The following is a 576,716-nucleotide window of genomic DNA, read 5'->3' as shown; positions in this document are numbered from 1 at the left end:
CCACTTATTACACCAAATAATTCGTTAGCATTTAAGGCAAGGTCGTCGAAATTTGTTAGTCGAGCAAAACTGGGGGGAGGGGTGGGTGTGTGTACTTATGCGTAGTCGGTAATTAATAAAGGCCGTTTTGTTGTAATCGTTAGTATTTGTTTTACGTAAACTTGAAGTGTTTGCCTTGTGAGCCTTTCGACTTGATATTTCGGTGTGTTTCCTCGTGCGCGGTTAATGTGATCAAAATTAATTAACATTTTATGTATGTGTGGAGTTTATTCGCTCGCTCTCGCTCCGAGTCTAATTAAAAGTTAACCGTCGCTTTTTGTTTTTATGTCCGACATAAAAAAGAAGGTATCGTCTATTCAATGCGATGCACTCGTAAAGTGTTCTTTGGAGCGAGACGTGCTGGATCAAATTCAATTCTTCCGACCTAGTACTCATAAGGAAGGACGTGCCTGAAATTCCTAGGAAATGCCAAGGGGTTTCCCTACGCGATCTTCGTTGCGTACAATCGTATCGAAAATGGCGATGTTGGTATTGTTTTATAGCAAAATGATCAATCAGCAAAGGGATTGGATGGTTAACTTTTTGCAGGACAGAGCGTGGAGATCGAACGAGTGTCCCGAACCGGGGTCGAGTATTTTTCAATCAAAATACAGCTTTTCTCAATACAAATGGGTTCAATATATATCTTATTAATCATTTTATACATCAAAATAAAAAAAGTTCTAGTCCTATAGCATGTTTTTGACTATTTTTGTATTAAAAAAACGACAAGCATCAACATGCAAACGCACATAGGTAAGGTCAACAGGCGACTGCATGACTCAATAGCCACACGCCAAAAGCGACGAAAACAATAGCTTACGAAAATATAGCGGTCTCTTTCTCTCGCATTGATTCATCGATCAACAAGAATATGCAAGCGAACAGTCAAAAACATGACTTATCGCTACTGCCTTTAAATCATACTTTTGAACGTAGAAATGTATAAATGTATCTTTTTACGATGTACCCCTTTTCTAAATCATACAAAATCTATTAAAATAAATTTCTTGTAGTTCATTCTAGGAATACAAGAAATATAGGGTGTATAGCTTTGAAAATCACATGGTTATTACGAAAAACGTAAAAATTAGGGCACTTGCATACACCACTTTGGTGACGGAGGGTTAAAGGTAGGGCTGTGGGGTCGGATCAAAATTTAGTGACTCCAACTTCAATTTGAACGATTTTGGTAAGATTGACGATTCTTGTCAAAGTATAAATTGTTTCTTGTCAAAGTATTAAGCTATGAAAAAAATTTGACCTATGTCACTTTAAATATGTAAAGAATCATATAACGTTCGAGCATCAAACGTTATACATCAGCCTATCCAATGCAGAACCGTTTGAAATTATATGTGCGTTCTTTATAATAATAAAAACACCAGGCATGTCATTGGTTTTATGTCCTCGGAAACAATGTGACAATTTAAACATTAATGAGTGGCAAAAGCAAGGGTGGCTCGTGGTTGTTGTAAAACGTTATAAAATAAATATATACATTTTTTAAAATAAAAATATGAACTCTTATCAAAAACATACAGAGCTTTTCAGATTAATCACCGTTACAAATGTATTTGATTTTGATTTTGAAAAGATTTTTATTTTTCAAATGTATATTATGCTTACAATACATCTCAAGTCAATTTAAATAGCAATCACTCCATTTTACATATCATTTTTCTTCTTGGTATTTATATTATTTCCTTATCAAGCATAAAAATTGTTTAAAAATAGTAATAAATAATTAATAATAAATTAAAGTAATAAATAAGATTAAATTAAGTGTGGCACAGCAAATTGAATTTAATTATTTGTTTTATTTAGTTATTTAGTTGTTAAATTTATTGTTTTATTTAGAATAAATATCAATTTAAAAGAATTTTAGTTACCAGTTAGTGTTTGCGTTATTGAAATGGTATTGAAAGTACATTTTAATAGAAGTATATATTATTATTATTATATTTTAAATATTTTTAGACTATCCATGATGGAATTTATAAAACCGAGAAAAGGAAAAGGAAAAGAGATTAAAATACAATTGATTTTGGAGTTTTGTATATTTTAAATTATTATTATTGATTACTGATTTTTAATTAGTGATTGTTGATTATTTTTAAAGAATCTGATATATGTATTATTGGGGTCTACCTCACGGGCCGGAATGTGAAATTACCGAAAACGCAAATATCGGAAGGCAAAGATCGAAAATCGAAAGATCTTAAGTTGAAAGATCGACAAAAAAAAGGGTGTATGGTAAACTCAATAATACTCATGTACATACTCACTTAATTTGCGCGAGCAGGATACAACAGGAACAAGAGGAACAGGCTTTTATTCCCGTATTCTGCGCGCGCACATTAATACGGGAGGAAAAGCCTGTTCCTCTTGTTCCTGTTATATCCTGCTCGCGCAAATTAAGTGAGTATGTACCGTTTACCATGCACCCTTTTTTTTGATCTTTCGACTTAAGATCTTTCGATTTTCGATCTTTACGTTTTCGGTAATTTCACATTCCGGCTCGTCACGGAGACCGGTATTATTAATATCTGTATTTCTGAATCTGTATTTTTTTTTGGCTGAAATAAATTAGCATTGATAATGACTTTTCACATGGCTTTCGTGTCAGTGGTCATTTTTATCTCTTATCCGATCGTTTTCATGCTTTGCCATATTGCTCATTTTGGTCATCAATACACGTTAATGTATCGTCTGCCATTACGTTGGAGATAAAATATCGTATACAACGCGTTTTAAACACGCGGAAAGTAAATCTTCTTGACGTTTAATAAGCGTTCGTCACGTATCTTCCAACCTGTTCGCCTTGATATGGCGATATAAGATTTTAATTGTTTACACGCCTATAATTCACTCTATATTTTATAAAATTTGCTCTATTGGTTCTCGTTATCTCTAATATATAAATATTTATAGTTTTAACTCTCATATGTATATATAAATTTCAAATTTGACGTGTAGCTTCTTGTGGGGTAATACACGATATATATTGATTTTTGGCCAAATATGTCAAATCTGACATTTCACGGCTAAAAGTATATCTCTTCACTGGGTTTTATCTGCGAGATAAATATAAAATACTTTTATCCTTGACGGGAGGGGGGGGGGGTATTTGCACGGGGGGTTAATGTCCAGGGGGGTTATGTGTCCGGGGGCTATGTGTCCAGGGGGTAAGTGTCCTGGAACCAGTATAAATGGTTTATTTTGGATAACTTGTGCTTTCGAGAGGTGAGTATTGGAGGCATCATTCCATACAGATGCAGCATAAGTTATTACGGGTAGTATGAGAATCCGAATCATTTCAAGTTTCATGAAAAGCATAAATTTTCCAAACGAGCAGCCGCTGGGTAGGAGGCCTCAACACTGGCTTAAGCACCCGATCCATCATCGTTCTTTATTAACACATTACTTTCGGGACGCACGACATCGGCGTAACAGCGTCTCGTCACGCGCGTAACAGAGTGCATCGCCGATGCATTTGCGTGCATGCGGTACGACGCGACGCGATAAGGGAAATTTTCCTCACGTGAGGGAAAATCCTCGCGGTGCGTCGTCGCCCACAATATTTTTATTGACCCTATAAAAAGGTAATGGCCACTTTCGATGTCGAGACCGATAACGGAATCATACAGGGCATTTCGTTCCCAACGACACATTTCACAACTGTCTGCCGTGAAATTGAATCAGTTATCGGCACTTGTCTATGTGCTTTCAAACTCCATTTTATCATTTAACGATGTGTTCTAAATGTATGTATGTATGTAGAAACAATACAATGACTACACGATTGATTGAGTTTTGTTCATCTTTGATATACATATTACGAATAATAACATTATAAGCCTTCCAAATGAACCAAATTCGTTTTTCACCGTCTTAAGGGTTCATTTATTTATTTATTCTTTACAAATATACCAAGAAAGCCTTACAGGTAAACCCCAATGCGCCTTCCTGGCCAATTACAAACAATGCAGCAGTCGTTGAATTACAAAACTTGCAAATCAACGAGACATCTATGAATTGTACATCAATTTTATTGCACATTCTTCATAATCAAATAGTGGTGACATAGTAGATATGAAGGTTTTTTGCCAATTTTTAATCGGGAACCGTTTCAACAATGAAATCAGAGAAATCGGCAAACTATGATAGGAAACGATTGACCTGGAGTCACAAATATCCAAGTTTGACCAGCTGCACTACATATATACTCAGAAAAATTCTTTTCAATCGAGGTCAGCTCATGGGATCAAACCCGGCGCCTCTCGGTGATAGGCAGAAGCTTAACGACCGAGCTATGCTGCTGGCTTGATCAAGGTTGGCTGAATGATATTTCATCCCAAATATTATAGTCGAATTAAGCAGTGAAATTGAGCAATAACACTTACATATCTTATCTTATAAACCGTAAGAATTTTAGAATTTTAGAAATAAATAAAATTTCCCTGAGTGACATCCATGGTATTAAACTTGTTTATATTTAAATTTATATATATTATAACCCCTTATAGGTTTCCTCTTTTTTTATAATAAAATTTAAAGCCGGTTCATACAAAATTTGACATGATCAAATATTCCTCCTTTCCCTTCGTGTATAGATAGATATTAAAAGGAAAAATGAAGAAAAAAATATTTTGATTCATCGACAAAAAAACTATCTTTGAGGGACTCCACAGTAAAATTCATTATTATATTTCTTCTTCTTCTTGTTAATGCCTTGTCGGCATCTGGACGTTGGCGACCACCTCGTCGATTATTTGAAGATATCCGCATCGGTCTTCAGCGGCTCGGAACAGGTCTTCGGCGCTCATATTGGTCCACATGCGCATGTTTCGAAGCCAAGATACCTTTTTCCTGCCAATCCATTTTTTTCCTTCTATTTTCCCCATGGTTATCAAACGGAGAAATTTGTCTTCTTTAGATGTATGCGGAGACCTCTTCGATTGCTTTCTTGGTGTACATGGTCTAGAAATATTTGCAGGTCTGCTTAATTTGGAGCGACTAGTGCCGTGTCATCAGCATATCTTATATTGGTGATCGTCTCGCCGCCCACCTTGATGCCCTCCACCTCTTGGAGAGCATCGTGTAAGATGGATTCGGTGTAGGTGTTAAAAAGAGTAGGTGATAGGATGCATCCTTGCCTGACGCCCCGTTCTATAGGAATCTCATCAGTGATTTGATCATCGACACGTACTACTGCAGTCTGATTCCAATAAATATTTCGTAACAATCTGACATCTCTGTCATCCAGGCCAATATTTTTTAATGTTTCCATCAGGCGAGCGTGTTGGACACGGTCAAAGGCCTTTTCAAAGTCTATAAAGCAAATGTACACAGGCTTAGGGACTTCTCTGGAGTAGTGTTTTCATACAGAAAAGGGCCTCTTGGGTACCCAAGCCTTGTCTGAACCCAAAAAGTGCTTTCTGCTAATCGCCTCTTCACACCGTGAGTAAATTCTGCCCTGTATTATCCTTAGTAGGATCTTCAATGTGTGACTCATTAGGCTAATTATTCTGAAGTCGCTACACGTCCTCGCGTTACTCCTTTTTGGCAACGGGATAAATATGGATTGTAATCAATCGCTAGGTAGTTCGCCTGATAAATATATTTTATTGAAGAGTTTTGTGAGATCTTCTGTTTTGTTATCGTCGTCCAATAACTTGAGGAATTCGGCAGGAATCAGATCCGGCCCAGTAGCTTTCCGACTCTTTGCTAGTTTTATAGCATGTTCCACTTCGGATTTCAATATATATGGTCCCGTTTCTGGTTCTTCAATATGCCCTCCGGTTACCCTATTGTCCTGTTGCTTCTTTTAGTTTTTTATGTACGTTAAATTATTATTAAATTATTAATTATTAAATTATTAGCAGCATTTATTTTCATATGAAACCAAATATTTATAAATGTGATAAAATTACGATAGATTTAAAGCCCCTAAAATATATCCCATATATAATTTTCGCAATGAAATATTACAACTGCCATAAAAGTCGTTATACTTTATATCCGCCTTTCGCAAAAGCTTAGTCAGACTCGGTGCTTAATTTCCGATCCGATAGTGTAATAACTGCCACACGGAGACAAAAGACATTCTCGTCTATGAAGCGATGCAAAAAAGACAGCCAATAAACAGAACAACCAATACAAAAAGCGAAATCTGATTTGAGCTCTCCTACAGCCTATTAATCACTATAATCGAATAGCGCAAAGTACGACACTGACTGATGAGATTTCCTCCCGTTGGTAATTAATAATTGAAGCGTCTCTATTAGCGACACAGATAATCTAGCGTATAATAATGGTAAATCTCTTGTCTTGTCGGCGATATTCCGCGTAATGACGGCAATTTGAGCACTTAATGAAGATGTCTCTCAGTTTGTGTACCGAATCGTGGCCCGCCTAAGAAATTCGCAAAGTTTTCCGCTTAGGGCAGCAATTAAAGTCGAGCGCGCGGTTTGGAACTTTACGTTGAATTAATTCAAAATTTCTTACCAGTCGGTGCTGATTTTTTCCCTCCTCGATATTATATTCTGCAGGGATGCTTTGTAGGCTTTATAAGCGCTGAACACGTGTTCGAAGCCTACTTTATATACAATATAATTGGGATGCTGGAAAATTTCGCAAATGTTGATCGACCTTGAATAAACACTACAGTTGGTCGAATGTTCTGGATCTCTAGAGTAGCCTTCGATGTACTATTTGTGATTCAAATGAAGGTGGATGCTTGGATGGCACGTAAACAATACTGTCGACGAATTGGAGACAAGTTTCATAGATCACATCAGAGAGATCTCAAATGATAGCATTTTTCTATTTTGATGATCTTGATGGGTAGAGATGATTTAAAACTCCGAATTCTGGGAATAAAACAAGAAAAACCATTTGTTTTACAATTAAAGTTTTCATTTGCATACATATAATAGAAGCAACTTCTAAAAATTTTCATTTAATTAAATAAAAAGAGTCTTTGGTGGAAATTTGGAAGATTTTTGACGGATTCATTCACTTTCATTTAACAAAATATTAGTTTTTAATCTGCCTTTTCGTATATTTGAACTAGTGTGATCAATATGATTGCATTAAACAAAGCTTTTTCAGTTATACAAATTTGAAGCAATATGATCCAGTTCAAATGGTAAGTGACAGATCTCGGCAGCAAATATTTTTAATTATTAATGAAAAAATAATCTCTAAAATAAAAGAATATGATCATAAATAGCATCTATTTAAAATCCCAATATCAACATTATTTGATTTTGACAAGGTTTTTATTGTTCATATATTATGTTCACAATACATCATAAGTCTTTTAAAATTTTAATAGTAACTGATCAAATGATCATTATTTATTTTACACATTCGCATTTATAACAGTATCTTTTATGAATTTGAACATTTTGGCGCTTTAGGAATTCCTGTTATGCCACAATGGTCTGTTTAGAATAAAATAAAAAATAAATAAATAAATGAATGCTAGTGCTAATGTTATCGTGGGAATAAAGCTCAAAAATCTATTTACAATTTAATTTATATACAATACAATTTATAAATGTATTATTTTAAACTAAGGAATCTTAAAAGTTGACGATCTCAAGCACATCAGCGTATTGATGAGAACCAAAATAGAGATCATTTTATTGTTCTTATCAATTCTGGGTCTGTCCAATGAAGAGTATATCTATTAGAATCCAGCCAGCTTTATTTATTTAGATATCTAATTATCTAAGTGAAACATAGAATAGCCCTGTAAAAATAGTATTAGATCATTTGATATTTTGGCGCATCCCTGATAAAATTGGTGGAAAAGTGTGCGTTAATTCCCTGATTGCAATGTGTTAATTAATGTGGCGCTTTGTATTTCAACATGGTACTTATGCATAAATAAGACGTCACATAAATTTCGAGTGAGTTTTGCGTTCGATTGTAAATCCGTATCTCATTTCTAAAACGACGCAAACGCCTTAACATTACTCACATTGCACATATATTGTATTCTGTAGCGTGCAAATGCAAAACGACTCTTACGCTAGGCACTGTGTTAAGTTACTGTATTGTGTTACGGGAGTATGTAATTAAAATAAATTAGCAACAGCTGCTATAAAAGTACGCATAGTTTGCCACGGACGCATAATTTTAATAAATAGGTGTAATATAAAGTTTCAAAATTGTGCTTGATTCAGGCCATCGATATGCCTGGCCTGTTTTTAGAACTGTAATATTTCAATTGTATATAAATCTATCATATAGCAGTAATTATTGTGATTTCAGATGGCGTTTATTATCATATTGTATTGTAGATTGAGTCTTGATTGGTTGATTGTATGTGGAAACGCATATATGTAGTATCTACATATATTTTGTCACGATAGCATCAGTCTATTTATTATGTCATGAAGGCAGATGGAATTATACACATATGTACATGATGTAAAGTACGCAATATATAGTGTGTTTATTTTTAATATCCTATATAAAGCCTGAGTATATTTTTCAAAAATATGCGAGCTAGTCTTCCAAAAAAAGCCTAGATTAATAATGTTTTACCGGTAATGCTATACCAGGTCACTCTGAAATGAAATTGTGGTTAATTGTATATTTATGAACGAATATATCATATATTCAAACACATTTTACAATGCAAGTATTAATATATTAATTACAAATCGCATGTATTTATTTATTTTTTATAACAAACATACATACATCATATTTGTCATGATAGGAATTATACCAGATATGGTTAGGTTATTTTTATGCATATGTATGTATGTAATTACTAACAACTTTTAAAATATAACAGTTCATAGAATACAATACAGACATCTATGGGTGATCAAAAAATTTGGAGAAATACATTTAGTAGGTAGCATTTAGAAGATTCAACAAATTCATGTTGCTGATGGCTTGAATTTATGAGAAATTGAGGGGAAGGATATCGATTTATTGGATTCGTCATAACAATTGAGCTAGAAAAATCAGAAAATTTTAACTTCCATATTTAATTTAAACTTTAATTTTATGTAATTATTTTATTTTATTGAATTATTAAATTCTATTTATTTATTTTTTAATTGAGGCAGTCGATTTGTGTTTTAATAACTAAAAAATTTCGCCAGCAGCGTATTTGTTTGGGACGTGAATCCACGACCTCTCTACTGGTATGCAATAGCTCTACCAGTGTACAACTTTTGTGAGAGAAAGAGGGGGATGTTAATTTTATTTAAATTGGAGAACAATTGGCAAACTTCAGCAGGAGACGAGAGATTTGAATTAAGTATCCATCTATGTATGTACATATATCTTTTCAGGAGAAATATACGTACTAGTATTGATCAAGATATTGAATAAATCTTTAGATTCCAGCTGAGATTTGAACTCATAATCTGTCTGCTGGGAAACAGTGTGTTATTTTGTGATTCTAATAAAAAATGTATTAGAGATATTAAAACAGACAAATTCAAAATGTCTTTAGACTTGAAACAAAAAGGTTCATTGCTTAAAAACAAATAAAGACCCCACAAAACTACACAGAGGACTGAAAATAAAGAGTCACCCACTATATAAACACATTCGAGTTGATTTGAGCACAATTTTTTGCCCGTCCGGCCATGCATGTATGTGTATATGTATATGTATGTATGTAAGTTACAGTCGAAGTGTATTTTCAATTGTAATCTATTCCAACTGGCGCTTTAGGTCATTCATATTCGAATACAATTCAACCAGTAAATTAAATCTCCACAAAAGCAAATAAACTTTCAACAATAATATAACAGTTGAGTTTGGCGTCAGTTAAAAAAATATAACATTTGAGTTTTGACAGATCTGATGTTATTACGAATGCTTTAGAATTCAATAACGTATTATTATTTGACAGGTTTTACGAAAAAAGGTTATTTGTAGAGTATTGCGATAACTTGCTCAAAATAAAAATGTCACTTTCTAACTCAATTTACTAGTCGAGTGACTTTTTCACGAAACCCTAACCTCTCTATCCTACCTCGTACCAACTTATAGTTGAACTTTTTTTGTGTTGTAATATATTTTTACTAGTAAGAATGTAATTCGCCGTATGAATCAACTAACCTGGATTAGACGGGATATATTCCATTTAGTTAAAATGTATTACAACTGAAAATACACTTCAACTATAACAGCAGTTGGTATCAGGTTAGATGGAATATATTCCAACTAGTCAAAATATATAAAAACTGGAAGATACACTTCAACTGTAACATAAATATGTGTATACATATGTATATATGTACATGAGTACAACTGATGACAAAACCTCTCCATCCTACCTGGTACCAACTTATAGTTGAACTGTATTTTCAGTTGTAATGTATATTGACCAGTTGGAATGTAATACGCCATATGAATCAACTAACGTGGATTAGACGGAATATATTCCAACTAGTTAAAAGATATTACAACTGAAAATACACTTCAACTGTAACATATATGTACATACATATATGGATACAACTGATGACAAAACCTCTTCATCCTACCCGGTGCCAACTTATAGTTGAACTGTATTTTAAGTTGTAATATATTTTAACTAGTTGGAATATATTCCGTCTGGGTTTGGTGCATCCGCTCTAAAATCGCCAGACAAACGAACCACAGATTAACAGAACGGCAGCTTTAAACGTAATTCTCGTTTTCTCGAATGATAGATTGCACATCAGATGACGAGATTTGCAATTAAAACAATTACTGAACACTTCACCAAGTGGAAAATTCAAATTAATCAAACCAAAACAGACGCCATATTCTTTAGTGTTAGAAAGCATAAGCCAAGTTCAGATCTGAAAATCCCCTCTGGAGAATGTCTGAAATGGCAGTCAGTAATAAAATATTTAGGAGTTACGTTCGATAAAAGAATGAGATGAGCACCTCACATTGAGGCAGCGAAATGCAAAGCGATGCGGGGTATATCCTCAATATATCCAATATTTAATCGCCATAGTTCTTTATCATTACCATTATTAACCTATGCTTCACCTGTATGGAATAACGCCTCGAATACTAACCTTTCCAAGCTCCAAGTAATACAAAATAAATCCCTAAAAATAATTTATAATACACCCATATATACTAACCTGAAAAAACTGCATGCCATATATAAAATTCCGTTTGTTACAGACATTACTAACAAACTAACCAGTAGATTCTATGACAGAATCACTAATAACCATACTAACACACTTGTGAAGAGTCTCGGTGATTACAACAAAATGTCTATACCCTTCAGGTATAAACACAGATTACCTAAACACAATCTGCTTTAGATCATCGACTTAAGACAGTCTTTAATTAATACTATGTATTAGATGTATTATGAACATTTATAAGGATTGTAAATAGGTTTTTGAGCTCTTTTTCCTATTATGCTTTAGATTAACATTAGAATAATATAATACTGTAATTACCAACCAAATTAAATTAAATTGTAAAATAGAAAATGATCAGTAGATCAGTAGCTATTAAAATATATATAAGATGTATTGTGAACATAATTTCGTAATAATAAAAAGCATTTAAAAATCAAAATCAGATGACGAGTAACCTTTCGATGTGCACAGATGCAATTATTAAAATTGAGTTGGATTTTTCTGGCGAGTTTATTAAGGCAAGATTCGGAACTTATCGAATCTTGCCTTATTTAACTCGTCTGAAAGATCCAACTCAATTTTAATAATAACCATTTAAATAATTGCATCTGTGCATATCGAAAAGTTACCCACCATCTGATGTGCAATCTGTCATTCGAGAAGACGAGAATTGCATTTAAAGCACCCATCCGTTAATCTGTCGTTCAATTTGTCTGGCGATTTTAGAGCGGATGCACCGCATCCATTCCGTCTAATCCACGTTAGTTGATTCATATGTCGAATTACATTCCAACTGGTAAAAATATATTAAAACTGAAAGTACAGTACAACAATAAGTCGGTACCAGGTAGAATGGAGAGGTTTTGTCATCAGTTGTATCCATGTACATATGTACATATATAGGTATGTTACAGTTGAAGTGTATTTTCAGTTGTAATATATTTTAACAAGTTGGAATATATTCCGTCTAATCTAGGTTAGTTGATTCATATGGAGAATTACATTCCAACTGGTCAAAATGTATTACAACTGAAAGTACAGTGCAACTGTAATAGCAGTAGGTATCAAGTTAGATGGAATATATTTCACCTATTATATTTTGAATCAATTTACATAGGTTTGACGGAATATATTCCAACTAGTCAAAATACATTACAACTGGAAGATACAATTCGACTGTAACATATACATATGTATGTATATGTTACAGTCAATACAACTGATGACAAAACCGCTTAGGGCCGCATAAAAACCTAGCCTTAATTAACACCAAGGAGATAATCGCAATTTCGCAACATATTTACCTGGGAATAACACAGTTGCGCACAGTCGCCTCTAATGGCCACGTCATTCGCAGGTGATCGTGTCCGCGGCCAGGGGCGTTCAATCGCCGAAACGCGGACCTGGCCAGAGGAGCTTTTGTGGATGCTGCGGACAATCGTCCGAGAGGCTTCTTAATGGCATCCATTCACCGAACGAGAGGACTGCTCAATTATCCCCGACGAATCCTCCTGTACGGTTTAGGACGAGTGGCAGGGGGTGGGGGGTTGGCCGCTGAAAGCGCCCTAGGTACGCATTATCAAATTATAATACGGCCTCTTTTCAGGGAAACGAGTCGAGCGGGAAAATTACCCGTTTTGTGTTCGCTCTTCTTTCGGACCGAATTTCACCCTCAGCCACCCGATGGTGCAACCCCCTCTCCCCCCAACTGGGTGACCCCATCGTCGGCAAACAATAAAAAAATTGAATTATTATGTTCGCGTTTATTTGATTTTTTTGTTGGTTTGTTTATTTACTTTTCATTGCATATAACCGTTATAATATAACAAAGATTACATAAAAACAATCTGCTTTAGGTCATCGACTTAAGAGAGTCTTTAATTAATATTACATATGTATTAGATGTATTATGAGCATTTATAAGAATTGTAAATAGGTTTTTGAGCTTTCTTACCTATTATGCTGTACATTAACATTAGAATAATATAATACTATGATTACTAACCAAATTAAATTAAAATTGTAAAATAAAAAATGATCAGTAGATCAGTAGTTATTAAAATAGATATAAAGATGTATTGTGAACATAATTTCGCAATAATAAAAAGCATTTAAAAGTCAAAGTCAATATAGCAAGTGCTATAATATAACCGTAAATGCTCCGTGCTATAATAATTGGAATATTTTTACATATGTACATATGTATATATATGTATATATGTTAATGCAGGGCTTCCCAAACTTTTTCTACAATGGAACACTTCGATGAAATGGCCATCTCACTTCAGTATGTATAAAAGTTCTCTGTGTCCACTACCCATTCCATCGAACAAAATTTTAAATAATCTGGTTTGAAGTGGTCTTGCTTTTACATATTTAATCATTTTCACGGCTTCATCCATAATATTTTTTAAATTTCTGGAAATTTCTTTTGTTACCAGTGCTTACCTATGCAAAACACAATTTATTTATTTATGTATTTAAAGTTTAGACCATTGTAGCATTACAGGAATTCCTAATGCGCCACAATGGTCAAAAATATAACAGAAAAGAAACAAAATAATCACTAAACTGATGTAAAAATAATAAATAAACAATGACTGCTGATGGCTCTTATAGCTACTTTCTGGATACGTGATGCAACACCTTTTATATTTCCTACCCTTATCAATACACTTCTCCAAACCTATCTATTAGTAATCATTAATAAAGTTGAATATATTTATTTTATTTATTTATTTATTTAATAGTTTTGGACCATTGTGGCATTACAGGAAGAACCTAATGCGCCACAATGGCCTACATTTGAAAAATATATAAAAACATGATATAAAAACAAGTAAACTGTAAATAAAGGAAAAAAGCAAAAGCAGAAAACATGGTAAAATAAAATTACAAAAAAAGTAACAAAAGGAAAATAATACATCATTCAGAGAGAAAAAAAAAATAACAAAAGTGTAAAAATTAAAAATAAAATCCATAAATCCCATTCTTTGTTTACACTGATCAAAATTAAAATAGTATATAAAAATGTACAAAAGAGAAAGAAAAAATAAAATAAAATAAAACAAAATATGAATAAAAAATAAAATCACAGCGAGGCCCAAATGGAAGAGAGTAGATTAAGATTCCACTCATTCATCACATTCAAATTAAGAAAGTAATGATGAGCGCAGGTTACCAGATAAATATGTTAAGATAATATCCGACAATCTACGCTCCCCAAGGTGGAAAATATCACATTCAGGGACAGCAGCAACGATTTCATTGAGAAGTCGAATAGCTCTTGGAATAGGAGCCATTCGAAAAAGAACTGTGCGAGCAGCAGGTACAACCATTAAATGATGATGTCTACCACGCACATAATTATTAGGGACATAAAGTCCCAACTGTTCCAGCAACAACGGGCATGACGTATTACCACGCAATAGCTGGAGAACGAAACGAATTAACGAGAAGTTTCTCCGAAGTTCAAGGGAATTATACCCAAGCATGCCCAAAAGGAAAGGAGTAGGATAGAGATATGGGTAGTACCCATACTCTTTCTTATAAAGAAAACGAAGAAATGCTTTTTGCACTTTTTCTATAATAAGAGAGTAGTTTGCTTCGTGCGGATTCCACACAATTGCATTATACTCTAGCTTACTTCTAACAAGCGAGTTGAAAAGCAAGCGAGAAGACAAGGGGTTGGAGAATAATCTAGCATATCTCAAGACAAATCCAAGTCGACGAAAGGAAACGTCAGCGATTGTCTTGATGTGGTTGTGAAAGGTGAATTGAGGATCAAAAGTGATACCCAAGTCGACCATTGATTCCACGCGCTTCAACAATACGGATCCAATGGAATATCCGTGACAATAGAGCGAATTCGCACGTCCATAACTCATAATAGCACATTTACTAGTATTCAGTTCAAGCCCTAAACTGGAACTGAACTCTAAAACAGCGTTAATATCAGCTTGAAGGAGAGAGGCTTGCCTCTCATCCTTAACAGCAAAGAATAGTTTAACGTCGTCAGCAAACAAGAGACATGAAGCATTGCGTAGTACTTTTGGGAGGTTATTAATGACTATTGTAAATAGTAAAGGGCCTAAGGTGGACCCCTGAGTTACACCAGATCGCGTAAAAAATGAAGGAGATTCATAAATACCATATCTAACAAATTGCTTCCTATCACTAAGATAAGAAGCAAAGAGTTTAAGAAGACGTGGAGAAAAGCCCACTTCAGCTAATCTGATCATAAGAGCGTCATTGTTGACAAGATCAAATGCTTTTCGAAAGTCAAAGTAGGCTACATCAACTTGTTGTCCACGGTCAACTTTAGACATGGTATAATATGAAAAGCAGGCAAGATTAGTGGTAGTGGAACGACATGGTGAAAAACCATGCTGCTCATCACACAACAATCTTTTGAACTGCAAAAGAATCAAACGGTGAAGGATATTATCGAAAATTTTGGGAATAGCCGAGATGATAGCAATAGGTCTGTAATTTTCAACCTCATTTTTAGAGCCACTTTTATGAATGGGAATGACTCTAGATAATTTCCATTTTTCAGGATAATTACCAGAATCCAGAATAAGGTTAAAAATAAACTGAAGAGGCTCTAAGAGCGAATTACAGCATGCCTTTAATACGTCAGGGGGCACACCGTCAGGCCCAACAGACCCTTTCAGCTTCAAAATTGCTATCCTAACATCTCCAAGCGAGACCCGCGGAATGTCTATAATAACACCTTCAGTACCAATTTGGGAAGCCAAATTAGCATCAAGGGATGGTGATCTCTGATCAAATACAGAGCTAAAAAAACTAGCAAAAGCTTTAGCGATCTCAGGACCGACACAACTTTTATTATTAAATGAGAACGAATGCTCAAGGCCATGTGAAATATGCTTACTCTTAATAAATCTGAAAAAGTGGTGAGGATTACTAGCGATAGCACTCTCCATCTCTTTGAGATAGAGGGTATAACGCTCACTCACACCACGTTTCACGATCTTCCTAAGAATCCGAAATTTCTCATAGTCACGAAATGATTGGCTACGTTTCCATCTTCTATGAGACAACCATTTTGCACGAACATCAGTTATAAGTTTGGACCCAAACCACGGTGGAAAAACCCGACGATGTAGTTCTAAATTAGGATAACTGATGAACCGAGGAACATAACTGTCAAAAATATTATATAGTGTGTTATACAAAAATTCAACAGCATCACCAGTATTCATGAGGTACATTTGGCGCCAGTCCATAGAACGAACCTCATTATAAACCAATTCAGAATCAACGCGAGCAAAATTCCACCGTGATGAAGGAATCCCAACAGATGAACAAGCTGAAACAGGTCTCACAGAAGACAAAAACAGAAGCTCAATTTGTAATGCATCATGATATAGGTCCTCAGGGATGATCGCAGTTCCTTTTGGGCATAGGATCATCGTTGCTGACACATTGGATTCATTCACCAACATAATATCAAGCTTACTTGGACTAATGGGTGAACCAACCTGTACTAGGTCGCAATAGGAAATAACAAAATTAAATTTATTGCGGACATGAATATTGGCACTAGGCATATTAAAATCACCCATTATTAATAATATGTCACGTTCATTTATGAAATCACGTACATTCATCATATTTGCAAACAATAACTCATATACATCGTCTTTCGCAGCGGGCGGAATGTAAACAACACAAATAAAAACTCTCGCAAATACAAAATCAACTCTCAATATATATCTTCTCATGTACATAGTTGTCCATTTAAATATTCGCACATAAGTAAATCTTCTTCAATACCTCATATTTGTAATGAAGTAGAAGATCTTTAAATGTGTTGCAGTGTATAAGACCTTTCAAAATTGTCGCGGAACACCTATTCAGGTTCAGCGGAACACTGGTGTTCCGCCGAACATACATAGTTTGTGAAACCCTGAGTTAATGCATTGCAGTCGATTTTTATTCAAAATTATACCAAGTTGTTCCCGTTTTCTTATTTATTTATTTATTTACATATTAGCCAGAGTAACATTACAGAATAATTACGCGTCACTGTGACCAGACATATAAGCATTAAAAAAATACTAACTAGCGAGACATCTATGTATGTACATATGTTATAGATAATATTTTTTTTTGGAATCATATTCAAATTTAGCCAGCAGCATAGCTCGGACGTTAAGCTTCTGCTTACCGTCAAGAAGGTGCCGGGTTCTATCCCTGAATGAAAATGAATTTTTCAGAGTATGCTGTTGGTCAGACCTGGACTTGTGACTCCAGGTTGATCGTTTCCTATCAGAGTTTGCCAATTTTCTCTGATTTCATTGTTGAAACGGTTCCCGGAAAAAAAATTGGCTAAAAATCCTTCCTACCTACTATGTCACCACTATTTGAAATTTGATGGATGTACAATAAAAATTTATGTACAATTCATAGATGTCTCGTTAATTTGCGAGTTTTTTCAGTGTCTCGCAATTCAACCACTTATAATAAACAAATGCTGCATTTGTATTTGTAATTGGCCAGGAAGGCGTATTGGGATTTTCCTGTAAGGCCTTCCTGGTATATATGTAAAAATAAAAAATAAAATAAAAAAATAAATAGTGGTGACATAGTATGTAGGTAGGATGGTTTTTGCCAATTTGATGGAGGAACCTTTAACGCTGGTCAGACTTTGTTTTTTTTGCTGGTCAGATATTTGCGACTCCAAGTCGATCTTTTCCTCCCAGATTTAGACAATTTATCTGATTTCATTGTTGAAACGGTTTCTACCAAATAAGTCACCTACTCTCATTTGTCACCATTATTTGAATCGAAATTTATAATAATTTTATAAATTTATATAAAGATTTTCATGAAGCTAAGTGCAAAGCTTTAAAGAATTGATAGCTCATATCATTTAAACAATTTTGAGCCAAACATATGTACATACATATGTACCTCAGTACAATGTCCTGGGGTTTTTTTTTTCATTTTAAAATATTTTTTGTGAAAACACCAAAATCTCACAGTTAATTACTAATACTGCCCAAGTTAAAAGTGGTATATTGGTCATTTTTTTTTTCTCACTGATCTGTACATATGTATGTACATAGTTTTTGTATGAGATCCATTTAATCCAGTGCTATATTTGAACTGAGTTTGTATACCATAAGATATTATATTAAATTATTGATTCTACGGTTCTAAGATTATTAATATTTATTATTATTATTATTTATCATTTAATATTATTATATGTACATACATATATTATTATCATCATTGTATTGAATTAATTTTTTTATTCATTCATTTGTATTGTCATTATATTGGATTCCAAAATATTCTCCCTATCGTCTGGAATAAAAAAATATTATTATCATTATTAAAACCTGTGGATTTGTATAGCGGATGAACAAACAAAATAAGACATTTATTTTGATAGACAAACATATAATATGATACTTAATGTATTTTTACGAAGCTTATTATGTTAATAATATCAAAAATATAATACAATTCATAAGGTCATGAGAAAATTTTGTAAAATAATTAAAAAATGAATGAAAATATACGAAGAAAAGAGATAATCCCTTGGCTTAAGGGAAAGGGGGAGTTTTATATAAGACAACCTGGGAGCCCGAAAGTTCAAATGAATTTAATTTTCCGATTTCGCATGAATTTCCTTACACAGGGGGTGAATTCTGACGATTTTCATAATTGCTCCCTTCTATTTCCGACGCAATTTCAATGCAACGTCCTTACGCTCGAATAAACTACACACAAAGCATTTTTCAAACATAAATAGAACAGTTTAAAAAAAATCGAACTTGCGCAAACTCACATTAGTCAACCGGTCAATCAACAATGCAACATTTTTTAACGTGGAATAAAAATTGAATATGATTAAAAATACTAACGTGGTCATACATGTCCGAAGGTGTATTGAAATTCGATTATTAAGAGCTTTCAGTTAAGAAGCGAGTCGACTGGCGAATGGCCAGGCTTCAGGTTCGAACAGCTGCGCAGTGTTACGTGGTAATGGCAATGTCGTAAACACTTTGTATTTCCCCGGTCCCTGATCAGAACCTGTGTATATCTAGAAGCAGGTCCTTGTCGTCCTGTCGAGCGGAAAACCAAGGTCCGCTCAAGGGCAATTTCGTTTATTAACGCTTCACCACATCTGACCGCTTATGAGAAGTGCGGAAAAAACTAACAAAGCTAGCTGTATCCTTCGAAAAATGCTATCAACACAAAGTATCCAGAATCTTACTCAGTGGTTATTGCTTTCAAAAAAGCATGTGTATAGCTGAATGTTATCATACTATGTTCAATTCGTGGATGCATTAATTTCTGTCAAATTATTCCAAGAGGTACATACATATTTATTTATTTACATACATATTTTTACATACATATATACAAATATACCAGGAAGGCTTAACAGGTAAACCCCAAATGCGCTTTCCTGGTCCACATAATTATTACATAGATACATGTAAATCTAAACAATATCTGACAAATATGGTCAGATATTACAAACATCGTATTAATACGATAAATAACGATGAATAACGATGAATAACCGCAGGGGAGCTTGCTTGGCCCACTCTTGTTCTCCATATATATAAATGACATACCTATTCCAAAAAACTGTCACATAGCCCTATATGCAGATGATACAGCTTGCTTCACAAGTAGCAAAAAACCAGACACTATTCTTAAAAATCTTGAATTTGCAATTAAAACAATGACTGAACACTTCACTAAGTGGAAAATTCAAATTAATCAAACCAAAACAGACGCCATATTCTTTAGTGTTAGAAAACATAAGCCAAGTTCAGATCTGAAAATCCCCTCTGGAGAAAGTCTGAAATGGCAGTCAGTAATAAAATATTTAGGAGTAACGTTTGATAAAAGAATGAGATGGGCACCTCACATTGAGGCAGCGAAATGCAAGGCGATGCGGGGTATATCCTCAATATATCCAATATTTAATCGCCATAGTTCTTTATCAACGCTAAATAAAATAAAATTATATCGCGCGCTCATATTACCATTATTAACCTATGCTTCACCTGTATGGAATAACGCCTCGAATACTAACCTTTCCAAGCTCCAAGTAATACAAAATAAATCCCTTAAAATAATTTATAATACACCCATATATACTAACCTGAAAAAACTGCATGCTATATATAATATTCCGTTTGTTACAGACATTACTAACAAACTAACCAGTAGATTCTATGAAAGAATCACTAATAACCATACTAACACACTTGTGAAGAGTCTCGGTGATTACAACAAAATGTCTATACCCTTCAGGTATAAACACAGATTACCTAAACACAATCTGCTTTAGGTCATCGACTTTAGATAGTCTTTAATTAATATTATGTATTAGATGTATTATGAACATTTATAAGGATTGTAAATAGGTTTTTGAGCTCTTTTTCCTATTATGCTTTAGATTAACATTAGAATAATATAATACTGTAATTACTAACCAAATTAAATTAAAATTGTAAAATAGAAAATGATCAGTAGATCAGTAGCTATTAAAATATATATAAGATGTATTGTGAACATAATTTCGTAATAATAAAAAGCATTTAAAAATCAAAAATCAAAACAATATCTGACATCTATCGTCAGATATTACAAATATCGTATTAATACGATAAATAACGATGAATAACTTTCATGTAACAATACGAATTTTATATTCGATAAACAACCACAGAGACATCTATGGTGAGCAATATGGCGAAACCTAAGATATAACAATAACTACAGTTGGCAACAGAAAATTGGGAAGGAAACGCCAATTTTACAGGAATCGTTTCAATGAAAATCAGAAAAATTGGCAAATTCTGATAAGAAACGATCGACCTTGACAAATCAAGGTCTGGCCAATAGCGAGACTTAGCGGGAATCGAACTCGTAACATCAAGTACGAGATAATTCAACATTCACCACTAGGCCACGCTACTGGTTAGTATATGTATGTATGTAGATGCTGGACTGACGTATCTTTTACTTTATCAATGTACAAATTATCTCTGAATACAAACCCTGAATATAAAATATATATGATAGTTACAAAGTAGACAAGTAAAACGACGTTTATTATATAAATATAAATTAAACCTCTTTTTCTGTGAAACTTACGTAGAATTGTATTTCGTTAAGAGACACGTTTTCACTTTGTCAAAATATATGGAATTAATTTTCAAGATTATTTTTTTTCTCCTTGGGATTTTGAATGCATATAAATCGAAAAGCTACTTAAACGCAATCAAATATTGAGACTTACTATGATATTAAAAAAAATAGTTTTCAGAAAAAATAGCTCAGATCTTATAATTTTTTTTTATTTGAAAAAAAAACTATCAGGTTTCTTTAATAGTCAATATGTGAGCCGTTATATTTGAAGTAGCGGAAGTCCAATTTTCAATTCCAAAAACATAATTTCTGTTTGACTTGATTCACAAATTGTTTTCACTTTTTACTTTATCTATAGCCAGCAGCATAGCTCGGACGTTAAGCTTCTGCTTACCGTCAAGAAGGTGCCGGGTTCTATCCCTGAATGAAAATGAATTTTTCAGAGTATGCTGTTGGTCAGACCTGGATTTGTGACTCCAGGTTGATCGTTTCCTATCAGAGTTTGCCAATTTTCTCTGATTTCATTGTTGAAACGGTTCCCGGAAAAAAAATTGGCTAAAAATCCTTCCTACCTACTATGTCACCACTATTTGAAATTTGATGGATGTACAATAAGAATTTATGTACAATTCATAGATGTCTCGTTAATTTGCGAGTTTTTTCAGTGTCTCGCAATTCAACGAATTATAATAAAAAATGCTGCATTTGTATTTGTAATTGGCCAGGAAGGCGCATTGGGATTTTCCTGTAAGGCCTTCCTGGTATATATGTAAAATAAAAATAATAATAATCTATAATATGTGCGTGGTAACAATATCTTTATATCCAATCTTTATAATCAAGAAATCTTTATATCCAATCACAAACACAGAGAAAAAATTCTCAAAAATATACAAACACACACACACACATTTTTTCTAGATCATGAAAACGCGTTGAGTGATCAATTTTGAGTTCGAATCAGTCAAAATCTCGAGTTCAAATTTTCGCATGATCACAAAACTTCATCTATTGTTACTACGTACATAGATAAAGTAAAAAGACGTCAGTTGAACATCCATATGTCTAGAATCAGATGAAGAGACAGCTACGTTTGTGGTTAGATTAAGCCATTGAAGCAAAACCTCAGTTTCGCAAAAGGAATCGTTCGGCAGAAACACAAGCGGGATTAAGTCTTAAATTAAATAACACAACGCTTTATCGGTTTTTGTCGAATGCCACTAGCGGGGGTACAAAAGCCAACAGTAGTTTCCACAGCCATTACCACCCCCATGGTTACACAAAGGGAGACCGAGGGGGGGGGTCGGAAGGTGGATACTTACCACCCACCCTCCCCGCGGGGCAGACAGGATATAAACGGGTTACAATTACGGGCCGTGGATATTGCCATTTAGCGCTAAAATTGGGTCGCGACCCGCACTTAAGCTGCCCTGCTCGGCGTGATCTATGTTCTGGGACGTGACGTGACTCCAGTCCAAGCCATTGGCTCTATATACATACTGGACTCGAGCAAACCTTCTGAAAAATTGCTGAAAAGTGCCATAATTGGAGGCTTTCCGACTTGTCGTGACTCACGCGCCACCACTTCGAATTTTCCCGTTCGCGCTTTTCGCCGTAAAAAAATTCGCGTGCCTGTAAAATGATACAAATTGGTTTTATTTAAAATGCAATGCACTGCAGTAAAAAAAAAATTAAAAATTAATAAAATAAAGTCAATTATATTGTTTTGTTCACATTGATAAAGAACTTAAGGCCAATTACAAGCAATGCAGCATTTTTATTATACAAGTCAACGAATTACGAGACACTGAAATTGCAGCATTTTTTTTTATTATACAAGTTGCTGAATTGCGAGACACTGAAAAACTCGCAAATTAACGAGACATCTATGAATTGTACATAAATTTTATTGTACATTAATCCATCTCAAATAGTGGTGACATTGTGGGTAGGAAGGATTTTTGCTAATTTTAATCGGGAACCGTTTCAACAATGAAATTAGAAAAATTGGCAAACTGTGATAGGAAACGATCGACCTGGAGTCACAAATATTCAAGTCTGGCCAGCAGCACTACAGATGTACTCAGAAAAATTCTTTTCAATCGAGGTCAGCTTATGAGATCAAACCCAGCGCCTCTCGGTGTTAAGCAAAAGCTTAACGACCGAGCTATGCTGCTGGCTATTGATTATAAATAAATATTAAAATAAAATAATATAAGTAAATATTATATTTGTATGGATAAATTCTGATTAATCTAGCAAGTACCTGTTAATATACTAAGAGATTTAAATTATGTGCGTGGTAGATACCATAATTTGATGGTTGTACCTCTTGCCCGCACAGTTCTTTATCGGATGGCTCCTATTTATAATTGCTGCCGTACATCAAAGTTATATTTTCAGAGTGTAGATTTTCAGAGATTATTTTAACGTATTTGTCTGGTAGCCTGCGCTCATTATTTTTATAATTGGCCGGTGATGCATGAATTAATTTTGATCTTTTTGGATTCTTTTTTATTAACGTTCTGGTTCTTGTACCTACATATATATGTATATACATATGTACATAGGTGTATGTATATTGTTGCTGTATTATGTATATCTTTTCTGACTACTTCTATTATTGTTTGAACTTTTATGCCTCAATGGTCAAACTTTTAATACATCAATATTATCAATTTATATATGTTAATGTATGTATACTGGAATATTAATTATAATTAATTTTTAATTTTATAAAACAAGAAAAACGGGATTTAATTACTTTAGAACTATGTATAGATATAGTAAATCTCATAAGTCTTTATAATGAGCTTTGCTGGTATTTTTTACATCTAATATTTTAAGTACATACATTTAGTATAAAGATGAGTTAACAATAATTCATTTTAAGACTATTTTCGGAAAAGTTTATATTCTTAGAATTATTCCACATTTGAAGAAAAGTGATCCATCCTATTTAGTATAATCTGATATAAGAATTTTCATTAAGTGAAAAGTTTTAAATTATATTTAAATCTGGATTCTTTTTTGAACTATTTTTAAGCATTTGATGTTTTTATATCTAATACATACATATATATCTATTTCAACTACAAAAAGGATCTATTGAATAACTTAAGATATCTGCTTAGTACTATAGGACTTGGATATGAACAAGTTAATCTATCAAGTCAATTGTAGTCCAGAAATTCTTCGTAAAAATTAGTCAAAATAGATGAGATAGTGTAACTTTTCACCATATGCTATAAAATATTGAACCAATATAAAATTCAATCATGTAAATAAATGTCCAAAAGTGCCGAAGTACGAGAACGAACATTTGTCCGCACGTTCTTCTGCAAAACCCATTCGATGTTGATCGATTTGCATCCGCTGACAATTTTCCAGTGCATACACCGACGAAAAAAACCAAAATGTAATTTATTGGTGTTGTATACCACACCACAGAAAATTTATTCATAAAAGTGTAACACACACGCGACATCCCAAAGTGGAGGAGGGAAAAAAAAGCGATCTCTTTTGCTTGTCGCGCCGCATATATGGATTTATGTATTCAAATTTTCGGCGGGTGCATTTCAATTTCGCACTTTATTTATGAAAATGATTTTTCCCGCAGGCTTCACTTCCTCTAGGTGACGTCTCGACTATTCCACTACGGCGTGCTCTCGAGGAAGGGTGAGATTTCATCCCTCTCTCTGCGGGCTGCGGGATGACTGATTTACATGCATTTGTTATGCAGCCCTTGGGGGAACCTCTCCAGTTTACATTTATTCACCTTTACTACATCAAAACTTCTGCAAACCATCGACGTCATAAGCCGCTCAAAGTCGAGTGATTTTTCAACGGTTATTGAAGTTGCCGCAACTAATCCGTGAAATCGCTATAAGCCTGAAATTGATGACATTCAATGTACAAGTGTCAGAGTAAGAGCTTCGTATAAAAATGGAATTTTGTACATATATTTTATAGAACACATCTACAGTTAACATTTTACAAATGATTATGATTTCCTGTTTATATTTAAAGCAAATGTTAATGGTTGGTTGAATACTAAATACATCTTATACTAAGTAAAAGTTCGATATTACTCGTGCATCATATGAATAGACAGTCAAGGAAAGCTTATATTCTTACTGTTATCTTTTTTGTTCATAAAAATAAATACAACTAATTAGAATATATAACGTGTTAAGCATTATTTAGTATGTATTATAAATAAATAGTAGGTAAGATGGTGATTAATAGTACAATGAGATCGGATAAATTGGCAAACTATAATAGAAAACGGTTGACTTGCGGTCACAAATATTCAAGTCAGACCAGTAGCACTGCAGAGATACTCGGAATAAAGTCTATTCAATCAAGGTTAATCCAAGGCTTGAAGCTATTCTGCTGGAATACATACATATGTATGTGTGTATGTAGAAACAAATATTCTATAAAAATCGTAGTTTGGTTCTTTTCAATTATTATACTAAAAATTTTTCGCTTATCAATGTAGTCGACTAACCAGTAGAGATAAGACACACCATTGGTTTGTGGCACGCCTAATTTAATAAGTAGCACCATTAATTTGTGGCACACCTAATTTAATAAGTAAAACCATTGATTTATAGCACACCTTAAACACTGACTGACCAAAGTTGTACGCCACGTGTCTTCAATACTTAATTGTTTTAAAGAAGAGTATATAAACTCATTAGTGTTAGAATTCAAGTAACTCATCACCATTGAGACTCCGAAAGTAGCAGTCAACACATCAGCAGCAGAACAAAGTTAAATAGTGAAGCAAAGTTAAAGTGAAACAGTTCTACGTATCTCATTTAAATTATCCGTTCCATAATTAAATTATACCAATAATATAAATGTAACGTAATAATAATAATAAAGATATCTTGGTTAGTTAACCAATAAGTTTAAAAAAAAAAGAAAAATTATTTAATATTTCATTGGAACGTGACATGACATAGCGCGCACGCCTATAAATTACCTTACACTATATTTATATATAACTTTATTTTAATGCATGTGTCGATTCCTTTCCAAAGCCACTTGTTAAAATTAACGGTCACAACACTAGTTGATAATAATTTACGTAGTAGAAAACTTTCAGTTGGGCTCGCTCAAGAATTCGTAGTCATGTTAGTTTGTATCGAAAGATCTAAACAAGTACGGAAAATAAAGTACTTTGTAAGTTCATTATGCGAAGTTTTCACCCCGGTTTGACATCATTAGTCAAACTTGAAGAATTCCTCGAGGGTACAAGGAGCATTTCAGCATCCCTCAAAGAGAGAACGGAAGGCGTGAAGATAACACAACCTTCAGCTGTGTACTATGTACCGGCACGTACATACACAAGTACCTGTAGTAAGTGGCCGTATTTCCATTTCGGGGTGGGGGATGATGGGGGTGGACCGGAATGCTTCGAACACCTTCGGGCGCTCGTATGCAAATGAAGGGTTGTCGAGGGACAAGGGTCTCCCCGTCGCCGACTAGACTTGGCCAAACTTTGGCGAAAAAGTTGCCCTCTTCCCCCGAAACCTTCCCCCGAACTCACGAAATCGCGATATCGACCCCTTGCGCTCGGTCGACAATGATTCTTTTCGTGCCCTTATTTGTGATTGAAATTTCCAACCCAGTCGACCTTCCGCCGCCGACAGATGTTCTCAAGGTGGGGTCCGGGGTCTACCGTGAAATCTGGAACACAATTAGGGCTCTTGAGAATAAATCGGTAATACAAATGAGGCACCAAAATACGACCTTTCCACATATGAAATATAACACTGCATAGTATATATGGAAATACTGGAGTATTTAGTGAATTGATTGATAATAGTAGGTAGAGTGTGTGATTTATTTTATTTTATTTTTACATGGATATATACCAGGAAGGCCTAACAGGTAAACCCCAATGCACCTTCCTAGATAATTCATTAAAAAAACATTGCAGCATTTTTTATTACATAAATCGTTGTATTTCGAAAAGCTGCAGAACACGAAATTAACAATTAAGTACTAACTAAATAGCATACAACACTTTATTTTCCTTTTGCTGACGTTATTGAGGCTACAGAAAAATTCCCACATGAATAGTCCTATGAATTCATTATATGTACCTTCTCACTAACCTATATTGTAGTACGGAGCTAATGGTCAATTATAATATAGCAACAGAATAATTTGTAAAGCCTCTTCAACACTTTCAAAACAAGACCTACTTAAATGTCATTCGAATCATCAAGATTTATTTTATTTTATTTTTATATACCAGCAGCGTGGTCTAGTGGTGAATATTGAATTATTTCGTACTTGATGTTACGAGTTCGATTTCCCGCTAAGTCTCGCTGTTGGCCAGACCTTGATTTGTCTAGGTCGATCGTTTCTTATCAGAATTTGCCAATTTTTCTGATTTTCATTGAAACGATTCCTGTAAAATTGGCGTTTCCTTCCCAAATTTCTGTTGCCAACTGTAGTTATTGTTATATCTTAGGTTTCGCCATATTGCCCACCATAGATGTCTCTGTGGTTGTTTATCGAATATAAAATTCGTATTGTTACATGAAAGTTATTCATCGTTATTTATCGTATTAATACGATATTTGTAATATCTGACGATAGATTTCAGATATTGTTTAGATTTACATGTATCTATGTAATTATTATGTGGACCAGGAAGGCGCATTTGGAGTTTACCTGTTAAGTCTTCCTGGTAAAAAAAAAATTAAATAAAAATATAGATATATACCAGGAAGGCTTGACAGGAAGACCACAATGCGCCTTCCTGGATAATTAATTACAAACAATGTACCATTTTATAATTACATAAATCAATGTATTTCCAGAAGTTGAAGAACACCAAATAACAATTAAGTAATTAATTAATTACATAATTAATCCATTGAGACATTTATGGATTTAGATTTTGAACATAATTTTTTCAAATTATACACACATAAATACAGAAGATTTGTGACAATAAGAAAGATGATTTTTGCTAATTTTGAGGAACTGTTTCAACAATGATCAGATAAAATTGGCAAACTATGATAAGAAACGATCAATTTGGAGTCACAAATACCCCCAAATCTAACCAGCAGTATGGCGGATCGAATCCACTGATCACTTGGTGCTAAGCATACACGCTACCATTAAGCCATACGCTGGCTTAAGATCAAACCTTTATCAGATTTTCAAACTGTTCAAAGCAGAATCAAATCGATCATTGATTATATGCTGAAGGACTAGAACGAAACTATGTATAATAATTCACAATACTAGGAATCTAGATCGACTTTCAGTCACCAGTCAGTGCATAACGAACGAGTTTCCATTGTCATTTCTCGATTTATCTCTCTGGATCCCGAGGAAGCAGAATGGAGCCCCCTCACCAGCTGGAGGCATCCGACTGGTAATATTCCTCGACTTCCTCGCATCTGCTCGTCTGTTTGGACCGTTGAAACGAGCGCCTCAGGCTCTAGACGCCAACTCCGGAAACTGAGCCGAGGGTGACACTCTCCTTGTTAAAATTACTGTATATATGTACACATATATGTATATTTGTCTATGCGAAAGTATAGCCAACTCTCGGTATCTAGTCGAACGTGGAAAGCCCGTTAGGGAATAGTCTCATCTCCATATATAATGACGCGCGAACGGGTGTATTGTATCGTCGTCGAAACGGTCGTATTGTCAAATCAGATTTCGTGCGACCGAATCGACTTTGATTTGATTGATTTTTGACTTGAAATCAAGATGTTAATGATTTGCATTGTATGCTGTGCTATTCTGACATTTTACGCATTGTGAAATGTTTATTTTATAATTAAACTCACATACGCACATACAGATCTGTATGTGCGTATGTGAGTTTTGATTTGATTTTTAAATGCTTTTTATTATTACTAAATTATGTTCACAATACGTCTTATATCTATTTAAATAGCTACTGATCTACTGATAATTTTCTATTTTACAATTTTAAATAAATTTTCTTAGTAATCATAGTATTATGTTATTATAATGTTAATATGTACAGCGTAATAGGAAGAATATCTCAAAAAACTATTTAAAATTCTTATAAATGCTTATTATACATCTCATACATAATATTAATTAAAGACTCTATAAGGTCGATGACCTAAAGCAAATTGTTTTTGGGTAATCTGTGTTTATACCTGAAGGGTATAGACATTTTGTTGTAATCACCGAGACTCTTCACAAGTGTGTTAGTATGGTTATTAGTGATTCTATCATAGAATCCACTGGTTAGTTTGTTAGTAATGTCTGTAACAAACGTAATATTATTTATGGCATGCAGTTTTTTCAAGTTAGTATATACATATGGGTGTATTATAAATTATTTTTTGGGATTTATTTTATATTATTTGGAGCTTGGAAAGTTTGTATTCGAGGAGTTATTCCATACAGGTGAAGAATACAAAGGTTAATAATGGTAATATGTATAAATAATATTACAAACGTACTATTATTTATGGCATGCAGTTATTTCAAGTTACATAGTATATTTGGGTGTAATATAAATTTTTTTTGTAAGTGAGTTTGAGGGGTTGTCATTTCGTATGAGATTTTTTTTTTGTATTCCAAATAAGTTCAAGTCTCATTATTTTCATTTAGAGATCTAAAAAAAATTAAGAAAGATATTATTCATATGTTTAACTTTTAGCCTTGCGTTTTTCTTACCGGAGATTAACTTTTTGTTGAAGTTTTTCGAAGAAAGTTAATAATTATAAACTAAGACGATCTTATTAGAATGGTAAATGAAATATATGATCCTAATTTTGTCCAAAAAATCGTATCGAATCTTTAAAACATACTATTTTTACTACATTGAAATGAAAATATCTGTATGTGCGTATGTGAGTTTGATGGTTTGTCATTTCGTAAGAGATTTATACTTATTTGAAACGTGTATAGGTTGCAATTCGATTCATTTTCACAATTAGACTTTCTAGAAAATTAAGCAGCAAGATGGTCGGAGTGGAAGCTAAACCAGGCTTTCCATCAAATCGTCTTGAGTATTTGCACAATGCCATGATAAAAAGAAAATTTACTGACGTGACTTTCGCTGTTGGAAAACAAAAATATCAAAATAGTATTATTATTAATATAACATCAATTAACCTTTCATGATAAAAGCTATTATTTGTAAAAACACCACCGACTAGAATATTACACGATAAAACCAAAAATCCATCAAAAACTTAGTCCGTAATAGACCCAAGTTTTAGTTTCTAATGCATCTATCTATTTTACACTACCATTCAATGGTGAACAAGCTAAATATTTACATATGTACTAATTAATTAATTGTTATTTCGTGTTCTTCAGCTTCTGGAAATACAGTGATTTATGTAATAATACAATGCTGCATTATTTGTAATTAATTGTCCAGGAAGGCGCATTGGGGTCTTCCTGTCAAGCCTTCTTGGTATATATCTATGTAAAAATAAAATAAAATATGAATAAATCAGTGTTTCTCAAATGCGGCCACCAGATAACATTTTTCTTTCTGATTTCATCAATGGATGAAAGTAATTATACAACAAAAGCACCTTTTTTCAATATTTCGATGCTGAAAATGGTGAATTTACAGAAAATATGCTATTAAATAAAATATATTAAAAAGGTATTTGAAAAAAAATACGAGCCCATTTAGATCGAACACAGGACCGACACATTTATTTTATTTATTTAATAAATTAATATGCCATGCGATAGTTATATTATATTAACAATTTTGCTTTTTATACTTGTATATTTCTATTAATTTTAACTGTGTGAAATTTAAAACCTCGCATTTTTATTTTAAACGATGTATTAATAGATGATGTTTTGTAGTAATAACAAAATTTGGCTCCTTGATAGTTTCAACAACTTGATGGTTATGAATAACTTAAAAAAAACATTCTTTAATATATGTATGTACTTTATTTATTTATTTATTTTTTACATACATTGTATATACAAATATACCAGGAAGACTTAACAGGTAAACCCCAAATGCGCCTTCCTGGTCCACATAATTATTACATAGATACATGTAAATCTAAACAATATCTGACATATATGGTCAGATATTACAAACATCGTATTAATACGATAAATAACGATGAATAACTTTCATGTAACAATACGAATTTTATATTCGATAAACAACCACAGAGACATATATGGTGAGCAATATGGCGAAACCTAAGATATAACAATAACTAAAGGTTCGCAACAGAAAATTGGGAAGGAAACGCCAATTTTTACAGGAATCGTTTCAATGAAAATTAGAAAAATTGGCAAATTCTGATAAGAAACGATCGACCTCGACAAACCAAGGTCTGCCCAACAGCGAGACTTGTAACATCAAGTACGAAATAATTCAACATTCACCACTAGACCACGCTGCTGGCTGGTTATATAATCGTACTACCAATCAGATATAACATTCCACAACTACTGTAACCATTCGGAATTGACTGAAATCAAATCGTGCGGAATTTGATCACACAAGATCCAGTTATAGTCGAGTGTTTTTCGCCATGTGCATAAGTCGGAAACGGACGATAATGAAAATTGCACAATACACACAAGTGGAGGAACATTCTCGGATCAATATTCAATTGGAGCCTTTTTCTTTGTTTAGAGTTTGCAGAGAGATAGAGACCGATTGAAGTGGGAGGACCCTGGCCGGAGGCCAAATGACCGCACGGAACAAGCTCGTTTCCACTTTAGGGGGCTTTCGGGGTCATCTTTGTGCACGTGTTTATATAATACACTTGTGAAATTAGCGTAAGTGAATTCTGTAGGGGATTACTGTTGGGGAGAGGGTGTACCTATATAGTGTACGTAGTGAAATTTGCCGGTGATAAAGTCCCATGGGTACAAAGCCGAAAGCGCAATGGCTGTCGCTTGATAATCCGAGTGGATGCGCTTTGCACCTGAGCCTCATTTATCCGTCTACCTGTGGGCCGTTTCAACCCTTTCAAATGTCGGTAAATGAAATCGTAACTCTCATTATGGTGTTCGTGAATCTCGAGCCGAAATCTGCCACCGTTTAAAATTGATTGCATTTGACCGACTGGGGTTACAGTTTGCTCTGTATCGTTTTGTCTTCAAATAGTTGCAAACTACGCGGCCGCATGCTCATTTCGCTGTATGCTCATTTCATACTTTTGTCTCGGCTTTTGCCATTTTAAAATTGCCAGAAAGATCCAACTCAATTTGAAGAATTGCCAATCATTAATGTACATCGAATCCTATGATGCCATTACTGAGCGACACCTATAGTAATAAACTCGTTCACATGCATTAAAATTTATTGATTATAAATTTTAAATAGTTTTGACAAATAATATGGTAGATGGTTCCGCTAAATTTGACGAAAAATCGTTTCAACAATGAAATCAGATAAATTGGCAAACTTTGATGCGGAACGATCGACTTGGAGACACAAATATCGTAGTCTCGCAGCACTGCAGAAATACTCGGAATAATTTCATTTCAATCGATGTCAATCCAGGGTTTGAAGCCGGGTACCTTTCGGTGGTTAGCATTAACGTTACTACTGAGCTACGTATATGTACTACTGGTTTATTTATTTTAATATGTCAAAAACGATGAAAATCGTTTTTTATAGCATATAGAAATTTTATTAATATTCTTGAAAACTCAGATAAACTGTTTTGTTTGCAAAATTTTTATAAATGTTTATAATTTTCCATCAAAAACAAGTTACATTTAAGCTTTAGAGCCCACCCTTTTAGAACACAATTTTTAATGAAAGAACAACATACATACATTGAGCTTTGAATTTTTCGGTAAAAAGTGATTTTTTTTATTTTTAAATGCTTTTTATTATTACGAAATTATGTTCACAATACATCTTATATCTATTTTAATAGCTACTGATCTACTGATCATTTTCTATTTTACAATTTAATTTAATTTGGTTAGTAATCACAGTATTATATTATTCTAATGTTAATCTAAAGCATAATAGGGAAAAGAGCTCAAAAACCTATTTACAATCCTTATAAATGTTCATAATACATCAAATACATAATATTAATTAATGACTCTCTAAAGTCGATGACCTAAAGCAGATTGTGTTTAGGTAATCTGTGTTTATACCTGAAGCGTATAGACATTTTGTTGTAATCACCGAGACTCTTCACAAGTGTGTTAGTATGGTTATTAGTAGTCACCGGAGCCTGAGGGGGCCGTGTATTGTTCAAAGGTTGTAAATGCATTGTTAAAGGTTTGCCGAACAATGGATAGCACTGTGACTATCCTACCTCTAGTTATTAGTGATTCTGTCATAGAATCTACTGGTTAGTTTGTTAGTAATGTCTGTAACAAACGGAATATTATATATGGCATGCAGTTTTTTCAGGTTAGTATATATGGGTGTATTATAAATTATTTTTAGGGATAGGTAAAAAGTGATGAATTTGCTGTCTTTGTTGTAAAATTACTTAATACCTCAAGAAGCAATACAATGAACTGACTGTATATCACCAGTCCTACTTTTTATTATTTTTTCGCTTATTAATTACGGAGATTATTGAATTTATACATCATTAACAATTTTTGTCGGTGTTGAATTTATATCTGTTGTGACAATGAAAGTGATACTTCTCAAAGCACTTTTTACCTTTGAAACAGTATCTTTGACATTCCTCTCCGCTAATCTCTTGTTCTATTTTATTCAACATTAAGAAAAGCTTCAAAAGATTTTCATATTGTTTACTTTATACGCACACAAAGTATTCTCTTCGAAATCACGAACGTCAATTTTTCGTTTGCAATATTTTCGAACGAAATTGCTCTAACACAGGGGAGGATTGTATGTAGTTTATTTTTGTGTGTCGTTTGGAAGCATTGTATTCTACGAATGTCACAGAACTTTTGCAGAGTTCGCCCTATTGTCCGTAGTTGGTTTTTAATGGCTTGCCGTGTTTTGTATTTTTCTACTATAATTGCTCTCATTGATTCTTTCTCACAATTGAAATGCCAGTATTGCGGTTTAACTTTTTGTTTTGATTCCACTTTGTTTCATTAAATTTACGGTTCATTTTTTGCAATTTAATAAAAGGCCTCCCTCTCACTTAAAACTGTTCAAAATTTATATATAGAGTATTGAATATTTACAATAGCTTTAAAAAGCAAAAGTATGCTTTAAAATTTTTCACTTTCAAAGATTAAATAAAATTTTTGCTGCAATACACATATGTACATACAAATGTATGGAGCTACAAAAACTAACTTTTTTCTTGTTACATATATTTCAAGACTATAATGGAGTAAAAGTAGAATACTGAATGAGTGTATAATATAGTAAAAGTAGAACATTGAAAGGCATCGTGTATTACATTACATGAAGCTAGACGCCAAATTTGAAATTTATATATACATATAAGAGTTAAAACTATAAATATTTAAATATTAGAGATAACGAGAACCTATAGAGCAAATTTTATAAAATATAGAGTGAATTATAGGCGTTTAAACAATTAAAATTTGATATGGCCATTTCATGGCGAAAAAGTTGAAGATAGATTGTGGTAGCTTGCCGTCACCGTCATAGACGTCACCGTACCCGAGATTGTGGATATTTGATACGCATTGTATACGATATTTTTTCTCCAACGTAATGGCAGACGATACATTAACGTATATTCATGACCAAAATGAGCAATATGGCAAAGTATGAAAACGATTGGATTAGAGATAAGAGATATAAAAATTACCACTAACACGAAAACCATGTGAACTGTATAAGAGGTATGTAAAAATATATAAACTGCGTTTTGGAGCATGACAATATGTAGAATAACAACTTAGAAGAATGTTACTAATAATTCATAAATAATATTAAATACCAATTTTGTGTGAGCAATACAATAAAAACCGGAGGTATGTAAAAAGAGACCTGTTGGCAACCCTACCCTAATCACTAGTCCATACTGCTGGTCCACAACTGAGAAGGATGATGATGATGCTGATGAGATAAGAAAAAATCTATCTACTGAGCAATCCTATAACTACTTACTTTAGTATTACAGAAAGTTTTTAAACGAAAATTGAATTTATACACACATTAAGGCAAGTGTGGGAGGGGGGGGAAGGATGGTTGTAATAAAAAGCCTTGTAACAACGAACTTAATTCACGTAATTACGGGCGAATATTTAACGGCAAAATAAATGGAGATTGCGACCGTTAGCGATAGCATCACCGCGCGTAAACATTTCGCGCTCGCCGCAAAAGTGGCGAAAATATTGCTAAAGACGTCGTTTGCGGCCGCCATAATGAGAGAGTGGGAGCATCCCAACGCCCACTATTTCCGGCCCGAAAATCGCGAGTAAATATATCTCTCCCAGAATCACACACCGGCGGTCATCATCCCATGACGGATAGACGGCTTATTCACCTAATAAAGTGTCGACTCGGTTTCGGCCGGCCGAGAGCTTTTCCGCGAGGGTCGGCGAGCTTCTCCCCGCCGCTCGGAAAATTCGCGGCGGAAAAGTCCCGTTCGGACTGAACATTCGATCTGAGGGTGGCCCAAGGGCGGCTAGCGAAAGGCGATAACAAATGGAATCCGCTGAGCGTAAAATGAATGGCGATTTCCGGCTCCGTTTTCGCTCTCTTTTTCTCCATCTCCCTTCTCATTCTATGGACAACTACCCTCTATGCGGCAGTGGTTCTTAACTGACGTTCCAAATGTTCAAGTGTTTCATAAGATTGTGAATGCTCTAATAGAATAAACAACAGTACGTTTAATATAAGTTCGTAAAATATCGCAAAGCGGTTTGAAAATAGTGTAGCATATTATTATTTGGGTTTGGTGCATCCGCTCTAAAATCGCCAGATTAACAGAACGGCAGCTTTAAACGTAATTCTCGTTTTCTCGAATGATAGATTGCACATCAGATGACGAGTAACCTTTCGATGTGCACAGATGCAATTATTAAAATTGAGTTGGATCTTTCTGGCGAGTTTAATAAGGCAAGATTCAGAACTTATCGAATCTTGCCTTATTAAACTCGCCTGAAAGATCCAACTCAATTTTAATAATTACCATTTTAATAATTGCATCTGTGCACATCGAAAGGTTACCCGTCATCTGATGTGCAATCTATCATTCGAGAAGACGAGAATTGCATTTAAAGCAGCCGTCCGTTAATCTGTCGTTCAATTTGTCTGGCGATTTTAGAGCGGATGCACCGCATCCTATTTATTATTTATTTTTTACATATATACCAGGAAGGCCTTACAGGTAACCCGAGTGCACCTTCCTGGCCAATCACAAACAATGAAGATTGAGAGAATCCAAAAACGGTTTCTCAGATAACTTTATATGAAACGGTATGGTTATTATCCTTGCTTGTATCCTAGTGCATTCCTATTAGTGGCGTTGGGTTTCAACTCATTGGAGTCTCGTCGGGATATGTTACTGGGAAGGCACTTTTTTAAGCTGTTGAATGGGATAATACCATTGAAGTAGAAGCGCTCTCAGCTTCCAAAAATGTTCCTACAAAAACTCCGTGCAGACGGAGATTTCGGCTGTTTTGCCCAGTTGTTTGTTAAGCTCTGTAGCAGTAGGGTCTCTTTGAAATAGGCTCTACTTGTGAAATTGTGTGGTAGTATTAGTTCGACAAAGTCCGAACATCTGTATGTGCACGTGCTAGATGTTCGGACCAGCCTCACTCATTGAAAAATAGGGCCGTACACCGTATTCTTTTTTAAAACTAATTATTACTTTATCTACATTGAAGTAGTATGCATAGAATTGCTCTCAGCCCCTAAAAATGTTGCCACAAAAAATCCGTGTGCCCGGAGATGTCAGCTGTTTTGTCCAGTTGTTGTAAGGGACGATCACTTCCACGATTTTTTTTTCCTCACTCTTTTGTCTCTCTTCTGACTTTCCGTCTCTCTCTTCGATGGCTCGCTTTTAAGCGATACTTTTGTTAAGAATGACTTTTCTATACATTATACTTCAATGGATAATACACAATCCTCGGGTTCTTAATGAACTTAGGTTTTATGCACCTATTAAATTCAGGGACCTGAGGAATCGTGATTTGTTTGTTCCTCCTGTGGCTCGCACAAATATGTTGACAACGGCTCCTATATCTAGGGCGATATTGCTGCTCAACCGGATTGCTGGTGAAATTGACCTCTTCAATATAAACTATGCTTATCTGGTTGAGTGGTTGTTGAGGAATGCCATTGGTTGATTTTGCCAATTATAAATGTGAATGATTGTTAATTTTTTGATTTTATGATTATAATGATGTTGTGTTATTATCGTTATTATGTTTGAATGTTATTTTATTATATATTATATTGATATATAATTGTATTGTACGGCCTCATACTGTATACTGCGCTACAGTCCTCAATCTATTTAGTGGTTTGTGTATTGATAAACTGCAGAAAGTGCAGAATAGAGCAATGCGTGCAATTTTGAATGTGAGGAAACGTAAGAATGTAAGAAGTACATATGTTTGATGAATTGAAATGGTTGGACATTAGAAATAGTCTTAAAGTAAGCACTTTAAAGTTTATATATAAGCTAGATAAGAATCTATTACCCAAATATTTTAATAATCATATAGTTAGAAATAGAGATATACATAATTATAAAACGAGAAATAGGAACAAATTAATTATAGGTAGAGTTAAGAAAGCTAAAACTGCAGGAGGTGTTTATCACAGAAGTGTTCAAATGTGTAATGCCCTTCCTGAAGGCACTAGAAGTTCTAATAACATTTCTGCTTTCTTGAAGGGTGTTAATGGATACCTTTGTGGAAGATGATTTATACTTTTTTGTTGTTATTTTGTGTTATATGTATGTATTAGCGGTTTCGCTATATAAATAAATAAATTATTGAATGACTGGCCACAGTGACGCGTTGGAGCTCTCTGTAATGTCACTGTGGCTAATATGTTAAATAAAAAAAATAAATTGCACCATTTTTTTTTATTATACAAGTTGCTGAATTACGAGACACTGAAAAACTCGCAAATTAACGAGACATCTATGAATTGTACATAAATTTTGTACATAAATCTCATATAGTGGTGACATAGTAGGTAGGAAGGATATTTAGCCAATTTTACCAGGAACCGTTTCAACAATGAAATCAGATTAAATTGGCAAACTCTGATAGGAAACGATCGACTTGGAGTCACAAATATCCAGGTCTGACCAGCTGCACTACAGATATACTCAGAAAAACTATTTTCAATCGAGGTCAGCTCATGGGATCGAACCCGGCGCCTCTCGACGCTAAACAGAAGCTTAACGACCGAGCTATGCTATTAGTTAAAACATATGCTAATAGGAGCCGCCGTTATAATTGGTTTCCGAGGATTATCTCCAGGCTTAAGTGCTGTCGGCTAACAATGAAGACCCCCGAATGGACTTCGTGGTCGGTAACGGCATTCGGTTACTTCCTGCTAGAGTTCTGAACTGACAGTGCGAAAGCTTGGGTCTGCGTGTCGAGACCGTGGGACTGCATATCTGGTACGTGACTATAACAATATGTATACAAACGTGTCAAGGAAGATGCACTGAGTGACCTGCCTTCTATAAGCAGGTACTTGGGCCATACCAAGGCATTCTGAACGGAGCACTGGCAGTGCGTTGATGTCCTTAAACACTCAATAAATACTGTCAAGGGACTTTGTCCTTTTATTTGGATCCTATACCCACCCCTACGCAACAATATGTAATTATAGTGATCTATAATATAATCATATAAACGGTTTTATTCTATTGATAATGTACTTTTATGTTTTAAAAGGAGTTAAACACCCATGTTTTTTTGCATTTTCATGAGGCAATGGATTTGAAAATGCTGTCAATGAATAAATATATAACAGATATTTCTGGCATAAAGGGAGGAGGCGTTGATTTCGAGCGTTAGGCAAATACTTAGCTTCATTGTATTGTGGTGTTGTGCGGTCTGCAAAAGGTTAGGAGCCACTGCTCTATGGATACGTATAAACGAATTTTTTTTGGCTCTTCTATCTCGCCGATTTCCCGTCGCTACTTTCTGAAGCCGCACAGGGATTTCTCTGAAAGGATATGAACACAAATTACCCAGATTGGGCCGAAGGAGAAAGCGCCGCGCTCTGGACGCGTTGAATTCTCCTTTGTTTGTTGCGTCTTTGGGGAGCTTTTCAAAGCTATACAGCGCGCTCAGTCGAGATGTGTTAATACAAAACGATAAATTGTCCTTTTTTTCAATCTCCTACGAAAAAAAAATGGCAAAACCTAACGCACGCTAATACTACCACTATTTTACAATAGCGGGAGTCTGTTCAATTTTGCCGTCGCCATTATACGATGATCGGAATCAAACGTGCCTGTGAATATTTATACGTTTTAATGGTAGTTTTTCCGAGAAAATCAATTGAATTTCCGTGTTCACGTTTTCCGTTTCACGTTGTATGAACGCACTTTAATTATTTTTTTTAACTAGAACGGACTTGGGATTTATAAAAATCTGTGTGATTGAAAAGAGTGTAACATAGAATTTGAGTATTTTCCGTGTTAACTTTATATGCTTATATGCTTTGCAAATTTAAAGTTTTCAATAATTCTGTGTCATAACTGAACTTAGTGATAACTGAAGCTGTCTATTTATTACAAACCTCCTTTACGTTTCACTTACTATTACAATTAAAAGGACTTCTTTATATCTCTTATCTCTTATCCGATCGTTTCATACTTTGCCATATTGCTCATTTTGGTCATCAATATAAGTAAAGGTATCATCCGCCATTACGATGGTGAAAAAATATCGTATTAGACACGTTCGAAAATACTGCATCATATTACACGGTGACGTTTATCTGTCACATTCATCATTTACATCGGTATTTTCATTGCTTTTCTCCCTGCCATCTCTCTGTCAAATTTTAATTATTTAAACGCCTATAACTTTTTTTTATTCACTCTATATTTTATAAAATTTGCTTCATGGGTTCTCTTTATCTCTAATATATAAATATTTATAGTTTTAACTCTCATATGTATATATAATTTTCAAATTTGGCGTATAGCTTCGTTTAATGGCATATAGCCGTTATGGGTGTACGCGACGAGACAGAATGTTAAATTACAGAAAACACAAATATCGGAAGGCAAATATCGAAAATCGAAAGATATTAAGTCGAAAGATCAAAAAATAATGGTGCATGGTAAACGGTACATACTCACTTAATTTGCGCGAGCAGGATACAACAGGAACAAGAGGAACATGCTTTTCCTGCCGTATTCTGCGCGCGCACATTAATATCGTGGAATCGTGGAATCCCTATATTTTAATTGAAATTCTTCACAACTGTTTTGATGCATCATACTTTGCTAAGAATATAACAAGAACTGAATTTTTCTTTTGCCAAAATCTATATTTCCGATTTCTGCGATGTAGTCAATCGTGACACTTATGTTATGCTGAACAAAAAACGCGCAAAACGATGCGAACATCTTAAATATTGATCATAATTTGTTTTATAATTAAAGAGGGGGATCATACCAATCGAAAAAAATCATTCCGAGAAACATTTGGCGTTCGAAAAGGAAATTACACCTGCCTTTATCCCGTTTAATGGGCTGGAAACCTTTCATTGACCGTTACTGCACGTAGGTACATACATATATACATAAAAACTTGCGGTTAGTGCCATTACATTTTATGTTTAAATTTTACAATTTTGGAATACCGCAACTGTATTTAAATGAAAGTAAAACTTTATGTAAGTATTTTCTTTATATTAGTACATTTTTTTGTAGGCATATAAAGACAATGAAGTATAGTAATTTGCCATGAAACCGACTCTTCATTATTCTCTTCCACCACATATATCATCACCGTTCCGAAACGACATTGTATTAAAAAAAGGAAAATGTAAAATTTTTCATCGGCTTTTCAATAAGGCCGTATCTGCTTGTCCACTATCTATCATCGTTTTTTCAACACGGAACAAAATTGACGCGAACCTTTAGCCAGCGGTCCGCTCATCTGCCGGGACACTTTTTTCCCGGGGAAAAATCGCTACCGGTTCAAAAATTTATTGAACCCATAATTCAACTCTCATAAAGTGACCGTTTTATTCGGCACCATTGTGGAAAAGCGTACGTAGGTACTTATAGGTACATATATATGTAAATGTGAAATAAATATATTTTTCCTGTTGTGGTTGATCGAAAGTGTAACGGTCGAATGTCCGGTTGGGGCTTATGATAACACCGACTTGCCCTCGAAGGCTTAATACATGCACTAATGACGTGAGTTATAGCCTTCAGGACCCGTGATATATGGCCTATTATTTAGTTATATTTACCACCCTATCCCCCCCACCCACCTCACCTTCCAGCCCTGCTAAGTAAAAGTACAGTTACCAATAAAAGGCGTTGTTCGGAGGGCTAGATGAAAGGTGAGAAATGAAATACGATCGCGCATTAAATTACCTTGTCACGAATAAAACGTGAGGATATTAGAAACAAGGGAAAAAGGTTTTTATATTTAAAATCTAGAGCTATTTCTCAAAGGATAAAAATAGTATAAGCTATTATTGACAGTCATCGTAAGAGCTTAAAGTGGTCCTCAATTTGTCGAGTTATAGTAGTAGTTGTTGTAGTGAAAGTTTTGTTATTTACTTTATTTTCTTTTAGGAATGCATGGTAAGAAAAACATGGTAAGATAAAGTAAAAATGTGATCAACCCATGACTTTATCTATGTATTTGAGGAATATAAGAAGGTCACAAAACGAAATTTGATATTGAACCGTACCGACATATTCACACATAACGGCAGTATTATGAATTACTTATAGCTATGACAGCATTTTCGATACAGATTGAGCGCAAATGTATATAAACTTGCACAAGATAAAAGTTCTACTTCCGGTTGTCAGATTTTTTGAATTTTTTTTATTAATTAAAATCACTATCAGTATTATACAAAATAAATATCAAGAAGATTAAAATAATCTAAAAGGTCAATATAAAATAATGAAATATTGTTTTAAAAAAAATACTACTTCTGGTTTACGAATTCTGACCAAAACCCTATCAGCTTTAAAATAGTAGATAAAGAATACAAATATAAAGTTTGCGATTGATACGTTCAGGGGTGTGGACAGAGTAGCGGCGACAGCATTTTTGACCTTTCTAAGAGGAAAAAGTCCCACTTTCGGTTAGTAAAATTTAATCATTTTATTTTATTTTCATCACATTAATACAAGAATTACACTTGATATTTTTCTTGACGATCACACATGTTTAAAGGGTCGAAAAAAATAGTGGAAGAAAAATCGGAAAATTACATCTCAATCATATTTAAATAGGCGAAATTAAATATAAAGAAATTTCATATACATACATATGTATATGTATGTACAAGTTTTGTTATTGTAAAAAAAACGATTTAAAAAATACGGGTATGCTTTTCCGAGATTCTGAAAATATCGAATTAAAAAAAGTGTTTTGAAAATATCGAATTAAAAAAATTTCTGTTTGACTTGATTCACAATTGGTGAATCAAGTCAAACAGAAATTGTGTTTTTGGAACCGAAAATTTGACATCCGCTACTTTCAAATATAACGGCTCATATGTTGACTATTAAATAAATCTATTATTTTGTTATTGAAATTAAAAAAAAAAATTATAAGATCCGAGTTTTTAAAATATTTTAGTATTCAAAAATTTTTTTCATATAATATATGTATGTACATACTTAAATATTCATATTTTTTTATTTTAATAGAATAATTACAACAATATTTAACTATTTTTTTAATATCATACTCAGTATCAGTATTTGATTGGTTTAAGTATTTTATTATTTTATATACATTCAAAATCCCCATAAGAAAAAAAAATAACCTTCAAAATTAATTCGAAATATCTTGACAACGTGAAAACATGTCTCTTAACGAAAAACAATTGTACGTAATTTTCACAGAAAAAGAGGTATATAATGAATATAATGAACGTCGTTTTACTTGTCTATCATATATATTTTATATTCAGGGTTTGTAAGAGATAATTCCAAAAAGTAATTTTGGAAATTAAATGGGAATTCTAAAACCACAAGATGGATATTGTACCGAAATATATTACAGTACACATTGAAATATCCATATGTATTGCGTATATATATTTTTTTTAACTTTGCATAATATTTAATACAAAGTAATCACTGTTACGTTCCAGGGGTAGCTTATCTTTTTCAAAAAGTTGAAAAAAACTGTTTTTATAAATAAAAGAGATTCGTTTAATATTGCATCTTTATATTACACTTTAGAATATTCGAACGACACTTTGAACTTGAAAGTCGCGTTGTATGTACATAGATTTAGAACTGTCGATTTTCTGGCTGTCAAAATGAAATGATCATTTTAAAATGATATGACTGATCATCTTATAATAATCATCGACCGTTTCATTTTATTTACCGATCATTTTGGTTTAATAACTGATTATTTAGCTTAATAACTGAGCATATGACAACTGATCGCAGCGTACTGATCATTTATTTATTTATTTATTTAATAGGTTTGGACCATTGTGGCATTACAGGAAGAACCTAATGCGCCACAATGGCCTACAATTGAAAAATATATAAAAACATGATATAAAAACAATTAAACTGTAAATAAAGGAAAAAAGCAAAAGCAGAAAACATGGTAAAATAAAATAATAAAAAAAAGTAACAAAAGGAAAATAATACATCATTCAGAGAGGAAAAAAAATTACAAAAGTGTAAAAATCAAAAATAAAATCCATAAATCCCATTCTTTGTTTACACTGAACAAAATTAAAATAGTATATAAAAATGTACAAAGGAGAAAGAAAAAGTAAAATAAAATAAAACAAAATATGAATAAAAAATAAAATCACAGCGAGGCCCAAATGGAAGAGAGTAGATTAATATTCCACTCATACATCACATTCAAATTAAGAAAGTAATGATGAGCGCAGGTTACCAGATAAATATGTTAAAATAATATCCGATAATCTACGCTCCCCAAGGTGGAAAATATCACATTCAGGGACAGCAGCAACGATTTCATTGAGAAGTCGAATAGCTCTTGGAATAGGAGCCATTCGAAAAAGAACTGTGCGAGCAGCAGGTACAACCATCAAATGATGATGTCTACCACGCACATAATTATTAGGGACATAAAGTCCCAACTGTTCCAGCAACAACGGGCATGACGAATTACCACGCAATAGCTGGAGAACGAAACGAATTAACGAGAAGTTTCTCCGAAGTTCAAGGGAATTATACCCGAGCATGCCCAAAAGGAAAGGAGTAGGATAGAGATATGGGTAGTACCCATACTCTTTCTTATAAATAAAACGAAGAAATGCTTTTTGCACTTTTTCGATAATAAGAGAGTAGTTTGCTTCATGCGGATTCCACACAATTGAATTATACTCTAGCTTACTTCTAACAAGCGAGTTGAAAAGCAAGCGAGAAGACAAGGGGTTGGAGAATAATCTAGCATATCTCAAGACAAATCCAAGTCGACGAAAGGAACAACTTTAGACATGGTATAATATGAAAAGCAGGCAAGATTAGTGGTAGTGGAACGACATGGTGAAAAACCATGCTGCTCATCACACAACAATCTTTTGAACTGCAAAAGAATCAAACGGTGAAGGATATTATCGAAAATTTTGGGAATAGCCGAGATGATAGCAATAGGTCTGTAATTTTCAACCTCATTTTTAGAGCCACTTTTATGAATGGGAATGACTCTAGATAATTTCCATTTTTCAAGATAATTACCAGAACCAAGAATAAGGTTAAAAATAAACTGAAGAGGCTCTAAGAGCGAATTACAGCATGCCTTTAATACGTCAGGGGGCACACCGTCAGGCCCAACAGACCCCTTCAGCTTCAAAATTGCTATCCTAACATCTCCAAGCGAGATCCGCGGAATGTCTATACCGACACCATCAGTACCAATTTGGGAAGCCAAACTAGCATCAAGGGATGGTGATGGTGATTTAGAATACTCACTGATAATTTCGAAATATTTACTAACAATTTAGTTATTTTTGTTGATCGAAAGCTGAATAAATTACTGATCAATTAAATACACGGCATTTCTAATAAACATATTTACATCAAAGCTTATTTATTCAAATATCTATTTATTTTACTTAACGATGCATACATACATATATGTAGGTATGTATATAAGAAATTTAAATTTTTTGAGCTCTGTTTCCTATTATGCTGTACATTAACATTAGACTAATATAATACTATGATTACTAATAAAATTAAATTGAAATTGTAAAATAGAAAATGATCAGTAGATCAGTAGCTATTAAAATAGATAAAAGATGTATTGTGAAAATAATTCAGTAATAATAAAAAGTGTTTAAAAATCAAAAAATGTACGTATTTGTATGTTTGGTTTATTGAAAGCGGCTCAATTATTTTAGATCAAATTCAATTACATGACGTCGAATAGTACATACATTCTCAGAGAGACTCTCTTCAACTACATAATAATTGGCGGAAGCAAAATGCAAACGACAGAAAGAGGAATCCACCGGTAAAGTATGAATTAATTTAGCTCAATTTACCGACAATGTACGAACCTATCGTGGAAGGTAATAGGAGAGAGAAACGATGGCATGGAAGGAGGGAAGGGGTGGCTGGAGAAAAAAATAAAAATAAATTATTCGATAGCAGACCCAGCTTTTCAAAAAGGACATATCACTCGTGTAATTCTGCCGAATTTGGCGAACATTCGTGCCGACCCAATTTACGACATTCAATTTTTGCTAAAGAGGGGTCAGTTATTTTGCGAGAAAGAGGCCGCACAAGGTGCGTTCACTGAAATGTTAAGGAGTGTTCGGTAACATGTCCGAATATATATGTACATATATATATATATATATATATATATATATATATATATATATATATATATATATATATATATATATATACATATGTGTGTGTTGGTGGAAAAACCGGGTGTTCTTTAGGGGGAAAACTGGAACTGGCAATTCGTATACAGATTTTCCGCCTAATGGGGTCCATGCGACCCCCACACAACCTCAGTTACAATCTAACCGTCTATGTTGTGTGTGTGTTTTATTTCGGAAAATTATGTACTTGATGAATGTACATAATAAAATAAATTTGTCTAATTAAATTAAACAGTGAACGATCGTTGACTCTTGATCTTAGAGAGTTGGCTGATTGTCAAATTCATTGCATACATATCTCAGCATGTGACAGGTGGTCTGAGTATTTTGATCATATTAGTCGATGACGTAATTTGAATTTGATTAAATTACACCATCGATATACTTGGCCTAACGATGTGTTATTAGACGACATGCATGTATATAAACAAAATTGATCTATCAGTGAAATAAAACAGGAATTTTAGAAAGTATAGAGGCTTATAAAACTATCTTTACTACTGTTTTAATTAGTTGAAAAGGGGGGGTTTCCGGATATGTACCCCGTAATATATTCCCGTAAAAAAATAGTGAAAGAAAAATCGAACAAGAGTAAAAACTGCCACTTTCGGTTGACGGATGCTTACCAAATTTTATACATAACTTGGTATTAAGCTTAAACTTGTAGATATGAAATTTCGGTTCAATAAACTAAAAGGTTTCTGAGAAAAACATAAAAAATCTTGATTCTCTAGAGTAAAAGTCCTACTTCCGGTTCAGATAAAATATTAGGTTATATAATTTATAATTTATATTACATGTAAAAGAATTTCAGTCCGATTCCGAGATAATTGGATTCAAAAACATTAAAAAAAGAGGACACCTATAAGGGGAGGTACCATTTCCGGTCAACTGACAAATTTACATCGGGTTGATAAGAATTTCAGTAACCGATACTTAGTTTCAGTTCGATAGGACTAAAAGTGTTCAAAAAATCCCTAAAATACACAGACACACTCACATTTTTTCTAGATTATGAAAACGTGTTCAGTGATCGGTTCTGAGTTCGAATCAGTCAAAATCTCGAGTTAGAATTTTTGCTGATTACAAAACTTCATCTATTGTTACTTTGTACGTACATAGATAAAGTAAAAAAAAATGAATTCACGTAGTATGAGTTAAACCGAAATATATTGGCAAAGGTTTTATGTATCGATGGCTCTGGGAAATTGGTCTTTCATATAGTTTTTTTTTCTTTTCTTAAATAAAATAAAAGAAAATAGATATTTAAAAAAAGCTATCCAATATGAAATTATTAGGTAGTGATATATTTTTATCTGTATGTGAAACAAAAAATGCGTTACAAGCAATCGATCGCGTTAGCAGCGGCTCTGACCCGCATTACCTTCGACGTTTCCTCGCAGAATCAAATTAAAAACTATCCCGAATCGGCGGATGCCCTTTCTTCTCCTTTGGTATCCTCGCTTTGTTCCCAAATTTGATTTCTTCAAAGGTACACGGGGTGAAGTGGAACGGGACGAGGGGGGGGGAGAGACGGGGGAGTGGGCGGGAAAACCGGACTGGGTCAGGCAGGGGAATTTTCCTTTGGAGATATATGAGGAAAATATCCAAAAGAAACTCACGCGCCATTGAGCAGGTAAATCTCGCAGGTTTCTAATATCAGCTCATGCGGGGAACGGTGGATACCGTGAGATCCTTCGAATCTTCACTAGCTACCGTCCAGGGATCTTTTTCAACATTGAAGTATGTATGTATGTACATATCCATATTAGATGCATATGTTTTATTTTATTTATTTATTATTAAATAGAAAAATGCTAATGAATTAATTTACAATTAACAGTTTTGAACTAAAACTAACAACTATAATATATCATAGTTAACAAAATTATAATTAGTAACCCTAAAATAATGTAATATAATTCCAAACATAGCATTTTATTAAACTTACATATATAATTACGTCATCTTCCACACAGGTATCCACTAATACCCCTCAAGAAAGCACTAATGCTACTAGCACCTCTAATGCTCTCAGGAATGGCATTGTATATTTGAACACCTCTGTGGAAAACACCTACTGTAGTTTTTGCTTTCTTAACTCTACCTATAATTAATATATTCCTATTTCTAGTTTTATAATTATGTATATCTCTATTCCTAACTATATGATTATTAAAATATTTGGGTAATAGATTCTTATCTAGCTTATATAAAAATTTTAAAGTGCTTAATTTAAGACTATTTCTGATATCCCAACCATGTCAATTCAGCTAACATACTTCTAACATTCTTACATTTCCTCACAATCAAAATTGCACGCATTGCTATATTCTGCACTTTCTGCAGTTTATCAATGTACATCACAGAAATCACATAATGCAAAATTATTTTGCCGCGTTTACCAGCTTTTATGTTTGATGCAAGTTTCTAATTGTATTAATCATCGAATCTTGAAACCAAATTGCGGAAAATGCACCGTCGTCTGAAGTATTAAAATCTTCAACTTTAAAATAACTGTAAAATTGCTAACTGTAAAAATATCTAAAATAATGAAAGTAATTAAGGTTAAAAGGAAGATATTGTTTAATTTAGATTTGAATTAATTATTTTTCCTTTTATTTGGAATTATGAGAGAGTATTCGTTAAAGTCAGATTTTCCTCGCTAAGCTTCAACCTTTTAATATATTAAACGAGCACTTAGTCACTTTTTGATGTATAATTTATGGAACGGGTACTAATTCACTACTTTCATGCGCGCATTAATGGAAATCTCGGTTTGAATTCTCAACGATGTAAAAGCAAATTCTAAAATAACAACTTTCTTTAACATAAATATACAAATATATTATGTCATTGCAGATTTACTGTTTTAATTCAAAACAGTAAATCGGTTTTATTTTATATATTTTTTTCATTAAAAAAGAATTGTGAATTTTTTACGAATTTTCATCAAAGTGAAATATTTCCACGTATGTAGTGAATAACGTGAAAAATTCAAGCCGATTTTTCTTATTTATCTGAAATTTTCATATCGGCTGAAAAAAAATGTAGAGATACCGTGGCGTACAGCACGTTTCTTGGACGTTTTCATATATTAAAAAAAGTTCGATTTCAATGCGATCCTTTTTTTGTATAAGAAAACGCATAAATATTCCGGGACCCAAGGCTGTACACGGCGGCAGTAAACGACCCTTTGATTCCCCAATAATATGTGTGCGTAAAAGATAAAGACAGATACGAACTGCTGGGGGGCCCTCGTGACCCCCCCATCTACCGGAAAATGCGTACATGGGGTGGTTAGGGGTGGTCCAGATGCGTCACGTGGGACCGTTAAAGGCGGAAAATATACGGGTCTGAAATATATGAAGCCGGACTAGTTGATTTTTTGTTCCGAAAAACCGAGAGATCGGTCGCGGATAAGCGAGGCGAGACAGGACATTCCCGATAGTAGGGAAGAAAAAATAAAAGATAAAGAATTATCGCGAAATAGCGCGTTTTTCCACTCTATCTCTGGCGAGAGCGCATTATGGGAAATTGGCGCGGAGAGATAGGGGAAAATCGAATGTATGCGGGAAAGCGTGGCGCGTGTTTATATGCGAAGTACACTTGCGAAAGTGCACGAGCGACGGTGAATGTTTATTGAAATTTGTAAAAGAAAATTCGCGAAAGCACTCGAGTAATAAGCGTGGAAACCCTCGCTCATGCCAAACGAAGGAAAACAATGAGCTTAATATGAAAATTTTTAAATTTGTATGTGTGCTAGGAATTTTCGAAACATTCAGCCAATATTATTCATACATGGAAATTTGTTTGTATGGAAAGCTCACTCAAAACAACACAAGTATAAAATACTATATATTCAAATCGATTGCAATTCGAATTCATTAAAGTGCGGTCAAAATTTGAGTCAACCTTTTAATATTATACAATTACTGAAACAATAATGAAATAATCAAGACATGAATTAATACCATCTTTATAACCAGAAAATTTTTAATTATAGTTGGGATAACTCAAATCATTAATGAATTCTAAATATCATCTACTGAAGTATGAAATATTAAATCTTGTAAAATATTATATAGATTATCGATGTTTTATCCAAGTTATAAAGGTTTATAACCAGCCGAAAAAACTAGTAGTTAACATTTAATGCTGTGAACAGAGTAGTCACGGGTTCAAATCCCACTGGTTTCTGCTGGATTTGTAACTCCATGTCGATCGTTTCCTATCAGAGTTTGCCAAGTTATCCGATTTTCATTGAAACGGTTCCAACAAATTGGCAACCTTACCCATTATCTTGCAAAATATCAAGTTTTCAACAATCTATCTAATTTTTAAATTTCGCTGAATTTAAAAATTTGACCATAACATGTCTCGGTGGATATTGATTGATATGTATTTATGTACTTTGTATAATACTAACAATATTTGTATCAAATGTACAATGTTTCTGGGCGTACCTGTTAGGCTTTACTGGTATAAATATAAAATAAATAATGTACGTATCTTTTTATCCCATAAACTGATTAGCAGACATTTGGCTTACACTTTTCTTTTATCAAACCAAACAAATAAGAATGAGTGTTTTTAAAATTGACAAAAAATATCAAAATAAATTTGGTATTGTTGCGTAGGGGTGGGTGGAGGATTAAAGTAAAAGGCCAACAGTCGTTTCACAGCATTTATTGATGATTAAGGAGATACACGCACTGTCAGTGCTCAGTCCAGAATGACATGATATCGCCTACGTACCGCCTTATAAAGGGTAGATCTCTCAGGACGCCTAATCTGTTTACCTGTTGTATAGTCACGTATTCGGATATGTATTTCCACGACATTGGGTCTCCCCGTACCGATTCTGAGAAATAACTAATAAAGGTCATTGTTTAGCCTAAATGCACTTAGAGTCCAGATTTAATCCTTGGAAGTAAGTGCATGCACTTAGTTAATCCGATAACAGATATCCGTTGGTCTCAGTGCAGTTCGCTCAATCCGCGGCGTACGTAACAGTATTATGTTTTGGTTAAAATCAATACTTGGCATTGATGTAAATTCCATTTATGCTATTTTCATTCTGAAGTGATAAAACCCAAAATACGGCCATTTAATTAAAAAGAATTGATTTGAGATGCAAAGTTTCCTATATATAGATACATTTAAACCAAAATGAAATTTAATGGCAGTGTAAGGTATATTTTTAATCTTTTGTACGTACATACTTGTATAAATAAGGTAGGTTATAGTATTATTTGTCTTTCAACAAATTTTTAGATCATAAACAAAGTTAAAATATATTATAAGACCCACATATATATTTCAAGACAGAATTATGTATGTAGTATTTTAAAAAAATATATCGAAAATTGAATGTATTATATTGTACAAAACGTATCAAGTTTTTGAAATGACTCAACGGAAAATGTGAGGAATACATTTGTCGAATTCCAACTTTGTACGCAAAGGAAATGAATTCAAGCAAGTTATTAATTAACTTCGAAAGAAAGACAACCGACAAATTTCTCGCATCCTCGAAAACATATCAAACGAATCGGATGTTCGTCAAAATTTTCCAGAATGTGTGTATGTGTGTGTGTGTGTGTGTAGCTTCCGATAGCAAATTTTCATACTAATTACGAGCGAAGAAATTGATTCGGTTGCCAGTGAAGCAATATCGAAAAGTTTTCCGCGGGTCGCTTTACATAATACCGGGTTCGGGTTTTGACGTGTCGCAAAGACGAAACTCCAACTTTGCAAATTTAAATATTCAAATCGGAATCAAGGGGGAGGGGGAAAGCTGTTTTCCATCCTAACTGGTCGGCTTTATTTGAGATGAGCCAAAGTGGGCGAAACATTCCCATGTATAATATTTGGCTACGAATCTTGTCAATTGCACCCGGACTTTGATCAATCGCGCAAATACACACGTACATTACATATCGATTATATTCTAATTTATATATATAATATAAAACATGCATAGACATATATATGAACATATGTATATATACATTTATTTTATATTGATATATGGGAAATTATGTACATTTACTTTATCTATGTACGCAGTAACAATAGATGAAGTTTTGTGATCATACGAAAATTCGAACTCGAGATTTTGACTGATTCGAACTCAGAACCGATCACTGATCACGTTTTCATGATCTAGAAAGAATGTGTGTGTGTCTGTGTATTTTGGAGATTTTTTGAACACCGTTAGTCCTATCGAACTGAAACTTAGTATCAGTTACTGAAATTCTTATCAACCCGATGTAAATTTGTCAGTTGACCGGAAATGGTACCTCCCCTTATATGTACATAGGTGTCCTCTTTTTTTTAAGTTTTTAAATTCAATTGTCTCCAAAACCGCTAACTAAATTAGACTAGAATTGTTTTACATGTAATAGCAATGATATGTTTTATGAGCTAATATTTTTTGAATATATTTACCTGAACCGGAAGTAGTACTTTTACTCTAGAAAATCATGGTTTGTTATGCTTTTCTCAGAAACCTTTTGGTGTATTGAACTGAAATTTCATATCTACAGGTTTAAACTTAATACAAAATTATGTATAAAATTTGGTAAGCATCCATCAACCCGAACTGGTAGTTTACTCTGGTTTGATTTTTCTTCCACTATTTTTTTCGACCCCTTAAACATGTGTGCTCTTCACGAAACAAATTCAAGTATAATTCTTGTATTAATGTGATGAAAATAAAAATCATTAAATTTTATAAACTGGAAGTGGGAATTTTTCCTCTTAGAAAGGTCAAAAATGTTGTGACCACGATTCTGTCCACATCTGTTAACGTATCAAGCTGAAAATTTATATTTGTATTTTTTTTGTACTAATTAGGGCTGATAAGGTTTTGGTCAGAATTCGTAAACCGAAAGTAGTATTTTTTTTTTAAAACAATATTTCATTATTTTTATTTTCTTGATATTTAATGTGTATAATACTGTTGCGTAGGGGTGGGTGGAGGATCCAAGTAAAAGGCCAACAGTCGTTTCACAGCATTTATTGATGATTAAGGAGATACACGTATTGCCAGTGTTCAATCCAGAATGCCCTGATATCGCCTACGTACCGCCTTATAAAGGGTAGATCTCTCAGGACGCCTAATCTGTTTACCTGTTGTATAGTCACGTATTCGGATATGTATTTCCCCGATATTGGGTCTCCCCGTACCGATTCTGAGAAATAACTAATATCGGTCATTGTTTAGCCTAAATGCACTTAGAGTCCAGATATAATCTTTGGAAGTAAGTGCATGCATTTAGTTAATCCGATAACAGATATCCGTTGGTCTAAGTACAATTCGCTCAATCCACGGCGTACGTAACAATAATGATAGTGATTTTATGAAAAATATAACGAAATCCGACAACCGGAAGTAGAACTTTTGTCTTGTGCAAGTTTCCATACATTTGTATCGAAATGCTCCCATAACCGGCATATTTGAACGTGTTTAATTATCGAATTTTGTTTTGTGACCTTCTTATATTCCTCAAATACATAGATAAAGTCATGGGTTGGTCACATCCAAATTTTTGTTGTATACCTACACATTTATTATGAATAGGATAGGAAGCAGTGCCAATTAACCAATGTCAATTAACTTACATATACAGCATAGATTAATGGTAATTGTGTAATTCTTTCAATTGTCTGGTCGCGGGTTTGATCCCTGGCTATGCTGCTGGTCAGACCATTTTTTTATTTTTTTTATTACATTTTTATACCAGAAAGGCCTTACAGGTAAACCCCAATGCGCCTTCCTGGCCAATTACAAGCAATGCAGCATTTTTATTATACAAGTCACTGAATTACGAGACACTGAAAAACTCGCAAATTAACGAGACATCTATGAATTGTACATAAATTTGATTGTACATTAATCAATCTCAAATAGTGGTGACATAGTAGGTAGGAAGGATATTTAGCCAATTTTCTGGGAACCGTTTCAACAATGAAATCAGAGAAAATTGGCAAACTCTAATAGGAAACGATGGACCTGGAGTCACAAATATCCAGGTCTAACCAGCAGCACTACAGATAAATTCTTTTCAATTGAGGTCAGCTCATGGGATAAAACCCAGCGCCTCTCGACGCTAAGCAAAAGCTTAACGACCGAGCTATGCTGCTGGCTAATATAGAATGAACCTTGAATATAGAATGTACCAAAGAATACTGTCCGTATTGCTGCTGCCAATACGTGTTGAATATGTATGAACAGACCTTAAAACGCGCAGCAACAACTAAATACCTTTATTACGCGCCGCGTTTTTTACGCGCTATTTTATTCGAAGTTTTTTTTTATATGCACAAGCTGGGAAGCTTTAATCATGATCTTCATGGTTTTGAGACGATCGTACTTCCAACACGGTGCCGCTAATAGAAAGCCTAATGATTTTGAGGACTTTGAAGACCATTATAGGTTTGCAATATTCGTTGCGGTGAGAAGATAGCGTTCTAGTATTCTGAAGCGGGACAGACACTGGGATCCCAAGCCACCCCCACCCCTATCGCCTGCCATCTAATTTTACGATATTGTCTCCCTCCCTTACACCGATAGTCGCTGGCGTAATTTTATTAGGCCATCAGCCCGCCGGCGCGGCGTGTTTTACGAGCTTTGTCCCTCCTCGTCCTTTCGTTCGTTTCCTTCCTCTCGGCCTTTTTCTTTAGGGGTTGGTTGGTGGTTTTCCAGCGACGCCTCGGCCACAGGTAGACGCCGGTCGAGACGTCGTCTTACCCCTCCTCTCCCTCTTTTCTCAGAACTCCAACTCACCCCCGTTTCCATCCCTTTTCGATAAAGCGTCGGGACGCGCGAGCTTTTCGCGTGTCATCAGTGTTTATGGACTGCTCTGATCGCGGTGGAACTTTACGAGCCCCTTTATACATACATACGTACGTGTACAGAGGGTTCTAAAAGTTATTTCAAAATATCCTTAGCTTACACCAACAACACCAAAGTCAGTCTTTTTGCCCTTGAAAATACACCTTTTAACATCAAAGTAGGCAAAAGTTTCATCATCTTTTTGGATTCCAAAATGCACTGCATTCGATTCATAGCTATGTATATTTAAAATAACACTGTTCATAAATATATTTAATCAACCAATCAATGTACATACACTCGTCATTACAGATCGCTCCAATGCGACGACTATACAGATCAAGAAACACACCAAATTATATATTAATACATAATTATTATGTAATTCTAAATTATACGTAACATACTATATGGTCAAACATTGCAAAGTGGATTGTAAAAATTGTATACAATACGATCAATAAATATATAAAACACTGAGCAACAAAAAAAATTACCACATTGATTTTTGTTGGTTCGTGATCGTTTACGAGATATGAGAGTTAAAAAAAATGCACAATTTTTACAGTTTTTACGCGTTTGCGGTCTTAAACTCAAAATTTAGTATTGTTGTGCTCAAAGTGAGTATTGGAATCAATAGTCAGATGTTTTTTCTATTGATTGTAATATTTCATTGCTTTTAAATACTTCTAGTTAATTGTCTAGCGAATTTTAAAAGTCAAAAATATATATTTTTTACGGATTTTTTCTCCGTGTTATTTTGCGTTTATTTGGCCAGTTTTTTTATTTCATCACGTTTACAAGGATTAGTTTTCTATTTCAATATATTTTTTTTTATCTTAACGTACTAACTCGAGCGGTAATTGCGATATAAAGACTTTAGTTGTGTATACATTTGTGACGTTGATAGCGTTGGTGCAAGCGAGATGGCATGTAGTCCACTTCACAGAATACAGCGGTAGGACTATGGTCACAATGCGTCACAATGGCCTCCATAAGAAAATAATAGAGAAAAATAAATATCATAATAATAGTAGTATTATAATAATTCATAGATTAAAAAGAAATAAAAGTTAAAAGCAGAAAAATACTATAAAACAAAAGAAAAATAGTACATAAAAATGTACAAAAATCACAGCGAGGCCCAAATGGAAGAGATTAGATGAAGATTCCATATATTCCGTTTGTTACAGACATTACTAACAAACTAACCAGTAGATTCTAAGACAGAATCACTAATAACCATACTAACACACTTGTGAAGAGTCTCGGTGATTATAAAAAAATATCTATACCCTTCAGGTATAACACACTGATTACCTAAATACAATCTGCTTTAGGTCATCGACTTGAGAGAGTCTTTAATTACTATTATGTATTAGATGTATTATGAGCATTTATAAGAATTGTAAATAGGTTTTTGAGCTCTTTTTCCTATTACGCTGTACATTAACTTTATAATAATATAATACTATGATTACTAACCAAATTAAATTAAAATTGTAAAATAGAAAATGATCAGTAGATCAGTAGCTATTAAAATAGATATAAGATGTTGTGAATATAATTTCGTAATAATAAAAAGCATTTTTAAATTAAAAAAAACCAGCAGCGTGGTCTAGTGGTAAGTGTTGTATTCTATCGTGCTAGAGGTCACGAGTTCGCTTCCCTCTGGAGTCGCGTTGCTGACCAGACCTTGGTTTGTCGAGGTTGTTCGTTTCATGTCAGAATTTGTCAATTTTTCTGATTTGAAAAATTGGCTTTCTTATCCAATTTTCTATTGCGAAAAACCTTGAGTAATCTATTAGGTTTCGCCAGATTTTCTCCATAGATGTCTCTATGGATGAAGATTGAAATATAAATATTTCGTATTATTGCATAATGTTATTATTCGTATTGTTTACGATGTTTATATTAATGTCTGACCATAGATGTCAGATGTTATTTCGATTTGTTTGTATGTTTAATTATGTATTTAATAATATATGTATTGTATGATGTATCGATTCTTAATCTGTTTAGCACAATCGCCGCTTTGGAGCAATCTATAAGGCAAATGTGCATGATTAATTGAAAAATAAAGATTCCACTAATTCAAAAAGCTTATTTTTCGAAATATTACAAGCAGGCGGTTGAAAGCCACTGGTAGATAATATGTTATTGATTTTGAAATATATTTCGTTCCGATCAAAGCCCACTCTATTTATATAAAAGCAAAACGCATAAAACTCAACATGCAGCTTTTGTTTCGGCTCTTAGTCTTCGCCGCAAGAAAACCCAACCAACAATGAAACAGAACTGCATTTGAAAAGCTCTCTATCAATCAACGTCTCTCGCCCGACTGGTGCACCGGTTGCACCAGTTGCAACAGACGCGGACCTCCGGGGTCCATCAAACCCCCTCAGCTTTCGTTCATAGCGATCTCATAAAACTCTCACAGAGCATATATACATACATACGTAAGTACGCTGTGCGAAATTTATGGCCCGGGATTGTGAGTCATCCCGCCGTAAGGGATTCTGGGTAATGTATGGGGCACTCCCCATAGCTCCCTTGGCCCGTCTGCCTCGTGGAGACGAACTGATTTACATGCGATACGGGATCGTCGACTTCGATGGAATGGCCGAAATTGAATAACCACAAGATGGAGACGATGGGATCCCGGAAAGTTGGCGGACATTCGAATTTATTATTCGAATCCCGGGAAAACTTTTGTTGCACCCCCTCCCCCCCCCCTTTTGCCATCCACTCCGGCTGGTGCACTTTGTGAGAATGTTTCAATCGTACTATGATCGCTTCATTCAATTTTGAAACCCGTATGGATATTTATTTATTTAAGTTTAAGTTTGCACCATTGTGGCATTACAGAAGTCCTTAATGCGCCACAATGGTCTAAGAATACGGATTGATAAGAAAAGAAAAAATATATATACATATATATATTTTCAAAAATATATATATACATATATATATATATATATATATATATATATATATATATATATATATATATATATATATATATATATATCAGCCAGCAGTTTGGCTTAGTGATAGCGTATATATTTAGCATCACTGAGGTCATAGGTTCGTGTCCTCACCACTGCTGGTTAGATTTGGGGGTTTTGTGACTTCAAATCGATCGTTTCTCTATCAGAGTTTGCCAATTTTATCTGATCATTGCTGAAACGGTTCCTGAAAATTGGTATTAAAAAAATCTAATCCTGTTGTCACAAAAATCTGCCTGTGTATAATTTGTATTAATTATACACAGTAATCTGAAATCCATAGATGTCACTATGATTATTATTTCTGATTAATTGTTATATTCTATATATTCTGATTTTATATGTATGTATTACTGTATTTCTGATTTCTGATTGTTTATGTATTTCATTAACGTACACCCGTCGCATTGGAGCAAATCTGTAATGGCGAGTGTGTATTGATTTGTGACAATAAAAATAAAATAAAATATACATATGTATACACTGACAAAAAGTACATTTATACACAATCATAATAACGTTTTGAGTGATGTAAAAATATATATGAGAGATAATGAGAACCTATGTATAATGAAACTTTTATAAGATATAGCTGAATCAGGCATGTGTTGCAGTGCCAGAATAAGGCATGGAATTCCCGTTCTCTTCACGATGTGTTAGTATGGTTATTAGTGATTATGTTATATAATCTATTTGTTAGTTTGTTAGTAATGACTGTAACGAACGGAATATTATTTATGGCATGCAGTTTTTTCAAATTAGTATATATGGGTGTGTCATAAATTATTTTTAGGGATTTATTTTGTATTATTTGGAGCTTGGAAAGGTTAGTATTCGAGGCATTATTCCATACAGGTGAAGCATAGGTCAATAATGGTAATATGAGCGCGCGATATAATTTTACTTTATTTAAAGTTGATAAAGAACTATGGCGATTGAATATTGGGTATATTGAGGAAATACTTCGCATCGCCTTGCATTTTGCTGCTTTATTACTTTATCTATAGGTATGTATGTAAGTAGTAATAATGAATACATTTTTTTCAAGGCGATGATCGTGAATTGAACGTAATTTTGCCGCAATGTCATGAAAGATTATCTAGAAAATGGTTTCATTATGCGTAATAAATATCCAACAGAATTAATTAAAACTTGGTATAAGTAAGGATTTGATTTATGCTATATCTTATGCAGCTGAAGATTTATGCTCGATCTCTTATGCTATATTCAGTACTTTGTGTTATTTTCTCTCTCTCTGTAGAGACGCTCCTTGTGCTTTGACAAATTTAACCGTTATACAGACAAAATGAAAAGCTCCTCGTCTCCAATTGTGCTATTTACGTATACACGTGTGCAATTTGAATCGTAGAAGCTGCAAGACTTGGCGCGTATCAATGAATGAGTGAAGAATTCAATAGACGAAAGCTGCAGAAGCGCAATTGCAGTTCCCGTCGTCTTTTCCTCTGATCAGTTCTCGACGAAAAGTAAATTAATAGAAAGGCTTTCAGAGCTAACAATAGGACGGCGACTGAGCGAGCGAGAGATGAATTCTTATTGACGGGATGAAACGGCAAAAGGCTTCGACGCGAAAAAGCCTTTTGAGCAATCAAGACAATACAAATCACAAAGGAAAACTTATTTGCAACGTCCTTTCCCTTTTCGCCGCTAAATTGGTCCATTTTCCGGCGCGTCGTCTTCGCAATATAATTTCACCCACATCTCTCACCATTACTTCGATAAAGAAATAAATATTTAAGTCGAAAAAAAAAAACAAAACAACAGAAAACGGATGTATGTGATTTCGAAAACGCCAGAAGAAAAACTTCCACTTTGTACTTGCAGAAAAATCAAGCTAATATTCAAAAATTTTATACCCAATCTGAAAATACCTATAATGTCATGTTCCAAAACGCAGTTTATATACATATTTTTTAAATTACTTTGTTAACAAACCAAGATTTCTTTATTATCATAAAAAGGTTAGATTTATGTTATCGGTAGATATATTCGAAAACTACAGATTTAACTATGGAACGATGATGAATTTAAAATGAGATACGTAGAACTTTGTTTCACTAATTAACTTTGGTTCACTTTTTTCTGATGCTGTGCTGACCGTCACTTGCGGGGTCGGTATTAATGACTACCACTTTCGGAGTCTCGATGGTGATGACTAACTTGTGTGATCGAATAGTGATCTATATAAATTATTTTTATCTTTTGGGTTGGGCAAAGTCCGGCATTCCTGGGTTGGGCAAAGTCCGACACTCCTGTCTTAACTGACCATTCCTTTACAGGCATTTTAATGGACTTGTTACTCACGTATACGAACGTGAGAAAGTGAATTTGATTATTGTGGGAACTATGTACATTGATAAGCTAGGTACATAACAAGATTTCATTATGATTTCTTTTACCTTATGGTAAAGGCGCAGACACAGAGTGGTACACTAGTCTTCTTCTTCTCAATATTTGAAGATATCCGCATCGGTCTACAGCGGCTTGGAACAGATCTTCGGCGCTCATATCGGTCCACATGCGCATGTTTCGAAGCCAATATAACTTTTTCCTGCCAATCCATTTTTTCCTTCTATTTCCCCATGGTTATCAAACGGAGAAATTCGTATTTTGGACCCCGTATCATGTGTCCGAATAAATCCATCTTTCTCCGCTTGATGACATAAACAAGTTCTCTGCCTCTCCCCATCATGCCGAGTTCAGCTTCGTTTGATATCTTTTTGGTCCACAAAATCTTCAGCATACGCTTGTAGACCCATATCTCAAAAACTTCGATCCGGCTGATCATCTTGGTCTTTAGAGTCCACGTCTCACATCCGTGTATTAATCCTGTCCAGACGTAGCTCTTCGCGAATCTCAACCGCGTATGAAGATTGAGATGCTTGTTTGTAAGCGCCACCTTCATTTTGATAAATGCTGTTCTAGCCATCTCGATGCGGATTCTTAGATCTTCATCTGGGTCTTTCTCTTCATTCAGCCAGGTAACCAGGTATTTTAATCTTTTTACTCTTTCTATCACCTCTTCATCCAACGTTAGATCACCGGTGTCTGTTTGCATTCTATCTACCATCATAGATTTTGTCTTCTTCAGATTTATGCGCAGACCTCTTCGATTGCTTTCTTGATGTACACGGTCTAGAGATCTTTGCAGGTCTGCTAAATTTTCAGCGACTAGTGCCGTTTCATCAGCATATCTTATATTGGTGATCATCTTACCACACATCTTGATACCCTCCGCTTCTATGAGAGCATCGTGGAAGATGGATTCGGTGTAGGTGTTAAAAAGAGTAGGTGATAGGATGTATCCTTGCCTGACACCCCGCTCTATAGGAATCTCATCAGTGAATTCATCATCGACATGTACTACTGCAGTCTGATTCCAATAAATATTTCGTAGCAATCTGACATCTCTGTCATCCAGGCCAATATTTTCTAAAGTTTACATCAGGCGAGCGTGTTGGACACGGTCAAAGGCCTCCTACACTAGTACAAGTCGAAATGCTGAAACATTGCATGAAACCGGAGTGGGTCACTGGGAAGGCTTATTTGCAATTTCGTCAAACTCTGAATTAGAAATAACGTTCCCGCACCACAGAAGTTTCACTTCAGCACAAAGCAAGGGGATGAATCTCATCTCGCTCGATTTCGAGATAATTCCGAAGCGAGCTTATTAGATGTGGCGTCTGGCTTCGGACCATATTGGTGTTGGCTTTAACGACGACCGACCAAGGTGTTATCTTAATTAATATTTCCAAGATATTGCCGGTCGTGCTATTAGCGCCGTTAACCCCCACACCGCGGGTCGCGTATCCGAAACACCCTAATCGCCGTAAATAAATAATTAAAGCGGGGCGCACAAACTAATTACGGACTGCTTACACATTAGCGGCACACTTTAAACACATACACGCCGGTTTAACGGTGTTGATACGGCAAACCTAATTACGTCGCTGATGCAAAATGGGAAGCTTTCGAAAACGTATGCACACCTATGGACCATAAAACTATGACGTATTTTGTTTTCAGCCAAAGTCTGTGTATTTTATTTTTATTTTTATTTATTTATTTATTTAAGAATACTTGGAAATAGTGGCATAGCTGATGGATCCAAGAGGTTTGCTTATACTGAAAAACAATCTTTATATATAAAAATCAATGTTTGCCTGTCTGTCTGTCTCGAATAGGCTCCTAAACTACTGACCGATTACGATGAAACTTTCAGGATTTGTTGTATGCATGTCCGGGAAGATTACTGTAAAAAAACTGGACAAAACCTCCTAATAATATTATTCGTAATTACTATTTTATCAACGCGAAATTATGAAGTGCCATTGTGTAGTAAAGGAAATGTTTACGTTGGTAACCATCTTGCGCGCACGCATGCCAACGTACAAATACATTACGTACCATTCATACCAACCTGACATTACGTACCACTGATAACAATCCTACATATGTATATAAATCAATGTTTGTCTATTATGTAGACAGAATTGAGAACGATTTTTTTACGCGAGAAAGTCATTATAGCACACTTAGAAACATTAAGATTTAATTTATTACATAGGCAATAGTCAGTAAGTCTGTCTAAATCTTCTTGTAAAAATGAGATATCCGTAATCGACTCAATAGTTTTGAGAATCTTCATATCATCGGCAAATAAGAGGTAAATTAAATTCTTGAAGCAATCACCAATATAATTTATAAAGAATACAAAAAGAAAGGGATCAAAAAGTAAAGGATACGCCCGAGGGGACTTGTCGCCAGCTGGATTGAAATCCATTTATTACCACAGCTTGGTACCTCTGATCAATATATGACGCTAACCATCTCAAAAGATTACCATGAAAGCGAAGCAGGATAACATGGTCTAGCCTGTCAAATTCCTTGCTGAAGTCCGACTTGTTGAAGTTTACTAGACTTTTCTTTGTTTCACTTCGCTAACGATTCAGTATCTATTCCTATAGTCTTTAGATTGTTTTGAAACTTTGCCATTTTGTGTGGTTTCGACAACGATGAAAATTAAATCGATTCTGATAGTTCGATGGTGAAAAATAATCGTAATACACGTTTAAAAATGCAAACATTTTGAAAATCTTAACGTTTAGCAGTCAGTATTATAAGGTTTTATATGTTTGTCTTTCTGCCACCTTCTCGTTTTGTCAGATTTTAATTGCTTAAACACCTTTTGTAACTTTATCTTTTAAACACTATATGTATCTTATAAAATTTGCATTATAGGCTTTCATTATCTCTCATATATATTTTCAATTCACTAATAGGTTACATAATGAATGTTAAAATGTTTATACATATTATAATTCGATATTCGTCTTATGGCCAAACGCCGAGATTTCATTGTTGACATTCATGTCTCACAGTCGGAGTTTGTTTACATCTCCCTGATTTTGGCTGTTCTTTGAAAAGATCGATCTGCAATATTTTACGAGATTTATATTTTTATATACAAAACAAACAAAAAATAAACATAAAAAAGTTAAAAAACTTTTTTATTCAGTTTATTGCTTAAAAAAACAAACCTCGTTTTGTATATAATATTAAGATATATAAAAAAGACTCAAGCAAAACAATAAATGTATATAAAACAATAAATGTATATAAAAAAATGTTCAAAAATATAATTTTTTTTTTTTGTGCCATCTTATCGATTCCCGATAAATCATCACCAGCAATATCGTTGTTCTTCAGATCATGTACGGGCACTACGGAATCATCACTCCGTCCCCAAAATTGTGAATTGGGCTTCTGAATCTCTCACATTCAGAACACCAATTCGTGAGGCTTTTTTCACTTTAAACGCCTGGTAAACTTTTTTTGCTGGTGAGTTGTGTCCAATAGCTGCAACGCTTCTATGTTAGGGTGACGGTGCAGTCTCAACTCGTGCCTCCCGGCGAATTCTCGGATGACTTCTTTTACTTTTTTGATTTTAAGGTCCTTGTGGATCTCTTTATTTGTGACGAAGCGATATGCATCGGTGATAATCCTCAAAAACTGGTTTTAACATCTTTGCATTTTTTCGATATTGGATGGCTTACTGCATCCCCACAGTTGTATGCCATATGTCCATATTGGCTTCACGATTGCCTGGTATATCAGTTTTTTGCATTGTAGATCTAATTTGGAGTGTCTTCCTATTAGCCAATGCATTTCTCTTTGTTTCATTCGAATCTGTTCTATTTTTTTTTAATGTGATGCCTCTACGTAAGCCTTGAGTCAAGATGCAGTCCTAAATATTTGGCTGACAAAGCTTGTGGAACTTGGATTCCGTTTATGAAAGTCTGAGTGCTGACTCTATTTCGTCGCAGTGCAAATGTGACCTGCATTGATTTTAGCTCGTTGAGTTTCATTTTCCTGTCCTTGGTCCATTTGCTGATCTTGTCCAGTGCACGCTGCAGGCTTTCAAATGCTTCCTCCTGCGACTCGCTCGATGACATAATGACTGTGTCATCTGCAAATGTTACAATGAATGTCTCTTCGCTTGTCAGGATATCAGCAGTGTATATCAGGTACAGTATAGGCCCTATTACGCTTCCCTGTGGTACTCCTGCAGAGGCTGTGAAAAAGTTAGAGAATGCCTCCTCATGAGCAACTCTGAATTTGCGTCCGGATAAGTATGATTCCAGTAATTTGACATAATTTCCAGGTAATGACTTGCTGATTTTGTGGATAAGTCCTTCGTGCCATATCCTGTCGAAGGTCTGTGAGACATCAAGAAATACAGCCGGACAATACTTTTTTCCTCTAGCGATTGCTCTATTTTTGAAATAACACGGTGCACTTGATCGATGGTAGAATGTTTCGACCTAAATCCAAATTGGAAGTCGGGAACATCGATTAAGGGCTTGAGTCTTTTTAATAATAGTTTTTCGAATAGCTTAGAGATCGCAGGCAACAATATAAATTATAAATTAGATCTTAATGTTTCTAAGTGTGCTATAATGACTTGCTCGCGTAAAAAAATCGTTCTCAATTCTGTCTACTATCTAATCAATTATTCCACGAGTTGCTTCTTTTAGAGATTTAGGTGTTATACACTATTGTAGAATGCTTTTTGATAAATATGTTGATCAAATCGCTGCGAAGGCATATAAAGCATTAGGTTTTATTATCAGATGCTCTAAGGAATTTAGATCAATTAAAACTATCAAAATTTTATACTGTGCATTAGTAAAAAGCCATCTTGAGTATGCCAGCCAAATTTGGAACCCTCATTACGTTATTTATATTGATCGTATTGAAGCTATCCAAAAACGTTTTCTTAGGTATCTATCATAAAAAGTTCAATATAAAAGAAAATAATTACGAATCCCGATGTCGTAGGCTTCAAACATTTCCCTTGTATTATCGACGCAACGTAGCTGAGATAACTTTAATTTCCTGGGATACTACGAGGTGACATCGACTGCTCTGTTTTTTTTATATGTACCAAATCGGTTCCTACGAAAATGGACCCTTTTGCGTGCTTCCATTGGATGCGGTGCATCCACTCTAAAATCGCCAGACAAATTGAACGACAGATTAACGGACGGCTGCTTTAAATGCAATTCTCGTCTTCTCGAATGATAGATTGCACATCAGATGACGGGTAACCTTTCGATGTGCACAGATGCAATTATTAAAATGGTAATTATTAAAATTGAGTTGGATCTTTCAGGCGAGTTTAATAAGGCAAGATTCGTCAATTCGATAAGACAAATTGAACGACAGATTAACGGACGGCTGCTTTAAATGCAATTCTCGTCTTCTCGAATGATAGATTGCACATCAGATGACGGGTAACCTTTCGATGTGCACAGATGCAATTATTAAAATGGTAATTATTAAAATTGAGTTGGATCTTTCAGGCGAGTTTAATAAGGCAAGATTCGATAAGTTCCGAATCTTGCCTTATTGAACTCGCCAGAAAGATCCAGCTCAATTTTAATAATTGCATCTGTGCACATCGAAAGGTTATTCGTCATCTGATGTGCAATCTACCATTCGAGAAAACGAGAATTACGTTTAAAGCTGCCGTTCTGTTAATCTGGCGATTTTAGAGTGGATGCACCAAACCCGCTTCCATTGCCTCCACTAATTATCGTCAAAACTATTATATCGTTAGAGGGTGCAATTTTACAATGAATTAGAAGATAATATTGACCTCTTTCATGACAGTTCAATTTCTATTAGGAACTTATTTGCAAAATGTTTTTTTTTAATCCGTTCTTTTTTTGTTTTGTTTTTTACTTTAATCATTTTTGCTTAATTTTCTACTGTTACTCAACATAATCTACTATTATTTACGAATTTTTCATTATTTTTCTTTTTGTATTGTTATTTTTGTTTCTTTTTTGATTGGCTAATCCTTCATAGCAAGTTCAATTTTTGATTTTTCATGCTATCTGAAGAAACTTTTAATTGGTTTATGTTTAACTGTTTATTTTATTATCTTTATTTTAGCTATAAGTTTCTCTCTGTTTATTAAATAAATAAATAAAAAAGGTTGGAAGTTACTTATTCATTGGATATACTATTCCAAACTTTATCCACTTTATTTGAAAAGAAGGATTTTCATATATTCATATATTTTGTAATAAATATTTTTTAGGGTCTAAGAATTCGACCTCTAAGATAAGTGTTATTGTTAAACGTAAAGATTAAAACTCGATATTTTTGATAAATTTAAAATGGGTTTGGTGCATCCGCTCTAAAATCGCCAGACAAACGAACGATAGATTCTCGTTTTCTCGTTTTCTCGAATGATAGATTGCACATCAGATGACGAGTAACCTTTCGATGTGCACAGATGCAATTATTAAAATGGTAATTGTTAAAATTGAGTTGTATCTTTCAGGCGAGTTTAATAAGGCAATATTCGATAAGTTCCAATCTATCATTCGAGAAGACGAGAATTGCATTTAAAGCAGCCGTCCGTTAATCTGTCGTTCAATTTGTCTGGCGATTTTAGAGTGGATGCACCGCATCCATTTAAAATACTAAAAATTTCATTTGGCCTAGTGCCCGTTCAGTTAAGTGTACAAATTATGCTAATTATTATAGAACTTTGGTTCTATAATAATTAGTTCCTGGTTTGCATCTTTATGCTGAGTATACTTTGGTCTACTCAGCATAAAGATGCAAACCAGGAACCTTAATACTTGGGTGAGAATAGATTTAAATTTTCAAATCGATTTAAAGGAATATCAGAATCGATTTAAATTTCCATCGTTGACCTAACCACGCAAAATGCCAAAGTTTGAAACCGATCGGAAGAATGTAGCAATTTCGAATGAATCATTAGTGAAGTGAAACATTGAAAAGCCTTGTAAATGCTTAAGATTTCTTGTGAATATGAACAGTAAAAATAAAATAAAAGGTTGTTACATACCCAAGTTTAAATTTCAGGTGTCGCTTTGTTCACCGGTGTCGCCGTCAGTTAGCAAACCGCCACAAACACACGACGAAGTTGCAGAATAAATTCGCAACGCAGGGTGGCGGCAAAAGTTCACCTTTTGAATATTACATAGCGACGTTTTAGCAAGTCGTACAGCGTAATTTAACCGGAGATCGTCTCCTCACTCTCTCATTCTCTCTCTCTCTCCACTCTACTTATCGTTTGCTCGACACGAGTCGCTACTGCCGTGGCGTTTTGCGGGTAACTTGACGATACTTCAGACGAGAGACAATGTTTCAGGCTAAACTAGATCTGGATTATCCTGAGTTGTCATGTGCAACGTGCCATGTCCTCTGAGGAACCTACTTTTGGTACACTGTTTCGATTTAAATGAGCTTGAAGCCAGTGGTGGTGGATTCATTTTTTAGTTGTACCTTTCCGTGTTGATTGGAAACCCACATAAACAGCTGTAACGAATAATCAAAAGGACATATTTATTTACACAAACCATATTTTTGATTGTAAGAATGACCATTGCCCAAAAAACCGTCAGAAAAGAATCAGGCAAAAACCAGATGAGCTCAGTCAAATCAGGGGAAGGGAAAGTAATTATAATTATATATACATACATAGAGCAGTGGCGTGTGGTGACTTTTCAACCAGATGATGCTGTCCGAAACACGATCAGTTTATTTTTTAATAAATTTTATTTTATTCTTCCAAACATTGTCATATTTATATTTATTAAAATTTCTTTGATATGTTTTCGATTTTGAATGAATATTCAATATTGGTGTGGGTTTTGGGATTTTAACAATAATCTCTTTTTCATTATATGGTAGAGAAGCAAATGACCTTTTTAGTACATTTTTAACTAAACAATTGCAATTATTATTAACAATGGCGATAAATCCACTTGCATTGTTATTTTGGATATTTATATTTAGGGCCATAATAAATAATAATTTAGAACGTTATAAATAACAATAAAATAATAAAAGTAAATAACTTAGGACGTAACGTGCGAAATATCAATCAACGAATCAAGCGAAAGTCCATACATAGTTAAAACTAATAAACAAACGGTGGATAAACGTCAACGACTATTTCACCGGGCAGATTTAAAACGCGTCTTAGACGATATTTTTGCACCTTCGTAATGGCGGAGGATCCATTTACTTGTATTGATGACCAAAATGAGCAATATGGCAAAGTATGAAAACGATCGGATAAGAGGCAAACTTTTTCCTGAATTGTAATCGTAAGTGAAACGTAAAGGAGGTATGTAAAAAGCGAATCAAGTCCATATATACGCAAAATGAGATTTTGCTTCCAGAGTAAGTGTCGCGAGAGCGAGACGACTGTAGAGTCATCTCACTCATGCGCACACGCAAGAGTGACAGCTCACTTGTGCGCATGCGCAAAATATTAGTAGAGAATTCAGCGTCCATGATAATACAAGCTTAACGTAAAACAAGCACCGGTCGCGCAGACGGCTACGGCCTTTCAACGGGAATGCTCATTTATGTCAATTTTGGATCAGACAAAAGATCGTATATATCATAATCACGTAATCAAAAATAAAAATAAACAAAGAGAAATAAAACTAAGAAATTCAGAAAACAAACGGTATGAAAATATTTTTGACGTAAATTTTGCATCCATGGACGGCACCCCAGTGATATAGAGGTTACAAGTTTTATTCAAACGTATAGACGAACAAATTACCGCTTCAAAAATCGACACACGGTCAAAAGGTCCACAAACACTGCACAAAATGTAAAAAACCCCAGGAAAGGATAGAGATCCCTACTGGCTTATTAAAATGTGGAGGTAACCCCCTACAGAAAATCATAGCTACGCTCTTCAGCAAATATATCCAGCACTAAACCATACTAGAGGAATGGAACGCCGCAAATATTTTATTATAGTATACAAAAAAATGTTACAAAAAAGACATTAAAAACTACACACCCATTAGCTTACTCTCAGCTGTATATATGTAAACTATTCACAAAGATATATGCAGAAAGGAAAAAACTGAAAAGGCACCCCGGTTTTTTTGCTGCGTATCTAAAATTTGCTGATAGATTTGTAGAAATTATATATAAGATATGTATAACTTTATTTTAGTTCGTGTTTCAATTCCTTTCCGAAGCCACCCGTTGAAATCACTAGTATGACTATAATTATTGAAAAATATTGACACGCGTCATTTTGTATCAAGGGATTTATATACGAATAGTATTTTTACTTAATCTATGTTTTTTAAGTGTGAACAAACGCATAAGACCAATTATTTGAAACATAATATACAATATATGACTTAAAAACGATATGAATGCAATTTTATTTTTAAACTTTTACAATCATTAAACGAAGCCCATGATATTTATCCGATTCCGGATAAGACCAAAGTCGTAATGCACTTATACGAATATTAAAACAAAAAACTCTTATCGCACTCGAATCTCCCAACGCGACAGAGGGGGAAGTGGGGAGGGGGCACACCTCTCGTCAAAGTCTGCATTCTAATGATAAATAAATGCAGCTTTTGAATGCAGTCACGAAACGGTCAGTGACTACCAACATTTTCAGTCAAACCCCACTGACTTTGGATCCGTACTTCAGACTTGACACGATCGTAAAAGGTTCGCTACAACCGCCACGCTGGCACGTACCGTTGGGGGATATGTATGGTAATGGATTTAATCCCCGCCACAGTACATGGCTTCTAGATAATTCGCTCCTTTTGCGTGTTAGTTTCATTACCAAGGAGGCTTTAATTACGTAGCCTTCACCCTATGTGTGTGTACCGAGTATGAGCTGTTTACTGATCTCCATCCCCTACTCTAAGCGGGACCTCCCCTAGTATTGTTTTCGGAGTACTTATTCTACGAGTACACTTTTTTATCGAAGTATTCAAACATAAAAATGTTATATCATGCTTGGTTCCTTGTCGTCGACACGCACTTATCTATGAACGTACTAACAAAAGATGATCATAAGGAAATCCGACCTCGAGATTTTGACTGATCACTGATGACGTTTGGAACTTTTTTTCAAAATTTTTGCTCGATCGAAAGTGGTACCTTTTATATGTACATAATTGACGAGCTGAAAACCAGACTGGTACGAGTGACGTTTAAAAAAAAGGCTGGTTTAAGTGCTAAAATAATAGCATTTCATATTAGCCAGCAGTTTGGCTTAATGGTAGCGTATATATTTAGCACCACTGAGGTCGAAGGTTCGAGTCCTCGTCAAACTGCTGGTTAGGTTTGGGGGTTTTGTGACTCTAAATTGATCGTTTCTCTATCAGAGTTTGCCAATTTTATCTGATCATTGTTGAAACGGTTCCTGAAAATTGGTATTAGATCATTTCCTGTTGTCACAAAATCTGTGTGTATAATTTGTAAAAATTATGCACAGTAATTTATTTATTTATTTAATAGTTTTGGACCATTGTGGCATTACAGGAAGAACCTAATGCGCCACAATGGCCTACATTTGAAAAATATATAAAAACATGATATAAAAACAAGTAAACTGTAAATAAAGGAAAAAAGCAAAAGCAGAAAACATGGTAAAATAAAATAATAAAAAAAAAAGTAACAAAAGGAAAATAATACATCATTCAGAGAGAAAAAAAAATAGCAAAAGTGTAAAAATTAAAAATAAAATCCATAAATCCCATTCTTTGTTTACACTGAACAAAATTAAAATAGTATATAAAAATATACAAAGGAGAAAGAAAAAGTAAAATAAAATAAAACAAAATATAAATAAAAATAAAATCACAGCGAGGCCCAAATGGAAGAGAGTAGATTAAGATTCCACTCATTCAGTAATCTGAAATCTATAGATATCTCTATAGACATCTCTATAATTTCGTGTTTATTATATGTATAAAAATTGTAATAATAATTGTACACAAAAATCTAAAAATAATCCATAGATGTCTCTATGATTATTATTTCTGTACTGATTAATTGTTATATGCTATGTATTCTGATTTTATATGATTATGTATTCTGACCGTTATCGTACACTCGTCGCATTGGAGCGATCTGTAATGACGAGTGTATATTGATTGTAACGATAAAATAAAATATGCTATTATTTTAGCACTTAAACCAGATTTTTTTTAAATGTCACTTGTACAAGTCTGGTTTTCAGCCCGTTATATGTAAGTCTCTTCTTTTTTTATTATTTTTAAAAAAAACTATCATTTGATAGTAATTAAAAAAAAATCATTATCCAAACGTGCAAAAACTCTTTCAATTATCTGGGTATGTATTTTCGGGATAATATTTTTGGCAAGGCTGTAAAATAAATAAAATAATAAATGTCAAAACGACATTTAATGTCAAATTAACATCTCTAAAATAGTTCGCATGACAGAATCGATGTTTACCCGGCAAGCAAACGTCATACGGGCTGCAACGATTATTTAATTATTATTTAATTAAACTCATAGTCATACATTCATACTTAGCTGCACATGAGTCTCCAATATTGTTAATAGCGTCCCAAATATTAAATTTGGTTCAAAAATCCTCTTTCTCTGTCAATCCTAAAACAAACTTTGGCAATATTTGAGGTTATGTACATACGTCAACTCCGAAGAAACGAATTCTATGATTATAACCATACTGCCCAAAAAGACCATCGTATTTGATGATATGTAATTTAGTATAACTAATTATATGTAAACCTGTATGAAGTAACCTGAATAGGATCTGTTATTTCGGCCGATCTGTCATCATGCGAAATGTCGTTATTCGACTTAACACCACGCGATTTAACATTAATTTTAACAATCATTATATAATCTACGAGTGAAGTAAAAATACGTAATATAAGAGAGATAAAGAGAGCCAATAATGCAAATTTTATAAAATATAGAGTGAAAAAAGAAAAAGTTATAGGCGCTTAAACAATAAAAATCTGACATAGTGAGAAGGTGGCGAAAAGGGAAAAAACGATCGGAAGAGTGTGGATAAATACTAATAGACGTCACCGAGAACGATAATGAAGTCTTTTCAAACGTTTCTATTTTAAACGTGATTATTTTTCACCATCGTAATGGCGGATTAAATTTCCACATATATTGATGACCAAACCGAACAAAATGGCAAAGTTTGAAAACGATCGGATAAGAACCCAAATTTCGTCAGACGAAAAAATCGAAAGCGAGCTAAGAAGACGCTAGTAAAAAATCTGCATTGTTTGTAGTTCATTGTCCTGGAAGGCGCATTGGGGTCTACCTGTCAAGCCTTTCTCGTATATATCTACCAGCAGCACAGCTTGGTCGTTAAGCTTCGGCTTAGCGTCGAGAGGTGCCAGGTTCGACCCCATGAACTGACCTCGATTGAAAAGAATTTATCTGTAGTGCTGCTGGTTAGACCTGGATAATTGTGCTCCAGGTCGATCCTTTCCTATCAGAGTTTGCCAAATTTCTCTGATTTCATTGTTGAAACGGTTCCCGGTAAAATTGGCTAAATATCCTTCCTAATTTTTATTTATTTACCTACAATGTCACGGGTTTGGTGCATCCCCTCTAAAATCGCCAGATTAACAGAACGGCAGCTTTAAACGTAATTCTCGTTTTCTCAAATGATAGATTGCACATCAGATGACGAGTAACCTTTCGATGTGCACAGATGCAATTATTAAAATTGAGTTGGATCTTTCTGGCGAGTTTAATAAGGCAAGATTCGGAACTTATTGAATCTTGCCTTATTAAACTCGCCTGAAAGATCCAACTCAATTTTAATAATTGCATCTGTGCACAACGAAAGGTTACCCGTCATCTGATGTGCAATCTATCATTCGAGAAGATGAGAATTGCATTTAAAGCAGCCGTCTGTTAATCTGTCGTTCAATTTGTCTGGCGATTTTAGAGCGGATGCACCGCATCCAATGTCACCACTATTTGCGATTGATTTATGTACAATTCATAGATATCTCGCGAGTTTTTCAGTGTCTCGTAATTCAGCGACTTGTATAATAAAAAAAAATGGTGCAATGTTTTTAATTAGCCAGGAAGGCGCCTTGATGCTACCTGTAAGGCCTTCCTGGTATATATTTAAAATAAATAAATTAATAAATATTTGTGTGAAGTAAAATAAATAAATATAAGTCAATATTTTATACACATGTACATTAAACATTCTGTTATTTCATTTCAAATGAAAAGGTCTGTCGTTAAAATGATAATAATCAAATAACATGCATATGTATGTATGTAGATTGGGAGGGCAGGAAATTTTTGAAATTAACGTTGACTGGTTTGCGGTGTCCATCTGTCAGCCTCCCAACTGGTCCCCCGTGTACAGATTGGGCCGATCGTTAACAATCAGAGTCTCTGTGCGAGCTTTGTCGTCGGTGAAGGACTTGCAACATGTCCTATATACAGCCATTAAGTTGGATGGTCGTGTAGTGCGGCCACACGATGCCGTTAGTCTCGAGCCCACACCGGACAACCTTTGTCGATCGACGGGGTGGCTGGGGGGGGGGGGTTGTATTCCCACCGAAAGGGTTGAGGGGCTCAATGTACTAATTTATACCAATTTGGTCCCACAAGTGCTTGCGACAACCCTCGCGCAGTAGAATTCCTCAACTGCTATATTTTGCTAAGCGCTGAAAAATTTGTGTTAAAAATCTAAACATTGACTTTATGTACATATTTAAATGGTATCAGACAATGCGTTTTTGGGGTATAACATATTTAAAAACATAAAAGTAAACCTTTGTATAATATTTACTAAAAAAAATATCGAAAATTTCTAGAACCAGTGGTTTCTTTTGCAAATTGAAATCATCTCCCACTACGAATCGATATGTTTTCATAGTTGAACCACGTTTATCAAATCAAAATAAAATAAAACTATATCACTCGAATTTGTGGTTCAACTATTTTTTGATTTTTAAATACTTTTTATTATTACTAAATTATGTTCACAATACATCTTATATTTATATATATATATATATATATATATATATATATATATATATATATATATATATATATATATATATATATATATAACAGTATTATATTATTCTAATATTAATGTACAGTATGATAAGAAAAAAAGCTCAAAACCTATTGTTACGTACGCCGCGGATTAAGCGAATAGAATCCCAGAGACTATGTGACCGTTCAAAGGTTATCTGTTAACGGATTAACTAAGTGCTTGCACGTAGACCAACGGATATCTGTTAACGGATTAACTAAGTGCTTGCACTTACTTCCAGGATTATATCTGGACTCTAAGTGCATTCAGGCTAAACAATGACCGTTATTAGTCTTTTCTCAGAATCGGTACGGGGAAACCCAATGTCGTGGAAATACATATCCGAATACGTGACTATACAACAGGTAAACAGATTAGACTTCCTGAGAGATCTACCTTTTATAAGGTGGTACGTAGGCGATATCATGTCATTCTGGACTGAGCACTGCCAGTGCGTGTATCTCCTTAATCATCAATAAATGCTGTGAAACGACTGTTGGCCTTTTACTTGGATCCTCCACCCACCCCTACGCAATACTATTTACAATTCTTATAAATGCTCATAATACATCTAATACATAATATTGTTACGTATACTAAAATAAGAGGTTAGTAAAGAGCCGCCGGTTAAGTGCAATCGGATTAAGCCGAGGCGCATCCCTGACACAGTGCGACCGTTATAATTGTTTTCGAGGATTATCTGCAAACTAAGTGCAAGTAAGCTAAACAATGGCGTAGGAGCGTCACTCGGTCGCATTCCTGTGAAGTTCCCAGAAGTGACCGATACCATGGAGTGACCGATACATATTCGAGTACGTGACCATAACAATAGGTAAACAAATCGGAAGTCGAAGATGTCCTGAGAGACCTGCCCCTTATAAGGTGGTACTTAGGCGATATCAAGACATTCGGGACTGAGCACTGCCAGTGTGTGTATCTCCTTAATCATCAATAAATGCTGTGAAACGACTATGGCCTTTTATTTGGATCCTCCACCCACCCCTACGCAACAATATCAATTAAAGACTCTCCAAAGTCGACGATCTAAAGCAGATTGTGTTTAGGTAATCTGTGTTTTTATCTGAAGGGTATAGACATTTTGTTGTAATCATCGAGACTCTTCACGAGTGTATTAGTATGGTTATTAGTGATGCTGTCATAGAATCAACTGGTAAGCTTGTTAGTAATGTCTGTAACGAACGGATATTATTTATGGCATGCAGCTTTTTCAAGTTAGTATTAATGGGTGTGTTTTACGGATTTATTTTGTATTATTTGAAGCTTGGAAAGGTTAGTATTCCATATATTTATATATGAAAACCTAATATAATACGACTTCTATTCCTTTTAGCCTAAAATTTAGCCTGAATATTTCCATATAACTCTTCAGATAAACATTGCAAGCTACCAATTTGGTAATAGCCGGACAATATAGTGGCTGTCGTACTTTTCTAGTCGTTTTGTGCGCGATCTTATTAGCATAATGCTGCTGTCACGTATTTTTATTTTGTACACGACGAACAAGAAGAGCTCCTCTGGAATATTCGAATATCCAAATCGCCTCCTCCTATTCGCGTATGACATTCACTCGGGACGGGCTTCGAATTTTAATGAAATTGTGGATGTCGGATATCCACTTTTGGAACGACAAACACTCAACTTTGCAGACAAAGACTCTTTTGAAGTATCGGTCGTTCTTCGAGAAGCGTTCACAGCTGCTTTGTACGCGGAGTCTGTGTGAGTGCTATACGAAAATGTATACGTATATTTTCAAAAATCAGATATGAAACGCGTGTATTGTATATATGTATATATACATATGTGCATACGTGTGTATACATCAAAGTGCGATAAAACACTGTATAACTTCCGACGGATGTGAATTGAATGGGATCAGTTGATTTATTGTAAATGCTCCCTGTTGAATTGTATGTAAAAATTCCGTGTGTTTGCAAGTTCTGATACAGAACGTGTGAAATATTTATTGGGTCACTTGGTCGAGTGGAGTGCGAGCCGGGAAAAGTTGTTCTAGTGAAAATGTTTCTGTAAACGAGTATTGTCCGAGACTTTTGAAATTGAAACTAATAAAAAATTCAAGAATCCCACACGGGATAGGAACTCGTAAGACTCGCAAAAGTTTCAAGTGTGTTTTAAGCGTATTAACTCTGCAAAGCTTCAAGTCCGAAATATAGTTTGGTGAATGGACACTGTGCGTTCGAGAGATTTAAACTTAAACAACACCGAAAAGGAAACAGATACAAAGGCATTACTGTTCATACACTCGGGACATTGTAGATGCGAGTGAAAAGTAAAATGCTTCATATTTATTCGGATACAGTTTTGTAAATAAAAGAGCTTTGTAATAAAAAGTGTAGTAATGCTGTATAAGTAGGACTGCACGTTCCGTTTGGGCCGGGTCAGTCCGGTTTTATACGTGCTTTGTATTCGTTCCGTTGTTTTTGTGTTGGTTTTTAAATGCTTTTTATTATTACTAAATTATGTTGACAATACATCTTGTATCTATTTTTATAGCTACTGATCTACTGATCATTTTCTATTTTAGTTAAATTTTGTTAGTAATCATTGTATTTTAGCATATGCTAAAAGGAGTCGCCGTTTTAATTGGTTTTCGAGGATTATCTCCAGGCTTAAGTGCAGTCGGCTAACAATGGAGACCCACGAACTGACTTAGTGGTCAGTATAGACATTCGGTCACTTTCCACTAGAGTTCTCAGAACTGACAGCGCGAAAGCGTGGGACTACATGCCGAGACATGTGGGACTGCGTATCTGGTACACGACTATAACAATAGGTAAACAATCGCGTCGAGGAAGATACAGTGAGTGACCTGCCCTTTATAAGCAGGTACTTAGGCCATATGAAGGCATTCTGGACGGAGCACTGGCTGTGCGTGGTACTGGCATCTCCTTAATCACCTAATAAATGCTGTAAAGCAACTTTGGACTTTTATTTGAATCCTCCACCCACCCCTACGCGACAGTATTATATTATTCTAATGTCAATGTACAGAATAATAGGAAAAACAGCGCAAGAGCTCGTTGTTTTTGTAAAATTGTTTGATTTGTCCCGTTGTCTTTTTTTTTATTTTTACAAGGTTTTTAATGGTTTCGCTTCGTCAATTAGTCTAACAAACTTCCTACACTCTTACGATCGCTTTGAAACTTTGCCATTTTGTGAGGTCTGGCCGCCGTTAGAGATATCAATTAGGTCCGCTAAGTTGATGGTGAAATATAATTGTAATAAACACATTTAAGAATCTAAAATTTTTGGAGACGGTACAGCTAACCCTTTGCCACTAGCCAAAAGCCTTATATGTTTGGCTTTCCACCCCCCCACTTGTTTTGTCAGATTTTAATTGTTTAAATTGTTTAATAAATTTCACACTGTATTTCTTAAAAGTTTTATTGTATGATCTCACTAATAGGTTATTTCAATATTGTTTTTATTTCAATGTTTTTCCAAATCAATTTGTTTCCTAATAAATATTATTTTTTACTACAATATATTATTTATTTACATATAATATATACATTTTAAAGTGACATTTAAATATTTTGTTATATGATAAATTTCGGCAAAAATCACTTTTTGCTATTATTCTCATAAAAACTATTTTTACAAACCTCCTTTATGTTTCACTTATTAAATAACTGTAAAATACAATATCATAATAAATTATTTTTTTTGTCTTGTTTCGTTTTTTATCTTTTAAACAAATTACCTTTATATTACTTAACACAAGAAGAAATGAAAAGGAAAAAATCAAAACTTTCAGTTTCACATAAGTTTTGTTATTAAAGAAAACAACAATATATTTTTGAAAAATTTGTAGCTAGTTTCATTGTTAATTTTTTACGTTTCAGAAACAAATTCAGCCTGCGGCGCACGAACGTCTAGCATTATGCATATATTTTTTTATCTTGTTCCTATTTTCTTGTACACAAGAATTGTACATTCTAAAAAAATTATAATTCCTTGACAATATTAATGGTTATTTGAGAGATAAATTGTAAAATTTTTAGACTTTTAGGGGCAGGGAAATTTTTTTGCAGACCATCTCGATTTAATTACTGGGAAATATGGTCACCGTATTTGACAAGATTTAATGGTAATTTATACAACCCAAGCTTTTATATTTCGGAAATAAATATCACGAAAATTTATTTATTTATAAAATAGCAAATTATTAATTAAAATAAAAAAAAAAATCTAGAATTATTTTAATGTTTGACAGAAATATGTGATAAGAAAAGAAACTTTTTTTTTCTAATTTGGTGCATTATTTTTTAATTAGATTTTATATAATTCAGTGCTAAGTGTATATTATTAAGAACGTGATTTGTCCCTTGAACTTCGTGTAAAAATTAGTTAAATATGAATGTCAATAAATTCATTGTGCGGGGATAGAAAATAAATGTACTCAAAGCGTATATGTAAGTACAAATGGTGCTCGTACTTTCACTCGACCCTTGTAGGGTTGCATAAAAACACATCACAAGCTTGAGTGCATATTAATAGGCGATTATAGCCGTATAAATGGGAACATCCAATGTTGCATCTGCGCCCTTAATGCATCCCGGGTGAAATAAACCCCTCTGCGAGCGCTTTTTTTATTTATACGATATAAGAAAAGATTTAAGGGAACATATGAGACACGTGTGCTGTTCTGTTTATTGTGCATATGAAATATCGATCGATATTGTTTTGTGAGAAATTTCAGCTAACATATGTACATATATATGTACATACATATATACATACATACATACATACATACATACATATGTATGTATGTATGTATGTATATGCATCAAGCATTTCCTGATTGCATTTTGAAATGATATCTATTAACATATGTATGATATTTTCACGATAATTTTTATAAATATTTAAAGTTTTAACTCTCATACATATGTATATATATATAAATTTCAAATTTGGCGTATAGCTTCGTGTTACATTACACGATATATGTATATCGATTTATGGACAAATATGTCAGATCTAACATTTCACTGATACAAGTACATCTCTTCACTGAGCGTTATCTGCGAGATAAGTATTCAATAAGAAGTTATGTTGTATCTAATTGCTAATATAATTTACAATAAGTTTACATACATTTAGTTTTTTACAATAAGTTTACATACATACATCACATAAATTTACATACATACATCACATACATTTACATACATACATCACATACATTTACATATGTACATACATCAAATACATTTAGTTATGTATGTGATGATCTAAAAGCGGCCCAAACCTCTTAGTAATATATTTAATTACATTAGTTTAAGCCGGGATCATAATTTTAATTGAAACCCCAATCATTTAAATCATTTTGATTGAAATTTTAATCCCACACATTAGTACATTTGTTGTTGAAATATTGTTTAAATTGCCTTTTTATTTTAATAAATTAATTTAATTTAATTTATTATTTATTTATTTAGTTATTTCTTATGTTTTAGTAAATTAATTTTTTATATATATATTTATTTTACTTGAGTTTTTTTTTAATATAGTTTTTTGTTACCTGAGTTTTGTTGTGATAATAGGAAACAAATTAAAATCTTAATTATATAAAATGTGATCTACATAATTGTGCTATTTAACAAACCATGATAGATTGTCTTAGAATACATAGACTTCAATACTTTTGTTTGATATAATCTGAGTATATTTAATAGATTAGTCTCAATCCTAAGTCATGTGTGTGTCTGGCGTTTTATATAATATTTACCTATTTAATTTAAACAACTATCAAATACATACATAGATCAACTTTTTGAATAATAAGTTAAAGTAAGATCGATTTTTGATTGACGAAGCGTATCGATGACTTACATTCGAAAATTTCAATTATTTAGATCGCGAAAAACAATTTCAAAACTCAAACCGCATGCAGCAAACAATTGAAATTTTCCTTATCGTATAATGTAATTTGAATTTATGACCCCATAAAATATTTATATATCAATATTGCATATTAAAAGTATACCACACACACACACAGTCCAGCACTCTGCTATAAAAGGGTGAATGTGAAGTACATATGTACTTATCTGAGTGTCTATAATACCAGAGTATGTTACATATAACCTACTGAACTACGGGCGCGTTTAATTATCACCTGTGATTTAATATGCAATATTCGCTTATTAATACACGCCTTCATTCCCGCTAAAATGCATACAAAGCCTGCTCCACTCTGGAGTTACTACGAGGGAGAACGTGTATATAGGGGGAGTTTTTCATGGGACAGCTTTCTTTGAAAGGAAGGCTAAAATTGCAAAGCTTTACACGTCGATGTTTATATGAAAATGCTTAAGCGGATATTTTATGGTACATTATATGAAAACTCATTCATTGTTTATTTATTAAGCTTTGAAGGAAGGAGCGTCGGGATTGAACGAGTGTCCTGAAGCGAGGTAGAGTAAGACCCCAGTATTTTTTAATCAAAATACAGCTTTTATCAATACAAATGGGTTCAATATATATATATATATATATATATATATATATATATATATATATATATATATATATATATATATATATATATATATATATATATATATATATATATATATATATATATATATATATATATATATATATATATATATATATATATATATATATATATATATATATATATATATATATATATATATATATATATATATATATATATATATATATATATATATATATATATATATATATATATATATATATATATATATATATATATATATATATATATATATATATATATATATATATATATATATATATATATCTTATTAATCATTTTATACAGCAACATGAAAATTTTTAGTCCTATAGCATTAAAAATAACGACAAGCATCAACATACAAACGCAGATAGGTAAGGCCAACAGGTGACTGCATGTCTCAATAGCCACGCACCAAAAGCGACGAATACAATAGTTTACGAAAATATAGCTGCCTCTTTCTCTTGCATTGATTCATCGATCAACAAGAATATGCAAGCGAACAGTCAAAAACATGACTTATCGCTACCGCCTTTAAATCATACTTTGGAAAGTAGAAATGTATAAATGTATTTTTTACGATGTACCCCTTTTCTAAATCATACAAAATCTATTCAAATAAACTTATTGTAGTTCATTCTAAGAACACAAGAAATATAGGGCGTATAGCTTTGAAAACCACATAGTTATTACAAAAAACGTAAAAATTGGGGCACTTTCATACCCCAATTTGGTGAGGGAGGGTTAATCGGAAATAATATTAAGTATATTAAAAGTTTTAGATTGTGATGGTATATTTAAAAGCATGTGAATGAAAACTATAAAGGAATACTGTTGAAAAGGTACTTTTCAATTTGCTTGAAATAAGATTTTATAGCATGGATATTTTTTTTTTGAAAGATTTAAGCTTTTGATAAATGTATACATATATGTATGTACATATATATTAGGGTAGACCTGATTTTTCAAAAATGGTTTGAAAAGTATAAGGTCGTTGCATAAGTAGCGTCCGATTACTTTTAATATAAACCAATTTATATTTTTAGTGGTGTAAAATAAGCATTACAATTAAAAATTGGGTCTTAACGCCAAAGTTGTGTTTTTAATGTTTTTGAAGAAAACAAATAATAAGGAAAATATCATTTATCGTTGATGTACATATATTTAAATGCTAAGTATTTTATACTTATTTAACTAATTAGTATAATAAGGATATTTTGATGTTCTTAATTTGTAAGGAAAAAATATTTCTGAAATTAAATTATACATACAATATTATCTTTTCAGTGTTTTTTTTTTCATACGTCATTTAAAGTTTTGATAAAAAGTTTAAAACTTTTCACCTTGCTTCTAAGTCGAGTACGAATTTTCATATATTGTTACCAAGAAATAGATACATAAAAATTATTAACTGTTGACTGAAATATTGCAGAATCGAGATCGAAGAACTTTTGTCTTAAATAATTATTTTAAATGTAGGAAAACTATGTATGTATGTATGTACATACAGTAAATAATATCTCCCACCCAAACCATTTATGACTATACTTATTCATTTATAATCAAATAACTACACAAATGTACAGCCCTGGTAGAACATTTTTCACAATATGCACAATTTTATTCATTGATGCGTTGGTTTGTAATCAGTAGAGGTAGGACCGGAAGCGTGCTTCTTCCAGGAAACAGGGCATTTTGGGTCTATTTTTCAGGAAATTGAGCAAACACCAAAGCTAAAGTGCAAAAAAAAGGTTCATCATAAAAACGAACAATGAACAAAGAATGGAACAGCTGATAACTAAATTCTTACGTCCTTCAAATTCAACAACATGTAATAATTCTTCGAAAAATTAAATAACATATTTTGAAAATGTCGATAACACGTATACCCATTTTTTTTTCAGTACAACTACAATACACAATATATTTCACATTAAGTTTTGATTACGCATACATGTTTAGTCGTCTATGCGTACTTAAAATAATAATAATAAAAATGCTATCGTAAAAAATAAATTTTAATTACCATTATCAAACATAGATAATGTTTACGTATGGTTTTTCCAAATCTACATCCTTAACGTTACAGGCGTTCAATATCCGCGAAATTATCACATTGTGTAGGATGAAATATCGAATTGTGTCGGTGATAACTGGAAAAATATATATTTTTTTGTTTTTAAGTGATATCTTAATTACTCACTGTTTGTGCATTACTATCGTTGTTTTTTTTAACATGTCACAATCAAATATAATTGCTGTGAAAACATGTTGAAATCTGCAATTTTAAATCAGTCTGGCGCTTGTTGATCGTTTGCACCGCATCGAAAATGACTGTAGTAAAAAAATAATATATCTAAAAAAATATAAAAAATAATTAAATAAAATTAAAAGGCAATATTTCAACAACAAATGTACGACAATATAATCTATAAATATATAAAATGTGTGGGATTTCATGATTAGGATATCAATCAAAAAGATTTCAATGATTGTAATTTCAATCAAGATTATGATCCCGGCTTAAACTTATGTAATTAAATATATTATTAATAGGTTTGTTCCGCGTAAGTACGTATGTAATGATATAAAGGCGGCCCAAACCTCGATATCGATAACACTTTGAGTTAACAAAAAAAAAAAAAAAAATATATATATATATATGTATATATATATATATATATATATATATATATATATATATATATATATATATATATATATATATATATATATATATATATATGAGAGATTATGAGAACCTATAAAGCAAATTTTATAAAATATAAAGTGAAAAAAGAAAACGTTATAGGGGTTTTAGCAATTAAAATCTGACAGAGCGAGATGTCGGCGAAAAGGGATATAAAGCACGAAGAGGCTGAAGCGATCGATGTGATCGATGTGATGCGATCGAACCTTATCTCATCTAAGTTCTAAGACAATTCTAAGCTTTGGAACATCTCTGGTGTCTTTTTTTCTGTTGCATAATAACATCTTTTGATGTTCAACCTAACCAAAGGACGGAGCGTAGAGATTGAACGGGTGTCCCAAACCCTAAGTAAGACCCTTTTTTGTTTAAATACAGCTTTCCTCTACACAAATGGGTTCAATAGATATCTTATTAATCATTTTATACGTCAATATAAAAAACATTTCAGTCCTATAGCATGTTTTTGACTATTTTTGTATTAAAAAATAACGACAAGCATCAACACGCAAACGCGCATAGGTAAGGCCAACAAGCGACTGCATGACTCAATAGCCACGTGCCGAAAGTGACGAAAATAATAGCTCACGAAAATATAGCTGTCTCATTCTCTCGCATTGATTCATCGATCAACAAGAATATGCAAGCGAACAGTCAAAAACATGACTTATCGCTACCGCCTTTAAATCATACTTTGAAACGTAGAAATAAATGTATTTTTTTACGATGTACCCATTTTCTAAATCATAAAAAATCTATTAAAATTAATTTCTTGTAGTTCATTCTAGGAATACAAGAAATATAGTGTGTATAGCTTTGAAAACCACATAGTTATTACGAAAAACGTAAAAATTAGGGCACTTGCATACCCCAATTCGGTGAGGAAGGTTTAACTTACTTACTGTTATATGTTATTTAAATCTTATATTTATGTATTTTCTTCTTTTCAATAATTCCATATTTCATGTCTCCTTTTCTGTTAAATAGTGTCATATTTTATATGTTCTTTCCTGTTACATAATTTCATCACTGATGGTAACTTTTCTTTTACATAATATTATCTCCGATGATTTCTTTTCTGTTACATAATGTGAAGTAAATTGAATTGTAAATATAACTGATCTAGAATTCTATTGATGTCCGTAAGAAAAGGGGTTTGGTGCATCCGCTCTAAAATCGCCAGATTAACAGAATGGCAGCTTTAAACGTAATTCTCGTTTTCTCGAATGATAGATTGCACATCAGATGACGAGTAACCTTTTGATGTGCACAGATGCAATTATTAAAATTGAGTTGGATCTTTCTGGCGAGTTTAATAAGGCAAGATTCGGAACTTATCGAATATTGCCTTATTAAACTCGCCTGAAAGATCCAACTCAATTTTAATAATTACCATTTTAATAATTGCATCTGTGCACATCGAAAGGTTACCCGTCATCTGATGTGCAATATATCATTCGAGAAGATGAGAATTGCATTTAAAGCAGGCGTCCGTTAATCTGTCGTTCAATTTGTCTGGCGATTTTAGAGCGGATGCACCGCATCTAAGGAAAGGGTTGTCGCAAAGTTTTAGCTTGAGTCATGTTTTATAAATACAATATAAATAATCGTAATGACTCATTAAGATATTGCATTCTACCTGTTTCTAAATTTGTTAGTTTTCAAATAAATTTTCATGTATTTTTTCGTCAGTTAAAGTCCATATTTACAACAAAGGGCGAATAGATTTATGTGAGCCGAAGGGGAAAGCGCTATTAGCCCCCTCATCGGCGTGCTTAACTTGCATTTATTGCACCGGCGAACCGTTAAAGAAGTTGTGCAATAGCCGACGAGAAACTTTGGCAATTCGTCGGTTTTCACCGCCGGAAAATTCGGCGTGCATTTTCACGGCCATCTGCCGCTTTTCCGACATCCGGCAGTCTGGTCGGTCGCAACCGGTAGCGTTATTAAAGTTTAAGATCGCAATTCATACAAAAACCCCACCTCCCACCTATTCGTTTGTTTATTCGTTCCTTAAAGTGCATGCAGATGAAATATTATGCAGCCGGAGGAAAAGCGCTCTATATATTAACCCTTTGCGGGCGTGCAGCAGCCGGCTCCGTGAGCTGTTTAATTATATGCATTTTTCGCATTTATCATCACGTGTATACATAGTGGGAGCGAAAACGTTGGCGAATTGTTACAAATGAACCTCATTATGAAATTAATGCGAATAAATCAATTGTATTTAAAGAGAAATTCAATACAAGTGAGGTTAAATGTGAAACTTTTTGTTTGTACAATTTTAAAATGAATTTCATTTTCAGTGATATGATTGTGAAATTGGTGATTATGGAATTAATCGCACATAGTTTGCTTTTGGTTACGTAACACCAGGGTAATCTATGTACAAATGTGCGTATATAATATGCAAACATATGAATCTATGTATGAACATATGTTCACTTGCATAATCGTCTATATGAATTTGAACGGTGTTCCTATTATTTAATTTTAATTAAATTTGTTTCGCATCAACGCTTCTCGGTCAGGGGTGGTCCACGAGCCCGGGGGAAGGGGTTGAAAGTTTTAATTAACCCCTTTTCAATAAGCTCACTCGTGAAAGTTCAATATGCGCCAAATACGTAAGAGGTGAAAATAAGTTTTCGAATCACGGCATGACTTATATTGTTCTCTATATGTATTTTTTGGCTTATGAACGTAATTTAACAAGTTTAAGGGGAAATTCTTAATTGAATGAGTTAAAATTCACAAGTTAGTATCAACAAAATATGTTTAGTTGTTCTTTAACATATGTAAATATTAACTAATGTGTTTATTTTTGTACTTTTAGAGTTAAATCTTAATTATTATATAATTTAACAGTGGAAAGTGGTGAACTCAATTAATATTTGAAGAATTTTCGATATTGAAAATCATGATGTGAAATCTCTTTAAGCTCTGTGGCATACATACATATGTATGTACATACATGTACACTTTATTTTTTTCGTTTAGTATTGGCAAAAAATCAGATTAATTAATATTTAGCTTAATTTGGACCACTTTTTACAAGCTTTTTAATAACTTCTGATTTTGAACCGCTTCCATTCTTTAGGTTGCTTTAGGTTGCGGGGGCGGGTTATTTAATATTGAAGTAAACTTATGTCTCCAAAATGAAACTTATTATCGAACTCATTAAAAATAACATCGGAATATTGTATCGGATCAAAGCGATGAAAGCTAGCTATCCAAACGCGGCTTCCAACCACCCCTACCCAACTCAATTACACAGTGGTAAAAGTTACTTCTCTCACTATCATTTAATCTCATATCATATAAAATTAATATTCAAAACATTTATACTCTCTAATACACGTTTTCAATAATTCACTTATATTGAAGTGTTTTGGACCAATCATAACCTCTACGTAATGTCAGTTTTACATACGCTACTTTTCAGTCACCGAAGACGCCAAGTATTTAATATTTTTATTTGTTTTATTTTTACATAAAAATATACCAAGAAGGCTTGACAGGAAGACCCCAATGCGCCTTCCTGGAAAATTAATTAAAAAAGCAGCATTTAATTATTACATAAATCACTGTATTTCCAAAAGCTGAAGAAAACGAAATAAGAATTAATTAATTCATTAATTAATCCATAGAGACATCTATGGATTTAGACTTGTAAATATTTTTTTACATATTGTATATAAATTAAATTCAGGTATTTGTGACAGTGGGTAGGATGATTTTTGCCAATTTGATGGAGGAACCGTTTCAACAATGAAATCAGATACATTGGCAAACTCTGATAAGAAACGATCGACTTGGAGTCACAAATATTCAAGTCTGACCAGCAGTATTAAAGATTAGCACGGGATCCAACCCGGTAACCTCTCGGTGCTAAACATAAATGCAACCACCGAGCCATACTGCTGGCTATTTGTCATATAGCCAGCAGCATAGCTCGGTCGTTAAGCTTCTGCTTAGCGTCGTGACGTGCTGGGTTCGATCCCATGAGCTAGCCTCGAGTGAAAACTGAATTTTTCAGAGTATGCTGATGGTCAGACCTGGATTTGTGACTCCAGGTTGGTCTTTTCTTATCAGAGTTTGCCAATTTTATCTGATTTCATTGTTGAAACGGTTCCCGGTAAAAATTGGCTAAAAATCCTTCCTATATACAATATGTCACCAATATTTGTGTTTGATTAATGTGCAATAAATAAGTTTGTGTACAATTTCATAGATGTCTCATTGATTTGCGAGTTTTTCAGTGTCTCGTAAATCAGTGATTTGTATAATGAATAAAAAATGCTGCAATATTTGTAATTGGCCAGAAAGGCGCATTGGGGTTGCCTATAAGGCCTTCCTGGTATGTGTGTGTAGAAAAAATAAAATATAAAGTCATATAACGAAATACAAATCGAACTAATTTTTATTATAAACTAGTGGTTTTACCCGGCTTCGCTCGTTATTTTTAATATAGACCACTTAAACATGACTAATCTAATAGTAAATATTTTATTAAATTTATTTGTATAGTTTTATTTTATATAAATTTATTTCAATACTCATTTGTTTTTTTATGAAATTGACTGCCACGAATAAACAAACATATATACTAAGTCTCTTTCGAAATTATATGTATACCAGAATTCGGCGCCTGTGCCCCCGGAGCCTTCGTTGCCGGCGCCTTCGCCTTCTAGGGCTTCGCCCCCAGAGCCTTCGCCCCCAGTGTCTGCACCCCCAGGGACTTCGAACCCATTGAATCGAAAAAAATAAAATCGAATGTGTTGTCTACGAACCAACGAACGAAGGTTACATATATGCAAAGTCTCATTCGAAATTACATATTAGATTAACACACCTTAAGCGGGCCATGTAGTACTACGTTTCATATGAGCATGACAAGAAATGCGGGATACGTACATAGTATTAAGTTTGATATTGGTTCATCGCGGAAGGGGGGATACGTAGTACTACGTTTATTCTAATAGTATATGGAGATTTTTAGTATACTATGGATATAACGTAAACAAAACATGAAATCGATTGCTTCAGTCTAGCCTTATCCCAATTAAAATCCATCCGAACTTTCAGCAAACATTCAACCAATGAAAAATAGCGCAGATTTTTCAAATAAGTAAGGTCAGTTTTTATTACTAGGTCATAACGATCTTGTAACACATCGAATATAAGAGGGAATAAAATATAGTAACATTTACGACGGCAGTAAAGGATTACAAGCACTTTTGCCATACACTGCGAGATTTAGTCGATATCGGTATATGCATATTGCATGTTAAACCTGCTAGCTTTTAAAACACACTCAATCGTACGAATAAGTGTGGAGTAATGATGCGAAGGCTATATATTAGGTTTTTTCCCTCTTTTCGGCCAGCCACCGGTCATTCGGTCGACTCGTATTTTCGAACCACCCTTGAAAGTCACCTGTGTATGTGTGTGTGTGTGTGTGTGGCCCTGCTGATTTGTGTGGTTTTATTACATTTTTTACTGCTTGTAATGGATGACTTCACCATTGTGAAGGGTGCCTGCCGGGCACGCTATATTACTTGTGTGCGATGCTGAAAACAAAGATTTTCCGCTGATTCAGTGGCTTTTAAACAACTGGATGATTTGCATTTAAATCGTGTCCGATTTTTTTTACATATTATGTTTTGCAGCATTGTGTGTGTGTGTAATTTCGTACCGAGGAAAATGCTTGATAAATGATCGCGGAAACGGCCGATAAATCATCTCGGCGAGGTACGCAGCTTAACGTCGATTTTCAAAGGAAAATGTATAAAAATAAAAATAGCTCAAATGCCCAAGGTTTGAGTCTAGCTTTTGTAGTCGTAAATGATTCGCAGAAATTAAATTTAGCAACTGGTTTTATGCGCGTTTGTTTTTGTGTACAAATTTTGTGCATCGAAATGCTTATTTAGGTCGATACAAAGTTATGTTCGTGACTGAAAAGTTTAGTGAATGAAATTTTTTATATTCTTATGCTGGTATCTTGCATCTTAAAATTGAGATTTTATTAGACTTGATTCTAGAAATTGATCATGTCAAATGATGATTGAAAATTTTACAAAACGTTAAAAACAATAGACCATGTTTTGTAAAGCATATTATCTGTAAAGCAGCTTACTCCAATAAAGACAAAATTGTATGTAATAGAACTTTTTCGTAGAAAAAATTTTCTATTACCGGAAAATTATGTGGAAAAACTATATAAAATTAAGTGGACAGCAAAACTTGCCATATAATGTGATTGTACTATTAAACAGAGAAGTACAATTTACAAACAAACACGTAAATTCGTTTTTATTTTACGTGTCCTTTTATTATAATACCATTTTATTTTATTTTTATTTATACCAGGAAAGCCTGCATAACAATTAAAGAAACATATACTATATCTATATATACACGTATCGTTTCGTTTCAAATATAAGATGACGTTGATTCAATAAAACCTCGAAACAAATGTACATTGATTTTGATTTTTAAATGCTTTTTATTATTACTAAATTATGTTCACAACATATGTACATCTTATATCTGTTTTAATAGCTAATGATCTACTGACCATTTTCTATTTTACAATTTTAAATTAATTTTGTTAGTAATCATAGTATTATATTATTATAATGTTAATATGTACAGCGTAATAGGAAAAAGAGCTCAAAAATTATTATAAATACTCATAATACCACTTTCCATTTGAATGAACGTAAATTACCAGAGATTGTTTAAGCCTATTTGAATGGTAGACTGCACTCATCATTATTTTCATAAGTGGATATGATTTATGGGTAATTGGATTATTAGTCACATTGCGATCGCGAGAATTATATAAAATTAAAAGTTAATAGTTACACATTCCTATACAGATACATATATTATATTTTAATCAACAGTTTCGACAGTACGATTTGATTTGATTTTGATTTTTAAATGCTTTTTATTATTACGAAATTATGTTCAAAATACATCTTATATCTATTTTAATAGCTACTGATCTAGTGATCATTTTCTATTTCACAATTTTATTAAATAATTTTGTTAATAATCATAGTATTATATTATTCTAATATTAATGTACAGCATACTAGGAAAAAGTTCTCAAAAACCTATTTATTATTCTTATAAATGCTCATAATACATCTAATATATAATATTAATTAAAGACTCTCTAAAGTCGATGACCTAAACAATATTGTGTTTAGGTAATCAGTGTTTATACCTGAAGGGTATAGACATTTTGTTGTAATCACCGAGACTCGAACAAATGTACATGTGTATGTATGCAGTGGCGGACTGGCCATACAAGCGTACATGCCCGATGGCATGTGGGCCCCACTATCCGTTAGAAAATATGGGCCCTCAGTAAAATTAAATAACTTTTTAACTATTTCACGTGTGTAAAAATTTATAGGATATTGCACTTTGGGACCTAGAGTTTGGGTATTTCAACAAAACAAATTTCTTACGATATACACAAACAACTAATACCTGCTTTAACAGCCCAAGGATCGGTTAACTTTTTTTATTAGGCTCGAAATGTAAGTTTCAACATTTGCGTGGGCCCTTTTACCGGGCCCATTTCCAACCTCAAGGTTATGTAATATTTCCAACCTATGTAACAACTACCTAATGAAATAAAAATGGGAATAAACAAATTTCCGTGAATAATATAAACTGAACTGCTTAAAACAATTTTGATAGGACGATTCATCATCAACCAGCGATTTAAATTTACTTCATACATACTTTCAAAATAATATTTGATTATACTTCGACGATATAGTAAGATTTAAATACACAATTTTAAACAGTTTCCGAATATAAAATCTATTCCTAATCTAGACACATCCATGTATATAGAAACATAGGATAGGGGCCCCTCCCCAAAATTTCGATTTTCGATTAACATAAATTGAAAATATTATGCATTTTTTGTTTTCAGGGACGTAATTTGGGGGGGGCACTCGCCCCCCTAAATTAAGGAATAGGCGAATTTAGAAAATATTATGAATTTAATGATTAATGAGATACTATGGATCTATGAATGCTGCGTTTATTTCTTATATTATGTTACTTTTGTGTAACTAATAAAATAATCGCTGCTATGTGCTTTGAAAAAAAAAAGATTTTATTATTTTGAAGCAAATATATTTTGGTTTTTAAGTGGTATGCCTTGGGTAACATTCTTGGAAATTGTTCGTCCCATTGAGCGAATCGTTAGAAAGTTCGCCTTTACTTTATTGTGATACATTTTGATGGTCGACTTTTGTTAACCATTTTGCGACCATGTGAAAATTTTTGGAAAAAAATTTTCGCCTGCGGCGCTTTTTTGGCTTTTTACATAAGATATTTTTTCAAAAATAAGCTTATTTTTTTCATATTGTATATTTTCCATTTTTATTCCGATATAAAAAAGATTTTTTGAAAAAAAATTCAATTTGACCAATCTTTGCCTGCCCCCCCCCCCAAGAAAAAGCTGAAATGACGTCCCTGATTGTTTTCTACCGAAAGTAAAAGCCGCTTTTATGCCGCATTCTTTTATGATGCATTCTATTTACCTAGGAAAAGGATTAAAACGAAATATACAATGTAATTTATGGATCTATTTTGCTTTTGCCATTTTTCTTGTACCTAAATTTGTTTATTCCCATTTTTGAAAATTTTATTTATTTTTTGCCCTTGATTTTTAGCGGGATGGAAAGAAGAAAATTTTGTTATATGGGGGGGGGGGGACAAATTTTTTTAACCCTGGGTGGGGCCCCCTTTGACTCCTGGCATGCACTGATTTCAGTCCCAGTCCGCCACTGTATGTATGTATGTATATAGCAAACATACAGCATTATCAATATAAATTATCATATAGTGAAATTTCGAACAATCAATTATTAAAATGAACACAGGCAAACGCGACACAAATCCAAGCTGATTGTTATTTAATCGCGAATTACCCAAACGAGGTCCACATTTGACGCGAATTTCTGATCGTCTTCGTCAGATCTGATCACTGGACGGACACCTACCCAAGGCCTATCAGACGACACATCTGACAGTTGGATTTCTCTTTTATTTTTTCAGACTGTGGAAACTCGACTGTAATCCATCAGGGTTGGCGTGACAGTTGGCGTGATTGGCCGAGCGGTCCTCGCATACCCCACAAAGTACCACAGTGGTCACATAACTAAATGTTGTAAGTATTTTTGTCGAATCTGTATACTGTCAGTGAAATGATGAAAGATCTGTCACTCTTCTGGCCAAATATTTTAGAGAATAACGTGAACGTTTCTATATATTAAACATCGAATTATTGAATCAAATGGTGATTCAATTGATAATGACAAGATTGCAATAAATTAGTGGAACTGAATATATGTACTGTCATGTTCCAAAACGCAGTTTATATATTTTTTAATTACTTGGTTAACAAAGCAAGACTTCTTTATTATCATAAAAACGTTACATTTATGTTATTGGTAGATACATATATTCGAAAACTGCAGATTTAATTATGGAACGATGATGAATCTAAAATGAGATACATAGAACTTTGTTTCACTAATTGACTTTTGGTTCACTTTGTTATGCTGCTGTGCTGACCGTCACTTGCGGGGTCGATATTAATGACTACCACTCTTGAAGTCTCTATGGTGATGACTGACTAATGTGATCTAATCGTGACCTATATAAATGATTTCTTTATCTCTTGGGTTGGGCAAAGTCCGGCATTCCTATATTATGTGACTATCCATTTACAGGTTGAGTTGGATGGTAACTGACTGACTAGTGTGATCGAATCGCGATCTACATATGTAAATGATTTCTTTATTTCTTGGGTTGTGCAAAGTCCGGCACTCGTATCTTATCTGACTATCCCTTTACAGGAATTTTAATGGACTTTTTACTCACGCATATGAATGTTAGAAAGTGAATTTGATTATTGTGGGAACTACATTGATAAGCGAGGTACATAACATTACATGTGTATGTAAATCCATTTTTTTTATTATTATTTATATTTTACCACGATGCCTGTGCAAAATATATGTATCTCTGAGCGACACCTGGTATTTATTTTGTACATATGTATGTATATAAATTTTAAATAGTGGTGACAAATGTCTGTCTGCCTCGTAAAGGCTCCTAAGCCACTCAACCGATTACGATGGAACTTTCAAGATTTGTTGTATGTATGTCCGGAAAGCTTACTGTGAAAAAAAAACGGGAAAAAATTCTTAATAGCAATATTTGCAATAACGATTTTACCGACGCGAAAGTATGAAGCGCCATTGTGTAGTCAATGAAATGTATTTGTTGGTAGCCACGTTACCAGTTGGTTTATGACGACACGGTGTTGAAGAGACGTTAGTTGAATTAGTTAGCTTCAACCATCACTTGAACGGGAACGGGAACGAGAATTGCATGCGTTATTCTGGCATTGCAATGCCATGCCGGGTTCAGCTAATAATAATGTACAATAATACAAGCAATGCGAATTTATACAAACATCATCCACGGTGACATATATGGAGAAAATTTTGCAGCATTTTATTATAGAAAATTATAGGCAAACCTCAAGACGCTGAATATGCAAGCAAGAGATACTGGAAAGAAGATGCCAATTTACAAGAACGATTTCAATGAAAATCAGAAATAAATTGAATCAGCATTTAACTAAAAATAATTGTATGTGATGTATGTATGTATGTAAGCTTATTGTAAAAAACTAAATGTATGTAAGCTTATTGTAAAAAACTAAATGTATGTAAGCTTATTGTAAATCATATTAACAATTAGATACAACATAACTTCTTATTGAATACTTATCTCGCAGATAAAACTCCGTGAAGAGATATACTTTTAGCCGTGAAATGTCAGATCTGACATATTTTGCCATAAATCAATATATGTATATCGTGTATACACTACATGAAGCTAGACGCCAAATTTGAAATTTATATATACATATGAGAGTTAAAACTATAAATATTTAAATATTAGAGATAACGAGAACCTATAGAGCAAATTTTATAAAATATAGAGTGAATTATAGGCGTTTAAACAATTAAAATCTGATATTGCCATTTCATGGCGAAAAGGTCGAAGATAGATTATGGTAGCTTGCAAGACGTCACCGTATCCGAGATTGTGGATATTTGATACGCATTGTATACGATATTTTATCTCCAACGTAATGGCAGACGATACATTAACGTATATTGATGACCAAAATGAGCAATATGGCGAAGTATGAAAACGATCGGATAAGAGATAAGAGATATAAAAAATGACCACTAACACGAAAACCATGTGAACTTAATAAGAGGTAAGTAAAAATGGCAAACTCTGATAGGAAACGATCGACCTGGAGTCACAAACCAAGGTCTGGCCAATAGCCACTAGTGGCAATCGAACCGTGACCACTCTGCTCGAAAGCACAATATGCTAACTACTAGTCCAAGCTGTTGGTTGAATGATGAATGCAATACAACGAGTTTCAAAATAAAATTTTGCATTAATTTTTTAATAGCACGACAAATTTTTACTTTTGAACCGAAAAATTCAGACTTTCGTCATATTTCAAGGCATTATTTTGGCTAGCTCGCTTAATAGTGGTTGACCACTGCGTTGGTCAATGCTCGTGTTCCAGTTCACTTTAAACGCGCCCTTATGTATGCAGAGGAAAGTTCCACAGGGTAGGTAGTGTGAGCCGATAACGAATATACAATTTGCATGTATTATCGCATAATGACTGTATTTACCCCGATACATGGCTCACTTGATGAATTGCTGACCGATCCTGTTCCGCGAGCTTTTTTACCAGCTCAAATTCCCGATTGAGTAATTTTAGTACCTGGCCTCTCCTTAGGGTTGTTATTATTATTATTATTATTCGAGTGGTTTTCGGGGGGGTGGAATGAGTCGCGAAAAAGTCGCGCCCTTAAGTTTCGTGTCGCCAAAAAAAAAAAAACATAAATCACGCGCCGATAAACGAAAATGACGCATTATATATCGAAAGCGTTACAGTTATTAAAGTCGATGGCCAAAATGCGACTTCTCACGATATTTAAACGGGCGGGGGTGGTGGTGTTTTCTTTTTTTCTCTCTCTCTTTTTCTTCGGAAAGCTTTTAATAATAATTTGTGAAGTGAACGTGTTCGCTCGCGCTTAATCGCAACAAATTTTTCCGTAGTATTTCGGTTGTAAAAGTGACGTGCGTTTTTCCCGCCTCGGCGATGAAAATGTAACCCTTTTCCTAAGAAGTTGGCGTAATAAATGACTCAATGGTGATTATTGTGTTTCTAGATTGAATTCAAAGGAATCAAAGAACTCATTAAATGTCAAAGTGAGAGGTTTCTTTCCGTTGACTTGTTTGTTTTATTTTTACACGAAAGAATGAGATTTCTCAATATATACGTATGTATTGTCACGTTCCAATGAAAGATTAAATAATTTTTCATTTTTAAAACTACTTGGTGAAGTAACCAAAACTTCTTTATTATTATTAAAGCGTTACATTTATCTTATTGATAGAATTTATTTATATATATTATAGATACGTACGATAACTGTTTAACTTTAACTTTGCTTCACAAAGCTTTGTCAATTACTTTGTCAATTACTTTGGTTCTAAAGTAATTGGCAATAGTGAACCATTTTTTGTGGGTAAAAGCAACTAAGCCGCCGATCTCTGGTTATGACTTTAAGAGCCAACATATAAATATAAACTTAAAATCATAGGTGTGAAATTTTATTTTAATACGCCGAAATGTTTTGAAGAAATACATAAAAAACCTCGATTCTCTAGAGTAAAACTACTACATACTTACGGTTGAGATACTTACTCAAAAATACTTACATATGAATTCATCTTATCTATTTTATGTTAAAATATTAAAATCTAATCCGCTGAGTGATTTATATGATAATAAATATCTAAATACTTGTGTACAAAGGACTAATACAAATTGGCATTCATTGAACATCGAAGTTAAACCGTTTTATTTATAAATTTTTTTCCGAAAAATAAATATTTATTTATTTAAGTTCAAGTTCGGACCATTGTGGTATTACCCTAATGCGCTACAGTGGTCCAAAAAATACAGTGAGATGAGAAAAATAAAAATATTATACATAATTATAAAAAAACAGAAGCATTATAATAATAGCAGATAAAATTAAAATATCAAATAATTAAATACAAAGTAGAAAATGTCTTGCGTCTTTAGCCAGTACCAATATATGTACATATAAGAACCAGCTGCAAATACAAAACATCCCTGCGAGGCCCAAATGGAAGTGGGAATATCAAAATTCCACTCATACATCACACTAAATTATGAATATAAGGAAGAGCGCAGACTACCAGACAATTAGGTTAAAATCCTTTCCGATAATCTACGCTCACTAAAGTGGAAAATATCACATTCAAGCTCAGCAGCAACGATTTCATTGAGACAAAGTATAGCACTTGGAATAGGAGCCATTCGATAAATAACTGTGCGGCGAGCAGAAGGTAAAACCATCAAATGATGATATCTACCACGCACATAATTACTAGGGACATAAAGTCCCAACTGTTCCAGCAATGACGAGCATGACGTATTACCACGTAAAAGCTGGAGAATAAAACGAATTAATGGAAAGTTTCTCCCAAGTTCAAGGGAATTATATCCAAGCATGCCTAAAAATAAATGAGTAGGGTAGATACATGGGTAATACCTATACTCTTTCCCATATAGGAAACGAAAAAATGCTTTTTGCACTTTCTCAATCATTAAAGATATAACTATTGCAATAGGATCCATTCAATAAAACACTGTGCGACCAGGAGAAACAATGATTCTATAGATTTTCCAAAATGTTTGTTATACTGAAAAATGACAAATATGAATGTTAAATAGTAAATTATACAAAATTATTCAACTTATTATTCAAGTATTTTAAAATTATTCAAGTATTTTACATTAAATAGAAAAGGGTTAAAATTTGACCTATAATTTGAATGAGCGAATTAATGTTTTTTTTTTGAATAAGCAGTCGCAATCGCGTTGAAGATTTAAAAAAAAAATATCAGGTCGCATAGTGATAGTTTCAAAGTCTATTTTTATTAAGGATGTAAGGGATGTATGACTGTATTCGTTGGGTGGGGGGGTGGCCTCATGTTGAGGGCTTTAAAGTTCAAATTCTTTGACCTTTAAAGCGGGCTTTAATAAGGGATTAGGTCAATTTTTATAAGGGTTAAGAATAAAATACCTAAAAGTGATACCTGGTACATAATTAAAATTTTCTTTACGTAAATTTATTGCTAAATAAAATTTATGATTATTTTACATTATACAAGTTGATGTATCAACGAAACAGGATATGAATTGAATTCGACTGAGTTCTTTAGAATTATTACGGCAGATGTATAAGGTTAAAAGGATAGATTTAAAATTTCATTGGAGGAATCGGGTTATAAACAGGATTTATTTGAACGGGCGCGAAAGTTCATCGAGTCCTGTCTAATTGAATTCGTTCACAATGTCCTTTGTCGCGGATAAGTAGATAAGATTTAGAATTAGTAACTCAAGTCTCACAGATGCAATATTTGCGAACACGATCCGTTAATGAGTTACGGGGATTTCGAGCAAGGTGAGACGACGACAACGACGTTTCGTTTCGCAAAACTTCGATCGAGAGCAGAGACAGAGACACACTTTCGCGATACGCAGACAATCGAGTGAATAGTTTCGCAGAATATAATTAAGATATGTGAGCTTTCCGCGGAGGACGCGCGCGGCTCGCGGGAAATTTATGCCAGAATTTCCCGGGCGTTTATGCGATATTCGAAGGCTGCCGCTTTTCCACGGTCGCTTTGCATACGAAAGTAAACCGACCTCAGTGCCGACAGTCAACTCACGTACTTCTGAAACATTCGATGTGGAGACGACGAGGTTTATATAGCGGTTTCCAAATGGTGTGCCGCGCGTTTCCACTGCACTGTAGCTGTGATTCTTTCGGATTGAACAGCGTGCATTCGTAATGCACTTTGACACGCCGTAGTATTGCCTCGGATCAAACCGAGCGGAGTGCACGATTATTAGTTTTCTTGTGCATTTTCTATATGTATAAAATATACTATGTAATTTCTATAATATATAATATGTACAATGATACATTGTACTAGCTGAAAATACCCGGCGTAGCTCAACTGATTTATACTATCGACATCCCAACAAGAAACATTCATCGGAACACTTGCTGATGAATCAGTGATTATGTCTTGTAACGAATCGTAGATAGAGGCAGTTGAACATGTGCACTCGACAAAATGAACCAATGGACCAAAGATTGGAAGATAAAACCAAAGTCACATTTATGATGTGACGAAACAATACCAACTTTCAGACGGATATCGATTGTGTAAATTCTACAAGTTAATTCGTATATTTATTTATTTATTTTGTACAACATCAATTTATCAAGCACACTCGTTTAACAGATTGCTCCAAAGCGACGAGTGTGCACAAAAAGAAAAAATACAAGTTAAATAAACAAATTATATATACAAATATACAAATTAAATAAAGGAAAGATAACTAAATAAAACATATCATAGAAAAAAAGAATTATTAATAAAATCATAATTAAATACACTAACTCAACCTTTCTAAATGGTCGCGACTTCCATAACTTAGGAAGTGGTGCAGAGAATGGAGAGAGACGTGACAAATGTCAATGGCACCATCCAGTGAATTTAAGAAACGGAGGCCACGAGTAATGGGAGAATAACTAAAAGCCACAGTTCTAGCCAAAGGAGTGTGAAAAAAGGGATGATGGCGGGTCCATATCACACTCTCTGGAGCATGAAGGCCCAACTCAGCCAGGATAGACGGACAGTAGATACAGCCTCTAAATATGGAAAACAAGAACTTGATGAGGGCAACACTCCTCCTGTGGTCAAGAGAAGTGTAGCCGACCATACCCATGACGAATTGTGAAGGAAATAAGTATGGGTAAATTCCATATTGCTCCTTATAAAGCGGTCTGAGAAATCGTCTTTGGATAAGTTCAAGTTTCATAGATAGAGATTTAGTGCAAGGATTCCAGATCATAGAGGCGTATTCCAAGATATAGGAGTATTGTGCAGCAATCTCATAACAGCGGGATTATGGTAGTGTCGAGAATTACGAAAGACAAACCCAAGCATTCGTGAGGCAGAGCAACACACAGAGTCGATATGAACGGAGACATTTAGGTCACTCTGGAATGCAACCCCAAGATCAACAGTTGAATCGATCCAGTTCAATAAAGAGTTACCAACAAGATATGGAAAGTGGATCGGGGGTGAATCTGGATCTGGAGTAACACATAACCTTGCACTTGGAGACATTAAGAGGCAAACAGTTGGTTAACGACCAATCATGAAGAGCATTAAGATCATCTTGTAAAAGCTCACAAGAACTTTCAGAATCGAGACTCAAATAAAGCTTTAAATCATCAGCGTATAGTGAGAAACGACAATTGAACAGTTTATTACTAATATAATTTACAAATAAATTGAATAACAACAGTCCTAGGTTAGAGCCTTGTGGATCTCCTGAGCCAGCGATATAGACACGGGAGCGAGCGGAACCAAAGGCTACAAATTGTTGACAATCCAGAAGATAAGATCTAAAAAACTGGACCAATCTGTCATGAAACCCGTATGCGGACATTTTCTTTAATAAAATACAATGATTTAATTTATCAAAAGCTTTCTGGAAATCGGTATAAATTACGTGTACAGATAAATGACGATCTAGAGAACGGTGAACATAATTGGTAAACTTGGTAAACAGATTCGTAACAGTAGAGTGTCCAGGCCGAAATGCATGTTGCTCCTCAATCATAAAACTTTGAAAATATTTGGAAATGCATCTGCAGAGTATGATCTCGAAGACCTTGGCAGGACTAGACAATAGGTATTTGCTATACTAATAATAGATAGTATAGTAAACTTGGTAGTCCTTAGTTGAAAATTGAGAATTTGCATATCGGACAAACAAACTTATATGTATATACATATGTAGCTATATACAAAAAACGGGTATTGCTGTATATTTTAGAAAAAAACCCTTTAGAAGGTTCCAAAGTGATATAATTTATGGTACCTTAAGATAGGATGGCAAATTTGGTGGTTTAGATACAAAACTGTAGATTTTCACCGTGAACAACCCTGCATACATATTTTATTTTAATTTATACCAGGAAGGCCTTACAGGTAACACCAATTTGCCTTCAAGGCCAGAAATTGTACATTTGATACAAGTATTATACAAAGTCAATACATATGTACATATCAATTAACACCTACTGAGTGTATAAGTGTACAAGTTTATATGTAGGTACGTAAATACATACATATGTACACCTGTTGGCATATAAACAAAAACAGGCATTGAAGGATATTGTTGAAAATGAGTTCTTTAAAAGTTCTAAAAAGGTGAAATAAAAAAGTTAGAATATCATAAGATGGTGAAACTTTGACGGTTCTAAATTCAAAATTTATAAAATTGTGTTGTAAAATTTTTGAAAATAATATATATATTCTCTGAAATAAGAATTTTATTTTAAAAATTATCTTGGGCGATTTCATACAATTTTTTAAATGTTTATTACATATATATACAGATATTTGGAAAATTATTGATATACATATGTATTTCTAATATATAATTTTGAAAGAGTCTTTGTATGAATTTAAGTATGTGAGTATGTATATATGTAAGTATCTTTGGTTGAGAACTTCGTAAACAAAACAAAGTTTCTATGACGACAATTCAAATAGTTGAATATTATATTTTTTTCGATTCAAATAAATTTAATAAAAAAACAAATGACTATTTACTATTAGATTTGCCATGTTTACGCTGTTTATATTACAAATACTGAGCGAAGCCGGGTAAAACAACTAGTATATATTATTTATATTTTTTTATCATCAAAAAAAGTAAAATTAGTTTTTTTTCTGAGAAATTGTTAAATTATTTATTTGATATATTTTTTAGTGTAAGTTTTCGTTGGAAATTTTAAAAGCGTTGCTAATTTATATTTATTTTTTCATTCACTTTTTATCGCGTTGACATTAATATTACATTAGGTATACATAAATCTACTTTCAAAAAAACGACGAAAAGTTATTGCCTGACCAATTAGCGAAGTGAAACGTATAAAAAACCTTGTATTGAACGAAATAAATTAACAAAATAACGAATTTTTCATAGTTACATACATATATTAGATTAAATTTTATATATTTTATTAAATTGACTGTCACGAACATATATATTTTATTATTGAATATATATTTTATTAAATTTTATTTTATTATTGAATATATATTTTATTAAATTGACTGTCACGAACAAACAAACAAATATAGTAAGTTTCTTATAAATAATTATATGTATACGAAATTGTATGTATGTATACTAGAAACCGGCGCCTGCGCTCCCTAGGGGGCGGAGCCTTAGGGCTTCGCCCTCAGCGCCTACGCCCCCGAGAACTTCGAATCTTTTGAATCGGAAAAAAGCGAATTATTTGTTCAATTACGTCACGGATTTCTGCGACCCAACGAACGAAGGATAAATAAATACATACAAAGTCTCTTTCCAAATTATATATCAGATTGTATGTTTGAATATCTGGATATTTATTTGGTTAATAATGCATAAACATTCCAGTCGTTTTAATTTTTAATTTCTACAATTTTTTAACAGCAATAAAAATTTTACTCACATAAAAAAACAACCAAGTTCATGTTGTGAAAAAATAATAATAAAAAATTCAATGTGCCAGGGATTTCAGAGTGCTGTTCGCAAAAAAGCTAGCCAATCACTGGCCCCGACTAATAGAATAAATGAATACATAACAAAATATTGACTTCGTTTAATTTCAATACCGAAGTTGGCCCGTCAAATCGATCGATACATTACAATCAACCTGTACCTTAAAAATGGCGAGTTAAAAAGCACGCTTTTAATAGAAAAATTCCACTTTTTCTGAAAAAAATTTTATTTGCTTCATCATCATCATCATTTACAGCCATTCGCCATCCACTGCTGGATGAAGGCCTCTTCAACACGCTTCCACTCGTCTCTGTTTTGCGCAACACTCATCCATCTCATTCCGCACATTTTCCTAATTTCGTTCACCCATCTTCCTTGCGGTCTTCCTTTTACTCTTTTGCCTTCTCTCGGGTACCATTCAAGCACTTATTTTGTCCACCTTTCGTCCATCCTCCTAGCTACGTGACCCGCCCATTGCCATTTCAATCTCTTCACTCTATCCACTATGTCCACTACCCTTGTCATATTTCTCACCCACGTGTTCCGCTTTCTGTCTTTCCTCGTTATGCCAAGCATACAGCGTTCCATACTTCTTTGAGTGCATTGGATTTTATTTAGCATCTTGGCGTTCAGTGTCCAAGTTTCACATCCATACGTCATCACTGGCAAAACGCATTGATCAAAGATCCTTTTCTTCAGGCAGAGTGGCATTTTTGATTTAAAAACAGCATTCATCCGTCCAAATGCACTCCATCCTAATTTCATACGTCTCTTTATCTCTTCATTTTTACTACCAGACATGTCAATTATTTGACCTAAATATAAATAATTATTTACTACTTCTACTGGTTTATCACCTAAGGGGATGCTATCAGGCATGATATTTATTTGCTTATTGCATGTAAAATTGGACATTGAATATCAAAATGTTACATTAACTTTATTGTGCATGGGTGAGTAGTTGACATAGTGGATCAAATCAAGAGATTGATATAAAATGATTTAAAAAAATATCTAGATATAATAGAAGTGCTTAAATGCTCCCGTAGACAGTAAAGAGTCCAAGGAAAGACAATTGAGATAGTTGGAAGAAGTAAGGAAAGTATTGAGTGTTTCTCAGAGTAAAATGGAGAGTGTTAAGAGGTTTTTATCCAATAATAGATGTAAATGATGGTGCGAGTGTGTGGAGAAGTATGGGCATTTAAAAAAAACAAATTTTAGAATACCAGAAGTATATGTACATTATGCATAGGGGTGTGGCGATCGTGTTGAGGAGATGCGGGGAGAAGTGGAGAAGTGGAGGTGGTGTGGAGCGTCTGACATGTGCTCCTGATACTGAGCGCCGAGCGAGCGTTGCAACTGGTGACGTCAGCGTCAGATGCGCGGGAGCGTACACAGACACACACATTCATTCATCATTTCGAGCGGGTGAACCGCGCATTCATACGCGTGCGTGCCTATACATATAAATTACTATATTTATATTTATAATATATAACTTTATTTTAATTCGTGTATCTATTCCTTTCCAAAGCCACCCGTTGAAATCAACGGGCACAACACTTACAACAGATAGTATGCTGATTGTAACATGCCAAATTTTTCAAAAATTGAGCCAGCAGCATGGCTCGGTGGTTGGGCTTTTGTCTAGCACTGAGAGGTCGCCGGTTTCGATCCCGTGAGTTGACCTCGATTGAAAAGAATTTATTCCGAGTATATTATCTGTAATGCTGCTGGTCAGACTTGGATATACGTGACCATCGATTCCTATCAGGGTTTGGTAATTTTTATGATTTTCATTGTAACGGTTCTCCATTAGATTGGCTAAAAACCTTCCTACCCACTATCTTACCACTATTTGAGTATGACTTATCTACATTTATAAAAATTAATGTTTGTTTGTCTGCTTGTGTCTGTGTGTCTCGTATAGGTCTCGTATAGGCTATAAACCACTCAACCGATTACGATCAAACTTTCAGAATTTGTTGTTTGCATGTCCGGAAAGCTTACTAAAATCGCCCAAAAATGGGATCGAAAACGGGAATGAGTGGCATAACAACGCAATTATTTAAAATGTTTTCGCGTCGTGGCCTGCGTGTTTAGAGTAAAATAAACAAACAATTGAATAATTTAAAATGTGTTCGCTGCCTGCATTTTTCCGCTGTTGAACGCCGGATAAGTCAGATTACCAGGACTTTAACTCGGGAACGGGAAAAACGGAAACGGGAACACCGAGAGGCACCGGTTTTGATTCCATGAACTGACCACGATTGAAAAGAATTTTTCCGTGTACATCTGTAGTGCTGCTGGTCAGACTTGGATATTTGTGACTCCAAGTCAATCGTTTCCTATCAGATTTTGCCAATTTTCTCTGATTTCAATATTGAAACGATTCCCGATTAAAATTGGCTAAAATATTTCCTACCTACTATGTCACCACTATTTGAGTTTGATTAATGTACAATAAAATGTATGTACAATTCATAGATGTCTCGTAATTCAACGACTTGTAATAAAAATGCTGCATTGTTTGTAATTGGCCAGGAAGGCTCATTGGGGTTTACCTGTAAGGTCTTCCTGGTATATACATATGTACATATGTATATAAAAAATAAATAAATAACCTTTTATTTTCTCACTCTAGATTTTTTAAAGGATTTGACAAGATTGATTTAAATATAAATTGAGAAAAAAATACGAAAGAAAAAAATAGTTCCATTTATTCAAAGTCTATTATTGGGATTTTATATGTATAAATCTCCTTTTGAAAATAAGCGCAATGGTATTTAATATAGATATTATATATGATATGATGTTTCCATTTTACGACTTACAATATATGTACATATTTATCTACACATATGCATACATAAAGTGGATTCGTGTATCATTCAATATAGACAGGATTATCTCCAAGTCGTAGGTACAAATAAAAAAAATAATTTCTCATCGACCGTGTTTGGTATTTAAGTAACTATAGCGCTATTTGATTCCCATAATCGGATTAGAGTCGGCTTATTAAACAGTAAAAAGGGATTTTGTGACATTGAAATATTTCTGTCACAAGTTAAGTGTCTTATAATTCAGCGACTTACGTAATAAAAATGCCGCATTGTTTGTAATGGGCCAGGAAGGTGCATTAGGGTTTACCTGTTAGGCATTTTTGTTAAATATGTATGTAAAATAAATAAAATGTTCCAAATTGTGCTAAAGATAATTTCATAAAAATCCTTAAGAGGGCTGTACACCAGTGCCTCGTCCATACAAACGTATTACACTTTTCTTTTCCTCAATAATGGCACTAGAGAAATTATTTTTTAATATGCTGTGGATGTAGATATCCATATTGGCATGTTTCTGTCGTTTAATTTTTTTGATTAGCTATTTTTTATAGGAGTCAAACATCAATAAAATCGCCTCTTTTTTACACCCACGAAAAGAGTCCAGCCTGCTTATTTAACGGTTGATATTTAAAATACGACCACACAAACATAGAAAATATCTTTCTTATACCGATGGTGAAATTTTTTTATAAAATTGGTCCAGTTTCGGAGGAGAAATCTGGAGAATACAAAACCTCGATTTTGTCGATTTAAAATAGATACTATTTTTATTTTTATTTTTATTTTATTAATTGAAAAATCAACAGACAGGATGTAAACAGATATGTATAAAAAAACAAATAGTAAATAAATAATATATGTAACATCCGAGTCCAATAATAGATTTTTACAAAAATGAAAAAGATAAATATAAGGAAAACAAATTAAAAAGTAAAGAATAAAGGCATGACAAAATATGTAGAACATTGCATAATTAAACTATAGTATTAAAATATTGGGAAAAGGTTATAAAATAGAATATAAGAAGAAATTGAAATGTACAAATATAAAACAAATGAAAAAGGTAAATACAAAATAAACAAATGACAAGGAAAAGAATAAAAACTATAATATGATTAAATAGCACATTACATAACTAAACTAAAGTATAAAAATATTGGAAATATTGGAAAAATAGAATAGGAGAAGAAATGAATCAATCGGTCAAGATTCTCTTGATGTTAGACCTGAATTGATGTAGGGAAATACCAAATAGATCAACCTCATTCAGCTCTCCGTTAAACATACGATAAACGCGCTGCAGATAAGAATATTTTTGGGAATTAGTATTGAAAGGATCAAGTGATCAAGGATACTATCTGCTCGAGGCGCAACTGTCGCATTCACTCAATATATATATATTGATATATATTGTCGTATTCACTCAATATATACATAGATTCACTCAATATATGTACATATCGAAGAAAGGAACGGCAACAAAATTAACGTGTCGGGTATCCAGCCCTCTTAAGCCACATACTTTTCAAGATAAATTTGACAATAATACGAGAATTGCTTGTTACATGGTATATAATATTCTAATAGATTTGACACCTTTCGTAGCGTCGCGTGGTATCTCTCGGAAGCTGTGTATGTACATAGTTTCTACGGGCCAGCATCTCTGGATCGACTTCCTCCCGTCCATTGTCGCTCTGATTGGTGCTCGTCGCTGATTATTCGAGCCCGTAATTCGGAATTAATATTGTAAACATGCGCTTTGTATTAATTCTGGCGTCGGCATATCAACATGTTCGCATAGCACGCAGACGTGACGACGGCACGAGAGGGAATATTTGATCGGGGGGAATCAATTTGCGAGAGCACACTACACTGTTAAAGTACATGCACACACGTACGTACATACGTACACATACGCACAAATTCCGGGGTCGGAAAATCGAGGAAATGCTCCGCAGGCCGGGAGAAGTGGGTGAGGTGTGTGGTGGTGGTGGTGAGGGGGCGGGTAAGGGATGAACGAGAAAAACCGTTTTCCTCCGTTTGGTACACAGCGTCGTTATGCTCCGCTTCTGGCCGTTACTGTTGACTCTGCATAATACACTGTAACGAATGCTCCACAGGTTGAATCTTTCGCATATTGTTAAATACATTATATACATAATATGGTTACATGTGTGGGGTGTTTTTAGGCCGAATACTTCGTTTTGCGGTTCAACGTGTACTTTATTTTTTTGGTTCAATATTTTGTCGGTATCTTCGAGTGTAATAACACAGTTCTACACGAAAAATGGTTCAGAGACGAAATATAACTTTTCTTATAGATCTATGCCCAGTCAACACGAATCTGGAAATGAAAAATGTTGATTGGCTCGAGATTCAGAGATATGTTTTTTAAATCGCGCGATTTTTCTATATCTTGGTGTTGTTCGGTCGATTTCTCAAAATCTGTCAATTTTCTCTTCACAATAAATATTGGAATCTATAGTCGAGTATTTTATCTTCCATTTGTAGTACTTTTCAGCTTTCAAATTTCTTTAAGTAGTCGTCCAGTTCAAATCAAACGTCAAAAGTACGTATTTTCACTTGGGATTTTTTTCCACTGTTATTACTATTTTATATTGAGTATTTTCTATTGAAACATGTTTATTGAAATAGTGTTCTGACCACACTATTTTTTATTTTCGTTTAAAAGGGTTAATTGGAAGTGTGCTGAACTTTAAATCGGTAAAATTGCGAACAAAAAGCTCGTACTAGTGTTTACTCGTATTTACACGAATCTGAATTGAATTAATAGGGATAATATATTAAATTATCTTTATATGAGAATTAAATAAAATTCCACTTAGAAAAATCATATTTCGACTATTGTTGTGGATTAATAACAAAAATTCTATTGATAACTGGCTTACCTCGATAAAATAAACGAATTTTAAGTCGATACTATTTTACTGAAAAACAAAGATTGTGTATGTATGTACATACATTTATTTGATGATATCTAAGGATGATTTTTGCCGGCATCCACTGCTCCACTGGATTATTGTACGATTGGCATTTTGCATTTTTGCATTTTTGGATGGGCTGAATTTGCCTCAATTATCTAGTCACCTTTTTATTTATCCCATATTAATTGTATTAAAAAAGTGCAACTAAATTTTTTTTAAATCTTCACGCTACCGTTTTCCTACCTACGTCCATACTACTGTTCCCGATATTTTAAAAATCCTATCCTTTAACAATCCTTTGGTCAGGCGACGACTCACTGATGCTACATTATTTTTTAAGCTCCTAAATGGGTTCCTTGATTGTTCCGATTTACTGAGTAAGGTTGGTTTCAGGATCCCAGTTAGGTATTCAAGACAGGCTGCACTTAATCCTTTCAAAAGCAATCCACTTAAATATTCCTATCTACAGAGTGTTTATCGTATGCTTAACGGGGAGCTGAATGAGGTTGATCTATTCGGTATTTCTTTACATCAATTCAGGACTGCCAACAGGAGAGTCTTGATTGATTGATCCATTTCTATTTCTATTTCTATTATTATACATATATTCTTTATCCAATTATATTATATCACTTTATATTTAACTATGCATTGTCCTATTTAGGCATATTTTAGTTTTTATTATTTTATTTTTCATTTGTTTGTCTATATGTGCTAAATATATTATGTATTTTGTAAAAATCTATAATTGGGCTCAGATGTTATTTTGGTATATTTATTCTTTATTTTTAGAAACATCTTCATACTTCAGAAACGATTTGGTCGTGTGACAAAGTTTGGGTTCTTATCAGATCGTTTTCAAACTTTGCCATTTTGCTCGGTTTGGTCATCAATATAAGTGGAAATGACGTGCGCTATTTCGATGGTGAAAAAGAATCTTTATAGACACGTTTAAAAATCCGTTTTATTTCTTCTTGACGTCTATCGTCTGAATTGATCGTTCAAACTGTTCGTCCAGTTTGTTCGTTTTAGCCTCTTCTTATTTTATATTCCTTTTTGCCGCCAACTCGCTGTCAGATTTTAATTGTTTAAACACTTTTTTAACTTTTTCTTTTTTCACTTTATATTTTATAAAATTTGCTTTATAGGTTCTCATTATTATAAATTTCTACATATGAGGCCTATTGATTTTTCAATAAATAAATCACAGCTTTTCATTTTCTATACCCACTTCCATAGCTTCTTATAAAATTAAAATTATTATAAACATTCATACATGTATACAAATATACCAGGAAGGCTTAACAGGTAAACCCCAAATGTGCCTTCCTGGTCCACATAATTATTACATAGATACATGTAAATCTAAACAATATCTGACATATATGGTCAATACGATAAATAACGATGAATATCTTTCATGTAACAATACAAATTTTTATATTCGATAAACAACCACAGAGACATCTATGGTGAGCAATATGGCGAAACCTAAGATATAACAATAACTAAAGGTTCGCAACAGAAAATAGGGAAGGAAACGCCAATTTTTACAGGAATCGTTTCAATGAAAATCAGAAAAATTGGAAAATTCTGATAAGAAACGATCGACCTCGACAAATTAAGGTCTGGCCAACAGCGAGACTTAGCGGGAATCGAACTCGTAACATCAAGTACGAAATAATTCAACATTCACCACTAGACTACGCTGCTGGTTAATTTTATATATGCAACTTTACTGTTAATTTTATTTTATTGTAAAAGTGTTACTTATGTTATAAACACCTTCTAAAAATAAATTAGCCCTTTGAAAATTTTCACTTTCACAAATGAAATTCTCTACATACAAAGCTTTCGGAGCTTTTCTCAAATTAAATAAAAATGAACTGTCAATGGATTCACCATTTTTAGGCTGTCACTATGATAGGTTCACTTACGAGTAGTGTCAACAGGATCATCAGGCTGTATCCGAACGTCAGTCCTCTGGAGACTCGCTAACTGAATCTAATGAGGAAATCAAAGCCTACCGGCTTAGCCGTCTGTGTCTGCTCCAAAGGCCCACCACGGTTATCCTCCATCCGGTCCAGGATAACTAATTCACCTGATTATATATTAACGTCCTTATCAGACAAGGGAAAATTCCACACAAGTAAGAACGTCCTCGTCTACGAGCCACTAGTGAAATGGGTCATGCGTAACCGAATTTACATATCCAATTACGAGGCCTCATGAATGACCTCTCGCAGTTAATCAAATCGGCTATCCCGTCTTACCCTCAGATGAATGGCGAATCTACCAAGTCCCCCTTACGCTCAAACGCAGCTTCTACAACTTCAAAAAGACTTTTGAAGTCACCCCCCCCCCCCCTCCTTGCGGAAAATTGAAGCATAGATTTTGAAAACGAATATTGACCGGCTGTATATGATAAAAACGGCTGCTGCCATTTGTTTGCCTCAGGAATTAGATTTTTGAACGACTTTTATGGGCAAATTTGGAAATATAGAAATTCTACCTACCAAAGTTTGACAAATTAATAAAAAAGTCATATCCGATAGCAGATCCAATCGTATACTGTAGATTACCTAAACACAATCTGCTTTAGGTCATCGAATTTAGAGTGTTTAATTAATATTATGTATTAGATGTATTATGAGCATTTATAAGAATTATAAATAGGTTTTTGAGCACTCTTTCCTAGTATGCTGTACATTAACATTAGAATAATATAATACTATGATTACTAACAAAATTAATTTAAAATTGTAAAATAGAAAATTATCACTAGATCATTAGCTATTAAAATAGATATAAGATGTATTTTGAACATAATTTCGTAATAATAAAAAGCATTTAAAAATCAAAATCAAATCAAATCCTACTGTCGAAACTGCTGATTAAAATATATGTATCTGTATATGAATGTGTAACTATTAACTTTTCATTTTATATAATTCTCGCGATCGCAATATGACTAATAATCCAACTACCCATAAATCACATCCACTTATGAAAATAATGATGAGTGCAGTCTACCATTCAAATAGGCTTAAACAATCTCTGGTAATTTACGTTCATTCAAATGGAAAGTGGCACAGCAGCAAAATTTTCATTATTTATTTACTAAGTTTTAGTTTAAGTTTGAATTATTGTGGTATTACAGGAGTCACAATGGTCCAAATGCGCCACAATGGTAGAAAAAATACACAGAAATGAGAAAAATAAAAATCTATACATATGTATATGTATACACAGACAAAAAATACATTTATACATACAACAGCATTATAACAGCAGATAAAGTAAAAATATCGAATAATAAAATACGATTCTAGTAATAAATTCTAAATTCTAGATTCTAAAATAAGATATCAAATATTAACAAACGAATTAGATTCTTGAACGACTTTTATGCTAAAATTTGGAAATATAGAAATTCTGCTTACCAAAGTTTGACAACTTAAGAAAAAAGTCATATCTGATAGCAGATCCAATCTTATACTGTCGTATCTGCCTTAATGTGATTAAAATATATGTGTAACTATCAACTTTTCATTTTATATAATTCTCAGTTAATTGTTGTATGCTGAATAAAGTAGAATTTTTAGGCATACACAATTTTAAATATAAACACCACCTCGGTATATGAACATACTACATATATTATGGAATCATAACGTATGTACATACTTGGCGATTCAGTCAACATTTCGAAGAATATTAATCGAACTTTATTTTATTCGATTTATTATGTTAAAGTTCTCTTACAAGTTATAATGAAAGAGTTTCTCTTAACATTGCTTAACTCTTATTTTTCACAAGGTACACACTTTTTAATATCTTTAGTATATTTTAAAAGTACTTTTGAACATGATCTTAAAAGTCATATTAAATATTGGAACTATGAGCTTGTGAGAAGCATAAAACTGTTAATTAAAAGCTTATTCTCACGCTGGTCGAATCAATGTATTGCCTTGAATTGTTCTGATGTTTTGAACTCGTTGAATAGGATGTTATGACTGGCTCTGGTAGTTTGGTACGGTTTATTTAGTTAATTTGATGATGTCAATGTTTATCACATAGCAATTATTTTATCTTATCGTTTATATGTTTATGTTATTTCTATAAACCATTGTTATATTTATTCAAAATTAAATCAAAGCACGGGATGCTACATATATATGTATGTCTACCACAAACGGATTTTAGAAGGATTTGGAACACTATGAAGGATTATTTTTACATACCTCCTTTGCATTTCACATGGTTTTCGTGTTAATGGTAATTTTTATATCTCTTATCTCTTATCCGATCGTTTTCATACTTTGCCATATTGCTCATTTTGGTCATCAATATACGTTAATGTATCGTCTTCCATTACGTTGGAGATAAAATATCGTATACAATGCGTATCAAATATCCACAATTTTGGATACGGTGACGTCTATGACGGTGACGGCAAGCAACTATAATCTATCTTCAATCTTTTCGCCGTGATATGGCCATATCAGATTTTAATTGTTTAAGCGCTTATAATTCACTCTATATTTTATAAAATTTGCTCTATAGGTTCTCGTTATCTCTAATATATAAATATTTATAGTTTTAACTCTCATATGTATATATAAATTTCAAATTTGGCGTCTAGCTTCATGTAATGTAATACACGATATATATTGATTTTTGGCCAAATATGTCAGATCTGACATTTCACTGTATATCTCTTCAGTGAGTTTTATCTTTTGATAAGTATTCAATAAGAAGTTATGCTGTATCTTATTGTTAAAATGATTTACAATAAGCTTACATACATTTAGTTTTTTACAATAAGCTTATTCAACTATTATCAACTCGAGCAATGCCAAAATAAAGATTTTGAAAGGCCTCAGAGCCTTAGAGTGGAGAGCTCTCATACAAAAATATGAGTTTTAGATTATTAGGTATATACTATATGTATATGCAAATCCATTCAATTTGGTAAACTATCTCATGATCCCCTAACTTTTGAGTTCTTCGAAAGTATTTTAGCATAAGACAAATACCAAATATTCCTGGCTTTGCCGTTCAAGGCTGGTAAGTTATACACATGTATGTATGTATGTATGTATGTATGTATGTATGTATATACTCAATAGATCAAGCTTTGTGATGCTTGATTTGCAATTTTGATTAGCAGCGTTTGATTGCATGATTAGTTGCAGAAATTTACGTTCGAGTCAAATCAGACTAACCAGACTGACGAGCAAACTATGTACATATTGTGTAATAATATATATAATACACGAAGGGAATTGCACAATAGCACATCGTTCAACATTCACCGTTGCAATCTTTATGACGAGGGAGAGTGCACGGTGAGGGTTGGCGACCGTTGTAATTTTTAACATGAGCTTTGAGGGTAGGTGGTGAGGGTTGGGGGTGGATTGAAACTCCCCTGTGGGGTGAAACCCTTAACCCTTTATTGTTTTAGCCGCCCATGCCAATTAACTATCTATTTACTCAACGATGGGGTGCCAATGCTACCCCCCTCCCTCCCCCACCCATTTCGAGACAAACGAATGCCGCGGGGAAAATAACGAGCTGCCGACCGTGGTCATGGTTCAATTTTTTGTTAAATACAAACATGAGCTTTTTTACGAGCGTTTTATTCTTTTGCGTTTTGAAAAATTGCGGTGGTTTAATTTATGATTTAATTATTCACAGAAAATATTTCGTGCAAAATGATTTATTGAATACTCTACTGTTTGCTTGATTTAATGAAAGAATACCAGATACTTTTGAGTTTTTTTTTTATGGTAAATTTATTTTCAGTCTGTTATGAATTACTGTTGGTTAGTAAATTATCGTTATAGTTAGATATTATGTATATACGAATAGTCTATACATTTATTAGTATGGCCACTAAATACTTTAATGGAATTTATCATAACTTACATTCAATAAAATTATAAAAATTACATTTGTGGATTCAAAAGCCATTTTATGACACAAAAGAGTTCCATACATCAAAATTCTGAACCAACTGTCAAAATAAACCGAACGTATAATGACATATTTAAACCCCTAGCATTAAAAATGTTTAAAATATATCAATCGATAAAATAAATGTATGTAAAACTGACCATTTATTATAGTTACTAACCATTTGTTTATTGACCATTTATCTCATTGAGGAAAAGCTTCAGTTCCCATTTAATATTTTAATATTATTTAGATTTCCACTTAACAAAAAAAAAAGTTTTTGATTTTACAGAGCAAAGTTCATCATTTTTTTTTACTAAATTTGACCAATCGAATTCAAATACGACAATAATTTATGTTGGCTCGTTTATGAGATACTAGCTGTATTACCCGGCTTCGCTCGGTATTTGAAATATAATCCATTTAAACATGACTAATCTAATAGTAAAAATTTTATTAAATTTATTTGAATAGTTTTATTTTATATAAATTTATTTGAATACTCATTTGCTTTTTTTTATTGAATTAACTGTCACGAACAAACAGACATATATATAGTAAGTCTCTTATAAAAATTATATGTACGCCCCCGGCGACTTTGAATCCTTTGAATCGGAAAAAAGCGAATTATTTGTTCGATGACGTCACGGATTTTTACGAACGAAGGATACATACATACATATACACATAGATGAATATATAAAAAGTCTCTTTCCAAATTATATATTAAATGAGCATTTAAAAAAATTCACAAATTTTAGTTTTTTGGCTTTTGCGGCGTAAGTCTCAAAACCTAGTATTGTCTCAAACAGTGAATATTGAAATAAATAGTCACATGTTTTTCCTATTGATTGTGATTTTTAATTGCTTTAAAATATTTATAATTAATTATAAATTTATTTTTCAATATATTGAAAGTTTGTCTGATCTGAGTTTTTTTGACTTTCATGATAATTGACGAGTTTGCATCAGTATTTTTTTAAGTCTCTTTTTACTTACATATATATTTTCACATACCTCGCTTATCATTCAAGTTCTCACAGTTTAAATTTCACTATTCACACTCTCATGCACGTGAATATGAAAACCATAAAACATACCTGTAATAGGATATTTCAGATAAGAAATGAATGCCAGACATTGGTCACTCATGGATATGGAATCGAATATATAGACCACGTCTTGGACGCAATAGTCAGTCAGAACATCAGACTCCGTATAGTTAGCATCGACTAACGAGTGCATTACAGTCAGAACACCAGACTCCACAGTGACAGTCAAAACCATCGTTTTCGATCGACATAAGCACAAGCTCTTAATGCAGTCAATGCAAACCAGTTAAAAGGTTAAACAATTAAACAGTTCTACGCATCTCTAAAAGTTCATTATTGATAAAAATAAAGTGTAACGTTTTTAAACAAATAAAGAGAAATATTGATTGGGATGATTAACTGAATCATCATCTATAATAAAGTTTTTAAAAACGCAAACCACCTATAGAACGTGACAGAATATATGTACATACATATGTGACTTTCATAGACCTCAAAATTTAGCCTCTTCGGAAAATGTTAACTATTGGAGAAACACTTATATACATACATACATAGTTTTAAAAGATTTTGTTGTTACATACAAATTTATTTTATTCAAATCAATCAATGTATGTACACTAGTAATTACAGATCGCTCCAATGTGACGAGTGTACTATAAACATCAAGATATTATACATATATGTGGCTATATACCTCGCTTATCAATGTAGTTCCCACAATAATCAAATTCAATTTCTCACATTCATATACGTGAGTAACAAGTCCATTAAAATTCCTGTAAAGGGATAGTCAGATAAGACAGGAGTGTCGGACTTTGCCCAACTCAGGAATGCCGGACTTTGCCTAGCCCAAAAGATAAAAATCATTTATGTAGATCACAATTCAATCACATAACTTCGCTTAACTCAGGAATGCCGGACTGTGCCCAACCCAAAAGATAAAAATCATTTATATAGATCACAATTCGATCACATGAGGACATGAGTCATCACCATCGAGACTCCGAGAGTGGTAGTCATCACCATCGAGACTTCGAGAGTGGTAGTCATTAATATTGATCCCGCAAGTGATGGTCAGCACAGCAGTTGAACAAAGTAAATCAAAGTTAATTAGCGAAACAAAGTTCTAGTTATCTCATTTTAAATTCATCATCGTTCTATAATTAAATCTGTAGTTTTGGAATATATCTACCAATAACATAAAATGTAACGTTTTTATGATAATAAAGAAATATGTTGTATATCCACTGCGTTATGGAACATGACGATGTATATATATATTTAAATACATAATTATTACATAATTCGAAACCACACATGATGTCTATGGTCAGACATTGCAAACATCGTATAAAATATGATCAATTAACATAATATACAATACGATCAATAAACACCGTATACAATACGATCAATTAACATTTGTATACAACAATACAAATTTTATAAAATAAACATCAACAGAGACAAATATGGAGAGAAACCCAGCGAATCCTAAGATATAACACAATAACTCAAGATTTCGCGAGAGAAATGGGGAGGGAAAGCCAATTTTGTAGGAAGCGTTTCAATGGTCTCCCTATTACCAAACTCACATTGAGCATTTAGAGACAATCCAGAAGCGTTTTTTGCGCCATTTGTCCTATAAGACTGGTATTAAAAAACTGTTACCATCTTATAATGACAGACTTTCTTTTTTCCATATTGCAAGTTTGTCTCAGCGCAGAAGGGTGACTGATTTGTTAATTTTATATAAGATTGGTAATGGTATTCTTGACACATCTGTTTTTAAGTGAGATTAATTTTAACGTTAATGCCCGATTCACCAGATGCACAAATCTTTTTTATCCACCAATTTGTCAAAGCAACACTTCTTTCAATAGTGCAATCGTTCGTATATACCGTATTTACGATAGCTTAGATGATTGTCCTGACCTCTTTAGTGACTCTTTTAGTATTTTTAGGAGAAGGGTGAAGAAAATAATATGTGGTTGATTTTCTTCTTCACCCTTATTGTCTTTCTTTTTCTTTTTCTTTTTTGCTTTATCTGTTTCTTTTCTTTTTTTTTTAAATCTTGATGTTTTTGTAATTTTACTTTTTTATATCACCATGAGGTGCTCACTGTAAATTGAATATTATATTTTTATTTATGTTAATTATTATTTTTTGTCTCATTATACAACTTTCTTTTTATATTTTATTCTGTATGTGTGCCTATTTAAATAAAATAAAATAAAAATAAAAATGAAAACCAGAAAAATTGGCCAACTCTGATAAGAAACGACCGACCTGGTTACAAATCGTGACTCAAACTTATAACAACACTGACCATAGCAAGATATGCTAACCACTAGTCTATGCTTCTGGTTTTTATTTTTATGTAAATCAATCAAAGTTAATCGTAACATTCGAAAGTTAAAATATTTTCCCTCTCTTCTATGGATAAAATCCGATAATATCAAGACCCAACTATGTAAATAGTGAAGCATACTTGAGGCACTCCATTTGTAGACTGTAATTGTTTTACCCTGACTAATTAACTGACAATTATTAAATATATGTATATTCAATACACCAAACTACTACAAACAATACACTTTTAATTAGTATATAAATGAGTAGGAATGCAGTGAGTTGCAATTAGCCAAACGAGAGATTAGCCAGTGTGCCGAAAGTCACGAGTCGCATTCGCTTTATTAGCAGAATACGGCCGACGGGCACTCGGCAATAATTGTTTGGTTTCGTCGAGATGTCTGTCTGGAGATAATGCTCTCGTCTCTACTTTGTGGAGATTGAGTGGATCCGAGAGGACTAGAAAAGCGTAGTGGGGTAGTTGATTTCGGCACTACAATCAATTTTAACCCATCCATTAATTTACTTCCAATTGACAAAGCTATTAATTATCACGATCTTACAAGCCTTTGAAGAGGTCTGAGTAACGTCAATTACGAACGAGATAACAATGCAAAATTTATTCATTAAACCTATCGATACGTATTGATTATTTGTGGAGAAATGTGTAAGTGGCAGTGATTAATAATATTCAATAGTGTTTTTTACATGAAATATTTTTTTTCGATATTTTTTTCAAAGGTTTTTGTTTGCAATTTTTATAAGTGTATTAACAGAATGCCGAAATCGCCCACATGTATATATATTTACCCATTTTCGGTATCAAAAAGAGAACGTATGGTAACCCTATTAGCATACAATACGCCGAAAAGTGGTAAAAAAATACAATTGATCGTAAATATTCGTTAGTTTTTCACGACTGCCTAAATATATGAATCACACTTGGCGCCAAACTTTTCCGTCTGCTGTATTTATTGCCGTTTTAATGTCTCTTCACCGAACACAATAACTTGTGGGCCATTTAATTTTACGCTTTCAAACTTTTCACAATGGCATTATCATAAATATATAAATAATATTACGCACTTGAATATGTATACCTATGTATGTATGTATAAAATAATACGACGTATTCAAATTTCATTACGTTTGAAATACTCACTACCTTACATATATTATATACATAATATACGATGTCGGGTGACTTCATATCACACGTGTGGGGTGCGATTAGAGATTGATAAATGGAACGACGTTAGTTGCTCAAATCATACAATATATCGCACAATTCGTCGATATTTTTATTTTATTTTATTTAAAAAAAAACCAATACCACAGAGACTTGACAGGTTGCCCCAAAGCGTCAATGTGATATAAATAAAAAAAAACATAAAAAAATAGTAAAAATCATAAATAAAAAAAAACATCATAAAAAATAATAAAAATCAAGTAAAAAATATGTACACAAAATAAAAACAAAGAAATAAGATTGAAAAATTTATATCGTGCTATTTAGGATGTGTTCCACCAACTCAACATAACTGGCATCGAAGAGGTCCAAGTAATGTGCCAGTAAGTTGAGGATTTGAACAGCTCTCGAGAGGGGGGAGTTCATGAGCACGTTTGATTTAGCCCTAATTGGCAAAAATATATCATGTTTTCTTAAAACTCTATGATTTTCCGGGGCCCAGAATTTTAGTTTCTCCAGGATAGCGGGATTGTGAATCTCTCCTCTAAGTAATTTTACGAAATGTTTCCCAAGAAATAAATCTCTTCTCTTTGCCAGGGAGTTGAAACCCAAAGATCCCAAGACAAAGGCACTAGGGAACAGATATGGATAAAATCCAAATGTCTTCAGATATAAAAATCTAAGGAATTTCCTTTGGACTCGTTCCAACATTAGAGAGTAACGAAGTTGATAGGGAGACCATATAATGGAGCCAAATATGTACATACGTGTACATATGTACATACGTGTATATTAAAACGGAATGAGAATCTCAAACAACGGCATGCGTGTTGGTATATATAGTGAAAACAAGAACTTACAGTCAATATGTCAAATTTGCATCTAAATATGACAAAAAAAGGAATCGGTTTATATTGTATTGCTCACACAAAATTGGTATTTAATATTATTTATGAATTATTAGTAACATTCTTCTAAGTTGTTATCCTACATATTGTCATGTTCCAAAACGCAGTTTATATATTTTTACATACCTCTTATACAGTTCACATGGTTTTCGTGTTAGTGGTAATTTTTTATATCTCTTATCTCTTATCCGATCGTTTTCATACTTTGCCATATTGCTCATTTTGGTCATCAATATACGTTAATGTATCGTCTGCCATTACGTTGGAGAAAAAATATCGTATACAATGCGTATCAAATATCCACAATATCGGGTACGGTGACGTCTATGACGGTGACGGCAAGGTACTATAATCTATCTTCAACCTTTTCGCCGTCATATGGCCATATCAGATTTTAATTGTTTAAACGCCTATAATTCACTCTTTATCTTATAAAATTTGCTCTTTAGGTTCTCGTTATCTCTAATTTATAAATATTTATAGTTTTAACTCTCATATGTATATATAAATTTCAAATTTGGCGTCTAGCTTCATGTAATGTAATACACGATATATATTGATTTTTGTCCAAATATGTCAGATCTGACATTTCACTGTATATCTCTTCAGTGAGTTTTATCTGCGAGATAAGTATTCAATAAGAAGTTATGTTGTATCAAATTGTTAATATGATTTACAATATGCTTACATACATTTAGTTTTTTATAATAAGCTTACATAAATACATCACGTACAATTATTTTTAGTTATCAGCTGATTTTTATTGTATTGCTCACACAAAATTGGTATTTAATATTATATATGAATTATTATTAACATTCTTCTAAGTCGTTATCCTACATATTGTCATGTTCCAAAACACAGTTTATATATTTTTTTAATTACTTGGTTAACAAACCAGGATTTCTTTATTACCATAATAACGTTACATTAACGTTATTGATAGATATATTCCAAAACTACAGATTCAATTATGGAACGATGATGAATTTAATATGAGATACGTAGAACTTTGTTACGCTAATTAACTTTGGTTTACTTTGTTCAACTGCTGTGCTGACCGTCACTTGCGGGATCAATATTAATGAATACCACTCTCGAAGTCTCGATGGTGATGACTACCTTATGTGATCGAATTGTGATCTATATAAATGATTTTTATCTTTTGGGTTGGGCACAGTCCGGCATTCCTGAGTTAAGCGAAGTTATGTGATCGAATTGTGATCTACATAAATGATTTTTATCTTTTGGGTTGGGCAAAGTCCGGCATTCCTGAGTTGAGCGAAGTCCAGCACTCCTGTCTTATCTGACCATCCCTTTAAAGGAATTTTAATGGACTTGTTACTTACGTATATGAATGTGAGAAAGTGAATTTTATTATTGTGGGAACTATAATACATTGATAAGCGAGGTACATAACAATATGAATGTATTTGCAGAGAGTCCATAAACCATCTCATTGCCCGTCTACATATTTCTCTACATGACTTAAATCATTGAATATCCAGTAACTACTTGAACCTGACGTAGTAATTCTCTCTCTTTCCCTAGAACCCCCTATATATTTTTATTTATTATTATTTACATAGATACATACCAGGAAGGGCTAACAAGTAGACCCCGTACTACGTATAATTTAGAATTATGTATTAATTACTAATAGTTTTACCCAGCTTCGCTCAGTATTTGTAATATAAATAGCTTAAACATGGCGAACCTAATAGTAAATATTTATTTGTATTTTATTAAATTTATTTGAATCGAAAAAAATATATATCGAGTCGTCGTTATAGAAACTTTGCTTTGTTTTCGATGTACCCAACCAAAAATACTCAGAAACATACATACAAAGTCTCCTTCGAATTTATTTATTTATTTAAAGTTTGGAACATTGAAGCATTACAGGAATTCTTAATGCGCCACAATGATCAAAAATATATCAGAAAAGCAACAACATAATAACTAAAGAAATTAGACATAACAAAAACAAAACATATATATATACATATATATGTATACACAAACAACACATTTAACACAATCATAAAAATAATAAGCTATATAATAGCGGATAATAATAATAATTACAAATTATAAAAAACCAACAAAGACGTGAATGTCTTATAATTAGATGTATGTTATATAATTATATATTACATATATACATATATAATATAATTTGTACATATATAATTTGGTGCGTTTCTTCATCTGTATAGTACGTATAGTAGTATTCGGGATACCAGCTTTACAATTAAATATATCGCCAACTGTCTGCGAAATGATGAATGTTAATATACAGACTGTTTTTCAGTACGTATAAAGTATCGTAGACTAGTAGATCTATGTATGTACTTTTTTCCAACTTATAAAAGATTTTGGGTTCAGACTCTCTAACACTTAAACTACTTTCTCTATTGAAAGGATGAACATAGATACATATTATGTACATATGTATATTGTATAAAGAAGCGACATTGTTCCGTACAAAAATTCCTCCAATATCCTCACGGATAAAAGTTAAATTGTAGTCTTTTCACGTAGTGTTTCTAGTCCTCTATCCGGTGCAGTTCAAGCTCCACGGAAATCGAGCGAAAAATTCATATTCTCTCTTCACTCGAGCTTTGAAGTGTTTACAAAGTAAAATAATGTCCGATTCGCGGTTAAAAGGAGGCTTCGAAGGAGCGACTGTAGAAGGGTGGGGGAGGGGGTGCGAGGGAAACGGTTTGAAACTCGCAAGTGGCGGTTTTCACCCCCTAGCCCCCTCCCGACATGACTCGCAGTTTCCACAATTCGCAAGAAAGACAATAATTCTTGCGTATCTTTGACTTGCAAATGAGATAGAGGAGGCTGTCTTTACCCGGCGCGATGATCGTTAATAACACTAGGCGCTCCCTCTCCTTCCCTTCCGCACGCCCTTCTTGAGGGAAAACTTGCTAAGGGCGTGATTGGATTGTGTGTGCAGAAGCGGGTACAAAAAAAGTCGTGTACTATCAAAGTAACTAGCGATTATTATGCGTGAAAGTCGACGGGCGCGTCGTAAAGTTTTCCAGGGGGTTGGAAAACTTAGGCGACAGATTAAAAATAAATTATAAGTTGGAATGTTAACGAGGCATAGTATAAAATACTAGATATAAAAATAGGCTTTTGCTTTTTTTTCATTTTTGCATTTTGATTTCTTGCTGCGGTGACTACCCACTTTTATTCATCCAAGTATGCTCATTTCTCAAGTATGCCAAGTAGCTGCTTTTTGCAAAAAAATGGTATACTATTGTCAATTTCTTAAAAAAAGCATGTTTTTTTTCTCTCTTGATTTGAAAACTAATAGAGCGTTTTATTGTTAATTGAAAAGCATCCGCATAAAGCTATATTTTACTCATTACCAGTTCATTGTTTGCGTTGTTTAATAAATTTGATGAAAAAATTACCCTTTTTATTCTCATTTTTTTCATTTTTAATGTAATTCTTAAATTCCAACACCCACAATAAAAAAAAAAAACAAATATTTTAAAACTTAAATTTAGACAAATTAATTTGATTTAATCTGTGTGCTATTTAATCCGTGTGTTACGTAGGGGTGGGTGGAGGATCCTAATAAAAGGTCAAAGTTACTTCACAGCATTTATTGGGTGATGAAGGAGATCCACGCACCGTCAGTACTCCGTTCAGAATACCTTGGTATGGCCTAAGTACCTGCTTATAAAGCGCAGGCAGCTCAGTGCATCTTCCTCGACACGTTTGTTTATCTATTGTTATAGTCACGTACCAGATATGCAGTTCCACGGCATGCAGTCCCATGGTCTCGCGCAGTTAGTTCTGAGAACTCTAGCGGGAAGTGACCAAATACCGTTATCGACCACTAACTCCATTCGGGGGTCTCCATTGCTAGCCGACAGCACTTAAGCCTGGAGATAATCCTCAAAAACCAATTATTACGGTGGCTCCTTTTAGCATATGCTCCAATAGTATAATACTAAAAATTGTAATTTGAAACTATTAATATGTTTTTCATAAATAAATGGTAAAAATAATTGTTGACTACTTTAGAAACGTGTTTGAATCTTTCGGCTAGTAAAATAAAATAATATTTATACCAGTCACATTACATATAATATTTCACAAAATAATAATAATAAATTTTATTCCAGATAATAGAAATTTCATAAATAAGATTACCTTTTTTTATATATATTTTCGTGATATTTAAATATGAAAAAAATATATTTGTGCACATTCAAATAAAATGTTTTTTTAAATTTTTATCACAATACTACAACTCCAGACATATTTTAGTTACAAGCTTCACAATAGAATACATATAAATAAAAATGGAGGTTTGTATATTTTTTGCACGGACAAGTATAGAAATTTCAAAACATAAAAATTGAAATTATTAGGAGCTCATAAAAACTGAGAAGAACTTACATATAAGAAGGCAAATAGATAATTTAACGTGGGAACATGAAAGAGGATGTCCATTGTGTAATGCGATTCATTTGTGGACAATGGACACCCTGAATTAGGCCAACGGGACCCAGTAAGTGCTCAAATAAAGGATACGCTGGAGATCTCACAGACCTAGGTGAGTTCGTACGTAAACAATAAATAACCAGCAGCGTAGACTAGTGGTAAGCATATTATGCTTTCAAGATTTTTAATATTATTCAATAGTTCTGAAATTCAGTAACATACATAACTATTGTATTTTAGATCAAATTACACGCCAACATACATACATACAGCGTGGACTAGGGGTTGGCATTTTATGCTTTCGATGGCAGTGGTCACGGTTCGATTCCTACTGGTAACTGTTGGCCAAACCTTGGCATGTGACTTCAGATCGATCGTTTCCTTTCAGAGTTTGCCAAGAAAATTTTAAATGTCCTTCCTGGTCTATATGTAAATTTAGAAATTCTGCAATCGCATCTTTCAAAGACATTTCCTGAACTTCTTCATTTTTTTTTTGTAATGTATTGTATTTGGGTTCATGATTCAAATTAAAATCCAAAAACGTTTCACAGCATTTATTCAACGATTCGGGAGGTCCATAATAGCTCACCCCAGAATATTTGACCTACTGTGTATACCTCCTTATAAAGGACAAGTTGCACAGCACAGCTACCCCAATCCGTTAATATGTCTATTGTGTAGACACGTAAAGGTCTACCCTGGCGGGTCTATTATTTACGCACGAACTTGCTCAGGTATGTGAGAACTCCAGCTTATCCTTTGTTCAGGGACTTACTGAGTCCCGTTAGCCTAATCTGGGGTATCTTTTGCTCACTCACGAATCCTCTTAGACAGTGGATACTCTCTCTCGTCTTCCCACGTTACAGTGTGTATTAATATTTGGAGATCATCTGAAGGCCTTATTGACCTTGAGGGCTCGCATGCACCGCATACCCCCGCGTCAAAGTAGTTACGCTTCTCGGTTCATTTATTTATTCAATTCTAAAGCCGCCCTTTGAAATATCAACACGAGTAACAATGTAATAGACATTCCATAAATGGAACAGCAAATATTTATATAAATTTTAATAATACAAAATTGTTTATTTTGAAATTTTGGGTAGACGTTTATCTTGACCTAAATATATTGTTGTCGAAAGAGTATTGCCAACAAATATTATTGTATTTGTACAAGGACATGTCTGTAAGTAATGCGCCATCAAATGTGTGTTTACGAGTAAGTATTTTTAAATAAACCGTCTTATATAAATTGAGTAATTTTTTCAACTTAACTGTATATTGGGTATTTGGTATCCGAAAATATATATATTTTTACGATTATGCATTTTCAATAAATAAAATAATCATAAATACGGAATAGTTATGCAGAAGCACGCTCGTCTTGGCACATATCGCATTACGCACACACTCATTCTTCTTTATGATGTTGCCGAAAAAGCGACGAGCTTTCAAACATTGTAGAAGCGCTGTACCAGAGTTTCTTAACCACTGGTCCGCGAATCGTCCGAGATTTGATTTATGACGGTCCGTAAAACGCGACATTAAAAAGTTTCATGCGAAAATTTCACTGCTCAACCACTCGATTCTCAAGAAAAGAAATTACTACGAATAAATTCAAACTGCATACAATTTTACGAAAAGATAAAAAAGTGGCAGATTCCAATAAATGTAACAATTTGTTGCAAATTCACCGGCTACAACCGTATAACGATTATAAGCTCTTTATATACATAATTTGATTCTTGTTTTTTGATTAAAATATTCAATTCAATCAAATAATTTATATGTCAGTCAGCAGTATAGTTCGGTGGTTGCGTTTATCTTTAGCACCGAGAGGTTACCGGGTTCGATCCCGTGCTAATCTTTAATGCTGCTGGTCAGAATTGGATATTTGTGACTCCCAGAATTAAACCAATGGGACCCAGGAAGTGCTCAAACAAAGGATACGCTGGAGATCTCACAGACCTGGGTGTAGTTCAAACGTAAACAATAGATAACCAGCAGCGTAGTCTAGTGGTAAGCATATTATGCTTTCAAGATTTTTAATAGTATTCAATAGTTTTGAGATTCAGTAACATACATACATAACTGTTGTATTGTAGATCAACTCACATATTGAGTGGACTAGGGGTTAGTATTTTATGCTTTCGATGAGAGTAGTCACGGTTCGATTCCTACTAGTAACTGTTGGCCAGACCTTGGATTATGACTCCAGATCGATCTTTTCTTTTCAGAGTTTGCCAATTTTTCTGATTTTCATTGAAACGGCTCCTGTAAATTGGCATTTCTTTTCAAATCTCAAGTTATTTAGTGTTTTGAGGCTCACCAATTTTACTATAAGAATTTGCCAAATTATCTGATTTCATTATTGAAACGGTTCCTCCATCAAATTGGCAAAAATTATCCTACCCGCTATGTCACTTATATCTGAATTTGATTTATTTACAATATGTTATAATTTATGTACAAGTCTAAATCCACAGATGTCTATGGATTAATTAATTGTTAATTTCGTTTTCTTCAGCCTCTTGAAAAAATGTTGCATTGTTTGTAATTCATTATCAAGCAATGGCGCATCAGGGTTTACCTGTTAGGCCTTTCTGGTATATATCTACGTAAAAATAAAATGTTTGGAAAATTTTACCAATTTTTTATTTGCCTATATCATATATTTATATATATTTCATTTCATGACTGTTGCAGTAGGGAGAAAAATACGCATTTGCTATTATCCGACTAAGATGATCCGATTAATGAGACTCGTGTATGTTAGCATTTCGACCAATTTAGAGTGTGTCTGTTGGAAAATAAGATTGCAAATAAAAAAATAACAATTATAAATTAATTGCTATTTAAAAATAATAATTGCTATTTTAGACAACTTTATTAGCCAGGCTACACCGGATCGGTAGAGCTTAGGAAGGGATAAATTATTTTCGAAGAAGTGAAACTAATGAAAGCCTTACAAAACCATCATTTTTAGCTTGAAATATAAAATAGAACTTGTTATTTGATATCTATCGAAATTAAAGCAATCGATGCTACGCGTACAGATTAACCAAATCTAATTTAGATAGATTCCAAAACTTTTGATATAACTTAAAGTAATCCCTCTAGCATACAAATTAGTTAAATTTTGTATTAAATTTTGTATTAAATTTTGATAAGAATGTATTTCCGTCAGAAAATTCGATGTAATCGAGGCCATGGACGTTTGCCTCGCTCCGTTCCTGTACGAACTACGTCTCAACTTCCAGAATGTTTATGTAAATGTTCATAATGAAGTCGAGGGGAGTTTCAGGCCCGCACACTATTTGAATTCGTTCGTTTGGGCGCCATACTACCAGCTCGCGAGCATTCCAATGGGATCGCGTTCCAAACTTACCTTTAATCGTATGCTCGTGTCGAAACCCACGTATATTACATTACATGCGGAGCTAACTTTTTTTTTTTTTGATTGATAATCTCGACCAGACAAAATAAACTTTGATGTCCTTCCCTGTTTGCACGAGAGGGAGAAGGGGAAGGGTTTCCCTTTGTGTATCCGATTGATAATTATTCAAACAGAAGCCCCAGCCCCTGGCTTTGTTATGCCTGTAAACTTGCAACTACAAACACGCGACCAAGTCTCTTGCAACGTCGGTATTTGTTATTGATTAACTTGCTCGTATAAATTATATTCATAATATCTATATATATAAAAATTAATGTCTGTGTGTGTGTCTCGAATAGGCTCCTAAACCGCTGAACATATAAGCCAGCAGTATGGCTTAATGGTAGCGTGTATGTTTCGCACCAAGTGATCAGTGGGTTTGATCCGCTTTACTGCTGGTTAGATTTGGGGGTATTTGTGACTCCAAATCGATCGTTTATTATCAGAGTTTTCCAATTATATCTCATCATTGTTGAAACGGTTCTTCAAAATTGGCAGAAAATCATCTTTCCTGTTGTAACAAACCTTCTGTATTTATTGTATGTATAATTTGTAAAAAATATGTACAAATCTAAAATCCATAGATGTCTCAATGGATTAATTCTGTAATTAATTATTTAATTAATTGTTATTTCGTGTTCTCCTAGTATTTAACGTACGTATTATAACATACGGTGATTTGTGTAATAGTAAAATGCTGCATTGTTTATAATTAATTTTCAAGGAAGGCGCATTGGGGTGTTCTTGTCAAGCCTTCCTGGTATATATCTATATAAAAATAAATAAAATAATAAAATATGCACATATACCGGTGATGGGAGCATTTTTGAAACAAATTGGGTGCAAATGAAACTTACACAAGACAAAATTTCTACTTCTAGCTATTGGATTTTGTTGAAAATTTTCTTATAACTTAACATCATTATAAATAACTAGTGTAGGGCCGGTTGATTTCAACGGGTGGTTTCGAAAAGGAATTGAAACTCGAATAAAAATAAAGTTAAAGATATTGAATCGACTGGTTTCGGAAAGAAATTGATGCACGAATTAGAAATTACGAATTACGTTTTGAGCATCGCCGACGCCCCGACGCCTTCGCCCCCAACGCCTCCGATGCCTCCGGCTCCCCGGGGACTTATTGTTACCGTCTTTAAATCATACTTTGGAACGTAGAAATGTATAAATGTATTTTTTTACGATGTACTCCTTTTCTAAATCATATAAAATGTATTGAAATAAATTTCTTGTAGTTCATTCTAAAAGCACAAGAAATATAGGGTGTATAGCTTTGAAAACCACATAGTTATTACGAAAAATGTAAAAATTGGGGCACTTGCATACCCCACATCGGTGAGGGAGGGTTAAACTTCTAGGTATGAACTTTTAGTTCAATACTCTGAAAGGTTTTTGAGAAAAATACAAAAAAACCTCAATTATCTAGAGTAAAACTATGTACTTCCGTTTGAGATAAAATATTTTTTAAATATAAGCGTATAAAATTTATAATTTCTATCTCATGTAAAAAATATTCATTTATTGATTAAAGATGATTGACCCCAAATAAAGGAAGGTGCCATTTCCGGTCAACTCTAACGTAATATCGACAAGCATTTTAGTAACCGATAACAAATGTAGTTTGATAAGACTAACGGTGTTCAAAAAATCCCCAAAATACACAGATACACATACCAAAACATTGATCCGGACAATTATAGTTATTAGTGATAGTTACTTATTCGAACATTTTGCGGTGGTTTGAAATAATCCGGTTTCATTGGTTAACCAGTCTCGGTGTAATTAGTGTTGGAAGCCTTATTATAAAGTCTCATTACCGTTGCTCAAATCTTAGCAAGCATCTCACGTACAACTTTGTATATAATTACGCCTCTTAAAATATAATATAATATAATAAATACTTTAAAGTTTTAATGTTTTAAATTACTGTATCGATGTACGGAAATGATTAATAGAATTAATAGAAGTATGGGAAGTTTTCAATTGATGTGAATATTCGGTTCGCGTTGCGGTTTGCGATATTAAACGAAAATTAACAGGTTGTCAAACTTTCCAACTAGACGGTACCGACTAAACTTTATTAATTGATTGAGTGGTTATACGTATTCGTGCATTTAAACTTTAAAGATGTTCCGAACAACAGCGTCGCACGTTGGGTATTCTTAATATATCCGCAATGATAATTAGATTTTTTGAACCAAGTTGGAAGAACTACAATTAATTCTACATCATATACAGTATGTATTTTTTGACAAAATCTACAAAATATGTATTTATTTATGCTTGCAAGACAGAGATCGATAACGGCGAATCCCATATTTGAAGAAATGTAGGAGAAACTTGTAATATTCAATCTGGACGTGCACAGAGGGAAGCCAGAGACACATGTCGTCCCGTACCACTCGGTGTGTTTTCGCCCAATGGCTCAAATAAGATTAGAAAAAAAAACAATTTCACTCTATTGGTCAGAGTCATTTCTACCCGTCAAAAAACTGTGATCTGATTTTGAACCACTCCTCATGTCGCTTTGATATTGTTGCGTAGGGGTGGGTGGAGGATCCAAGTCAAAGGCCTTAGTCGTTTCACAGCATTTATTGATGATTAAGGAGATACACGCACTGGCAGTGCTCAGTCCAGAATGACTTGATATCGCCTAAGTATCGCCTTATAAGGGATAGATCTCTCAGGACATCTTCGACGTCTAATTTGTTTACCTATTGTTATGGTCACGTAGGGATATGTCTTCCCACTACATTCGGTCCACGGTACAGGTCAATTCTGCGAAGGACCAATAACAGCCAACTCGGTCGCTATTGTTTAGCCTACATGCACTTAGGGTCTAGATATAATTCTTGAAACCAATTATCACGGTCGCACGGCCTCGACGCCTTGACTTAATCCGATTGTCCTTAATCTGCGACTCTTTACTACCCTCTTATTTAAGTATACGTAACAATGTCTTACCGACATAGAGGGTTAGCTAACGTTGAAGGAAGTTGATGTCTCTAACATGAAGCTATAGGGGTTTAATCATCGAGGAAATCATTAAAATTATATCGGAATTCTGTATCAGATTGAAATGATGACAGCTAGCTATACAAACGTCTTTCTACCCCCTCTATCATTCGTGAAGTCGAGAATTGCTTTTAAAACAGCCATCCAGTTAATCTATGGTTCAGTCTGTCTGGCGCTTGTCGATCGTTTGCACCGCATCGATTTTTGACCATTGGCATTAGGAATTCCTGTAATGCTACAATGGTCCAAACTTTAAATAAATAAATATTAAATATCATCAATTTGCTCTCATTATGCAAAACAAAGACGTGTCAAAAATACTTATTACACTTAAATCTATTATAAATAATACTTCCTCTTATACATAGTATGTATACTAGGTATATAAGATATTTAAATAAATTGATAAAATCAGTGTAGTTCGCCACGTGTCCCAATGTGCGTCGCTCCAAGCATTTCAACTTTCAAACTTTCCATTTTTCTTTCTTAACAACTCATAGTTTTTATTTGTTTTATTTTTACCTCTCGTGGATGTACTCGGGCGCTTTTTTTGCTTAAGAGGGGTAAAAAATCTAAATGTTTAGCAACAATCCGGGGAAGAAAAGTGATGGTCATTTGTTACTCGTTTCTCGCTTCATCGCTATCGGCCAACGGGATTGTGAGCTATTATTCAAGCGCTTACGAAACTCGAGATAGCCGGATAATTATTCAATCTCGCGTTCGGGCAAAGCGGAAAAATAACTAAAACACGAGAAATACTCGAGCGAAATCGACTCTATTTTGAGGAAGTCAAGAGGTGAGATAAATTGAAAGCAATTACGAGTTATAAATGACGGCGGCCACGGGGTAGATTTGTGTGAAAATAAGAAGACGAGGGGGAGAGCTTAAGACTTACGCGCCTATGAAATAATTTACATTTTGAGCGAGATCTCCTCCGATATGTAGATTCTAGGTGTGCTGAAAGACATTAGTGCTCCTTGGGAGTGGCATTAGAAATATTTCAGTGTCACAAAATCCCTTTTTACTGTTTAATAAGCCGACTCTAATCCGATTATGGGAATCAAATGACGCTATCGTTACTTAAATACCAAACACGGTCGATGAGAAATGATTTTTTTTTTATTTGTACCTACGACTTGGAGATAATCTTGTCTATATTGAATGATACATGACCCCACTTTATGTATGCATATGTGTAGATAAATATATTGTAAGTCGTAAAAGGGAAAGATCATATCATATATAATATCTATATTAAATACGATTGTGCTTATTTTCAAAAGGAGATTTATAAATATTTAAACCCAATAATAAAAGGAACAATTTTTTTCTCATTTTATATTTAAATCAATATTTTCAAATAAAGGTAAACCACAATGCGCCTTCCTGGCCAATTACAAACAATGTAGCATTTTTATTACACAAGTCGTTGAATTACGAGACACCGAAAACTCGCAAATTAACGAGACATCTATGAATTTTACATACATTTTATTGTACATTAATCATACTCAAATGGTGGTGACACAGTAGGTAGGAAGGTTTTTTAGCCAGTTTTAATCGGGAACCGTTTCAACAATGAAATCAGAAAAAATGGCTAACTCTGATAGGAAACGATCAACCTGGAGTCACAAATATCCAAGTCTGACCAGCAGCACTGCAGATATACTCAGAACAATTCTTTTCAATTGATGTCAGCTCATGGAATCGAACCGGCGCCTCTCGGTGATAGGCAGAAGCTTAACGACCGAGACATGCTGCTGGATAATATACATAGGTTATAGGTGTTTAAACAATTAAAATCTGACATAGCGAGAGGGTGGCGAAAAGGAAAAAAAACGATCGAAACAGTGTGGAGAGTCACCATCACCGAGAAAGATGATGGAGTATTTTAAAACGTGTCTATTACGATTATTTTTCACCATTGTAATGGCGGACTTCGTTTCCACATATGTTGATGACCAAACCGAGCAAAATGGCAAAGTTTGAAAACGATCCGATAAGAACCCAAATTTCGTCAGATGAAAAAATCGAAAGTGAAGTAAGAAGAGGTTAGTAAAAATAACAGATGTTTTCAAAAATTAGCAACATGGTGGCAGCATACACCACTTATTATTGAGATGAGTGCCGTTAGCACATATGTACATATGTAGCCACGTTGTACATATGTAGATCACTGATTAAGCCATTGTTTACCAGTGGAGAGGTCGTGAGTTGAAAGTTATTAAAGTTATCGAAAGTGTCTTATGGCCAAACGCCGTTTGTACACAACTTTCAAAAGTTTGTATCTCGATTAAAAGTTCTTTTTAATTTTATCATAATAAATATGATATTGTGATCAGAATTTATAAGAAAAACACTGGTTTTCATTTTTGCATCTTATGTAAAAACCGAAATACGTCTGTGATTCGTTTCTGATTGGCTGGGTTGGTCAAAGACGTTAGTGATTGGCCTTTGAATTGGCAAAAATATCATTCTGACCGTCACAAATCTTCTGTATTATTTATATACAATTTGTAAAAATTATGTACAAGCTTAAAATCCATTAATTAAGAGGGCTGGACACCAGCGCCTTGTCCATACAAACGTACTATACTTCTCCCTTCCTCAATTAAGGCACCAGAGAAATTATTTAATATGCTATGGATATCCACCATTGGGGTGCATCTATTGTTTTATTTTTTTGATTAATTATTTTTTATAGGAGCTAGAAGCCGCCAAACGTCTATAAAATCGCCTCTTTTTTACACCCACAAAAAGAGTCCAGCGTGCTTATTTAACGGTCGATTTAAAAAAAAATACGCCAATAGCTGCACAGAAAATATCTTTCTCATACCGAAGATGATTTTTTTTTTTAAATTGATCCAGTTTTGGAGGCGAAAATAGGAGAATACGATACCACGATTTTGTCAATTTAAAATACGTTTTATCTGGTGGAAACGCAACTGTCGCATTCACTCAATATATATTTATATATATATATATATATATATATATATATATATATATATATATATATATATATATATATATATATATATATATATATATATATATATATATATATATATATATATATATATATATATATATATATATATATATATATATATATATATATATATATATATATTGATATATATATTGTCGCATTCACTCAATATATGCATTCATTCAATATATATATCGAAGAAAGGAACGGAAACAAAATTAAGATTTCAGGTGTACAGCCCTCTTAAGTCGGAATCGATTAATTATTTATTTAATTAAATAATTGTTAATTGTTAATTGATAGTTAATTAATTAATTGTTAATTGTTAATTTAATTTAATTATTCATCTTGTCGCAATACAGTGATCTGTGTAATAAAAATGCTGCATTGTTTGTAATTAATTGTCCAGGAAGGCGCATTGAGGGTTTTCCTGTCAAGCCTTCCTGGTATATACATACATATCTATGAAAAATAAAAAAAATATGCTTGCGCTTTGAAATTTTTTTTGCGTTTTTATATATGTACATATATACATGAGTAAATATAAAAATGTATATTATGGTGCGTACGAACCAAACCAACGAACGGTCTCTGGGTCAACTTTTTAAACCAGTAGCGTACAAAATATCGAAAAAAAATTAAATTTAAAAATTGAAATTAAATATCAAAATTAAAACTATTATTATTTTATTAAAATTAAATTCAAATATAAAAATCAAATTATAATCATTATATTAAAATTAAAATTAAATATTGAAAGTTACATGCACAATTTAAATAAATTTTCGAGATTGACCTAAAATTAGATCATCAACAATCACATACTGGTAATCCTCGACTTAAGATGTTTTGTTTTACGAAGATACGCACTAAGATCGAAAAAAAATCGGAGAATTATTATTTTTACTTCCCCGTAAAGCACAGTTACTGAGAATATATCATGTATTAGTATGGGTGATCCAACGATTGTCGCCCATCCGTTGCGTTGTCGGTACATCAATCGAAATTTTTTTAGTCTTCAATTGTCTCTCTCGTCGAAATAAATCAAGTAATTAAATCATTTCGGAAGTAAAATTGATCAGATAATGTGTGATTATTAATTTTATTTCGACGAAAGAAAAAAAAAACCTTTGACAAATCACCGACTTCGACGGCAGGATACATACATAGCACGACTTTTAAGAAATAATAACAATTATAATATTTTTCTGGTTGTAAATGCGTATTGTCGTAATTCAAAAAACATCAATCTCGCTCTTTAGCTTAATTTTGATATTTTAATTTCAATTTTTAAATTTAATTTTTATTTCGATGTTTTGTATCCTGCTGATTAAAAAAGTTGGCCCAAAATCGTCGTTGGTTTAGTCCGTACGCAGCATTAGGTCCGTGTACAGCGTGCGAGTATTCGAACGAGCATGCTAGAGCACTTGCACAGGTTCCGCGACAAATCACCAACGGACTTTACACTCAACGGCGTTACGCGCAAGAAATTCACCGACAAATCACTCACTCGACAACTGGCTCACGGCCATTACACTCACAAATCAATCACTCACGCAACATTTATATTTATTCCGATTCCAATATTTTCACATACGATGTCCGTATATTACTCCCGCAGGTAAATAAATAATATTTTTGCATAGGTATGACGAAGGAGAGAGGATTAACTGATTGAGTGCCGGGTGTCCAGTTTCACCTGTGGCAGTGATAAGCGGGCGAGCGTGTAACCCGCTCACGGCCATTTGTTCCGTCTGGCCGCCACTACTCATTGGCCTCAGTCACGCAACAACCCCCTCCCCCACACCCCTCGTAAATATGTGCACGGCCAAAATGACCAGCACCCCCTCGTCTGTGGGTGCTTTAACTACGCATAAAAATTCCAATTCGACAATGCCTACAAAATTTCAATCGTCTAGCCGGCACATTCCTATCGATTGCTTTGTACCCGGTGGAAATTGTAAAATATTAAATGAGGGGTTTTTTTATTTCATTAAAAAAATAACTTTTTGGAGTCCAAAATCAGTTGTGTATCAACCAGACATATTAATATATTAATATACCAGCAGCGTGGTCTGGTGGTGAGTATTGAATTCTTTCGTGCTCGATGTCACGGGTTCGATTACCACTAAGAGTCTCGTTGTTGGCCAGACTTTGGTTTGTTGAGGTAGATAGTTTCTTATTAGAATTTGCCAATTTTTGACCAGGAAGGCGCATTTACCTGTTAGAGCTTCCTGGTATATTTGTACATACATATGTATGTAAAAATAAAAAAATAAAAATTCGTAATAGACACGTTTGAAAATACTGCATCTTCATTCACGGTGACGTCAATCGTTCACGGTAACGTCTATCGTCCACATTGTCCCATTTATCCACACGGTTCTGATTGTTTTATCACTTTTCGCCACCCTATCGCTATGGCAGATTGAGCACTTTGCCATGCTCATTTGCCATGATTTTGTCGTCTGACGAAGCTTGGGTTCTTATCCGATCGTTTTCAAACTTTGCCATTTTACTCGGTTTGGTCATCAATATAATTATACTTCTATCTTCTTCAAATATTATATACATAGATATGTGTTGGTCACTTCTGATTTTTTTTAAATTATTAAAGATATACAACACGAAAATTTTTCTACATTTCGGTTAACCGGTTATTTATAAAAAAAATCCACTATCATTTCCCGGTTAATCAATAACCAGAATTTATATTGTATCTACGTATCTTTTAATTATGTAAATATTGTATTATGCAACAACCAGCAGCGTGGTCTAGTGGCGAATGTTGAATTATTTCGTACTTGATGTTACGAGTTCGATTCCCGCTAAGTCTCGCTGTTGGCCAGACCTTGGTTTGTCGAGGTCGATCGTTTCTTATCAGAATTTGCCATTTTTTCTGATTTTCATTGAAACGATTCCTGTAAAATTGGCGTTTCCTTCCCAATTTTCTGTTGCGAACCTTTAGTTATTGTTATATCTTAGGTTTCGCCATATTGCTCACCATAGATGTCTCTGTGGTTGTTTATCTAATATAAAATTCGTATTGTTACATGAAAGTTATTCATCGTTATTTATCGTATTAATACGATGTTTGTAATATCTGACCATAGATGTCAGATATTGTTTAGATTTACATGTATCTATGTAATAATTATGTGGACCAGGAAGGCGCATTTGGGGTTTACCTGTTAAGCCTTCCTGGTATATTTGTATATATGTATGTAAAATAAAAATAAAATGTTATGTTTTTTTGGCGATTTGGCCGTGTGACAAAGGCATTGGCAAAAATTTTGCCATTTTGCTCGGTTTGGTCATCAATATAATTACAGCACCGATTAAATTTTGACTGTATTTTTTTTTATATTACATATTATATGTATGTATATAATACGATGTATTTTATGTTAACGATAATTTTTCCGACCTAGGTTGACGTTAATGTTGACAAATGTCACTCCTGTATAGCTAGAGCTTAATAGTGCGTAGCTTTTCTCCCGCGCTTTTCCCGCCCTCTCCATACTCAGACTCGGGAAGCTTTTCATTTGCATACTTTTGCGTAAAAGCCTCCGTCCGATATTATAAATTTTGACGTCTTTTTTTATCCTCTCGTCCCGGCGCGCTTGTTTTGTTTGCGTCGTGTCTCGTAATGGAAATCGTTAGGCCGGGCACCACTAAGTGTATTATTATACGGGGGCGGCCCCGGCCCCAGGGCGATTATTACGCCAGGGGCGCATTCCCGCACGAAAGAGCGGCTCGCGGTCCCGCGTCCGGAGACGAATAAACACTAATATCGGCAAGGCACGGAACACGTGTACGGGCCCTGTAAAAACAAATAATAAAAAAATATATGTATACAAATACGACCGTGGACGTATATTAAATTATGTAGGGTAGGGCTTCTCAAACAATTTGATCGTTCGCATGCATCCATTTAGTTGGTCTTACGTATGGAGTGACTATACGGCGTCATCTCATTATATTATACAAACATATTTCATTTTATTTTAACATATTAGCCACAGTGACATTACAGAGATATATGAAATATTGATAACTGGCTTATCTCCATAAAATAAACGAATTTTTGTTATTAATCCACAAAAATAGTCGAAATATGATTTTTCTAAGTGGAATTTTATTTAATTCTCATATAAAGACAATTTAATACATTTTCCCTATTAATTCAATTCAGATTCGTGTAAATACGAGTAAATACTAGTACGAGCTGTTTGCTCGCAATTTTACCGATTTAAAGTTCAGCACACTTCCAATTAACCCTTTTAAACGAAAACAAAAAATATTGTGGCCAGAACACTATCCCAATAAACATGTTTCAATAGAAAATACTCAATATAAAATAGTATTAACAGTGGGAAAAAATCCCAAATGAAAATACGTACTTTTGACTTTTGATTTGAACTGAACGACTACTTAAAGAGATTTGAAAGCTGAAAAGTACTAGAAATGTAAGATAAAATACCCGACTAAAGTTTCCAATATTCATTTTGAACATAAAATTGACAGATTTTGAGACATCGACCGAACAACACTAAGATATAGAAAAATCGCACGATTTAAAAAACACATATCTCCGAATCTCGAGGTAATCAACATTTTTTATTACCAGATTCGTATTTAGTGGGCATAGATCTATAAGAAAAGTCATATCTCGTCTCTGAACCAAAAAAAGTCGTCATTTGTCGATCAGTGTACATAATTGGTAAGAACAGAAGAATTGGCGTTCCTCAACAACCACTCAACCAGATTAGCATAGTTTATATTGAAGAGGTCAATTTCACTAGCAACCCGGTTAGGCAGATATATCGCATGAGATATAGGAGATGTTGCCAACATATTTGTGCGAGCCACAGGAGGAACAAATAAATCACGACTCCTCAGGTCCCTGAATTTACTAGGTGCATAATACCTAAATTCATTAAAAACCTGAGGATTGTTTATTATCCCATTTAATAGCTTAAAAAAGTGCCTTCCCAGAAATATAACACGACGAGACTACAATGAGTTGAAGCCTAACGCCCCTAATAGGAATGCACTAGGATATAGCCAAGGATAATAACCATACAATTTCATATAAAGATATATGAGAAAACGTTTTTGGATTCTCTCAATCTTCAATGAATGAGTCATATGGGTAGGACTCCATATAATAGAAGAAAATTCTAGAATACTATGTACTAAAGATTTATAAAGAATTTTAAGCACCAACGCACTATATAAGCACGATATAAAATCATGCAAGAATAAAACTCTTGCTGATGGTCCAAGAATCTAATGCCCATTCTAATGCACAAACAGCTCTTAGTTTTAGTCATTCAAAAGATATCGAACCACCGCAGCCATACAAGGTGTTGCCAAAAGCTAGAGCATAACATCACATTATCATATTTACTAAGCACAAGCTTACACACGATAGGGTTTTAAAATGGGATAATAGTTTTGGCACGGCTTAAAAATAAATTACACAACATATGTCAATACGACATTTAATGCCAAATTAAAAACTGTGTATTTTCCGTGTGAAATATTTTAGAGATGGTCATTCGCATATAATGTCATAAATACCTAATTTGTCTGGAAATAGGGCTATTTATACGCGCCGATAAATGGTACCCTTTTAAAATCTTGGCAAAAACTGGTTATCGAGATAAAAATTTTGACAGTTGTGTACAATCGACGTTTAGCCATAAGTCGTCGCTATATGCGCTGCACATTACAACATTTTAACTTTTTTAATTATTTATAAAATTTATTAGTGAACTGAAAATGTACTAGGGAAAGTGTGAAAGCTTGTTATATATTGTTTTTAAGAGAGTGTGTGACAAAGTAAAGTAAAGTCAACTAGGGGTAGCGAGCTGGCTAATCTAATAGCCTGCTGCCATCACGTCGATCTGACAGTCGATTCTGAAGAAATTTTGATGATAAAATTTTTCTATCGTAATATTTTTTTTTTTGATTTTTAAATGCATTTTATTATTACGAAATTAAATTCACAATACATCTTATATCTATTTTAATAGCTACTGATCTACTGATCATTTTCTATTTTACAATTTAATTTAATTTGGTTAGTAATCACAGTATTATATTATTCTAATGTTAATCTAAAGCATAATAGGAAAAAGAGCTCAAAAACCTATTTACAATCCTTATAAATGTTCATAATACATCTAATACATACATAATATTAATTAAAGACTCTCTAAAGTCGATGACCTAAAGCAGATTGTGTTTAGGTAATCTGTGTTTATACCTGAAGGGTATAGACATTTTGTTGTAATCACCGAGACTCTTCACAAGTGTGTTAGTATGGTTATTAGTGATTCTGTCATAGAATCTACTGGTTAGTTTGTTAGAAATGTCTGTAACAAACGGAATATTATATATGACATGCAGTTTTTTCAGGTTAGTATATATGGGTGTATTATAAATTATTTTTAGGGATTTATTTTGCATTTTGTTATCATTATATTGAGTATATATGTATGTATGTGGATGTGTTTTTTCTCATTTATTCAATTTTTTATATACTTTTCTTCTGTAATTCCCCGGAAAGGAGCACTGGGTTTTCCTGTTAGGCCATCCTGGTATAAATATATACATAAAATAAAATAAAATTGGAGATATTTGCTTACTTTAATTAGGGCTAACTTCCGTATATTGGTAATATATCAAAGAGATCTGAAGTGTGGAAGTGGTTCAAAATCAGCTCAAAATATTGCGCACAGACACAGTCATAAAATAATAAAAAGCTTGTAAAAAGAGGAAACTCTGATGAAGGTAAAAAAACAAGGTAGAAATTGAGAATGTTCATACTCAATTTTTTACTTACATATGTTTATGCAAATTTGCAGGAAATCTCCTAATTTTGGAGCAGATGAAAATCATAATGGATTTGTAAGACGAAAAGAGAAAGCTTACTTTCGGATCATCACCATAACAATTTATTTAATCTTTATTTTACAACCCATAAACGAAACCTATTTTGAAAACTGCCAAAAAAATGTTTTTAGGTTACAACAAAAATAAAGTAAAAACTATTACATTAATAATTCGGCTATAAAAATCCGAAAAGTTTTTTGAAGTAATACATGAATACACATACGGATACTACACATAGCTTTTTATTAGTTCCTGCCAGTCGAAAAATTGTGATCTGATTTTGAATCACTTCCACTTTTCAATTACTTTCATATCTTACTCACATATATTAGATAACATTGAAGTATGTTAATGTATCCGACATAAAAGTAGAATAGTTCAATCATTAGCGTACTCATTAAAAATTACATAGGAATCTTACTTAGACAGAGGTCAAAGTTACTTATTTCACTTTCGTTTACTCTCATCTCAAACTTGTATACTTCCTCGCATACGTTTTCAATTCACCAATAGATTAAATGAAATAATATATTGATAAAATTCGTAGTCTATTTATTGAAGTGTTTTCGTTAAATCGTATTACCCTTAAGTCTTGTCCTTACGCCCCAAGTTATTATATTTCGTCATATAAAGAAATTTCAGTAAGCAATTATACTTTACTGAAAAAATAATTGTATAATTTATACTATTCAATATTCATGTCGCAAGAATAACATTTAATATGCATGTCGCAATATAAATATAGGTTAATATATAAATATAGGGATATTCGACCAAAATTTGAGCCGGTATCATTATTACTTTTTTACATTTTAGTACTTTTCATTTAAACTAATTACATTATTTTTGTTTATATTTTTTTAATAGTTTTTTTTTATTTTAGTAAATATAATTGTACAATCCAATTTCAGTTCCAATTTTCAATTCCTATTTCAGTTCCGATTACCGATTCTGATTTCAGTTCCAATTTACAATTCGTATTTCCGTTCCGATTACCGATTCCGATTTCAGTTCCAATTCCCGACACTTATTTCACTTCCGATTCCCGATACCTATTTCAGTTTCGATTCCCGATACCTATTTCAGTTCCGATTTCGACAATTATTGTTGTTTGATTTTTTATTATACAGACCTTTATTTTAAAATAACACAACACTAGTAAAATAATAATAATAATAATAAACTTGTATACCTACGTTGCATAATTTAGATTTATAAACAGTTACTAGTTCTCGATTTAGGGTGACCTATGGCGTACCTATATACATATGTATATATGTATGTACATATAAGCCATTATATTTAAAAGTGGCATTAGTCCACTTTTCTTCATTTCGAGAAATATTTCACAAAACAATATATATAATGTTTGGCGCTTAAGAGGGCTGTACACCCGAAACCTTAATTTTGTTGCTGTTCCTTTTTTCGATATATATATTGAGTGAATGTATATATTGAGTGATTTCGACAATATATATCAATATATATATTGAGTGAATGCGACAGTTGCGCTTTAACCAGATAATACGTATTTTAATTTGACAAAATCGTGGTTTCGTATTCTCCTATTTTCTCCTCCGAAACTGGACCAATTTTAAAAAAAATTTCACCATCGGTATGAGAACAATATTTTCTGTGCAACTATGTGCGTATTTTTTTTAAATCGACCGTTAAATAAGCACGCCGGACTCTTTTCGTGGGTGTAAAAAAGAGGCCATTTTATTGATGTTTGGCGGCTTCTAGCTCCTATAAAAAATAACTAATCAAAAAAATAAAACAATAGATACAACCCAATGCTAGATATCCATAGCATATTAAAAAATATTTACTCTAGTGCTATAATTGAGGAAGGGAGAAGTGTAATACGTTTGTATGGACAAGGCGCTGGTGTCCAGCCCTCTAAACAATATTCAAAAATACTGATGGCCTTTAATACGTTTATTCTATTTTTCCAAGATTCTGGACATATCGAATTAAAATAAGTAACAACAATGTGTGAGTTTAGTCACAGAGAAATAGTGTTTTTGGACCTAAGATTTGGACTATCAAATATAACGGTTAATATGTGTACATATGTACATACATACAGAGCCTCTTACACATTTGCTTTTTACTTTATTTTTTATTATTATTCAATTTTATATCTTAAACTGCTGAATAGATTAGGATAAAACTTTGGATCAGTTTTAGAAAGCACTATTTTTATGGTACACAATTTTGAAAACGATCACACAATATAAACAAATGTCAAACCATACATGTATGATAGCTTTAATTAACGGTATCCATTGCCATGTTACTGTTATGATGAATGTAGGTATATTACTATGATTTTGCGATAAATGCCATTCGTATTTGTAAATACACAGAGCAAACAACTTAATTAAGCCCTGTCAATTACATTTGCGAGTTGACGAACTGTACATGTAATTAAAATTAAATCAGATACTCATATAACATATGTAATAAAGTAAATAGGAAATTCTTATCAATTATTTCTGATATTGAAATGAAATGTTTTTCTATATTAAAATTCATGAGCTTATTACATGGTAATTCATACATATATATCATATCATAATAGTTTCACATAATAGTATGTAAATACATATACCAATTAATTTAAACCATTGAGTATAATAGAGCCAAGTTGGAGGAGAGAGATACATCTCCTGCATTATATTGCTAATACCTGCTAGATACGGAAATCCTAGAGGATATAACAATCCTAACTACACCTCGGGGTGACAAATTATCTGAATCCGTTATTAGAGAAGATATTAAATTAATACAAATCTCGCTAATAAACGGTAAGATGCATACAAGCTATGTTTTTAATATTATTGTGTCTTTTTACTTTATTTACATGTGTATGAAGCATCAATTGTATGATGTTCGTAAAAAAAATCGATCGTCATATTTGTATGTATCTAAATAATATATGATATTCTGTCTATTTGGAATTATAGCGAAGCATAGTTCTTTGAGGATGTATTATATTATAATTATTGATTTTCAATTTGACGGTGTGTTTTCCCGTATGGGAGAAAATCAATTCGCAACAGTGGCGCAACGTAATTAATATTTAACACTGCCTTTGTGATTTATAAGCAAAGTTGTCGAGCACGCCAGAGCCGAAAAGGCTTAGCCCAGGTCAGGTAATATATTTTCAGGTCTAATAAGCGCAAAGCCGTAAACTTGAAAGCTCGAAAGCTCGCCGAAACCGACACACAAGAAATAAACGCGAAACAGCCTAATTAAGCGTTGCTCTAATTAAATGCCGCGAGGAACGTCTCGAGTGCCGCGTCGTTCGAATTAAACGATTATTAACGAATCTTAATTATTGCAATAACGGCGAATGGGTGCGTAAGGTGTTACAATTTCAATATTTTAATTGCACAACATAATTCTCGGTTAACTAACCGGGAATTTTCCAAAGTCTTATGTATATGTATTGTAATTTACTCAAGTTTAAGCAAAAGTAATCTGTATTTTGAAATTTCTTATTTCTTATCTTAACAAAATGTCAACAAATCAGTGCAAAAACTGGACCCGACTTAAGCGCGCGAGATAAAACAGCGTGAGACAAAGCCGCGCAGTGACAAAAATGCATGCCAAGAAAACCGTGTGAGGATTATGCGCGATGACAAAAGCATGCTACGAATTTTTCAAATTTTAGTCGTAAAATTTGGTCTATTTATGATTATGAGAAGAAAGATATATTTTAGTTTAAAATGGGTTTGAATAAATGTTGTCGTTTTTATTATAAGGGTTTTTATTAGTTTCACTTAATGATTTAACTAGCAGCGTGGTCTAGTGGTGAATGTCGAATTATTTCGTACATTATATTACGGGTTCGATTCCCACTAGAGTCGTTGTTGGCCAGACCTTGGTTTGTCAAAGTCGATCGTTTCTTATCAGAATTTGCCAATATTTCTGTTTTTCATTGAAACGGTTCATGTAAAATTGGCTTTTCCTTCCCAATTTTCCGTTGCAAACCTTTAGTTATTGTTATATCTCAGGTTTCGCCTGATTTTTCACCATAGAAGTCTCTGTGGTTGTTTATTGAATTTGTTGTTACATGAAAAATGTTATTGAACGTATTTATACGATGTTTGTTACATCCGATAGAGATGTAATTGGGTCCGCTAAGTCGATGGTGAAATATAATCGTAATAAATACGTCTAAAAATCGTAATAAAGAATCTAAAAAATTTGGGGAAGGTGACAGCTTACCCATTGCCAATAGCCATTAGCCTTGTTTGCCCACTTATTTTGTCAGATTTTAATTGTTTAAACGCCTATAAATTTATCATTTTCACACAATATCTTGTAAAAATAGCATTAAAGGCTCTCATTATTATATATGTATATAGTTTTTCTTCACTAATAGGTTATTTTGACGGTCCTTTTCAATAAAAAATAAATCGTGAATTGTTAGTTACCTACAATTACTCTACCCACGTTCATCATTTCTTTAACGATAAAATGTCCAGATACAAATTCGTAAAAGGAAACAACCAATTTGATATATTTACTTTTGGGTGTATATCAAAAGCGGATATATATATATATATTTTGGGTGTTATATATGCTTTTGAATATATGTATAACAAGACTAATTGAGCAAATACACGTAATTTATTAAAAGGATTTAAATTGAAAATGAATATAATATTTGAGGGTTACATGGGTTATGAGAGTGATGCAACTGCAGAAGTTAAGATTATGAAAATTAATACTTTAGATTTAAACTAGTAAGGAGATCTTAAATAAAAAAACGAATTACAAACCTTAATACGAGTATATTATATTCTAACAAGTAATTATAACATGTAATAATTAGAGTTGAATAGGATGTGTGATTGTAGAGTTATGAATCAATAAAGTTTACTAATGATCAATAAGTTTAAAATTACTAATGCATTTTGAACGAAATATTTTTACGAAAACATTTGTTGTATCGGAAAATTTAAATTCTACGAATGAAATCTGCCAATCATTGCGTTTAACGGTGCTGTTTTTACAAATGTCAAATTGAAGTCGGTAAATACAATGATCGTTAATTGATCTTGAAATAGTCTTGATCGTTGAAGAAATGATGGTCCTGTGTATAACGATTTTTTTTTAACAAAAAACAATTTATTGCTTATTGAAAAAGTCCGTCAAAAACGACAGTATTTATCTGAACTCATTTTAAACTATAATATATTTAAGTTTTCAAAATCATAAATAAATAGCTTGACATTTAATAATTACTAATGACATTTAAATTTTTTTATATATTGTGTTGCAATTTGTCGTTGAAATCTTTTTTCTCGCGCGGCTTTGTCTCGCGCTGATATATTTCGCGTGGTTTTAACCCCACGTTATTATGTCGACGCAATTTCGACTAGACACCTAAAGAATAATGCTGAAAGGCGTTGTCTAAATATTTCAATTAAATCAATTCCCATGGGTATTTTTGGCGATCCAGATTTTATTTATGCGATCAAAGGAAACAGTCCAATTGTAGAAAAAAGTTAAGCTTCTTTTGTAATGGAAAAAGTTGAAGGTCCTTCATAAAATTAAGCCTACACATTTTAAATAAAAATATCAATTAGAACGATTTTCAATAATGAAATTGGGACTTTGATTTAATAATGTAGATTTAGCTAATAATTGAAATTTTATGAAACTTATTTAATATTTTGGTGAATGAATAACATAAAATCACTATAAAATTTAGTAATAAATAATAGTATAATAAACGGTAGTAAATATATGGTACTGTTTGCTTTTATCTCCTAAAATAATCCAGAAATCAATGAAATATTTATGTATGTGAATTAATTCCATTAGGCATGCATATCATTATGCAGTTATGAACAAATTCATAATTGAAAATTGTCATTGAATTTATACAATTATAGATAAAAGCTTGTTTTATAGACGAGAGTGCGCATTTTTCTGTAATTATATACATATACATAATTTTATAATTAAAAATATATCCATTTGAATTGCGATTTAAAAATAATTGTAAAGCGTACTAATATAGCGTTATTTTTATAGAGAGGAATTAACATGGAGTGCCTGGTAAATTTAAGACGATTTGTAATTGTTTCCATTGTAAAGGTGGCATTAATATAACGATAATTAAATGTAATTTTAATGTAATTGTTTCCATTTTAAAGGTGATGGAAATGTAGCTGTAACGAAATGCAATAATATTCACTGTAAAGATAACCGCTGTCATTGAAAATGTGACTGTGGCTGTTATGTAAATGTAACTGTAATGTACATATGTAAATGCTTCGACTGTAATTGTATAAGTTAGAAGTTGTCGGTCAAACGGAACGATTCGACCTAAGAAGGAGGCAATGTAACGTGGGAACATGAGCTAATGTATCCACTGTCTAAGTGCATTCGTGGGTGAACAATAGAGACCCCGGATTATGCTAACGGGTCTTAATAAGTGCCCGAAAAAAGAGTTTTTACAGACCTGGGTAAGTGCTTGCGTAAACAATAGACTCGCCAGGGTAGACCTTTAAGTGCCTTGACAATAGACACATTATGGGTCGGGGAAGCTCTGCTGGGCAACTTGTCCTTTATATAGAGGTACACACGGTAGATCAGATTATTCTGGAGTGAGCGGTGGCTCCGTGTGGACCTCTGGGTTCGTTGAATAAATGCTGTGAAACGACTTTGGCCTTTCATTTGGATCCTGAACCCACCTCTACGCAACAATATAATAAAGAAATATTATCATAATTTCTGAATTTGAAACACAACAGTGCAATGAAAAGCTATCAAATTTATGAAAATTTAAATATATATATTTTTTTTTAAGAATACTTATCCAATTATACCAATCAGACAAATCCTTTTTATCTGTGAATTCAAAAAATTAAAGCAGCAATTTATAACACAACATGTTATCATATCGAATCACTCGGCACGATACGACCTGTTCGATTACACTGTTCGACAAATCACGATTTTTTTTTGGTTCAGAGACAAGATATGACTTTTCTTATGGATCTATGCCCAGTGAACACGAATCTAGTTATAAAAAATGTTGATTGGCTCGAGATTCATAGATGTGTTTTTTAAATCGCGCGATTTTTCTATATCTTGGTGTTGTTCGGTCGATGTCTCAAAATCTGTCAAATTTCTGTTCAAAATGAATATTGGAATCTATTTACATATAGTCGGGTATTTTATCTTTCATTTGTAGTACTTTTCAGCTTTCAAATCAAATTTCTCTAAGTAGTCGTCCAGTTCAAATCAAAAGTCAAAAGTACGTATTTTCACTTAAATTTTTTCCCCACTGCTAATACTAATTTATATTGAGTATTTTCTATTGAAACATGTTTATTAGGATTTTTATTACCAGATTCGTGTTTACTGGACATAGATCTATAAGAAGAGTCATATCTTGTCTCCGAACCATTTTTCGTGTCAAACAGTGTTATTATTACCCTATGCTTCACTTGTATGGAATAACGCCTCGAATACTAGCCTTTCCAAGCTCCAAATAATACAAAATAAATCCCTAAAAATAATTTATAACACACCCATATATACTAACTTGAAAAAACCGCATGCCATAAATAATATTCCGTTTGTTAAAGACATTACTAACAAACTAATTAATAGATTCTATGACAGAATCACTAATAATCATACTAACACACTTGCGAAGAGTCTCGGTGATTACAACAAAATGTCTATACCCTTCAGGTATAAACACAGATTACCTAAATACATTCTGCTTTAGGTCATCGAATTTAGAGTCTTTAATAAATATTAGGTATTAGATGTATTATGAGCATTTATAAGAATTGTGAATAGGTTTTTGAGCTCTTTTTCCTATTATGCTGTAAATTAACATTAGAATAATATAATATGTACTATGATTACTTACAAAATTAAATTAAAATTGTAAAATAGAAAATGATCAGTAGATTAGTAGCTATTAAAATAGATATAAGATGTATTGTGAATATAATTTAGTAATAATAAAAAGCATTTAAAAATCTAAAAATAAAAAATACGACCGAATACTACATAATAAGCACACAATCTAACCTGAATATTTTAGCCATATTCATATAATTACAGTATACGCTGAGTTGAATAAAATATTTTATTCATAAACATCACATGTGGAAGAATTGTATGTATAATATAATATAAATTAATAATAAGCGATACTTTGACATCTGATACACCAACGCTCGGTCATTATCCGTCTGCCCTCGAACATCATTTATGTTTTGACACGCCGTATGAGACTGAAATTTATTTAAATAATTCGACGATAATGTATGACTTGCATATAACGAGTGGTGCATTCGTCGTTAGCGTTGCATTATTTTTTAATGAAGCTAACAAGTGCATTGATGCCTCCATTGTTCTCGACGGTTCGGTTGATGGTTTGACGATAGAAAAATAACACACTGTCTCGTACAAATTAGCATAACTCATTGTCATCTTGTAATATTCGGTGTTACATCGTATAGTTGAGGTTAAATAACACGCTAACGACCGAGACGAAATGTATGTATGTAAGTGTCGTAATAATTATGACTCGTTTCAATTGTTCTTCTACGAAGGCGTATACGAAGTCGTTTACAAAGCAGATGCGTCTTGATTATTATAATATGTGATTTGAATCTATTTATCATATGTTTTGTTGTTGGAATTTATTGTATACTTACATACATACATACATATATATTTGCATATGGTAAAAACTGAAGATTTATAAAAATAATAATGTGGTCGTTGGTTTGGCAGCTTATTGGGGATTGCAATTTACATAATCTAATACATAATTTCGAAAGAGACATTGTATGTAAGGTTTGGGTGGTAAAATCAAGAAAAAGCCCGTATAAATATTGTTTTCTATCAATATTTACTCTTGGAAAATAGTACCACGAGCATTTAGCGCCATCTACTGAAAATTAATTTAATTAATAAATTAATTTTTGCTGTTTTATTTTGTTTATATGTAGGTAAGTAAGTAGTTTCTACTTATAATACACCCGATGAAATTTTCGTCGGGTCCATCACTAGTATTTAATAAACCAATGTTTTTTCATACTGCCGGCATACCGGTATTTAGCGGTAAATTAAAAAAAAATATCGTGGATTAGATAACTCTATGTGGTTACTAGTCTTTAAAAAATAGACTAGATTGAATCTTAAATAATTAAAAATAATTCTCAAGTAAATAAGGCCATATAAATGCTCGGTCTCCGTGACGAGACAGAATGTTAAATTACAGATAACGCAAATATCGGAAGGCAAAGATCGAAAATCAAAAGATCTTAAGTCAAAAGATAAAAAAAAAGGTGCATGGTAAACGGTACATACTCACTTAATTTGCGCGGGGATACAACAGGAACAAGAGGAACAGGCTTTTCCTCCCGTATCAATGTGCGCGCGCAGAATACGGGAGGAAAAGCATGTTTCTCTTGTTCCTGTTGTATCCTGCTCGCGCAAATTAAGTGAGTGTTTACGTGTGTATGTACCGTTTACCATGCACCTTTTTTTTTTGATCTTTCGACTTAAGATCTTTCGATTTTCGATCTTTGCCTTCCGATATTTGCGTTTTCTGTCATTTAACATTCTGTCTCGTCACGTAGACCCATAAATGCTATATAGTTAATTCGTAATAATAAATAAATTTTATTTTTTTATTTTTTACCAATCATATTTATTTATTTAAGGTTTGGACCATTTGAAATTTTCGATCATAATTGAAACAATCGTCTTATCACATTTATTACCATTTGGTTGGTCTAATTATGTTTCTGGTGAATTTATAAATTTGAAACTGCCAAATTTATGTAATACTGAAAATAATTCTTGACAACCTAATCCACAGTAGCCCATTTAGATATATACTTTAATGCAATAATATGCCTGTGTATGTACTTAATTCGCGATAAAATAGTTAATTTAAAATTTAACAGTATGTATAGATGGTGGAATTTGCTGATTTACCGGAAAACCGGTATATTGGTGTTACTATACTTTCTTATGTATCATCGCAATAAACCAAACTACATACATTTGTATATTTAGCCACCAACAAAGTTCAGTGGTAAGCGTATATATGTAGCTTTCAACTGACAGTGAATGGACAAAATTCCTGGCCTAGTATTGATGACCAGACCTTGGATATATGTATGTATGTGACTCCAGATCGCTTCTTTCAATTTATCTGATCATTTTTGAAACAGTTTGCTTAAAACAACAAACACAATTGGCAACCCATCCTCGTTTCTTGCAAATTTGAGCTTCTAGCAACTCAAATTTGTTGATTATTATAAATATGATATTTATATATTATATGTATTTCTCGCAAAAGTTTGCTATATTTTTACAAGCCTCTTTCGATTTGTAGTCACAAGAAATTTGGGTTCTTTTCCACGCCTTTATATCATTACATACGTACTTACGCGACTCAAGTCTCTGTCAAGTCAAGTAATATATTTAATTACATTAGTTTAAGCCGGGATCATAATTTTAATTGAAATCCCAATCATTGAAATCTTTTTGATTGAAATCCTAATCATGATATCCCACACATTTTATATATTTATAGTCTATATTGTCGTACATTTGTTATTGAAATATTGCTTAAATTGCATTTTTATTTTATTTAATAATTATTTTTTTATATTTTAGTACATTAGGTTTTTTTTATTTACATTTATTTTTTTATATATTGTCTTAATTTTTCCATAAATGTATGTCCTTTATGATATTGTTCATGGTATTATAAAAATATCGAATTACAATGATTCAATGATGATACAACTTTTCCTTTGCGAGCTATGAACTACCATAGCTCACAATACAAATATATCATCATTGGCCATTCGCCATCCACTAATGGACGAAAGCCTCTCCAACACGCTTCCATTCATCTCATTTGCGCTACTCTTACCCATCTTATCGTACACATTTTTCTTATTCCATCCACTCATATTTCTTACAACCTTCCTTTCACCTTTTAAATTCTCTCGGGTACCATTCTAGCACTTTTTTTTGTCCTCCTTCCGATCATACTTCTTGCTACGTGACCCAACTATTGTCTATTCAATCTTTCCACTCTCTCTACTATACCAAACTAACCTTGTCAAACTTCTCACTCACGTATTTCGTTTTTATATCTCCTTGTTATGCAGAGCATGCTTCTTTGATTGCAGTGGACTTGGTATAGCATTTTGGCGTTCAATGTCCAAGTTTCACCCCCGTACGTCATCACTGGCGAAACATATTGATCAAATATCTTTTTCTACGGGTAAAGTGGCATTTTTGATCCAATTGTTGATTTTCTATACATATATTGGTACATACTTACATATGCATATCTACATATACAGTCCGATCTCAAACTCAAATGTGAAAATAGCTCAAAGTGGTCCACAGACAGAAATGGTTCATAAAATACAGTATTGCTGCCAACGATCTCATCCCCCTCGAGTATGTAGTATCGAAACTTTTTACATGGAGTAAAGTATTTTCTTGAAAAATGTTTTCAACGGTAAATATTTATATATAAAGTATAAAATACTTTCAATTCATATTTATTTTACTTAAAATTCTTGTGTGAGGTCCATTAACGTTATGAGAATTTTACAAAAAATTCTATGAACGAAACTTTTATATAATATAATATAATATTATATTAAATTTACACTGTCAGTTTTTAAAGTATTGTTTTTTATGACTGTATTCTTAAAAACTTTTCTCTTTTTATTGCGCGTATATAATTTTAGTTATGTACATATGTATATAACAAAATTAGAGTGGTCCTCTCGGTGCCGATTATTTTTAGTTTTTAAACAAGTACAAGTGTCGTAGTTTATTTTTTTCTTTTAGATAGATGGAAAACTTAAAAAAATACATCTTCAACTCTAAGAAAAGTGCAGAGTTATGGAGATATTTTTCTTTTTTTGTAATTAAAAGGTTGGAAACCGGCGTTGTGTTGGAAAGTTTGCCACATTTAGTTGCAGCACGAGCCTTGGAAAAGGACTAAACAGTTTTATTTTCGCAATAAAAATAAATTTGCTTATATCAATTTATATGGGGGAAAAGAGCTTCTGAATAAATGTACAAGTTTTCGTCGCTCGACTTGGACCGATCCCAACACAATATTGCAGTTGAACAATTTTATTTTGGCTATTTGGAGTTAACAGGCCGGGTCATACACATTTTGCGATTTCTACAGAATAAAATAAATTATAACGATAGAAAACGTCGTAAAAACCCTCATCAACAATAAAATGTTTATTTTTTTCTTGTTCAACATATAAAACTAGAGTTTCGAATTTTTTTTGTGTAAAAATCGCCAAAATCTTATCGCTCGCGCTGCAAATTAAACCGTGACTTAACGGCTTTCTTTAAACTTTTACGAACCAATGTCGAGCCGAGTTTAAGACGTCTCGTTTTATTTTACAACTTGAATTAATGTCTTAAAGTTCAATAAAAACGCTTTAACTAGATCGTCACATTTTTTATTTCACCTTTAGGGTTATGTATAAATGAGCTTATTTAACCCTCCCTCACCGAAGTGAGGTATGCAAGTGCCCCAATTTTTACGTTTTTCGTAATAACTATGTGGTTTTCAAAGATATACACCCTATATTTCTTGTATTCCTAGAATGAACTACAAGAAATTTATTTTAATAGATTTTGTATGGGTTAGAAAAGGGGTATATCGTAAAAAAATACATTTATACATTTCTACGTTCCAAAGTATGATTTAAAGGCGGTAGCGATAAGTCAAGTTTTTGACTGTTTGATTGCATATTCTTGTTGATCGATGAATCAATTCGAGAGAAAGAAACAGCTATATTTTTGTAAGCTATTGTTTTTGTCGCTTTTGGCGCGTGGCTATTGAGTCATGCAATCGCCTGTTGGCCTTACTTATGTGCATTTGCATGTTAATGCTTGTCGTTATTTTTTAATACAAAAAAAATCAAAAACATGCTATAGGACTAAAAGTTTTTTTATCTTGATGTATAAAATGATTAATAAGATATATTTTGAACCCATTTGTATTGAGAAAAGCTGTCTTTTGATTAAAAAATACTGGGGTCTTACTCGACCCTGGTTCGGGACACTCGTTCGATCTCGACGCTCCGTCCTTCAAAGGTTAAAAAGTGTGCAAAGTGGAATTTTTCCCCAAGATGAACGGTATGGGGTCATAAAATGAAAAATTGCTAAGAAAAATACACTCAACCGTTTCCGGATCGCTTTGGCTAAGATAACGTAAAATTTTATGTAGAAAATACAATAGATTTTGGCCAAGAGAGCTTTTGATATACATATGTACAATGTTAATGTACTGTATTGTTTTTGATAAAATTATATTGTATAGTAAATAATATTTCAAGAATTTTATCTTTAATTTCGTTTTAATAATATTAAATAAACTAATTCAAGAGGAATAAATTAATTTACATAATAACTGACCAATTATTTAATTGTGTTAAACATAAGGTGTAGGATGTAAGAATGTAATTTGATTATTGATGCAATTATTAAAATGGTTATTATTAAAATTGAGTTGGATCTTTCTGGCGAGTTTAATAAGGAAAATTTTGGAACTAAAGTATCAGAAGCACAGAACGTATACAGGGTAGGTATGTCGGGACTTCAGGTAGATTTCGCTTAGTGTAAGTGCGAGCAGTGCGCACGCATAAGGTACAAGTGTCGTTAATCTGTGGTTCAGTCTGTCTGGCGCTTGTCGATCATTTGCACCGCATCGAAAAAAATATGTGCAAGTCTAAATCCATAGATGTCTCTATGGATTAATTCATTAATGAACTAATTGTAAATTTCGTGCTCTTCATCTTCTCGAAATACAGCGATTAATGTAATAAAAAAATGCTGCAATGTATGTAATTAATTGTCTAGGAAGGCGAATGAGGGTTTACCTGTTAGGCCTTCCTGGTATATATCTTTATTCCCTTCCCTTAAATATTCCCTTCTTTGTTGTTTTTTATTATTTGTAATTATTATTATTATCCGCTATTATATAGCTTATTATTTTTATGATTGTGCTAAATGTGTTGTTTGTGTATATACATATATGTATATATATATATATAATGCCACAATGGTCCAAACTTTAAAAAAATAAATAAATATCTATGTGAAATAAAATGAAATAATAAACATTTTTTTATTTCTTTTGTAATAATTTGTATTTATCATTTATTGGTGTATAAATTCACAAGTATAATAAACAAATTTGTATATATGTATATTTACTGTATCTTTGGTTTTATTATTATTGTAATAATAACAAAGTAAACGAAAATCTTTATAACTTGTTATTAATAGTATTACATAATGCATAACAATATTCCATTATTAGTTTGTGAAGTGACAGTAGATTACGAATAAATGAAAATGCTTAGAATTTATATAATATAATATAACGTAATATTTTTTTCGTCCACAGAAATCCATAGAAATTGTAGTGACAAATCTTTCCTTGCGACGATTTATCGCACAATGTACGGATTCACTTTAAGCAATAAAAAAAAAGAACTTTCACGTAACAAACTTTCAGTTAAATAATATATCATACAATAATAATAATAATAATAAAATAGGACAAAAATAACTTATTTCTTATATTGCGGAAGCACTCACAACGTTTCGAATGAAAACTTCTAAATAAAAACGTACAATTTAACCATCAATAACAATATTTTCACAGCGTTATATAATATTATAGAACAAATATTAACACGATTAATTTTGTATGTCAACAACGCTTAAATTCAACATTACATTGCTGGTATAAGACAGGATATATGTATGTATGTATTTATGTAGATATCATACAGGCAAATATCGAAAAATTGTGAGTGATATACCAACAGAGAGAACATACATATGTAACTCAAATATTCAATTTTATGTAATCAATGCGTACCGAAACGAAAGATGAATTTAAAGTACTACTTAAAAAAAATTTACATACATTAAATATCAGTCGAAGCAAGTTAAAAATATTTTATTTTTGTTTGCTTACGTAAATACATACATCCCTATAATGTGTATACGCAAGGATGATTTTTTTTATTATTTATTTTTTAATTCAATGAGAAGTTAATGACAAATATACATTGTTTTACATTAAATATCATATTTCACCTGTTTAATCAATACTTAGAATAGAATATATTTTATAAATTTAATTTGTTTTTTTTTTGTCTTTTAATTTACTTAGTAAATGTCTTATTTTTTAAATACTTTTTATTGATAATGTATAATTATGTATGTATATTGCGTCAATTAAACGCTAATGTTAACTTAACCCTCCACTAACGCGCTACCTATACAGTTACCTTATTTCAATATATATATATATATTTTTTTTTTTATGTCATATATTATTATTATAGATTACACAATGTTTCAATTACAAAAATAATTATCGAATTGCCAAATTCATGAAAATTATATTTTAATTTTTTTATTTGTTTTTTTATTTGCGATACTGACATACTTTATTATATATTTTTAAGGACTAAAGATGCTTGAAAAACCGTCACTGGCGAACGTTACGCCATTATGGCGGATACACCATAAATTTGGTCACACATTCCAGTGACGCAAAGTGCGACTGAACCCTTTTCCAATTTTGGGAAGACCTTTTATTTTGTTTTCAGTTTAACAAATATCTTCTACGACACAGTTTTTCCTTTTTTAAAAACGTTTAATATTCGTCCGTGTTGTTGCTTTTCAGGCGTAGAAAACTCAAAACGAAACATTTTCATTTCGAAACAGCAATTTTCATTTTGCGTCGGTGTATGTTGCACAACCAATTCGTGAAATTTCTTTATTACATGAAATTATCTTTAAAAAAATGCGTGGCTAATGAACAGACCAAGCCTGTTTCTTTGTGCGTGAAATTATCTAAAATACTATGCAGTGTATAGTATTCTTAAAAAAAAACCATCAATAAATGACTGTAAAATTTTACTTGATTTGAATTTCATTGAGCTTAATATAGGCACTTGATATTAATATAAGTAATGCATTGAAATACTTTTAAATATAACTGTGGCTATACGCAATAAATTAAAACCAACTTGAAAATGTACGAGCTTAAAAAATAAATAAACATCCCCTGTTTTAATTACAATGGCAAAAGTAAAGAATTTTCCGATAAGAATTTAATAGACCTATTTTTTATATAGTAAAATATTATTTGGCTTCGCTAAAATCATATGAGATAGTTTGACAGTTTGAACTATATGATATGAAGTTGTGATGAGAACATCGTCTGACATGTAAGCCGTCATCACGTCGATCTAACAGATAATCTTTATTTAATTTGAAAGGGTTTTGTTAGTGATTCAATTCATCAAGCACCATTTTGGAGATGTTTGTCTATTTTACAAACATAAGAGTGGAAGTGGTTCAATATCAGCTCACAAATTACGATTCTCAGAGAATTTCATTCAACTAATATAGTGAAACTAATAAAAAGCTTGTAAAAACAGAAAAGAGCCACTATTTACTTAATGCATTTTCTGAAATAACCTAAAAAATTCTACTAATTTTATGTAATCAGCATTTATTTTGCCAAAAGCATGTACAAGGCAATGAATTTGCACTGTTTATGAATAATTTTTTTTTTGTCAATGGCACATAATAAGCAATTTTACGGATTGGTTGTAGCATATGCATTCAGACGCAGATCAAACGGCACATCTAGCACATAAATTTTCTATACATAAAAAATATAAAAATACTTCGAAGATATATCCAACGTTATAATTTACAAAAGGGACTGAAGAATCTTGCATTTATTTATTTATGTAAATTTTATTCAAGCGGATTATAAAATTTATTTCATCATAAGTTTATTTACACGTAAACTATATGCGGTCTGTCCATAGTTTTGCGGTGCGGTATAGACTCGTATCCGAACTGCTGGTACATGTTCTCGCACAATTCCCCATTCATTGGCGCTTTGTTCATGGTGTGCCATGGGGGTGTACTATGGTACGTGTCCTGCATCTGTGGGGCCATCATCAGGTACCGATTGATCTCCACCTTGTCGTCAGAAGGCTTCTGATGATTTGCCCCGTACATTATGCCGTTGCTCATCTTGGGAAGGTTGCTCGTCAGGTCAGAGTCGGCCATCACGTGCTTTGACTTGTCTTTGGAACAACGCTTCATACCTCCCACATAGTATAGAATACTGACGACTATGCTGACAGTGACCCCCAGCAACAAGACTGCTGTCATGATCGTAATCCAGTTGATCGAACATCTAATCTCAGACTCGGGAACGTTCGCCAGAAGTGCGTTCTCCAAATGCTCTGGCGTCGTGCAACGTATGTCTGAAAAGTCTATGAAGATCGACGAATAATCAGAAGCATTTCCGACGGGTGTGGCATGTTTCGAATGCTCCTGTCCCAACTTCCACAGCCACAATAAGGAGCAGTTGCAATGGAGTGGATTTCCTGCCAGTTGCAACGATTGCAGTTGATCCAAAGGAAAGTGGGATGCTTGTAGGGTGAAGAGTGCATTGCTTTTTATAGAGATGTGCGTTAGTTTTGGGTTTCCGTGGAAGGTCTTCGTCGGAATTGTGCTGATTCGCAAATTATCGTTCATCCATATCCTTTCTAGGTTAATATTGTCGACGAATGCCCTAGAGTCTATCTTAGATACCTTCTCAAGTCTGCTCAGATGAAGGTGCCTCAAATTGAATAGGCTTTGAAACGATACTGGTGGTATTGATTCAAAGAAGTTTTCACTTAAAGATAAGTGGGTGAGGTTGGAGAGTTTAGACAGAGCTGCTGTTGGAATGACGGTTAGATTGTTCCGGTCCATATTGAGGTATTGTAGTGATATTAATCCATCGAGGCCAGAATGGTGAACTTCCGATATGATATTGTCGGCAAGTTCCAAACGCTTGAGGCGTCTTAAGTTGGATGCTGAAGACTCTCGCACAGTCTGTATAATGTTGCCGGATAATGTTAAATATTCCATATTAACCGTAAACACTAAGTTGTCAGTCGGTATTTCGAGCAGTTGGTTGTTGTCCAAAGTTAAAGTTTTTAAATTCACTAACGGTTTAAACAGTTCAACTTCGAAGCTCACTAGCCTATTGTTGGACAGCCTCATCTCCTGCAGCTGATGCAAGTCTTTGAACGCCAGCGGGTGCACGTTCGATATCCTGTTGTTGTCCAGGTCGAGGATGATCAAAGACTTGAGGCCTATGAAAGCGTTCTTCTCGATGCTGAGGATTGAGTTGTTGCTCGCGTTGAGGAAGACCAGGTCGAAGTTAGAGTCGAAGTTTCTGTTGCCGAGGGTGTTTATGTTGTTGTGGCTGATGTCTAGCGTTGTTAGCTTGGTGTAGAAGGCCAGGGTGAGCTGGACGCTGTGGATGTTGTTCCTGGTGAGGTTGATGTGGGTGGCTTCTGGGTTGAGCTGTATAGGGACGACTTCTAGGGCTGCTGCTACGCAGGCTGCTGATTTTGTGGAGTCGTCACAGCTACATCTTGGGGGGCAGAGCCCGTGGGCCCCGAGGGCGCCTGCGCCCCCGCCTGCACCCCCTCCGCGCCCCCATCCTGGGGATGCTGCGACTAGCCATAGCCATAGCGCGAACCTCCAAGCGCTTCGCCGCGCGACGGGTGCACGGACATGCTCCATACCATCGCGCGCAATCTGCACGACCCTGGAACGATAAAAAAAAAGCATTAAAAACCTTGAACGAAATCATAAATTGTATGTCAAATCAAAATATCACTAGATTTGAAGTCTTAAAAATAATTAAAATGCAGTAGATTTATTTTTATTTTTCATATATGCATGTATGTCCAGTGGTGTAGTCGGGGCAGGTTGCCGCCCTGGTATTTTTTGGAGCCAGGTCACCACCCTGGCACTTATTTATTTATTTATTTTATTCTAAACAGACCATTGTGGCATAACAGGAATTCCTAAAGCGCCACAATGGTCAAAAAATATAACACAAAAAAAAAACAAAATAACAATTAAACATAAATTAATACATAACGAAAATAATATACTCATCAATTATACATAAAAAAATACATTTGAACATAAACATAAATACATCCATACATAAACATAAAAAATAGCATTTAATAATAAAAGATAAAGTAAAAATATCAAATAAAATATAGCATAAGTAATGCCTTGCACCTACAGCCAGTTTCAATAAATATGTAAGAAACAACTACAAATACAAAACATCCCTGTAAGGCCCAAATGGAAGAGAGTTAATCAAAATTTCACTCATAAATCACAATCAATCATGAAAACAATGATGAGCGCAGACTACCAGATAAATGGGTTAGAGTAATTTCCGACAATTTACGCTCACTAAGGTGGAAAATATCACATTCAGTCTCGGCAGCAACGATTTCATTAAGAAGTCGAATAGCTCTTGGAATAGGAGCCATTCGAAAAAGGACTGTGCGGGCAGGAGGTACAGCCAGCAAATGATGATGTCTACCACGCACATAGTGATTAGGGACATAAAGTCCCAACTGCTCCAGCAACAACGGGCATGACGTATTACCACGTAAGAGCAGGAGAACTAAACGAATTAAAGAGAATTATACCCAAGCATGCCCAAAAGGAAAGGAGTGGGGTATAAACATAAACATTGTTTTTCGGGTACAATTAAAAAACATTTTGATTAAAATTTCAAATAAAATTTTGTATTCCAAATATTGTGAGCATTTTCGTTCTAACACTCGATGACCACAGTTGAATTGTAATCTGAGCACATTCAAAACTTTCAAAGGACGTTTAATGAAATTTATTGGCTTTTTTATCTAAAACCATCCAAAACTTCGAAAGAAAACATTCTTTGAACTATTGACCATACGTACTTGAGGATGGATAAAATGAGGGAACTCAGCTTAAATGAATAGTCATTTCTATATTTACATGTTAAAATTTGAAAGTTTTTTGAAATATGTATACATATGTACATAGTTTTAGCATTTCTAAAGGGAAATGTTGCTGTTGACACACAAACACGGGTTTTGCAAAATCAAAGATGTTGAAGAGGATGCATTATGGAAGTTTTTATAAAATATAAGAAAATACATCATAATTTCAAGAAGTAAGAATATTTGTTAATTATTATTTAATTTTTTTATAAATATTTGAACTACCAATATTAGGATACAACCTTTTTTTTAGTAAGGAAAAATGCGGGCGGGGGTTCGTAGAAATTAAACACTGACCTGGTTAATTTTATATTTAGCACTATACTACAGGGTATGTAATAGTGCCATGACAGATTACCCTAAAGGCGAAATCAGACAGCGATGAATGTGGCACGTGGCTTTTTTTTGATATTTTTAAACATAAAGAAAAAATGTGGCGTTCATGGGACGCATGCATGGGATAGTCCTTTCAAAACGTCACATTCGACATATGTCGTTGAAATTGTATGGTAGCATTTATCCTTGCTTGACAGTGATCTATACCAAAACGACCCTTTGGACCATTTTCGGTAAAATTGTATCCTTGCTTGACAGTGATAGATAACAAATATGGGATACTACCTACATATAGACTGAAGAAATGTGTAAGTGGCAATGATTTTTGATTTACTTTCCTTTATTACTGCATTATAGTGGAAAAAGGACTGCCGGTCGTGTGGCGCAGTGCAACTGGTCACATCACTGAACTAGTAATGAGCTGATAACAGCCAATAAAAAGCTAAAGCTAACTGACTGTAGCCCTCTATTTATAAATATAATATAATACATTGAAGTGTGGATTGGCCATAACAATATGAAAGAAAGAAAGATTGTCAATAGACATTTATCTGGTTTTCATTGAAACGATTCCAACAAATTGGCAGCACCGTGCTAGGGAATGATCCTATAACCATCAGTTGAAAGCATTATACGCTTACTACTGAGATATCTTGCCAGCGGTGATAGACGCAATTTACAAAAACGGGATTGTACAAAATCAATAAACATTGAAATAAATAAATATTAATGAAATGGCAATTCTAATATTACTTATATTCATTTTGTAAGGCATAATATAATTCCGGACCAAGAACTTTCTTATTTGACGATGAGATTTTCCTTTTTAATCTATTTACGTACAAAATTTCAAATATAGCTCGAATCCTAATATTTATTTAATAATAATAATAGAAGTATATTAAAGAATAAAGTTTTTGCTGTATGTTTCTCAATAAATTTTACAGAACCATTTAATTTATTTACAACTTGAGTTCCAATTATATACTGAAACATTTTTACTCACAAAACATATCTCGGAAAAAAGTTCGTCAAATAATTTCATTGAATTTAAAGTGAGTTTTAAATATTTTTTTAGGGTATTTATTTACAAGTTAAACGTAATAAAAATCACCAATATTTGAAAATAACTTTAAGTGATCATTGCAGCGTGAATACGTGTCTCGAAATTGTTGAAAAGTTGTGCTTGCCCTGCCCTTTTTTGCTCATTTTATATATGTATGTAATAGTAGAAAACTTTATAACGAGCGAGAAAAAGCGAGCAAACGTTACGGTTTGGTTTTCAAACACGGCAAAAACCAACTTTGTACATAATGTAAAATTTTCAGAAAAGAAAAATTTAACACTACAATTTATTGTCATCGAGGAATAAATAAAAAATTGTTTTGCTTTACAGTTTATTTATTTAATTTAGACAATTTTAATAACCTCCAATGAATTCCAATACAATGACAGAATATTTTTAACGTCGTTCCTCTTTTTTTTAAGTTTTTAAATTCGATTTTCTCCCAAACTACTAACTAAATCGGACTGAATTTTTTTTACATGTACTAGAAATAATAATTTTTACAAGTTTATATTTTTTAAATATTTTTATCTGAACCAGAATTAGTACTTTTACTCTAGAGAATCGAGGTTTTTTAAGGTTTTTCTCAAAAGCCTTTTGATTTATCGAACTGAAATTTCATATCGATCAGTTTAAGCTTAATACCAAGTTATGTATAAAATTTGGTAAGCGTCCGTCGACCAGAAGTGTCAGTTTACTCTTGTTCGATTTTTCTTCCACTATTTTTTTCGACCCCTTAAACATGTGTGGTCTTCACGAAAAAATTCAAGCATAATTCTTGTATCAATGTGATTACAATAAAAAAAAATCACTAAATTTAATAAACCGGAAGTGGGATTTTTTCCCTTTCCGGAAGCATCCGGAAGAAAGGTCAAAAATGTTGTCGCCTGGATCCTCACCCTTGAACGTATTAAGCTGAAAATTTATATTTATATTCTTTATGTACTAACTTAGATTTGGTAACGTTTTGGTCAGAATTCGTAAGCCGGAAGTAGTATTTTTTTTAAAACAATATTTCATTATTTTATTTTGACCTTTTAAATTATTTTAAGCGTCTTATTTTTAAGAAGAAAACAAGAAAAAAACCCATGGCGTGGACTAGTGGTTAGTATATTATGTTTTCGAGCAAAGTGGTCATAGGTTCGAGTCCCACTAGAGTTCCGGTGCTGGCCAGACCTTGAGTTGTGAATCCAGGTCGATCATTTCTTATCAGAGTTTGCCATTTTTTCTGATTTTCATTGATTTTTCTGATTTTCATTGATTTTCATTGGTTCCCGTAAAATTGGCATCTCATTTTCTATATATCTTAAGTCTATTAAGTAATTTTAAGTCTTGAGGTTCACCATTTTGATTATAAAATGCTGCAAAAATTTCTCCATATTTCTCCAATTTCACTGTGGATGTTTATATGAATTCGCATTGTATAAAATGCTTATGTATGTATATATTGATTGATTATATTGTATCTGTATAAGGAGCGTTGATTATATTGTATCTGTGTTATTAATCCACAAGAATAGTAGAAATATGATTTTTCTAAGTGGAATTTTATTTAATTCTCATATAAAGATAATTTAATATATTATCCCTATTAATTCAATTCAGATTCGTATAAATACGAGTAAACACTAGTACGAGCTTTTTGCTCACAATTTGAATTACCGATTTAAAGTTCAGCACACTTCCAATTAACCCTTTTAAACAAAAATAAAAAATAGTATGTTCAGAACACTATCTCAATAAACATGTTTCAATAGAAAATACTCAATATAAAATAGTAATAACAGTGGTAAAAAATCCCAAGTGAAAATACGTACTTTTGACTTTTGATTTGAACTGAATGACTACTTAGAGAGATTTGAAAGCTGAAAAGTACTACAAATGGAAGATCAAATACCCGACTATAGATTCCAATATTCATTTTGAACAGAAAATTGACAGATTTTGAGACATCGACCGAACAACAACAAGATATAGAAAAATCGCGCGATTTAAAAAACTCATATATGTATCTCTGAATCTCGAGCCAATCAACATTCTTTATTACCAGATTCGTGTTTACTGGGCATAAATCTATAAGAAAAGTCATATCTCGTCTCTGAACCATTTTCCTTGTCGAACAGTGTTATCATTCATTTCAAAAGCACAATCAAAAACCACCGAAGCATAATGTAAATACATAGCTGAAATTTTGAAAAGAGGATTATCAATCTAATTGAGTTTTCTCAATAAATCTTATACATATGTATGTACAATCCGTTTTTTTTTTTTGAAAGATTTTAAAATAAATATTAATATAATAAGATGAAACAATATTTGCTTGGCATCTTCAAACAAATACAAATACTTATGTACCTACATAACATACATATATACTATGCATGAAGAGCGGCGGACTCATCTGACATTTTAAGTGTTTGAAATATTCATCAGGTATATTTTAAAAATTAAATAATATGATACTGTAAATCGAGAAAAATGCTCTTATAGACTTTTTCCCTCATAGTGGACGTATATTGTAGTAGCGAAAAGGTACTAAATCGCACTAATTGCACTCGGGTGCATAGTTGGTTCGCGGGGCAAAGCGCGATTACATTTCGCCAAGCACTGGGGCGAAGTATTCTTCTGTCGGAGCCAACGGAGGGGTAAGATCACTACCAGAGGAAGATTTATCGCCGGCAATTTATCTGACAAACGTTTCGCAATTAATTCGCGGAAAAACTTAACATGAAGCGTGCAATAGTAACGCCCAGGCCGTCCCCCTTCACGGTGATATATCGCGACGCGAATACAAACGACACGAAACTAAACTTAAATCGACTATACATATGTTCGTATAAACAAAACATTGGTTCTTAACTGCTGGGTCATGAAATTGTGACAATCCAAATTTTACAGCCGCTTTGTAGAAGGTTTCTACTGAATTAATAATATAAAGGTTAAAACAAATCTTTTAATTTTAGAAAAGTTAATCAATACTACATATGTACATATGACCACAACATTTTCTAGGTTGGACTTCAGACTTCAGTTAGATATATTAGTTTCACTCTGAAGAAACTAAACGAAACTATACACACCGGTGAGATAAGATGTATCTGAAATAGTTTTAGTCCCATTTATCGATCGGTACAGACCACACAGTAGTTATTTACAACTTGAAACTCTTCTTCTTCTTGTTAATGCCTTGTCCGCATCCTGACGTTGGCGACCACTTCGTCGATTTTTGAAGATATCCGCATCGGTCTTTCAGCGGCTCGGAACAGCTCTTCGGCGCCCATATCGGTCCACATGCGCATGTTTCGAAGCCAAGATAACTTTTTCCTGCCAATCCATTATTTTCCCCATGGTTATCAAACGGAGAAATTCGTATTTTGGACCCCGTATCATTCTCCATCTTTCTCCACTTGATGACAGAAACAAGTTCCCTGCCTCTCCCCATCATGCCGAGTACAGTTTCTTTTGACATCTTTTTGGTCCACGGAATCTTCAGCATACGCCTGTAGACCGACATCTAAAAAGCTTCGATGCGGCTGATCATCTTGGTCTTCAGAGTCTACGTCTCACATCCGTGTAGTAATACTGTCCAGACGTAGCTCTTCGTGAATCTCAACCGCATATAAATATTGAGATGCTTGTTTGTAAGCGCCGCCTTTATTTTTATAAATCCTGTTCTAGCCATCTCGATGCGGATTCTTAGATCTTCATCTGGGTTCATCTCTTCATTCAGCCAGGTACCCGGGTATTTGAATCTTTTTACTCTTTCTATCACCTCTCCATCCAAAGTTAGATCACCGGTGTCTGTTTGCATTCTATCTACTATCATACATTTTGTCTTCTTTAGATTTATGCGCAAACCTGTTCGATTGCTTTCTTGATGTACACGGTCTAGAGATCTTTACAGGTCTGCTAACTTTTCAGCGACTAGTGCCTTGTCATCAGCATATCTTATATTGGTAATCGTCTCGCCGCCCACCTTGATGCCCTTCGCCTCTTGGAGGGCATCGTGGAAGATGGATTCGGTGTAGGTGTTAAAAAGAGTAGGTGATAGGATGCATCCTTGCTTGACGCCCCGTTCTATAGGAATCTTGAAACTCTTGAACTTGAAACTCGCCCCCATTCAAAGAGACGTCAACCGCCAAATGTCAAATCTGACACAATTGGCCATAAGACAACATTTAGACCCACTTCGCGCCACGAGGTTTAGTACGACAATCGTCAATATACATGAGAGATAAAATTTTAAATATATACATATATGAGAGACAATGAAGACCTTTAAAGCAAATTTTATAAAATATAGAGTGAAAAAAGAAAAATTTATAGGTGTTTAAACATTTAAAATCTGACAAAGCGAAAGGGTGGCGAAAAACGATAGGAAGAGTGTGGATAAATACGGCAATGTGGATAATAGACGTCATCGAGAACGATAATGGAGTATTTTCAAACGTGTATATTACGATTATTTTTCAACATCGTAATGGCTTATTTGATTTCCACATATATTGATATTTGATTTCCACATATATATGTATATATGACCAAACCGAGCAAAATAGAAAAGTTTGAAAACGATCGGATAAGAATCCAAATTTCGTCACACGAATAAAAAATCGAAAGCGAAGTAAGAAGAGGCTAGTAAAAACTGTAATGAATGATGCGTGAAGATCATAAATTGACTTATTCACGCTGTGAAATTAAGCGTCTTAATTATACCGTAAGAGAATGAATGCATTCATGTAAATATATATTGCAGTTGGAGTGTATCTTGCAGTTGTAATATATTTTGACTATTTGGAATACATTCCGTCTAACCTGGTACCAACTCCTGTTATAATTGAAGTGTATTTTTAGTTGTAGTATATTTTGACTAACTAGGATATATTCCGTTTAATCCACGTAAGCTGATTCATGTGGAGAATAACATTCTAAATGGTCAAAATATTCATATTACAGCTGAAAATTCAGGTAGCAGGTTAGATGGAATGATTTAGTTTTCGTGAAAACGTCACTAGACTGGTAAATAATGTTGGAAAGTCAAATTTTTGTTTTGAACACTTTCTTAGAGTTAATAGCAAATATAAACGCATTATTGAATTCATAACCATTCGTGAAAACATGTTATATTACAACTGTCGCACATTGTTGAAATTGTGTTTGCACTCGTAGTATAATTTACAAGTTTAATTGTATTCGAATATGATTAACTAAAGCGCCAGTTGGATTGTATAACAACTGAAAATACACTTTGACTGTAACATATACAGTAAAACAAGATAATACTGACAAGAAAAATAATTTCTAAAATAGACAGTGATCACTGGATGACTGTCTATTATACAAAGTGTATTTGCGCTTGTATTGATATAATATACTAGTTGAATTGTATACGTCGAATATGAATTACCTAAAACGCCAGTTGGAATATATTACAACTATAAATACATTTCAACATGTATACAATATTTCTTAATACACAAATAAAGTAGCTATATATTAATAGGGATGGTTATTTCGTTCCTTGCGAACTGAGGGAAGAAATTAAGCAGTTTCTGAGTTTTATAATAGATTAAGGATACATATATACTCTTTGTGGGATGATAAGTGCTTAAATATATGGTGAACATATTACATTGTATTTAGCTTTACATATCAAAGAGCTTCCAGAATATTAATAATAACGAATATTCAGGGATTTTTAGCTTTGAGAAATATTACGGGTATGTTAAAAATAATCTGCCTATTTTCGATTCTTCGTCTACATACTAGAAGAAGACAATTGTAGTTTACGTTAATAAGAAATACACAAAATCTGCATACTATTTTTATGTTCCTCCTACAATGATTGAATAAGAGAGGGAAGGGTGTGGTGAATGTATGTATTTTTTTATATTTTATTTCAATCGAACATGTACATTACGATCATCAATATAATCTTTTAATAAACAAAACGAATTCATACAAAGTTATCGTTAGTATGATGGACTTTCCGGCTGCCGGATGTTCCGTTATAGAGATTTTAGTGACTTTTTTGCGAGCGCTTTGTGACCAATAATCACCGAACCTATTTCATGATATCTTGCTGTAGATTGTATGTGGTTTTAATAAAGGTAATAAGGTTATTTATTGTTTGTTTTACTCGTCTGAGCAAAGCCGGATATTTGGCTTGTGCTATATAAATGATGGTTCAAATTTTTACTTAGTGGTCCGTTGGATATTTTTCCTATATTAACCGGTCAAAAAGTTGAAAGTCACTGGCGACTATACAACCTCGTTTGTTCGCTAAAAATACATCCAGCAAACCGGAGCGAAGGGGTGAGAAAAGTTTGCCGAAGGAAAAAATTACTCGCCTTCTATCATCCTGTCGGCGAAAAAATGAACGCGCGGCGGAAAACCCGCTTTCCACGCGGAAGATGGATCGTGAAAAAATTTTCCCGGCGATAGACAGACAGTGACTTTCGCGAAAGATAACATTGAATGTTTGCTCCGCCAACGGCGATGACGAAAGTTTCCCATCTGGCTCGTCTGGGTATTCGCAGCCATTCTTCTCCATCTCGTCTGTCCTTTCCTTTTTGCCGTCTCAACTAAATTCAACTGCTGTCGGTGTTTGCTGCCGGGTCTTTGTTGGCTCCTCGGTAACGATATTGTCCCAGACGGTTCTTCCGTTATTTATAGCGTTTAATTCGAAGGATATCTTTTATATGTAGCCGGGTATGTAGGACAAAGTTGTGTCGTTTTCTCTGTAATCTAAATTCAACTGCGTCGCAGTAATCAATCTTGTTTAGTGGAATCGCGAAACGCTCGATTCCGAGGAAATGTTTCAAGTATGCATTGTCGCGATAATTAATATTAACGACACCATCGCCTTTTACGAAATAACGAAAGGGCTAATATGCGGAAACTTTATTCGAGACTTAAAGCAAAAATTTAACCACAATCATTTATACAATCCTTACGCTACCGTTTTCCTACCTACGCCCATACTACTGTTGCCGATATTTTAAAAATCCTATCCTTTAACAGTATTTCTGTCAGGCGACGACTGACTGATTAAGCTCCTAAATGGTTTCCTTAATTGTTCCGATTTACTGAGTAAGGTTGGTTTCAGGATCCCAGTTAGGTATTCCAGACACATTGCACTATTTTCACGTAATCCTTTCAAAACCATTTCCTTAAAATGTTCCTATCTACAGCGTGTTTCTCGGGAGCTGATTGAGTTTGATCTATTCGGTATTTCCTTATATCACTTCAGAGCTGCCATCAGGAGAGTCTTGATTGATTGATTCATTTCTATTTCTATTTCTATTATATATTCTTTATCCAATGATATAATATCACTTTATGTTTAATTATGCATAGATATATTACTAGTTATAAAGTTAAAATATATTTCAGATAAATAAATTTGTATTTAAGATCGTATTTGCTAACTAATTTGACACAACTAAATATAAAGTAACATAAATGTACTGATTTTTTGTAACAGTAAGACAAATTAATATTTTTTTTATGCAAAATCCATTTATATACAATATAATATGTAGTTTCATCTATACAGGATTAATTTGATATATCCTCGTGGGATGCGAAGAAGAAGAATAAGCCTAATTGGCTTCTTTTGAAATGTGGCATTTCAATTTAGGCAAAAACGATCAAATTTTCGAACAAAATCCACATATTAATTATTTGTTACTTTTGTGCTACACACAAAATTATCATCCAAATAATCGTTACTTTTCTTTGAAACACTAACGATTTAATAAGACTTTACATAGACGGTAAATTAAATTATAAATATACGTATAATATAATTAGGTACAAACTTTGAAGCGCATGCGTTCCAAAGGCAACTCTCTTAAGATTTATCTGGTACTTTTTCACGCTGAAAAATTTAACGATCGCCATATATAACGATTTAAAAAGGCGGTTATTTTCAATTTCGTGGCATTAATAAGCCGGCGAATATAATATAGAAATTAAAAGCGCATTCGAGCGCCCTCTCCCCCACACGACGTATATAATGTTAATATGATTTTTATTAGAGTAAAAATGGGGAGGGATCGGCGAATTTTCGTCCTGGGACCACAATCTGGAATTAAATCAGAAGAGGGAGGGTATACAAAGCGGCCTGATATACCACCGTCCCCCGGCTAAAAATGTAATTACATAGTTGAATCATGAACTCGTAAAACAAACCCTTATCTCGCTGCAATTATTCGTGGCGGGTGCCTCCCACCATAGTCAGATCGGGTACATTCCCACCCCTAGACCGGACAGAATGGGGGTGGGGTGAGTTTGAAATAACACCTGATAGCGATCGGCGAAAGAAGCGCAGAAATTGCAGCCTCGAAGTCCCCATATATCACGGGTGTAGATTTTGAATGGCCGAAACCCATATAATTAATGTCTTAATAAAGGTGAATTATGATGATCTTCAGGGTTGAATATAAATAGGGGTGGCGCTACCCCTCTTAATAGTTATGAATATACATATATACGTGGGGCGCTCAAAAAGTACCCAAAAATGTACTATTATTCGTATTATATTTATTATTAACTGAAGGTATACTCGAGTATTGTGGAGCTTTAAGACATTGACACGCAGAATTGTACGGAACGGCATGCCTACATAGACACCATCTCTGAATGGGCGTATCACATATCATTGTAAATTAGTACGATCTTACTATTTCGACAAGCTTCATTAATTAAAATATGGGAATTTCTTTTATTGACCACTGTCTAATTTATGTCAATAAAAAGAAAATGTATCACCGAAAACACTCCAGGGGTGAGTTGTGGTCTGGCATAAGATCATTAAGGCTAGCTTTAGTTTAACTTGTGCAAAACTATCTAAAAAAAACTGTTTATAAAGGCAATGCATAAAAGAAAATCACTCTTTTTGAATGTATTAGTAATTTTATATAGGATCAAGAGAATATCAAAGATGACATACAATAATAAAGAAATCTTGGTTAGTTAACCAAGTGGTTTTAAAAAGAGAAAAAATATTTAATCTTTCATTGGAACGTGACAGTATATACATATATTGAAAACATAAAGGCTTTCGGTTTTTGGTTATTTTTATAACGTCCCTGTATGTATTGTATATAATATGTATTCAACGATGCATTGCGTGCCGTTCGAAAATGGTTTATTTGTTTACGAAGCGATAATGCGCTCGCGTTTTGTGCGAGTACGTATGATTTAGTTGAAAATGTGAATAAATTTATACTTGTCATACTAGGAAGATTGTTTTTAATGATTATGTACGTTTATAATATGTATGGCATGTTTGGTTTTAAAGCTAGCAATCATTGTATAATGTGTATGTACCTAGATGTAGCGTAATGGGAAAGCCGACGAGTTAAACACACATATTATTTGGTATATCGAATGGTAACAAAACAAAACGGCTAATTGCTCAATTCTAATTGGAATTAAGTTGAGTAAGCTTGTGGCTTTTTCAATGCATTATTTATTTCTATTTATTAAACGGGGCTTTAGTGGTAAAAAATATAACGATTGATGTCAAATTCAAAACTTTTGATATTAATTTGCCACTGCATTATATGATATGATTTTTATTATCCTAAGTAGAATTGAAACCCAAAATACTTTTTATAATAACGTATAATATAGACGGGTCTGATTGAATTTGAATTAATTAATTTTCTATAAATTGTCTTGGCATTTATGGGTGCTATTTTAAGCACTTTCCGAAAGCAATTTTTGTACGTCTCTCATTTTAATTAATATGCTTTGTCTTCCCTAACAAACCAACCAGATCTCCGGAGCTTATTTTATGACGTACCATATTTGAATTGTAGTATTTTAAAACGCCCAGCTAAGTTCATACGTCAAATGATTAAATTCAAAGGCTTATTTATTCTAGTAAACTTCAATTTGGCGAAATGTTTAAATATTTTGTTTGCAATAAGAACAAGTTCCTACGTGGGCAACTCCTACGATTTTGCGTTTAAATTGCATTTACTTTTTACATACATATAAAGGTCATATAAAGAAATTCTTCCAAGACCAATAATTTAAAGTCAACAATTTAGTCAGCAGCGTGGGTCGGTGGTTGCCTTGATAATAAGCACCGAGAGGTTGCCGGGTTTGATCCCGTGAGCTGACCGCGATTGAAAATAATTTATTCAGAGTATAATCTTTAATTCTGCTGGTCAGACTTGGATATTTGTGACTCCAACAAGTCGATCGTTTCCTTTCAGAGTTTGCCAATTTATCTGAATTTATTGTTGAAACGGTTCTTTCATCAAATTGGCAAAAACTATCCTACTCGCTATGAATTTGATTTATGTACAATATGTAATATTTTATGTACAAGTCTAAATCCACAGATGTCTCTATGGATTAATTCATGAATTAATTATTTGTTAATTTTGTGTTCTTCAGCCTCTCTAAATACAGCAATTAATGCAATAAAATCTCACAAATTTCCTTAATATAGTATTTGTATTATGCTTATATTCTTATATTATCCAACAGCGTGGACTAGTAGTTATCATATGTACATATGTATATGCTTTCGAACATAGTGGTCACAGCTTCGAGTCCCACTGGTTTCTGCTTGGCTCTGTTCAAAGTATTGTGTATATGCCAACCATTTGTCTATTCTGCTGGGTGAAATATATACAAGTGTTGCGTAGGGGTGGGTGGAAGATCCAAATAAAAGTCCACAGTCGCTTCACAGCATTTATTGGGTGATTAAGGAGATCCACGCACAGCCAGTGCTCCGTCTAGAATCCCTTCATATGCCCTAAGTACCTGCAGGTTTACCTATTGTTATAGTCACGTACCAGATACGCAGTCCCAAGGTCTCGGCATGCAGTCCCACGCTTTCGCGCTGTCAGTTCTTAGACCGAATGCTGTTACCGACCACTAAGTCCATTCAGGGGTCTCCACTGTTAGCCGACAGCACTTAAGCCTGGAGATAATCCTCGAAAACCAATTATAACGGCGGCTCCTTTTTGCATATGCTACCCAAGCAACGAGAGTTGCATTCGTCATTTTCACCAAAATTGAAGGTATGCAAGTCTCCTTTATAGCGGTTAGGCCTCAGCGAGCGTTTAACGTTGGTGGCTCGTAAACCTTAACGGCTGGTGGGGCGCTTCATTAGTTACTAATTAATATTTGATGAGCCGACTCCTGCTCCCTAGCATAGGAAAACCTCACCCCCCGTCGAAGCCTTCGGATTTAGACGGAGAGTTTCTCCGTGGAGGTGTTCGTCCTGATTAATGCAAATACTCCCGGCGACGTAGCGTATTAAGGCTCGACGACACCGCCTTATTAATACATTAACGATATTTAATCAGGCGAAGCTGCGGATACGCGCATTGTCTCGCTTAACGTAGGAGTAAGCCGGCGTGAAAGCTCTCGGTGAAAGCTCGCGGTTCGGCGAAAGCAACCTTAATCACCGAAACGCTCCCGCTATTACACTAACAGCTTAAATTTTTATCATCCAACTCTAAGTCTTCCAAATAAGCTTATCTGCGATATTTTATTCATTTATTGGACTTATAATATTGGCCAGAGTGGTATTTGGGGTGAAAGCCTGGCTAAAAGTATTTTTGTACGTTTTTACCAGTAAATAAATAGCTTTCTGTACTATTGTATGCGACCTTTTGACGATTGTAGGCAATCTAAAATTGATAATAATTTTTTTGAAATTCCTCAAGTTTCGCAGGAATTTTGTAACAAATACCACAAGTTTGTAACAATCACAAGTTTTTTTTTCTAAATCTTTGAATTTTTGAATAAGAAGTCTTTCAGAGCTTCCTCTTATTATATAATTTATCAAACATAGATGCTTTTGGGTCATATACATGACTGGAATTTTATTTTATTTTTATTCCTTATTTTTTTCAATTAATCATGCACACTTGCCTAACAGATTGCTCCAAAGCGGCGAGTGTGCTAAACAGATTAAGATAAATAAATTATATATTGCATCTATTAAATACCAGGAAGGCCTGACAGGTAAACCCGAATGCGTCTTACCGCCCAATTAAATACACATGTAAATCGAAACAATACTTGACATATATGGACAGACATTACAAACATCGTATACATTTTCATGTAACAATACGAATTTTTACATTCAATAAACATCCACAGAGACATGTATTGAGAGAAATCTGAGATATAACAATAACTCAAGGTTTGCAATAGAATATAAATAAAGAATGAAAATATAAGTAAAAAATTGGAGTCCCAAAATAGACTTAATTATTATTAATTATTTTTTACAGTGCAAATTCGGGCAAACTTTGTTTTATTAGTATAAAAGAAGAGATCCTAAAGTTTCATATCACATAAATTTGATTCGGCTAAAATAAGCACAATACGTTTAAAAACATCAATTTATACAAAAAAGTAAAGGAAACCTAAGTAAAAATAGTAGGGTTTGTTAACAGGTCGAAGCATGTAAAATAAAACTTTAAAAGGAATGAAACTTAGTTAAATCCTGTATAAATATCTTTTCCTTTAACGCATATGCTAATTTTTTCCACCAAAAACACTTTTAACATAATAATAATCACCAGGAAAGGTTGCTTAACCACAAAATGCTGCGAAAAAAAAAAGCGTATCACACAAATGACAGGATTCGACTGCAACTATATTTGGCTAGTGATATTTGCCCAGATGAGGACTCCTCAGTGTAATGTCATATTTATGTATATAGCTGTTTTGGGACCCTAACATAAAATCAATTTGTGAAATATTAATTTTTTGATTTTTGTCCAGCTTTGAAGGCCAAATACCACTTTGTGCCTCGTTTGGTTAATTCATTCTCGTAAGTGTTGTTAAAGGTTTGCTTTGTTCAGCTTAGCTGCAAAACTACAATGTATTTGTATAATATTGTGAAAATATACAAAACCTTTCCACGAATCTATATGTTGTTTGATATTCTTCGTGATGATAATAATGTGAAGGTCGTGACAGGTAGATAGATGATCTACCGATATTGTTATCATGTTGAAAGTTTCAGTTCAATCGTATTGTATTACGAATACATTCACACGTTTATCATTTGTCAAACATTAGAAAAGGTTATTTCCAACTCTGATTTCAAACTTAACGAACGTCAAGATAATTAAACAATAGTATCTTGTTTAATTATTGTATGATAATTAAACAATAGTATATTGTTTAGTTATTGTATGATAATTAAATAATAGTATATTCTTTCGGTATGAAAGAATTTAATTTAGCTTGAGAGGATTGAGTTTGACTCAATAGTTTGCTTATATAATATGATTATAAAGGTTTTTCAGTTAATTTATTCAACACTTTGCCCGCAGATGACCGCTGTAGACATCATGGGTAAAGTACCAGTAGCGAGAATGGCATGACTCAATATGTAAACAAAATACTTCAGGCGTAAATAGCTTGTAAAAATGACTAATGAAATTTCAGCTAACTGTACATATACATGTTAAATGAACTGTAATAAAGTTTGAGCGTTTGTATATAATCAGACATTGTTGCTTTTACCTATTTGTTCGTACGATTAATCGTCATGATTGTCGTTGTGACAAATTGCCCAACTATTTGCAGACTATTTTCACCCATACGTTTCCCAAAGCCATATAAATATGTATGTAGTAAAAATAAAAATGTTCTCGGTCGAATTAATCAAAAGTACGTTCGAAGTATAGCTAGGAGATCTAAGCTAGGGCTTTCAACACCGGTTACTCCTATCATTTGTTCGGCCAACCAGTTAATTGGCAATTATAAAATCTACAATTGAATTGAATACAGTTTTAAAAAAAAATCAATAAATTCAAAACCTACATATGTATGTATGTACATACATATGTAGGTATAAGCATGATTTTTTCTGGAAAAGAAACTGAACTGTAAGTAAATGAATATAATTGGCATCGATAGATAATGTATTTTACATGTGAATGTGTGTCGCAAATAGTATTTGCACAAATACATATAATAAGCATAATTGTAAACGATCAATTGAACGCATCATAAACTTTCTCTTTTTCTTTATATATGTAAATATGGAGTTGAAAAGTATTATTAATGAAAAAAAATTTTTTCTTCATTAAACCCTATTTTTACAAGGCTTTTATTAGTTTCACCTCTCCAATCGCTTTAAAATTTTGCCATTTTACGAGGTTTGGCTGCCGATTGAGATTCCAATTTTATTTTTCCATACTATTCGATGTTGAAATATATCTGACGTTTCAGATATATTTCAGTTTATTTTAATTGTTTAAACGCCTATAACTTTATATGTTTGTCACTATATCTGCATTATAGGCTCGCATTATCTCTCATATATATATATATATATATATATATATATATATATATATATATATATATATATATATATATATATATATATATATATTTCCTTCACTAATACATTGGTTATATAATTATTTTTTAGAAATAAAAACCTAATATCTTTCCATCTACAAGTTAACTGTCACTACGTGTTATAATGATCTGGGTTTGGTGCATCCGCTCTAAAATCGTCAGATTAACAAAACGGCAGCTTTAAACGTAATTCTCGTTTTCTCGAATGATAGATTGCACATCAGATGACGAGTAACCTTTCGATGTGCACAGATGCAATTATTAAAATTGAGTTGGATCTTTCTGGCGAGTTTAATAAGGCAAGATTTGGAACTTATCGAATCTTGCCTTATTAAACTCGCCTGAAAGATCCAACTCAATTTTAATAATTACCATTTTAATAATTGCATCTGTGCACATCGAAAGGTTACCCGTCATCTGATGTGCAATCTATCATTCGAGAAGACGAGAATTGCATTTAAAGCAGCCGTCCGTTAATCTGTCGTTCAATTTGTCTGGCGATTTTAGAGTGTCCTCAATGTCCTCACCAATGTTTTAAATTTTAAATTTATTAAAATGTGACAATACCTACATTTTTCAAATTTCGATTCACCGGTTTCTTAATCACCGAAAAATCGATTACCATTATTTTCCGGATAGTTTGACACTCTAATCTAAAATAAATCGACTGGATTGTATCACCAGATATTCCAAATTAAAATTAATTGGAATTGGAAGGAGATAAAGAGAGTTGGTAAATGAAACTAAGACTCTACCAGAGCTGTAGAACCAATTATGACTACGGTTCTTGTGAAACGATCTACCTAGGAAGTATACATACATACATAAAAGGAGTGGCTTTCCGTATATGCTTGCTTCTTTTCGCATCGTTGCATTGCTACGTTAAAGGACTTGGTTCACTCAGCTACTGGTTCAACATGTTGGTGTGTGAGGGTCTCGATAAAGCGATTAGAAATTGGATTTACGAGGTAATTCGCACGTTCGCTGTCGCCGTTAGAAAATGGCCACTGGATAAGATATCCAGATAGCATCTTAGGGCAGTAATAACAGTAATGGCCGCGCGTATTTAGGGTTAACGCAACATTATCCCTGATAACCCTTCGAATAGACCTGCGGGTTCATTCGAACAATGTGATTGTGAATACCATCTGCATTATTTAATTTCTACACTTGTTCAAAACCTCATGACGGATTTTTAGATAATTAATTATACATTAAGAATACAATATACATAATATGTTAATTAAAAAAGTATAGAACTTTATACTTTTTTAAAATTCGCAGCTTCATATGTATGTATATGGTATATTATAAAGGGCAACATAAGCAATACTATATCGATGTTTATTATTATTTAAGTTACAGAGTTTGCATATTACTATACATAAAAATAATTACAAATTCGTTCAAACGTTATCAATTCTCGGTAACAATACAATTATCAATAATCTGTTTAATACTATAAAATTACAATACAATACAATCGGTTTAATACAATACAATACAATCGGTTTAATACAATACAATACAATACAATCGGTCTTTAATAGAATACATATATCAATAATCGATTTTGTATTAACCGCACTAAATATCCCCCATGGTTTATATCGTCCAAAATTTAAAATCTATTCAAATCCCTTTATAAGAATTGTAAATATAATATGTTTTTGAGCTCTTTCTCTTATTGTGCTGTACATTAACATTAGAATAATATAATACTATGATTACTAACAAAATTAAATTAGAATTGCAAAATAGAAAATGATCAGTAGATCAATAGCTTTTATAAAATAGATATAAGATGTATTGTGAACATAATTTAGTATTAATCAAAAGCATTTAAAAATCAAAATCAATTAAAATCCCTTAGATTATCAAAGTATTTCACTATTAAGAGCTCGAATTAAAAAATATTCTTTAATCTGTTTCGGAAATTATATTATATTTCTCATATTCAAAATAATATTAAAACTAATCCCAAATCATTTTGGTCATATATAAATTCAAAAACAAAAATACCTCCTCTTCATATCCCTCCATAATGTATTATGGAAATAACTTGTCATCCCATGGTTCTGATATATGTACTATCTTTACTGACTTTTTTGATTCCACTTTCAACAGTTATTCTACCCCTAACTTTCCTATCACTAATACAGATACTTCTTCATGCAACGTGTCTACTTTTCATTTTGATGTATCTACTGTACTCAGTCATATCGTATTTTATAACATTTGCATTATAGGCTCTCATATATATTTTTACTTCACTAATAGTTTATATAATGAATGTTATAATGTTGATAATTCGATATGCGTGCTATGGCCAACACGCTAACGGTTATTATTTGACGTCTATCTGATCGAATCAGTCAATATTTGTTTTCAACTATCTGATTTTGGACTGAGAGCGTTTATTCGGAACTGCATATTTTACAAACTTTATAATATACGATTTTTTAGAAGCTTTCAGAAATAGTTATTTATACAATAAATAATATGGCACGTTATATGTACATATGTAAGAATATACACAGATGAATCTCAATTTGCACAGCTTAAATTACAAATATATTGTATTGATGAATTCGCGAAATTGTATCGCCCTGAAAATTGAAGGATATGTACTTATGTTTATAAATACGATCCAAAATTAGATCACGACAAGTTTAACCTTTAAAGAATGGAGCGTTGAGATCGAACGAGTTTCCCTAACCGGAGTCGAGTAAGACCCCAGTATTTTTTAATCAAAATACAGCTTTTCTCAATACAAATGGGTTCAATAAATATATTTTTAATCATTTTATACATCAAAATAAAAAAGTTTTACTCCTATAGCATGTTTTTGACTATTTTTGTATTTAAAAAATAACGACAAGTATCGACATGCAAATGCACATAGGTAAGGCCAACAGGCGACTGTATGACTCAATAGCCATGCGCCAAAAGGGACGAAAACAATAGCTTACGAAAATATAGCTGTCTCTTTCTCTCGCATTGATTCATCGATCAACAAGAATATGCAAGCAAACAGTCAGAAACTTGACTTATCGCAACCGCCTTTAAATCATACTTTGGAACGTAGAAATGTATAAATGTATTTTTTTACGATGTACCCCTTTTCTAAATCATACAAAATCTATTAATATAAATTTCTTTTAGTTCATTCTAGGAATACAAGAAATATAGGGTGTACCTATAGCTTTGAAAACCACGTAGTTATTTCGAAAAACGTAAAAATTGGGGCACTTGCATACCCCACCTCGGTGAGGGAGGGTTAAAAATGTTTGAAAACATTAATTCAATTCACTGATAAACTCACTTAACAATGATAGTCAACCGTCGTCGCCACAATTTGGCTCGGAAGTTCACTACCGCGAAACGACGCCTTTTCATTTAATTAAGGGGGTAGCTACAATCGACCCCGTCAATTCGCATAATGGCAAAGAACCACCCACCACCCACCCACAGCCCCTCGACTGTCGCACACGTCAAAATTTGCCAAAGTGCAAAGTTGAGAGGAGTTGAGAGTCGCGGTTGCACAACCGAGAAACCGGCAACTGCTCGTAGAGGGCAAACTTGCGAAAAACCAAGCCTGCCACCCTTTTGCGAAAACCCACCCCCTGTCGAGGCTCTCGAGTGGATCCCACGTACCCGGCACGAGAGAGATATGATAACTTATTGCAGTAATGTTTCCTTGTTACACGTGGCACGTAGCCTCCTCTTGGATGGGGAGGTTGAATCACTACGTTTCGCCGCCAATTTTGTATGCAAAACGCAGCTGCGCGACCGCTTTACTCGATTTTATCTCTTTTTTAGAAGCAGCCCTTCCTCGGAGGTATCCGCAGTATCTATGGGTGTGTTTTTGTATATCCACTTTGGTTTTTTTCGCTTTTGTTTGCGTGCAATCGAACGAGGGCGACTGTGTCGTTTGCCGTGGCTAAATTGAAATCGTTCTCGTTGTCGTCCTACTAGCAACTCTGTACATGGCTGGCGAGCAGATGTCTCCGAATTCACTTTGCCTCTTAACCTTTATTATTATTTTGTTCTGAAAGTGTAGCACCAAATTGTTCGTAATCCTGTTATTTGCAACTCGGTCCCAGCTGCATCTCAGACCCGGCTTTTTGTGATCGATTTTTAAGCGCACTCGAATCTGTACGTCTGTGAAGCATTTGGCAGAGATGTACGACTATCAGACAAACGCTTAATGAATTGAAAAAATATTTGAGGAATAGCACATGAGCAAACTTTTAGATTGCACATAAATTTTCAATAAATTCAATAAACTATGTGTGATGATCCTATAAAATCAGATATTTAATCATACAAAAAATTTCTGCTTATTGACCAACAACATGGCTTCCGTTCATCACTATCAATCTCTAATATTTTAAGTTTATTGAATGCTGTTATAAAACATTTAGATTCTGGTATATAAGTTAATGCTATTTACACTGACTTTCAAAAATAATTGGACAAAGTTTACCAAGGAATCTTAGTATGTACATATATTGTATAGTTTTTGATCCTCAGCAAATCCCATAAATTTATTTCCTGACTATTTATTAAACCGCAAACAATCCATCATATATGGACGTTATTCTTCTACTGAATACGTAACTCTTTATGGAATTCCCCAAGGCTCAAATCTAGGTCCTTTCTTTTCTTAACATATTTTTATTGCCTTTTTTTAATATATATATGTACATATATTGTAATTGGTCTGGAAGACGCATTCAGTTCGCCTGGTATATCTTCCTGGCACATGATAAAATAAAATAAAATATTATATAATATTAGGGTGTTACGTTATACCGTTACGATTTTCAGAACGTATCAAATTATTGTATGTATCGAAAGAGTTCAAAGAAGTATTTCATAAATGCCTTCCGAACTTTCATAAGATACGAGATTGAAACTAAACGTCAAATAACCCGAAAAATCAGAAATTTTAAACGCTTTATATACGACAATTTATCTCCAACGTAACGCAATTAACGTATATTGATGACCAAAATGAGCAATATGGCAAAGTATGAAAACGATCGGATAAGAGATAAGAGATATAGAAAATTACTTCTTAAACGAAAACCATGTGAAACGTAAAAGAGGTTAGTAAAAAATGAATCCACATTGGAGACGAGAAGAATAAGAGGCGATATAATTTAATTTATATAGTTATAAGCAACCTCTCAAATACATACCGTTTATCAAATACACTCATATTAGAGGTAATACTTTCAGACTTAAAAAAATGAGAGATTCCTTCTCTTCAAATAAATTTGTTAAAAATAAAAATCTATTTACAAATGGCCTCTGAATTTGAATATTTACTCAATTCTTTTGTAAAATAACATTTGATGTACATTTTACTGCATTTTCAGACATTCGATGTCCAAATTTTATTGAACTTTAGAACTCCCTATCATCTATCTTTTTTAGTCGAATTCTCACTCATTATTGAACGACTTCAACTCATAAATGGATAATGAATTCATTATGATTGCAATTAATCAGAGAACACATATAATCCCCTTCATTGAGACGAATAAACCCACATACGGAGGGGAGCGAATGTATCGCCAAATCGAATCACGCGCTCGACTTTGCAGGATGCAACGCGTGAAAATTACACCACTCGCTAATTTCTCTCGAATTAACCACCCAGCAGTGCAGCAGCATCTCCCACAGCTTCTGGAGATGAACCCGACCATATAAACGAGTGGTACCAAACAGTTCCCCTCCCGCTGCGGCAATTAATACGGTCCCGGCATTAGGGCTCAAGACAAACAGACGAAACTTCCGCACAATCCCTTCCACTGCATCTTCCAGACCACCCACCCACCCCTCGAAAACGAACCCTCTCACTACTCCTTTTCATCTTTTAATTTCCTGTTCCGCTGCGCTTAGTGCAACGTAGCGTGCCGTACAGCGGGACGTTCGCGTTCCCCCACCGGCCGTAACGCGATCCGACCTGTGCGGAAATGAAACTTAATATATTATTCAGTTATAATATTTTAAAGTCGGCAAATATTTCTTAGACTGCTCTAGCTGCGATCCAAAGACGCCTGCTGAATTCTAAATTCGGGATTGCGGACTCCTCGCTTTTCCGCATCGGCCCTCTTGCATTTCACCCTAGGGAGAGTTTACGTTTGATTGTTTGCCTAAGAATAATCACGATTTTGCATCTAAAATTTAACAAAAATTACATTGGACAACGTATGCCCTATCCTTAAAACTCTACAGAAAGTGAAAAATATAAGATACATCCGTTTTTACATGATTTATTCCATTTTGGACAAAATTGGGCATACAGAGTACAACTGATCTTCGATCCATGCTCCAATACAGAAATAAAGAATATTTAATGCTGATATAATAAGGCTTTGATTTTCAGTTCATTTTTTCAAATAAAAATGTTTAATGATTACTATTTATTTATTTTATTTATTTAATAAGTGGTATAGCCGATGCACCCAAGGATCAATCAGTTAAGAAAATTACAAAGCAACAAATAAAACATATGCCGAATAGTATATAAACCAGCATCATAGAAATTAGCATATAATGCCTTCGAACAAAGTGGTCACGGGTTCAATCCCACCGGTTGCTGCTGGCTAAACCTTGAATATATGACTCCAGGTCGATCGTTTCCTACCAGAGTTCGAAAATCTGTGTGATTTTAATTGATACGACTTCAACCAATTGCCAACCTTTACCCATTTTCTCGCAAAAATTCCAGCATCTCAAATTTTACTGATTTGTATAATTCAAATCACTCAAATTCACTTCAAACTAAATTTCACTCACTTCAAGCATAACTTTAAATCAACACAGCTGAAAACTTACGTACGGGCTTTTATTTGCTATGCGATTGAAAACGTTGGATTTATAATACCGCTTATACCTAATACCATCATGAATAGACGTAGTTCTACATGAAAATAAATTAGCGTTTCGATGCGTGTTTGCTTTTAATATTTCAATTTAAATTCACGTCGCGCATATAATCGAACTTTCGCTCTCCCCCGTCCGTTCGCGAACTAATCCCGCATAAGTCGACGTGATTGAATCGACACCGATTTGTTTAATTTCAAGTGCAATGAGATTATTTTACAATTGTATGTATGTATATGTATGTATGTATGTGAACTGTATTGTACAGAATGATTGCGTGGAACGCACAGGTGCGAATTAGAATGGGCACCGGTTCAATATTCAATTTCGATTTAATCTCATCAAATCTCTTTAAATTTCCCACGGGTGTTTCTCACTTTTTATATATTATATGTGTATAATATATAAAAGCAAATACATTCGGCATCGCCCGAATATATTCTACATACATACATATATTAATACATTGTAAAGATCAAAGGCTATATGTACGTCAGAAGGTAGAAGTCATACATATGTATATACGTAATACATCCATTTTACCAAACGATACTCAAAATATTTATTTATTTTATTGAATCCTTTTAAAAAAGACGCAAAATACTATTCACCAGCAAATGTAAATACAACTTTAATTTTCAAATCATAAGAAAAGTGTCTTACATCTACAAATTATGTACAATCATAAATAGGTTTATTTACCTCTATATGAAATATATTTTTTAAACTGATTTGTTTAGGATTTAGATTCATGTACTTCTGTCTCCCAATTTATTTCAAGATTTCAAATAAAATGGTCAATATAACTAATTTATAGTAAATTGGGAAAAATATAAGGCCAGCAGTCAATAAATATAAAATGAAATCGAAACGATTTTTGAAGAATATTTACATAATTCGACAAAGTTAGATATATGTATGAATGTGTGTGAATTCATGTGTTGTGATTATTTCCTGGAAAATGGTAAAATCGAAGATACAATATAATGTACATATATATAAATATTAATAATAATACGTATGTATGTATGAATATTATCATTCAATTATGTATCTTTGTAATTGCATATATGTATATTGCAATAATGTAAAATAGTCCGTTGCATAATAACGAATATGTTAAATAGCCTCTTCATACAACATTATATGTTTAATATATGAATATATCAAATCGATACAACCAGATTTAAAAATGCACATGATAGATTTTTCCGGAAAAAATCATACAAGCACACTTTCAATATTTTTAACATATACGAATACACAAAGTTATATCAGTTTAGAAATAAATTAACTTTAGCGAGTACAAACATACGTACATATATACCTACATATTTGATAAAAACAGTGACATTTAGTACGATCGAAACGCATTTTTTTTTAACACGGTTCAAAGTTCGTTAATTAAATTTCGCTTCGGTTGTACGCAATTAGCGTTCGTAAAGTTTAATCCGATTTCGCTTCGCAATATTTGCAACTCGTTTATTGTTATCGAAATTACACAATATCGAAAAGTTGCACGTTTATACATACGCTTATAATTCTACGAATTATTACATATAAATTCATGTTATTCATATAAATTCTTTATTCATATAAAATAAAATATTCATGTTATTCATATAAAAAGTTATACATATAAATTCATTGCATACAATGCCAGCTTAAAAGAGTTGTTCATAAACCTTGCTTATGACCATTGTTTGAAATTGTCCACAAATTACATTGAAATGAAATGGTGTCACGACGAAACGTCCCCGGACGAAACTCCGAACGACACAAAGTCCCAGACAAAATGATAACGCGACATAATGTCTACGGACAAAATTATAGGGCGACATAATCTGGAATTCACATGTTTAAAAACGAATTTTTGAACGAAAAACCGTGCAAGAATTCAATAAAGCGTGTGATGACAAATATCTATAACCGAAATTTAATCGTAAATAATAAACTCTAACATTAGAACTTTCGAATTCTTTGTACTAATAAGAAATAATGATTTCGTTCACTTTCTTAATTGGTAGCCTTTCGTGGACTTGATTTTCTTTCTTCTTTTGGATACACTACATAAAAGTGTTGGACGTTATAATTAAATAATGTAAATCGTAAATGCCTTTCACAATCAACAGAATTATATAATATTAGAGTATGTTCAATGTACTTTCGATTCATCTCCAAGACTTAGTTTTTTTTATATACATATATAATAGGTTTTAAAAGGATCATAATTATCGTTAAGATTTTGAAATTATCAATGTGATCAACGATATTTATACGTAAATAAGAAAACAAATAAACAGCCATTTAAAATTTATTATTAGACTCTCAAATACACGTGCTATTTGAATTATAAAAAAAAACAAACAATATCCGTTTCACGAGAAGTACTGTATAAAAAACAGTGAATTAAAAACAAACAATAAAAAGCAGAAAACAAGAGTATAAAAATAAAAACAAAACAATAAAAAATAATTAAAAGCTGGTAAAAATTATAACAGTTGAAGAGGCTTGGAAGAAGCACTGGGAAATAAATACTATATTTAGAAATATTGAGATATATATAAATACTATACTATACTATATTTAGAAAGAAAAATACGTAGGAAGGATTTTAAGGCATTCATTTTTGTATTATTCAATCAATCATATACCGTCTTACAGATCGCTCTAATGCGAGGAGTGTACTATATTAAGAAATATCAATTATATAAATACACAATAATTATATAACCAGCAGCGTGCACTAATGGTAAGCATATTACGCTTTAAAGTGGAGTGATCAAGGTTTGATTCCCACTAGTAGCTGTTGGCCAGACCATGGTTTGTAACTCCAAGTCGATCATTTTCTTACAGAGTTTGGCGATTCTTTTCTGATTTATTGAAACGGTTCCTGTGCATGAAATCCAGAACCAAAATAGTCACTTAATTTTTAGGAATTTAAATTTAAAATAAATACAGAATCTAAACTTTGGAAATGTGATGAGAATACTATTTTTTTGTATTTCTATAATGCAATTTTCAGTTTTACAATGCAATTTGGAATCACAAAATTCAACATACATTGTATGTATGTACATAAATACAGTCCCTGGCCCGATTGTTAGGGACACCTGTTTGTTCGACGTTTGCGAGGATTAGAAACGGTCATAAATAACTTACTATAGGACCGTTTGGGTTCATTTTTTTTGTGCCCTCCTCTTTATATCCTTCTCTATTCATACACTACAAGGAATTAGTGTAATACTGCTCTTCTACAGAATTTTAAATAAAAATGTTTTGGCATACAGGTATTTGGCAAGTGTATGGCATGTTTTGGCATACAGGTGTTTGGCATGTCCTAAAATGTAAAATTAATAAGTTCCCGTGTTCCAATATATCCATTTTAAAACAAAATATCCTTTCAGGGTGGCAAGCAGACCCCGATATTAAAAAAAACCATACTAGCTTGCATTGAGAGTAAGCCTAAGAGAGTATCTCTTTGCCTAAAAAATAAAGGTGGCATCACTAAATATTAATAAACATATTTATATATATTTGTAATATATTATACTTTAAATAAACGAAACAATAAAAAATTCATATTTACTTATTTGTAAACCCACTTCTGATAATATGTATACTTGTGTACGTAAATGTCCAACATTCTGGCTAGGGACTGTACATACATACATACTATCTTTGGTAGACGTAAACTACAAAATTGTCAGGAAAAGCTTTTTTCCTTTAAACCAACAACGCTGGGAAATTCGAATTGTATTTATTTATTTAATGAACCATTACATATATTTGGAAATGGCATAAATATGCTTTTTTTAATTTCGAGAGATATTTCGCAAAACATTAAATATATTGTTTTGCGTTTAGCAATATTTAAAAATACTGGTGGCCTGTAATACGTTTATTCTGCTTTTCCGAGATTTCTTACATATAAAATAAAGGATGTGGTAACAATTTGTGGATGACGTCAAACAGAAAAAGTGTTTTTGGAACTGAAAGTTGGACTTTCGCCACTTTCAAATATAATGTCTCAAATGTTTTCATACAAATACAATGCATTTCAGTATTGTTTTTTTTTTCCATTCAGTATATTATAATGTTTTGAGTTTGATTATAATATATAGATATCCACATTCAATGAAATTAAATATAAGAACACTAGACGACCTCTCAAGAGGGTTGATTTTAAAATGATTCGATAAAATAAAAATAAATGGAGGCACTTTGGCCAATAGATTTTTCGGCCGTTAGCGTTGAATCAATTCATTTACTTTCCAATAAATCGGCCGTCATCGAGCAGAGAGTTTCCTCACGGCGTGCGTAATCCGGGAAAATTTTACCGCGGCACTTTCCCGGGCGACCGACGACAAAGGAAAAGCGGTCGCTGAAAACGAACGTCTCCCTGAAGATGGACCATTACGGCCATTTAAACTTTGCTCGTAAAGGCGAATTGATCCCAGCACGGGAAAGCTTTCAGCCGCGTCCGACTGTGTACGCTTCGTAATGAGAAAAACATTAAAATATTCACGCAGCCAACGGCGACGTGCCTCCCAGCATCCGGCGACATAATTCAATCGTGAAAAATATATAAGCGCGGACTATACTGTGTGCCTTTAAAGAATGATTTTCCCCAATTTGACGACCTTTCTCTAGTAATTATCGCGGGCGGGTTGGCCGGGACGCGTCGGCTTTTCCTTGGCAATTATTCCCGCCCGAGGAAAATAATGCCGCGTTCTTAAAACGGGGGTGAGAGGGAGCTTTTCCGAGGAGCCGGGGGCCTTAGATGAGGCACATTTGATAATTGAAAAGTGTGTCCCAGGCGGAAGGAAGTGAGCGAATCGTGTATTAGTTCGCCTCTTCCATTAATTTAGTAGTAAGCTCGGAGGCTGTGTAGGCACGAGCGATTTGCATAAGTATCTTCGACGGATCTGCATGCTCCGATACGGTGAGTAATAATGCCAGATAACCGGCTCGGTGCCGAACCGTCGAACCCGGGAAAATTGTTTATTTAGCGAGGAAAGCTCGCGAAAATTCACCCACTACACGCTGTCTGAGCGTGTAGTGCTATAAGCGATAATATGCTAATCAAACACGAAAGGCGAACGATCGTGATGTTATACGAGTAATATGATCGAAATAGTTGATATACGTACGTCATTTTTGTAATAACAATTTTGAAGAAAATGCTAATTTATCAACAAATAGCTCCAAGCAATACAAAAGAAATCACTAAAAATAATTTATAATACACCCATATATACTAACTTGAAAAAACTGCATGCCATATATAATATTCCGTTTGTTACAAACATTACTAACAAACTAACCAGTAGATTCTATCACAGAATCACTAATAACCATACTAACACACTTGTGAAGAGTCTCGGTGATTACAACAAAATGTCTATACCCTTCAGGTATATACACAGATTACCTAAACACAATCTGCTTTAGGTCATCGACTTTAGAGAGTCTTTAATTAATATTATGTATTAGATGTATTATGAGCATTTATAAGAATTGTAAATAGCTTTTTGAGCTCTTTTTACTATTATGCTGTATATTAACATTAGAATAATATAATACTATGATTACTTACAAAATTAAATTAAAATTGTAAAATAGAAAATGATCTACAGATCAGTAGCTATTAAAATAGATATAAGATGTATTGTGAACATAATTTCGTAATAATAAAAAGCATTTAACAATAAAATTAATATTTTATTTTATTTTTTCAATCGAACATGTTCACTCGCCTTTACAGATCACCCCAAAGCTACAAATGTACTAATACAGATACTTTACAATAAAACAATTAATACAAGCATTTTTGCACCAAGTAAATTCATAGCCAGCATCATAGCTCGGTCTTTAAGCTTCTGCCTAACACCGAGAGGCGCCGGGTTCAATCCCATGAGTTTATCTGTAGTGCTGCTGGTCAGACCTGGATATTTGTGACTCCAGGTCGATCTTTCCCTATCACAGTTTGCCAATTTCTCTGATATCATTGTTGAAACGGTTCCCGATTAAATTGGCTAAAAATCTTCCTACCTAATATGTCACCACTATTTGAGTATGATTAATGTTCAATAAAATTTATGTTCAGTTCATGGATGTCTCGTTAAATTGCCAGTTTTCAGTGTCTCGTAATTCAGCGACTTGTGTAATAAAAAAATGCTGCATTGTTTGTTATTGGAGAGGAAGGCACATTGGGGTTTACCTGTAAGGCCTTCCCGGTATAAAATGTAATAAAATATATAAATAAATAAAATACAAACATAAAACAATTCGAAATGTGCGCTGCTGTATAGTATGAATATAAGAAGACTTTTCCGTGCAGTGTTGAGCCTAGCTGTTGACGTACCGTGCTGGATAATATAAACTGAACTAAATATGGTATTATTTAAATGAAAGCGACTTGAAACAATTTATCATATTTTATTACATACATACATATATCTACATATGTACATATATGATATTATTATTATTAACAAGATATTAATATAGAATTATAATATACAGATTCAAAATTAAATTTAACTAAATACATCTTAATGTTTGGATATGACATAAAATTGTTCTACGTCAAAACGGTATAATAACGCGAATTACATTCACAATTTGCTAAACGGATGCTATAAAATTCAAGACGACATTTTAAAGACTTACGTAAGTATAAAAACATCTCTGAAATAACACATCTAAAAATATACATATAAAATTGGAGATTTATGCGGTATTTTAACGAGGCTCATTTTAACGATGTTATTATTTACATTCAAACTCGGGATAACCTGACTTAAAGGTGAGCTTTCACGTGGAAAAATTTCCACAGAAAATTTTTAAGCAACAGATGAGATATTTGTTCAAAACGTAATACAATTGGTATTTCGTGGTCTAGTGTTGAATGTTGAATTATTTCGTACTTGATGTTACGGGTTCGATTTCCACTAAGTCTCGTTGTTGGCCAGACCTTGGTATATCGAGGTCGATCGTTTCTTATCAGAATTTGCCAATTTTTCTGATTTTCATTGAAACGGTTCCTGTAAAAATTGGCGTTTCTTTCCTTTACTTCCCAATTTTCTGTTACAAACCTTTAGTTATTGTTATATCTTAGGTTTTGCCATATTGCTCACCATAGATGTCTCTGTGATTGTTTATCGAATATAAAAATTCGTATTCTTACATGAAAGTTATTCATCGTTATTTATTGTATTCATACGATGATTGTAATATCTGACCATAGATGTCAGATATTGTTTAGATTTACAAGTATCTATGTAATAATTATGTGGACCAGGAAGGCGCATTTGGTGTTTACCTGTTAAGCCTTCCTGGTATATTTGTATATATGTATGTAAAAATAAAAATAAATGAATATATGTATGTCTGTTTGTTCGTGACAGTCGATTTAATAAAAAAAACAAATTTAAATAAATTTATATAAAATAAAACTATTCAAATAAATTTAATAAAATGTTAACTATTAGATTAGTCATGTATAAGCGTTTTATATTACAAATACCGAGCGAAGCCGGGTAAAACCACTAGTCTACAATATTGGTAAACGGACTACTAGTCATATGTGAACCAGTCACAGGACAACCGGTCGCTCTAGATCGGTCACATGTGATCACCCGTCACACTAAAACTGGTCACGAAAAAACTGGTCACACCCTAAAATTGGTCAACCAGTTTTCTCGTGACCAGTTTTAGTGTGACGGGTGATAACGTGTGACCGATCTAGAGCGACCGGTTGTCCTGTGACTGGTTCACATTTGACTAGTAATCATCGAACCACAATATTATAGTGTATTTTGAAAACATTTCTGGACAGCAATGGTGTCATTTATTTAGGTCATTTTCTAGAGAGCCTTCAAGGATAATACATATTTTCTTGAATGCCCACCTTTAGCTATCGCCCGGTATATTTTCGGATTGGGATTATTTATTATGAAATTAATGAGCGCACTTTTCCTCTTCGCTGATGTCGAGATAATTTTTAATTAACGCAAACACAATGAGACTTTGACTACGCACGTATTCGTATTTACTCAGTCATACTCTTTGCTCGCTGTGTAGTACAATATAATTTAATACTTGCCGGATTGTCTTCGGCGATCTTTATTCAGATTTTCCGTGTTTGCGCTGTTGATTAACCCTTTAAGTGCCCGGGGTGCGTTCTGCGGATTCTGTAGCCGTGGTGCAAATTAAGATGCTGGATGGAGCCGGCAAAGGGTGAAAGCGCAGGGCTTCATCTAAAATGTAAATGAATCATAATCACCGTGAGGGTGAGTGGGTGGGCGGGTGGGCACCCCCATCCTGCTCCGAGTCTCACGGTTTGAGCGCCGGTGGACCTTCGTTTAACTTGTAAAGCGGTGGCTTAATTCCGGTGACTTAACAAGGGTTTCTTTATTAAAAAAAAAACCATAGGCGGCTCGCCATAGTAAAATGTTGGCGGGCGTAAAACAAAAGCCCTTAAGTCGCGTCACACGAACCGGTAACAATGAATCCCTTATTCGGGGGGAAAACGTTACCTCTAAGAAATTGAAATTTAACACGATTATTTTTTTCTTATTAAAAATTTCACTAGCGTATAATATGAGGGTCTATTATGAAATAAATGGATTTTTTATATCGTAATAATGTGTAAAAAAAATATATTTTTGACTTTTAAAATTTGCTAGATAATTATTTATAAGTATTTTCAAGCAATAATAATCACAATCGATAGAAGAAACATTTGATTATTGATTCCAATACTCATTTTCAGCACAGCAATACTAAATTTTGAGTTAAAGGCTGCAAAAGCCGAAATCTATAAAAAATGTGGTTTTTTTAAACGCTTATATTTATTTATTTGTACGTGTAAAACCCATTTAAGTGAATCGTATAACATAAAATATATAACATAGATCGTATACTATAAAAATTAGCAATAAAAGAAAACAATAGCAATAGAAAAAGTAGTGAAAAATAACTTAGTGGGTCAAACTTTGTAAAGATTGATTAGTTTCCACTCTGGTAAGAAATAAACGTAATTACATACCTCCTTTACGTTTCACATGGCTTTCGTGTTAGTGGTCATTTTTGTCTCTTATCCGATCGTTTTGATACTTTGCCATATTGCTCATTTTGGTCATCAATACACATTAATGTATCGTTTGCCATTACGTTGGAGATAAAATATCGTATACAACGCGTTTTAAAAACGGGGCCCGTAAACCTTCCTGACGTTTAATAAGCGTTCGTCCCATGTCTTCCAATCTGTTCGCCTTGATATGGCCATATAAGATTTTAATTGTTTAAACGCCTATAATTCACTCTACATTTTATAAAATTAGGTTCTCGTTATCTCTAATATTTAAATATTTATAGTTTTAACTCTCATATGTATATATAAATTTCAAATTTGGCGTCTAGCTTTATGGAATGTAATACACGATATAAATTGATTTTTGGCCAAATATGTCAAATCTGACATTTCACTGTATATCTACTCAGTCGGTTTTATCTGCGAGATAAGTATTAAATAAGAAGTTATGTTGTATCTAATTGTTAATATGATTTACAATAAGCTTACATACATTTAGTTTTTTACAATAAGCTTAATTTTACAATCCTCCTTTACGTTTCACGAAAAAATATTCACATTTTGGTCATCATAATAAGTAAATGGATCCTCCGCCATTACGATAGAGATAATATATCGTTTAAGACGCGTTTGAAGTTTACAAATTTGAAATCTGGGTGACGTCTATGTAATCTTTATTTTTATACATAGATGGCGGTAGTAAAATAAAATTATTGGTATTTTTATTCAAAATAATAATTTAAATATCTTAATATTATATACAAAACTAAAAAGGAGGTTTGTTTTTAAAAAACTTTTTTTTATTTGGTTGCTCGGTGCTATTTTACGTATCTTAGAAATGTTTTCTTATTATCCATGGCCGTTTGTATAAGAGGATTTATTCTATTTCCGCCATATCAAAATTATACATGCCTTTACGCAAATAGATCCAAGTATAATTCCGATGAAAAACATGCTTGAAAATTGTAAGAGGATTGGTGTTTATTATATCATCTAATTTTATATCAATTCGAAGTGGGCCAAAATGCGCGTTAATTTATTCCATTTGTGCAAATGCCTCTCAAAAATGATCACTTTGAAAAAGTAATAACGAACGTTCGAGTTTTTTTTGTCAGTTTGTCGCTGCATTTATTTTTTCCATCTACCTTAACAAAATTATACAACAACGTTGCAAGACGAAGGCGCTCTCGTTAACTCTTCTGCGAGACACTCCTTTGAAAAGCGGTTAGTTCTAAACTCGCCAGACTACTGCCAACTTATTATTGACCAAGCCAGCTCAACTCCGTTTAATACAAACAACGGCAGTGGGTGGTGGGTGGTCGGGAAAAACTTCATAATTCCGAGCGGTGTGCGGAATAGCGGAGAAAAAGGGAAATAAAAACGGCGGTTTCAATTAAAAGCCAATATTTATCATCGAGAACTTTTTTTTGTTCTTAATGGAAGGGAAAAAGCTCGTTACGAGCACATGGCGAGAAGAAAGTGCCGGTTTTGGTCCACCGGTTTGGTGAATTAGCCTTGTTAACGTTGCAGCCGGGATGCAACCGAGGGAAACTTTCCCGATTGAAAGCTCCGAAGACGGCAATAAAGCTTTCGCGCCTGCATATAAAGTTCTGAAGGATTTTCTTTAGATTTAGCCGGGAAAACGCTCCCGGCCATCGTTACCGGTCGATTAATTACTTCTTTTTACAGGAAAACAAGAAATTTCCCCATTAATACGAGAACAAAGTTTTTTTGATCTTCTTACAAATTTGCACAATAGAATTTTAAAGCAAATAAATAGTCTATCACGATGAATTTTCTTAAACTGAATGAAATCTATGTATACTAGGGACACTTCAGGTTTAGTTTTTAAGATTGAGAGAATCCAAAAACGGTTTCTTAGATATTTTTTTAGGTTTTAGACATTACTAACAAACTAACCAGTAGATTATATGACAGAATCACTAATAACCATACTAACACACTTGTAAACAGTCTCGGTGATTACAACAAAATGTCTATACCCTTCAGGTATAAACACACATTACCTAAACACAATCTGCTTTAGATCGTCGACTTTAGACAGTCTTTAATTAAAATTATGTATTAGATGTATTTTGAGCATTTATAAGAATTGTAAATAGGTTTTTGAGCTCTTTTTCCTATTATGCTGTACATTAACATTATAATAATATAATATTATGATTACTAACACAATCAAATTAAAATTGTAAAATAGAAAATTATCAGTAAATCAGTAGCTATTAAAATAGATATAAGATGTATTGTGAACATAATTTAGTAATAATAAAACGCATTTAAAAATCAGCAAAAAAAATGAAATTATATGGTTATCATCCTTGGCTATATCCTAGTGCATTCCTATTTAAGGGCGTTAGGCTTCAACTAATTGGAGTCCCGTCGTGTTATGATTCTGGGAAAGCACTTTTTTAACCTATTATATAGCTTAGTACAAAATCCTCAGGTTCTTAAGGTAAATTTAAGTTTTGTACACCTAGTAAGTTTGGGGACCTGAGGAATCGTTATTTGTTTTCTCCTCCTGTGCGTTGTATTAATCCAATAATAAAATAGTTTTAGCAAACATTAAATGTCTCAAGTATGTAATATATTAGTATCTGACGTAAGTCGATTAAGAAAAAGATTGCTATTCTTAGAAATATATCCCATTTCATTTGCAGATTAACAGTCTTATCTGAATATAAAGTACAGTTGTATTTTATCTATTAAAAGGAAAACAATAATTGAGTGATTTTCATATATAAAGTTATACTTGTAATTTATTTGTATAACACATTTCATTTGGAAGTAGGCAATCCTATCAAAATATAGGATGCCTTTGCTTTGAAACCAAATAGTCTTAAAAAGCATTTTTTGAGTGTAAATTAAAATATGCCATAATTTTTTTTAAGAGGATTCCATAAAAAAAATGTTATAGTAAGGTACATAATAGAAAATATTGAGATCACAATGATAAACTTTGTATTCATCGTGTGTAAATTTCAATATTTGTTTCTTCATTCAATCAGCCTATATTCACTTAATTTTATAGTAAATTGATTAAATAAATTTATCTTAATAAATTAGTTAAGTTTGTTCAAAAACTTATGTAAATAAAATCTAATAAAAATGACTATAAATTTCTTAAATATATACGTACATACATAGGGTTAGTTTATGTATATTTATAAAAAAAATAATTAGGATAGTGAAGATTCAGCGACACTCCATTCAATATTTGAGCCGCTATATTTAAAAGTAGCAGAAGTCCATAAGTCATAACTAATTAAAGTTTTGTTAATTTTGCTAACTATGTTATATTATAGTTGTTAGTTTTAGTTTAAAATGGTTACTTGTTATAATTTATTAACAATTTGCTATTTAATAATAATAAATAAATAAATAGTGAAGATTCAGTCGAAATTGCATTCAATATTTGAACCGCTATATTAAAAATCAGCTGATTACTAAAAATAATTGTATGTGATGTATGTATGTAAGCTTATTGTAAAAAACTAAATGTATGTAAGCTTATTGTAAATCATATTAACAATAATAAGATACAACATAACTTCTTATTGAATACTTATCTCGCAGATAAAACTCACTGAAGAGATATACAGTGAAATGCCAGATCTGACATATTTGTCCAAAAATCAATATATATCGTGTATTACATTACATGAAGCTAGACGCCAAATTTGAACATTATATATACATATGAGAGTTAAAACTATAAACATTTAAATATTAGAGATAACGAGAACCTATAGAGCAAATTTTATAAAATATAGAGTGAATTATAGGCGTTTAAGCAATTAAAATCTGATATGGCCATATCAAGGCGAACAGGTTGGAAGACACGGGACGAACGCTGAACCACACGAACTAAATGTCACCCAACCCGATAATGTCGATATTAAATACGCGTTGTATACTATATATTTTATCTCCAACGTAATGGCAGACGATACATTAATGTATATTGATTACCAAAATGAGCAATATGGCAAAGTATGAAAACGATCGGATAAGAGATAAGAGATATAAAAATTACCATGTGAAATGCAAAGGAGGTATGTAAAAATTGACAGAAATCCACTTTTCTTCATATAAAAAAATGTTTTGCAAAACATTAAATGTTTTGCGTATAGCATAATAGTCAATGGTCAACAATATTTAAAAACACTGGTGTCCTGTAATACGTATTATATATTCGGCTTTTTTGAGATTATGGACATATCGAGTCAAAAGAAGTGATAACAATTTGTGAATGAAGTCAAACAGAAATAGTGTTTTTGGAACTGAAAATAAGCTTTCCGCCACTTTCAAATACATATAATGGCTTGTACATATATTGAATTTCAAAACATGAAACTAATCTGAAGATATTGATTTTGTATTAAAATTATATCACATATTATATTATTATATGTATATATGTAGGTTTATTTAAATGAAAAGAAAGGCTATCGGTGTGCACTAATCGGTTATAAGCATACGGTCTGTTCCACTTTAACAAATTTGAATTTGATACATATAATAGAATTATGTATGATGCGAGAGTAGCTATCCTATCAAACGGTGAATAAAATTGGTTTAAGCGGTTTATCAGCTTACCGGACGAGCATTACTGGGGATGCTTCTCTAGCGGACCGTATGTATGGGTGGGTACCTTTTTATTGCCCAGACCCTCATTTGAACTTCATGAGTTGGATTTTTGGACTCACCCCACAACTTTCCCCTCGGGGGTGTGCAACTACCCCTTCTTGACCGTGAATAAGATACCGTGCACCGCCTTAATCTCGGATTTGGCCGATGACGAGCTTATTCCGCGAAGGGAACTGTCCTTCTATAATCCTAGCTTAGAATTTTAGATATCTTAGCACCGAAGGGCTGAGTCCCAGGATCAGGACGGGATTGTCAGATTCCTCCTTTGAAAACGGGATGATGAAGTGCATTCAGTGGTGCATCGTAGAGTTCAACGTCTCTCCGATGAACAACTCTGGTTAACTCCCCCTCGCGTGATGATAGATAGTTATTTTTTTTTCTGTGTAAGGGTAACGCGGTTTATATTTATGGTGTTTCGCCCGTCATCGTGATATATGAAAACGAGTCTGTTTATTCTTTCTTCGGCCACTTCCTTGCCACGACGATGATTGGTACAGTGTTGCATTCCAAAATAATACCAGTTCGCCGGCGATTATTTTCGTCCTGGTCGTCAGCGATGCGGTAGACTCGTTTTGAGAGATGTTTTTAATTATTTATCTCAACTCCGTGTCATTCGAGACGAATTTCACAATTTCTATATCCGCCTTATACATTAAAAATACATATAATTAGAGTTCTTGGAATCAGATCTATGGATAATTTAATTTCAAATTCAAGAATGCTCGAGATGTGTATCGAATAAACAACTGCACTACCATAAGTTTGAAAGCTTGTATTTCCGAATATAATAATAATAATATAAGATTGAAATTAAACTTTTATTTAAGTTTAAGTGTCTAATTCAACGATTACATTATCAATTTATTCCATTTGTGTAGTAAACTTTAAAATACATACATTTTAAAATACAGAAATTTGTGTTCATATATTTTTTTTCGGTCTCCGTGACGAGCCGGAATGTTAAATTACCGAAAACGCAAATATCGGAAGTCAAAGATCGAAAATCGAAAGATCTTAAGTCGAAAGATAAAAAAAAGGGTGCATGGTAAACGGTACATACTCACGTACATACTCACTTAATTTGCGCGAGCAGGATACAACAGGAACAAGAGGAACAGGCTTTTCCTCCCGTATTAATGTGCACGCGCAGAATACGGGAGGAAAAGCCTGTTCCTCTTGTTCCTGTTGTATCCTCCTCGCGCAAATTAAGTGAGTATGTACGTGAGTATGTATCGTTTACCATGCACCCTTTTTTTTTGATCTTTCGACTTAAAATCTTTTGATTTTCGATCTTTGCGTTTTCGGTAATTTAACATTCCGGCTCGTCACGTAGACCCATTTTTTCTCATTAATTAATTTATTTATTTTTTGCATATGAATTCATTGCTTTTTATTAGCGAATTTGATAACAAATATTTAGAAATGGAACTCATTCATTCAGAGGACGTTTATAGCTTGGAGGCTTAATTATATAATCTATTAGCGAATCAAAAATAGAATATGAGAAAGCGTTAATGCTTGTAATAGTTTTTATGAGATGAAAGTGAAATTAGTGAAATACAAATGTATTTGAAAAAGTATGAAAGCTAGTAATATAATGTAAAGTTTATATTAGATATTATGAAAAAGGAATAGCTGTTATAAATGTTCAATTATTTAACCTGTGAGTTGGGTAGATAGCAGCAGAAAGGCGCTTTGAGTAGCCAGATGTCATCTCGTCGATATGTCAGACGATTCTGATGAATTTTTGATGATTTCGTTAATGATTAAATTCCTTTAACGTTATGCCGGATCCTTTTGCTCACTATAATGAGAGCTTACCCCCCCCCCCCCCCCACATGTTGGTAAAATATCATTGCGATTGGAAGACTGGGTGGTGCAAAATCAGCTCACAAATTTTGGACGGTTGGGAAATCAACCAAAATCTTAAAATAGCAAATTTTTACGACTCAATTAAATATTTATTTAAAAATTATATTAAATTAACTACAATTTTTAATATTATACTGTAGTTGTCTTCAAATTGATAAAAAAATTATTTAATTTAAGATTACACTGATTTTAAGAATATGCAATATTACTACGTACGGAGATAAAATGAAAATGGCTTTCATTGAGTGACGTGTTACAGTTGAAGTGTATTTTCAGTTGTAATATACTTTGACTAGTTGGAATATATTCCGTCTAACCGGGTGCGAAGTTATTTATTTATTTATTTAAAGTTTGGACCGTTGTAGCATTACAGGAATTCCTAATGCGCCACAATGGTCAAAAATATAACAGAAAAGACAAGAAACAAAATAATAAATTAGACAACAAAAACAAAACATATATATACACAAACAACTAAAAATAATAATTATTATTATTATATATCGTTTATCGTCTTGAATTCATGCTATGTTTACAAGGTTTTTGTATTTCGTAATATTCTTTCTCGATTATGATTTTCAAGTTATGAATTCTATAAGTCCTCACCAGATAGAGTTTCAAAATTTGTCATCCGGACTGACCGAAACCAATCACGACAAGCAAATAATACACCACCACCACGTCGATCTACTCTATCGCGACGATGCAGCCTCCAGGAAGAATCAAAAAGTTCAGCATCAAAAAATGATGAAGTCAACCATGTTTCCGTTAGTGCTACCATATCATCACAAATATGTAGTAGAAACGGCTGAATTAAACGCAGCCAGCTTTGTCCTGAGACCTCGTGCATTTTGGTAATAAATTACCAATTTTCGGTCTCCCAGTTTGGCGCGTGACTTTCTTTGAGACAAGAAATGACAGTTTTGATTGAGCCAACGGAGGTTGAGCCAATGGAGACGAAACGGAAGAGGAAGCAGAAGAAGAAGCCAACACAGTCACAACAGAATCACGACTATCAGGACCATTTGAGCAGGCAGATGTAGGAGAAGAGGCAAACATCGACGTCACTGCGACCGTTTCCATAGAAGATTCACTAATACTTGCAGACGTAGTTTTAATATCAGGCTTCAAACATCTAGCAGCTCCCGTACAAACATCAGCAAATGAAACACTTGGGCGCAGCTCTAATGATGAAACAACGTCAGTGGCAGACATAGAAGTAGTATTAGTATTCGATTTTTTATTCTTAATGCTCATTCCCCAATCTTTAAATCTACCAAAATGAACACCAGCAGGCCAAGAACCGGCAGAAAATAACAGGCCAGCGACAGAAGCAGGAACAGATACCTTAAAGGATGTATAAGATCCTCGTGCATTAAGAGGGGAAACCACAATGCCATCCTTTAATCCACAGATGGCACTAACGTGAGTCAAAACCTCGTCACACGAAGTGTCCAATGAGAGCTTCCATATATGTATATTGACATTCCTTTTGACGGAAACAATAATTCCAGAAGCTGCTGTTCCCACCTCAAATTTACGTCTAAGTGGAGGTTGTTCAGCCGAAGGTCGGTCAGGTAATGCGGGTTGTCCAGGTTTTTCATGATTAATTCGCAGAACAGATTTACGTCTATTTCTTTTCTTTTTGCCCATCTTCACGGCTGCATCAGCAACGAGAGAAACAGAAGGAGAAGGCACAACACTTCTAATAAGTACAGGAGAATTCAAGCCTCGTATTAACTGCTCTAAGGATGAAAATCTTTTCTCAATACGATCAATTGCATTGACACATAGTTCACGCCACATGTTACAACAATCGCCCATTGTAAAAATTCAAATAAAAAAAATAACAAATGACAATTTTTTCTTATTCTTTCTTCTTTTGTTATTTTTTACCGTACTAAGTATATAATAATTTATCGATATATATTTTCAGAAATCAGTTTAACCACTGTATTTAAATCACAATTGCAAAATTTTTATCAAAAATGAAAGCAACACCAATAACACTACACACAATGCAAAAACACGACACTATTAATCGATAATATATTCGAAAAAAGCATCCGAATATCGGACAATCAAAACAATGAACCAGATAGTTAGTTATAGTTGTAGTGTATTTTCAGTTGTAATATACTTTGACTAGTTGGAATATATTCCGTCTAACCGGGTGCGAAGTTATAGTTGTAGTGTGTTTTCAGTTGTAATATATTTCGACTAGTATATTTACTAGTTACATTATTTATTTATTTATTTTTTTAGAAAAATTTAGTTTTATTGATTTCAAAATTTATAACAAAAAATTATTATTAGAAGATAAAAAATTTTAAAATTTTTCGCATATATTTACATACATACATATGTATATATGTAGGTGAGGGAAAAATAAAAATTTGAACATTAAAAATAAAAAAATAATAAAATAATACCAATGATAGTGGTAAGATAATAATATTAATAATAACCTAGATTGGAGTTATAACAACAATAAACTAATAATAATAATTAGATTCAAATTCAGCAAGTAAGTAATAAATTAATTAAGATAATTAGAAAAATAAAAAATAATAAAATAATAATAATAATAAAAATCATAAAATAATAAAAAGTTAATTAGTTACTATGTTAACACAATTGTTATTCATATGAGTTGTTAACAAAATTATTATTTATGATAGTTATTTCAAATCATAAGTCCGATAATGCTGATAAAAGTAATATAACAACATACAAGTTGATATAAAATGGTTTTCATTTTCCAATGATCAGAATATTATCTTAAATTAACGAAGTTTGAATTCAAGTTAGCACAATAATACGCTACAAATAACAGTCCGGGTGATATTATATAATACGAATATCCAATAATTCACGATATTCCTATTAATATTTCCCGTGAACTTGAGCGTAAACTTTTCAATCAAAGTATAATAATATAATTCAAACCTGATTTTTGCTTCAACTTTATGGTCCTCTTCGGGGATCGAAATAGCTGGATTTGATCCGCAGATAACTACTGATCTGTCGGTTTCACCACTGCGTTATAAAACCGTGGCTTTTTGCCAGAGCTAAAACAATCAAACGGGATCGAAATAAAAGTCGACACAAAAGCATTGTGGCGATCGCAACTTTTAATCAACTTTTAATATAACATCACGACTAATGTACATACATATGTATGAATAAAAATTTGATACACAGTCAATTTTGCGCACACGAGAAAGGTAATGCGGCGATTTCGCATTTTGCCAGTGTTTATTTTAACTCCAATCAATATTTGTCTAGTGAATTGCAAAACCCATTTCACCGCGTATATTTCCACTTAATTTGGCGGGTTCAAATTAGTTTTCTGTTAATCACCGATTGCTATTTTCACGTGTTACATCATCAAACACTCATTATCGTTTTTGGTATTAAATATTATCGATTATTTTAACTTTATCTATGTATGTATGTATGTAGTAGCAATAGATGAACTTTTGTTATCATGCGGAGATTTCAAGTTGAGATTTTAATTGATTCAAAATCTGAGTGAACAATCTCAACGTGGATAACGATTTTAATTTATTGTTATTAAAATGTTGACATTTTAAAATTTTAGGAAAAAAAATTAAATAAAAGTTATTAGCCTAGTCACTTTTGTCCAATTACGGCACGCCACTGATACATATACATACATATGTACGCGTATACAGAAATGTTGACGCGATAAATGAAAACGCTTATGTATTCATTGGTTTATTTATTTCATAGAACATGACCGCTAGACTTGTGTGAATGTGAATTCATAAACATCCACAGTGACATCTATGGAGAAACATTTGCAGCTTTTTATTATCAAATTGGCGGACCTCAATACGCTGACAACTTGAGATTAGCAAGAGAGATATGAAAGGAGATGCCATTTTTTTTATAGGAACCGTCTCAATGAAAATCAGAAAACTTGGCAAACTCTGATAAGAAACGATTGACCTGGAGTCAAAAACAAAGGTCTGTCCAACAGCGGGACTAACGTAGGTCTCGAACCCGTGACGACTCTGCACAAAAGCATATGATATTATTTATGCACAATTTACAAAATCAAAAGTGTTTTGTATGTAAAATTTATTATATTTCATTTAAAGAGATTATAAATGGATTAGCAAGAGACATATGAAAGGAGATGCCAATTTTTTATAGGAACCGTTTCAATGAAAATCAGAAAAATTGGCAAACTCTGATAAGAAACGATCGAACTGGAGTCATAAATCAAGATCGGGCCAGCAGTGGGACTCCAGTATGATTCGAACCCGTGACTACTCTGCTCGAAAGCATAAGTACAATCAATAAAAATCAGAATTTTATACAATGCGAAGTCATCCAAACATCCATAGTGACATTTATGGAGAAATTTTTGCATTTTATAATCACAATCGGCGAACCTCAAGACGCTGAATAACTTGAAATTAGCAAGAGACATATGAAAGGATATTCCAATTTTTTATAGGAACCGTTTCAATGAAAATCAGAAAAATTGGCAAACTCTGAGAAGAAACGATCGACCTGGAGCGATAAATCAAGGTCTGGCCAGCAGCGGGGTTCTAGAGGGACTCTAACCCGTGACCACTCTGCTCGAAAGCATAATATGCTAATCACTAATCCACGCCACTGGTTTATGAAGTTTACAAAGCGAAAGGGTCGAAACGCATACGCATTTAAGGACAACCGAATGCAATTAGTTGGAAACTAATCGCGTCCATCTCCATTGTTCGGACAAATTCCAAAGCCGAACTATGACAACTATCTGGCTGAAACTTTTCCTGCGAAAATATCTGCGTAATTCAGTTTCCTCCGGTTCGGTCGTTTAATCTCGACGTTCTGTCGACTACTGTTTTGTCGTCCGATTTCCCATCGACGGATCCCTTTAATTGGAAAGATATCTGTCGTCGTTGAAGTTGAATCCCACGGGGTTATGAATAATTCCAGTCATACATAAATTACTGTGGGCGCGTTGCCGCAACTTCGGGAATAAGCTTAGCCGCGGCTTAACTGTGACATTCGCCAACAAACAAGAAACCCAACAATGTTTCGGTAAATAATGTAAATCCACAGGCTGCTCTTCTAAGTCCTAAAAGGAGATTACAGCCTCTACCCATGCACTCGCTTGATGGCGCTAAATTCGACCTCAAAGGTGAGGTTAATAGGTTAAGCAATCCGCACCGTTCCCCGAACGCGATTACGCGTTACCTCTTCATCGTTCCTGCGTAACATAATACATATAATGGATTTACGTTGTACGTCCTGCTTCTTATGTGACTCATGAATACGTTGCCTTTTAAAGAAGTGGAAGAAATTATTGAAGTAAAAATATATAGCCAGCAGCATAGCTCGATCGTTAGGCTTCTGCTTAGCGTCGACAGGCGCCGGGTTCGATCCCACGAGCTGACCTCGATTAAAAGGATTCTTTCTGAGTATATCTGTAGTGCTGTTGGATATTTGTAACTCCAGGTCGATCATTGCCTATAAGAGTTTGCCAATTTTCTCTGATTTCATTGTTGAAACGGTTCCCGGTTAAATTGGCTAAATATCCTTCCTACCTACTATGTAACGACTGTTTGAGATTGATTTATGTACAATAAAATTTAAAACGACAGATTAACGGACGGCTGCTTTAAATGCGAATCTCGTCTTCTCGAATGATAGATTGCACATCAGATGACGGGTAACCTTTCGATGTGCACAGATGCAATTATTAAAATGGTAATTATTAAAATTGAGTTGGATCTTTCAGGCGAGTTTAATAAGGCAAGATTCGATAAGTTCCGAATCTTGCCTTATTAAACTCGCCAGAAAGATCCAACTCAATTTTAATAATTGCATCTGTGCACATCGAAAGGTTACTCGTCTTTTGATGTGCAATCTATCATTCATTACAGACTATCAATCTATCATTCGTTACAGATATTACTAACAAACTAACCATTAGATTCTATGACAGAATCACTAATAACCATACTAACACACTTGTGAAGAGTCTCGGTGATTACAACAAAATGTCTATACCCTTCAGGTATATACACAGATTACCTAAACACAATCTGCTTTAGGTCATCGACTTTAGACAGTCTTTAATTAATATTATGTATTAGATGTATTATGAGCATTTATAAGAATTGTAAATAGGTTTTTGAGGTCTTTTTCCTATTACGCTGTACATATTAACATTATAATAATATAATACTATGATTACTAACAAAATTTATTTAAAATTGTAAAATAGAAAATGATCAGTAGATCAGTAGCTATTAAAATAGATATAAGATGTATTGTGAACATAATTTCGTAATAATAAAAAGCATTTAAAAATAAAAAAAGCTAATAAAATATAAACCTTGTAAATAAATAAATGTTTATACATACATATATTTTAAAATTTTGTACCAATTTTACATACATATAAGCCAATACATATGTTACAGTTGAAATGTATTTCATTATAATGCTATTTTACGTGTGTGTGCGATTTTTTTTTAAATTACTTAGTAACTTATTTTTCTACGTTTATTTAATGGATCAACTTTCAAATTCACAATAATGTAACTTATTATATAATGACTTTATACAATTTAACATATTTTTTTGAAAAACTCGTGCGATTACATTACATCCTGCTTCTCATTAGAATGTTCAATACACTAATGAGAAGCATGTAATTTATTGTAATATAATACGGAAATATCAATACCCTTCAATGCACTATTGTATTAAACTTCCACTCTGTATAATTATAGTTGCGCCCCTAAATAATTTAATACATAAAAGTAGTATATATGTAGCTTTATATCACGGAAGATATATTTATGTACTTCTAAAAGTGTAGTAGCAATCTAGTTATGTGCATACAAGAATGAATCCGGTCGAGGGGTGGGAGGAGGTTGCAAGCTTAGCTGCTTGTTTCGGTGTTATGGTCTCTTTTGCTCCTTTCGTTAACAATGGTCTAAGGGAGATGCTCGGCGAACCCTTCACCACCATTGTAGCCGTCGAAGCCTCATTCCCGGAATACCTTCAGGCTCCTGGGTGGGAGCTTAAGGGCTTACGGAGAACACGCGGACACTTCGTACACCGAAACCGCACTGAACGAATGGACCAAATCGGCGCACGCTTCTCCATTCTTATACAAATATGTACATACATACATATTATAGAAAAGCATTCTTGTTTTTTAATATAACGTATTCTTCTTGAAAAGATTTCAGCACACTTTTTAAGTTTATACAATTCGTATGGGTATGGAGTAAAATAAACACATACGTAACACACCATTGGTCCAAAGTACCATTAATTCAATTGAACCTAAAAATAAGTAAGACTTAATAATAAATTAGAGTGAAAAAATAAACTTTAAGCACTTTTTTTTTATCGAGGTAAGCCAGTTATCAATAGAATTTGTGTTATTAATCCACAAGATTAGTCGAAATATGATTTTTCTAAGTGGAATTTTATTTAATTCTTATATAAATTTAATATATTATCCCTATTAATTGAATTCAGATTCGTGTAAATACGAGTTTTTTGCTTGCAATTTTACCGATTTAATTCAGCACACTTCCAATTAACCCTTTTAAACAAAAACAAAAAATAGTGTGTTCAGAACACTATCTCAATAAACATGTTTCAATAGAAAATACTCAATATAAAATAGTAATAACAGTGGGAAAAAATCCCAAGTGAAAATACGTACTTTTGACTTTTGATTTGAACTGAATGACTACTTAAAGAGATTTGAAAGCTGAAAAGTACTAAAAATGGAAGATCAAATACCCGACTATAGATTCCAATATTCATTTTGAACAGAAAATTGACAGATTTTGAGACATCGACCGAACAACACCAAGATATAGAAAAATCGCGCGATTTAAAAAACACATATATCTCCGAATCTCGAGCCAATCAACATTTTTTATTACCAGATTCGTATTTACTGGGCATAATAAAAGTCATATCTCGTCTCTGAACCATTTTTCGTGTCGAAAAATGGCTCAGAAATACTATTAAAATACTATCCCAATAAAGATGTTTCAATATAAAATACTCAATATAAAATAGTATTAACAGTGTGAAAAAATCCCAAGTGAAAATACGTACTTTTGACTTTTGATTTAAACTGGACGACTACTTAGAGACATTTTAAAGCTAAAAAGTACTACAAATGAAAGATAAAATACCTGACTATAGATTCCAATATTCATTTTGAATTGGAAATTGATAAATTTTGAGACATCGACCGAACAATACCAAGGTATAGAAGAATCGCGCGATTTATAAAACACATACATATATCTCCGAATTTCGAACCAATCAACATTTTTTATTACCAGATTCATGTTCACTGGGCATATAAAAAAATATAAAAAAGTCATATCTCGTCTCTGAACCAAAAAAAAAAGTCGTCGTTTGTCGAACAGTGTTATTAAACACCTCCTACGTACAAGGCTACGTGTTGGAGACATTAGGAATTCCTGTAATAATAATAATAACTTTTTATTCCGGGCGATAGGGAGAATAGTGCAATCCCCAACGCCCTTATAAATAATATATATAGATACTAACATTATTGAAAAATAATAATAATAAGAACAATCAATCAATTCAAAGTCCATTTAAGGCGGTCGGTGGAGTAGCTCCATCCATCGAACAAACATATAGTGAAGAATGCAAATGAGAAGATGCAGCAGCAAGAAGACAATCAATGGTCCAAACTTTAAATAAATAAATATGACTTAAAGACTTGGCCTGCGTAAGAATGTATGTAACAAAACCATTTAATGATCCTTACGTACTCAAATTACTTTATTTTTCCTTTATAAGGTCTCACCTTGAATTTGCCTCAATTATCTGGTCAACTTTTTATTTATCCCATATTAATTGTATTGAAAAAGTCCAACTTAAATTTATTAAATCTTTACGCTACCTTTTTCCTACCTATACCCATTCTACTGTTCCCGATATTTTAAAAATCCTAACTTTTAACAATTTAACAAGTCGTCGCCTGACACTTTCTGTCAGGCGACGACTTATTGATACTACATTCTTCTTTAAGCTCATAAATGGTTTCCTTGATTGTTCTGATTTACTGAATAAGGTTGATTTCAGGATCCCAGTTAGGTATTCTAGATACGTTACACTCTTTTCACTTAATCCTTTCAATACTAATTCCCAAAAATATTCTTATCTGCAGCGTGTTTATCGTATGTTTAACGGGGAACTGAATGAGGTTGATCTGTTCGGTATTTCCCTACATCAATTCAGGACTAACATCAAGAGAATCTTGACCGATTGATCCATTTCTTCTTGTATTCTATTTTATAAACTTTTTTCAATATTTTAACACTTTAGTTTAGTTATGCAATGTGCTATTTAGTCATGTTATAGTTTTTATTCTTTTACTTTTCATTTGTTTATCTTGTATTTATCTTTTTACATACCTCCTTTGCATTTCACATGGCTTTCGTGTTAGTGGTCATTTTTATCTCTTATCCGATCGTTTTCACACTTTGCCATATTGCTCATTTTGGTCATCAATATACGTTAATGTATCGTCTGCCATTAGGTTGGAGATAAAATATCGTATACAACGCGTTTTAAAAACGGGGCCCGTAAATCTTCCTGACGTTTAACAAGCGTTGTCACTTGTAATGTAAACTGTTCGCCATGACACGGCCTTATCAGATTGTAATTGTTTAAACGCCTATTATAATTCACTCTATATTTTATGAAATTTGCTCTATAGGTTCTCATTATCTCTCTTATATATTTAGGTCACTCATATTGTTCTGAACGTTGATAGTGATATAAGCGATCGTCGGGAGATGCTGGCCGTACATTCGATTTTTATGACTACCTACGCTGCTAACGGTACTTTCACAATAGTTTGACAGTTCTATGCGGTGTGTTGTGTTTGTGATTTTCGCCTTTAAATCTAAAACTGACCGTTCCGCAAGGATTTCTAACTATTTTTAAACCGTCTTGCGATATTTTACGATCTTTTATTATTAATTTGTTTATCTTTGTAAAAATCTGTGATTGGACCAATCTGTGATTGCCCAAGCTTATCGCTGTACAAGTAAAACCTTGTGAAAAGCACATCACTTGAAGAACGCAACGTCCAAACAACAGGTAGGTCCAATTTCGCACCGTGTGTACACATATAATTCGACTGGTCCCGTTGAAATAAAACGATATTTGCGGCCACGGCACGCGATCGAACCTCAATGGGATTAGATCTGGAACCTTCCGGTTTTCCCAACGTCCGATCGGCTTACTGCCACCGGCCATCCTCGTGGGTGGGAGAGATACGGGGAGGGCGACACTAAAGTATGTGAGGTATGCGAAGTTGGGGAAGTTTCCACAGGATGAGAAGTGGGGGTGGTTTTGCACCCCTTCGAACCCCACCCACATTCGATACCGGTGGGGTGGGGGTGGCACGACTCGGCTCGAGCCCTAAATCCCAATAATAAGGGGCTGGCGAGGTATCACGGTTGTTTATTATTAAATAAAACGGGCGCGTGCCTTTGTTTCCATACAACCAATAACGCGACGCCTATCTGCCTGAATACTGATCGCCGATAACTGTATTGCGGGAAATCAATGGTAATTCGTGAGCGTGGGTGAACCGGCTACTGTTTGTACATTTTGGGTAAGCAATAGGACAGAGTGGACTTTGTGGCGTAAAACTACGTCTATGTGTGCGAGTGCGCTTTACAAACTGTCGCTTTTAAAATCGCTATAAATCTGAGCTAGCTCTACATAGAGTGGTAATGATACTGTTGCGTAGGGGTGGGTGGAGGATCCAAGTAAAAGACCAAAGTCGTTTCACAGCATTTATTGATGATTAAGGAGATACACGCACTGGCAGTGCTCAGTCCAGAATGACATGATATCGCCTACGTTCCGCCTTATAAAGGGTAGATCTCTCAGGGCGTCTAATCTGTTTACCTATTGTATAGTCACGTATTCGGATATGTACTCTTACGGTATGGGTCAGTTCTGCGAAGGGACTAATAACGGTCATTGTTTAGCCTATATGCACTTAGAGTCTAAATATAATCCTTGAAACCAATGATCCCGGTCGCACGGTATGCTATCGCCTCTAAGTGCAAGCACTTAGTTAATCCGTTAACAGATAATTCTTTAACGGTCACACAGTCTCTGGGATTCTATTCGCTTAATCCGCGGTGTACGTTACAATACTTACATATATCGTTGAAACAGTACCTCATGAACAATAGGCTTGACGACTTATAATCATTTTAATTTAATAATTTAATGTATGTTTTTTATACCTATGTATATAATACAAAAATAATCATGAAGTTGGTTGGTGAGTTATTCCAATGATTTTCGGAACACATTTACTGTATTTTCAAGTATTTCAAATGATCTAAATTCCATTTAACTCCATCATGAATTTAAATTTAAACGATTTATTCATAGAAGAATTCTACTAAAAAAATTCATACATTAAGACTTTTCGCACATAAATAGGAGCTGTTTACAATTTTCCATTCATTCTACAAGTGCTTTACTACATACATAAAATTTCAATACTGAAGAATTAATCAAAATAACAGATCCATACATTTAACAAGATAGAATTTCAATCAAAACTTAACCAATCTTTGCAAATAGCAAATAGACCTTTCACAACTAATCATTGGATACATATTTAGTTCATTCCAGTTTTTAATTATAGATCCTCGGAGACAGAATCTTACAGTTTCTATTTACTGATCATAATTACCTATACAATATACATACATACAATCCGATCCAAGTGGAATTAAAAAAAAAATCCTTCATTTTACCGTTAAAAGCGAATGTCAAAGCAAATTTACCAAACTAACCAGTAGATTCTATGACAGAATCACTAATAACCATAGTAATACACTTGTGAAGAGTCTCGGTGATTATAACAAAATGTCTATACCCTTCAGGTAAAAACACAGATTACCTAAACACAATATGCTTTAGATCGTCGACTTTAGACAGTCATTAATTAATATTATGTATTAGATGTATTATGAGCATTTATAAGAATTGTAAATAGGTTTTTGAGCTGTTTTTCCTATTATGCTGTACATTAACATTAGAATAATATAATACGATGATTACTAACAAAATTAAATCAAATTGTAAAATAGAAAATGATCAGTAGATCAGTAGCTATCAAAATAGATATAAGATGTTTTGTGAACATAATTTAGCAATAATAAAAAGCTTTTAAAAATCAAATGAATCGAAGCAAATTTACTAGCACTCTTACTAATAGCAGAGTACTTTTGATAGCGGAGTGATATATTTTTTAATATTTCACGTAAGCTTAATGACTTTTCTGTGTTTTTAAGGCGAGCTATCAGTCAAACGAGCGCAGCTAGCTCGTACGTCTTTCCTAGAAAACCGGATAACACATAAAAATAGTTTCGGAATCGAGGCGGTGAAAGACGAGCAGATGACCCGGAGAAGCTTCTTCTGTGTTCTTCCATCATTAGGCGCCTTGTTGTTTTGGACGACCATTATGTTCAACACGACAGTCCGACAGAACGATATTTCACGAAGTCACCGACGACGACGACGACGATGAACGCGTAAGAATAACGAAAGCAGAGTAACAGTAGCAGAATAAAAAATAAGTAAAGAAACAAAAAAAAAAATAACACTTCAGATGTGTGACACATCTCCCGCAGATTCCTTGGCATTGTGTAAGCGTTTTGACTGTGATTCTTAGACTTCCTTTTTGAATGGCACTGTCATGCTCCAGACGCGTGGTATTTATTTACGTGTCATTTAAGTGCAAAGTCTATAAATTACAAAGTGTAATTTCTGCACGTACATATGTATACAGAATGTCTAAATTCAATGTCTAGTCTGCGACTTACTATTATACGTATGGTCAGATATTATTTTATTTTCTCTCTTTTTATATATTTTATATATACTAGTGGTTTTACCCGGCTTCGCTCGGTATTTGTAATATAAGCCGCTGAAACATGACTAATCTTATAGTAAACATTTTATTAAATTTATTTTAATAGTTTAATTTTATATAAATTTATTTGTATACTCATTTGTTTATTTATTAAATTGACTGTCACGAACAAACAAACATATACATATTAACCAGCAGCGTGGTCTAGTGGTGAATGTTGAATTATTTCGTACTTTATGTTACGAGTTCGATTCCCCGCTAAGTCTCGCTGTTGGCCAGACCTTGATTTGTCTAGGTCAATCGTTTCTTATCAGAATTTGCCAATTTTTCAGATTTTCATTGAAACGATTCCTGTAAAATTGGCGTTTCCTTCCCAATTTTCTGTTGCGAACCTTTAGTTATTGTTATATCTTAGGTTTCGCCATATTGCTCACCATAGATGTCTCTGTGGTTGTTTATCGAATATAAAATTCGTATTGTTACATGAAAGTTATTCATCGTTATTTGTCGTATTAATACGATGTTTGTAATATATGTATACTGACCATAGATGTCAGATATTGTATCTATGTAATAATTATGTGGACCAGGAAGGCGCATTTGGGGTTTACCTGTTAAGCTTTCCTGGTATATTTGTAAATAAATAATAAATAATAATAATAATATAGTAAGTGTCTTATAAAAAGATTATATGTACACCCCGGGGTCTGCGCCCCCTAGGGGGCGAAGCCCTAGAGCTTCGCCCCCGGGAACTTAGAATCCTTTGAATCGGAAAAAAACGAATTATTTCTTCGATGACGTCAGAACAATAGACCAATTCCGGTTCCCAGTCCCGTTCCCGTTCCCGTTTCAATCTGGTACCATCTGGTAACGTAGTTACCAACGAACACATTTCCTTGATAACACAATGGCGCTTCAAACTTTCGCGTCGGTAAAATCGTAATTACAAATATTACTATTAAGAGGTTTTTTCCCATTTTTTTTTCACAGTAATCTTCCCGAATATGCATACAACAAATCCTGAAAGTTCCATCGTAATCGGTTGAGTATTTTAGGAGCCTATACGAGACAGATAGACAAAGAGACATTCAATTTTATATATGTATATACATACATACATAGATAAGTCAAAAATTTGTACCCAAATAAAATTTTTATTATTTAAATAAACAGACAAATCATCACATTGAATTATATATTTATCCATTTATAAATTCGTAAACACAATACACAAATTCAACACCGTGCAAACGACAATGTTAGAATATTGATGTTATTACTTCCGACAGATCCATTGTCAACATACATGTATGTAAATTCAACTTGATCAACGAATAATTTATCACAAACAATGAGCGAAAACAAAACAGCGCGTCCGCCATAACATATAGAATTACTAAAATTCCACAAATCGATTCGAAATTACATAGAAATCCAATGTACATACATATATGTAATACTACACATTATAAGTACATTTCCCGTAAAAAGATTAAAGTTGTTAATTTTTCTCAATTCCATGGTAATTTCAACACTTTTTTTCCTTTCAACGCCCCTTCGCTCCAGTGCATCTTTTGCATCTCTCGCTGCACCGTATTTATATACCAGTCTTTGCAACGAAGCACTGCTCGTAATTAAGGCCGTTCGTTCTATGTCGTTACCTCGGTGCATTTTTGTAAGTCTTCTTATACTAATTTAAGCAAAATAATCCTTCACATGTATAACGTTGTACATATGTGCGTATATATAATACAAACGGTAAGAGAAGAAATAATGAAAAAGGCGAGCGGCTATGTAGGCGCCGACGTTGCAGAACAAATCCGTTTAGCTCTAACTGTGCAAACAGGATTCTGCGACGGGGGGCATCTCGATGGGAGCCTTTGTGAGGATGTTTGCTAATTTTATGCAATCTTGGATCTACCGTAAAAAATATATAAATATAAAAAAAACAAGTGCAGCGGAGATCAAAAGTTAGCTAAATTTAAACAGTCTGTAAATAGAGTGGAATCTTTGTAAGATTCGCGGGGTCGTTTCTAATTAATTTCGTCTTTGTATTTAAAATTATTAAAGCAAAAATTAAAAGTAGTATACTGACTGAGCAATTTATGCAAATTTGAGATGCGAAAATAAATACGAAACTTAATTTGCCAAGATGTAAATATACGTAAATAAAAAGCATGATAATTTGATATTTTTGCTTTTGAGGAATATTTTATATCTTAAATATATTTGTAATGTAAATTCATTATTTGATATATTTTATCAATAAAGTGCAATTTAAATCTATTATGCATCTATATATGAAGCTAGAAATATTTTTTTCTAATTAAATTCTATCAAACATGTACACATTTTTTTTAGTATTAAAGTAACAGAACGATCATTTCGTCATATAAAAAAACAACGATTCAAGCATTTAATGGATTTTCATGGTATGCCAACAATATGAAAATAAACAATCAGATATATAAAGATTTAAAAATTTGATAATTACATATATTTAACACGGCACAAAACTACAAGGATGAAAATTGTACAATTTAAAACACGCTCATGATGTGTTCTAAAATTCTGACATAATATTCATTTCAGACACTCAAATTTATATATTTAATATATGTGTTTGTATATATTTATTAATTTATTTAATTTAAAGTTTGGACCATTATGGCATTAAAGGAGTCCCTAATGCGCCACAATGGTCGACAAAATAGAGAGAGATGAGGAAAATAAAAAGATATACATATGTACATATATACACAAACACAAAATCCATTTGTACAGTATCATAAAAAAATAGCAAGTAAAAATATCTAATATTAAAATACAAAATAGGGAATGCCTTGCATCTACAGCCAGCACCAATATATTTGATTTTGAAATGCTTTTTATTATTACTAACTTATCTTCTTATATATATTTTAATAGCTACTGATCTACTGATCATTTTCTATTTTACAATTTTAAATTATTTTTTTTAGTAATCATAGTATTATATTATTATAATGTTAATACGCACAGCGTATTAGTAAAAAGAGCTCAAAGAGCTATTTAAAATCTAATACATAATAATAATTAAAGACTCTTTAAATTCGACGACCTAAAGCAGATTGTGTTTAGGTAATCTGTGTATATACCTGAAGGGTATAGAAATTTTGTTGTAATCACCGATACTCTTCACAAGTGTGTTAGAATGGTTATTAGTGATTCTGTCATAGAATCTACTGGTTAGTTTGTTAGTAATGTCTGTAACAAACGGAATATTATTTATTGTATGCAGTTTTTTCAAGTATATATGGGTGTATTATAAATTATTTTTAGGGATTTATTTTGTATTATTTGGAGTTTGGAAAGGTTATATGTATATGTAGATGAAAAGATGACGTACAAAAATAATATTTTTCTAATCTTAAATCAAAATTTTCTCTGAAACAATTTGGCGAGCCTCCCCTCTTCGGTAAGCTCCAATATACAAAACCAGCATTGCGAATGTCGCGAACAAAAGACCAATCGAAACGAAATTAAGCCGGAAACAACACAGAAACCCTCCCTTTCGAATTCCGATTTCAGGTGATTGCCCATAACGGCGAGTGCATATATAAACAGGTAGATAGGCCCGTAAGTAGGTACTTATTTGGCTTTCGATTCTCCGTACCTACATACATAAGTCATACTTTAACAATAACGCACGGACGGGCCGGACCCGAACCCTCTGAGGCCCCCAGGAGGGACCCTCGGGCCCCTGAAATCGCCCCTCCCGGTCGGGGTTAACGAACCGTTTAAGACAATCGTGCCGGTTTTAGTATTCACGGGGCCCGATACGAGGAGTGAAAACCTGAAGACTACGGAGGCTACGTGTTTGGATTATAATTTGGCAGGCGGCGTTTTAATCAGAAAATCCACCGGAGGAAATGTTCTATTTTATATGCGAAAAAAATTGGAAAAATCGCTCTTGTAATTACGGAGACATTTTCGATTGATCGGATGAATTTGAACGGCGGAATGTGAAGCGAAATAATTCGGAACAAATGTCGAATAAATTTAATGGTTTGTTTGCATCAGGTTTATATGAGCACTGTTTTTATTTAACAAATTCATATTTTACTTCACGATTCGCACTAGTAAACGAAGCCTTTTTCTTCACAAGAAAACAGTCTTCAGCAATCTATTGCGCATACAATACAGTTTCAAATGTATGTACATATGTGTATATTAAAAATCCGTACAATAGAATTGTGGCAGTTTGAAATCACAGTACATATAATATTATAGTTCTTTGACTAAAATTAGTTTTAAAATATGCAATTTCAAGTTTGTTAATAAAACTTTCGTTGTCTAGCATCTTTCTTTTAGGGATGTCAAATAAATGTAAAAGTTTATTTAAATTAATGGAAGCAATTATTTGTTCAAAATTAATACAATAACTTGCACTCTTTAAAAGTTGAGATATCATTTTAAAACTTTTTTATGCTTACTTTGCATCTTTAAAATAATAAAATGTTAACGGTGAAACTTTAAAGTAAAAAGTCTTATTTATTAGACTTATCTAAGTTTATGGCGAAATGGGGATCAGTCTATTAAATATGTATATAATAATTAGTATTGCAAAATATAACAAAATTTGTTCTCCAAATGAATAGAATTGTTTTCCATTAAACATATTATGTGCGTATCATTCGTTCTACGAATGATCATATTATTGTAAAATAATATTTGGTAAAAGCAAATCGTTTAAAAGATTTATGTATTATTCAGACTTTATTTGAGTTATTGATTATTCGAATATTTAACAAATTATTTGATTGGTATGATACTTAATGGAGTTATTTGATGGAAACAAATTGAAATTCAGATGACTAAACATACAAGTATAGCGTTAATGAATACAGAGAGAAAATTGCTGAATTATATGATATTATAATAGCTACATATTATAATACAAAGAAGCAATTTTAAAATCAATCTGTAGGGCAAGACCTACTATATTTGAAGAAAAAAAATCTAATATATACATATACTATAATGTTCCAGGGGTTGCTTATCTTTTATACAAACCTCCTTTACGTTTCACTTACGATTAAAATTCAGAAAAAAGTTGCCCTCTTATCCGATCGTTTTCATACTTTGCCATATTGCTCATTTTATCATCAATATATGTAAATGGATCCTCCGCCATTATGATGGTGCAAAAACATCGTGTAAGACGCGTTTTAAATCTGCCCGGCGAGATTGTCGTTGACGTTTATCCACCGTTTGTTTATTAGTTTTAAACATAGATGGCGGTAGTAAAATAAAATTATTGATATTTTTATTCAAAATAATAATTTTATATACAAATTATAGAAGAGGTATGTTTTTGAAAACTTTTTTTTTAAACCTGTTATGTTTTTATTAAACAGTTTATTTGGTTGATGATGATTCAGTTAAGATCCCAATCAATATTTCTTTGTTTTTATTAAATTAAATTTTTAAGTTCTCGTATAAGTTATAATGAAAGAGATGCTTTTAACACTGAATCTTTTATTTGATACGAGGTACACTTTTTAACTATCACTACTACATTCGAAAAGCATTTTTTTTTAGTTATTTATACAGGTATAAACCTATTTACTAAACACGACATCTATGTAGGGTCAACAAATAAAAGCCACAGAGACATATGTACATATATGGACAAATTTGCAGCATTTTATAAATCAGCAAATTTAAGATGCTGAAAGCTTAATGTGAAGAATATATAATTTTTCTCTCAAATAACCATTAATATTGTCAAGGAATTGTGTTTGTTTTTCAGAATGTACAATTCTTGTGTACAAGGAAAATATGAACATGATAAAAAAAATTAATATAATACCATAATACATGATGCTCATGCGCCGCAAGCTGATTTTTTTCTAAAACGTGTAATGTTCCGACTTTTGTAATGACGTGTGGCAAACAGTCTTATTAACTGATTGTCGATTGGCATTATTGACGAGTTGGCATTAGTGTCGGCCCAAGCGGAAATACGCGACGGTCGACAGAGTCAGAGTTCGAGCAGACGGCGTACGGACAACTTGTGTTCCGTACGCTCCGCTGAACCACCACGTGCAAATTTTACATTTCAATAAACTACATCAAACCATTATCGAAGTCTTTTCCATGATGGTCACTTCGAACCGGACACCAGTAACCTAGGCCACAACACCAAACGGACAAACCAATAGGAAAAAACGTGGTCGAGAAAAAATGGATGTCAATTAAGAAATCGGTATCGTTCCTTTGTTACTATCCATACCTTTCCAATACTAATAACATGTTTGCTTCTATTTCAGCAATATATTGATTGATGTACAGAGGTACATGACCGCGTGATTGACGCAGAAAATATATAAATAAAAACATAACCTACAAAGACGCATGGGACACAGAGGTAATCCAAAATTATCGGAACGATCACATAAACATCGTAAAGGATATTCAAGTAAGTGAATGTATTCAATCTCAGGCAATCTGTTCAAAAGGCAATCATGTGGGTAGGTCAGTTTTTAAAATATGTTTTAAAGTATAACAATTAATTAACGCGATTGTATAAAATAATATCGCGCTACGAAGGAAGGTTTCATCGGTCGCATCGAATTTCGTATTAAAAGTGTAAAATCAGATGTAGTGTAAAATTAGCAAAGCACGTGGAGAATTATACTTGTAGCCCCAAAGTGGCTTAAACCAAGTACATACCGGTATATTCATATCGGTAGATCTTTGTTTCTTAATGTGTGTAGAAACACCCTCCCCCCCCCCCCCTTCCACGATAAATGTGGAATTATACTTGTAGCCCCAAAGTGGATTAAATCAAGTACATACCGGTATATTCATATCGGTAGATCTTTGTTTCTTAATGTGTGTAGAAACACCCTCCCCCCCCCCCCTTCCACGATAAATGTGGAATTATACTTGTAGCCCCAAAGTGGCTTAAACCAAGTACATACCGGTATATTCATAGCGGTAGATCTTTGTTTCTTAATGTGTGTAGAAACACCCTCCCCCCCCCCCCTTCCACGATAAATGTGGAATTATACTTGTAGCCCCAAAGTGGCTTAAACCAAGTACATACCGGTATATTCATATCGGTAGATCTTTGTTTCTTAATGTGTGTAGAAACACCCTCCCCCCCCCCCCCTTCCACGATAAATGTGGAATTACACTTGTAGCCCCAAAGTGGATTAAATCAAGTACATACCGGCATATTCATACATCGGTAGATCTCTTTGTTTCATAATGTGTGATGAAACAGTGGTGATTTAAAATAAATCACAAGACTTGTAGCCCCAAAGTGGTTTAAATCAAGCACCCACCAATTTAGGGTTGTAATTTCTTCCAAAATATGTTGGATAGATTCTGGTGATAATAGTTAAAGTAGAATATTAAGATTCACGGTTAATCATTGAATATTATTACCTTATCTCTACGAATAGTTCAATTGACAGCTATAGTAGAGAACAACTGTATTTATGAGACGAAATAGTGCAACTTTCTGAAACAAATGTCAAGTGCTGAAAACGAGGAAATAGAAGCTTCGACTTCCAAGTCGCATAAAGGTCGAAATCCAACTAGGGACGTAGAACCTATTAGAGACAGGTCAAGCTCTAGAATACATCAGACTCGAAGTCAGACTCAATCGATAGAAATATTAGCGAAGGAAAATAAAGTAGAAGTTATAATGACGTCAATAGAATTAAGGTATTCAGGCGCGGTACAAAGACTAAAAGGAAAAATAGATAAATCCTCCGAATTAGATGAAGGACAGTATCAAACCATTAAAGAAGCATACGATTATGTCCGAAAACTCCATTACGAGTATTTAGATAACCTTACAGACATACCGAAAGCGGCCAAAATAGACGAAGAGTACGATGCAATTACAATAACAGTTAAAAATCTTAAAGCAGCATTAGATTGCCAATCCTTTCAAGATAGTAAACTAAAGGTAGAGCAAGCAACAATTAAATTTGCTAGAGATAAGTTACCGACGTTAACCATTCCCACATTTCAGGGAGATCCATCTGAATGGCAATCGTTTCAACAAGCTTTTAAGAATATAATAGGAAACAAAACGGAATATTCGAATGTCACGAAATTGCAATATTTGCATCAATCCTTAATCGGTCCCGCTTTGGCAGCTGTATCAGGTTTAGATATTAGCTCAGACAATTACGAAATAGCTTGGAGTATTTTAGACAAGCAATATAATTTACCAAGACTTAATCTCAAAACTAGGATTAATTCACTTTGTGACTTAAAATTAATCACAAGAGAATCACATATCGAATTGAGAAATCTATTGAATCAGGTAACAGTGTGTATTAAAAACATTGAATCGTTGGGTTACGCGAGAGAAATTTTAGATCCATGGGTAACATGTTTAGTTCTAAGGAAATTACCTTTTAATATAGTAAGAGACTGGGAAATATCGCTGGTTAGCAGAGAAATGCCACCATATGAAAGTTTAGAGACATTCTTGCAGAATAGATGTAATGTATTACAATCTACTGCATCTGTAACTACGGTGAAGGAATTCCCTCATAGTCGTCAAAGAATCATGAGAACTCATGTCGCGAACAAAAACCCATCAAGTAAGGTAAACGCATGCGCATTCTGTCGAAATAATCATTTCATAGGCAAATGTGATAAATTCAAAGCAAAATCCAGTATGGAAAGAAATGAATTCGTTAAATCTAATAACATGTGTTTTAAATGTTTAAATTCATCGCATAAGATAACAAATTGCAAGTCTAACTATAATTGCTTAAGGTGCAAACAAAACCATCACACTTTGTTGCATCAGGACGATACATTTAGTTCCAATAATACGGGAAGGAAGTCAATTAATGCTCATTCTACTCATTTCTCTCAAAGGGAGATAATTTTACCCACGGTACAAGTAGACATTATAACGTCCAATGGAACGGTCGTTAAGGGTCGCACATTATTAGATTCCGGCTCACAAGTCAACTATGTTACCACATCTTTCGCTAAGAAGAATAACTTCAAATTAGAGAAAATCTCTCAAAAAATTGTAGGTATCGCTAATCAAGAAAGTAGCATTCGTCACATCACCAAGGTGACCATAAGGTCTTCAACCACTAATTACTCAACCAAAGTGTTGTGTTTGGTATTACCAGAAATTACTGGCGAAATTCCAACTGTGAAACTGGATCAACAGTTAATTTCAATACCAGCGGGAATCAAGTTATCAGATCCCCTTTGGAATAAACCGACGCCAATCGATTTATTGCTCGGCGCCGAGATTTGCGTTCATGCTATGAAAGCAGGAACCATCCAGTTAGGAAAAGGTATGCCTATCTTAAAGGATACCGAATTCGGATGGACAATAGTTGGTCCATATCCCGAAGTAAATAATGCTCCAGGGAAGAGCCACATAGGCTTAAGTCAATTAGACAGTCACATTCAAAACTTTTGGATGATCGACCAGGTTCCTATGGTAAAACATCAATCTCTTGAGGAGAAAAGATGTGAGGAACATTTCCAAGCACACACATCACGAGATAAAAACGGTAGATTTTGTGTAGCTTTACCATATAAAAATTCCCCGGTAGTATTAGGAAGTTCATTGCACATTGCGGAGAAAAGACACAAAACTTTGGAAAGACGTTTTTTAGCCAATAATAATTTAAAAATGGAATACAATAAAGTTTTAGAAGAGTACATAAATTTAGGACATATGTCAGAGTGTGAACCTCCGGAGGCACATGAGGTTCATTGTTATTTACCTCATCACGTCGTGGTTAAGGAGTCTAGCCTTACCACTAAATATCGTGTAGTTTTTGATGCGTCCGCAAAGACAACGTCTAATATCTCACTAAATAATATTTTGATGGTGGGACCTAGTGTCCAATCAGATTTGTTAAGTTTACTACTCAACTTTCGACTCCATAAATACGTGATTACTGCGGATATTAAGCAGATGTACCGACAGATTCAAATAGCAGAGAAAAACAAAAATGTACAATTAAATCATAATTCGTTATGGTGGGACGGCCCTAGTTGGTTGAAATTAGACGAATCACGATGGCCTCGAAGACCTCCTGAGATCACAATAGATCTTCCAGAGAGAAGGGTAGTCACTAACGCTACCCTTGTGAGGGAAAATAATTGGATAGATAAACATTCTCATCTTCCAAGACTCCTTCGAGTTTTATCATATGTTCGTCGGCCACTAAGGAATAAACAATTAAACGTTAAAGAAAATAACGAACCGTCCGCTTTAGAATTAAAAGATGCTTTAAATAATTTGATAAGGTTATCGCAAATGGAATCATTTCCATTGGAATATCGTTTGCTGAGCAAGGGACATCCAATTCCCAGTAGCAGTAAATTAGCTAAATTGTCCCCTCTATTCCACGAGAATTTAATTTGTGTTGGAAGTAGACTTCCTCTGGGAACAACTCTATCAACGTCACCCATTATCTTGTCAAATAAGCATAAACTTACACACATGATTGTCCGAGATGCGCACTTGAAATATATTCACTTGGGTACTCAAGCCTTACTGTCGTTATTGCGGCAGACCTATTGGCCATTGGCCGGACATAATACTGTCAAAGGAGTGGTGCGTTCATGTGTCATTTGTTTCAGAAATAAACCACTGTCACACAATAGATTAATGGGATTACTCCCGCTTGAACGTACCACTGCGAATTTTCCTTTCAGTCATGTGGGGATAGATTTCGCAGGACCTTTTCCTGTGAAGAGTGGTTGCAATAAGAATTCTAAGATAATTAAGGGTTACGTTTGTGTCTTTGTGTGTTTTTCCAGTAAGGCAGTTCACTTGGAACTTGTCGGAGACTTAACGAGTTCAAATTTCTTAAATTGTTTAAGAAGATTCGTAGCCAGACGTGGCAGGCCCAATACGATATATTCCGACAATGCTACTAACTTTGTCGGTGCAAGTCGTGAACTCGTTAATTTAGTAAAATTAATTTACGAACGTCCTCATGAGGAGAAGCTACTACGGTATGTAGCCTCCGAAGGGATTCGTTGGAAGTTTAACCCGCCAAGGGCGCCTCACATGGGAGGGCTGTGGGAAGCAGCGGTTAAATCCATGAAGATTCATTTAAACAAGGTGTTAAAGGCCACCACCTTAAATTTCGAATCATTTTGTACGGTATTGACTCAAATAGAAGCTTGCATGAATTCCCGTCCTCTTAGTCCCTTGTCTTCGGATCCACTAGACCTTTTACCCCTCACACCTGGACATTTCTTAATTGGCAGATCCTTACTCGCTCTTCCAATGGAGGTTAAATATAACACTAATGTCCATGCCAATCTGCTTCAGATACAATTGACCACAGCAGCATTTTGGAAACGTTGGTCGGCGGAATATTTACATTCTTTGCAGTTACGACACAAATGGAAGAAGGACTCGAGCAACAATCTGAGTGTGGGTCAAATGGTCCTGTTAAAGGAGGAACACATGCTGCCAACCCGATGGGTCTTGGGTCGAGTCACTAAATTGTATCCCGGACCAGATGGCAGAGTTCGAGTCGTCGACGTCTTTACTGCCAGCGGAGAGTTTCGTCGGTCCAGTCATCTAGTGGCGCCATTGCCGATTCTACCACAAGGACCACTTGACAGGAAGGAAGATCAGCAAGAGGGAGGAGAAACAGCAGCTTCAATTCCGTCAACTTCGGTAGCTTAGTTTAACCCGAAGACACTACCCCCAACTCATATTACTTATTAGATGTAATCATGAGTTTAAATCATTCAATGTTAATAGTAGTACTCCGTAATTCACTTTAATTGTGTTGTGTGTATAATTTAAGCTATTTTCATTTTAACATTCGGCAGTATATATCTCCGAATTTAATCTAATCATTTTGTCTTTATAATATAAGACTTGTCTCATGTCATCACTCGGAAGGATTATATCCGAGTTTAAAATAAACTGTTCAAATTTGACAGTTAAAATTAGATTCATGATTTGTTAATGTTAGTCTCCAAGCCACACTTAATGGAGCATCTTAAATTATTTCATGTCTACTTAATTATGACCTGCCGGGAGTCATCCGCAGGTCTTATGTTTCTTGTTATGAAAACATAAGTTAACTCTTACTGTTTATAGTATTTATGTGAATCATAGAATAAGTAAATATTATAATACTGAACATTTCGATGTTTAACGTAGAGACATCTATAATCATAGTTCGCCTTCATTTCCTGCTTGTAGGAATGAATGAATGACTTTCCAATTTACTTTTAATTTAGCAATGTTTGTGCTACTTGTTGATGAAATCAAGTTAACTTAGGAGCATTACACTCACTAATCAAGTTTAGTTGATCGGTAATAGCTGATCTGTCTTGACAACTGTAACAGTGTCAACATTGTATTGTCTAAGTTAACATCAAGATGAGGAATGCTTAAGTTTTAAACCATATACAGTCCACTCTCTCTTCTTTAAAGTAAACTTATCTTGTAATGCTTATTCACAGCTTCAAAGGAGATTTCAAAAATTTTAATGTAAATAGAAACAACATTCACCAGAGGTATACCTATAAGTTGAAATATTACTGAACCAATAAATTGATTTTATCCTCACACTGGATGAGGCAAAGGTTTCATTATTCACCCTCTATTTAATTATTTTAAGAGCTATGATTTATTGTAAACGACTCGTCAGTAATGCTGTAACTCTGTAGAATAACTGTATTGTTCAACAGTTTTCCTATGTGGGACTATGTTCCGACTTTTGTAATGACGTGTGGCAAACAGTCTTATTAACTGATTGTCGATTGGCATTATTGACGAGTTGGCATTAGTGTCGGCCCAAGCGGAAATACGCGACGGTCGACAGAGTCAGAGTTCGAGCAGACGGCGTACGGACAACTTGTGTTCCGTACGCTCCGCTGAACCACCACGTGCAAATTTTACATTTCAATAAACTACATCAAACCATTATCGAAGTCTTTTCCATGTAATATTATCAAATAAATAACAAAAATTATTTTGTGCATCAGTAGAGAAATTGACGGGACGTACTTACACCACGTCAAAATCGGGACTGTCCTGGCCAAAATAGAACGTTTGGTCACCCTATGTAAACTCTAAATATTATAAAATGTAAATTTTGTGAATTTATCGCAACTGTTTTAATGAAATCAGATTAATTGGCAAACCCTGATAGGAAACGAATTACATATCCAAGGTCTGGTCAGCAGCAGAGGATTGAACCCGTGACCACAAAATTCAAACATCTCTCACTATCCATGATTTATGCTGCTGGTTATTTGATTTGAAAGTCAAACTTAATATTGGAACGATGAACTTGAGAGACGCGTCAAACTGTTTATAATTTACTGCACTGATATTCTGACTTGACTGAATTCTTATAAACGACAAACTCGCACACTTCGGGCACGGTTTCGTAAAGTGAATCTGATGATGTCAATGTTTATCTCATATTAGTTTTATCTTATCTTTTTTATGGTTTTGTTATTTCCATAAACGATTTCACGTATGTATTTATTCAAATAAAATTAAGGCGAGCTATAGCGGCACGGGATACGTAATAATACATATTAAAATTCCTTACTTAATGTTTACTATTAGATTGTTTTGCCATGTGTAAGTTGTTTATATTACAAATACTGAGCAAAGCCGGGTAAAACCACTAGTTATTTATATTTTATCATGTCTCCTCGATTTTATACAAATAAATATACAAATAAAACCTTCAATCAATTAGCGAGCGAACATAACCTTAATATTTTTGATAATACGCATGAGCAAGCAAGTAGAGCAATAGTAAAGAGACTTTTTGAATAATCTTACTAATTGTGAAATTCAATACTTACATTTAATTTATTTATTTATTTTTTACATATACATATACCAGGAAGGCCTTACAGGGAAACCCCAATGCGCCTTCCTGGCCAATTACAAACAATGCAACATTTTTATTACAAGTCGTTGATTAACGAGACACTGAAAAACTCGCAAATTAATGAGACATCTATGAATTGTACATGCATTTTATTGTACCATAATCATACTCAAATAGTGGTGACATAGTAGGTAGGTGACATAAGGATTTTTAGCCAATTTTAAACGGGAACCGTTTCAACAATGAAATCAGAAAATTAGCACACTCTGGTAGAAAACGATCGACCTGGAGTCACAAATATCCAAGTCTGACCAGCAGCACTACATATGTACTCAGAAAAATTCTTTTCAATCGAGTTGAGCTCGTGGGATCGAACCCGGCGCCTCTCGGTGTTAAGTAGAAGCTTGAGTTTTCTGTTTTTGTTATGTTAATTTCCAAATTTTATGTGTGACTACGAGTATGTTTACCCTTTACTTTATTTCTACCAGCGGAAACCTACAATTGGTCTTCTGAAATGTAATATATTATTTTTCTGTTTTGATTTAAGACTGTTGGTTTTCCTTTAAAAATAAAATAAAAATAAATAAACACGTAATATGTATGTAACTCACCTAACAATGTTGAATGTGGAATTGTTCACCGACAGTATCCATCGTTGTGGCGAAGATTGGCACACTTCCACGTGGCCAAACTAGCATTTCTGAAAACACACAACAAAGAATAAAAGGTAACATTTTAAAATTTTGTATCTTTCTACGAAAAAAAAAGCTTTTAAGAACATAAAACAGAAACACGTTAGTGCCGGCCAAGCTATAGTTTTCAACGATAGCGATCAAACGCATTCCGCGAAAGCTCGTCCTATCACATTCAACACAACAGAAAGAGAGAGCTTTTCAAACACCCCGTGCATAATCGAACTTTCACAGTTTAATTTGCGCTAATTGACGACTTCAAAGTGGCCGTTTATACTTTACGAACTGCGTTAATTGCAATCGGCCACGCTCTTGCATTTTCCGAGATGAAAGCTTTACGTTCCACCATCAAACGGATAAGTTGAAGCCCTTAAATTCCCTTTTTACACAACGACACAAGTTTCAATTGCTCCGTGTCGAAATAAAAGCATTCCTCTTTTCAAAGCGAGTGTCCATTGAGATGCCTTCGCACGGATGGTGGTGTGCTTTTAGATGCAAATCGCGTGCGGTTTCTCGAAATCTGTGCAAACAAAAGATACCTGAACGAATTGTGTCAGAGTCACAGTCGGAAATAGTCGTATTGTGGAAAAATTTCGGAGTCGGAGTCGCGTTTTTGCTTTAACGACTCGACAGCCCTGGAATTGAGCGAGTTTTTCTAAAACTATACCAATAATTCTTTCCGCTAAAGTATTCAAATTTAATGTATCAGAAAGAAAAAAAAATGGGACACAACTTTATCTATGTATTTGAAGAATTTAAGATGTATATAAAACAAAATTCGATAATAAAACATACATACATACACGTTCACACATTCCGACTTTGAGAGCATTTTCGATACCTTCGATTTCGGAAATGTAAGGAATCTTATACAAGACAAAAGTTCTACTTTCGGTTGTCGGATTTCGTTCAAAATTTTTTATTACTTATCACCACTATAACTATTATATACATAAAATATCAAGAAGATAAAAATACTTTAAAAGCTCAAAATAAAATAATGAAATAGTGGTTAAAAAAATATATTACTACCGGCTTATGAATTCTAACCCAAATCTTATCAACTCTAAGTTAGTACATAAAGAATACAAATATACATTTTCAGCTTGATATGCTGAGTGGTGTAAAAAAATCGAGTTGTCACAACATTTTTGACTTTTCTAAGAGGAAAAAATGCCACTTCCGGTTGATTAAATTTAATGATTTTTGTTTATTTCCATCACATAATACAAGGATTTTACTTGAATTTTCTCGTGAAGAATACACATATTCAAAGGGTCTTAAAATATCGAACAAGAGTAGACTGCCAATTCCGGTTGACGGGAGTTAACCAAATTTTATGAATACATTGGTATTAAGCTTAAACTTCTAGATATGAAATTTCAGTTCAATGGAAAAGGATAAAAACTCGATAAAAACTTCTAAAAGTAATAATTCTGGTTGTGGTAAAAATATTTTAAAATACAAGTGTATAAAATTTATAAATCTATTACTTGTAAAGAAATTTCAGTTTGATTTTTTGAGTGGCTTGGGAGTTAATTGAATACAAAAACTTAATAAAAGAGGAATCCTATAGCGGGAGGTACCATTTCCGATCAACTTAAAATTTTTCTTATCTATAAGCAGTAGCTGATATAAAGTGCTGCTTGCTGCGTGCCTGCTTTAGGTCATCGACTTTAGATAGTCTTTAATTAATATTATGTATTAGATGTATTATGAACATTTATAAGGATTGTAAATAGGTTTTTGAGCTCTTTTTCCTATTATGCTTTAGATTAACATTAGAATAATATAATACTGTAATTACTAACCAAATTAAATTAAAATTGTAAAATAGAAAATGATCAGTAGATCAGTAGCTATTAAAATAGATATAAGATGTATTGTGAACATAATTTCGTAATAATAAAAAGCATTTAAAAATCAAAATATAAAGTTTCCATTCGATAGGACTAAAGGTGTTCAAAAAATCCCCAAAATACACAGACACACACACACATTATTTCTAGACCATGAAAACGTGATCAGTGATCGATTCCAAGTTCGAATCAAACAAAATCTTAAGTTTGAATTTTCGCATTATCACAAAACTTCATCTATTGTTACTTAGTACACAAATAAAGTAATAATCGTAAGTGAAACGTAAAGAAGGTATGTAAAAAAAATAGAATCAAACAAGACTAACATAGCTATTTTTGTCATCTTTTCTCATATTTAATTTTCGTCCTGAAGTTGAGTCAGAAGAATAGTCGTGTGTTGGTTTTGAAAGGATTTTTAAAATAAACTCCGTTTTACAAACTTTGAAACTCGCCGGGCGTGTCTTAAGATGTCGTGTCTTGGTTGTTCCGCAAACTTTCGAGGAGTTTGAAATGCAAACGACATAATTAAACAAAATACAACGGATAAGTATTTTCAATTACCCAGAGACCACACAGAAATCTTTGTTCGAGAGCGATATCATAACTTCCAAACATAACTCACGATTCAAACTAAAAAAACTCAAAACTCATTTATCACCGTGTAAAATATTATAATATTACAACACCTGTCAAAAGTTCCCCTGAAAACACGGCTAGACACGTTCAATTCGTGCGCAATCTGGTCCAGATGAGCACTCTCTCTCCTTTGTCTCGCCCATTGTTTATAAATAATTACGACTTGACATTTCATCCACAATTAGACTATCTTTGATGGTAGACCCTATAAACTGTTCGCACGCCATTAAAACATAAAGGATTTATTTTAGTTGCCAGAATGACGCTTGTGAAACTACGCAAATAAAACACGCGAATACGCGTCATCTTAAGGAGATTTACCAACATTCCGCTAACAATCAGGGATGGCAACAAAAATACTTGAAATAAGTCAACGAGCTGAAGCGATGCCATAACATTGAATTAAAATAAAAAAATACGTGTTTTATTTATTCTTTTGTTTGAAAAGTCTAATTATCCGCAGTGTTTTGAATATTGATTGCGATACTTTGAATTTTCTTTGAATATATAAGGATAGATATGTATTAGGTAGCTAAATATTAGGTCAGCTATCTATAGTAGGTCTTTTGTAGAGAAATACATACTAAAGTTGGCAGTTAATGTATAAGTTTGATCAGTACTATTATTGGATTCATCATATCGTCCGTTTTTTTCATCATATCATGCTGATTAATTATTATGACTGACCTGAAGCATTTCAATGTTTTATACCTATCTAATACATATATCTAATTTCGAAAGAGGCTTTGTATGTATAAGCTTTGGTTCGTAGAATTCTAATTTTCTATGACGACGACATCGATATCGATTTCGAGTCTGTTTTCGATTTTGATTCCTCTTTCAGTTCCGGATCCGGATTCCTTTTTCAGTTCCGGATCAGGATTCCTGTTTTGGTTCCGGATCCAGTTTACTTTTTAAGATCCGGTTCCCTATTCCTGTTTCAGTTCCAGATCTGGATTCCTGTTTCAGTTCCAATTCCGATTTCAGTTTCAATTCCCTTAAATATAAAAAAAAACCGTTCGTTTCTGAAAGTGTCTGAAATTCGTGTAAACTTACATAAGCTGTCGCGTATTCGATTTTTTTCTGATATAAATGCAATTGTTTTAATAAAAAATTGAATGTCATTTAATTGCTATGAAAATTTTATTTTAAAATTAGTGTCGGTTTTTCGTGTTGTGTGATCAAATCAAAGGTATTGAAAATGCATCTTGTATGCTATAAAGGTTTGTGAGTTATTAAATATTCCATTTCTTCGGCACAATTTGTATTCAACAATTTGCACTCGCATTTCATACGTACATTTATATTTCAAAAAAGCATTGTCGACGGAGTAATTTTTCTTTGAAAGAGGAAAAACGGCTGGAGATTTCCCGAAAATTATCCCCAAAGCAATTCTGAAGTTTCACTAAGTAATTTTATCTGTTGAAGAAGGAAGTCAACTTTTTCTTCTACCGTTGATTGCGAGTATTTTTTTGCCGCACTCTCTAGGAAATATATTTCCTCGTTTCTTTATCATTTTCGAATCAACTGTGCGAAATCGCCTAACCATTTTCGCACTTTTAATGGGTCATTTAAGTTTCCGTACTGTTGGATTGAAATTGTTGCACCGTCTGCGTCTCCTTTTGTTGTAATTTATAATGCATACAAAAAAAATATGAAAAAGAGCAATAACATAAGCTGCGTGGAGCAGGGAAAACGGGAGGAAAAGTGGAAAATTCAATTATCCCCGTTGCTTTATCCGTGAGAGCTTTCTTTTATACGAATAAATACAAGCGGGGGTTTTTCTAATTGAAAAGACGTCCAAGGCATCGAATGTTTTCACTGGAATTTTCTTTTATTTCCCCCTACTTCATCTTTCACCCCCCCCCCCACTTTTCTTTTTCGAATGTAAAGAATAACACTTATTACTAGTGTAATAAAAAAAATCAACGTTGAAAACGAAACGAACGATCATTCAATTATAAAAGCTTCAATTGCTTTGACGTTCCGTTTCATTTGAAATCTTTTGCTAAATTGATTTTTAGTTTGTAATTCAAAGGTATTGAAAATCAATCCAATGGAAATGTAGGTACATATAATATATACAAATGCCATTTCTAAATTAGTTTTAATATCCTTTATATATTTACATGTTTCATAATGATCAAACATTTTGAAAATAAACTGAATATGTGTTATGTGTATATCATCACATATTGAACGATTATTATTATATTTACGATAATATCAAAATATCCAGATCAAATCGAAGCACTTTTGCTTTATTTACCGTCTAAAAATCGTATATTTTCAAGAATTTTTTTAAGCAAATACCTGAATGGAATATGCGCCGTAATTGAATCATATTCAATCAAGTTGACGTTGTCAAGCGAAAGAGACAAAACGTCAATAACGGATGAAATCTATTTTCTTTTTTTTTTGTATAGGTATATATAATATATTGCATGATGTACAAATTCTATTTTTGTAAATCAAACGGCATGGAAACGATTTTTCATAACGTATTATATCAAATATTTAGAAGACAATAAAAATGGGGCAAAAAAAATTTTATATTTTATATTAATTCAATTATTCTTGCCCTATTCTATCTCAGATAGGTGAAATAGGGGTAGGCTTCATAACACAAATTCACGTATTATTATTGCCTTTGTATTAAAATCATTTATTAATTTTAAAATTTAATCAACACGTTATAACATATATGTACATACATATGTATGTTATAGCTTTTTTATATTTACACGATGCGTCGCCTAGCCCCTAAAAATAGTACTGAAGTTCATGAAGGGTAGTTTATTTGGTTGCTTATCCATTGAATAAGTTTTCCCAGAATCAAGAGCCAAAAGTACCAAAAAGGTAATAGAATAATAAAATTCCATCTAAATCGTTAGGTCAGATTAATAAATAAAACTGAAGACAAGAATTGCTCATTCGATAGTAAAGGAATGATTACAAATATACTACGAATGTTAAATATGTACATATATTTGTATAGCCGCGTATTATTTCTGCGACTTTTTTCCACAGAATAATTTTACTATCCAGATCTACATACGTACATATGTATATATAAATTTAATATAGTTCTATCCTTATAACGATAATACGAAAGAACAACTTTACAAACATGCTTGTTTAATAGAAACATACATATATTTGTATATTGTTACAGCAAATCTGTCTATCTATATTTGTTACAGTAAATGTGTATTCCGATGTGAAAGCATACTTTCACCAGTAGAAGTATAAAGTTAACACACATATCGTTAAATTATATTATTTATATTTATTTTTTTTTAGAACTCTTCAAACAAAACAATGAACGAACATAAGAAGCTTTTCGAAATATTGTTAAAAGTATTCTTTCACTGACGCTTCAAGGAATTCATATTCCGAATACACTTTCGTTGAATCCTTGAATTAGATCCTCTCTTTCCCCAATAAAACACAATTCAATAACAAATTATTCAATAAAAATCATTTTTCTTCTTACTTCTCTCGTATAATCTATATATTTTTGACTCTTATGTTGACTCTTTCAATCCATATATCTTAGAATATTCATCAGGCTCTATTTAATTAGATTAATTTTAAAATTTAGCTCATACGTCTTCGCATATAATCCGTATGACGAATAGAAGTCTACTGGTAGTTAGTTATCCCTGATAGCAACTATCAGGGATATCATGAAACGATAGTTTGTAACCCCGAAATCTAAAGAAATATGTAGTTTTTCGTATCAACTGCGTAAATCGAGCAACGGATGTATGTATGTACATACGTACGTACTTTGATTTTTTATTTTTAAATGCTTTTTATTATTACTAAATTATGTTCACAATACATCTTATATCAATTTTAATAGGTACTGGTCTACTGATCATTTTCTATTTTACAATTTAAATTTAATTTTTTTAGTAATCATAGTATTATATTATTCTAATGTTAATGTGCAGCATAATAGGAAAAAGAGCTCAAAAACCTATTTACAATTCTTATACATGCTCATAATACATCTAATACATAATATTAATTAAGGACTCTCTAAAGTCGATGACCTAAAGCAGATTGTGCTTAGGTAATCTGTGTTTATACCTGAAGGGTATAGACATTTTGTTGTAATCACCGAGACTCTTCACAAGTGTGTTAGTATGGTTATTAGTGATTCTGTCATATAATCTACTGGTTAGTTTGTTAGTAATGTCTGTAACAAACGGAATATTATATATGGCATGCAGTTTGTTTAAGTTAGTATATATGGGTTTATACATACGTATGTTTCTTATGATTTATTTAGATTTTTCTTAAAAAGAATCGAAGCCAAGGTTTATTGATCGCGAGAAAAGTTCGGGGAGTCGGCGTTAAGGATGCAGGCTGAATGCAGCGGGGAAAAGTGCGCCGAATTTTCCGCCGAAATAAACAGGCCAAACGTGAAAATTTTCCTCGTGGAAATCCTTCGTGGGTCGCCGGGGACTTTTCCGAGCCGTCGCTTCAAATGTATATGTTACGCGGGGTGATAGATCCTCGCGGGCGTGACGCGTGGGGGTATTAGCGCAAAACCCATATTGAAAGCGGCTTTCATGGCTTTCCTTCAGACAATGGACTGGCTGGTGGAAAACTGGCGCTAGTCGATTATTTCCCCATCCCCGGAAAACGGTCCCCCTCCACCCCACCCCAGCCCCCTCCCGATCCACCGCTACAACGCCACCTTCTTCCCGTTGCGGGAAAATCGATGCCGCTTTTCCGATGTGCCGCGAAATGTACCTGGTGCTCAGTTAACGCGCTTAAACGCCCGCTCGCCATATCTCCCCCGACTCCCTCCCTCAAAACACATTTACATTTTACAACCGTATCGTTATAAGCTGATCGGTTCGAAGGTGCATCGATGTGGTATTTCAATTTTATAAATTTTGCGATTGCCAGTACGAAAATGCTTAATTCATCGATGTACTGCGGGAAAATGGAAAATTTATTAGCTGAAATTTGTATTTTCTGATATTGAATACTATTTTTTTATAAAAAAAAGTATATATGTTAGTTGAATTGAAATGGTTGGATATTAGAAATAATCTTAAATTAAGCACTTTAATATTTGTATATAAGCTAGATAAGAATCTATTACCGAAATATTTGAATAATCACATAGTTGGTGTAATTTGTAGGTTAAGAAATTTATTAAGTATAAAGAGTAAAATATTAATATATAATTGTATTGTACGGCCTCATACTGTATGTATATTGCGCTACAGTGCTCAATCTATTTAGTGGATTGTGTATTGATAAACTGCAGAAAGTGTAGAATAGAGCCATGCGTGCAATTTTGAATGTGAGGAAACGAAAGAATGAAATTTTTATTTTCTGACATTGAATACTATTCTGATGGAACCTTTTTTTATAAAAGAAGTATGTTAGATGAATTGAAATGGTTGGATATTAGAAATAATCTAATGTAAGCACTTAAAAATTTGTTTATAAGCTAGATAATAATCTAATACCGAAATATTTTAATAATCATATGGTTGGTGTACTTTGTAGGTTAAGAAATTTATTAAGTATAAAAAGTAAAATATTAATATATAATTGTATTGTACGGCCTCATACTGTATGTATATGGTGCTACAGTGCTCAATCTATTTAGTGGATTGTGTATTGATAAACTGCAGAAAGTGTAGAATAGAGCAATGCGGGCAATTTTGAATGTGATGAAACGAAAGAATGAAATTTGTATTTTCTGACATTAAATACTATTCTGATGGAACCTTTTTTTTATAAAAGAAGTATGTTAGTTGAATTGTAATGGTTGGATATTAGAAATCGTCTTTAATTAAGCACTTTAAAATTTGTTTATAAGCTAGATAAGAATCTATTACCCAAATATTTTAATAATCATATGGTTGATGTACTTTGTAGGTTAAGAAATTTATTAAGTATAAAAAGTAAAATATTAATATATAATTGTATTGGACGGCCTCATACTGTATGTATATGGTGCTACAGTGCTCAATCTATTTAGTGGATTGTGTATTGATAAACTGCAGAAAGTGTAGAATAGAGCAATGCGTGCAATTTTGAATGTGATGAAACGAAAGAATGAAATTTGTATTTTCTGACATTAAATACTATTCTGATGGAACCTTTTTTTTATAAAAGAAGTATGTTAGATGAATTGAAATGGTTGGATATTAGAAATAATCTTAAATTAAGCACTTTAAATTTGTTTATAAGCTAGATAAGAATCTATTACCCAAATATTTTAATAATCATATGGTTGGTGTACTTTGTAGGTTAAGAAATTTATTAAGTATAAAGAGTAAAATATTAATATATAATTGTATTGTACGGCCTCATACCGTATATTGCGCTACAGTGCTCAATCTATTTAGTGGATTGTGAAAGAATGTTAGAAGTATCTTAGATGAATTGAAATGTTTGGATATTAGAAATATTCTTAAATTAAGCACTGTAAAATTTGTATATAAGCTAGATAAGAATCTATTACCCAAATATTTTAATAATAATTTAATTAGGAATAGAGATATAGATAATTATAAAACTAGAAATAGGAATAAATTAATTATAGGTAGATTTAAGAAAGCAAAAACTACAGGTGTTTTCCACAGAGGTGTTCAAATATACAACGCCCTTTCTGAGAGCATTAGAGGTGCTAGTAACATTGGTGCTTTCTTGAGAAGTGTTAATGGATACCTCTGTGGAAGATGACGTAATTATATATGTAAGTTTAATAAAATGCTATGTTTGGAGTTATATTATATTATTTTAAGGTTACTAATTATAGTTTCGTTAATTTTGTTATCAATGTTACATATATTATAGTTGTTAGTTTTAGTTTAAAACTGTTAATTGTGAAATAATTCATTTGCAATTTGCTATTTAATAATAAATAAATAATAATAATAACAATTTGTGAATTAAGTCAAACAGAAATATTGTATTTGGAACTGAAAATTAGCCTTCCGCCACTTTCAAATATAACGGCTTATATATTTAATCTAAAGACATGAAACTAATCTGAAGATGTTGATCTTTTATCAAAATTTTCTCACGTATTATATTATTATATATATGTAGGTTTATTTAAATGAAAAGAAAGACTATCGGTGTGCACTAATCGGTTATAAGCATACGGTCTCTTCCACTTTAACAAATTCGAATTTGATACATATAATAGAATTATGTATGATGCGAGAGTAGCCATCCTATCAAACGGTGAATAAAATTGGTTTAAGCGGTTTATCAGCTTACATAAAAATAGCCTTTTTATTGGTTTCACTCACTGTTAGTTCTGTGACATACCTGCCCGTCAAAAAATTGTGATCTGATTTTGAACCACTTCCACTCTACAGGTCGATTTGATATCTTACTAATGTCTCCGACATGACGCTAGAGGAGTTTAATCGTTAACGAACTCATTAAAATTTACATCGGAATCTTGTGTCAAATCGGATAGCTGACAGCTTTAGTTAATCCTATGTAGCGTTAGACTTACGAGAACCCAGCCGCATTCGTGCAATATGTTAAAAGGACCTAAAATGTTTTTTTAACTTTACCATATGTTATAATTCAATGCAAGGTCTTTAATAATATTACTGTAAGCTTTGCTGTCTATAAAATAATTCGAAATACGAAATATGAAATCAAAACTAGCAAAAAATAAATTTGGTGGCCCAACTTTTGAAGATTTTTGGCCAAATCAATTGTACGTAGCTTGCACTTTTGCGACATGAAGCTAGAGGTTAATCATTAAATAACTCATTTAAATTTATATGGGAATCTTGTGTCAGATCAGAGCTATACATACGCTTCAATGTACCATCCCTTTGCAACTCATTTAAACATTGGTGAAGCTAATTTTTCACTCTCATTTATTATAAATTCAAATTGTATCTAAAGTTTCGTTTAAAAGTCCATTTTTAGTATGTGAAAAAATCATATTCATATTATACATACATATATACAATTAGAAAATGAGAATGATTTAATAACAGGCATACAATGTTTGATTTGAATAGGTCGCATAATTTAATCACTACATACATACATACATATGTTTCCCATTAAAAATATATTTTTCAAATAAAAAAAAAATCTATTATCCATATTCTGCATCTATCAAATAATAAAAAAAATTAACTACGTATACATTTTTTCTGGGTTTGGTGCAAACAATCGAAAAGCGCCAGACAGACTGAACCACAGATTAACTGGATGGCTACTTTAAACGCAATTCTCGACTTCACGAATGATAGATTGCACATCAGATGACGAGTAACCTTTCGATGTGCACAGATGCAATTATTAAAATGGTAATTATTAAAATTGAGTTGGATCTTTCTGGCGAGTTTAATAAGCAAAATTTGGAACTAAAGTATCAGAAGCACAGAACGTATACATAGTAGGTATGTCGGGATTTCGCTTAGTGTTAGTGCGAGCAGTGCGCACGCATAAGGTAAACGTGTCGTTAATCTGTGGTTCAGTCTGTCTGGCGCTTGTCGATCGTTTGCACCGCATCGATTTTTTCTCTAGGCTTGTAATAAATAAATAAAATATTTTGAAAGAATTTAGAACTATTCCAATTTGAAATAAAAAGTGGATATTTTATTTTCCAGACAGCTGTTTATATTTTATTGTCAAAATTCATATTTTAATAATACATATCTGTGGTATAATACAATCATAATTTATGTACCAGACGGCTCCATTCATCTCTATGCTACACTGCAATCATCTACTTGCCTTAATCTTGCTTTTCAAATAGTTGTTGCATATAAATTGTATATTTCACTATATAATACCTAACATATATGTATATCTATGTACATATGTACATTCTCTTGGGTACCATTCGAGTATTGCCTTTGCTCATCTTCTAGCCACATGTCTCGTTCTGTGTACGTAACGTTTGCGCTATATTAAAATATACCTACGTTTGTATGCACATATATCAAGTAGAATATATCCATACTTGAATTAGTTCAATATCTTACCCTGAATTTTAGTATACACATTTTGTACATTTAGTACTAGTAATGACAGACACAACTCATTGTGGAAAACGAGCATACATTCGAATTTTATTCGTATGTTATTCATATTATAATGTTACTTTTATTAGTGTTTGGATATGCAAAATTTCATATCAATATATGTACATACACATATATATGTCCATATATGGTAAATTTTTCTAAGGTTTTCCTTGAAAATAAATTTAAAAAAGACGACATCCACGAAAAGTAACAGCACGCGTGAATATTGTATGGCTTGAATTATGTGTGTACGTTACTTAAGAGATAAATAACATTGTTCTCGAGTGTTGAAATATTTAAACTTGAATTCCAACATCGAAAATCGCGTTTCTCTAGTGAAAATTTACGAAGTCGCTGAATAAATAATTTCAGCCTAGTTTACATCTCACCAGCTATCGTAAATTATTCCTAACGATGCAACAGTTGCGTTATTTATAATTAGCAAAATTCTACGAAGCACACTTACACACACTCGTGAGTGCGCTTTCTATCGACGTTTTCTATATATCGGTGTAATTTTTTTCACCTTAAGATTTTAACATTTTTGCCACACTGTGATGAGTGATCAGGACTTGTTTTTTATTTTATATTTCTTAAATTATTATTATTCCCTTAACGTATTAAGCTTAAACTGATAGATATGAAATTTCAGTTCAATAAACTAAAAGGTTTCTGAGAAAAACATAAAATACCTCGATTCTCTAGAGTAAAAGTACTACTTCCGGTTCAGATAAAAATATTTAAAAAATATCTAGTTATAAAGATTATTATTTATATCACTTGTAAAATAAAAACTTCAGTCCGATTCAGTTGGCGGTTTGGGAGATAATTGAATTCCAAAACTTAATTATACATACATATGAGAGTTAAAACTATAAATATTTAAATATTAGAGATAACGAGAACCTATAGAGCAAATTTTATAAAATATAGAGTGAATTATAGGCGTTTAAACAATTAAAATCTGAAATGGGCATATCAAGGCGAAAAGGTTGAAGATAGATTATGGTAGCCTTACGTACCGTCATAGACGTCACCGTATCCGAGATTCTGGATATTTGATACGCATTGTATACGATATTTTACCTCCAACGTAATGGCAGACGATACATTAACGTATATTGATGACCAAAATGAGCAATATGGCAAAGTATGAAAACGATCGGATAAGAGATAAAAATGACCACTAACACGAAAGCCATGTGAAACGTTAAGGAGGTAAGTAATAAGTAATAAAAAGAGGACACCTATAAGGGGAGGTACCATTTCCGGTCAACTTAAAAATTTAAAAAAAAATTACGTCATATCGATAAGAATTTCAGTAACCGATACTTAGTTTCAGTTCGATAGGCCTAACGGTGTTCAAAAAGTCCCTGAAATACACAGACACACACACACACACACACACATTTTTTCTAGATCATGATAACGTGATCAGTCATAGATTCTGAGTGCGAATCATTCAAAATCTCGAGTTTGAATTTTCGCATGATCACAAAACTGCATCTATTGTTACTACGTACATATGCAGATACAGTAAGAAATTAAGATGCACATGGAGAAGTGTTGTTAGCACATCAACGCCTGACAAACTCGGCTATATATCACGACATTGCGCCGTTTCTATTAACGTCTCAACATCGTCGGAGATCCAATTAGCATCATTGCTTTGAAAATCCTACTGAATAAAAGAGGCGAAGGGGAGAAAAAGGAAGAGAAAGATTGCGGAGACACCTCGGCTTAAGCCGCCGCACAAAGACAACTCCGACGGCTAACACTTAAGGCGACAATAAAACTGATTGGTCCAAACGAAAAAGAGACTTCATCACCCTAAACTTGGCGTCCTCCTTTCGAAACCACTATACACACATACGTAGGTAAATAAGAAGGTGAGTCGCAAGTTATTCGAGCGATTCGCAAACACACGGCGAAGATGAGCGCGGTGGGAGTTTGGGTGTCCGCGGAGGGCAGTTCGGTAGGAAGAAGAAATGAATGTTTCACTAAATGGGTGTGGCCTGTGTGTTTCCTTTCCAACATGATTATTTGCACGCAAACGGTGGCCGACCCTAGGGGAATAACCAAGCAAAAGAAGGGAAAAGCGTTATCTTTGTCGAATCAACACCGGACCGTTGCGTTGAGTCTACGATGGTTTTTCCGGCAACGCGAATATACTGAATAGGTACATATTATTTATTTATAATTAGTTTTTGTGGCATTACAGGAAGTAATGAAGAAAAATAAAAAATAAAATCACAGCGAGGCCCAAATGGAAGAGAGTAGATTAAGATTCCACACGTACATCACATTAAAATTAAGAAAATAATGATGAGCGCAGGTTACCAGATAAATATATTAAAATAATATCCGATGACACTGTTCGACAAATGACGACTTTTTTTGGTTCAGAGACGAGATATAACTTTTCTTATAGATCTATGCCCAGTGAACACGAATCTGGTAATAAAAAATGTCGATTGGCTCGAGATTCGTAGATATTATTGATTCAATTCAGATTCGTGTTAATACGAGTAAATAATAGTACGAGATGTTATCTCACAATTTTACCGATTTAAAATTCAGCACACTTCCAATTAACCCTTTTAAACAAAAACAAAAAATAATGTGGCTAGAACACTATCCCAATAAACATGTTTCAATACAAAATACTCAATATAAAATAGTATTAACAGTGGGAAAAAATCCCAAGTGAAAATACGTACTTTTAACTTTTGATTTGAACTGGACGACTACTTAGAGAGATTTGAAAGCTGAAAAGTACTACAAATGAAAGATAAAATACCCGATTTTAGATTCCAATATTCATTTTGAACAGAAAATTGACAGATTTTGAGACATCGACCGAACAACACCAAAATATAGAAAAATCGCGTGATTTATAAAACACATATATCTCCAAATATCAAGCCAATCGACATTTTTTATTACCAGATTCGTGTTTACTGGGCATAGATCTATAAGAAAAGTCATATCTCGTCTCTGAACCATTTTTCATGTCGAACAGTGTAATCTACGCTCACTTAGGTGGAAATATCGCATTCAGGCACGGCAGCAACGATTTCATTGATAATTCGAATAGCTCCTGGAATATAAGCCATTCGAAAAAGAACTGTGCAAGCAGGAGGTACAACAATCAAATTATGATGTTTATCAAACACATAAGTAGTTATTAGGGACATAAAGTCCCAACTGTTCCAGCAACGACGGGCATGACGTATTACCACGCAGTAGTTAGAGAACGAAACGAATTAATGTGAAATTTCTCCGAAGTTCAAGGGAATTAAGCCCAAGCATGCCCAAAAGGAAAGGAGTAGGGTAGAGATATGGGTAGTACCCAAACTCTTTCTTATAGAGAAAACGAAGAAATGCTTTTTGCACGTTTTCGATCATAATAGAGTAATTTGCTTCAGGTGGATTCCACACAATCGCATTATACTCTAGCTTACTTCTAACAAGCAAGTTGAAAAGCAAGCGAGAAGACAAGGGGTTGGATAATAACCGAGCATATCTCAAGACAAATCCAAGTCGACGAAAGGAAACGTCAGCGACTGTCTTGATGTGGTTGTGAAAGGTGAATTGAGGTTCAAAAGTGATACCCAAGTCAACCATATGTAGATTCCACACGCTTCAACAACAAGGATCCAATGGAATATCCATGACAATAGAGCGAATGCGCACGTCCATAACTCATAATGGCACATTTACTAGTGTTCAGTTCAAGCCCTAAACTGGAACTGAACTCTAAAACAGTGTTAATATCCGCTTGAAGAAGAGAGGCTTGCCTTATATTATCTATATAAGGCAAGCCTCTCTATATTATATTATCATTTCTATATATACATATCATTTCGAAAGATATTTTGTAAGTATTGTTTGTTGGATAATGGTTGGAACTTTGACGGTCAAAATTTCCATGACGACATGGGGACGAGGGACGGGGGTGAAGGCCCGGGGGGGCGCCGGGGGCGAAGTCCCAGGGGGCGCAGGGGGCGAATTCCCAGGGGGTGCAGGGGGCGAAGGCCCCCAGGGGCACTGAGGGCAAAGGCCCGGGGGGCACCGGGGGTGAAAGGGGTGAAGCTATGGTAAATCTTTTATTTGTATCTGATTTAAAAGCATTAAATTAGACTATTTCGTTTGAAAAATGCGAGTTTTCAAAAACGTTCAAAAGTTTTTTTGCTACAAATCAATAAATCAAATCAAATCAGAATACGCTTTAAGCATATGGAATCCTAAAAAAGATATTACATGTATCAAAAGGGTACAAAGGAGAATTACAAAAATTCCTTCTGAACTTAATTCACTCTCTTATAAGGAAAGATTGAAAAGAATGAATTCCACTACACTGGAGACGAGAAGAATAAGAGGCGACTTAATCGAAGTCTTTAAAATGCTAAATAATCATTAAAAATGTCATATGTCCAATCTTATTAGATTCAACGAAAACACTCACCTCAGAGGTCACTCGCTTAGACTCCAAAAAGAAAAATCTAATAAATTGATCAGCGATTCCTTCTTTTCAAACAGAGTGGTTTCAGTTTGGAATGATATTGTAATTTCTGACAACCTTAATATTTTTAAGAATAAGCTTGATGTATTTCTTAAACTTAAAAGATTTATGTGGTTCTTCTTTCCCAATATCTTATTTCTGTTTCTTGTTTACTTATTTATTTTTATGTTGTCATTTTGAATGTATTTTACTTTATTCTCATTTAATTTCCAATATGTATAAATCGATAAAATATGTATAAGTCAAACCCCTTGGGTCTATCGACTTTGCCGCCTCCCCCAAGTATGTTAAATAAATAAATAAACTATGTACATATATATATAATGATTTTTCCGATATTTTACTTTTTTCTCATTTAATTTACAAATATGAATAAATTGATAAAATATGTACAAATCAAACCCCTTGGGTCTACGGCTTTGCCCCCTCCCCAAGTATGTTAAATAAATAAATCAAAAATATGTATACATAGGTACTTAGTATACATCAAAAATTTAAATTTGTTAATTTAATTTAAAAATAGCTCAAACTGAATGAATTTTCTTATGAATGGAAGTATTTTAACTCATTTATATTATTTTTGCGATGCTGTATGTAAGTCGTTTCTTTATCGAACATCTACAAATACATACATACTTACACAATGCAACTGACGAAAATCGAATTCGTTCGGGACGTGATCGTTTGACTTTGGTGACCGATACTACGTATGTTTACAGAATATTAGACGTCTAAATATATGTTATTGTATCGCCACTAACAAGACAAAAGCAGCTGTGACCTACATTTTCCAACGGGAAAACTATAATTTTGATTCGAAGCTAATGACGCGTTTCTGGTCAGCACAACGCAACAAGAAATAAACTCGCACACACACAACATGTCGACCGTACAAGCAAATATGTATTATACAAATACTACACGATGCATAGTTCAACTGCAGGAAACTGTGTTATTTGCATAGCAAATGTCGTTATTTACAATTAGGAGGGTGCGAGCGAAAATGCAACGGTCATGCTCTATTATTGCATTCTGCAGCTGCACGCGTGGTTGTAGACTAATTACGCAAACAAAATTGCGCATGTACCCTGTTTTGATTTCGATCTTTCATACTTATGTATGTATGTGTATGTGTTTTCATCTGTTTTAGTCATCATCATCATCATCGTCGTCGTCATTGCGCTCCGTTAGTGTGTCAATGAGAATTTTAATGGGCGTGTTGGTTGAATTCGCTGAGCCCTTTTAATGTCGGCGAAAATGTTCGTCGGTTCGTTTTCATCAGAAGGTATTAATTTTAACATTTTCCATAGACCGGGAATCGGTTTTACGCTATATTATTGCTGTTCTGTGTAGGGTATGAATTGGAAATTTTTATCACCTCGGATATATTTTGCAGTTGGAAATTTTCAAAATGATGTGGGAAATTTCACCCGCTTTAGTTTGGTGTACACATGTGTTATATTTGATTTTTAAATGCTTTTTTTTATAACTAAATTATGTTCACAATAAGTTCATCTTATGTATGTCTATTTTAATAGCTACTGATCTACTGATCATTTTCTATTTTACAATTTTAATTTAATTTTGTTATTAATCATAGTATTACATATATTCTAATTTTAATGTACAGCATAATAGGAAAAGGAGCTCAAAATGTGTTATATGCATGATGTAGATATTAACATATTATGAAGGTTCTATTTTTACAATATTATATAATTGAATTGCGATATTTACATTCATATGTGTATGTTATTCATAAGAGCATAATTATTTTTTTTTTTTATTATTTACATATTAGCCACAGTGATATAACAGAATATTCTAACGTATCACTGTGACCAGAAATATTATATAAGCATAGTACAAATGCTATGTACTATGCTTAAATAAGAAAATTAGCGAGACATCTATGTTATACATACATAGATAATACATTTTTGAAATCATATTCAAATAGCGGTTTTTGCCTATTTGATGGAGGGACCGCTTCAACAATGATATCAGATTAATTGGCAAACTCTGATAGGAAACAATCGACTTGGAGTCAAAAATATCCACGTCTGTCCAGCAGCATTAAAGATTATACTCAGAATAAATTATTTTCAATCGAGGTCAGCTCACGGAATCAACGTGACCACCGAGTCATGCTGCTGATTTAAATATATATTTTTATTTAAATATTTATTTATGAATTTACATAAAACTGGCTTTATATAATGTTAGATGAATTAACAGAAACGTTGTATAATTGTTATTTGAAACCCTTTGAAAGGTTAAGTTACATGTTTGATGTATGTTAATGAAAAATTATAAATGTAAAAAAAATATAAATGTTAATGAAAAATTCACCCTACTTGAAATCTGCAAAATGTCTTTGAAATTTTCACACGTGTAAAATTTCACTCGGGCCGTTGGTTTTTCCGACAGAGGAAAGAAACTTGAGCGAGAAATTTGAATGCAAAATTAAGAAATCGTCGAGCCGGAAAATAAAGTTCGCGAAAACATGTATTATATATGAATTCTCGTACTAATTAAGTCGACAATACTCGTCGCGATGCCACAATGGCAAAGTTGACGGGGAAAAACGTCCGGAATTTTCCCAGAATTTTTCCTTGACGGGCTTTATGCACACATTTCGGTGTTTTTTGGCGAATTCCGACGTTTAAAGTTACCGAGTAGGAAAGAGAACCCACTAGCAATATTTTCAACGTGCATATATTTTAATTAAGCAGTCAAAGAGAGTGCTCGACTATGTCACAGGTTGATTAATATCCCGCTTTTTTTTAATTAATACGAAAATGCACCCTAGCTACACTTCAAACCCAACTTCGAATTCGAATTCAAACGCGAGGTTTTTTGCTAATTTATGATGACATTATATAAGCATGTATAGGCGAAAGTTCACGAGATTGAGCATACAAGTTTGATCGTTGAATTAATTGCAGTTTTACTTTATCTATGTACGTAGTAACAATAGATGAAGTTTTGTGATCATGTGAAAATTCGAACTCAAGATTTTGACTGATTCGGACTCGATCGATCAATGATCACGTTTTCATGATCTAGAAAAGATTTTTGTGTGTGTGTAAATTTCGAGGATTTTCTAAACACCGTTTGTCCTATTGAACTGAAACTTAGTATCGGTTACTGAAATTCTTATCTATATGACGTAAATTTTTTTCAATTTTTTAATTTGACCGGAAATGGTACCTCCCCTTAAGGTGTTCTTTTTTTTAGTTTTTAATTCAATTATATCAAAGCCGCTAACTGAATCAGACTGATTTCTTTTTTTTGTGGATTTTTTCTGTGGAGAGTGCTGAAATCGTTCCATTAACAATGGACCTTTAAAGGTGTTTAAAACGAGACAAGGGATTTTGGTAAAAAGGGTATGCGTGGGTAGAATTTCGAGGGTTTGTTTTTGTTCGGTCTAAAATCGGATAGATAAAACGTTAAATCAAACACTAGCGTGGACAATTCACATTTTTTTGTTTTGAATTGTTTTAATCGAATGGGCATCGGGTTTTGTTTGAATCTGTATTTCTTTATAGGTATAAATATTTTTTTTTATTAAGATTGAGTTATCTTTATATACATACTACATAATAATGAAATCTGTATGATGAGTGTTTCGATTTCTACATACATAGTATCTAAATATGTGTGTTTGTATATACAAATGTTCGATGTTCTTGTTTATTTTCATATAATTAAATCTAGATATCATTATTTTATGATTATTCACTGTATGATTAACCCTAATTGACTTCGATTTAATGCCAATTCCTCCTGTAATGCCACATTGGTCCAAACTTAAACTTACATAAGTAAATGAGTAAAACGAATTTCTGCAGTTTATTTAAATTTGGTAGTCATTAATATGTGAAATGGTATAAAAGTAAACTTGCTTAATAAACATAATCAAAATCGCGCATGTTTACATGTATGAGTATATTGTCAATTAAAAATACAGATAAATAATGTCAGCTATATTTTTGAACATGGAATTTTGGAAAGTATGTATATATACATACATAAATAAGGACAGAGATTTGTTTGCAAAAATGGGTATATTGACGAAAAAATATAAAATGCGGTAAGCGTCAAAGGCAGACTTTATAAAAAAACAAAATTAACAACGCATCGAGAAAGCCTTATTGTACAATCGACATGAAAGGAATATTTTCTAACGTTATACAGTAAAAATATATGAAAAAAGTTGGACGAAATTCTATAGAGGAAAAATTGTCGAAAAAATGAGAACCGTTGACATTGAAATCGATTTTTGCATTATGAAGGTTGGATCCATCTTTAAAACGCCGTTACTTTGATAAATTGCGTACTGCGAACATTATCAGTGTTGTATCTAACAAAGCATTTATTTATAGTTGTGGAGATGGCTTCGTGAAATTACCATTCAAATAAAAATGAAAGAACTGCGATTTCAAAGACGTACAAAGTTGTCTTTTATTTATTTTTACATACAAAAATCATGGGTCTACCTCACGAGCCCGAATGTGAAACGCCCGAAAAAGCAAATATCGGAAGGCAAAGATCGAAAATCGAAAGATCTTAAGTCGAAAGATAAAAAAGGGTGCATGGTAAACGGTACATACTCACTTAATTTGCGCGAGCAGGATATAACAGGAACAAGAGGAAAAGGCTTTTCCTCCCTGTGATAGAAATAACGCCAAGGCGATACATATGGTGAGATTAGTTTTTATATATAAGGAATGACAATATTTTGAAACAAAACAGTACATCAAATACAATAGATACATCTATCGACAATCAACATTTTTTATAATACAGCAAATTTGCGAGAAATGCATTATGTAGGTAACATTTTATAAGTTTCAAGATATTCGAAATGCGAGAAAAAACTCAAATTTGGGGGGAACAGAGGGGGTGATACTGATTTATTGGATCCGTAACAAAAATTAAGTTAGAATATTCTGAAATATTAAACAGAAGATGGTTGATCTGTGTTTTAATAATCACAAGATCTCGCCAGCAGCGTATTTGGCCGGGACTTGAACCCACGACTTATCTACTGGTATGCAATAGCTCTACCAGTGCTCTAGTCCACTACCAGTCGGGGATGCTATCTCGAATATTTAGCAAATTAATAGCGCTGAATTTAATAATCTATTGAATGACATATGTACCTACATATATGTCGTCATCATCATCATCATTTACAGCCATTTACCATATTCGTCCGATATTCTAACCAAGTCACCGGTAAATTGCCATTTCAAACTCTTCGCTCTATCCACTACATCAAATAGCCTTTTTACATACCTCCTTTGCATTTCGCATGATTTTCGTATTGGTCATCAATATACGTTAATGTATCGTCTGCCATTACGTTGGAGATAAAATATCGGATACAACGCGTTTTAAAAACGGGGCCCGTAGACCTTCCTGACGTTTAACAAGCGTTGTAACTTGTATTGTAACCTGTTCGCCATGATACGGCCATATCAGATTTTAATTGTTTAAACGCCTATAATTCACTCAATATTTTATAAAATTTGCTCTATAGGTTCTCGTTATCTCTAATATTTAAATATTTATAGTTTTAACTCTCATATGTATATATAAATTTCAAATTTGGCGTCTAGCTTTATGTAATACAATACACGATATATATTGATTTTTAGCCAAATGTGTCAGATCTGACATTTCACTGTATATCTCTTCAGTGAGTTTTATCTGCGAGATAAATATTCAATAAGAAGTTATGTTGTATCTAATTGATAATATGATTTACAATAAGCTATATAGCACATATATTTAATTTTTTACAATAAGCTTAATCATAGTTCTAATCCACGCAGGTATTCATTTATCATAAGTTGGAAAATAAACCAGCAAAAATAAACTACAAATTTAAAAAAGCAGAAATCATGTGTGTATTTTCGATTTTTTTTTACTCAAATTGTATTATCCTGAATTAATTAAAATAAAATTACTTCTGAATTGAATAAATCTGATTATTTCCCAACACTTATTTAACTATTACTACTACTATTATTCGAATACTTTAATATGTTGGCTATTTACTAACGAGAATCACCGTCATCGATAATTTGTATGAATACTATTTATTGAATTGAAGAAATTTAAATTCTTTTTTTGAACATGCACTATATAAAATTTATCACAATTCAAAGGATCGGATAATACTGCTACATAATACATTAATCAAATTATAATTTAAACACATCTAATTGGCATCCCTGCGAAGTATTTTTTATAATAAAAATCATTGTGAAATAAATACAAGTCGAAAGAGTGGCATTCTAATTTTAGACGAAAAAAAAACGACAGTCATCCATGCAAGCAGTCAACTTGCAGAATATTTTATTCTTCTTTACATTCAGTTCTTTTTTGCCGTCTTACATTACAAATCCCTCTTTTTAATTTCGTTCAATTAACATTTCGAAAGTTAATGTAGTGTGAGTTCAACATTAATTCCACAAACGCCTTCTCAGTAATTAAAGCAACAGCTTACGTTCAAAACGAATGCCCCCAGCTTAAAAGTCTTTAATTTTTGGGTCGTCCCGAACGGAAATTTAAAATTACAACTTATTTGCGCAGCATAAATAATTTACAACGCAAAAAATGAGATTACAAAATACACATACATATATTGCGGCGGATTTGCCGCCTTATTCGCTTCCAAATGGAATTTCGAAAATAATTGGCGTTCAGCGGAAAGTTTTTCGTTTATTTTGAAGCTTTTTACCTCAGGCTTTTGTGCGAATCGAAGAACGAATATTATTTTGGCGCGCACTCGCTCGAACTTTCACTCGTCTTCGAAACAAAAGAGAGCCTAAAAAAAAAAAAAATAAGAAATCGACGAGAAACGTCGACCGATTTTCTCTCGTCGTCGACCGCGGAAAATCTTAACTTTTCTCGCTTATTTCGTCGTCCTATAAATATCGTCAAGAAAGAAAAAAAAGCGCCGACAAAATACTCGACGTCAATCAAATTTCACCTGCTCGAAAAATTCGATTCGACGAAAAAAATTAATTATGTGACGCGAAATTCCGATTTCGGCGCGTATAAATATTTTATTTATTTATTTTTTGGCGTCGGACGATTTGTTTGTGCGGTGCTATTCGGTGTTGATTGTTTCGCATCGGATTAGGCGCGATTTAAAATTTCGTTTTTATCGCATTAAAGGGCTTTGCGGACGTTTCACTTAAAACGGGTGTGCCCTTCGGAACAAACGGGTCGGTCGGTGAGAGCCTGTGGGTATTGTTGTTAAATTTTCCCTCAGAGAGGTTGTTTGCCCGCGGAATTCCCTTACCAATTTTTGCGTTTCGCTCGCAAAAATTAATCAATTCACAATTGTTTAGCCTTAGCGCACACATACAACATATAAGCATACACCGCTCATCTAATAATATATTAAATAATATTATATCTGCCAATGTTCGTCGGAATTTTTTTTACGATTCAACAAAACCACAGCAGTATTATGCGATCAAACAGCGTACACAACAAAAAACCGTGCTCCACTAGTACGAGTTTTTAGCTCGCAATTTTACCAATTTAAAATTCAGCACACTTCTAATTAACCCTTTTATAACTGGCTTACCTCGATAAAATAAACAATTTTTTGTTATTAATCTACAAGAATATTCGAAATATGATTTTTCTAAGTGGAATTTTATTTAATTCTCATATAAACAAAATTTAATATATTTCCCTATTAATTCAATTCAGATTCGTGTAAATACGAGTAAATACTAGTACGAGCTGTTTGCTCGCAATTTTACCGATTTAAAGTTCAGCACACTTCCAATTAACCCTTTTAAACGAAAAAAAAAATAGTGTGGCCAGAACACTATCCCAATAAACATGTTTCAACAGAAAAATCTCAATATAAATAGTATTAACAGTGGGAAAAAATCCCAAGTGAAAATACGTACTTTTAACTTTTGATTTGAACTGGACGACTAATTAGAGAGATTTGAAAGCTGAAAAGTACAACAAAGAAAAGATAAAATACCCGACTATAAATTTCAATATTCATTTGGAACAGGAGACAGATTTTGAGACATCGACCGAACAACACCAAGATATAGAAAAATCGCGTGATTTAAAAAACACAGATATCTCCGAATCTCGAGCCAATCAACATTTTTATTACCAAATTCGTGTTCACTGGACATAGATCTATAAGAAAAGTCATATCTCGTCTCTGAACCAAAAAAAAAAGTCGTCATTTGTCTAACAGTGCTATCGATGATTGTGATCTCGTTAAATATCCAACATATCAAAGTATTCGAATAATAGGATAAATAAATTTGGAAATAATCAGATTCATTCAATTCAAAAGTAATTTTATTTTAATTAATTCAGATTAATACAATTATTAAATTCAACGCTATTAATTTGCTGAATATTCGAGATAGCATCCCCGACTGGTTGTGGACTAGAGCACTGGTAGAGCTATTACATACCAGTAGATAAGTCGTGGGTTCAAGTCCCGGCCAAATACGCTGCTGGCGAGATCTTGTGATTATTAAAACACACATCAACCATCTTCTGTTTAATATTTCAGAATATTCTTACTTAATTTTTGTTACGGATCCAATAAATCAGTATCACCAGTATATTCAGTGAAATCATAACCAGTTACATTTTCACGATTGGTTTTATTCATTTAAGATTAGATTGTTAGGGTTGGTTATATTTAAGGGTAAGGATAGGTTAGGTTAAGTAAAGGTTGGCCCTATTCATTTAAGATTGAGTTATTAGTGTTGAATTTATAGAGTTAAACGTTGTAAATTCATTTTTCCTAAATTAATTTTCAAGTCCGCCCTTCGAACTTTGAATTATTTGTTCGATGACGTCACGGATTTCTACGAACGAAGGATACATACATATATACAAAGTCTCTTTCCAAATTATGTATTATATAAACACCGAGAGGTTGCCGGGTTCGATTCTGTAGATGACCTCGATTGAAAAGAATTTATTTCGAGTATTATCTATAGTGCTGCTGGTCAGACTTGAATATTCGTGACTCGATAATTTCAGAGCCAGTATCACCTGTCAAATTTCAAAGTGTTATACCTAATTTGAAAGCGTGCTCAAAAGCTTTGTACACGGGAGCTTTCACTCTTACGCGGGATATATTTTACTATGCATAATGTACGTAAAGCGATAATTCGCCGTGCAAATTACGAAGTTCCACTGCGTTAGAACGTCATCCTTAATATGGATATATACGAAAGACATTAAACATTGTTATTCGAGCGGTGGAAAGTGACCAAAACCCGGATGGTCGGTCGGTCATAATGCGGCCCAATTTGTCCGTCTGTCGGCGCGCGCTCCTCGACTAAGGACGGGTTTTAAACACTCGCATCATTAATATCCTTTTTACGCTCTAAACATGGGTATCTCCCCCATCGCTCATCCATCACCGATAAAGGCCCACCCCAACACTTTCCATCCCCCACCTCCTTCCCCCCTCACCTCGAACTCACCTACCCTCGAATCGAGGTAAAAACCTCTAACTGTGAGCGGAGGGGATGAGGTGGGCGGGAGATGAATTTCCCGCCACGATTTTCCCGTGAAGAGGTCGCAGCAGTAGGATAGGACCGGTTTATATAAATCTTCCGTAATTAATATAGATGTAAGGGATGCCCGAATATAAATCCGGCACTTGCTCCGCTTCGGGAGGGGCTCGCTCGGACGCGTGTCCCGCTTTTTGCGCGAAAGCCTTTTGTTTGCGTATGGAAAATCGCGCGAAAAATAACAACAGGATTATGCAGATCGCTTGAAGCATTCTCCGTGTATCGTTTCGGATTAATTTGTATGTGTAGTGAAAAAAAATTCAGATGTAACCAACCCACGACTTTATCTATATATGTATGTATATGTACTTTTAGATCTTCAAATGCTTTTTATTATTACTAAATTTTGTTCACAATACATCTTATATCTATTTTAATAGCTACTGATCTACTGATCATTTTCTATTTTAAAATTTTAATTTAATTTTGTTGGTAATCATAGTATTATATTATTCTAATGTTAATGTACAGCTTAATTTGAAAAAGAGCTCAAAAACCTATTTAAAATTCTTATAATTGCCCATAATACATCTAATATAATACATAATATTGATTAAATATTTTCTAAAGTCGACGATCTAAAGCAGATTGTGTTTAGGTAATCTGTGTTTATACCTGAAGGGTATAGACATTTTGTGATCTATGTATTTGAGAAATATTAGAAGTATAAAAAACAAAATTCTTTAATGAAACATATGTACGTACATACACGTTCACACATTAAGATAATATAATATACTAGTATCCTGTTTGCACATATTTGTGCACTTTGATTTATAAATAATTTGAAATTTAATTAAATTTTTTGAAAAAAAATATTTTGTTTTGGTCGTAGCGAGGCATAACAAAGTGACATGCTGCGTCTCTTTCCACGATATACGATTCCAAATTTTTTTTATATAAATAAAAATGACTTCTTATTTTAAATCACTTGGTTATTTGTACTAACAACCCAATGCAATCTAATAAGTATTGAAATCTGTAAACTTGGCATAAGGAGCAAAGAGATTAAAATGTAGATTACCGAGAAAAGTAGATATAAGTTCTTCACTGGTACCCAATAGAATGTATATAAAAGGGTGCAAAGAACGCTACAGGGCAGATGGGTGGATGAAATTCGAAAAATCTGTGGGTTGAGATGGATGAGAGTTGGTCAAAATAGAGACGAGTGTAATCATTTTGAAGAGCTCTTCATCCAGTATTGGATGGTGAATGGCTGTAATCTATGGTTTGTACAAATGTATGAAATATTTGAAACGTCAAAATAATTTGAATAAAATGGGGCCGCAGAAATAACCTAAAAAATCAGTCCATGCATGCAAAATGTGCTTTATATATGTAATTGCTGGTTTACTGCAGAAATTAAATCAATATAAACTTATATTATCGTTGGGAATAGATGAGCTACGTTAAACATCGAATAATTTTAAATTTTATATATGTATGTACATATGTTTAATATCAAACATTGACTTTGAGCATGTTTGCTTTCAACTTAAGGTGTTGAACTTTTTATACCTATAGATTCTATCATTCAAAGGAAATCCATTGACGCACACAAAACCAACTATCGGCTCGGCGCAAGGGTAAAGTTTTAATTACTTAAAAAACAAAGGTCAGCCGTCAAAAGGTTAACGACTTCCCCTGCGTCGAAAGCGAACCGCACGCCACTGGTGACATCCCTAACGACACGTACGCGTACAAGTACCAAAATATAATATGTACCTACGTACAATGTACGTCGAGGGATGGAAGTTTCGCGTGGTCCTTCAGCTAAAAAGTCAGTGTTAATTAATGAACGCGAGCCACAACCATTAATATAATGCGTCCGGGTACATCGCTCAAATGTAAGGGTTGCTCTGGTCCGACACCCCTAAATGTCATAAGGGTACAAAAATATATAATTGCGTATGCGCGTAGAAATACGTGTGGGTATTTCTACCTGGAAGAATAAGTACCGGCAATATCAAATTCGAATAGAATTTAATGTGTGAACGCGAAATCGGTAAGTCTCAATCCGTCACCGCTGCCTACCATTTCAATATCTTCACTCTTTGCACTATACATAGGGTTGCCATAATTGTCAAGCATTGATACGGGACATTTAAGTGCTACATAAATAAAACATGGAAAAGTACAGAGTAATAGTTTATTTTAAAAAATTAGCCCAATCGTATTTTAACGATGGTTTAACTTTTTTAATTAAATAGTTTTCCTCTTTTACATGATGATAAAATTGGACGCAAGTCATTTTAAAATTATTCTGGCAAACCAAAATTGCCTCAACTGTCTCAACTGCCAGCTTATTTCTTTCATCCGACCATTGTGTTGACATCAGGGAAAATATTCTCTCCACATTGGCATTGTGGGCTGAAATGGCAAATATATACTCACATAGTTTTATTAAACATGACTTCTGTTCAATATGCTTGGAATCTCTAAAAATCTTCAGCCATTTCTCTTCCATACTCAATTTCAGCGTTGTCTCCCAGTTTTCGTTGGTATTATTTTTGTTTAAATAATCTTTTAAATATACGAACTGGTTGAAAAGAAGCTCATTGTTTCCAACATAGATGATCCTTACTTAAAAATATTCAACGGTTCGTTCTATTTCCCCCCATTCAGGATCTTGCTTGAGAGTCATCCAAACGAAAGCATTCAATTTTTTGAATGATTGGGACCACTTATCAATGTATTCGACAGCAGTGTTAAAGAAATCGAGTCTAAATACGGGACCGAGTAGTGAAATACGGGACATGTCCCGTCTATACGGGACGTATGGCAACCCCAACTATACATATCTTACGGCTCTTATGGCCTAACTATAGCCAGCAATATAACTAAATATATAATAAGACACACAGTGTGTCTGTGTGTTTGTCTGAATACGCTCGCCGTACTATAATAGTAATTTCAATTTGAAATACATATGTACTTCACAGCTAATCTACTGCCAATACGTATATTCGAATACAATAACAAAATAAACAAAACTTCAATATATACTAACTCCTACCAATGTTTCCTCTTGGCAGAGAATTTGCCGCCATATATTGAAAATTTATTTAATTAATTAATTTCTCTATCGGTCTTTTATATTGTTTATATGTGGGTAGGTAAGTAGTTTCTACTATTTTTTTTCATATTAATCAATTAAATATAAATATCAAATTAAATATATTTGAAAAAAATTCGACCACGTGGGGATCGAACACATGACATTCAATTTTTTTTTATTTAATTAATATGCCAACACCCATGCGATGATATGTCATGGGGTACAACACTAGTAAATTTAGAATATGTAAATTTGAAGTCACAATCAATGCTGACAAATAATGAGCAGGTTGACAATTTGTGGAGAAACAGTTTCAACAATTAAATCAGATAAGCTTATTGTAAAAAACTAAATGTATGTAAGCTTATTGTAAATCATATTAACAATTAGATACAACATAAATTCTTATTGAATACTTATCTCGCAGATAAAACTCCGTGAAATGATATACTTTAAGCCGTGAAATGTCAGATTTGACACATTTGGCCATAAATCAATATATATCGTGTATTACCCTACAAGAAGCTACACGCCAAATTTGAAATTTATATAAACATATGAGAGTTAAAACTATAAATATTTATATATTAGAGATAACGAGAACCAATAGAGCAAATTTCATAAAATATAGAGTGAATTATAGGCGTTTAAACAATTAAAATCTTATATTGCCATATCAAGGCGAACAGGTTGGAAGATACGGGACGAACGCTTATTAAACGTCAGGGAGATTTACTTTCCGCGTGTTTAAAACGCGTTGTATACGATATTTTAACTCCAACGCAATGGCAGACGATACATTAACGTGTATTGATGAGCAATATGGCAAAGTATGAAAACGATCGGATAAGAGATAAAAATGACCACTGACACGAAAGCCATGTGAAACGTAAAGGAGGTATTTAAAAATTGAATTGATCCATAAATTATTTGTCTGATTGGGAACAATCGACTTGGAGCCATAAATTTCTAAATTTGACCAGCAGCACTGCAGAACTACTCCAAATCATACAAGTGTGATTTTTTTCAATCGATAAAATACGCCAAACACCGAGTTAGCCCGGCCGAACACCAAATACGCATGCAGTATGCATGCTGCAAATACTTCAGGATGCATTTATTAAACCCATATAATTGACACACACCGGGCAAAACATTTGCTGCGCAGCGTAGTATGAAAAATAAATGCTTCCTGAAGCAATTGCAGCGTCTGACTTACACTGCTATTATGAATTATTTATTTTTATTTCGATTTGAAGACTTGCATGATCTTTGTCCATGTTGAGACCTATTCTAATAGCCTTTTCGAGCCCGAAATAGGAAGTTGCATCTTATTTCGTCAAAAATTTTCAAGGTAAATTGACAGGGTAAGTTTAATGTAGGTACTGGCGTTAATTTTAACGAATTGAGAGGGTTCCGTGTGGGTCGGTCGCACAGCTTATCAATGGACTGGGGCATGAATAAAACAAATCTATTAGTATGGGGTAGTTTCGGGGATCAGTCAATTACTGGAACAACAGCACGGCGGTTTCGTATGCCGAGGAGTATCTGGTCACGCGAAAGCGCCATTACAGAGTTTCTGCATAAATAATGACGCGTTTTTGATTCCACATCTGCTACAGTCGAATTCATTAACATATTTTCCAATATATAAATAAATTTGTTTACGTGTGTGTGTGTGTTTTGGGAGCAGTTCATGTCAGACGAGCGGGATCGATCCGTGTGTGGAAAGTGTCGGTTGAAAATTCAATACAATTTATAATATATGTATTTATGTACATATGTATGTATATAAAACTGTAAAGGCGAGTGTTCATATTCTATGAAATAAAATATAATATTGAAAAAAATGAGGTAATTATGAAGTAGATTTTGACGGTGAATGTATTTAAATTCATAATTGTTTTCTTTCATTTTCATTTTTAAATATAAATATATTGTAAATTTAATTGAGGAAATTTTAGGCTACAAAGATCTTAAATCAGAGGTAGATATTATTTATGCTGTATTTTTTAATATAAATAAATTAATAAGATAATTTGTTAGAGTTTGTTCAATCGTTTTCAAATTTTCCGGTTGTTAAATATTTGATATAGTTACAAAAATTAAGTGACGATTCATTCGGAATAAACAGCAATGTATATTATTATGTTTGAAAATGGATATAAATGTGTGCTCTTAGTTCTAGGAAAAAACTAAAAACAGAAAAAATACACCAAAAATTTTCACATAGAAATACCTCACATTAAAAAATACTCAAAATGGTTGTAGTTACATACATATACATATGTACATATAAGCCGTTATATTTGAAAGCGGCGGAAGTGCAATTTTCAGTTCCAAAAACACCATATTCTATTTGACATAATACAAAAAAGAATCACTTATTTTAATTCGATATGTTCAGATTCTCAGAAAAGGAGAATAAACGTATTTACAGTCCATCAGTATTTTTAAATATCGTTATACGCAAAATTTTATATTTAATGTTTTGCGAGATATTATATTTATCGAAATGAAGTGAAGTGGACTTATGCCACTTTTAAATATTATATAACTGCTCATATATTTAAATGATAGAATATTGGAATGTTTTTATAATGTCGTAGTACACGGTACATATTATGTAGTTTATTTTTATTGCTATCATATAAATGGTAAGTCGAGAAGCTTTAGTAACATACGTACATGTATATGTGTAGTAAGTTTCCCAGTCGGTTTAAATGTGCAAAATTTTCAAAGGAAAATATATGTATAAATAATAATAATCGAGATATATTAGTTCGATTCTGTGCCACGAATGCATTGAGTAATTGAAACGAAACATGAAAATCATCCATAGAAATAATACGAATTTTATCGTTTTCCCCTGTTCACCTTATTAATTATCCCTAATTGTGTGTCTGCACGCTATATTGAGGCGTAGATCAAAAATAATTTATTAGCGCACTACCGTAGGCATTTTTGCAACATTTTCCATTAATATGAAGGCAAAAAAATCAAATTACGTACTCGAAAAAACACTGAGGGAATGCGTTTATAATAATCGTCCACTTTTAAGCTATTGCGCGCAAATCTTTATTTATCGTCGCGACTTAATGTGAATTTACGCACTCGATTTCCACGTTTTTCTAGCGGTAAAATTTTCCAGAAAGGGGGTGGGGAGTTTCGGGGGGTGGTGGGAGCTGAAAAAAATTGTAAAAGATAAATAAATTGATATAAATGACCATCTGGTAAGCGGTTAGGCTCTTTTCGGGCATTCGTCGGCGCGTGAAAACCTCGGTAATTCGAAATTTTTCATCCCCTTTCTCACCATCACACACTCGGCTTCACTTAATCCTAATTAATCGGCCAACACCACGGCCGGGGTAAACAGGAGTGAGGATCACAGTGAAAAAGCGGCGAAGCTTTAAAGCATTACTGAGAGTAATAGCGGTTTAAAATTAAAAATAGGAATAAAAACCCGCACGTCTAAGGATGCTGTTGAGATACATATATAAATTAGTGGGAAATTCGTCGATGCTGAGGAAAATGCTTTTGTTGCGCTATTAAGCTGATGTCTTTTGTAAAAAAAATTTGCGAAAATGTTTGCTTATGAAGGGAAATTTTAACGTTGCCGTATTTCAGCGGGCGCGTATGAAAGGTATTTATTTTTATTTCGAAACGTTATGAAGATTAGTGTTGCTGAAATGGCACTGCGTTTAACAAACGCGAGATCCTCGTCGAAAAAAAATGTGAAATGTAAAATAAATTGCATTTCGTATGACAAAATTACCAGTTAAGTGGTTTTTAACGTGTGTAGAACTACATATAATACATATGCACATATGTACGTATTTATTTATTTATTTAATATACAGAGAGAAACTTACAGCTGGAATAAAGATAGTAAAATAAATAGTTAAACATAAGCCAATTAAAAGTTTCTTCAGATAGCATGAGAAATGAAAAATGGAACTTGCTATGAAGGATTAGCCAATCAAAAAAATAAATTAAGCTTATTGTAAAAAACTAAATGTATGTAAGCTTATTGTAAATCATATTAACAATTAGATACAACATAACTTCTTATTGAATACTTATCTCGCAGATAAAACCGACTGAGGAGATATACAGTGAAATGTCAGATTTGACATATTTGGCCAAAAATCAATATATATCGTGTATTACATTACATGAAGCTAGACGCCAAATTTGAAATTCATATATACATATGAGAGTTAAAACTATAAATATTTAAATATTAGAGATAACGAGAACATATAGAGCAAATTTTATAAAATATAGAGTGAATTATAGGCGTTTAAACAATTAAAATCTTAAATGGCCATATCAAGGCGAACAAGTTGGAAGACACGGGACGAACGCTTATTAAACGTCAGGAAGGTTTACGGGCCCCGTTTTTAAAACGCGTTGTATACGATATTTTATCTCCAACGTAATGGCAGACGATACATTAACGTGTATTGATGACCAAAATGAGCAATATGGCAAAGTATGAAAACGATCGGATAAGATATAAAAATGACCATTAACACGAAAGCCATGTGAAACGTAAAGGAGGTATGTAAGAAAATAACAATACAAAAAGAAAAATAATGAAAAATTCGTAATAATAGTAGAAAGTAATAGTAGATTATGATAACAAAGTTGCATTAAAAAAAGATCCATTCATTTCATATTTGTTTATTTAACATGTCCTTTGTTAACATCATTGGTATTAGCAATAGTTTCCAAGATTTTATACAAAGTATCCATCCCCGGGACATTTGGCCGATCGTTTATTCATTTATTTAAGAATATAGACCCAAGGGGTGTGATAATATAATAAAGGTATATACAGCAGTTTAGAAATGAAAATATCAAATAAAATAATAAAAAAATAAAATCAAAAACAAAGAACACCGAGAGTAAAATATCAACAACTCAAAATAGACGAAAGTAAAATAAGCAAGAGAAAATACAAAAGACTTAAGTACTTTACATAAGAAACAAAAAAATAAGAACTACAAAAATCCATTTATTTTAAAGATATCGTCAGATTTATTTTTAAAAAGTTTTCAACTACTAGAGGTTACTAGTTCATTGGATAGAATATTTCAAAGCTAAACCACTCCATTTAAAAATAAGTATTCTCTTATTATTTTGAAGTAAATATTTTTTTGGAGTCTGAGAATATGATCTTTCAGACGAGTGCTATTATTAAACGTGAGAAAGCTTATCATCGGACAATTGTAATGGCTATTTATAATTGTATAGATTTTAATTAGACCAACTTTCATTCTATTCGTCTCCATAGCTAATTTAATACTATACCATATTTATTTATTTCATACAATATAAAACCTCGCCTTTAGAGATTGCTCCAAAGCGACGAGTGCACTTATGAAGATACAATACAATCAATATACAAACAAAAGCATTTTATACAATGCGAATTCATACAAACATCCACAATAACATACACGCTACCATTAAGCCAACAGTATGGCTTAATGGTAGCGTTTATGTTTTGCACCAAGTGATCAGTGGGTTCAATTCGCCATACTGCTGGTTAGATTTGGGGGCATTTATGACTCCAAATCGATCGTTTCTTATCAGAGTTTGCCAATTTTATCTGATCATTGTTGAAACGGTTCCTCGAAATTGGCAAAAAATCATTTTTCCTGTTGTCACAAATCTTCTGTATTTATTGTGTGTATAATTTGTAAAAATTATGTACAAAATCTAAATCCATATATGTCTCAATGGATTAATTATGTAATTAATTAATTAATTAATTGTTATTTCGTGTTCTTCAGCTTCTGGAAATACAGTGATTTATGTAATAATAAAATGCTGCATTGTTTGTCATTAATTGTCCAGGAAGGCATATTTGATTTATTCCTGTCAAGCCTTCCTGGTATATATCTATGTAAAAATAAAACAAAAATAAAATCTATATAGAAATTGTTGCAACATTTTACAATCAAATTGGCGAACCTCAAGTTGTTGAATACCTTGAGATTAACAAGAGATATATAGTACAGGAGATGCCAATTTTTCAGCAACCGTTTCAATGAAAATCATAAAAATTGCCAAACTCTAATAAGAAACGATCGACCTGGAGTCAAAAACCAAGGTCTGACCAGCAGCGGGACTCAAGTGGGATTCAAACCCGTGACCAGTTTGCTCGAAGGCATATGATATTATTTATACACTCTGCTCGAAAGCATAATATGCTAACCACTAGTCAACGTCGCTGGTTGAATTATGAAAGTGATTTAAGTTCGGAAGGTATTTTTATAATTGTTCGTTGGACCCTTTCTAAGTATACAACGTCTTTTCCAAAAGTTGTGAATAAAAATTACTACTGAAAGCAGATACAATATTTAAAAATCAACTCGACCTAAAATCTAATATTTTTGATAAAATAAAACAATACTGAATTTCATTCAGCCTAATGTTAATAGTCCGTCAACCAAAGGATCATACATTTTTCGCTTGATTTTAAAGTATTACTGTAGGCTAACAAACAGTATGTTTAGAATTCACAATGTCAAACGCCATTAAGTTATTAATGCTATGTGAGAAATAATATCTGATTTAAAAATTAGCGTTTTTTCAAAGGCAAAAGCTGTATTTGTATAACATAAACATATGTATGTATGTATATTGGATGTGTACTGAAAACATGTTCGCTATGAATAATACGTATATATATTATATATTGCATAATTCGATCATATTCAGTCGTGGCGATGCTGTGTATTAAGCACAAACATCGTTCATAATTAAAATCAATTAACCTTTTCCCTACCGTGTAATACGTGTACACCTGACGGGGTAAAATACACTATGGACTTGGGAAAATGTTTTGCGAACGAAATAAGTGAATTATTTTTGGTAAAATGTACCTACATATACATGTATGCTTGCCAAATATTTAAGTAATCAAATAATCTTGCGATATTTTTAATACCATTTTTGGTATTAAATTTGTACATATATGAATATTAAGACTATAAACTTTGAAATCATATTCAAATAGTGGGTAGGATGGTTTTCCCCAATTTAATGAAGAACTGTTTCAACAATGAAATCAGATACATTTGGCAAACTCTGATAGGAAACGATCACAAATTGGAGTCAAAAATATTCGAGTCTGACCAGCAGCACTACAGATAATACTCGAAATAAATTTATTTCAACCTCTCGATGTATATAAGCTATATTTATGGCTATATTTAATATACATATACATATTTAGCCAGCAGTATGGCTCAGTGGTAGCGTGTATGCTTAGCACCAAGTGATTATTGGGTTCGGACCCGCTATACTACTGGTTAGACTTGGATATTTGTGACTCCAACTGCTGTCACAAATATTCTGTATTTAATTTAAAAATTATGTACAACTCTAAAATCCTTCAAGTTTCTTAAAATAGAGTGATTTATGTAATAAAAATGATGCATTGTTCGCAATTAATTGTCTAGGAAGGCGCATTGGGGTCTTCCTGTCAAGCCTTCCTGGTATATATCAATGTAAAAATAAATCAATATATCATATTTCATTTGGCCAAACAATTATGTATGTTTTTACATCTCAATTTTTTATACAATACAGGAACAATGGTTATATTTTTCGTTTCCGATGAATTATTTTTTACATCAACGTCAAAATTAATTAATCGTAATGTTTTGTATTAATTAATTAATTAATTGAAAAAAAGGGCGGAGAACATATAATTTATCATAAAAAGTGGGCGTTGAGCCTTGTTGGGTTGAAAAGCATATATGTACATACATATGTACGTATTTTTTTAAAAAAGATTTTATGTAGCAATATAATGATTTGTGTGTTAGTGCCCCTCCTTTTGTCATTTTATTTCTGGATCCGCCTCTGCATACATACATAGATGTATTAAAAAGTGAGAATAATTTTATTTTATTTTATTTTTACATATACATATACCAGGAAGACCTTACAGGTAAACCCCAGTGCGCCTTCCTGGCCAATTACAAATTTACAAATTACAATTCAGCATTTTTTTTATATAAATCACTGAACTACGAGACACTGTAAAACTCGTAAATCAATGAGACATATATTAATTTGTACACAAACTTATTTATTGTACATTAATTAATAACAAATTATAGGTGACATATCGTATAGGAGGGATTTTTAGCCAATTTTTTTTCCGGGAACCGTTTCAACAAAGAAATCAAAGAAAATTGGCAAACTCTGATAGGAAACGATCAACCTGAAGTCACAAATCCAGGTCTAACTAACAGCATACTCCGAAAAGTTCATTTTCATTCGAGACTCGGACCCAGGGATCGAACCCGCCGCCTCTCAACGATAAGCATAATCTTAACGACCGAGCTATGCTGCTGGTCTATATTCAATTTTATATATATACATATATATATATAAAATTGTTAATACTAATAATAAATATTTATTTAATTTTGATGAAATTAAATAAATATTTATGTAAGTACATATTGAAATCAAGTTTCAAGTACATGGTGAAAATTTCGAATCATTTTCATCGTCTCGAGATATTAAATGTCGTTGGTACTACTAATTACGTAAAAGTTCATGCTTCAGTAGGCTCGAGATTAACTTGAAAATTTCATCGGGGGAGGGAAAAAAAGTACCTGGAGATGCCAGTAACCCCTCTTTAACCACTCAGACCGGTAGTTTATTAAGGGGAGAGCCCTCGAAAGCCTCCCGATGGCCTCACGGGTAGGTGGATCCGTGGTTTCGAACCCAGTTTAAGACTACAAATGGCTCTATTTCGAATACCGCGCGTATTTTACGACTAAGCAACTATTAAATCGTTCGATCCGAGCGGCGGAATAATCTCGACGCAACGGCTTGATTTACTCGCACAACAACAACAATACATAGATAGCAAATTCGCTTGAATCTCCGAGAATTCAGTAAACACTCGATATTCCGGGCTCAATATCGGGCAACTTGAACTTTTTATTTAATAAGAATATTTTCATTATTTTAAAATCTGTATAGATCTTTCCATACACAAAAGCCTACCCCCACTCTGCGAAAAAGATGCGCACACATGGATTGTGTACTGACGGTTGCTTTTGCTCACCTTTTACGACGATTAGGGATAGGCCTTCGTAAATGGAACGACTTCTGTGAACATTCTGAAAAAATAAGATGCATATTTTTCGCTGCGCTACAAATGGTTGCAAACCACGTGGCCGCATGCTCATTTCATACTTTTGTCATTTTAAACTTGCCAGAAAGATCCAACTCAATTTTAAGAATTGCCAATCATCAATGTACAACGAAATGTCATCTGTGCAACCCCATGAATATCTCGTCTTTTGTACATGCTGAAATTCAAACAGTCAAAATTCAATCGAAATAGCAAACCCATATTTTTATACCAGGGCTTTAGACTCGTTAAACAAAACACGACTCCGACATCAGTTTGATCTAAGTATGATAACAAAAAAATAAAAATTAAATATTATTGAGGCACTTTTAATTAGTAATTCAATATTCATATGTGTATATGTATATTGTCAGCAGAATGGCTCAATTGTAGCATGTATGTTTAGCACCAAGTGATCAGTGGGTTCGATCCGCTATACTGCTGGTTAGATTTGGGGGTGTTTGTGACTCCAAATCGATCGTTTCTTATCAGAATTTGTCAATTTTATCTGATCATTGTTGAAACAGTTCCTCAAAATTGGAAAAAAAATCATATTTTCTGTTGTCACAAATCTTCTGTATTTATTGTGTGTATCGGTCAAATGTCCTTTCGACCAAAAGTCCATCGGCCTAATATTCGTCTGCCTAACGTCTGTCGGCCAAGTGTCCATTTGGCCAAAAGTCCACACACGGTGTGTTACTTGTATTTAATTTGAACGTGATAGTCAATTCCATATTTTTAATTTATTTCAGAATCTTCATAAAAATGTTCTTTTGTTAAATAATTCCTGTTCAGGTGTGTACATATATGTTAGGGGTTCCAAAATCCGCCCGAAAAATAAGCCTGTTTTCGATTTTTTTACAAATAAAAAGCCGGTTGACCGACTTTCACCGGTTTCAGAAAATTAAGATTTTAAGTTTTAAATTTTTATGGCGAAAAAAAAATTGTAATTATTGCTTATAAAATTTAATCATTATGATCTTTCTTAAGATCATTAATACGTTTATATTATTATTACAAATAATAAAATTTGTATTATATATCACAGCCGTAAAATGGCAGATCCCGAATACGCACAAATACTCGAAATGATTTAAATAAGCTACGAACAATAATATATTAAAATAATAATGTGTTACCTCGCACACATTCCTTAATCGTGAAATCGTGAATAAGAACACTGCTGAGATGTATTTCTGTTCGAAAACGTAATAAACTATGAAATATTTCCATTTTTCAAAGTTATTTTTAAAACAGCAACGAATTCATAACAACTTACCATAACGTTTTCTATACTTTTATAGTTGAACGCGCAAAACCTACAAATTATGGAAAACCCAATAAGTCGAAATTCTGAAAGGCCTTGTGTAGGTTATTGAAACTATGTATGTACTTTAAATAATATTTTATTTTTTTATGACCTGGTCTTCGTCCATTACTAAATCCCGAAGTCACCATAAAGTGCTGCACCTTTCTTGTTATTCAAAAAAATATACACCTATTCGCGAAGAAAGTTTGGATATGCACGTTTTTTTTTATCTTTCATAGAAATTTGAAATTCATAATTTTTAGTTTTGAGGAAAAAAACTTTCATTAAAGAAAACCTTAAAAAGCCGGATGACCGCGCCAAAAAAGCCAGTTGATCGAGCCAAAAAAGCCGGTTTTCGGTTTTTTGAGAAATCCGGCTTAAACCGGACTGGGAGCCGTAGATATACATATGTTCAATTTCAATACTGTTTACTGTACATATATGTAAATTCATATACGTACATACACATATATTCATGTACAGATGTTAAACGAATGACCTTTTGATATTATAATAAGTGCCCGTTTCCGATAAAACTAACATATTTATTGCCGATTCGTTATTTACAATGCTTGTTTTATATGTGCGCTATAAACTTGGCGTGTAGACTTAATTTCGGGTTGTCCTGTATATGTATTTATGTTTATATAATATTTAGTAGTTGCCGTATTGAACAATAATGTATAGCTTTATATTGACGTCGTAAAATGTCACACGATTCTAAAGTATTTTTCTTTTACGTGCGTGTTCTCGTTAGATGCTGGGTGTATGATATTTTGAAAGTTGAAATTGGTCTTCTAATATATTTATGTAAATTTAATATGATTTGAAATATCCAGCAAGCGGATGTATGTATTGTATGTAATCAGCCTTAAAACGTCACAAGGGTACGTAGATCAATCTGAAAGTTTCGTGAAATTAATATGTAAATGTATGTTTGTATATTGATTTTATGTCGATTGATAATCAATTATTCAATGAACCGGTTGAAGATTGCTTAATTGATTTTAAATATTCATTAATTTTGCAAAAAACAAAACTAAGGCAGTTCTAATGTAGGAAAGTATGGAAATACGGAAAAGAAAAGGAAAATTTGATTAAAAATTTTCAAATAGAATTGTTTCATCACCTTCAGTTGTTTCGAACAATACTATTTAGAATTATTTAGAATATTCTTTGCCCTATTTTGATTGGGTCAATTATATTCTATAACTCTCCCTCACCGAAGTGGGGTATGCAAGTGCACCAATTTTTACGTTTTTCGTAATTACTATGTGGTTTTCAAATCTATACACCTTATATTTCTTGTATTCCTAGAATGAACTACAAGAAATTTATTTTAATTGATTTTGTATGATTTAGAAAAGTAGTGCATCGTAAAAAAAACATTTATACATTTCTACGTTCCAAAGTATGGTTTAAAGGCGGTAGCGATAAGTCATGTTTTTGACTGTTCGCTTGCATATTCTTGTTGATCAATCAATCAATGCGAGAAAAAGAGACAATTATATTTTCGTAAGCTATTGTTTTCGTCGCTTTTGGCTCGTGGCTATTGAGTCATTCAGTCGCCTGTCGGCCTTAGGCTATCTGCGTTTGCGTGTTGATACTTTTCGTTATTTTTTAATAAAAAAATAGTCAAAAACATGCTATAGGACTAAAACTTTTTTATGTTGATGTATAAAATGATTAATAAGATATATATTGAACCCATTTGTAGTGGAAAAGCTGTATTTTGATTAAAAAAACACTGGGGTTTTACTCGAACCCGGTTCGGGACACTCATTCGATCTCGACGCTTCGTCCTTCAACGGTTAGTATTCAAATTTATATTTAATAAATAGGAAAAAATTCCATAATGTGAATATGTAAAATATACTCATAGTATGCAAGTATGTATGTATATATATTAGCTGAAAAAAGGACTGATGGTATAATCGTAATGAGAATCTACGAAAAGTACAAAATAGTTAAGGGAAAAGTTTCCCCTCATGAAAGTAGTGCAGAAATAAATTAAAAAGTGAAAAATTTATTTATATTAATACATCAAACAATACAGCTGATGATGAAGTAAATTCCCCATTTAAAATACGACGTGAAAATCATTTCTTTGACTCTCTTAATTATAATATGAATAATAAATCGCGTAATATTTAAGGTTCCTTGTGACGTTTTGTTACGCGTCACTTAATATCCTTGAAAAATTCATTCTATTGCTTGATTTTCAATCCAATAAAGGAGATAGTATTGATCTGTTGAAATATAAACAAAGGGTTGAAAGACTATCCCCGACTAGGGAGTCGAAAGGCTCTCAAAAAAGGATCACGAGCACACTCACACGATCTCCGGACCCGAAAAGGGATGAAATTGTTACCTTTTACCATTAGTCGACACGCGTGAATATCGAAGCAATCGTATCCGTTAGTAAAATATTCAGCAAACAACCAGTGACGTACCTGTAACAAAGCATAAATAATATTTAATAAAAAATACGAACAAGAGTAAAAACATCCGGTTGGAAAAAATACTATATTACTCAATAATAACCTGAAACTTACATATGTATGTATATGTAGATCAAAGATTTAGTTTTGATATGCTGAATAGTTTAAGAAAAAAAAACACGAAAAGCTTTAAGATCTACGTAGATTGAAAGTAACATTGATAAATACTGTTATATAAATGTTACTGTAACGTAGAAATTCCGGACCAATGTTAAGTGGAGAGTTTCGATTTGGTAAGGTATTCTGAAATTGTGGGAAATAACGTTTATGGGAAATGCCGGGACTGTTCGGACTACTGCGTTTCCGAACATTCTGCTACCTGCCATTAAAATGAGGGACTCAAGATAGACTGGACCTCCTGAATTGTAGAATAAATGCTGGAAACTGACTTTGGCCTATCATTTGGATCCTTAAACCCACCCCTACGCAACATTACTACGCCTATTATATGTGCAAAGCTTAAGCTCGTTTTATTCAGCGGCTTAAGAGATTAAAAAAATCTAATTAAAATCAAAAAAATAGCCGCCATTCGTAAGAGGAGGTATTACATTACGGAAAAAAATGTATAAAAAAAATATATAAAAATTCACTTGATAATCAATTATAAGTTTCTGACAGCATTGAAAAATCACAATCAATGGTAAAAACATCTGACTATTGATGCCAATTCTCACTTTTGACACAGCAATACTAGATTTTGAGTTAAAAACTGTAAAAATTGTGCATTTTTTTAACGCCCATATCTCAGAAACAAAAATAATTTTCATATTCAAATTTAATATGTCAAAGTAAGTAACTATTAATTATTCTCGTATTTTTCTCATATTTCTCTTTCTCTATTTTTCTCGTATCCGGTATTTTTTTTTATTGCTCAGAGTAATTAATATACTTCGATCGGTATTTTTAATATAAACCCATTAAACATGGTTAATCTAATAGTATACATTCATTTGTTTTTTTATTAAATTTATTTCAATACAAAAAAAGAATATTCAACAACAGCCAATCAGAAACGAATGTTTTTTTTTATATTTATGTACATACGTATAAGGGAATCGGACTGAAATTGAAACCGGGAATCGGAACTGCATACGGAATTTGAACCGAAATCGGGAACCAGAACTGAAAAAGTAATCCAGATCCGGAACTGAAACACGGATCCGAATCCGGAAAAACTGAAAAAAGAATCGAAATCTATAATGAAAATATCAAAAATTATATAGAACACTTGATATATAGAAAATTTGTTTCTTTCGATAACGTCACGGATTCTACGAACCAAAACTTACAAACATACACACAAAGTCTCTTTCGAAATTATATATGAGATGTATTAATGGCATCTTTAAATATTTAGGCGCTAATATTTTTAGCGATGATCGATATAACAAAATAATAATAAGGGCAATTTTAGAAAATAAATCAACCTAAAGTATAGAACATGGTCAGCGTAGTTATGTTGTATGCACTAACATTCAAATAATTTCTAAAAAATACTAACAAGAAAAATAATATGAAAAACAGATCACGTTATCAGAAGGTATAAGATTAGACCTACATAAGATGTATTTCGAATATAATTTATCAGCAATTAAAATCATTTAAAAATCAATATCTATAGATACGTTTAGTCCACATTTTATAGATTAAATATTAAAAAAAATATTACATACAACGTAAAAGCATCTCACGCATTGTGTTTTTAGCTTTCATGCTTTTTTACTGCCATGCATGTGTTTATTTTCGTTGTGGAAACAACGCGTTTCGTTCGCAACAGAGGAGAAGAGTTTTGTGATTTATGAAGACGTTTATTACTGAGAATTACCGGTTACGTGATGTTCCCAAGATCGCGGGGGATTACGCGAAGAAAATTTTAAGACTTTTGCCGAGGGGGTGCAATCCCTTCCCGAGGGACGATCCTGACACTCATCCCTGGGCGTGTATTTAAAAATAAATTTACCGGCGTGCGTCAATGTTGAATTCGTTCAAGTTTTTCAACTTTCGTCACGGAAAATAAATATATACGAAAAATAAACACAAATAAACGTACATACGCCCCGGGAGAGACACGTCTAGGAGAGCAAATTTTGAAAAATATTCTAATGTAATTTTACGTGGGTTTATATGGACATAAATTGTCGTGTAAAGTTACCACTACCAAACGAAAACGAACGGTGAATTTATTATATACGTACGTATGTGTATGATGAAATATTATTTAATATGATGAATATTTCATACGCAATTCCCAAAAGGAGGTATTCGTTCTCTTATTAATTTTGACTAGACCTTTGAAAGCTAGCTTTACTGTACTGTACTGGGATATGATATGGAGCGGAAAAAATGTAGGTATGTAATTGTCTAATTTTTACTGTATTTGTCGGTTTAAAAAAAACGTGATCATATTACATTAGTTGAGTTGCATATGTATGTATTTTAGGAGATGTCATGGTGTATGAATACAACAGAACTCAAGGTCTTTTCTTTTTCAATTATACATATTAGAATATAAAGAAACTTCCGTTTAAATTTGAGTCAATTTATAACTTTCAATTGCGTCCTATCATCGAGCCGGTTGTTCAATCCGTGAAATATTTTACAAATTCGAATGTGTGTGTGTGTTTTTGAAATAAAATTACTAATGAAAGTATCAGTAAATATTTAACCAGCAACATAAATCAGTGGTTAACATGTAAGGCTTTCGATTATGTTGTCAAGGGTTCTATCCTTGGCTTTTTTGCTGCCTTGGGAATGTGACTCTAAAGTCGATTGATTCCTTTCAGAGTTTGCCAATTCATTGGAAACGGTTTCAACAAATTGGTAATCCTGTCGTAATTTGAGTTTACAGCATCTAGAAACTAATTTATGGAACAATGTTTTTGCAATGCACATTTTATATACATATGTACGTAAATGCATATATTTATTTATTTATTTACATTTTCGCCATAGTAACATTACAGATTAGCTCCAAGTCATCGCTGTGTCTACATAAAAATAAAAAATAAATCATAATTAAAAACAAATAAGGATCCCAAACTAAACAATTCCTCAACCAGATCAGTATATTTTAGATTAAACAAATCCAAACCAATAGAAATCCGGTTGAGGACCTTGATGCCCCTGGCGACAGGCGACGAAACCATCAAACTGGTATATATGTATGTATGTACGTATATTAGTAGAAAAAAACTCAAATCGTTTCAATAACTCGATACTAGTGCAATTTGGCCAAATTGATTTACTAACGAGTATTTTCATAGTATTTTTCAGAGTAGTTTACTGGAAATTCGATGTGGCTTGAATTCAAGCCACATAATAAGATTTTAATCAACTTGCGCCAGTTTGTGGGTATAGGGGATATTTTAGTCTCTCCTCCTTTGGCATTTCTTATCTCAAATTAGAATATTCTGCATTTGTATACATAATTTGAAATACTGATACTGACACATTTCTTCTTGAAATAACTGATTTTTATTAAAAAATGGGAATGTATTTTTATTGAGATTTTTTTTATTTATTTCTTAATTCAAACTCGCCTAACAGATTACTTCAAAGCATCGAGTGTGCTAAACAGATTAAGACTCAAGAAATTATATATGCATACATATATTAAATACATAATTATTACATTCATCAAAACAATACCTGACGTTACAAACAACGCATACAAATACGATCAATAACATGTTTTATGTAACAATACAATTTTTTTTATATTCAATAAACATCCACAGAGACATCTATGGAGAGAAATCTGGCGAAACCTAAGATATACATAACAATAACTCAAGGTTTGCAATAGAAAATTGGAGAGGAAAAGCCAAATTCACAGGAACAATTTCGATGAAAATCAGAAAAATTGGCAAATTCTGATAAAAAACGATCGACCTCGATAAACCAAGGTCTGGCCAACAACGAGACTATTAGTGGGAGTCAAACCTGTGACACCCTGCACGAAAGAATACAACTATTATCACTAGACCACGCTGGTGATCATCCGTGACTTAATTCGAACCATCATATCATAGAGTGCATTGTAAATTATTCATGCATTTTTTGAATTTGAACAACGAATTTACGTACATATGTATATAGTTCTGAGTGCGGCAAGCTTTTAGTCAATTTTGGAGTGAATGTATGTAAATACAGTTGCACTTCTATTTTTGAGTAATCCGTACAGATTTGTATAATGCAACGTTTCCGAATATGTATGTTGCATATACATATCTAATATATGTATACATACGAATACCGTTTCTGATGTATCACTCTGGAACATGTGCGCATGCAATGTTAACCAAATGTAGGGATAGGGTGTTTTTGCAGCTTACGAGCTTTCGAGCCACCGAATGCGAGCTTTTTAAGCTTCGGACCCAAAACACGCCGGATTAAAACTTCGCTCGTGGGATTGCAAGTCATCGGTTTTAGATGTGCTCAAGGGTAGTCATCTGTCTAGTGAGTGCTTTTCGCCTCTACTATTTTTTTAGGCTCTAAAGAGTTGTGTTTTTCATTTTATTTATTTTTTTTGTATTTTAGTTGACCTCGAATGAAGTGCTTAAATGGCGCTCGGTCACGTCTCGCCAAAGTCGGATTACCGATGGATGAGAAAAGTTTTCGCAAATGGCAGCAGAAAACGGGAAGATATAATGGTTCCCTGAAGGGACTGTGTTCAACCCCTCCCCACATTTTTGCCTTCCATTCCGATCTGAATAGAATGGATTGGAATGGAAAGTGATATTTGAAAAATTCGAAATTGTCTAGGTTTCGCCGGGTGAAATTTCGATGAGCGTTTTAGCTCCGTGTACCGTTCGGGAGGCAGGTTGTATAAAATATTGAGAAAATTTAATATTTTTTTATTTTATCGTTATTGATGTGTTGAACGGCCATTTTTTTATAAATAAATAAGCAGTATATGTAGAGAACGAGTTATTAAACTGTGACCCAAAGGCTAGAATTCGACCAAAAGAATATCAAGTCGTAGAAATCTGTACAAAAACCATAGATTGTTAGCATCGGTAAACTTTTAGAGAATTGTAAATAGGTGTTTGAGCTCTTTTTCCTATTATGCTGTACATTACCATTAAAATAATGTAAAACTATGATTACTAACAAAATTAAACTAAAATTGTAAAATAGAAAATGATCAGTAGATCCGTAGCTATTAAAATAGATATAAAATGTATTGTGAACATAATTTAGTAATAATAAAAAGCATTTAAAAATCAAAAAACTTTTAGAATATTCCAATAATTGTAGAATAGTTCAATTTGATTTCAGCTGTGTTACAACAATTTAACTCGCTAGCATGAAAGCTTGTTAATTAAAGGTCATACATACATAAGTCGTCTCTAAGGTTTATTGGTATAAGTCCTATTTCTTTTTATTTTTTAACAATAATACGTAAAGCATTAATAAGGGCAAATATAAGGCTTTGTTAAAATAATAATTAATTGGCCAGATGACTTACAGTCAGTCTAAAGTATTGTGTCAAATTTATGCATTAAAATGTACGAAATTTTTGTATGACGTCCCATTAATGACCATAATAAACGTAACGAATTATATTCGCAAAGAAAATGTACAAAAAATTATGACAAACATGAAATAGCAAATTATTTAGATGAAATTAATTAATTAAATACCGTATTACATCGATTATAAGACGCACCCTTATTTTTAAATAACATAAATAAAAATAACAAAAAATCCAATTATGGAAATGAAGAAAAACTAGATATGAAATGTGAGTTCAATAAACCAAAAGGTTTTTGAGAAAAACATAAAAAACCTCGATTCTCTAGAGTAAAAGTACTACTTCTGGTTCAGATATAAATATTTAAAAAATATAAGGTTATAAAAATTATTATTTCTATTATATTTAGAAAAAGTTCAGTCTGATTCAGTTAGAGGTTTGGGAGATAATTGAATTCAAAAACTTAAAAAAAAGAGGACACCTATAAGGGGAGGTAGCATTTCCGGTCAACTTAAAGATTTTAAAAAAATTTACGTCGTGTCGATAAGAATTTCAGTAACCGATACTAAGTTTCAGTTCGATAATACTAACGGTGTTAAAAATATCCCCAAAATACACACACACACACACATTTTTTTCTAGATCATGAAAACGTGATCAGTGCTCGATTCTGAGTTCAAATCAGTCAAAATCTCGAGTTCGAATTTTCGCATGATCACAAAACTTCATCTATTGTTACTACGTACATAGATAAAGTAAAAATACATAACATATGTATACGTAGGTATATTATTAACTATTTATTAACTTTTGCGTGTACCAGAATCAGTTTCAGATCTTTCTGAATCGTTGATATCTGCATTTCCCCATTGAAAATCTCTCTCTGTACCATCAAGAACTTTGATGATGCAGCATTTTCATACACTATTGATTCCAGAATCCTTAAATGGTTTGTTAATTGAAAAGTTGAGACGTTAAACAAGAAACTGCACATTTGACAGTGATTATTTATATAACCCTGAATTATAAAATACACCGAAAATATAAAAAAAAACATGCGTCTTTTATTCGGTAGCAGAAATCTTATATGTTCGCAAGACGTCATAAAAACTAGGTCGTACGCAGTTCAGGCGAATCCCAATTTTTTTTCTGCGCCATATTAATACGTCGGAGGTAAATTTGATGATCTTTTAATAAAAAATTTAAGCATTTAACGGCAGAATATTTAATAATTCAAAAGAGCGGAATCTGTACGGCGTTTGCGCCAGTCTTTCGAGCTCGTCGGCTTTGATGGCGTCCTTTATAATCAGGAAAAAGGTTTTGGCGGGTTATAAGGGATGGAAAATATTAACCCCGGCCAATCTCTGTCCATACGTCCGACCCTCCCACCCCACCCCCTCACGGTCCCTACCCTGTCAAAAGGGAATGGGGGTTTCGACAAAGAAGGTGTGTGGCAATTAATGACAGCAACGTAGCCAGCGGCCACGGTTGCATAATAGACCCAATATCCGCTTTTTCGGAACGTATCTCTCGCTCTCTCCCTTTCTCTATGTACAATGTCTGACTGCCTGCTTTGTATAATATAACGCAATAATACGGAGTCACCCTGTATATTAGGCTGGAAGTTATTACGTTTTCAATTAACCGACCAGTCTCTCCGATTTTAAGGGAGATGCGATCAAAGCGTTGAATTTTAACATTGCTGAATCATTGTAACGATTTTCAACATGCATTTTTGGATTAAATTTCAGATTTATATATGTATGTATAGTGATTGAGATATTGCAAAAAGCATTTCGGTCCTACATATATAGGAAAGAGCATGGGTATTATCTCTACCCTACTTCTTTTATTTTGTACATGCTTGGGTATAACTTCCTTTTACCTTGGAGATACTTCACACTGATTTGTTTTGTTCTCCAACTTCTGCATGGTAATAGTTGGGACTTTATGTCCCTAATAATTAAGACATCAGCATTTGATGGTTGCACTCTGCCCGCACAGTCTTTATTTGGACAGCTCATATTCCAAGAGCTATCCAACTTTTCAATGAAATCATTGCTGCTGTGCCTGAATGTGATATGTTTTACCTTATCGTAGGTTATCGGAGATTAGGTAGATTTTAACATATTTGTATGGTAGCCTACGCTCATCATTTTTTTATAATTGTATGTGATGTATGAGTAGAATTTTGATCTATCTTCTATTTAAGCCTCGCAGCGATGTTTTGTATATTCGGCTGGTTTTTACTGACCTCTTATACAGTTCACATGGTTTTTGTGTAAAGGGTCATTTATTATATCTCTTATCTCTTATCCGATCGTTTTCATACTTTGCAATATTGCTCATTTTGGTCATCAATATACGTTAATGTATCGTCTGCCATTACGTTGGAGAAAAAATATCGTATACAATGCGTATCAAATATCCACAATTTTGGTTACTGTCTTGCCGTGTTGCAAGCTACCATAATCTATCTTCAACCTTTTCGCCGTGATATGGCTATATCAGATTTTAATTGTTTAAACGCCTAAAATTCACTCTATATTTTATAAAATTTGCTCTATAGGTTCTCGTTATCTCTAATATATAAATATTTATAGTTTTAACTCTCATATGTATATATAAATTTCAAATTTGGCGTGTAGCTTCTTGTAAGGTAATACACGATATATATTGATTTTTGGCCAAATATGTCAGATCTGACATTTCACTGTTAAAAGTATATCTCTTCACTGAGTTTTATCTGCAAGATAAGTATTCAATAAGAAGTTATGTTGTATCTAATTGTTAATATGATTTACAATAAGCTTACATATGTACATTTAGTTTTTTACAATAATCTTATTATATATTGGTGCTGGCTGTAGATGCAAGGCATTCCCTACTATGTATTCTATTATTTGATATTTTTACTTTATCTGCTAATACCAATTCTATTGTTTTTATAATGTATTTTTGCCTGTATATAATTATTTCTCTTCTCTGTGTTACATTTAGCAGCGTGGACTAGTTGTTAGTATATTATGTATGCTTTCGAGCGGAATGGTCACGGTTTGATTCTCACTAGTAGCTGTTGGTCAGACTTTGGTTTGTGACTTAAGGTCGATCGTTTCAATTCAGAGTTTGCCAATTTTTCTGATTTTCATTGAAGCGGTTCCTGTAAATTGACATTTTTGTGACATTCCAATCTCTCTTGCAAATCTCAAGTTATCCAGCGTCTTGAGTTTCACCAATTGATAAAATAAAATGCTGCATAAATTTCTCCATAGATGTCAATGTGGATGATGTATGTATGAATTCGCATTGTATATAAATGCTTGTATTAATTGTATCTGTATTAGTATAGTCGTCGCTTTGGAGCGATCTGTAAAGGCGAGTGTACATGTTCGATTGAAATAAAAAGAAAATAAACTGAATAAGGAATTCATATGTTGCCACAATGGTCCATAATAATCTGAATAATCAAATAAATAAATTCCCTAAATATTAATTATTCTCTCACTTATATTACCCGACAGCTTCAAGAGGAATACTAAATCTGAAGAATGGATTTAGTATTACTACATACAGCAGTGTGCCGATTTTGATTATTAAACGAAATATAATCCTCAATAGAGGACTCACCGATTCTAGCACATGGATCCAATAGTGACGCGTTCAGAATTTATGGTTTAATTACTCAGCGGGATGCAACCATAGATAGATTCTGCAGTATACGTACATACATATATCCTTCACCGATTCGCAATTCCTGGAGTTTGTAGACGGACACCCAATGACAATGCAACGGAAGTGCTGTAGACTGATCGGAACAAAGCTTCCTTTGTATTATTAATATTCCTAACGACGTTTCGTATACCTAGTATGCAGTTTTATTTGTATGTGTGTACGTTTATGATATAAAACTATGGGTAGTATCCCGCGGCGATTCCAACTACCCGGTACAACCCCAAAAATAACATCAAAGGATTGCTCTGGAGCATGCACGTGATTTTAATCGTGTTATTGTGCACGAAGACCAAAAAAACAATGCGCTTTAACTTATATCAAATTCAGCTTGACTGCAAATTACAAATTGTACTACGTATGCAGGCCCGGCCCGAGGGTATATGGCACCCCTAGGCAGGTTGGTTTCACCCCCTCCCCCCCTTAAACTTTTAAACAATACATTTCATGAAAGTTCTTGAAATTTTATGTTGAAGGAAAAGATATTAAGACAAAAACAAAAAAATAAATATAAAATTTTTATTCAAAATAAGTACGTTTTATATATAAAAATGAATAAAATAAAATACAGATAATTATGAATAAATTCGGTAATGAAGACATTAATTTATATTCAACAATGTATTCAGGAATTTTATAGAGTGGCATTTCTTCTTTCGATTATGATTGGTTAACATATTTAATTTCGTGAAACAAATCCGGTGACCGGAAAAATGCACTCGAGATAGTTGCACTCTCGAGACATCCAAACTTTCAAAGATGCTCAAGGAGAACTACTGCAATAGAATTCCACAAAAAAGCGTCAAAGGGTATTTGTATGTTATTCGAGGGTGCTAACTTTTTTTTGTGGAATTCTATAGCGTAAGTTCTTTTTGAGCGCCTTTGGAAATTAGGACTTACGAATCGAAACTGCGCTACTATTCAGTGCAATTTAGTGCATTTTTCCGGGAACCAACAAATCCATCCCTGATATTTATCTACATATATGTATATACTGTTATATACCTCGATGTAGTTGACTAACCAGTAGGGATAAGACACACCATTGATTTGTGACACACCTAATTTAATAAGTAGCACCATTGATTCGTGGCACACATAACTTAATAAGTAACACCATTGATTTATAGAACACCTTAAATACTGATTAACCAAAATTGTACGACACGTGTCTTCAACACTTCATTGTTCTAAAAAAGAGTATATAAACTCATTACTGTTAGAATTTAAGTAAGTCATCACCATCAAGACTCCGAGAGTGGTAGTCATCACCATCTACTCTGCAAGTGACAGTCAGTCATCACCATCAATACTCCGAGAGTGGTAGTCGATACCATCGAGACTCTGAGAGTAGCAGTCAACATGTCAGCAGCAGAAAAAAGTTAAATAGTGAAGCAAAGTTAAAGTGAAACAGTTCTACGTATCTCATTTGAATTCTACGTTCCATAATTAAATTCTACCAATAAGATCAATGTAACGCTTTAATAATAATAAATAAATCTTGGTTAGTTAACCAAGTCGTTTTAAAAAAGAAAAAACTATTTAATTTTTCATTGGAAAGTGACAATACATACAAATGTTTCAGCGGCGTTTTATATAAAATACAGTTCCAAATTATCATTTTTACTGACGATAGTTTGCTGTTTTACAAGTTTTATTCGTAAGTCGTTGATATTTGACAGTCAACTTCTTCAGACAGTCTCCTTTTTTTTTACATATGTATATACTAGAAAGGCCTTACAGGTAAAACCCAATGCGCCTTCCTGGCCAATTACAAACAATGCAGCATTTTTATTACACAAGTCGCTGAATTACGAGACACTGAAAACTCGTAATTCATCTATCAATTGTACATAAATTTTATTGTACATTAATCATACTCAAATAGTGGTGACATATTAGGTAGTAAGTTTTTTGGCCAATTTAATCGGGAACCGTTTCAATAATAAAATCAGACAAATTTGCAAACTCTGATAGGAAACGATCGACCTGGAGTCACACATATCCAAGTCTGACCAGCAGCACTACAGATATACTCGGAAAAAAATATTTTCAATCGAGGTCACCTCATGGGATCGAACCCGGCGCCTCTCGGTGCAAGGAAGAAGCTTTGCTGCTGACCGAGCTATGCTGCTGGCTATATTTTGAATGCATGCTCAATGATTTTTAATGATTTTTTCATGACATGGCTACTACAAACGTGTCCCACCATGAATAGGCGCAGCTCCACGCCAAAAAAAATGCCCTTATGTGTAAAAAAATCGTCGAATAACACTGACACACAACAGCATCTACTCGTAAATTCAGCAAGGTAGCCTATACAATATGTTAGAATGAAAGTGTGAGGGGGGGGGGGTTACAGGGTGACTTTAGAGTGTATAAGAATGTGTACGAACGTCTGAGGGGAGAGTGTGTGTGGGGGTTTGTTAGACCGCCGACCTCATTGTGGATTCAACCCTCGACTCCACAATCTGTTTGCCGTCAGGAAGCGTAAAGCAAGCCTTCACCAAATTGACGATTTCTCAAAAGATGTCGCCAGAACGACGCAGGTAAAGAGGACGACCAACCCAGGTGGGGTGACGTAGTAAATATACACCTGGACCGTTCGTATACGTATATACTACATGTGTAGCCAATCACTTGTATACGTATGTATATATGTATATACTTTCAAACTGTATGTGTGTTTAAAAATGTGTTTTTGTTGATCGGGGACGCTCATACGACGACGTCTTTGTGTGTTGCGAACGAAGATGGATGCGAATTTGATCGCTTAGTGATGTGTGAAAGTACTTGTGATTTATGTTAGATGGTGAAATTTATTGATGTGTAATATTTACGTATTTGTAAATAAAAATTTGGCTGAAACTTTTTTAGACACGGTATAATTTCATACTGTAGGTATATAAAGTGGTGTAGTGCTAAAAAATCAGCTGATAACTAAAAATAATCGTATGTGATGTATGTATGTATGTAAGCTTATTGTAAAAAACATAATGTATGTAAGCTTATTGTAAATCATATCAACAATTAGATACAACATAACTTCTTATTTAATACTTATCTCGCACTCACTGAAGATATATACAGTGAAATGTCAGATCTGACATATTTGGCCAAAAATCAATATATATCGTGTATTACATTACATGAAGCTAGACGCCAAATTTGAAATTTATATATACATATGAGAGTTACAACTATAAATATTTAAATATTAGAGATAACGAGAACCTATAGAGCAAATTTTATAAAATATAGAGTGAATTATAGGCGTTTAAACAATTAAAATCTGATATGGCCATATCACGGCGAAAAGGTTGAAGATAGATTATAGTAGCTTGCCTTCACCGTCATAGACGTCACCGTACCCGAGATTCTGGATATTTGATACGCATTTTATACGATATTTTATCTCCAACGTAATGGCAGACGATACATTAACGTATATTGATGACCAAAATGAGCAATATGGCAAAGTATGAAAACGATCGGATAAGAGATAAGAGATATAAAAAATGACCACTAACGCGAAAACCATGTGAACTGTATAAGAGGTAAGTAAAAATAAACGAGTAGATATCGGAATATATTCAATGCAACGTTTGACATTATAAACAGAAATAATCAACAATCTGTAAGCGGGAGGATCAGAATTAATGATCAAAATAGGTTTCCAACATTGTTAATATATTTCACGTATCCCTGGCTTGGAAATTCTGTCTTAAAATATTAATAGGACTAGTTTTCCTGGAATAGTATTATTTGAACTATGTACGTAGAGCAAAAGTCAAATTTACGATTATACCGCATACGAAAATAATTCCGAAACGTCAACAAGCATTTACACTGACGCAGATTTAATTAACGAACGCATATGTTTCTCGTACGAGTGATTTACATTCGTCTCGCCCTATTTGCTCATTTCATTTATACATAAGTAAGAGAAGTTGTAACTTCTTTTTATTTATTACACATCGCACACTATTCAAAAGGGGGGAGGTGGCCGTTAAATGGGTATTTCAGCTGTTAAGAAGCGCCGCTAGCAAATGGTACAGAGTAAACATTCACAACCGACCGGAAATTGAGTTATTAATCTTGTAGCAAAAAAAAAAGAAAGCAAAGTCTCCGATGCATTCGTTTCTCGGGTCTGCATATAAATTCCGTGTTGGGGAAGAATCGCGTGTGTTTTATCGACTGGGGTGGAGTTGAACTGTTGCATTTGTATGCATGTCACGTGGCGTTTGGTACGGCTCGGCGCAGGATCTTTACGCAATTTGGTCCTGGATAAAGGTCCTGGGGGGCCACCGTTCGCTCTGGTTCAACGAATCGTGTGGTTCGACCAGAAACTACCGCATAGCACCCTGAGGATATGCAACTTCGTGCTCTTCTCTCTGCACTGCGAATTTGCTCGTATAAATATATATACATATACATATGTATGTAATTCATCGCCAACTTTATCATACTCTTACTTTCTGACAAGGATTCGGATTTCTGTTCAAATTGTGCAAATATGATGCATTGTTATGAGGATAGAAGCTGTGGTAAATGCATAGTACGAATAAGGTCCGCCAAATATTGATTGATAATTTTTATTAAATCAAAGCTAATAACTTATACATTTTGACTACTTGGAATATATTTCATCTAACCAGGTACCAACTACCGTTATATTTTAATTTTATTTTCAGTTGTAATATGTTTGAACTCGGAGTCTCGATGGTGATGACTAACTTATGTGATTGAATCGTGATATACATATAGAAATGATTTTTATCTTTTGGGTTGGACAAAGTCCGGTATTCCTGGCAAAGTTCGGCACTCTTCTTATATATATATATATATATATATATATATATATATATATATATATATATATATATATATATATATATATATATATAACCAGCAGTGTGGTCTAGTGGTAAGTGTTCTATAGGTTACGAGTTCGATTCCCACTGGAGTCTCATTGCTGGCCAGACCTTGGTTTGACGAGGTCGGTCGTTTCATATCAGAATTTGTCAATTTTTCTGATTTGAAACGATTCCTGTGAAATTGGCATTATTATCCAATTTTCTGCTGTGAAAAACCTAGAGTTAATATTATTATCTCCTAGGTTTCGCCAGATTTTCTCCATAGATGTCTCTATGGATGATTATTGAGTATTGTTACATGAATAAGTTATTCATTGCTATTTATCGTACGATGTTTGTAATATCTGACCATATATGTCAGATATTGTTCAGATTTACATGTATTAATCAATATGTGAACCAGGAAGGCGCATTTGGGGTTTACATGTTAAGTCTTCCTGGTATATGTTTGTATATATGTATGTATAAAAAATATGTATGTATGTAAAAATAAAATAAAAATAAAATAAAATATAGTCTTAGTTTTATCTGACTATCCCTTCACAGGAATTTTAATGGACTTGTTACTCACGTATATGAATGTGAGAAAGTGAATTTGATTATTGTGGGAACTATATTGATAAGCTAGGTACATAACAGTAAGTAAAATACAAAAACGATCATAGTCAGCAGTTTGGCTTAGTGGTGGTGTATATATTTAGCACCACTGAGGTCAAAGGTTCGAGTCCTCGCCATCTGCTTCGTTAGATTTGGGGGTTTTGTGACTCCAAATCGATCGTTTCTCAATCAGAGTTTGCCAATTTTATCTGATCATTGCTGAAACGGTTCCTGAAAATTGTTAAAATCTATTCCTGTTGTCACAAAAAATCTGCCTGTGTATAATTTGTAATAATTATACACAGTTATCTGAAATCTATAGATATCTCTATAGATATCTCTATAATTTCGTATTTATTATATGTATAAAAATTGTACACAAAAATATCTAAAAATAGTCCTTAGATGTCTCTATGATTATTATTTCTGATTAATTGTTTTATGCTATATATTCTGATTGTATATGTATTACTGTATTTCTGATTTCTGATTGTTTATGTATTCTGTATTTCGTTAACGTTCACCCGTCGCATTGGAGCAAATCTGTAATGACGAGTGTATATTGATTTGTAACAATAAAAAAATAAATAAAATACGAATTAAAACTCTAAACCACTAAGGTGGTTCAAAATCAGTTCCTTGCACTCACGAGTCAGTGATACTAATAAACAACCAAACCAAAACCAGTTCGAAATTCACATTACATACATACATACATACATACATACATAGATATTAAATAAAATCTTTTCGCTTGCGTTCGTAGCAGAGCAATTTTTTTATATTTACGTTTATGCATATTTCATATACGTGTGTCTTTTGCCAATTTATTTTATTACTTATTGAAATATTCTCCTTTCGAGTCAATTTCGCTCAATATGGACAATCGAACGATTCGCGATATTGCCCACCGTGTACATTCGTATCCATACGTATGCATGTACGTGTATAAAATCCTTCGGATATGGTCCAATGCGAAGATATAAAAATATGAAATTTTATTCGAAATACATTGAGAGTCATTTCATGGGACAATTGACGGGATCGTCGTTCGGCGATCTCCATCGACGTTTTCCCCCAACGAGCGGCTATATTTATTTGCCTTTTCCATAAATTTTGTATACACACAGTGGTTCGATGCCGATATCCCAGAAGAGCTTCGCAAAGTACCCAAGAGGAATATATTGTAGCCCCCTTGTACCGGAGACGACTACATAAACACGGAACAGGTACTCCAGTATAGGTATATCGAGTCGAACGGGGCTAACAATTTGTCGGATGCCATCTGAATATGTAAAGGTGAACACTCCTGTATTCCTTCCTATTTATATGTATGTAGTACTATCGATGAAAATAGGTCCTGACAGTCCTATACGGGTGGTCCTTTTTTGTTTTCGAGTGCATTCATGACCTTTACGCAGAATAGCTAAGTTTAGTAAGTAAGATTGATGAAGTGCGTGTTCATACCTTATTCTAGTTAAATATACTGGATATTATTTCCATATGAAACTGATAAGCTTGGAGGCTATCTGCTGGTATGGTTTATTTTTGCTTAAACCTGCCTCTTTACATATAAAGAAAACACATATTATTAGTAATAATAATTTATTACAGGGTTTACAAGTTTGTGTGTCTTCCAGTTGAAATATATTTTGACTGGTTGGAATATATACCAACTACTGTTATAGTTGAGTTGAATTTTCAATTGTAATACATTTTGACTTGTTGGAATATATTTCGTCTAACCCACCAAAATTGGATTCATATGGCGAATTACATTCCAACTCATCAAAATATATTATAACTGAAAATATAGTTCAACTATGAGTTGGAACCAGGTAAGGTGGAGAGTTAAGATTTTCGTGAAAACGTCACTCGACTAGTAAATTGAATTGGAAAGTCACATTTTTATTTTGAACACATTGTAAGAGTAACCCTAATACTGTATTCATTCCCTTTATTACATACCTCCTTTACGTTTCACATGGCTTTCGTGTCAGTGGTCATTTTTATCTCTTATCCGATCGTTTTCATACTTTGCCATATTGCTCATTTTGGTCATCAATACATGTTAATGTATCGTCTGCCATTACGTTGGAGATAAAATATCGTATACAACGCGTTTTAAACATGCGGAAAGTAAATCTCCCTGACGTTTAATAAGCGTTCGTCCCGTATCTTCCAACCTGTTCGCCTTGATATGGCGATATAATATTTTAATTGTTTAAACGCCTATAATTCACTCTATATTTTATGAAATTTGCTCTATTGGTTCTCGTTATCTCTAATATATAAATATTTATAGTTTTAACTCTCATATGTATATATAAATTTCAAATTTGGCGTGTAGCTTCTTGTAGGGTAATACACGATATATATTGATTTTTGGCCAAATATGTCAGATTTAACATTTTTCGTAATACCTAACAAATATGAACGCATTATTGATTTCTAAAGCATCAGAACTGTCAAAACTCAACTGCTACATTACAAATGGCGCACATTGTTTAAAGTGTATTTGCGCTTGTAAAGATATAATGCACTAGTTGAATTGTATTCGAATATGAATTAACAAAAACGCCAATTGGAATATATTACAACTGAAAATACACTTCTACTGTAACATATATGTATATAAAACAAATGTAGGTATCCACACTCACCATGTTTTTTACAAACTTCTTCTTACTTCAGAAACGATTCGGTCGTGTGACAAAGTTTGGGTTATTGTCCGATCGTTTTCAAACATTGCCATTTTGCTCGGTTTGGTCATCAACATGTGTGGAAATGACGTCCACCATTACGATGGTCAAAAACAATCGTAATAGACACGTTTATAAATACTCCGTCATATTTCTTCTTGACGTCTATCGTCCGAATTGATCTTTCAGACTGTTTGTCCAGTTTGTTCGTTTTAGCCTCCTCTTACTTTATATCCCTTTTCGTCGCCATCTCGCTATGTCAGATTTTAATTGTTTAAACGCTTAACTTTTTCTTTTTTCACTCTATATTTTATTCCTCACATCTCGTAAGATTCGATGACTTTGTGCCGTGGCGAAACTCTAGCCCGATATACGGGTTCATTCACACCGATGTCCATTTTATCGGTCACAAATCTCGGCACCGATCCACAATAAGAATGCTGACCACCCCGCGACATCATATTTTGTAGCCACAATGGTAAATTTCCTTGATTGTCAATTGAATCACGCGTCCCGGACATATTTACAAGCGCTATCGTGATTTCGGACACAATGGACGACCGACTCGTAGCGTCATCAATAACAAGGCGAGGAGCCATCCTGCAGGACACAATGGATCCCATAATTCCCGGAATAACTCCACCGACTTCGCTTTTGTTGGCCCTCATACCCGTAAAATATAACGCGGTATTCTTATGTGTAAAGAAAAAAAATGTTTTGATCCGATTGCAGGCGATCCCCTTGATACATTTATTATTGTTATAACTTAACGCTGAACGAATTCGATGTTTTTTTTTTGTATGCATTCAATATATTTCTTTAATAAACTACTATTTTTTTTACTGTAAATATCTCTACGTAATGCAACCGGATTGGTACGGATGTTTTTTTATTTATTTTGTAGCAAATTGGTAATGAATATGTAACAAATAACAAAAGTAACAACTATAATATAACACATATAATGCCAAACATTGCATAGATTAAACTTATGCAATTACATCATCTTCCATTACCACCCTTCAAGAAAGAACCCATGTTATTAGCATCTCTAATGCTCTCAGGAAGAGCATTATAAATTTGAAAACCTCTGTGGAAAACACCTCCGTCAGTTTTCGCTTTCTTAACTCTACCTATAGTTAAATTATTCCTATTTCTAGATTTATGATTATGCATATCTCTATTCCTAACTATGTAATTATAAAAATATTTAGGTAATAGACCCTTATCTAACTTATATACAAATTTTAAAGTGCTTAATATAAGACTATTTCTAATATCCAACCATTTCAATTCATCTAACATACTTCTAACATTCTTATGTTTACTCAGATTCAAAATTGCACGCATTGCCAAATTCAAAATTGCAACCAGGTTGTGTTATAGTCGGATCAAAATAATAATCTCAAATTAAATTATAACGGGAAGTTGCTTTCAAACATACATAATACGTAGTATCTTATTATTTATAAATCGTAATTTTTATTTTTATTGAATTATGCAGAATCGTACTGTTTTATCTCATATCACGATTCTTAGTAGTAAAAGAGGCGTACTATCTTGTCGAAATATCTCCATACATGTACTCAATATATAATATAACCACCAGCATAGATAAATGTGTGGTAACGGACTCTATCCTTAGTATTTGCTGCTTGCCAAATCTTTGATATGTGAATCCAAAGTCAATTGTTTCATATCATAGTTTGCCAATGTATCCAATTTTATTGAAACGGTTGCAATAAATTGGCATCCCTGTCCTATCTGTCTCCCAAAAGTTGAGGCTATTCAGCATCTCGATTTTAGCTGATTTCTATAAATGCTGCAAATCGTCCATAGATGTCGTATTTAAATGTAAATATATGATAAGTAATTATGTATCTTATATATCATTAATAATTCTTAATCTCTATAGCGCACTTTAAGTCGCATTGGAATAATTTCTTAGAAGAGTGTGCATGATTTATCGAATAAAATAAAATAAAACTAAGATATGTATTTGCGATTATTGGTCATTAAAATAGCAGCAATTTCCACACATTTATTTACTTTATATTCAAATATGTACTTATTTACATAAATATTCAGGAATATAATTTTGAAAACATGCCGTCATAAGGTGGAAACACTGTAAGCGATAACGTTGATATGACAATGAAGCTTTTAAAGTTGGTGGAATTCACTTTCGTTTTGCAATAATATTCTATATTTTAATATATATAAAAAGTATATGAGAAAGTATAAAAGCTTTTAATATTTAGTTTATATGAAATGAGAGAGAGTAAAGTCATTTTAAGAACTGTTTAAGTGAAATGTGAAGGTGCGGTTAAAGCCGCGTTTGGATATCTAGCTGTCATTGCTCGAATCTGACACAAAATTTCGATGCAAACTCTTCTAGCTTCACGTTGTAGACATTAGATTACTTGAATGTTAACTAATCCCTATGACGTTAAAACATTAAAGCGTACCTGAAGAGTGGAAGTGGTTCAAAATCAGATCACAATTTTTTGACGGGCACAAATGTCAATGAACTAACAGACTTAACCTAATAAAAAGCTTTTAATTACCAAACCGCACAAAATGTCAAAGTTTTAAAACTGTAGGAAAATATACCAAATCGTTTGCGAAGTAAACCTTAGAAGAGCCTTGTAAAATTGACGGTTTTTTCCGACCAGTTTGCAGTATGCTAAAAAGTTTTATATTAAGTCTCTTAAATGTCTCTATTTTAAAATGGGTGTAAATATATTTATATATGTAGTAACTATCAAATTCCTCAAATCATAAATCAAGTTTTATAAAGCTTTGCATCAAGTGTGTGTGTGTGTGTTAATATATTATACATTTGCAAACTTACTTGTATACATATGTAAGTAGAAAAAAATGTTGTCATAAAAATCTCAGATGTTACCTGTAACAAAATAAAACAGTAATTAATACAGATGAATGCAGATAGTATTAAAAGACAAATATACATATGTAGTTACACTAAGTTTGTGCGTATATAATCAATGTAATTCCAATCTAAGTGCTCTTTAGTGGAAACTCGATATGAATTTCAGTCACGTATTGAGTTCAGAAACAGCCCTGGGTCGTTAAAAATGCTGTTGGTTTTAAAATAAAATGAAAAAATGTCGTCGTAAAACATTCCTCTATTGACTTTCACACAGCCGGGTGGTTTTCGAAAATAGGAGAGCGTATATTTTAGGGTCTTGCCGAAATCACATCCCGACAAATAAAATAAAGGGCGGCTTAGAGGGGGGGGGGGTAGGTCCGAAAGAGGGGCGAGGCGAGTTCGAGAACGGTATTTTCGGATGTCCACACGAAGCCCATAAATCATCACTATTTTTATATTCAGCTCATATCTTTTAAGGGCAGTTATGAAGTGTGGCAAAGCTCAAAGGGATAGGCGTGACTGTCCCTGCAGGGCGCGAACGGCTATCTTTTGTTCTATCTGAAAAGCGTGCACACATTCGCGGTGTGCACAATTTTTTTTTTTTACTTCATTTTTTTTTTACCATCCCCCCCTTCTATATTTCCTCCTTTATGTTTTATTTCCAGTCTTTCTATATTCACCCTTTTATCTACTTCAATATTTCACGTGTTCGGGGCGCGCGCCGAGGCGCAAAAAACTGTAGGAAGACAATAAAAATGAAAAATCTTCTCGGTTTCGTTTCATAACCCCGCGTTATTTTACTCGGCCGTGTGAGAAATGTGCAATCTAAATATGTATAAGATTCGCGAAGAAGGATGCGCGTAATTACCGAAGGATTGCGGAGAAATAAAACATAAAGAGAGTGGCATCTTTAGATGAATGTTTCGCCATATTATACTTTCGATGCCTAGTAGTATTGACTTTCTGTATATATTTTTTCTCAACTGTATATATTCTTAACGGCATTTAAATAAATGAAAAACAAAAATATATTTAATTTTATGCTTTTTAGAGTCACTTAACCTTTGAAGGACGGAGCGTCGAGATCGAACGAGTTTCCCGAACCGGATTCGAGTAAACGAACCCAGTATTTTTTAATCAAAATTCAGCTTTTCTCAATACAAATGGGTTCAATATATATCTTATTAATCATTTTATACATGAACATAAAAAAGTTTTAGTCCTATAGCACGTTTTTGACTATTTTTGTATCAAAAAATAATGACAAGCATCAACATGCAAACGCACATAGGTAAGGCCGACAGGCGACTGCATGACTCAATAGCCACGCGCCAAAAACTACGAAAACAATAGCTTACGAAAATATAGTTGTCTCTTTCTCTCGCATTGATTCATCGATCAACAAGAATATGCAAGCGAACAGTCAAAAACACCACTTATCGCTACCGCCTTTAAATCATACTTTGGAACGTAGAAATGTATAAATGTATCTTTAAACGATGTACCCCTTTTCTAAATAATCTAAAATCTATTAAAATAAATTTATTGTAGTTCATTCTTAGAATACAAGAAATATTGGGTGTATAGCTTTGAAAACCACATAGTTATTACGAAAAACGTAAAAATTAGGGCACTTGCATACCCCACTTCGGTGAGGGAGGGTTAATTTAGAGCAGTCTAATTCTTCAACGCGCACTATGTTTAGTTATTTCACTCTGCGATGAATGCGTTTACCAGTGATGTTGTATGGATGTGAAACTTAGACATTGAACGGCAAAATGCTACACAAAGTTTAATGAACTCAAAGATGTATGAAACGCTGTATGCTCGGCATAACGAGGAAACACGTGAAGTGGAATACGTGGGTGAGAAGTATGACAAGTGTAGGGATATATTGGATAGAGTAAAGAGATTGAAATAGCAATGCTAGAAGAATGGGCGAAAGGTGGACACAAAATAAGTGCTAGAATGGTACCCGAGATAATATAAAAGAGTAGAAGGAAGACCGCAGGGAAGATGGGTAGACGAAATTAGGAAAATGTGTGGGGTGAGAAGGATGAGAGTTGCGCAAAACAGAGGCGAGTGGAAGCGTATTGGAGAGGCCTTCATACAGCAGTGGATGGTGAGTGGCTGTAGATGATGATAAATGTCACCGTAGGCTTGCCCGGCAGCAAAGAGTCTTGATCCTAAATATATTCTTATCTATATCCTCATTCCTGAGGATCGCAACCTCTATTGGTCTTCCAATGAGGAGTGTGAACACTCCATTTATATTTAGAGATTATTCTCTAAAACTCTCTTTGCCAAATGACGGCTACGTAGAGGTTATGATTTGGAAAAAACACTTCTAAAACAAATTTAATCAATAAGTGAATTGAAAATGTATGTGAGCAAGTACAAAATCTTGTAATGTTTAATTTATATGAGACGAGAGTTTAAACTTTTATAACTAACTGTTCAACTGTTTAGATTTTGGATTAGGAAGACGTGTTTGGATAGCCAGCTGTCATTACTTCAATCAGACTTAATATTCAGATGTAATTATTAATGATTTCATTAATGATTTAGCTACTCTTGCTTCATTCAGAGACATTAACTTACGTCAATAGCTAACTCCCGAATATTAGTAAAATTTAGTAAATTATTTCATAGTATTCTTAATTAGACCGTAGACTACAAAATGTTTATGAAAAAGTCCCTCGTTCTTAAATCTCTTTATATATATATGTTTATAAATCTCAAATGTAGTACAAACTATTTAAAGATAATAAGAAGTATAGAATTTTTAATATTTGTATGATATGCATTTTGAATGGTAAATAAGCTTATAGAAAAATTTTAACCATAAAATTTTTAACAAATTACATACATTATTTATCTATGTATGTATGTACATACATACATACATACGTAAATATAATTAAACTATACATAATATAATATTATTATTAAAGTTAGAACGCCTCTGTTTCCGAAATATGTGAAAAAATCGGAATACTTTCATAATATTAAATTTAATAATTCAATAGAGACAGATCTGGCAAAAGTTTAATAAAGACTTCGCATCGGATCTGTTTCCGTCATCTGCCTCTTATATACCCAATATAACATTTACAACTCAATACGAATAAATTAAATAAAGAAAATTATTATACGACGAGGAATTCAAACACATCTACCGAAATGAAACATTCCCCGGCTAATAATTAACGAGTGAGACATTAACGATATTAAAATTGTAATATTAATTAATAAAATTGTATACGTTTTCCGGCGTATGACTTTTCCGGCGTAGTTTTCCGCGAAATTCGGAGCTTGTCGAGAGTTTTCAGTGCGAAAAGTGCTTGTTCCCGCAGTATTAAATTTTTGCATCTGTCCCGCGTGTGCTGTAAAACAAGCGCTATAAAAGATACAAATCCTTTTTATATCGTAAACGTTATTATTATTATACTCGAGTACCTCCCCCCCCCTCTCAACATCCGTACATAAATTTAAATGAATGTCGCATAAAATTAACGAGAAACCGTTTTTAGCTCTTTTGAAATAATGTATGACGCGCTGGAAAAAAAAACACAAAACATGGGCGTAGTTTTTTACGAGCATTTATGGCCGGTTATTAGAGCAGTTTTATTACGGAAATTACTGGAAAGGTGCGTTTTCATTATATTTTTTGAAATAATTGAAATTGAATTATTAAAAACAGGGAAAATCTACGGCGTGAGTAAGCGAGCAAATGACTGGTTTCCTGAAAGGAAAATTCGTAGTTTGACTTACTATTTTTGATTTTTAAATGCCTTTTATTATTACTAAATTATGTTCACAATACATCTTATATGTATTTTAATAGCTACTGATCTACTGATCATTTTCTACTTTACAATTTTAATTTAATTTTGTTAGTAATCATAGTATTATATTATTCTAATGTTAATGTACAGCATAATAGGAAACGAACTTAAAAACCTATTTACAATTCTTATAAATGCTCATAATTCATCTAATACATAATATTAATCAAAGACTCTCTAAAGTCGATGACCTAAAGCAGATTGTATTTAGTTAATCTGTGTTTATATCTGAAGGGTATAGACATTTTGTTGTAATCACCGAGACTCTTCACAAGTGTGTTAGTATGGTTAATAGTGATTCTATCGTATAATCAAATGGTTAGTTTGTTAGTAATGTCTGTATATAACCGAATATTATTTATGGCATGTAGTTTTTTCAAGTTAGTATATATGGGTGTATTATAAATTATTTTTAGGGATTTATTTTGTATTATTTGGAGCTTGGAAAGGTTAGTATTAGAGGCGTTATTCCATACAAGTGAAGCATTGGTTAATAAAAATCAACTAAAGAAACATAAAATATATATAATTGAATTAAGTACACGTGTAGGATGAATTTTATGATCTAATTTTGTTCTACTAAAAGTCATAGTCATACATATTTATATATCATATATCTTGTCATATTATTTTCTTTACAAACTTAGTTAGCTCCAGCTCAGATAGGTTTTTTCGAAAATTTAATCTTATTTTAATAAAATTGACCTACATATGGCTGCTTTTGCATCACCCATAACAATCTATGCTTTATAATAGTTTCGTAATTTTATTGAACGTGACAGGATACAAGCACTATATAAACTAAACTACATAATTTCTACTGAAAATAATGTTTTTAATAATAATAAGTCAAACATGACATATGGCAAAAATTAATTAAAAATAAGTTTAGAAAATAGACACCTCAAAACAGCTCCTTTTGAATAATTCGCATTCCGTTTTGACGAACACTTTGTCACAGCTTTGAATATATCTACTGAATCATTATAGCTCACAATATAATAGTATTTACAGACAGCAAAAACTTTTAAATCTCTCAAACTATAAGTTTAAGCTCACTGGCTGTTTACATTAGTAATTATTATTAAGCTATTGCTTACATTAGTATCGAAGTCGTAAGTTCAAATCCTGTCCGGAATCGACTAATCGGTTGATTTATATTTTATTTTATTTTATTACATACAAAGAACATATCTATGTCCCATGACAGGAAATACCCTAAAGCTACACATATTGCTAGATTATTTTTGTAAATATGTAAGTAACCATTTTGCGAACACAACAGGACTAAAATACAATAGAGATATCTATGGGCAACCTACAAATTTGATATACAGTAAATATGCGAGAAGTACATTAAGTAGTTAGCATATTTATAAAATTTAACAAATTCGACAGGCTTATTCCTCGAATTTGTGAAAAACTGAGATTTAAATAGAAAAAAAAACATTTCTAGCTCAATATATTGTATGTATGTATATACGGATATGTAGATAGTTAAAAATTGCACTGTATTGATAAATATTATAGCATATGCTAAAAGGAGCCGCCGCTTTAATTGGTTTTCGAGGATTATCTCCAGGCTTAAGTGCTGTCGCCTAACAATGGAGACCCCCCGAATGCACTTAGTGGTCAGTAACGGCATTCGGGACTTCCCGCTAGAGTTCTCAGAACTGACAGGGCGAGACCGTGGGACTGCATATCTGGTACCTGACTATAACAATATGTAAAAAAACTATGCACTGAGCGACCTGCCCTTTATAAGCAGATACTTAAACCATACCAAGGCATTCTGGACGTAGCACTGGCAGTGTGTGGATCTCCTTAATCACCCAATAAATGCTGTGAAGCGACTTTGGCCTTTTATTTGGATCCTCCACCCACCCCTACGCAACAATATAAATTGCACTTTATTGATAAGACATTCCCTACTTTGTATTTTATTATTTGATATTTTTAATTTATCTGCTATAATTATAATACTATTGTTTTTTATGAGTATGTATAAATGTATGTTTTGTCTGTGTATATATGTTTATATTTTTATTTTGTCATCTCCTAGTATTTTTTCGACCATTGTAGCACATTAGGAACTCCTATAAAGCCACAATGGTTCAAACTTAAGCATAAATAAATAGTATGAGATCGATGGATTCCACTGTCGTTAAACGGTCTACGAAACGAGCACGTTTTCCGAACTTTGAACTGCAAAGCTCGCATTATCGCAACAGCACATAATAATAACTGTCGCATAACGTGTTCGCGATATTATAAATAGGGAAAGTCGGAAAATTCACAACGCGAATATGTTATCCATTATATGAGCGCAAGCCAGATTATTGTTATGATAAGTCGACCCAACTTTAAATAAGGTTACGTTGAATGTGTGTGTGTGTTCGAATTCGCATTATCCGTTCGTTGCTTGAGGCGAAAGTTGTGTCGCAACTTTCTTGCCGGATAGTTTGGGTTACTTTTCCGACCGAGTTTTTCCGAGACCCCTGGGTGTACATATGTACATATGTATGTAGGCACGCCGCTCTGTATCAAAGTCAAATTTGTATCGGGGAAAATTCCGATATGATAAATGCCGGTTCGAAAATCGCACGTTTCTGTACATGCGTACGTTCGGGCCTACCCTGCTAGTTCTGGAGGGGTCCTCTTCCACCCCTTCGTGCCCGAGTCGAGGCAGGCGGCCTAATGGGGTAATTCGACCCCGAGAATGTCTCTATTCCGTAGTATAAATAAAGTGGAACGACTTTTTTGTGACTGCGACTAAATTGGTTATTTGTTTTTAACGGGGTCCCGTCTGAGATCCGAATATGGCGACGCGACGGTTCGTGTTTATAATTAACCGGAAAATAAAAGAAAACGCGAACCCTTTTCCCTGGCGATTTTCATTTGTACGACTCTCGAGCCCTCTCGACTGAATTGCTGCTCGTTTATGTTAACCGGAGGCAATTGTATGCCGATTCTAACAGACATACGATCGTTTCAACAAAGTTCCTTAAATATATATTTAATTCTTCAATTGTTGTATTGTTTAACTTTCACTTAGTTCAAAAGTAAACTGGAGTATAACAAGGACTTTGTAAATAAGTAAGGTCTTTGTTTATGATAGACATAAGGAAAGATAAATCTTTCAACATCAATTATGAGAAATTTTTGAACCAACAACTATTATATTATATTTTATCAAGGTTAATATCATTATGATAGAAATAATCGATTGGATATATGCACTATAGAAGTAAAAATCTGATAAAAGTGAATAAAAACGTATATGAGAAAGCACAAAAGCTTCTGATGTTAATCTAATATATATGTAATTTCGAAAGAGACTTTGTATGTAAGTAAATATCGTTGGTTGGAAAATGGTTGGGAACTTCGAAAACAAGTCAAAATTTCCATGACGACATGGTGATGGGGGCGGGGAGCGCCGAGGGCGAAGTCCCGGGGGCGCCGGATTCTGATATAATATATAATATATCTAATATATAATTTCAAAAGAAACTTTGTGTAACTTTTTAGCTATAGTTGGTTGGAAATCAAAAACAAGGCAGTTTCTATGACGATTCGATTGGTTGAATATTTTTTAATATTGAATATTTAAGCTGTTTATATTACAAATACTAAGCGAAGCCGGGTTTAACAAACAAACAAACATATAAAATATGTTTGTTTCGTAGATCCGTGACGTCATCGATCAAATGAATATTCAAATAAACTTAATCAAATGTTTACTCAAATGGTTAGTCAGCAGCGTGGCTCGGTGGTTACGTTTATACTAAGCACCGAGAGGGTGCCGAGTTTGATCACGTGAGCTGACCTCAATTGAACATAATTTATTCCGAGTATAATCTTAATTGCTGCTGGTCAGATTAGGATATTTGTGACTCCAAGTCGATCGTTTCCTATCAGAGTTTGTCAATTTATCGGATTTCATTGTTGAAGCGGTGCTTCCATTACATTGGCAAAAATCCTTTTACTCACTTAGTCACCACTATTTGAATATGAAAATATTATATTTTACAGGCCAATTGTTAATCATTCAAAAATTTCCATATCCGACAAATTGCTTTAGACTTATCTGCCGATTTGTTTGCAGACGAGTCAATACGCAAATGCCCACCTGCCGAAAATACTTTTTTTCGACTTTTTCATCACTTTATTCAGCTTTTTTTCACCTCAATATGTTTAACAGGATTATGTCTGTCGACCTGTTTTTTTATTTCGTATCGAATTGCTATTTTTATTATATTCGATCCAACCAAAATGGACTACGATGAATATTGATGAGCATAGTGCGATATCACTCCTCGTTTTATGGGGCTATTTGCGTCAATTTCGCAAAGTAGTTGTGAGTCTTGGCAAATGAAATATTCATAAAATTTAGCGATGACGTTAAATTATCCACTGCTAGTTGTGACACACTGGAGCATTCAGCTGGATTGTGTCCAAGGAAAATATGCTACTGCTGTTAAAATGACACATTTAGTTGGCGAATAATGATCATTTCACTTTTTATGCGATGTTAATTTTTTGAGTATTAATATATAGTGATTCTATTTGACTCCGATTCCATTAGAGTCAATCAAAATTTCTAACTTCAGTCTTGGTACTGACTACATACGAACATACGTATCTTTGTACTTGTGATATACATAATATAAAAGAGCTTTCAAATAAGTATCATTCAATATCAAAAGTCAAAGCTTTATTGAATAGTTTCATTAGAGAATAAATACATGTGTCTGAGTGAGAGTCTCATAGTCTTATATTTTTCTTTTAAATGTGTAGAATACGTAGAAAAAGTTATATCTTAATCCTTAATACTTACGTACATATTTCAGCTTTTCGATACGGGGAGGATCACTCAAACATGTTATACATAATGTATTTATTATATGTATGTACGTATTTATGTATATTGCTATCGTTGATCTCATGGAACTTTCTCGAGTTGTATTTTTTTTAAATTTCATAAAAGCATGTAGATATATATACATATAAATATTGAAAAGTGTGAAGAGTATCTGCGGTATAAGTCCCACATATTTTTCACCCTTTGCAAAATCCATTCATTTCTCACTTCGCATTTCCCCCGATTTGATATGCCACGGTATTTCAAAAAGTATAAGCCGAAATATCAACAGTGAAACCGGAAGGAGAACGAACTGCAATAAGCCGACCGGGACAATAAAACGGGAACGCTCTATATTGGCAGCTCTTCACCACCGGTGCAATAAAACTAAATCGTGTCACAGTCTAAGCGCGTTGCACATACTGAGAAACGAGCGAGTGGCGCTTAGACTGTGACTCGTACGTCGCAGTTTTGTCCACTCCCCACAATTCAAACGGCAACACTCTAGGATTAAAAAAAATGTTCCAAATACGATCAATTCTTGTTTTATATATCACTCGTATGAAAGAATATAAATTGCTAAGTATGTAGGTATCGAATTTTATACTCTCTCAATAGTAAATCTCGACGCAAATAGAAAGCCATACAGAGAAGTATCATAAGGATAAATGTTTGAGGACGTACAAGTGCCTCTCGAGTACGTCAAATAGCAAAAACGTTGGAAATATGAGAAAAAGCGATACGTTTGAGTGTTCGTTTATATCTTTAGGCTCTTTCAGTAATACTTTTCGGGTACAGCTTAACCAGAAAATCAGATATCAAACTTATTCCGACTCATAATTTATTTTATTCAATCAGAACGGAATAACGAATCGTACTTCGCATAATTAAAAGGACGGCGCATAAAACTGAGCGAAGATAAATTTCGAGACAAACTCTTAAATTTAAAATGTAAAAAAAAGGAATTGGGCACGCAAAGGAAAGGGACCGGGATCGATACTACAAAAGGAACAATGTTTGGAATTGCGTTCATAATCACAAAAACTCCCCCCGTCCCACTTTTTCTCCTCACTTTGAATGATAAACTTTTTTTCTTGATGAACTTTTTTTCATCTGCCTCCAGAAGCGAGAACATAAATCCTTTAAGTAGGTACTTTTATATCGCTAGTGAAAGGCCGGAATGAAGCACCGAAGGAGGAAAAAAATGCCCCGACGAATTAATCAGTTTTACTCGATTATGTGACTTCTTAGTTGGGATTGCATTTCGTAAATGCCTGTCATTCGACACTAAGCCTCCACTCGACTTTGTCTCTCGTCATTCCAGAGAAGCTTTCGCTCGTCCCCTACACTTAATTCCTTAAGTTATGTGCTCGGTATATAAACAAGAAGAGTCTCGGAAAACCCCTTATTTCCAGATATGTACTTCTGATCGAGTTCGGCTCAATCTTTTCGTGTGATGTGCTCGATTCTGAATCGCAAACCTGATAATCTAACTAGCAGCGAGTTGCGGGATGCAGAGTTGTAGACACTTCATGGTGAACATGGCAGACGCAGCACCATTACTTCATCTCACCCCCATGCCACTCACCCACCCCATCGGCATCATTTCCTCGGCTTGAAAGATTTATAAAGAGTGAGTGCACAACGGTGTTCCGACTACGTAGGAAAAATGCCACACCATCACAGCGCATTACCTTTATTTCAGTTTCTTTCCTTTTTTTCCATAATAAAATTCGTTTAAAATGACCCGCCGAGCTGGCGTGTTCAGCAGCCTCCATCAGCGTTTTGACTATCGCATTTTTTATAGGCGAAGTTTAAATCACCGCATTTGAGAATTTAATAAACGCTCCCATGGATAGGAATTTTATACGCGTGCATGTGTTACTCATACTTAAAGTGGAGGAACGGTATTTGCTTTCGAGCAATTTCTCTTCACTTTTTTTCATACATGCATATCTTCATTGTCTGCTACTAGGAAAGGTTCCTAGAGACCTTCCAAAGAAGAGCAAAATGAAAAAAAGAACGATATATTACAGAAAGAGTACTGTATATACATATATAAATATGACCTCATATATGAGCAGTTATTTTTAAGTGGCGGAAGTCCGATTTTTAGTTATAATAAGCTTATTGTAAAAAACTAAATGTATGTAAGCTTATTGTAAATCATATTAACAATTAGATACAACATAACTTTTTATTGAATACTTATCTCGCAGATAAAACTCCGTGAAGAGATATACTTTTAGCCGTGAAATGTGAGATTTGACATATTTGGCCAAAAATCAATATATATCGTGTATTACATTACATGAAGCTAGACGCCAAATTTGAAATTTATATATATACATATGAGAGTTAAAACTATAAATATTTAAATATTAGAGATAACGAGAACCTATAGAGCAAATTTTATAAAATATAGAGTGAATTATAGGCGTTTAAACAATTAAAATCTGATATAGCCATATCACGGCGAAAAGGTTGAAGATAGATTATGGTAGCCTTACGTACCGACATAGACTTCACCGTACCCGAGATTCTGGATATTTGATACGCATTGTATACGATATTTTATCTCCAACGTAATGGCAGACGATACATTAACGTATATTGATGATCAAAATGAGCAATATGGCAAAGTATGAAAACGATCGGATAAGAGATAAGAGATATAAAAAATGACCGCTAACACGAAAACCATGTGAACTTAATAAGAGGTAAGTAAAAATACCATTCAGTTTGACTTTATTCACAAATTGTTATCACTACTTTTAATTCGATACGTCCAGAATCTTGGAAAGGCAAAATAAACATACATATTAAGGTCCAACAATATTTTTAAATAGCATGTGGCTATTGTAGATACAGTATCGTTTTTTACAGTTTACTCCTAAGCATATAAATACATTTTTGTAAACTATATTTTATGAAACAAATTAACTTGATTTATTGTTGTAATATTTGATTTCTAAATTTACTCCTAAGCATATACATAGACTCCTAAAATATCAAGTCTAGAAAAGGTTTCATATATACTGTACCTACAAATAGTCAATAATTCGTCAATACTGTATCTACAAATAGCCACAAACTTTTAAATATTGTAAAACGCAAAACATTATATTTAATGTTTTGTGAAATATTTCTCAAAATGAGTACAAGTCAGCCTATAGATATCGTGTTTAATAAATAGGTGTATATGTATGTATCTGTTTAAATTATTAATCAATAGGTTTTTGAGCTCTTTTTCCTATTATGCTGTACATTAACATTAGAATAATATAATACTATGATTACTAACAAAATTAAATTAAAATTGTAAAATAGAAAATGATCAGTAGATCAGTAGCTATTAAAATAGATATAAGATGTATTGTGAATATAATTTCGTAATAATAAAAAGCATTTAAAAATCAAAATCAAAATTATTAATAAATAATTCTTCTCATTTGTATAGCACACTCGCCACGTTTGAGTAATCTGTTAGATGAGTGTGCATGATTGATTGAATAAATAAAAATGAATTTGTCCATATATAATGCACCAAAGAATAAATTTCGTTGTGTTGTTTACGTGAAGTAAACACAAATGATGCAATAGAATCGTCAAATCAAACAGCAGAAACCCTACAAAATGATGTAATAGAACAATCATGATCTTCATTAGTAAAAATAATTAGTTGGAATTGTTAAAAAAATTCTTAAGTTATATTTTAATATTTCAAGATGATTTTAATCGATTATGCAGCGCAGACAACGTTCAAATAGAGTTATTAAAGGGGTCTCGCGGTCAATATGATTTACGCGTTAGCGCCAAAGGACCGTTTATTCGACTTATCCATATCCTTAATTAACACGATAAAATTTTTAATTACTGACGTATCATTACGCTCTTTTTACTGACCGAGCTGCGCCCTGTCACTCTTTTAATTCACGTTAATTTATTAGTTAACGCAATGGCGTTTAGTGTAACAAAACACGCTCCCGTCTTATTGTCGCGCGATGATGGGGCATTAATTTCGTTGAAGATGCAACACGTGTTAACATGTGTGTTTGATCGTCGTCAAAGAGACGAGTGTCGGATTTGATCCTTACGAGGAAAAAAATAAGAACATCGCACGCACATGGCGAAGAATGTTCAGTACGTAATATAACAGGACACGTGTAGCGATACGTGTCAAATGTTGTATTATTGTATTCTTATGCAGTATTTATGTACATGTGAAAAAGGTCTAGATATAATATATCAAAAGTGGCAAAAAAATAGTGACACTTGTGTGACTGAAATTTAATTATAATACTTAGTAAACATTACATTATGGAGCATGCGTTGTTTTTGAACGTCTGGATATGATTTATGTTTTTATGTATTTTCATATTTATAATATAATTTATTTTAATTTTAATATCATATATTCTCATGACATACGTACATACATATATATGTATGTATTTAGCTATAAATTTTGAGTAACTTTTATATACTATTTGAGGCAAGGAAAGGATGAAGATTGTGAATTTAAAGTTTTTTTTAACTCTGCACTGACAGCTTTGTAAGATTAAGTATAGTTTTGTATTTAATTTTGATTAAATTCAAGACCAATTTTGACATAGAGCTAAATGCATTTATCAAAGAGCATATATTAGATTATAAAAGTCGATTTAATATACACAAATCCGAAATAATCTCCAGTTTAGCAAAGATCATTGAATAGAATAGTGGAAGAATCTAACAATATTAATGAATAACAATAATCATAAGGAATGGTTTTGCCAATTGGATGAGGAATCGTTTCAAAATTTTAATTAGATAAATTGACAAACTCTGATGGAAAACGATCGACCTGGAATCACAAATTCAAGGTCTGGCCAGCAGCACCGGGACAGAAATTGAACCCGTGACCACTCAGTTGAAAGCATTACATGCTAACCACTGATCTATACCAATGGTTGTATGCTAAGTTGTATGTTAGTTTTTAAAAGAAATTGGCATTCGAGGAATGTATATTACAAGCAATGTGACATTCAAGCAATTGATTTCTATAAATTTCATCCGAGCAATTTACCAGATATCGAGTTAATAAACCCATTTTTTTTATAATACAGTGAATTTTCACTATACTGAAGCATATGCTAAAAGGAGCCGCCATTATAATTGGTTTTTGAGGATTATCTCCAGGCTTAAGTGCTGTCGGCTAACAATGGAGACCCCCGAATGGACTTAGTGGTCGGTAACGGCACCCAGTCACTTTCCGCTAGAGTTCTCAGAACTGACAGCGCGAAAGTGTGAGACTGCATGCCGAGACCGTGGGACTGCATATCTAGTACATGACTTTAATAATAGGTAAACAAACGCGTCGAGGAAGATGCAGTGAGCTACCTGTCCTTTATAAGCAGGTACTTAGGCCATATCAAGACATTCTGGATGGAGCACTGGTTTGCGTGAATCTCCTTAATTACCCATTAAATGGTGTAAAGCGACTTTGGCCTTTTATTTGGATCCTCCACCCACCCCTAAGCAACAATACTATAAAAATTATTAAAAATTAAATAGTCTATTCTGCTGGTTCTATTTCAATAAGATTTCAAATTTATAATCTAAAAATTTATATACGTACAAAATTTAATACCATAAGTGTCGCTAGGGGCAACCCGTAATGGCGTCATGTGAAAATATATGTACATTTGATTAAAATAAATAGCAGTGTAATATTTTGGTAAATATTACGTTTAAAATTTTCAGTGAAATAAAAAATCTAATAAACTAGTGACCTGATGACAGCTCACGCAATCAATCTCTACTTATAGTATACATTGCAAGTACACTAGCCCGATTGTGTACAAATACTGCTAGACTATTTACAGAATTTACATGCTGGATTTTGAGTGTATTTGTATATGATTCTAAAATGGAATTAAAGGATGTACTTTCGGTTGTTTTTGAGGTAATAATTCAGGGGTTGTTCGCGCGTGTGGGTAATCTTCGAAATGGCAATTCGTGCGCGTAGACGCCATCTGAGTCCCGTCTTCGGGCAGGACTTTCGACCCGAAACCGGGACGTTGTCCGTCTCGGGTTTTGGGATAGAGGGAGAGAGGGTTCTGTAGGATACGTCCCTTGGAGAGGACAGCAACAGCTGCTACCCTCGCATAAATAAAAGAACAAATTCGTTTCTCGTTTTGGAGACGCCCGGCTTCCCACGCGCCGCGTGCCACGTATAACAACATAATGGAACCATTCTTCAAACACACACGAACACGTAAAGCTCATACGTGAGACATCGATCTCGAATGTAATGTAATATATAATCTAGATCGGTGGTTCTTAAAATGTTTGCTGAACATGGCTCCACCCCCGCTAGAGCTAAATATAAATCATTAATTTCAAAAATGCCTTTCAAACTGAGATCACTATCATACGATATGAGATTGAAAATAATGAATTCCTCCATACTACATAGAGACGAGAAGAATAAGGTTTCTGAAAACCCGGATTTTCAAAACCTGATGGATTCGGGTCCAAAATCGAAATCAAAAACTTCCAGATTTTAAATTCAAATTTTATTTTGTTTCATTATGCAATTCTGGATTCATATAAAAATCAGCTGATAACTAAAAATAAAACTATCACTGTTTGATCTGTGTACATATATGATGTATTGGTTAGAAAGTTTGTTTTGGAAAAATAAATAATGAAATTTGAGGTTATGGGTAGCTGTTGAACTAATTGTATGTGATGTATGTATGTATGTAAGCTTATTGTAAAAAACTAAATGTATGTAAGTTTATTGTAAATCATATTAACAATTAGATACAACATAACTTCTTATTGAATACTTATCTCGCAGATAAAACTCCATGAAGAGATATAATTTTAGCCGTGAAATGTCAGATTTGACATATTTGGCCAAAAATCAATATATATCGTGTATTACCTTACAAGAAGCTACACGCCAAATTTGAAATTTATATATACATATGAGAGTTAAAACCATAAATATTTATATATTAGAGATAACGAGAACCTATAGAGCAAATTTTATAAAATATAGAGTGAATTATACGCGTTTAAACAATTAAAATCTGATATCGCCATATCAAGGCGAAAAGGTTGAAGATAGATTGTAGCTTGGCGTACCGTCATAGACGTCACCGTACCCGAGATTCTGGATATTTGATACGCATTGTATACGATATTTTATCTCCAACGTAATGGCAGACGATACATTAACGTATATTGATGACCAAAATGAGCAATATGGCAAAGTATGAAAACGATCGGATAAGAGATAAGATATATAAAAAATGACCACTAACACGAAAACCATGTGAACTTAATAAGAGGTAAGTAAAAAATAGGTTGTTCGATAGATTCAAAACATTTTTCAATAACTAGATGCATGTTATGTATTTTAAGTAATGTGAAATATCAACAGTAAAACAGAATGAAATATTGTTGTTTATAAAAATTAATAACATATTTTAATCAGACTATTTGTTTGTTTACTGAAGATAATAAATTAACAAATGAATACAGGTCAATATTATTATTCTTAAAACAATTATATGTCAGCAGAGGGATAGGTACCAATATTATCGGCACATTTAGCAAATATGTATGTGATTTTGTGTACCTTTATTACTATCATTATTATAATAGAATTTTGTAGTTTTCAGAAAAATATAATGAAAACTATACTTAAATATATTCGGTCAAGAATAAAACTGATTTTTAAGAGAATTACAAGAAATAATTAAAATAAAGTATTATCCACTAACGAAATTAGGTATGATGATGATGATGATGATAATGTTGAAACGATTTTTACACTCTGAAGTCTTAGTACAGTAGTCTAAGGCAAGATTATAAAAATATGAACATATGTAGGTACACTAGATGTGGGTGAAATTCTAAATTTAGTCAAATTTCAGTACGCCGTATTGTTTTCGATATGTATTTTCAGTATTTGCAAAATCCATTCCATTGTTCGCAATTTTCTCAGAACTCACAAGTCGTAAAATCAAGTTCTCGAACAAATAAGGTCATACATATATGAATCATGTACATACAGAATCTATAAATAACATACATATTTGGATATTTTTGATGTATCGACGTTTTACGTTAATACTCGATATTTTAAATACCCGAATCCGGCGGGTTTTGAATACCGGATCCCGAATCCGGGTTTTAAGTCGAGTCGAGTCCGATCGTACCTAAATTTACAAAAATTTAAAAATAGCGACTGCGATTTAGCTTTGATTAATCTCCGAACGTTTAACAAAAACACTCATCTGAGAAGTCTTAGACTCCAAAAATATATTCCTTACAAAAAATTAGAGACTCCTTATTTTCATTGCATGAAAGAAAGTGTGGTTAAAATGTTGAATAGTTTACCTAATAAATTAATAACTTCTAGCATACTAAGCAGTTAACACTTTGCTAAAAAAAATCCGTTAGCCACTGTGCTGGACGCGCGTCCAATTAAAAATGTATGATTTAAGCTAAAATAACGCAAAATCTCCATGGATCATTATTTTAATTAGTTATAAAAATCATTTTATTATGTATTAAACGAGGAATAATATAATATAAGTGGAAGAAATTGGCAGAGCCACTGCCATTTTTTTCCACACATCTATCACATTATCACTGAATCGAACTTTCACATCCTTATGAAGCGATGTGAAGGAACAGTGTGGACAAATCCTGCAGCGTGGATAAACACGGCAAATAGACGTCACCGAGAAAGATAATGGAGTATTTTCAAACTTGTCTATTGCCGTTATTTTTCACCATCGTAATGGCGGATTTGATTTCCACATATATTGATGACCAAACCGAGCAAAATGCCAAAGTTTGAAAACGATCGGATAAGAATCCAACGAAAAAATCGAAAGCGAAGTAAGAAGAGGCTAGTAATAAAAAAGGTTCTTCATTGCCAATGATGTTTATATTTCTGTATTTATTTATTAATTGAATATTACATATAAAAGTTAGCTGCGACTTGACTTTTTCAGAGTGTCTTTTCAAACGTCGCTTTTTGACCCTTAAAAAGTTCTGTAGCCCCAAATGGGCCATTCGAAATGCTTTGAGAAACACTGCTCTAAATAAACTACAGATATGGAGGCGGAAAGGGTGAAATTTGCGGAATTCAACCGACTTTGTTGATTATAATTCGGTGCATAATTGAGGCACGCGCGACGCGAAATAGTTTCCGTTATGTTTTTGGTGCATAATTTATGGCGATAGCAGTGTGAAAATTTCAATTAACTCGTTGAAAATTTAAGCATACATGTTAAGTTGTTTGTTTCGCAAAGCCTTACTTGAACAAAGTCTTGCTATGATGCAAAAACGTATACTGTAATTATGAACAATTTTCGTCGGTATACCACACAATGGAGCGCATTATGTACGCCAGATCTATAATCATCATAAGATATTATATATGTACATAGATATTGAAAATATAATTTTAGTCTACTATCAATATGCCCGTAATAATAAAATATAAATATATATAGTTCGCCGTCGTTCGTTGTCGATCGATGACGCATTCGCACCGTTATTAGCTCTTCCATAAATAATATTTAATTAAAGTACCTAAACGGTCTTAAAAAAAAAAATAAATAAAAAAATCTGTCAACAAAGTTTGTTCCTGTTGTGCTATTTTTAATTCGTATTTATAAAATATACTCAATATACTCATAATAATTACAAAAAATATAAATTCAAGTTTCAAGTGGGTAGTCCATACATTCTCGTTCGCACAGTGAATTTCATAGATTGTCAACCTTTAGTTCAATTCAATTTGGCAATCATGCAGTGTTGTGCATCTTGTGAAACGCAATTTTCTAATGGTGTTCAATGTGCTAATTGTAAGAGGCATTACGATTTTAATTGTGCCAAAATTACTGAAGGCGGCTACAATAGATTGGGAGCTACTAAAAGGGCTGCATGGAAGTGTCCACGATGCCGTAATCCACCAAGTCCTCAGTCTTTGACCGAGTCACCTTCGCCGTCATTGGGTACACTACTTAAGGAGATCCTTGATATCAAACGTAATATCATGCCTGCCGTCGCTTGCAGAGGACATAAAAACGATAAAAACTGATATTAGCGACCTCAAAGCAACATGTGAATTTAACAGTTCAAAGATTATTGAGGCCGAAAGTAGGATAAGTGCAGTAGAGGATAAAGTGAAAGACATCGAGTCACTTCAGAATATTGTTGATGTATTACAAAATAAAATCGCAAGCAATGAACAGAGATTAAGGCTCAACAATGTTGAAATAAAAGGAATCCCTTGTAAAAATAATGAAAACGTCTTTAATATTTTTGACTCGATCTCCAAAACTGTAAATTGTAATATTCCAAAATCAGAAATTAATTATATCACAAGAGTTCCCACCCGCACTTCGGATAAACTACTTGTAGTGAGCTTCATCAATAGATATATTAAAGAAGACTTTGTTGCGACTACCCGTAAACACAAGAATCTCACAGTTAATGATATAGGTGTTGGTGTTGATAATACCAAAATCTACATAAATGATCAATTAACCATTGCCAATAAACAACTTTTGACCAAAACAAAATCCTATGCTAAAGATAAGGGGTTTCAATACGTCTGGGTAAGAAATTCAAACATACTTTTAAGAAAAAACTCCACTTCAAAGATTCTACACATAAAGACTTTGGACGACCTAAAAAAGATTATATAAATATTTTTTCAATAAATAAGCAATCAATTCTAATTTTTTATTTATATTTTTCTTACCTTCTCTTTTATGTGATAATTATATTTACCGATCCTGTTATTCTCTTCTCTATATTTTATATCTACATTTCTTACTTTATTTTTTACTGTATTTTCCACCATATTTTTTACTATATTTTCACTTTTATTAATAATAATTATTTGAATATAAATATTATTATCAAAGAATATACACTAACTAATTCCATATTTTATTTTACTAATACTTATTTCAATTCAATTGCTATCATCAATAATTGTTGTTTGATAATTGATTCTATATCTTCATTTATAATTACATATACTTGTACATGCAATTACATTTTTTACTGTAATTTCTTCCATACTTTTTGCTCTATTTATAACTATAGTTTCACTTCTATTATTGATTATTGTCTTAATATTAATATTATTGTTAAAGAATATAAACTGGTTAATTCCATATTTCACTTTGTTAATATATGTTCAGATTCATTTACTACCATCAATGATTATTATTTGAACAATAGTTCTATATCTTTGTTTATAATTATTGATGCATGTTCATTTGTATACATATGTCTATGCTTACCTACGCATGTAGGCTTATACGTCTATCTTTACGCACTCTATCAATTCTGCCCATATATTATGGTTTTTGTTTTCATTATTAATTATTGGTTCTTTCTTATATTTCTAAACGCACTTTATTTTCAATTCTATTGTCAATTGTCATCTAAATCATTGTTTATTATTATATTATGAACAAATACTTGCCAAAAAACTATATAATTCGATTTATTAATTTTATTTTAACTCAATTGGTATCACGAGTGATGGTTTGCTCGGTAATTCCGTATCGCTTCTATGGATGCAAGTATGTATGTGTATATTTATATTCATATACACATAACTGCTGATATTTATGCTTCTGGATATCTACACGTCTATCACTACGTACTCATCAATTGCCAATTTCTATTTACGTTTTACAATTTATCTTATTTTTATTACATTGCTATATTTTATTCTGTATACTTTCCATGTTCCTTATTTCCATGTGCTTTATTTTCCTACTCTTTTCTTATTTTAAATGTTTGAGCTTTTCTTTTTTTTACCTATATGTGAAAATTATTAATGGTTTACTTAACATAATTATATTTTTTTTACTATCAATCTATGTAACTTAATAAACTGTAAATTTTCCAAACAAATAAATAAAAATAAAAAAATAAATACACTGGACAATAGGCAAATAAGATATATTATATGCTATATTTAGTATTAGCCACCCTTATTTCAATTTTCACAACAGTTTACGTAATTTTCCGGGAAAATAACGCGTTACCAGGTGTGTAACAGTTAACGTTAACACGTCACAGTCGTTGCACTCATGATTTGTGCATCCGTATCAAATTACACGATTTTTGATGACTACCTCATGGTCGCAATGTAGATGTATCTCATCGCTGGGAAAAGTCGACTCGAGAGGTGCTCGTTTTTCACGAAGTTTTCCGCCCACGCTTTCCCCGACAGAGCTTTTCCAGTTAACGCTCACTGCAAACTCGCAGAAAATTTTCAATTGATACACACGTCGAAGCGTCTGGTATATTTGAACTCTTTTGGTACATAATTATTTAAATTTTAAGTTAATACTCATTTAAGTGTTAAAACTTGCCTTACCGTGCTATAAAATAACCAGCCATTGTGCTGAACACCAAGTGTCCATTTAAAAATGGTTTTTTAGTTAAAATAGTGCAAAATCTGTGAGGTTAAATATTGTAATTAGCTATACAAAACATTTTTTCGTGTAACACATGTTCTAAGGGCTTCCCGCGAAAATAATTATTTGTGTTTATATTGATCACAGTTGCTATTTTTTTGTGGCATAATTCAAATCACAGAAGCTTTGATGAGGAATATAAAAAATATGAAGATCCTGTATTCAGTATATTTGGAGAAATAAAATAAACTATCAGTCCTGGTCACTCGCTATCCATCATACAATACAATAAGTAAAAAGGTATTATCGGAGTTAAGTTTTGATTGAATGTTTTTTTTTCAGTGCCAAAATAGTCCAAGCATATTCTAAGTACCGCAAAAAGATAAATGCTTGTTTTTCTGCTATGAAAATCTATATTTTTTAATCAAGCAACCTCAAATTTGGTACACTATCTCATGTTGCTTTAACTTTATGTACACCATAAAATGAAAAAATATCTGAAAAAGTTCAATTTTATTACTTTTCTCTAACTTTCACACACAGAATAATTCAAATTATACTATTGCAAAGTGATATAAGCAATTGAATAATACAAATAGGCTTATTTAACTGTTTTATTATGCATTAGTCCAGTATGCACGTCTGTCTCTATATGTATGTATGTACATATGTGGAGATTTTCTTTAGATTTTAAAGAAACGTATTACATATATTTATAAAGAGTACGTAAAGTTAGAATATAATAAAAGAAATCACAATAATATTTTGGCCGTTTAAATTAATTTATATACGTAGTTGAGTACATATGTACATATGGATTTTCCAGTGTAAAATTTCATCTCGATATTGTCATTAAATTCTATGTACTTTTGAATAACGCTATTTATTCGGCAAATGTGTGTCTAGCCCGTTTGAAAAACTAATAAAAAAAAAACGATACGTTAAAAAAACCTCCGGAAAACGATCTAGGATGTACCGGAATGTATTCGAAACGGGAACGTACACATACAGGACGACCTAAAAATAACGGACTCTCTTCGTCGACCCGGATTCGCGCTTAATGAAATGGAAACTCGTGCACACACACATACATATGTACATTCGTATTTCGGAAATATCGAAATATCAGTCTTTGGCAACGAATTTCGCGAACAAATTCATGTCGGAGTCGGTAGTCCGAAAACGGGCGACTAATGAACAGACCGCCCTTTGAAGCGAACGTCCGATGCAAATACGTGCGGTTGTTCGACCGCAAAATATTACCTACACACATAAGTTTACTATGAATATACATATATGTTTATGCGTTTTTTTTTCTATATATAATCAACGGTCTGCATGTATGTGATGCACTTGTGAAATTTTGTTTATGCCATGGACTATCAATCCGCAATGATTTGAACTCAAATTAAGCAGTCGTGCAAAGTATCTGGCTATTCCTAGATTGATATTGACTTATGCGGGAATTTCTATGATTTTATTATTTCAGGAATGTTGTTAAATTCAGTACGAAATTGGCATAATTCTCGGCTTACGCCACAATGTTTAGAGCCTGATAAAAAAATCTGATCACTTCATTAGTATATGGTATAAAAATTCACTGTTTTGTGGGGAAGCAACTTCTGACTTTACTAAATTATAAAGCTTGTAAATAAATGTTAAAATAATAATTATAAAAACAATAAAACACATGTACAAAAGCTCATTCTTCATATAGGTATGTATGAGTGATAGAAGGGTACGTTTAGGTATCTAACTGTCATTACGTCGATCTAACCGATGATTACGTCACTCTAACCAATGATTACGTCCATCTAACCGATGATTACGTTGATCTAACCGACGATTGAATGCCTCTACCTTAATGTCGAAAACATTTTCTTACTTTAATGATAGGTAACCTTCCGTATGTCAGTAAAATATCAAAGCAATCGAAAGAGAGGAAGTGACTCAAAATCAGTTAACAAATTTCGGATAGTTAAAAATTTTACCGATCCAAGTAACTAACTCACCAATCATTGAACTAACTAATTAACTAGCTAATCAAGTAATAAATTAGTCGAGCAACTAGCTTACTAAGTAAATAACTAACCTAGTAACTAATTCACAAAGAAATTAACTAACAAAGTAACTAACTAACCAAGTAACCAACTAACTAACTAACTAACTAAGCAACGAACTTACTAACCAACTAACTAACCAACCACCTAACTAACTAGCCAAATAACTAACTAAGCATATAACTAGCCAACCAATTAACTAATTAACCATGTAACTAGCTAACAGAGTAACTAACTATATAACCAAAAAAGTGCAAAAAATTCATCGTCTTCATAGTTAATTTTCTTCGCCAAGTTATCTGTACATATATCAAATTCTCATTTCTGAGATTATTTTTTAGGAGAAATAAGTTTGGTGAAAAAAGATCGTATGATTTTTTTGTGGTACAAATTTTTACGAGAAAAATTTGTCATTGAATTTATTTCCTATAAAAAGAAAAAAATAAATAACATATCTATATAAATATTTAACAAGTTACTAACTGCAGCGAAAACTTTTAACTAATCTGAATGTTGATTTTTAAATATTTTAAAAGTATATTATATGTATGTACATATTTGAAAAGTAACAAATGAAATTCTCGAATGTTGATTAAAATATTCAATTCAATAGAACCACAGTTTTAATAGCATAGTAAAATTTCAATAAACCATCACCAATAACTGATTCCGAATCAATAATTTTTTCTTAACAAAATTTTGTAAAAAGAATGAAATTTTTTTTAATTAAAATTTGAGCAAGACATTATTGAATGATCCAAAGCATTAAAATAGTTGTATACTTTCATCTTCATGATACCATAGTATGATATTACATACATTATGTAAGTGTGTCCCTTGAATACACTCGTCCGGTCATGGGGTGGGGTTATTTCGGTCGATTGTACCCTTTGTAAAATTCGCAGGATCGCCATTGCGAAACAACCAAGCGCGTCTCGGGGTAAACTTTGATAAAAATGAATATATTATATGTTCATATATTGTACACACAATATTAGAATGGCCGCAGGGCAAAACTTGCCGTGGGGTGTGTCTTCCTTTGTATGTGGGGCAACTTCCGGAACCCGGCCAAGTTTGGGGACCGAGTTTGATTTACAAACCACCGATATGTATCGTTCATAACATCGTGGAATATGTGGAGCAAATGGTTTATGTGCCTGTATGTATTTTCCCCGCATTAGACCCACCCAAACGTACATACATATGTTGCGCGCGTGATCTTTGAAAATTTTCCATTTGGAATGCTAACCGCTTGCAATGCCGCAGCCTTCGCATTAGGATTAGTACATAGCGACTTTAGTTTTTGAATTTAATTTAGAATTTCTCAATCTTACTAGTTGTGCATAAAATATTGACGAATGAATGTATATCTTTCTAATGTTCAATAGTTATTGCATGCCTAGTAGCATTTCATTAGAGGATAAAATAGTAGAAGTAGTAAATAATTATTTATATTTAGGTCAAAAAGTAAGCATCAACGGAGTAAGCATCAATAGTGGCTTCTTGAGTCACATTCGGTTCGCAGACGATATAGTTTTAATAGCTAGTGATCCAGCTGACCTACTTAACAGACTAACACAGCTGGACAGAAAGTATAAAATTAGGATTAAAAATTAGCGTAGATAAGATAAGAACTAACGTTCAATAGTTATTGCACGCCTGATAACATCCCATTAGATGATAAACCAGTAGAAGTAGTAAATAATTGTTTATATATAGGTCAAATTATTGACATGTCCGTTAGTAAAGATGAAGAGATAAAGAGACGTATGAAATTAGGATGGAGTGTATTTGGACGGATGAATGCTGTTTTTAAATCAAAAGTACCACTCTGCCTGAAGAAAAAAAGATCTTCGATCAATGTGTTTTGCCAGTGTTGACATATGGATGTGAAACTTGGACATTGAACGCTACAAGTTGCTACACAAAGTCCAATGCACTCAAAGAAGTATGGAACGTTGTTCGCTTGGCATAAAGAGGAAATACAGGAAACGGAATACGTGGGTGAGAATTATGGTAAGAGTAGTGGATATAGTGGATAGAGTGAATAGATTGAAATGGCAATGATTGGACGAAAGATGGGCAAGATGAGTACTAGAATGGTACCCGAAAGAATGTTAAAGGGTAAAAGAAAGACCGCAGGGAAGATGGGTAGACGAAATCAAGAAAATTTGTGGAGTGAGCTGAATGAGATTTGCGAAAACAGAGAAAAATAGATGCGTATTGGAGAGGCCTTCATCCAGCAGTGGATGGTAAATGGTTGTAGATGATGATGATGATATGTACCTATACACAACGTTCTCCTATATAAAAATTAGCGTTTGTTGAATTTTTACTCATCCAAGCAAAGCCTGGTAATTCAGCAAGAATTTTTCTACTTATACATACATATAAAGCTAAATATTTTGTTTATTAACTATGCAAATATACTCCTTTCCACATACACATATGTACATATGTAATGTACTCTAATTAATTTTTTATCCAAACTTCACTTGCTTGGGAAACGCTGGAAAAATCGTATGTATATGATCTTGACCTCGACGTAGTAAATGCTTATGTCAAAAATTGACAAATTCAATTTGGAAATATTTGAAAATTATAGTATTTTTTGAGCTAGAAATGCGTATGTCATTCAATGTATCGTAAAACAAATGAGATATACTTATGTTGGGTACATGTCTATGTCAGATAATAATGCGAGTTGTTTTTCATCAATTGACAATATGACAGGAACATTTTACATTAAGGTTCACAATAATCATGTATAACAAACCTACAATTTTTAACTTACTTTCTAACTTTGGTATACTGGAAGATCTTTTTCTTCTGGCAAAGTGGCATTTTTGTTTTAAAAACCGCATTAATTCGTCAAAATACACTCCAGTTTGTACACACATATATAATGCTTAACAGTAAGTTGTCTTTTTATTTTTTAAAAGATTCAGATGTCAATTTATGTTTGTTGTGTCCTTAAATAGTATCAAAAAAGCCTGAGAGAATATATAATCAAGTTTGAATTTATTTGCTGAATTAAATATATCAACTAAACTTCAACTGAAAACTACATCATACATATTTTAAAATATTTGAAGCATTGCCTGATTTATTTTTGCAGCTTGATTTAAAGTCTGCTAATATTTTTCGAATTAAAAAATAGCATCCAGTCTGAAATTTAGTACTAAAAATCATTGTGAATTCATTGTGAATTTCAGTTACATTCAGACAAATCGTATTTCATATAATGTTTGACTTTCAGTGAAAAGTTTTCATATCATTATTGAATCGAACTATTTGTTTTATAAATCATACGACTTTTATGATAAACTAGCACTTTTTCATTCGCGTTTGAATGTTTTTTAGACGTCTTCGATATATGTAATTCATATCGATTGACTTGAAAGCCGTGATTTACGTTGACACCTTTCTAATTATTCGCGAGAGTTAGTACAGTTTCGCACAGTGTCAGACCCATGTCTTTCGCGCTACACACGCTCATGAATGCCAATGAGCTTTTCCCCATGTTTTTCTTTTTTTTTGCTTCTACTTCTACCGGCGACGGAGTATCTTAATACACGCGCAAAAGTCCCTTTACTTTAACACTTGCATCCATTATTCAAGAGACGGTTCCCGTGTCAGGGATCACGCTCATTTCATACCATACATGTAAAGTTCGTTGGTGTTTTTTTTTTTTTGTTCTCTATGAAAACGTCGTCAATCTTTAACCGTTTACTAGCAAAATGCGACTGAACGAACGGTTGGAATTCAGTTCGCGTTGCGTAAATTTAACTTGCAATTTGAGGTTTTGTACAGGTGATTCGGCCGCAATGTTTGGTGTTGTGTGAGGCTTTTAGAACCCTAATCAAATAACTAGAGTGCTTAGTTAAAATCCATTAATTATTTAATCTTGATTTGTGAAATGGCCAAATAATACAACAGAAGCATAACTTGGATTTAAGGGGGTATTCTAGTCTAGAGGCATGAATTTTAGGTATTTTTTCAAGTGCAATAAAAAAAAAACAAAAAATATTTTTAATAGCCATTATTTTACCAAATATTTATTAATGTTTGAAAAATACATAGAAAAAAAAATCAAAGGGAAAAATTCAAAATTCAAAAAGTTACAGGCTGATGAAGTGAGGGGTCTCGAAAAAATGGTGCGCCCTGATTGACACGATTCCAACCCTCCTAGAATTCCAAAATCAAAAGAGCAAATTAATTCTTAATCCAAACAAACTCTGCTATGGCATGAACTACAGAAAAGTCAAACAAAATTTTTTTCGCAGAATAGCGGCTGTTTGAAATAAAAAGTCTATTTTTTACCAGTTTTTTTGACATTTCCGAATTTTTTAAAAATAGTAAAAATTGGAATTTTGTCATAGTTCTAATTCATGCGATAAAAGAATGTATAGAGAAGGCTCACACCAAATTTCAAGTAAATTGGTTCAGTAGAACTTGAGATATAATTTCAACCGTCTCGAAAAAAGTAGTTTCGAGAAAAACGCGTTTAAAGTTTCGGGTTAACTTACGTGTCGGTCAGATGCCACGTCACTAAAGCAGTTATATCTCCGAAAATAATTTGAATTTTGAAAAATCCTCTTAAGGACATATTATCAAAGGTTTAAGATTTGAAAATATGAAAGAAAAAAAATCGATTTCTTCAAATTTCAAGACTAAAATACCCCTTTAATATAAACAATATGCATACATTTAATCTATATATCCATGTGAAACATACATATATCAAGTCCTTTGAAAATATGAAGCTATGATCGAGATTATTCAGTTTTGATCCCATTTTCGTATTCTATATACATATATAACATTGATTAATTTTCAAAGTAATAGCACATTTTTTTGTAATTCAATGTACAATGTTATAAATTTTAACTTTGATTTTAAGTAATATGTTCAATTAAATCAATTTCTGCTCAAAATTATGCTGAAATCAAAATACTATTAGGAAATATAGGCCGAAGGAACATTTATAAATCCCATAGTACGGTTGCCTTCATATCCAATTCATTTTCAAGAATTCATCAGTTACTAGTACTGTTTGGAGTCCTTTCTATTGAATATAAATATACTATATGAAATATAATCTGAAGAGAATATATACAAATTTAATTCCTACTGCGATTCCAGATTTCTTCGCAATGAGTGTTTGGTTTCCTTAATATTTTTTGTTTAAGCCTTTGAATTATATAATTAATAGTCCTTATTTATTAAATAAGATCCTATTCCAATGTCTAATCAGATTCCTTCGTAATTCCTCGTTATTTCACATTAATCCTTGTTTTACCAACAATTCTTGTAAGTCCTTTTTCTATATGTAGATCTTGCTCTTCTTTTAAAAATATTTCCCCCGATATTGATCGTTTTATTGCTTTAAATTTCTATTGGTTGATCATTTTTCTTAGTAATACATACATACATATACACATACAAACATATGTACATATATCCTACAAATGCCATTATTCAATGCTTCGTTTCATTATAGGTTTATAACACTGCCGTGCTTTGTTAATTGAGCATAATTGAGCTTAAAAATAATCAATTATGGGCATATAAAAGGAGATTCATGATTTGAAATAGGAATTTAAACGATAATGATCTTAATTAGTATATGAGCAGGAATTTTATTAAATAAAGAGAAGGATTGGTTTAAATGAAATATTATTTTTTTTTGAATTTTGAAAAAAACAATGAAACCATCAAAAAATGCGGTCTATCTAATTGAATTCGTTGTATAAAAAATTTTAGTATAAACTAAAACACAAAAATATTCTTACAACTAGATTGAAAAATATTCATAATAGTAATTAAATATGACATAAACTTCGGAATCGGAGTAGGCTATACAAGTGTTATATATATGTATGTATGTATGTATAAATTGGTGTGGTTTTTCATTCGAAATGTAGATTTGCAGAATCGAAAGCAATTTGAAATTGTGGTAATTTTCCCATCGAGCCTTTTAAAAGTTGGAACGAGGAAAACTCACTAATGGACACTCAAGCGTCCGACAATTGGAAGTTATCGTGGCCACGTGTCCTCCGCGAGCCACATACCTCCGAGCACATTTTCCGAATTTTCCGAAATATCCCGCCGGAACACACAACAGCGGCCGCCTAACGTAGCGTGAAAGCGAATAAAAATAAATCCGAAACGCGAGGACCTTCCCTCGCATTTGCATAAAAGTGGGAAACGAACGAACGTACGAACGGCCAGAGAGAGAGTTCGGAAAATGATTTTTCCCTCGCATTGCGTCGTGTGTCCGGGCCGCATCGCTTTTCCGGCGATGATTTACGACGCGAGCCCTCACCCCCATTCACCCCACAACGCTTAATAAAATATCACATAATTCACAAATATGGAATGTATGAATACGAATTAAATGCCGGATGTATTTGCTTTGTATAAATTTGAAAATTTTAAACGCTATTTTCTATGAAAAGTTGTATCACACACAAAAATGTTACAATATCTCACAATTACAAATGGTATCAACTTTCAATGCATTTCATCAAGAATAATTTGATATTTTCCCTTAATATCAAAATTTTCTTCATTAATTATAAGCCAAAACATCACAGGATTTCTATTTTAAATTTAAATATTTATAAACACAAATATTATAATGTACATATACATATATAGCCAGCAGTTTGGCTTAGTGGTAGCGTATATATTTAGCACCACCGAGGTCATAGGTTCGAGTCCTCGCCACTGCTGGTTAGATTTGGGGGTTATGTGACTCCAAATCGATCATTTCTCTATCAGAATTTGTCAATTTTATCTGTTCATTGCTGAAACGGTTCCTGAAAATTGGTATTAGATCTAAACCTGTTGTCGCAATATAATTATTACAAATTATACACAGTAATCTGAAATCTATAGATATCTCTATAGACATCTGCCTAATTTCGTATTTATTATATGTATAAAAATTTTATACAAATAAAAATCTAAAAATAATCCATAGATGTCTCTATGATTATTATTTCTGATTAATTGTTATATGCTATATATTCTGATTGTATATGTATGTATTACTGTATTTCTGATTGTTTATGTATTCTGTATTTCGTTAACGTACACCCGTCGCCTTGGAGCAAATCTGTAATGGCGAGTGTATATTGATTTGTAACAATGAAATAAAATATTACAAAATACAACGAATAAAACCAATTATCTTTCCGTTTAAATATTAAACCATATTATACATTTTTAACTTTCCGATGACATTGAAAGACTATTTTAAAATACTAAAAAATTTAAACATAAGATAAAATCGTTATTTATTTAAGTTTGTTGACTGATTTCATAAAAAAAAAAACCTTCGTATGTAATAAAATGTCCAAGTACTAAAATTATTGATTTATCAGAAAATCAATAGTTTTAACCATATAATGATGTAATTTTTGACTGATTTTATCGCATAAATCGTTTTGATACAAACACAAACTTTTCCAATTTTTTTACGTTTAAATGTATGTTTATACTTGCACAACACATATCGGCAACTGCACGTAAACAGCAGTAAGAGAAATATTCTTTAGTACATTCTAAATACATACACACATTCATGTGTTCCGTAATATGTAAGCGGCGTAGACAATACAGCAGTAGCCGACACGATCTAATTCATATTATACAGCAGTACATGTTACCGTCACGTATTAAGAAATACTGGTTTTCTTTGGCCAATATAGAAATATTTACACATGACGTAACGTTATAATGGCGAGTGCACTCGTACTAACGGAAGTGCGCATGAGCATATGAATATTTTCAAAAGCGTCATATTGTGACAATATTGATTCGATAATACGACGCAAGCTATATTTCCCCGTATCGTCGCGCTCTGGAATGTATATTACATATAGTAAATATATATATATATATATATACATATAAGATTATGTTTTTTTTAATATTCACGCTCAGCCAAAACACTTAGTCTGAGCGTACCAAAACGAGCGCTGCTTTATAGTATGAATAGAAGAAGTCTTTTGCGTGCACTTCTGTGCCGGGCTGTGGACATGCACGTCTTTGACCAATCCAACCAATCAGAAACGACTTACAGGTGCCGTTTCAATTTTATATATAAGAGTAATAAAATCATAAAAATAACCAGTAGCGTGGTCTAGTGGTGAATGTTGAATTATCTCGTACTTGATGTTACGAGTTCGATTCCCGCTAAGTCTCGCTATTGGCCAGACCTTGATTTGTCAAGGTCGATCGTTTCTTATCATAATTTGCCAATTTTTCTGATTTTCATTGAAACGATTCCTGTAAAATTGCCGTTCCCTTCCCAATTTTCTGTTGCGAACCTTTAGTTATTGTTACACCTTAGGTTTCACCATATTGCTCACCATAGATGTCTCTGTGGTTGTTTATCGAATATTAAATTCGTATTGTTACATGAAAGTTATTCATCGTTATTTATCGTATTAATACGATATTTGTAATATCTGACGATAGATGTCAGATATTGTTTAGATTTGCATGTATCTATGTAATAATTATGTGGACCAGGAAGGCGCATTTGGGGTTTACCTGTAAAGCCGTCCTGGTATATTTGTATATATGTATGTAAAAATATGTATGTAAATAAATAAATAAATCTCTAGTAAATATTTTATACTCCAATTTTGAACTTCTCCCTTAGGATTCTTTGTTATAATATTGTAAGCAAAGTTTTTTTTATTATTCACAAAAAACTTTAAACGATCTCACGAAAATCGTATATACTCGTGTTTTAATTTTCTGCTTCTATTTAAACGCGACATTTTCAGAACAAGGTCGCAGTCTTTTTAATTAAGAAATAATTATTAATTCGTAAATCAAATGTGAATATTACTTTGAAAAGTGTTCAATTCATTATTAAATCAGTTGAAATACGGTCTTGACCGATGACCTTAATATAAAGGCTATCCGTAGACTTTCCTGGCACTTTTGAAGGTCTCGCTCAGCGTTTCCGGGGACGCCCTTTTCCGGTCGTCCCGACGCCTCCTCCTTTTCCCTTTTCGTAATTATGAGTGACGGTTCTTTCTCGTAACGCCGAGATTAAAGAGAGGACCTTCATCAGTGACATGTTTCACCTGGCCACCTGAGCGCATACATTTTTTATCGAAACTCTCGGGGAGCCTTCGCTTCGGTGTCGTTATCCCGCGGAAAATTCACCCTTAAATTATTAACGACGCCGTTAACGTTCACCCGGCCCGACGTGCGATCATTCGGTGACCGGTGTATCTCTACTTTTTTTCGCCGTTTTTCCTTTTTAAACTGACGACTGCGAATCTGGGTCGGGCACTGGTTAATACATGAAGTCTACCTTTGTCAAACGAATGCAAAAACAAATTCTGCGTCAGATTCTAACGCCCATTGTCGGACAAAAGCCGGTGTGACACGTTGGAAAATGTGGAAAAGTCACATCCACGTGAACTTGCGGACGTTGTCTTCCAAATTTAATTAATTTCGATTTGCCGTTTTCTTTGTTTTTCATTCCTTTGTTCTTTATATACCTACGCATACAATTAGGTAAGAAATTCAATGAGCGCAGCGAATCCTTTTATTTTAAATAATATCAAATACCAAATATGTTCCATAAAGTATTAAGTTTCATCTATAAACTTACTTCATCTACAGTTTTAAGGTGTACGCAGATTATATTATTAAAAATGGCAAAAAAAGTTGGTGTACTTTGTAGGTTAAGAAATGTATTAAGTATAAAAAGTAAAATATTTATATATAATTGTATTGTACGGCCTCATTCTGTATACTGCGCTACAGTCCTCAATCTATTTAGTGGTTTGTGTATTGATAAACAGCAGAAAGTGCAGAATAGAGCAATGCGTGCAATTTTGAATGTGAGGAAACGTAAGAATGTAAGAAGTATGTTAGATGAATTGAAATGGTTGGACATTAGAAATAGTCATAAAGTAAGCACTTTAAAGTTTATATATAAGCTAGATAAAAATCTATTACCCAAATATTTTAATAATCATATAGTTAGGAATAGAGATATACATAATTATAAAACGAGAAATAGGAATAAATTAACTATAGGTAGAGTTAAGAAAGCCAAAACTACAGGAGGTGTTTTTCACAGAGGTGTTCAAATTTATCATACCCTTCCTGAAAGCATTAGAAGTTCTAATAAAATTGCTGCTTTCTTGAAGAGTGTAATGGATACCTTTGTGGGAGATGATTTATAATTTTTTGTTGCTATTTTGTTATTTTGTGTTTTATGTATTAGCAATTTTGCTATTTGAATAAATAATTAAAAATAAAATTAAATTAACCAGCAGCGTAGTCTATTGGTGAGTATTGAATTATTTTGTACTTTATGTCACGGGTTCGATTCCCACTAAGAGTTATGTTGTTGGCCAGACCTTGGTTTGTCGAGGTCGATCGTTTCTTATCCGAATTTGTTCTGATTTTCGGTTGAAACGGTTGGTGTCACGACAAATCACTCACGGATTTTACACTCAACTTAAATCGATAAAATACAGCAAACAAATTGTCAAAAAAACGAATATGAGTAATACACTATGTTGTCGTTACTAGGGATTACAATTCCGAAAGTACCGATACCGGTGGTATCGGTATTTGACCGAAAACAAGTTTTTGGTACTACCGGTACTATAAACTAAATGAAAGCTTTTGAAAATCCGTAGATTTATCAAAATAATTGATCTGACTTTTACAAACGATTGCAGTGATCATAATTTACACGTTAATTTGAACTATATAAAACTATAAAATGTTGAGTGTAAATTTATAGTTTTATATAGTTCAAATTAACGTGTAAATTATGATCACTGCAACCGTGTAAAAGTCAGATCAATTCTTTCCTGCCTAAATCTACGGTTTTCAAAGCCTTTCATTTAGTTTATAGTCACAGGTTTCAGTTCACCCAAAACCTTGTTTTCGGTCAAATACGATACACCGGTATTGGTACTTTACGGAATTGTAATCCCTAGTAAACGAACTTAGTGTATTACTCATTATTCGTTTTCTTTGACAATTTGTTTGCTGTAATATTATGATTTAGTTGTCTCGTTAATTATGACTTTTCAATGTCTTGTAATAAATTAGCCATAGTGACGACCAGGAGCTAATCTCTCACTGTGGCGAAATTATAAAAAAAAAATAATAATAAAAATATATGTATGTACATACATACATAGCGAGGAAATGTGACGTCAATCAATATTCGATTTGAATAAAATCATTTTGCATCTTTAAATGATATTGTATCATAAATCAAATCTAACCAGTAGCATAGCTTGACAGTTGCGTTAATGGTAACCACCAATAGGTTGCCTGTTTGGTTCCAGAGGTTCACCTGAATTAAAAAAAAATTATTTGGAGTATTATCTGTAATGCTACTGGTCAACCTTGTATATTTGTGACTCCAAGTTGATCGTTTCCTTTCAAAGTTTGCCAATTTATCTAATTTCAATGTTGAAACGGTTCCTTATCAAAGTTATATTAATCATCCTATCAACTACATATGTCACCACAATTTGAATATGATTTTAAAATGTTATGATCTATAAAAGTATAAGTGTACAGGTTTAATGCCAAATATCTCGCTCAAGGGCATCTTGGATTTTTTTTTAAATTGGGTCTATCAGCACTGCTGCTTTTCTTAAAGTATAAATAAACCTGAATTCAAAACTATTTCCATTTTGACATCACCCATTACTTGATAAAGACTATGAATATTGTTGAATTTTAGTTAAAAAATTAACTAATTAGAGTATATATAACTGTTAAATCAATTTTTTTGGAAGTTCAAGGGACGAAGGTGTAAATTCCAACCGGAATTGATTTTTTTTTTCTTTTCTTGGATGAGTTTACGTCTTTTGTTCTTGGTTATATTTTTTTCTTTCAAATTAGTTGTTTTATCTGACCAAGGCAGTTGAGAAGGTTTCATTCGAAATTATGTAAAACTGCCATAATCTATTCTTTATCCGATACCAAAGCGAGTAAACGAGAAACGATTAGAATAAAAAAAAACCTTTCAACGTGTGAAATGCTAAAAATATTTCACATAATAAAGTCTTATATATCGGAATTAAGTATACATTTCATTATTATATATACAGTACATCATGTGCGCCACGACAGTAATTACCCCAAGTACTAGAGACATATGTATATGGAAAATCAACAGATTTTTCGATACACAGCAAAATTTGTGAGAGACACATTATGTAGGTTACATATCTCTTCATTATAATCATAGCAACTAATTACAAGATTCGACAAATTCGAGATGCTAATAACTTGAATTCATGAGAAAAAGAGAGGAAGATACTGATTACTTGGATCCGTCACAACAATTAAGCTAGAAAAATCTGAAATTACTAGGAGAAGATAGTCGATTTGTCTTTTTATTACTACAAGATCTCACCAGCAGCATATTTGGCCGGGACTTGAGCCCACGAATTCACTACGCTGTGTCATTTCTACATAGATTTGATATTCTACATAAAATAAATTGTTTTTTTTTTTCATTTTAATGAATGAAAGTGTTCATGATTGAGTCTAGCATTATATTGCTTCATTATATATTTTTTTATAATTTTTATTCATACTTAAGAGCGACGCTCATTCAACCACCAGTGAATTTATATATTCGCCAACCGGTTCGAATTTCCGATACACGTTGGTCTCGCACATGCACGCCATTATTTTTTTTCCGCGTCATTTCCTCGAAACGGTTTTTCCTATCTGTCGTCACGCGAGCTCGAGATAAGCGTAGGTTTTCCTTTTCATTGTGCCACACGTGAGCGCCAAAGCATAATTCAAAAATCCGCAGCATCAAAAATGTATAGAGGAAGAAACTCAGCATAATGTACATATTTTATGTTCATTTTTTATATGTATAATATCACATTACATAAAACTGCCGGAAATGTTTTAGATTTATTTTAGAACTCAAGTGCACGATTCCCCTTCTTAGAATATATGACTTTTCTACATATAAGGCCGTTAGTTATTCCCCCTCTTATAAGTGAGTTGATTAATCGAGGCTTTGCTGCAGTGTTTCATATAAAATACATCTTACGTGGAGCCTCATACGACTAAGTAAATAATATATTTTCGTATTTAACGAGCAATCCTATTATATCCGCCTTGTAATTTACGATATAATTGTAGTGCGCTACAGGGTGATGTATGCCACATGTTGTCTTCAGATCATTGCCAATTCAAAATTAATGACTTTGCAAATATGTAGGTCGCAAGTTCAAAGGAATAGAAAATAAATAGAATTGAATTAATTTTCAATTTTCTTTATCAGTTCGATGGGAATATCGTTTTATGTATGTGGTCCAAAAATGTAGCCATTTTTATATTAAGCACAATTTTATTTAAAAATTTAACATTTTAAGATATGCAAATTATGGAAGACTATATGCTCAGGATATTGAGTAGGTATTGAAAACGGAATATCAAATATTAAGTGAGAAGTATGAAAAGGGTAGTCTATTTAGTGAAAAGCAATGGATGGGTCAAATGGATAGAATAATGAAATATACAGACGATAAAAGTCCTCAAATGATATCCGAGATAATGAAAAAGGTTGTGAAGAAGGTTATGGTAGAGATGAATGGATAAAATTAAGAAAATGTATGAGATGAGATGGATGAGAGTTGTCCAAAACAGAGACGAATGGTAGCATGTTGAATTGACCTTCATCTAGCAGTAGATGATGATGATTAATCGTTAAATTAATCATAATAAATCGTTATAAACCATTTTTTAGAAATCTATAATGACTTCAACCTAGGGGTCATAGGTTCATTCCCTGGTTCGGTGCTGCTGGCCGGACATAAGATATACATATGACTCAAGGTCAATCGTTTCCTATAAGAGTTTGTCAATTTAGCTGATTTCATTGTTGAAACAGTTCCACCAAATTGGGAACATACATATACCCGTTTCTCACACATCTGAGTTGCTATATATCGAATTTGTCCCTAGATATCTGTATGATTATGTATGAATATAATTGTATTTGTAATGTGAAAATGGATTTACCTGTTATAAAATAATAAAATTTCTTAAAAATAATTGCACGTTAATTTTGGATTTCTCATTTTTCATCCAAGGCCACATATGTTTGATAGTAAAAATCATCTGCTTTATTGAAATTAATTACAAATTTATATATATGTACATATGTATGTATTTATAAGTCAAAACCCTTAGGTCTATCGACTTTGCTGCCTACCCCAAGTGTGTCAAATAAATTAAAATAATTTGCATTTGTATAGGTATAATATATGTAAATGAAAAATGGTTTATTTATTAAAAGACAAAGTTTCAACAAAAATATTAATGTATCTTTGAAACTCGCGACATTACCAATCTATCCACAAATTTAAAGGATTTGTTCAAATATTCAGTGAAATCGTTGAATGCGAAAAGAGTTTTATATCTTTGGTATTTTCTGGGCGTTTTTTCTGGTAATTTTCTATTAAATTGAAATAAATTCAAGTATTAAGTAACACATGAACATTAGTCAATAGAAAACTATTGACATAAAGATATGAGCCGTTGTACTTGAAAGTGGCAAAAGTCCAATTTTCAGTACCAAAAACACTACTTCTGACTTAATTCACAAATTGTTATCACTTCTTTTAATTTGATACGTCCAGAATCTCGAAAAATGAGATTAAACTTATAACAGGCCACCAGTATTTTTACTAAACTCTTCTTATTAAATATTGTGAAACGCAAAAGATTATATTTAATGCTTTGCGAAATATTTCTCGAAATGAAGAAAAGTGGACTTCTGACACTTTCAAATATAGCATATTGTGTTGCATATTATTTTTAAATATCCAATGGTTGTATGTATGTACTACCAAATACTTTTTTTCAAATACTTAATATATTTAATCCTCTTCAGTGGAATCGAAAAAAAATAAAATGAAAAATGTGTTGATTTTAATTATTAAGGAAGGAGTTTCAAAAAAAGGCAGACTAATTTATCTTGTGATATTATAAGGCTAATGGAAAATTTCTTATGAAGAATTTCTTCCTTTAACGCTTATACACTCTGGATGTTTCAATTATTCAGAGAAAGCTTTTACACGCGACAAATATTCTCTCTTTAGCGAACATTAAATTGTCCATTCGGAAGTAGGCCGGGTACGGGAAAAATCGTGTCGCCAGCGTGTACACAAAAAAACGTCTATTTTGAGCCGCTAATTAATTTAACCGACCGTTCTTGACGAGTAAATAAAGAGGGACTTGAACGAAAATATTTACGGCTCATCGGAAATGCATTGTTCTAAGTGAAAAATCGTGTTCGAACGGAATTTGTTTACAAATTTTCGGCGCCGCCAATGACAACAGCTCCGAGCTGGGATATTTTCGTGAGCGTGTGTTTGTTCACGGAAAATCGCCTCCGATGACGGGCCTTTAATAAAAAAGCTCTTACGAAAGCTCACTCTGAATTTTATGGAAATTTTGGTCACATTTTTCAATTTTATTGACATCATATGCATACTTGAAAACCTTCATACTGACCCATTTTCCCCGCGACGCTCTCTCCTTTTCATTTCCATTTTTTTCTTACAAAAATTTCATATTTTAAATACTGTGACTGTTCATGGCAATGTCAAGCCTATTTTGTAATTATAAATCATAAAACAAAGACATAACATATACCGTCAAAATTAACTTCAAATCTAAAAAGCTTAAGAGGGCTGGACACCAGCGCCTTCTTCATACAAACGTATTAAACTTCTCCCTTCCTCAATTATGACACTAGAGAAAGTATTTTTTAATATGCTTTGGATATCTACCATAGACATACATACTATATCTGTGGTTTTATTTTTTTGATTAGTTATTTTTTATAAAAATACCAGCACAAAAACATAGAAAATATCTTTTTCATATCGATGATGAATTTTTTTTTTAAATTGGTCCAGTTTCGGAGGAGGAAACTGGAGAATACGAAACCTCGATTTTGTCGATTTAAAATACGTATTATCTGGTCGAAGCGCAACTGTCGCATTCACTCAATATATACATATATATCGAAGAAAGGAACGGCAACAAAATTAAGGTTTCGGGTATACAGCCCTCTTAATGAGCTCATGACAAATCAATTCCAAACTAGATACTTTATAGTACGTATACATATCCAATTTAACAATTTCAATTAAATCTATATATATAAAAATCAGCTGATAACTAAAAATAATTGTATGTATGTAAGCTTATTGTAAAAAACTAAATGTATGTAAGCTTATTGTAAATCATATAAACAATTAGATACAACATAACTTCTTATTTAATACTTATCTCGCACTCACTGAAGATATATACAGTGAAATGTCAGATCTGATATATTTGGCCAAAAATCAATATATATCGTGAACTGAAACGGGAAAAACGGGAATGAGTGTCATTGCAACGCAAAAATTTCAAATGTGTTCGCTGCCTGCGTTTTTCCGACAAATGAGAACGGGAACGAGAACGGGAACGGGAACGGGAACGGGAACGGGAACGGGAACGGGAACGGGAACGGGAACGGGAACGGGAACGGGAACGGGAACGGGAACGGGAACGGGAACGGGAACGGGAACGGGAACGGGAACGGGAACGGGAACGGGAACGGGAACGGGAACGGGAACGGGAACGGGAACGGGAACGGGAACGGGAACGGGAACGGGAACGGGAACGGGAACGGGAACGGGAACGGGAACGGGAACGGGAACGGGAACGGGAACGGGAACGGGAACGGGAACGGGAACGGGAACGGGAACGGGAACGGGAACGGGAACGGGAACGGGAACGGGAACGGGAATTTCATGCGTTAAGCCACCATTCCACAGAATACGTTGACGCAGACATGCCGGGTTCAGCTAGTTTAATATAAAAAACCAAAGCCGTACGCAATGAGAGAAATAAAATTCCCGAAATGAATATAATTTGAAAGTTTTTTATATATATTAAAAATGTATCATTCTTGCCTTCAAAGAGGCAAATTTTTCGATAATTTTATCTACATAAATCTAAGAATTGTGTTGCCTTGCTCTCAATTGAAAGTACACAAAAATTACTCAGTCTGTTTCGATCCATTGAAGATTGTAAATGCTTTTGACTATTTTAAATCTTTCAGCTGATTTTTATCAGTTACTCAAGTTAATGGAACGCTCAAAAAAAACTCTACACACTTATACATACATATTTTTATTTTATTTTATTTTATTTTAAAAAATCAATACCACAGAGACTTGACAGGTTGCCCCAAAGCGTCAATGTGATTTTAATACAAATAATAAAAATCATAAAAATTACAAAAAAAACACCATAAAAAAATAATAAAAATCATAAATAAAAAAAAACATAAGAAAATAATAAAAATCATAAATAAAAAAAAACATCATAAAAAAATAATAAAAATCAAGTAAAAAATATGTACACAAAATAAAAACAAAGAAATAAGATTGAAAAATTTATATCGTGCTATTTAGGATGTGTTCCACCAACTCAACATAACTGGCATCGAATAGGTCTAAGTAATGTGCCAGTAAGTTGAGGAGTCGAACAGCTCTCGAGAGGGGGGAGTTCATGAGCACGTTTGATTTAGCCCTAATTGGTAAAAATATATCATGTTTTCTTAAAACTCTACGATTTTCCGGGGCCCAGAATTTTAGTTTCTCCAGGATAGTGGGATTGTGAATCTCTCCTCTAAGTAATTTTACGAAATGTTTCCCAAGAAATAAATCTCTTCTCTTTGCCAGGGAGTTGAAAATATATCTTCATATTCTTTTGCTGTAAAATTAAATGTATGTATTTTGAAAATTTTCATTCAAACATGACTGAAATATACTTTCATTCATAATCCATTTCATTGAAAACGTAGAATTATTTTTATTTTTGATCCATATTTAGATGTTTTTATGATTTTGTCGTACAATAAAAATGCCCCTTTCAAATGAATAGGGGTCGCAGAATCACTTTAGCTTTTTATAAAAAGGGGTCGCTACCCGAAATAGGTTTGAAATCTGTGGTTTATAGATATAATCAAATATTCTTCATTTTAAGTTTGGGATGCAATTTTGTTCATTCTATGTTTCATTTTCTCATTCATATATGTACATGCGTGAGTAACAAGTCCATTAAAATTCCTGTAAAGGGATAGTCAGATAAGACAGAAGTGCCAGACTTCTGGATACAACCCAGGAATGCCGGACTTTGCCCAACCCAAAAGATAAAAATCATTTATATAGATCACCATTCGATCACATAAGTAAGTCATCACCATCGAGACTCCGAGAGTGGTAGTCATTAATATCGACCCCGCAAGTGACGGTCAGCACAGCAGCAGAACAAAGTGAACCAAAGTTAATAAGTGAAACAAAGTTCTACGCATCTCATTTTAAATTCATCATCGTTCCATAATTAAATCTGTAGTTTTCGAATAAATCTACCAATAACATAAATGAAACGTTTTTATGATAATAAAGAAATCTTGGTTTGTTAACCAAGTAATTGAAAAAATATATAAACTTGGCATTGGAACATGACATGATACGTACATATGTACATATATTGTTATTAATAAAATAAAGAAGGCAAAACAAAAAGAAAAGAGGGATGAGACTATGAAAAGGACAGAATCAAATTGCTTTTTCGTTTAGATTCAATATAAATACATACATACATACATACATACAAACAATATTGTATAAAGGTCGGTCGTGTATTCGAATTCGTTAGAGAGCAAATTAAATTTTCTCGAGAACGAGAACGAGCTGGTTCATTTCGTACACAACCATATCCGCTCATTAACAACCGCATATTCCAATTTTGTCCAAGTTGTGTGTTGTTCGCATTTGATATTATCCCCTCGGGTAACGTTGTCGACACATCGCGTATTTTTTATATACATATGTATGCAAAAAATCTGGCAAACACTCTAATGGAATTCGATACATATGTAATTAGCGCGTAAACTAAAATTTAATTGAATATTCATGAGATCTCAATTTTGAATAGTGTGTGTGTACATATGTTTGTTGTGTTTGGTATAATGAGCATGATGGTGTAATATGTACATACATATGAATTTTCCCCTTCTCAGTATTCCTAATTTTCATCTTAAATGCCATAAACTACCGCTGTTTGAAGTTTATACTTTTATAAGATATTAATAATCTGAAGAGATTAAACACAAATTCCATTCCTACTGCGATTCCAAATTTCTTCGCAATGATCGTTTTGTTTCCTTACATTTGAAAGGAAAATTTATGATTTATGTTTTTTGTTTAAGCTTTTGGATTATATTATATAATTGATACTTCTTATTTATAATGAAATATCCTATTACAATATCCAATCCCATCCTTTCGTAAACCTTCAATATTTCACATGTTCTACCCATTATTCCTGTAATTGCTTTTTATATTGCTTTTTTATACATACCTCCTTTACGTCTCACTTATTACAATATTCTCTTTTTTTAACAACATTCTGAATATGAGCTTTTTTTGCTTTAATTTTCTATAGTTTGATCATTTTTCTTAGAAATATATATATAATATTTATATAATATAATATATATATATATATAATATTTAATAAATATATAATATTTATTTGATATTTTTACTTTATCTGTTATTATTAAATGCTATTTTTTATGTTTATGTATGGATGTATTTATGTTTATGTTCAAATGTATTTTTTTTATGTATTATTGATGAGTATATTATTTTCGTTATGTATTAATTTATTTTTAATTGTTATTTTGTTTTTTTTTGTGTTATATTTTTTGACCATTGTGGTGCGTTAGGAATTCCTGTTATGCCACAATGGTCTGTTTAGAATAAAATAAATAAATAATATATCCTATTTATATACCATAATTTAATGCTTTTCTTCTTTGTTTTTATTACAAGGCCATTTTTATATTTTGCATTGTTGCTATTCATCTTTAGAAAATTTACGTATACATTGTCATGCTGTTTGTTTCTGTGTTTCAAAATAAATAAGTAAAATACTAATATTATTGCCTGATATTGAACATATCACGTTCTTACGCCAAAATGGTAACTCAATCAATCGGGAAAATCAAATTGCGATAAATCAAAAGTGCAGAAATTTAAATTATAGTCCAGTCAATTATAAGTACATAGTTTCGGCTGAAATTTTACCCATCAAAGTTTGATTTGAGTGATGTTTAGAAAGACGTTGATATATCATTTGAAATTAATTAATAATAGGAAATTTATTTATCTTTCAATAAACATATTATTAATTATGTGCACAATAATGGTGTATAATATGTGTTCCCACGTTACATTCTTTTATATAATATGTATGTATATTTCATGTCGTATTCGCGTCTGAGTAATTTATTGTTATCCGGTCGGAAAAACTGTCGCTCTGACAGAGACGAAAATCCGTTTGGCACACTGTAATCATTATTCCCACTGATTCAATTAAAAACGTATCAATTTGCTGACATATCGGACTCTCGCCGGACACACAAAAAGCCCGACCGTACAAAAAAAGGGGATGCTGGGCCCGTTTGTTGGAGTGGTTTCCAAATATGGGGGGATGCAGGGGGTGGCTCGGTGGTCGGACGGCTTTGTGAATCGACTTACGAGGGCTATCAAACGGGGTTTTGCCACTTGAAAAGAATAATCTGGTTTGCGAATTTACGTATTTCGTGAATGCGGCCTTTCATCGGTGTGACGTTTATTTATTAATTAATTAAAAAGTCGAACAGAGTAAAATCGATGCGATAGTCATATATGTACATATGTACATATGAATATGTATTTTATTTTGAATTTAGTCGAAAATAATCTGATATATAGGTTTTATGTAAGTGTCAAAGTAAGTGTAAGGTCAAAGATATTTTTTTGGATTTAATCTAATGGGCGTTTTTACTTTAATATATGTATCTTTATTTACAAAGATTCTTTTCTGAAAAAACATGATGGAATACAGACGACTAATGCGATTTATATTTTTTGAAGTAAAATTCTAGGAAAAAAATGGAATAAGCCGTTTTTGAATACAAGATCCTTTAAGGAGATTTACTTTATTTTTCTTTTTTTTTAATACAATACTTAGAATCCATATTAGTTTGATTTAAACTTTAATTTATGTAATTATTTAGTTCAAATGACGCATTTAACATACATACATATATAACATTAACACCAAAAAGTTTCTATTATAAAATTAATTACAACAATGAAAAAATAAATATGAAAACAAAGAAGAGAAGCATTGAATAATAGTAGATATGGGATATATGTAGTTTATATGTATGTATGTACATACATACATATATGTATGTATTGCTAAGAAAAATTAGCAAACAATAGAAATGTAAACCAAAAGAAGAAATACCAAAATGGATCAATATGAGGAAGAATATTTTTAAAAGAAGAGTAAGATCTTCATAAAAACGACTTGCAAGAATGGTTGGAAGAACGAGATAATGTGAAATGATAAATAATTGCGGAGGGATCTGATTGGATATTGGAATAGGATATTGCTTTTTTTAAATAAGGACTTAAAAAAACACATGAATCTTAAATTTTCCTCCTAGATTTCAAGGAGACAAAACCATCATTGTGAAGAAATTTGCAATTGCAGTAAGAATGTATTTCTTTATTATTATGCGTTCTAAATGAGTAATATATGTAGAAAGGGCTCCAAACAATACTCGGCAGAAAGGGCTACAAACAGTACAAGAAAATTCCCGATGACTTCTTACAAACTAATTGAAAAATAAGGCAACAGTACTATGGGATTTAAAGGGCTAAGATAATCTAAAAATGAAACCCAAATCCTATATTCCTTACTTATAATTAAATCAATATTAAAAAAAACATAAGTAAATTACAAAGGAAATGTGTAAATATTTAAAATAAGTATCAACATCATAATAAAACGTAATCCTGTAAAGTAAATATCTTTCATAATATGTCCCGAGCAATAATTCAATTTTGCAATACATATAATAATATAACAAAATTGGAATAAATACAAGTATTTCTGCCTATTTTTTCATTATTTCCAACTGTTAATAATCAATTTATTTAAGAAAACATGAATGAATAAATGAAGAAACCGACGAAACATCGAAAATTATATCACATCATTAATGAGTTTTCCATTGTGTGTATTTTATTTATTTATTTATGGTATGAATTTAAACCCTGAAATTTGTATATACATACATACATACATATTATACATATGTATATTATAACTATAGGAAGATGAACATTTGAATCGGGCGAAATTTTCATCATGAATGTGAGTAAATTCTTTTTACGAACAAAATTTAAATCTAGAAAGGTTTCGACGCATTTGCAAAATCTTAATTTATAATTGGAATGCCTTTTTGCGTTTCGCTTTAATACAAAAGGCAAACAATGCGAAATTATTATAATAGAACCGACCGTGTGTGTGTGTGTGTGTGTATTTCACGTACGATTTCTCGACGAAAACACAAACAAAGGAGAATATACACGAACGTTTTGGACGTATTAAATCGAAATAAATAATACGAGGCAAAAAAAAAAAAAAACAGCAACGGCAACAACAACAAAAGGGTCACTTTTGTGATGTGTTCGGGGTTTGTTTGAGTTGAGCGCACGCCACTGGGCCCACCCCTTACAACACCCCCCGCCCTTATTGTTCGACGCGACTTTTCCTATCGAGATTAAATCAAAAAACCCCACCCTTCGATACGTTTCCTTCGGAGAAATTTACTTTTACGTCGCTCGTAATTGCGGTCGAAGCGAACAAAACGCGTGCGTCGTAAAAAAATACGCAGTTTATTAGCTAAATTATTTCACCATCCGATAAGGCTGTAAGCCGAGCCGGGAAAGCTTACACGCTTTCCGCATCGTTATGCATGTAAAATCAAAGGTGCATGTGTTTGTTTAGAAAAGTCAATCCTTGTCTATGTGTGTATGATATCAAGGCCTTTAAGCCCACAAGACTAAGGATCAAGACTTTCATAATGAATAAATATTTCAAAGATTACAGTAAATCGGAAGGACTTATTAGAAATGATATGTTATGGGACGTTATTTATAACAAAAACAAAACAATATAGATATGAATACAGAAACAAAATTGAATTTAATAACTCAATTGAATCAAATCGTAAACGCCATATATACGTATATTAAATTGTAATACGTATTTCCAGAAAACAATACTGACGATGTTGTGTGGAACGTGTGCCGAATTTGATATTATTATACTAGGAATTGGATGTCAATTTTACATTATTTACGTAAGCATACATACTTAATGTATTATCGAATTTTGTTTGATATTGAATTTTCGTGGAAGTTTAATTTGACATTTCATAAATTATTCATCAAGATTATTGTATTTTTATTTTATTTTTATTTTATTAATTGAAAAATCAACAGACAGGATGTACAGAGATAGGTATAAAAAAAACAAAAAGTAAATAAATAATATATGTAACATCCGAGTCCAATAATAGATTTTTACAAAAATGAAAAAGATAAATATATGGAAAACAACGTAAACGTTTAATTGCAAAATGAACGTTTCATTGTTGAAATTAGCCGATTCAATCGATAATTTTCCATTTTCTTAAATGCCTACAATGACGTCAAAATTGACTCAATGTGAAATATTCGTTAAAATGATTAATCGTCAGTGTGTAGTTGAAATTCACACAAACTGAAAGTGTAAATATTTCATTGCATGTATTTGATGACAGATATTTAATTCAATTCTGTACATTTTAATAAATTAAAATGGTTCCATGTAAATTTTTGTACCTAAAGTATTCATCCTATTCATCAATTTTGCCGAATATTTATTTCCAATAAATAAGCATTTAATTTGACATATAAAATCAGTATTCAAATGTTCAATAGTAAGCAAAGATTTGGTGTCAATTTTTTTGTAACTTATCTTATTTTGAAATATAATTGGTTCTGTTAATTTTAGCACAATTCATCATAAAGGCATTGATTACAAAAATTACGTGTCCTATTTATAATAAAAATATATTAATATTCATCGAGTTTTATTAATGTTTGCAACAAAATTTTGGTACATCTTAATTCTGACGATTATGTGCAAAATGTTAAGACAATTTGAAGTGCTTGTAAATCATTCCATAGAAGATTATACGAGTCAAAGACGTATTGTAAGAACTATTTAATAAATTACATCATGAACATTTGTAAAGATTTTTAATTAGTAGCAAATATGGTAATTAGATTACGAACTATCAGAATACACAGATCAAAGACGTATTGTGAGAATTGAAAAATCAATAGAAGGAATACTTATTTAAACAGTATACTATACAGTAAGTTCTGACGATAAATCACTTCGTATCGTCAGCTTTGTATAGACCAAAAACGACTTGTTTATTACAAGTTTTAAAACAAAAACGTTTCCAATTTGTAATATAAATATGTTAATAAAAGTCGTTTTTACGAATATTAAGGCACTTCGAAGTGCTTGTAAAGCATTCCATAGAAGATTATATGAGTCTTTGAATTACATCATTCCATTTGATAAAGATTTTTAATAAATAGCAAATATGGTCATTGGATTACGAACTATCAGAATACATCGATCAAAGACGTATTGTGAGCATTTAAAAATAAATAGAAGAATACTTATTTATACAGTACATTCTGACGATAAATCAATATGCATCGTCAGCTTTGTATTGACCAAAAACGACTTGTTTATTACAAGTTTTAAAACAAAAACGTTTCCCATTTTTGTAACATAAATATGTTAATGAAAGTCGTTTTTTCAAATATTAAGGCACTTTGAAGTGCTTGTAAATCATTCCATAGAAGATTATACGAGTCAAAGACGTATTGTGAGAATTATTTAATATATTACATCATGAAAATTTGTTGAAGATTTTTAATAAGTAGCAAATCTGGTCATTGGATTACGAACTTTTGGAATACATATGTATGTACGTAGATCAAAGACGTATTGTGAGCATTTAAAAATCAATAGAAGGAATACTTATTTAAACAGTATATTATACAGTTAATTCTGACGATAAATCACTTTGTATTGACGAAAAACGACTTGTTTATTATAAGTTTTAAAACAAAAACATTTCCCATTTGTAATATAAATATGTTAATACAAGTCGTTTTTTCAAATATTAAGGCACTTTGAAGTGCCTGTAAAGCATTCCATAGTAGATTATACGAGTCAAAGACGTATTGTGAGAACTATTTAATAAATTACATCATGAACATTTGTAAAGATTTTTAATTAGTAGCAAATATGGTAATTAGATTACGAACTATCAGAATACACAGATCAAAGACGTATTGTGAGCATTTAAAAATCAATAGAAGGAATACTTATTTAAACAGTATATTATACAGTTAGTTCTGACGATAAATCACTTTGTATTGACGAAAAACGACTTGTTTATTATAAGTTTTAAAACAAAAACATTTCCCATTTGTAATATAAATATGTAAATACAAGTCGTTTTTTCAAATATTAAGGCACTTTGAAGTGCCTGTAAAGCATTCCATAGTAGATTATACGAGTCAAAGACGTATTGTGAGAATTATTTAATATATTACATCATGAACATTTAGTAAAGATTTTTAATAAGTAGCAAATATAGTCATTGGATTACGAACTATCAGAATACATCGATCAAAGACGTATTGTGAGCATTTAAAAATCATTAGAAGAATACTTATTTAAAAGGTATATTATACAGTACATTCTGACGATAAATCACTGTGTGTCGTCAGCTTTACATAGACCAAGAACGACTTGAAATAAATTTAAATTATAATAGGAGAAAAAACATACCTTAGTCAAACGTCAAACATGCATCGGCCCGATGCACCAAAACAGTCCACACAAAAAAGATCGTAACGAGACGACGGTCCGAATAAATGGTATAGATAAGGTAGCACACAAGCTACAGGTCACACACTATGCAGAAGCCCGACACTTGTCAATGTACATATGAATGTAAGTCTCGTCGACGAGAATATTTCGATTTGTGTTCGGAGACAAGACCGAGCAGTGTAAACGCGCCCGCTCTCGCCGCGGCGTTAGACGCGACTGGCGGTCTGGTCTGGCGAGCTTTTCCTCAAATATTAGCGTTTCGTAGCCGACGAACACCGACGAAAGCCGAGCCCGTTTTTCCCCCTCGGTCCACCCCCCCTCAGCCTCCCTTGACGACGCTTTTCCTCGATTTGTCGCGGGAAAGCTCGCGGCAAGTTTCGCAAAGTTATCGCGAATTTTCGAGCGTCGTGTGCGTGCCGCGCTAGGTACTTTCGTGCGCAGTCAATATATTATATGTTACATGTAATTGATCGGTTTTGTCGTGTGCGATGGTTTTTATTTTTATTTTTTTTTAATTCTATGGTTTATCGTCTATATGAAGTTTTAATGATTTGGTTTATCGTTCATATCAGCGGTTCCCAAACTGTGTGGGATGTGGGACGTGGTTTTTTACTAACCTCTTAGGGCCGGGCCGTACCGCTCAACTCACGAACAACTTGGTTGTGGGCGACCAGACCAATGCATGCAGGTAGATGGGACATGCCGCACCCGTCAACTTGTTTGTCGCACACATTTCCATACATTTTTTCGTGTCGCGCAACAAGTCGGCCGACAAAGTTGCACGGTGCGGCCCGGCCCTTATACGTTTCACATGGTTTTCGTGTAAGCGGTCATTTTTTATATCCCTTATCTCTTATCCGATCGTTTTCATACTTTGCCATATTGCTCATTTTGGTCATCAATATAAGTTAAGGTATCATCTGCAATTACGATGGTGAAAAAATATCGTATTATGATGCTTACGGACTAAACCAACGACGATTTTGGGCCAACTTTTTAACCAACATGATAAAACCAGTAGCGTACAAAATATTGAAATAAAAATTAAATTAAATATCAAAATTAAGCTAAAGAGCGAGATTCAGCTAAAATTAGATCATCGTTGATGTTTTGAATTACAACAATGTTTTGAATGGTGATGATACGCATTTAAAACTAGAGAAATATTATAATTTCATCTTGTTATTATTTCTTAAAAGTCGTCACGATATGTTACTGTATATGGACCGTCGATTCGAAAAAAAACAATTCATAAAAAAACGCGGTCTCGGATGTCGGTGATTTGTCAAAGGGTTTTTTTTCTTTCGTCGAAATAAAATTAATAATCACACATTATCCGATAAATTTTACCTCTGAAATGATTTAATTACTTGATTTATTTCGACGAGAGAAACAATTGAAGAATAAAAAAATCTGTTAGATGTGACCGACAACACCCCAGGTTAGCAAAAATCGATGGATCACCCATACATGATATATTCTCAGTAACTGTGCTTTACGGGGAAGTAAAAATAATAATTCTTTGATTTTTTTTCGATCTTAGTGCGTATCTTCGTAAGTCAAAACATCGAGGATTACCTGTATGTGATTGTTGATGATCTAATTTTAGGTCAATCTCGAAAAGTTTTAATGCTTTGGTTTATCATTCATATCAGTGGTTTCAAAAACTGTGGTACGCGTATCACTTGGTGGTACGCGGTTGAGTGCGAAATTACACAGCGTGGGATGTGGGACGTGGTTTTTTTTTTAGATAGTTTTAAACATATAGAAAAAATGTGAGGTTCATGGCACGCGTGAATGGTATAGTCCTTTTAAAACGACACATTCAACCGATGTCGTTGAAATTGTATGGTAATATTTATTCTCGCTTGACAGTTATCTATACCAAAACGACCCTTTGAACCATTTTCGGTAAAATTGTATCCTTACTTGACAGTGATCGATAACGGTGTATTACATATTGGTTAACGATCACTGTCAAGCAAGGATACAATTTTACCGAAAATCCAAAGGGTCGTTTTGGTATAGATCACTGTCAAGCAAGGATAAACACTACCATACTATCATACAATTTCAACGATATACATAGGTCGAAAGTGTCCTTTTGAAAGGACGTGTTCCACCGTGTGCCATGAATGCGTGCGATGAACGTCACATTTTTTATATATGCTTAAAACTATCTAAAAAAAAACCACGTGCTACATTCACCGCTGTGTGATTTTGCTCTAACAGTTGTATTGTACCTTTATCCTCTTCATTGTCTCATGCTTGTATTTCGTCCATAGTTATAAGTTATAGACTCTTCATTGTTGAAATAAACGTTCTATTGACGTTAGGGCGAGTCACGGGTGATATATACACACACACACACACACACACACACACACACACACACACACACACACTTCTTTCATCACTTGGAATGGGTTGGATTGGTGAGCGCGGAATGCGCGCACTTCAAAATTTCAACGAAACAGTTCGAAAATTCAACAAATCGATTCAAACAAATTCGCAATTTCAACTAAACAGTTAGAATGTTTCGTTTTGAAAAGACGGCACCATGTACACCACATTTTTTCTATATGCTTAAAACTATCTAAAAAAAAACCACGTCCCACATCCCACGCTATGTGATTTTGCCTTCGATGGTTGGTGATACGCGAAAAAAAATCAGTAATTATTTATTTATTTATTTGGAAAATTTACAGTTTATTAAGTTACATAGATTGATAGTAAAAAAATATAATTATGTTAAGTAAACCATTAATAATTTTCACATATAGGTAAAAAAAAGAAAAGCTCATGGCTAATGATGGCTAAGCTAATGGCGGACATGCAAGAAATAATGATTTACAAACATAAATAAAAATATTTTTATATAATTTATAAAAATCATCTTAATTAACCATAGCTGGCGTCAATATGTTATTTTTTATGTATGTATGGATGTATTTATGTTTATGTTTAATTGTTATTTTGTTTTTTTTCTTTTTTGTGTTATATTTTTTGACCATTGTGGCGCTTTAGGAATTCCTGTTATGCCACAATGGTCTGTTTAAAATAAATAAATAAATAAATAAATAAATAAATAAATAAATAAATAAATAAATAAATAAATAAATAAATAAATAAATAAATATATACAGTCGATGTTCGAAAATCCGGCAATTAATATAGTTTTATAAAAGACAAAAAAAAAAATAGAAAGCAGCTCCAGACTAAAGGGAATATCTCGGATCGTTTAAACCGAATTTTAAAAATCGTTCCTCGAAACAAGCACAAGAATCTCATTAAATTTTATTTGTAAGGGCATTTACTCAAGAAAAGAAAATATATTATAAGTACTTTATAATTTTTTGTTTTTATTAAAACCATTTATAAATAATAGAAATATGACGAAATAGTAGATGAATATATAAATCTTTGAGCATATTATTACTGTGACTCCTCAAATAACTTTTTTTTCACAAAATTTCTTAACAAAACAAAACAGATCCATTGCGTCTTTACACTTGATATTTTGGGAATTGAGTTTGATCACTTAATTTAACCGTTTGTTCAGTGAATACTTTCATTTGATTCATCGAATGACCACTCTAGAAAATTAAAAAAAAATCATTGTGTTTCGGTTTTGAGAAACCATTTCATTATACGTAATAAACGGTACAATAAAATTTCATATGTCAAATTACAAACCAACTGTCAAAATAATATACACTCACATATGTTTGTTGGCTCCAATGTATATTAATAAATTACAAAAAAATCTTTGAAGCCCTTTAAAAATTACGTGATATCAAATTGGAAAAATCCTTTGGACGTAAAAAGGGTGAATCTACAATAGTATTATCATTTCTCATTTTCAATAAGAGTACGTATACAAAATATGTCAGTTTAATTTTTTTTACAATTCATGATCTAGGTCTAAATTGAGTCCTCTAATTATGTAAGGTATATGTTGTGTCCTTCCACGAACTTATTTTTATTTGCACTATTTTTAGCTAATCTCACCAGCGCTTTTTGTACCGAACCTTTACTCCTGTTTATTTCATTTATAATTTAACGATTTCATTTGAAGTAATACATAATATCATAAAACCTGTCTAGATGAGGGACATTACGCTTCCCCTCAAGCCCACGCATATAAGTTATTCAATATGCAAGATACGCATAAGTGCAAGTAATGAATTCAAACACCCAACATGACTGATATTAAAATAAAAATGGTCAACTCCAAATGGTCAAAGCCGTAGAGATAAATGAATAATTTTTTCGACGAACTTTAACGTGTTCTGTTAATAGTAAAATATTTAACATTATTATAGTATTGTCATTATTAAATCTATTTAAACCTCCCTCGCCGAAGTGGGGTATGCAAGTGCCCCAATTTTTACGTTTTTCGTTAATTATGTGGTTTTCAAAGCTATACACCCTATATTTCTTGTATTCCTAGAATGAACTACTAGAAATTTATTTTAATAGATTTTGTATGATTTAGAAAAAGGGTACATCGTAAAAAATACATTTCTACGTTCCAAAGTATGATTTAAAGGCGGTAGCAATAAGTCAAGTTTTTGACTGTTTGCTTGCATATTCTTGTTGATCGATGAATCAATGTGAGAGAAAGATGCAGCTATGTTTTCGTAAGCTATTGTTTTCGTCGCTTTTGGCGCGTGGTTATTGAGTCACGCAGTCGCCTGTTAGCCTTACCTATGAGCGTTTGCATGTTGATGCTTGCCACTATTTTTTAATACATTTGAAATTATTCAACAGTTTGTTTATTTTACCCTAACAACCCAGGAGGCGACGCGTTTGAAATTATTACGTTGCAATGCCATTCATTCCCGTTTTTCCCGATTCCGTTCCCATATTTGGGCGATTTCTACAAACAGACAAACATTGATTTTTATATATTCAAATATTGGTGACAAATAGCAGGTTGGTTGATTGCCAATTTGCCAAATTGCCAAATTGCCAAATCAGGAAAAGTCGTGGGCATACACACAATAACTCCTGTAATTTTCATTGGAATCAGTTGAATGGTATAGGAACGCATACGTGAGTGACAGACAAACAGACAAACATTGATTTTTAGATTTTTTTATTTTATTATAATATATATATATATATATATATATATATATATATATATATATATATATATATATATATATATATATATATATATATATATATATGTATATATGTATATATGTATGTATATATATATATATATATATATATATATATATATATATATATATATATATATATATATATATATATATATATATATATATATATATACTAGGAAGGCTTCACAGGAAGACCCCAATGCGCCTTCCTGGATAATTAATCATAAACAATGCAGCATTTTATTATTACATAAATCACTGTATTTCTAGAAGCTGAAGAACACGATATAACAATTAATTAATTAATCACAGTATAATTCCATTGAGACATCTATGGATTAGATTTTGTACATAATTTTTGCAAATTATACACACAATAAATACAGAAGATTTGCGACAACAGGAAATATGATTATTTGCCAATTTTGAGAAACCGTTTTAACAATGATCAGATAAAATTGGCAAACTGTGATAAGAAACGATCGATTTGATCAAATCTAACCAGCAGTATGGAGGATTGAACCCACTGATCACTTGGTGCTAAACATACACGCTACCATTAAGCCACACTGCTGGCTAAATTAAAATAAAGTTATACATACATATATGTATAGATATAACTTTATTTTAATCCAAAACCACCTGATGAAATCAACGGGCACAACACTAGTAATAATATAATAATAGGAGTTCAATTCAATTCGTATCACGCAAATTGTCAGGTTGTAAGCTGATCTGCACTGTATAGTGCAAAAAGTGGAATATACACATGCATATAATACGTTATGACTGACATTCGATTCGATCGGATGAGATGAAAAACGGTGTGTAATATTATAACTACACGTTGTTTTGAGGAGTGTCAGGTAATTAGAGGACATTGTGCCCCGAGACGGTCATGAATAATGCAGACGGTATTCGGGAAAATTGCCTCGGCGGGAAAATGCAAATGCGATACACACGGAGCAGTCATCGTTTTCCTCGGACGACCGCTTTAACTTTCACTTAATCAAATTGTCGATTTTTCAGTTTTTCGACCGCTCTCGTCGCGCCGTATTTTTTGGCTCGACCGCGCCGAGCATACTAATTGCTTACATTTGCATTTTTAAGCTGCATTTTTATTGCAAATTACTAGCTCTTTGCAAACGGAAAGGCGATCGCGATGTGGGCTCGCTAGGAGGAGAATACCTCCCCCGCCCCCAAACTCCACCCACTCTGATGGTGGCACTTCAGATGGTGAAGAATTCTAAAATAAATTAGTCAATTGTTCGTCAATTGTTTTTCTTCGATTCGATTCGATTCGCGCTTTTTAACTTTTGTTAGTATATAATAGGAAATTTTATATTTTGTTTGTGAAACGGTGCACTAATTTCAGCACAATGTCTTCCAATTGACAGCCAATCAGAAACAAATAAAATTTATTTATTTATTATTTTTTTATTTATTAATAGTTTTGGACCATTGTGGCATTACAGGAAGAACCTAATGCGCCACAATGGCCTACATTCAATAAAGATATAAATACAAGTAAAATTAGTAAAAAACAGAAAAATTAAAAAGCAGAAAACATGGTAAAATAAAATTAATAAAATCACATTCAAATTAAGAAAGTAATGATGAGTGCAGGTTATCAGATAAATATGTTAAAATAATATCCGATAATCTACGCTCACTGAGGTGGAAAATATCGCATTCAGGGACGGCAGCAACGATTTCATTGAGAAGTTGAATAGCTCTTGGTATAGGAGCCATTCGAAAAAGAACTGTGCGAGCAGCAGGTATAACCATTAAATTATTATATCTACCACGCACACAATTATTAGGTACATAAAGTCCCAAATGTTCCAGCTACAATGGGCATGACGTAAATTAAAAATTAATGGGCTTGCTACAAATGGTTGCAAACCATGCGGCTGCATGCTCATTTCGATTGAATTTTTACAATGTACGAAAGACGAGATATTCATGGGGTTGCGCAGATGACATTGCGATCACAATTGATGATTGGCAATTCTTAAAACTGAGTTAGATCTTTCTGGCAAGTTTAAAATGGCAAAAGCCGAGACAAAAGTATGAAATGAGCGTGAAGTGAAATTAGCATGCGGCCGTGTGGTTTCCAACCATTTGTAGCGCAGCGGAAATTAATATCTCTCTGATGACCGTGACATCGAAAGGCAATGGAAAGCAATCTGTATAAGGGCAAATATGCTAGCAAGAATGTTTTTCACATGATGAAAGCGGCCTCCCTACGTCGTCGTGTATTTTTATAGTCAAATTGTTTGCTTGCTGCCGAATCTTCTCTGTATGTTCGGTGGATGGAGCTGCTTTATAAATATACATTAAATTGATTAATTATTATTTAATATTATATGACATTTGTATTATCAATATATTTTTTATATGGACGATGGGGATTGCAATATTTCCCCTATCGTCCGGAATGAAAAAGTTATTATTATTTTTACATTCAAGAACGACTTTACATCAAATTGTATTAAAAACTAATGTATTTTTTTTTTAATCTATACCAGGAAGGCCTATTTTTTTACTCCAGACAATTCTTTTAATAGATAAATAATATTTAAAATCTAAAAATATGTATTTACAATCTGTTATTTGAAAACATTCAGTAATGTTTTTTTTTTAGATTTTTTTCTTTTTTCGGTTTTCAGTGGCAATGTCCAACTTCAGTTTATTTTTTCTTTCAGTTATCATTTTATTTAGAATAAATAGACTATGATTTTAGAAATGAATTAAAAATTATTTATAAAATTGTTAAAATTAATTAATTATTAGCCGACGACTAGCTTATAGTCAATCAATTAATTTTTTTTTTTCAGAAATTGCTTTAAAAAATCACTTCCGGTTAGTATCGTTCATTTTAATAAGGAATCCCCAATTGCAACATATTTTTATTAAAATTCACTTATACATATATTATTTATGTACTTTTAACAAGCCTATTAGTTCGCCTTCGCAAAAGATTGAGCTGAAATTCCTACAGTCTTCAAATCGTTTTGAAACTTCACCATTTTTTTATTGATATATTTTATTTGAAATGAAATTGTGAGTAATGTCTGATTTTAAACAAAAAGGTACAATAACATCCGTAAAAACTCTTTATATAATATAATTTAATATAAAAAAATCCTATATATAACACTTTAGTATATTATTAAAAGCTATCCAATCTACTTCCTTCCTAATTTCCGTTTACGATCTTTCTTTTTCTCGTTATATAAATGATTTAAATTCCACTCAACCATCTCCCATCACAACTCATCGAATTCATCTCAATTCTTGAGATAATGACGAAAAAAATTAATACCATTTTATAAACATATTCAATTCCTTTTACACACATCATACATTCCATTACTAAGACATGTGCTTCAGTTTACATAACTTTACAAAATAACTTATTGATTTGACTTAATAATACACTTATTGACAAACTACGCTTATGTCGATAGCCTCAGAGAGATGAAAATTCATCAAAGATTCGGCGAGATTGAAAGCGGTTAGTTAACGTGGAACTTGCATAACTTTGTTTCCGAACTATTGCCAATTTAGATAGGACATACAAGTTATCCTTGGTTAACTAGATATTATGATAGTAGTGCATGTGTTGCAACATGGATACACGAGTTATTACTTACTTGCCACCGCTGCCAATTTAGCGAGACACTCTCGAAGAATGGAACACTGAGAGATTGATTAAATTTCATCAGAAGACGAAACTTTGAAAATTACCACAGTTTTAGTATGTAATATGTATAATATTCAAGTGTGTGTGTGTGTGTGTGTTTGAGATTAAAAAGCACACAACTCTGAAAGTATCAAAAAATCTGACCCGATGCTTTGAAAGTTTGTAACAATGCTTGTGAATGCCAGATTGATTGTCAATTTTTGGTTTCAGTTTTAACGGCAAAAAAATAACAAGTACGGTTTCAATTAGTAGTTCTGAAGCCAAGAGGTTCCAATTTAATGAATTTAATTGTTATAAACGTAAGACGTAGAAGTGAATCTTAGTGCTGGAACTATTATATTTGTCAAATTTAATCATTTAAAAAACATTTCAATGAATTTAAATCAATTGTTTATTTTTATTTCATTTCAGTTCACGAATAACGGCGAGCCTCGCTCTAGGCAAAAGCTGTTCGCGAATATTTAACGTTTCAATTTTCAATTCACTGACACCGTTAGTGAATAGAGATGAAAATTTTCAAGAAAATTAATCTCCATTCAATGTCGACTATAGTTTATTTTAATACTATCATCTGTGAATCCGTACTTCGTACACAACATCTACGTATTTTCTTCAGATAAATGGCCATTCATACCAGTCACTAGTGACTATTAAGTTGCCCATTGTGATATAAAGTGATGTCAGTGCGTGTTTTTCATAATGATTCTAATTATTTAGTGGTGTTGAAATTTTCTTAAGCGTGTGAAAAATAAATTCATTTGTTTTTGTTTGAAGTGAATTTCAATTTAAAAAAAAAAAAAATTAAAAACATACCTCTTCTATACCTAATTTGTATATAAAATTATTATTTTGAATAATAATACTAATAATTTTATTTTACTACCGCCATCTATGTTTAAAACTAAAAACTGGATTGACGTCAGTCACTTTTCAGAATTTCAAATTTCAAAATGAGCAATATTGCAAAGTATGAACACGATCGGATAAGAGGCAAAATTTTTCAGAATTGTAATCGTAAGTGAAGCTAAAAGGAGGTTTGTAAAAAGAACAATAGTCGAAATCGAGTGTGCTGTTTCAAAAAAAAACACGTACTACATATGTATGTATGTACATGTAAGCAGTGGTATCCTTTTGTTTCTTCGGGAAAGTGTGCGTGCCGGGTCATGGGAGGGAAGAAAAATCGCGCTTTTCCACGGTCTCGGGATAAATTACATTTCAAACAAAAATGCGTGCATAGGGCCGCGGCCATAAATCGTAGGCCTTTGCCGCCGAAACGTACTATTTGTATAGTGGCCTCGTGGCCCTCCCGAGAATCCCTTCCGTTTTTAATTAGTTACATCGCTGTGAACTCTTCCTTCATTATTTCGGGCTTTCTTCTTCGCGTGCTTTTTTTTACTCCTACCCCCCCACCTCTTTTCCTCCACTCTCTCTCTGTTTAATTTGCTCTCTTCGGAGGGCATGACGGCTCGTGGCCCTCCCCGCCACTATGGGGAGGGCCACCGTCAGCCCTGCTTGGTTTGAATTATTGCTCGACAAAGAACCAGCGCAAGAATACCAATATATACCGGTTATCGTACCCCTCCCTTCCCCCATTCATCTTTGCTTTCCATAAAAAAAGAATTCGTATAAAATTTCAAAACAATCACCGAGCCTATGCAGTAGTCCAAAACAAACACGTACCCACATATTTTATTTTATTTTTACATATGTAGGTATATACCAGGAGAGCTTGACAGGAAGACTTCAATGCGTCATCCTGGACAATTAATACAACAAACAACGCAGCGTTTTATTATTACATAAATCACTGTATTTCCAGAAGTTGGATAACACGATATAACAACTAATTAATTAATTAATTACAGAATTAATCCATTGAGACATCTATGGATTTAGATTTTGTACATAATTTTTAAAAATTATACACACAATAAATACAGAAGATTTGGAAATAAATGATTTTTTGCCAATTTTGAGGAACCGTTTCAACAATCTATCTATATAGATATATATATATATATATATATATATATATATATATATATATATATATATATATATATACATATATATAAATTCTGAGAGTTTTGATAGATTCCATCCCTAGTAGAATAAAAGCTGTGATAAAAGCAAAAGGAGCCGCAACCAAATATTAATTTATTTTTTATTAATTTGTAAATAGTTTATATGACCGAAATAAAATAAAAAATGTACATGTAAACAGTTATTTTAATCCCAAATATCATTCTTGCGCGACATCGACACACATTATCATCTACTATTTATTTAACGACTTTGGGTTGGTTTTAAACATTTAAAGCTGAAATTTCACGCATAATCTCCTTGTTTCACTTTCCATAAAACACTGAACCGATTACGATGGATTTATTGTATGCATGTCCGGAAAGATTACTGTGAAAAAAAATCACCGAAAAATGGTAAGGGAAACGGGAAAAACGGGAATGAGTGTCATTGCAACGCTATAATTTCAAATGTTTTCGCGTCGCAACCAACGTGTTCACTGCCTGCGTTGGGACAACAAATGGGAACGTGAACGAGAACGGAAACGGGAACGGGAACGAGAAATGGAACGGGAACGGCAATTTCATGTGTTATTGTGACGTTGCAACGCATTCCGGGTTCAGCTAGTATCTTAAAAATTTGCTTTATAGGCTCTCTTTATCTCTGTTATATATTTTTTTTACTTCACTCGTAGGTTATTTATCGTTTAATGATTCAATGAAAAAATAATATATGTATGTACATAGCAGTTAATAGGCATTCCACCAAGAAATGAATATATTCATAGATAACTGCCATATGTACCTACATATATGTACGTATACCCACGTATAGATATTTCGCACACGTACAATATTTGGTTTCGGCTCAGTCGAATATGTTCACATATACATATGTATGTACATACTCGTACATACATATACATATATATTCGTCTGGAGCAATATCGGCGTTCGAATAACTCTATCGTTCTCATGACTAGAGTGGAAAAAGTTGATGAGGCAATCTCTCATCCTTTATCATGCCGAGAATGGCCGCAGGATTGGCACTCTTCCGCTCGCATAAAAAAGCCCATTTCGGCGCATTCACACTACTTGAAATTTTATTATGGAAAAATACCCCGCATCCGAATATTCCAGTAATATACACACGAATGCAAGAAAATATGCAACGTACATGGATGTACGTACACATATATATATATATATATATATATATATATATATATATATATATATATATATATATATATATATATATATATATATATATATATATATATATATATATATACATATGTATATGGAGTGTATAATTAAGAAGTTCATACTTTTGAAGCGCATTAAAAGGCGCAGGAGATCCCCTCGGTAACATTGTTCCACACTACACTAATGAGTTTTCGCTGTTGGCCTGGACCGGCGAAATTCCTGCGAATAATTCATTCTAGGTGACTTGGGATACTCTCCTCTCTCATCCCCCTGTGTGCATATAGCGTTTAACACCTTGCCCGCTCCTCGCTAATTACCCTAACGAAAGTTCGAAACAATCGTCGGAATACGTTGAATTCTAGTATCGCTCGGAAACTCTTTTCTACTGTCTACGCGACTCTTTTTAAATTTTCCGAGATGACGCGAAAAATAGTGAAGGCACAAATAAAATTATAATCTTGACAGTGATGGATATTCATGAGATTCAGATAGTCACGTTTACTGTGATCGATCCCCATGGTGACCTTACAGCAGAAATCCTTACAGCACACCTTCATGCATCCAGCTTTATCGGTTTTTGCTTTATTTATTTGTTTATTTTTATTTTTTACAAAATACCCACCTGTAATATCTTAATGGAAAAATCATTGACATTTATAATTGGTCAACAACCACTCAACTAGTTTAGCACAATTTACATTGAAGAGATCAATTTCACCAGCTACCCGGTTGAGCATATATATCGCTCTAGATATTGGAAACGTTGCCAACATATTTGTGCGAGCCACAGAAGGAGAAAACAAATCACGATTCCTCAGGTCCCTGAACTTACTAGGTGCATACAATTTAAATTCATTAAGAACCCGAAGTTGTGTACTATCCCATTTTAATACCTTACAAAAGTGCTTTCCCAGAAACATAGTACGACGAGACTCCAATGAGTTAAAACCTAACGCTCTAACCAAACGGTTTCTCATATATCATATAAAGATATATGAGAAACCGTTTTTGGATTCTATCAATCTTAAATGAATGAGTCATATGGGTAGAAAACTCTGTAATGCTACATACTAGAGATTCATAAAGAATTTAATCACCAACGCACTCTGGAAAGGTTTACTAGCTCGTAGTAAGAATCTCAGTATTTTTGTGGCCTGCAAACAAATATTTTCTATGTGCCGTTTAAAATAAAAATTATTTGAGAACATGGCCCCTCAATCGCAAAATTCATCCACAAACATTAATTCAACACCATTTAGGCGATAGGGGTAAATCAAACAATTTTTATCTTTTCACATTGAGGACACAGTATTTTTGAATGCTATAAGTTAATTTATAGATTCATGTAGAACAGGCTTTTCCAAAATATTCCGCCTAAAGTGCGCAAGTGTGAAGAAATATCAATATCGAAAACAAAATTTAATCTATTGACAAACAGCTCCAATTGGTTAATTCAAATTTATACCCCTCCTCCAACCCCTTAGATCGATGGTTAGCATGAAATGCTCCATTGTGTGGTCACGGGTTCTATCCCTGGTGTGAGCTGCTCCAGACCGTGGATATGTTACTCTAAGGTCGATCATTTCCTGTTAGAGTTTGTCATTTCATTGAACTATCTAATTTCATTGAAAGAGTTCCACCTAATGCTGACAGAAAACGTTTGCCCGGCACTATCCGGTTTTTTTTTTTATTCTTCGACATCTAACTCTAAACAGTGCATATAATGCGTTAATCACATTTGGCGCACCTATGTACATACATTATACATATACAGGTTGAAATATAAATAGTTGTTTACAAAGCGGACAAACATTTTCTTTGTTTTTCTTCTTTTTTTAAATTTTATTTATTATTTTTTTAATCAATCATGTACAAGAAAAATGGACTATGCCACTATTAAAAACTTTTATTTAGTTTGTTTTACATTAAATACGACATCTATAGCATTGTAAAAATTATACAAGGCGAATACAATCAACATCACAGAGACATCTAGGAAGAAATTTGCAGCATTTATAGAAATAAGCAAAAAATCGAGATGCCGAATAATTGGAATTATAGCGAGACAGGACAGGAGATACTTTTTTGTAGGAACCGTTTCAATGAAAATCTGAAAAATAGGCAACCTCTGATTGGAAAAGATTGACCAAGAGTCACTGGCCAGCAGCAACCAGTGGTCATCTAACCCGTGACGACTTTGTTCGAATGCATTATATGCTAACCACTAGTCTTATATAATATATGCATACATACATATGGATGCGGTGCATCCGCTCTAAAACATATTTTCATTTTTAGTTTTATTAATTTCTTCAATGGTTTTATTTTATAGAAAAAGATATATACATTCAGAATTAAATTTAAAACGATTTATTTTTTTAGTTTTATTATTTGTTTTATCAATATTATTAATAATTTTAGAATAAACTTGATTTCTATTTTATAATTTATTTTTAAATTAATTAATCTAATTTTATATTCAAATATTCTTCAAATATCAATATTTGTATATATATGTAGAATTGATTTTTAAACGAGCCGAGATAGAGTGTGTGTGGTATGCCTGGGAAAGACCGGATGCGTGTTGTTATGGTCACTTGTTGGAGAACGAGCCCGAAGATAACATGTGTTAATAAATACATAGTTCTGACTTAATCTGCGTTTCACTTGGAATCCTTCACATCCGGATCCTATATTTGGGGGCTCGTCCGGGATGCCTGAAGACATTTCGAGTGACAGCCGGAAGCGGTCAGACGACGACGCGGAGTTTTGACAGTTGAGGTTAGGACGCGCGGTACGAGCATGAAGGCGAAGCCCGTGACGTCGGTGACGTCACGTCAGCGAACACGCCACACGACGATGATGATATCCACGACGAGAAAGACGACGCCAGTGGCAACGACGACGAGGGAGATACCACAGTTCAATTTCCGAGATCTGGAGGTTGATTTCGGTCTGCCGAAATATAACGGCAGAAATAGCCCTATTGCAGTGTGGATTGAGCGCCTCGAAGAAAACGCGCAAATCCTCGGCTGGACGGAGACACAACAGTTGGTGTATGGGCGGATGCTGTGTGAAGGAACTGCCAAGAACTTCTTGGACTCGGAAACGGGCATAATCACGTGGGCGATATTAAAAGAACGATTGACCAGAGAGTTTGGCCATCAGTTGAATAGTGCGGACGTGCACAGAGAACTGAGGTTAGAGAAAAAGGGAAAAGCAGAAGACAGTTTAAGCTATATCTACCGGATGAAGGGGATTGCAGCCAAGTGTAGTTTTATTGAGGAAGAGGCGATTATCGCGTACATAATTGGTGGACTTGGGTTTGATAAGTACGAAAAATTGATTCTGAGCTGGGCTGGATCTATTAAGGAGCTGAAGACGCGAATTACGCAGTGCGAGAAAATTAGAGAGGACGACGAACCCAGGGTGACGGGGCCCGTGAGAAACCGTGAAAACCGAGAAAGACTGAGTTCACGATGCTACAATTGTGGTGGACGTGGTCATTTAGCAGCCGACTGTAGGTTTAAGACGAGAGGAACTCGTTGTTTCAATTGTAACGAGTTTGGGCACATATCAGCTCAATGTAACAGCACCAAAACAAAGACTGTCTTGACAATACAAGAAGAAATAAGAGAACCAGTCAGTATTCCAATACAAGAAGAAATAAGAGAACCAGTCAGTATTCTAACACAAGAGGACGAGGCGAACATGGCTGATGGAGATGTAAACATGGCCGATGTAAGTGTGAACAGTGATGGTTTGCACAGAAAAAGACCTTTGCAGCAACGGGCTTCACGAGAGATGTCTGCTCAAAGAGAACTCATTGTTTCCAATAATGAAGAGGACGATGCGAACATGGCTGATGGAGATGTAAACATGGCTGATGTAAGTGTGAACAGTGATGGTTTGCACAGAAAAAGACCTTTGCAGCAACGGGCTTCACGAGAGATGTCTGCTCAAAGAGAACTCATTGTTTCCAATGATGAAGAGGACGATGCGAACATGGCTGATGGAGGTGTGAACCTGGCTGATGGAAGTATGGACGGTGATGGTTTGCAAAGAGGAAGACTTTGGGACTACGGAGACATACCGTTTTCAAATACAGATGAACCACCCGATGATCAATTTGGAAAAGGATCTAAGGATTATAGTCATTTGAAGAATTCTGAAGATGAGAATAAAGAAAAGGAGAAACATAAAGACAAAGAGAAAGATATGGCTAAATCACAAGAAGGATTAAGGGACCCAGTCAAAATTTCAACACCAAAAGAGACTGTATTCACTTTCAAGCTCGGTCGTAGTCGGATTGATGTTAATTCAATGGAAAAGAAAATAGAACCATGGATTGATAAAAGACTTACTGGATGTATCAGTGAGCTAGAACCAATATGTGTTGACTTCATTTATGGTAAATTACTAGCAGAATATCTGTGGGGTGACGGCAGATTCCTCGGACAGTCACAGAGAATCGCCGAGGGCATTGGATAGAATTTAAGTTGCACCGATGGAAGTGAAGTGTGCGTTTGTGAATTAGAGAATAAGTGAAATGCCTGGAGGGTTTTTAGTTAAGCCTTACTTGTAATTTGATGATTGAAAAGTGTAATGTTTTATTGCTTATTCTAGTATTTTTGGGAAGTGCTTTGTATATTGAATCATGTTTTAATTTGGTTACATGCTTAGAAGAATATAAGATAACTGTATTGAAATGTAATTCTAGTAATGTTTTAAAATGTGATTGTTTCCGATGTAAAGATTTAACCTGTCATTGTAAAGGTATTGATTTTAATGTTTTATTGCTAATTCTAGTAATGTTTTGAAATGTGATTGTTTCCGATGTAAAGATTTAACCTGTCATAGTAAAGGTATTGATTTTAATGTTTATTGCTAATTCTAGTAATGTTTTAAAATGTGATTGTTTCCGGTGTAAAGATTTAACCTGTCATTGTAAAGGTATTGATTTTAATGTTTTATTGCTAATTCTAGTAATGTTATAAAATGTGATTGTTTCCGATGTAAAGATTTAACTTGTCATTGTAAAGGTATTGATTTTAATGTTTTGTATTGCTTGACATAATTTTAAATTGTAATTGTGATGATTTATGTGTAACTTTAATTGTTATGTGTAACTTTATTGAAGATTGAATTGTGTTGAAATGAAAAAATTGATTTGTAGTGAAATGTGTAACGATTAATTTGTTATAATTGTAATTGTTATGTAAATTGTGAAATGATTGATGTATAAGTGTATTGAAATGTAGTTGTGATGATGATTGTAATTGTGATTTAAATTGTAATTGTGACAATTGAAAGCATGTTTAGGAGAATATAAGATGATTTTATGGAATGGAAGATTAAACATTGTTGAGGATGATAGAGGAAATGTTTTAAAAGAATGTAAGATGATACATTGTATAGAGTGGAAAATGAAATGTAAAAGAATGTGAGATGAAACATTGTTGAGGATGATAGAGGAAATGTTTTAAAAGAATGTAAGATGATACATTGTATAGAGTGGAAAATGAAATGTAAAAGAATGTGAGATGAAACATTGTTGAGGATGATAGAGGAAATGTTTTAAAAGAATGTAAGATGATACATTGTATAGAGTAGAAGATGAAATGTAAAAGAATGTGAGATGAAATGCTGTAAAAATATAAAAGACGAAGAATGTCATCCGAGGGCGAATGACAGTCAGGAATGACCGAATGTAGAATTGATTTTTAAACGAGCCGAGATAGAGTGTGTGTGGTATGCCTGGGAAAGACCGGATGCGTGTTGTTATGGTCACTTGTTGGAGAACGAGCCCGAAGATAACATGTGTTAATAAATACATAGTTCTGACTTAATCTGCGTTTCACTTGGAATCCTTCACATCCGGATCCTATATATATATATACACAATGTTTTAGTTAAATTTCTAGATATTACAATTTATTTTTAAATTAATTTTTTTTTATTAATCTAATTTTATATTCAAATATTCTTCAAATATCAATATTTGTGTGTATATATATATACACAATGTTTCACCAGAAAAATTGAACGACAGATTAACGGACGGCTGCTTTAAATGCAATTCTCATCTTCTCGAACGATAGATTGCACATCAGATGACGGGTAACCTTTCGATGTGCACAGATGCAATTATTAAAATGGTAATTATTAAAATTTAGTTGGATCTTTCAGGCGAGATTAATAAGGCAAGATTCGATAAGTTCCGAATCTTACCTTTTTAAACTCGCCAGAAAGATCCAACTCAATTATAATAATTGCATCTGTGCACATCTAAAGGTTACTCGTCATCTGATGTGCAATCTATCATTCGAGAAAACGAGAATTACGTTTAAAGCTGCCGTTCTGTTAATCTGGCGATTTTAGAGCGGATGCACCAAACCCATACATACATATACAGATTATTCAAAAAAACGTAAAGCCAATTTCTTCAAATAATGAGCTAAATTAATCGGGTATTTTGAAGCTTTGCAGATTTAGATACTGGACAGGCTCGTATGTGGGTCTGTTACGACGTACTTCTCCCACCACCACTTATTGTGATGCTCAATGAGGCGAATTGCTCACGAGCGTTCAGACAGACACGTTAACACCTGAGACACACCTCTTAATACACAGCTCACATCACTCAGCAGAAAGCAGACCCATCGGCAGTTCACCCCATTGAGCAAGCAGGAAAGTTAGATACTTACTTAACAATTAACGAAATACAAGGAAAGAAGAAGGCATCTTAATTATCTCCATTGATCCTAGAAAAGATGTATTGACATTGCACAGGACACGGGATAATCTTCTAGACCGATTAATCACTAGCAATCTAGCGCTCTATGTATTGCATTTGTTTCGTCGTGTGTGACTTTTGGCGCGTTTGCAACGAAACGACTCTTTGTTCGTTTGGCTTTTTTCGTATTCAAATCCTTTTTTCGTGCCCATTCAATTCGTCTTCCTTTCAACTGTGTTGAATATTTGCCGCATTTCATCCCCCGCATGCTAAATATTTCCTTTGAAATCATTCGGAGATTTCTTTTCAACGTACTCTCTTGTTTATTGTATGTATAAATTCAAACGTGTGTGCGCGCTTAAAAAAAACCGTGCAATTTAATAATTCCATGCGCATATTAATACCACCTAGTGAAAGAATTTCACATCACATATACATATTTACATACGTGTATGCATGTGTAATGTTTTAGTCCTAGTGGTTTTTTTTATCATATTATTTTTGATAAACATTAAAAATATCCAGGATTGAGATGGATCCATGCCCCATATTTGAACGCATGCAACATTCATTTCCGGGACTTGTTACAAAATTGCAAATATTGAGGACTATTTGACCAGGCGAAACAATTAATATCGGCTGATTGACTATTGGCCGAATGGACACTATGCAGACGGACACTTGATCGAACAGTTATGAGGCCGATGGACATTTGATCGAAATAAATATTTAATTATTTAAATTTACCAAAAATATCACATTTTTGTGATAAGTTGAAGTAATTTCTGAATAATGTATATTGTGAGTTTTGAATAATTTTGGTACACAATTATTAATTTTTATTGTTTTATATTAAAAAAATGCGTTTTTTTTTTCAAAATCGTTATTATATTTGTATTATTAAAATAATATTTGTATTTATTTAATAGTGTAAGACGATTAAAACGATATTTAAATTTTGTTTTATACTATTTTTAAAAAAATAAATTAAATAATAATTTGCAACGATATTTTAATTTTATTTCATTTATCCTTTTTTTCATCATCATCATTCATAGATATTCGCCATCCACTGTAGATTATCTAATATATAATTTCGAAAGAGACTTTGCATATACATATGTAACTTTGGTTGGTTGATTCGTAGACAACACATTCGATTTTTTTTTTCGATTCATAGGCGCCGATTCGATTTTTTTCGATTCGGATTTGAAGTCCCCGGGGGCGCAGGCGTCAGATTTTGGTAAACATATAATTTCGAAATAGACAGTATATATGTTTGTATGTTTGTATGTTAGGCTCCTAAACCACTCAACCGATTACGATGGAACTTTTAGGATTTGTTGTATGCATGTCGGGGAGCTTACTGTGAAAAAACCTCTTAATAATAATATAAGTAATTACGATTTTACCGACGCGAAAGCTTGAAGCGCCATTGTACAGTAAAGAAAATGTGTTCGTTGGTAACCATATTACCAATTGGTTTATAAGGACACGGCGTTGAAGAGACGTTAGTTCAGCAGTTTAGGTCCAACAATTACTTGAAACGGTAACGGGGACGCAACGAGAACGGGAACGGGAACGGGAATTGCATGCCTTATTCTGGAATTGCAACGCAAGCCAGGTTTCAGCTATCAATTATAAATGTCAATAATTTTTTCATCAAAATATAATTCAGGTTAATTATAATTATTATGATGTTGTGATTAAGTGACTGGTCACAGTGAATCGTTAAAGTACTCTGTAATGTCACTGTGACTAATATGTTACAAAATAAAATATGTATATTATGTATCTAACATATTGTTGCCTAGGGGTGGGTTGAGGATACAAGTAAAAGGCCTTAGTCGTTTCACAGCATTTATTGATGATTAAGGAGATACACGCACTGGCAGTGCTCAGTCCAGAATGACATGATTTATTTATTTATTCAATAGTTTTGGACCATTGTGGCATTACAGGAAGAACCTAATGCGCCACAATGGCCTACATTTGAAAAATATATAAAAACATGATATAAAAACAAGTAAACTGTAAATAAAGGAAAAAAGCAAAAGCAGAAAAACATGGTAAAATAAAATAATAAAAACAAAGTAACAAAAGGAAAATAATACATCATTCAGAGAGAAAAAAAATAACAAAAGTGTAAAAATTAAAAATAAAATCCATAAATCCCATTCTTTGTTTACACTGAACAAAATTAAAATAGTATATAAAAATATACAAAGGAGAAAGAAAAAGTAAAATAAAATAAAACAAAATTTAAATAAAAATAAAATCACAGCGAGGCCCAAATGGAAGAGAGTAGATTAAGATTCCACTCATTCATCACATTCATATTAAGAAAGTAATGATGAGCGCAGGTTACCAGATAAATATGTTAAAATAATATCCGATAATCTACGCTCCCCAAGGTGGAAAATATCACATTCAGGGACAGCAGCAACGATTTCATTGAGAAGTCGAATAGCTCTTGGAATAGGAGCCATTCGAAAAAGAACTGTGCGAGCAGCAGGTACAACCATCAAATGATGATGTCTACCACGCACATAATTATTAGGGACATAAAGTCCCAACTGTTCCAGCAACAACGGGCATGACGTATTACCACGCAATAGCTGGAGAACGAAACGAATTAACGAGAAGTTTCTCCGAAGTTCAAGGGAATTATACCCAAGCATGCCCAAAAGGAAAGGAGTAGGATAGAGATATGGGTAGTACCCATACTCTTTCTTATAAAGAAAACGAAGAAATGCTTTTTGCACTTTTTCTATAATAAGAGAGTAGTTTGCTTCATGCGGATTCCACACAATTGCATTATACTCTAGGTTACTTCTAACAAGCGAGTTGAAAAGCAAGCGAGAAGACAAGGGGTTGGAGAATAATCTAGCATATCTCAAGACAAATCCAAGTCGAGGAAGGAAAGTCAAGGAAACGTCAGCGATTGTCTTGATGTGGTTGTGAAAGGTGAATTGAGTATCAAAAGTGATACCCAAGTCGACCATTGATTCCACGCGCTTCAACAATACGGATCCAATGGAATATCCGTGACAATAGAGCGCATTCGCACGTCCATAACTCATAATGGCACATTTACTAGTATTCAGTTCAAGCCCTAAACTGGAACTGAACTCTAAAACAGCGTTAATATCAGCTTGAAGGAGAGAGGCTTGCCTCTCATCCTTAACAGCAAAGAATAGTTTAACGTCGTCTGCAAACAAGAGACATGAAGCATTGCGTAGTACTTTAGGGAGGTTATTAATGTCTATTTTAAATAGTAAAGGGCCTAAGGTGGATGATATCGCCTTATAAGAGATAGATCTCTCAGGACATCTTCGACGTCTAATTTGTTTGCCTATTGTTATGGTCACGTACGGATATGTCTTCCCACGACGTTCGGTCCCACGGTACAGGTCAATTCTGAGAAAGGATTAATAACGGTCATTGTTAAGCCTATATGCACTTAGAGTCTAGATATAATCCTGGAAGTAAGTGCAAACACTTAGTTAATCCGTTAACAAATATCCGTTGATCCTAAGTGCAAGAACTTAGTTAATCCGTTAACAGATAATCCTTGAATGGTCACACAGTCTCTGAGATTCTATTCGCTTAATCCGCGGCGTACGTAACAATATGTATGTATTTACATGTTTACCCAATAGTTCTCTAACAACTCTCCTTTGAGGACAATGATAACATATGTAAATACATATGTACATTCCCCACTTCCTGTCAGTCTTGCAGTATCCAAAACCATGCGGAACAAGTCTCGAACATCTCTGGCTTATCTTTCAGCCTGGCTTACGTCTACCATTATGGTCACCGACTTCTTGACAGGATAAAGAGCCTGAAGATAAAGCGCATATAGCACCGTTAAAATTTCTCTTTAAAAACTTTTTCAACGCCTTCGTGTCATCCTGAATGTAAATATAATTTACGGTTTTCATACACTTAAGAACGCTTCTTCTCGCTGAAATATCTTTGGTAATAATCCGGTAACGCGTCTCCTAATGCTTCCCGAGAGCACATGTGTAACGTACCCCGTGGCACTAAGTCTTCTCACCACAACAGTTTTTCTTATATTATATGTATTTTTTACACCGGCTCTACCCTACCTCTCTCTCTTTCGCATTTTCATCAAAGATTTTCGCATCGCCGTCCTTTTCCTTCTTTTCTTATGTTTATACATTTTTTCAGTGAGCGCGACTCATTTATAATATTTTTTTTCGCGTTTGTGAAAGCCTTATTATTCACCCGCAATATGCTTCAAATTTTACCGCTATTTATTTTTATTACGCCAAATATATTTTTTCAAAATATTTTTGAAACGTGGACTAAGACGAAATTGAAAAATTTCGATTTAAAATAATAAAATAAACATATTGTTCATTCTCGTAAAATTAACCGGTGTTACTCGAGGGAATGAAGATTTTAAATTAAAATTTCGTATTTTACGGTATATCAAAGTTAATATATTGAATTTCATGGTTCTAAAATGAACGCATAGCGAACAAAAAGGCATATTCATATCATTATAAAGCAATTTATTAGCTTCACTCTGTTCTGTTCACTTCACCTATAAATAAATCGTGATTTGATTTTGAACCACTTCCATTGCTTAGATCGCTTTGATTTTGATTTTTAAATGGTTTTTATTATTACTTAATTATGTTCACAATACATCTTATATCTATTTTAATAGCTACTGATCTACTGATCATTTTCTATTTTACAATTTTAATTTAATTTTGTTAGTAATCATAGTATTATATTATTCTAACGTTAATGTACAGCATAAAAGGAAAAAGAGCTCAAAAACCTATTTACAATTCTTTAGATCGCTTTACTGATATTTTACAGACATACAGCATATACGTAATCATCTCGAATTCGCTGATATTATAAAATGCTCCTATTCTATCATTATGATAATGTAAAATTGTTTGTAACTGGTCAGGAAAGGGCATTGGGGTTTACCTCTTAATATACTGACATATGTATCTTTAGATTTATAAATAAATAAAATAATAATACAGGGCTAGTGAGATTATTTCAATATATTTAAAGCGTGCCAAAGGGTGTCACATTTGTAGGGTCAAATGCGTTTTATTCGTAATTTGCGATATATTTAAGTGTCGGCTTTTACTTGCACCTTCAAAACAATTTTAAAATGCTACCTACTAGGACTAGAGACTTGAAGTTACAAGTCATAACGTTATAAGTATTTGTAATATCGTAATGTCACTTGTAATGTCGGTATTTTAAAGATAGATACATACATATATATATAGGCATTTTTGTCTGTATAATTTTTTACTCTTCTCTGTTTAATTTTCGACCAATGTGGCTCATTAGGGATTCCTGCGGAATACCACAATGGTCCAAACTTAAATAAATATGTACATATATCAGTATATTTAGTGCCATAACGACAGTCTTTAATGGGATTAATATTGTCAAAGATATAATTAACACCAAAAATTTGATGATATCTTCAGCTACCAAGTTCAGGGTAACTTCTGAGAGTTTAGAAAGACGACGATATAGAAGTTGTCCATTTGTTATTATTAAACAACGTTAATGCCACATACAACGTTATTATGGCATTTGATGATGACACAAATGATGGCACTTGTAATTTTTACATACCTTCTTTACGTTTCACATGGCTTTCGTGTTGGTGGTCATTTTTTTATATTGCTCATTTTGCTCATCAATACACGTTAATGTATCGTCTGCCATTACGTTGGAGATAAAATATCGTATACAACGCGTTTTAAAAACGGGGCCCGTAAACCTTCCTGACGTTTAATAAGCGTTCGTCCCGTGTCTTCCAACCTGTTCGCCTTGATATGGCCATATAAGATTTTAATTGTTTAAACGCCTATAATTCACTTTATATTTTATAAAATTTGCTCTATAGGTTCTCGTTATCTCTAATATTTAAATATTTATAGTTTTAACTCTCATATGTATTTATAAATTTCAAATTTGGCGTCTAGCTTCATGTAATGTAATACACGATATATATATTGATTTTTGGCCAAATATGTCAAATCTGACATTTCACTGTATATCTCCTCAGTCGGTTTTATCTGCGAGATAATTATTTTTTTTCTAATATCAAAGATTTATTGGTTGCTCATTGAATGACCTTACAAAATAATTATTGTTTTTACTAAATGTTTTTTTTTGCATTATTTATTTATTTAAACAGTCTACAAATCCCTCTTGAAAACTTAATATTTACCCACCCACATTTATTCAGAGGATTAGCTGAAATAATCGACATTACTCATTACTGTTAAAAAATTAAAGCGTACTTTGTAAAAAGTCTTAATCGGAAATGCTGCCATTTATGAACATATGTATGTACATACATATGTAGTTGTGACGTGTAAATTTTAAGGTTTTTCATAAAAAAATTGAGCTGTTGATTTTAGATGTATTATACATATATTTTCCTTTTTGAATATATTATGCCCGCAAGGTTATATATTCAGCAAAAACGTTAAAATAAAATTGAGCTTAGCATTAAAATATTTCCGTGGCGAATTTTATGTAAATTTTTCCGATGGAGTTATTTGATTCAAACGAATAGATAGACAGAGCGAAGCTAATGGGAGTTCGGCTAAAAAACGAATTTACTAGGAAGACTTTTTTTGGTGCAAAATTAAATTAAATCAATCTCGCCGAGTTTTAATCAAATCCCATTAAACTTAGTTTGAATATTCTATTTATTATGCAAATTAAGAGAAAAAAAGAAACCATGAATACATTTTTCAATCTATTAAAATATCGCGATCGGGCGAAAAAAAAAAAAGCGCACAAAAGTAAAGGATTTTCCGAATGATAATCAAACAATCAAATTTATGGCAATTTTTTTCTCGCTCTAATTGGCAATACGAGGAACGCTAATTTCGACCCTGGGGACCCGGAACCGTTCGTTAGGTTGAGTTCGATTTTCGCCTTTTGCGATGAGAAAACATTTTTTTTGCCGAATTTAGACTTTTTCCGGGGGCTTTTTAGAACATTTCGTCGTATAAAATCGCAGGTCAGAAGCAATTTTCCGGCACGAAGCTAATAAAAGATATATCCGCTAGACAAAAAGACGTCCGCCGATAAAACAAAGAGACGAAACGTGGAAGGGGGGTGAACAAACAGTGGAAAAGCGCAACTGACATTTCTTCTCCCCTTTGTTGTCCAGAGATATTGCTATAGCGGTAACGTGACAAACGTTATTAATTAAAAAAGCGTCCCGAGAAAAGGAAAAATCGAGCGAAAGGTCACATTTGTTACGTGCTAATGTCCAGATGGCTAAGACGTCAAACTTTTAATTAAATACCATCGCTCGATCGATGTTTGACAAGGAATTCGATGCATTTTTAATATTTTTCATATGTACATACATACATATATCCAACTATGTTCATATCTACGAATGCCGTTTTAGAATAAAACGTACATTTAACAGACCACATATAAAACTTTATACTATACTTTAACTGTGGAATGAAACATGATCTCGGCAATATGGATAAACTTGTTATACTACCATAATAATAATAATAAAGCTCTAAAAACAGCAAACAACAAAATGTTAAAGTTTTACAATACATCGACTGTACATGTATGCATGTAAATTTTATAGCGAGGGACACATCTTTAGAGGTCACTTTGAAAATGAAATACGTTGTATATTTTCAAACTATACATATTTACATGATTATTTTAATATTCGCTATTTCTTTTACTTCTTAGCTGTATAATTCAGTAAGCATTTTATTTATTTTTTGAGCAGGTGGCAAAGCTAATAGACCTACAGGATTTGACTTAATATAAATAATAAAATAAAAACAAAAATAACACTGTTCGACATGAAAAATAGTTCAGAGACGAGATATGACTTTTCTTATAGATCGATGCCCAGTAAACACGAATCTGGTAATAGAAAATGTTGATTAGCTCGATATTCAGAGATATGTGTGTTTGAAATCGCGCGATTTTTCTATATATTGGTGTTGTTCGGTCGATGTCTCAACACTTGTCAATTTCCTGTTCAAAATGAATATTGGAATCTATAGTCGGGTATTTTATCTTTCATTTGTAGTACTTTTCAGCTTTCAAATTTCTCTAAGTAGTCGTCCAGTTCAAATCAAAAGTCAAAATTACGTATTTTTACTTGGGATTTTTTTCCACTCTTAATACTATTTTATATTGAGTATTTTCTATTGAAACATGTTAATTGAGATAGTGTTCTGGCTACACTATTTTTTATTTTCGTTTAAAAGTGTTAATTGGAAGTGTGCTGAATTTTAAATCGGTAAAATTGCGAGATAAAAGCTCGTACTAGTATTTACTCGTATTTGCACGAATCTGAATTGAATTAACGGGGATAATATATTAAATTGTCTTTATATGAGAATTAAATAAAATTTAACTTAGAAAAATCATATTAAGACTATTCTTGTGGATTAATAACAAAAATTCTATTAATAACTGGCTTACCTCCATAAAATCAACGAATACGAAATAAGAGAGAATACCAAAAAAGACATCTGGCTTGTTTTTAAAAACATCAAGGTTTTCAGAATTCACTACACTGTTAGGAAGACTATTCCAAACCTTAGCCACTCTGTTTGAGAAGAAGGAATCTCTGATCAATTTATACGATTTTTCTTTTTCGAGTCTGAGAGTGAAACCTCTATATAAGATGAATTCTGATTTTCATTAAAAAGGTTCCTGTAAAATTGGCTTTTCCTTCCCAATTTTCTGTTGCAAACTTTGAGTTATTGTTATATCTCAGGTTTCGCCAGATTTCTCACCATAGATGTCTCTGTGGTTGTTTATCGAATTTAAAAATTCGTATCGTTACATGAAAAATGTCATTAATCGTATTTATACGATGTTTGTAATATCTGACCTATCAGGTATTGTTTCGATTTACATATGTGTGTATGTAATAATTATGAGTTTTCAATGTCTTGTAATGAATTAGCCATAGTGACGACCTGGGGATAATCTGTAATATCACTATGGAGAAATTTAAAAAATAAATAAATAATAAGGTGAGACTTTTCATTGGACGTAATTAGTTAGGACAATTATAATGATTATTTATTACTGCAGACTTCGATTAACTTATTCAGTTAAAAAATAATAGCAAATTTTACGAAAGCTTTAATGAAACATTCTAAATAGTGAAGAACCGAATTAATTGTATAAAAATAATCATAAAATTCCTTTTAAAAAATATAATTTTTTTTTAATTTTTCATACGTGAGTTACATATTATACATAAATTTGTCTAATTTAATAATTAAAATTAAGTTGTTTCACAATATTCAACTGGATTTTATCACCTTATATGAAAAAATACGTCCCATATATTTATAATTTTTCATTATTATATACATATGACTCTTTTATTGAGGTTGAAATATTACATACATAAATAAAGCCCAACTATGCTCGATCCACTCACTAAAAATTCATGCTTTAATATATTCATTAATCCCTCACGAAATGTTAACTTGACGATATTTAGTTACAGTCCAACCATATGCGAGGGCTTTGACAAATAAAAAAGCATATTTATCTATGTAAAATACGGCTTAGGACCGCTCGCTGTTGAGCAACGCTGACGTAAGTAACGAGATAAGGGAAACTAGGGCCAAATTATCCCCGTTTAATCTCGACAATTTATATGTATTAGGAAAATAAATTACTGGCTCAATTGATTACAATAATAATAACAATAATGCGCCACGCCTCGCAGAGGTAGCTTTTACGCCTACACAATTGATATCATAGAATTTTAGTGAGTCGTCTCAACTCTAGAGTGACACGCTCTCCTTTGGCTAAATTGGCACACGTACCCAAGATACATATATACGTACATTGTATCTAGACGATGTGAAAGAATGAGGCATTGTATGCAGTTTTCCTTTCAGTTTCACGCCATTAGGCTCTGAGGGGGACGAGAAAGGTATATTTGAAAGTCACCGACAATGCATCCCTTGCAACTACTGCGACGTTCATTAGAGCCTTCGGAAACTGGGCTTTTTCCCTGCTAGCTTGATACTATGCACTTACCGAAAATACGTACTTTGTCTCGATTTATTGTTTAGGGGAGTTTTCCACGTCTAAAATACACAAATAGAAGATGAAATAGCTGGAATGTATTATTCTTCGTGGATAAGTCATCATATCATTTATATCATCATATATATAATATCGCTAGTCTGTATATCTGTCTGTCTTAACCAGTAGCATAGCTCGGTCGTTAAGCTTCTGCTTAGCGTTGAAAGGCGCCGGGTTTGATCCCATGAGTATATATGTAGTGCTGCTGGTCAGACCTGGATATTTGTGACTGCAGGTTGATCGTTTCCTATCAGAATTTGCCAATTTTCTCTGATTTCATTGTTGAAACGGTTCCTGGTGAAATTGGGTAAATATCCTTCCTACCTACTAAGTCACGCACTATTTGAGATTGATTAATGTACAATAAAATTTATGTACAATTCATAGATTTTCAGTGCCTCGTAATTCAGCGACTTGTATAATAAAAAAAATGCTGCAATGTTTGTAATTGGACAGAAAGGCGCATTGGGGTTACCTGTAAGGCCTTCCTGGTATATATGTACATATGTAATAAAAAATGTGGCCTTGATTTTTAGTTGGTGGAAAACTTATTGTAAATCATATTAACAATTAGATACAACATAACTTCTTATTGAATACTTATCTCGCAGATAACGCTCATTGAATAGAAGTACTTTTAGCAGTGAAATGTCAGATCTGACATATTTGGCCAAAAATCAATATATATCGTGTATTACCTTACAAGAAGCTACACGCCAAATTTGAAATTTATTTATACATATGAGAGTTAAAACTATAAATATTTATATATTAGAGATAACGAGAACCTATAGAGCAAAATTTATAAAATATAGAGTGAATTATAGGCGTTTAAACAATTAAAATCTGATATCGCCATATCAAGGCGAAAAGGTTGAAGATAGATTATGGTAGCTTGCCGTACCGTCATAGACGTCACCGTACCCGGGATTCTGGATATTTGATACGCATTGTATACGATATTTTATCTCCAACGTAATGGCAGACGATACATTAACGTATATTGATGACCAAAATGAGCAATATGGCAAAGTATGAAAACGATCGGAAAAGAGATAAGAGATATAAAAAATTACCACTAGCACGAAAACCATGTGAACTGTATAAGAGGTATGTAAAAAATAAATAAATATCGCTTTCCGTACTATAATAGTCGTTTCGATTCGACATAAATATCTACCTCGCAGCTAAACCTCTGCCAAAACGTATACAATAACAAAAAAAAAATTAAAAAGCCACAATATTGAGCTATCGTTTGTTTTTCAATTACTAAATAAAAGCTTTTTTTAAATCGGACTTTGATCATTTTTTCGCAAAAATGCGGCTCTTTTTTTACAATAGCAGTTAATATGTTGACTTTTGACTGTGAATGATTAGCGTATACTTTATTTTAATCAATGAGCTGAAAATAATCTAACGTTTAATTAAAATCAGACGATCTTGGTGATCATCCCTATTACAAATAGCTGATCAACGTGTCTCTGTAGAGAGTTCCAATGACCGAAAAAAAATCGACGATTTATATGCGTTTTGGGATTTGATAAATTCTACTAAGATTTAGATAACATTTTTGAAATTTTGAAAATGAAAGTGAAAACGTTCTTACCGAAAATTTATTCAATTACCTATTTTTGTTTATCCGTTTTCAATTAGGAACCACTCAATTTGGTTAACTAACGGGGCGAACTTTAATTATACCGTAGACAGCAAATATTTATATTTTTTACTTTATAGTTTTAACTCTTACCCGTTCAAGCAATACCAGGCAGTTTGGCTAGTTATTTTATATTATGTATGTACTTTGTTTAATTAATTGGCTGGTGGTCGATCTTGACCGAGTTATACTTTTCGTCCCGTGTGTTATATCAGCTGGAAGAGATACCGCAAAGGATAATGAAGTCAAGGTCTGGCTTTTAGTATATGTACATATGTATATGTAGTATGTAGGTGAAGGGTACTTTTTCTAGTCTGGAATTGCTTATGAAGTGCATACATACATACATGTATCCTTTTTATAGTTTTATCCCGTTTCAAGGCTTTCGATTATTGAGCTAACAGCTAACAATAAATATAATAGATTATATAAATATCTATTTATTTATTCAAACAATGTATATTTTGATACCAATTTGATATTTTTCTGTAGCTAAGTAATTTCAAATTATGTACAATATAATGGAAATGTATTGAACTCACAAAGTTTTGTAAAATTGGGCTATGAGTATCATTAAGTGTAATTTATATAATGTATGTTCAGACATAACTCAATTTTCTCCATTAAAATTCTATCAAAAGGCATGTATAAATGAGTAATTTTTTTAAATAACAAAGGTCTATTCATACTGGTTCAGCGCAGACCAGCAACTGTCGTACTAAAAGTATTCTTTGGTGCATTATACGTACATATATAGAGACATTCAAATGTTCCGCAATGTGTACGTGTAGATATAATTATGATGATGTTATGATTTTATGTTATATTATTATTTTGCTGTTATGATTGAATGACTGGCCACAGTGACGCATTGGAGTTCTCTGTAATGTCACTGTGGCTAATATGTTAAAATAAAATAAAATAAAAAATAATACCAGTAACCGACACATTAAATTCATATTATATAGCTGTAGATGTCACCGTAACGTATCAAGCTAAACTGGCTTTATTGGCAACTTTGGCAATATTCACGTACGATATGACGTCACAGTAGCGATTGCATGTGTACTGGAGTGCGCATGCGCATGGAGATGATACGACCAAGCAATATTGCGCCGTATCGTCGCACTCTGTTATGTATATGTAAGGCGATTTTGCCTTGCATTTGGTCAAAACTTATCTGAATGTGCGCTGCTTTATAGTATGAATAGAAGTAGTCTTTCATGCAGTGCTTTATATACCTTAATACGTAACAATATAAAAAAATTACTGTTATATTGTTTTTCAGATATATGCATTATATAATGACATTATAGAGTGACATCGAAAGACAAAGAAGAGCCATTTGTGTGAGGGCAAATATGCTGGCTAGACGATTTTTCCACTCCAGTGTAGAGGTTAAGAGACAATTATTTATGTCCTTTTGTACTAGCCTCTATACTGGTGAATTATGGACCAGATACAAGCGGGAGACGATGAGGAAGATAAAAGTACAATACAACAACTGTTACCGTGCTCTTTTCGGGTTACCTAGGAGCTGTAGCGCGTCGCAAATGTTTGTAGAAGGGCATGTGCCTCACTTTGAAGCCATTCTCAGGATGAGAGCGGCCTCTCTACGTCTTCGTATATTTTCATCGCCTTATTGTCTTCTTGCTGCTGCATCTTCTCATTTGCATTCTTCATTGTATGTTCGATGGATGGAACTGCTACACCGACCGCCTTGAATAGACATTAAATTATTATTATTTATTATTATTAGACTTATTAGTATTATTATTTATTATTATTTATTTATTATTATAATTATTATTATTATTTATTATTATTATTTATTATCAGTAATATTTATATATTGATTTTTTTTTTTTTTGTTTACTATTTTCAATACTTTTTTTTTATTATCTATGTATATATTATTTATATGGGCGTTGGGGATTGCACTATTCTCCTCATCGTCTGGAATAAAAGCTATTATTATTATTATTATTATTATTCTAATAACAGAATGAATATACAATATACAAGTATTTTTATATGCGTAAACACATTCATACATCTATGTAGATATCGATCCCGTGAAATATCTCGTTTTCGCATTACGATGCGGAAAATAAGCGCGATTGTAACCGGTTGACGGAAAAGCCTCTCTTTTACCACCGCTTTTCCTTTTTATTTTCCACGGGCGCGACCGCCCTCATGCATTATGTAGAGTCGCTACCGAAGGGAGGGTGGGTTGGACACCCCCCAGACACCAGGGCCACGGTGCTTTGGGGGTGGTAGAGTGGGACAGTATCCGTTCGCATTTGTTTCACTTTTAAGATCCTCCTCGGTCCCCTTTCATCTCATTTTACCGCTTCATTTTGACCGAGATTTTGTTTCGACGCGATTACCGTTCACTTCCAACGATAATACATTTCAATTTAATTCCAACGACGCGCCGAAAACAATCTGATCACTCAATATCGACCTGAAAATGTATAGTATTTATGAAAAAATATATTTTTGAAGCTTAAACTGTTCTACACTTGAAAGAAATGATATATTCTCAACAATTATTGTCCAAAAAACTGGCTTCTAATAGATGATGGTCAATTTGGATTTTGTAATCATCCTGCTTTGCGGAAATGGAATTAATTTTTGGAGTTTGCCGTCAAATTGAACATTTGCTAAGCCCCGTGAGCTACTCTGTTTTTAAATGTGTTATATATCAACTCTAAATAGTTTGTACCTTCTAGTAATTATTCACTGACGTACTAATTATTCACTGAAGTACAGACACACATACAGACACTCACACAGACACGCGTGAAAACGTGATCAGTGATCGATTATGAGTTCGAATCAGTCAAAATATGCTTCAAATATCATTGCATTTGAACACAAAATCTGCGACACAATACAGGCCGTTGATACCATTTCGTGGGAACGGCAAGCTGGCGTCAAAACGGGTCAGAGAAAATAAATGGACTATGACTCTCATTGCTCATCCCACCATTGTTCATTATATAATGTTTTTTTATATTTATTCTTTATTATTTTTATAAAAATGATATTTTCAAAGAAATTTTTCCTGCACCGTAATCCCGGTATTCAGACTAGTTTCAGCACCGGGATCCACGGTACCAGAAAACACCGGGATCCCGGGGTTCGGAGATTGGAAGCCTTAATCAGTAGCTATTTAAATAGATATAAGATGTATTGTGAATATAATATAGTAATAATAAAAAGCGTTTAAAAATAAAATCAAAATGTGTTGTATATGGATATTGTACATACATATATATCTGAATAAGGTGATTTAAATAAAAAAGTTTCAATTCTTCAGTTCGAGTGAGACTCGTCGCTGATTGCATATTAATGAGTTTTTCGCGTAATTTTTAATCGAACGGTAAAAATACGAGAGTTATTCTTCAGCTTCAACCCCTCGCACAATAACCCCATTGTCTCAACATCTTTCTCAGTCAGCTGTTTCCTCCCAGCGCCTGTCCCGTGGCGCCTGAAACAGCTTTCAGCCCTTAGTTAGCCCTTTCATCCTCTTTTTTATATTCGCCCATAAACCTTTGTACTAAATACTTTCTAGCTAAAAAAAAAAAAACAGCTTGAAGAAGATAAATGATTGAGTTGGGAAGGCCGAAATACACAGGCTACGACTTAACAACCACAAAAGGAAATGAAAAATATAAATTCATACATGCGAATGTATAAGTAGAAAAGTCTTGCGTTTCCTTTGAGATCAAAAACATTAACCCAAATGTTTCAATCCAAATAAAATTGTATCGAGTTTGAAATCAGATTTCAAACGTCGCTTTTGATGTTTGTAAACTTTTCCTTCGACACATTTACATTTTTTCCCTCAAAATAATCATAATATCAACATGACTAACTGTATATGAAATCCTCATCTCTACAAAGAGTCAAAACTATAATAAAATTGAATTTTGATAAGAAAATATCTTAACATATGAAATACCTGATACATGTACTTAATGTTAATTATATGAATATTTATTTCTTAAAATTTGCGTTTGACTCCAAGCGTCTAGCTAAAAAATATATGTTTTAAGTTAAGATTGTGCAAAATCTGCTAGGTTAATTTTTGTAATCGTCTATAAAAATAATTTTATAATAATAAAAAAATAATCATTAAATTAACGTTATTCCAAGGCAAATATCATTCTCATACTGGCTGTTGAATTTCCCCTCTCGCATCTGTGAGGCACGAATACAAGGGGCTTTCAACGAAATCAATTATTTCTGTTGATATTGATCAATGTTCTTATTTAGTAATGGCATAATTTGAATCATAGAGGCTTTGATGAACAATGCATAAAATATGAAGACCGTACTTAAATTCAGTATATTTTGAAAAATAAAATAAAATGTAAGTCCTGGCCACTCCTACAACATTTGACAATCTGTGTCGTGAAACCTTTGAAGGTTGAAAAACTTTTTCATTTAATTGTGACATTAAACCATATCTATTTGTGAATACACATATAGAATGTCGCCTTTAAAATAACTGTAAATCAACAATAATAATAAGCTTGAAAGACTTCCGTAATAAATCTTAAGGCATCCTTCTATTTTCATTTTTATTTAAGGCGAATTTTTATTCTACAATACTTATTATATCAGTGTCCCAAATTTACGCAAGATTTGAATGTTGTGCCATTTGTGCAGTAAAGTGTTGCTAACGAAAAATAAATATAGCGTGATAGCTAAATTCTCAGAGTTATTAAAATTAATTATTAATTAATTCAATTACTGCATGAGCCATTTCCTGGTCGGGTAATTTCTCGTTTTGATGATTAGAATTGGCCGCCCAGATCATGCAATTAAACGCCGTTGGACTTTTTCTTTGGGGATTTTTGAAGTCTAAGGTTTATGCCAAAAAGCTCAAGACCACTCACGCATTGAATGAGGAAATTGAACGATGTATTAACGAAATTTAGCCACATTTGGGCTAAACGGTCATGGAAAATTTCAACAAAAGAGTGCGTATGTGCCAGCAAAGCCGTGGGGCTATTTACCCGATATGCTATTCCAAACATAACCCTGCACTGTATACTTTATGAATCAATAAAAAATTAAAATTTTGTGCTTTCTATCAAAATTACTTCTTGCGTGAATTTTGGGACATCCTATACATCCCTGAAACGGCTTATTATAATTGGATTTATAAGACTTTCGTAAATAAGACTATTTATTTATACTTTTTCGCCCAACTACTGTGTATTTCAGCAGTCTTTGAGTTTTTCCAATGCTGATGCTTCATCCTCAAGTGCTTCGAATTCCGATATATCAATATACTTGATATTTAGAGGTATTCGGCTTAATCGATTCCACCGACATGCCGCGGCTAGACTTCTTGAGCGATCTTCCGGATCCGGAAAAACTTTGGCGTAGACTCCCGACGGACGAATCGGCATTCAATTTGAATACCGATCGGATCGCCGAACTAATTTAATCGCACAATTGAGCCACGGAAGTGCAGCGACCCACCCCACCACCCCCAAGGGGCTTCCCACGGGACTCTTTCGATCGCGGATGAGAAGGGGGGGGGGGGAGTGCGAAGGGCGACCGGCCGCTGGGAACTTTTCCCGGAAAAGTTTTCCAGAGTCTTCCGCTTACGTACGATCAAAGGGTCGCTTGCGGGAAGAATCGGGTCATCGGGAATTAAGGGGGCAAACTTTCGACGAGGCGACGAATCTTCCGTGTTCTATATGAATGCGAACGATTCTAAGCGAATTTCCGACAAACTTCATAAATCTTCGCACTTAATTGGAAAAGCTGCTTTTTGAAATCGAACGCTTTGACAGAATTGCGCCTAATCTTCCGGAGCGAAGCGAGAATGAAAAATCGTTGTGTGTCGATTTTATTATATTATACAATCCCATACTTTCTTATTTTTATTTTATTTTTTATTTTATTTTAAAAAAAATCAATACCACAGAGACTTGACAGGTTGCCCCAAAGCGTCAATGTGATTATAATACAAATAATAAAAATCATAAAAATTATAAAAAAAAAACATCATAAAAAATAATAAAAATCATAAATAAAAAAAAACATCATAAAAAAATAATAAAAATCAAGTTAAAAATATGTACACAAAATAAAAACAAAGAAATAAGATTGAAAAATTTATATCGTGCTATTTAGGATGTGTTCCACCAACTCAACATAACTGACATCGAATATGTCCAAGTAATGTGCTAGTAAGTTAAGGAGTCGAACAGCTCTCGAGAGGGGGGAGTTCATGAGCACGTTTGATTTAGCCCTAATTGGCAAAAATATATCATGTTTTCTTAAAACTCTATGATTTTCCGGGGCCCAGAATTTTAGTTTCTCCAGGATAGCGGGATTGTGAATCTCTCCTCTAAGTAATTTTACGAAATGCTTCCCAAGAAATAAATCTCTTCTCTTTGCCAGGGAGTTGAAACCCAAAGATCCCAAGACAAAGGCACTAGGGAACAGATATGGATAAAATCCAAATGTCTTCAGATATAAAAATCTAAGGAATTTCCTTTGGACTCGTTCCAACATTAGAGAGTAACGAAGTTGATAGGGAGACCATATAATGGAGCCAAACTCGAGCACACTGCGAACTAATGTACAATATAAGAGACGAATTGCAGTGAGCCCTAGTTCGGACGAATTACGGATTACGAATCCAAGGATTTTTGTTGCCCTATCACAGATATTCTCAATGTGAATGTTGAAACTCCAACTATTTTCGAAGACTATTCCCAGATCAGATATAAATAATTCTCTCTGAAGAAGAGAATCATGAAATTTATACGGATATTTAATAGGAGAACGAGAACGAGAGTAAGAAATGATCCGACACTTTAGGATATTGAAGGGAAGTTTATTAACATTAGCCCATTCATAAATAGAATTCAAATCCTCTTGTAAATAAAGAGCGTCAGGTAAATCAATTATTCTCTTATAGATTTTCAAGTCATCCGCATATAATAAAAATTTAGAATGGTGAATAGAAGATTGAATGTCGTTGATAAATATTAGGAATAATAAAGGGCCAAGATTTGATCCTTGGGGAATCCCAGTAGTGGCAACATACTCATAAGAAAAGCAACTCCCAAATTTAACGAATTGACGTCGATCCTGTAAATAAGAAATAAAAAGACTAACAAGATTATTAGTAAATCCAATAAAACTTAATTTACTAACTAAAATTTTATGGTCAACTTTATCAAACGCCTTCTCAAAATCAGTATATATTACATCCATTTGATAATTACAATCCAAAGTGCTGGTTATGTCACTAGAGAAACATAGCAAATTGGTAATAGCTGATCTGGCCGGACGAAAGCCATGCTGCTGATCAATGAGCGTATTTTGAAAGTGATTAAAAATGTATCTGTGTAATATTACCTCAAACATTTTGGCTGGCGCTGACAAGATAGTAATTGGTCTGTAGTTCCTTACACAAGATTTATCGTCCTTCTTATGAATAGGAGTTACTTTAGAGCATTTCCATAAATTGGGGAATGAAGAGTTCTTTAGAATTAAGTTAAAAATGAATTTTAAAGGTTCTAAGAGACTAACCTCACATCCTTTTAGGATGTAATTAGGGATGGAGTCAGGACCGGAAGAATAAATATTTTTTAACTTTAGAAAGCCATATTTCAAATCGGAAGAGTCAAGATGATTAATCGCTAAAGTGGGGAAAGTAAATTCCGAGTCATTGGTAGGTTCCGTGGAATCAATAGAATTATTGAAAACTGATTTAAAAAAATCGGCAAATCCATTAGCAATGTTTTGATCACCCTCTAACAATCCAGAATCATTGTACATAATAGTCGACTTTACACGTTTAGAATTGATGAAGTTCCAGAATTTCTTAGGGTTTTTAACTATGGAACTTTCACAATCAGCTACATAAACATTATATGCATTATTAATTAATTTCTTAATTTCCGTACGTAAAATACGGAAATTATTTAAGATAAGAGGATTGCTCGATTTCTTCCAGAGTTTATGTGTTAGATATTTATTTTTTAAAAGATTAATAATTTCTTTAGTAAACCAAGGCGGATAAATCCTTTTACTCGTCACTAATCCCTTCAACCGAAAACAATCATTAAAAATAGAATATATAATGTCATAGAAATTAGAGAGGGCCAAATTAACATCTTTGCACTCATAAACTCGCTCCCATTGACAATTACAAAGAATATCATTTAAATATTTGAAATCAACATTTGTAAATAACCATCCATTTAGAACAGAGGTATTAAGACAGTTATTTATTAAACGAAGTGAGGAATAAGTTATAGTTAAATTTAAATGAATATCAAGAGCAGGATGATAGCTGTCTTCAGGAACCAAGGAATCAACTGAATTTGAAATAATAATATTCTGACAATCTAAATTTGTTAATAGAAAATCCAACATGGAATTATTAAAAGAGTTTCGAATAGTATTAATTTGTTTTAAGTTGAATAAAGATATAAAAAAATTAAGGTCATCAGGAAAACAGTTAGAAGAATTCAGATTAAAATCTCCAGATATAAAAATGCGACCATTACTTAAATGTGAATAATTAGATATAATTAAATCAAAAAATCGCTTATAAATATTTGGTGGAGATCTTGGTGGAAAATAAATAGTACATATATATATAAAAAAAGGAATGTTAACAAATCTTAGTTTCAGCCATACACATTCATGAATGTCCTCTAGATGACTAAGTCTTTCAACCGAAATAATATTTGCATTTTTAACTGCTAGAAGAACACCACCACCTCTGGCAGATCTATCATGGCGATATATATTGAAACTGCTGTCAAGTACTTCGGCATCATGTACAGATGAGTTTAGCCATGTTTCAGTAATAGCAAGGACGTCAATAGATCTAGAAGCGGTGTTGTTGTAGAATTCCTTGAGTTTTGTATTTAAACCCCGCACATTTTGATAATAAAGTTTAATGTTACGGGTCACGGGTTTGGGCAATTGGTTTCGAGGAAGCAGAGATTTTTTTGAGAAATAACCATTCTCTTATGCCAGTACCCATAGGCCAAAATTCAGGATTGATAATTATATTAAAAGTTTCAATATCTACACTAATTTTAAATGACGTGCACATGTCAGTTTTAGCAACCTGAGAGACGTTGATTCTTTTATTTTTAATTTTATTTAATATGAACTGTTTCACAGTATCACAAGTGCAGTTATTTGCCAGATTAAAAACATGTACATTCTTCAATTTCGGAATAGTGGCCACCTGTAAAGTTTTATCAAGTGCACCAGATCCACGAGTATATGGCAGTCTCCCGGAAGAAGTCCCAGCGACCTGACTGAACGATTTTGAAGGATCTACAGTAGAAGCAGAAGCAGTAGCACAAGAGACAGGAACACAATCAGATGTTGAAGCAGAAGCTGATGTAAGTGTAGCTGAAGCTGAAGATGGCAGAGGTGAAGTAGAAGAAGAAAGCGCTGCGACCTGACTGTAAGATTTCGCAGGTTTTATAGTAGAAAGAGGAGAAGCAGAAACAGAAACAGTAGATGCAGAAACAGTAGAAGCAGAAACAGTAGCACACCCAGGAGTAGATGCTGAAGCTAAAGCAGACGCAAGTGAAGTTGAAGCTGAATAAGGCGGAGGTGAAACGGTAGAGGATGCCGCTATAACGTCATACGGGCAACTGACAGGTGTTTGTTTATGTACTGTAGTATTGTTACATTCAGTTGACGGTGTGGAGAGTTCTCGTAATGTTACCTCGTCCGATTGCAGAGTCGTAGGTTCGACAAAAACAGCTGGAGCCAGAGCTGCTGGAAAGGGAAGACACATCATCCTCTTTATTTCACCGACATCAGAGTGGATAGTCTGGAGGGACTCCACAGCGATTTTTAGCGAGGCCAGGTTATGAAAAGCGACGCGTGCGATGGATACTATATTTTTAATTTCGTCGCTGATGTATCGCACCCTGTCCTTGGTAAGGACATTGGCACCAGATCCTTTTTTTGAAAGGTCCGCGAGTATTCTCTGGCTTATAGTAACAATATCCTCCATGGTAGAATGCGAACGATTTAACACGTCCAGACACAACGATAGCACACGATAATATATATGATAGCACACGATATATTATATGTTTACAAGTGTTGTACCCGATGACATATTATCGCATGGTTGTTGGAATTTTATGTTATTAAATAAAAAAAATAAAAAGAAATGTGTCACCGGTCATGAGGTCGATCTCCACGCGGTCGAATTTATATCAAAAATCTTTTAAATATATTTATATTTAATTGTTTAATATGAAAAAAAGGTAAAAACTACCTACATACCTACACACAAAACACCAATAGAAAAATTAATTAATGAATTAATTGATTAAATCAATGTTCAATAGATGGCGGCAAATTTTCTGCCAAGCGGAAACATTAAGGATTAAAAAAATGCGTTTCGAACTTTTGATTTTGATTTTTAAATGCTTTTTATTATTACGAAATTATGTTCACAATACATCTTATATCTATTTTAATAGCTACTGATCTACTGATCATTTTCTATTTTACAATTTTAATTTAATTTGGTTAGTAATCACAGTATTATATTATTCTAATGTTAATCTAAAGCATAATAGGAAAAAGAGCTCAAAAACCTATTTACAATCCTTATAAATGTTCATAATACATCTAGTTCGCCGTCGTTCGTTGTCGATCGATGACGCATTCGCACCGTTATTAGCTCTTCCATAAATAATATTTAATTAAAGTACCTAAACGGTCTAAAAAACACAAAAAAATAAAAAAAATAAAAAGATCTGTCAATCAAAGTTTGTTCCTGTTGTGCTATTTTTAATTCGTACTTATAAAATATATTCATAATAATTTCAAAAAATATAAATTCAAGTTTCAAGTGGGTAGTCCATACATTCTCGTTCGCAGAGTGAATTTCATAGATTGTCAACCTTTAGTTCAATTCAATTTGGCAATCATGCAGTGTTGTGCATCTTGTGAAACGCAATTTTCTAATGGAGTTCAATGTGCTAATTGTAAGAGGCATTACGATTTTAATTGTGCCAAAATTACTGAAGGCGGCTACAATAAATTGGGAGCTACTAAAAGGGCTACATGGAAGTGTCCACGATGCCGTAATCCACAAAGTCCTCAGTCTTTGACCGAGTCACCTTCGCCGTCATTGGGTACACTACTTACGGAGATCCTGGATGTCAAACGTAACATATCATGCCTGCCGTCGCTTGCAGAGGACATAAAAACGATAAAAACTGATATTAGCGACCTCAAAGCTACTTGTGAATTTAACAGTTCAAAGATTATTGAGGCCGAAAATAGGATAAGTGCAGTAGAGGATAAAGTTAAAGACATCGAGTCACTTAAGAATATTGTTGATGTATTACAAAATAAAATCGCAAGCAATGAACAGAGATTAAGGCTCAACAATGTTGAAATAAAAGGAATCCCTTGTAAAAATAATGAAAACGTCTTTAATATTTTTGACTCGATCTCCAAAACTGTAAATTGCAATATTCCAAAATCAGAAATTAATTATATCACTAGAGTTCCCACCCGCACTTCGGATAAACTACTTGTAGTGAGCTTCATCAATAGATATATTAAAGAAGACTTTGTTGCGACTACCCGTAAACACAAGAATCTCACAGTTAATGATATAGGTGTTGGTGTTGATAATACCAAAATCTACATAAATGATCAATTAACCATTGCCAATAAGCAACTTTTGACCAAAACAAAATCCTATGCTAAAGATAAGGGGTTTCAATACGTCTGGGTAAGAAATTCAAACATACTTTTAAGAAAAAACTCCACTTCAAAGATTCTACACATAAAGACTTTGGACGACCTAAAAAAGATTATATAAATATTTTTTCAATGAATAAGCAATCAATTCTAATTTTTTATTTATATTTTTCTTACCTTCTCTTTTATGTGACAATTATATTTACCGATCCTGTTATTCTCTTCTCTATATTTTATATCTACATTTCTTACTTTATTTTTTACTGTATTTTCCACCATATTTTTTACTATATTTTCACTTTTATTAATAATAATTATTTGAATATAAATATTATTATCAAAGAATATACACTAACTTATTCCATATTTTATTTTGCTTATACTTATTTCAATTCAATTACTATCATCAATAATTGTTGTTTGATAATTGATTCTATATCTTCATTTATAATTACATATACTTGTACATGCAATTACATTTTTTACTGTAATTTCTTCCATACTTTTTGATCTATTTATAACTATAGTTTCACTTCTATTATTGATTATTGTCTTAATATTAATATTATTGTTAAAGAATATAAACTGGTTAATTCCATTTTTCACTTTGTTAATATATGTTCAGATTCATTTACTACCATCAATGATTATTATTTGAACAATAGTTCTATATCTTTGTTTATAATTATTGATGCATGCTCATTTGTATACATATGTCTATGCTTACCTACGCATGTAGGCTTATACGTCTATCTTTATGCACTCTATCAATTCTACCCATATATTATGGTTTTTGTTTTCTTTATTAATTATTGGTTCTTTCTTATATTTCTGAACGCACTTTATTTTCAATTCTATCATCAATTGTCATCTAAATCATTGTTTATTATTATATTATGAACAAATACTTGCCAAAAAACTATATAATTCGCTTTATTAATTTTATTTTAACTCAATTGGTATCACGAGTGATGGTTTGCTCGGTAATTCCGTATCGCTTCTATGGATGCAAGTATGTATGTGTATATTTATATTCATATACACATAACTGCTGATATTTATGCTTCTAGATATCTACACGTCTATCACTACGTACTCATCAATTGCCAATTCTATTTACGTTTTACAATTTATCTTATTTTTATTACATTGCTATATTTTATTCTGTGTACTTTCCATGTTCCTTATTTCCATGTGCTTTATTTTCCTACTCTATTAATACGTTTCATTTTTATGTTTGCATACATATTGACATGTGTATTTTCGTGTATAATTGTATGTACATATGTGTGTATGTGTTTATATGCATTTGTATATGCACATATATATATGTGTGTGAGTACCTTTTTATTATTTTTCTGAGACCACTTAATGGATTCTATTAATTTATATTATCAAAATGTACGTGGTCTCCGTACAAAAACTGATATTTTTTTACGAAATATAAACATGTCCAATTATGATATTATTTTGCTTACTGAAACTTGGTTGATGGACACTATAAGTGATCAGGAACTCTTTGATGAAAGATATATAGTGTGGCGAAGAGATCGTAATTATGTTAGCTTAAACCAAATACGTGGTGGTGGTTGCCTTGTGGCAACTAAGCGTGAACTTGGAGTTGTTTCACGTCCAGAGTGGCACTCTTCTGCGGAGGATATCTGGATATCTCTCACTTTACGCAGCACCACTAATCATCGCAACCTTCTCAAATTTCATATATGTGTATTGTATTTATGTTCTGAGAACATAGGTAATTCTTTTAATACTCAACTTACTAATTTTCTTGAAAACATGTCTACTATTTCAACTTACTACCCGGATGATAGATTTTTAATTGTTGGAGATTTCAATCTAAGTAACATCCAATGGTCCCAGGATATCTCCAGAGGAGGACTTATACCTATCAATTCGTTAAGAAGCACCGAAATGACTCTTATTGATGCATTACATTTTTGTAATTTTAAACAATATAATGGAGTACTTAACTTATTCGGCCGTATTCTTGATCTAGTTTTATCAAATGAACATTTGGTAGTAGATGCCTGTTTAGATCCTCTCGTTCCTGAGGATCCTTATCATAAATCTCTGTTAATTACTGCTGATCTAACTTTTTATCGATCACTTAAATCTAAACCTTATACTAGATTCCTTTTTGATCTTGGTAACTATAACGAGATTCAAAATGAATTAAACTCTGTTTCTTGGTCTTATTTACATACTGTTTCTCTTGATGACGCTGTAAATTCATTTTATAATCTTATATATAATTTAAGGGATAAATATATCCCACAGAAACATGTTCAAAGTAGAAAATTTCCCGCTTGGTATACTGCACCCCTAAAAAAAGTCCTGAAGGAAAAGTACAAATTTTTTAAGAAATTCAAAAATTATAACAACCTGGCTGACCATCATACCTTTGTACTATTACGCAATCGGGCAAAAACTTTAGAGAAAGAATGTTTCAAAAATTATATGACTTTAGTAGAAAACGACATTTCCTTGAATCCCAAAGCATTCTGGTCCTACATTAAATCAAGGAACAAAAACAACGTCCTACCTCATATTCTGTATCATGGTGACATTACTGCTGATACGGGGGTGGACATTTGTAATTTGTTTTCTTCCTTCTTTTACTCGACGTTCCTTAAACCGGTCTCTAATCAATCGACTTCCTCTTATCCCTTACCAACCAACGTCTGTTCTGTCACATCTTCCTCTGAAATTGGATCAATTGAAATTCGAAGTGAAAAAGTATTAAATATTTTGAAATCAACTGATATTCATAAAACAGCAGGCCCAGATTTAATTTCTCCAATTTTTATCTCAAAATGTGCTGAAAGCCTAACTTTACCACTAACCATTATCTATAAAAGATCTATTAGTGAGGGCCTTGTACCTTGTATCTGGAAATCAGCATTCATATCTCCTGTACATAAGAAAGGAAAAAAAAACGAAATTTCCAATTACAGGCCTATATCAAAGCTATGTATATTTGCTAAGATATTAGAAAAATTAGTGTACGACCAACTTTTTCCAGCTATCTCGCAATCTCTTAGTATGCAACAACATGGTTTTCAGAAAGGACGCTCAGTTACAACAAATTTACTACTATTTAATGATTTCGTTACTAATGCCATGAACGATCGGTCTCAGGTTGATACTATATATACAGATTATAGTAAGGCATTTGACAAGATTGATCACGATATTCTCCTTGAAAAACTTTTACAAATCGGTATTCATGGTGATCTCTATAGATGGTTCACCTCATACATTACGCGTCGATCACAGGCTGTCTCATTAAATGGATTTATATCGAAATGGATGAATATTCCTTCTGGTGTTCCACAAGGCTCCCTCTTGGGACCTCTATTATTCAATATTTTCATCTTCGATATTGAAAAATGTTTTCAGAATTCAAATGTACTATTATTTGCTGATGATATGAAGATTTTCAAGAGAATAGACAACCGAAATGATGCTTTGGCCCTACAAGATGATTTGTTCAGACTAGAGGCTTATTGCAGCATAAATAAGTTGGAAATTAATGTAGCAAAATGCTCCTGCATAACCTTCACCAGAAAACTATGTCCAGTTGACTTTCCTCATTCAATTAACGGACATAGACTCACAAGGGTATCGGAAATTAGGGATTTGGGAGTCTTTTTAAACTCTGATCTATCCTTTAGTAAACATATTGACAATGTTGTAGCTCGAGCGTCGAAGGCCCTCGGGTTCGTCATCCGGTCCTCCAAATGCTTTACTTCTATAAAATCATACAAAATACTATATTGTGCATACGTAAGAAGTATTGTTGAGTTTGCATCCCAAGTTTGGAACCCAGATTACTCTGGTGCAAGAGACAGATTGGAGCGCATTCAGAAGAGATTCCTGAGGTACGTCAGTAGCCGTTTTGGATTAACCTATACTTCCTATGAAGATGCTTGTAGGTGTCAGCATCTACTTCCTCTTGTCAAAAGAAGGGAGATAGCTGACATCTCAACAATTTTGAACATCCTTAACGGCTCGATTGACTGTCCTCAATTATTGAGCAGACTATCATTGCGTGTACCAAATAGAATGACTAGATGTAATGAGCTCCTTTACATACCTAATACTTTTTCTAATTATGGAAGAAGCTCATTCATCTGGCGTGCAAGCTCCACCGTCAACACACTAATCTTAACAATTTCTATGTTTGACTTATTTAATATTAATGCTATACAAGCTAGAGTAATTATTGCAAATTTGTTTTTCGATGATTAATTTTAATGAAAGTTTATGATTATGATTATGAATTTTTATTTTGATGTATTTATTTTGTCTTTTTGTTTTTTGTTATATATTATATTTTTTATATTATTTCATAATTTTTATCATATTATTATTCTTATTATTCTGATATTTTTATTATACTGTTATTTCTATTTTTTTTTTCTTTTTTTGTTTTCTTTAACTATCTTACTCTATTATCATTTTTGTTTCTTATTTTAAATGTTTGAGCTTTTCTTTTTTTTACCTATATGTGAAAATTATTAATGGTTTACTTAACATAATTATATTTTTTTTACTATCAATCTAATAAACTGTAAACTGTAAATTTTCCAAATAAATAAAATAAAATAAAATAAAATATTAATTAAAGACTCTCTAAAGTCGATGACCTAAAGCAGATTGTGTTTAGGTAATCTGTGTTTATACCTGAAGGGTATAGACATTTTGTTGTAATCACCGTGACTCTTCACAAGTGTGTTAGTATGGTTATTAGTGATTCTGTCATAGAATCTACTGGTTAGTTTGTTAGTAATGTATGTAACAAACGGAATATTATATATGGAATGCAGTTTTTTCAGGTTAGTATATATGGGTGTATTATAAATTATTTTTAGGGATTTATTTTGTATTACTTGGAGCTTGGAAAGTTTCGAACTTAAATCACATTCATATGGTATGAGATTGAAAAAAAATAATCTTTACACTTTGGAGAAGAGAAGATTGAGAGGTTATCAAATCGTCTAATAGTCTAAGTCCATAAAATTATAAATAACCATTACATTTGTCCTACGGTAAACTTCATTACGTTTAACAATAATACTGATCTGAGAGGTCATACTTTCAGACTCCAAAAAGATATTTACTCCAAAATAATTAGGGAATCCTTCTTTCCAAATTGAAGCATTAAAATTTGGAATAGTCTATTCAATGTATTAATAACTTAAATCATTTTAAAAACAAACTTGATGATTTCTTTGAAATAAATGGGTTTTTCAGTATATATATAGAAGTTTTCTCATTTGTTATTGCATTCTATTTTCTTGTATTTTTTCTTTTGTTATTTCAGTGATTGGCAGTTGTGACGTACATACATATACATATGTATGTATATGTCAAATTGAAACGACTATTATAGTACGGCGAGCGTTATCTTAGACAGACAGGCAGACAGACAGACATAATAGCGATATTATGTATATATGTACATATATGATACCATATCTATACTTCATTTCAGTTTGATATGTTGTGGGTGGAAAAATAAGCTATTCCTTTTGAGTAAAAATTGATGGATCAACCTTTCTCCTTCTTTAGTTGTTCTTCATTTTCTCCAATAATTTAAATGATTTTAATACTGTTGACGGTCCGTCAGTAGTCGTCAACAGTGTTAAATATCTTAACTTGATCATTCCAACTTGTTGGGAGCCTCCATCTTCGTTTTTACTCCAGTCACCTTAAGTTTCTCTAGGCTTTTCTATTATGTTCTCTCCATGCAAATATCTGAAGATCTCTTCTTCTAAAATAAACTTGCTAGCCCTATTTAAGTCCAGATGATTTTTTAGTAAAAAGCCTGTTCTAAACCAAAATTCGGGTATACCATACTTTCAAAATAGAACACGTTAACCAATAGTAAGTCAATTAAAATTAGTTACATGTTAAACATAATGCCAAATCAGATCTCTCTGTAATTCTTCATTATTTCACATTAATCCCTGTTCTACTAATTATTCCTGTAATCCTTTTTATATAGATCTTTCTCTTCTTTTAACAATATTATCCCTCATATTGAACTTTTTACTATTTTTCTTGTTTTAAATATTTCTATTGTTTGTTCATTTTTCTTGGTAATTTATGTACATATATCCTATATCTGTCATTTTTCTATTATTCTTTTCTTTGTTTTTATATTTATTTCTTTATTACTGTTATTTATTTTTAGAAACTTTTTTGGTGTTAAATGTTATTTACATTTAACAACAAAAAAGTTGTTTTTGGTGTTAAATGTAATGCTGTTTTTTTTTAAATGAATATATTAAATGCGTCATTTGAACTAAATACTTATAAAGTTTGAATCAAACTTATATGGATTCGAAGCATTGTTTTAAAATTTAAGAAAAAATAAATCCCTAAAAGATATTGTATTTACAAATGGGCGATTCCATTTTTTTTCCTAGAATTTTGCTTTAGAAAATATAAATCGCATTAGTCGTTTGTATTCCATCATGTTTTTTTTTCAGAAAAGAATCTTTATATTAAAAAATAATCTTCATGTTTTCAAACGACGTAAATTCACTTTCAACTCACACAAAACCCATATTTCAGATTATTTTCGACTAAATTCAAAATACAATACATATTCATATGTACTCTTAAGTATGTATTAACGCATCGATTATACACTGGTATTGCTTAACATATTTCTGTTGTTTGATCATTTTTCTGAGTAATACATATATCCCCTATCTACCATTGTTCAATGCTTTTATTCCTTGTATTTTTTTCATTTTTGCAATTTACAAACTTTTTGAGTTTGCAACAATGCTGTTTGTTTCTATTTTCTAAAATAAATTATTATTCATCTAATTGATTCTCATTTAAACAAGACTTTTGAATATGAATTCTTTGAATATGAATGAGTCTTTTCGAATCGAAAAGTGAACAATGTCCAAACTCTGGATAACTCATTTTCTATAGTTAAATTATGTGATCACAAATTTGAACAAAGTCAGTAAGTTAGTGCATACATATTAATGTATGAATGTATGAGTGTATACCAATTTTATTCATAAATTGGTTTTGTTAATTGCAGAAATAATGATTTAAAAGTAAAATAGCCAAAATGTCGAATTCAAATCTTCTCATCACTTCATACATATTTATTTATTCCTAACAGGTATACCCTAACGCGCTTTCCTGGCCAATTACAATCGATTATACAGTATCGTAGAGACAGAGTTGGAAGGATTTTACTCGGATATTTAGGATATAATAATTATATGTAGATAAATCGAAAATCGATTTATGGTGCGACAAAGCAAGCAAAAACCTCAACCTACCTGACCCTTTATCTCAGACACTTTGGGTTAAGAATAAATTTGAATTTTAAAATCAATATATTATATTATAAACAGTTTTCCAAATACCAATACTTATCCAGACTCGTAATTGAAATTTATCACATTACAATGATTTTATTATATATTTTTATGTAGCAAGTCGACGTTCCTATTTAATTACGCCTTTTTTCCGATGTCGTTTTCGTCTCGGAGGCAATTTTTCATCACCCCACAGTACTTGTCTACCTATGTTTTATTTTTATAAATTGAAGTGTCGCCGTGAAATGGAGTTGTAGCCGGGTTTTTCACGCCATGTAATTGTTTTTCCGGACGAATTGTACGCGCGCGGATCATCCATCAATTTTCAACGGGAAAAGAGGTGGAAAAACCCAAAGGAAAATTAGCCAAGAGCGATCGTGCCGAAAAGCGCCGCAACTGGACGCCTTCAGACGTATATATTTAGATATTGATTCAATGTATTTTTATATATAATAACATATTATGACAGTACATACATACATACATATATACTGCACGTGAGGGAAGTTCAAATATAAAAATAAATAATTTGTAAGCTCCCAAGTTTTCGGAGCACAACTTGAATCATACGTCATTTTTTATATTCAAAAATACTCATTCACGATTTCATATATCAGCCGAATACATATTTGAGAATTGGGGAAGTCTAAATTTCAGTTCCAGAAACACTATTTATGATTGACTTAATTCACAAATTGTCATAACTTATTTTAATTAGATATGTCCAGAATCTCGAAAAAGCAAAATATACGTATTACAGGCCACCAGTATTTCTAAAAACTGTCAAAAGCATAACATTATAATTATTGTTTTGCGAAATATTTCTCGAAATGAAGAAAAGTGGACTTATACCACTTTGAAATATAGTGGCCCATATGTATGTTCGTACATTTACGTAGGAAAATAATAAGATTTAAAAAATTGAGCTTTTTTCCATATAATCATCATTGACTAATTCCATATAAGAATCAACTAATTTATGCATTTCTCAAAATACATCAAATTTATATTAATAACGTATCATAAAGTAGCAAAATACCATTACAATTTTGAAGCTCTGTACTTGGGTCAAATAAAAACCTTTTTAACGAACTCATTCTGTATTTGGGGACGCCATATATCTGTTTATTAAATCCAAATAATAAACGATTACAAAAAGGTGCGAAAATATTTCAAATTTAAAAATCTAAAACTTATATAATACATTTCCAAATTTATCTCGACTCTGTTCATCTTTTTACTTTATCTATGTACGTAGTAACAATATATGAAGTTTTGTGATCATGCGAAAGTTAGAACTCGAGATTTTGACTGATTCGAACTCAGAATCGATCACTCATCACGTTTTCGTGATCTAGAAAAAATGTGTGTGTGTCAGATGCACTCACTGAGTGCGTAAAACTGATTGTTTTACTTAATAATTGATCATTTATTTTAAAATCTTATCATTTCATTTTATATATTTAATTACTGCTCATATTATTTAAATACTTATCTATTTAATAACTGATGGCATAGCAACTGATCAATACAAACTGATCATTTATTATAGGTTGTGGCTATTTGCAGGTACTATGTCTGCGAATTATTGGCTATTTGCAGGTACTACATCTGCGACAGGCGCAAAGCCTTCTGCGCATGCGCGTGAAATTATAATCCGATTATAATTTCTTACATTATTAATGTATGCTAGACTTGTTTAATCAATCGTTCATTATATGTACATGAGGCAAATAAATTTCACACGTTATTATAATAGCTTAAATCATTTAGCTAGCTCGCGGCTTGTACTTGTAGTAGGTATTATACGTTGTATATGATAGTAATTTTCTAACAATTACATAATAATATTAAATAACTACGTCACTTTACGAGTTCAAACTAAATTTTAAGAGGTTTAAAACAAAATTTTAACAGTAAACACGTTGACAGTGACAGTTCACGCGCATGCGCAGTAGGCTTTGCGCCTGTGACAGATATAGTACCTGCAAATAGCCACAATATTTATTGTATTCACTGATCAATCCATTATTTTTACCTACCAAATGTTTTTTTTTACTGATCAAAGTGTGCATTTTTTACTGATCGGTTAAATAGAGGCCAATTTCAAATACCATTTGCACTGCATTTTCCTCAGTTTTAGCAACTCGATTACAGTATATGTATGTATATAACATCGTTCAAATCGCATTCTTTAAAATATACAAATACACACGAACAAATTTTCGGTAGCTTGCATAAGGAGAGCGACAATAATCTGGGCAATTAATCTGAATAAGCTCGAACGGAAAGCGTTTGTTTTCAGGCGCGCAAAGCTGAAACCACCCCCTAACAACGACCACCCGCACACACACACATATAAATATATGTATGTACAAGACTCGATGTAGATTTGTAGGTAATTAGGTAATTTATTGCCGAGATTCGCCGAAATGAGCCAAACTGATTACCGGAGTCGAGTACAACTCATTACTTATATACGCGAGCGTGGCGCGAGATGTCTTTGTGTGCCCGAATGGTAATTGGCGCAGGATAATACGAATTTAATGTTAAGCGTCGACGTCTGGCCAAAGAGAGAGGAAAAAATATATAACAGGATTACGACTAATTTACACGGGGTCGTGCCCGGCCGAATTTAGAGCCACCCTCCTCCCACCCCCTCATTTTTCTCGCTCGGGCTCCTGCCGAAGGATGTACGACGCGTTTTTCGCGCCAAAAACGGCACTTTCATGAAAATTATGACGGTAATATTAAATTGAAAAAATAGCGTGGGAAAGTTTTAAGTTTGGGGTTGTATTTTTTTTTTTTGTGGTGTTTGGCTCGGTTTTGTGTGTTTATTGTAGTGCGGTTGAATCGTTATCATGGTGTTTTTCATCATATTGAAATGCGTTTGTTGTCAGGCTTTATTTTCGGTATGATAAACCAGCAACATACATACATAGATCAGTGCTTAGCATGTAATGCTGTCGATTGTGTGGTCATGGGTTATATCCTTGGCTTTTTGCGGGCAAGACTTTGAATATGTGACTACATTGTCGATTGTTTCCTTTCAGAGTTTGCCAATTTATTTTCTGTTATTATATGAAACTAGTGATGTGTCCGTTGAAATTTCAACGGGTGTGATTTCAAAAGTTACCGAAATCGGGATTCGGTAATCGGAACTGAAACAGGAATCGGAAATCGGAACTGAAACAGGAATTGTTAATCGGAAATGAAAATGAAATTGTAAATTGGAACTGAAATAGGATTTCGGATCTGGAACTGAAAAAGGAATCGAGAACCGGAACTGAAAAAAAAAATCGAAATCAAATTCGAAATCGATATATAATAATAATTAATAATACATATGTATGTACATACATACGTACATAAATACAAACATTCATCTCGTCCTTTTTTATATATATCTACTAGTGTTGTGCCCATTTTTTTCAACGGGTGGTTTCAGAAAGGAAATGCTAAATGAATTAAAATTAGGCTATATGTTATATATCGGTCACCGTGACGAGACAGAATGTTAAATGACAGAAAACGCAAATATCGGAAGGCAAAGATCGAAAATCGAAAGATCTTAAGTCGAAAGATCAAAAATAAATGGTGCATGGTAAACGGTACATACTCACTTAATTTGCGCGAGCAGGATACAACAGGAACAAGAGGAACAGGCTTTTCCTCCCGTATTAATGTGCGCGCGCAAAACTTTTACTGAATGACTTTTAATAAATGGACATGATAAATGACATCCAGCACACCATCTAGTGGATTTTTTCACCAAAGAAAGGCAATTGCTAATAACAATAAGAATATTTAACAATAGAGGGATTTACATAAGTCTAGAAAATTTAATGTGGAATAGTGTGTAACTAACCTAATTTCTAGCCTAATTTCTCAATTAGATTTACAGGTGTCAATTCAAAGAGCAACTTTCACTTTGATCAATGTATGTAGATATCTATATTCGTATATGTATATATAATTGAATGTCTGTTTGTATGTCTGTCTGTCTCGTATAGGCTCCTGAACCACTCATCCGATAGTGAATTCACTATCGGATGAGTGGTTACAGAGAAGTAAACGTCTGTAAACCTGTGTACATCTGCTTTATAGACTTTGAAAAGGTCTTTGACCGTGTACAATAGGCTCGCCTGATGGAAACTTTAAAAAATATTGGCCTGGATGACAGAGCGGTCTCCGTGACGAGCCGGAATGTGAAATTACCGAAAACGCAAATATCGGAAGGCAAAGATCGAAAATCGAAAGATCTTAAGTCGAAAGATCAAAAAAAAAGGGTGCATGGTAAACGGTACATACTCACTTAATTTGCGCGAGCAGGATACAACAGGAACAAGAGGAACAGGCTTTTCCTCCCGTATTCTGCGCGCGCACATTAATATGGGAGGAAAAGTCTGTTCCTGTTGTATCCTGCTCGCGCAAATTAAGTGAGTATGTACCGTTTACCATGCACTCTTTTTTTTTGATCTTTCGATTTTCGATCTTTCCCTTCCGATATTTGCGTTTTCTGTAATTTAACATTCTGTCTCGTCACGGAGACCGGGACGAAATACAAGCATGAGACAACGATAATGAGGATAAAGGTACAATACAACTGTTAGGGCGAAATCACACAGCGGTGAATGTGGCACGTGGATTTTTTTTAGATAGTTTTAAACATATAGAAAAAATGTGACGTTCATGGCACGCATGCATGGCACATGGTGGAACACGTCCTTTAAAAACGACACTTTCGGCCTATGTTGTTGAAATTGTATGTTGGTATTTATTCTTGCTCGATAGTGATCTACCTAAAAAAAGTTTCGCTAAAATTGTATCCATCGAAACGACTATTATAGTACGGCGGGCGTTATCTCAGACAGACAGACATACATAATAGTGATATTATTTATATGATTTTGCGTTTTCGGTAATTTCCGATATTTGCGTTTTCGGTAATTTCACATTCCGGCCCGTCACGGTGACCGTAAGCTAGTATATATAAATAAAACAACAAATTTATACTTTTTCAACAGTTTTTACAAATATTGCTCCAAACTTACTGTTGCTATTTTTATAATTTTCGGCGTTTCCATTTTACAATGAGCCATTTATATCTTGTAAATTTTCTTTGTGATAGCTTTGATTGTTAAGGTTATTTTAGAATTGTCTACATTTTTGGCATTAATTTAGCTGAATTCACTTTTTTTTTTTAAATGAATATATGTATGTGCACATGTATGTATATACATACATACATATATACGAGAACATCGAAGTCGAGTGTTTCCTCCACGGCTAGGTCCGAATTTTAGAGCGATTCTCTCACGGTGGCGAGAGCTAAACAATACCCGGTGGCACTCGGCTCTGAACACTGTGACCACGAAATGGATTTAATTCCCGTAACTGCCCCAGGGGTGGCGCCCTGGGCGACCGCCTTCCAAATAAGCCGCCGCAACAATGGCAACAACACAGCCGGACACAAAGCGCAGATAAGAAGAAACGAAATTGGCCTTTCTTCCATCAGGCGAGAATTCACCCCCTCATCCTCATTTCCGACCCACCCCTGCGAGCCTTTTTTGACTTAGGGTTCCCCGAGAGGGCGGCGAGGATAGTGCGGCGTACGGCGCTGGAGAAAAATGAAACGCAATAAAGGGATGCACCAGGGGGACTATCGAAATTGCGCTCGGACTCTACAAATGTACACTGTTGTATTTTATATAATATAATATTATATATGTATTAGGTTTTTAGGGTCTCTGTCTTGATTCCGTTGGGCTTTGTCTTGAACAAAAGAACCAATCGGTATCCACTTATATTTCATTAATTAAACCATGCAGGTGAAAGCTTCATATATTATATACTAGCTGTATTACCCAGATTCGCTTGGTATTTCTAATTTAAATCGCTTTAACATGACGAATCTATATGTAATAGTAAACGTTTTACTAAATTAATTTGAATAGTTTTATTTTATATAAATTTATTTGAATAATTTTTTTTATTAAATTGACTGTGACGAACAAACAAACATATGAGTCGTCTAGTTCCAAAACCCGGTAAAAGCATTTCACTCATTTGTTGGTAAACGCAGTTTTTCTGCCACAACTTTATTTAGTGGATTTCATTTAAAAAGTTTTATTTTAATGGAAGATATACGATTTAAAGTTATTTTGCAATTCAGTTTTTTGGAAAATTTTTGAGATTAAATGAAATATTAAGACTTGAAAACGATTTTGCCGGTGTTTGTTCTCGAGTTGTCCTTTCACGGCGATTCCGCTTCTTTGCTCACGATTTCTTTCGGATTGTTTTCTTTCTTGTATCTCCATCTTTGGTTTTTTCAATACTTCGAGACAGATCGTCTATGATAACAGCAATTACGAAGGAAATGCGGAATGACAGTTGCACCCAAGTAACCGGCCTAAATGGCCGCCATCTTGCCATATGCAATGTTCTGATTGGCTGTCGGCATTTTTGCCGTTAATTCGAATAAACAGAGAGAATTTTTGCCGTTCTTTGGAACAAAACAAGATTTTAAATATTTTTTTTTAGTCATTTAACTTGGTTTTAGAAAGAATTCAAGTATACAGTATTGTGTGAAAATATTCCTAGAATCGGAATACATTTTTATCTCCGTTGTGACCAAATATGCAGATACCGGGTTTTGGAACTAGACGACTCATATATAGTAAGTCTCTTAAAAAATTTTATGTATACGAAATTATATGTATACCAGAATCCAGCGCCTGCGCCCCCTAGGGCTTCGCTCCCGGCGTCTGCACTCTCTAGGGCTTCACCACCTAGGGCTCCGTCCCCGGAGGCTTCACCCCCGTCATGAAGGCGGCTTCGCCCTCGGCGAAGGAACTTCAAATCCTTTGAATCGAAAAAAATCGAATTATTTGTTCGATGACGTCCTCATATGCTTGGCATAACGAGGAAAGACAGGAAGCGGAATACCTGGATGAGAAGTATGACAAGGGTAGTGAACACATGGCGTGGATAAAAGAAGTGCTAGAGTGTTACCCAAGAGAATGCAAAAGGGTAAAGAACGACCGGAGGGAAGATGGGTAGACGAAATTTGGAAAATGTGTGGGGTGAGATGGATGAGATTTGCCTACATCCGAAAGTGGATGGTGAGTGTCTGTATATTATAATAATGATATTGCTTATTATGATGCATTTACAATAAAGATATATGTATACAAAACAAGCTTTGATTTAATTTAATTAAATTTCAAAATCAAGCTTTGATTTAATTGGATTTCATTATTAGAATATTTGAGCTATCAAAGGCAAGCGCATATGTGCATATACATATATACGTTCATATATGTACCTACATAAAGTTCGACGTTAACATTTAGTCAATTTGTTTTTATTCATAGGGAGGGTAAGACAGAATATTCAATTTAGTCGCCGAAAATACAACTCTACTGTCCCGAAAACCTATAAATTGGAGACGAGAAAGCCACTTCCATAAATTATGTTCTGTAGTAGATCTGGGGGATATTTAAGATGGCGGTCGGAGGAGAATTGAGTCATTAGGATTGCGTCGTCGACTTGGCAACCAGAATAATAACCGAATTTTTACAGCACGAGACATTTAATTCGCAGACAAATTACCAGTTCGAAATTCGGGGCATGAGGGTTTCCTTTCAGTCTGTCGAGATTTGGAACGAAATAGAAAAGGGATCCATAGTCATTTTTTCGCCTGAAATACGCCGGTCAGAGGTACACTGAAAACTGTCAGACCTTATACGGCTTCAAAGATTTCATTTCCATGTTTTTCCGCCTGACTTGGAAATATGCTTATATATTGTATATTATTTTGTTCGTGGTATCACAGAAAATGCTTTGTGCCAATTAATAATAAAGAGCGTTTCCTTTCACATGTACATTTCGCGTACGAAATGAAGACATGTCTCATGAGAAATCTTCCGGATGTTATATTCGAAAAGGATATTTATATTATATATAGGTACATTCTTATGTATGTATTATAAGTGTGTGTGTGTGAATTTTATATATTGTATTGAGTATGGAACGTATTTTTTTTTAATACAATCGGAAAATCTTCGTATACATTATGCAACGCTTTTCGACTTTGAATTTATTAACCGCGTCACGTTTTCCGCCTTGGAAATTTATTCGCAAAATTATGACTTAATTGAATTATTTGCTTATTGGATTACAGCTAACGAACCAATAACGGAGGCTGAAAAAAATTACGAAAAACCATCGCTTAATTGACATATTAAAAATGGCGTTTGACTTATTAATGTGAATTCTGAAAACGTACACTCACGATTTTATTTTTATATCAATGTTTATATGTATGTATGTATGTGTATACTTGCCTTGACACTTTTTCATAGCATTTAAATTATATTATAAATGTATAGTTAATTAAATTCTTAAACAATTTTAAATTATATTTAAAAAATGTAGAAAACAGGTAAATTTCAAACTATGATTCGTATGAAACACCCACTCGTGAATAATAACTTTTTTTTTTCATAAATCTTTTTATATCATATACATGTAAGTTTTCTTTATTTTATTTTCAATATAAACACACAATCTAGACTATAATGAAAATTATATTTATAGCAAATTCATTCCGAAAATCATTATTTATAATAATATTATGTACCTATATATGAAAGACTGTTTTAAACAGTGAAAAAAAATAGAGGAAATTATTTTATCAAATAAAGATAAATGTTTGTTTAAATTTAAGTATGTTCGTATGTTTATTTATACATCCGTTAATTTTATATACAGGAATGTATGTACATATATATACATATGTATGTACATATCTACATAAAATTATTTTTTTTATTAAATCAATCATGCACACTCGTCAAAGAGATTGCTCCAATTATACAAGGCATCAATTAACATCCAAAGAGACATCTATAGACAAATTTGTAACATTTATACAAATCAGTGAAAATTGAGATGCTAAATAACTCGAATTTTTGCGAGGATCTTATGGGAAACCATTAACCATAGAGTCGCATATCCATGTCCACACAATACATGCTAACCATTGATCTATTTTGCTGGTTATATGAAAAATCTTAAAACTATGATATAATCATTAAGGTAAGAATGCATTTATGCACTGTTGCCATTAAAAAAATCCTTAAAAATCACCTTGCGCACTTCAATTATGTAAATACACGTCTGTTTTAGGGTCGAATTAACTTCGAGCATTTGCATATATTTTGGCAACTCTGCGTGGGGAAAAAATCACGAATGTACCTTTCGGGAAGCCCGAGTTTCGAATTTGCATACCCCCGAAGGAACGGGAAAAGACCCCTCTCCACCTTTCTTTCGGTGACGGATGATTTACAATTCTGATTTGAATTTAAAACACTTCTGGTCTCTTCTGAGACGTCAGTGTATCTCGTGTTGAAAGATCGAATACGGTATTTTAATGTGTCTGAAGAAAAGTCACACAAACAGTGGCCAATGTATGATAAGAGAGCTCGCGATAGTTCTCCGGGGATTGAAAAATGCTCGCTGAAAGCGTTACGGAATGATATATGAAAATTCTAGAAATATGACAGAGATTAATGTTGCGCTTGAGATAAAGACCCGGTTTCCAAATGAAAACCCGTGACTTTTGTGTATGAAGGATTTGACGTGTCTGAAACTAGCGTGTGTTAAATTAATTCTCGGCGTTCGTATGTACATATTTCCTTACGTAGAAATTATGGAATTATATGATGATACGATTTTGAAATTTTTACTTTATCTATGTTCGTATTAACTTGAGATTTTCACTGATTCGAACTCAGAGTCGATCACTGATCACGTTTTCAAGATCTAAAAAAATGCGATCGTTTTAACAAGCCTCTTCTATGTTTTATTTCGCAAAAAATTGAGCTAAAATTCGTATAGTCTTCAAATCATTTTTAAACTTTGCCATTTTACGTGGTCAACGATGGATATGGATGTTGTTATAGTTCGATGGTGAAAAATAATCGTAATAACCACGTCCAAATTAGCGAAAATTTTGATCATGGTGATCAAAATTTTCGTTTAATAGGTAGTTGCCGTATTTATTTCCCTCTCTGCCAGCCTCCCACTTAATCAGATTTTAATTGTTTAAACACCTATTACTTTTTCATTTTCACACTATGTCTTATAAAATTTGCATTTTAGGCTCTCATTATCTCTCATATAAATTTATACTTCACTAATAGATTATATAATATAATGAATGAAGATTTTTTTCCGAAAAAAGATTTCCGTTGAACAAGGCACCACTTCCGATCGTCAAATCGATCAGATATTTTGCATGCTAAAATATCTTATATGTATACTTTTGCCTGAAATTCCTTTTCACGTTGATATTTTTGATGTCATATCATGGAAATAACCAGTAGAAACGTTTCACAGAATAAATCTACCTCTACTTTGTTTCAACAGTTTCTGATTGCTTGGAATACTTTCAATTTTCCCCAGCATATTTACATTAACAGTTTTTATATTTAAGTATTTTTCGTATTGATTGTTCTAAGAATAAACATCACACACTGCTGATATTTTTTTATATTTATATATTTCTTTCGTATTAAAAACCAATAAATGGGTTTTCATTCCTCGTAACTAATTTTTAATTGGTAAAACAAAATAATTCTTTCAAAAATTCCACAAATTATATAAAACGAGTAATTAATACAACTCGTTCTCGTGGTTGTATGGCTTTTGGGTGGTTTTTCAATTTTTTCACAATCTTGTTCATACTGTGATATTTTTTAAAATTAAAGTTGGTAATTGAATAAAATTTTCAGCTATTGTATTTCAATACCACGCTCGTTCTTTTTGACGCTCTTTTCACCTCTTGATTTTTTTGCCGTATGACCTGTTTCGAATTTCTTGATAATTTCATTTTTTTGGATAGACTATTGTTCAAAAGTTTGACGTCAGCAATTTATTTGAAAGCTTTGACGTGGTTTAGACAATTACAGTTTGCAAGGACAGTTTTCATTACGCCGCTTTTCGGGTACAAAATCACGTGTCCGACCATCGTGATAATGAAAAATCATACGGAAAAATACGGACGTAAATTTTCAGCATGTAACAAAAATACTTAAGCTTCTTCTATATCAATAATGTATATATCCATATCTTATTATTTATATAATTAGATTAATTAGCTATTAAGCTATTTCTTAAATATTACATATTAAGAAATAGCTTGGTGTTTATAGTCATTATATTGGGTAAGAGATTTGATTTAATTACGATATGTACAATTGTCGCCATGTTATGTAACACATCTTCATCGAATTGAGAGGCATTCGCAGATAACATAGGAAAGGCTTTTGGCGAATTGCGGCAAGTTGGCGCTGCGGCCAAACTCGTGCAAAAAGTCTGCTGGGCGCCAATGCTAGGGTTTTCCTCCTTCGTACAAATAAAACTTCCAGCTCGGTTATGTTGCCAAAAGTGGGGCAGACGAGGGGTGCAAATTTCAACAACCCACCCCTTAGTATAGGGATTTTTAACATTTTTAGATATTGTTTTTTGTCAGACTGATTCAAGCCAAGTACACCTTCTCAGAATAATGCTATTATGTAAACCAATCACGTTGAAGCTCAATTACTGAAATAAAATGTACTATCCGGCGTTGTATACATTGTTTCTATGACAGCCCTTTGACCCTGAGCTCCAAAGGCTTTAAATTTTTTTGGCTTAATAAAAATTACTCAAGCCTCTTACAATAAAATGCTATGATTTTAAATCTGCATGAGGCAAATTACATTCTAAGGATTAAAAAAGTGCAAGAAGCATTTATTCGCTTCCTATATAGGAAAAAATATGGGTGTTACCCATATCTCTACCCTACTCCTTTCCTTTTGAGCAAGCGTATGTATAATTCCCTTGAACTTCGGAGAAACTTCTATGTAATTAATAAATTTTTTTATCCAACTTCTACGTGATAATACCTCATGCCCGTCGTTGCTGGAACAGTTGGAACTTAATGTCCTTATTAATTACACTGTTCGACACGAAAAATGGTTCAGAGACGAGATATGACTTTTCTTACATATCCCGTGCTGCTATACAAACAATTGAATAATTTCAAATGTGTTCGCAATAGGTTTTTGAGCTCTTTTTCCTATTATGCTGTACATTAACATTAGAATAATATAATACTATGATTACTTACGAAATTAAATTATAATTGTAAAATAGAAAATGATCAGTACATCAGTAGCTATTAAAATAGATACAATATGCATTGTGAACATAATTTAGTAATAATAAAAAGCATTTAAAAATCAAAATGTGTTCGCCGCCTGCTTTTTTCCAATAAATTACACTGTTCGACAAATGACGACTTTTTTTCGGTTCAGAGACGAGATATGACTTTTCTTATAGATCTATGCTCAGTAAATACGAATCTGGTAATAAAAAATGTTGATTGGCTCGAGATTCGGAGATATATGTGTTTTTTGAATCGCGCCATTTTTCTATATCTTCGTGTTGTTCGGTCGACGTCTCAAAATCTGTCAATTTTCTGTTCAAAATGAATATTGAAATCTATAATCGGGTATTTTATCTTTCATTTGTAGTACTTTTCAGCTTTCAAATTTCTCTAAGTAGTCGTCCAGTTCAAATCAAAAGTCAAAATTACGTATTTTTACTTGGGATTTTTTCCCACTCTTAATACTATTTTATATTGAGTATTTTCTATTGAAACATGTTAATTGAGATAGTGTTCTAGCCACACTATTTTTTGTTTTCGTTTAAAAGGGTTAATTGGAAGTGTGCTGAATTTAAAATCGGTAAAATTCGAGCTAAACGTTCGTACTAGTAATTGAATTAATAGGGATAATATATTCAATTGTCTTTATATGAGATTTAAATAAAATTCCACTTAGAAAAATCATATTTCGACTATTCTTGTGGATTAATAACAAAAATTCTATTGATAACTGGCTTACCTCGATAAAATAAACGAATTTTGTTGAAATTTTCTTGGAAGAAATTTTGAAATTTTCTGGGAAGAAATTTTGAAATTTTCATTTCGCATACCTACATACACAATATTACTGTATCAACTACGAAAGGTTCCTCTTAGTTCTAAGATTCGTGAATTAATTCTTGGTTAATTTAAAACCTCTGAGACATTTTGTATAAAAAATAAAAGGATTGTGTAGCCATGGTGGTTGGTTTTTCATTAAGCTAAAATCTGGTAAGCTGGAAACTGGTTAGAAACTCCTGCCTTAGGCGAATGAACCGGAACTCTGGCGTCAAACGATGACGTTCAAATTAACATTTATTGCCATCTTAAGAAGGCTTTCGTGCATTAAAACATCATCTAGGTAAATAAGCTCGCCACCGAACGGGTTATATTTATTTATAAAGCGCGCTTATTAAAAGTTCGGATGAGTTTGCGCCTTTGTAGGGCGCGTTCAAACGCCGTGTCTTCATTCGCGTTTTTTTTTCATGTTTAATATATGACTTTGGTTGGGCTTTGGCCCTCGATGCCTGTTCAAATAGTGGCAATGTTTGACCTGCACTTGTCGTGAATTCGACACGTCGAACGAACGTTGTAATGGAATTTTTATCTACAAAGTCCGAGTCAACTTCATCGTAAAATTTCCCCCGTTTCCTGCCCAAAGTCGACCCTTCGAAAATTCCGCACAAATCGATGAAATAATACACCCCTCTTTACGATTCTGAATTTGTACATGCCGTTATGGACATATTTTTGTAGGGGTGAAAGATTGAAATAATTACGTTAAAAGTTAAATAAAAAAAAACCAAACCCTATAATTGAGAGTGGCATAAGTCCACTTTTCTTATTTAGCGAAATATGTATCTCGTAAAACATTAAACATAATGTTTCGCATTTAACAATATTTAAAATTACTGGTGGCTTGTAATAGGTTTATTCTGCTTTTCCGATATTCTGGATATTTCGAATTAAAATAAGTGATAACATCAATCAATAAGTGATAGATGGAAAATAAAATCTTAAATGATACATATAAATCAGTGTGAAAGTCTTCATGTAACGATAACGATACTTTGTATATTATAAAGTAATAATCTAAATTTTTATTTTACAACGAATGATGAAAAACTTCAACTTATTGGATTGTGATAAAAATTTAGAATTTTGTAGATCACTATTTTCATCGTGCAGAAAATATCTATTTTTACATACCTCTTATACAGTTCACATGGTTTTCGTTTATTTATTTGTACGAAAATTAAACATTGCATATATATTTCAGAATGTATGTATTTACTTTATTATCGAATTTGAAACTTAAAAAATTAAACCGCATGTGATGATATATGTACGTATGTGATGATTTTAAATCGGCCCAAACCTCTTAGTAATATATTTAATTACATTAGTTTAAGCCGGAATCATTATTTTGATTGAAACCTCAATCATTGAAAACTCTTTGATTGAAATATTAATCATGAAATCCCACATATTTGTACATTTGTTGTTGAAATATTGTTTAAATTGCCTTTTTATTTTATTTATATTTTAGTACATACATTATTTTATTACTACAGTTTTATTAAATACATTTATTTTTTACTAGTTTTTTTATTTTATAATTTTATATATCTTAATATTATATACAAAACTAAAAGGTTAGTATTTAAAAAAGTTTTTTTTATTTATACAATTTGATGGAAAGTCGTTCCTGAATGTAAAAATAGTAATAACTTTTTCATAGGGGGAATATTACAATCCCCATCATCCATATAAAAAATATATTATGATAAAAATATCATATTAAATAATAAATAATAATAACAATTATAATAATAATAATAATAATATAATAAAAAATTCTGCAAATTTACAAATTTGACCATAGACGTCTCTGTGGATGTTAAATACTTGTATCAAATGTACAATGTTTCTGGCCTGGAAGGCGCATTTGGGTTACCTGTTAGGCCTTGCTGGTACAAATTAAATTATTGAAAAATATTAAAATAAATCATATTTCTACGAGTAGTTTTTTTCTGCCAGTATACATTTCAACAAGTATTTTTAAAATTATTTTGAAATTAATTACTTTTATTTTTCATTTGGCATCATTATACCAAAATAATAGTGAGCTATGAAACAACATGAAAATATAAACAAAACATCATCAATATCTCAATTTACCATCACACTCTATGCAAAAAAGACACTGTTATATAAATATGTATATGCCTTTCACTTGTTAATAGAATGGCAGGCTTTCATTTAAATAGACTCTAATCTAATTCCGAGATCAGATTGAAAAGGCGCCCCATATCATCTTATACGAGGCGCCACACTGTCCGGAACGTGTATGCACACATTTCAAATCGGCCCGTATTTACCCAAATGGATTCCAGTATTGTGTGGCTCGTAAAAGAAGAAGATATCAATCGAAGTGAGACGTGAGGAGGGGAAACCTTACATAGAGGGTTGGAAACCATCCCCCAATACACATTCGTACCGAAACCGAGTGCATTTTGCAGCTAAATACATACAGTTGGGCGTACCGTGCACTATGCAAGTTTGGAGTGCCTCTGTATGGCTGAAGACTTTAATACTCTGTGGGTACGTATTCCTTGTGTCTGTCGTCGGGAATAGCCTCGGGATAGAAACCGCCCTCTTCGCTTTCGAGATGAAAAAAAGAGGAAAAAACAAGAGACTTCCGCACTTTTTAACTGGGAAATTCGCTCTAGCGCTATACGGTGAAAATTGGCTTTACGTACGTATACTAGTGAATACACATTGCATTCCCCGTACGCAGAGGTTATGTAAGTTTGTGATTTAATCTTGAATTTGCTATTACATAAAACAATGACGGGACACTTCACTGAGTGGAAAATTCAAATTAATCAATCCAAAACAAACGCCATATTCTTTAGTGTTAAAAAGCACAAGTCAAATTCAGATCTGAAAATCCTCTCTGGAGAAAGTCTGAAATGGCAGTCAGTAAAAAAATATTTAGGAGTAACGTTCGATAAAAGAATGCGATGGAAACCTCACATTGAGGCAGCGAAATGCAAGGCGATGCGGGGTATATCCTCAATATACCCAATATTTAATCGCCATAGTTCTTTATCAATTCAAAATAAAATGAAATTATATCGCGCGCTTATATTACCATTATTAACCTATGCTTCACCTGTATGGAATAACGCCTCGAATACTAACCTTTCCAAGCTCCAAATAATACAAAATAAATCCATAAAAATAATTTATAATACACCCATATATACTAACCTGAAAAAACTGCATGCCATAAATAATATTCCATTTGTTACAGATATGACTAACAAACTAACCAGTAGATTTTATGACAGAATCACTAATAACCATATTAACACACTTGTGAAGAGTCTCGGTGATTACACCGAAATTTATATACCCTTCAGGTATAAACACAGATTACCTAAACACAATCTGCTTTAGGTCATCGACTTTAGAGAGTCTTTAATTAATATTATGTATTAGATGTATCATGAACATTTATAAGGATTGTAAATAGGTTTTTGAGCTCTTTTTCCTATTATGCTTTAGATTAACATTAGAATAATATAATTCTGTGATTACTAACCAAATTAAATTAAATTGTAAAATAGAAAATGATCAGTAGATCAGTAGCTATTAAAATAGATATAAGATGTATTGTGAACATAATTTCGTAATAATAAAAAGCATTTAAAAATCAAAATATACCCTTCAGGTATACACACAGATTACCTAAACACAATCTGCTTTAGGTCATTGACTTTAGAGAGTCTTTAATTAATATTATGTATTAGATGTACATATTATGATTGTAAATAGGTTTTTGAGCTCTTTTTCCTATTATGCTGTAGATTAACATTAGAATAATATAATACTATGATTACTAACCAAATTAAATTAAATTGTAAAATAGAAAATGATCAGTAGATTAGTAGCTATTAAAATATATATATATATATAAGATGTATTGTGAACATAATTTCGTAATAATAAAAATCAAAATCAAATTTAATAAAGATTTTTTAGTCTCAGCTCCGATAAATCTAAATTTTATGTTGTTCAGAGTTATCAAAAAAAAAAATACTAGTACCAAAAATTCAAAATGACTTTTAAAATACAGTTAATTGGAGTAAAATTATGTATAAAAAGTTCATAGATTTCACATGGATGTTTTGCAATCATTAAAACACTGCCCTAAATCATAGGGTTTTTTGTACGCATATACAAATGTACGCATGTAAATTTAAATGATGCTTTTTAATTGATATCACAAACAGAAGTATTTCATATATTAAGTTTTCCGTGGAAAATCGAGCCATTGCTGATTTTTGCTACGTTTATTTTAAGAAGTAAATTACACTACGCTCAGTCGCGTGATTTGAGATTAAATTAATACTTTAATACTTATAATTATAAGTAAGGATATAATCGTATAAAGCATATCGAGATGATAAGATCGTATTAAAATAAGTTAGTAAAAAAATCGTAAATGTACGTAATTTTTATTTTTGATCCTACGCTAACACATATGTATACTGTTCAGCTATGAAATATATCAAAACGATCTTTCAAAATGAAATGACTACATTTGATTAAATTAAATAGTTTACAATGCAAACGATCAGAAGTTTCAAGGGTAATAACATAATTAATTACATCAAATCGCTATCTGAAATCTCGTAATATAAAAATCATATTATACACATACATATAATAAATATCATAAGATTCTTATAGCAGATACGTCAATCATATTGGGCTCACAATTAGGCTTACTTGTCCACTTGAAATCGGGTCGCTGTATTTGAAATGTGATCGACGTTGATTGAAGATGAGTTCAATTAAAAGTTTTAAATTGGTTCCATTATTCTAAAAACGTTGTTTGGTTAAAGATAGATTGGAGTCGTTCTTAGTTTACGTACAATTCCAAAATATTCCCAATTCTCGTCAATATCAAGTAACATTCAATTAAACCTTTCTCAACTATTTTTAAATAATGTATTTTTAAGGCAATGCATGCATTAATTAGCACTTTGCTATTAAATAAATAAATAAACAATTCCGTAACTGAGAACGTTCGACATTTGCTCCGATGTGTTTTTATACGTAAGCTAGTGTTGCGCCAGTTGATATTTCAACGAGTGGTTTTGAAAACGAATTGATATATGTATAATAATAATTACAAACAACAAACAATGAATAAGATATACACGTATGAGTCACCTTGGTATTCCGACAAAACCACGGGGATAAAATGGCTTGTACGGAACAACGACAAAATTGCGCAAACAAAAATAGCGTATCGACAAAATCGCGCAGCGCATATATTTAACAAATACATATAAGTAAGAAAATAAATACAATTAGCTTATTGTAAAGAACTAAATGTATGTAAGCTTATTGTAAATCATATTAACAATTAGATACAACATAACTTCTTATTGAATACTTATCTCCCAGATAAAACCCAGTGAAGAGATATACTTTTAGTCGTGCAATGTCAGATCTGACATATTTGGCCAAAAATCAATATATTACCTTACAAGAAGCTACACGCCAAATTTGAAATTTATATATACATATGAGAGTTAAAACTATAAATATTTAAATATTAGAGATAACGAGAACCTATAGAGCAAATTTTATAAAATATAGAGTGAATTATAGGCGTTTAAACAATTAAAATCTGATATGGCCATATCAAGACGAAAAAGTTGGAACACACGGCACGAACGCTTGTTAAACGTCAGGAAGGTCTACGTGCCCCGTTTTTAAAACGCGTTGTATGTAATATTTTATCTCCAACGTAATGGTATAAGATACATTAACGTATATTTATGACCAAAATGAGCAATATGGCAAAGTATGAAAGCGATCGGATAAGAGATTTTGAAATGCAAAGGAGGTATGTGAAAATAAGCAATATGAATATTAATAACAGGTTTAATGTAAAAGAAAAAAATCCTATATAGCACAATTATGATAAAATAAGAATCGTTTATTTATTTTGAATGTGTACATTTCAATACGTCAATTCATTTTTACATACCTCTTTTATGTTTCACTTGCGATTACTATTAAGAAAAAATTTTGCCTCTTATCCGATCGTTTTTATACATTGCTAATATTGATTATTTTGGTCATCAATATAAGTAAAGGTACCATCCGCCATTACGATGGTGAAAAATATCGTATTAGATGCGTTTGAAAATTCTCCCACGAAGATGTGCCTGACGTTAATCGCTCAAAATGTTCGGTCGCATTGTTCGTCTACTGCGATCGCTTCGGCGTTTTTTTGGTGAATATCCCTTTTCGCCGTCATCTAGCTTTGTCAGATTTTAATTGCTTAAACACCTATAACTATTTATTTTTCACTCTATATTTTATAAAATTTGTTACAAGGTTTTTGTGTGTTTTATAGTAGCGAAAAGTCACGTTTTTGACTGTTTGCTTGCATATTCTTGTTGATCGATGAATAAATGCGAGAGAACGAGACAGCTATGTTTTTGTAAGCTATTATTTTCGTCGCTTTTGACGTGTGGCTATTGAGTCGTGCAGTCGCCTGTTGGCCTTACCTATGTATGTCGCCTGTTGGCCTTACAGTTTGCATGTTGATGCTTGTCATTATTTGTTAATACAAAAATAGTCAAAAACATGCTATAGGACGAAAAAATTTTGATTGATTAATAAGATATAAATTGAACCCATTTGTATTGAGAAAAGATGTATTTTGATTAAAAAATACTGGGGTCTCACTTGACCCCAGTTAGGGACACTCGTTCAAAGGTTAATACACACATATTTAGCCAGCAGTTTGGCTTAGTGGTAGCGTATATATTTAGCACCACTGAGGTAAAAGGTTCGAGTCCTCGCCATCTGCTGGTTAGATTTGGGGGTTTTGTGACTCCAAATCGATCGTTTCTCTATCAGAGTTTGCCAATTTTATCTGATCATTGCTGAAACGGTTCCTGAAAATTGGTATTAGATCTAATCCTGTTGTCACAATCTGCCTGTGTATAAATTGTAATAATTATACACAGTAATCTGAAATCTATAGATATCTCTATAATTTCGTATTTATTATATGTATAAAAATTGTACACAAAAAAAAATCTAAAAATAATCCATAGATGTCTCTATGATTATTATTTCTGATTAATTGTTATATGCTATATATTCGGATTGTATATGTATTACTGTATTTCTGATTTCTGATTGTTTATGTATTCTGTATTTCGTTAACGTACACCCGTCGCATTGGAGCAAATCTGTAATGGCGAGTGTATATTGATTTGTAACAATAAAAAAAAGTATATGTATCTAGACGTAGTTTTTTAGTCTAATTTTAAAAATAAATAGTGATATTAAAATGCAATTTTCAATTATTCAAACAGAAATATTTTAAGTAAAAAAAGTAAAATTTTAGTGTTTAATTCAATTGTCTTGCCACATGTGGTTTATTGTGCCACTGTGCTTAATTTGTTTAGTGGCCAAGATTTAGAAAAAATGCAAAAAATACAGAATAAAGCTATGAGAGCTATTTTGAATGTGAGTAGATTTAAGAGTATTGGAAGTATGTTAGATGAATTAGGATGGATGAGTATTAGAATTAGTCTAAATATTAGTACATTGTCTTTTGTTTATAAGTTAGATCATAAGTTATTACCTAAGTATTTTGATGATTATATAATAAGGAATAGAGATAAACATAGTTTTTATACTAGAAATAAGGACAAACTAGTTGTAAGTAGAGTAAGAAAGAATAAGACGGCTGGGGGTGTTTTTCACAGGGGTGTGCTCATGTATAATGCCCTCCCTGAGTGCGTCAGGTCTGCTAAAAACATGGATGCATTCCTGCGAGGTGCGAAGAGACACCTCTGTGAGGGACAGTACATATAAGTTAATTATAAATTTTAGAGTTAAGTATAATAATTAAGATGTATTTTTAAATTAGCTTGATAGCTAAAATATATATAAATAAATAAATAAATAGTAAAGGTACGACTGTAAGTAAAATATCGGTACATAAAATAATCTGCGTTATGTATTGACTACCCCTGATTGGCAACCGGTTGAGTGCGACGCAGTCAGAACTTCACAAGCGGAAACGGCGTGCTTTTGACATGAATTAGACTTCAATTTTGCCAGAGCTACCCCAGCCACATCTAATGTTCGTCCCCATCTGCTACACGTCAATACTGAACCGCCTCCTGGAAAAACCCCTATATTTTCCACGCCAAACACATCGACGTGAGGTAATCGTTAGCCACCGTTCTCATCTTAAAAATGTGCCACATATGATAAAATCAACCTTGCTTCAAGGTGCAACGACACCAATTTCCATTAAGAAGATCTGGGTAGGAGTGCCATTAACTTTTCATGCAGACAATGGTCCTATTGTACCCGGTTGGCAATAATGCACGGCCACCCTAATGGCTTGCGTATGAACTGGGCCACGCTCGCTCGCTGCAAATGCATTTCCACGGTGCATTTTCAATGAAAAGCGACGCCCCCAAACCGGGCCCCGCATTTTCCGGACGCGGCCCATTTTCCGAACGGCGGCGATGCGAAATATATTAACTCGCGAAAGGCGTTCAATTTAAAACGATATGAAACGCCTACGAGCGATTTATGCGCGTCGGCGGTTTTTATCTGCATACTGACGGAATAATTTTTTTACTTCGTTCATTTCTTACGTGGTCTCATTAAATTTGACATTTATGTCTGGGTTGTGGTTGAAATCTTGTTATTTATATAAAAATATATTAATGCTTGTACATACGTACATATGTATTTCCACATCCGTTATGCACAGCCACAGTTTTCAACTTGAGATCTCCAAATTTAATAAACAGCATTAAGATACATCTAACGTAAAATTTTAGCCGATTGCAGAAGGTTTCAAAGCATTGAATCAATGGTCTTAGTTTGAAATTTTTTTTAATTTTAAACTGCCAAACTCGGTATAATATCTCTCTGAAGAGGCTCTGAAAGATTTGGAGCCCTATATTAAAGAGCTTTCATACAAAAAAAGCAAGTATGTTATACAATTTCCACACTTTCAATTTATTATGGAAATTATGATATTCAATTATGGAACTTATGATATTCCGTGGAACGCATATATCGCAAAAAAAAAACACGAGTGTATATATATGTATATACGTACATTAAAAAATTGAACTGTCTCATGTTAAATAATCATCGTGACGCTTAGTGTCACAGCTTTGCAGGTTCAGAATCGGGTCACACGCCTTCCACTAACCTAAAATGTAAATAATTCACTCAAAGACTCGTTGCCAATTGAATTTATAACTTCTAAACCGACCCAGCGATACCTTCATTTGGCTCGATATACATACATATAATATTTGAATTCAAATGCACATTAAATCACAGACGATATCGCCCATCTATGTATATAAGTGTTTCAGTATTAATGAATGCAATTGAACGTCGGAATCCATTCGAGATAACGTCTTTGATTTATTTGATGCTTTAGGGGTCTCTCGCATCACAATCTAATTAAATCAGTACAAATTTCAATGACGAAACTCTCCGAAAGTTCGGTTTTGATTCGTACAAACAAATGCCGGTGCAAATCTTGCAGCTTAATTCGTCCGAACGAGAGCGATGTTCTTACGGCTTAACAACGTCTGAATAGATTTGAATGTAACTTTGGAATTGTTAGAATTCGAATCGCTTATCTTGTTGTTGAAAAATTGCTTTTGCTTTCTCCATGGCTCGTCTTGAAAGATAAGAACATCTCTTTGAAAACGGACATATGGCATTCGCTTTTTCTTAAATACGAATACTCTCAATTCAACTGCGTTTACATTAGAATTATATATATTATATATTTACCAAAAACCTACGTCTACTTGTGAGATTTGCCGATAATGTGTTCCCTTTAAAATATATAAACATTAGATTGTCTCTCGCATAGCAGTAATACTTAGGATTAGCATAACATAGATATATCTAATACTAAAAATACTTTAATATGAAAACTAATTTTTGGGCCAACGCAGCATGTAGAAAATTAAAGCTGATCAAAGTGTTGTATTATAGAAACAGTAGAAACAGATCAATTTTGAAATTTGAGGTTATCAAAGTCTTGCAAAAGTATGCGAAATATCAGATCGATTTGTCCATCAGAAGTGGCCCCTTGTTTAACGGAGAACAGAATCATAATAAGTAAAAGCTTGAAAACTAGTATAATATAAATTTTATATAATACCGCAGTTCGGAATAGAAGCTCTCAGTCCAAAATCAACCCAGATAGTGGAAATCAGAGAGTTGAAAACTAAGACAAATTAGTCCCAGCAGAGAACTGTCAAAATCTATCGTGCTCAAATTTGGCCGTAACACGTACATAGGTATGTATGTCAGCTTTATAACATAAACATTTTATAATTCACAAGTGTTGTGCCCGTTGATTTAAATAAATGTGTGTACGCTCCCGCGCAGTGCATCTGACGCTGACGCCATCCGTTCAAACTCGCTCAATATTAAGAGAACATGTCAAATGCCTCACCCCCCCTTCCCCATAACTCCACTACCCCGCGTATCCTCGGCACGATCATACCTCACGCCACATCCCTATGCATAATGTATACTCCAGATATTCTAAAATTTATTTTTTTGAAATCTCCATACTTGTCGACGCGTCCGCCACAAACATACATACATCGCGTCCGTTTTTATATACATTTATATTATTTTATAATCTATTATTGAAGTACATAACACATATATGAGAGAAAGTGAGAGCCTATAATGCAAATTTCATAAGATTTGATGTGAAAAAGATAAAGCTATAGGCGTTTAAAAAATTAAAAGTTTTGACAGCTGTAAAATTCGACTGTAGGATGAAAAAACGGTGTGGGGTAAAAATGGCTTATAAAATCTAGTTTGATAAAAGGTTCTTAAAATATCGCATTTCGGAAGAGACGCTCTCAGTCCAAAATCAATCCAAAAAGTTGATATCAGAGAGTTGAAAACAAATATACATATATGAGATCGAAAAAAGAGACGTCAAACAAGCGGCGAGAACGCCTTAACCAAATGGTAATGAGAGTCTATAATTCAAATTTTTTAACATAAAGTGTGAAAAATTTCAAGTTATAGGCGTTTAAAAAATTAAAATCTGACAAAACGAGTAGGGGGGCGGAAAGTCAAATAAAACAAGGCTACTGGCTATTGACAATGGGTTAGCTTTCACCATCTCCACAATTTTCGAATTTTGAACTATGTCTATGACAATAACATTTCACTATCAATTTAGAGGAAACAGTTAAAATCTCTATCAGGGGCCAAACCTCGCGAAATGGCAAAGTTTCAAAGCGATTGGAAGAATTTAGGAAGTTTTACTATAACATTGGACAAAGTGAAAGTAATAATAAGATTGCCTAAACACAATCTGCTTTATCATCAACTTTAGAGAGGCTTTAATTAATATTATGTATTAGATGTATTGAGCATTTATAAGAATTGTAAATAGGTTTTTGAGCTCTTTTTCCTATTATGCTGTACATATTAACATTATAATCATATAATACTATGATTACTAACAAAATTAAATTAAAATTGTAAAATAGAAAATAATCATTAGATCAGTAACTATTAAAATATGTAGATATAAGATGTATTGTGAACATAATGTAGTAATAATAAAAAGCATTTAAAAATTAAAATCAAACTAATCAATGCCTTGTAAAAAAATATATAAAATTTCGGGTAGATAGAGGTCCAAATTAGAAATTCTTAAATACAACAGGCAAATTCATCTGAAATAATGAATTCATACGAGTACGAATTGCGATTGCAGTCTCTTATTATTCATTTAATAACTTGTCTATGAGGAATTATAAATGAAGTGAAACGGGGCGAGCACTTTTCGCAACAATTAAATAATTCAACGATAGGACATTTAAGTCACGAGCGTCGTAAATGTATACAATTAGATAAGGCGCAGTCAAAATGTGCCCACGTCAAAGTTTTCCTTACGCTTCCCACGTACATACATACACAGTCACATATATACGGGTATCAAAGAGATCTTAAAATTATGTAAATCACAGCACACAACATACGAAACCCCAAAGCTCCAGAACATCTACTTTATTTAAGTCCCCCCGCCCCCTCTAAGATTCCCGCCCACGACACCGAAACGCAGAATATCATGATAAAGTAATGTTTAAAGCATCGTAAAAACAAACATGGCCCACGAAAATTATCATATTCAAAAGTTTTGAATTGCTGAAGATAACCTCATTAAGCCGCCACCCCTCACTGCGGCCACCGGAACGGGAGGGATGATGCGACCGCCCCACATCCAGGTGTTTGACGCCCCCTACCCCACTCTCCCCACGGTGGAAGTGGTCTATTATATATTTTAATGAAAAGTAGGAAGTTGCCTAATCTAATTTCGCAATTTTCCGCCCGCAAATTTCACTCGGCTACATTTAAATTCAAAGAACAATGTCCCCGGCGAGAAAAATGGACGTCTCGCCACCCCTGCGCAAGTTTGACGCCTTTCCCCCGTTGGATATCAGTCACATTTAATTTGTCCATTCATACTTAATGCGGTATTGATCTCGAAGTTTCACCCTAGAATTAAATGTGGCTCAAACTTTATCGTCATACATCCCCCCCCCTACCTCCATTTGTACCGATTCGTCATATCTAGAATAAGTTTCACACATGTCAACGTACATGTGCATAATTGAGTGGTAGTACTCACTTGTTGTATATTTTTATTTATTTTATCTTTCAGTGAAAGTCTCATAATTGAGCATTTTTATTTATATACCAAAAATAAATTTGTATGTAAGAAAAATTGGAAAACCCACACATTGTTTACTTAAAAATATGTACATATATAATGAAAATGGTATTAAAAATGTGCCGTTGTATAATTGTTTTCAAATGCAGTAGAAAAAAATAATTTAACCTATTCATCTGCATATACATACATATGTATGAGTATTTGATCAGTAGAAATAAAAATATTGATAAAAAAAAACAATAAAAACTAAAAGCATGTTTTAAGCTCGATAATTATTCTCGATTGACGGAGGTTTCTAAAAATATATACAAGTTTTTAGCATTAAATCTAATATATAATTTAAAAAGAGACTTTGTATGTTTGATTGGTTCGTAGAAAAAAACGAATGAATATTCAAATAAATTTTATAAAATATTCACTATTAGATTGGCCATATAATAAGTGGTTTATATTACAAATACCGAGTGAAGCCAGGTAAAAACACCAGTAATATATAAAAAAAAACTCCAAAAAGTACAAATATGTACGATGAAAAATTGATTACAATGAAAAATTGTGTACTTATATTTCATATAATTTCATTTCATTTTTTTTTGCTCGAAACCAATTACTTTGAGTATTATCTAAAAGGGTTTATTTTTCCAGTTGAAAACATACTTCGAAACAAAAAAAAGAGGATATTTATCAAAGACCAAACACGTTTACGGTTAAAAAGCTAACCATAACAAGGTCGTTTTTCAATAAGAAATGGAAAAAGTTTCCAAATTAATAAAATTTTTCACTGCTTTATTTTTTATTTCATTGAAAACGGGTCATTAATTAATACGCATATCTGTATGGTCTCTCAAATGTTTTGATATACAAAAATATAATACATAAATGCTCTATTACATATCCCGTGCTGCTATACAAACAATTGAATAATTTCAAATGTATTCGCAATAGATTTTTGAGCTCTTTTTCCTATTATGCTGTACATTAACATTAGAATAATATAATACTATGATTACTAACGAAATTAAATTATAATTGTAAAATAGAAAATGATCAGTACATCAGTAGCTATTAAAATAGATACAATATGCATTGTGAACATAATTTAGTAATAATAAAAAGCATTTAAAAGTCAAAATGTGTTTGCCGCCTGCTTTTTTCCGATAAATTACACTGTTCGACAAATGACGACTTTTTTTCGGTTCAGAGACGAGATATGACTTTTCTTATAGATCTACGCTCAGTAAATACGAATCTGGTAATAAAAAATGTTGATTGGCTCGAGATTCGGAGATATGTGTTTTTTGAATCGCGCCATTTTTCTATATCTTCGTGTTGTTCGGTCGACGTCTCAAAATCTGTCAATTTCCATTTCAAAATGTATATTGGAATCTATAGTCGGGTATTTAATCTTTCATTTGTAGTACTTTTCAGCTTTCAAATATCTCTAAGTAGTCGTCCAGTTAAAAGTCAACAGTACGTATCTTCATTTGGGATTTTTTCCCACGTTAATACTATTTTATATCGAAAAATGTTTATTGGAATAGTGTTCTGGCCACACTATTCCAAGTTTTCGTTTAAAAGGGTTAATTGGAAGTGTGCTGAATTTCAAATCGGTAAAATTGCGAGCTAAAAGCTCGTACTAGTATTTACTCGTATTTACACGAATCTGAATTCAATTAATAGGGATAATATATTAAATTGTCTTTATATGAGATTTAAATAAAATTCCACTTAGAAAAATCATATTTCGACTATTCTTGTGGATTAATAACAAAAATTCTATTGATAACTGGCTTACCTCGATAAAATAAGCGAATTTGATATTATGTACATCATCATCATCATCATCATTTACAGCCATTTGCCATCCACTGCTGGATGAAGGCCTCTCCAACCGCTTCCACTCGTCTCTGTTTTGCGCAACACTCATCCATCTCGTTAATTTCGTTCACCCATCTTCCTTGCGGTCTTCCTTTTACTCTTTTACCTTCTCTCGGGTACCATTCAAGCACTTATTTTGTCCACCTTTCGTCCATCCTCCTAGCTACGTGACCCGCCCATTGCCATTTCAATCTCTTCACTCTATCCACTATGTCCACTACCCTTGTCATACTTCTCACCCACGTGTTCCGCTTTATGTCTTTCCTCAGTATGGAACGCTGTATTATGTACATAATAATACTTAATAATTAAGAACATAATTTTATTATTAAGTATTAATTTTAAACTGAAACATTCACTTATCGAAACACATCGAGAAACGGGAACGGGAACGGAAACAGGAACAGGAACGGGAATTGCATGCGTTATTGTGGCATTGCAACACATGCCGGATTCAGCTAGTTAAATGTAAATATTAAATTAAATATATTTAAAAGGTAGTTGAAAAAAAAAATACGACAGGTGAGGGTTGAAAACAGGACCGACACATTTCTTTAATTTTTTTTTAATAAATAGCTTAATATGCATAACCCCTGCGATGATATTTCATCAGGCACAATACTAGTGATATATAAAGATACAATTATTTATATGTGTTTCACGTCTTTGATTACACATGGCTTGTTTCTAACTTTTTCGCTGTGTCTCGTGTGCATTATGAAGTTGCATTTTATGACATACGATCAATGTTATTGTTCCCATGTTGCAAAAGTCGAAGTTTGTCTGCTTCCCGGCGACTTTACACGATACAGTGAAATCGATGACCCGCTTCTAAGTGAACAAAACCTTTCAAGTCCACTCCCCTTTCCGCCCCATCCTCGCTATCGACTAGAGAAATTAGACACCGATGAAAGTTTTCTGAAATGAAACCGCAGATAGATAAAAGCTCTATATTTTATTTATGTTTAAAGGCTTTCGTATTCGTTCCCGCTAATGAAACCTTTCAAAGTTTTTATTTTCCCCTCTTTTGCGGTTTTATCACTGACCCAGACCGTTTGCTCCCCCGGCCTCGCTGTAATTGCAACCATTTATACGATTTTAAATTATGTGCGATACGAAGTTGAGTAGATTTATTCATTCTTATATTCTTACAAGTTTTTGAATAATTTCATGATATTCATCAATTGAGCTATTATACTGAAAACGTACGCACGTGAGTATCAATAATCCCTCCAGACCGGAGAGTTCTTTAACCAGTGTTCCATGAAATTATTGACTGTACATATATGAAACGATTTCCAGGTTAAACTTTATTTCATTTTATTTTATTTAAACTGGCACACATACTCGTACAGAATAAAATATAAAAAAGAAGCAGTACAGTGAGACAAAAAATACACAAATAAAAATGAAAATATTATATGCCATGTACAGTGAGCACCACATGGTAATATAATGCAAACAAAAAAGAAAAATTACAAATACATATTAAAAATAATAAAAAATGAATGACAATGAAGGTGAAGAAGCAAATAAACCACAGATTTGCTTCGTCACCTTAGCCCTAAAAGTACTGAAAGAGTCAGCAAAAAGGTAGGGACAATCATCCATACTATCGTAAAAACGGCATATACGTGCAATTGTACTATTTTAAGAAGTGCTTTTATGACAAATTGGTGTATACAACAGATTTCTACATCTGGTGAATCGGGCATTGACGTTAAAATTAATTTCGTTCAAAACAGATGAGTCAAGGATACCATTAGCAATCTTGTATAAAAGTAACAAATCAGAAACCCTTCTACGACGAGACAAACTACCGATCTTGAATAAAGAGAATCTGTCATTATAAGTTGGCAGCAATCTTACAAGACCAGTCTTATGGGATAAATAGCGCAGAAAACGCTTCTGAATTTTCTCTAAATTTTCTCTAAAGGAAATTTATTTCGTTGGATCTCTTCGTATATACTAAATCGTCACGAAATCATAATTCTCAATGGTTTTAAATCATCACTTAGACATATTCCTTCCGGTGTCCCACAAGGGTCGCATTTAGGTCCCTTATTCTTTTTACTCTATATTAATGATATCTCATACATCTTCAAACATTCCTTTATACTTCTTTACGCTGATGATTTAAAAATTTACAAACCAATATACACCATAGACGATTGTCATAAGCTACAAGAAGATCTAGATATATTCTCTATATATTGTTTAAATAATGATCTTTTATTAATCTAGAAAAATGCTATATTTTAAATTTCACTAGAAATAAGTCAATTATCATCAATCACTATCAATTAAAGCATTCAATCCTTAACACGTCATCTTCTATTAAGGATCTTAGTGTAATACTCAATAATAAACTAGATTTCTCTGAACATATTTCTTTTATTACCAACAAAGCATTTAAATCTCTTGGATTCCTACTTCGCTCAACAAAACAATTTAATGATCCTTATGTACTTAAATTACTTTATTTTTCCTTTGTAAGGTCTCACCTTGAATTTGCCTCAATTATCTGATCTCCTTTTTATTTATCCCATATTAATTGTATTGAGAAAGTTCAACTTAAATTTATTAAATCCTTACGCTACCCTTTTCCTACCTATACCCATTCTACTGTTTCCGATATTTTAAAAATCCTATCTTTTAACAATCTTTCTGTCAAGCGACGACAAACTGATGCTATATTCTTCTTTAAGCTCAAAAATGGTTTCCTTGATTGTTCTGATTTACTGAATAAGGCTAATTTCAGAATCCCAGTTCGGTACTCTAGACACGTTGCACTCTTTTCACTTGATCCTTTCAATACTAATTCCCAAAAATATTCTTATCTGCAGCGCGTTTATCGTATGTTTAACGGAGAGCTGAATGAGGTTGATTTATTTGGTATTTCCCTACATCAATTAAGGTCTAACATCAAGAGAATCTTGACCGATTGATTCATTTCTTTTCCTATTCTATTTTATAACCTTTTTCCAATATTTCCAATATTTTTATACTTTAGTTTAGTTATGTAATGTGCTATTTAATCATGTTATAACTTTCATTATTTTCCTTTTCATTTCTTTATTTTGTATATACCATTTTCATTTGTTTTATATTTGTAAATTTCAATTTCTTCTTATATTCTATTTTATTACCTTATTCCAATATAATTCTATAGTTTAATTATGCAATGTTCTATTTTAGCCTTTATTCTATTCTTTTTCATTTGTTTTCCTTATATTTATCTTTTTCATTTTTTTTATAATCTTTGTAAAAATCTGTTATTGGACTCGGATGTTACATATATTATATATTAACTATTTGTTTTTTATACATATCTACATCCTGTTGTCTGTTGATTTTTCAATAAATAAAATAAATGACCTATATGGGTTTGGTAATACGGAGACCATATGACTATATTACTACGAACCCAACTTTTATAGAGCAATACCAGAGTATGCGGATTCTTAAAGGGCTTCGCAACTCGGCAGATAAATCCAAATAGCTGATATGAATTAGTGACTATGTGGTTAAAATGCTCATTAAATGACAGTTTGCGATCTATTGGAACACCCAAGTCTCTGGCACAGTTTTTCGTTATAAGGTCTTCGTTATTTATGCGTACAGTATGTATGCATAAATAACGAATAACGAATAACCCCATATATACATATAATGGGGTAATCAATTGGGTGTACATACATAATTTTATTTGCCATAATAGACGGAATCGAATTCTGCATGATGGTTCAACGCCACTTTGACCCGGGTATGTATAGAATTCGCCGATACTAATGACGTATCCTGTGCCGTATAATTATTACGAATATTATTTAATGGGAGCTGGGGATGCTGGAGATGTCTCCCGAGGGAAAACAATGGGGAAGAAAGGGGGAACGGTGGCACACCGGCAATTTGAAACCTCGCCGAAATTGGATTGTGAAGTTTGCGGGCTGGCCGACGAGAGAGAGTTTACCCAACCAACTATCATACGGCATTTGAGACTCAATTTTTTGTAAGGGTAAACAGGAAATGGTAAAATTGCGGGTAATAGTGGGAATTTTTTCATATAAAGCTTTCCCCTCTGGACGTTTTTATTTTTTTTAAATAGTCGCTACGTACTTTAGAACTTTGTCGGCCTAGTTATTCAGTTAAGAAGCGGCCTACATCAGCATACAACATATTATATTATTTTTTCATAGCAATTAATTATTAATTACCTTTGGCTCAAATCAATAAGAGTCACTAAAATGGTCACTAGAAAGTTTATTTCAACATTGAAGAGTCTATAACTTATAACTATGGACGAAATGGGTCTACGTGACGAGACAGAATGTTAAATTACAGAAAATACAAATATCGGAAGGCAAAGATCGAAAATCGAAAGCTCTTAAGTCGAAAGATCAAAAAAAAATGGTGCATGGTAAAGGCTACATACTCACGTACATACTCACTTAATTTGCGCGAGCAGGATACAACAGGAACAAGAGGAACATGCTTTTCCTCCCGTATTCTGCGCGCGCACATTAATACGGGAGGAAAAGCCTGTTCCTCTTGTTCCTGTTGTATCCTGCTCGCGCAAATTAAGTGAGTATGTACCGTTTATCATGCACCATTTTTTTAATCTTTCGATTTTCGATCTTTCCCTTCCGATATTTGCGTTTTCTGTAATTTAACATTCTGTCTCGTCACGGAGATCGGGACGAAATACAAGCATGAGACAACGATAATGAGGATAAAGGTACAATACAACTGTTAGTGCGAAATCACACAGCGGTGAATGTGGCACGTGGATTTTTTTTAGATAGTTTTAAACATGTAGAAAAAATGTGACGTTCATGGCACGCATGCATGGCACATGGTGGAACACGTCCTTTAAAAACGACACTTTCGACCTATGTTGTTGAAATTGTATGTTGGTATTTATTCTTGCTCGATAGTGATCTATACCAAAACGACCCTTTGGACCAGTTTCGGTAAAATTGTATCCTTGCTTGACAGTGATCGATAATGAATATGGGATAAACCCTGCTCTCTTCAGGCTACTAAAGGGCTGCAGCGCGTCACAGATGTTTGTACAAGGACACGTGTCTCACTTTTGTAATCATTCTCTGGATGAAAGCGGCCTCCCTACGTTGTCGTGAATTTTTATCGACAATTTGTGTTCTTTCTGTTGCGTCTTCTCATTTCCGTTCATCATTGTATGTTTGATGGATGGAGACTCTTCACCTTTAAAATTAATGCCATGAATTGACTTTAAAATTGATTAATTCATTATTATTTTATATAATTATTTTCATTATTATTATATCATAATATTATATGTTGTACCCGATGACATATCATCGCATGGGTGTTGGCATATTAAGTTAAATAAAAAAAATTAAAAGAAATGTGTCGCTTCGATCCGCACGCGGTCGAATTTTTTTCAAATACCTTTTAAATATATTTGATTTATATTTAATTGTGTAATATGAAAACAAAGGTAAAAACTACCTATCTACCTACATACATGTAAACAGTATAAAACAACAATAGAAAAATTAATTAATTAAATAAATTTTCAATAGATGGCGGTAAATTCTCTGCCAAGAGAAAACACTAGTAGCAAATAGTATATATAGAATTTCCTTTTGTTATTGTATTCATATATACGTTTTGGCAGTGGATTAGCTGTGAAACACGCATGTATGTTGAATCGAAACGACTATTATAGTACGGCGAGCGTTATCTCAGACAGACAGACATACAGAATAGTGATATTATATATATGATTTATTTTATCATTAATTTGTGTTATCTATACATATATCAAATATACGTATAAATTATTTATATGAACTATGGAGATTGCACTATTCTCCCTATCGTCTGGAATAAAAAGTTATTATTATAATCTTATATAAAGTGAGAATTATTTGTTGATTTTTATAATTATAAGTATGTAAATATCATCATAATCAATATTTACAAACATCCACTTCTGGATAAAGGCCTCTCAAATAGGCTTTCACTCGTCTCTGTTTTGCGTAACCCTCATCCATCTCACCCCACAAACTTTCCTTTTTTCGTCTACCCATCTTCTTTTTACCCTTTTAAACTCTCGGGTACCAGTCTAGCACTTATTTTGTCCATCCTTTATATATTGAAGTGGTAGTGGATAGATTGAAATATGTACATATGTATATGAATAAATATAATTCCAGCCAGATATGTTTATATATTTGTCTGTCTTTATATGTATGTATGTATATTTATAGCCAAAAATAATTGTTCTTTATTGCCATAACACTCGTTGGAAGCACAAATTATGTCTGAACGAAATTCTGAAAATGAATTTTATGGAATGTAGAACTAAAAAGTAAAAATATTCTATAGAAACTTAGCGTAGAGGAAACAAATTAATTAAATTGTAAACAAACAAGATTAGATTCGTTTGTAGATAAGAGATATATTTTTAAGAAATGTATTTTTACAAAAATGTGCAATTTTAAATCATAAGAAATACAACTAAAAATAAATAACTTTTATATAATACATGCTTAGTAGTTTGAAAATCCAATATGAATTAGATATTTATATGACATAACTCAAATAAAGGAAGAAAGCATGAATCAAAATAAAATCAATACCTTAACTGAATGTCTGGATATTATATCACTTATTGAGTAGCTTAACAAGACTCATAATTTTCCTCGACATAAAATATAATCTTATAATGCTTAGTAAAATAAAAAAAAGAAAATGACAAGAGCTTGACTTTATATGAAGGACGCCAAATTTCCAATATTTTATTTCTATTATTCTGAGTATCGTCGCATCTAATATATGTTTTGTAATATGTATGTATTACTTTATACGAATACCTATCTAATTTCAGTATGAGTTTGGCGTTGTTTCAGAATGAGTATTTTAGTAAATTAAGCGTAGAGATGGGGAACGAATGTGGTTGATGTAATTATATCAATTTATTACTACGAATTTCAGTCTCAGTGCGAACCTCATTATTAATGGACGACAATGGAATGTCTAATTTCTGCTTTAATAAGAAATTCTACTAGTTGAGATCCCCCCAATAGCATACGAAGACGACTCGTATTATATTATGTGATATTATCATATATCAAAATTTTCCTACGAAGTTAATAATTTATTTAAATATTATTCCGTTCGAAACTGAGGGCGTGACACTTATTATGTAAGTCGTAGTAGATATGTATATACCTAAATTTAATTATACAGTTTACGTATTTGTATATTTGGAATGAGTTGGGTCTAGGACAGGGATTCTAAAGCTTTTTATTAGTTTCACTATATTTGTTCAGTGACATTCTTGCCCCTCAAAAAATTGTGATCTGATTTTGAACCACTTCCACTCTTCAGGTCGCTTTGATATCTTACGGACATAGAGAGTCAGCTAACAGTAAGCTAATGTCTCCGACATTAAGCTAGAAGAGTTGATTCATAAATTAAGTCATTAAAATTTACATCGGAATTTTGTGTTAGATCGGAGCGATGACAGCTTACTATCCAAACGCGGTTTTCTACCGCACATTCACAACTCACTTAAAAGTTTTATTACTCTAATCTCATACAAACTTTATATAATAAGTTTTTATAGATTCACATACATATATGTACGTGTTTAATTAACTAAAAGTTTGATTAATTTGATATATGGAACATTTTACCGATCAGGTGTAAGCAAGAAATAAAATTACAAAGAAGGATCAGTGATTAAACTTTCGTGTTTTTTCAATACAATAATAAATTTTATTTCAGACGATATATAAATAGATAATATAAAAGAATGATAAAATGAATAGATATTATTATGCAATAATACTGATAATACTAATATACCAATATGAGCCGAGATAATACTAATCTAATATATAATTTCAAAAGAGACTTTGTATACATATATGTAACCTTCGTTCGTTGGTTCGTAGACGACAACACATTCGATATTTTTTTTTCGATTCATAGGCACCGATTCGATTTTTTTCGATTCAAAGAATTCGAAGTCCCCGGGGGCGAAGGCGCCGAGGGCGCAGGCACCGCCAGGGGTGCAGGCGCTGCCGGGAGCGAAACCCTAGGGGGGCAAAGGCGTCGGGGGTGCAGGTGCCGGATTCTGGTATACATATAATTTCAAAAGAGACAGTATATATGTTTGTTTGTTCATGGCAGTCAATTTAATAAAAAAAAAAAAACAAATGAGTATTCAAATAAATTTATATAAATTAAAACTATTCAAATAAATTTATATAAATTAAAACTATTCAAATAAATTTATATAAAATAAAACTATTCAAATAAATTTATATAAATTAAAACTATTCAAATAAATTTATATAAAACAAAACTATTCAAATAAATGTAATAAAATGTTTACTATTAGATTAGTCGTGTTTAAGCGGTTTATATTACAAATACCGAGTGAAGCCGGGTAAAACCACTAGTATATATGTACTTAATATATTTAAAAGTGGCGGAAGTCCAATTTTTAGTTCCAAAAACTCTATTTCTTTTTGAGTAAATTCACAAATTGTTATCAATTCTTTTAATTCGACAATCCAGAGTTTTGTAAAGGCAGAATAAACGTATTACAAGCCGCAAGTAATTTTTAAATTTTGCTAAAAACAAAACATTATATTTAATGTTTTGCGAAATATTTCTGGAATCTCAACTAGAAATTCTACTAGTTGAGATCCCCCCCAAATAGCGTACAAAGATGACTCAAAACACAAAACATTATATTTAATGTTTTGCAAAATATTTCTCGAAATGAAGAAAAGTGGACTTATGCCACTTTCAAATACATATAACTGCTCATAAATTAAATATAATAATATTAAATTAAAATAAATTAATCAATTGAAAGTCCATTTATGGCGGTCAGTGAAGTAGCTCCATCTACTGAACGTATAGATATGACAGGAAATGACAAGACGAGGCAGCAAAAAACCAATTTGACGATACAAATACACGACGACGTAGGGAGGGCTCTGTCATTCTGAGAATGGCCTCAAAGTGAGGCACCTGATCTTTTACAAACATCTGCAACCCCTCGGTAGCCTGAAGAGAACCCGGTTACAGTTGTTTATAGTTTATCTTCTTCACTGTCTCCTGCTTGTATTTAAAATATTTCTGGATTATTTTCGGTATTTTGAATTCCGGCGTATCTTTTTGTAGCACGTCTTATTATGGAAGTATTTAGTTAGTAACTTTTCACAGCCTGCTGAAATATTTCCTGGTCTAGAATATATGTATGCATAGAAAGTGACAGTGCGTTTTATCTAAAGGGGGCGGTCGACTATTGTCGCCAATATTGAAAGTTGCGCAATTACCGATCTCAGTTCTGTAAGTTCTGTAATTTAGGGTAAACTGAGCAACGGGGAGAATTACAGATAATGCTGATAAGATTAATGGGTCACGGAACGAAAACGGTCCCGTGTGATAAAGGTGAATCGCGAGGGGGTGAAAATTGCGCTCGAATACTTCGCCATGGTTCATTGCCTTGTAATGACACTTGATCGAAAAGTTGCCAGAGTTGAATGATAAATTTCTGATTTGAAAATTAAAATCGCACCTACATAATACGTACGAATGACGAACGATGGCTAATCGAAACGCAGCTGATGCGTGGACTCACATTCAGAGGGGTTGAAAACACTCGAACGCACAAGTTTAATCTCGAGGGAGATAAATCTGGGGGAGAGAGAGCTGCATCCGTGTCCCGGTTAGGAAGCAGCATCCAGACAAAGATAACAAAGCTGCAGACTTTACTGGAGAAGGAGATTGCAACGCCTCGGGATATGTACCCAAAACTTCCCGGAGCTCCAAGTGGCTGAATTGGCGACGACGAACCAACAGGTATATTGTAATGACGTGCAATTAGCAAGCGTTAAACGGAAGCTAGGGGGATGGTTGGGGGGGTGAAGGGGAAAGGAGGTGGTAAAGTCGTAGTTTGCCCAAATAATCTTATCGGTACATCGTAAGTTTTCATTTGCGGTCGGGGGCTTTCAAACACGCTTGAAAGGGTCATTTAGACATGGGGTGTTTTAGCCCCCCTCTGTGAGATTTTCTTTTGTGAATGTTCGAATATATTAAATTGTTAGCGTGATGAAAATCGACCTAGTGGAAAATTACCTTTATATATATTTTTTTGGGTTTAACGTGTACAAGTCATTCATCCTGCGATTAGTCGATAATTATTAAAGTTTTTGTTTTTGAATTTTGGTGACGAGTCATCTTGGTTCAATTTTAAAATTGCTTTTGATTTTTAAATGCTTTTTATTATTACGAAATTATGTTCACAATAAATCTTATATCTATCATAATAGCTACTGATCTACTGATCATTTTTACATACCTCCTTTATTACAATTTAATTTAATTTGGTTAGTAACCATAGTATTATATTATTCTAATGTTAATCTACAGCATAATAGGAAAAAGAGCTCAAAAGCTATTTACAATCCTATAATAATACATCTTATACATAATATTAATTAAAGACTTTCTAAAGTCGACGACCTAAAGCAGATTGTGTTTAGGTAATCTGTGTGTTAAACCTAAAGGGTATAGACATTTTTTTGTTATCACCGAGACTCTTCACAAGTGTGTTAGAATGGTTATTAGTGATTCTGTCATAGAATCTACTGGTTAGTTTGTTAGTCTGTAACAAACGGAATATTATTTATGGCATGCAGTTTTTTCAAGTTAGTATATATGGGTGTGTTATAAATTATTTTTAGGGATTTATTTTATATTATTTGGAGCTTGGAAAGGTTAGTATTCGAGGCGTTATTTTTAAAATTGTAAAATAGCTGTATCTCAAGCATTTTAACGATATCTTTGAATACTTTCAAAATCGATAGTTTTCGCAGAACAAACTTTGGAAAATACTACTTCTAGGATTTTATCCAAAATCCGAAGTAACTACATATTAATTAAGCCTCTCCGAGGGAAACTATATTGTTCTGCTACCGTAACCTTTCTAAGTTTCCCAGTTTGGGAATCACTACACTATAAAACAATACCATAACTGATTCAAAGTTTAAACTTCATCAATTTTCTAAGAAAAATACGTGAAGAGTAGTTTCCGAAATCAGAGTGAAAGACGCAGTGATTGGTAGTAGAGGTAGTTGATCGTTGTTCCGTCGACTAGCCAGCTCCAAATGAAGCACGGAACAAATCCGCCGAATATTTATACTCAGCTTGTACTCTCAGCACAGAAAGATCATTGGTCGATGGGTCGCCAGACCTAATTGGCTGTTGTATACAGCTCATTTCTTTCGTCGAGGCCTATTTGACGCAAACGAGTGATGAGGTGATCAGTACTAGTAAGCCAGTGGTCTTCGAGCACCAATCACTCAATATCTACGTTATATGACGTGGTAACCATACTTGAATATGTATAAAAATCTATATATGTATATATAAAATTGAATGTCTTTGTGTGTGTCTCGTATAGGCTCCTAAACCAATAAACCGATTACGATGGAACTTTCAGGATTTGTTTTATGCATTTCCGGGAAGATTACTGTGAAAAAAAACCTCTTAATAATAATGAAAAAAAACCTCTTCAACGCATCACGCCGCGAGTGTGACAATAATCGCGCCACGCCTACCTCGCACTCGAATGTACTGACCATTCAGGACTGTATCACAAACACACAGCGGATGGCGCACGTCAACAAAAATATATAAAATTGAAAATCAAGAATGGGAGCGGGAATTGCACGCGTTATTGTGGTATTGCAACGTATGCCGGGATCAGCTAGTATTTTATAAAAGAAAAACCCCGCTTCCAAAAAATTTCTTACAGGAAAAGAGATGAATACTTTTTTTATATTAATAAGCAAATGAGTCGTTGCAACTTTTATGCAATTAAATATTGTATTACAATATCCAACACTTTGAAAAATATACGTTTTGTATTTGTGGCTAATTAAGAACTCCTGTAATGCCGCAATTGTCCAAACTTAAACTTAAATATGTAAAATAATAAATAAAAAAATTTAATTGCATCGAGCAGTCTAATATTTTGTATTATGTCTTTGTCTCAACTATAGAAGAGCAAAAATAGTTAGAAGAAGGAGCTTAAGCCATCTTATTTCCTAACTAGTTTTGCATAATTTAAAAATCCTTAATGCATTTTAATCACTTTTAATTCTCGTTGCAAAATTACTCCGTTTTAATATATTAAATATTTAACTATTGTTGCAATAAATTAAAATTTTATAACATATCCAAGTTCAAAATTGGAGTGTATGTATGTATGTACATACATATGTATATATGTAAGACCTAATCATATCAAATAACGAATGCGATTAATTGAAATCATTTCTTAATAGAAATTTTGATCAGAAAACACTTGTAAAGGTCGATGTAATCCATTAGTGGATTTGTACAAAAGTGGCTCTCATCATTTGATTTTGCACAAAAAAGAACATTTCAACAGAGATTATATTGATTTATTTACATTAGTATTAGGCAGTCAAGTGGGGTTAGCATTTTAAGCATGTCAATACAGATTAAATATCTGAAATGAATAATACTATTACCTTTGAAATATTATAAAGTCTATCCTTGTAGAAATTGTAGAGTGAAGTTTTATTAAAATTATGAGAAACTTTCATTTCTTTCTAATAAGTATCTTTCGCTTTGTCTGGACAATTTTCAAAGCACTTTTTTTTACTAACGTTTTACGTTTCTGCTTACGACGGACCATCTCGCCATTTGATCCTTTGTTCTTCGGCTTCTATATATTTACTATCCGCCCTATCTCGTACAATATTTACGTGTTAGATGATCATTTATTTGTATTCGCCCTGACAGGGTTATTTTTTTCGTGTCTCGACATTTGGGACACGCGACGCGTATGCAAATAAATATGTCCAACGACCTACCATCCATCCAGTCGCCATTTAAAATTTTTCCCGAAACGTCTCGTGGACAACGTAAATCGCAGAATTCGAGTCTAAATATATCCGGGTCCGAGATGACTCGGAACAATTTCCAAATTGCGAAATAATCTGTTTAGCGCGGTTCGCCATTGCGTCAAAGTCTGAAACTGGCGTATGGTAGACCGGGCGAATTCACACTAATTGCTATATGTAGTGTTCAATGTACGTATTCATTTCCATTGTTTGCTATCGTATTCTACACATATGTGTTGTTTGAATGTTCTAATGATATTTTGGCATGGAAATAAATAATTTTTCATGAAAATTGTATTATAAATTGCCCATTGTGGATCTATGCAGTGTCTGTGAACGCTTTATTGCAAACGTCTACATATTATGTAGTTACCAATATAGTGTACACCTGTTTACAAAATGATGATAAACATTGCTTACATTAAATAGCCTATTCGTGAAGAAAAAATATATATGAGAGATAATGAGAACGTTTAATGCAAATTTTATAAGATTTAGTGTGAAAATGAAAAAATTATAGGCGTTTAAACAATTAAAACAAGGCGTTTAGACAAAACGAGTGGGGGGTGGAAAGTCAAACAAACAAGGTAGTGGTGAACTATCACATTCTCCAAAATTTTTGAATTCTTAAGCGTGTAAATTACGATTATATTTCACCATCGACTTTAAATCCAATTTAAATCTCAATCGGCGGCTCAAACCTTGCAAAATGGCAAAGTTTCAATGCAATCGGAAGAGCGTAGGAAGTTTGCCAGACTGATTTACGAGGTGAAACTAATTAAAACCTTGTAAAAATATATACAATGATCCAATGCATATGATTCTAAAAACAATAAATCAATTCACTATTTTAAAATTAATTAATCAAATGTATTTACAGTAAAAGTTGTCAAGTCTTCAATATATGTTAAGATACGTACAAACAAACAGTGGTTAAAGTTATGCATCGTTTTTTTATGCATCATTGGACTTTAAAGGTCATTAAAGTGCACACAGATTTTTTTTTTTAGATTGTTTTGCATATGTAAAACACGCACGCCAGATCTATTTCAGGCCAAAATTCACTCAGTACTTTATGTATTATATTTTTTTACTTTATCTATGTACGTAGTAACAATAGATGAAGTTTTGTGATCATGCGAAAATTCGAACTCGAGATTTTGACTGATTCGAACTCAGAATCGATTACTGATCACGTTTTCAAGATCTAGAAAAAATGTGTGTGTGTGTGTCTGTGTATTTTGGGGATTTTTTGAACACCGTTAGTCCTTTCGAACCAAAACTTGGTATCGGGTACTGAAATTCTTATAGACATGACGAAAATTTTTTTCAAATTTTTAAGTTGACCGGAAATGGTACATCCCCTTATAGGTGTCCTCTTTTTTTTAAGTTTTTGAATTCAATTATCTCCCAAACCCAATTTCAAGAGGTAACCCAACTCCCAGTCACAGGTGTAAGTCGGAATACCAATACATAGTACGATGTAAATATCAATACTGGTCATTGGCAGATCATCCCAGGCGCACTAGGCACCTATCTAGGTCCCCTTATTCATGAAAGGTCATCAAAATACTCAAAAGAGTTTATATTTAATATCTTTGAATATTTTGTTTTTTGTTGTTGTTTTGTTTGTTGTTGTTTATTTTGTACTTGGTTATGTACAGTGTGTTTTTTTTTTTAAATAGAACAGTGATATGTGGTTGTTCTTGTGCGATATTCATGAACAACCGCCTCGTTCTCTTAGACTGTATTCGTTGGGGGGGGGGTGGTGGCCTCATGTTGAGGGCCAAATTCCTTGACCTTTAAAGCGGGCTTAGTATATCTTTGAATGTCTGTATTATTTATTTGGGGGGGAGGGGGGGGTATCATTAAATGTCCAATCCAAGCGCCAATGTCCAATCGAGTTGATACATATGTATGTCTATTTCTATTTTTTCCATGACACAAAGTTAAACTCGGAAGGTAGCGGTGCGGGTCGAGCAACAGCTTGTAAAACTTTCACGCCCAATCCCACCCATCGAAATTTACGCTTGAAATATAAATTACCTCTCGGCAACCCAAGTTTGGCAATCTCTGAATGCCATCCATTTCCCTAAAATACAACACGCATTTTTTTTTTCAAAACCTGCATACCTTTTCATACCCGTTTTAACGAAATGCACATGAGAGGGACGACATCACTGAAAGGATACCGCTCAACGACCGACACACGGATCGAATGGGGTAGTCAATGGGGGTGGTGGTGGTGGACGGGGTGGTTTGTACGTCCGCCGGATATTATTACAGCCATATCCGGTCGGATGAGTTTGAAATAATACCGCCACCACCACCACCCCTTGTCCCGTTAGAATTCTGGCAATAAAACCGACCGGTTATTGAATGCACAAAGCGGCGACGATGCGAACAAATTCGTCTCGCGGATTATGCACGTATCATATACATATGTAATATACATACATATATACATAGATATGATTGTAATGCAACTTATGCGCTTTCGATGCGAGTTATCTTGTTTTGGCCGATGGAATTCGACGAATTCCGCTTTTTTATTTCATTCGCGTATGGAAATTTTCGCATGATTCGTCCGATCGGGTGCGTTTAATCGATGATGCATGGTTAATTAGATGTATGCAATCGCTCATTGCAATTGCATTATGGCCTGTTTAATACCATGGCGGTGTAATGTAGTGTGATTTACGTCGATTGTAGGAACATTTCAAACATTATAAATGTGTATTTCAAAAAAATATTTTAATTATGAAATTCAATTTTATTTATATACATATATGTACTAGCTCGGTATTCGTGACGAGCCAGAATGTTAAATTACAGAAAACGCAAATATCGGAAGGCAAAGATCGAAAATCGAAAGATCTTAAGTCGAAAGATCAAAAAAAAAAGGGCGCATGGTAAACGGAACATACTCACTTAATTTGCGCGAGCAGGATACAACAGGAACAAGAGGAACAGGCTTTTCCTCCCGTATTAAAGTGCGCGCGCAGAATTGATATCAATGGAAAAAAAACTAAAAGAAATTTAAAGAACTCAAAATATGTAATAAAAAAAAATTAATTAAAAAAAGAAGAATAAGTGAAACGTAAAGGAGGTTTGTAAAAAATACAAAAGATGAACTGCAAAAAAGAGAGACTTTAAAAACACATTTTATTTTAAGTAAATCATCAAGTTTATTTTTAAAAAGGTTTTTGTTTCCAGAAGCTACAAATTTATTGGATAGACTATTTTAACCACTCTATTTGAATAGAATAATAATATTTTTCGAGGCCGAGAGAATGTAGTAGTCTATAATATGAGTTTTATTTTATAGACTACAATTACATCACCTCTCGTTCTTCTCGTATCTAAAGTGGAAAGATTAATTTTTTTTCAATCTCATATCATATGAAAGTGATTAAAGTTTGGAAGACATATTATACCTACATTATACATACATATATAAAGAGTCGTAAAAATTCATTATTTAAAAATATGTCCTTAAATGACAGCAATAGACACAACATCATCCTACCAATGGCATTTTTTTGTGGATAAAATTATATTATTTTAGTGCCAGAAAGTTACTGGTCTCTGAACTACAGACAATTTGCTAGATTCTTACTTGCTAATTTGTCTGTAGATAAATCTCTATGTGAATGACCACCTTAACGAAGCTTCCATTATATGTATTATTATGAAATAATTACATAGTGTAAACATGATAGAATGCTTTCTTGACTAAGCTTCTGTGATTTTCAATAAAAATGAAGTAGTTGGTGCTAAAGTTATTCCGAAACTTTTTAAATGCAAATACTAGTTATTTTTTTAGCGACGAAAAGACGTTTAATGAAACTCTACTTTGCAGAGAATGAATATTTCGATATCAATGACCAAGAAAGACTACGTATAAATTATTGAATTATTCAAATGCACTTTCTTCGTGAATAATTACATTTAAAATGCACACCGAATGCAAATCGCATAACTTGAACAGAAATTTTATAAAAATTTCGTTCAAATTACAAATAAAACGAACAGATTTGCCCGTGGCAGATTCTAACTTATAGCAGACAACTTTTAAACCACGTTTGCATATTATAATTTTATATACCTACATATATACATACATACATAAATACAGGTCGCAGCAAAAGAAAAGTAAAAGAATAAAAGTTCGAGCAAAACATAAGCATTCAAAGAATGGACACAAAGCATGCCGAAAAAAAAACAAACATTCAAAGAGTAGCAAAATCCCCATCCCCATACATTCAATTGTCCATTTTTTATCATAAAACCTTTGCCAGTTTATGTATATAAAGATGAATTCTCCTCTGAGCAAACGGCATCAAAATTACCGTGGAAGATTGAAAACGTACGTTTGCATTTATGGAACGTAAAAATCCTGCAGGATGATTAAAACTCAGCGATGCATAAATCATCCAATGCATCTTCCATACAAGCGGCGAATATTTCAACTAATTAATTTCCACATATAGTTCATGTGGATGTAATATTGTATCCTACATGCAATATATTTTGAGAACAATATATGTATACATATGTATGTAAATGCGATATCTTAACATCTGGCAAACATTTTGCAAAATGTTATTTAAATTTCCCCACGAGATCTCTAGGGATTCGTTGTTTTACTTTTATCTACACTTTGTGTTCAGAAGCATTTTTCCGTGAAATGAAAAATTCAAGCATTTAATTCGACAGGTCAATATTCACTTAAAATGCTACCGTGTGAGTCTGCAAACTTTTCTTAGAGGCGCATTGGGACTTAACGGGACAAACGGTATTTTGTTTAAATAAAATAGCACCAAATCACTAATTCGTACCCACTGTAAATTTTAAATTGATTGAAAATTGTACCTATACATTCAATAAGATTTTTCAGTTTTTGTTTTACTATTTTTTGCGACCACCGAAATGAGTGCAGTCTTCATAAGAAAATACAAATATAATCCTTGTATCAATATGATGTTGGTCAAAAAAAATCATAAAATTTGATAAACCAGAAGAGGGATTTTTTCTTATAAAAGTTACAAATGTTATTTCCACACTACTGAACGTATCAATCTTATTCAGTCCTATTTTTTATGTACTAAATAACCTTAAATTGATTGGGTTTTAGTTATTATACTCATAGAAGCAGTATTTTTTTTTATTTCATTTAAATATTATGTAATAATTAGAAAATAATATTATGTAATAATTAGATTTGAATATTTTTTCAATGTTTCAAGCTTCAAATCCAATTAAAAACTGAAAGAACGTTATTATGTACATACATATATCGTCATTTTTTTCATATTATATGTAAATTAAGTATCGATAGATGAAGCAATGTTTTTATTAGATATTTCGACCTCGAAATTGTATTATATTTATGTATCCGATGAACCCAGGGATTTATCGTGTCCATGAACTTAAAAAAAATATACACTTTGAATTAAATACGTAAATCCATCGGTTTCGAGAATTATACATACTACATACATATGTAAGGATTGCCCGTTTTTGAAGATGATTTTATTCATAGAATATTTGAATAGACAGACAATTTTAAAGCTTAACATCTTCATTTCAAAAATAAATAAATCTCGAATATTATTTTAAGATTTGTTTAGGATTGTATGGCTGTTTTGAGAAGATTAAACTCATTTATTCTAATATTTAAAAAACTTACTGCGATTGAAGTTCTTGAGCGCAGACACACTGAATTGTACGACACATCATTTCTAGATAGGAGTCGACGTGTCTTCATGTCATTGTTATTTGGTACGATCTTAATATTTCGACAAGTTTCTGAAACTCATGACTGAAAATGTGAAAATGTGTCTATACACAATAACTTACAACCAAAACTATTTTCTGGGTCAATGCAGCATGTAAATACGCTTGATAAAATTGAAACTGGTCAAAGATATCAGAAACTGTATGCGAATATCAACGGCCACTGTGTCTAGGTTTCGTCAACTACCAGAAAGCATTCAACACAGTTAGTAATAATATAGTAGTTAACGCTCTAAAAACACAGGAAGTGCCAGAACCCTATGTGGGGCTGTTAACTGCAATATATAAGAACGACACAGCTTCAGTTAAACTTTTTCCAGGTACTGATAAATTTAGCATAGGAAAAAGAGTAAGACAAGGAGATACCATCTCGCCCAAGTTATTCAATGCGATACTTGAGGGAATTTTCAGGAACTTGGAAAGGGAGTAAAACAGCAGGATTAAAAGTCAATGGTCGCTTCTTGAATCATCTTCAGTTCGCCGGCGATAAGGTTTTAATAGCTTGCGACCCAGCTGACCTACTTAACAGACTAACACAGCTGGACAGAGAAAGAAGGAAAGTAGGATTAAAAATTAACGTAGATAAAACCATACTAATGTTCAATAGTTATTGCATACCTGATCATCAGATGACAAAACAGCAGAAGTAGTAAAAATTCTTTATATTTAGGTCAAATAATTGATATGTCCGGTAGTAAAGATGAAGAGATAAAGTGCATTTGGACAAATGAATGTTGTTTTTAAATAAAAAATGCCCCTGTGTCTGAAGAAAAAGATCTTCGATCAATGCGTTTTGCCAGTGATGATGTATGGATGTGAAACTTGGACACTGAACGCCAAGAAGTATGGAACGCTGTATGCTCGGCATAACGAGGAAAGACAAGAAGTGGAACACGTGGGTGAGAAGAATGACGAGGGTGGGGATGCGACAATTGGTGCAAGTCCAAAAGGTTCAACGACAAAATGTACCCGAAAATTAGTGCACTGAACATTTTGTCGCTTGAACATTATTTCCGTGGACATTTTGTCGCGTGACCATTTTGTCGCGGGTACATTTTGTCAGTGCACTAATTTTCGGGTACATTTTGTCGTTGAACCTTTTGGACTTGCACCAATTGTCGTGTAACCGACGAGGGTAGTGGACATAGAACATAGAATAAAAAGATTGAAATGACAATGGACGGGCCACGTTGCTAGAAGAATGGAAGAAGGGTGGACAAAAGAAGTGCTGGAATGGTACCCGAGAGAATGCAAAAGGGTAAAAGGAAGACCGCGGGGAATTTGGAAAATGTGTGGGTGTTGGAGAGGCCTTCATCCAGCAGTGGATGGTGAATGGCTGTAGATGATGATTATGAAGTGATACTAAGAAAAACCTTGTAAAAAATATATATATAAATTCCTGCTCTAGTAACATTAAAATGGAAAAATACGTTATCTCGCTAAATCTGTATTTATTTTAAGACATGTTATATTTTTTTAATGTTCAAGGTACATAGATCTGGCGTGGGCACCTGAAGGGCGGCAAGATTCCGCCGTAGTTCACTCTCCTTATAGGAGTTGTATCGCTTCTAAAATGCGTGTTATCGGTCTCTGGGGTTGTATTTATCTCCATTGGTTGCCTAGCCGGCTGTAAATATAAATCCAAAAGATGTATTGCACCGAGATACGAACCGTGAATGTCGGCGGCCTAATACGAAATTTAACTTTGGACGACGAAAAATAATGGACGCTTTACTTTTGCCAACGTTTCTTTCGCTATCTACCCGAATGATAAAATCAAAAGTAAATACGAGCTGAAAACGCAATTGCGCTTTGCTTTGAATTTAATTCCCTTCAAAGGCGCAAATTATTGCGTCGTTAACTTTGGAACAGCTTTCTTTTATTTTTTATGCATTTTCTTTTTACGTTATCTACATATGTATACATATGTACGTAGTAACTAAGGCTTCCAATCCCGGTGTTTTCTGGTACCGTGAATCCCGGTGCTGAAATTAGATAATATGGAAAAAACATACTAAAACATTATGTAATGTGCAATGGTGGGATGAACAATAACAGTCATAGCCCATTTGTTTGCTCTAACCGTTTCAACGCTGTTATTTACATACATGTTAATTGTACGAAGATTATCAGTAAATTATTAAAAGTAAATTTTATTATAATATTTATATGGCCAGTACTTCATTATATCTATTTATATAAAATTGAATGTCTGTTTGTATGTCTGTCTGTCTGTCTCGTATAGGCTGCTAAACCACTCAACCGATTACGATGGAACTTTCAGGATTTGTTGTATGCATGTCCGGGAAGCTTCCTGTGAAAAAAAAACGGGAAGAAACCTCTTAATAATAATATTCGTAATAACGATTTTACCGACGCGAAAGTTTGAAGCGCCATTGTGTAGTGAAGGAAAGGTGTTTGTTGGCAACCACGATAACCAGTTGGTTTTTGACGACACGGCTTTGAAAATACGTTGTTTGATCTCCAACCATCACTTTACGGGAACGAGAACGGGAATGAAAACGGGAATGAAAACAGGAACGGGAACGGGAATTGCATGCTTTATTGTGGCATTGTAACGCATGCTGGGTTCAGCTAGTAGTACTATAAACTATATTAAAATTTATTATTGAATAAAATTCAATAAAGTCAATGTAATTGCAGTTTTTATATGTATTAGGTGGATTATTTCGTACTATATACGGTACAAATTATTTGTAAAAAACGAATCAATGAATCAATGTGATGTTTTTCACTTTATTTTTCACTGTATGTACATTATAGGATTGTTTTATTAAATCTTACAAAAATATAGACATGGATGCGAACCAAAAATTTGAAGAATGTGGCAAAATTCAACGTTTTTGAAATATGAAACTATGCAATTGAACCTTTATTTTTTTTTTTTCTTATACATTTTAATACGTGGGAATTATACTTTCATACGTTTCTTTATTTATTTTTAAGATCCTTTAAATGTATTTGCTCTTCCGGATAAAATTACAGAATAATCCTTGTATCAATATTATGTAAAGAAAGAATAATATTTAATTTGATAAAAGGAAAGTGGAATTCTTACATCTTAGAAAAGTCAAAAATTATATTATCTCACGATTTTTTCAACACAACTAAACATGTCGAGCAAAAAATTTATATCTATCTATATTCTTTTTGTACTATTTCAGAGTTGACAATGTTTTGGCCCGATATACATATGTAGATTTTTTTTAAATAATATTTTATTGTTTTATATTATTTCTTTCTTCTTGTTTTGGTTTCATTTTGGATACTCCCTATATTGTTCATTTAATTTATTAATCTTTTGGTGGATAGCTATATATGACGTTAAAGAAGCTTACAATAAATTTTCCAGATCGTCAAGTCTCGTCCGTTTGGAAAAATTCTTTCGGCTATTTGTTGCTTTCGGTAATATATATTTTCACTTATTGAATTTATAACCGTATCGTAAAAACTTTGGGAAAAAAAAAATGTTGGGACACATTTTATTTCTGAAATAAACTCATTTAAGTAACCAGTAAACAATTTTTAGATCTGTTTTTTTACTAATAATATTTAAACATGATATCCTGCTGACCTCTACAGAAATAGGGATGATACAATTTCTTAAACCACTTCAAAAACATACTAAGAATTTAAAGCAGTTCTCGAGTAGGAGAAAGGGGAGGGAAAGAGCAGGAGGAGGAGGAGAAACGGAGGGGGAAGAAAGTATATTTAAAACAAGTTTTACTTGACGTCATCTACATTCATATGTACGGATTCTTATCCAAAAAATTGGTAATGAAAATGATTTATGTATTCATGTGAAAGCACTGACTTTTATAATATATTTATTATATTTCACAAAGATATATATTTATGTGATATTAAAAACATCACGATGCAATGCGGTGCCCGTTTTCGTTTAGTCATCAAAGTATCACGTTTCGTTTTATGTGAATGAGTGGGTTTGAAAATTACTCTTTTCAAAAATGAACCAGTATAAACTGAACCATATGTTACACTTATGAAAACACTATTGCCCTTTATAAGAACATCAAATAAAAGTCGTGTTACATTCGGTCGTAATCGTGGGCATATTAAGCTATAGTAAAATTGAATTATGATATGGAATTTTGAATATTTGTTATATAAATGCATTCGTACAAATTTTATCCATTTCTGTAGCACCTAAATTGGTGGATATTTTTATTCGTATGAGTATAATTTAGTACTCCAATTAATTTATTTTACAGTTTATTTTGATAGTTGTTTCATAATTTGACATATTATGTATGTATGTATTTATGCAATAGTTCTATGTATATATGTAGTTATTACACTTTCCAACAGTCGAAAAAAAATTTGCAAATATTTTTATTGGATTCGCAAAACTGATAAGGTAATTGATAAAATTCTTATAAACATAGGTATTGACTGTTTAGTTTTAAAGCTACTAACTAACCAATTGTCATAAAAACTGACCAACAATTTCCCAAAAGAAACTATGAGACATTCACCAATAAACTTACATATACAAAAAATAAATCGTATTTTTAATTTATTATTTTTTTCATGTCGACTGTTTTTTGTTCATGTGGCTTGCGTTGGTGCGAATTGCAATATTTTATCAAGTGAATAAATATGTGCCCACAGGCCACTAGTAATATATAATATAATAATATATAATATATACATAATATAATAATATATAATATATATATAATATAATAATATATAATATAATAATATATGATATAATAATATATATATATAATATAATAATATAAAACCAGTAGCGTGGTCTAGTGGTGAATGTTGAATTATCTCGTACTTGATGTTACGAGTTCGATTCCCGCTATTGGCCAGACCTTGGTTTGTCAAGGTCGATCGTTTCTTATCTTAGGTTTATCTTAGGTTTCGCCATATTGCTCACCATAGATGTCTTTGTGGTTGTTTATCGAATATAAAATTCGTATTGTTACATGAAAGTTATTCATCGTTATTTATCGTATTAATACGATATTTGTAATATCTGACGATAGATGGCAGATATTGTTTAGATTTACATGTATCTATGTAATAATTATGTGGACCAGGAAGGCGCATTTGGGGTTTACCTGTTAAGCCTTCCTGGTATATTTGTATATATGTATAAAAAAAAAAAAAAAAAATATATATATATATATATATATATATATATATATATATATATATATATATATATATATATATATATATAATATATATAGTATAATAATAGCGCTATTCTGTTTGTGTGCGATAACGCTCGCAATCTATAATAGTCGTTTCGATTCGATAAATGTACATATGTATGTACGTCACAGCTAAAATACTGCCAGCATCTGTTATTATATAAGCATACGGATATATGTAATAACTAGTCACCGGAGCCTGAGGGGGCCGTGTATTGTTCAAAGGTTGTAAATGCATTGTTAAAGGTTTGCCGAACAATGGATAGCACTGTGACTATCCTACCTCTAGTAATAACAGATCAAGAAAAAACTTCGAGTGGTACGCGTACCACAGGTTGGGAACCGCTGCTGTAGACCAATAGTCTCTGAGCATTTAGCGCCATATATTGAAACTTTATTTACTTAATTTATTACTTTATCTATTGTTTGTGTTTCATATTGTTTATATGTAGGTAGATAAGTAGTTTTTATCATTTATTTTTCATATTAAACTAGTATTTGAAAAACATACGACTGCCTGTGGATCGAACGGGTCTACGTGACGAGACAGAATGTTAAACGACAGAAAACGCAAATATCGGAAGGCAAAGTTCGAAAATCGAAAGATCAAAAAAAATTCTGCGCGCGGACATTAATACGGGAGGAAAAGCCTGTTCCTCTTGTTCCTGTTGTATCCTGCTCGTGCAAATTAAGTGAGTATGTACCGTTTACCATGCACCATTTTTTTTTTTGATCTTTCGACTTAAGATCTTTCGATTTTTGATCTTTGCCTTCCGATATTTGCGTTTTCTGTCGTTTAACATTCTGTCTCGTCAAGAAGACCGGGATCGAACACATGACCGACACATTTCTTTATTTTATTTTTATTTAATAACTTAATATGCCATAACCCATTCGACTATATTCCATCGGGCACAACACTAGTAATATACATATATACATTATAATACAGCATTGATGTTCCACAAACTGGCATTTAAGAAACCGTTTTATAGCACGACAGTAAAAATGGAACGTTAAAAGCAGATGCTCGCCCCGGAGACAATTTTATTATATTGTTTTAATAGATATTGTATTGGAGTCGTCGTGGGCAATGTTATTTTAGCCGAAGGGGACCCTTTTTGGTAAATATGAGAAATGTCAGGACCGACAAGGACGTGTCAATCGCTGACGTCTTCCTGTTCTATTTTTTCCCCGGTCCCGGATCCAAAAGTGGAACGGGGAAAAGGGAACGTTTTCAATGGCGGGTCTCGGGCAAAAGACAACATTGGACAGGCGACAAAAGCGGAGACGAAACGCCACCGGCCGCCACTGGATAAACATACGTGTGGAATCCGATACGCCCGGCCAGTGGTGGCGTTAACATTTCATTATTCAGTATGCTCGGGCTATGTACTTTGCATTATAATTTTAAATTCGACCAATGGAACGGAACTGAATTTCAATATTTAATTAGCACGCGGGAAAAAATCGCACGCGACCTTTCCTATGACAAATTTTATCATTTTGAATTAGTTATGCGCTTTTATTAGCTTAAAAGATAGCTTGAATTCCTACTAAATTGGCTTGGTAAAAATCAACAGACTTATTCTGATATTCTCGACCGACGTTTTCGTTATTGCTTTATTTTAAATTAAGTATACATATAAAATAAAATAAAAAGATTATATATATCGTCGCGTCAGTGTACACAACTATAGTGCCATAACAGGTTGACATTTATTGTCAAACTTATACATGTGTTGATGAAAATTTGTTCATTCAGATAGTAGTGAAAAATAGAGGGTAGTTGGCCAATTTGTGAGGAACCATTTCAACAACTAATTCAAATAAATCGGCAAATTCTTAAAAGCAAATGATCGATTTAGAATTACAAATATCCAAATCTTACCAGCAGCATTGCATAATTATGTACTTCGAATCATACAAGGTATGATACTTTTCAATCTATGTAGTTATTATACAGGTTCGAACCTATGTGTATTATATTTAACAAATTCCACGGTTAATATTATACCTATATATGTATATGAGCCGTTACATTTGAAAGTGACAAAATTACACTTTTCTTCATTTCGAGAAATATTTCGCAAAACATTAAATGTAATGTTTTACGTTTAAAAATATTTAAAAATACTAGTGGTTTGTAATATGTTTTTTCGGCTTTTCCGAGATTCTGGATGTATCGAATTAAAATAAGTGATAACAATTTATGAATTAAGTCAAACAGAAATAGTGTTTTTGAAACTGAAAATTGGACTTTTGCCATTTTCAAATATAACAGCTAATATATGTACATAGTGACCTCACAACTAACAAATTAAGGATAATATCTCATTTACAAAAAGCTTTTGCGAAATAATTTCTCTGAAAAAATAAACGTTAGATAAAAATAAAAACTTTTTTAAATATTAATTTTTTTTATGTTTCTTCTTCCTTGGATTTTTTTTAAGTTTTAAAGATTAGGGGGGCTCAAAAACATTGGTTGCCTTTGATAGACCCTACTCATACACATTACAAAATTTCATAAGTACCTACATACAAATATACATATACAAAAATAAATATTTTTACAATAAAAATATATCTACACACATGTATGTATATATATATATATATATATATATATATATATATATATATATATATATATATATATATATATATATATATATATATATATATATATATATGTATATACTCACTAGTTTATAGCTTAAGCGTATTTTACTAATTCCATTGATAATAATTTAAAAACATCAGAAATACAAACGTGTTTATTGAAACTGCATTAAGTGGACTCCAGCTGTGAATTGGTGTCTCAGGTTTAATTTAATTTAATTAATTCGTTCCATTTTATTATTTCGACAAATTTCTCCTACATTTCATCAAATATGGAAATCACCGGTATCGATCACTGTCAATACAAAGAAAACACCAAAAATACACCAGGGGGTGGTTTTTGGCCTGGCTTAGATCAGGCGTACTAGCGTTTTTTACACATGCAAAAATATCTAAAAAAAAAACATGTGCCGCGTACTACTCTATGTGTCTGCTCCCTTAGTGACAAATATTATTCAAAAATTAGGTAAATTGATCATCGTATTATTTATTTTATTACATTTTATACCAGTAAGGCCTTACAGGTAAACCCCAGTGCGCCCTCCTGGCCAATTACAAACAATGCAGCATTTTTATTACACAAGTCGCTGAATTACGAGACACTGAAAACTCGCAAATTCACGAGACATCTATGAATTGTACATTAATCATACTCAAATAGTGGTGACATAGTATGTAGGAAGAATTTTAGTCAATTTTTAATCGGGAACCGCTTCAACAATGAAATCAGAGAAATTGGCAAACTCTGATAAGAAACGATCGACCTGGAATCACAAATATCCAGGTCTGACCAGCAGCACTACAGATATAATCGGAAATTTTTTTTTTCAATCGAAATCAGCTCATGGAATCGAACCCTTAACGACCAGAAGCTTAACGACCGAGCTATGCTGCTGGTTTAATAATTAATTAATAATTTTACCCAAAACTTTTTTCTAAATATACTTTTCAGCCATATTTTTTACTTGTCTGTAGAATTATCTTATGATTTCGAATTAATGGACTTAAAAAATGTATCATTTTTCAACAATGAACAGTAAACATAAAATGCATACGTATACAGGCACTGATTTTAGCTTTTGTCAAGCTCGCAACGAAGCACTGTCCGTATGGGAGAACATCCGATATTTTACATCGGGAAGTGAGAAAGGGGACGAGGATTAAAGTCCTTCGTTTGGGGGAACAACTGCTCTTGTTGTTTTAGGACTAGAAGGAACGACGACAGCTCTCTGCTCGACTACACCCCTGACTACATTCGATAGCGGTTCAAATACTATCGCTCGCGACCAATGCTCAATTTGAACCTAGACGTGTTTTGATTAAATTAAATCACGTCACATTTCAATCGGAAGTGCACCGAAAATGGATATTTCTTTTTAAATGTCCAATCCGAGATGAATAGTCTGGTAGCTCCCTTTGAATCGCACCTACGCACAGTGTTCACACTCCATAGAGAGAAATGGACTAAACTAAAATATTAATGTTTAGCATAGTTTTTGTATTCTTCAATAACAAATCAACAAAAATGTTTTTTTTCTTCTCTTCTCTGGTGCCATTCTGTCAATCTCCGATAAATCATCACCAATGATATCCTTGTTCTTCCAGTACGGGCGCTACGGAATAAATGATCCGTCTCAACATATTGTGAATTGGTCTTCTGAATCTCTCACATACAGACCTACAATTTGTGAGACATTTTCGTCTTTAAATGCTTTAGTTGGTGAGAAGTATTCAGAATCTCGGAGCGCTACAAATGGTTGCAAACTACGCGGCCGCATATTAATTTCGCTGCATGCTCATTTCATACTTTTGTCTCGGCTTTTGCCATTTTAAACTTGCCAGAAAGATCCAACTCAATTTTAAGAATTGCCAATCATCAATGGACATCGAAATGTCATCTGCACAACCCCATGAATATCTCGTCTTTCGTACATGGTGAAATTCAAACAGTCAAAATTCAATCGAAATGAGCCGCGTGGTTTGCAACTCATGGTACACAGTCCCAAAAATCAACCCCTGGAGTGTTTCAGTAATATTTTATCCTTGCTTTTGACAGTGATCGATACCGGTGAATCCCATTTTTGAAAAAATGTAGGAGAAACTTGTCAGTTGAATTTGAATATGAATACATATAATATTTTTACATACCTCTTATACAATTCACATGGTTTTCGTGTTAGTGGTAATTTTTTATATCTCTTATCCGATCGTTTTCATACTTTGCCATATTGCTCATTTTGGTCATCAATATACGTTAATGTATCGTCTGCTATTACGTTGGAGATAAAATATCGTATACAATGCGTATCAAATATCCACAATTTCGGGTACGGTGACGTCTATGACGGTGACGGCAAGCTACTATAATCTATCTTCAACCTTTTCGCCGTGATATGGCCATATCAGATTTTAATTGTTTAAACGCCTATAATTCACTCTATATTTTATAAAATTTGCTCTATAGGTTCTCGTTATCTCTAATATTTAAATATTTATAGTTTTAACTCTCATATGTATATAAAATTTCAAATTTGGCGTCTAGCTTCATGTAATGTAATACACGATATATATGATTTTTAGCCAAATAAGTCAGATCTGAAATTTCACTGCTTGATGTATTTCTTAAACTTAAAGGATTTCTGTAATTCTTTTTTCCCAATATTTCTGTTTCTTGTTTACTTTTTTTTCTCTCTTATTTTTATTTTAATATTGTCATTTTGAATGTATTTTACTTTTTTCTCATTTAATTTACAAATATATATAAACTGATATATGTATAAATCAAACCCCTTGGGTCTATCGACTTTGCCGCCTCTACCAAGTATGTTAAATAAATATTTATTTTCTTCTAACAATTGTTCGATTTTGGTAATCACGTGGTGCACTTGATCAATAGTAGAGCGTTTATTTCTAAATCCAAATTGGAAGACGGAAATATCGATTAACAGCTCGAGTTTTTCCGTAGCATTTTTTCAAAGAGCTTGGAGATCGCAAGCAACAAATATATCTTTATGATGTCATTTGTTCAGCTGGCATGATAGAATTTAAAATATTTTATGATGATTGAAATTCTGCTATTTCAAATTTTTAAAGAGAGCGTATTATCCTGTATGAAAATTATTTTTTATGCTGAATATACATATATCGGCATTTGTTAATTGCCCAATCGAAACTGTATCGCTTCTATTGTACGAAGGGTGACCACTGTGCCTCATCGCGATGCACACGCGAAAACCACACGCGTGAGTAAATACTGATTGGCGCGTAAACAAGCGACCAGAGGAGTCCAACTCGTTGTATCTGACGAATTTGCATAATCGAAAGCACCACACTACCGGGTGCTGGGCTGAAACAATATTTTGGCTGGTGATAATCGCACAATGCGTGCGGTTCGAAGGAAATCCGCAACAATTGTTATTCCACGGCCCGTCGTTGAATGTTTCGATTGTTTCGCGCGACAAGCTCGTGAATACGTAATCGAAGGGTAGATTTTAATCAACACTTTTTATCCAACCACACTGAATCATCGATGATGGTGATTCTGGTGCAATCGGTGACTGTCAATTGCATATTTTTATATTCAATTGCATATTTTTATATTTCAAAACCGTTCAATTGCATTTTGCAAACTCTCTCAATGTTTCACGCAATTAATACTCCTCATATTGGCGTTCTTGTTTTGAGAGTTTGGCATCATTTTTTAATTTTTGGTTCACATCCATTAAACTTCTAGATTTCTAAGATTAATTAAAAATTTATACGTTCAGGGGTGTGGACAGGATCCAGGCGACAACATTTTTGACATTTCTAAGAGGAGAAAAACCCACTTCCGGTTCATTAAATTTGGTGATTTTATTTTTTATTTTTACTTAAAATCACTATCTTTATTATACACAATAAATATCACGACGCTTAAAATAATTTAAAAGGTCAAAATAAAATAATGAAAAAATAATTAAATATTGTTTTAAAAAAAAATACTACTTCCGGTTTAAGATTCTGACCAAAACGTTACCAAATCTAAGTTTGTACATAAAGAATACAAATATAATTTTTCAGCTTAATAAGTTCAGGGGTGTGGACAGGATCCAGGCGACAACATTTTTGACCTTTCTAAGAGGAGAAAAACCCACTTCCGGTTTATTAAATTTAGTGATTTTTTTTTATTTTCATCACATTAATACAAAAACATCCTTTAATGTAATCAAATAAAGTAAAAAACATCACATTGATTGATTGATTCGTTTTTTACAAATAGTTTGTACCGTCTAGTAATTATTCATCGAAATAATCCACCTAATATAAAAACTGCAATTACACTGATTTTATGTAAAATAAAGTAAAAATTCGGATGTGACTAACCCACGACTATATCTATGTATGTAACCACACATATCGGCTATGAGCATTTTCGATACAAATTGAACACAAATGTTGGGAAACTTACACAAGATAAAAGTTCTACTTCCGGTTTATTTTTGTAAAAATAATATTTTTAAAGAAATTTTGCAAGGACCGTAATCCCGGTATTTAGATTAGTTTCAGCACCGGGATTCACAGTACCAGAAAATACCGGGATCCCGGGATTGGAAGCCTTAGGGCTGGGCCGCACCGTTCAACTTTGTCGGCCGACTAGTTGCGCGACACTAAAAAATGTATGGAAATGTGTGCGACAAACAAGTTGACGGGTGTGGCATGTCCCATCTACCTGCATGCATTGGTCTGGTCGCCCTCAACCAAGTCGCTCGCAAGTCGCACGGTGCGGCCCGGCCCTTAGTGAACGACAAAGAGTTGGGCGCTTATTTTTTCTAACCTGATTGGGTCTACCTCCATTCTATAGTTCTACTCTGATAATACTTGGTTCAAAGCATCGTCTGTGACATCTTGAGCAAAAAAAATCCAGCGGCCCAAAAGATTTTGAACGACAACGTAGAACGACGATTTCTTAGGTTTTTAATCGGCGAAATTTGCAGCTGACAGTAGCAGATTTCTTCCATGAGCAATACCGTATCGAGCACTCCCTTGGGACTCCTCAGTCGTCAATATTGGAGCTTTCTGAGGGAAAGTCTGCACAACACAAGACCGCAGGCAACGTTATTTGACGAAGGTCCACACACACCCAGCCCAGTCGGCAGTTAAGTTCTAGCAACCCTAGCACCGCCCATCAATCCATCTTTGTTGATAGCGAGAGAGCTAACGAGGGGCCAATGTCAGCCAAACACACCCAGTCGGACAAGGGTGCCTCGCCATCCCTATCCCTACCGGTTTCGATTCGGATTCGCTCCAAAACACCCCCCCACAACCCACGCTCGGAAATATCTCCGAGGCGAAGATCGTCCTGTGACACGTGTAATCTCAATTAATATTTCGAAACTTGCCGCCCTCGATTTGAATAATCCCAAAATATTTAAATAGATAATACATATGTACATATGCGGTACGTATACTTGTGATCATTTGAGGAGCTTGGATTTTAGAAGGAAATATGTACGTACCTGTAAAATATTATTTTAATTTTAATGTACTAAAAAAATAGCATTTGATTTTTTTTAGCGCTTTTTATTTTTCATAAATTATTGCTACTGATTAGGGATCTCAAATCCGAATATTCGAATACTTTTTATACGGACTTATTATTTTTATTACTTACCTCTTATTAAGTTCACATGGTTTTCGTGTTAGTGGTCATTTTTTACTTACCTCCTTTACGTTTCACATGGCTTTCGTGTTAGTGGTCATTTTTATCTCTTATCCGATCGTTTTCATACTTTGCCATATTGCTCATTTTGGTCATCAATATACGTTAATGTATCGTCTGCCATTACGTTGGAGATAAAATATCGTATACAATGCGTATTAAATATCCAGAATCTCGGATACGGTGACGTCTATGACGGTACGTAAGGCTACCATAATCTATGTTCAACCATTTCAGATTTTAATTTTTTAAACGCCTATAATTCACTCTATATTTTATAAAATTTTCTCAATAGGTTCTCGTTATCTCTAATATTTAAATATTTATAGTTTTAACTCTCATATGTATATATAAATTTCAAATTTGGCATCTAGCTTCATGTAATGTAATACACGATATATATTGATTTTTGGCCAAATATGTCATATCTGACATTTCACGGCTAAAAGTATATCTCTTCACGGAGTTTTATCTGCGAGATAAGTATTCAATAAGAAGTTATGTTGTATCTAATTGTTAATATGATTTACAATAAGCTTACATACATTTAGTTTTTTACAATAAGCTTACATACATACATCACATACAATTATTTTTAGTTATCAGCTGATTTAATTTATCAGATGATTGAAAAGTTCATTTCTGTAAATACATAAACTCATTTATGGACAATCACTCATTGATAATCTATTCTTAAAGCAAATCATTAAAGCAATCTTAGTATTAATAAACTATTCTAAGCTGTAAGGTTCCTGGCATAAATGAGTATACATGTGTATTTCCGGCTGCAACTCATAACCTCAAATTTCATTGTTTATTCCACCAAAACAAACTTTCTAACCAATACAAGCTACATATGTACACAGGTCAAACAGTGATAGTTTTATTTTTAGTTATCAGCTGATTTAATTTATCTGATGATTGAAAAGTTCATTTCTGTAAATACATAAACTCATTTATGGACAATCATACATTGATAAACTATTCTTAACTGTATGGATTACATTACAATTTCATTTTAATATGATTACAACTTCAATTTTATCATTAAAGCAATCTTATTTTCAATATACAACACATTTAGTTCTATTTGATGTTACAGATAATGAGTCTCTTAAAATTTTAATAATATCTTGAACTTCTTAAAACTACAAATAAATTATTTTGAAGATACTATTCGATATTCCATATTCGAATATATGGGATCTTTACTACTGATCCAGTGATCATTATTTCACACTTTATTATCTTTAGCCATTATTATCTTTTTTTAGTTTATATATTACAGTCGAAGTGTATTTTCAGTTGTAATATATGCCAACTGGCGTTTTAGATCAATAATATTCGAATCAAATTCAAATAGTAAATTATATATCTACGAGCGCAATCGCACTATCAACAAAGTGCGCCAGTTGTAATATAACAGTTGAGTTTTGACAGCTCTGATGTTTTTAAAAATGCGTTAATATTTGCTAGGTATTAAGAATAAAGTTAATGAGTACCGTATTACGATAACTATAAGAATGTGTTCAAAACAAAAATGTAACTTTCCAACTCAATTTACTAGTCGAGTGACGTTTTCACGAAAACCTAACCTCTTCATCTAGCCTGGTACCAATTTATAGTTGAACTGTATTTTCAATTGAAATATATTTTGACCAATTGGATTGTAATTCGCCATATGAATCACCTTACGTGGGTTAAACGATATATTACAACTGAAAATACACTTCAAATATAACGGTTAAACCAGGTTAGGTGGAATATATTCCAACTACTCAAAATATATTGCAACTGGAAGATATATTTCTACTGTAACGGATACAGCATAGTAGATAAAAAAAGCTTACAAACCCATATACAATTCTTATAATTATTCATACTACATTGTATACGTTTTTTATATTATTTTTAACTACAAAATTTTTAAAGTCGACGATCTAATATCAAATTTTTTTTAGGTGTTTATATCTGAAGTTCGTAGACGTATTTTTATAATCACCAAGACTCTTCACAAGTGTATTAATATGGTGATTTACAGTTTAAGTTGGTAGAATATTTGCGAAAGTCGAAGAGCGCATGCGCAAAAGTATCTCAACTTGCGTCTGCGTTGCATGCGCATGCGCATATGTATTTATGTAGTCGTATTTTTTTTCAGTTGAATTTTAACTATATTGTGATACTAATCTACGCCCTTATTTCAATCAAACAGTCGATCACTTTATTTGAAAAGTTTCAAACGAAACACATACCGTTAAAAATATTTGTCCCGTGAGTACTGCAACTTCTGCTGCGTATACATAAGTTGGATCACGGATAATTTTCAAATTCGAATCTATTTGCATAATGTCGTTAACCTTAGTTTGTGTGTCGGATCCCCGAATTTGATATACATCGTATGCAAATTTTCGAGTTTCGAATGATATTTCGCCAACTACCGTGCCGAAAAGTTATATTGCCAAATTAAAATAACGTCAAACTCACCGCAATCACTACTACATATATACATATACTTGTATAAAGCAATTTTCAAAAAAACTAACTTTTTTAAATATAATATTTATATTTTATAAAATATTTTTATTATTATACAAATTCGTAATAAAAAACGTTTTCAACTTAAAAAAAATGCATAACTTTAGCACATTCAATCATTAAAAGACACAACCGATCTTACTGGTAAGGTGATTTTTTACCAATAGAGAGATCGTGAGCTTGAATCCTGGCCAAGGTCGAAAAATATATTCGATTTTCTCGATTGTTACGTCTGTGGCTACTGATAAGATCTGGCTTCTTATTAAATACTGACTGCTTATTAAATACTGACTGCTTATTAAACTCCTGTTATGGTAAGAACACACTCAGAAGTGTGGCACGGCACGTCTAAATGACTACAACTGTGATAGGCGTATCTTCATGTCATAGTCAATTCTCTTACATTTCTTCAATCACCGTTATCAATTACTGTCAAACCTATGTCAATACGAGGACAAAATTCCAGCGTTTTTTTAAATGTATAAAACTATCTAAAAGATACCCGTACCAAATGGTGTCTAGTCAAAATCGCTCGGTAAATAAACGCCCCGACATAACCGCCCCGACATAACCGCCCCGACATAACCGCCCCGACATAACTGCCCATAACTAACATTACTGTGAGAGACATCGAATTTTATTTAATTAATATAATTGAAGCATACTCCATTAGTGAATTCACGCTTTCAACATTTAGCTAAGCAACACATCGGGGCACATTATTTACATTATAACATTATTTATTTTTTTACATTATATACCAGGAAGGCCTTGCAGGTAACCCCAATGCGCCTTCCTGGCAAATTACAAACTTTTTTATTTATTTATTATACACGTCGCTGAATTACGAGACACTGAAAACTCGCAAATTAACAAGACATCTATGGATTGTACATAAATTTTATTGTACATTAATCATACTCAAATAGTGGTAACATAGTAGGTAGGATGGATTTTAGTTCATTTTTAATCGGTAACCGCTTCAACAATGAAATTAGAGAAAATTGGCAAACTCTGATAGGAAACGATCGACCTGAAGTCACAAATATCCAGGTCTGACCAGCAGCACTACAGATATACTCTTTTCAATCGAGGTCAGCTCATGGGATCGAACGCTAAGCAGAAGCTTAACGACCAAGCTATGCTGCTGGCTATGACATGCGGTGACATCATTATGCATTCACTTGTATCCTACGAAGGCACGCCTCTGATACATTTCTGTGGGAAAATCGAAATTGATATTTTAATTTTTTCATATATTCTGGTGCGGTTTTCTCGCCAAGCACTTTTTGCTGGGGTGGTTTTGTTGGCGCTCGATTTTTGAACGAGCGGTTTAAATGTCTATCGCGATAATGTCTCTAGCAGTTATCTCTCTCGTGGTTTTGTCTCTGGTAGTTTTGTCACCGCGCGGTAATGTCAGGGTGCTTTTCACTGTCGCGCAAAAGTAGGGGTACCGTACCAAATACCACCCTGTGTGTCTGCACCTTTAGAGTATGTCATTTTTTTTAATTTAATAGTTGTGACGGCTCGAATGAAATCGGTATCACCTCCCTGTCTTGAAAATTTGGCTTGTCCTTGCTGATTTTAGCAAACATACATATTAGCCAGCAGTATGGCTCGGTGGTTGCTTTTATGTTTAGCACCGAGCGATTACTGGGTTCGATCCCGTGCTAATCTTTAATACTGCTGGTTAGATATGGATATTTGTGACTCCAAGTCGATCGTTTCTTATCAGAGTTTGGCAATTTATCTGATTTTCATTGTTGAAACGGTTCCTCAAATTGGCGAAAATCATCCTACCCGCTAACACAAATATCTGAATTTATTTTTTTTATTTTTATTTTATCTTTATATTTAACAGGTAACCCCAATGCGCCTTCCTGGCCAGAAATATTGTACATACGATACAAATATTATTAGTATTGTTGCGTAGGGGTGGGTGGAGGATCCAAGTAAAAGGCCAACAGTCGTTTCACAGCATTTATTGATGATTCAGGAGATATACGTACTGACAGTGCTCAGTCCAGAATGACATGATATCGCCTACGTACCGCCTTATAAAGGGTAGATCTCTCAGGACGCCTAATCTGTTTACCTGTTGTATAGTCACGTATTCGGATATGTATTTCCACGACATTGGGTCTCCCCGTACCGATTCTGAGAAATAACTAATAACGGTCATTGTTTAGCCTAAATGCACTTAGAATCCAGATATAATCCTGGAAGTAAGTGCAAGCACTTACATAGTTAATCCGATAACAGATAACCTTTGAACGATCACATAGTCTCTGGGATTCTATTCGCTTAATCCGCGGCGTACGTAACAGTATTATACAAAGTATTTAATATAAATATTTATATATAAATTAATATCCACAGAGCATCTACATATGGCCAAATTTGTAAATTTGCATCATTTTATACAATTCAGCGATATTCGAGATTGTTGAAAACTCGAGATTTTGCGAGAAAATGGGTAAGGTTGCCAATTTGTTAGTACCGTTTCAATGAAAATCAGATAAATTGGCAAACTCTGATAGGAAACGATTGACCTGGAGTCACAAATCCATGGTCTGGCCAGCAGAAACCAGAGGCATTTGAAACTGTGACCACTCTGTTCAATGCATTATATGCTAACTGCTGGTCTATTCTGCTGGTTTATTATGTACAATACATATGTAAAAATTTATGTACAAGTCTAAATTCATAGATGTCTCAATGGATTAATTAATTAATTGTTAGTTTCGTTATCTTCAGCATCTCAAAATGCATCGATTTATATAATAAAAATGCTGAAATGTTTGTAATTAATGGTCTAGGAAAGCGCATTGGGGTCTACCTGTTAGGCCTTCTTGGTGTATATCTATGTATTTAAAAAATAAAAATAAACTTGTGGTACCTAAGAACGTTGAGTATTTGATACAACACTATTTTAAAAAGTAGTACATCAAATTATTACATGATTAAAGCGAGTGATTCAGGTAATGGAAAACATGACTTTATAATAGTGCAATTTAGTGCACAACACAACGAAATTGATATTGAAGTAAGATGATGTTTCCAAGACTTAAAATGCAATTCCGACTGAAATTACAGTCTTTAATATGCGGTGAAAATAGTAAGAAGACAGTAGACCGGATTCAAATATTGCGAAAGCTGCAGCCAGGGCTGAATCCAGAAGCTGTATACCCGGTAATCCCTCGAGCGTAATAACCCTTTACCTGCGGGCGTCGAACCTACGTGCAATTTCAATTTCAAAAATGAAAAATGGTTTATTCCAATCTTAACAATTTAGATCCATACAAACAATACTCAATCTTAACAGTGTCTATGTGAGGTTTGACAAATGCGTCAACCAAATATTAATATAAATATTGTCACATTTCTATTAAAACTCACAGAAGCAAACTGGCTAAATTTTGGCAATAATTAGTAGAATTAAATTGTAAGAATAATGATTTTTTTTGATTATCGCTTTTGTCGCATTCTCTCAATTTGAGCAACCAAAGGCGACAAAAAATTCACTGACTAACTAATACCTGTAAGAGCTTTCGATATCTGACGATATGTCAATATCGTCAATATCGATATGACAAATGACCGAGTGTGAAACTACAATGTTATATATTTTGAGCGATCGTGTTGGTCACTCAAGCAATAAAACCGCCAAAACCAAACCTAACACTGGCACCCAATTTTGCTAGTCGGCCAAATTTATTACTTGGGCAACCAATGAGTCTCCCAGTGTGGCATGCTCCATATAACTGCATACATTTGGTCTGGTCGCGCAAGTCTCTGATCCAGTCATTCGTATGTTGCCCGGTGTGGCCCAGCTCTAGCTGTGTCAAATAACGATTATAATCACAAGTACATACATATGTTTGCTTGTAACAATAAACAAATTCGGACTAGCGAAAATCCCGAAAGAAGGAAGGGTGTAATAATAAATTAATTTGAACCATGTTTCGTTTCTAGCGGGGTTTGTTTTAATAATACTGCATAAATTTACAAATATAGTTTTTTAGGTGCGTCTTTAGAGGGATGGTTGGTTTGATTTTTTTAATTTTTGCGTATTTATCTCAGAAAATTTGTAGAATACATCCAAATTTGTTTTTTAAGGCTTTTAAATATTCATAATACATTTGAAATCTATTCTTATAGCTACTGATACAGTAATCATTATCTATTTTCTACATTATTTTTCCTGATAGTATTATATGTACATGTGTAATATTATAATATAATATTTTAATGATAGCGTTTATTATATTCTTATAAATTTATTTATAATACAAAGTAATATAATAAATTACTTTTTAACACTTGCCTTATTTTGCTAAAATATCTGCTAGCCATTGTACTGGACGTCAAACGTTCAGTTGAAAATGCTTGTTTTAAGTTAAAATAATGCAAAATCTGCAAGGCTGATTATTTAAATTAGCTATAAAAATCATTTTATTGTGTATTACATCTAAGATAAAATAAGTGTAAAAAAACGAAAAAAATAACGATTAAAGCAGCGACGTCATTCCAAGGCGGATATCATTCTCACATTGACCGTTGAACGCAACTTACTGAATTCCCCCTCTATCTTGCATCTGTGAAGCACATGTACAAGAGGCTTCTCCCGTGAAAATAATTATTTCTGTCGATATTGATCAACGTTTTTATTTCGTAATGATATGATTCGAATCATAAAGGTGTTGATGAGGAATGCATAAAATATCAAGACCCTGCAAATAAAATATGAGTCCTGGTCACTCACTATCCATCACAGTGCGGCAAGTGTTAAAGTCAATGATCTAAAGCAAATTTTGTTGTTTTGTGTTTATACTTTGAGTTGAAGGGAATATACAGGACATCTTATTGGAATTACCGAGACTCTCCACAAGTTTATTAGTAATTATATATTAGTGATTCTTTCCGATTTATTTCTCAAAAAATGATCCCTTTAATATACAAACATAGTTGACAAGTGGTTTTACTCGGCTTCGCTCGGTATTTGTAATATAAACCGCTTATACTACATGACTAATCTAATAGTAAACATTTTATTACATTTATTTGAATAGTTTTATTTTATATAAATTTATTTGAATACTCGTTTGTTTTTTTTATTAAATTGACTGTCACGAACAAACAAACATATATACTAAGTCTCTTTCGAAATTATATGTATACCAGAATCTGGCGGCCTCCCCAGCACCTTCACCCCCGGAGCCTTCGCCCCCGGTGCCTGCGCCCCCGGGGACTTCGAATCGAATCGGTGCCTATGAATCGAAAAAAAAAATTGAATGTGGTCTACGAACCAACAAATGAAGGTCTACATATACATATAGTTTGGCTTAGTGATAGCGTTTATATTTAGCATCACTGAGGTCATAGGTTCGTGTCCTCGCCACTGCTGGTTAGATTTGGGGGTTTTGTGACTCCAAATCGATCGTTTCTCTATCAGAGTTTGCCAATTTTATCTGATCATTGCTGAAACGGTTCCTGAAAATTGGTATTAAAAAATCTAATCCTGTTGTCACAAAAATCTGCCTGTGTATAATTTGTATTAATTATACACAGTAATCTGAAATCCATAGATGTCACTATGATTATTATTTCTGATTAATTGTTATATTCTATATTCTATACATTCTGATTGTATATGTATGTATTACTGTATTTCTGATTTCTGATTGTTTATGTATTTCATTAACGTACACCCGTTGCATTGGAGCAAATCTGTAATGGCGAGTGTGTATTGATTTGTGACAATAAAATAAAATAAAATAAAATAAAATATTATATGCAAAATTCTCTATCGAAATTATATATTAGATTGAATGGAATTACGCATGAACTAATAGTGACTATGTATTTCATCATAACTGAAATCTCGTCCTATTTTGTATTATGTTAGAAGAAAGTTGGAATTTCATTCTCATATTGTTTCTGCAGAATTTTGCCAGTAATAATCCACTCTAAAATCCATTAAATTATATAAAACATTAGGTACATACGTATATGTAATAATGGTAAACAATATATTCCATGTAAATATAATTCACATCGATCGACTATTATATTATAGAAGGATAATTACCGTTGTAAGCCGACATGTTTACACGGATAATACGAATTGTTTGCTCGAAATAACTATCTTCACGTATAAACAGACAGTTTCAGTTTTAATTAACTTTTCGGCGGCCTGCCCGAAAGTTTAACTTTCAACGTGGCCAAAGTCAACGCCGGGCGATGTTTACTCACTCGCACACAACACACCGAATGCGATGATAATAATTTTCAAAAGCTTGTTTTCCCCCGTTGAAATAACATTAATATGAAACAATATCACAACAGTGTGCAGAACAGAACGTAAACTGTCGACAGAACCGCCCAATTTCTACGTCAAACTTGAATTTCATTGCATTTTAACAGTCCAAAACCACCCGCACCCACCCTCTGATTTAAATACCAAATATGGCGAAAATACTTCGTTTAGTTTGAACTCAAGGGATTCTTAACCTTTTCTGTTCTTGCCTCTTTTCCAGCCTGAAGCTGTCGTGTCGTACCCCTTCCCAGAATAATTTTAGCAAAATATAGCATACATGTACATATAAGTAGAGGTGAAAAAATTCTTCAGAACATTTTTATTTATTTATTTTGTAGGAAAATTTACAGTTTTAATCATTACAAAATTGATAACAAAAAATAATTATTAAAAGAAAAACCATTTCAAAAATTTTCTAATTCATATGTATAATAAAAAGAATAAGTGAAACCTAAAGGAGGTATGTAAAAAATTGAAATAAAAAAAAAAATAACAATAAAGTAAGATAATTAGAAAAAAAATAATAAGTGAAACGTAAAGGAGGTATGTAAAAATAAAAATAGCAATATGATAAAAATAATAATATAATAAAAATTCACAATCACAATTATCAATTTACAACAATGTTAAGCATCAAAAAACTTTGCGCTTTGCAACAAAATTTTTTTCGCTGAGCTCCGATTGTAAATCTTAGTATCTACGAATGCAGCCCTTTCTTTGATACGGTTTAAATATGCTTGATTTTAATAACCAGCAGCGTGGACTAATGGTTAGCATATTATGCTATCAATAACTGGTTAATTCCACAAAAAATGGTTAGCACCCTCAGATAACATAAAAATGTTACCCCTTGACACTTTTTTGTGGAATTCTATTACGTTAGTTCTTCTTGAAAAGTGTAGAAAGTGTAGATATCTCGAGAGTGTGGCTCTCTTGTGTGCATTTATCCGATCACCGTTGGCCAGACCTTGGTTTGTGACTACAGGTGGATCGTTTCCTATCAGAGTTAATAAATTTTATGATTGGCATCTCCTTTCCAATCTCAAGTTATTCAACATATCCAGGCTCTCCAATTTCTATAATAAAAATTTCTCCATATATACATGTATGTCATTGTGAATGATGTTTGTATGAATTCAAATGTTATAAAATGCTTTCATTGATTGTATTATTGTATTGTATATATATATATATATTAGTACAGTCGTTTCTTCGTAGAATCTGTAAAGGCGAATGTACATGTACGATTGAAATAAAATAAAGTAAATAAAATGTTTAAAACTGATGAAATCTCCGAGGGATCCGTGGTCCATCGGTTCAGAGCCCCTTTTTGAAAGAGATGGATCGTCCCGGATTCGGTTCGCTCTGCAAAGCATATCTCCTACATTATGCAAGTCAACCTGACGGGTTGTGCAAATTTACACCTGGCAAAGTTGATTTGTCGTCAACCTTTCGCCCCGTAAAGTTGACCGAAGTCCCGGCTTCCAGGTCAACTCGACTCGGTTTCGGTTTTCGGTTTGTGGACGTGTGTTTTCCAACACGTTGATTGGTTCAGATGTGGCGTAATTCGAAGCTGCAAGTGTGTCAAAACACTTCACGGTCGATTTTCTGCTAGACGTTGAGTTGGCAGGAGTCGCTTTTAATTTATAGGCGCGAGCCGGATATCCTGGATCCTGAGACGCATACATTAAGTTCGCAGCGACGGGAGATTGAAGTGGCAAGGACTGCTCCTGCACGCAATCGGATACAGGATGCTTCCAAATTTTAAGATAATTATGTATATATTTAAATTCAATCAAAAACCAATACGGTAATTGAATACCATATTTGATTTCAAATATGTATGAGGGCGTTTGACGTCAGAAGATTATTCATTTATATTTATTTTATTTTATTTATTATTTAATAATAATAATAACAATAAAATGACCAGTGTGACCTGACAGGTTGCCCTAAAGCGTCACACCAGTCACAAAAAAAATAAAGAAAATAACAAAGAAAAAATCCAATCATTCATGTCATTCAAATAGTCCCGTGTTGAATCTTAATAAACTAATCAGCTCATCAACATGACAATTGAACAGGCCCAAATGTTCATCAATCACATTAAGGAACCGGATAGCCTGTACAAGAGACGAGTTATTGAAAGCAGACGTTTTCGCAGGAATAGGTTGGAAAAGTAAATGATGACGCAAAGCTCTGTCGCATTCAGGCGCCGAAAATTTAAATTCCAATAAAATCTAAGGTTTGTCGATTCTTCCCTTTAATACTCCAAAGAAATATTAGGAAATGGAAATAATTCTTCTCGAAGATACTGAGTCAAAGCCTAGCATACCTTGTAAAAAGGCAGTGGGAAATAAATAGAGATAATATTTATATTTCTTCATACATATAAAGGCATCTGAGAATTTTTTTTTTGAACTCTTTCTATCAAGAGAGATTCTATATGATTGATCTCATCGAATTATATGTAGCATCATTACCGTTTATTGCTAGATGCCTTTTACCATTTATTGCTGGATGAAACTTATATGCAATTCATCCCTTAATTGGTATAAAATTATTTATATCAAAGCTACATACATATTTATGTACATAAATGGACGTTATAATCCATTATAATCTGTTATAATCCAGCAGTATGGTTAAATGGTAGCGTGTATGTTTAGCAACAATTGATCAGTGGGTTCGATCCGATATACTGCTGGTTAGATTTTGGGGTGTTTGTGACTCCAAATCGATCGTTTCTTATCAGAGTTTGCCAATTTCATATCATCATTGTTGAAACGGTTCCTCAAAATTGGCAAAAAAATCATCTTTCCTGTTGTCAAAAAATCTTCTGTATTTATTGTATGTACAACTTGTAAAAATTATGTACAAATGTAAAATCCATAGATGTCTCAATGGATTAATTATTTAATTAATTAATTAATTCATTCATTGTTATTTCATGTTCTTCAGCTTTTGGAAATACAGTGATTTATGTAATAATAAAATTCTGAATTGTTTGTAATTAATTTAAGGAAGGCGCATTGAGGTTTACTTGTTGGCCTTCTTGGTATGTATCTATGTAAAAAAAAAATTATATAAAAACAAAGACCCACCCCCACTCGCCATTCGCGCAAGTCTGGTAATTCAGCGACTTTTATAATAAAAAAAAAGCTGTATTGTTTGTAATTGGCCAGGAAGGCGCGTTGGGGTTAACCTGTAAGGCCTTCCTGGTATAAAATGTAATAAAAAATAATAAAATAAAATAATAATAAATGAAACTGCATGCATACTTGTACCTTACGTGCGATGCGCTTTCATTTATAAACTAACAATATAATTATTATTTTCAATTTATTTCAGATCACTCTGTACGTGTCATCGTCGTTTCCCTAACAAATTGTACTGGAATTATTATTTCCCCGCGGCGAAGACAGGGACGTCCCGCTGACAGTCGCCGGGGATCCCGCTGGGCACGAAATGTCCCGACCCACGTGCATTTAAAATCGATGCATTTTTAGACTTCGTCCAATGCATCCACCGTACAGGACTATAGAGTCGACAGCCGGTCTCGAGGGTCGTTCACACCCCATCACACGCGCCAGGGTTAATTGATGCGTTTCGAAGGCGCAAGTTTAATTATCCGTGAAATTCGGACCCGTTATCACTATGTCCCAACTACATACATACATATAGTCCCTCGTTAACGACACGCATTTCCGATATTGCATTAACGGCGCTAATCGAAGTTTAAATCCAATGAAATATTATATATATTCACAAACATATGTATGTACATATGTACGTACATATATACAATTCGTCTATTATAATCTAAAATAATAATAATCTAATTTGAGTCTCGATTCTGAACGATCTTGTGAGCCTTTACAAGATGATCTTAATGCTCTTCATGATTGATCGTTAACCAACTGTTTGCCTCTTAATGTCTCCAAGTGCAAGGTTATGTGTTACTCCAGATCCAGATCCACCCCCGATCGTACCTTTCCATATCTTGTTGGTAACTTTTTATTGAACTGGATCGATTCAACTGTTGATCTTGGGGTTGCATTCCAGAGTGACCTAAATTTCTCTGTTCATATCGACTCTGTGTGTTCCTCTGCCTCACGAATTCTGGGGTTTGTCTTTTGTAATTCTCGACACTACCATAATCCCGCTGTTTTAAAATTGCTGAACAATGCTCTAGTTAAGAGTATTTTGGAATACGCTTCTATAATCAGGAATCCTTACACTAAGTATCTATTTGTGAAGCTTGAACTTGTCCAAAGACGATTTCTCAGACTGCTTTATAAGGAGCAATATGGGATTTACCCATACTTATTTCCTTCAAAATTCGTCATGGGTATGGTTGGCTACACTTCTCTTGACCACAGGAGGAGTGTTGCCCTCATCAAGTTCTTGTTTTCCATATTCAGAGGCTGTATCTCCTGTCCGTCTATCCTGGCTGAGTTGGGCCTTCATGCTCCAGAGAGTGTGATATGGACCCGCCATCGTCCCCCTTTTCACACTCCTTTGGCTAGAACTGTGGTATTTAGTTATTCTCCCATTCCTCGCGGCCTCCGTTTCTTAAATTCACTGGATGGTGCCATTGACATTTGTCACGTCTCTCTTCATTCTCTGCACCACTTCCTAAGTTATGGAGGTCGCGACCATTTAGAAAGGTTGAGTTAGTGTTTTTAATTATGATTTCATGTTTTATTTAGTTGTCCTTTCCTTATTTAATTTGTATATAAAATTTGTTTATTTAACTTGTATTTTTTCCTATTGTACTTCTTAATCTTTTTAGCACACTCGTCGCTTTGGAGCAATCTGTTAGACGAGTGTGCTTGATTAATTGATTTTGTAAAATAAAAATAAAACACATTCTGAGCGAATATTGCAGATGTTTATATTTTATTCCAATCAATCATGCATACTCGTCTTAACAGATTGTTCCAATGGGAATAGTGCGGTATACAGGTTAAGAATTATTAATTGTGTATACAGGTATCATCATCATCATCTACAGCCATTCACCATCCACTGCTGGATGAAGGCCTCTCCAACACGCTTCCACTCGTCTCTGTTTTGCGCAACTCTCATCCATCTCACCCCATACATTTTCCTAATTTCGTCTACCCATCTTTCTTTTGCACTTTTGCATTCTCTCGGGTACCATTCATGCACTTCCTTCGTCCACCTTTCGCCCATTCTTATAGCTACGTGGACCGCCCATTGCCATTTCAATCTCTTTACTCTATCCACTATGTCTAACTACCCTTGTCATACTTCTCACCCACGTGTTCCGCTTCCTGTCTTTCCTCGTTATGATAAGCATACAGCGTTCCATACTTCTTTGAGTGCATTGGACTTCATTTTCCAAGTTTCACATCTATGCGTCATCAGCAAAACTTACAATAATATTATTAAAGACCTTGCATTGAACTACATATGTATATGTATTGTAATAATTAGTCACCGGACCCAGAAGGTGCCGCGTATTGTTCAAAGGTTGTAAATGCATTTTTAAAGGTTTGCCGAACCTTTTTTACAAAGGATTTACAACAATGGAACAATGTATAGCACTGTGACTATCCGGTGTCTAGTAATAATATGTATTATATTGTTAAATGAGAAATAATTTTAAAAATATATTTAAATTATTTTACGTCCTTACACATTGTACGAATGCGATTATTACTTATAATTCAATATCATTCTTGAATGTTATCTTTTTAGTGTTTTTGTTGATTGTTGGATACTTTACTTTACTTTACGTTTCAAGTATCACCAAAGAAAGGCATTCAAACGAGTTCAATTGTATGATCTTGAACGCCATTTGACCTCGCTGTTTCTTTAAATTATGCGATCATTGAACTTCAATCGCAATAATGCAATCGTTGAATGACGTCTTATTGAAATAAAAGTTGATTTACATCAATCTCATTCAATTTAGACCGTAAAATTGATCGAAAAAGATCCATTATCGCATTGAGGTGAATTCAGATGGTTGCTTGTAAACAATGCCTTGATGATATGACCCATATTGTGTTATAAGTATAATTAATTGCAATAAATCAAACTTTCAGATTATTTTTAAGCATACAAAAGTCGAAATTTCGATAATGTTATAATTTAATAACGCCCTCGACCTAAAACGTTTTCGACGGGTAGATCTTTCTTCAGGAGATTTAAATGTATTTCCCAAATTTGATTAACGATCGGACCTTTACCCAATTAGCCCAAAGCCAAACGTACTCGAACATATAATATGTAGACTGCAAAATAAATACAATATAATATATTCGCCAGGAATTTTCGATTTGCTCAAATGCTATTCACATTTTCAAATTATATTACATTATAATACGATTTGATAAGTGTTCTTGAATTTGCGTATATTTTCTCTATCCAAAAATATTTCAATTAATTAATATTGTTTTTGATCAATGATTTAGCCAGCCGAATAGATCAATGGGTAGCATTTGATGCTTTTTCATTATGTGGTCACGGGTTCTATCTTTGGTGTGTACTGCTTGCCATACCTTGGATATGTGACTCGAATGTCAAACGTTTCCTATCATAATTTACCAATTTATCTACTTTCATTGAAACGGTTCCAACAAATTGGCAACCCTGTCACAAAATTTCGAGTGATTCAGAATCTCGATTATCACTGATTTGTATAAATGCTGCAAATTCGTCCATAGATGTCTCTGTGGATTTGAATCGATGTTTTTATTTGCCTTGTATGTACCTATATAATACTTACAATTCTTCTGTACAATGTTCAACCATAGATGTCGTGTTTCCATAGCGCCATTCTATGAGCTGACTATAAGTCACCAGATGAACTGGTTTGAATCATCATTCTGGTATATTCAACGATATAATACGACACAGTATCGGAATAATGATCATTTTAAAAGCTACAATTTTTAATATCGCGACTACTGAACGTTAACATCTCGGTACAGCACAGCACAACGCTCCACGGAAAAGACTAGTTCTGTCGTAAACTATAAAGTACCGCTTTTTACCAGCACCGTAATCCCGGTATTCAAACTAGTTTCAGCACCGGGATTCACGGTACCAGAAAACACCGAGATCCCGGGATCCCGGGATTGGAAGCCTTAATAGGTACAGATATTTAAAATTATACTATTAATATATTTTCAATTACCAAAACTATTAATATATTTTTTATTAATAGTTTTGGACCATTGTGGTATTACAGGAAGAACCTAATGCGCCACAATGGACTACATTTAACAAAGATATAAATACAAGTAAAATTAGTAAAAAAGAAAAATTACAAAGCAGAAAACATGGTAAAATAAAATAATAATAAAAAAGTAACAAAAGGAAAATAATAATACAATTAAAATAGTACATAAAAATGTACATAGGAAAAAAGAAAAAGTGAAATAAATCAAACAAAATATGAATAAAAAATAAAATCACAGCGAGGCCCAAATGGAAAAGAGTAGATTAAGATTCCACTCATACATCACATTCAAATTAAGAAAGTAATGATGAGCACAGGTTACCAGATAAATATGTTAAAATAACATCCGATAGTCTACGCTCCCCAAGGTGGAAAATATCACATTCAGGGACGGCAGCAACGATTTCATTGATAAGTCGAATAGCTCTAGGTATAGGAGCCATTCGAAAAAGAACTGTGTGAGCAGAAGGTACAACCATTAAATTATGATATCTACCACGCACATAATTATTAGGTACATAAAGTCCCAATTGTTCCAGCAACAACGGGCATGACGTATTACCACGCAGTAGCTGGAGAATGAAACGAATTAACGAGAAGTTTCTCCGAAATTCAAGAGAATTATACCCAAGCATGCTCAAAAGGAAAGGAGTGGGATAGAGATATGGGTAATACCCAAACTCTTTCTTATATAGAAAACGAAGAAATGATTTTTGCACTTTTTCGATAATAAGAGAGTAATTTTCTTCATGCGGATTCCACACAATCGCATTATACTCTAGCTTACTTCTAACAAGCGAGTTGAAAAGCAAGCGAGAAGACATGGGGTTGGAGAATAATCTAGCATATCTCAAGACAAATCCAAGTCGACGAAAGGAAACGTCAGCGACTGTCTTGATGTGGTTGTGAAAGGTGAATTGAGGATCAAAAGTGATACCCAAGTTGACCATAGATTCCACACGCTTCAAAAATACGGATCCAATGGAATATCCGTGACAATAGAGCGAATTCGCACGTCCATAACTCATAATGGCACATTACTAGTATTCAGTTCAAGCCCTAAACTGGAACTGAACTCTAAAACAGCGTTAATATCTGCTTGAAGGAGAGAGGCTTGCCTCTCATCCTTAACAGCAAAGAATAATTTAACGATAATATATACAATCCCCTCCATAGATTTGACTTGGAGTTAATATGACGGTTGTCCACTGAGGCCCGTTGATCTGTCTCGACGGCCTCGATCGGACACATTCTGCGATGTGTCATCACTAGAGTACGGACCCAAAGCGCGCCGCTCATTGTTCAATTGTTGTAAATTATTTGTAAAAAAAGGTTCGGCAAACCTTTAACAATGCATTTACAACATTTGAACAATGACCGGCAAGCTGGTTATCCGGGCTTTAGTCATCACGACACGTCCTGCTTCGTCAATCCAAACATTCCATCATCGACAATGGACCACTCCCAATGTCTACGAGCTCGTCTACGCGTGTGTTTCGCTTAACAATTATCCGTCATCTATTAAGTTCCGGCACGTAGTCTAGTGAATGAATCGATCGAGGTGGGGGGATGAATTTTTTCAACCATGATGGAATGCTGGTAAATGAAAACCGATTATAATTAAGCATGGTTTTGTCTTCGACGACGACTGCAGTCGTATATGTGACAGCGTCATACTTGCACGTACCGTTCTCGTCAAACTAAACAATGAACTAATACGATACTTTGTATACAATGTTTATTCAAGAAATGTCGAAAACATTCATACGTGTCGATTCAATTTATGAAAATGGAAACAAAGCCGTATAAATAACTTGATTAAGCCAAATCGTGAAGGACGCGATATACATACATACATAGGTATGAGATTGAATATGTTTATTTAAATTGAATGTACATATGTACATATGTACGTACAGATATTAGTATGTGTGCTATCTTCGTACCGCAGTGAGCATCAAAGCGAATCTAAAACTACGAATGATCAAATCCCGCAGAAATTGAAAATCTCCACGTACGTTCGTAGCTCAGTAAACTGCAGTGCCGTTTCATTAGACGGCACGCGAGATTGGTAAATCTCGAGATGCACCAGATTTGACTGCATCGTATGCAGTGCACACCGGTGCGGTGCATTCACTGCTAGAAGGTGAACATTTGCCTCGGGTGCAGTCGGTAGCTATTCTAATACCACATCCACACTAGATTTCAATATTTATCAAATAATAGTTATAAAAATAGCGTGTATTACATACCATATGTTATATACTAAATAATCATCGAGGAACAGTGTCAAAATGGTGTATGTACATACATCTGAAAGTTTTTTCGTTTTTTCTTTGTCTATGTACGTAGTAACAATAGATGAAGTTTTGTGATAATGCAAAAATTCAAACTCGAGATTTTGACTGATTCAAACACAGAATCGATCACCGATCATGTTTATATGATCTAAAAAAATGTGTGTCTATAGTCGGTCTCCGTGACGAGACAGAATGTTAAATTACAGAAAACGCAAATATCGGAAGGCAAAGATCGAAAATCGAAAGATCTTAAGTCGAAAGATCAAAAAAAATTGTGCATGGTAAACGGTACATACTCACTTAATTTGCGCGAGCAGGATACAACAGGAACGAGAGGAACAGGCTTTTCCTCCCGTATTAATGTGTGCGCGCAGAATACGGAAACTAAAATTCCATATCTAGAAATTTAAGATTAATATATAAAATTTGGTGAACACCAGTCAGTGGCAATTTACTCTTGTTTGGTTATTTCCACTGTTTTTTTCGACCCTGTAAATATGTGTGCTCTTCACGAGAAAATTCAAGTTCAATCTTTGTATCGATGTTATAAAAAATATTAAATTTAATAAACCGAAGGTGGAATTATTTCCTCTTAGAAAGTCAAAAATGTTGTAACTACACGATTTTTCCACACGACTGAACGTATCAAGTGAAAAAAAAAATATTTGTATTTTTTACCTACATACTAGCTTAGGGCCGGGCCGCACCGTGCAACTTTGTCGGCCGACTAGTTGCGCGACACGAAAAAATGTATGGAAATGTGTGCGACCAACAAGTTGACGGGTGTAGCATAGACCATCTACCTGCATGCATTGGCCTGGTCGCCCTCAACCAAGTCGCTCGCAAGTCGCACGGTGCGGCCCGGCCCTTTCCTAGAATTCGTAAACCAGAAATAGTCATTTTTTTTAAAACAATATTTCATTATTTTATTTCGACCTTTTAAATTATTTCTATCTCCTTGATATTTTATGTTTGTAATATTTAAGGTCATTTTAAGTAATACTTTTGTCTTCCCTTAATTTTACTTGGAAATTTTAAAAATTTTCTTACATTTTCGCTAAATTTGTTTCAAAAATTCTCTTATATGCCGGTATGTGTAAACGTGTATGAATGTTTTATTATCGAATTTTGTTTTTTAAACTTCTTATATTCCTTAAATACACAATGTAACCAAGTAGGTCATATTCGAATTTTTTTATATACTGTATGTATAAATATGTATTTTATAAATTTTATTTTATTTTTTTTTATTTTCTTTAACTTCAAAAATATTAATTTAAATCCATTAACCATTTAACCATATAATATATATGTACTTACTTTCAAAGCAAACCGTGTTAAACTGTGTGGACGTCTCGGAAGTGCCAGTCTGCTCGATTAATCCTCTCGTCACGTGCCTCCACTGACTGCGGAACGTCGCCTGACGTGTCGAACCACGAATAATACCGCAAAACAATTTTTTTCCAAAGGCATTGGCGAGATGTGATTAATCGCCTAAGTTAATGAAAGATGGGTTATTTTTTCCACGGTTTTGTAAACGTTAATCGAGTCTCGATTATCGCTCCACGTCGACACGGTACTGTAGAGTAGGTCCGTCACCAGCTGGCGCCGTTTTCCTCGGCGTCCTTAATTACCGACGGCCATAATTGAATTTCGCCGATATAAATTAATAATTAATGAGCAGAAAGCGTCGGTGGCGTTGGCGGCAGAAAAAAAGGAAAGCGGCGAAATGGGGGGGGGGGGTGGGGGGGAAAAAAGCGAAGGATTGAGGAAAACTCAATTATGGCGCGCGGGTCTGGTCTAATCACTCAATTAATGGCGAACGCGAGGCACCGTCGTCATCCATCGTCGTCGACAATGGGAAACGAAGCTCGACCCGACCGGATATCCGGGAAAATCAATAAGGGGGTTGGTCGACCGCCATTTAATTCGCCATCGACATCTAGTGCTTTTCCGTGCACAGTGCAGATGTGCATCGGTCGATTTGAATTTCTTCGTTTCCTCTTTTTTAAACTTCTGTACGAACGGTGCAGCATATTGCGTCAATGCAATAACGCATGTAATGAGAATTTACAACCTTGAACCAGAGATCTGGAGCAACCATTTTTTTTAGTTGCTCCGCTCCGAATAGTTTTAATAGGAATCATTTATTTATTTATTTATTTAATAGTTTTGGACCATTGTGGCATTACAGGAAGAACCTAATGCGCCACAATGGCCTACATTTGAAAAAGATATAAAAACATGATATAAAAACAAGTAAACTGTAAATAAAGGAAAAAAGCAAAAGCAGAAAACATGGTAAAATAAAATAATAAAAAAAAGTAACAAAAGGAAAATAATACATCATTCAGAGAAAAAAAATAACAAAAGTGTAAAAATTAAAAATAAAATCCATAAATCCCATTCTTTGTTTACACTGAACAAAATTAAAATAGTATATAAAAATATACAAAGGAAAAAAAAAAGTAAAATAAAACAAAATATAAATAAAAATAAAATCACAGATATTTGTATGTAATAAATAAAATCATATTTTTATTTATTACATACATACATATATATACAAATATACCAGGAAGTCTTAACAGGTAAACCCCAAATTCGCCTTCCTGGTCCACATAATTATTACATACATAGATACATGTAAATCTAAACAATATCGTATGAATACGATGAATAACAATACGAATATTCGATAAACAACCACAGAGACATCTATGGTGAGCAATACGGCGAAACCTAAGATATAACAATAACTAAAGGTTTGCAACAGAAAATTAGGATGGGAAGGAAGGAAACGCCAATTTTTACAGGAACCGTTTCAATAAAAATCAGAAAAATTGGCAAATTCTGATAAGAAACGATCGACTTCGACAAACCAAGGTCTGGCCAACAACGAGACTTAGTGGGACTCGAACCCGTAACATCAAGTATGAAATAATTCAACATTCACCACTAGACCACGCTGCTGGTTATTGTTGTATTATTACATATTGTTGCGTATGGGTGGGTAGATTTATAGGGTGATTAAGGAGATCTACGCACTGCCAGTGCTTGTGGCCTTCTTTTCAACTTTCTAGATACATTCTCTCTGGTACCACTTTGTTTACTTATCATACATTATTCTAGCTACGTGACCAGCCATATCCGTTTCCTATATTTCGTTGTTATGCTCGGCATACAGCGTTCCATACATCTTTTAGTCACCTTTTTAATAAGGATTTTGGCGTTCAATGTTTTCCATACGTCATCACTATCAAACAAAGTGACACTCAATCCAAATTCTATTTATTTTTTCTCTGCTACCAGACATGTCTATAATTACTAAATATATAAAATTACTAACTACTTCTATTATTTCATGCAACAACTATTAAACATTCGTTTGGTTTATCTACATACGTTAATTTTAGTCTTACTTTCCGTGTCCAGCTGTGTTAGTTTGTTAAGTGATATTGTTACGTAGGAGGGGGTGGGGGATCCAAATGAAAGGCCTAAGACTCGTCACAGCATTTATTGGGTGATTAAGGAGATCCACGCACTGCCAGTGCTCCGTCCAGAATACGTTCATATGGTCTAAGTACTTGCCTATAAAGGACAGGTCGCTCACTGTATCTTCCTCGACGCGTTTGTTTACCTATTGCTATAGACAGGTACCAGATATACAGTCCCGCGGTCTCGCGTTGTCAGTTCTGAGAACTCTAAAAAAATTATCAGGAGACAGTATCCATCCCTGTCGGATGCCTTTTTAGACTTGAAAATTTTTCGCAAGAAACTCGTATATTCTTACTGTTGCCATATTATGGATATATAAATAAATATATGTATGAATATATATATTTATATATATGCATGTAGTGATAGATACTGGTGAGTAGTGGCCGTTGGTCAGATTCTGTATCTCTATCACACAGTCCTTAGTTGTATGGATGTGAGCAGTGTTTCCGAGGTGTCCTGACTTTCCTACGAAACACTCCTCGCACATATATAACTATAGAGTGAGCGATAGAGATAATGCATCTGACGAGTTGCCAATTTTGGTGAGATATTAGTTTCGTTTTTGTATGCCTGACTGACCCGGATAATAGATTCTACGTGCACACCCGGTCGACTTCCTATGGCGACTTTACTAACGTCACGTCTTCAGCGCCACACATCAACGCCACGTCTTCATATATTTATTTGTTTCTTAAAGCACATGATCGATTATATGTCAAGTGGATTGAAATGTAGGTTAAATACGTGTATTTTAAGATATGAATTATAATTATAAAAAAATGGAGCAAAAAGTTCACTTCAAACAGTTATATAACTTATTATTGAAAAATGTTGTCAACTCTTCCGAAATATCTTCAAGTCACGTTGTATTTCATATGTAGTGGATGTGTTTATATAATTTTGATAGAAAAACATCACGTTTTTTGCACACGTCATAATGAGCAATGGAAAATAACATTTCATTTCAAATTATATACTACATAATATTTTTACATAACCCGTTGCTTTTCTTAATTTCTAATGAGTTTCGAATTACTTTTCTGTGTTACATAGGTATTTTTTGTATAATTTTTTTTGTAACCCTCCCCTTCATCTTAAAAACATTATACTCCTACACCTTCTCTCCATTTCTCCCTCTCACCCCCATTAAAGACTTATACTCGCTCGATTCAAGATCACTGGACTGAATATTACATTTCGAGTATACCTACTGATTCGATAAAATTTTAAAATATTATTCGTGATCACTGGACTGCGTATTACAATTCAAACACAAGCACTTTTTTTTCGAAAAACTCTTCGTTTCTTCAAGCTTTTTTTCTGATTTTATTATAATTTATCAAACAATAAATAGCAGCATTAAATTTTAACGACACACTTATTTATGATATTTTTAATATTTTACTATAAAAACAAAGCTTCAAACCCTACAGAAAGTTCTAAAAATATATTTAAACACCTACATATGTAGGTTCATCTAATATTTTCTTCGTAATAGTCATTGTCTAATTTACTTTTACTCATCTTTCTCGCTTGAATGAGAACCTTTGCAGATTTACCGAGACCGTATAATATAAGGTGACCATACCTCACATTTTAACTGGAAAAATATCAGTTTTTATTCTATCCAGTAAACCTAAGTTTTCTCAATTTAGCAGAAAAACAATAAAACCACTGAGACCTACTTACAATAATGAACAAAAGAAGACGAAAAGCAAAAAAGTCTTTAAGACACAAAGTGCGCACAAAGACACAGTTAGTCGATAAACCCAAATAACTCAGATAATCTTATTTTCTGCACACCCGGTGTCCCAACTTATATGGAGATTAGCAAACAGACACAAAGTAGCACATGGATATACAAAGCACGCACAGAGACACAGTAAGTTGATAAACCCAAAGAATTCAGATAATCTTCTTCTCTGCATTCCCGGTTGACCCTCTACAACATACACAGATAGAGTTTCCTCACTCGTCTAGCCCTAATCTACCTATATTTATATCCTAAGGTCCATGTTTGGTTTCCCAACTTATATGTAGACTTGCAAACAGACACAAAATAGCACATTGAAAACAAAGCACGTACACAGATACAGTAAGTCAATATACCCAAAGAACTCAGTGTCCTTCTCTGCACACCCGGTTGACCCCCCACGTCTTACACAACTAAAGTTCCCTCACACGTCCAGCCCTATATATTTATATCTTAAGGTCCATGTCTGGTGTCCCAACTTATATGTAGACTTGCAAACAGACTCAAAGTAGCAAATGGAAACAAAGCACTTACAGAGATACAGTAAGATAATGTTACGTACGCCGTGGATTGAGCGAATTGTACTTAGACCAACGGATATCTGTTATCGGATTAACTAAATGCATGCACTTACTTCCAAAGATTATATCTGGACTCAAAGTGCATTTAGGCTAAACAATGACCGATATTAGTTATTTCTCAGAATCGGTACGGGGAGACCCAATATCGGGGAAATACATATCCGAATACGTGACTATACAACAGGTAAACATATTAGGCGTCCTGAGAGATCTACCCTTTATAAGGCGGTACGTAGGCGATATCAGGGGATTCTGGACGGAGCAGCGACAGTGCGTGTATCTCCTGAATCATCAATAAATGCTGTGAAACTACTGTTGGCCTTTTACTTGGATCCTCCACCCACCCCTACGCAACAATAATATACCCAAAGAACTCAGATAATATCCTTTTCTGCACACCCAGTTGATCCCCCACGTGTTTAGCCCTATCTATCTATATCTTAAGGTCCATGTCTAGTGTCCCAACTTATATGTAGACTAGCAAAGACACAAAGTAGCACATGGAAAACATAGCGCGCACAGAGACACAATAAGTCGATTGACTCAAAAATTCAAATAACCTTCTTATCTGCACACCCGGTTGACCCCCCACGTCTTACACAGCCAAAGTTCCCTCGCACGTCTAGCCCTATCTATGTGTATCTTATGGTCCATGTCTGGTGTTCCAAATTATGTACATATAGTAGGCTTTTCAGCAAATGCATCCAGAACCAAGTTATACCAGAAGGATGGAATAACGCAACTATCATTTTAATACACAAAAAAGGCGACAAAAGCGATATCAAGAACTACCGACCCATTAGTTTACTTTCAGCGGTCTACAAGCTCTTCACGAAGGTTATTACAGAAAGGCTGAAGAATATTCTCGACGAGAACCAACCTATAGAGCAGGCAGGGTTTAGGGCAAATTTCAGCACAATGGACCACCTCCAAGTAGTTGGCGAACTAATCGAGCGCGCCAACGAATATCAACGGCCATTGTGCCTAGGTTTCGTCGATTATGAGAAAGCCTTCGATACAGTTAGTCATAATGCAGTACTTAACGCTCTACAAACACAAGGAGTGCCGGAACCCTATGTGGGACTGTTAGCTGCAATATATAAGAATGCCACAGCTTCGGTTAAAATTTTTTCAGGTACAGATAGATTTAGCATAGGAAAAGGAGTAAGACAAGGAGATACAATCTCGCCCAAGTTATTCAATGCGGTGCTTGAGCGAGTTTTCAGGAAATTGGATTGGGATACAGCCGGAGTAAGCATCAATGGTCGCTTCTTGAGTCACCTTCGGTTCGCAGACGATATAGTTTTAGTAGCTCGTGATTCAGCTGACCTACTTATCAGACTAACACAGCTGGACAGGGAAAGTAGAAAAGTAGGATTAAAAATTAACGTAGATAAGACTAAACTAATGTTCAATAGTTATTGCATGCCTGATAGCATCCCCTTAGATGATAAACCAGTAGAAGTAGTAAATAATTATTTATATTTAGGTCAAATAATTGACATGTCTGGTAGTAAAGATGAAGAGATAAAGAGACGTATGAAATTAGGATGGAGTGCATTTGGACGGATGAATGCTGTTTTTAAATCAAAAATGCCACTCTGCCTGAAGAAAAGGATCTTTGATCAATGCGTTTTGCCAGTGATGACGTATGGATTTGAAACTTGGACACTGAACACCAAGATGCTAAATAAAATCCAATGCACTCAAAGAAGTATGGAACGCTGTATGCTTGGCATAACGAGGAAAGACAGAAAGCGGAACACGTGGGTGAGAAGTATGACAAGGGTAGTGGACATAGTGGATAGAGTGAAGAGATTAAAATGGCAATGGGCGGGTCACGTAGCTAGGAGGATGGATGAAAGGTGGACAAAAGAAGTGCTTGAATGGTACCCGAGAGAAGGCAAAAGAGTAAAAGGAAGACCGCAAGGAAGATGGGTGAACGAAATTAGGAAAATGTGCGGAATGAGATGGATGAGTGTTGCGCAAAACAGAGACGAGTGGAAGCGTGTTGGAGAGGCCTTCATCCAGCAGTGGATGGCGAATGGCTGTAAATGATGATGATGATGATGTAGACTAGCAAACAGACCCAAAGTAGCACACGGAAACACAAAGCGCGCATAGAGACACAGTAAGTCGATAAACCCAAAGAACTCAGATAATATCCTTCTCTGCACACCCAGTTGACCCACTACGACCTAGACCCTACAACAAGAGTTCTCTCACGCGTCTAGCCCTATCTGTTTCAACTTCCGTACTAGCTCAACTAAAATGGTGTGCTATGAACTTCAGCTGGAAAAAGTTTTGAAACTATACAAATGAACATACTAAATATTTCGTCCCAGTTTGTCCTCCAAAAAGTTTGGTTACCTTGGGTTTAAATTTACGGAAAAGACTTGGGGGGAGGGTAGAGCAATCGAGCAAAGCTTTCCGACAAAAAAAAGAGAGAACTACCCCACCTCCCCTTTTTTAGCCGGCTGCGGCTGCTATCTTTATTTCTAATCTTTCCGAGGTTTCGCGGTAGTAATTTCCCATCTCGCCTCGTAATATTACCACCGGCGGAACATTAAATATTTCCCCGTTCGTAGCGCCCCGATAAGTATTCAACGTGTCTAGTCTTCGAGGAATCTGATCTACGTCTACGCCAGTCTACGGCCAAATAGAGCCTCAGAGCTTTACTGGCTACGTGACCGTTCCTGGTCTACGATCTACGGCGACTCGCTTAACTATTCGATGCCACTACGCCAGATAATAGTTTTATTACGGGTGCAAACTGCTACTGGGTACCACAGTATTCAAACAAGATTACGCGACTGAATCTCAATATTAAATTTAAGATCCTTATCCGGTGGTGTTGCTCTACGCGGATGGCTTGCGAATGTCTTTATAGTGGAGTCTAAATACATATGTTATAAGTAGAGGTAGGATAGTCAGAGTGCTATCCATTGTTCCATTGTTGTATATCCTTTGTAAAAAAGGTTCGGCAAACCTTTAACAATGCATTTACAACCTTTGAACAATACGCGGCACCTTCTGGGTCCGGTGACTAGTGTTTACAGCAACAATCTTTTTTTATCAAAAGATTCAAATCACAATGAAAATCTTTTTAAAAAGACATTAATGGTAAGAACACACTCAAAAAATGTGGCATATAGTACAATTTTTTTTTACATAGATATATACCAGGAAGGCTCAACAGGAAGACCCCAAATGCGCCGTCATGGACAATTAATTTCAAACAATGCAGCATTTTATTATTTCATAAATCACTGTATGTCCAGAAGCTGAAGAACACGAAATAAAAATTAATTAATTCGTTCATTAAGAGGGCTGGACAGCAGCACCTTTACCATACAAACGTACTATACTTCTCCCTTCCTCAATTATGGCACTAGAGAAATTATTTTTTAATATGCTATGGATATCCACCATTGAAGTGCATCTATCGTTTTATTTTTTTGATTAATTATTTTTTATATGAGCTAGGAGCCGCCAAACATCTATAAAATCGCCTCTTTTTTACACCCACGAAACGTGTCCAGCGTGCTTATTTAACGGTCGATTTAAAAAAAAAATACGCCGATAGATGCACAGAAAGTATCTTTCTTATACCGATGATGAAATTTTTTTAAAAATTGGTCCAGTTTTGGAGGAGAAAATAGTAAAATACGAAACCTTGATTTTGTGAATTTAAAATACGTTTTATCTGGTCGAAGCGCAACTGTCGCATGCACTCAATATATATATTGATATATATTGTCGCATTCACTCAATATATACGTACACTCAATATATATATCGAAGAAAGGAACGGTAACAAAATTAAGGTTTCAGGTGTACAGCCCTCTTAAATACAAAAGATTTGAGACATATATGAATTTTAGACATCTATGGATTTTAGATTTTTAGATAATTTTTACAAATTGTACATACAATAAAGACAAAAGATTTATGACAGCAGGAAAGATGATTTTTGCCAATTTTGAGGAACAGTTTCAACAATGATCAGATAAAATTGGCAAACTCTGATAAGAAACGATCGATTTGGAGACACAAATACCCCCAAATCTAACCAGCAGTATAGCGGATCGAACCCACTGATCACTTGGTGCTAAACCATTGAGCCATACTGCTGGCTTATCTAGCTGTGTATCTTAATTTCATTTTTAATACATACGATCTTATTATTTTGACCAGTTTTTCCTACATTTCTCCAAATATGGGAATTACTGCTATCGATCGCTGCCAATTCGAGGATGAAATATTACCAAAACCACTCGAGGGGGTGAGGCTTGCGAAAGAACGTGGCGGTACAGATTTGGCGTACCAGCAGTATTTTGTATGTGCAAAAATATCTAAAGAAAACTTATGATGCTCACATCTCTCTGTGTGTCTTTTACCATAAGACACTTTTTACTCTTCATAAATTTCTTATGTACATACATATGTTCACAATACCTCTTAAGTACAAATGTATATATGTATATATTGTAATAGCCACTGATTCAGTGATGTTTATCTATTTTACAAATTATTTTTCTTGTCATCTTATTTTCGTGTATGTACATATATACCATAATAGGAAAAAAAACGTATTACAAAATTCTTATAAAAGTTTATAATACATTTTATACGTATATTTCAAGTGTAGCAAAAGACTTTTTAAAGTCGACGATCTAAAGCAGTGGTTCTTAACGGGGGCGCCAGCGCCCCCTTGTGGGCATTTTAACCCATTTGAACCCAGAGCTCGCGTGAAAACGCAAGTCCCATGTGCCCAGGACTATTTTTTCGTTTATTTTCCAAAAGCTTTGAGTTATTTCATGGGAAATATTTTTTATAGGATAGGTATGGATAATTTATTGGTTTTTCATTTTTAATTTTTTTCAAGGTGGTGTCGTGAACGACCTTTGGGGCTAATGAAACATGTTTTTTTTTATTATTTTTTTTTATTAAATTTTTGGAAAGGACATATATGTACATAGAATAAAAACAAATAATTAAAAAATAATACAAAAATCACAATGGAGTCACATAATCAGTTATAATACTTTCTCACTGGTTATTTGTAATTTTATTGTTAAGAAATTTATAAAACTAATTTTAAAAATAACAAACACGCATCTTTTCGATAAAATAATATTTTCAAATCGCATAACGGTATATTGTGACATATACACATCGTCAACAAAAAAAAAAGGGTGCACCCTTCTAAGAGAAGAAAAGTCATAAACGAGATTTCGGGTTCAAAAGTCGTTTTTTTCACAGTTATCACAAGCGGAAAACGTTTTATTTTTACAGTGTCCACAATTTCTCCTATTCTGTTTGACCAATATCAAATGTCTTCCAACTTCCTTTTGATTTTGATTAACTTTGCCGGGTCTGAATGGGACCAATTATTTTCGTTTTTGACCATAACACTTGCACAACGTCTCTGTTACCTGTCTGATAAATCCTAATTTATCAAGTTTACAACCAAAACTTTTGCTAAGAATCCAAGCGTTATTCACAGCTACATCGATGTTCCAAAACAGAATAGGCATGTACAATTTTTTCCCTCTAATACTTATGCTATAGTTAGCAATATGGTTATCCATTCTATCAAGCCCACCCATATATTTATTATACATATTTATACTAAATGGTTGATTGATTTCCACTCTACTATTTTCTTTAACCGAATATCAGTTTCCAGGGGTGGTAATATGTATGTATATGGAATCCGGAAGTTGAGACTCGTCCCAATTATCAATTTATTCCAGTATCTCTGCAGTAGTAAAATTGCATTCTCTGGAAAAAAATATGTGTCATTATCCCAAGGGGTCATATACGACTCCGTCGACTTTGATTTCTTTTTTCAGGAATATGAGATATGTACACGCAATTTCTCTAATTCATATTATACAATAAGTCCTACTGCATTAGAAACATAAAGATAAATAAAAAATATGTAAAAATAAAAAAACTTACGTATGTTTTCTCTTCGACATATCTGCAAGTCAAAAAGTGCTCGATGCTGTTCCCTCAAAACTCCAAAAGGATCTGATTTAATTTCGTGTGACTTTCTTAAAATTCATCACCAACATCTAATCTAACCAAGCGTAACGAAAGGTTTTACGACCGGCCTGAGTGACGCAAAAGTGTAAAATGCCGTGAACGACCGTGCTGGCATACATCATGTAAGTTCATAACTGACCGCGTGGGTTCAAATGGGTTAAAGGTCTGAGGGGGCGTTTTTAAATTTTTAACATTTGGGGAGCGCTGCAGGAGTGCAAGTGGGCGTTGTGACGTGCAAAGCGATTTTATGGGCGCTCACAGACTGTGCGTTTGCCTTGCGTTTTGAGGAAACGCAATTGAGTACAGCCGTTTGCAGTTACCTCTCGTTTTTATATATATATATATATATATATGAGTTCGGTCTTTCGTGTCATGTGAGGAGGACGTGCTTCTGCGTTCCTCCCGCTATTACTCGCTTAAACCCGGCTATTGCACGAAATTTAACTTAACCATCTAATCACTTATTTTACTAATTGCATCCTATTATAATTTAAGTGTAAAAATAAACAGCAAATCGGTCGTAAAAAGCGGTTTTATATCAGTTATTTCGAAAAATTTTGTGCTAATTTTTGTGTCAAATCGGTGTCAAACGAGATACATCTCCCTACCTGAATACAAAAAAAGGGTCCTTCGCCAGCCAAGTCGGTCCCACAGAAGCAATAAATCTTCCACATAATTGCTTCCAGCCAAAAATCTTTAACGAACTTTACTTAATAGAATAATAGCAAACAGAAACGGTGTTTCCCAACTGTCTATCAGTTCTTTTTCATATTTAAATTATATTAAAGTAATTCGTGTAATTTTATATACTTTACTAAAGTTATTATTAAAATATTAAAATATTAAATTGCAAACCGCACTCACATATATAAATCCGTTGTCTCCAAAGAGGCGTCTCACGATAAAGATCTGTAAAAAAGTAGTATAACAATTGCTAATCTATTATTATCATAACTAACTACTTTCACTTACAAAGTAACCCTGTTAAATGGCATGTAATAACTCATAAGTGATCCAAGTGATACCTAGGATGACTATATGTCAAAGCTGACCACAGAGAAGAGTTTATGGCGGTAAGAACTCACTCCTTGAATGGAAATCTCTCTCAAGTACCGCCTTTTTCTCAACACATCTTGGATAAATGCGAGAAAAATAATATCCAAACCTCCAACAAGGTAAGAGTGACGATGGATGATAGCTTAGCTAATAGAAACCTGTATTTAGCCACGTACAATGTAAGAACGTTATCGAGTGAAGGAAGTGTGCTTGCATTAGAGAATGAACTAGAAAGTATCAAATGGGATTTAGTAGGACTTAGCGAAGTAAGACGAAAACAGGAAAACCAAATAATCCTAAAAAGTGGTAACTGTCTCTACTGGAGAGGGCTACCAAATGGTAGAATAGGAGGAGTAGGGTTTCTTATCAATAAGAGAATAGAAAGAAATATTATAGAAATAAACGACATATCGTAACGTATATGCTATGTAGTATTAAGAATCTCGAGCAGGTACACTTGTCAAATCTTCCAAGTGTACGCCCCCACATCTAGCCACCCAGACGAGGAAATAGAAGACTTCTACGAAAAACTACAGGGCGCATACGATAATAGCCGCCACCACTTTAAAATAATCATGGGCGACTTTAACGCAAAAATAGGACAAAAGGCAAACACAGAAAGAGCAGTAGGCAATTTTGGTACCGGCCAAAGAAACGACAGAGGCGATCGCCTCATAGAATTCGCAGAACACAACAGGCTCTTCATCACTAATTCATTTTTCAGGAAAAACACCAACAATAAGTGGACTTGGGAGAGTCCTAAAGGAGACAGAAACGAGATCGATTTCATCCTAACAAATGCCCTGCACTCCGTTAAAGACGTTAGTGTTTTAAGTAAAGTAGATATAGGCAGCGATCACAGATTAGTCCGTGCCAAGATGGCCATTAATATAAATTGCGAACGTAGGAAATTAATAAAAGGATGCAGTAACTCTCCAGATTTCGCTCAACTAAGGTCTAGGAAAAAGGAATTCGAACTCGAACTTGGAAATCGATACGGGAAATTAAACCCAGAAGCAGACATCGAGGAATTGAACACTGTAATTAGTTCGGTTCTAACCTCAACAGGTAAGAAATTAGGTGGTTTCAGGAAACAGATTAAATTAAGCAAAATTTCAGCGGAAACAAAAAACCTAATTAAGCATAAAAGGAATTTAGATAGGGATAATAATAAGCAAGAATACAATCTAGTAAATAAGGAAATTAAGAAGAGAATAGTCAGGGATGTCAGGGATTTTAACAGCAAGCTAATAGAAAATACCATTAAGAATAACCGTAGCCTGAAAAAGTGCAAACAGGATCTTTTCTTAGGCAAAAACCAAATGATCGCAATCAGATCAGAGAACGGAGTAATAATTAGGAATAGAGAAGAAATCATAGACAGAGTTTACACGTTCTATGCAAAACTATACGAGAACGACAACGGCCAATTCCCCACTCTGGAATCGACACACGGCCAAAGGGTTCCTGCAGTATTGCCTAGCGAAGTAGAGGCCGCGCTAAAAACTGCAAAGAATGGTAAAACCCCAGGGGAAGATAATATTCCCATCGACTTACTAAAATGTGGCGGCCCCCCCCTAATTAATATCTTAGCTAGGCTTTTCAGCAAATGCATCCAGAACCAAGCTATACCAGAAGGATGGAATAACGCAACTATCATTTTAATACACAAAAAAGGCGACAAAAGCGATATCAAGAACTACCGACCCATTAGTCTACTTTCAGCGGTCTACAAGCTCTTCACGAAGGTTATTACAGAAAGGCTGAAGAATATCCTCGACGAGAACCAACCTATAGAGCAGGCAGGGTTTAGGGCAAATTTCAGCACAATGGACCACCTCCAAGTAGTTGGCGAACTAATCGAGCGCGCCAACGAATATCAACGGCCACTGTGCCTAGGTTTCGTCGATTATGAGAAAGCCTTCGATACAGTTAGTCATAATGCAGTACTTAACGCTCTAAAAACACAGGGAGTGCCGGAACCCTATGTGGGACTGTTAGCTACAATATATAAGAATGCCACAGCTTCAGTTAAAATTTTTTCAGGTACAGATAGATTTAGCATAGGAAAAGGAGTAAGACAAGGAGATACAATCTCGCCCAAGTTATTCAATGCGGTGCTTGAGGGAGTTTTCAGGAAATTGGATTGGGATACAGCCGGAGTAAGCATCAATGGTCGCTTTTTGAGTCACCTTCGGTTCGCAGACGATATAGTTTTAGTAGCTCGTGATTCAGCTGACCTACTTATCAGACTAACACAGCTGGACAGGGAAAGTAGAAAAGTAGGATTAAAAATTAACGTAGATAAGACTAAACTAATGTTCAATAGTTATTGCATGCCTGATAGCATCCCCTTAGATGATAAACCAGTAGAAGTAGTAAATAATTATTTATATTTAGGTCAAATAATTGACATGTCTGGTAGTAAAAATGAAGAGATAAAGAGACGTATGAAATTGGGGTGGAGTGCATTTGGACGGATGAATGCTGTTTTTAAATCAAAAATGCCACTCTGCCTGAAGAAAAGGATCTTTGATCAATGCGTTTTGCCAGTGATGACGTATGGATGTGAAACTTGGACACTGAACGCCAAGATGCAAAATAAAATCCAATGCACTCAAAGAAGTATGGAACGCTGTATGCTTGGCATAACGAGGAAAGACAGGAAGCGGAACACGTGGGTGAGAAATATGACAAGGGTAGTGGACATAGTGGATAGAGTGAAGAGATTGAAATGGCAATGGGCGGGTCACGTAGCTAGGAGGATGGACGAAAGGTGGACAAAAGAAGTGCTTGAATGGTACCCGAGAGAAGGCAAAAGAGTAAAAGGAAGACCGCAAGGAAGATGGGTGAACGAAATTAGGAAAATGTGCGGAATGAGATGGATGAGTGTTGCGCAAAACAGAGACGAGTGGAAGCGTGTTGGAGAGGCCTTCATCCAGCAGTGGATGGCGAATGGCTGTAAATGATGATGATGATATATATATATATATATATATATATATATATATATATATATATATATATATATATATATATATATATACATATATATATATATATATATATATATATATATATATATATATATATATATATATATATATATATATATATATATACATATATGTATATCGCTTACATTGCTGTACCCAAATGGGTTTCCTCAAAACGCAAAGTGTCAATAGGCCTTATTGCATCATGTACTCTTCTGTCAATTCGTTGGAGAAGGTCGCGTTTATTTATAAGCGTTAGTGTGTGTAGTGATTTCTTCTGCATTAAAATTTTCTCTTCGCAAATTGGCCTTTCTTTCAAGATGACAACCAATCAGAAAATAAATGTCGACAATATTCTATTGACTATTTAAAATTCGGTTTTGTTCCATCTCCTACAAATCAACAATTGCCAATGTGTTTAATCTGTCAACACGTATTTTCTAATGAGGCAATGAAGCCATCGCGGTTAAATGAACATTTTTTAAAGAAACATCCCGACAAGAATAATAAAGACATATTGTACTTTCAAGAACTTAAGAAAACATTTGAAAGCCGTAATACTCTCAGTAATGTTTTTAAGAAGATTTTAAGTCTATTCAAGTATCTTATGAAATAGCACAAATTATTGCAAAATGTGGTGCACCACATACATATGGAGAAAAATTAATACTACCAGCTATACGTGTATACGTGTATCGATACCCTCTTCTGTGGAAAGAGGTAAAATTACCCATCGTAGCATTTCCTTCATCATATTTAGTAGAAAAGGGTTTTAGCGCAGTAACGCATATATTAAAAAAATCCCGAAATCGATTACAGATAAGCCAAAGAGGAGATTTGAGACTGTAGTCACACGAGGCTCAAGGATCTCATTCATTTTTTTTTTTTTTTTGATTGAATTATTGAATTATTTACTTTTAAATTGAAATAACATTATAATGTATGTAATGTTAATATGACATAAATGGCAATTAATACATAATGTTTATAAAAATAATCATGTTTTTTATTTGTTTTTCTTATAATTTTTTATTTGTAAAGAAAATCATTGCATGAAATACATACATAGAAAATAGAGTAATTTTTTGTTGGGGGGGGGGGGGGGGGCGCTGGATAATTTTACTGTGGTAAAGGGGGCGATTCTTTCAATATGGTTAAGAAACACTGATCTAAAGCAATTACACTAAAGTATTCTGTGTTTATGAAGGGTATAGTTATCTTGTTGTAATCACCAAGACTCCTCAAAAGTGTATTATGATTTTAAGTGATTCTGTCATAGAACTATGGGTTAGTTTGTTAGTTATATCTACGACTAACGAAATGTCATTTTGGGAATGCAGTATTTTTAGATTAGTATAAATGAGTGTTATACACGATTTTTAGTGATTTATTTTAGATTACTTGGAGCTTTGAATGATTACACTGTTCGACAAATGACGACTTTTAAAATGTTTTAGAGACGGGATATGACTTTTCTTATATATCTATGCCCAGTGAACACGAATCTGGTAATAAAAAGTGTTGATTGGCTCGAGATTCGGAGATATATGTGTTTTTTAAATCGCGCGATTTTTCTATATATTGGTGTTGTTCGGTCGATTTCTCAAAATCTGTTAATTTTCTGTTCAAAATGAATATTGGAATCTAGAGTCGAGTATTTTATCTTTCATTTGTAGTACTTTTCAGCTTTCAAATCTCTCTTAGTAGTTGTCCAGTTCAAATCAAAAGTCAAAATTACGTATTTTCAAAATTACAGATGTTGTTAACTTTCTTTAGAAAAAAACAATTCAAGGAGATATCCAGATTTCATTGAGATAACTTTACTAAATAAAAAGGTCATTAAATAAAGGACTGTTCCTATATGCAATTCCATTGCATATAGTCATTCAAAGTTTGAAAAGTTTTTGGAAAGCCAATACCATCTGGTTCGCGGCAAGTTTGAGCTAAATCTGGAGTGCATTCTAATGCATGCGATCTGATGTTAAATGGTAAAGGCAAGTGTATGTTAATGCATTGGTAACTACATATTATACATACATACATATGTACGTACATATATACATATATCACTGAAACTATGTTGCCTAATCGATTAGTACTAAGTGTGTTTATGTTAAGATTCCTTTAAATGTGCATACCGCAAACTGCATATGTATACCACTAATGGCATATAAGTGTGCTTTGACCATTTAGTTCTCAATCAAATTCCAAAGTTAAATTCAACTAAGTTTATCGATATATAGGTTTATTGATATATATAACTATATATCAATATTGTTGCAAATTTCTCACGTATCATAGCTTGTATATAAATTTATACATAAATTACCTTTAATTTCTTAACAACAAACGCCATCATAATATATCGAATTATTTTTATACAATCCAATTATCTTTATACTATCTAATTATGTATCTATACTATCGAATTATCTATATACTATGTATGTACATATGTGCTGAATTTCTTGAATTGGGAATCATTCTTTATTTATTTAACAAGCCTACAATGCATTTGACCGTATCGAAGAATTAATTCTGAAAAAAAAAAAAATATATAATAAAATAAGTAGATACGTATTCAAAATCGGTTTATCAGAAATCTCGAGTTTTTTTAATATTTAATTCGAATTATTGTAAAAAGTTTTTCGCATAAGATTATTTGCTTACAAATATAATGTCTTAAAATTTTTAAACTGTTTTATTTATTTTCTGTTTTCTTATACAAAAAGCATTATTTTTATGAAAACATCCAACAAAACGTCTAAATATATTTATATGAAATTTCATTTCCTTTTTTTATTTCATTGCTTACAAACAACTTATAACTCCTCAACTATTTCTGTGGAATTTTTTTCCAAGAACTTTTTACCACCACTACATATTATTTTTAAAAAATCTAGAGCTTTTATTTGTATGTAGGTATGTACATATTTACATATGTATATATTTTTACGTTCCAAGGTTTGTTTATCTTTTTGAAAAAAAGTTGATTAAGATGATGAGAATTCAATCAATATTTCTTTACTTTTATTCAATTTATAATTATAAAGTTCTATTACAAGCTATACTGAGAGAGATTATTTTTACATCGAATCTTTTACTTGTCACAAGGTACACTTTTTACTATTTCTAGTATATTCGTAAACCACTTGTGAACTTAATTTTGAAAGTTGAACTTAATATTGAACTGTGAACATGAGAGACGCGTAGAACTGCTTATTATATACTGCATTGTTTGACTCGGTATGATGTTCTGACTTGACTGAATTCTTACAAATACCTATGTAAATCTCTTACTTTGGGTACAGTTTATATATGTATATAATGAAACTGATGATTTCAATTTTATCTTATAGCATTTTATTTTATCTTAGCATTTTTATGGTTTTATTATGGGAATCATGTATTAATTAAAATGAAATCAAGGCACACTACGCTATAACGGCACAGGATACATAACAGTTTATTCTTTATGATAACTCATTTTTAATTTTCTTTTATTTATGTATCAAAGTTGTGCAACCCAATTAATTTATTCATATAACTTAATTTAAAACACATCGAATGTGATAAAAATAATTTTTAAAATATTTCACAGTCAAGCTCGCTTGAATAACTTCCGCCTAACAATTTGAACGCCACATTTTTCAATTTAAATTTTAAAACAACAACGAAAGTGAACTTTTACGCGTGTTAAAAAAACCTCTACGTTTACGTATTTCAAATTTGCCGACTAGAAAGAAAAGCTTACGTTTCGAAACTCGCTCTTGGCGTGTTCTTCTTGTAAAGGGCCGTTACATGTCTTACGCGCGTCAGCAAATTTTCCCTTTGTTTTGCCAAAGGAAAAATACGAAATTTAAAATATTTAAGTGCGGGTTACGGTGGGATAACGTCACCATAAATAAAGTTGTTCCCTTTTCAACGCGACACTAAAAACACGCGCGTTCCAACTCGGATGCTTCGCGATTTTTCTCCGAAAAAGATTAATTTTGAGACATTTTACTATAGTTTAAGCACGCACTAATCGACAATAAAAGATCTGAATACTCGATTCAAAAATATCCAATCAAACTATTAATGTTATTCCAAGAACTTATGCAAATAAAAATTCAATAGAGCGCGATCAATCTTCCCGGTGACGGAGCCTAGAATTAAGTGGCACTACTTTTACAGCTTTTTATTATTTCAGCAATTTGCATTTATTAATAAAGAAGTGGGAAACTTTATCGCGGTCATATACATAAAATGCAAAAATATCACTCACTCGCTGCATATTTTATTGCTGTGGAATACTGCTATATGGCAAGCGAGAAAACTGTGAAAATAATATTTAAATTACTCAGACACTCGTTGACGTGTATCCACCGAGTTCAATATCATCTAAAACCGCACTTTCAATCAAATATCTCAATTTCATTACTTAAATGCAATTAAAAATGTCTGGCAGACGAAATTCAATTTCAGAAAACCACCATAGATATTGTTAACCAAAAATTCAACGCGTGCTTGACCTTTGACTAAGTCTCATAGAATCAAATGCATTTAAAGAGTGAAAATTTAAATTCAAATGCTATATTTCACGCTGCTTTGATCGATGTTAATTAAAAATATAATTACCACGAAAATAAATATAGAACTCTATTTTTTCGTTCAAATTTTTAATAAAAAATATTATTTTGATTTTGATTTTTAAAGGCTTTTTATTATTACGAAATTATGTTCACAATACATCTTATATCTATTTTAATAGCTACTGATCTACTGATCATTTTCTATTTTACAATTTAATTTAATTTGGTCAGTAATCATAGTATTATATTATTCTAATGTTAATCTACAGCATAATAGGAAAAAGAGCTCAAAAACCTATTCACAATCCTTATAAATGTTCATAATACATCTAATACATAATATTAATTAAAGACTCTCTAAAGTCAATGACCTAAAGCAGATTGTGTTTAGGTAATCTGTGTTTATAGCTGCAGGGTATAGACATTTTGTTGTAATCACCGAGACTCTTCACAAGTGTGTTAGTATTAACAAACGGAATATTATATACGGCATGCAGTTTTTTCAAGTTAGTATATATGGGTGTATTATAAATTACTTTTAGGGATTTATTTTGTATTACTTGCAGCTTGGAAAGGTTAGTATTCGAGGCGTTATTTCATACAGGTGAAGCATAGGTTATACATATTATTTGTATGTATTGTCATGTTCCAAAACGCAGTTTATATATTTTTTAAATTACTTTGTTAACAAACCAAGATTTCTTTATTATCGTAAAAACGTTACATTTATGTTATTGGTAGATATGTATGTATATTCGAAAACTATAGATTTAATTATGGAACGATGATAAATTTAAAATGAGATACGTAGAACTTTGTTTCAGTAATTAAATTTGTTTCCCTTTGTTCTGCTGCTGTGCTGACCGTCACTTGCGGTGTCGATATTAATGACTACCACTCTCGGAGTCTCGATGGTGATGACTAACTTATGTGATCGAATCGTTATCTATATAAATGATTTTATCTTTTGGGTTGGGCAAAGTCCGGCATTCCTGGGTAGTTCAAAGTGCGGCACTCCTGTCTTATCTGACCATCCCTTTACAGGAATTTTAATGGACTTGTTACTCACGTATATGAATGTGAGAAAATGAATTTCATTATTGTGGGAACTACATTGATAAGCGAAGTACATACTATATTGATACTACATTGATAAGTGAGGTACGAGTATGTTTGTATATCCACAGTTTTACACTTCGGATCATCAAAATTGATATTATGGTCATACATATATCGTATTTTAGAAAAGCTCGGTGCTCTGGGCCGAAGAACTTCTACGTGTCCAATATACAAATCCACAGTTTTCGACCAAATTCATTAAAATACACATAGATTGTAGATTTAAATTGGAAAGGTTTCTATACAAAAATGTGTAAAAAAAAATGTATGCTATTTACAAAGCTTATATGTACATATACATATGTTTCACTTCACTTTTGGTCTGACACTATTTTCAAAATTCTTAGTTACAGACATTAGAATCAAACTAATCAGTATATTATATGACAGAATCACTAATAAAATAACCATACTAACACACATGTGAAGAGTCTCGGTGATTACAACAAAATGTCTATACCCTTCAGGTATAAACACAGATTACCCAAACACCACAATCTGCTTTAGATCGTCGACTTTAGAGAGTATTTAATTAATATTATGTATTAGATGTACATATTATGAGCATTTATAAGAATTTTAAATAGGCTTTTGAGCTCTTTTTCCTATTATGCTGTACATTAGAATAATATTAAAATAAATATAAGATGTATTGTAAACATAATTTAGTAATAATAAAAGCATTTAAAAATCAAAAAAATATCTGATTTTTCGGCTCAATTTTTTTCTTTTATATACATATGTATACATAAAAGGGTAAACGGATTATTCCGCAAAAAGCGATCTCGCCCAAGTCACTAAAATCGCGATCACGTAACATTTGGCACTTGAGTTCTCGTTAGTACAATATTTCGAGTGCAGGGTTTAAAATAATGAATACTGTGAACTGAATCAATTTGCAAACATGCACAATTTTCACATCAACTGTTTAAACATCTCCAGACACCAGACGTCATGTACAAATTGGACATCACTGTTTCGAATTAAACTCGACTACGATCCAATTAGTGGAAACAAGTGAAACTATCTATTTCCAAAATACACAACGTGCTCGCAAATTGTATATTTGTACATGCATATACAATATCGGCATACAATAGTCCGACGATTTGTCGTATAAATAAATCGGGCCCGTGCCTGGTCGCTTGAGCGCCCCTGGTCAACAAAATAATTTGATCGCATGGACGGTCAACTGGTCGGTCGGCGGCAAACGAACAAACAAATATGCACCGTGATAAAAATTGTTCACCGAACCGGATGCAGAAATGCATCGCTCCAGCAAGACCGATGCAGGTGCGATAAAACTTAAAGCTGATCAATAAAATATTTTACAATTCTCAAAAATTACTGTTTTAGTGAGCTTTAGCCGGATGTGAAACGAAACGGTTTTGTTTAGCGACACCTATCGGTTGTTTCGGAAAGTTTGACAAAGTTCGCGTGGCTTCTAACGTTTCGATACGCATTCAGTATTCGTGTGTCGCTCACTCTTGTCTGTGGAGAAATTTAATGGTGAGGAGAGTCTTGGAGAAGGAAAAATAATGTCTCAAGATAAAAAAATCACAGTTTTCATTTGAATATTTTTATTACATTACTAGTTTATGTCCAAGTACATATATATAACCAGCAGCGTAGTCTAGTGGTGAATGTTGAATTATTTCGTACTTGATGTTACGAGTTCGATTCCCGCTAAGTCTCGCTGTTGGCCAGACCTTGATTTGTCTAGGTCGATCGTTTCTTATCAGAATTTTCCAATTTTTCTGATTTTCATTGAAACGATTCCTGTAAAATTGGCGTTTCCTTCCCAATTTTCTGTTGCGAACCTTTAGTTATTGTTATATCTTAGGTTTCACCATATTGCTCACCATATACACCATGTCTCTGTGGTTGTTTATCGAATATAAAACTCGTATTGTTACATGAAAGTTATTCATCGTTATTAATCGTATTAATACGATGTTTGTAATATATACTGACCATAGATGTCAGATATTGTTTAGATTTACATGTATCTATGTAATAATTATGTGGACCAGGAAGGCGCATTTGGTGTTTACCTGTTAAGCCTTCCTGGTATATTTGTATATATGTATGTAAAAATATGTTTGTAAAATTAAAATAAATAAATAAAATGAGTTTGGACCATTGTGGCATTACAAGAAGAACCAGATGCGCCACAAAGGCCTCCATAAGAAAATAAGAAAGAAAAATAAAATTCATAATAATGATAGTAATAATGCATAGATTAAAAAGAAATAAAAGGTAAAAGCAGGAAAATACTATAAAACAAAAGGAAAATAGTACATAAGGAAAGAAAAACAGGGCCTATTTTAAGGTCCTTGTTCAAAATGATAAGCAATGTAAACGAAGCCTGCAAATTCCCATATGCTCAACGGTAACGAATTCGTCGATGAAATTCGCCATTATCAATCAAGTCTTTATATTGACTTTTTTATTAGTTTAAATCACTCTACAATTTTCTTTAAATAAAATTTTCCCCAAGACCATTTAATTTTTTTTCACATATGTACTTTATATTTATATACATATGTAGATTTAGAAAAAAAAAAATTCCATTTATCAATAATAAAAAATATTTCAGATTTTCGTTGAATTCAGATGAAACGATGCACCCTTTGTTCCACAAGACACTCAAAATATTTGTCTTTTAAAACTTGAAAATGAATTTAAGAGAAAGAGTTGGTTACGACTTTAATTACAAAATTGCACTAGTTGTTCTGAAAAAAAAAATGATGAAAAGACTCGTTGCATAGAATTGAGTCGGTGCATTCAATTGAAACTCACAGTAATGCAGTGCAGTTTGGCACGTCTGCCAAATGCTGTTGGCTGCGGGCCTCGAGTTGTTAACAACTGCCGGTCATCGCGATTCTGTTCGCTCTTGATACGATTATTGCATAGTTTGTTTGCTCAGCCCAAAGCGACCTTAGTATTCAAACCGGAAATTTAATATCGCATACTATTAGAATTTTTTTCATCGTACGAAAATAACAGCACATATGTATACATTTATCTTATGGTGACTATGAATGAGTTAACTTGTGCCATACCATTTATTAATCTCATTGTTCTATATGTCGATTTCATAAAGCGGACGCCAATTGATTTATTTGAAACAAAAATTACGAATAACCATAGATGGGTCGACGCATTGGAAACGGTTCTGCTATTGATATAATACAAAAGGCGTATAGGGTGATTTTTTTATACCTTTTTTTATTAGCAAAATCCGAACATGTCCAATTTCCGACATGGCGAACTCCCCGACGCGAACATCGCAGAGTGTTGTAAATTTAAAACGGTTTGTATTTAATACATACACATACACGTGTGCTAAAATTTTATACATATAATATTGTAGCATATGCTAAAAGGAGCCACTGTTACAATTGGTTTTCGAGGATTATCTCCAGGCTTAAGTACTGTCGGCTAACAATGGAGATCCCTGAATGGACTTAGTGGTCGGTAACGGCATTCGGTCGCTTCCCGCTAGAGTTCTCAGAACTGACAACGTGAGACCGTGGGATTGCATATCTGGTACCTGTCTATAACAATAGGTAAACAAACGCGTCGAGGAAGATGCAGTGAGCGACCTGTCCTTTATAAGCAAGTACTTAGGCCATATGAAGGCATTCTGGACGAAGCACTGGCAGTGCGTGGATCTCCTTAATCACCCAATAAATGTTGTGAAGCGACTCTGGCCTTTTATTTGGATCCTCCACCCCTTCCTACGTAACAATATTATATCAAATTACTTAACAAACTAACACATCTGGACAGGGAAAGTAGGACTAAAATTAACGTATGTAGATAAATCAAACGAATGTTTAATAGTTGTTGCATGAAACAATAGAAGTAGTTTGTAATTTTATATATTTAGAACAAATTATAGACATGTCCGCTAGCAGAGAAGAAAAAATAAATAGAATTTGGATGGAGTGTCACTTTTCTTGAAGAAAAGGATCTTCGATCAATGTGTTTTGATAGTTATGACGTATGGAAAGCATCGAATACCAAAATTCCAATTCAAAAAATCGAATGTACTTGAAGATGTATGGAACGCTGTATGCTAGGCATAACTAAGAAATATAGGAAACGGAATACGTGGATGAGCAGTGGCAGTTGATACAGTGTAGAGAGTGGAGATATTGAAATGACAATAGGCTGGTCGCGTAGCTAGATAAATGAACGATGGTTGGACAAAGTGGTACAAGGAAGATGGGTGAATTAAATCAGAATAATAAAAATTTTAAAAAATAAGATGAAAGTACAAAAATGTAAAACGTGAAGAAACCTTTATATAACCAAATATAATAGCTCGGGGTGTACATATTAGGGTATCATTTATCGGCCCGGCAAAATAGCCCTATTTTCAGACAAATTAGGTATTTATTACGACATTATATGCGAATGCCCAACTCTAAAACATCTCGCCCAGCAAATAAAAATAGTGCCCCTCTCTAAAATGGCTCGCACGACAGACTCGGGATTCACCCGGCAAATCAAACGTCAAATGGGTTGCCAGTAACAAAAATAAATTCGACAAAAATAAATACCAAAGGTTAATAAATATCAAAGCGATCTAATGAATGAAAATGGTTTAAAATTGGATCACAAATTTTTGACGGGCAGGAATGTCACTTAACTAACAGAGTGAAGCTAGTAGAAAGCGTGTAAAAATGTATGGAATGCGCAAAACAGAGACGAATAGATATTTAATTAAGCAGTAGATTCTATGACAGAATCACTAATAACCATACGAACACACTTGTGACGAGTCTCGGTGATTACAATGTGTATACCCTTCAGGTATATACACATACTGATAACCTAAACACAATCTACTGTAGGTCATCGACTTTAGACAGTCTTTAATTAATATGAGCATTTATAAGAATTGTATATAGATTTTTGAGCTGTTTTTTTTTAATTATGCTGTACATTAACATTAGAATAATATAATACTATGATTACTAACCAAATTAAATTAAAATTGTAAAATAGAAAATGATCAGTAGATCAGTAGCTATTAAAATAGATATAAGATGTATTGTGAACATAATTTCGTAATAATAAAAAGCTTTTAAAAATCAAAATCAAAATAATATTTCTATAATTATTTTCGTGGTAATTATATTTTTAATTAACAACGATCAAAGCAGCGTGAAATATAGCATTTGAATTTATATTTTATTTTATTTAATTATAAATGTAAAATGTTTTTTTGTCGGATTTATACCTATTTATAACATGTATGTTGGCTTTATTTCATCTGGGCTATTTTGGTTGCTTTATATTTAGATGAAACAATTCTTAATCTACATACATACATACATACATATATACATAAATATAACATAAAAGCTTAAAAGAAAAAAAAATCGCTCCCATTCATAAATGCTTATTGCATGGACTACGGAGGTCATATATTTATGTATAATATTCAACAATTCTTTAGTAGGTATTTATAATTTAATTAATTATCTCCAGAACAAACAGAAAAATTTCACCACGGTACAAACCCGTTCTAATACGAGTACAAGCTCACTATACACATTTGTCTCAAGCAAATGTCATCTCTTTATATTTACGCAAACGTGCATGTGATATTTGAGTTGAAAATCTGCGACGACAACATCGCTGATGCACTCGCAGAGTGCACCTAATGAATGCACCCCTGTTGCAGTTTCCATATCAAAAGAAACGCCCCAGCTTTGAGTTTCACATTAGCCAATCCTCTACGCTGAATTGCGATTTTGTATACAATCGTCGACATTACGCTCAATAAATACATTCATATTTGACATACGGAGTTTCAAATTCCAATCCTATTTCATAAAAATAAAAATAACCACAAAGTATTCCGCTCAGTTACTAATGGCAATTAAATGATATAAGTATGTCTATAAATATATGAGCCGTTATATTTGAAAGTGGCGGAATTTGAACTTTCAGTTCCAAAAACACTATTTTTGTTTGATGTAATTCACAAATAGTTATCAATTCGAATCAATATAATATCGTCTGTCTGTCTGTCTCGTATAGGTTTCTAAACCACTCAACCGATTACGATGGAACTTTCAGGATTTGTTGTATGCATTACTGTGAAAAAAAAAACGGGAAAATACATCTTAATCATAATATTTGTAATTATGATTTTACCGACGCGAAAGCACCATTGTGTAGTCAAGAAAATGTGTTTGTTGGTAACCACGTTAACAGGTTGGTTTATGACGACACGGCGTTGAAGAGACGGCGTTGAGCTCCGAGCATCACTTGAAACGGGAACGGGAACGGGAACGGGAGCGGGAACGGGAATGGGAACGGGAACGGGAACGGGAACGGGAATTGCATGCCTTATTCTGGCATTGCAACGCATGCCAGGTTCAGCTAGTGTTATATATAAATATAGTCTAAGGTAATATATAGGCACGCGCGCGTATTACATAATGTGCCTTTCTTATTTAATGGTCAGTATATTCCGGTCCGTTTAAATTAAAAAACGTAACGTACTCACAAACGTTCACTGCAAACAAAAAAATTATTGAACATTTATTATAATAACTGACTCAAAGTTACTGGCCAATTAAATTGGAAAATGACATCAAATAAATACCTATGTAAAAGAAACCAGCAAAAAGTTAACCAACAGCATACGTGTAATCCTTTCAATTGTGTGGTCACGGGTTCAATCCCTGACCACGTGCCGCTGGCCAGACCTTGGATTATTGACTCCAAGGTCAATCGTTTCCTATCATAGTTTGCCAATTTATCTGATATCATTGAAACGGCTCCAACAAATTTGCAACCCCGTCCGATTTCTCGTAAAATTCGATCTTACAGCATCTTGAATTTGCTGATTAGTAAAATGCTTGTGTTTTCTTAGATATCTCTATGACATTTGAAATTGGCCTTGAATAATACTTATAATACTTATGTTAAATGTTTGACCATATACATATGTATGTCGTGTAAAATAAAATAAATGGGTGTATTCCTTTATAAATAATTTAATAAAAGATTGGGTCTAATACTAAGAAAACATTCGTAAGAGCGGCATGGAACGTTCTCGTGGTTTCCAGCTGTAATTTTCATGTCATTGCTAATTAGTACTATCTTATTGTTTTGACAAGATTCTCCTATATTTCTTCAAATATGTGAATAACTGTCAGACATACATATGCAGTGGCGGACTGGGACTGAAATTAGTGCATGCCAGGAGTCAAAGGGGGCCCACCCAGGGTTAAAAAAAATTGCCCCCCCCCATATAAAAAAAACAAATATTTTTTCCATCACGCTAAAAATTAAGGGTAAAAAAAAATAAAATTTTCAAAAATGGGAATAAACAAATTTAAGTACAAGAAAAATGGCAAAAGCAAAATAGATCCATAAATTACATTGTATATTTCTTATTAGCCCTTGTCCTAGGTAAATAGAATGCATCATAAAAGAATGCGGCATAAAAGCGACTTTTACTTTCGGTAGAAAACAATCAGGGACGTCATTTCAGCTTTTTCTTGGGGGGCGCAGGCAAAGATTGGTCAAATTGAATTTTTTTTCAAAAACTCTTTTTTATATCGGAATAAAAATGGAAAATATTCTATGCATACACCTTATTGAGTTATAAAATATGAAAATAAGCTTATTTTTTATAAAATAATTATAAAAAAATATTATGTAAAATGTGAAAAAAGCGCCGCAGGCGAAAATTTTTTTCTAAAAATCTTCACATGGTCAACAAAAATCGACCATCAAACTGAGTCACTAAAAAACTATCAATTAACTTAATTTCTACCGACTGTCTTTTCACTTTATCTATGTACATACATATATACATATGTACGTAATAACAATAGATAAAGTTTTGTGATCATGCGAAAATCGGGATTTTTGGGAGCGGGCCCCTATCCTATATTTCTATATACATGGATGTGTCTAGATTACGAATAGATTTTATATTCGGAAACTGTTTAAAATTGTGTATTTAAATCTTACTATATCGTCAAAGTATAATCAAATGTTATTTTGAAAGTATGAAGTAAATTAAAATCGCTGGTTGATGATGAATCGTCCTATCAAAATTACTTTAAGCACTTCAGTTTATATCACTCATGGAAATTTGTTTATTTCAGTAGGTAGTTGTTTTATAGGTATTGGTATATACATAATATTGGGGTTAGAAATGGGCCCAGCAAAAGGGCCCACGCAAATGTTGAAACTTACATTTCGAGCCTAATAAAAAAAGTTAATCGATCCTTGGGCTGTTAAAGCAGGTATTAGTTGTTTGTGTATATCGTAAGAAATTTGTTTTGTTGAAATACCCAAACTTTAGGTCCCAAAGTGCAATATCCTATAAATTTTTACACACGTGAAATAGTTAAAAAGTTATTTAATTTTACTGAGGGCCCATATTTTCTAACAGATAGTGGGGCCCACATGCCATCGGGCATGTTCGCTTGTATGGCCAGTCCGCCACTGTACATATGTCAATACAAAGATACTTTATCACCAAAAATACTACAACAAGTGAGTTTTGTCAAGGATTGCGATGGTATAGATTAGGCATGCTATTGGTTTTTTTACATGTAAAAAAACTCTTCAAATAAAAAAACACGTGCTTCGTATTTTCACAAGCCTCATATCAGCTTGTTATGAAAGTTTTGAAGTTTTGATTTTTGATTTTTAAATGCTTTTTATTATTACTAAATTATGTTCACAATACATCTTATATGTATTTAAATAGCTACTGATTTACTGATCATTTTCTATTTTACTATTTTAATTTAATTTTGTTCGTAATCACAATATTATATTATTCTAATGTTGATGTACAGCATTATAGGAAAATGAGCTCAAAAACCTATTTACAATTCTTATAAATGCTCATAATACATCTAATACATAAAAGTAATTAAAGTCTCTCTAAAGTCGATGACCTAAAGCAGATTTTTTTTAGGTAACCTGTGTTTATACCTGAAGGGTATAGACATTCTGTTGTAATCACCAAGACTCTTCACAAGTGTGTTAGTATGGTTATTAGTGATTCTGTCATAGAATCTACTGGTTAGTTTGTTAGTAATGTCTGTAACAAACGGAATATTATTTATGACATACAGTTAGTATATATGGGTGTATTATAACCAGCAGCGTGGTCTAGTGGGGAATGTTGAATTATTTCGTACTTGATGTTACGAGTTCGATTCAAAGTCTCGCTGTTGGCCAGACCTTAGTTTGTCAAGATCGATCGTTTATTATCAGAATTCTGATTTTCATTGAAACGATTCCTGTAAAAATTGGCGTTTCCTTCCCAATTTTCTGTTGCGAACCTTTAGTTATTGTTATTTTATTTTATTTTATTTTATTTTAAAAAATCAATACCACAGAGACTTGACAGGTTGCCCCAAAGCGTCAATGTGATTTTAATACAAATAATAAAAATCATAAAAATTACAAAAAAAACATCATAAAAAAAATAATAAAAATCATAAATAAAAAAAAACATAAGAAAATAATAAAAATCATAAATAAAAAAAAAACATCATAAAAAAATAATAAAAATCAAGTAAAAAATATGTACACAAAATAAAAACAAAGAAATAAGATTAAAACATTTATATCGTGCTATTTAGGATGTGTTCCACCAACTCAACATAACTGGCATCGAATAGGTCCAAGTAATGTGCCAGTAAGTTAAGGAGTCGAACAGCTCTCGAGAGGGGGGAGTTCATGAGCACGTTTGATTTAGCCCTAATTGGTAAAAATATATCATGTTTTCTTAAAACTCTACGATTTTCCGGGGCCCAGAATTTTAGTTTCTCCAGGATAGTGGGATTGTGAATCTCTCCTCTAAGTAATTTTACGAAATGTTTCCCAAGAAATAAATCTCTTCTCTTTGCTAGGGAGTTGAAACCCAAAGATCCCAAGACAAAGGCACTAGGGAACAGATATGGATAAAATCCAAATGTCTTCAGATATAAAAATCTAAGGAATTTCCTTTGGACTCGTTCCAACATTAGAGAGTAACGAAGTTGATAGGGAGACCATATAATGGAGCCAAACTCGAGCACACTGCGAACTAATGTACAATATAAGAGACGAATGGCAGTGAGCCCTAGTTCAGACGAATTACGGATTACGAATCCAAGGATTTTTGTTGCCCTATCACAGATATTCTCAATGTGAATGTTGAAACTCCAACTATTTTCGAAGACTATTCCCAGATCAGATATAAATAATTCTCTCTGAAGAAGAGAATCATGAAATTTATACGGATATTTAATAGGAGAACGAGAACGAGAGTAAGAAATGACCCGACACTTTAGGATATTGAAGGGAAGTTTATTAACATTAGCCCATTCATAAATAGAATTCAAATCCTCTTGCAAATAAAGAGCGTCAGGTAAATCAATTATTCTCTTATAGATTTTTAAGTCATCCGCATATAATAAAAATTTAGAATGGTGAATAGAAGATTGAATATCGTTGATAAATATTAGGAATAATAAAGGGCCAAGATTTGATCCTTGGGGAATCCCAGAAGTGGCAACATACTCATAAGAAAAGCAACTCCCAAACTTAACGAATTGACGTCGATCCTGTAAATAAGAAATAAAAAGACCAACAAGATTATAAGTAAATCCAATAAAACTTAATTTACTAACCAAAATTTTATGATCACCTTTATCAAACGCCTTCTCAAAATCAGTATATATTACATCCATTTGATTATTACAATCCAAAGTGCTGGTTATGTCATTAGAGAAACATAACAAGTTGGTAATAGCTGATCTGGCCGGACGAAAGCCATGCTGCTGATCAATGAGCATACTTTGAAAGTGATTAAAAATGTATCTGTGTAATATTACCTCAAACATTTTGGCTGGCGCTGACAAGATAGTTATTGGTCTGTAGTTCCTTACACAAGATTTATCGTCCTTCTTATGAATAGGAGTTACTTTAGAGCATTTCCATAAATTGGGGAATGAAGAGTTCCTTAGAATTAAATTAAAAATGAATTTTAAAGGTTCTAAGAGACTAACCTCACATCCTTTTAGGATGTAATTAGGGATGGAGTCAGGACCGGAAGAATAAATATTTTTTAACTTTAGAAAGCCATATTTCAGATCGGAAGAGTCAAGATGATTAATCGCTAAAGTGGGGAAAGTAAATTCCGAGTCATTGGTAGGTTCCATGGAATCAGTAGGATTATTGAAAACTGATTTAAAAAAGTCGGCAAATCCATTAGCAATGTTTTGATCACCCTCTAACAATCCAGAATCATTGTACATAATGGTCGACTTTACACGATTAACACGTTTAGAATTGATGAAGTTCCAGAATTTCTTAGGGTTTTTAACTATGGAACTTTCACAATCAGCTACATAAACATTATATGCATTATTAATTAATTTATTAATTTCCGTACGTAAAATACGGAAATTATTTAAGATAAGAGGATTGCTCGATTTCTTCCAGAGTTTATGTGTTTGATATTTACTTTTTAAGAGATTAATAATTTCTTTAGTAAACCAAGGCGGATAAATCCTTTTACTCGTCACTAATCCTTTCAACCGAAAACAATCATTAAAAATAGAATATATAATGTCATAGAAATTAGAGAGGGCCAAATTAACATCTTTGCACTCATAAACTCGCTCCCATTGACAATTACCAAGAATATCATTTAAATATTTGAAATCAACATTTGTAAATAACCATCCATTTAGGACAGAGGTATTAAGACAGTTATTTATTAAACGAAGTGAGGAATAAGTTATAGTTAATTTTAAATGAATATCAAGAGCAGGATGATAGCTGTCTTCAGGAACCAAGGAATCAACTGAATTTGAAATAATAATATTCTGACAATCTAAATTTGTTAATAGAAAATCCAACATGGAATTATTAAAATAGTTTCGAATAGTATTAATTTGTTTTAAGTTGAATAAAGATATAAAAAAATTAAGGTCATCAGGAAAACAGTTAGAAGAATTCAGATTAAAATCTCCAGATATAAAAATGCGACCATTACTTAAATGTGAATAATTAGATATAATTAAATCAAAAAATCACTTATAAATATTTGGTGGAGATCTTGGTGGAAAATAAATAGTACATATGTATATAAAAAAAGGAATGTTAACAAATCTTAGTTTTAGCCATACACATTCATGAATGTCCTCAAGATGACTAAGTCTTTCAACCGAAATAATATTTGTATTTTTAACTGCTAGAAGAACACCACCACCTCTGGCAGATCTATCATGGCGATATATATTGAAACTGCTGTCAAGTACTTCGGCATCATGTACAGATGAATTTAGCCATGTTTCAGTAATAGCAAGGACGTCAATAGATCTAGAAGCGGCGTTGTTGTAGAATTCCTTGAGTTTTGTATTTAAACCCCGCACATTTTGATAATAAAGTTTAATGTTACGGGTCACGGGTTTGGGCAATCGGTTTCGAAGAGATTTTTTTGAGAAATAACCATTCTCTTATGCCAGTACCCATAGGCCAAAATTCAGGATTGATAATTATATTAAAAGTTTCAGTATCTACACTAATTTTAAATGACGAGCACATGTCAGTTTTAGCAACCTGAGAAACGTTGATTCTTTTATTTTTAATTTTATTTAATATGAACTTTTTCACAGTATCACAAGTGCAGTTATTTGCCAAATTAAAAACGTGTACATTCTTCAATTTCGGAATAGTGGCCACCTGTAAAGTTTTATCAGGTGCTCCAGATCCACGAGTGTATGGCAGTCTCCCGGAAGAAGTCCCAGCGACCTGACTGAACGAATTTGAAGGATCTACAGTAGAAGCAGAAGCAGGAGCACAAGAGACAGGAACATAATCAGATGTTGAAGCAGAAGCTGATGTAAGTGTAGCTGAAGATGAAGAAGGCAGAGGTGAAGCAGTAGAAGATAGCGCTGCGACCTGACTGTAAGATTTCGCAGGTTTTATAGGAGAAGGAGGAGAAGCAGAAACAGAAACAGTAGAAGCAGAAACAGTAGCACACCCAGGAGTAGATGCTGAAGCTAAAGCAGACGCGAGTGAAGTTGAAGCTGAATAAGGCGGAGGTGAAACGGTAGAGGATGCCGCTATAACGTCATACGGGCATCTGACAGGTGTTTGTTTATGTACTGTAGTATTGTTACATTCAGTTGACAGTGTGGAGAGTTCTCGTAATGTTACCTCGCCCGATTGCAGAGTTGTAGGTTCAACAAAAACAGCTGGAGCCAGAGCTGCTGGAAAGGGACGACACATCATCCTCTTTATTTCACCGACATCAGTGTGGATAGTCTGGAGGGACTCCACAGCGATTTTTAGCGAGGCCAGGTTATTAAAAGCGACGCGTGCGATGGATACTATATTTTTAATTTCGTCGCTGATGTATCGCACCCTGTCCTTGGTAAGGACATTGGCACCAGATCCTTTTTTTGAAAGGTCCGCGAGTATTCTCTGGCTTATAGTAACAATATCCTCCATGGTAGAATGCGAACGATTTAACACGTCCAGACACAACGATAGCACAGATATATATAATATATCTTAGGTTTTACCATATTGCTCACCATAGATGTCTCTGTGGTTGTTTATCGAATATAAAAATTCGTATTGTTACATGAAAGTTATTCATTGTTATTTATCGTATTAATACGATGTTTGTAATAGCTGACCATAGATGTTAGATATTGTTTAGATTTACATGTATCTATGTAATAATTATGTGGACCAGGAAGGCGCATTTGGGGTTTACCTGTTAAGCCTTCCTGGTATATTTGTATATAAATAAATAAATTATAAGTTATTTTTAGTAAAGTTAAATGGGAAGCTTATTATTATTTCGCAAAATTTCATACATTATAGACGGGCGCTTTCTAATCAAACTAATCAAACCGCTCTTTTGGTCGGTTCAAATTGAAAATACCAAAAAAGATCTTCAATATGTATTTTGTCCGACTTCTTCACCTTTTCATCTTTTTCATTAGGTAGCCGTATTTCATATCAAATGAGACTAGAGCGTTTTTAACGTCTTTTGTGTGGGCAACATTATTAGGTTGCGCACAAAGAAAAGTTCATTTCCCAGCTAAGGCATTAAACCGTGAAACAATTCTATTTATTCATATTAAAAACCATACCCCTCCCTTCATTTCCCGCCGTGACATTTATTAAAATGAAAAACCCCATAGCAACACAAAACCGATCTAATAATAGTGAGTTTGAAAATCGCAAATGGCTTTGCGTTATTGGACAAGTGTTGATCGTTTTATTTATATTTTTTCGCAGCTCTGGTTGTGTTGTAGTACGTCTGGTTCGTGAAACATGTAATTCGAGATACGAGCTTCAATTAGAGTCGAACAGCGATGTTTAACCATTTTACAAAACCAAGCCTCAAACGGAATTCTGCAGAGCTTTAACTGGATTCAACGCGGCTCGTTTGAATGTGAACGGATTTAATGTCATTTTGAAAAGGTTTTCGCTTAAAAATGCAATGAGCCGTACGCAATTTGACAATTGGAATGTATGATAAATGCATTGAAACCATATAACGTCTCGATATATTGCGTATTTTGTATAAAAATCAATCTGCATATGCTATACTATATAATTTCATATCAGTTTTAATAACATTCTATACATGTCTATACTATTATAAATTTTATACATGTCTATACTACTCAACTAATGAAAACTAAACTTTTTATAAAAAAGGTATTTTTACGATTCAATAGGTATTCAAATCCATTCAATTCTTAGTTTAGTTTGTATTTACTACAAATTGAATTCGTATTTTATAAAAGATATGCAATTTGCTTATTTTTACATGCCTCCTTTGCATTTCACATGGCTTTCGTGTTAGTGGTCATTTTTTATATCTCTTATCACTTATTCGATCGTTTTCATACTTTGCCATATTGCTCATTTTGGTCATTAATATATGTTAATGTATCGTCTGCCATTACGTTGGAGATAAAATATCGTATACAACGCGTTTTAAAAACGGGGTCCGTAAACCTGTTCGCCATGACACGGCGATATCAGATTTTTATTGTTAAAACGCCTATAATTCACTCTATATTTTATGAAATTTGTTCTATAGGTTCTCATTATCTCTAATATATAAATATTTATAGTTTTAACTCTCATATGTATATATAAATTTCAATTTTGGCGTGTAGCTTCTTGTAAGGTAATACACGATATATATTGATTTTTGGCCAAATATGTCAGATCTGACATTTCACGACTAAAAGTATATCTATTCACTGGGTTTTTATCTGCGAGATAAGTATTCAATAAGAAGTTATGTTGTATCTTATTGTTAATATGATTTACAATAAGCTTACATACATTTAGTTTTTTACAATAAGCTTATTACAAACCTCTTCTTACTTTCACTTACGATCACTAGTCAATAAAAATTTTGGCTCTTATCCGATCCTTTTTATACTTTGCTATTTTGCTCAGTTTGGTCATCAATATAATGGAAATGACGACCGCCATTACGATGGTGATAAAAAATCGTAAAAGACTAGTTTGAAAATACTATTTCTTCTTGACGTCTATCGTCCGAATTGATCGTTCAGACTGTTTTAGCCTCTTCTTACTTTATACCCCTTTTTTACAACCCTCCTTTACGTTTCACTTACTATTACAATTAAGAGCACTTTTTTATATCCCTTATCCGATCGTTTTCATACTTTGCCATATTGCTCATTTTGGTCATCAATATAAGTAAAGGTATCATCCGCCATTACGATGGTGAAAAAATATCGTATTAGACACGTTTGAAAATATTGCATCGTATTTCACGGTGACGTTTATCTGTCACATTCATAATTCACATCGGTAGTTTCATTACTTTTCGCCCTGCCATTTCGCTGTCAAATTTTAATTATTTAAACGTCTATAACTTTTTCTTTTTTCACTCTATATTTAATAAAATTTGCTTTATAGGTTCTCGTTATCTCTAATATATAAATATTTATAGTTTTATCTCTCATATGTATATATAAATTTCAAATTTGGCGTATAGCTTCGTGTAATGGCATATAGCCGTTATATATCGATGTACGGCCAAATGTGTCAGATCTGACATTTCACAACTAGAACAACATTTCTTTACTGAGCGTTATTACTAGATTTTTATTAGGCTTTTCTATGTTTCACTTTGCAAACGATTTAGCTAAACTTTTTACAGTCTTCCGATCGTTTTAAAACTTCGCCATTTTGCGCAATTTGGTCAACGATGGAAATTTCATTTAATTTTTATAGTTCAATGGTGAAAAATAATCGTATTATACACGTTTAAAAATTCGAAAATGTTGGACATATTGCCATTTAGTGTTGAGTAACCTTATATGTTTGATTTTCCGCCACCCACTCGTCTTCTCAGATTGCGATTGTCTAAGCGCCTATAACTTTTTCTTTTACACACTATATCTTACAAAATTTACATACATTACAGTTTCTCATTATTTCTCATGTATGTATATGTTTACTTCACTCATATGTTATACATATAATGAATGTTAAAATGTTTATATTATAATGGTGATTCAATATGCTTGTAATGGCCAAATACGTCAGGCTTAGCATTTGAGATTGATATCTCGCTGTACGAATCAGTCGATGTTTTTGTTTTGTTTTCAACTCGTTGACATGGGCTATTTTTGGTTTAAGTATTTATTGTGTATACAAAACATAGAAAAGCCTAGTTTTTAAAAAACTTTTTTTATAAGATTCAACAAATTCGAGATGCAAAAAAGCATCGATCCTGCCAGGATTCGAACCTGGAATCTTCTGATCCGTAGTCAGACGCGTTATCCGTTGCGCCACAGGACCTTAAAATCTACCTTTTTGATTCATAAATATAAATTGTATATTATCTTATCAATTCTGATAACGACAACCTTATCTTATCAATTTTTCGCTGATAAAATGATTTTTATTTTACTATTGAATTTAACTGATCAATAGGTCCTGTAGCGCAACGGATAACGCGTCTGACTACGGATCAGAAGATTCCAGGTTCGAATCCTGGCAGGATCGATTATTTTTTGCAAAATTTATTAAATAGATCTTGCTCTTCTTTTAACAATATTCCTCCTCATATTGATCCTTTTCTTGCTTAAAATTTCTATTCTTTTATCATTTTTACATAACTCTTCTTATTATTAGATTCAGCCTGATAATTCAGTGAAATTCATGCCTGTCAAAAATTTTTGATGTAATTCTGAATCACTTCCATTCTTTAGATCTCGTTGATATTTTACCGACATACTTTTTAGCTAAGCTAATACTTATTAGCTTAGCTAAGCTTGTTACTTGACGTATGCTTATATCTCAGATATGAAGCTGGAGGAATGTAATCATTAACGAACTCATTAAAACATCGTAATCTTTTTCTACCAACCATTTTTCAAAATCATTAAAACGGTGGTAGAAGTTACATTCTTCATTCTCATTTATTCATTTAAAAAAATATTTGTGAGTTTAACAAATTAATCATCATTACAGACATTTCAGCGGAATATTTTATTGTAAAATGCTAATATACAAAATAGGCAGATAAAACAATACTTCATTAAAGGCAATTTAAATCTTTTTGTATTTTGAAAATTACATAAACAAAAACATGTATTTAAGAGGGCTGTACACCCGAAACCTTAATTTTGTTGCCGTTCCTTTCTTCGATATATATATTGAGTGAATGTGACAATATACATATATCAATATATATGTATATATTGAATGAATGCGACAGTTGCGCTTCGACCAGATAAAACGTATTTTAATTTCGACAAACTCGAGGTTTCGTATTCTCCTATTTTCTCCTCCGAAACTGGACCAATTTTTAAAAAAATTTCATCATTGGTATGAAAAAGATATTTTCTGTGCAACTATGTGCGTATTTTTTTAAAAATCGACCCTTAAATAAGCACGCTGGACTCTTTTTGTGGGTGTAAAAAAGAGACGATTTTATAGATGTTTGGCGGCTCCTAGCTCCTATAAACAATAACTAATCAAAAAAATAAAACGATAAATGCATCTCAATGGTGGATATCCATAGCATATTAAAAAATAATTTCTCTAGTGACATAATTAAGGAAGGGAGAAGTGGAATACGTTTGTATGGACAAGGCGCTGGGGTCCAGCCCTCTTAATGATCGATTTTAAATATTCAAAATAATATTGATCTTATATGCCGAATTTTTTTTAAGTATTATAAAATAAGTGAAAATCTCGTAATCTAATTTTTAATGTTTTCTGAATTTGGAATACGTATGTATATAAAATTTCGAAATGATATCTCAACCTTTAATGTTGTATTTATGCTCTACATTTTCTTTCAAATCAAAAAAAACTTTGGCCATTTTCTCGCAATATATATTTGAATATATGTATGTAGTTTTGCAAAAGAGATCTAATTTACAAATGTGAATTTTTGTCATGACTTTTGTATAGTGTGAATATCAAACTTGTTATTAAAAGATGCAAGAAGATATAACAGTTACCACTTGTAGATTAGATCTTATTTACAGAACTGAATCCGATTGAAATAAAAATGAATCAACTAACCGAATTTATTGTATATATGTATGTATATAAACTAATCAAAATCAGATACATGTATGTATGTACCAATATAGATAAATAAAATGTATAGATAAAGAAGAACAATTTTTTCGTGCGTGCATTCCCTATCTTAATTGAAATCTTTTCGTCTGTTCCCATTTACAAATTCAATATCAAAACAATATATTTATTTTCAAGGTGACTATTTATTTTTGCATGTTTTTCAAACAGTCACAATGGAAGAGCGAAACAAAAATAAAATACGACTGTATTTTATTTTTTGTTCCAAACACTTCTTCGCACCGCGTTTGAGATATGATTTAAGCGAATTAAAAAGCGATTAATATCTGATTTAAAGAAAATCTCAAACGAGCACAAATACCGTCTAGACTAGTGGATATGTCTCGCAAATACTGTACTGCAAACGGTTGACGACCCCTGACTGGGGGTTGGTCACAACACGTAAAGGGGTAATTTATACCCCGGCGGACAGAGTCGTGCAAGACCTTGATAGCGCCGAATGTAAATCACATGCAAATATTCAATTATCCGCAAACCGGAGGAAAACGTCGGATGGAAGACAAGAAGGCCGAGGCTTTGTGTCCGGGAAATGGCGGAAAATTCACCCGAGAAAGTCTTGAAAGAAACCCGAGATTTTTAAAGGATTGCTCTTTACGGTGACTGGTTTGTATGCAAATATTAACGCCGTTATATGAGTCGGAGTTGAAGTTGATTTTTAATTACTACACCCCGACTCAAATGTGTCATGGAGTGAATAACAGATTTTTTCTTTATCTATGTATGTACGTAGTAACAATAGATGAAGTTTTGTGATCATGCGAAAATTCGACACTCGAGATTTTGACTGATTCGAACTCAGAATCGATTACTGATCACGTTTTAATGATCTAGAAAAAATGGGTGTGTGTGTGTATCTGTGTATTTTGGGGATTTTTTGAACACCGTTAGCCCTATCAAACTAAAACTTAGTATCGTTTACTGAAATTCTTATCGACACGACGTAAATTTTTTTCAAATTTTTAAGTTGACCGGAAATGGTACCTCCCCTTATAGGTGTCCTCTTTTTTTTAAGTTTTTGAATTCAATTATCTCCCAAACCACTAACTGAATCGGACTGAAATTTTTTTACATGTGATAGAAATAATAATTTTTATAACTTTATATTTTTTAAATATTTTTATCTGAACCGGAAGTAGTAGTTTTACTTTAGAGAATCGAGGTTTTTTATGTTTTTCTCAAAAACCTTTCGGTTTATTTAATTGAAATTTCATATTTAGAAGTTTAAGCTTAATATGAAGTTATTTGTAAAATTTAGTAAGCATCCGTCAACCGGAAGTGGCAGTTTACTCTTGCTTTTAAGCGTCTTGATATGTATTGTGTATAATAAAGATAGTAAAGTAAAAATAAAAAATAAAATCACCAAATTTAATGAACCGGTAGTGGGATTTTCTCCTCTTAGAAAGGTCAAAAATGTTGTGCCCACTACTCTGTCCACACCCCTGAACGTATCAAGCTGAAAATTTATATTTGTACTCTTTATGTACTAACTTAGAGCTGATAAGGTTTGGTCAGAATCCGTAAACCGGAAGTAGTTTTTTTTTTTTAAACAATATTTCATTATTTTATTTTGACCGTTTAAATCATTTTATTTTCTTGATATTTAATTTATATAATACTGAAAGTGATTTTAAGTATTAAAAAAAAATTGAACAAAATCCGACAGCCGGAAGTAGAACTTTTATCTTGTGCAAGTTTCCACACATTTGCGCTCAATTTGTATCGCTATCATATCCATACGGTTCAATATCGAATTTTGTTTTGTAACCTTCTTATATTCCTCAAATACATAGATAAAGTCATGTGTTGGTCACACCCGAATTTTTTAATATGTGTCATAAATAGAGCCCGGATAACCAAGGTGCCGTTTACTGTTCAAATGTTGTAAATGCATTGTTAAAGGTTTGCCGAACCTTTTTTACAAAGTATTTACAATAATTGAACAATAAGCGGCACCTTGGCTATCCGTACTCTAGTCATAAATATCTGAAATAAAAAGTTGTTGGAATTCCGACCATCGGTCATTATGAAAGCGGAATATATCTTCTTGTACATGATTTATTGCAAAATGTAGCTTAAATAATTTTGTTTACTTTTTTCCCACAGACCAGACAATAGAAATGGTATAGAAAAATAGTCTGATCGATGAAAAATGTTATAGAAAAATACGAAATTTACTAAACGCCTACATACATATGTATATAAAATAAATTAACCAAACTATCCGGCATTGCTAGGGCGTGTGAAAGTTGGAAAACAATGGATACAATATTTTAAGAAAATTTAATATTTTTATAGTGTTAATACATATACCAAATGTGATGATTCTACATTTTATTTTATAGAGGTAATACATATACCAAATTGAAATCTTCAAGTTTCTCATTTTGGATCTAAGCCATGTTTGTATTTTGTATATATGTATGCAGCTTAGTACACTAGAAGACGTATTGTATATCAGTAAAGAGGTCATGAGTTCAAATCCCGACCAAATACGCTGCTGGCGAGATCTCGTAGTTATTAAAAAAACACAGATCAACCATCTTCTGCTAGAATTTTCCAATTTTTTAGCTTAATTGTTGTGACGGATACAATAAATCGGTATCCTCCCCTTCAATTTCTCGCAAATTCGAGTTATTATCATTGTGAATTTGTTGAATCTCTTAAAATGCTACCTACATAATTTATTTATCACAAATTCGCTGTCTATCTAAAATTTTGTTGATTGTCCATAGATGTCTCTATTGTATTTTACATATGTACTGTTATGTTTAGTACTTACGTGCAAAAATAATCTAACCATACATATGTGTCGCCTTAGGGCAATTCCTGTCATGGCACATATAATTTGATCTGTAATAATAAAAAAATAGATTAATAAAAACAAAATTAAAATCATCAAGTAACTAGTCCATGTTTCAAACCACCACCAAGCAAAGAAAAAAAGTAACAGAGGATAAATACAAACATATATTTGTGTATTTTAGCATAAAATTTGTTCAGAAAAATGGTATAAAAAATAATTTATTATCTTTTAACTACTTATATAATACAATAACGTATTGTTTTATTACACTGTTCTTAACACAAATTAATTAAACATAATATGAAAGTCCATACATGTAAAACGCGTCGATTAAAATAGTTCATACACGTATGTAAATACAATATAACAGATCCTTGATTCAGGGAAATTAATTAGAACGCACATATAACACAATATTTAGACGACATTAAACTTTACTCGAATATTTCTCTAATCAGTCTTATTTACATGTGAACTTATTCGACATTTTAATCCGAAATCATAATTCTGTAATCACTATCTGACGTTCTTGTTTAGCATTGTTATTAATTCTATCCTTTTCTATCAAAGTGTGACTTTTATCCAAGGGCACAAAATACGTCCGTATATAATTCACCCCTTTGACAAAAGTCTTTCCCCTGAACTGTGTTAGAATTCCTTGCCTGTCCAAAACGATTGCAGTATGCTCGGTGACCTTAAATCAATTCAAAGTTTTACTTAAACATTCCATCTATGTGTGTGCAAGTTGTAATATATTATATTTACTTGAATTTTTCCAGTTATCCCAGTGGAGTCCATCCTGGAGGACATATTCACGTCATTCCCCCAAATGTCGTACAGTGGTTTCGAAGAACCGACAACTCCAGCAGTTACCATTCCGTGAGATATGCCTAGGATAAATATGAATCAATCAACTGTAAGTGTCGGTAATGTGGATGTATGTAATCTAATCGCATATTTTACAAACCGATTCTAAGATTCATGCTTTGAAAAGAGCACCTGTTGAAATTTTCCAACTCTTCCATCATATCGGCGGCAAATTGTATCATAGTGAGTACGACACTGTTCTCGTACATTTCATTACTGTCGACAACTTCTTCTTCTGAGCTGTTCGATGTCAAAGAATAGCGTTTGCTCGGTTCCAAGCCACAAGCTGCCATATAAGTCCAACCTGCCATCTTTATTTTTTCTACTTTCAACTGTCTTTGTTGCAAAAGGAGCTGTTGAGTAGACAAAGCATTAAAAATCCACTCCATATCGTCAACTAGTATACGTAAACGTATGCAGTACAATACCTTATCAAAATCTAGAATCAACTGATTGAGAAATTTCAACATAGGAATTTCACTGCCGTCTGTATCGTCACTGACGAATTTATAATCAGTTAAAGAAGCGAACATAACAGCTACATTACTATACTGTTCACAATATAACTCTTCGGGCGATCGACTCGTATTGAGATAAATCTCAGCCACGTGAGCTGGCAATATATTATGCAGCAACATGTTATTGATCAGTTTCGTCGTGGATGCATCCTCCTGCTTCTTCCTCAGCTGCTTCTTCCACTTGTGATCGAGTCTATTCCTAAATTCCGTCTGTCTGTCGATCCAGTGGAGTGTGTAGGTCAGAAATACCACGGCTAAAGTGTGAGCCATCCTGGAATTCATGCCAACATTCCACGTGATATCTTCGCCGAAAACGTTCGACCGATACTCCCAAACTATCCATAGGTAAATTCCAGTAATTACCAGTCCAACTGCCCATTTCAACAGGAAAAATACACGACTGAACAGGAAGCACATGAGCAATGCTAGAAAGCAGGCTTGAGCCAATTGCTGAAAATATGAAAAATAAACACATTAATAATATATAACGTAAGTATTGTACCCGATGAAATATCATCGGATGGGTGTTGTCGAATGAATTTATTTAATAAAAAAAAAATTAAAAGAAATGTGTCAGTCGTATTTTGGGTCGAATTTTTTTAAATATATTTAATTGTTAAAGAAATATGAAAAAAAAATGTGAAAACTATCACATATGTACATATAAACAATATAAAACACCAATAGAAAAAATAAATAAATTAATTAATTAAATAAATTTTCAATAGGTGGCGGTAAATGCTCAGAGACATATTAAATGGTGACATGACAACTCGTTCACAGATTTTCCGTAAAGCGAGGATGCGCTGCAGGCATTACGTATACGGCCATCTCTTTCTCACCCCATCTGTTCACCAAGATCTCGTTTACTATGCCATTACGTATGCAGCCATCTCTTTCTCACCCCGTCTGTTCACCAAGATCTCGTTTACTATACCATTACGTGTGCAGCCATCTCTTTCACCGACCGTCTGTTATCGGTGAACAGACGGTTTGTGAAAGAGATGGCTGCACACGTAATGGCATAGTAAACGAGATCTTGGTGAACAGACGGGGTGAGAAAGAGATGGCCGTATGCGTAATGCCTGGAGCGCATCCTCGGCTTACGGAAAATCTGTGAACGAGTTGTCAGGTAACCATATTAAATGCTCATGCAAATAGCCTAGAGGAAACAGTATATATATATATATATATATATATATACTGTTTATATATATATATATATATATATATATATATATATATATATATATATATATATATATATATATATATATATATATATATATATATATATATATATATATATATATATATATATATATATATATATATATATAGAATTTTTTTTTCTTTTGTTATTATATTCGTATATTACATTGGTACATTTTGTTGGTTTTAAAACAATGGTTTTAGCTATGACGGACATATGTATGTATGTCGAATCGAAACGGCTATTATAGTACGGCGAATGTTATCTTACACAGACACACAGACAGAGATGAAATGATACATATATTATATTGCACGGTTTTATTGTATTATGGGATTTAAATGCGTATTATCACATTATTACAATTTAAATGCGCATTATCGTAAATATTTCATAAAATTTGAAAATATATTGTCATATAAAAATATAAATGAACAATTTAAAAATAATTTCTCAAGTGAGCCGTTATATGTGCACTTTTCTTCATTTCAAGAAATATCTCAATAATTAAATAATATTTAATACTGATGGTTTGAAATACGTTTATTTGTTACAGTAGTATCCTTTTTGGAACTGAAAATTGGAATTCCGCCACTTTAAAATATAACGACTCATATAATATATTAAAAAAATATATAATTAAATGATAACACAAAAGAACACATAAAACAAATTATTATAACACAAAAAGACCCAAAAGTATTATGTTCCTTTAAGATAATATTTGTAAAAAAAAAAAAAAAAAATAAGCAACAAAACTAAAAACCTCCAATATAATAAATAAATAAAAAATAAAAGAAATACTTGATTATTTGAAAATTTACAAATCCATTGTTTAATTAAGTCAGCATTTTAATATCAAATGCGGTCATTTGATAAGCTGCTATCACAACTGAAAAAATATAAAGCAACCTAAAAAGAATTCAATGCGCATTAACGCTAAGCATTAGAGATCAGCAACTTCTCAGCCGACAAGCGAGCAAGTTGGCCCATTCTGTATAATAGATGTTTAATATAAATAGCTCACGAGCTCAGAATCTGCGAATTAAACTGCAATTTTTTTGTAAGTAGTTAAAATCACGAGATTTTTTCAATTCTACATTTAACTGCTTAGCTTTAACCTTTTCACTGTTAAATGATTTAATTTCACACTAAAAATAAAATATTGCTTTAAGTAGCATTTTTTTTATTTAACAGAAATATATTTAATTAATGCGCAAATTATTCGTTCTAAGGAGCAAAGTTATGTTTTTAAATGCACCTTTAAATCGTACCTATTGTATTACAATAGAAATAAGCGGTTTGAGAGATATTTGAATTAAAAAAATTAAAATTTCCCATCAACTCAAAAATTGGAACAGGATTAACGTCGTATCGATAAAAATTTCAGTAACCGTTGCTAATTTTTAGTTCGATAGGACTAACGGTATTCAAAAAATCCCCAAAATACACAGACATACATACTAACACACAAACACACATTTTTTTCTAGACCGTGAAAACGTGATCAGTGATCGATTCTCAGTTCGAATCAGTCAAAATTTTCGCAAGATCACAAAACTTCATCTATTGTTACTACGTACATATATAAAGTAAAAAGAAATACATAGTCAATAGTTAGCTTTATTTAGGACATTTAAAGAAGGGGAGAGGAAGACAATGAATGCCAATGCACTTGAATGCACTCAAAGAAGAATAGAATATGGTATGCTCAGCAAAGTTACATATGTATGTATGTATACGTACAAAGAAGAGACAGAAAATGAGAAGTATAATGAGAAGTATAACTAGTGTAGCACAATGGATCGAGTGAATAATTTGAATTGGAACTGAGTGGGTTTCTAGTTGAATTGATTAAAAAGGTTAACAAAATAAGTGCTCGAATTTTTCCCAAGTGAATGTAAACAAAAGCGACAAAATGTTATGGATAATTTTTGATCAGAACAAAGACAGATGAAAGCGTGCTGGAGAGACTTCTTCTAGCAGCTCGTAAGGTCTCTTTAATGATGATGATTATAAAAAATCAAATGTTATGCTATATTATAATATACCCATGGTGCTATGCAGTTGCTGTCATCGTTTGTGCATTCTGTTAAACTTATCAACGAGCTTACAGAAAGCATGCAGCTGACGAATATGTAAAGGACACTTCTTATTGGTGCGCTCCATACAATGCTCGAGGACATTTTGTAGAAAAATTTGATTATTATATTCTTGGGTTCTTCTTTTCCTTTGTACTTCACCCAAAAGAATTGGGTCCAGTTCAACGGTTGTAATACTATTAGTAGCAGTGCCAGTGCACCATCGATTATCAACGTTTTCTTGGCGAGTCTGTTGCAACATAAAAAAATATGATTACGATCAATTGAAACTAGGATTAAAAATAATAAAGTGATCCTCGTTGTACATTTTTACTTGAGAAATTTTATCTAAGAATATCAGAAAGTTTAAATTTGTAAATTGAGGACCACGCTTATGTACATTATAATTAAATTTTAATCTTGAATTTGAATCATTATTTTGTTTCTTCAATGTACTTAATGTTATTATTTTTTTTTTACATAGATATATACAATGAAGGCTCGTCAGGAAGACCCCAATGCGCCTTCCTGGACAATTAATTACAAACAATGCAGCATTTTATTATTACAAAAATCACTGTATTTCCAGAGGCTGAAGAACACGAAATAACAATTAATTACAGAATTAATCCATTGAGACATCTATGGATTTTATATTTGTACAATAAATACAGAAGATTTGTGACAACACGAAAGATGATTTTTTGTCAATTTTGAGGAACCGTTTCAACAATGATCAGATAAAATTGGCAAACTCTGATAAGAAACGATCGATTTGGAGTCACAAATACCTCCAAATCAAACCAGCAGTATTGCGGATCGAACCCACTGATCATTTGGTGCTAAGCATACACGCTACCATTAAACCACGCTGCTGGCTAAATATATACATATGTTATTAAATATACATTATATTTGAAAGTGGCATAAGTCCACTTTTCTTCATTTTGAGAAATATCTCGCAAAACATTAAATATAATGCTTTGCGTTCAACAATATTTAAAACTACTGGTTTCCTGTAACATTATTTATTCTGCCTTTCCGAGATTTTCGACATATCGAATTAAAATAAGTGATAAATATTTGTGGAATTAAATCAAACAGAAATAGTGTTTTTGGAACTGAAAATTAAACTTCCGCCACTTTCAAATATAATGGATGACATATTGATTTATTTTGTTTATTGCCGAATGAAGGATAATTTCAGACTATTTTCATACAAATTAAATTAAATTTCTAAATAAATGTGAGTTCCACACTGATGAAAAAATATATAAAGCAACTCATTTTTAAACTCAAATATCTCGAAGTAATTTAGCCAGCATCATAGATTGGTGGTTGCGTTATTACTAACCACCGAGAGGTTCCCAGGTTTGATCCCGTGGGTTAACCTCGATTGAAAATCATTTATTTCGAGTATTATCGGTAGTCCTGCTGCAGATTTGGATATTTCTGACTCTAAGTCGATCGTTTCCTATCAGAGTTAACCAATTTATCTAATTTCATTGTTGAAATGCCTCCAAATCAAATTGACAAAACCATCCTACATACTATTTGAATATGATTTAAAATTTATAAACAATGTATGAACAAATTTAATACGATAGATGTCGCTTAGAGGCAACCCGAAAACTGCATTATCAATCAAGTGATATAGATAAAAATATGAAAGGCTTATATTTAAATTCATTCAAATTAACAAGAAGTTTTCATTAATTATGAAGGACGATAGCAAAAAGTTATAAAAAAAAAATGTAAAATTGCATTTTTAATATAAAGCATTTTTCAATATCACACTACAGTTTATATTAAGTGAACTTTCAAAAGGAAAAAACCGCTTTCGTTTTCTTTTTCTTATCGCTTTTCTGTACAACATATTTTAATACTCACTTTTTTATCGTCAGAACAGTGATAGCCATGTTCAATATCAAAATACATAAATTTGCGAAAATGAAATATTTGAACAAAGGATCTGGTTGTTTCACAAAAGACTTTTCCCACGAACCTTGTCGAAATAGCAACGTGTGCGGGCTCATGCTGTCTTCTTTTGTATATTCACTGAAAATAGACAGAAATTAAATAAATTTCCGAATGAATAAAATAAAAAAACAATATAAATAAAAATATTTATTTCACCTGAATATTCCCGACGGCATATTATCGACAATTTCAGCCATTTGTGTGTCAGCCGCGCGCAACATCTGTCTATACGCCATCAAGTTATTGTCAATAAAAGCTGTAGTTCTGCTTCTAGTATTCAAATTTTCGGTGAGTCGAGGCTATACAATTTTATATAGAAAAAAATGAAACGTTATGCCATAATTTAATTACATCGTATGCACGAAACAACACACGAAACGGACGGAAAAACTGTTATAAAATTGGATTAAACATAGTTATGCAGCGACGAGTTTTTAAAACGGTCCACAATAAAAAATTAATTCATTTAAAAAAATTTTAGCTTCAAATACTATACATTTTCATTTCAAACTAAACGTTTTCACTTACTCTTGGAGCGCCTTTTTTAATTCTCTGAGCCACTCCTACAGAAACTCTTCTGAATTGTATCCTTTGATCTACGTAATCTGCACTCGACTGTAATAATAGTAATAATTTAAAAACCGAAATTTAAAATTATTCAAACTATTCAATTCAAATGTACTTACTCTTGACGGGTTGGATACAAGAAATGTCACAATGTTATTTTCTTTTAATACAGGCTCGTTGAGAGCTTCATAATTCGGTTCAATTATATAACCGCGAGACCAGTCCCCTAATTCATCTAATGTTCTATTCGTTATGTGAACTTTCCTGAAATTATACAAAATTTAATTTAACACCGTGTAAGAAAGTTTTACTTCCGCAGTTTGTAGTGTGAAACTCACCCTGATTTTCCTGTAGATTCCATTTTATTTGCAATAGTAACATCCTTAGACCAAATATCATACTGCCATTTATTTATACCTATTAGTCCACTAGACACTTTTCCACTATGCACTCCTATTCGCATGTCAATGGTCAAGTCTCGACTTTCCCTACATATTTTAAATAAAATAAAACACTAATCATAAATAGATAGTGCTAATTTTAATAGCAATTGAATTACCTAACGTCTTTTATAATAGATATCATATCTAAGCCTAGATCTATGCAACTTTTTGCGTGTTGTGGATTCGGCTTGGGCATCCCCGAAACGCAATAATAACAGTCACCTAAGAACTTTATTCTTAGTACGTCATGTTCCTGAAATTGAATTTTTTTTTTTTAGATATATGTATATGTATTGTAATGATCTCAATTATTATTGTAAAGGTATAAAAATTACCTCTGAAGCTTCGTCAAATCTTCCAAACAATTCGTTCAAAGTTTCTACTAAAAGATGTGGGGGTAATTTAGTAGTCATTGTCGTGTAGTTCACAACATCTGCATATAAAATGCTCACATTTTCGTGTTCATTTATGTATGAATGACTGTAATTTTATAAAGAAAACAATTATCAATCCATTTGCTATAATAATATTAAAACTTTTCAAAAAATGAATACCTTAAATCGGGCATCATCATAGCATCATCTTTATGCTTTTTAATTTTGTTATAAACATTTCTTATGTCCGCTTTGACGATTTTTATTATATGCTCCGGAAGTATACTATTGAGAAGACGTTCCTAAAATTAGTTAATTGAGTGTTTTTTTAATCAAATAAAAAAAACAAAACATATTTTTTTCCATTGTAATTCAACTTTATCAGATAACGATGTATTAAATGTGACAACTCACTTCTTGCTCTTTTTCCAAATGTAATTTCAAATTTGATTCCAAATAAGCCCTCCTATCTAAAAAGGACCTTCTAGAGACAATCTCGTTCATCAACCGATAAAAAAATCCGATGAAATTCACACCAAATAAATACAAAATATCGCCTCCTACCTACATTTTTCAAATACAAATTACAAATACACTAATCAATATCTTAACAATATTACTTCATTTTAAGAAATTTCATACTTCTTTGAGGTCGTCTTGCTTTTTTTCATAAGTGACCAACCATAATAGAGCAATATAACAAGCAGACACTATAAATCCGAACAACATTGACAACCAATTATTGACTATAGGCAAAAATATATAACATGCCAACAATACGTTTGTGTAATAAGCAGGCCTCAAAGCATAAATCTCATGCGAATTTGGACTAACGACAATAGTTGAATTGAATTCAATTGAAAAATTTTGCTTCAATTCAATGTGAACATCACTCAAAGCGGGCACCAAAACATCTAAAATAAAAATACGTAACCAAAATATAATAAGAATTTCATTTAATAATTCAAATCTGTTATTGAAGTACGCACCAGCAGCTACTAATATACACAGCACGATTATTGAAAATGTCAATTTAAGCCAAGTGTATCTTTTCACCAATCTTTCGACGAATAATGTCGCCATTAAAGGAATCGGCAACATGGCTTGTAATATGTAGCATACCATAGCGATAATTTTATTTCTGTCCTATAAAAATGAGATCAGCTTTCATTGATATGATTAAGTACAGTCTTGAAAGCATTTATTCTATTTTATACTCACTGTTTTAGTCGTAAATGCTACTATAATCATATGAGCGATTGAGATACTCATCAGTATTATGATAAACATAGACAAATAGCCTAATCTTAACTTGTCATCATATCGCCTGTACAAAGCTTCCAAGTTTTTCTGTTTGAATTGACTCTGTTTGAAATAAATTTGAATTTAAAATCATGTCATGTGAGGTTGCATTCACATAGAGATCTGTCAGCATACGTAGATACAATACTTTTCTTAGCCAGAGCGCTTATCATAAGCTCGCTGTTTAAAAAAAGATTATTATTGGTTCACTATTTAAAGATATGTACATTGTCATTGGAAGACAGCGATGAACACAACTATGTAGGATGACCTAACTAGGGATTGCAAAAATACCGGAATTTCCGATACCAGTATTTTCGAAATAAAAAGAACGATACCGGTTTTACCGGTACTTTCGGTATTTTTTTTTAATTAAAAAAAAACATTGCTTCCGATATCCTAAGCACCGCTTACATGTTTGAACATGTTTATTGAAAAATACACCAAACCCATACATTCAAATACAGGATATTCAGACACAAAAAAGTTAAGTAGGTACGTCCCACTTATAAAGGATTATTACATATGTTTCGTAGAGTATTTTTTAGTTGTTTTTTTTTGCAATTCTGACAAGCTTATCAGATACCCAATCATCGCTCACTGGAGATGCAATCGAAGAGTCAACCATCAGATGGGGAATTAGTTGTTGTTGAAAGACAACTTATATTTAATTAGACAAAATGTTTTATCACATTTTCAATGTATGTACGTTATTAAAAAAACATCAGCACTTTATATAGTAAACATTTTCTTTTTTAAATTAAAATTGAAAAGGTTTGCGTACTTGAGACACATTGTAAGGAAGCCGCGATACCGAAAATGTTGCCGAACATTGTATTTAATGATATGTATCGGAAAATAGTAAAAATCAAAACAATTTTACAGACGTGTGGCATGATAAAATAAAGAGAGATCGAAAACAATTCATAAAACAATAGCTCGCTCAACATCGCGTATGAAAAATATGTACGCATCGGTCGTTTTCGTAGTTTTTAGCTACAGAGACATCGTTTTTGACAAATAAAATAGATACTACCGGTATCGGTACTTTCGGTATTGCAATCCCTAGACCTGATTGATTGTAAACAGAAGCTGTATCTGTTGATAGATAAGTTACAAGTCTCTGAGAATTTATCTGGTGATTTTTTTACTGATAATTCTCTTCGTGTGTTACCAACATAAGACTACGTAAAATATACGGGTAGAATTTCATACCTTTAAAAGCTTCAAACTCCATTGTTTGTCGTTGACGGAGAACCTTTCCTGTTCTTGAAAATCATCATAAGTTGACAGAACACTGTTTCTGCGAAGATTTAGCGAATGTCTCGTCATAATTTCCAACCCGCCGACTTGCAATTGTACCGAGCCTCGTACGACGCTCATTTTTCATTTCTTCTACACGTGATTAATGTTGTGAAATTTATTGCGAACAATTGTGTAATAAAATCAACGACTTCCTAGTGTAATTATCGCGAAAGATAATAAATTACACGAGTTAGTCGACTCACTATTTGAATTGTGTAATCTTGCCGATTGTTCTGACAATTGTCGAGTTGTTAAATCAACACTAAAATGACTAAAAAGCTTAAAAGGTTTAATGACCACTGTCTAAACCGACGATAGATTATCTTAGAGGCAATTTCATTGGAACGAGTTCATAGTTAAATCATCAAAATAACTCAGTGACATTGAACGCTTCAGTTGTCATCTTTGTTATTGTTTTTTTTATGCATATTACGATTAGGAATACTTTCAAGTAATTTAAAAATAAAATATTTTTTTTAATAAAACTTAGAATCTACGCATCACAAAAACATTCGAGACTTTTTGACAATGAAAATTTGAAACTTTTCCTGAATTGACGCATATTTATGATCATTATCTTATCGTTTTACACTTGAACTTTAATGTGCACACATTTTTAAACACCGCATCATTATCCATTAACAAATTAGTCAAAACAATCACCGTAAAAAATTCTTAAGCACGTTTATTTTACGAATATTAATTGTATATTAACCAAATATGTATTAACTTGAAATTCAACTTTTTGATATCTAAAATTTCATTCAGATTTTTTTGTACACTATAAAAGAAAACTTAAAAAATTTAAATATAATAACCAGCAGAAATAACATTGTTTGCTATCATAAAATTGTAAGACTTTACTTTAATTCATTTTCAAATAAGTCATGTGTGAAGTGTCAATATATGTACATATGTAGTATATGAGTTATCTTTTGTACAGAAACAAATAAAAAACATATTATAAAATTATAGTAAACACTCATATTACATTGTATACATTACATAATAGATAAAAAAGAAAATATTTTAAAAATACATTAAATATTTTTCAATGTGTGCTAATTAATTGAACTTTAATTTTAATAATATTCACTTTCATAAAAATAATGTACACCCATTACAAACATATCGAACGAAAACAAATTACTCAACTTAAGTTAAATGTATTCAACATTGAATAAATAATTAAAATCGCTACATTGAAACTGGTCGTTAGTATTTTAATTGTTATCATGTTTGTATTTTTTCTACTGAAACTATTTTTTGAGATATATATATATGTATTATTATATTTTGCTTGTTTTTATTTGTATATATTTTTAGCCTAGGTTTTATTTTTCAAGTACAAGTTCTTTTCTTAGTATCACTTCGCCTTTTGGTCCGACACTAATTCCTACATTCATCCGATCGGTTTGAAACTTTGCCATTTTGCGGTCACCAATAAAAGTGAAAAATAATCGTAATAAACACGTTTAAGAATCCAAAAATTTTGGAGATGATGAAAGCTCATGGCCACTAGCCTTGTTTGTTTGACCTTCCACAACCCCACTCGTTTTGTCAGATTTTATTACAAGTTAAGGTTAACCAAGTGAATAGTATATATTTTAAAAATAATATCAAAAACTGTTAAAATAATTAATTATTATATTTCCTCTGTATGTAGATTACACACATTGTATAGATAACGAATAATTACATGTGATATGTATGTAAGATTATTAAAATCCATGCAAATGATTGATGTTGGTTTTCTAAGCCTACATACATAAATACATAATATGTATATGAAAACTAAAAACAAAAATCTTACGTTTTTTCAATTAGTATTTTAAAACGCCTCTAAGATTTTAGCATCTTTCAGTGAAAATTAATTTTTAATGTATTTTCAACACCACAAACAAAATACCCGTCTACTATTATATGCGGATGATAAAACACTAGAGCTATCTCTAATTCTTAAAATGTCAACGGTTGTCTTATCGATCAAGTTCACAATCGACAACTGATTAAAAAAATTCTCATTGGATAAGTCGAGTGAGAAAGTGGCAGATAAAATTCCATATAGCTAGAACTATATGTTTTAAACGAATTTTAATATTTTTTTGTTTGAGCTGGCGTTCTGCAGGGGAGCTTGCTTGGCCCACTCTTGTTCTCCATATATATAAATGACATACCTATTCCAAAAAACTGTCACATAGCCCTATATGCAGATGATACCGCTTGCTTCACAAGTAGCAAAAAACCAGACACTATTCTTAAAAATCTTGAATTTGCAATTAAAAAATTGACTGAACACTTCACTAAGTGGAAAATTCAAATTAATCAAACCAAAACAGACGCCATATTCTTTAGTGTTAGAAAGCATAAGCCAAGTTCAGATCTGAAAATCCCCTCTGGAGAAAGTTTGAAATGGCAGTCAGTAATAAAATATTTAGGGAAACGTTTGATAAAAGAATGAGATGGGCACCTCACATTGAGGCAGCGAAATGCAAGGCGATGCGGGGTATATCCTCAATATATCCAAGCTCCAAGTAATACAAAATAAATCCCTAAAAATAATTTATAAAACACCCATATATACTAACTTCAAAAAACTGCATGCCATATATAATATTCCGTTTGTTACAGACATTACTAACAAACTAACCAGTAAATTCTATGACAGAATCACGAATAACCATACTAACACACTTGTGAAGAGTCTCGGTGATTACTATAAAATGTCTATACCCTTCAGGTATAAACACAGATTATCTAAACACAATCTGCTTTAGGTCATTGACTTAGAGACTTTTTAATTAATATTATGTATTAGATGTATTATGAACATTTATAAGGATTGTAAATAGGTTTTTGAGCTCTTTTTTTCCTATTATGCTGTATATTTACATTAGAATAATATAATACTGTGATTACTAACCAAATTAAATTAAATTGCAAAATAGAAAATGATCAGTAGATTAGTAGCTATTAAAATAGATATAAGATGTATTGTGAACATAATTTCGTAATAATAAAAAGCATTTAAAAAAAAAATCAATAATTTGTACAATCTGCATACATATGAAAATAAATATATTCTAATTCCAACACGAAAACGAATCAGATTTAATAAATCAATTCGTTAACACATCCAAGTACAATTTGATTTATAAGTATAAGATATCTAAGTTGTATTGTTTTGGTATATAAAAATACATACATGTATGTGTATGCCCCCTCTATTTTTGATCAAATAAGATTAGCCCTTCTTATAACAAAATCCTCAGTTGAGATCAATCGCACTCGTTCCATACAATAGGACATGTTTTGATCATTTCATTATCATCCAACTCGTACAAAGTCACATATTTCAGCATGTACGTGCATTAATAATATAAATAAAAATATATCCGGATGTTCAGATATCCGTTTTGAACACTGGAATTCTTCGAACGCTATCTCCATATACATATGTTCATACATATATCGATAATGTCGCCGTTGATTGATTACATAATGTCAATAAACAGCCGATATCGAACTTTGATACGCCACAATGCAATCGCGTGAATGAATACAATCGATGATGGAAATTTTTTCGAAATATTGGATATGCGGGGATTTTCCTCGGTGCGAATTTTCGCGGTCGGCTACTGCGCTCAAAGCTGCCGGAAGCTATTTTCCCAGAGAACACCTCAAAAATGCACCCAGCTGCTGTAAAATCGAGACTTCCCGTTTCATATATACGGCGATTGAGGAGATTAAACGTACCGCGAAATTAAAACGGGTACTTTTGAGGAGCTCGAAACTTCTTCGTATTAATACTTCGTTGTTTCTCATCTTTCTGGTGTTAAATATTTGCCAGGAGGTAACTGCACGCGAGTGCAACGAGGAAATTTTAATGAGAATCGGAAAGAGCGAAAAAGGGAATTTTCAATTCGGAATCTCATCGGTTAGTAATACAGCGGTTCTCAAGCTTAAAGCCAACTAACTGCATAGCGTCTACATACATATCTACCTATATAATAAGTATACAAACTCGCTTTTGTGGTCGTATTTCACCGGCTCTATCATGTTTAAAAGCGTTGTGAATATGTACATATGCATTACATACATAAAAAAATACTTCTAAATATTTGCTTGGTTTTCTAATATCTGTATGAAAGTTTCGTAGTCCAATCTTAATTATTTAGAAACATTACAGAGTACTCTAACGCGTAATTGTGGCCAGATATATATAAACACAATACAAATATAGGCATATAAAACATTTGTGCTTAACAACATTAATTTTGGATAAAATCAACAATGAGTATTGTTCAACAACCACTCTACTACATAGTCCAGCATAGCTTATATTAAATAGGTCAAATTCACCAGCAACCCGTTTGAGCAGATAAATTGCTTTAGAGATTGGAGACGTTGCTGACATATTATGCTAGCCACAGGAGGAGAAAATAAATCACAATTCCTCAGGTTCCTAAACTTACCACGTGTATGAAACTTAAGTTCATTCAGAACCCGAGGATTGTGTATAAATCCAATTAATAGTTTAAAAATATTCTTACCCCAATCATAACACGACGTGACTCCAATGAGTTAAAGTCTAACGCCTCAAGTAGAAAAGCACTAGGATATATCCAGGTATAATATCCATACAATTTCATATAAAGATATCTGAGCAACCCTTTTTAAATTCTCTCAATCTTCAATGAATGAGTCGTATGAGTAGGACTTCATGTAATGAAAGAAAATTCCAGAATGCTACGTACTAGAGATTCGTAAAGAATTTTAAGCACCAACGCACTCTGGAAAGATTAACTCACTCGTAGTAATAATCCCAGCATTTTAGTGGCTTGTAAACAAATCTGTGTGTTGTTTAAAACAAAAATTCCTTACGAACAAGAACGCTTATAATTTTGTATTTTTTCATGTTTTTATTTTTGTTCATAGCAACAACGTATATATCTGCCATATTATACTACTTTTAAATGATTTTTATTATTTTATTTTATTTTTTTATTTTATTTTATTAATTGAAAAATCAACAGACAGGATGTACATAGATATGTATAAAAAAAAACAAATAGTAAATAAATAATATATGTAACATCCGAGTCCAATAATAGATTTTTACAAAAATGAAAAAGATAAATATAAGGAAAACAAATTAAAAAGTAAATAATAAAGGCATGACAAAATATGTAGAACATTGCATAATTAAACTATAGTATTAAAATATTTGGAAAAGGTTATAAAATAGAATATAAGAAGAAATTGAAATTTACAAAAATAAAACAAATGAAAAAGGTAAATACAAAATAAACAAATGAAAAGGAAAAGAATGAAAGCTATAATATAATTAAATAGCACATTACATAACTAAACTAAAGTATAAAAATATTGGAAATATTGGAAAAATAGAAATTATTACGAAATTATGTTCACAATACCTCTTATATATATTTTAATAGCTACTGATCTACTGATCATTTTCTATTTTACAATTTAATTTAATTTGGTTAGTAATCACAGTATTATATTATTCTAATGTTAATGTACAATATAATAGGACAAAGAGCTCAAAAACCTGTTTACAATTCTTATAAATGCTCATAATACATCTAATACATAATATTAATTAAAGGCTCTCTAAAGTCAATGACCTAAAGCAGATTGTGTTTAGGTAATCTGTGTTTATATATGAAGGGTATAGACATTTGTTGTATTCACAAGTGTGTTAGTATGGTTATTAGTGATTCTGTCATAGAATCTACTGGTTATTTTGTTAGTAATATCTTTAACAAACGGAATATTATTTATGGCATGCAGTTTTTTCAAGTTAGTGTATTATAAATTATTTTTAGGGATTTATTTTGTATTATTTGGTGCTTGGAAAGGTTAGTATTCGAAGCGTTATTCCATACAGGTGAAGCATAAGTTAAATTATACCGAATACATATATCTTAATTAACTAGGACGACAACTGAGAGCTGGCAAAATACGACCGCAAAAGCAAATTGAATTCGAAAGTTTGCAACACGGAAAAAAAACACGTTGAGAAACAACGAGGATTTCCCGACAGCTGCGACGACGGCGGCGCGACGTTCGGCTTTTCCGGAAGCTTTTCCGATAAAAACGTTATTATAGGTGGAAAATTTCAAGAGCCACACCATACCAGATTTTTTCCACGATATTATGGTTAATGTACACCCCCGACAACTGCGTACACATGCCTATATTAGCGACATGTCCTCGATGCGAGAGCGCGCCACTAACGAGATACAGATAAGGCACGGCCCGACGCATTACTTTAAACTTGAGCATACACCCCCACGGTTGTTTGATCGCGCCCCTCACTAACGGCCCAGCACACCCCCACACAAATGAGGGTTGAAAAAAGACTGCAAGCAATATTGAATAATGCGTGTCTTGGATGCTGCTTGTAAATTGCATCCGCGTATCGCCGCGGCAGATCACAGGGGCGTGCGTTCGTACTGCACTCGCCCAAATCCAATCGCGCTACCACGGTGTTTGGTTTAATTTAATTTATTATTTTATCGCAAGCGAATTTATGCTGTCAATACTAAGCCTTGTTTATTGTTAATCGGATTTCCATGTGGGTGTTTTTTTCTCCTCGTAATATTGGCAAAGATTATAAGTTCAATTTTTGATTAATTTTTATATTACATAGATATATAAAGGGAAGGCCTAACAAGTACACCCCAATGCGCCTTCCTAGACAATAATAACTTCGTCTTTTGTAACTATGTACATAGGTAAAATAAAAATTAAATAGCTACATGTACATATGCCAGCAGCATAGCTCGGTCGTTAAGCTTTTGCTTAGCGTCGAGAGGCGCCGGGTTAGATCCCATGAGCTGACCTCGATTGAAAATAATTTTTCTATCGAGTATATCTCTAGTGCTGCTGGTCAGACCTGAATATTTGTGACTCCAGGTCGTTCGTTTCCTATCGGAGGTTGCCAATTTTCTCTGATTTCATTGTTGAAACGGTTCCCGGTAAAATTGGTTAAATATCCTTCCTACCTACTATGTAGGGATTCCAATCGAATATTCGAATTATTCGTCTGATTTTTCAGCCATTTGTTATTCGAATATTTCATCAACTATTGGAATATTAGTCGTGTATATATTTTTTTATAAACTAAATACACAAAATCAACATGAAAAGAGTGATGAAGAAGAAGAGGACGATTATGAAGAAAATGAAATACATATATGTATAATGGGGATAATTGTGATAAAAATGAAGATAATGAAGAAGATTTTTATTAATTGCATAAATACGGAAATGTTTGAAGAAAATCACTTTTAGATCGATAATAATCTCTATGAAATTTTAGAAAACATCAGAAAAATAATACGAATATTTAAGAAGTCACCAGCGAAATATACATTTTTACAAGAAATCATAATGAAAAAAGAAAATAAAAAATTGAAACTATTATTGGCAATAAAAACTAGTTGAAATACAATGGCAACTATGATAAGACGATTCATTCAAATTTATGCTTGGTTTATATGTAATTACCTTTTTTTTAATTTTCGAATATATTCGAATATTCGAATAGCTCTTGATATACTATTCGATATTCGAATAGTTGAAGTCGACGAATATTTGGGATCCCTACTACTATGTCACCACTATTTGAGATTTATTAATGTACAATAAAATTTATTTCATAGATGTATCGTTAATTTGCGAGTTTTTGTCAGTGTCTCGTAATTCAGCGACTTGTATATTAAAAAATAAAGGTAAAATGTTTGTAATTGGCCAGGAAGGCGCATTGGGGTTACTTGTAAGGCCTTCCTGGTATATATGTCAAAAAAAATGTATGTATCAACATGGTTTTTATTCCAAAAATAAAAGAAGAGTAAGAAAAAATAAGACAGCTGGTGGTGTTTTTCACAGGGGTGTGCTCATGTACAATTCTCTCCCTCAGTGCTTCAGGTCTTCTAAGACCGTGGATGCATTCTTGCGAGGTGCGAGGAAACACCTCTATGAAGGACAGTGCATATATGTATGTAAATTTATACATAAAATTTTAGAATTAAGTAATTAAGAATGTATTTTTTAAATTAGCTAGATAGCTAAAGTTGAATAAATAAATAAATAAGAAAGAAACTGAATCGTTCAGATCAAAAATAGATACCTTCGTTAATGTCGAGAATATTTTGCATAATGTGTATTGAAATTTATAAAAATAAATAACCGTTTCATATTACCAAAAATAGTACTTAATTCGTTTTCAATGTAAGTGATACAGTGCTTGCGTTTATTTCGGTCGAGATTTTTCATCCAATTATTTCTAAATTTAAAAATGAAAATTATAGTTTTTAATACAATTCACGGAGAACCAATTGTACTCGTATGTCGGTGAGTAAAAATAAATTTTTACCAGATCATTCTTAATTACTTAACTCGGTTTCATAATCAAAAAGTTTATGTCGGGTGCAAATAAAATTCAATAGCAAGATTTGACGAAAATATAATCAAGGTTTTCTTAGAAATAGAACAAGCTTTTAATTATTATATGCTATTTCCACGGCGTTGTTTATTGTTCCATTGCAAATTGTCTATTTTCAATTCATTCTCCTGTTTCTTAATATTTAATTTATATTTATTTATTTATTTATTTATTTATTTATTTATTTATTTATTTAATTAATTATTTATTTATTTATTTATTTATTTATTTATTTATTTATTTATTTATTTATTTATTTATTTATTTATTTATTTATTTATTTATTTATTTATTTATTTATTTATTTATTTATTTATTTAAAGTTTGGACCGTTGTAGCATTACAGGAATTCCTTATGCGCCACAATGGTCAAAAATATAACAGAAAAGACAAGAAACAAAATAATTATATATTAATAATCATATAAGAATAAGAAGAAGATCGAGATCGCCAAACATACAAATGAAACGTGTACCTATTCAGAATACACAAATAAAACGTATTCTTCAAAATGGCATTGATTGTCAAGAGTTTGTATTGGAAAAAGGAAAATTCATTCAAAATTCACACAAAAAAATTATAATTTTCATCTTATATAATACATACATACATATGTACATATATCTATATATATATGTGTATAGAAATATGTAATTAAACTCATTTAAATCAATAATATAAAATAACGAAATGAAATTACATTTAAAAAAAAAACAGCGGCTTAAGCACGTAAACAGCAATACGAAAAGTATTCTTTGGTACATAAACCTGTGTTCCGTAATGTGCACGTGTCGTAGACGTAATAGCAGAAGCCGGAAAAATCTATTCATACTATACAGCAATACATATACAGCAGTACGTATCAAGGAAAAAAAGTTTTCTTTGGCCCCTGTGGAAATATTCATACGTGGAAATATACAGACGTGACGACATAGTAGCGAGTGCACACGTACTAACGAAAGTGCGCATGCGCACATGTATATTTTCGGAAACGTCATACTGTAAGAATATTGACTCGACGCAAGCAGTATTGCGCCGTATCGTCGTGTTCTGTAATTTATATGCCTTCCATTCGGCCAAAACTTTATGAACGTGAGCTGCTGTATAGTATGAATAGGAGTAGTATTTTCCCTGCACAGCTAGGCCGTGCTGTTTCCTTGCAGTATGAATAGATACAACACCCAATGTCTTATCAATACTTCAATATTGATTAATATAATCATATTTATAATATCGCTATTCTGTGTGTCTGTCTGTCTCTGTGTCTGTCTGAGATAACGCTCACCATACTATAATAGTCGTTTCGATTCGACATACATATGTATGTACGTCACAGCTAAACCATTGCCAAAACGTATACGAAGATATAAAAATAAAAGAAAAAACTTATATATTTATACTATCTCCTACCAATTTTTCCTCTAGGTAGAGAATTTACCGCCATCTATTGAAAATTTATTTAATTAATTAATGTGTCTATTGGTGTTCATATTGTTTACATGTACATACATATGATGGTAGGTAGGTAGTTTTTTTCCTTTTTTTCATATTAAACAATTAAATATTATATATATTATATTATATTAAAATAAATATATAATATTATAGACATTTGAAAAAAATTCGATCGCGTGCGGATCGAACCGACACATTTCTTTTAATTCTTTTTATTTAATAACTTATTTTGTCAACACCCATGCGATGATATATCATCGGGTACAACACTAGTATTAAATAAAAACCGAAATAGATGCGTATATGCATATAAATTTACCATGAAATACCTTGTATTGTTTTTATCACAAATGAATCATAATACATTATATTATAACTTCTTAAAATATAATCATTTATACTTAGCTATGCACTTACTTACACAAAATACATATGTATTATATAATTTTATAATGTATTTACTATTCTGTGATATACCAATTTTATCATAAAATGTACTAAAGGTGAATAAAATGCTCTATTCATACTATTATACCTCAGCATATTCCTGCTTTGCTACAGGCAAATCTAACTACGTCATTTTTCAAAGTTGTAAACGATACAACAGACCCTATTAGAGATATACTGAGAGGAAAATTTCTTACAATCTTTTCTTGAACCAAAAAATATTTTCGTATACCAAATTGAACCCCCTGACCATTTGTTTGTGTTCAAAACAAAAGCCTTATTGGCAGAGTTGTTAATCATTGAAGAAACAGCTACGATAGATAAACCTCTAGATACCGATTAATATACGTCAGTGGCCACTATACGAATCCATAAAAGTCATCCAAAAAATTGAATAATTATTTATACAGCGTACATATGTTACACCAGAAATATTACAACGGATATTGCAACAAGGCTGAAGCGACATCGAATAAAATAAAAATTAACAGTTGGCCGTAACGACCCAACGTTCAACATCTAGGGGTGGGTAGCCGTTAGGTAGGTTGCAGCACATTCCTCAGCGTTGTTGTCGTGTAATGAAATGCGACGTCCTCTCCCTCCCCGGAGGACAAGGGGAACCCAACAGCCCTCTCAAACCCACCCCCTACCCTCAACGGCGCTTTATTTCTTTCTGCGTTGAATTATGGTGCGTTAAGGCCGACCCCCAACCCCCGCCACCGGGGGGTGGGTAGATTCCCTCCCACGAGGGTGTAAAGAGGTGGCAGGGCTCGTGACTTGTGGGGGGTGGTAAGTTGAAATGTGTTTTTAATGATGCGCGAGTGGTGGTGATTCTCCAGCACCAGCCTCTCCGCTCTGATGTTTGGTTTGCACTTGTGCGGTGACGGTAACTGCCAGTGTCAATTCTCATTGGGGATGTAATCGCTAGCAGGGGGTGGTGACTGTAAAATAAATTTTAAAAAGTTGGTGTAAGTACTTTTTATTTTCAAAATAATAGAAAAAATATATTTGTTGACTTCTGTTTTTACATTTATATGCAATTCAACAACGGGCATCACTCGAAGCACTTTTTTACAAGATTTTAACTGTCTTCACTCTGTTAGTTCAGTGACATTCCTGCCCGTCAAAAATTGTGATTTGATTTTGAACCACTTTCACTCTTTAGGTCGCTTTGATATCTTTCCTACATCTTGGGGGTTAGCTACCATTCAGGTAAGCTAATGTCTCCGACATGAAGCTAGAAGAGCTTTTTTTTTTTTTTTTTTTTTTTATTTAATAGTTTTGGACCATTGTGGCATTACAGGAAGAACCTAATGCGCCACAATGGCCTACATTTGAAAAATATATAAAAACATGATATAAAAACAAGTAAACTGTAAATAAAGGAAAAAAGCAAAAGCAGAAAACATGGTAAAATAAAATAATTAAAAAAAAAAAGTAACAAAAGGAAAATAATACATCATTCAGAGAGAAAAAAAATAGCAAAAGTGTAAAAATTAAAAATAAAATCCATAAATCCCATTCTTTGTTTACACTGAACAAAATTAAAAAAGTATATAAAAATGTACAAAGGAGAAAGAAAAAGTAAAATAAAATAAAACAAAATATGAATAAAAAATAAAATCACAGCGAGGCCCAAATGGAAGAGAGTAGATTAAGATTCCACTCATTCATCACATTCAAATTAAGAAAGTAATGATGAGCGCAGGTTACCAGATAAATATGTTAAGATAATATCCGATAATCTACGCTCCCCAAGGTGGAAAATATCACATTCAGGGACAGCAGCAACGATTTCATTGAGAAGTCGAATAGCTCTTGGAATAGGAGCCATTCGAAAAAGAACTGTGCGAGCAGCAGGTACAACCATCAAATGATGATGTCTACCACGCACATAATTATTAGGGACATAAAGTCCCAACTGTTCCAGCAACAACGGGCAGGACGTATTACCACGCAATAGCTGGAGAACGAAACGAATTAACGAGAAGTTTCTCCGAAGTTCAAGGGAATTATACCCAAGCATGCCCAAAAGGAAAGGAGTAGGATAGTGATATGGGTAGTACCCATACTCTTTCTTATAAAGAAAACGAAGAAATGCTTTTTGCACTTTTTCTATAATAAGAGAGTAGTTTGCTTCATGCGGATTCCACACAATTGCATTATACTCTAGCTTACTTCTAACAAGCGAGTTGAAAAGCAAGCGAGAAGACAAGGGGTTGGATAATAATCTAGCATATCTCAAGACAAATCCAAGTCGACGAAAGGAAACGTCAGCGATTTTCTTGATGTGGTTGTGAAAGGTGAATTGAGGTTAACGAACTAATTAAAGCTTCCATCAGAATTAAGTGCCGAATCAAAACGGGTCTTTCCACCGCCCCTACACAACAACAGGCTAAACAGTTATAACATTTTCCACTCTCATTTACTCTCATATCAAGTAATCTTAGTATTACAAGCATTTATACTTCTCACACACATTTGCAATTCAATAATAGATTAAATATAGTAATATATTTGTGATATTCGTGGCCCAACTATTGATTTTTTTTTTGCCAAACACACATAATCAACATATACGTAGCTGTCACTTGGCGTAGTGAGTGATAGAGAGAGATCTTTTGAAAAGTCCACACTTCCCATTGGAAGACCAGTGGAGGTTGCGATCTTCAGGAATGAGGGTATATGACGGGAGGTTGTGTTTTAACCGTAACCCAGTCTATGGAAACTCACTTGAATATATTTTATTTTATTCAGTATACAAGATTATTGCAAGTACAGTGAATTTGCGAGGAAGTGGGCTAGTTGCTCACATCAGTGAAAACGTTGGCTGAACTGACATTTGAGTTTATACTGTTTGAGTGAGTTATCCTGCTTTCGGGAGCTCAAGGTTATCCTTTGTCACCGGGTGACGAGATCATATCAGGTCAGTGTGCATCCGTGCCTCGAGGATGCTCGATGTACGATCGAGTGATGAAATCATCCTTCATGAATTCCGATGTATCCTTTGTCTTTGAGTGACGAGGTCATGGTTCTGGAAGTTTCTACGTGCTTACAATCGTATTTATAAAGCGAATCGACTTAGGTCGCTGCCCTTGAGTAAGTGAAGATAATTTGAGGCTAGGTTAGCTCTGCATTCTCGTACAGGAACTCGATGATGCAATTGATGAAATCATCCGTTAATGTTTCTGGGGTTCCTAAGAACATAACCGAGTTGGTTATGTCCTTACTCTTGTGTAGGCGAAGATATGTAATTTCAGGCAAGTTTGGCCCTACAGTTAGTACAAAAGCGCGGTGATACCATAATACATAAATAGATGATAACACTGTTCTTGATTCGGAATCATGAAAGCTGTACTGCATTCCGACAAGAGTATCGAGAAGAATATATTTAGGATCAAGACACTATGCTGCCGTGCAAGCCTACAAGAGAAATTACTGAATTTACTGCGCATTGAAGTATTAAACTGCTTGCTTAGACAATACCCATAATTCGGGACCTCTAAAAAGCGCAAAATAAAATAATTATGATAAAAGCTTTTTATTAATGTTAAATAAATAAAAAATTGTAATAAAAAATAAGATAAAAGTACATAAATATAATAAGTAGTCTTAGAAAAATTTCTTTGTATAACCAAATATAAAAGCTCGGGGTGTACGGACGTGATTTAAAGATAATATAATATTTTATATGAAGCTTTAATTTAGTAGTCATAGTGCAATATGATCATTTTGGCGGGATTGTGCAGTTGTTGTTTGTTGCATTGAGTTGTTTCCGGTGTCCACAAAGCTGTGATTAAATCTGGGGGAAGTTGGCGTTGTGACAACAACTTCGACTACGAAATGGCTCGACGGATAGCCCCGTTTTGGGAATCTCCCCCAGCTCAGCTCGTCCATTAAAATTTTAAGTAGAAAATAGAGATGGGGAAATCGCATAATAGAAACAAATTGAGAGGTGCATAGTGCAACCCCTCTAAAGCTCACCTAACATTACACCGTTGCCCTTCACAGCGCCAGTGATGTGGAACATTTTAATTCTATTTGTCTTGCATGCATATATGTACATATTTACTGTCTAATATACTAATGCATCAAAATCAGGATACGCGGAGATATAAATCACGCACGAAGACACAGGTGCGCGCCTTGTGTCCCGATGTCACGAGACACGTAAGTTGAACGAAGACACAAAGTGCATGCCTTGTGTCTCAACATCTAGAAATATATTTTCACTCCCCAATCTCTTTCCCACCCCATTTTGCAGCGACTCTTATACTTCGCTTATAATAATACTAAGCAAAGAAGTTCGATGAAAGTGGAGAACTTTATCCCATTCAAAAATGATTTCACAGATCAGACAAAAGGTTTCCTGCTTCGAGAAAAAGATTCATTCGACCATAGGTAGGAATCTCCCAGTGGCGAAGGTGGTTTTGTTAGTATGTGTAGAAAATTTTCATTCTTTACACTAGATTAATGTCACATGAACTTCCTATCTCCAGACTAGTGCTTGGCTTTTGACTGTATGGACACTTGGCCAAATTAGGTCAACGGACTTTTGGCCAAACGGACATTTGGCTGAACGGACATCGGGCCGACGGACATGTGGCCTGCAGAATATTTGGCCGATTGTGCATTGCAATTACTCAAAACTCGCTGAAAAAAGGTAAATTATTCTGAAATGACCTCGACCTCATTAAAATTTGATATTTTTGATAAATATAAAAAATTTAATTTATCCAAATGTCCGTCGGCCTAGTGTTCGTCCTACCGAGTGTCCAATCGGCCAAATATCCATCAGCAAGGTGTCTATTCGGCTAAATGGCCATCGACATAGTGTTCGTTCGGACAATAGTCCGTCAAGCCTCCAGACTAGCCTTCCCCTCCTCTATCTCACCCTTATTTGTAACAACTCCTTAAGAATGCTTCGTTAATACAAAAGTAACTCAAAGTATATTTTATATACATACATATGTTAGTACTGCATCACACACGTAAGCGTCATCATTCAATAATGATTTCACGAATCAAAGGGCTTCCTGCTTCGGGAAGAAGATTCAATCGACCCTAGGTAGGAACCTCACAGTCACGGATATGGTTTTGTTAGTGAATGTAGAAACTTTGCATGCTTAAACTTAATAAGTGTAACCATGAGCTTTTTACAAAGCCGGTGCCCGATATTCATAGTTGCGAAAAGACACATTACGCGCACGGAGACACACACACACACGTTCCATCACTTTAGCCTTAAACGTAGAAAAGTTACACGCACAGAGACACAAGTTTTTCTGGCCTGCAGTACACGGTGATAAAAGGCGTGCACGAACTTACAAAAACTTACTTCCCACTCAATAATATTCACGGGAAGCCAAAGGGGTTCCTTCTTCGAGAAGAAGATTCAATCGACCGTAAATAGGAACCTTCCAGTCACGAAGGTGGTTTTGTAAGTAGAAATAGAAACTTTGCTGGGAGACTTTTTGCTGACGAACCAGTGTCCGATGTCCAAATTAGCGAAAAGATACATAGCGCGCACAGAGACACATACGGTCCATGTGCAAAAAATGAACAACGCGTGCACAGGGATAAAAAAGGGGCTATGTATAATGTGTTTTGACATGTAGAATATGTACGAGTTCTTTGAAAGAAAGGTTCACATTGTCAGATCGGTGAGAGATTCCTTTGAAATTAGCTCATGCATTGGCCATAAGGGGTTTCAAATCGGACTAAATTCTGCATACCATTAAGAACAATTTGCATGATTATTACAAGTGCTATTGCATAGTTTCGTGCCTCTGAGAATATGCACGAGTTTTTATCGCTCGTGGGGGAGACCACTAATGCACTCCTCGGCACAACTTCTGGGTGGGTGGAGGGAAGCCAGCTACTGTCAACCAGTAATTAAATAAACATGATCTCTTAAAAGCTCCCGCAGATAGAGCAGTGTCTCGGTGGTTGGAAAAACACTCGATGGAACCATTCGAACTGAAAGCGCCTTTCGTTCAAAGAAAACTCGCCCGATTCCGTTCCCTTGCACTTCGGTCTCAGCTGTTTTTATTGCGACTAAAGTTCAAAGTAAACAAACAGCTCTACTTTGAGAAAAAACCATCGCACTTGCAACGCGGGTACATTTTATTGAAAAATCGTTTCAAATTATTGAGACGTTTTATTGATAAGCGGATTGGCTCCAGTTTCAAAGAATATTTTCTTCCAACTTCAAACCAACTGCATCGTATTTTATATACATACATATTTACATTACATTACATAAATTATATAAATGAGTTTCTGAGTTAAAAATTGATCATTTTCATTTTGTATTTAACTTGGAGAGACAAATAGAATACCAAACTGAAACAAACATTCATAAATTTTTCAATACTTTCATTCATTGTTTCTTCCAATGAATTATATTTTTTTATAATAAAATATACCTATACATCCATGATTGATTTCATACAAAATTTCGTTGACTTTAATTTTTCAACCGCATATTTAGAGAGAATTTAGATAATATTATGTATAAAATGTAAACTGTTTTTCTATTATGCTGAACATAAGAATTAAAATAAAACAATACTAATACTAATACTAACAAAAAAAAAATTCTAAAATAGAAAATGATCAGTGGATCAGTAGCTATTAAAATACATATGTAGATATAAAATTTATTGTGAACATAGTAATAATAAAAAGCATTTCATAATCTAAATCCGCATATTTCTGATAAAAGTGAAAGCTTTATTGTGTAATTATTTAAATTTTCACACTCTTTCGAACTTAAGTATAAAAAATAAATCTAAAAATCAACTTAATTAAATACACACCCTTATGAATTGTCCCAAATTGAATTCATAATCATTTCTACCGAATACAAAATAAATGTATATACATACATATATATGTAGATACATTTCTTACCGACTTTTCAACCCCATTGCTAGAAACAATTTCTACGTACAATATTTTCTTAAAATAAATCTTTAATAAATTTCCATCTTTATGAAATATGCAAAACCCAATTATTACGATATAGACTTCCTGAACTTACAACCCCAATAACATACCTCTTAATTCGAATTCTTTCCAGAATTTTACTTCCATATACATAGATCCATATAAAATGCTTTTCATATTAAAAATAATTTATTTTTTCACCCCCTACCCTGCCTCATACTTCTCACAATGGGGGATTAAAATAACTTTTATTTTTCTTCATATCATAGAGTATAATTGTACAAAGTTTGGTGCAGATTGGTGGGAAATTATTATATACTAGTGGTTTTACCCGGCTTCGCTCGGTATTTGTAATATAAAATATAAACATGACTTATCTAATAGAAAACATTTTATTAAATTTATTTGAATACTCATTTGTTTGTTTTATTAAATTGACTGTCACGAACAAACAAACATACATATATACTGAGTCTCTTTCGAAATTATATGTATACCAGAATCCGGCGCCCGCCCCCCCCCCCCCCCCGGTGCGAAGACGCCTTCGCCCTCGGCGACCCTCGGGACTTCGCCCCCGGGGCTTTCGAAACCTTTGAATCGAAAAAAAATCGAATCGACGCCTATGAATCGAAAAAAAAAATCGAATGTGTTTTTTACGAACCAACCAACCAAAGTTACATATATGCATGTATACAAAGTCTCTTTCGAATTTAAATATTAGATTATATAATATCTAATTATAATACACACATTGATACATATGTTTGTGTAATGAATTATAGCTTTTTTTACAAACCTCCTTTACATTTCACTTACGATTACAATTCAGGAAAAAATTTACCTCTTATCCGATTGTTTTCATACTTTGCCATATTTCTCATTTTGGTCATCAATATAAGTAAATGGATCCTCCGCCATTACGATAGAGATAAAATATCGTTTAAGACGCGTTTGAAGTTTGCAAATTTGAAATCTGTGTGACGTCTATGTAGTCTTTAATTTTATACATAGATAGCGGTAGTAAAATAAAATTATTGGTATTTTTATTCAAAATAATATCTTAATATTATATATCTTAATATTATATATCTTAATATTATATATCTTAATATTATACATCTTAATATTATATACAAAACTAAAAAAGAGGTTTGTTTGTAAAAAAACTTTTTTATTAACTATCCGATTCGAAGAAACAATTGAAAGATGTATGTACATATGTTATTAATCGAGTTATTATATTGCCTTTTATGACTTTCCTTTGATTCAATTTTGATTTTCGGACAACTTGGGAGATTAATCCGAACGAGATGATCGCCGCGAGCTTTCAGCTGCTGCCCGAGACGCCACGTGACTTCCGGTACGCTATTTTCCCACTTCCGTCGAGTTCCACCTCGTTCGCCTCGTAATTCAAAATCAATACACCTCACGTTCGAACCCATTAAAATCAATGCGGCAATTTTTTCGCGATCGCTTTCGAATATTAAATATTAAAGAGCAACTTTGGCATCTGAGAATGATCGAATTTTTAATGTTCTTCCGTGTACGCTTGCTCAGCGACGCTTACAGTTTCGGTCTACGTGATCTACATACATATGTTACTAATGAATACTTGGAATATATATAGATCTACTATTATATCTGGAGAACCTTTGGTTATACTTATTGAAATGGTTGCAGTTCGACTTATCAAATCTAATTTACAAAATTCTCTTCGTGGAGCTGCAAACATTATCGATTATTTCTCTAGAATTTATATCATTCTATCAATACATATTTATATCATTCTATCACAATATCAACAAAATACGTTATATGGTAACAACTGTAGTCGAAAACCAGATTTTATCCATTTCTAAATTTACATTAACAAACATATATATTTATTTTAATTTTTACATACATATATACAAATATACCAGGAAGGCTTAACAGGTAAACCCCAAATGCGCCTTCCTGGTCCACATAATTATTACATAGATACATGTAAATCTAAACAATATCTGACATCTATGGTCAGATATTACAAACATCGTATTAATACGATAAATAACGATGAATAACTTTCATGTAACAATACGATTTTTTTTATATTCGATAAACAACCACAGAGACCTCTATGGCGAGCAATATGGCGAAACCTAAGATATAACAGTAACTAAAGGTTCGCAACAGAAAATTGGGAAGGAAACGCCAATTTTACAGGAATCGTTTCAATAAAAATCCGAAAAATTGGCAAATTCTGATAAGAAACGATTGACCTCGACAAACCAAGGTCTGGCCAACAGCGAGACTTACCGGGAATCGAACTCGTAACATCAAGTACGAAATAATTCAACATTCACCACTAGACCACGCTACTGGTATATTTATTTATTTATTTATTTTAATATACAAGTATACCACAGAGTCTTTACAGGTCACCCCAATATGACACTGTGGCCAGACAATACATAAAAGATCAAATACATAAGAAAAAATAAAACAACAATAATAGAAAAACAAATAAAATAAAACATTTAAAAAATTGTACATAAAAATTAAAAATTGAAAAATTGAGAATTAATAAATTGAAAAATCAAAAATTAAAAAAAAAAAAAAAATTGAAAAATTACAAATTGAAAATAATACACAAAAAAAAAACATATATATAAATAGTTTAAATTGAATATGTAGATAGTTAAATAGAAGTAACATTTTTTATATATATTATTATATTCTTCGAATCGGATAGTTAAAAAAAGCCATAATTCACAACACAAACATATGTATCAATGTGTGTATTATAATTAGATATTATATAATATATTATAATCACACACTAATCTGGACCGAATTTTCTACAATTATACTCTATGCTATGAAGAAAAACATAAGTTATTTTAATCCCCCATTGTGAGAAGTATGAGTTAGGGCAGGGGGTGAAAAATATATAATACGCTTCCGTTTAGCCAGCAGTGTGGCTTAATGGTAGCGTGTATGTTTAGCACCAAGTGATCGGTGGGTTCGATCCGCTATACTGCTGGTTAGATTTGGGGGTATTTTTGACTCCAAATTGATCGTTTCTTATCAGAGTTTGCCAATTTTATCTGATCATTGTTGAAACGGTTCCTCAAAATTGGCAAAAAATCATCTTTCCTGCTGTCACAAATCTTTTGTATTTATTGTATGTACAATTTGTAAAAATTATGTACAAATTTAAAATTCATAGATGTCTCAACGGATTAATTATTTAGTTAATTAATTAATTAATTGTTATTTCGTGTTATTCATCTTCTGGCAATACATTTATGGAATAATAAAATGCTGCATTATTTGTAATTAATTGTCCAGGAAGGCGCATTGGGGTCTTCCTGTCAAGCCTTCCTGGTATATATTGTAGCGGTCTCCGTGACGAGACAGAATGTTAAATTACAGAAAACGCAAATATCGGAAGGCAAAGATCGAAAATCGAAAGATCTTAAGTCGAAAGATCAAAAAAAAATAGTGCATGGTAAACGGTACATGCTCGGGTTTGGTGCATCCGCTCTAAAATCGCCAGATTAACAGAACGGCAGCTTTAAACGTAATTCTCGTTTTCTCGAATGATAGATTGCACATCAGATGACGAGTAACCTTTCGATGTGCACAGATGCAATTATTAAAATTGAGTTGGATCTTTCTGGCGAGTTTAATAAGGCAAGATTCGGAACTTATCGAATCTTGCCTTATGAAACTAGCCTGAATGATCCAACTCAATTTTAATAATTACCATTTTAATAATTGCATCTGTGCTCATCGAAAGGTTTACCGTCATCTGATGTGCAATATATCATTCGGGAAGATGAGAATTGCATTTAAAGCAGCCGTCCGTTAATCTGTCGTTCAATTTGTCTGGCGATTTTAGAGCGGATGCACCGCATCCTACATACTCATTTAATTTGCGCGAGCAGGATACAACAGGAACAAGAGGAACCAGCTTTTCCTCCCGTATTAATATGCGCGCGCAGAATACGGGACGAAAATCATGTTCCTCTTGTTCCTGTTCTACCCTGCTCGCGTAAATTAAGTGAGTATGTACCGTTTACCATGCACCCTTTTGTTTTGATCTTTCGGCTTAAGATCTTTCGATTTTCGATCTTTGCCTTTCGATTTTTTTTTCTGTAATTTAACATTTTTTCTCGTCACGTAGACCCATATTGTAGGTATCTATGTAAAAATAAAATAAAAATAAATCGTATAACTTTTAACTTTTAACCAAATGTGGATTCATAAGGCTTACATTTAGAGTGGCGATATTAAACAGAGCATCCATTATAAGCGCACAGCCAGCTCGAATAAATATAACTTCAGCATTAAAGGAGTAAAAAGACCACGAATAATAGAATCGAGAAGTTTTTCATAGAACAACGACCATCAACCATAAAAGAGACGACTAGAAAGAACCAGGACTTGAGCTCGAAACCTTTCGCCAAGAGGCAGAACGATCCACGTACATTTTTATCACCGGGACTCGCTTTGGATTGGTGTTGTCGAGTGTGTCCTATCTGGGTAAGGTCTTCAGATTGGTGTTGGGCTTAGATGGAATTAGCCCGAGCTTTGGCAGCCCTGGAGCTTTCCGGCCGCCGAAACGTCTAATAAACGCCATCCGCAAGTTAGTCGGCGCCCGGAACTTTGGCGATTCATCTCAATTAGGAACACTACCGCAACGTTTAATAACAGTTTTAAAGCACGCGCCTCTGCAATCATTAAATACTAGTGGCTGGAGCCTTCGCTGCTTGCGCTAAGCCCTCCCAAATCCTCCCCCTCATCTCCCATGGAAAAGGTAGAGAGATATTAGGTTTTTTTAATTTATTTTTTTCGGCGAGATTCCAGCCGAGCTTAATGATTGGCGGAAGATATAAAAATGTTAAATATTAATGTAATATTTCTTCATAATCAGAATATATTCGAAAGGGCAAATGGTATTCGACGTGTAATCAACCAAGCAATATACAAACCGGTTCGGATTAGAGGCTGCAGCTCCGCAGTATTTATTAGGTCGTCCCGGAATTAATGTCGTTTTTCGTAGTAAAATTCGAACTTAATTTTTTTTAATTATTTATAATTCATCAAGATATACTATATCATTTATTTTATTTATTTATTTTATTTTTTACATACATATGTACAAATATACCAGGAAGGCTTAAGAGGGCTGGACAGCAGCGCCTTGTCCATACAAACGTACTATACTTCTCCCTACCTCAATTATGGCACTAGAGAAATTATTTTTTAATATGCTATGGATATCTACCATTGGGGTGCATCTATTGTTTTATTTTTTTAATTAATTATTTTTTATAGGAGCTAGGAGCCGCCAAACATCTATGAAATCGCCTCTTTTTTACACCCACGAAAAGAGTCTAGCGTGGTTATTTAACGGTCGATTTTTAAAAAAATACGCCGATAGATGCACAGAAAATATCTTTCTCATACCGATGATGAGTCCAGTTTTGGAGGAGCAAATAGTAGAATACGAACCCTCGATTTTGTCAATTTAAAACACGTTTTATCTGATCTAAGCGCAACTGTCGCATTCACTCAATATATATATATATATATATATATATATATATATATATATATATATATATATATATATATATATATATATATATATATATATATATATATATATATATATATATATATATATATATATATATATATATATATATATATATATATTATATATATATATATATATATATATATATATATATATATTGATAAATATTGTCGCATTCACTCAATATATACATACACTCAATATATATATCGAAGAAAGGAACGGTAACAAAATTAAGGTTTCGGGTGTACAGCCCTCTTAACAGGTAAACCCCAAATGCGCCTTCCTGGTCCACATAATTATTACATAGATACATGTAAATCTAAACAATATCTGACATCTATGGTCAGATTTTACAAACATCGTATTAATACGATAAATAACAATGAATAACTTTCATCTAACAATACAAATTTTTATATTCGATAAACAACCACAGAGACTTCTATGGTGAGCAATATGGCGAAACCTTAGATATAACAATAGCTAAAGGTTCGCAACAGAAAATTGGGAAGGAAACGCCAATTTTACAGGAATCGTTTCAATAAAAATCCGAAAAATTGGCAAATTCTGATAAGAAACGATCGACCTTGACAAACCAAGGTCTGGCCAATAGCGATACTTACCGGGAATCGAACTCGTAACATCAAGTACGAAATAATTCAACATTCACCACTAGACCACGCTGCTGGATATATATATATATATATATATATATATATATATATATATATATATATATATATATATATATATATATATATATATACATATGTATATCATCATGAGTCAACATTGGATTTGCGATAATTCATCAAGAGTCAAAATTGGATTTGCTTCGATATCCGCCTTTAGAGATGCTTAATCCACTTAAATGCAAATTTTGCGAGAAATGTGACAGAATCTTCAATATTGTTTGAACCGTGTAAATAAAAACAGATAAATTGGCAAATTTTGAAAGGAAACGATCGACCTTGGAGTCGCTTATTCAAGGTCTGACCAGCAACAAAGCCAGGGATAGAACCTGTGACCACAAAATCGAAAGCATTAAACGTTTCAGAATTCAGTCTAATCTCAATAAGTAATCACCGATACCGTGACTATACATATACATAAGTAGCCGAGTCGTTCATAGCGAATAATTCATACCGTTTGCAATTTTTTTCAAAGTTTTGCAACTTTCCCCCACTTAATAATTACTGCGGAATATTTTTCCGTAGACGGAACGAATTTTGCGAGCCGCTTTTGCGGTTGTTTTTCGTCACAGGAAGTGGAGAGTTTTCCACGAACGCCGCAATGAATCTCCCCCGGTAATGACAAAGCAAAATAATTTTATCACTTCTTTCGCTGGAAAACGATAATGAAAAACTCGAAAAGAAATAAAGCCTCCGGTGGGGTGTGGAAGCCATGGGGTGGGTGAGGGAAGGAGATCGGAGATGCATTTCACGGTTTTATGTCTGGCAAATCGAAATGTATGCACGCTGCACAAACGATATTTAAATCCCAATAAATATATAGTATATATCTTATAAATATAATACGTAAAATCTTATAATTTTTTTATCTTATAAAATATAGTATATTAAATCGAAACGGCGTCTGTAATTCGATTTTGATTGGCTGTCGTCAAAGTCGTTTCTGATTAGCTGTCACAAAAGTCGTTTCTTATTGGCTGGTTTGGTCAAAGACGTTTGTGATTCGTCGGTCGTTAAATAATATTGTTTTTTTCGATTCGAATAAATTTAATAAAATAACATTTTTACCGAGCAAAGCCGAGGTAGCACCACTAGTAATATATAAAAATTCATTTTCTATATTATGATACTCAAAACTTCATGCTGAAATAATACTAAACGAAAACTGATTGTGACAGCCATCTGGATCGCGACATGTTTTGACATATTAACTGTCAACACCTGATTTTATACTTCACTGTGGCATAACGAGGAAAGACAGAAAGCGGAACACGTGGGTGAGAAGTATGACAAGGGTAGTGGACATAGTGGATAGAGTGAAGAGATTAAAATGGCAATAGGCGGGTCACGTAGCTAGGAGGATGGACAAAAGAAGTGCTTGAATGGTACCCGAGAGAATGCAAAAGGGTAAAAGGAAGACCGCACGGAAGATGAGTGGACGAAATTAGGAAAATGTGTGGGGTGAGATGGATGAGTGTTGCGCAAAACAGAGGCGAGTGGAAGCGTGTTGGAGAGGCCTTCATCCAGCAGTGGATGGTGAATGGCTGTAAATTATGAAATACAATATATTCAAAAATGTATGTATGATATGAAAACGTCCACATTATAACCAATTATCTAATGCAAGTTGCGTGATGATACGAAATATACCTCAATTTATTTAGGTTGGCAGATTCATACGCGAACTTCTTAATACGCGATTACTATTGGTTAGAGTATCTTTGCTGACGAATGGAAATAGTCTTTTTTTCATATTTTTCAGCTACATACATGCTAAATTTATCGAAAATATCAAATTGTAATGAGGTTGAGGTGATTTCTGAATAATTTATCTTTTTTCAGTGGGTTTTGAATAATATCGATACGCAATCGGCCAAATGTCCGTTCGATCAAATGACCATTCAACCAAACGTCCGTCGACCAAACATCCATCCGCTCAATGTCTATTTAGCCAAAAGTCAATATACTCTTGACATTAATCGATTTAGAGATATTATTATTACGACAAATTTCTCCTACATTCCTTCAAATATGGTAATCACCATTATCAATCACTGTCAAACCTACGTCAAAAGGATAAAATATCACCAAAAATACTCCAGTGGGTGAGTTTTGCCCTGGATCTAGCGGTTTTTTTTTATATGTGCAAATCTAAAAAAAACATGTACCGCGTACCTTTTTACCACATTTTTATTTTTACCACCACGTCATTTTTACCACAACTTAATATTTTAATGAGTAGTATTATTACTAATTTATTGCATTTGTTTTCTCAACTGTCATCTAACTCTAATCAGTAGTAAGCCGAATAAGAATATTTCCAATAAATCCTACTATAATTTCAAATACTAATGACATGAAATTTTTACATATGTATATGTTGGATCTTGTTGTCAAGAGTCACAACAGTCTAAAGGCGTCACACGACAAGATGACAACTTAATAATTCTTACATGCATTATTCTTGGTAATTGGATTATTAGTCACATCACGATCACCCAAAATGCAATTTTTGCCACAAAAATTATATTCATATCTGGCTTACCTCGATAAAATAAACGAATTTATGTTATTAATCCACAAGAATAGTCGAAATATGATTTTTCTAAGTGGAATTATTTCAATTCAGATTCGTGTAAATACGAGTAAATACTACGAGCTTTTTGCTCGTAATTTTAGCGATGTAAAGTTAAGCACACTTCCAATTAACCCTTTTAAATGAAAACAAAAAATAGTGTAGTCAGAACACTATCCCAATAAAAATGTTTCAATAGAAAAAACTCAATATAAAATAGTATTAACTGCGGGAAAAAATCCCAAATGAAAATGCGTACTTTTGACTTTTGATTTCAACTGGACGACTACTTAGAGAGATTTGAAAGCTGAAAAGTACTACAAATGAAAGATAAAATACCTGACTATAGATTCCAATATTCATTTTGAATCGGAAATTGACAAGTGTTGAGACATCAACCGAACAACACCAATATATAGAAATATCGCGCGATTTAAAAACACATATATCTCTGAATCTTGAGCCAATCAACATTTTTTATTACCAGATTCGTGTTTATTGGGCATAGATCTATAAGAAAAGTCATATCTCATCTCTGAACCATTTTTCGTGTCGAACAGTGTAATCACCAAACCAGAAATACTTAACTAGAAATATTTAAATAGAAATACATAGATTAGCTGAAAATGGCAGTTTATTTTTGCGGGTCATTTGCAGTAGATACTCCACTCGAGCATTGAAGGCTTTCGGGGAGTAAAAGATGGGAGTCCGTCGGCCACCCCCACAGCTTTGCTTATACCCCTCCTCCCCGTAAACGCTAGACAAAAAATATTAGAGTCGGAAAAATCCGACGGAGGAAAACTAATTTTCAATAAAGCGAAAACACCAGAGACCGGCTCCGCCGAGCAACTCTGTCGGTTTAATGTTGCCATTATCATTATTTATTCGCGCGGGATTACGTCTTATAATTTACCACACAAAAACGCAACTAATGGCCACACAATCGCTTCTATACAATGAAAATAAGCCGAGCATAGTTTACTTACTAGTTAAGCAATTATTTACCAGTCCGTGCGTTCGAATGCCAACCGAAATTGAAAAAGTTATTCGATTTTCAAAACGATTACGAATGTCTCAAACGTTGTTGGCAAGATTTGGACGATCGTAAAAGCTACATATATCGACCTTCTCTTATGATAATTAGCTGATAACTCTCCATCAAAATTTTAACACATTCCAACATTCTATTATTTCCAAAAGATAACTTTACTTCTTAGCAAATATTTGTTTGCTACCTCCAGAAATTTTTAAAAATAAATTTTCGTTACACCATTTCCGTAACTCTGTTTTCATTAATTTCCTTTTGAGCATGCTAAGATACAATTCATGCTAATACTTGCTTAAACAGTCGAGACTTAATGCTCCAATCAAAATTATTTCAAGTTTTTTGTGGCTTCCCGCATAGTTCTTTATTGGATGACTCTCGATCCAAGAGCAATCAGATTTTTAAATGAAATCGTTGCTGCTGAGCCTGGATGTTATATTTTCCACCTCATTGAACGTTGGTTATCGGAGATTATATTGTAACGTGGGAACATGAGAGAGAGTACCACTGTCTAAGTGCATTCGTGGGTGAACAATAGAAACCCCGAATTATGTTCCCGAACAAAATATACGCTGGAGATCTCACAGAACAGTAGACTCACCACGGTAAACCTTTACGTGCCTAGACAATAGATACATAAATGGATCGGGGAAGCTGTGGTGTGATAATTATGTGCATAGTAGACATCATCATTTGATAGTTATACCTGCTGCCCGCACAGTACTTTGTCGGATGGCCCTTGCTCCAAGAGCTGTCTGAATTCTTAATAAAATCGTTGTTGCCGTGCCTGGATGTGATATTTTCCACTTAATTGAGATTGTCAAAGATTATCAAAGATTAACTTGACCTATTTGTCTGGTAGCTTGCGCTCATCATTATTTTCATAATTGGATGTAATGTGTGCGTGAATTTTAATCTTCTCTCTTCCGTTCGGGCCTCACGGGGATGTTTTATATTCACGGTTGATTCTTATATGATATATAGCCAGCAGTATAGCTCAATGGTAGCGTGTATGCTTAGCACCAAGCGATCAGTGTTTTGGATCTGCTATACTGCTGGTTAGATTTGGGGGTATTTGTGACTCCAAACCGATTGTTTCTTATCAGAGTTTTCCAATCGTATCTGATCATTGTTGAAACGGTTCCTCAAAATTGGCAAAAAGTCATCTTTCCTGTTGTCACAGATCTTCTGCGTTTATTGTATGTACAATTTGTAAAAATTTTGTGCAAATCTAAATTCATAGATGTCTCAATGGATTAATTAATTAATTGCTATTTTTGTTCTTCGGATTCTCGAAATACAATGATTTTTGTAATAATAAAATGCTGCATTGTTTATAATTAATTATCCAGGAAAGTGCTCTGGGGTCTTCCTGTCAAGCCTTCCTCTATGTAAAATAAAAATAAAATATATGAAAATAAGCAAACAAATAATGAAACTAATAAAAACCTTATAAAAACATCCTTTTTGGATTCGCTCTTCGCTAATATACGGGTCTACCTCACGGCACTGAAAGTGAAAAAGTCGAAAAAACAAATATTGGAAGGCAAAGATCGAAAATCGAAAGATCTTAAGTCGAAAGATCAAAAATAAGGGTGCATGGTAAATGGTACTATGTGTATATAATCGGTCTCCGTGACGAGCCAGAATGTTAAATTACAGAAAACGCAAATATCGGAAGGCAAATATCGAAAATCGAAAGATCTTAAGTCGAAAGATAAAAAAGGGTGCATGGTAAACGGTACATACTCACTTAATTTGCGCGAGCAGGATACAACAGGAACAAGAGGAACAGGCTTTTCTTCCCGTATTAATGTGCGCGCGCAGAATACGGCAGGAAAAGCCTGTTCCTCTTGTTCCTGTTGTACCCTGCTCGCGCAAATTAAATGAGTATGTACCGTTAACCATGCACCCCTTTTTTTGATCTTTCGACTTAAGATCTTTCGATTTTCGATCTTTGCCTTCCGATATTTGTGTTTTATGTAATTTAACATTCTGGCTCGTCACCTAGACCCATATATAATATATATGAGTGACATGCGGTGAAATTATCTCTCGTTTTGTCATACAGTCTTGTTTAATGTTCGCGCGCAGGATACGGGAGGAAAAGCCTGTTCCTCTTGTTCCTGTTGTATCCTGCTCGCGCAAATTAAGTGAGGATGTACGACGGGGGGAGAGAGTTTTACCGCACGCCACTGATATATAATATATATACCAACCGTTTTTCATATGTATGCATGGTAAACAAACATTTTCGACTTTTTTACGGTCACCCCTAATATACATATGTACATACATATGTAGCCTAAAAATATAATTTCAAACTCACGTATACAATTCGTCGAAGTCGATTTTCCGCAAATGAATGAAGCGGATATTGAATAACGTGGTTACAACGTTTAACCCTTTTTGCACCTGGCCTTCTTGTGTAATTTCTTATCGAGGTCGCTGGCAACATCCTCGAGGCGCTGGGATACGACCGCGCGATGTTAATGAAATTTATCTCCTTTATTAGTTGTAGCAGTTCAAACAAACAGGAGAGGCAGATGTTACACGCCAATCGTCCTCGCCGACAGGATTCTTAATTAATTTTGCGACTTTTCCGGATAGCTCAGCCGACTCGTCTCCCCCCCCCCCCCCTACCTCCTTTTCCGAGACCCCCTTCAAACTCCTTCGCATCTGTTAGTCCTTTTCGGAATGGGGGATGTGAGAAAAAATGCTAAAAGAAAATACAAATGGAAATACCGCAATAGATTAATAGAATAGTCGGATGTTTCAATCAAATTGTCGGCGTTGGTACAATGAAAGTCCATTAACTGACATGTTTTGGGGAAACGAGTTATGAAGGCTATTCTTCGTGATATTGTATGTATGTATCTATATTCAAGCGAACCCAATAAAATTTTGTCAAGATTTACATATATGTATATACAGTACTAGCTGAACCCGGCATGCGTTGCAATGCCACAATTACGCAAGCAATTCCCGTTCCCATTTGTCGAAAAAATGCAGGCAGCGAACACATTTGAAATTATTCAATTATTTGTTTATTTTACCCTAACAACGCAGGTCGCGATGCGAAAACATTTGAAATTATTGCGTTGCAATGCCACTCATTCCCGTTTTTCCCGTTTTTGGGTGATTTTTTTTTAAATATATGCATACAACAAATCTTGAAAGTTTTTAATCGTAATCGGTTGAGTGGTTTAGGAGCCTATACGAGACAGACAGACATTATTTTTTATATATATGTATACATAGACGACAGTTCTATTCTAACTGAACTGCCGTTGGAGGCCACCTTTTCTCACTAAGCCCTTTGAATGGTGACCAACGCCGATCGGCGTTTTTCCAACAAGTCCATGGGCCTGAAAAACGCCGATAGACGTTGTACAATAGTACGATAATAATACGATAGAACATGTACAAAGTAAACAAGAATACTACCCGCTAAGCCTTTACAGGTAGCATTGAAAAATAAACTTTAAGATATGAAATTTCAGTTCAATAAACCAAAAGGTTTCTGAGAAAAACATAAAAAATCTCGATTCTCTAGAGTAAAAGTACTACTTCCGGTTCAGATAGAAATATTTAAAAAATACAAGGTTATAAAAATTATTATTTCTATCATATTTAAAAAAAAATCTGATTCAGTTAGTGGTTTGGGAGATAATTGAATTCAAAAACTTAAAAAAAAAGAGGACACCTATAAGGGGAGGTACCATTTCCGGTCAACTTAAAAATTTGAAAAAAAAATTACGACGTGTCGATAAGAATTTCATTAACCGATACTAAGTTTCATTTCGATCGGACTAACGGTGTTAAAAATATCCCCAAAATACACACACACACACACATTTTTTCTAGATCATGAAAACGTGATCAGTGATCGATTCTGAGTTCGAATCAGTCAAAATCTCGAGTTCGAATTTTCGCATGATCACAAAACTTCATCTATTGTTACTACGTACATAGATAAAGTAAAAATGCATTGAGCATGTGTCGTGTAATCCATATAATTCATTTGTCAACGTTTATAAACATACAGTCTCTTTATTTATTAGAGAGTCTAAACGCACCTTTACAAAACTCGAAATCCTCGGCGGTAGGGTTTTTTTGGATTAGCTATAATTTTTACAAACCTCCTTTACGTTTCACTTACGATTACATTTCAGGAAAAAATTTGCCTCTTATCCGATCGTTTTCATAGTTTGCCATATTGCTCATTTTGGTCATCAATATAAGTAAATGGATCCTCCACCATTACGATAGAGATAAAATATAATTTAAGACACGTTTGAAGTTTGGACATTTGAAATCAGGGTGACGTCTATGCAGTCTTTAGTTTTATACATTTATTTATTTATTTTTTACATATATACAAGGAAGGCTTTACAGGTAGACCCCAATGCGCCTTCCTGGCCAATTACAATGCAGCATTTTTATATAAATCACTGAATTACGAGACACTGAAAAACTCGCAAATCAATGAGACATCTATCAATTTGTACAAAAAATTATTTATTGCACATTAATTAATAACAAATTATCGTATAGGAGGGATTTTAGCCAATTTTTTCCGGGAACCGTTTCAACAATGAAATCAGAGAAAATTGGCAAACTCTGATAGGAAACGATCAAACTGAAGTCACAAATCCAGATCTAACCAACAGCATACTTTGAAAAATTCATTTTCATTCGAGGTCCGGCCCAAGGATCGAACCGGGCGCCTCTCGACGCTAAGCAGAAGCTTAAGGACCGAGCTATGCTTCTGGCTGGTAGTAAAATAAAATTATTGGTATTTTTATTCAAAATAATAATTACTAACCTCTTCTTAGTTCGGAAACGATTTTGTCGTGTGATGAAGTTTGGGTTCTCATCCGATCGTTTTCAAACTTTGCCATTTTGCTCGGTTCGGTCATCAATATAAGTGAAAAATAATCGTATAGACGTTTGAAAACACTGCATCTTCGTTCACGGTGACGTCTATCGTCCACACTGTCGCATTTGTCTCTAACATAGACATATGTATGTAGGTGACACGACAACTCGTTCACAGATTTTCCGTAAACCGATGATGCGCTCCAGGCATTTCGTATACGGCCATCTCTTTCTCACCCCGTCTGTTCACCATGATCTCGTTTACTCTGCCATTGCGTATGCAGCCATCTCTTTCACAGACCGTCTGTTCACCGATAACACACGGTCTGTGAAAGACATACGTAATGGCATAGTAAACAAGATCTTGGTGAACAGACGGGGTGAGAAAGAGATGGCCGTATACTTAATACCTGGTGACACGACAACTCGTTCACAGATTTTCCGTAAACCGATGATACGCTCCAGGCATTACGTATACGGCCATCTCTTTCTCACCCGTCTGTTCACCATGATCTCGTTTACTCTGCCATTACGTATGCAGCCTTCTCTTTCACAGACCGTCTGTTCACCGATGACACACGGTCTGTGAAAGAGATACGTAATGGCATAGTAAACAAGATCTTGGTGAACAGACGGGGTGAGAAAGAGATGGCCGTATACGTAATGCCTGGTGACACGACAACTCGTTCACAGATTTTCCGTAAACCGATGATGCGCTCCAGGCATTTCGTATACGGCCATCTCTTTCTCACCCCGTCTGTTCACCATGATCTCGTTTACTCTGCCATTACGTATGCAGCCTTCTCTTTCACAGACCGTCTGTTCACCGATGACACACGGTCTGTGAAAGAGATACGTAATGGCATAGTAAACAAGATCTTGGTGAACAGACGGGGTGAGAAAGAGATGGCCGTATACGTAATGCCTGGTGACACGAATAGCCATCGAATGATATGAACGTATGACCGTTTCCTCGGAAACATTACGCTTGTCACCAGCAGTACATTCCCGATTCAAAGACGGCAAGTTTTTGCCGTGGTCCGTTCTCAACTTGCGCAGTTTCTTACCGAATTAAGGTGACTGTGAGTTATCGTGACCGTCCGGGACACGCTCGAAATGATCACCGCGGGGACGGGCAGGGACAGAACGTGCAAAACGGCCGCGATAAATTAACAAAATAATAATTAGAGAAATACCAACACTAACCGACAGCGGGACTCGGCGGTAAAACAGCATCGGCATTCTCGAAATAATTTATATGGGCAAAGTTTATCCCGGCCTCGGCTCGTATATATTGCGCTGCGGTGCGGCACCCCTATGTAAATTGGCCCCATTATCCGCCCAACAATGCCGGAGTGGTGGCACTAAATTAAAGAACAGGGCACAATTAACAGATCCGACGAGGTCCTGATGCCGAGTCTCAAATATCGGCACACTCCGGAAGACCTTCGGGGAAAAAAAATGGACCCCCGGGTTTGAACCGATGTGGAATTTACGGATGCGGTGCATCCGCTCTAAAATCGCCAGACAAATTGAACGACAGATTAACGGACGGCTGCTTTAAATGCAATTCTCGTCTTCTCGAATGATATATTGCACATCAGATGACGGGTAACCTTTCGATGTGCACAGATGCGATTATTATTATGGCGATTTTAGAGCGGATGCACCAAACCCGGAATTTTCAATTTGGCTTTGTATTCCAATTTATAAAATCATTTCATCCTAGACTTTTTTTTTTAAATTCTTCCATAATTAGATTTGAAAGATTAAAAAGTATTAGAAGTATGTTAGATCAGTGCTACTCAAACTATGGTTCGCGGCCCAGTTCTAGTCCGTGTACCGGCGGTAGCCAATCCGTGCACAAAGAAGTAAATAAAAAATTAAAACATAATCTTATGATAACGTTGCATCATCTCATCCATTATATATAATAAATTATATAAAGACAAGCCCTACAAGCTCGAGATTATTCGGGATACTATGCCAAGATATAGGCGCTACACTAGAGATATGACTTTTCTTATAGATCTATGCCCAGTGAACACGAATTTTGTAATAAAAAATGTTGATTGGCTCGAGATTCGGAGATATGTGTTTTTTAAATCGCGCGATTTTTCTATATCTTGGTGTTGTTCGGTCGATGTCTCAAAATCTGTCAATTTCCTGTTCAAAATGAATATTAGAATCTATATTCGGGTATTTTATCATTCATTTGTAGTACTTTTCAGCTTTCAAATCTCTCTAAGTAGTCGTCCAGTTCAAATCAAAAGTCAAAAGTACGTATTTTCACTATGGATTTTTTCCCACTATTAATATTATTTTATATTGAGTATTTTATATTGAAACATGTTTATTGGGATATCGTTCTGTCCACAATATTTTTTGTTTTCGTTTAAAACGGTTAATTGGAAGTGTGCTGAATTTTAAATCGGTAAAATTGCGAGCTAAAAGCTCGTATTAGTATTTACTCGTATTTATCTAATAACAAACAAGCTCGTGTCTAATTAGTTTTTTTTTTCATTTTCATTTTTCATCTTTGTCTTAGTACATATATGATTTATAGATATTGTACTTCTTTGAATTCAATAAAATAAATTTTACTACTTATATTTAATATTATAAGTTAAATATTATATTTAATATTATTATTTGTTATATAAACAAATTTTCACTCATATTCATATATTATATAACTTTTTTATTTAAAAATATGATGCTGGTCCGTGAGTATTACTGAAAAATGTATGCTGGTCCGCCAACTGTAAAAGTTTGAGTAGCACTGTGTTAGATGAATTGGGATGGATGAGTATTAGATTTAGTTTAAATCTTAGTATATTGTCTTTTGTTTATAAGTTATTACCTAAGTAGTTTATGGATTATACAATAAGAAATAGAGATATACATACATAGTAGTTATAATAGAAATAAGAACAATTTATCTGTAGATAGAGTAATAAAAAATAAGACAGCTGGTGGTGTTTTTCACAGGGGTGTGCTCATGTACAATGCCCTCCCTGAGTGCGTCAGGTCTTCTAAGACCGTGTATGCATTCTTGCGAGGTGCGAGGAGACACCTCTGTGAAGGACAGTGCATATAAATTTATACATCAAATTTTAGAGTTAAGTAATTAAGAATGTACTTTTTAAATTAGCTAGATAGCTAAAATTATACAAATAAATAAATAAAATAATACAGTACTGAAGAAAATATTAAATTGTTTTAATAACACCTAGCTTAAGTTAACAATTATGTATGTGTATCTAGAGATTTCTGATTCTATGTCTATTTTACCTCCAAATGTAGTTCAAATCGTCTTTATTTATTTGAGAAGAGAAAAGTATACTAGAATAGAACTATATATTTACCTAAATATGAAATGTATTAATACATTAGAGCCGAATATATATATTTTACAGCCACTTACTAGGATGCAAGTATTATTTATCTTTCAATAGATCTTAAAGTTTGAGATGAAATGGTTAATATAGCTCATTTACAATAAATTTAGATATAAAACCCGTAACTGCTCAGGTGCAAATATCTAATATATAATTTCGAAAGAGACTTTGTATGTAAGTTTCCAAGTGTTCATTTCAATTCGTTCATGAACATACTAGTTTGTTCGTACACAAACTATTGATTTTAGTTCAAATGCTAGCAGCCAAAAGCTATATTTAAATAGACTCACCAGTTGTCGTATAAAACATTTAGCTCTCAAAACACAAAGTATTAATAAAAAGGAAAATCCTATGGAAACCACAATTTAACGTTGCTTTGATTTCTGTTTGTACTAATATTAAAAATATTACAACCCATATAAGCTCATATGTTTGTATATACATATATAGAGGATGGGACATTGAGAATACTTAAACATACGCCAAATGGTTGCCAATTTGTTATTGTGTACATTAAAACTGGTCAGATTAGTTCGTGTATGAACCAACTAGTGTGTTTATGAATGAACGAAATGTCAACTTGGACTGTGACTTATACAAGTATATTTGAAATGAAATCGTTGATGTTTCATTTATGTATTATATAGAACTTAAAACAAAGTGCAATCAATCAATGAAATAATCATAATTTATTTACATAAAATAGTGTTACATAAAATACGTCACTCTGGTATTAAAATGAAGAAGAAAAAAAACAAGTAAATCTCATATGACAATATTTATTCTATTAATTATTTATAAAAACTCCATTACCATAACAACATATAAAACATAACTAAACTGCTTATTACATACATATATAATAAAAAGTATATGCTAAAATAAAAACACCTTACATAATACATCAAAATTTATACAATTCACTTAATTAGGCAAATCTTAATACATTTGAAATTTTTGGAATGCATACATTACTTAGGTAACAAAAATATATAATACTAATTAAGTACATACGGTAAAGTAGGTATATGTTTATTACATTTCAGTCTTTTTATTTTGAAATCTAGCACGAGTTTAATACGGTACATCTAAAAAGGAAAATGCATTTTGGAATACTATAAATGTTTAGAAATTCAATTATCAAAACATTATTTATGAATCTGATAAATCTATTTTGTTCTTCAAATTTTCAAACTGCTTAAAAAGATTCAGTGTGATAATCTCTAGGGCATTTTTTGAATTTTCTTGTTTTATTTTATCTTCTTCGTCTTCTTTCTTAATGATCTCATACATATTCTTAATCTAAAAAGATACAATGATAGGACATTCGATTAAAAAATTATGACACGAATAAAGTTTTTCAAAGTAAAATTGTAATAAGAGTTTATATTCTTCATTACATGTAAATTTTCTATGGAAAAATACTACAACATAATAAATATTCATAATATGCAACCTTGATATTTATATATACCTGTCTTGACGATGAAATTAGCTCCATGGCAGAGTCTTCTCCGGATGTCAAAGCCGCTTTGTCCAACTCTCTAATCATCCACTCCACTTTACCGATTTTAGAATCGGCATTTTTAACCTGTAAATTTTAACAATACAGAATTCAAGCTACAGTACAGGATTCAAAATACAAGCCGAAACAGTTCAACATTGAAAACATTCACTCATGAAATTATATTTACAGCATTTAAGTATATTAAGACATAAAGATGATACATACTGATTTTTCAAAGCCATCAATAGACTGTTGCATCTTCGTTTCAATGAAATGATGAGATAAAACGAACCGCACAGTCCAAGTGACTGACAGTTGAATTTTCAAACTGAACTGACAACTAAGCACGTGCCAACTGACATTGAGGCTATCACGTGCATGACTTTCCAGCCAACTGCTTTTTGACACAATTAGAGATTGTGCATTATTTCGAACCGTTGCGATATTTAATACTATCTAATATTAGCTATAAATAATAGCCACAAATTTATACGTTTATTTAAACTTTTTTTAATTAAATTTTTCGGTATAATTTTATAATAACTAGGGGAAATTTATAAGTAACTAAAGGAAACACTGAAAGGTCTGTTCATACTTAACAGCACTGCATGGCTTCAGCGCTGCACGACTCCGTTTCAAATATGTCATTTTATTACATTTCTATTCATATCTACCTACACGTCGCGGTCACGTCACGTTTACAGCAATTTGGCTGAGTGCAAGGCAAAATCGGCTTACTTATACATTAGAGGCCCTGACGATACGGTGCAATATTGCTTACGTCGTATTGTTGAGTACTTGCAATATGAATGCATACACGTGCATTCGTAGCTACGCGTCAGAATACAAGTCAGCAAAAATGTTTCGGCGTTTATCGAACGAAAAATTATGTATAATCGCGTTTTTGTTGAAAGAAGAAGCTCAAGAAGGCAATAAAAAAGCACGGAGGCGTTTTGATGTGCATCCCATGTTAAAAAATAGAAAAACTGAAGGAGAGTTTTGGACACTGTATAAGAAGCTTGTGGATGATGGACAAATTTTTTTTTAATATTTCCGTAAAAAAATTAAATTTTTTTTAAATATTTGCGCCAAAACCATGTCGAAAGATTGAACAGCTGTCAACTGTCACTATAGATAATTAGTCCAAAACAGCAAAGCGGCAGACTCATGGCACGTAATTCGCGTGTATATTTCCACGATGGCCAAAAAAACGGATACGATACGTTGGCGGATGTTGCTGTAAAATATGAACAGGAAATGTCGGGTACTGCTGTAAGCCTGCCGTGGTGTAGACGTGACGGTTGGTATGAATATACCCATAAAAAATGTACCAAAGAATACTTTTCGTACGGCCGGATACCTGCTGAAGTCGGTACGTGCTGACTAGGTATGAACAGACCTGAAGTCGTTAATCATTTGGATTTATATAGTACATTCAGAGCCAGTCAGCTAAGAAGAGCAGCGAATGCAAAACACACCCCATGCATGAAAGGGGCCCTAAAAAATAAAAAAATTGCATCGCATTAAAAACACAAACTTGCATTGCCGTCTCAGGAACCCAAGGTACCGAGACGAGGTTCATCCCACTTGCTACTTACAAAAAATATTTTGCTTTTTATTTAATGGCATTTCATGAAAACTTCACGTCGTACTTAACTGTATACGAACCGATAACGAGTATTATTACTAGTAAATCATCATCAGTAGCATGCGGCAAAATTCTCTCTGCTTTTGTCACACATCCTTACTTACGCTAAGCTTTCCAGCCATTCACCATCCACTGCTGGATGAAGGCTTCTCCAACACGCTTCCACTCGTCCTGTTTTGTGCAACTCTCATCCATCACACATTTTCCTAATTTCATCTACCCATCTTTCCTGCGGTCTTCCTTTAACCCGTTTTGAATTCTCTCGGGTACCATTCTGGCACTTATTTTGTCCACCTTTCGTCCATTCTACTATCCACGTGACCCGCCCATTGCCATTTTAACCTCTTTACTCTATCCACTGTATGCACTACCCTTGTCATGTTTCTCACCCGCGAATTCCATTTTCTGTCTTTCCTATTTATCCCAAGCATACAAAGTTCCATACTTCTTTGAGTGCATTGGACTTTGAGTATATTGAACTTTGTGTAGCAACTTGGTGTTCAATGTCCAAGTTTCACATCCATACGTAATCACTGGCAACGCATTGATCAAAGATCTTTTTCTTCGAGCAAAGTTGCATTTTTTATTTAAAATTTCCTTATGTATGAAATTTTAATTTATATCTTTTTATTTCCGACTTATACTAGTATTGAACACAATCTCAAAAACTGCGACATTTCCCTGATATTATATTTTAAATAACCAACTACATAATATGATATCTTCATTATATTTAAGAATATATCATAATTAACTTTATTATGGTTGCGTTTTAATACCATTTTTATTAGCATATATAATGCCAGTGACATTTCCTACCCGAAACTTATTATAATTGTTAAATGGACACAACAAATGTTAAACCAGCTGATTTGTTACATAATGTATGCTAAAAGGAGCCGCCGTTATAATTGGTTTTTGAGGATTGTCTCCAGGCTTAAGTGCTGTCGGCTAACAATGGAGACCCCCGAATAGACTAAATGGTCGGTAACGACATTCGGTCGCTTCTCTATCTATCTGGTACGTGACTATAACAATAGGTAAACAAACGCGTCGAGGAAGATGCAGTGAGCGACCTGCCTTTTATAAGCAGGTACTTAGGCCACATGAAGGCATTCTGGACGGAGCACTGGCAGTGCGTGGATCTCCTTAATCACCCAAAAAATCTTTTGAAGCGACTTTGGCCTTTTATTTGGATATCTACCCACCCCTACGTAACGATACTTATCAAAAATAAGTGTGTATGTGACATGGCATTATGATGAAATATTTAATAAAATCTTACTATGTATGTACCTAACTCGCGGTCTTGCGATTCAAAGCAGCAAAGTAAAAATAAAAAATGTTCGACGTGATTATTTTAATATTTCTTGTGAATTTTATCGACTTCAAGAAAAGTACCTTATTAAACGGAACAAGAGGATGGGGAGTGGGTGGGCGTTTTATATTTATTTCGTTCACAAAACTTTGATTTACCCACTTATAAAATTCCTCGAAGAAGTTGTACGGCATTACTTTTGATCGCAGAGTCCGAGGCGTGCAAGAATCAACTTCGCTAACAAGTGAAATTGCTGTTCGCACTGGAGAGTTGGACTGGTGAGCGAACACTTGCTGACGAGAACGGTCAAGTAGTAAAATTTGCGCTTTTAACCGTACCCTCGAATTGAATTATTATAAAGTTCAAACAAAGCGGCGCAACTTTTGCCGGCTTGAACAATTCGCGTGCACAGAGTAGTCTAAACGAGTATTCAATCGGCAGACACTTAAATAACGTTTTCACGGACAGTATTTCTGCCAATCTACGACATTTGGATATTTGTTTCATAACTGAATTATAGCTCTTTTCATAACCTACATACATATGTGTAAGCTGCATTAAGTGAGAAACTAATTGACACTGACGCATGGGTGACTCTTTATTGGGCATGGAGGACTCGTAGACGTGGACGTGGAGGAGAACGTGATATTCCACAACCGTGCTGTAACCGTGATGTATGTACATATATCTGTGAAATATTTATACTGTAGCGTGTACGTGTAGAGGGGTTTGAAAAAGGCAACAGTATTGGTAGAGGTAGTTTATTGTTATTGATCCGTCGGCCTGCCAGCTCCGAATGAACTACGGGCCAAAACTGCCTAATATTTACACCCATCAGGTACTCCGCATAGAGAGATCATTGGTCGACACACAGCGATGAACAGCACATCGTGTGCATGGCTCCGCGCTGTGGGTGGTCTCCTACATTTCTTCAAATATGGGATGCACCGTTATCGATCACTGTCAAGCATCTTAAAATTAAATCTTATTACATTGTATTTTGTTTATAAGTTAGATCATAAGTTATTTAAGAATTATGCAACCTAGGTATTTTAAGAATTATACAATAAGAAATACATAGTTTTTATACTACAAATAAGAACAATTTAGTTGTAGGTAGAGTAAGAGAAAAGAAGACAGCTGGTGGTATTTTTCACAGGGGTGTGCTCATGTACAATGCCCTCTCCGAGTGCGTCAGGTCTTCTAAGATCGCGGATGTATTCTTGCAAGGTGCGAGGAGACACCTCTGGAAAGGACAGTGCTTATCAATTTTAGAGTAATTAAGAATGTCTTTTTTAAATTAGCTAGATAGCTAAAATTATATAAATAAATGAGTAGGGATAAATACAAGGATTCAATTTTACCGAAAACACTCCAAAGGGTCATTTTGGGGGGTGGCGTGCTGGGCGTTCTATGAATATGTGCAAGGCACAGCCCATTTTTTTAAAAGTATGTATCTAAAAAAAACCACGTGCCACGTGCACCGCTGTGTGTTTTCGCCCTTACACGCTGAGGCCTTTTTGGCGTAAACGTGAGATTATGTGATCAGAGCAAGTAAACCAGCGGTTGATGAGTGCCAGTCACCTAATCTCGATGTTACAGTACCATATTTAAGGAAATGTAAGGTGATGAAGTTCAGCAACGAGTCCTTCACCCGTGAACTTTATCTAATCACTCGCACAGTGCTCTGTCAAAATGAAGAATCGCGTTTGTCAGATAGTTAAACCCACTGGCATTTCAAATAACAGTGCTTTCGGATAATAATTTAAGAGTTTATCACTCACGGGGGGGGGGGGGGGGAGGAGTGGATGCTGATTTTTATTGAATCCGTCACATCAATTAAGTTGGATAAATTGGTGAGTTCTGACAGGAAACGGTCGATTTGGGTTTAAAAACCATCCAAATCTCACCAGCAGCGTATATAAATCAAATGTTTACTTGATTCCGGGTTTGAACCCATGACCTCTCTACTAGTAAATAATGGCTTAACCAGTGAGCTACGCTATGGCCAATTGTGTAGTATGTATGTATGTAAATGTGATATGTTAATTTGTATCAGACTTTTTTGCATACATTTTGTAACCAAAAATCACTTTAGCATGGCCGTCAAACTGTTTCGTCTAATTTTACAATCCATAATCAGTATATTTGCTGTTGTATAATAATGAATTATAATTTAAAATTAGTTCGTAATATAAAATGATATGTTATACTCGAATTTATGAATTCCATTTTAGTTCGGATCAAAAGGGCTAGACGTTTCGTCTTTTCAGATTCAAGTCACGTGCTGCAGGGTTTCGGCTCTTTCTCTTCTAGACGCTGAAACGTCCAGTTTTAATTTTTTGAACAAATGGTAGACCCCTGTGCAGTTTTTCTCGTGGGGGAAGAAAATTGGACAACTGAAGTAATATGAAACTTACTGTTAAAATTACTTGACATATTGAGATCACGATTGTAATCTTGGGAGGATCTTTAAAAGGATTTCCATACTTCTCTTATAATTTTTTTGTGATCGATATTGCTTGAAGACGTGAATAGTTAGTTATGTAAGATTTATTTAAAAATTAATAATATATGCTATATAAATTTTGTCCGTTATTCAAATCTATAGTTTTTTTGTCATATTTATTATATATCCACCAAATTTTATATACGACAATAGACAAGTATATTTTTATTTTATTTTATTACATATGTACATACATCATATGTGCCATGACAGGAACTAACCTGAGGATCCAAATAAAAGGCCAAAGTCGCTTCACAGTATTTATTTGGGTGATTAAGGAGATCCACGCACTGCCCGTGCTCCATCCAGAATGCCTTCATATGGCTTAAATACCTGCTTATAAAGGGCAGGTCACTTAGTGCATCTTCCTCGACACGTTTGTTTACCTATTGTTATAGTCACATACCAGATATGCAGTACCACGGTCTCGTGCTGTCGGTTCTGAGAACTCTATCGGGGATGCTACTCGGCCTAATCCGAGGGTCTCCGTTGTGCCCTCAAAACCACTTAAGCCGCCTGATAATGCTGATTACTAGTCACCGGAGTCTGAGGGGGCCGTGTATTGTTCAAAGATTGTAAATGCATTGTTAAAGGTTTGCCGAACAATGGATAGCACTGTGACTATCCTACCTCTACTGATTACACTTAAACCTGGAGATAATCCTCGAAAACTAATTATAATGGCGGCTCCTTTTACGCATACGTTACAGTATTAACAAATTTTCATCATAATAGGACATAGGATACAATAGAGACATCTATGGACAATCAACAAAAAACTTTAATAAATAGCAAATTTGTGAGAAATACATTATGTACATATGTAGGTAGCATTTAATAAGAATCAAAAAATTTGAGATGCTAATAACTCAAGTCTGCAAGAAACTGAGGGGAAGGCTACCGATGTATTGGATCCGCTACAAAAATTAAGCTTGATAAATCGGAAAATCCTAGCAGAAGACGGTCTGTGTTTTAATAACCACCAAAATCCCGCTAGCAGCGTATTTGGCCGGGACTTGAATTCATGACCTATCTACTAGTGAACAATACTCTTCTAGTGAGTCCATCCAGTGTATGATGAGACTAAGGTAAAACGTATATGCTATCTTTTTCACCGCCTCTCGACCAATAGTGCAGACAGTGGAACATTTGTACGCGTGAAATGCTATTGGTCGAGAGTCGGTGAGGGAGATAGCATGTATGTTTTATCTAAGTGTCATCGTACATACATCGTATGGACAATAGACAATCAACCAAAATATTTTTTTCTGTTATTAAAATCAACAGTTTTCAGTTTGAAGCTGCCAAATTTATTTGCTATTTCTATAGTACAGAATTTTCTGAAAAAGTTTTAAATATTTTTTGCAATTTTTCCAACTTTCACCCACCGAACAATGCGGCTAGTATTATATAATGCCATTATGTGTTCAAAAATGTTTCTTTACATGTTGAAAATGAAGTTTCACTCACTCTTCCATTCTTCGAGATTTCATATTTATCTAACTCCCCGGCTCGTCCTTAGAATGGTAAAGTTTTAAAAGCTCATAAAAGCTGACACTTGTTCCCAGGTGAAAACTTTCTAACGGAGTTCTCACTGTGTACCCAGCATACACATATTGAACGTACGTACATTTATAATATATGCGTTATTATAAGTGATTCGAAAAAGTTCTATATTTGCATAAAAGTTCAATTTGAATTCAATAAATATATGTATTATAGTAGGCTCTTTACTCGGGTACAATATCTAAGTACCTGCGAGTACTCGGCGTAGTTTTAGAACTTCGATCACGCGCCGAAATGTATGCGCTTTATTGAAAATATGCAAAATGCAATGAGGGCATTTTAATATGCAAACGTGAGGGCATTCCAATATTTCACCGAATACGTGAAAGACGTCGGTTGGTCAGGGAGGGTTTTTCCCGATGAAACCGAAAGCAAATTCCGGAAAATAATATCCACCTTGCGCCATATCGATAGCAATTAGTTTACACGTGTTACAAGAGAACCAGACAAAACTGTGGTCAATCTACATATGTAAGTATATATACATACATATTAGGAATTCCTTTTACCTGGGTAGATTTTTTTAACTGAGCAATTTTCGCTCCAAATTCCACAGTTGAATTCTCTAAAATCATCGGGACTCCATTATAGTGAATTCCTCAAATTCATAAGCCCAACTGAAGAATGTTATTTAAGTAGAAAAGATGTTTATAAAATCAGCAATCGTTTTATTAATAATAATTTTATGCAACATTAAAAATTTTGCTTACGTGAACAAGGGTTTTCAATATCTTTTTGGGTAGCAGTTTATTACAGTGACTCACTCAATGCCATCAGTTTCACTTAAAGATCTATTCATACTGGCACAAACCGGCAACTGCACGTAAACAGCTGTATGAAACGTATTATTTGACATATTCATATCGTAACGTGGGAACACGAGAGAGAGTACCCGCTGTCTAAGTGCATTCGGAGGTTAACAATGGAGACCCCCTAATTGGCCTAACGAGACTCAGTAAGTGACCGCTAGAATTCTCAGAACCCGAGAGCGTGAGACTCACTTAAAACTGTAAGTGCCTAGACAATAGATATATAAACGGATCGGGAAAGCTGTGGTGAGCAACTTGTCCTTTATAAGTAGGTGCTTAGACCATATCAGATTATTCTGGAGCAAGCGCTGGCTACGTTAAATGTCAAATAATACGTTACTAAGTGGACCTCCTGAATCATTGAATAAATGCTGTGAAGCGACTTTGGCCTTTCATTTGGAACCTGAACTCACCTCTACGCAACAATATGATCCGTAATTTAAATGTGGCGTAGACGTAGTCGCAGTTGCCGATATTAAACCAGTGAATGTAATTAATTTATCAACTTATTGCATTGATTTTTTTTAAATCAATTATAAAATTTACAATATTTATTAAGCTCCATATTGAAGTCTATTCATACTAGTACAGCATGTATCAGCAAATGCGTATAACCAGCAGTATGAAAAGTATTACATGCTATACGGACACATTCAAATGTTCCGTATATGTAGCGACAGTTGCTGACAAAATCTATTCGTGTTATACAGCAGTACATGTCACCGTAACGTATCAAGCAAAATTAGTTTTATTTAGCAACTGTGGAAAAATTCAAGCACAAAGTGACGACATAGTAGCGAGTGCATGCTTACTAACGAAAGTGCGCATGCGCATATGAATATTTTCGGAAACGTCATATTGTGACAATATTGACTCGACGATACAATGCAAGCAACATTGAACGGTATCATCGCGCTCTGTAATGTATGTATTAGTTGATTTTGCCTTGCACTCGGCCAAAACAAGTCCGAAAGTGCGCTGCTGTATAGTATCAATATAAGTAGTCTTTTCCGTGTACACCTGTGCTGGGCCGTTGCTTTGCATTGCTGGATAGTATGAATAAACTTTTATTTGTTGACATAATATGTATGTATGTATAATATGATCAACTGACAGATATCCTTTTAATCAGTTTTTTTCGCACATTATCTTCACTGACAGATAAGTTTACATAAATTCATCTGAATTGCCAACATCTGATCCATTGCTATATGAAAAATGGGTATTTAAAAATAAACTAAAAGTCAATTTTATATATGGACCTCAAATTTTGGTTTTAATTCAACCATTTTTGTAATTGTAAGAGTGCATACATAGTTTGTATTGAAAATTTTCACAGATTAAAAAGCACGTGGTACAAAATTTTACTAGATTGAAAGTATTAATTTTGCACATGTAACTGGGAGGGACACCCTAAATTGAAACCAACCACATCCCCCACCGTATGCCATAATCCTGGGATATGGCACCGTCACGCGAGATATTTCATTAAATTCATAACGCTGGGGATTCGTAAGGTCACGTATCAAATTTTTCCGAAGTGGGGTCGAAACAACCCCTGCACTTCTTCGGACTGGACAGAATCGTTCGATTGCAGCGAACTCTGCTTAAAATATATATATATATACTGTATGTGTATATATATATATATATATATATACATATATATTTGTAATACTCCATACAGTCATGAGTATTTGCACTCTTGTACTGAAATGCTGAATAAGTAAACACACCCTATTTAATAAGGTAGGTATGTAGTTTTTCATCATTTTCATTACTGCATTTTTTACGTTTTTTACATTTGGCTATTTGAGAGAACTCGGACTTTTCGCATTTTATGAATAACCTACTAGTAGTTGGTTTATTTCCAGGAAAACACATACGGAAAACGAAGTAAGTACAGCTCAGAGGCTTTCAGCTTATTCCTAGTCAGGACTCTAGTGATAATTAAAAACGTATTCCACTGACTCGACGAGTGTGCGATTCGAAACGGAAATTACCATATTCTTCACATATACCAATTCATATGTACATAATGTATGTTTCTATAGATTGAGCATCGGTCATACGAACTACTATCAACTTCTACATTTACATAGTTAGTTTTTAAATGAATTAATACTAATAAGAGATCAATTAAGCCGGCTACGACAAATACCTGAAATGTTTAAGGAAAGGTTACCAAACATGTGGAACAAGAGGAATTGAAAGAAGTAGATAATCAAAACAGTGGCGGCTCGTGAGAATTCATAGTGGAGGGGCTGGAGAGATGAATCGGGCTGAACACGTCGGTGACTGAATGCACACAAAAATAGTATGCATATGTACTGTTGCGTAGGGGTGGGTGGAGGATCCAAGTAAAAGGCCAACAGTCGTTTCACAGCATTTATTGATGATTAAGGAGATACACGCACTGGCAGTGCTCAGTCCAGAATGACCTGATATCGCCTACGTACCGCCTTATAAAGGGTAGATCTCTCAGGACGCCTAATCTGTTTACCTGTTGTATAGTCACGTATTCGGATATGTATTTCCACGACATTGGGTCTCCCCGGACCGATTCTGATAAATAACTAATAACGGTCATTGTTTAGCCAAAATGCACTTAGAGTCCAGATATAATCCTTGGAAGTAATTGCATGCACTTAGCTAATCCGATAACAGATATCCGTTGGTCTAAGTGCAATTCGCTCAATCCGCGGAGTACGTAACAGTACTATACTGGAAGGGCTGCAGCCCGGCAGTCCATATAGACGACAAAAATAGTGTACATATTTACTATAATAAGAGGGCTGCAGCCCCCCCGGCCCATATGTACGAGTCGCTGATCTCAACTCAATGTATGATACAAAAAGGGTTAATAGTGGTCAAAAGGAGTATTATTTTTAATCGAAAAATAAATGGCTTGATTATATTGTTACGTACGCCGCGGATTGAGCGAGTTGCACTTAGACCAACGGATATCTGTTATCGGATTAACTAAATGCATGAACTTACTTCCAAGGATTATATCTGGACTCTAAGTGCATTTAGGCTAAACAATGGCCGTTATTAGTTATTTCTCAGAATCGGTACGGGGAGACCCAATGTCGTGGAAATACATATCCGAATACATGACTATACAACAACAGATTAGGCGTCCTGAGAGATCTACCCTTTATAAGGCGGTACGTAGGCGATATCATGTCATTCTGGACGGAGCAGTGACAGTGTGTGTAACTCCTTAATCATCAATAAATGCTGTGAAACGACTGTTGGCCTTTGACTTGGATCCTCCACCCACCCGTACGCAACAATATGTACATACAGTTCTTGCATATTGCGACTACTATTTTGATTAGTTATACAACTACATAGTTTGAAGACTGTGTGGATTCAATTGAACTTCACAGAAATCAGAAGAACATAGGATTGTAGAGTCAAAACTTTAATCCAATTTAGAGGGGGAACAAGATAATGATGGGAACAAAAAAATCATGTTTAATTTAACATGCAGAATCTAGCCTCGCCATCAATTGACTCTGACCCGTTGTAAAATTATGAAAAGCACAACTCCACTTAAACCCATAATGGCGGTTGTGTATGTGTTGTTACAACCTCACTGTCCATTAGAGCGATTCTAAAAATCAACCCTTTCCGTGTTAGTGTACCCTCGGGTGCGATCTCGCCTTCCGGTTAATTGCCAAACTTGAGCACGTTAGCGCAGAGAAATTCTTCAAATTATAATGAGCCGTTCGTCCTTGGGGTTCGAATTGTTAATTATTCAGAAACGCACATTTTAAAAAATAACCGAATCGAATGCAGATAAATCCTACGACAAAATGTCAACGATGTATAATTAAATACATCATCCTTAAATAATATGTAGTATAATGTGAATTTTGACGCCACTCTGATTCATTTGAAACGCTGTAACAATTTTATTGTTACAGCGTTTTACATACCCAAATTGGTGTCAAACCATCGAAATAACAAAAGATACTCATTGATATGACGGGGTACTTAATTTTAAACGTTAAAAACCAACAAACCCACGTCTTCAGCATTATATGTATACTAGTGTTGTGCCCGATGAAATATCATCGCATGGGTGATGGTATATCAAGTTAAATAAAAAATAAATGTGTCGGTCCTGTGTTCGATCCGCACGCGGTCGTAATTTTTTTCAAATACCTTTAAATATATTTATATTTAATTGTTTAATATGAAAAAATGTAAAAAATACCTACCTACCTACGTATAAACAATATAAAACACCAATAGAAAAATTAATTAATTAAATAAATTTTCAATAGTTGGAACTAAATGCTCTGAGATTTCACTGGCCACAGTGTCATATTTGGGTGACCTGTAAAGACACTGTGGTATACTTGTATATTGAAATAAAATAATTAAAAAAAAAAATATATATATATATATTGTCTAGAAGAAACATCGGTAGCAAACAGTATATATGTATAAATAATACAACGTTTTTTGTTGATCTGTTATTATGTTCGTATTATATTCGTACGTTTCGTTGGCAGGGTTTTAACTGTGACGTACATATGTCGAATCAAGACGACTATTATAGTACGTGAGCATTATCTTACACAGGCACACAGAATAGCGCTGTTATATATGTACATATATGATACTAGTGTTGTACCCGATGAAATATCATCGCATGGGTGTTGGCATATTAAGTTATTAAATAAAAAAAATTAAAAGAAATGTGTCGATTCTGTGTTCGATCTGCAAGCGGTCGAATTTTTTTCAAATATCTTTTAAATATTTTAAATTTAATATTTATATTTAAGATGAAAAAAAAAGGTAAAAACTACCTACCTACCTTCATATAAACAATATAAAAATTAATTAAATAAATAAATTTTCAATAGATGGCGCTAAATGCTCAGAGACTTGTCTAGAGGAAACATTGGTAGCAAACAGTATACATATATAGAAGTTTTTTCTTTTGTTATTATATTCGTACATTTTGTTGGCAGTGTTTTAGCTGTGACGTACATACATATGTATGTCGAATCGAAACGACTATTATAGTACGGCGAGCGTTATCTTACACAGATACACACACACACACACAGAATAGCTTCTTTATTTATTTTTATTTATTTTTATTTTACAAATATACCAGGAAGGCTTAACAGGTAAACCCAAATGCGCCTTCCTGGTCCACATAATTATTAAGTAGATACGTGTAAATCTAAACAATATCTGACATCTATGGTCAGTATATATTACAAACATCGTATTAATACGATAAATAACGATGAATAACTTTCATGTAACAATACGAATTTTATATTCGATAAACAACCACAGAGACATCTATGGTGATCAATATGGCGAAACCTAAGATATAACAATAACTAAAGGTTCGCAACAGAAAATTTGGAAGGAAACGCCAATTTTACAGGAATCGTTTCAATGAAAATCAGAAAAACTGGCAAATTCTGATAAGAAACGATCGACCTAGACAAATCAAGGTCTGGCCAACAGCGAGACTTAGCGGGAATCGAACTTGTAACATCAAGTACGAAATAATTCAACATTCACCACTAGACCACGCTGCTGGTTTATACATATATATAATGATGTACAGTGGCGGACTGGGACTGAAATTAGTGCATGCCAGGAGTCAAAGGGGGCCCCCCAAGGTTAAACAAATTTGTCTCCCCCCCCCCATATAACAAAATTTTCTTTTCAAAAATGGGAATAAACAAATTTAGGTACAAGAAAAATGGCAAAAGCAAAATAGATCCATAAATTACATTGTATATTTCGTTCTAACTCTTGTCCTAGGTAAATAAAATGTATCATAAAAGAATGCGGCATAAAAGCGGCTTTTACTTTCGGTAGAAAACACTCAGGGACGTCATTTCAGCTTTTTCTTGGGGGGGCAGGCAAAGATTGGTCAAATTGAATTTTTTTTCAAAAAATCTTTTTTATATTGGAATAAAAATGGAAAATATTCTTTGCATAAACCTTATTGAGTTATAAAATATGAAAAAAATAAGCTTATTTTTAAAAAAATAATTATAAAAAAATATTATGTAGAAAGCGAAAAAAGCGCCGCAGGCGAAAATTTTTTTCCAATAATCTACACATGATCAACAAAAATCGACCATCTAACTGAGTCACTAAAAAACTATCTTAATTTCTACCGAATATCTTTTCACTTTATCTATGTACATATGTACGTAATAACAATAGATAAAGTTTTGTGATCATGCGAAAATTTGAACCAGAATCGATCACTGATCACGTTAATATACGAACTTTCGGAAAAATAAACGTTACACATCTGTTTTTGAGACAAAATAAAGTAAAGGGGACCTTTCTCACGATTCGCTCTATAGGATGAACAATTTCTAAGAATTTTACCCAAGGCATACCACTTAAAAACCAAAATATACTTGTTTCGAAATAATAAAATCTTTTTTTTTTCAAAACACATAGCAGCGATTATTTTATTAGTTACCCAAAAGTAACATACATAAGAAATAAATGTAGATCCATAGTATCTCATTAGTAATTGAATTCATAATATTCACACTTTTCCTTAATTTAGGGGGGCGAGTGCCCCCATATGCCTCCCCCCCAAATTACGTCCCTGAAAAAAATGCATAATATTTTCAATTAATGTTAATCGAAAATCGGGATTTTGGGGAGGGGGCCCCTATCCTATATTTCTATATACATGGATGTGTCTAGATTAGGAATAGATTTTATATTCGGAAACTGTTTAAAATTGTGTATTTAAATCTTACTATATCGTCGAAGCATAATCAAATGTTATTTTGAAAGTATGAAGTAAATTTAAATCGCTGGTTGATGATGAATCGTCCTATCAAAATTGTTTTAAGCAATTCAGTTTATATTATTCACGGAAATTTGTTTATTCCCATTTTTATTTCATTAGGTAGTTATTACATAGGTATGCATAATCTTGAGGTTGGAAATAGGCCCGGCAAAAGGGCCCACGCAAATGTTGAAACTTACATTTCGAGCCTAATAAAAAAAGTTAACCGATCCTTGGACTGTTAAAGCAGGTATTAGTTGTTTGTGTATATCGTAAAAAATTTGTTTTGTTGAAATGCCCAAACTTTAGGTCCCAAAGTGCAATATCCTATAAATTTTTACACACGTGAAATAATTAAAAAGTTATTTAATTTTACTGAGGGCCCATATTTTCTAACAGATAGTGGGGCCCACATGCCATCGGGCATGTTCGCTTGTATGGCCAGTCCGCCACTGATGATGTACATTGTTTATGGTAATCGTACATGCATACAAGAAAATATCGTTTTTATTGTATCGTTTGCGAGTTTCATCTCCGTTGTTTTGCATTTCCCATTTACCAAAATGCGAAATGGACACTCATTCGACGCCGTCAGCAAATGAACCGTAGGAAAAATCGACGCCGTTCACGTAGCGGATCCGATGAAAATAAAAGGGTCCACATTTTTCGGGAAGGGAGGAGGGAAATCTCGGGATTATACAAGTATTCGCCGGATGAGATTGGTGTCTGAGCGCGTAATGCACCCGGACGTCATAAAACCCAAATGAAATATGTAATGACGTCTTGGCCGACAGGGGCACAACACGGGGATACCTACTCGTAAAAACAGACTCCTCTCTTTTTCTCCATTTTCGACTTTCACCCTTCGGCTGTACACCGTAGGGATGAATAAAATGAGTGGGATTAAGTGCATTCCTCCTGCACTTTCGGTAGATGTTCTCATGTCAAAATATCTTCACGTACACCTCACGGACTATAAGTTGACTCGTCAGAATTGAAAGGCTAAATTGCACCCAGACATACTATCTTTTCTAAATTAAAATTATATTGAAAATTGTATTAGATTTCTATACAATACATTAAATAGTATGAGATAATTAAAACTTGGTGAGTTCGTTCATACATATACATATGTATGCTACATATTTTACAGAATGTGAAATTTTAAATTTTAATTAATAAAAATTAAATAGAATTTTAATTAATAGAAAGCCAAATAATAATAGTAATTATCTTTAACAAAACATCCCTACTTAATTTTATATATCTAAATATATGCAGGTTCGAGGAGAAGGGAGTGGAAACAGAACAAATTCCTGGAACAAATTAAATTTCCAAAACTTGTTTATGTTTTATACCGTGCTTCTCCGAAAAATAATAGATAACTGCTTTTACATATGTACAGAATCATTAGGCGTTGAAGTACTGAGTTTTTAATATGAAATGCTGCTTTTAAATTAAAAAAAGCTCGTACATAAGTATTAGGATCTAGACTGTAGAGTCGGAGTTGAAGTCCTTGGAGACTTTGAAGTTTCATCATGAGCCGAAATGCTCAGCCCACATGTTTATCACGGCAGTATTTGATTATTTTTTGTTCAAATTGTGGAGAAGACCGATATTTGACAAATCCGGCATGCTGGGCTCGGTGATTATTGGTCACAAAGCGCTCAACCAAAAGTCACTAAAATCTATATAACGGAACATCAGGCAGCCGAAAAGTACATCATACTAACGATAACTATCATACTAACGAGAACTCGAGTGCCAAATATTCCGTATTCGCGATTTTTATGACAAAAATTGTCTTTTGCACGATCGTGATGTGACTAATAATCCAATTACCACCATGCTGAATGCATACATTTTATTAGTTTCATGATTTACGTCTGCTCACTATATACATACATATGTATATACATGCGCCAGTCTATTCGTCAGAAATATTTGGAAATTAACTCATCGATTTATGTACTTGAAATTATACATAAACCAATGACTGCATTCATGTACCTGAAAGTAGTCGATAGATAGATAGTACATACATAGATTCGATAAGTTCCGAATCTTGCCTTATTAAACTCGCCAAAAAGATCCAATTCAATTTTAATAATTGCATCTTTGCACATCGAAAGGTTACTCGTCATCCGATGTGCAATCTATCATTCGAGAAGACGAGAATTGCGTTTAAAGCTGCCATCCTGTCTGTCTGGTGATTGTCGAGCGCTTGCACCGCACCGGTACAAACATATGCTAGTGTGAAAGAGTGCAATGTTTCGTTTCGACTTGGCAACATTCAAGAGGACTTTTACGGGTCTGCCTCACGGGCCCGAATGTGAAACGCCCGAAAACTCAAATATCGGAAGGCAAAGATCAAAAATCGAAAGATAAAAAAGAAGGTATGTAAAAAAAGGGTGCATGGTAAACGGTACATTGTACTCACGTACATATTCACTTAATTTGTGCGAGCAGGATACAACAGGAACAAGCGGAACAGGCTTTTGCTCACGTATTCTGCGCGCGCACATTGGTACGGGAGGAAAAGCCTGTTCCTCTTGTTGCTGTTGTACCCTGCTCGCGCAAATTAAGTGAGTATGTACCGTTTACCATGCACCCTTTTTTATTATCTTTCGACTTAAGATCTTTCGATTTTCGATATTTGCCTTCCGATATTTGCGTTTTCGGGCGTTTCACATTCGCGCCCGTGACAGAGACCGGACTTTTACATATCTAGTAATAAAAATAGGGATAAAAATCATTTTCATTTAATTGTTTTAAACAGAAGTTAGATTGTAGGATAATGTCAGAGTTTTTAATGACTGCACAACCTTAATAAAATATATAAATATAATTTTTTTTTAATTGATCATGGTCAAACAGTTGCGTGTTACGTTACACGTTTGACGTTGCGCAAGCGAAAGGCGGGCAAAACGCACGGCTACTTCCGTCAGTTTGACGTTTACATAAAAGTAATCAACATATTGAGTCGTCATCGCACATTTTAGCTAAAACAATGGCTGATTTTGATTATAAGAAGCTTCTGGAATTTTTAGAACTCGTCGGCCAGCTAAAGGTACGTGATAACTTTCACTTTACATTAACATAACCTATAAATTTCAAATGGATCGATACATTTATATATGCTCGCTGCTGATCCGCTTATTTTATGTGTAACGATGTGTTTACAGCATATCAAAAGAACAGGATGGCTTCTGAAGAACATAGACGATTGTGAGACAATCGCCGGTCACATGTACAGAATGGGAATGATGACGTTTTTGATTAAAGAAGACAGTGGCCTTGATAGACTCAGGTGCTTAGAAATAGGTTTGATACAATTATATTTTATCTTTATTTACAAATCAGATATACTGAAGTGTAATACCTCTATTTTCATATCTTAAGTATCCAATTTTATTTTAATTTTACATATACGAATTTCAGCTCTGGTGCATGATTTGGCGGAATGTATCGTCGGAGATATAACTCCTTTCTGTGGAGTTTCTGAAGTTGATAAACACCGTATGGAAGACGAGGCGATGCAAAAAATTTCCAAGTTGATCGGTTTCTCGGGTGAAAATGTGTATAGATTATACAAGGTAGTTGGTTGATTAATATTGAAATGCTCAGCACATTTTGATGATATGCATATGTAATATTGAAAATTTGTCGTTGCAGGAGTATGAAAATAAGTCGTCTCCCGAAGCAGAGTTTGTGAAACAGTTGGATAAGTTTGATTTCGTTTTACAAGCTTTCGAATATGAAAAAAGAGAAAAAACTACTTATCAAGACATCTTCGATAACATGGAATCAAAAATAACTCATCCGATGTTAACTAAACTCTTATCAGAAATACAAGAGCAGCGTAAAAATTTCGTACATGATAAATAGAATCGATTGTTTGAATTCGTTGTACGAAGAAAGACATATTTTTTTATTTATTTAAATTATATAATTATTGGTGAATATCTGCAATATTTAGTCCGCATTTGATATAGTACTTATATGTTTGAAAAAAATCTGAAATTTATAAATAAACCGTATTTAAAATATAACATGTGATATGTACGTATATATTATTACGTTTTATTACCAAAGAAAATGTATTTGAATATTACATAAAATGTATAGTTTTTTTTTCTCAAAAGAAATGTTATGATTGATTTTGCTGCAAAATATGTTTAGTGATACATTTTTTCACTTTTATAAACTGTTGTAACCTGTTTTTTATAAACTCTGTACTGAAATCTATCAATATTATATTAATCTTGAGTTGTAAATATAATACATATGTATGTACTATAAATGAACACTCCTACAATGTACTTATCGAATATTATGCATTTTTTTAATGTTTAATATTTACTAATTGAATACTTATCATGTTTTTGTTGTAATTATTTATTCTACTAAATATAGGTGTATTGTACAATTTTAATTTATTTGGCCACAAAGTTCAACATTAAGCTGATTTAATATTATGCATTACTGTACCAATCTTGAACTATTAATAAAATGCATTTTAGTATTTACTATTGATGTGTATTGCGAATATTATATTATTCTACCTGAAAGACTAAACTTCGCTCGATAAAAGGAACCAATGACGTAAATCTTAACTTATACTAGTTAAAATTTATATTCTTCGTATGATGCCATTACGGGTTGCCCTTAATTTTTAGATTATAAATTTGAAATCATATTCAAATAGTAGGTAGGATAGTTTTATCAATTTGATGCGGAGCTGTTTCAAGAATGAAATCGGATAAATTGGCAAACTCTGATAGGAAACAATCGACTCGGAGTCACAAATATCCATGTCTGACGAGCAGCACTGCAGAAATACTCGGAATAAATTATTTTCAATTGAGGTCAACCCAGGGCTTGGGCATTAACACTACCGCTGAGATATACTGCTGGCCGATTTATTTACTTTTAACCCCCATGGTCCTTGGCCAGAAACATTTTAATCAAAGTAAATACATATCAATTAAGATCCACATTTTTTGGTTAAATTTGTAAATTTGCATCATTTTATACACTTCATAGTAATTCAAGATTGCTGAAAGCCCAAGATTTGCAATAAAATGGGTAAGGTTGCCAATTTTTTGTAACCATTTCAATAAAAATCAGATAAATTGGAAAACTCTGATAGGGACACGATTGACCTGGAGTCATAAATCCAAGGTCTGGCCAGCAGAAACCAATGGGATTGTGTCTTTCAATGACCATATGGAAGCAGAAATAGAAAAGAGGATCACTAACGCGTGGAAAAGATTCTGGTACCTGAAAGACATAATGAAGGGCAAAAAACATGCCAATGCAATCGAAAGAAAAATATTCAACACCTGCATACTTCAAATCATGACCTACGGATATCAAACTTGGGCTACTACACAAATACTTCCAAAAACTTATAATATGCCAGAGGAGCATGGAAAGAAGTATGCTAAGGTTTACCATAAAACATAAACTCCTTGGGCTTTGACTCCTTAGCTTCACGTAGAAACAA

At 33.2% G+C, this 576,716-nt stretch overlaps 4 protein-coding genes and 1 long non-coding RNA gene across 7 annotated transcripts; 2 read left to right on the top strand and 3 right to left on the bottom strand.

Moving 5' to 3' along the window:
• Nucleotides 1-156,276: 156,276 nt before the first annotated feature.
• Nucleotides 156,277-337,931, bottom strand: Fili (Fish-lips). Of its 2 annotated transcripts, XM_077426905.1 has the most exons (3): nucleotides 337,669-337,931; nucleotides 226,491-226,579; nucleotides 156,277-159,477 (listed from the first exon to the last, which is right to left on the bottom strand). In XM_077426905.1, exon 3 carries the CDS (start codon nucleotides 159,450-159,452, stop codon nucleotides 157,659-157,661), a length of 1,794 nt encoding a protein of 597 aa, XP_077283031.1. In that variant the 5' UTR covers nucleotides 159,453-159,477; nucleotides 226,491-226,579; nucleotides 337,669-337,931; the 3' UTR covers nucleotides 156,277-157,658. The 2 variants fall into 2 exon arrangements, with proteins under 2 accessions (XP_077283031.1, XP_077283039.1); XM_077426913.1 differs by lacking the exons at nucleotides 226,491-226,579; nucleotides 337,669-337,931 and adding an exon at nucleotides 201,982-202,103.
• Nucleotides 290,982-556,879, bottom strand: LOC143909031 (uncharacterized). 2 transcript variants are annotated; one of them, XR_013260322.1, is made up of 4 exons: nucleotides 556,775-556,871; nucleotides 556,517-556,633; nucleotides 556,130-556,344; nucleotides 290,982-290,993 (listed from the first exon to the last, which is right to left on the bottom strand). It is a non-coding gene; the product is annotated as an uncharacterized LOC143909031 (long non-coding RNA). The 2 variants fall into 2 exon arrangements; XR_013260321.1 differs by lacking the exon at nucleotides 290,982-290,993 and having other exon boundaries at nucleotides 555,804-556,344; nucleotides 556,775-556,879.
• Nucleotides 352,851-355,631, top strand: LOC143917845 (uncharacterized). The gene is made up of 3 exons (XM_077439454.1): nucleotides 352,851-354,386; nucleotides 354,561-355,298; nucleotides 355,393-355,631. The coding sequence occupies exon 1, from the start codon at nucleotides 352,851-352,853 to the stop codon at nucleotides 354,273-354,275; it is 1,425 nt and encodes a 474-aa protein (XP_077295580.1). The 3' UTR covers nucleotides 354,276-354,386; nucleotides 354,561-355,298; nucleotides 355,393-355,631.
• LOC143920816 (adenylyl cyclase X E-like) lies at nucleotides 509,019-521,468 on the bottom strand. Its single transcript, XM_077443833.1, has 19 exons — nucleotides 521,340-521,468; nucleotides 519,437-519,616; nucleotides 518,141-518,284; nucleotides 517,909-518,065; nucleotides 517,562-517,833; nucleotides 517,334-517,483; nucleotides 517,100-517,221; nucleotides 516,881-517,025; nucleotides 516,662-516,798; nucleotides 516,441-516,590; nucleotides 516,222-516,366; nucleotides 516,064-516,150; nucleotides 515,692-515,834; nucleotides 515,446-515,613; nucleotides 513,526-513,805; nucleotides 510,172-510,711; nucleotides 509,844-510,096; nucleotides 509,642-509,766; nucleotides 509,019-509,570 (listed from the first exon to the last, which is right to left on the bottom strand). Exons 2-19 carry the CDS (start codon nucleotides 519,602-519,604, stop codon nucleotides 509,376-509,378), a joined length of 3,381 nt encoding a protein of 1,126 aa, XP_077299959.1. The 5' UTR covers nucleotides 519,605-519,616; nucleotides 521,340-521,468; the 3' UTR covers nucleotides 509,019-509,375.
• A 17,214-nt stretch (nucleotides 556,880-574,093) lies between the features above and the next one.
• Nucleotides 574,094-575,753, top strand: LOC143921422 (5'-deoxynucleotidase HDDC2). Its single transcript, XM_077444764.1, has 4 exons — nucleotides 574,094-574,277; nucleotides 574,393-574,531; nucleotides 574,649-574,803; nucleotides 574,883-575,753. The coding sequence occupies exons 1-4, from the start codon at nucleotides 574,218-574,220 to the stop codon at nucleotides 575,093-575,095; spliced, it is 567 nt and encodes a 188-aa protein (XP_077300890.1). The 5' UTR covers nucleotides 574,094-574,217; the 3' UTR covers nucleotides 575,096-575,753.
• Nucleotides 575,754-576,716: the final 963 nt, after the last annotated feature.

The sequence above is a fragment of the Arctopsyche grandis genome, chromosome 1 (assembly GCF_051622035.1).
Source record: "Arctopsyche grandis isolate Sample6627 chromosome 1, ASM5162203v2, whole genome shotgun sequence".
In the NCBI taxonomy this organism is placed as follows: Eukaryota; Metazoa; Arthropoda; class Insecta; order Trichoptera; family Hydropsychidae; genus Arctopsyche; species Arctopsyche grandis.
Note: the sequence above shows the minus strand (reverse complement) of the source record. Positions and strands in the feature narration are given on the sequence as shown.

Excerpts from the sequence above, each read along its gene's own strand:
- Fili (XM_077426905.1), bottom strand. The coding sequence starts at position 159,452 with ATGGAGCATGTCCGTGCACCCGTCGCGCGGCGAAGCGCTTGGAGGTTC.
- LOC143917845 (XM_077439454.1), top strand. The coding sequence starts at position 352,851 with ATGCTGTGTGAAGGAACTGCCAAGAACTTCTTGGACTCGGAAACGGGC.
- LOC143920816 (XM_077443833.1), bottom strand. The coding sequence starts at position 519,604 with ATGAGCGTCGTACGAGGCTCGGTACAATTGCAAGTCGGCGGGTTGGAA. Across the intron at positions 516,151-516,221 it reads TTGTATCCAACCCGTCAAGA|TCGAGTGCAGATTACGTAGA; the intron begins GTAAGTACATTT and ends CTATTATTACAG. Across the intron at positions 515,835-516,063 it reads TTAAAAAAGGCGCTCCAAGA|CCTCGACTCACCGAAAATTT; the intron begins GTAAGTGAAAAC and ends AAAATTGTATAG.
- LOC143921422 (XM_077444764.1), top strand. The coding sequence starts at position 574,218 with ATGGCTGATTTTGATTATAAGAAGCTTCTGGAATTTTTAGAACTCGTC. Across the intron at positions 574,278-574,392 it reads AACTCGTCGGCCAGCTAAAG|CATATCAAAAGAACAGGATG; the intron begins GTACGTGATAAC and ends ATGTGTTTACAG. Across the intron at positions 574,804-574,882 it reads ATGTGTATAGATTATACAAG|GAGTATGAAAATAAGTCGTC; the intron begins GTAGTTGGTTGA and ends TTGTCGTTGCAG.